This window comes from Delphinus delphis, chromosome 1, assembly GCF_949987515.2.
Source record: "Delphinus delphis chromosome 1, mDelDel1.2, whole genome shotgun sequence".
Lineage (NCBI taxonomy): Eukaryota > Metazoa > Chordata > Mammalia > Artiodactyla > Delphinidae > Delphinus > Delphinus delphis.
The window spans coordinates 35,353,864-35,887,310 of NC_082683.1; the positions used below are offsets into that span (position 1 = coordinate 35,353,864).

Below are 533,447 nucleotides of genomic sequence, written 5' to 3' on the forward strand. Positions count from 1 at the left end.
CTGTTGATTCATTTGCAAATATTTTCTCCCATTCTGAGGGTTGTCTTTTCATCTAGTTTGTAGTTTCCTTTGCTTTGCAAAAGCTTTGAAGTTTCATTAGGTCCCATTTGTTCTTTTTTGTTTTTATCTCCATTACTCTAGGAGGTGGATCCAAAAAAATCTTGCTGTGATTTATGTCAAAGAGTAGGAACAATATTTTTTAAAGAAAGAAATAAATGAGGATCAACCAGGACCTGGACCGGACTTTGACCTGTGAGGAGGTTTTGGCCCCAGAAGTAAGCTCCTCAATCTCTCCCCCAAAGACCTTGAGTCCCAGGCCTCTTTCCAGGGATGGTCCTTTCCAGCCTCCTCTCTGGCACATTTTCAGGGCAGTCTCTGCAGTTACTCCAGTCTGAGCTCCTACGTGGTCCTAAAGATTTAAATCCAACAAACACATGGTATACACCTATGATGTGCTATAATAATACCTGCTAGCATCACTAACCACTTAAATGTGCCAAGCACTTTACCTGCATTGTTGAAATTTATTTCTCCCAACATCCCTGTATAGTAGCTCGTATCAGTATCTCCTTTTGCAGCTGAAGACTAAGATTCAGAGAGGTCAAGCAACTCACCCTAAGTCACACAGCTACAAGGGAAGCAGAATCTAGGTTTGAACCTGGATCTGTGTGACTCCAGAGCCTGAATGCTTAACTATTATACAAAGTGGAATCTGTGTGGCTTCATTTATCTGTTCTTTCCACAAATAATATTCCAGGAATATTCAATGAGTACTTACTATGAACCAGGCATTGTACAAAGTGGTGAGATTTGATGGTGGAAAAACAAAGTCCTTTTCCTTAGCGGCTTGGTCTGGTGGGAAACAGACATCAGCCACAAAAATCTTACACACATACATAATTACAGACTCTTCTAGATGCTCTCCAGGGAAAGTGCCTAAAGCAAGGAGAACAGCATAGAGCTGGAGTGGGAGTCAGAGAGGCTTCTGCGAGGAAGTGGTCTTTAGTAAAGGCCCTGAGGCAGAGGGGGGCACAGCTCTTTTAAGGAGGGTTTTAGAAAAACAGATCAAAGGCCAGCGAGGCTGGAGCCCAGAGAGCAAGGGGCAGTGGGGCAGGATGGGGTGGAGAGTGGGCAGGGGCCAAATCACTCAGAGCTGGTAGGTCAGGGCAAGGGGCTTGGAGTTCATGGTGAAGGCACAGACATCTTTTCAACGGTTCTCAGTAGAGCACTGAATTCAGATTTGCTCTTTAGAAAGATCACCCTTGCTGCTCTTTGGAGAACAGGTTGGAAGGGGAAGTGGTTGCAGGGGTCCGGAAGAAAGGTGATGTGGCTTGAAGTGGGATGGTAGTGCCAGGGGTGGTAAGAAGAGTAGGTTCAGGATAGAGTTTTGAAAGTAAGGTCAATAGGACTGGATGTGGGCTGCAAGAGAGAAGAATCAACACAGACTTTGGACACCTGGATGAAGACTGGTGCCTTTACTGAAACGGGGAACACCAAGGGAGGAGCGGGTTTAGAGGAGAACCAAGAGTTTGCTTTTGGTGAGTTTGAGGTGCCTGTAACGTAGAGGGATAGAATTGTCCTCATCTTTGTATCCCCAGAGTCGGCACAAAATAAGCACCCAGAGGTGCTTATTTAAAAAGTCTTTAAAAAAAAAAAGAATGCACAATGGGTAGAATTTGAGTCAAGTCTTGAAAAATGGTTTGGCTTTGAAATGAAGATATTTTGATGGCTGTTTGTTTCAAAACGAAACAAAAACCAAATAGAAAGTTGGTGAAAGCAAAGGAGAAGGGAGTGATTGTGATGTAGAAGTGGTCCGCGGGGAGCCTCTTGCTGCAGCTCTCCAAGGCTTTTGTGCCTCTGCCTGGAACACTGAGCCATCCTCTGCATGGCCAGAGAATAAATCAGAGCCAGAAAGGAAAATTGTGTTTTTGTTAAATGTAGAAATCCAGGGTGTATTTGTGGGTACGTGTGTGTCTGCCTTGGAGCATTTTTATATTTGTATTTTTATATTTCATAGGCTAGAAGGCCCTGGGCTTTCCAACTGACTTTGTCTGCAAGGCTGAATTGAGGCTGGATTCTCTTCCTATGTACGTGGACTGACCTGGCTGCAGAAGCTCCCCCACACCCACACCCCAGTGATCCAGGTTGAGCAGGTCAGGCTACGTCAATCTGTTTCCAGTGCTTACGGATCATGGCTTCTTTCCTGGGCAACTAGTATCAGACCCTTTGTGCAGAGCCTCCCGAAGCTCTGGAGAAAAATGTTTACATTCAGCAGCTAGTGTCCAGAGACAAGGGTCGGAATGTGACTGACCCAGAGGTGAACACCAAAGGCACATTAACATACAAACATAGTCCTTCCCGTTCGTTTACTCATTCAGTTCATCATTCATTCATTTATTCGACAGATATTCTCAGGCTCAGTGTTTGTTTCAGGTTTCTTAACCTCCCTGCCTCCCAGTTTCCTCAGCTATAAGGTGCTGAGGATCTTGGTGGACAAAACACAGATCCCTGCCCCCATGGAGGCAGATATTCTAATGGGGAGAATTAAATCATAGAAAAATAAATAGAGCAAATAAATGAAGCATGCAGTGGTGGTCCCGGAAAGCTTCACTGAGGAGGTGACATATCAGCGAGGCCCTGGAGCCGGTGAGGGAACAAGCCCTTCAGACTTAGGGGAGCAGGAAACTGGAGCAGAGAGCTGGGGGCGGAGTTATACAAGGATGGGGGTGGGGGAAGAATGTAGGCCATTATGAGGACTTGGCTTCTCTCCAGAATGAGATTCGAAGTCATTTGATGGTTTTAAGAGGAGGAGTAACATGATCGGGCATCTAGTATTAAAGAATCGCTGTGCCTGCTGAGTGTTGAGCAGACTGCAGGGGGCCCAGCAGAAGCAGGAATTATCCTGGTCAGGCTATAGCTGATGGTGGCTTGGATCAGGTGGTGACAATGGAGGCGGAGGGAAGTGCTGGGCTCTGGATAAATTTTGGAGGCAGGACAGAACTATATGTTAATGTCAATGCACCAAAAGCACGCTTCATAAAAGGAAAAAATTGATAAATTAGACTTCATCAAAATGAAAAACTCTTGTGCTTCCAAAGACACTATTAAAATGAAAAGACAAGCCACAGAATGAAAGGAAACACTTACAAAGCCTATATCTGTTAAAGGACTTGTATCTAGAATATATAAAGAATTCTTACAACTCAATATTAAGACAAACAACCCAGTTAAAAACTGGACAAAATATTTGAATAGACATTTCACCAAAGAAGATATGTGAATGGCTAATAAGCATATAAAAAGACACTCAACATTGTTTGTCATCAGGGAAATGCAAATTAAAATCCCAATGAGATACCACTTCACACCCACTAGAATGGCTATAATCAGAAAGACAGTAACAAGTGTTGGCAAGGATGTGGAGAAGGGGATGATGGGAATGTGAAATGGTATGGCCACTTTGGAAAACAGTGTGGCAGTTTCTTAAAAAGATAACCAGGAATTTACCGTAAGACACAGAAATTCCACTCCTAATTGTCTATCCAAGAGAAATGAAACGATATATTCACATGAAAATTCACACATAAATGTTGACAGAATCCCTATTCATAGTTGCCAAAAGGTGGGAAACAACCCGAATGTCAATCAGTACTACAGAAGGATACTATGCAGTATTAAAAAGGAATGACATACTGATACATGCTATCGCATGGATGAATCTCAAAAACATTATGCTAAGTGAAAAAAGCCAGACACAAAAGACCATCTACTGTATGGTTCTATTTATATGAAATGTCTGGAAAAGGCCGATCTATATGGACACGATGTAGATGAATAGTTGCCTGGGGCTGGGAAGGGGGATAGAGAGTGACTGTAGCTGGACACGAGGGACCTTATTGAGGTGATAGGTTTCACTGAGGTGATGGAAATGTTCTAAAACTGGATTGGTTGATGGCTGCATGACTTGGTAAATTTATTAAAAATCCTTAAATTATACCCTTGAAGTAGACAGATTTTATGTTATATAAATTATACCCCTATAAAAAGTTTTTATAAAAAGAAAAATATTAATGACAATGTAAACAATTTTTGTGTATATAAAGCATTTAGCATAATGTTTGGAACATAGTAGGTGCTCAATAAATGTAGTTAACTTTTTAAGCTAATGTTATTGCCACTATTATTACCGATGTAATGATTACTATGTGCTAGGCACTGTGCTGGGTGCCAGACGAAGTGAAGCTCCGGGAAAGAACCCTTGAGCTAGAAGCGTGCCATGAACTTTATGCCACAATGACAGTTTAATGTCCAAATCCTACCACCGTTGCTAGCAAGTCACTTTAAAAGTTGTTCTCCCCTCTTTTTTTCCTTTGTAGCAAGCACAACTTTTGTGATTTTATTTATTTGTGTGAACACTTATTTCATGTCTGTCTCCATCATTAGATTGTAAACACCATGAAAGCAGGGATACTTCTGTTCCACTCATTACTGGTAGGTGGACAGATTCTGGGAGACTTTTTGCTGGGTCTGATAGGAGTAACAGGTACTGCTGATACTGTCCCTTTCCTCCATATCCCCATGAATGTGGGCAGGATGTCTGGGGCTTCAGCACTCACCTTATGATCATGAGGTGCACACATGAGGGTGAAAGCCAGGTTGTGAATGAAGTATGTTGGAGAAAGATGGAAAGAGCCTGTATCTTTGGTGACTTTGTGGAGCACTGAGCCAATGCCAATAAATGCCCCCTTCTGACTCATTACATTTGAGAAAAATAACTTTGTATTTGTTTAAGCCACTGTTGCTGGGGTTTTCTATATCTGGCAATGGAACACATTCCTAAATGTTACCACCAATAAGACCGAAGTGATCCTCTTGAGAGATTTTTGTCTCATGGAGGAAGATGGGCATGTAAACAAATCCAGGCATTTGTAAAGCACTTGTTTTGTGGAACTTTGTATGGGTGAAGTGATGGACCGTATCAAGGAATCCCTAGTTGCATACTGGTTTCTGGCTTGCTTTTTTTTTTTTTTTTTTTTTTTTTGGTTTAGGTGATCCAGTGGATGGCTGCCCCACCGAGATAGGAGACCTAGGAGGTGGAGCTCATTTGTGGAGTAAATAGATTAGTTATTTATTAGGCATGTGGGTTTTAGGTACCTGTAGGACACCCAGGCGGTGGGGGTGGTGGTGTCCAGAGATAGGACGATGTATGGATCTGAACTCAGGGGAGAAGACTTTACTGGATCATCAGTGTGCACGTATGAGTGAACCCTGAGAGTGAAAGTGTATTGAGCTCTGGTTTCAGGCTTTATGCTAAGTGCTTTGTATCTTTACACCATCATCATAATCCACCTTCACAGCTAACATTTACTGAGCACTTACTACCTGCCAATTTGACTTCTAAGTGCTCTGTCTGCATTATCTCATTCAGTTTTCACAACCAAGAAAGGGAAGTGCTATTCCAAGTTTAGCTATAACTGAGGATTAGAGAAGTTAAGTAACTTGCCCTAGGTCATACTGCTAGAGTTGTGAAACCAGAAACACCTAAACACTAGAAACCAGGACAGAGAGCCGTGAAGACATCAATATTTTTGTTTTCTTTTAAAAAATAATTTGCTTTTTAAAATTAATTTTGTAATTTAATTTTAAAAATTAAGGTATTATATTCATGGAATGTTATGCACAACTTATAAGTGTACAGCTCAAAGCAATGTGAACACACCAGTGTAATAACCACCGTCCAGATCAAGAAACAGAACATTACTAACACCCCAGACACGTTCCTTCTATTACCCCCTATCATTCCCTGTTCCCACCCCAAGGTAAACCCAACTCGGACTTCTTTCACCATAGATTAGTTTTGCTTCAAATGTGAACATTTAAGGGGTGGGAAAGGAAAGATGAGCTTAAAAGGGTGACGAAGATAAACTGGTCAGTAATGTGGGAGGATGTCAAGAGAACTGGATCTAGGTTCCACCTATCATGTGGACACACCAAGTGGAAGCTAGTGATACAAAGTCAGAGCGATCCTGGAAAATCCTTTTTGGCAGCAGTGGGAAATGTAACAAGATTAAATTCCTGGAGTAGTTGGTAGTGACAGCAGTGCTAGCCACTGTATCCATGCCCAGGACAGTCAGTGAGGCAAGCTACAGCACCTCATGTTTGCGGGCAGCATTGAGGAGAGTGGTGGGTGATTTGGGGTGATTTTCCTTGTTATGTATACTCCAGGTTGGATTCTTCAGCCATTCTCTTAGCAATTTTCTGAGCTAAGCAATATAATCTGTTATCTAATTTATTACCTTACTAGGTCAAGAGAGAAAACCTGTATAATTGTTGTGAAAGACTATTGGTTGCCTACCCAACAGTCATTCTCTTGTCTTTTTTGAAACAGAACCATGCTTTCTTTGGGGGGCGGTGGGGGCAGCATGTGCCCAGCCCCTGGTTATAAATCATAGTTGTTTTATGTCCATTCCATTCTATGTAATACCATCCTTTTTACCAACATATATTAACTCTCATCTTTACAACAATCCTGCAAGGCAGGTATTATCTTTTCCGTTTTACTCGTGGGAAAACCCAAACTTAGAGGAGTGACTAGTTTTGAACAAGATCTGACTCCACAGCTCCTTTTTTTAAAAAAAATATTTATTATTTGTCTGCGGCGGGTCTTAGTTGCGGCACGTGGGACCTTTAGTTGCGGCATGAGAACTCTGAGGCATGTGGGATCTAGTTCCCTGACCAGGGATGGAACCGGGGCCCCCTGCACTGGGAACGCAGACTCTTAGCCACTGAACCACCAGGGAAGTCCCTCCATAGCTCTTTACAGTGCACCACAGCACTACTCATCTGGGAGTAACTTTGTACATCTTTCATGACTCAGGTTGAGGGTATTCTACTTTTCTCTTTGACCTATCGGAGTGTCCTGTCTGCTTCCTTCCCCATCACCCTTGACAATCTGGGTGCTCCTTAGGGCGACTCACTACCTCTCAGGAACAGTTCCTAATGACTTCCAGGGACCCCCTCACCCGCCAGAAGTGTGTTTAATGACTTCCAGGATCTTCTCCCCTCCACCTCAAGAGCTGCTCCTAATGACCCCCAAATCCTTACTCACGGAGGAACTGCTTTTTAATGACCCTAAGGACATCCCTGCTCAGGACTTATCCTAATGACCCACAGAGCTCCTTTCCCCTTAGGAACTGCTCCTTTCAAGAAATGTCCCGGTTTGCCGGCAAGTGAGGGGGTTCCCAAGACACGGGACTTTTTTCGTTTTAAAAACCGAGACAGTACTGGGCAATCTGGGACAGGTAGGTCACCTTATCAGGAACTCCTTGACCTCGGAAGCCACCCCTAAGGGTCCCCAGCGCACTTTTACCTTAGGTAAGGGTTCTACTCACCCCGCAGAAGACTGTCCCCACCCTTTCGTTAGAAACATCCTACAACAACCCCATCAGTGCCTTTACCCTGGCCAACTAGCCCATTTCTAGGCACTCAACTCTTTTAATCCAGATTAGCTACGGGCGGCCAGAAGCCCGCCTGCGATTGGCCAGTTCTGCGATTCAGCAGAGATGCTCAGTGGCCGCGGTCGCGAGTGGTACAGCGTTTCCTCCCGGCAACAGCCCTAGCCGGCGCTCATAGGCTGAGCCGATTGATGTGCCAGTACTTTGGGGCGGCTGCAGAGCGCGTTCATTGGCTGTTTGAAGGCTTCTGGCAGCCCCTGGATTGGTTGACTCTGTGGAGCGCTGTGCGACTGCGCAGAGGCCTACTTTAGAGGAGGCGGAGCTTCGTCCTTCGCCGGCTGGGAAAGCAGAGGGATCGGCTAGTGGCGACAGCAGAAGTCGGGCCTTAGCCCTGCCGGGGCAGTGGGCTTTAAGTAAGAACCAGAGGGTTTTTGAATCCTTTAGGTTTGTTGCTTCTGTAGCCGTGACCGTGAGCTCTGGTGGGGGAGGGGCGGAGGGCGGTCTTCAACGGTCAGTGATAGGCATGGTTCTCGGTCAATGGGAGCAGGCGCTTCTGAAATGGGTCCTGAGATTGGCCCTTTCCAATCTCTTATAGCCAATGGACGTCGGGAAGGGTGGGCGGGTCTACTGGGCCTTATTTTCTTCTTCCTGCGGCCCGGACTCACTCGCCTAGGCGGCGGGGCCGGGAGGGGCCAGGCGTCTACGCGGTGAGCTTCGGGGACCTTGGGAGCGGGGGGCTACTTTGGGAGCGATACCCGCGGGAGCATCTGCGAGGGGAGGGGGCGGGAGTTTGAGGTGGTTGTTAGCAACAGCTCCCTTTATTGAGTTGATAAGTACCCGGCCTAGTGCTTAGCGTTTCGCTTGCATCATCTGAGTTAATCACAGCAACCCTGCCGGGCAAGGAGGTTGGGATCCCCATTTTACAGGAGGAGAAACTGAGACTCGGGCAGCTTACACAGCCAAGGTCACACAGCTAATAAATGGCAGAGACTGGATCTGTATTCAGAGTTGTTTTAACTCCGGGGCAGTGCTCTCTTAAACCAGTAGGCTTTGTTGCTGGGTTGGGAGAGGAAGGTGTCAGGGAATGGGAACTTTCCCCAGGAAATAGATTGAGGGAAGGGAATCCTAGGGTAGAAGAAAAGGAATGAGCAGTTGAGGTAAGAGGAAAGAAATCGGTTACTCAACAGTTACTGAGTGCCTACTCTGTGCCGTGCATTGTTCTAGGTTCTAGGCTTACAAAGATGAATAAGGCCAGAGGCAGATGAAGCCCCATTAGGGGTTTGGGAGGCCCTACGATGGGCCCTAACACTGTGTTCACATGATTATGTGTCTTTATGAAATTTGCAAGAGTAAGATATTTTGTATTCTTTTTTTAAAGAGAGGGTCTTCAAGATTGCATAAAACTTTAGGTTCCTCTACACTTGGATCTGCCCTTGTAAAGGGCTTAGACTAAGTGGAGAGTATGCTGTAGGCAGCACAGTGTAATGGCAGGAGCACTAGGAGAACATTACAGGACTGTGGGTAAATTTCCTGGTATGTAAAACAGGGCTTACAGTATATCTGCCATGCAAAGTTTGACGAGGTGCAGGAAAGCACCAGGCCAGGAACGCACTTTATTTTTGGTGAAATGGAACCCGGAGAGATGCAGGTACTGGGACTTGTCTTCTCTCCTACCTGAGACAGTTCTACTCCATGCTGTCTTCCCAACCTTTTACTAGATTGTTGGTAGGTTGGACACAGTTTCCTCCCTTCTGATCGCTCCAGCTCTCAAGGGGACTCTTGGAGCTGAACTGCCATGGCTTTGGGACCCAGATTTGGGGGAATTGAGTAAAGAAAAGGACATACGGTTTTTGCTTCTAAACTGGCTTCTTTTAGCTGGTGTGCTTGGTTCTTATTCAGTCAAAATAGTCTATTGTGTTACCAGGCAACGGGGATGCACCCACTTAACTGAAGGCCTCATCTAAAAACAAAGTAGTATTTATTTCACCTCCAGTCAGTTATGAAGTTTGCCCTTTATTGCCAGTTTATTGCCTGTTTAAATTTTGTCCTTTGAGTTCTGGGTACAGCGCAATTGAACTAGTCTCTAGCTTGACTTCGTATAGCAGTGCCGAAACTGCATTTTGGTTTAGATATGAGAATAATTTCACTTTAGAGTTTTAAAAATCATAGCTCAGGCTACTAATATCAGGGTACTCTTTAACCCTTAAACTTTGTAATCTGGTAGCCAACTAACTTTTCTTAGGAATCTAGAATCCTGTTTTAAAGCTTTGCCGTAGAAGGGAGCCCGTAGATTGATTTTTATTTAAAAAAAATCTGGTTGTAGTATATTGAATTTAATACTTAGAAACAGCAAGGTGTGACTAAGGGAGCAGCTGAAAAGAGAAGGGGAAAATATGGGCGGGGCAGCTGCTTTGTTAGATGGGACCAACAACCAAATAATTGCAGTTTCCCTTTTTTAGCTGAAACAATGTCTCCATGTAAGTCAGGTTTAAATACAGGCAATTTTATACATTAGAATCCTTTAGACAGAACCTTTTCTGTCCCAGTGTGTCTTACTCATTTAAATGACCTGCCTAGAGGCAGATTCCAGGTGTGAGGTCTTACAGCTGCTTCAGAATTTCTTTCAGCACTGACATTTCCAGCATTCAATCTTAATTACATTTTATATAATTTTTTTTTTTTTTTTTTTTTTTGTGGTACGCCGGCCTCTCACTGCTGTGGCCTCACCCGCTGCGGAGCACAGGCTCCAGACGCGCAGGCTCAGCGGCCATGGCTCACGGGCCCAGCCGCTCTGCGGCATGTGGGATCCTCCCGGACCGGGGCACGAACCCGTGTCCCCTGCATCGGCAGGTGGACTCTCAACCACTGCGCCACCAGGGAAGCCCCGTTTTATATAATTTTTTTAACATTTTAAAAAATATTTATTTTTGGTTGCGTTGGGTCTTTGTTGCTGCGCATGGGCTTTCTGTAGTGGCGGTGAGCGGGGGCTACTCTTCATTGCAGTGTGCAGGCTTGTCATTGCAGTGGCTTCTTTTGTTGCGGAGCATGGGCTCTAGGTGCGTGGGCTTCCGTAGCTGTGGCTTGCGGGCTCTGGAGCGCAGGCTCAGTAGTTGTGGCGCACAGGCTTAGTTGCTCTGCGGCATGTGGGATCTTCCCAGACCAGGACTCGAACCCGTGTCCCGTGCATCGGCAGGCGGATTCTTAACCACTGCGCCGCCAGGGAAGCCCACATTTTATATAATTTTATGTTCTTAATGTATTTCTTCAGATTCCTGCCTGACCAAAGTGACCTCAAAAAGGAGGGAAAATGGCTTCTGAATCTGAAACCTTGAATCCCAGTGCTCGGATAATGACCTTTTACCCGACTATGGAGGAGTTCCGGAACTTCAGTCGTTATATTGCCTACATTGAATCCCAAGGAGCTCATCGGGCTGGGCTGGCTAAGGTGGGGGACGGGGCCTTTGGGACTCAGGGTGGCAGTAAGATTTTTCCTAAATGAAGGCTGGAAGAACCGAGTTTTACTGAAAGGCAGGCTTGGTGGTAGTTGAATATTTGCTGTCCTATTTACAAGTTAATTCCTTTCGTTAACATCTGAAGCATCTCTTTTTAGGTTGGAGAAGAGCTGCTTAGAATGTTTAAAAGGGAGGAAGAGAGCAGTGTCCCAGGGCCAGCTGCTGTGGTGCTTCCATCTCTTGGTGGAGAAGGGTGTTTTCATCAATCCAACTTCTCTCGTTCTCGGTTTCGGTCTCATCCAGCACTCTGATAGTAATTTGGCTTCCCATGTGAACTTTCTGTTAGATTGAGAGAGAATCAACTCTTCAACCTCTTGTCTTGGTGCCCAGATAAGATTCTGAGGCTGAGAATTCCGTACCTTAGATCATTGCAACGAGGCAGCTAGTTGGTAGCAGAACTGGATCAGGGCTAGCATGACAGTGTGACTTGCCGTGTTTGGGTGAGCATGGTTAAACCCATGTGACTTTTTAGTAGAATCGGCTGTTGGCCTGCACACTTCTTGGACTCTGACCAGCTTGTCAGGTTTCTGATCTCTTTGTTTCTTGTGTTCCCTACAGGTTGTTCCTCCAAAGGAGTGGAAGCCACGAGCGTCCTATGATGATATTGATGACCTGGTCATTCCTGCCCCCATCCAGCAGCTAGTGACTGGGCAGTCTGGCCTTTTTACTCAGTACAACATACAGAAGAAAGCCATGACTGTTCGAGAGTTCCGCAAGATAGCCAATAGCGATAAGTGAGTGAAAACACATTCCTTCCCACCTGTCCTAGCATCTGGGACCTGATATCTCACGTGCAAAGCAGTCTCCAGGACTGCTGCCATCCCGCTGAAAAATAGTTTCCTCACCTCTAGTATCTGTCTCTCTGTCCGCTCTTTACATGGAAGCGTTCCTCATCTCGGTACACAGTCACAGTCTAAACTTGTACATATTTTTACATAAAGTAATCCCATTGTTTTTCCTTCAAAAGTAGGATCATTTTCTGACTCTAATAATTTGCAAGGTTGCAAAGGGGAAACTTGGAGTTGGTTCAAGAGGAGCGTTGGCCGGATGTATTGATACTACCCACTTATCAAAAAGTGGCCTTCGTAGTTTAAGTTAATCTCTTCCGTCTGGGTCCTCCTGTCTTTAATCATGGCAAACTCCTCACTACCCCTACAGATGCTATCTCATTTCCTTTGTGACATTATCCAAATGTGAGTGAACTACCAGGCTGGTTGCTGTTTTCTATCACTCCATCATCATCTGTACATTCTTGTCTCTGTTGGAAACATCTTTGTTTAGGTCTGCTGTCTTCAGTTGTTTTTCTCTGCTGTTTTTAATATTTTGCTCTCATTACCTCAGATTTACAGAGAATAAGTTGTGTGTTCCCCTCATTGGGCTCTGACTAGTCCTTAATCCTCTTGCTTGGATCTTCTCCTTTCCCTTGTTACTTCTTCATTTTGTGGCTCCACAAGGGATTCCTCCCTCCCCCTTGCCTCTTCTCCTGAGCCTTTTTGGTCCACACATATCTTGGTTTCAGCCAGACTTTTTTTTTTTTTTTTTTTTTTTTGCGGTACACGGACCTCTCACTGTTGAGGCCTCTCCCGTTGCGGAGCACAGGCTCCGGACGCGCAGGCTCAGCGGCCATGGCTCACGGGCCCAGCCGCTCTGCGGCATGTGGGATCTTCCCGGACCGGGGCACGAACCCATGTCCCCTGCATCGGCAGGTGGACTCTCAACCACTGCACCACCAGGGAAGCCCCCAGCCAGACGTTTTTGCGGCTCTGCCGTGGAGGCTCGCAGTAGAGCCTCAGCTTGCCAGGCTTCACACTTGGAGTGCTTTATCATCTCACATCAGGTCGCGCTCTTTCTCCGTCTGTGCTCTGCCTTCTTTTCCTTTGACATAGCACAGTTCTAAGTGTGGGCTTCCAATTTTATTGGCAGCCTAACTCTTAAAGCATCTCTATTGCTGGCCAACCTGCTGTCTAATGAGGGAATCTGTGTAAAAGCCTGTTGAAGAAGTGTGCCATGCTCCGCAGATGAGAGGCTGTGCCGTCTTCATGTCTGCTTCCTAGCTCTGCGCCGTGCCAAGCACACTTGCTTTGTTTCACGTCGGGTTGGCCTCACTCAGGCCCCTGTGCTGTTCTTCCTGTCTCATCAACATATGGTAGGCCTTACCTTCTTTCAGGACACCTCTTTTTAAATCAGCCGGTCCTGTGTCTTTTCCCTTCATCCGAAATACAATCAATTCTTACCTTTGATTTCTGTCTGTGTGGTCAGCCAGCTTTAAGAAAACCCAGTAGGGTAAAAACCTAAACTTTTAAAGCAGATCAGTTGGAAGTAGAGTTATTTGTATTTAAAGGGTTTAGAACTTGAGAATTCTAAACTTCATGATTCATTAGTTTAACATCAAAATGTAAGGCAGTATTTAAAGTAAGATTTTTTTTTTCCCACTCATCTCATCTCCACACAGTTTCATTTTGGTCTTCCACTCCTTATCATCTTTTTTGGCCATTTGAGTTATAGTGTGCATTTTCAAATACCTATTAGGTTTACACGTTACTCTTTTTAAATTGTGTAGTAATTTTTAAGTGGTTTGAATTTTTAAAAGATTGTTTTGGGAGTAAGTTTTCAGTATGTGATTATTGAGCTAAAGAGTACAGATATTGGGCTTCCCTGGTGGCGCAGTGGTTGAGAGTCTGCCTGCCGATGCAGGGGACACGGGTTCGTGCCCCGGTCCGGGAAGATCCCACATGCCGCGGAGCGGCTGGGCCCGTGAGCCATGGCCGCTGAGCCTGCACGTCTGGAGCCTGTGCTCCGCAACGGGAGAGGCCACAACAGTGAGAGGCCCGCATATCGCAAAAACAAACAAACAAAAAAAAAGAGTACAGACATTTTTAATGGTATTATGTGGGGAGATGTAGATAGATAGATAGATAGATGGTGGTGTGTGTGTATTTGAGTGTGTGAGCATATGTATACACATGTATTTTGCTAAATGGAACATTTGATGTGCAGAAACCTATTTTTATGTTTTTAGGACTATTTTATATTTTTATTAAAATATTTGGTTTTCAGGCATGATTATTTGTTGAATGTTAGCCACACTGCATAGGATGCTGGGAATGTAGCAGTGACAACTGAAGTTAGCCCTCTTGGAGACGCTTCCTTAGAGTGCAGGGAAGTAAACTCTTTTCCAGGGCCTCAGCTCTCCATGTGCTGGGTTTTGGTTGTCTGTGGATACATAGGGATTTGCAGTCTTGGTTCTCACAGGTTTGGAAGCCTATTTTCTCCCTGTGTGGCCAGGCTACTCCTGACGGGTGCAGTGTGTAGTTATAGTAGAGTCTCTTGAAAGAGTGGAGGATATCATTCTTAAGGAAGATGGGCTTACATCTTTGTGTATGTTACCTTTTTTGGGCCCAGAACGTTGAGGGAGTTACTGGGTACTGTATTGGAACCTTGAAGGCCAAGGTTATGTCTTGTTCATTTGAAATGTCTTGCTATCCCTGGAACAGGGATTGTGTCTCGTGCCGTTCATAATGCCTCATGTATTTAGTCCCTTATAAGTGGCTAACACTTTTTTTTTTAACTTTTTAAAGGTACTGTACCCCACGCTATAGTGAATTTGAAGAGCTTGAACGGAAATACTGGAAAAATCTCACATTCAATCCCCCAATCTATGGTGCAGATGTGAATGGCACTCTCTATGAAAAGGTGAGACTTCCTGGGATCTCTATGCAGCATTTCTGCGATTTTGTAATTTAATCCCATTTTCATCTGCCCAGCATGTAGTGGGCACCAAAAAGCTGTTTTGCTGAACGGGTGTCTGGACAAAGGAACGGCCCACCACCAGGTGATGGGCTGTGCTCACTTAATTGTGGGTAGTTTTGCATGTGACTGAATTTTATTTCTCCCACTCTACATGTGAATTGGATGATATGGTGTTTTTAGCAAGGGCTGTTAGAAGAGTCCGTGGGTGGTAGCTCCGATGAGTTCTAGAAAGGGTGGGATCACAGTAAATGAAATGTTGGGGGAGGGCAATGTAGTTTCTGAAGAAAACAGATCACTGACCAACATAATGGAAGGGGTGTATATTGAAGAAGAGGGACATATTTAGATTTGCAGAATCCTCAAACAAGATTCTGTAGCAAAAGCTGTTTTAACAAATTGCATTGGCTTAGGATTTAGTGCTTTTTGGCATAGAGAACAGCCTTAGATACGGTACAAGGAAGAAATATTTGGGACTGTTTTTTGGATGATTAAAAAGTCTGTAGGGGGTTTCCCTGGTGGCGCAGTGGTTGAGAGTCCGCCTGCCGATGCAGGGGACACGGGTTCGTGCCCCGGTCCGGGAAGATCCCACATGCCGCGGAGCGGCTGGGCACGTGAGCCATGGCCGCTGAGCCTGCGCGTCCGGAGTCTGTGCTCCACAACGGGAGAGGCCGCAACAGTGAGAGGCCCGCGTACCGCAAAAAAAAAAAAAAACAAAAACAAAAAACTGTAGGGTGTTTTAGGGATTATCACTCCGATTAATTTATTGTTTTTGTAAATTATTTGAAGGAAGATGTTTAAAAAGTGGATTCCAGTTTTGTTGATGACAGCTTTTTTGAGTGGTGGGAAGTGAAGCTTGTAGGCATAAATCCAGAACGTACTTATAGGAAGTGGGCTCCTCGATGACCTTTACAACTCAGGATAACATTGTAGACTTTTTTTTTTTTTTTTTTTTTTTTTTGCGGTACGTGGGCCTCTCACTGCTGTGGCCTCTCCCGTTGCGGAGCACAGGCTCCGGACGCACAGGCTCAGCGGCCATGGCCCACGGGCCCAGCCGCTCCACGGCATGTGGGATCTTCCCGGACCGGGGCACGAACCCGTGTCCCCTGCATCGGCAGGCGGACTCTCAACCACTGTGCCACCAGGGAAGCCCCCACATTGTAGACTTTTTACTGAAGACACTGCCCAGTGGAAATAAGGGCTGGATAAGTCACAAATGAGTACAGTTGATTCCCATGCTTTGTATTTTTTATGGTTTGACAGTACTTTGCTCTTTCGACTTAAGTTTCTTTCTTTTTCTTTTTTTTAAAATTAATTTATTTTTGGCTGCGTTGGGTCTTCGTTGCTGTACGCGGGCTCTCTAGTTGCGGCGAGCGGGTGCTACTCTTCGTTGCGGTGCATGGGCTTCTCATTGCGGTGGCTCCTCTTGTTGCGGAGCATGGTCTCTAGGTGTGCGGGCTTCAGTAGTTGTGGCATGTGGGCTCAGTAGTTGTGGCTGCGGGCTCTAGAGTGCAGGCTCAGTAGTTGTGGTGCACGGGCTTAGTTGCTCTGCGGCATGTGGGATCTTCCTGGACCACGGCCCGAACCCTTGTCCCCTGCATTGGCAGGCGGATTCTTAACCACTGCACCACCAGGGAAGTCCTGACCTAAGTTTCTTTAGCTTCTGTGCAAACTCTTCCTCTTGGGTTTAGAACAGGTGACTGTCCCTCCTTTTTCATCTTTCATGTACTAGTGTTCAGTGTTGTTCACCAACTGGTGTTTGCCCTTCAGAGGTATAATGGCGTCAGTTCCAGTGGCAGCTCTGAACAGCGAGTGAGGAGTGCTGTGGTCTTCAGGGCCATGTAGTTTCAACATTATTCCTAATCTTTGTTAGGAGTGACAGCTCACCTGTGACCTGCTCTGTGATTGGTGGGTTCAGAGCCTCAGTTTATATTCAGTGTAACTTCCTCTGCAGCATGTTGATGAGTGGAATATTGGCCGCCTGAAAACAATCCTGGACTTGGTGGAAAAGGAGAGCGGGATCACCATTGAGGGGGTGAACACCCCATACCTGTACTTCGGCATGTGGAAGACATCCTTTGCCTGGCACACCGAAGACATGGACCTGTACAGCATCAATTACCTGCACTTCGGAGAACCCAAATCCTGGTAAAGTCGGCCTGCACTTGGCACTGGGGCTTCTCAGCTTTCATGTACCCAGGGAACACCTTGGAATCGGGCAAAATGCAGATTATGGTTCGGCAGGCTTAGGGTGGGACTGGTGTGTTACATTTTGTTCCGACTTTCAAGCAGTAAGGTGCTGTTTGAGCTCTGGTGCTCTCCCTGCCCTTGGGAGTAGCAAGCGTTAGCGGGCCGGGCACTTAGTACCACAGTATGAAAACAGAAAGGTGCCTGAGTGACCGAGAGCCATGGGCGCTCTCCCACTGTCTGGTTCCTTTTTCTGAACAGGCCTGAGGCATTTCTTAGAGGCAGACTTCCAAGACTGGAGTCACTTCTTCAGATGATAGAAAGCTTTCTTTTCCTCATGGAAAAAATATTTGGTGAGCAGCAGTGTGTGCTTTACTCACGAGGGGACGCAGGACCACTCAGCGTCCGCTCCCCGTTCCCCACCGAGGCTGCCGTCTGGCTGGGGAGAAATCAGAGAAAGCTCTCTCGTTTCTTCCTGCGCCCACCCGTCTATCTCAGCATGTTAGCGAAGATGCTGCCTTCGGCAAAGCAAAAGGCAGATGGGGTGCCCACCCTCACACCGCTAGGGGACTGGTCAGGAGAGAGAAAGTGGGAGAAAAGCTCTGATGGGGAACAGTGGTTGTAATAGGTTCACACAGGAAGGTGTGTGAGCATGGGGACTAGAGAAGGCTCCCCTGGAAGAGGTGACAGCTGAGCCGAGAGCTCGCAGGTGAGGCCGTGGCTGGGTGTGGTGGTGGTGGGTTCGGAAGGCGGACTGAGGGGAGGGTGTCTGGGTGGTTGTAACAACACGTGCAAAGACACTTGAGAGCGAGCACGGTGTCTTGAGTAACTAGAGGAAGGAAGTCCCTTGTGGTTTGCGTGCTGTGTGTGAGGACGGAGGAGTGAGGAGGCCGGAGGGGACACCGTGGCCAGGCCATGGGGAGTCGTGCAGACTGTATCTGTCTCCATTCCTTTCCGGTACCTTCAGTCACATCCTTTCCCAGGACTTTTCTTTTCTTCTGGCAGATGCTTTGCAGTTTCCAGTATTGGAAGGGGGAAAACCCTTTTGAGCCTGTGATTACCCCCTAACTACTGTCCCAGTTCCTTCCTTAGGTGGCTAGACTTCTAGACTCTAGCTTTTGTGTCTTCACCATGTTTACTCTGAAGTTCCCTGAAATTGGACTTTTTGTTCTCAGGTCAAGAGATTTTCTAGTTGCTATATACACTCTTTAGGTCATCTGAAGTGGTTCCTTTAGAGACTTCTGTGCAATGTTGCCTGATGGATCACAGAGTCCTTTAGGTGACAAACATTTTCCTTAGCTCCTCATCTGTTTTGTTGCATGACAGAGCTATTTGGGATGGGAAGGTTTTGTTGTGGAATCATCTTTAGAATGCATTGTAAGTGTAAATCAGACTTACCGTGAGTTCCCGAATATAAAGCTTAACAGTTGTGCAAAAGTTTTAAATAGTCCTCTATGTGTTTTTTATTTTTTCTGTTCAATTTTTAATGAAGGGCAATTCCTATGGTGTCTAGATACGCACGGGGGTGGAGGAGTGAGTGCTTACTGGATAATCGGTACACGGTTGTGGAGACAAAGGGAAATGGGCTCAGCACATAGGGGCCAGGTCTCTGGTAACTGATCCGTTGTCACCTCGTTTCCCATCTTCCTCCCTCTATCTCATCCCAGTTAGGCCTTTCAGGCTCTGCCAGGAGCACTTTAATGCCATCCTCCTCCTTTTTTTTTTTTTTTTTAACTTTTATTGCATGAACAACATTATAAAGGAGAGCAACATTGAGTGTGTACCCTAAATCCTGGTTCATGATAAATATTCAATAAATGTCTTGTTAAATGAATGAATATAAAAGATAAAATCGCTCACACTTCTGCGTGTGCTCTGCCCTCTGCCCAAACAGTCTAATACTTCATTTCTCCAGATCCCTATCTGGTTCTCGTGGTTGAGAAGTTGAAAAGTCTGATATTTCAAGCTGTCCTGAAAGGGGAGACGAGCCCCTCTGCTCAGCGGCTGATGCTTCTTTGTGTTTGCAGGTACTCCGTCCCGCCTGAGCACGGAAAGCGGCTGGAGCGCCTGGCCAAAGGTACGGGGTCCACTCCGCTTGCTGGGTCAGACCTGCCTGTGAGCTGCGCTCATTGCTCTAAGGTGTCCACTTGCTGTGGTCCTTTCTCAGGCCCACATGTGGGGAGTGAGCCAGACTGCCAGATTGGTTACATATCAGAGCGACTAAAATCAGAGCCTTTTCCCACTTTGTCTTGGGAAGGGACTTAGTAAGTCTTAGACTGTGTTTGCCTCAATTTTATCATGCATGGGTTTATTTGACTAGGGATAGTGTATTGGTCATATTGGGTCTGGTTCTTTTGCCAAAAACCCAAATCATCAAGTCAAAGTTGAATTTTATGCTTTGGTTCTTTTAAGTGGACTCCAATAGATTTGTACCTCTACAGAGCCTATTTCACAAGAGCTTGGGTCATGTGTGCTGTAGTTGTGCTACTAACAAAAGATTGAGGATCCCAGTGAATGGAGAAAGGCTCTAAATTGTTTCAAAGGTCTTTGTGAGAACAGAGGCACCTGGGGCAATCCCCCAAACAGGATTTGATTACCCATGTAACAGCCTACACAGGAGGCAGCGCAGAGGTTCATTGTGGAACCTTAGGATTGACCTGAAGCTAGAAGAATATGTGGAGATCACATTGGTGATTCATCCTCCTTATCATGTAGATGAGATGCGCGGTGTGAGGTGACTCCAGGGTTACAGAGCCAGCGTGGGGCTGTGTATTAACTGTGCCCGTTTTCAATTAAACAGGCTTTTTCCCGGGCAGTGCTCAAAGCTGTGAGGCTTTTCTCCGCCATAAGATGACCTTGATTTCGCCTTTAATGCTGAAGAAATATGGAATTCCCTTTGACAAGGTGAGCGGATTTCGCACACAGCAGCCCTTGGCTTACGCGGAAACCACCCTTGCTGGCGTGTGTTTCACAGAGGAGCTTTATTCTACTTGATTCTCTGTACCAGGTGTGGGCCAGGGCTAATCTGTATCATCGTTTGATCTCGAAGCATTAAAGGTGGGCTACCCCTTCCTGGTGCCAGAGGAGGGTCAAGCCCCCTTGAACAGTGTCATCTGGAGGAGTCATTAATTATAGTCATGGTGTCTGATGTGTAGAGACTTTGCATGTCACAGAAGACACCAGGTCCCCAGTGGTTTTGTGACCCAGCCCTGGCCACTGAGCTCAGTTGTAGCAGAGCTGGAGCGCAACTTCCCAGGTCTCTAGACGCCTGCCGTTTGCTGCAGCTGCTTCCCGTCTGCTTTTGTTCAGGTGACTCAGGAAGCTGGAGAATTTATGATCACTTTCCCTTACGGGTACCATGCCGGCTTTAACCATGGCTTCAACTGTGCTGAGTCCACTAATTTTGCTACCCGGCGGTGGATCGAGTATGGCAAACAAGCTGTGCTGGTAAGTCCACTGGGTTTCCTTCACAGTAACCGTGTCTAAAAATGACTGGTTGAGCCAGCCAACCTTCTTAGATACACCGGCTGGTGATAAGAACATTTCTTTGAGCTGCTGGAATTCAGAAGCAGAGTGGCGGGGAATGTGCAAAAGTGCCAGCATCTTGTGTTCACAAAGAATTTTAAAAGATCTGTTCCGATTTGAGTCGTATAAAATGAGGTTTCCGTGCTTGAGTCCATTGAGCATTAAAACTACACCTACACACTGTGCTATTGCTTTCTTTAGCCACTCTGGGATTTCTCTGTTGAGGAGAAATCTTAAGGGCTTCGTTTTACATTAGGGAAGCAGCAGGGCTGGACGTTTGGCTGGGAGTAGACTCGCTCCTGTGGTCCTGGCTTGGATAGACAGCAGAGGGAAGGTGGACGTTGACCATCCAGGGTCTAACGCTGAGCCTCATCTCTAACCGTTCTCCATGCGCCCTAGTTAGCGCCCAGGTTGACTCGCCCCAGTGCCATGTGTCCTCCACCCTTTTTTCCCTGCTTCCTTTCATGTGTGAAGGCTCTGCAAGGATGTTATGCCCTCAGCCTGTAAACCCAAACATTTCAGCCTTAAACTGTCTTGTGTCTTTTCCCATTCGGAGGGAGGAGATGGGAGGAGGGGCTCGGGGGAGGAGCAGGCCAAGTGTCTCACCTGGAGCTCCTCTGGCACCTTGCCACAGTGCTCCTGCAGAAAGGACATGGTGAAGATCTCCATGGACGTGTTTGTGAGGAAGTTCCAGCCAGAAAGGTACAAACTCTGGAAAGCTGGGAAGGACAGCACCGTCATTGACCACACTCTGCCCACGCCAGAAGCGGCCGAGTTTCTCAAGGAGAGTGAACTGGCCCCGAGAGCCCGGAAGGAGGAGGAGTGCCCGGAGGAGGATGACATGGAGGGGGTCGAGGATGGAGAGGAGGGTGACCTGAAGAGGAGGTAACCCTGCAGCCCTCGGGCCCAGCTGCCTGAGGGAGGCGTGTCTGGCAGTTCCCGTAGCCTGCCGAGAGGCTGCTTCTGAGTGGGGTGTTTGAGCACAGCTGAGGGAATGTTTTTTCTTGGTACAGGCCCCAGAATCCTCAATGAGGTGTTCAGGCCCTTCCTCGTGGCTGCCACCCAAGGGTGGTAGCACCGCTACATGGGCCGTAGTCTGCTGGAGCAAGGCTCACATGCGTGCGAGGGCATGGCTCCCTCTGAGCCAGAGAAGCCAGTTTTCTCACTGCCATTTGAGGGCTTTTTAAAAAATTAATTAATTTATTTATTAATTTATTATTATTTTTTAATTTTTGACTGCGTTGGGTCTTTGTTGCTGTGCATGGGCTTTCTCTAGTTGTGGCGAGCGGGGGCTACTCTTCGTTGCGGTGCGCAGGCTTCTCATCGCAGTGGCTTCTCGTTGTGGAGCATGGGCTCTAGGTGTGCGGGCTTCAGTAGTTGTGGCTCGCCGGCTCTAGAGTACGGGCTCAGTAGTTGTGGCACGCGGGCTCAGTAGTTGTGGCTTGCGGGGCTCTAGAGCGCAGGCTGGGTAGTTGTGGCGCACGGGCTTACTTGCTCCGCGGTATGTGGGATCTTCCCGGACCGGGGCACGAACCCGTGTCCCCTGCATTGGTAGGTGGATTCTTAACCACTGCGCCACCAGGGAAGTCCCCATTTGAGGGCTTTTTGAAAAGGAGACAGTAGTGAAGGAAATGAGACTCACAAGGGCAGGGGCCAGGGTCCTCGGTGTCTGAGCCAGAGGATCTGTCCTCAGGAGAGTTTCTCTTGGGCTGTGTGGGGAAGAAAGGAGGAACATTTACCGGGGACCTGCTGTACACCAGGCGCTCTGCCAGGTGCTCAGCACACCTCTTCTTAAGCCTCACGTCAAACCTGTGAAGGGGGTGGTGACATCCCTGTTTGCATTTGATGGAACAGGCTCAGGGAGGTGAGGTCCCCAGTCTCAGGTGGCACCGAAGTGTGAAGCAGGCTCTGGCCGTTGAGTTGGGTTGCGTGGGGAGGTGTTTGTGTAAGCGGATGTATACTGGGGCTCTTAAAAAGTTTGCCCTCCTCCTTGCAGCCTGGCCAAGCACCGTATCGGGACAAAGAGGCACCGAGTTTGTCTTGAAATCCCACAGGAGGTGAGTCAGAGCGAGCTCTTCCCCAGGGAGGAGCTGGGCTCTGGACAGTACGATATGGCGGAGTGCCAGGCTGCCCTTGCTCCTGTGAGGCCCACCCACAGCTCCGTGCGCCAAGTTGAGGACAGTCTCACCTTCCCAGGTGAGTTGGTTATGGTATTTTTCCCCACAGCCCTAATCATTCTTTTCTGTGTTGGACGCCACATCAGTGCGGGGTCACAGATGTGACAAAGGGGAGGCGGGTCTGTGAGCAGATGGTGTGATTGGAGTGTGGGAAGCGCTTTGGTTGGGGTCACCCAGGGCGGCTGAGGAACATGGGGGAAAGGCCCCCGCCCCCGCTCTGCCTGGTGAAGTGCCCGTGAATTAACTCTTGCAGAGTAAGCAGCGATTTTCCAGGCAGACAGACTGGGGGAGCATAGAAGGGGCTTTCCGGATAGGAGGAGCAGGGCCCAGGCCCGGAGACGTGCACAAGCATGAGCTGCTTGGGGAGCTGGCAGTGATTTCCTGTGATTTGAACAAGGGGTGGGAAGGGTGGGAGACAGGTGTGTCACAGGAGCGACCTGAGAAATGGGATGAGACGACGTGGGGACTGCCAGCCGCCTGAGCGTTTGCTCATTGGGAGGCTTGAGAGGCCGTTTGTATTTGAGGAGAGGACAGACAGTGTGGTCCGGTACAGTGTTTGAAAGCATTCACTAGGACAGTTGTTGAGGACAGATGTGTTAGGAAGGGGCTTGTATCAGTCTCGGGTCAGGTTTGGAGGATCTCTGCGTTGACAGGACCTTGGAGTGTCTGCTGAGAGCCAGTCAGCACTATGGACTTGGACCCTGGGGCCCTGCTGCCTTCTGTTGAGCCGTCTTTCTAGCCCGGCTTCTCTGGGTCTCTGCTGAGCTGCAGGAGACTTCTGAGGAAGTGACAGCTGCTACTTAACTGAGTGTCTGCTGTGTGCAAGGCTGTGCTCCCACCTTACACGCAGCAATCTTATTTAAGAACCCTGGAGAGAGGTGGTACTGCCCTTCAGTTACAGAGGATGAAACTGGAGGCCCAGAGAGGCTAAGCAGCTCGCCCCAGATCACACAGGGACCCTGTCGGTGGTGGAGTCAGAGTTCAGAGCCAGGCCTCACTTGCTGCCCATGTTCCTTGGTCTTGTCACTCTGCCTTTTTTTTTTTTTGCGGTACACGGACCTCTCACTGTTATGGCCTCTCCCGTTGCGGAGCACAGGCTCCGGACACGCAGGCTCAGCGGCCATGGCTCACGGGCCTAGCCACTCCACGGCATGTGGGATCTTCCCGGACCGGGGCGCGAACCCATGTCCCCTGCATCAGCAGGCGGACTCTCAACCACTGCGCCACCAGGGAAGCCCCACTCTGCCTTTCTTGAAGTTCAGAAGCACAAGAGAAAGTGGGCTCCGTCCATTGTGTCTGTGTGTTTCAGATTATTCCGACTCCACCGAAGTCAAATTTGAAGAGCTTAAAAATGTCAAGCTGGAAGAGGAGGAGGAGGAGGAGGAGGAGGACCAGGACCAGGAAGCGGCCGCCTTGGACCTTTCTGTGAATCCAGTTTCTTTTGGGGGTCGCCTCGTCTTCTCAGGCTCCAAAAAGAAGTCATCTTCCAGCCTGGGCTCTGGTTCTTCACGGGATTCTATTTCTTCTGATTCAGAAACCAGTGAGCCTCTGTCCTGCCGAGCCCCAGGGCAAACGGGAGTCCTCACTGTGCACAGCTACGCCAAAGGGGACGACAGGGTCACCGCAGGAGAGTCATGCACGAGGAAGAAAGGGGGCGCCACCAGGAGCATCAACGAGCGGGAGCTGGCCGAGGTGTGGGCGCTGGGTGGGGTGGGGGGCAGGGGGCCTCCTGTGTTGGGGAGGGAGGTGGTTCTGAGGCTGGGCTGCCGCAGAGTCCCAGATGGCAGGAGAGACCCTCAGGATGGACCGCCAGTCTGCAGTTGTGTCAAGCAAAAGCCAGGTGGCAGTGGGTCACCTCAGCTTGTTCTTTGCTCGGAGTTCCTTTCTCTTATCTCTGGGACGGTTGTTCCAAAGAATTGCCTCGCAGCCTCCGTGGCTGCCCTCGGTGGATCTTCAGCTGAGTTGGGTGCATCCTCTGCCCCTCCTGGCCTTAGGGGCCAGGGTTAGAGTGGCAGTGGTTGTAGGGTTTGAGGTTTGGGGTGAGGTGGCCTTTCTTAGCCTGGACTCCCCTGGGAGTTCTCCCTCTACTCCCCTCTTCATTCTTCCCCTCTTAGTATAACACTGCTAACGCAGCATCGTTTTGGAGGCCAGGATGAACTCCAGAGCTGTAACCGTGGACATGTCTGTTCAGGCTTCCTCTCAGGCCACGCAGTTGTCAAAAGCTCTGTCTTTTGTTTGTTCTGTGTAGAAAGGCGTTTGGTGGGTCTGAGTGGGATACAGCAGGGCCACGTTGGGTGCAGCCGACTCAGTCCTGCCCTGAGTGACCTGCTCTCTCCCCAGCCTCGCAGCCTATGGGTAAGTTGCAGCCCAGGCTGGGGGTGGAGTGGGGTCACTGGCAGGTAGTAGAAGTCAGCACAGACTTCCCCGTTCCCTTCCCTTCACCTTTGAAAAATTTATCGTCTAAAAGTTTTTATTACGAAACATTTTAAAAGTATATGCAGATAGAATACTGTCATGAGCTCCACGTGTGCCCTTGTTATTTCTTCACATTAACAATTGGCTTGTTGGCTTTATCTTTTCTTTGGCTGAAATACTGACACTTAAAATCCTCTAGTTTTTCCAGCGGTGCCTTTCTGTGGTTGGTTTTTCCCCTCGTCTTGAACACCCGATGTCGTTTTTCTTTCTGCCTTTGAATCTCGGGCTCAGTTTCTGTAGACCCCCTTTCTCCATGTGAAGGTCCCCCTTCCCTCTCACACGGCGTGTGGGTATCCACCGTACACCACCGTGCAGCCTTCTCGTTGCCTCTGATCGCCGCTCCCTCCGCCGTCCTGTGGCTGCTTCCACAGGAGAGGGCTCTTCCGCTTGGAAAGCAGAACCCCTTAGGTTCCCTGTGGCCGCATCCCAGCCATCCTTCCCAAAGCTCTGTGCCCTCTTGGGCATCCTGCTGTCTCTGCAGGCCACGCTGTCCTTCTCTTGCCCTGTCCTCCTGACTTGCTTTCCTCCAGCTGCATTCACAACCACAGAAGCCGCTAACAATAGCAAGGACTTACTAGACACTTGAATGCGTTGTTCAGACCACATGTTACTGCTGAAGCAATCTTACCACAGTCAGGTTTTTTGTGGCTTTTTTTTTTTGGTGGTGGGGGCAATACATGAATAACAGACATCTTTTTTCCTCCCCAATTAGGAACCAGTTAAGTTATGGATACAGGAGGCGGGCACATGGCACTCAGAATGCCACTTCGTTGTTTTTTTTTTTTTTTTAATTAATTTATTTATTTTTGGCTGTGTTGGGTCTTCGTTTCTGTGCGAGGGCTTTCTCTAGTTGCGGTGAGCGGGGGCCACTCTTCATCGCGGTGCGCGGGCCTCTCGCTGTCGCGGCCTCTCTTGTTGCGGAGCACAGGCTCCAGACGCGCAGGCTCAGTAGCTGTGGCGCACGGGCTTAGTTGCTCCGCGGCATGTGGGATCTTCCCAGACCAGGGCTCGAACCCATGTCCCCTGCATTGGCAGGCAGATTCTCAACCACTGCGCCACCAGGGAAGCCCAGAATGCCACTTTGTTACCGGTTAAAATGGTTGAAGAGAGTGGCTTCTAACCTGTGGCCTGCCACTCATTTTACCCTCAATTACAGATGACCCACCTAGTCACAGGTGGCCCTGGACGACTCAGGCCCCTCTCACAGCGGCAGAGAGTTTCCCACTCACCTTCTGTGTGTTGTGCACACAGGAATGCACTCCCTCTGCAGAAGGCAGATGCCAGGAAATGAAAGCCAGGACTCCTCCCGCGGAAATAGGCTAGGAGAGGAGGCTTCTCTCTGACACGCCTCTCTCGTGCAACCCCTGCTCCAGAACCGTAGCGTGTCTTCCTGGTTCTTGTTTGTTTGTGTGTGGACCTCTCAGCTGCAGCCTGATGGTAATAACTTCTCCGCTCGGTCACCTGCCATCTCTCCCACCTCTCCCCTTGACGTGCTGGCGTCCTCTTCGCTTTACTCTGTAATGGTTTGTACGTCTGCTCTGGGCTAGGACTGTGCCTTCAAGGAGCTCATAGTCTAGGCAAATAGATGCGAGCAGGGAATTCTAGTACCTGGTGATGAGCATTGTAGCACAAGTGGAAGAGTTAGCAGCTCGGCCTGGGGTTGGGGTGAGGAGGCAGAGAGACAGCAGGGGAAGGAGCTTAGCGGGAGCATGCTGGGAGGATGGGATGAAATTGGAGCGGAAATCTCGGGGAGGAGAGGGTTCTGTTTGGTGCTGGGGGCTCATGCCAGGGTCAGAGCAGGTCGGGGGTCCACAGTGGTTTTGTTGGTCTCAGGCATATGGGATGAGAAGGCCTTGGGAGGAGCGGGTGGACTGTGTCAGGAGCCGGGTCCTGGAGTTCTGAGGCTCTTTGACTTGAGAGTCGGGGTCGGGGGCAGTGGAAGTTTCCCTGCCATGTGTTTTTGGAGATTGAAGATTTCTATAACACATTTTTTAATACACAAAGATGCCTATGGTATAATACAATGAACCACAAATACTGATCGTCTAGATCTAACAGTTGTCAGTATTTTGCCACATTTGCTTCATCTGTCCTTTTTTTTTCTTCTTCTTCTTTGTGGCTGTGCAACTTGTGGGATCTTAGTTCCCTGACCAGGGATTGAACCTCTGGCGCAGTGAAAGCGCCGAGTCCTACCCACTGGACTGCCAGGGAAGTCCCCATCTGTCCTTATTTTATTTGCTGAAGTATTTTATAGCAAATGCGGATGTCATGTGATTTCTTCCCTACTTCAGTGTGTATCTCTAAAAAATATGGGTGTTTTCTTAATCACCATGCCGTTTTATACCTAACAAAATTACAGAAATTCTCTAGCGTCATCTAATACCCAGTTCACAATCAAATTTCCCCAGTAGTCTAAACAAAATTTATTTTACAGCAGGTTTGTTTGAATCAAGATTTAATTAATCTTACATCTTATGTCTGTTCATTATGTCTCTTAAGTCTGCCTTAATCTAGAGCAGTGCCCCTCTGTCCACCTGCCACTGACTCACTCAAAGAAACTGTCAGTTCTTTTGCCCAGTGAAGCGTTTTTTAAGCTTTGCATTGATGTCTTGGAAGATCATTTTGGAAGGAGTATAAAGGTTTTTGGGGGAAGAAGGAGGCAAAATTAGAAACAGCAGAGGTTCCCTTGAAGATGAAATTATAGATGATTTTCACTTCCTGCATTTATAAATTATCTGAATACTTTTTATGAATACGTGTTACTTTTATAATCAAATACTGCTCCTTCAGGACAGGAGGAAAAATGGTTTGCAAGAGGGAAATCAGTTGGGAACCTGTACCTTTAGTCTGAGAGGTGGTGAGGACCCGAGCCGTGAGGTGCTGGCAGGGGTGGATGGAGGGGGCTGGGGTAATGACTGCTTGGAAGGTGGGAGCGCGGGGCCGGGGGCTGGTGTGGGGTGAGTGGGAGGACAGTGCAGGGGTGACCTGGAATTCTGGCTCGTGTTACTTACCGGATGGACAGGAGTGTATCGGTGGAGGATGGAGGTGGCAGGAAAAGGGAAGGGGGTTATTTGCGTGTGACTCAGGTGTGAGGTCAGCCTGGGGCATGCTGAGTGCGACCTGCTTGTGAGGTAGGCATTGGAGACGTGCATACACGCACCTTAGGTGGGTAGTTTTGGGAGTCACCTTCACCTGGAGGGTGTCGGTGGGTGTGGGAGAGTTCGCCCGTGGGGCATGTGGAACATGAAGAACAGTTTTCACAGTGCGGGTGTTGGCAGAGGGCCCGGGAAGGAGAAGGACAAGCAGAAGAGAGCAGCCAGAGGTTCAGGAGCTAGGAGAGGGTCGTGTGTGCAGAGCCGGGGAGGAGAGGGTGGAAGATGGTGGCAGCTGGCCGAGTGGGCCTGTGTTAAAGAGGGGCGATGGGACATAATGAGGGCGGGAGAGGTAGGGAGCTCTGACAGGAGGGGTCTCTAGCAGAGGCGGGCACAGGAGAGGATGGCTGCAGGTGGGTTTTTTATGGTGGTAAAATACACATGACATAAAATACCACTCTAGCCCTTTTTTAGTGTACAGCTCAGGGGCCTTAAGTGCCTTTGTATTTTGTGCAGCCATCAGCAGGCTGCAGGTAGTTTTGAGGTGGGAAGAGGCACTTGTCTGTCCTGGAACAGTCCGGTGCTCATTGGGGCCCAGCTCCTTTTCAAAAGCCAGTATTCCTGGAAACCTCTCGTTGCTTCTCAGCTGCGTCCCTTTCTCCTTCCAGTCCCTCCAGCACTTCGCTCCTTGTCTAAGACGCTGTCTTGGTCTGGGTGCGGTTGTCACAGGCGGGTGAAGGTGCACTTCTAGGAGCCAGGTACTGGGCCACATCCAGCCTCGCCTCTTGAGGCACTGGCGTGGTCCCCAGGGCCTGGCCCAGGAGCCTCTGTAAACGTGGGTGGGCCGAATGGAAGTTTAGCTCCAGTAAGAAGCTGACTTGAGGGTTGATTGATTGGGTGGGATGGCAGACTGACAGTCAAGGCTTGGGCAGAAGCTGAGGCACTCTGCGTGTCCCTGGAGAGGTCTAATAGCATTGTGTCTATATCTGGAAACAGTTGGGTTTTGAAGAACACCCTTGTGGGCCCCCTCCTCTCACTTTGAGCATCCCGCAAGGTGTAATTCGGGCCATCTGCTATTCAGTTAGCGTGCTGCCGTCTTGTGTCAGGGGCCATGGTAAAAGGGCCCCTGGTGACTGACTGCTGAAGCACCACCGCCTGAGTCTTCACAGCAACGTGTCTGCTGCGGAAGTTCTTGTTAATTCAGGCTGCTTTGAAAAAGTGAGTTCCCTAAAGAAGGAGAGAGAACACTTGGTTCTTTGTACAGAACAAGCCCCGTCAAGAACATTGACCTTGACCTGGCAACCCACGTGTCGGGGGTAACAGAGAACTCGAGAGAGCCTGGAGCTCCAGCTCTCTTGCCGGCAGCGGCCTGGGAGACCTTGCATGCCATCCCACCCCATCCTCACAAAGAGCTCTGAGGGGCAGTGCTCTTTGCCCCGTTTTATTACTGGGTTGCCACTTGCTCGGGCTCACCTGGCTCAATGGTTGAACGAGGATTTGAACCCAGCTCTTTCTGTTAAATCCTGTGGGAAGTTAGAAATTGGAGTACGTTGCAGGGAAAGGCAGCACTGTGAGGAACTGGAGGAGGAGTATTTAGCCAGAAGAGGGGAAAAAGTGGGAGGATGTTCAAATATTTGAGTAGATCTGACCGCTTTGGTCAGAGGCAGAGTGATGGTAGCAGAAAGGGCAGACTTAGACCCTGGCTGGGTTGTAAGCCCCTTACGGTTAGAAATCCCATATCACCATGTCTGCGTTGCTGCAGCACCAGGCATGGTACGCTGGGCATATCTGCTGGGCTCGCAGGAAGCCCTTTGGTTAAACAGATGTGGACAGAGGCGGCCTCCTCCTTTCCCGAAGCCAAGTTCTGGGGTTCTTGGTCCTGACCCCTCTACCTCCTCCAGTGCTTGCCTGTGAAATGACTCGTCTCCACCTCCTACCCCATATTCATTTTCTGTTGCTGCTTTAACAAGTTACACAAACTTCACAGATTTACCATCTTCTTGTTCTTCAGTTCACAAGTCTGAAATAGGCCTCATGGTGCTAAAGGCAAGATGTCTTCAGGGCTCTGTACCTTTCTGTGGGGAGTTCATTTCCTTGCCCTTTCCAGCGTCCTTGGGGGCACCCGTATTCCTTGGCCATGGCCCTTGCCTTCCACCTTTAAAGGCAGCAACATCTGGCCAAGTCTTGCTCATGTCACCTCACTTTGACAGTGACTCTTCTGCTTCCTTCTTCCATTATTAAGCGCTGTTTGAATACATTGGGCCCGTCCAGATAATCCAGGATGATGGTCACCCGATTAGCAGCCTTAACAGTTCTTTGTCATGTTAACCTAACGTATTCACAGGGATTATTAGGACTCTGCATCTTTGGGGGACAAACTTCTTCAGCCATAAAACCATACTCACAAAGCCCCTATCTTAAAATACAATTGGAGGAAATTTCCTTCTCAAGCTACCATCTCATTCCTTTCCTGGTCTTCGCAAAAATAGTCTGTGTGGTGTGTACTCACTCCCTAGTTCCTTATTGTGTGTCTACTGGAACTTATCTCTGAAGAAGTCCTGGCACCTCCCAGTTGCTGAGTCCCTTGGCCACTGCCTGCTCAGCTCTTCTGTAGTGTTTGGACTGTGGGTTTCCCACTTGAGGGCCCCTTTCCCCCAGCATCTCCTCTTTCTTCTTACTCCTGTCCTGGAAGGCTTGGTCTTCAGTCAGTTTATCTTCCACTGATCATCTCATCCATTGCATGATTTAAATTCCGAGCCCGATGTTGAGGATTCCCAAATCCACAGCTCTTGCTCTGACCTTTCTGAACTCCCAGGCTGAATTTCTTCGTGCCCCCTGGGTACTATATCCAGATGAAGGACCCACAGGTAGGTGTTGTGTGTACCATACGCAGCACATCTAACTTGGCTGACTTGGCTTGTTACCACTCCCCCCTCATCCGCAGGAGCCCTCTTAGTCTCTCTCACCTTGGAGACCCAGGCTGGAAATCCCCACCTTCATTGGTTCCTTTATTCTCATGCCTTTACTTCCTGGTCTCTGCCACATCTCACATTTAGGCCTGTTACCTAGGTGGTCTTCGTAGTAGGGGATGCAAGAAGATTACGGGGATGCAGGAATCAAATAATGGAACTTTATTTTTATCTTAATCCTTTTACAGTCTATTTTTGTTTTAAAGTGTTTTGTTTTAAAGTACATTAGTGTATGTAATTCATCAGTAAGTATACGTGTGTTGGGGTGCATATCCCTACATTTTTTATTTTCCTGGTAACACTGTCAGATAAATTTGGTATTTCCAGCTTGTTTTAGACAAAGAACCCCTTCTTTAAGTGACCTCTTATTCATTTAAAAAATGTAGATCAAAAGCAGGGCTGTTGTGGTTGGAACGGAGCCCTGCCTGTTCACTCTGATGGAGGCTTTCTCAGGCCTCTTGATGTGCATTTTGGAAACTGCTGCTTTAGGCTGTTGGTGTAGTTCAGGGCTGATTAAAGTCTGTGCTTGTGTTAGCCTTTCGTGGACCTCCTTGGTAGGAGACCCCTACCATCCTCACTCCTCCACCGCATGGCACGCTGCCGTGAGCATCGTCACTCACGTAAGCAGGGAGCACATCCTAGCGGTACCATCTCTTCACACCTTCCTTCCCTGGGCAGACCTTCCGACTCAGTAGGGTCTCGGTAAATATCTGTTGAATGAATAGGCAAATAGACCCTCAATTTATGTTTAGAAGAGCGGGCTCTGTGAATTGCTCAGCATTTGGTTTTTCTTGACATTCCAAGTGTGGGCCTTAAGTCCTGGGGTTCTGTGTAGTTGCACGTGGAGTCTGCAGGCCCAGTGTCCCTTCTCCAAGGTGGCACCGCAGTGCTGACACTTCTCTGCAGCACTCTAAGGCATTGGTTTTGGTCACTGTTGCAAAGTGGCCCTCTTCCAGGCCTCATTTCTTTGCTCAGTGGGTTTTGCTATAACCCGTGTCTCCTAATGTCAGCATAACCAAGTGTTAAATATGTTGGTTAGAAGGAAGCTCTGATGTGGTATTACTGGTTCAGTCCTGTACACCTTAAACCTAATTACATTTGCTCTGACATTATGTAAATGCAGTGTTAAATCAACCTTTCCTTCTGCAGTGGGCCAGAGTTTCAGAGGCGCTCTGTGTCCTGGCCGACGTTCTTCCCTGGAGAAGAGGATCAAAGAGTATCAGCTAGAGCTGAGGTCCTGACAGTGCCTGAGGAGACGTGGCCTACTTTCTTTTTAATGGGTCCCCTCTTCTTCACCCCTTTGAATGAGGGGTGCTCTGGCCTTTCAAACCTGTTTGGCCCAGCTGCCTGATACTTTGTAACGGGTGCTACTGGCCTCCTGGTCCAAGGAAAGGGGCCTCTGGGGCTCTCAGACGTGGACACATGTCAGTGAGCTGAAGGAAGGGGCTCTCCTTTAGAGCTGGAGTAGGTTTATTTTTGGTACATTGGTTTCAGCCTGCTTCTGAGAAGGCCGGGACCCACACTGACTAGGCACAAATTTTGCCCTAAACGGTTTATATGATCCTGGTTTACACTGGTTTGCATGACACTGTCGTTTTGGCTTTTTCTAAGTCGGGTGTTTTCCATGTCGGGTTTTACATTTCTCTGTGTCTCTCTGCCCCGCTCTTTCCCTTGGTTTTTTTTTTTTTTTCCCCTTGGTTTTTATTGTAAGACTAACTTCTGCTGTATCCCGAAGTGGAGGCAAGACCAACTTGATTCCTTCTTGTGGTTTGTCCAGGTTGCGGATGAATACATGTTTTCTCTGGAGGAGAGTAAGAAGTCCAAGGGCCGTCGTCAGCCCTTAAGCAAGCTCCCCCGCCACCACCCGCTCGTGTTGCAGGATTGCGTCAGCGATGATGGTAAGTGTTGTTTTCACTCTTCACCAGAGGAAAGCCGCTCTCACTGCATCAGGACCTCCTCCGACAGGACCTCAGGGGGCCAAGCTGAGGGCCAGGGGTGGGCCTGTGGCTTAGCTCTTCTCCCAGATACTCCATAAAGAGGGTAGGATTTCAGGTTAGGGGATTTATAATCAGGTTTCATTATACGTTTGAGTGTCTTGGAATGTGCCTAATACGGGATAATTGGATGCAAGTTCTTCCCTCTTTGAGGAGGTCCAAGGCTGATTTTTCAGGATAGCAGGTTCTGTAACTGATACCAAGCCCTGTGCTGAATGTGTGGTGACAAATATAACTGAGATGTGTCCATGCCCTCAGGAAGCTCACAGGGTAATGCACTGATCTAAAGAGAGGAGATGTTAATCCAGGCAGACTGGGCAGTGCCAGTAACCATGGCAAGGACAAGCAGGAAGTTATACTCAGAGGAACCAGCTTGCTGCGGCTGGCGTTACAGGGCCAGGCCAGGGTGGGATGGGCAGAGGAGGAGAAGTGAGGTGGTCGTGAGCCAGAGGACTTTGCCCATGGGCGTTCCGAGCCCTGCAAGTGTTTTAAGCAGAGGGGTGATGCAGTTGGATTTGCATTAGAAAGATTGTTCCTAGACTTCCCTGGTGGTGCAGTGGTAAAGAATCCACCTGCCAATGCAGGGGACATGGGTTCGAGCCCTGGTCTGGGAAGATCCCACATGCCGTGGAGCAGCTAAGCCCGTGCGCCACAACTACTGAGCCTGTGCTCTAGAGCCCGCGAGCCGCAACTACTGAAGCCTGTGTGCCACAACTACTGAAGCCTGCGTGCCACAACTACTGAAGCCTGCGTACCACAACTACTGAAGCCCGCACACCTAGAGCCCATGCTCTGCAATAAGAGAAGCCACCGCAATGAGAAGCCCACGCACCGCAACGAAGAGTAGCCCCAGCTCACCGCAACTAGAGAAAACCCACGCACAGCAATGAAGACCCAACACAGCCAAAAATAAATAATAAATAAGTAAATTAATTAAAAAAAAAGATTTTTTCCTAGGGATTGCATCTTAGGAGCAGAGGGCTTTTGTCATGGCCTCTGTGAGATATGAGGGTCTGAACTAGGACAGTGGAAGTAGGGGTTGGGGAGGGGAAGTGGTGAACCTGTTGGGAGGATAAAGTCCACTGGATTTGGCAACCTGACGTGGAGCTGTGAGGGTGGTAGGAAGAGGAAGCCTGAGCTGAGTGCCTCCCTGGGTTCTAGCGTTGCTTGGGGTGTGTGGAGGTGGTATTTGTTATCTCTATTAAATGCGGCTGCTCGGGGAGAGGGCACAGAGGCAGGGGTTAGGAAAACTGAGGAAGAGGAGCCTGTGAAGGAGACAGAGGGGAGTAGGCAGGGATGCAGAGGAGAACTGGAGCTCAGGAAGTGATCGCCATCAGCGCAGTGTGGTCTCCTGTGCTGCCTGGAGCCCACAGGCCCCGTAAGATCCGCCAGTGACCAGGCCCCTTTTTACTGCTGCCTGATGCCCAGCCTCCTCCTACCCTGTCCTGTCCTTGCCTGCGCCCATGGAAAGCCTAGAGTCTCATCAGCCCTTCCTCTGCTCCACAAACCTCACGTTCCCTTTCTGATCTGATGTCGATGCCCATCTCTACTGTTTTCCTTGGTAGAAAGATCATGATAAGCTTGGTGGGAAAGCCTCTTCAGACCTTGTAGCCAGAAGCAGGCAGACTTCCATGCAGAGTCTTACAAGCCCTCTGGGGTCTTCCTCTAGCCCCTGTGGGGGTCTCAGGTCCTCTGGGTCGCAGCAGCCTAGCTTCTTCATTTCTCCCCAATGCGCTAAAGCAATGTAGACTGGAAAACTGGGGAAGCCGAAAAAGTTACAAAGAGGACAGCAAGATTACCCTACAGAGATGACTACTGTGAACACTTTAATGTGTTAATCTTCCTGACTGTCCTCGTCAGATGTTAAATTATGTCCATGTATGTCTTTGTATAATAACGTGAGATCGTAATATACCTCCCTCAAACTTTTTATGATTAAAAAATTTCAAACGTGGAAAAGTTGAAACAGTAAGAATACTGTGTCGCTTCCAGTATTCAACAGCTGTTGCCATTTTGCCATAATCACTTGTCTCTCCCTGTGCATTGCTTATGTACGAACAAGTACATGCATATTTGCTGTATCGTTTGAAAGTCAGCTGTAGGCGTCAAGTCACTTCACTTAAAGTGCACCGATAGGCATCTCCTAAGGAGGATTGTCTCCTATATAAAATCCACTGTCATAACACCTTGGAAAGTGAGCAGTAACTTCATAATGTCCTCTGATTCTCAGTCCATATTCGTCTTTCCCTGCTCATTCTAAAAATGTGTTTTTATAGCTTTTTCCCTTTAAACCAGTATGAACCGAACTAGGGTCACGCACTGCATTTGAAAGTTTCTTTAGTCTCTTTTAGTCTCACACACCCCTCTCTCCACTGAAAACATTTTTTCTCAGTTGAGACATAACATATTCAGTGCAGTACATATGCCTTAACTGTAGAGCTCAATGAAGTTTTATCTATGTAAACTGTAAAATTTTGATTCCTACAGTTTTTATTTAACATAGTGAACATTTTCATCATTCGTTCAGTATTCACACGTAGGACGATTCTTGGCCACTTTTGGTTTTATAAGCGGAGCAGATGTCAGTGTGGTAGGTTTTCTGTTGTGATTGTGAGCAGTCCGTTTCTGTTTCTTCCCGGCTGTCTCGATCACTCTTGTTCTGGCCAGGATGCAGAAAATATCTGTGCTTGGATTTTGGCACCACGGCTCCTGGCTAGGCCTGATTGACGGGGCTTACAGGGGTTGATTTTAATTGTCTGCGTCGGCCTAGATGTGCTATGGTACCCTTCACCGAGGTCACATGCACTGGCAGCTGCCAGATCCCTTTGGATTAAACATGACTGAAGGCGGAGCAGATAACTGTTTATTTGCACTGAGCTTGGGTTGCAAGGAGTAAACACATAAATGGGTATCTTCCGTAGGTATGTTCCAGAGCTTTCCTTGGGCTACTCAGCATAGGACTCCAGGGTCTCTTGGAAAGTACGCCTGTCTGGGAAGGAGTGAGAAGGTCATTGGAGGGGCTGTAGCTGTGGATTGCAGGGCTCCCCACAGCATCGTCCAAGTACTGAAGGAGTCTTTTGCAGATCGCCTCTGCCCTTTGCCTTTGTCACCCATAGGATCTTGGGTTAGTCCAAACCTGGGACCAGAGCCCTGGGCTGAGCTCGTCGGCTCTCCGGGCAGAGCCATAGTTGTGCAGGGCTGGTGCTGACTGACTCACACCCCTGCTTCTTCCTCTAGATGTATCAGAACAGGGGACCCTCGAGGAGGAGGCTGAGGAGACGGAGGCCTGGGCCAAGCCCCTGAGCCAGCTGTGGCAGAACCGACCTCCAAACTTTGAGGCCGAGAAGGAATTCAACGAGGCCATGGCCCAGCAGGCCCCTCATTGCGCCGTCTGCATGATCTTTCAGACTTACCATCAGGTAAGCCCACCACGTCCCCTCTGTTTACCCGGGACCAGCGCTCAGAGGAAAGCTAGGTTTAATGGTGGGGACATAGCTTGGGAAAGGCATGTTTTCCTAGTGTCTTCTGCCCCATCCACGTGTTGGAAAGGCTTCACCAGGCAGATAGCCATGCAGCAATGTGGGTGTTCCCTTGAGAATGCTTTGGGGACGAGCTGAGGGTGTGGCTTAGGCTCTGGGGGATTCCCTGCTGCCCTTGGCACTCACACTGTTTGCTGAGGAATCTGCTCTGTTGTTATTCTAGTCAGTGATGATTCCTTCCAGGTGGTTTGTTGACCTTGCCAGTCAGTCTGGAGAGCAGGGGATTTCTTTAAATCATTCTGAATGTCAGGTGAAGAGCCAGTTCCTCCAGTGTTGTCTCTTCTTTCCCTTCCCATTGCCACCTCGGATGTTGGCAGTAGCGGAAGGGAATTTGGGAGGTGTAGGAGCAGAGGGCCTGCAGGAGGGAGGGGGATGGGAAAGCACCCTGGCTGAGCTTAGCCATGTCCCTCCCACTCCTGGGGCATTTGATGGCTCCACCGTCATGGGTCTCTTTGGGTCCAGCTCTAGGGGGCCAGGAAGGCACCCACAAGTCACATGTGCCAGATGACCAGGTCAGTCTCAGCTGGGACCTACACAGGGTGGCATGTAGAGAATCAGTCCCCTGATGGTGGTTAGAGTAGCATGGCTGCCACTGAGCCTGGCAGGGCCCCAGGTTCATGTTTGCCAAAGAGTGAAACTTCAGACCAGAGTACTTTTGAGTTAGTAACTCGTTCCTTCTTTCCATTGACCAAAAGCAAACCCAAAAGATCTCAATGTGCCCTTGCCTGTGAGGGAAGCAGGCAGATGGCCAGGCTGTACTACCAGTAGATCTGCTGAGAGGGGCTCAGAGTTTCATGAATGGCATAGGCTTGGGGGGTGACATGTTTCTGGGCCCCGTCCTTGGAACGGGGGTGATGGTACCATCCAGCGGCAGAAGCGGCAGATTCTTGCAGTCAAGCTGTTTGCCAAGGGAAGTACATGGACATAATGTTCTTCCCAAGGGGGCCCCAAGCCAGGAGTGGCTCTCGGGGCTCCAGCCATGTGACAGTGCTGCAGCTCAGGTGACTGCTGACATGGGCCCCGAGAGGAAATCAGTGCTGGCCCACGGAAGCACCTGCTCTGCGTCCTCTCCCTGGGTGGGGCCCCCATGCCGTGCATCGCAGAGGGGAGCCGCCGAGAGCAGCCTCACCAGCCTCTCAGTGCATTTTATTACCACTTGGTTTGGGAAGATTGAAATCCCAGTTGCCTCTTACCTCGCTTCCTTTTCTCACTTGTCCCCGGGGGCCTTTGTTTGATGCTGCTGTGAGAAATCGAATTGGAGTCATTGGCGGTAACTTCAGTTAGCGGCCCTGGGATAATGGCTGTGCACCCGGGAGCCTAGCGGGGGCCCTGTCAGGAAGAGAGCAGCCTTCTGCTGACGGGGCAGGCGGAGAGCTGAGGACACGGGGCTGTTCACTGAGGTGTGCACTTGCTCCCTCCTTAGGTGGAGTTCGGAAGCCTTAGTCAGAACTGCGGCAGTGCTCCAGATTTAGCGCCCCAGAAGCAGAGGACCAAGCCACTGATTCCAGAAATGTGCTTCACCTCGACTGGGTGTAGCACGGACATCAACCTGTCCACCCCTTACCTAGAGGAGGACGGCACCAGCATCCTAGTGTCCTGCAAGAAGTGCAGCGTCCGGGTCCATGCCAGTGAGTGCCTCACTTCTTCTCTGCGTCCGGTCCCAGGGACGGGGGCGTCTGACTGGAAGTCCTGCCGCCTCTTGGCCTCCCTGCGACCTCCCAGTGACCTCCCCAGCTCCCCAGTGCAGATAGCTTATGTGTCTGTTCTTGGAGTTCGGTGCTGATTGAGTCTGAGTTTCCTGTGACTCTGGGCTCCGTGCTTGTACTGTCTACCCTGGGCTGTCCCCTTGATTGTAGATACCAGGAGGGGATTAATCTCTGCTGCTCGCTAGGTGTTGGTAGCAGTGAATCTAGTTTCTGACTTTTTGAGACTGTGGGCCATACTGTATGGCTGACCCGTGGGGGCCTTGATGCTAGAATTCAGGGGTTTCTGTAAGATTTGGTTGTAGCTTTGGGAAGTAGTGTCTGGAAAAGAGTTGCAGGTCTACCTTCTGACTCTGGCCTCTGGGTTTAATTTGCTCACCTCGGTGTCCCTGTTAGGTTGCTACGGGGTGCCCCCTGCAAAGGCTTCTGAAGACTGGATGTGTTCTCGGTGTTCGGCCAATGCCCTGGAAGAGGTGAGTGCTTCCATGCTGTTGCTGTCTCCCTGTGAGACAAGTTCGCTCACGATCGGACTGTTTCACGCGGACTCTATGTCCCAGGGGTCTGTGCAGTGCCTGGTACACAGTGATGTCGGTGAGCATTGTCGGAGTAAATCCCCACGACAATGAGAGTGTTTGCTGCCCACCTGTGGCAGGGCACGATGGGGTCTGGAAGCTGTGTTTGCTTCATCGTGTCAGGACCAAGTAGAGGTTTTCCTGTGGATGGACCATAACCTCCTGTAAAGAATCGAGCCATCTGGTTGGAGCATCAAAATGGACTCAGATGGTTCATTTGGTAGCTTTCCCTTTATTCCTCCCCTCTCTCTGGAACCTGGCAGTACCCACATAGGAGGCAGTCAGAGCCCTGTAATGCCCCCAGCTTGAGCAGGGTATCACCCGTGACTTTGCTTACAGTTGTTGTTAACAGTACCAGCGAAGACGATTATGTTAAGTCAGGAGAGTAATTGGCGCACTTCAGCCCCGAGTGGCTCCCTGTCTTCCTGCAGGGGAGTCCTGTTTACAAGGTCTGTGCAGGCGAGGCCCCGCATGCTGTGGGCTGCTTTCTCACGTGGAGGCTACCGTGGCCCGCAGGAAGTGGCGGGGAGAGCAGATGGGACGTTAATGACTCGGCGGTGACCACTCTTCCTCCCCGTCTTCTTGGCAGGACTGCTGCTTGTGCTCATTACGAGGAGGAGCCCTGCAGAGAGCCAATGACGACAGGTGAGTTCTCTGGGCTCTGAAGCTGAGTGCAGGCATGCCGCCAGGGCGGTGGCCGTCGTCGGTATGGCTGACGAGGACTTGGGAAGCACACTGTTTGGGGCCGAAATAGCATCTCCAAGACTGATTTTAAGGATGGGAAGCCGAGCAGTCCCAGAACTTTCCAACCCGAGCTTCCCCTCTGAGGCACCCTTGTAAGTAACGTCCTCCTTTTGGAAGAGCTAAGATGGACTCACGAGGGTACGAAGACCCTGTGAAGATGATGCGGGGGCTTCGTGGAGGAAGTGAGGACAGTTACCTTGTTACAGCTGGGGCTGGTACAGAGGTGGCCACGGCTGTGAGCTAGTGAGCCCTTCCTGCAGGCGGACTCCCTGGCTGTTTGGAATGAGGGCAGCTGTCCTTAAGAAGGACAGTGGGACGTTGAGGAGGGCCCAGCCATGACTACCCACTACTCAGTCGATTCTACAGAGGGTTCTGGGTACTCAGCCCAGAGCTGGGCTTCTTGGCTGTCTGGCAGCTCGCTTTCACCGAGCTGAATTTTTGTGCTTGGTCATGCGTGGCTCAGTGGTTCAGAGGTAGAAGTAAATGTAAGGTGAATGAGGTTTTCGCCCCGAAGACCGGCTGCTTAGGGGAGAGTACTCCCAGGTCGATGGGGAACCAGCAGTGAAGACCCTGCTTCCAGCTAAAATCCTGTGGGAACTTGAAGCACACATACCGCCCGGCATCCTGCCTCACAGGAATCCCCTTCATGCCGTTCCAGATAGCTGGCTGCTCTGCTTGCCGCCTCCACTCCTCTAAAGGCACACTTGCTGCCGTGACTTGAGGTCACTGTGTTCCTCAGAATTGCAAGATAGTGCTGTTAAAGTTCTTCCTTTTTTGCAATGGAAAGGGCTCTGCTTGCACCTCCCACCTTTACCTCATGATCCTTGGTCTGCCCTCCAGGGCCATGCAAAACAAATCTGTTCCCACTCACACACTGCAGGTGGCTTCCACGCAGCCCCAATGCTGTCTGTTGTAGGTTTTCACGTGGCTTGATCCTGAGAGTTTTCACCGTCTTAGTTAATCTCATCTTGGTGCGTGTCAGTTTCCCCAAATGCCCAGAACTTACTTTAATAATTCTCTAAGGGTGTCCGTTGAACAGACCTCTCAGAGTACGTGGGGCTAGGGCCAGACCTTAGCGAGTGAGTCTGAGGTGGAGGAAGGGAGAGGTCACTTCGGCCCCGGGAGAGGTCTGGCCAAAGGCCTGGATGGGGAGGGCTGGGATTACCGGTACATTGGGGCGCAGCTGGAGATATTTTGAGGAAGTGCCCAGGTCCTCTGGTAAAAGAGGCGTGTATGGGACTCTCTAATTTATTTCACTCCCTGGAACCTGCCACACACAATTAGCTGTGGCTCTGTTCCTGTTGCAACAGGCGGTGAGTGAGTGTGTAAGAAGTGTGACCCTGCGCTGACCCGGGATGTTGTGGTGGGGACCTTCTTCTGCTTCCTCAGCGTGGAGACGCTTCTGGTCTTACCTCACTGGGTCCCAGGAACTTGCTGGGAAGTCCAGTGGTCACGCTGGGTAAGGGAGGAAACGCTATAGACAGGCCCATGTTAGAAGAGAAGGCCACAGGGCCTTGGAGCTGCAGGGGGACTGAGGTGGCCTTTGCCTTTTGACAGGTGGGTCCATGTCTCGTGTGCGGTGGCGATTCTGGAAGCGAGATTTGTCAACATTGCAGAAAGAAGTCCAGTGGATGTGAGCAAAATTCCCCTGCCCCGCTTCAAACTGGTAAGCGGAAAGAGATGGGCTTGTGACCCTGCATCCCTTCCCTGTTTCCGAGTCTCTGGATAGAGGGGAGCATAGCGCTTAGGAGGCCATCGCCTGGTTGGCCCAGTGGCCATCCTTTACCCCTCAGTTTCGGTCATGGTTTACGATTCTCCCCCTCTGGTTAAAACTACTTAGTGAGGATACCTGTGACTGGATACGAGATTAACAGAGGGTGCGTGTACCCTCGTGTTTGGGAAGGGGGTGGGCTCTTGCTCATAAGACTCTGCATTTGGGTGCGGGTACAGTAGAGGAGACCATCCTAGTTCCCAGAATCATTGGCCTGCTTCTCCTGTGTTGTAGAAATGTGTCTTCTGTAAGAAACGGAGGAAAAGAACTGCTGGCTGCTGTGTGCAGTGTTCTCATGGCCGTTGCCCAACTGCCTTCCACGTGAGCTGTGCTCAGGCTGCAGGAGTGATGATGCAGCCAGATGACTGGCCTTTTGTTGTCTTTATTACCTGCTTTCGGCACAAGATCCCTAATTTGGAGGTGAGGAGGGTGCCATTCTAGAGTCCTCTCGACGGTTTCCGGGATCATTTTCTCTGCAGGCTCTCCATTTATTGTGTCAGCAAGTATCTCCTCAAGCGCTGTGCTTCCTGGAGGCTGCTAATGAGTGTGGGATTAGGAGATGGCCCCTGTCCATCCTCTACTTCCTGCTTTGTGCTTCCTAATCCAGTGGAACCAGCTGCTTGTGGTTGATTCCTTGTTTGCCTCTCCTGGATAAACTCCTTGAGGGTCCATGTCTTGTTAATCTGGGTGTCCCTATACTTAACACAGTGTCAGGGACATCGCAGAAGCTCTGTAAGTGTTGTGAACTGATGGGAAGAAGAGTTAACCATTAACCCCCATACAGTAGTGATTTTTGCACTTCTCTGAACGGTGAAGCTTAAATGGGTCTTAAACAATAAGTAGGAATTGTGAGCAGGAGTGCAGTCAAGTCTTCAGAAACAGAATGAGCGAGTCTCAGAAGAAGGAACGTGTGAGACTGGCTCTGGGAACGTGGCAGGGGATGGTACTGGAAAGGCAGGCAGTGCCAGAGGATTAAGGCCCTGGGCTGCCACACTTAGGGGTTTGATGTCTCTTCCACTAGGTAAGGGGAACTTTTCCAATATTATGATTTTGAGCTATATGTTTTTTTAACAGTTACTCTGGTGGTGGTTTGCAGAAAAGATTGAAGGAATAAGAATTTGAGGCCGGGAGACCAGTTAGCCTAGGCGAGAAGTGAGGTCTGAAATGGGAACACAGAGGGAGAGCTTTAGGGTCACAGCCAACGCTGGGATCCTACAGTGGGTAGAACTGACGGGGTTTGTTGGCTGCCATGGGGAGCGGATAAAGAAAGAGGAAGGGATGAGGGAGTGTGAATTCAAGATGACTCAGGCCACTCCCTTAAAGGTGGAAGGGATGCTAATATGGTATTAACTGCGATCAGGAACTGAGATGGGGCAGGGCTGTTTTGCAGAGGAAAGTGGGGGAGATAAAAATGAGGGAAAGACCTGTAGACTTTTTTTTTTTTTTTTTTTTGCGGTACACGGGCCTCTCACTGTTGTGGCCTCTCCCGTTGCGGAGCACAGGCTCCAGACGCGCAGGCTCAGCGGCCATGGCTCACGGGCCCAGCCGCTCCGCGGCATGTGGGATCCTCCCGGACCGGGGCACGAACCCGTGTCCCCTGCATCGGCAGGCGGACTCTCAACCACTGCGCCACCAGGGAAGCCCGACCTGTAGACTTTGAGGTCGCTGGAACATTCTGATTGAGGTACCAGGAGGCAGCTAGATTAGCTGGATTAAGATTTGGATATTATCAGTCTTTAACAGCATAATTAAACCTAATTCCCGTTAGAAACTGGACTCTGGAGATTCCTAGTATAAGGAGCAGATGGTAGAGCAGGAAGCAGCGAAAGCAGCTGAGAAGCAGAGAGACGTGGAGAGAAGGAGAGCCCTGCAGCCAGCAGAGGCTGAGGAGGGCCACGTGCTGTCGGGAAGACAGGGCTGCTGGCGTGGTCACTGCACCCCAAACCGGGGGTTCCATGGGTAGTCAGGTCAGAAGCCAGAGTGCCATCAGTGAATTACAGTCCAGTGGAGGGGACGCCGATGAAGGCTTGTCAACAGTGTGGTGAAAACAATCTTTTTATAAAAGGAAGGACACAGTAGAGCACCAGCCCAGAGGACAAGCTGTCCTCCACCATGGAAAGGGCCTCGTTGGCTGACTGGATTCCCCTTTTTCATTAAAGATGTCCTATTGAGCACAGGAGGTGGGCAGAGGTGGGTTAGGAGCTTAGGAAAAGGGAAAAATAGTCGATACGGGAATGAGGAATAAAAGTTTGAGGTACCGTTGAGTCCTGGCTGTGGTAAGGAGATAGGAGCTTTGTGTCGGAACAGGGTAGTGATTTGGTGATGGTCATTAGCCCCCCATGCCCTCACATTGGCAGCTGTAGATGGCTGGTGCTATGAGGAAACGGGGTACTGTTGAGTATTTCTTTCACTGATTCATTCTTCACATACTTACTGGGCATCTACTACATGTCAGGCACAGTTTTAGGTGCTCGGAACATGCTGGTGAACAAGACAACAGTGCCTGCCCTCCTGCTGCATTTAGTGTAGTTGAAAGACACGTAGAAACAAGTAAATGTACAGTGTATCAAACGGGGAGAAGTGCCGGCATAAGAGTAAAGCTGGATACAGGAATGGAGGAGGAGAGGTAGTAAGGTTGTCCATAAGTGGAAACTTGGATGTGAGGGAGCCAATGTGCAGATAACTGAGGAAGAGCCTTTCAGGTAGAGGGAACAGAGGCACAAAGACCCTGAGGTGGGAACACTCTTGGCACGCATGCTCAGAGGACAGAAGGGAGGCCAGCATGGCTGGAGCACAGAGCCTGGGCAGCTTGGGGAGGGGCAGTTGGACACAAGACCACCAGATGCTCTGTGATTTCGTTTGCATCAAGGACAAGTTCAGAATGAGAAGAAGGGTGATGTGAGGGCCCCAGAGATGGCAGAGCTGTGGAGCTGTGTACAGTGTGCAGCTGAGGACATCCAGGGAACCTCAGTCTTTGTGCCCTGGCCCTGAGGGTAGAGCTGGTGCTGAGATCTGTGTGGAGCATTGTGTGGGGACCCAGGGCCTCAGATCACCTGTTGAGCGTCCACTTTGATGTGTGTCTAAACTATGTGAATTAGTAGGTGCTGTTTGGTCAGCTCCTCGAAACAGTAGGGAAGTCACAAGAGTCTGTTCTGGGAGTTTGTGGTGAGACAGGATGGTAAAGGACCAGTTGTGGACTGGGAATGAGTGAGGAGCTATATTTATGGGGAAAATATGACACTAGGTTCTTCCGTGTCCTGGCTGGGGTGTGGACATCTGGAAAGACCTGTTTGAGCTCCCATCTCCTGCTCCTTTTTACTTCTCCTGTCTCACGCTTATCTTTCCCTGGTAAAGAAGAGCCCCCTGATCTTGGTCCCCGTTCGCTAGGCCTGTCAGCTCAGTGTGGCCATAACCCAAGCCTCTGTTTCTTCCAGCGTGCCAAGGGGGCCTTGCAGAGCATCACTGCGGGCCAGAAGGTCATTAGCAAGCACAAGAATGGGCGCTTCTACCAGTGTGAGGTGGTAAGGCTCACCACGGAGACCTTCTATGAAGTCAACTTTGACGACGGCTCCTTCAGCGACAATCTCTATCCCGAGGACATAGTGGTAATGTCTGCAAGGAGCTTCATGGGCATTTTGGGGTGGGGGAGTTTCTTGGTCTGACTGGCAGACTGGCTGTGGGCCTGCCTGCCTTTTCTATCCAGGCCCATGGTCCCATCATTCGGCCCCCAAACAGAAAGAAGTGTTTGTACTGGTCTTTCTGTACAAAGAACATCGTGTGCCGCTAGGGTACCCTGCTTCCTCTAGAAGCTTGTAGGAACTGGCGTTTTTTGCAGTTCTTTGAAACATACTTGTATTTTAGTCCAAACTACCCTTTGAAGGTGTTCTGGTGCAGTGGAAGAAGAGCCCAGGCTTTGGAATCAGAGCAGTGTGCCAGTACCAGCTTCACTGCTTAGTAGCTGTGTGATTTGGGGAGAATTAGCCAATTATCTCTTCTGCCACGCCCTCTTAGTAGATTTATGGAATTTGCTTTTGGTTCTTTACAGCTGATGCCTTTGGGGGCTGAATAGAAACTGCTTGGAGATATCCCTGGCCTGCTTGTGTTATCAATACCTGAGACACTGGGGGCCCTGCCTGGACTCAATCCTAGGTTTCCTGGCTCTGGACTCAGCACTCAGTTCAGGTTTCCCCTGTCCATCCTTTGTCCGTCCGTCCATCCTCATCCCCACCCACTACCCCCACCCCCACCCCCACCTTTTCATGTTAGACCGAGCACCAGCCTAGTGGAATGAAGCCACTTCTTCCTTAAACAACAGGTGTTTCCCACATCTCTACCACGTTAGCAACTTAGTTGCTAAAAGTACATTCATTAGTTGTGAGGCAGACTTCCATGTAGTGAAGATGGTATCAGTAGTGTCTGTGGCAGACTAGCTATGCTTTATTAAGCTCTTCCAGTTTGCCAGACGCTAGGCTAAGTACTTTACTCGGGTATCTCGGTCACTTCTCATACCAACTCTGAGAAGCAGGTGGTATCTCTAACTTAGAGAACACTGATCTCAGGACTCTTCTAGAAGTTACTGAGGACCCCAAAAGAGCTTGTATTTTTGTGGGTTATGTCTATCAATATTTGCTCATTAGAAATGAAAACTGAGGTGAATTGATTTGAAATAATCCATTTTTTAAAACGAAAAATTATTTTAAGTAAAACAAAAAATATTAGAAGAGTGCCACTCTTCTACAATTGTGCAAACCTTTTTTACATCACATCTTCAGTTCGTTGCAATATATTGTTTTGGTTAAAGTATGTGAAGAAAACTCGGTCTCACACAGATATGCGATTGAAAAAGTGAGGAGTAAAATTTAAGTAGCCTTTCAGATGACTGTGGTTATTCTACTTTGATACTACACCAGACCTCAACGAGTGGTAGTTTCTTAAAAGTTAGCTGCAGCGTAGACTCTGAAGGCAGCTTGGTGAACATACCCTCTTACGTTAACATTCTTTGGTCTGTCTTACACTGAGAGTGGCTCTTGAACTCATGCGTGATTTTGTACCATCATCCGTATTGGTGCAATGGGCTATGTAGATCTTCCAGATGTTGTTAAATTTGATTAGACAATTCCAAAAAAATCATTTTCATTTGTAGCACTAAGCTCAGAAAAATCTTTAAATTTTAGGGAGCTTCAAGCTCATGGTGGTGACACAACTTTTCTGAAATTGTAATTTGTGCTTGAAAGCTTAGGTTTTATCATTGGCAGTATACTGTCAGTCCATTTTCCTCAAAGTGACAGGCTCACTTCATTCATTTTCAAGAAGATGTCTGCCATTACCCAAGTCTGAATAACCACAGTTTGTCTGTCAGTCATTTTTTTCAAATAAAGCTGGTGTTTCATGGAAAAAGCAGTTACTTCTTACAACTCAAACAGTTACAGCATGCTTTTCCTCAAGACAACCATCATGCTTCGGCGTGTAGCAGAAGTGTCTTTTGCGTACTTAACACATGTACTCAAAGATTGAGGTTTCACACAAAAATTTTTTCTGCTTCATCAAGGGACGTTGTTATATGAAACCAGGTTTTTTCCTTTTGCTCCTAAATCATGAGTACACAGTGGTTAAGAACGCAGTAACAAGTAGTAGAGCTTAGGGCCATTGCGTCAGTTTGTGCTGAAGCACCAGCAGTTGCACCCGTGTTAGGTGTTACACCATCACTGGAAATGTCTGCGCAGCAAAAGAGGCTAATGTTTTAATATTATTGTGAAAACCATCGTGCTCTCACGAACCCCCGCTCAGGAACCCCCGCTAAGGTCTGCAGACCATACTTGGAGAACTGCTATTGTAGTAAAACTTATTATCTGAGAACTTAAGGGATTTATCAAAGATCACATATTTGGCTAGTTAAAACTTCCACTTCAGATTCTTTTGGGGGCAGTACTTTCTACTTAGTTGTTGAACTCATACACGATATAGTTACTGAGTACCTGTTAATAATGAGTTGGCAATACAGTATAGAGCCATTTCTATTCAGTAAGTGAATTGGCGTGTAGGACCTTCCATACTCTTGTCATGTAGTGGAATTGGTAAGAGCAGTTGGAATATCACAGCATTTTAGACTCTCTGCTCTGCTTCCGCTCCAATGTGTACTTTTTTGGGCCATGTCCGCAAGGACCTTCTCCCAGGTCTACCCATCAGACCTTTTATTCAGCTGCCATGACCATGTTCATACACTGACCGCCCACTATATACCAAGCCCTCTGCTGGGAATGCAGCAAGGACTCCACCCATCCTTAGGGTTCCCCTGTCTGCAGGGAGTAAAAGTCCTAAACTTTTTTGCCAGGTCCCATGGTAGGTGGTCTTTTATTACCTTTCCTTCAAAAAAAAGGTTAAGAACCCTTTTCTTTCCATTTTTTAAAAACTTTATTTGTTTTTTTTTATTTATTTATTTTTGGCTGTTTTGGGTCTTTGTTGCTGCACGCGGGCTTTCTCTAGTTGCAGCGAGCGGGGGCTACTCTTCATTGTGGTGCGCGGGCTTCTCATTGCGGTGGCTTCTCTTGTTGCGGAGCACGGACTCTAGGCGCGTGGGCTTCAGTAGTTGTGGCACGCAAGCTCAGTAGTTGTGGCTCACGGGCTCTAGAGCGCAGGCTCAGTAGTTGTGGTGCATAGGCTTAGTTGCTCCGCGGCATGTGGGATCTTCCGGGACCAGGGCTCGAACCTGTGTCCCCTGCATTGGCAGGCGGATTCTTGACCATTGCGCCACCAGGGAAATCCTAAGAACCCTTTTCTTAAATAGTTGAATAAAGTTTGAGTATTTCTTCCTGGCAGAGCCCTGTCCCCCTGTCCCTTAGAGAGACAGTTGAAGGAACGTGAGACGGACTCTTGATCATGGCACATGTCCTTTACATTTATTAAGTTTATTATGGCTGCTTTTTTCTGTCACTTAGAAGCAGCAGCAGCCAGCAGAGATAACGGGGTGGACTTGGACTTAGCAGGTCTCTCAGGTAGACCTTCCTTTCACCCTTCTTCCTTAATGTTCCCTCAGAGTCAGGACTGTCTCCAGTTGGGTCCTCCTGCTGAAGGGGAAGTAGTCCAAGTGAGATGGACAGACGGCCAAGTCTATGGAGCCAAGTTTGTGGCCTCTCACCCCATCCAGATGTACCAGGTAACCAAAGGCTTTTGTTGGGGATGGGGGAGGGGGCCTGATTAATTCAGTGTTTCCTCTTGAGCAAGAGGAAGTCTTTGCTCTTGGGAGAGCTAAGGCAGTGGTCCCCAACCTTTTTGGCACCAGGGACACTGGTTTCGTGGAAGACAGTTTTCCATGGACGGGGGTGGGCGTGGTTCAGGCGGTAACGCGAGCGGTGGGGAGCGGCTGATGAAGCTTTGCTTGCTCGCCCACCGCTCACCTCCTGCTGTGCGGCCCGGTTCCTAACAGGCCGTGGACTGGCACCGGTCTGCGGCCCGGGGGTTGGGGACCGCTGAGCCAAGGGATCAGTGACAACCTTTTTCAGAGCTAGGGGCTGCCCTGTGTCCAGTCTGCCAGGTATGGCTTCAAACATGGCAGGCCTTACTTCAGTGTTCTAAACCCTTCCTGTGACTGCAGGAAATTGCCACTGTGCGTGATGGACCAGGGAGAGAGTCAGGGATATCTTAGCTAAAGGCCTTTGTTTCCTTGGTAGGTGGAGTTTGAGGATGGCTCACAGCTTGTGGTTAAGAGAGATGACGTGTACACGCTGGATGAAGAGCTTCCCAAGAGAGTCAAGTCTAGACTGGTGAGTGTGTACTTTCTGTGTGCCCTTGGTTCCCATCTGGGAGGGAGGGAACACAGCAAGGATGTGTCCCTTGGTTTTTCTTCTTCGGGGTGGTTGGCCATAAAGTGCTCACTTGGTTTGCCTATTCTTCTGTAGTCAGTAGCCTCAGACATGCGCTTCAATGAGATTTTCACGGAGAAAGAGGTTAAGCAGGAAAAGAAACGGCAACGAGTTATCAACTCAAGATACCGGGAAGATTACATTGAGCCTGCACTATACCGGGCCATCATGGAGTAGGTGCTTCCAGCGGCCAGGAGAGTCCCAGCTGCCAAGGTGAAAGCACTCTGGGGTTCCGCAGCACAGCAGACACTTGGAACTCTGAAGTCTCTAAAAGTGAACTGTAAAATGAAAAGGAATGAAATAACCGACCCCATCATCTTCTCACCCCACCCTCATCGCATTCCACTGTAATGAAACAATAAGCCGTACTTGGACATGTGGCAGCAGCCGCTGATCTCCCAGCTGATGGGCTGAGCACTGGAACGCTGTGGCTGCATGGGCCCCAGTCTGTAATGGGGTCGACTGTGCTGGCTGGGCTGGTTGCCCTGTTCCTGGCCTTGGACTTAGCTTCCTAATGATCACCTGCACCAACTAGGCAGAGGTGCTGGTGCTTGCCCCCTCCCCCTTTTTGTATTTATGTGTGTGTGTGTGTGTGTGTGCGCGTGCGCGCGCGTGTGTGTGCGTATGTATGTTTGGTCTGGACCAGCTTCTGCCAGCCCCTGGCCTTTACTTTCTTCCTTGCCTATCCAGGGCAACAAAAATGTGAAATTCTGCCCTCAGCTGAACTGAGTAAGGGCCCCTGGGGGTTGGCTGCAGATGGCTGTGGCATCCGTTTGTCTCTGGAACTGCCTCAAGAGAGTGCTGGCAAAGCTGCAGCGATGAGATGCTAAGGAGTTAACGCCACCTCTTTGCCTTCTCTTGAAGGAGAAGATAGGGGTAATCTGGGTGTGTGCCCATATCACTCTAGGCACAGAGCCCCTGTGGACAGTATTAAAGGGTGTGGGTGGGGAATACTCTGAAGGGGGATCTAATGATGGAAGCAGGCAGAGCCTGGCGGATGAGTCTGTCAACAGAAAATTGCAATCATGCAGGGGCTGGGAGGGTTAAGATGAACTGGGGCCGCTGGAGGCCAGGGGGTGGGTTTAGATATGCCCCCTGGTCTGGGGGTGGGAGGGAGCTGATTTGGGAGCGGGGTGGGACTGGAGGGCAACACTGAAGGGGTTAAACAGGTTTTTGCTCCTTATGAATTTGTTTGCCTGGGCCCAGGGTTGGAGGGATTCACACTTATACCGTATGTATACAAGAATCAGATTTTAATACTTCCCCTTTTTTTGTTACGTATGAACGCTATAAACCAAATTATTTTGAAAACCGGTGCATCACCTTGTCCTTAGCAATAAAACGTGTTGAGCAGAGGATTGGCTGTGTCTGCCCCAAGGAGCCTGAGTGGCCCAGGGTCAGGCCGGGAGTGTATCTAGAGTCATAGGCTCTGGAGCAGGGCCATGCGTTTTAAGAAGACTCAGTAAGGCAGGATCTAGGAAGCCCTCCTAAAGAGATGGGCTCCTTGTCAAGTTCTGGTCCTGTGGCTCTGTATGGTGGGACCTGGGAAGTAGAGGCACCTCTGGCCGTGAGTACCTCCTTTTGCTTCTCTGGCCCTAGAGATGGGAAGGAAGAGGTGATAGATGAAGGACCAGACCACTTCCACAACTTGTAAAACTGAGTTTGATCTCTCTCATCTTGACCCCACTTGTTAATAACTTCATCGAGCACGTGTAAGTTTATGCCAGTGTCCGTTCCATAAAAATTGTAGAACCAGCTTGAAAGAAGGCAGTACATTTTAGGTGCTTGAAAAGCAAGGGATTGACAACCCCTGCCCCCCACCCCGTGCGCGCTTCCCTTAGGTCCTGAAGCTGTTCTGAGTTGCCTGTAGTTGGTGAGACGCTTCCCCGGAGGAAGACCCGGTCCCTTGGACCCCCATTGGGTTCCTGAGGTCCAGGTGGACAAGGTTAGAGCAGCAGCAGCAGCAGGGGTGGGAGGGGCAGTGAATTGGGCACAGCAGAGCTGTTCAGCTGGTCTTGGACAGCCAGGCACTAGGTCCTATTTCTTGGCCCCTGCCAGGTGCGGGAGAATCTTGGGTCAGCTCAGCAACTCAATGCTTCTCTGTGTCCTGGGGCTTGGGAGGTGGCTGCCACCTCTGGTGTCTGATTGTGGGGGAAGGGAGGAGCAGCAGGTCTCAAAAATACCTACTTTTCTATGCCAGTTCCCTCCTGGGGCCAAGAAATGGAGGCTGAATTTTTTGTCCAGCACCCAAGGATTCCCAGGTGAGCGTGGACAGAGCCAGGCCTTAATGGATTGGCAAGCCCTGGGAGCACACATCTTTGGAGGGAAGAAACACTTCCCCAGACTTGGCAGGGTCCCAGACCTCCCTACATTTCACTGACCCTACCATCCCCAGCCCTGCTGAAGGACAGGCAGGGTAGTCCCTTCTGTAACCCCAGCAGAGTTCTTGCTCAACAGCTGACTATTTTTCTAGAAACTTTCACGTTTTGTTTTGGTCAAATGTAATAACCTCCTGGGAAACTGAAGTTTAAAGAGGTGATGAGAGTCTCAAGTCCCACGGAACAGGCCCTCTTGCCTGCAGTCAGGCCCAGGCCTCAGCGGACTGACTGACTCCAGGGAAGCGTGCACCAGCCTGTCTTAGGCAGGCTCCCCTCAGAAGCCTTTTGGCCAGGGCAAACTGCCCTCCTTTGGTGAGGCAACGTCTTTGGGTGGGCAACCAAGGATCACAGCCGGACAGTTCCTCCTCTCTTCCGTAACTCCCCTCGGGGGAATTACGTTTTAAATTGTGCCCCAGTAGGGTGGGAGAAAAGCTGGGACCTCCGGAACTGAAAAGGGTAGACGAGATGGGGCGGAATGGTCCTGTGCCCGGAATAAAAAGAGGCTCTAAAGTAGTAATAAGGGCAGCCAGCGACCGCTGTCCACCCAACTCCACAGGATTGAGCAGGGTCGCCCAGCCCGTGGAGGTCCACAGCCTTGTGTCTCAGCCTGTTTCCAGGCGGATGCCTGCGTCCCTCAGTGTGGAATGACCGTGTACCCCCGTCTCTCGCACGGCCGAGGAAACAGGCTCTCGAGGGGTCATCTCGGCGGACAGCGAGCCCTGCGGCCGTCAGAGGTCCGCATCCCAGACGCGCGCCCTGCGGGGCGTGAAGCCGGGGGAAGATTCCTCAAGGCGGCGGATAGGCTCCGGGGAGCCGAGGGGTGGGCGTCGGCGCGGAACCAGCAGGCCAGGCCCGCTGGACCCACGCCCTGAACCGCCAACAGCCCGAGTCCCGGCGGGCGCGCGAGGCGAACGGGCCGGAAAACTCGGGGGTCCAGTGTCTAGCAGGCCGCTTCGGGCTTGCGTCCGCTCTCTGCCTGCAGTGCAGCCCCGCATTGGTCAGCCCGGCGCCCCGCCCGGCTCCCGCGCGCCGATTGGCCGCGGATGCCCAACCCCCGGTGAGGGCGCTGAGGCGGAGAGTGGGATTGGTGGTCCCGTCGTCCACGGGTCGGGGTTGCGGCCGCGCGCTCCGCCCGCCGCTGCGTCCCCACTATGGCGGCGCCCAGGCGGCCCACCGCGACTTGGGCGCCCGCTGGGGTCCCCCGCGGCTGCCGCCGCCGCATTCGCCGTCGCCCCCGCCTTCCCAGCAGCGTCGGGCCGGGCGCCGCCTACCCCCTGCCTCCCTCTCCGCTGCGGTAAGGGCCGGTACTGCGCGCGTCGGGGCGGGCAGTCACCACGGCTAACGGGCGCCGCCGCCCCTCCCCTCCCCCGCAGCTCGCGGTCCCCGGGTTGGTGGGGTGCGGAGCCCGCGCGCGCTGGTGCTGGGGAAGGAGGGGTCGGGCGCGGCCCAGCCGTCTCCGAATAACGAAGTCCGGCTCGGACTGGGGGCTCGGGCCGGGAGTCCGGTCCCTGGGAGACCGCGCCTGGGTAGGGGCTGCCAGGCCTCGGGGGAGAGGACGGCTGAACCCGGGCCGAGCAGTCTGAGGTCACCTGCGCGCGAGACCCCGCAGCGCTGCGCACCTTGGCGCAGAGGAAGGACCTGGTCAGGCGGGCCTTCGCTATGGGAAGAGGGAGGAAAAGTGGAAAACCTGAGTGGGAATCAGCAGCGTACGGGTAGCGGCTGTCATTGCTTATTGCTCTACCAGCCGCCAGATGTTCCGGGGACTGAGTTCAATTTTACTGACAAAGTACGCCTCTTGCTTCCTTTTCTCTGGCATTTCTCCCCATTGTTTGCCCTGTGATTTTGTTTGCAGGAGGAAATGTCTTAGTGATGAGAGCAGGTTTGATTAGGATAGTCTGCCACGAACATTTTGAATTCCTCTTTGCAACAGTGCTCGTTTTTATGATTCCTTAGTAGACCTCACTTATGTTTGTGTTTCCCGCACATAGGAGGAAGGAGAGAAACGTGTGAACTGACTCAGTGCAATTAATTGAGAGAGGGACCAATGAAGGCAGCTGTTATTTTGTTAAAAACAAAAAACAAAACAAAAAACCAACAAAAACTTACCAACTTTTCTGTGGATACACTTTGAATTAACTATACTATGGCTAGTTGAACAGGAAGGTAGAAAAAAAGCACTTATTGGATTCATGAAAATAAATAGACCGCATGGAAAATTAGGTTATTTCTAAGTCAGAATCACCTTGGAGTGATGATCATTTAACTGTTGGGTATACTGTTGGGTCAACAGGGTTAAAAGGAAGCTGTCACAAAAATTTATGACCGAAATGGTATTTTCAAATAATCTCTTAAGGCAATAGCAGCTCCTAAGATTAAAGATTCTTAACTCAGGGATATTTTGAAGTATTAAGTGATGAATCTCCCTATTTCACATGTCTAAATGTCTAATCAGAGTTTAATAAAAGTAAATTATTAATGAGAAAAAAAGATGTGCATATTCTTAGAGACTAAGTGACTTTGGGTCATCAATAAAGTGTCTATCAAGTACATATTGTATGCAAGGCAGTGCAACTGTGGGGACCTCACGACCTGTATTGTATGAGACTTGTTCTCATGGGCCTATGAGATGGTTGTGGGGATAAAGGGCACACAAGAAAATGATCACTAACAAAATGGTCTCTAGAATTCTAAGATAGTAGGTCTATGAAAATTCTGGAAGAGGAGAAATCCATGTGTTTGAAGAAGGTTTCACAGGAGAGCTGAGGCTTGAGTTGAGCCATGAATGGGTAGGCCTGGGTGGTGAAGAGGAAGGAGAAGTGAGGAAATGAGAAAGTGAGGATGGGAAAGGTGGCAGGGGAGAACCCAAAACTCTCATGGGTCGTTCCAGGGGGCTCTTATTAGAAAAAGTGGGAGATGAGGTTATACAAAAAAGGCAGGTTGATGGCATCAAATCAGGAAGTAACTTTGTCCTGGGTGGAGCAAAGGGTAAACAAGTAGTAGTACTTCAGATGAAACTGGAGCTAGCTATTAGAAAAATAGACAGTAACACTTTATGTGCCCTTGTCACTTTTCTGAGTTACTTTAGCTATTTAGAATAATGGTCCTCTCAGCTACCCAGGATCTGCACCTCAAGAATCATTCTTGCATTTCTTTTTTTCCCCCTTGTATTAAGTTGGTTGCCAGGTCTTGTTGCTGCTACCTCCACACTATGTCTAGCTTCTTTCTGTTCCTACTGTCATCACACTGATTTGGGGCCATTGATCCCATTCCCTCAAATTACTGCAGAAACCCCCTAGCTTTCCCCCCCACCCCTTCCATCTATCCTGTGTACTGTCATCACTTGCAGGTATCTCAATTCCCCAGGCTAGACTTTTATTTATTATTTTTGGCTGAGTTGGGTCTTTGTTGCTATGTGCGGGCTGCACACGGGCTTTCTCTAGTTGCAGTGAGTGGGGTCTACTCTTCGTTTTGGTGCGTGGGCTTCTCATTGCGGTGGCTTCTCACTGCAGAGCATGGGCTCCAGGCGCACGGGCTTCAGTAGTTGTGTCTCGCGGGCTCTAGAGCACATGCTCAGTAGTTATGGCGCACGGGCTTAGCTGCTCTGCAGCATGTGGGATCTTCCCGGACCAGGGCTCGAACCCATGTCCCCTGCACTGGCAGGCAGATTCTTAACCACTGTGCCACCAGGGAAGCCCCAGCCGAGACTTTTAATGGCTTCCTACCGTCTGTTGAATTAAGCACAGACCAGCCTAGCCTGGGCAGTATGGGTAAACTCATTTCTTGCCATTCCCTTAGATTTTATTATATTTTCCAAGTTTGTGGAACTATTTGCTCTTTGTTGCTGTCATGCTCTGTTGCTTTTTCTATCCTAAATGACCCCCTTGAATCTCTAATTGTTGGTTCTCACCCATGTTTCAGGGCCATTTGATTGGAACTCTCTTTGTGAAGCTTTTCTGTACTTTTCTCCCTATCTAGATGGGACTTGTTTCTCCTTCAAACCATTATAACACTAGAGTCTGCCTTTTGCCCCAATTGCCAACATAAGACTGCAGCTTTTTCAAGCCATCGGCCATCTTCTTCATTATCTAGCACAGTGTTTTGTACATAGGAGGTACTTGGCAAATATATTTTATATTGAACATAGCTTTGAACCAGGATAGATGCAAAGAAAATTCTTTGTGCAAACAAAATGTCCATCATAAAATCTATAAATGAAGTTATTTATGTGAGATAATTTGTTACTGAGAGAGCTGGTGTATTGGTCTGGATAGCTTGGATTAGGCTTCATTAACAAAAACCCTTAAGACTTCAGTGGCTTAACAGAACAAAAGTTGACTTCTCATTCATGCCACATGTCCACCATGACTGCACAGGTAACTCTCCTCCTCTCAGTCACTCAGGGACCCATGCTGTTGGAAACTCCATCTTAATATGGTGTTTCCATGATCATTTTGATCGAGTGGAAGATGGTGATCAGGGGACACTGGACTTTCAAGTTTCCATCCTGAAGTGGTACCTGTCACTTTCATTTCCATATCATTGGCTAAAGCAAGTCATATGGCCATGCCTAACTTTAAAGAAGGGCAAGGAATTGCTGTCTTAGCATGTGCCTGGAAAGCAAAGAGCCAGAAGTAACTGTTGGACAGCAGTAATGACTGCTACATCTTCTTTGAGTATCACGGCCCATAGAAGATTAGAGGTAGCGAAATCAGATGGGCTACTAGAGAGAAACACATTGACAGTAGCAAGAAATAATAGCTCTAACTAGGCGTGGAATGAGGGTGGATTGGAAGTCAGAAATCCATTACAAGCACTGTAATGCTTGTAATGTAACAGGCCGAGGCTGTTGATACGAGGGCAGTCAGTGATTTTCCAGTCATAGCACAGTCATTCCTGAAGGCATCACTATTTTACAGCACCCTCAGTGATGAACACAGAAATAGTCCTGAGGCATCCACAGAAAGTTCAATTATATTCAGGATACACAATTTAAAAAGCAAGGAAGTGTGTACTAACTTAAGGTACATTTTCACTTGAATGGTTAAAAAGGATCCTAGTTCAACCTTACTGGTTTAATTGGGTTTAATTGAGGCTATAAAACTTTGGCGCTTGGGGAGGAGATTTCGCTTTTAACAAAGAAAGTGAAACCTGGGTTGAAATCTTGCTCCTGCCATCGATTATCTAACAGTGAGCAAGTGTCTGATTCTGAAGTCCAAGTTGCATCATCAGTGAAATGCGTAGGGTGGTTATGAGTTCACTTTATGTAAAGTGCTTTGCCCAGTTCCTAGTTCAAGGTAAGGACTCATGATTATGATTATCAACGTCAGCAGCAGCAGCAGCAGCAGCAGGATTTGAAGAAACTTTGAGAAATCAGGTAAGGAAATCTCAGGATTTCCCCAGATTTTCCTACGTTTTTCCACTTCCTTGGCATCCTGTCACACCTTTCTTTCTTTTTTTTTTTTTTTGCGGTACGCGGGCCTCTCGCTGTTGTGGCCTCTCCCGTTGCGGAGCACAGGCTCCGGACGCGCAGGCTCAGCGGCCATGGCTCACGGGCCCAGCCGCTCCGCCGCATGTGGGATCTTCCCGGACCGGGGCACGAACCCGTGTCCCCTGCATCGGCAGGCGGACTCTCAACTACTGTGCCACCAGGGAAGCCCACACCTTTCTTATTTTCACATTTATTCTATTTTATTTTGCTTGGTTGTATATGTGTCTGTGTCTTCTACTGTACTAGGCCCTCTAGTCACCCCATAAGTAGCTATTGAGCATGAACTGTCTGCTAACCTCTGTGCTAGGTTATGGCATTACAAAAACAAAAGGCATATCCCGGGCCTCAAAGAGCCTTTAGTCTGGTAGGACCAGAAACCAGTGAACCTGTAGTGAGAATACATTGTAACGGGCTATGTTTGAGGGTCCTGTGGGATCTCCTAAAAAGAGAATCTGATGCCACACAGGGAATATAAATAATGGTTTTCCAGAGAAGCTCACACCTACGTAAGTCTTGGATCACTAGTTAGTAGCTGGGTAGATGTGGGTTTAAAAGGCTTTTCAGGCAGGAAACAATGTGTAATGGCCTAGAAACACAAGAGACTGTGGCTGCATTCTGAAGATGCTTGAAAGGCAGGAGAATATGGTATGTTTGGGGAGTGTGTGTAGGCTGCAGAAGTTAGACTGAAGCTTGTGAGTTCAGGAGTTTATTGTGATGAGGAGGAGGAGCCACTGAAGGGTTTGAAGGTAGGAAATGACTTTATCAGCTTTGCCTTTTAGGAAGATCAGTGTGTGTGGAGGCAGCAGAGGAGTGAATGTCCTGTTTCTCTGACATGGGAGGTTCTGAGGTTTGCAACCGTAGTGCCATGTCTGCTACAGGGTCATAAAATATTATGGATGAAGAGAGCTTAGAATGAGGTGAGGCTGGAGGGAAGGTTACCATTTAGGCTACTGCAGTAATAGTAAGAGTGTGTCCATGTCCTGCCTGGGGATAGAGGAGAGTCAGCAGACCAAGATTGCCATCATGGCTTCACCAGTTTCTAAGGTGTGGCCTTGGGCAGGCTTTAGAACCTCTTGTGTACTCTCGGTTTTCAAATTGGTAAAATGCGGATAAAAATACCTACCTTGCAAGGTTCTGAGAATTTGAGCAAATAGTTGTAAAAAGCCTGCTCCTGTACTATTAAATACATAAGGGACCTCTTATCATAAAAATAATAGTTTTAAGATTTTAAAAAATTAATTAAGTAAGTAAGTAATTTTTGGCTGTGTCGGGTCTTAGTTGCAGCATGCCGGCATCTTTTGCTGTGGCGTGCGGGCTCCAGAGTGCGTGGGCTCTGTAGTTGTGGTGCACGGGCTCGGGCTTAGTTGCTCCACGGCATGTGGGATGTTAGTTCCCCGACCAGGGATCGAACCCATGTCCCCTGCATTGGAAGGTGGATTTTTCACTGGACCACTAGGGAAGTCCCAGTTTTAAGATTCTTAATGCTTAGTATATTCCCTGGTTCACAGTAGGTGATCGTTAGCCTAAAATCATCTGCCAGCACTGTGGTTTTATTTATACATCTTTTTTTTTTTTTTTTTTTTTTGCGGTACGCGGGCCTCTCACTGTTGTGGCCTCTCCCGTTGTGGAGCACAGGCTCCGGACGCGCAGGCTCAGCGGCCATGGCTCACGGGCCCAGCCGCTCCGCGGCATGTGGGATCTTCCCGGACCAGGGCTCGAACCCGTGTCCCCTGCATTGGCAGGCGGATTCTTAACCACTGCGCCACAGTGATGGTGGTCTGGGTGGGTTGGGCATGAGAGAATTATCCTGAGATCAAGAAGGGAAGAGTTGGTTGATATGAATATCATACCAATTTAAACATTCTTTAAATGCCAACAAATTATATATGGTCATTCAGCCGTTCCCAGCCCTCACCCAGAAGTGACACATGCACGTGTGCATACACTCTTGTCGCTGATGTTTTAATGTGCTCACTGCTTGGGCTGCTAAAATGTATGTGCTTCTTCAGCGTGTCATCATCGTTGTTGACTGTGTCCCCCTGAAATTTTGCTCCTCCTCAGTCTTCTTCTGAAATGTTTGTAAAGATGATAATGGGGGTTTAATCCCAATTTGTTCTCCTTTAGGTTCTGCCTGGTCATCCTGGTTGACAGGAGTTCCTTCCCTGTGAACTTCTGCACAACTTATATTATTCTGATTAAATGTTATCTACTGCCTTGTCTTATTATTTGTCTATATGTCAGTAAATTCCCCTTTTCCTTGATGTTAGTTTTCTTTACAAAATAATGGAAAGATGGCATGTTTATGTGTTTTTGACATGACTTAAAACCCACAGAAACCTTGTGTTTGAAATATGTTAAACAGGTTAGAATATTCTGTTCCTAAGTTTTCAAAGTATATGGCAGTGATTTTCAGAGTTTTTGATCTCAGGACCCCTTTATAAGTTATAAAAATTATTGAAACCCCAAAGAACTTTCATTTTATGGGTTTTGTCTATTGATATTTAATGTATTAAAAGTTACTGAGAAAATTTTAAGTCACAAGAATACACAAGCACGCATTCCATTAGCTGTGAGGACAGTGATATAGTCACATGTCATCATGTGTTACATAGCCTCTGGAAAACCGTGCTGGACCCTTGGTGAGAGAAAGAGAGTGAACAGGGCAAATAATGTCTGAGAATTACGTGAAAACAGTTTTAAACTCGTGGATCTGAAACTGTGCACCTCAGATTGGGATTGAACCCATGTGCCAGGACTCAAACCCAGCCTAAACCCAGATTGGGATTTGAACTCATGTGGCTGGGACTCGAACCCGGCCAAAAGCCACAGTCTTCCAACTGAGATCACACACGGGTTTCAGGACTTAATGAAACTCAGGTTCTTGATGTCTCATCGCAGAAAGAATTCAGTGAGAGACAAAGTAATAGGTAAGAAGTGGGTTTATTTAGAGGGAAACACTCCACAGACACAGTGTGGGCCATCTCAGAAGGTGAGAAAGGCACCAGGGTATGGGGTTGTCAGTTTTTATAGGGGTGGGTGATTTCATAGGCTAATGAGTGGGAGGAGTATTCCAACTATTTCAGGAAGGGGAAGGGATTTCCAGGAATTGGGCAACCGCCTACTTTTTAATCCTTGTGGTCTGTCTTGGAACTGTCATGGTGCTTGTGGGTGTGTCATTTAGCTTGCTGATATGTTACAGTGAGCGAATACTGAGGCTCAAGGTCTAGTGGAAGTCGACTTGTCCCGCCATCTTGGACCCATTTGGTTCTAATCAGTTTATGTCATGTTCTAGAGCTATGTCATTCTTTCAAAGGTTGTGCCCTATCCCCTTCCCTCCTGTTTCAGATCCACTGAAAGGGTCTTGGGGACTGTCTGGGGTCCTTGGACCACAGTTTGAGAACTGCTGGCATGTAGATATGAGAGTTTTTATAAATGACACTTTTACATCTTTTTGGCAACAAAATAACGTAAGGATGGAAACACTGCCAAACATCTGTTGTCAAAATGCACTCAACGTATTTTCTTTAAAAACAAACAAACAAACGAACAAAACTAGTTTCTAGCTTTTGTTAAGACATGTTCTTCACCTTGAAAGGGCAGATGTGTGTATTTTGGAAAATCTTCTAGGTGCCATACTATTAACAGACATTTGTCATCCCAGAAAAGTTTAGCAAACTTGGAACACCAGTATGTTTGTAAAAGAAGAATATACAGCTGCTCTTTAAGTTCTGGAAGTCTTATACATGCTTGGCCAGATGATGACCAGAGAACTTCTTTGAGGCACAAGAGTTTCATGGTTACTCACCATCTCATTGTCAAGTTTAGTTATGATCCTATTTATTTAAAATATGATCCAATTTTTATGAAATTAACCACATTGATGTCACTTAATGCATAAACTGCACTGCATCACGAAGCAAATGGTAATTACGTAATGGTACCATTACCCCCCACGCTCTGGAACTTTCACACTTTTTGAGGATTCTTTCTGAACCTCATGTGCCCCAAGATGTCTGACATAGGGATTGTTTGAGGAGGCCAGTGTCCACTGAAATTAAATATCAGAAAAGTTTATAAACAGGAGTTCTGGTATTTTCTTTTGTTACCTTGGTGAATCTTTGTGTGCCTTTGAGATGTCTATTCTCTCTGACAGTGAATGGCCTGGGCTGTTACAACAGCCTCTTCTTGCTCTTGCTTGGCCTTTTCCAGGCTGTCCTCTGTATTGCTACTCAAGTGATCTTTCTAAAATACAGATAAGACTATATCATTTCTCTGCTTACTCCCTTCACTGGTTCTCCATTGCCAGTGGGATAAATTTCAGACCCCTTAGCATGGCATCTAAAGCCTCTCTACCTTTTTACTGCTTCAGCTTCTTCATTGAAGCTTTTCTGGAACCTCACAGACAATCATAAATTTCCAGCACCTCATAATGTCTGTACCTGTTTAACTACATGCATCACACTGTTCTCGAGGGCAGGTACCACACTGTGTTCCTACTGCTATACTCAGGTGTGTAGTAATGGCTTCTGCCTGGACTGATAAGATGGCATAGCTTCCATCGTGGTTCCAGCATAGTTATTCTGCAATATTATATTTTTTTCCTTGCCCTTTTTAAAAAAAGATATGAGCAGATAAACAATGTGGAACTACTACATAGGCCTAAGACATCTGAAGTCTCAGAGACATAATAGCAATGAAAGGGAACATTTATCTTGTATTTTCTAATGATGTATTTTACACATACAAGAACAGAATAATATGATGATACCCATCACCAAATCTTAATATGCCATATTACGTCAGTTTTTTTTTTTTTTTTAAGAAACAGAACATTACAGTTCCAGTAAAAGCCTCATGTATTTTTCCCTGGTCTCCTCCGTCCTTCACCAGAGAAAACACTATCTTGAATTTAAAGTTTTAAACTTCCCATGCATGTTTTTATGCTCTTGTGGTTTTGCTACATGTTGTGTGTCTATATGCCATGCACAGCAGGGGCCAGCAAACAGGCCGGCAGGTTTTATTGGAACACAGCCATGCCCATGTTTAAGTATTGTTCTTGACTGCTTTTGTGCTGCAACCTTCTGTTTCCAGTTTTCTGGACATGCTGCCGTCTCCCAGCCACCTTCAACACCAGTCCCCACCATTTCATCTCAGCTGGCCCAAAGCAAGATCATCTTTTCAAATATTCCAGTTGCATTTTCTCAAGACTGATTGGAGTCAACTTTTCCAAATAAAGAATTACGTCTAGAAGCTTGTCCTCTGAACACACCATTAAAACAAATAATCAGAAACCCAATAAAACCAAACATTAACAGCTCTTATTCAGAAAGGCTTTTTGTTTGTTTGTTTGTAAAAACAGAAATGAACTAAAACATGCAAAACTGAAAGTTCTGTTTCCTTGGATTTTTACCCCTCTCCCCTAGGCTTTTTTCTCAGCTACTAATAAAGGGAACATCTGACCAGGGACAAAATCTTTGCAGTTTTACTCTTCTGCCTTCCATTTTTAAAACCTTAGTGTAGATATCTAATTTGTACTCAGAAAGTCACTGACTGCCCATGTTACACAAGTCTAGGTCCAATGACTTTCAGCAGGTGGAGTTTAATGTAAGGACTATTAACTTTAACAGTGAATTGGAGTAACGAGATTAGCTAGTAAGTAGTAAAGAAATAAGCACTTGGAAAGATGCTCAACATGATTAGCCATCAGGGGAATGCAAATCAAAACCACAATGAGGGGCTTCCCTGGTGGTGCAGTGGTTGAGAGTCCACCTGCCGATGCAGGGGACACGGGTTCGTGCCCCGGTCCGGGAAGATCCCACATGCCACGGAGCGGCTGAGCCCGTGAGCCATGGCCACTGAGCCTGCGCGTCCGGAGCCTGTGCTCCGCAACGGGAGAGGCCACGACAATGAGAGGCCCACGTACTGCAAGAAAAAAAAACAACCACAATGAGATACCACTTCCTACCCACCCACTAGGCTGGCTATAATCAAAAAGACAGGTAATGAGTGTTGGCACAGGTGTGGAGAAATCAGAGCTCTCATACACTGGTGGGAAAACAGTGGCATTTCCTCAAGTAGTTAAACATAGAGTTACCATGTGACCTGGGTATATTTCACTCCTACATATATATCCAAGAGAAATTAGAACTTATGTCCCTGTAAAAATTTGTACATGAATATGCATTGTAGCATCATTCAGCCAAAAGGTGGAAACAGCCCACATGTCCATCAACTGACAAATGGATAAATAAAAGATGGTCCATATAATGGAATGTTATTTGGCAGTAAAAAGAAATGAAGTACTGATGTGCACAAACCTTAAAAACATTGTGCTAAGTGAAAGAAGCCTGTCACAAAGGACCACATATTGTTTGATTCCATTTATATGAGATATCTATAAACATTTGCCTATTCTATGGAACAAAGGAGTTTAGTAGTTGCTCAGGGCTGGAGGTTTGTAGGGGATGACAGCTAAGGGGCGTGGGGAATCATTTCGGGGTAATAGAAATGTTCTAAAATTGATTGTGGTCATGTTTGCACAACTCTGAAAATACTAAAAGCCATCAAAAGGTATATTTTGAATGGGTGAGTTGTATAGTATGCGAATGATATCTCAATAACGCTGTCAAAAAGCAGTAAAGAGAACTCTAGAGAATATAGAAACAGATCCGAGGAGCAGCCGCCACCTCAGGGATGAGCTAGAGAGCTCGACAAAGAGCTCCCCAACCTGCCTCACACCCACCACAGGCCGAGATTCAGACTTTGGTGTGGTGGACATGACAATGGCTCACTGGATTGCAGATGAGCCACTGTGATGCTGCATGGTGGAGCTTGCCAGAAATCTGCCGTCTTGGGTACTGGGGAAAGCTGTTTACAGAGAGACGTCCCACCAGAGGCACTCTGCTGCAAAACTGCCCAAGAGAAGTGCTGAGGGAAGCTGTTGGCCGCTGCTCACTGCTGGCTGCTGTCCACTGGAAAAGTCCTGTGTGCTGCAGGAGCCTACCTAGAGGAACACACTGGAACACACTAGAACCCAGAAGCCATGGCTTTCCAGCACCGTCTAGTGACAAAGCTTGACATCCTGTCAACTAGCAAAAGGAAAATATTTAAAGGGCCCAGATCCATTTTCACAGAGCAAGCAAAAAGGTTGAATTTGGAGCTAAGAGGCAATAAGTCTGTAATCCACACAGCGGGTAATCGGAACCTCGGCATACCCTTAGCTTTTTAATTCCCTTTGCAGATCTTCAGGTTATCCTTGCCACCTTGGCTATTGGGGCTCAGAGAAGCTGGGACTCTGTATTTTGGGGCCAACTTGCCCTCAGCCCAGTTCTCTCTGATTATCCATTTTTGCATATCTTTTTTTTTGTTCTGTATCCTTGGTTCTCTTTTTCAGACATCAGTCATACCTATGCTGGATCTCCTATGACAACTATTGTATTTTTGTTTTTGTTTTTTGTTTGGGTTTGTTTTGGTAAATCCTTTTAAACCTTTTATTCTTTTTCATTTTATCGTCCTCATTTTTTTTTTTTTTTTTTTTTGCGTAAGCGGTCCTATCACTGTTGTGGCCACTCCCGTTGTGGAGCACAGGCTCCGGACGCACAGGCTCAGCGGCCATGGCTCACGGGCCCAGCCGCTCCGCGGCACGTGGGATCTTCCCGGACCGGGGCATGAACCCGTGTCCCCTGCATCGGCAGGTGGACTCAACCACTGCGCCACCAGGGAAGCCCTTTATCTTCCTCACATTTTATCCACCAGGGCCTTCATGACTCTTATTGTGTTTTCAGTAGTTCTTCATTGTTCTCTTTCATCGAGGCTTTTGTTTTTGTGGTGGTGTTATTTTTCTTTCTTCACTTTTCCTGAGTGTTAAATTTACTTTAAAAATGTTGTTTCACTATTTTTTCCCTGAGGCTCTCACTTTAATCTTGGCCCTTAGTCACCGCTTGTTTTTTAGAGCCTTTTGGGAGTGGCGGAGGGGCTGGTAGAACCTTTGTTAATGATCTGTATCCATCCTGTGACAAAGTTTTTTCTGTTGTGTGCTCTTCCTTTACCACACTTCCCTTTGACCCTCCCCCTTCCCTTCTTCCACTTTTGTTTAGATTCTTCACTGGTTACGTTTCATTTTTGTTCAGTTGTACCATATAACTTCTTCAAATGAAAAAAATTATATGACTGAAGTCAGATCATTTGGATTTGAATCCTCAGTCTGCCACTTACTAGCTCTATGATCTTAGATAAGATAATTTTACCTCTCTGTGCCTCAGTTTATTCTCTATATAATGAGAATGATAACCTTGTAGGATTGTTGAGAAGATTCAGTGAATTAAATCATATGAAACTTTTAGAACTGTGGCTAGTCTGCAGTAAGTACTATGTGAATATTAGCAATATTGATTATTTTATCCCCTGCATTGATGTGCAATTAGAAAATACACAATTCTTCTGCATAGAATAATGTAATATATTGCATGTTAATTAACTACTTAAATCTGCTTAGTCATGCATAAAGTCTGAAAAGGAAGTGTACATTCAGCAAAACCATTTAAAAAAATTGATCTTTTCAGTAACTTGTTCAGGAAGCTGGGTAATAAATAGTACGTAATAGTTTCTAATTAGCTTGCCTCAAAAGGATTCACAGGAGACTTGTTCAGGAAATACTTTGTGGCTTTTGCTCTGTGTAATTTTGTCATAATTGAGTTCATATTCATTATGGCTGCTATTTGAAGGTCAACAAAATTCTAACATTTCAGACTGAAAATTTTTGCTAGGTATAGTTTAGAAAATAACCACATTGTAGGATATTTTAGAAATGACAGGAGTTTGGTGTACTTTGTTTCAGTGAGTTCAAATTTTTATGGAATTTTCTTTTATGGCTAATTAAAATAACCTAGTTTTTTGTACCTTTTTTTGAGCAGACTATAAGTGACTGAACATTTGGTCAGTAAGCAGATAGTTTTTGAATATCTACCAGGGATGCAATGGTGAATAAAATAGACCTGTTCACTGCCTGGATTAGCCAGAATAAAATTTTAAGCAAATTACTGTAAATACTCCTGAGTATAAATGCATTATGTAATGGATGGGGGTATACGGGTGCTGTGGGAATTTCTAATAGGGAGACCTAACCTAAAGTGTGGAGACGGGTAAGGCTTCCCTGTGGAATTAACTTTTAAGCTGAGACTTAAAGGCGGAGTGACAGTTGGCTAGGTGAAGTGGTAGGGGCAAGAAGGCTTCAGCCTGCCATTAGGAGACAGGATGACAAGTTCAAAACACTGACAGGCGTTCATTGTTGCAGACTCACAGAGGTAAGGTGGTAAGAGATGGTAACAGAGATGGGAGGAGATGTGGGCAGGGGCCAGATCATGCAGTCTTATAGGCCCTGTTAAGGGGTTTGGGACTTTACCCTAAAGACAGTGGGAAATTTACAAAGTTTAAACCTGAGAATAAAATAGATCCACATTGGCTGCTATGTGGAGAATGAATTGAAGAAGATCAAGAATGAATATGGAAGTACCCAGAGGAAATGAAAACAGGATGAAGTATACATACACACCTGTTTATCACAGCATTATTCACAATAGCCAAGATATGGAAACAACCCAAATGCCCATCAATAGATAAATGGATAAAAAAAGATGTGGTACATATACACAATGGAATACTTATTCAGCCATGAGAAAGGAGGCTGTCCTGCCATTTGTGACAACATGGATGGACCTTGAGCACATTATGCTAAGTGAGATAAGTCAGGGAAGGACAAGTACTGCACAACATCACTTACATGTGGAATCTGAAAAGCAAACCTGTACAAAAGCAGAGAGTAAATGGAGGTTACCGGAGGTTGAGGGATGGGGGAATAAGTCTGATGACGGTTAAGGGTAGAAACTTGTAGCAAGTCGTAAACAAGCCATAGAGATCTAACATACAGTATAATGAATATAGACAATAATATTGTACCATAATGTAATGTGATAAATGTTGCTTAAATGGCAGTCAGATTACAGTATATAAATATATCAAAGTAACACGCTATACACCTTAAATTTACAAAATGTAACGTCAAATTTATCACACACAAAAGAATGGACATGGGAGGCTTATTAGGAGGCTATAGTTGTAGCCCAAACAAAGGGTTATAGTGACTTGAAATACGATGGTAGCAGTGGAGATAGAGGGACAGATGGATTTAAGAAGTATTTAAGAGGTAAAATTCATAGGGCTGGATGGCTGATTATATATGGAGGGTGAGAGTGAGAAGGAGGGTAGCGTCAAGGATAATTTCCAGGTTTTTGACAGAAGCACCTGTGAAGGTGTTGCCTTTTATTGAAATAGTGAATACTGGAGGAAGAGGAGGGTTTTTTGGGAAGTCTGAGACATCTGTGAAACATCTAGATGATGATACAGAAATTAAATAAATGGAGTTCCCTGGTGGCCTGGTATTAGGATTCTGGGCTTTCAATGCTGGGGCCTGGGTTCAGTCCCTGGTCGGGAAACTGAGATTCTGCAAGCTGCACGGTAAGGCCAAAAAAAAAAAAAAAAAAAGTTAAATAAATGGACATGGAACTTAGAAGAAGTATCTGGATGGAATATATAAAATTTGGGATAAGGATGGTAATTGTAATCATGGAAGTGGAATGAGATTGCCTTGGGGATATCTGTGGAATGAGAATATAAAAAGCCTGAGACGGCACCCTAAGCTTCTCTCTACATTTAAAATTGCTCGTGCGCTTCCTCTCTCTCTCCCTCCCTCTGTCTCTCCTTCTCTCTCCTCTCCCTCTCTCCCTCTCTCTCTTCCCCCCTCCCCTCCCGCTCCTCTCCTCTGTCCTCCCTCCTCTGTGTCTCTATCTTTCTCTCTCTATATACACACACACACACACATTATGTCTTTAGTATATATTACTTTTTGGAATGTGTACAAATTATATTAATTGTGTTTAGAGTTGGGGGAATATAATTAGAAATATATTAATTTATTTTATCTTTAAACAAACACTTCTTGAATGTGCTGTGTACTAGGTGGTGTACTGTTATATGTAGGTGATTCACAGACCTAAGTTATAGATAGATTCTGCTTTCAAATTGTATGCTAATTCCTTACAGAGACAGAAAAATAGATAAGATATTTTACAGTTGCTGTGATAGAGGTAAGCATTGGGTGTTTCGGGGACACAGATTGCCATAGTGTCGGGCAGTGTTTAAGGAAAGCTTTCTGAAGGAGGTAAGACTTGAACAGAGTCCTAGAAGATGAGTTGGTGTTACTAAGTAAAGAAGACAAGAAAGAGCTCTTACCACCACACTGTACGCCTCTTATAGTTTCAGATGCTGTAGAAAGGTCAAGTCATGGGAGGACCCTGGTGTCCAGTGGCTTTGGCAATTAAGAGGTCAGTGGTAAACTTAATTGAGCGACAGGTAGGATTGGAAGCCAGATCAGATTGTGGTGGGTGGAATGGGGAGTGAGAAGTCAAACTCCTCTAGGGCAGGGTCTAAATCTGATTGTCTTAGTGTCCTCTGTGCCTTGCATAATCCCTGGCACTTGGTGTTTGTTACATTAGTTTTGAACAGAAGAGAGACAGATCCTTCTCTGAGATAAGATGAATGCATGAGGAGGGGATGAGTCCAGCTGCTGCCTTCCCTCTACATGCTGAAGAGAGTTTGCTGTGAGCACTTGTAGCTCTTTACCTGCGTTTTTTTTTTTTTTTTTTTTTTTTGCGGTAAGCGGGCCTCTCACTGTTGTGGCCTCTCCCGTTGCGGAGCACAGGCTCCGGATGCGCAGGCTCAGCGGCCATGGCTCATGGGCCCAGCCGCTCCGCGTCATGTGGGATCTTCCCGGACCAGGGCACGAACCCGTGTCCCCTGCATCGGCAGGCGGACTCTCAACCACTGCGCCACCAGGGAAGCCCCTGTGTGCTTCTTTTTTATGGCTGTGCAGGGAGGCCAGGTACCCTCCTGCAGCCAGAAAAATTCTCTGCATTCATCTGTTAGTGTTCTTATGTTTTTATTCTGGTCTTTTTCTTTCTTTCTTTCAACGTTTTTCATTTGTAACTATATCATAAGCATTTTTCCATGTCATTAAATTTTTTCATAAACAGCATCTTAATTGGCTGCATAACATCATTTGATGTTTATTTGAACATTTATTTGCGCATTTGGTTTAAGTTTTTTTCTTTTTTAAAAACTTTTAATTTTGAAATAATTTCAGACTTACAAATAAGTTGCAAAAATATTACAAGAACTCCCATATATCCTTCAGCTAGTCTATGGTGGTGTCTATCAGGTTTCTGCATTGTAAAATTACTCTTTTCCTCTCTGTAATTAATAAGTATCTTGTGGGGAGATGCTTTAAGATGATATAATATCCTGTTTCTCAAAATATTACTTATTAATTTTAGCATCCTTTGATGTTTCATAGCTGAATTATTACTAAAATGATTGCTAAATAGTGATTTTCTAATTACATTATTCTACACTCATTCCACTGTAAGGGAGAGCTTTTTCCTCTCCTCACTTATTAAATTCTTATTTAATGGGTCATCATCTGTTATTATCAGTCTAAATTGCCCCAGACCTGGCCATTAGGAGTCCCTCAAGCTGACTGCATTTTCCTTTTCACATGGCACTCTTTGAGCACCTTCCTACTTTCAGGCTTATCTTGATAGTGCCTTCTCTGCCTCAGCCCTGGAATCAGCCATTCTTCCAGGGACCCCTGGTTCCTATTACATAGTGGAGAATAGTATTTAAAAACCAAGATCGAGGTGCTAGGTGTGCTCATTGCTTCTGGGATATGATTGCTGCCAGGCCCTTTCAGTGGACAGAGCTAGGGCTTACAAGCACGTACATACACAAAAGCACACATACACTGTCCACATCTATAGTTATTTTTATATTTTTGTATGTGTATATATTGAAAACCATCAGTTCACGCTGATACCTTCAATTCCAATACAACCCAAAAGGTTTATTCTAGTTTTTCTTTTTCTACATTTTCAACTCCCTTCTCCATCACTGAGAAATCTGGCTCCTGTTAGCCTCAGTATATTTACTTATTTGGTCAGTCCCTTATCACCTCCTGCCATACCCCCAGACTTATCATGATGGCCTGATGCTCCTCCCCCTCTTAACTCCAGATATATGTGCCTACCTTGCTTGGCCCCTAAAGCCTAATGGCTTTTGAATTAAGTTATTCAGAAAGGAAGAGAGGGAGAGAGCTCATTCCTTTTAAGATTTATTTTTATTTTTTATTTATTTTATTTATTTTTGGTTGCGTCCGGTCTTAGTTGTGCACGTGAGATCCTTGTTGAGGCACGTGGGATCTTTCGTCATGGTGTGCAAGCTTCTCTGTAGTCGTGGTGTGCGTGTTTTCTCTCTCTAGTTGTGGCATACGGGCTCCAGGGCGCGTGGGCTCTGTAGTTTGCGGCACGCAGGCTCTAGTTGAGGCACGTGAGCTCAGTAGGTACGGTGTGCGGGCTTAGTTGCCCCGCGGCATGTGGGATTTTAGTTCCCTGACCAGGGATTGAACCCGCATCCCCTGCATTGTAAGGCGGATTCTTTACCACTGCACCACCAGGGAAGCTCCCTCATTCCTTTTTATGGCTGCATAATCCTCTATTTTGTGAATACACCATAGTTTATTCAATCCTTACTGAAGGGTTTTTTTCTCTTATATTACAAATAGTGCTGCAATAAGTAGCCATGTGCATAAGTCTTTTTGTATTTTTGTCAGTGTATCTTTGGGATAGTTTCTTAGAAGTGAGATCATTGGATTAAAGGGTAGAAGCATGTATGGTTTTGTTAGATACTGCCAAATCCCTCCTACCACCAGCAATGTATGGGCGTTCTCCCCACAGCCCCCCACTAGAATGTGTTGTCAAGCTTTTGTCCTGGCAGTGAGTTTGAAATTGCATCTCTTTCCGAATATCGAGATGTTATACTCCTCCTTGTCTTGGAGGTTTTGGCTTATTTTAAGCTCTTACTTGCTTCTTTGTATGTCACCCACTTCTGGAGATCAGCTTCCTGTTTAGGCTGTTTGTTCTACTTCTTTATTTGAAAATCTTTTTCCTTAATGGAAAAGTCAGAAATAAAATAGGTGATTAGTTCGCCATTCTCACTGTCATGTCTGTTGAACAAATGGGTAAATTCGTTGACTGACTGACGGTCGTGTGTCTGCCAGAGCCTTAGGTTGAAGTCACAGTATGGCTGTGGCAGTTCAGATGTCACATCTGCATTCAGGACAGAAGGAGGGGGGAAGGGCTGGGAGCAGCCACTTCAGTCCCCTTTTAAAAGGGAAGAAAAATCTTTCCAAGAACCACCTGCTTTTTGTAGGCAGGCTGTTTATACCTTAAATTTCTCGTTTTTGTCAGAGGATTGGACAGAGTACATGTCCTTTGTGCTACTGGAAATGCAAGTCTCCAATTTCTATTTCACTTTGAAAACTTTGTACATTTATTACTTGCATGAGTACAAATATTAAAGTTAAATATACAAATACATCGTGAAAAATACCCTCTCCAAACCCACTTTTCAGACGTAATTACTGTCAACAGCTTGGTGTGTATTCTTTTATCTGTGTACTTCCTTCTTAACCTTAATTTTAAATATTACTGTCGGGGGCTTCCCTGGTGGCACAGTGGTTGAGAGTCCACCTGCCGATGCAGGGGACGCGGGTTCGTGCCCCGGTCCGGGAAGATCCCACATGCCGCGGAGCAGCTGGGCCCGTGAGCCATGGCCGCTGAGCCTGCACGTCCGGAGCCTGTGCTCTGCAACAGGAGAGGCCACAACAGTGAGAGGCCCGCGTACCGAAAAAAAAAAAAAAATTACTGTCTTCCTTGTTTGTTACCACCAGTATGGGGCTGTACATACATTCATAAATGTACTATTCTACAAGATTTTTTTTTCACTTAGTGGTATACTCTAGCTATTTTTCTATGTCAGGACATGCCTGTGTGTCTCATTCTGTTAACTGTTACATCATATTCTATACTTTTTATTTTCCTGCCTTCATCAATCCATTGTAGGGTTTCCCTGGTGGCGCAGTGGTTGAGAGTCCGCCTGCCAATGCAGGGGACATGTATTCGAGCCCTGGTCTGGGAGGATCCCACATGCCACGGAGCAAATAAGCCTGTGCACCACAACTACTGAGCCTGAGCTCTAGAGCCCATGAGCCACAACTACTGAAGCCTGCATGGCACAACTACTGAAGCCCGTGCGCCACAACTACTGAAGCCTGTGCGCCTAGAGCCCATGCTTCACAGCAAGAGAAGCCACCGCAGTGAGAAGCCCACGCACCGCAACGAAAAGTAGCCTCTGCTCGCTGCAACTAGAGAAAGCCCTCGCGCAACAACGAAGACCCAATGCAGCCAAAACAAAAATGAAAATCCATTGTCCACCTTCTTTCCTCTGTGTGCTGGTGGCTGACCTCTACAAACTGTACCATCTGGGCTTCCTTGCCTTCTGGCTTCCAGTTGGGATCAGCTGATGAGAGACACTGATGGGTATCAGAGGACCAGTGGTGAGAGAAGTCAGAGTATTTATTGTCCCCTACCGTCCCTTGCCATGGACGTAGTAGCAGATGTGTTCCTCTGTGGCCACTGCTCCTGTTGGCTGGCCTCTCTTCTCCAGCCAGCTCTTGCTGGGTTCCAGTATCTCCCTTCTTTCTCTTTGCCTTTTCAGCTCCAAGGTAGAAGTAGCTTCCTATTGTTGCTAGTTCCTGGATGTGTCACTGCCCCTGGGTAGTTCCTCTAACCCTACAAAAAAATCTTGTCATTAATTCCTTTGGTTAACTCCTTTTCATGTGCTGTCTACTTTCTGCCAAGACCTCAGTGATAGCAATGATATAAATATCATTGTGTACATTTACCATAATGTATTTGTCTGGTTCCCTATCGATGGACATTTGAGTTGTTTCTAGTATTTTGCTCTTATAACCAGTGTTGCTAATAAACATCCATGTATTGATACTTTTAAAATAGTTACTCTTGGAAAAAAGTCATAGAAATAGAAATGTGGAGTCAAGGTGTGTGAATGTTGTAAATTTCAACAGATACAGGTTTCCCCTGCTATCTGAAAGTAGAACATTCCTATGAAACCTTTCGGAAGCCAAAATGGTAGAAAGTGAAGAAGCGAATACCATTAATTTATACGGAAAACTTTCTGAGTGTTCTCAGATCCAAAGAATAACTACCAAATCATGCCAAATAACAGTTAAAACCTAAAATAACACTAACGTATATTAAAAGCAGGAATGACATGATAAATACATAGCCTGTATAAAATAGAAATAATGTATTTATGGTGTAGTTTCCCTCACCAGAGTCAAGAAGACAGCAAGCACACTGGAAGGCTAAGAGGTGGTGGTGATGGTGTGTTAGGCTGAATCATTGGACGTTGGGTTGGTGGGAAGTATAGGAGACTAGGGTGTAGGAAAGAGGGGAAGAGGGTCATTTCTCAACATCTCATCATTGTCTGAATCCATCAGACCAGGCAGGTCACTTATGTCTACACCTTCTATGGCTGTCTGCCTTGATGTCAAAGGTTGAGGTTCATTGTCTGCTGTGGCTGATGTGACAGGCTGGAATAGGACAGTATGCTTGATTTGCTTAGCCTCACACATTTTTCTATCATACAATTCTTTATAGACACTCAAAACATCCTGCAAACCTGCCCTAAACTTGTGTGTCCTTTCAAAATTAAAGTCATACTTTTCTGCAATCATTGCAGCACTGTCGTTCATAGTGACAATCTCATGTAAGTGCTTTATATTTAGTTTCTGGTTGACTTCACTCATGGGCTATTTGCTACTGAGTTCAGTTTCAACCTATATCTTTTACTCTTGCAGTTGCATCAGCTCTTGGTGTGTCAGTTCTTGGTCATGGGATGCTAAAACCTCTTCAACATCTTTATCAGCTTCCACAAACCCAGCCTCCTTAGCCATAGTCACTGTCGCCATATTTATTGTTGATTTGAAGCCTTTAAGATTGCTCATTACTTCAGGACACAGTCTCTTCCAAATGCCAATTCCCACCAAGACTTTTAGCCTAATGAAAGCATCTCCAGATTTAGCAGTAGCCAATTTTATTTATTTGTTTTATTTTTATTTATTTATTGAATGAAAGATTCTTTATATTCTATAGTGCTCTGCAATTTTCAAAAGTGTCACACACATGATTTCATATAATCCCATAATAACCTTTTTTTCCCCCTACCCCTGTATTGCCCCTCACGCCTTCCCTTTCCCCACTAGTAACCACTTGTTTGTTCTCTATATCTGTGAGTCTAGCAATTGCAAATTTTATGTTTTAATTTTTCCAGATCTCTCATAATGCTCTGGAGTTTCCCTCTCTGTCAGTGGCATTTATAATAAAATGCATCACATTTTTGCATACAGTAAGCCTTAATTGTGGCTATTAGGCCTTGGCCACGCAGTTGCAGCAACAATGTCATACTTGGCGGTAAGAACACAACACAAATGTTGCTGCTATACCTGGTAATGCCAGGTGGATGAGCAGCACAATTATTGACAACCGCAAGACACCTCTTATGGAGGTTATTTTCTCTACAGTATTTTCCAGCAGAAGGGCTAATGTATCCACTCATGTACTCAGAAAAAAATCACTTGGGTATTCCAACCACTTGGATGTGAATGAAACATAATAGGAAGTGTATTCTTATCAGTGCCTTTAAGTGCCCTCAGATTTTCTGAAGGGTACATTAGTTGAGGCCTTAGGACAGCATCACCAGTGGTGTCAATAGTAGGCATTAGGATAAACCTCCCCTTTGATGCCTTGTGTCCCTTAGCCTGCTTTTCTTCTCTTGAAAGGTCTTGCTCAGCAATTTTTTCCAATAAATTACAGCTTTGCCATAGTTAAACACTTGCTTGTGTAAACAGCCACCTTCTGGGAACTTTTCAGCAGCTCCAGTATCAGCCAGAGCACTCTGTCCAGTAACTTTTAAGCTATGAAGCTGCCCTCGCCTCAAAAACCAATGAAACCACCCATGACTACCTTTATTTCTTCTTTTTTTTTTTAACATCTTTATTGGAGTATAATTGCTTTACAATGTTGTGTTAGTTTCTGCTGTATAACAAAGTGAATCAGCTATACATATATATATGTCCCCATATCTCCTCCCTCTTGCATCTCCCTCCCACCCTCCCTATCCCACCCTTCTTGGTGGCATGACTACCTTTAAATTTGACTCTCGTAACACTTTCATTACCATTGTCCAGTGCTTGCTTGCTTTTTTTATTTTTTTGGCCACGCTGTGTAGCTTGTGGGATTTCGGTTCCCTAACCAAGAATTGAACCTGGGCCCTCAGCAGTGAGAGCATGGAGTCCTAACCACTGGACCACCAGAGAATTCCCCATCCAGTGCTTTCCGTTTCAGCTTTTTGAAAAGACTGATTTCTCCTTAAGTATAAGATAACTTAATGCAACACTGTGCTTTGTACACCCATCAATCCACTCAAGCAGTAGACTTTCCAATTTATCCATTACTGGATGCCAGTTAAGAGAGACCCCTTTCCTACGAGCAGAACCAATAGTAACTTCGGCAGCTTTCAATATTCTTTCGCTCTGAGTGTAAATAGTTTGAATGGTGGACACAGGAACGTTCGAAGCAAGCGCATCTTTATTTTGTTCACTACAATCTAAATGCTTAATTACATCCATTTTTATGCTGAGCACAACACCCGTACAAGTTCTCTTAGGCTTTTCTGATACCTTAGGACACATCTTGCTAACAGATGCACAAAATAAATCAAGATAAAGCACAGATGCTCACAGATAGAATTCAAAGCTATCTATGGTGGTTTGATGCAGAAATGCCAAGTGTACTTCCTGGGAAAGGAGGTTGGTGGTGCTACTCTCGCTGCTCTGGGTGCCCGCTGCCTGTATAACCGCTGGATGCAAAACATGCTGAAAGCTATTTTCACCTCTTTTGATAAAAGTGAAAATCTTCTTTGGGTTTGTTTCATTTAGGTCTTTCATAGAAGCGAAGTGGCATAAAGCGAGCTTTCAAAAAGCAGGGGATACCTGTACTTGCAAATTCCTCCTAAAAGAGTCTACCAATTTACATTTCTACAATGCGTTATTTGATTTTTTTAAATCGAAGTATAGTTGATTTATAATTTCTTAGTTTCTGGTACAGCAAAGTGATTCAGATATATATGTATTATATACTGGGTTGGCCAAAAAGTTCGTTTGGGTTTCCTATAACTTTTTGGCCAACCCAATATATGCTTATGTATTCTTTTTCATATTCTTTTCCATTATGGTTTATTAGGATATTGAATACAGTTCCCTGTGCTATACAGTGGGACCTTTTTTTGAAAAATAAATTTATTTATTTTATTTATTTATTTTTCCTGCACTGGGTCTTTGTTGCTGCACGCGGGCTTTCTCTAGCTGTGGTGAGCGGAGACTACTCTTCATTGAGGTATGCGGGCTTCTCGTTGCGGTGGCTTCTCTTGTTGCGGAGCACGGGCTTTAGGCGCACGGGCTTCAGCAGTTGTGGCACACGGGCTCAGTAGTTGTGGCTCATGGGCTCTAGAGCACAGGCTCGGTAGTTGTGGTGGCACACAGGCTTAGTTGCTCCACAGCATGTGAGATCTTCCCGGACCAGGGCTCGAACCCATGTCCCCTGTATTGGCAGGCGGATTCTTAACCACTGCGCCACCAGGGAATCCCTCATTGTTGTTGGTTAAAGAAATTTCTTCATTCTTCTTGGGCATGAACTCTTCAGATTAACATTAGATCTAAGTTTTAAAAAATCATGGGTTTTGACTAAATTTATAGAGAACTGACATTTCAAGAGAACTGACCTGTGTCCAATATTGAATCTTCTCACTTGGGAACCTGTTATGTCTGTTTATTTATTTGGATCTTTTATGTCCTTTGGTGAAAATCTTGTTCATTTCTTCCGCAGTTTAGTTTTAGGTATTTTATAGATTTTGTTCCCATCATGAGTGGAATTTTTTCCCCTTACAGTTTTTAATTGGTTATCGCTGGTATAGTTTTTAAGAAGCTGTTGCTTTTTGTAAGTAAATCATATAATCACCTACTTTATTGAATTTTCTATTGGTTCTAATGATTTTTCGGTTGATTCTCTTGGCTTTTCTAGGTGGACAATTATATATCTGCAAGTGCTAACTCTATCACTTCATTTATAATATGTATACATAGGTTATAATATGTATAATATTTCTCATAGATTATTTCATGACTAAGATAGCTGAGTGGGGTTTGGGACGGGTGCTCCTAGAAAGTCTTCTTGGCTGATGCTACATTTAAGGTGAGTATCAAAGAACGTGCAGCAGGTGAAATAGGTGGTGGAGAATGTATTCCAGACAGACCTTGAGGAGAGAAACAACAAGAAATGTTCAGTGACTAGAAAGAAGAGGGGCTAGAGCATAAGATACAAATGAGGTTGGGAGAAGCAGGAGATGGTTGGAGAGTAAATAGGGGTGCAATGAGAAGCTACTAGACTCTAAGGAGCAATTACTTTATTTTAAAGGAATTGAGAATTTAATGAAAGGTCTGTTAGGCAGAATGGTCCCTCAAAGATGTCCACATGTGGGAATTCCCTGGCGGTCCAGTGGTTAGGACTGCGTGCTTCCACTGGTTAGGACTGCGTGCTTCCACTGTAGGGGGCGTGGGTTCGATCCCTGGTCAGGGAGCTAAGATCCTGCATGCTGCACGGCGTGGCCAAAAAAAAAAAGAAGAAAAAACAACAACCAAAGACGTCCACACGCTAATCCTTAGAATCTGTAAACGTGTTACTTTATATGGCAAAAGGGACTTTGCACGTGAAATTAAGGCTACAGACCTTAAAGTAGGGAGGTTATCCTGGATTATTCAAGTGGGCCCAATCTAATTGCATGAACCTGAAAAGCAAGGAAATTTTTCCGGCTGGAAACAGAATCAAGATGTGGTAGAAGGGGAAGTTGGTGAGATCAGAGTAAGAGGGACTTAACCCACCACTACTGAAATGTACCACATGGAAAACAGGAGCAAACACTGTCTGATAACCAGCAAGGAGACAGGGACTTGGGCCCTACAGCTGCAAGAAACTGAATTCAGCCTACAGCCTGAAGGAACTTGGAAGTATGTTCATCTCCAGAGTCTCCAGAAAGGAATGCAGCCCTGCTCAGCCCCTGGTTTTGGCCTTGTGACACCTTATGCAGAGGACCCTGCTGAGCCACACTGTAGCTGGAGTTTTGGCCTTCAGAGCTCTGAGATCATAAATTTGAGTGGTTTCAGGCTGCTGAGTTTGTGATAATTTGTTAGAGCAGCAGTAGAATACTAATACAAAGGGGTTTAAGCAGGGAGGGAATGTTAGACTCTGTGTTATTAACAGACTGTTCGTGTGCTGTGTGGAAGATGGCTTTGGGAGAGTGCAAATTTGGAGGCGTGGAAACTTGTGGGAAGACAGTGGTGGCATGGGCTAGGGTAGTGATGGTGGGAAGGGGGTGTGATTTGAGATTTATTTGGGAGGTTAGACTTGCCAGAGTTTGGTCATTGATTGGGTGTCAGGAATGGGCGAGAGGAGGGACACAAGGATGACTGCTGATTTCTGGCTTGGATGCTGACTGATGGTGAAGCTGTTCTTTGAGCCGGGCTTGAGCAGGTTGGAGGATGCCAGGTCATCAACTCAGTGGTAATTCTAGGTGGTTCTTCATTTGGAAATTCTCCTATAAATACTTATTTTAAGGTAGAGTATATCAATAAGATGATTGCTTTATCAGTTAAGACCTAAATTGTTTTTTGGTTTTTTTTTTTTTAGGTCATGCAGGAAATCGTAAATCATGTGAAGATGGGACTCTTGGTATTTGTACGCAATCTGCTGCTAGCCCTCTGCCTTTTTCTGGTACTGGGATTTTTGTATTATTCTGCGTGGAAGCTACATTTATTCCAGTGGGAGGACTCCAGTAAGTATGGTCACTCTAGCCTACCCCCAGAAAGAGCCTGCTGCAGATCAGTTATTGGGTTTTCCTGTGGCTGCTCTCATATTCTTCAGAGATGGGCAGTGATAGTAAACTGAGCATTCCTGGGACTTAGGCTTAGAAACTGCCTACCACTTTTGTTGCTCTAGACTGAGAACTTTGAAGTGTTTTAAAAACTGCATGCCATGGCAAATCCTTTTATGAACTCAAGGAAAACATGCTATTCTTCAATAAAAACCCAAACCATACCAGTACTTCTGGTTCTCGAATGTTACTCTTTTTAAATTATTATACTTTCTTGCCACTCCCATTTGCCAGTTACTGCCTTAGGGCTTGCTATTGCAGTTGGTTTTTTAATGACCTTAAAGCATTCATCTTTACCTTTTCCTTGGATTTTGTTTTTATTTTTAAATTTTTTTAATTAAAAAAATTAATTAATTAATTAATTTTTTTGGCTGTGTTGGGTCTTCGTTGCTGCGCACGGGCTTTCTCTAGTTGTGGCGAGCGGGGCTTACTCTTTGTTGCAGTGTGCGGGCTTCTCATTGGGGTGGCTTCTCTTGTTGTGGAGCACGGCTCTAGGTGCGTGGGCTTCAGTAGTTGTGGCTCACAGGCTCAGTAGTTGTGGCTCGCGGGCTCTAGAGCGCAGGCTCAGTAGTTGTGGCGCACGGGCTTAGTTGCTCCGTGGCATGTGGGATCTTCCCGGACCAGGGCTCGAGCCCGTGTCCCCTGAATTGGCAGGTGGATTCTTCACCACTGTGCCACCAGGGAAACCCCAGTTTTTAATTTAATACTGTCTTTGTTTTAGTTTCCCTAAAGAAATTTTGTCTACTTAATCTTTTTAGCTCTTGCTGGTACTGAACTTGTACTTGAATAGAATAATGGCTTTTCCCCTACCCAGTAACTCCTAATCCCTTGCTCCCATTTGTAGTCATTCTCATGTGATACACTGTTTTCTGTAGGGCTTCCTGACCCCCCTCCCCCAACACCGACTTGGTTCTGGTTCACCCAGCGTTGCCTGTGCTGTGGTTTGGGGTTTGCAGTTGAAGAGGTTGCACTGAGCTGCACCAGCCTCTGCACACTGTCTTCTTGGCTGTAGCTTCAGGTGTCACACAGTGACGATGCGTAGCTTTCCTTTTGATTCTTTTGTCTGATGGCTGTCTGAGCTGTGTGCAGGAAATTTTGGGTAGTCTGTTCTGATTCCTAACGCCTCTTCTCTAAAATAGTTTTATTTTTACAAACACCTACTGGATGCCAGTGTGGAATTCACTTGAGAATAGAGTCAGGCTCTAGATAAGAGGTTAAACTGAGTTAGAATGAGTTGGAAGAGGCAACTGGCAATTGGCCTAATACTGTATTGACTCCTTAACGTGGGAACTGTTCCTATGAAGTAGTTCATTATTTTCTCACATGGCCCAAACTACTGAAGCAGTTTCAAGCCAATTTAAAAAGTATAGTGTTATATCTTTCATATATTGTTTATATGTAATGTTTAAGTGCCTCTTAAATGCATAGCTTATAATTATCACTAATTACTTTGTGTTTCCAGGGTTTATTTATATTTTTCTGTTCCAACTTATTTTTAAAATCAAGGAGACGACCCAGAGTAAGGGGTGTTTGTATCAGTGCAGTGTAAAATTCTGTAGTTAGAGACATTGTCCATATCTGTAATGGATGGATTCATCTGTATTCATAAAAAAGGTGGAAATATGTACAAGGAAGGGGGGGGTCTCCTTTTCTGTTAAGAGCTACAGTGGAAGACATAATCAAGGATTAGATAATTTTTTCCTAGAGAAATTGAGAAAAACATTAACTTTATGGAACACCTGTTGTGTGTCAGGTTTTAGACTAGATAATTTACAAATTTAATTTACTTCTTACTATAACCATGTGAAGATGCTATTATTATCCCTGTTTTCCATTTGAGCAAACTGAAGTATTTAGTTTAATTAATTTACCCAAGTTACATAGCTAATTATTAGAACTGGAATTGAGTCCTGATTTTCTTTCTTTAAAACCTATGTTCGTTATTTTACTGAAAAGTATAATAAATACTAAGGATAAGGTTTAATTCTGTATTGTAGTTGGTAAAAACAGAGAAGAGAGAGACTCAGAGAAGAAATAGTAGAGAGTATCAGCATGGAGATGGATAAAGAAAAGGGAAGGAAAATAAGGGGAAGGGAAAGAGAAATAGAAAAAGTCCTCCAGGCGACAAAGGGGTTTATTAGGTTGAAGGTGACAGGTGCTGTTCACGTTCTGTAGGCTTCCGTAGTTTGTTAGTAGTTATCTGCTGTCCTTTGAGTTAGTTGTTAGCTGACTAACCTCTATCTGCACCTTTTTTGTTATTCTGACTCTCAAGTCTTTCAGATATTTGACTTTGAATAGGTTGTTTAGACCTTCTTACTATAGCATATTATTTCTGTGCTGTAATATCAGAGAATAATGTCCAACCCTGATGGCTTACCAAGTCAGGGTTTACCTTTACTTTTCCTTGTTTACCTTTACTCAATAAACAAGGTCAGGCTGAAGGAGCTTCCAAAGCAGATGACTGCTGTGTACTGAAATTTAGGTGTTGGTTTAACAGTATTGATGATGATGCCGATAATAATGAAATGAAAATAATAATTTGTTGAGTGTCTACTATATGTCTGTATTATAACATGGGAGCTTTATATTCATAATCTCATAGTTTATATTGATTATTATTATCCTCTTTTACAGATGTAGAAACTGAGGCTTCAGAGAGGCTCAGTGATCAAGGGTTTGTATGTCTCTCATCTGCAGAGCTTAGAGGGCATTTCCAAGCTTGAAAAATAAATGTCTTTAGCATTATTTTTCCTTAATTTTTATACTATTTATGACTTAACCAAGATTAAGTATTGGAATTCCTTCATGGTGGGGGGGGTGGAAGAAGAGGAGTCTAGAGTCTTTTATTATTAAATTATTCATTCAATAAGCAATATGTTCATATTATGGCCCACAAACTGTTCTGTGTAAACTGGATATAAGATGAATATAGACTTTATGCTCTCAGCCTATAACGTGAGAAAGAAATAAAACAACATATTATAATATGTCATGTTCTAAAAGAGAGGTCTGTGTGAAATGCCATGTTAGAGCATGGAATCCCTTCCAACTAGAAAATCTTAAGATTTAATTAATTCCAAGGCATGTTGTAGAAGAATGCAAACTGTTTTGTTTTGAGGAGTTTAGAGCTACACATGGCCAAGGCCTAGTCAGATTGCCAGGACTTGAGTCAAATGCTTAACCTAAAGGCTTCCTGTATGAGATTGGTCTAGTTATCAATGTATTTTAAGAAGTTCTGTAGCTTGAGGTTTCCTGTTCTGCGTGTTTAGGAGCTTGGAAGTTGCTACTGTGACCTAACAAGTGAAACACAAACAGACTGAAAATTCAACTCTTCTTTGCTCTATAAGAGAGGGGAGCACACAGGCAAACCGCTGCCAGCAAGGCTGGAGAGAGAGGTGAATACAGGGCAACCACTAAGAAAAGTTTAAAAAGTATAACCAGTATGCTGAAAAAGGAAAGAAAGTGGAATCGTAAAATGCTCAATTAAAACCACAAAAGGCATAAAAAGAGTAGAAGATAAAAATAGGCACAAAGAATAAGGGCAACAAATAGAAAACAGTAATGTATATGGTACGTATTAATCCAGATGTAATCACTTTGAACATCCGTGGTCTAAATGCACCAATTAAAAGACAGAGATTGGATCAGAAAACAAGACTCAACTGTCTATTGTCTTCAGGAAACCCATTTTAATTATAAAGACACATATAAATTAAAAGTAAATGGAGAAAAATATACTATGGTAACACTAGTCAACAGAAAGTAGGAGTAGCTGTATTAATTTCAGACAAAGCAGGCTTCAAAGCAAGGAAAGTTATCACTGATAAAGAAGGCATTACATAATGATAAAGGGGTCAGTTCTCCAAGAAGACATAAAAATTCTTAATGTGTATATATACCTAACAATAGAGCCTCAAACTATGTGAAGCGAACATTATAAAATTGCAAGGAGAACTAGATGAATCCACTGTCATAGTTGGAGACTACAATACCTCTTTGTCAGAAATGGACAAATCCAGCAGGCAGGAAATCAGTAAGAACCTAATTGAACTCAATAACACCATTAATCAATTGGATATAATTGACACCTATAGACTGCTTCACTTAACAACAACAGAATACACATTTTTTCTCAAGCTCATGCAACATTCAAGATAGACCACATTCTGGGCAGTAAAACACATTTTTTTTTCTCTTGAAGTATAGTTAATTTCCAGTGTTGTGTTCGTTTCTGGTGTACAGCAGAATGATTCAGTTTTATGTATATATACACACACACACAGACATATATATTCCATTATAGTTTATTACACGATATTGAATATAGTTCCCTATGCTATACAGTAGGATCTTGTTGTTTATCTGTTTTATATATAGTAGTTTGTACCTGCTAATACCAGACTCCTAATTTATCCCTCCTCCCCTTTTCCCTTTAGTAACTGTAAGTTTGGTTTCTATGTCTGTGAGTCTGTTTCTGTTTTGTCAGTAAGTTCATTTGTATCATATTTAATTTAATTTATTTTATTTTTATTGGATATAGTTGATTTACAATGTTGTGTTAGTTTCAGGTGTACAACAAAGTGAATCAGTTATACATATACATATATCCATTCTTTTTTAGATTCTTTTCCCATATAGGTTATTACAGAGTATTGAGTAGAATTCCCTGTGCTATACAGTAGGTCCTTATTAGTTATCTATTTTATATATAGTAGTGTGTATATGTTAATCCCAATCTCCTAATTTATTCCCCCCGTTCATCTTTGGTAATCGTAAGTTTTTTTTCTACATCTATGAGTCTGTCTCTGTTTTGTCAATAAGTTCATTTGTATCATATTTTGGATTCCACATATAAGTGATATCATATGATATTTGTCTTTCTCTGTTTGACATACTTCACTTCATATGATAATCTCTAGGTCCATCATGTTGCTACAAATGGCAGTATCTCATTCTTTTTCCATAAAACACATCTTAACAAATTTACAAGAATAGAAATTATATTCAGACCACAAAAGAATTAAGCTAGAAATCAATAAAAGAAAGATAACTAGAAAATCTTAAAATGCATGAAGATTAAACATCACACTTCTAAGTAACACATGGGTCAAAGAAGAAATATAGGAGATATTTTTTAACATTTTTAACTAAATGAAAATGAAAACTGATCAAAAATCGTGGGATGCAGCAAAAATAGAGGGAAATTTATAGCATTGAAGGCATATATTAGAAAAGGAGAAAGATCTGAAATCAATAATCTAAGTTTCTGCCTTAGGAAACTAGAGAAAGAAGAGCAAATTAAATCCAAAGCACACAGAAGAAAAGAAATAATAAGGATTAGAGCAGAAATCAGTGAAATTGAAACAGCGGAACAATAGAGGAAATCAATGAAACCCAAGGCAGTTTCTTTGAAAAGGTCAATAAATCAATAACCTTCTAACTAGGCTAACAAAGAAAAAAAGATGACACAAATTACTAGTATCACAAATGAAAGTGGGATCATCACTACTGATTTAATGGATGTTAAAAGGATTATAAACAAATACTCTGAACAACTCTATGTCCACAAATTTGATAACCTAGACGAGATGGAGCAATTCTTTGAAAGACACAATTTGCCAAAACTTACACAAGAAGAGATTGACAATCCAAATACGCCTGTATCTATTAAAGAAATTGAATCAATAATCAATACCTTCCAAAACAGAAAGCACCAGGCCCACGTGGGTTCACTGGTGAATTCTACCAAATTTTAAGAAAGAAATTAAGCCAATTCTCTGTCATCTCTTTCAGAGGATAAAAGCAGAGGGAATATTTGCTAACTCATTCCATGAGGCCAGCATTACTCTAATACCAAAACCAGACAAAGACATTACAAGAAACAAAAAAATAGAACAAAAAAACTATAGACCAATATCTCTCATGAACATAAATGTAAAATTCCTCAATAAAATATTAGCATATCACATCCAGTAGTCTATAAAAAGAATTATACACCATGGTTGTGGGATTAATTCCAGGTATGCAAAGCTGGTTCAACATTTGAAAATCAATTAGTGTAATACATCACATCAACAAACTAAGGAAGGAAAATCACATGATCATATCAATAGATGTAGAAAGGGTATTTGATAAAAATCCAATACCAAGTCATGATAAAAATTTTCAGTAAACTAGGATTAGAAGGAAATTTCCTCAGCTTGATAGAGCATATCTACAAAAACCTACAACTAACATCATACTTAATGGTGAGAAAATAGAAGATTTTCCACTATGATCAGGAATGAGGCGATGATGTCCCCTCACACCACTCCTTTTCACCATTGTACTGGAAGTCTTAGCTAGTGCAGTAAAACAAGAAAAGGCAATAAAAGCTATATGGATAGGGAAGGAAGAAATAAAACTGTCTTTGTTCACACGTGACATAATTGTCTGTGTAGAAAATCGAAAAGAATTGACAAAAAAAACTCCTGGAACTAGTAAGCAATTATAGGAAGGATGCAGGATACAAGATGAATATGCAAAAGTCAATCACTTTCCTATAAGCCATCAATGAACAAGTGGAATTTGAAATTAAGAATACAGTACCAAAGGGACTTCCCTGGTTGTGCACTGGTTAAGAATCCGCCTGCCAGTGCAGGGAACACGGGTTCGAGCCCTGGTCCAGGAAGATTCCACATGCTGCAGAGCAACTAAGCCCGTGCGCCACAACTACTGAAGCCCGTGCACCCTAGAGCCCGTGTGCCGCAACTACTGAGCCCATGTGCTCTAGGGCCCATGTGCTGCAACTACTGAGCCTGTGTGCTGCAACTACTGAAGCCCGTGCGCCTAGAGCCTGTGCTCTGCAACAAGAGAAGCCACCACAATGAGAGAAGCCTGCGCACCACAATAAAGAGTAGCCTCCGCTCGCTGCAGCTAGAGAAAGCCTATGTGCAGCAACGAAGACCCAACGCAGCTAAAAAAAGAAAAACAAAAAAACTATATTAAAAAAAAAACACAGTACCCAAAATAAAATACTTAGGTATAAATCTAATAAAGTATGTGCAAGATCTATATGAGGAAAACTTTATAACTTTGATGAACAATATAAAAAAAGAACTAAATAAATTGAGAGATATTCCATTTTCGTGGGCAGGGAGATTCAATATTGTCAAGATGTCAGTTCTTCCCAACTTGATTTATAGATTCAAGACAATTTCAGTTAAAATCCAAACAGGTTATTTTGTGAATATTAACCGATCCTAGTGTTTATATGAAGAGGCAGAAGACCCAGAATAGCCAACCCAATTTTATACAAAAACAACAAAGAGAACTGGCATTACCTGACTTTAAGACTTACTATAAAGCTACAGTAATCACGATAGTGTGGTATTGGAAAAAGACTAGACAAATAGATCAGTGGAACATTGATACAGAGCCCAGAAATAGACCCCCATATAGTCTACTGATATCTGACAAAGGAGCAAAAGCAAGACAATGGAGAAAAGATAGTCTTTTTAACAAAGTGGTGCTGGAACAACTGGACATCCATATACCGAAAAAAGAAAAACAAAAGCAAGAACAAATCTAGGCAGACCTTATACCTTTCACAAAAATTAACTCAAAATGGGTTACAGATCTAAATGTAAAACATAAAACTATAAAATTTTTAGAAGATAGAGGAGAAAATCTAGATGACCTTGGATTTGGTGATGACTTTTTAGATACAATACCAAAGGCACAGTTCATGAAAGAAAGCACTAAAAAACTGGACTTCATCAAAATTAAAAGCTTCTGCTCTGTGAAGAGAATGAAAAAATAAGCTACAGCTTGGGAGAAAATATTTGTAAATGACACATCTGATAAAGGATTGTTACTCAAAATATATGAACTCATAAAACTCAACAATAAGAACACAGGTAACCCAATTAAAAAATGCACCAAAGACCTCACCAAAGAATGTATACGGATGGAAAATAAGCACATGAAAAGATGCTCTATGTCATATGTCATCAGGGAAATGCAAATTAAAATAACAATGAGATATCACTACACACCTATTAGAATGGCCAAAATCTGGAACACTGATAACGCCAAAATGCTGGCAAGGTTGTGGAGCAACAAGAACTCTCATTCATTGCTGGTGGCAATGCAAAATGGTACAGCTACTCTGGAAGACAGTTTAGCAGTTTCTTATAAAATGAGATATACTCTTACTCTATGATCCAGCAATCGCATTCCTTGGTATTTATCCAAATGAACTGAAAACTGTGTCCAAAACCTATACTTGGATGTTTATGATGTTTTGTTCATAACTGCCAAACTTGGGAGCAACCAAGATGTCCTTCAGTAGTTGAATGGATAACTAAACTGTAGTACATCCAGACAATGGAATGTTATTAAGCACTAACAAGAAATGGACTATCGAAGGCATGAGAAGATGTGGAGCAACCTTAAATGCATATTGCTAAGTCTTAAGTAGATGAGTCCCATCAAGTTAGAGAAGTCTGAAACACCATGGACTTTCCTCAGATCTACACTAAACATAGCATAAAATCATGGCTACATAAGTTTAGGGTGGTCAGGCAGTAATCTTAGTTCCCCAACCAGGGATCGAACCCATGCCCCCTGCAGTGGAAGTGTGGAGTCCTAACCATTGGACCGCCAGGGAAGTGCTTGAACTGCCTCTTAAAATACAAATCAACACTCTTCAGAGGAAGATAATAGTACTCATAGTTTCTACATGTAATATCCACAGTGTCCAGTGTTCAATAAGTTACATACAAACAAACAGGAAAATGCAATCCATATTCAAGGAAAAACCCCCAAGTCTTGGTAAGATGGCCCAGATATTGGACTTAGGAGACAAAGTAGCTATTATGGATAATCTGAAGAATAAAAAGAGATACAGTGAACAATAAGTAATCTTAGCAGATAAGTAGAAACTATAAAGAAGAACCAAATGCAAATTCTAGAACTGAAAAGTATAGGAACAGAAATGAATATTTCATTTAACAGTAGACTGGATAAAACAGAAGAAGTCAATGAACTTGAAGAGAGTGCAATAGAAATTATCCAGTCTGAACCACAGAAAGAAAAAAATATTGAAGAAAAACGAACAGAGCCTCAGGGACCTGTGGGACAATATAAAATTTTCTAATATATATGAGAATCGGGCAGAAAAAATTTTGAAGAAATGATGGCTGAAAACTTCCTAAATTTGGTGGAAACAAATTAACTTACAGATCTGAGAAGCTCAGCAAACTCTTAAGAAGGATACATTTTGGGGGAGAGAGGAAATCTAGTTATATCACAGTCAAACTTCTGAAATCCAAAAATAAAGTGGGGACTTCCCTGGTGGCGCAGTTGTTAAGAATACGCCTGCCAGTGCAGCGGACATGGGTTCGATCCCTGGTCCGGGAAGATCCCACATTCCGTGGAGCAGCTAAGTCTGCGTGCCACAGCTACTGAGCCTGCGCTCTAGAGCCCACAAGCCACAATTACTGAGCCCGCGTGCTCTAGGGCCTGCATGCTGCAACTACTGAAGTCCATGCACACAGAGCCCATGCTCTGCAGCAAGAGAAGCCACAGCAATGAGAAGCCCACACACCGCAATGGAGAGTTGCTCCTGCTCACCACAACTAGAGAAAGACTGCATGCAGCAAAGACAACGCAATGCAGCCAAAAATAAAATAAATAAAAATAAAGTGAAAATTTTGAAAGCAGACAGAGAAAAGGAAACATTACATATGGGGGTAAGAAATTCCACTGACCTTTCACTATAAAGATCAGAACACAATGAAAGATCTTTAAATGTTGAAAGAAAAATACCAAAAACCTGTCATCCCAGAATTCTTTATGTAAGGAAAATATCCTTCAGAAATGAGGATGGAGCTTCCCTGGTGGCACAGTGGTTGAGAGTCCTCCTGCCGATGCAGGGGACACGGGTTCGTGCCCCAGTCCGGGAAGATCCCACATGCCGTGGAGTGGCTAGGCCCGTGAGCCATGGCCGCTGAGCCTGCGCTCCGCAACGGGAGAGGCCACAACAGTGAGAGGCCCAGGTACCGCGGGAAAAAAAAAAAAAAGAAAAAAAAAGAAATGAGGATGAAATAAAGACATTTTCAAATAAAAAAAAGTTAAGAGAATTTGTTGCTAGCAGAACTGTATAACAAAAGAATGCTAAAGGATATCCTTTAGGCCAGTGGGAAGTGATACTAGATGGAAACTTGGATCTACAGGAACAAATGAAGATCACTGGACATGATAAATAGTGGGCAAATATAAGAGACTCTTTCCTTTCTCCTCATAGCTTGCTTAAAAGACAACTAATTGTGGGGAGGGGGAAGGGTGAGCTCTGACAGGGCGAGAGAGAGTCATGGACATATACACACTAACAAACGTAGTAAGGTAGATAGCTAGTGGGAAGCAGCCGCATGGCACAGGGATATTGGCTCGGTGCTTTGTGACAGCCTGGAGGGGTGGGATAGGGAGGGTGGGAGGGAGGGAGACGCAACAGGGAAGAGATATGGGAACATATGTATATGTATAACTGATTCACTTTGTTATAAAGCAGAAACTAACACACCATTGTAAAGCAATTATACCCCAATAAAGATGTTAAAAAAAAAAAAAAGACAACTAATTGCTTAAAGCAAAAATAGTCACCCTGTAAAGTGAGATTGAGAACATGTGGTGAAATAAAAGATAGGACAACACTTGCATAAGGAGTGGGGGGTGAGTAAATGGAATTTTAGTGCTGTAAGATTATTACATTTGTGAACAGGAAATAAGAAATGGGAAATAGGAATATTGCATATAAAGTGAGTAAAGGGTAAAGTCAGAAGTATGAAATGTCATATGTAGAGAGGTATTATATTGACTCTGTATAGACTCTGATAAGTGAAGGGTGTGGTATTCCTTAGTAGAACAACTAGTAAAAAAAATAACGAAAAGAGATTTATATCTAAGAAATCAATAGAAGAAATAAAATGGAGCACTAAAAAAATTCAGTTAACCCCAGAAAACAGCCATATAAGAAGAAAAAAACAGAAGGGAGAAATGGAACACAAATGATAAGACAGTTGACTTCATCCTTACTATATAAATAATTACATTTAAATGTGAATGGATTAAAACTCCAGTTAAAGGCAGAAACTGTCAGAATGGTTAATGAAGCATAATCTAACTATGTCCTAATATGAGACATATATTTTAAATTTAAAGACACAGGTTCAAAGTAAAGGATGGAAAATAATAAGCATAAGAAAGTTGGCACAGCTACATTAATTTCAGCAAATTATACTTCAAGACAAAGAGTTTGCAAGAGATTAGAGAGGGTCATTACATAACGATAAAAGGAGCAATTCACCAGGAAGACATATATTATGTATGTACCTAATAACAGAGTATCACACCTCATTAAGCAGAAACTAATATGACTAAAGGGAGAAAAGGACGATTCGCCAATCATGTTCAAATATATTAATACTGCCGTCTCTCAGTAATTAATAAAACAAGTCAAAAAATCTGTATGGCTATAGGAGGTCTAAGCAACACTATCAGCTACTTCTACCTAATTGAAATTTATGGAACACTTTACCCAATAATGGCAGAACATGCATTCTTTTCAAGTGTAAACAGAGTGTTCATTTAGGTTGACACTAGGCCATAAAATAAAGTCTTAATACATTTAAAAAAATTGAAATCTTACAGAGTATATTCTATGGTTATGATGGAATTAAATCAGAAATCAATAATAATAAGACAGTAATTACAGGTACAGGCAAACTAAATCTTGCAGGCCAAATCCAGCCTGCTGTCTGTTTCTGTAAAGTTTTATCAGAACACAACCATGTCAATTCATTTACATATTGTCTATTGCTACTTTTGTGCTATGATGACAATATTTTAAAAATTTATTTATTTTTATTGAAATATAGTGGATTTACAATGTTGTGTTAGTTTCATGTGTATGGCAAAGTAATTCAGTTATATACACATATATATATTTTTTCAGATTGTTTTCCCTTATAGGTTATTACAAAATATTGAGTATCGTTCCCTGTGCTATACAGTAGGTCCTTGTTGTTTATCTGTTTTATATATTGTAGTGTATATATGTTAATCCCAAACTCTTGATTTATCCCTCACCCTTTACCCTTTGGTAACCATAAGTTTGTTTTCTGTGTCTGTGAGTCTGTTTCTGTTTTGTACATAAGTTCATGTTATTGTTTTTTTTCAGATTCCACATATAAGCAATATCATATGTTATTTGTCTTTGTCTGGCTTACTTCACTTAGTATGATAATCTCTAGGTCCATCCATTTTGCTGCAAATGGCATTATTTCATTCTTTTTCCTGGCTGAGTAATATTTCAGTGTATAAATATACCACATCTTCTTTGTCCATTCATTTATCAATGGCTGCTTCCACATCTTGGCCATTGTAAGCAGTGCTGCTATGAACATTGGGGTGCATGTGTCCTTTTTTTTTTTTTTTGCGGTACACGGGCCTCTTACTGTTGTGGCCTCTTCCGTTGCGGAGCACAGGCTCCGGACGCGCAGGCTCAGCAGCCATGGCTCACGGGCCCAGCCGCTCCGCGGCATGTGGGATCTTCCCGGACCGGGGCACGAATCCGTGTCCCCTGCATCGGCAGGCTGACTCTCAACCACTGCGCCACCAGGGAAGCCCACATGTGTCCTTTTGAATTATGATTTTCTCTGGATATATGCCTCCGAGTAGGATTGCAGGATCATATGGTAGCTCTGTTTTTAGTTTTTTAAAGAACCTCCATACCGTTCTGCATAGTGGCTGTACCAATTTACATTCTCACCAACAGTGTAAGAGGGTTCCCTTTTCTACACACATTGAATAATTGTGACAGAGACTATCTGGCCTGCAAAGTCTAAAATATTTATTACCTGGCCTTTACAGAAAAAGGTTGATGCCTCCTCAAATATTTGCCTAATAAACAAGCTCTTAAGTAACTTATGTATTAAATAAGAAGCCATGAGAGAAAACAGCAAAAATTTTAAACTGAATGATTATGAAAATACTGTATATTAAAATTTGTTGGGTACAGCAAGAGCAATGCTTAGAAGAAAACTTATAGCTTTAAATGACTACATTAGAAAAGAAGAAAGTCTTAAAAATAGTGGTCTCCATTTCCACCTTAAAAGGCTAAAAGAAGAAGGGTAAATTTAATCCAGAGTAAGTAGAAGAAAATAAATGATGGAGATATAACAGAAATCAAAGGAATAGAAAACAAACAATTGAGAAAATTAACAAAACCAATATTTGGTTCTTTGAAAAAATTAAGAAAATTGATAAATTCCTAACAAGAATCATCATGGATGACACCAAAAGCGTAGACAACAAAAGAAAAAATAGACAAATTGGACTTCAAGTTGAAACTTTTTTGCATCAAATGACACTATCACAGCATGAAAAGGCAACCCATGGAAAGGGAAAAAATATTTGCAAATCATGTATCTGATAAAGGATTGCTGTCCAGAATATATAAAGAACTCCTACAACCCAACAATGAAAATACCTGATTCAAAAATGAGCAAAGGATTTGCATAGACACTTCTCCAAAGGAGATATATAAATAACTAATAAACACATGAAAACATGCTCAACATCACTAATCATTAGGAAAATGCAGACCAAAACCACAATGAAATACCACTTCACACCCATTAGGATGGTTATTATCAAAAAACAAAATAACAGGTATTGGCAAGGATGTGGAGAAATTGGAATCCTTGTTGCATTGCTGGTGAGAATGTAAAATGCATTCTACGTGCATTCCTAAGTCTACCTGCTATGGAAAATGATATGATGATTTCTGAAAAAATTAAAAATAAAATTACTATATGATCCAGCATTTGTACTTCTGGGTATATACCAGAAAGAAATGAAAGCAGGGACTTGAACAGATATTTGTACACATGTGTTCATAACAGCATTATTCACAATTTTCAAAAGGTAGCAGCAACCCAAGTGTTCATCAGCGGATGAATAGATAAACAAAATGTAGTATATACATACAATGGAATATTATTTCACCTTAAAAAGGAAAGAAATTTTGACACATGCTATATTGATGAACTTTGAATTCATTGTGCTAAATTTAATAAGCCAGTCACTAGAGGACCAATACTGTATGATTCCATTACATGAAGTTCCTAGAGTAGTCAAATTCATAGAGACAGAAAGTAGAATGGCGACTGCCAGGGGCTGGAGGAAGCGGGGGAATGGAGAATCAGCTTTTAATGGGTACAGAGTTTCATCTGGGAAAGGTGAAATGTTCTGGAGATGGATAGTAGTGATGGATTCACAGCAGTGTGAATATGCTTATTATCATAGAACTGTACTCTTAAAAGTGGTTAAAATGGTAAGTTTTATGTATATTTTAATTACAATAAATAATTTTTTTAAAAAAATCAGGGAAATAAGAAAGAAAACATAATTTAGGAAGAGATGTGGCAATATTACTACAGATCCTACACACAGTAAAAAGGTAATTGGGGAATATTATGGCCAGTATTATGCTAATAAAATTAACAGTTTAGGTGAAATGGACAAATTCCTTTGAAAACACAGCTTACCAAAACTGACTGAAGAGGAAATAGAAAATTTGAGTAGCTTTTTATCTATGAAACAACTTAGATTCATAATCAGAAGGCTTCAGGCTCAGACAGTTTCACTGATGAATTCTATAAACATTCAAGGAAGAGTTTAATACTAGTCTTGCACAAACTCTCTCTGAAAATACAGGAAGAAATACTTCCCAATCCATTGTATGAGACCAGCATAATATTGACCAAAACATGACAAATATATTACAGAAGGCAAGATTATAGGTCAGAATCCTTCATGAGCATAGGTACAAAAATCCTCAACAAAATGTTAGCAAATTAAGTCTGGCAATATATAATTACAGGATATTACAGCATGACTAAGGACTTCAAGGTTGGTTCACCGTTTAAAAATTAGTCAATGTAATTACCACATTAACAGAATGAAGAGGAAAAACCATATCTTAATCATTGCAGGAAAAAATATTTGACCAGATATCAGAATCTATTATAAAGCTACAGTAATTAAAACTGTCATACTATGCTAACACATATATATGGAATTTAAGAAAAAAAAAATGTCATGAAGAACCTAGGGGTAAGGCAGGAATAAAGACGCAGACCTCCTAGAGAACGGACTTGAGGTTATGGGGAGGGGGAAGGGTGAGCTGTGACAGGGCGAGAGAGAGTCATGGACATAACAAACGTAGTAAGTCATGGACATAACAAACACACTAACAAACGTAGTAAGGTAGATAGCTAGTTGGAAGCAGCCGCATGGCACAGGGATATAGGCTTGGTGGTTTGTGACAGCCTGGAGGGGTGGGATAGGGAGGGTGGGAGGGAGGGAGACGCAAGAGGGAAGAGATATGGGAACATATGTATATGTATAACTGATTCACTTTGTTATAAAGCAGAAAGTAACACACCATTGTAAAGCAATTATACCCCAATAAAGATGTTAAAAAAATAAAAAAATAAAAAAAAAAAAAACTGTCATACTAGCCCAGGAAGAAATTAATAGATCTGTTATCTACAGTGCATGATCATATATATATATATATATATATATATATATATATATATATATACACACATGCAGAAACGAGACTATTACCTATTTTATTTAGAAAAATTTACGTCACTTTCACACACCTTATACAAAAATAAATCCAGGTAGATACAGATTTAATTGTAAAAAGCGAAATTAAACTAGCAGGAAAAAAATAGAATATAGCATTGGGGTTGAGAACGATTTTATTAGCATGACACCAAGGTAAGAAACAACACAGTAAAAAAATGAAAAGTTTTATTATCTTTCATATGAAACTTTTTTATGGAGAAATAAATTTTGTTTTTTTTTTTGTTTTTTACGGTACGCGGGCCTCTCACTGTTGTGGCCCGTTGCGGAGCACAGGCTCCGGATGCGCAGGCTCAGCGGCCATGGCTCACGGGCCCAGCCGCTCCACGGCATGTGGGATCTTCCCGGACCAGGGCACGAACCCGTGTCCCCTGCATCGGCAGGGGGACTCTCAACCACTGCACCACCAGGGAAGCCCTGGAGAAAGAAATTTTAAGCAAAGTTAAATGACAACCAAGAAAAATATTTTCAGTATATGAGTGTAAAATGAGTTACATTATTTTTACCTTCCATATTGACAGAGATTTTAGAATGATTATGCCCTGCACAGGTGTGAGTAAGCCATTATTCTTATACACTTTAAGTGGATTTCTGGAAGACAGTATAACAATATGTATTCAAAAGTTCAAATATGCACACCTTTTGATTCTGCAGTTTTTACTTCCTGCATAATACAGAACAAGCTTGCAGAGATATATGTATATGTGCACATTGCAGCATTATTTATTAGAAAAAAATGGAAACAACCTAAACGGCTGATAGAGGATTGAGTAAATAAAATATGGTGTATGCATTCAGTGGTTACTGTACAGTGATTGAAATGGCTAAGGTAGATCATTAGGTCCTGACACAAAAAGATGATGTTTTTCACTCACACACACACACACGCACACACAGACACACTCAAATGCACACAGACATATAGGTCAACCTTAGGCCTCATTTGTAGGAAGTTCAAAGTCGCCAGCACTTAAACATTCATTTGCAGTTAGAATATGCCTGGCACTGTGTCGGGTCTTTGGGATAGAAAGATGAATATGGCGCTGTCCTGCTTTCATGGTGCTTATAATCTAGCAGTGCTGTGAGGTGATAACAGGTAACATCTTTTGAACACTTAACTATGTATTTGGAGTTGCACTGTTCTAAAATGCTTTGCATGCATCACCTTATTTAATCCCCTGCTTGTTATGTTTGGTAGTATTTTCACAATTTACAGGTTAGGTTATTGAGGCTCAGCAAGTCAATGCCTTGTTTGAGATCACATAGGTGGAGCGGTGGAGTCTGGGCTGTTGTCCCATTTTACAGATGGGAAAACAGAAAGCTTTAAGTGAATTGGTCACTAGTGGAGACAGGGAACTAAAGACTTCTATCCTCAAAGTTTGTGCTCTTAGTAGCAATACTTGATAGCTGAAGTCTTCTTAATATACTAAGTCTTTTTTCCTGAGATCTTCCTCCTCAGTTATTCCCTCACAAACTTTTTTGACCATCACAAACTTAGGGCAAGAGACCTCTTAGTCCACTTATTCCATCTATTTTCACTTTTCAGTGGAAAAGAACTGGGTGGTATGGGTGGACTATCTCTCTACAAGCAAATTTGGGGAGGATTATGTATAAATCTACTTTAAGAGATTGTTCATATTTGAACAGTAACTCACATATGCCTTGAGGTTTTGTAATTCGAAAACTGTCAGAAATGTTTTTTTTTTAAATTAATTTATATATTTGTGGCTGCGCTGGGTCCCCGCTGCTGTGCGCAGGCCTTCCCTAGTTGTGGCGAGTGGGGGCTCTCTTCATTGCGATGCGCGGGCTTCTAATTGCGGTGGCTTTTCTTGTTGCAGAGCACGAGCTGTAGGTGCGCGGGCTTCTGTAGTTGTGGCACGTGGGCTTCAGTAGTTGTGGCTTGCAGGCTCAGTAGCTATGGCTCATGGGCTCTAGAGTGCAGGCTCGGTAGTTGTGGCGCACGGGCTTAGTTGCTCCGCGGCATGTGGGATCTTCCCAGGCCAGGGCTCGAACCTGTGTCCCCTGCATTGGCGGGCGGATTCCCAACCACTGCACCACCAGGGAAGCCCCTATGTCAGAAATCTTACGGATGTAAATATGCATCAATACTCATTGTAGAGTTAACAACTAAAACAACTCACAACAAACAACTAATGGCTAAACTAATAGAAATTTATAATTTAAAAGCAAGAGTAACAGCAATTGCACTCCATGTCCAATTCAAGACAGCACTGATGACACACGGATACAGGTGTACCTTGGAGATATTGCATGTTCCGTTCTAGACCACTGCAATAAAGCGATTCACATGATATTTTTGGTTTCCTGGTACATATAAAAGTTATACTTATGCTATACTGTAGTATATTAAGTGTACAATAGCATTATGCGTAAAAAACAATGTATATATCTTGATTTAAAAAACTCTATTTCTAAAAATTGCTAACCATCCTCTGAGCCTTCAGCAAGTTGGAATCTTGTTGCTGGTGGAGGGTCTTGCCTCGATGTTGGTGGCTGCCGACTGGTCAGGGTGGTGGTCGCTGAAGCTTGGGGTGGCCGTGGCAGTTCCTTTTCTTTTCTTTTTTTTTTTTCAGTATTTGAAAATTAAACAATGAAATCCATCATATTAACAGGCCAAAGAAGAAAAATCACATGATCATATCAATCATTGCGGAAGAAGCATTTGACAAAATTGAATATTTATTCATGATAAAAACTCTCAGAAAAATAGGAATAGAGAGGCACTTCCTCACTTTGATAAAGAACATCTACAAAAACCCTATAGCGAACATATTTAATGGTGAAAGACAATGTTTTTCTCCTAAGATGGGGAACAAGACAAAGACTATCAACTCTCACCACTTTTTTTTTTTGACTCTACAAAATACTTTATTGCTTGAATGTGCAAGATAAATTTAGCAGGCAGAAGAATAAATACTGGCTCTCAAATTTCTTTGCTAGTGATACACAGAATACAAAAGGAATAGTTTTGACAACTTACAGTCAGTTCAGTTTGGGATACATTGTTTGAGTATGAGTCTGAAACGCCAAGAAGAGTCCTAGATATAGAATTATGTTGATTTTTTTCATATAAAATTATCTAGCACAATATATTGATTAATCAATATAATGCCAATTTATAATAACAGCAAGTTCTCATTATATGTGGGTCATTTCTTGAGCACTCTGAACTGTTACATTGCCCACTCCCATGCCAACATTACACTAGTTTTATTTTAAAAGTCTTGTTATTGCATAAATAAGTCTCCACACCTTATCACTACCACATCTTCTTCTTCCTCTTCAAAATTATCTTGGCTGTTTTGGTTTTTTATTTTTTTTCTAATACAGCAGGTTCTTATTAGTCATCAATTTTATATATGTCAGTGTATACATGTCAATCCCAATCGCCCAACTGATCACACCCCCACCCCCACCCCGCTTTCCCACTTTGGTGTCCATACGTTTGGTCTTTACATCTGTGTCTCAATTTCTGCCCTGCAAACCGGTTCATCTGTACCATTTTTCTAGGTTCCACATATATGCGTTAATATACGATATTTGTTTTTCTCTTTCTGACTTACTTGACTCTGTATGACAGTCTCTAGATCCTTACACGTCTCAACAAATGACCCAATTTCATTCCTTTTTATGGCTGAGTAATGTTCCATTGTATATATGTACCACATCTTCTTTATCCATTCATCTGTCAATGGGCATTTAGGTTGCTTCCATGTCCTAGCTATTGTAAATAGTGCTGCAGTGAACATTGGGGTGCATGTGTCTTTTTGAATTATGGTTTTCTCAGGGTATATGCTCAGTACTGGGATTGCTGGATCATATGGTAATTCTATTTTTAGTTTTTTAAGGAACCTCCATACTGTTCTCCATACTGGCTGTATCAATTTACATTCCCACCAACAGTGCAAGAGGGTTCCCTTTTCTCCACACCCTCTCCAGCATTTGTTGCTTGTAGATTTTCTGATGATGCCCATTCTAACTGGTGTGAGGTGATACCTCATTGTAGTTTTGATTTGCATTTCTCTAATAATTAGTGATGTTGAGCAGCTTTTCATGTGCTTCCTGGCCATCTTTATGTCTTCTTTGGAGAAATGTCTATTTAGGTCTTCTGCCCATTTTTTTAAAAATTTAATTTATTGGGCTTCCCTGGTGGTGCAGTGGTTGAGAGTCCCCCTGCCGATGCAGGGGATGCGGGTTCGTGCCCCGGTCTGGGAAGATCCCACATGCCGCAGAGCGGCTGGGCCCGTGAGCCATGGCTGCTGAGCCTGCGTGTCCAGAGCCTGTGCACCGCAACGGGAGAGGCCACAACAGCGAGAGGCCTGTGTACTGCAAAAAAAAAAAAAAAATTTATTAAACTAATTAGTTTATTTATTTTTGGCTGTGTTGGGTCTTCGTTTCTGTGCGAGGGCTTTCTCTAGTTGCGGCAAGCGGGGGCCCTCTTCATCGCGGTGCGTGGGCCTCTCACTGTTGCGGCCTCTCTTGTTGCAGAGCACAAGCTCCAGACGCGCAGGCTCAGTAGTTGTGGTTCACGGGCCAAGTTGCTCCATGGCATGTGGGATCTTCCCACACCAGGGCTTGAACCCGTGTCCCCTGCATTTGCAGGCAGATTCTCAACCACTGCGCCACCAGGGAAGCCCCCTGCCCATTTTTTGATTGGGTTGTTTGTCTTTTTTAATATTGAGCTGCATGAGCTGTTTATATATTTTGGAGATTAATCCTTTGTCTGTTGATTCATTTGCAAATATTTTCTCCCATTCTGAGGGTTGTCTTTTGGTCTTGTTTATGGTTTCCTTTGCTGTGCAAAAGCTTTGAAGTTTCATTAGGTCCCATTTGTTTATTTTTGTTGTTATTTCCATTACTCTAGGAGGTGGGTCAGAAAGGATCTTGCTGTGATTTATGTCATAGAGTGTTCTGCCTATATTTTCCTCTAAGAGTTTGATAGTTTCTGGCCTTACATTTAGGTCTTTAATCCATTTTGAGCTTATTTTTGTATATGGTGTTAGGGAGTGATCTAATCTCATATTTTTACATGTACCTGTCCAGTTTTCCCAGCACCACTTATTGAAGAGGCTGTCCTTTCTGCACTGTACATTCCTGCCACCTTTATCAAAGATAAGGTGTCCATATGTGCATGGGTTTATCTCTGGGCTTTCTATCCTGTTCCATTGATCTATCTTTCTGTTTTTGTGCCAGTACCATACTGTCTTGATTACTGTAGCTTTGTAGTATAGTCTGAAGTCAGGGAGCCTGATTCCTCCAGCTCCTTTTTTCGTTCTCGAGATTGCTTTGGCTGTTCGGGGTCTTTTGTGTTTCCATACAAATTGCGAAATTTTTTGTTCTACTTCTGTGAAAAATGCCAGTGGTGGATTGCTTTGGGTAGTAGAGTCATTTTCACAATGTTGATTGTTCCAATCCAAGAACATGGTATATCTCTCCATCTATTTGTATCATCTTTAATTTCTTTCATCAGTGTCTTATAATTTTCTGCATACAGGTCTTTTGTCTCCTTAGGTAGGTTTATTCCTAGATATTTTATTCTTTTTGTTGCAGTGGTAAATGGGAGTGTTTTCTTGATTTCACTTTCAGATTTTTCATCATTAGTATATAGGAATGCCAGAGATTTCTGTGCATTAATTTTGTATCCTGCTACTTTACCAAATTCATTGATTAGCTCTAGTAGTTTTCTGGTGGCATCTTTAGGATTCTCTATGTATAGCATCATGTCATCTGCAAAGAGTGACAGCTTTACTTCTTCTTTTCCGATTTGGATTCCTTTTATTTCCTTTTCTTCTCTGATTGCTGTGGCTAAAACTTCCAAAACTATGTTGAATAACAGTGGTGAGAGTGGGCAACCTTGTCTTGTTCCTGATCTTAGTGGAAATGCTTTCAGTTTTTCACCATTGAGGATGATGTTGGCTGTGGGCTTGTCATTTATGGCCTTTATTATATTGAGGAAAGTTCCCTCTGTGCCTACTTTCTGCAGGGTTTTTATCATAAATGGGTGTTGAATTTTGTCAAAAGCTTTCTCTGCATCTATTGAGATGATCATATGGTTTTTCTCCTTCAGTTTGTTAATATGGTGTATCACATTGATAGATTTGCGTATATTGAAGAATCCTTGCATTCCTGGAATAAACCCCACTTGATCATGGTGTATGATCCTTTTAATGTGCTGTTGGATTCTGTTTGCTAGTATTTTGTTGACGATTTTTGCATCTATGTTCATCAGTGATATTGGCCTGTAGTTTTCTTTCTTTGTGACATCCTTGTCTGGTTTTGGTATCAAGGTGATGGTGGCCTCATAGAAGGAATTTGGGAGTGTTCCTCCCTCTGCTATATTTTGGAAGAGTTTGAGAAGGATAGGTGTTAGCTCTTCTCTAAATGTTTGACAGAATTCGCCTGTGAAGCCATCTGGTCCTGGGCTTTTGTTTGTTGGAAGACTTTTAATCACAGTTTCAATTTCAGTGCTTGTGATTGGTCTGTTCATATTTTCTATTTCTTCCTGATTCAGTCTTGGCAGGTTGTGCATTTCTAAGAATTTGTCCATTTCTTCCAGATTGTCCATTTTATTGGCATAGTGTTGCTTGTGGTAATCTCTCATGATCTTTTTTATTTCTGCAGTGTCAGTTGTTACTTCTCCTTTTTCATTTCTAATTCTATTGATTTGAGTCTTCTCCCTTTATTTCTTGATGAGTGTGGCTAGTGATTTATCTATTTTGTTTATCTTCTCAAAGAACCAGCTTTTAGTTTTATTGATCTTTGCTATTGTTTCCTTCATTTCTTTTTCATTTATTTCTGATCTGATTTTTATGATTTCTTTCCTTCTGGTAGCTTTGGGGTTTTTTTGTTCCACTTTCTCTAATTGCTTGAGGTGCAAGGTTAGGTTGTTTATTCGAGATGTTTCCTGCTTCTTAAGGTGGGCTTGTATTGCTATAAACTTCCCACTTAGAACTGCTTTTGCTGCATCCCATATGTTTTGGGTCGTTGTGTCTCCATTGTCAGTTGTTTCTAGGTATTTTTTAATTTCCTCTTTGCAGTGATCACTTCATTATTAAGTAGTGTATTGTTTAGCCTCCATGTGTTTGTATTTTTTACAGATCTTTTCCTGTAATTGATATCTAGTTTCATAGCGTTGTGGTCAGAAAAGATACTTGATACAATTTCAATTTTCTTAAATTTACCAAGGCTTGATTTGTGACCCAAGATATGATCTATCCTGGAGAATGTTCCATGAGCACTTGAGAGAAATGTGTATTCTGTTGTTTTTGGATGGATTGTCCTATAAATATCAATTAAGTCCATCTTGTTTAATGTATCATTTAAAGCTTGTGTTTCCTTATTTATTTTCATTTTGGATGATCTGTCCATTGGTGAAAGTGGGGTGTTAAAGTCCCCTAATATGAATGTGTTACTGTCAATTTCCCCTTTTATGGCTGTTAGTATTTGCCTTATGTATTGAGGTGCTCCTATGTTGGGTGCATAAATATTTACAATTGTTATATGTTTTTCTTGGATTGATCCCTTGATCATTATGTAGTGTCCTTCTTTGTCTCTTCTAATAGTCCTTATTTTAAAGTCTATTTTGTCTGATATGAGAATTGCTACTCCAGCTTTCTTTGGGTTTCCATTTGCATGGAATATCTTTTTCCATCCCCTTTCAGTCTGTATGTGTCTCTAGGTCTGAAGTGGGTCTCTTGTAGACAGCATATATAAGGGTCTTGTTTTTGTATCCATTCAGCCAATCTGTGTCTTTTTGGTGGGAGCATTTAGTCCATTTACATTTAAGGTAATTATCGATATGTATGTTCCTATTCCCATTTTCTAAATTGTTTTGGGTTCGTTATTATAGGTCTTTTCCTTCTCCTGTGTTTCTTGTCTAGAGAAGTTCCTTTAGCATTTGTTGTAAAGCTGGTTTGGTGGTGCTGAACTCTCTCAGCTTTTGCTTATCTGTAAAAGTTTCAATTTGTCTATCAAATCTGAATGAGATCCTTGCTGGGTAGAGTAGTCTTGGTTGCAGGTTTTGCTCCTTCATCACTTTCAGTATGTCCTGCCACTCCCTTCCGGCTTGTAGGGTTTCTGCTGAGAGATCAGCTGTTAACCTTATGGGGATTCCCTTGTGTGTTATTTGTTGTTTTTCCCTTGCTGCTTTTAATATGCTTTCTTTGTATTTAATTTTTGACAGTTTGATTAATATGTGTCTTGGCGTATTTCTCCTTGGATTTATCCTGTATGGGACTCTCTGTGCTTCCTGGACTTGATTAACTATTTCCTTTCCCATATTAGGGAAGTTTTCAACTATAATCCTTCAAATATTTTCTCAGTCCCTTTCTTTTTCTCTTCTTCTTCTGGAACCCCTATAATTCGAATGTTGGTGCGTTTAATGTTGTCCCAGAGGTCTCTGAGACTTCTTCAGTTCTTTTCATTCTTTTTTCTTTATTCTGCTCTGCAGTAGTTATTTCCACTATTTTATCCTCCAGGTCACTTATCTGTTCTTCTGCCTCAGTTATTCTGCTATTGATCCCATCTAGAGTACTTTTAATTTTTATTGTGTTGTTCATCGTTGCTTGTTTCATCTTCATTTCTTCTAGGTCCTTGTTAACTGTTTCTTGCTTTTTGTCCATTCTATTTCCAAGATTTCGGATCATCCTTACTATCATTATTCTGAATTATTTTTCAGGTACACTGCCTATTTCCTCTTCATTTGTTAGGTCTGGTGCATTTTTATCTTGCTCCTTTATCTGCTGTGTGTTTTTCTGTCTTCTCATTTTGCTTATCTTACTGTGTTTGGGGTCTCCTTTTTGCAGGCTGCAGGTTCGTAGTTCCTGCTGTTTTTGATGTATGTTTCCAGTGGCTAAGGTTGGTTCAGTGGGTTGTGTAGGCTTCCTGGTGGAGGGGACTAGTGCCTGTGTTGTGGTGGATGAGGCTGGATCTTGTCTCTCTAGTGGGCAGGTTCATGTCTGGTGGTGTGTTTTGGGGTGTCTTTGGCCTTATTATGATGTTAGGCAGCTTCTCTGCTAATGGGTGGGGTTGTGTTCCTGTTTTGCTAGTTGTTTGGCATATGTTGTCCAGCACTGTAGCTTGCTGGTCGTTGAGTGAAGCTGGGTGCTGGTGTTAAGATGGAGATCTCTGGGAGATTTTTGCCATTTGATATTATGTGTAGCTGGGAGGTCTCTTGTGGACCAGTGTCCTGAAATTGGCTCTCCTACCTCAGAGGCAGAGCCCTGACTCCTGGCTTGAGCACCAAGAGCCTTTCATCCACACGGCTCAGAATAAAAGGGAGAAAAAGTAGAGAGAATTAGTAGAAGTATGAAGAATGAAAGAAAGAAAGGAGGGAAGGAAGCAAGGAAGGACGAAAGAAAGAGGCAAAGAAGGAAGGAAGCCAAGAAGGAAAGAAAGGAGGGAGGGAGGGAGGGAGGAAGGAAGGAAGGAGGGAAGGAAGGAAAAAAGATAGAAATAAAGAAGATACAGTAAAATAATGTAAAGTATAATAAAGTTATTGAATTAAAAAATAATTATTTAGAAAAAAAAAAGGGACGGATAGAACCTTAGGACAAATGTTGGAAGCAAAGCTATACAGACAAAATCTTACACAGAAGCATACACATACACCCTCACAAAAAGAGGTAAAGGGGAAAAAATCATAAATCCTGCTCTCAGAGACCACCTCCTCAATTTGGGATGATTCGTTGTCTAAAGGAGGGAAGGAAGGAAGGAAAGAAAGAAAGAAAGAAAAGAAAGAAAGAAAGAGAAAGAAAAGTATAATAAAGTTATTAAAATTATAATTATTAAGAAAAAAACTTAAAACGAAAACCATGGACGGATAGAACCCTAGGACAAATGGTGGAAGCAAAACTATGCAGACAAAATCTCACACAGAAGCATACACATACACATTCACAAAAAGAGGAAAAGGGGAAAAAAATCATAGATCTTACCCTCGAAGCCCACCTCCTCAATTTGGGATGATTCTTTGTCTATTCAGGTATTCCACAGATGCAGGGTACATCAAGTTGATTGTGGAGCTTTAATCCGCTGCTTCTGAGGCTGCTGGGAGAGATTTCCCTTTCTCTTCTTTGTTCTCACAGCTCACAGGGGCTCAGCTTTGGATTTGGCCCTGCCTCTGCGTGTAGGTCGCTGGAGGGCGTCTGTTTTTTGCTCAGACAGGACGGGGTTAAAGGAGCCGCTGATTCGGGGGCTCTGGCTCACTCAGGCCGGGGGGCGGGGGGGAGGGAGGGGCACTGCGGGCGAGGGGGAGGGAGGGGCACTGCGTGCGGGGCGGGCCTGCGGCGGCAGAGGCCGGCGTGACGTTGCAGCAGTCTGAGGCGCGCCGTGCGTTCTCCCGGGGAAGTTGTCCCTGGATCCCGGGCTGCACGGGTTCCGCGGAAGACAGGTGTGGATAGTGACCTGTGCTCGCACACAGGCCCCTTGGTGGCGGCAGCAGTAGCGTTAGCGTCTCCCGCCCGTCCCTGGGGTCCGTGCTTTCAGCCGCGGCTCGCGCCCGTCTCTGGGGTTCGCGCTTTTCGCCGCGGCTCGTGCCCGTCTCTGGAGTTCCTTTAAGCAGCGCTCTGAAACCCCTCTCCTCGCGCACCAGGAAACAAAGAGGGAAGAAAAAGTCTCTTGCCTCTTCAACAGGTGCAGACTTTTCCCAGGACTCCCTCCCGTCTAGCCGTGGTGCACTAACCCCTTCAGGCTATGTTCAAGCCGCCAACCCCAGTCCTCTCCCTGCGCTCCAACCGAAACCCGAAACCCGAGCCTCAGCTCGCAGACCCGCCCGCCCCGGCGGGTGAGCAGACAAGCCTCTCGGGCTGGTGAGTGCCGGTCGGCACCGATCCTCTGTGCGGGAATCTCCCCGCTTTGCCCTCCGCACCCCTGTTGCTGTGCACTCCTCCGCGGCTCCAAAGCTCCCCGCTCCGCCTCCCGCAGTCTCCGCCCGCGAAGGGGCTTCCTAGTGTGTGGAAACTTTTCCTCCTTCACAGCTCCCTCCCACTGGTGCAGGTGCCGTCCCCATTCTTTTGTGTCTGTTTTTTCTTTTTTTCTTTTGCCCTACCCAGGTACGTGGGGAGTTTCTTGCCTTTTGGGAGGTCTGAGGTCTTCTGCCAGCCTTCAGTAGGTGTTCTGTAGGAGTTGTTCCACGTGTAGATGTATTTCTGGTGTATCTGTGGGGAGAAAGGTGATCTCCGTGTCTTACTCTTCTGCCATCTTCAAGGTCCCTCTAATCCATTTTGAGTTTATTTTTGTGTATGATGTTAGGGAGTGTTCTAATTTCATTCTTTTACATGTAGCTGTCCAGTTTTCCCAGCACCCCTTATTGAAGAGACTGTCTTTTCTCCATTGTACATCCTTGCCTCCTTTGACATAGATTAGTTGACCATAGGTGCGTGGGTTTACCTCAGGGCTTTCTATCTTGTTCCATTGATCTATGTTTCTGTTTTTGTGCCACTACCATATTGTCTTGATTACTGTAGCTTTGTAGTATAGTCTGAAGTCAGGGAGTCTGATTCCTCCAGCTCCGTTTCTTTCTCAATACTGCTTTGGCTATTCAGGGTCTTTTGTGTCTCCATACAAATTTTAAGATATTTTGTTCTAGGTCTGTAAAAAATGCCATTGGTACTTTGATAGGGATTGCATTGAATCTGTAGATTGCTTTGGGTAGTATAGTCATTTTCACAGTATTGATTCTTCCAATCCAAGAACATGGTATATCTGTCCATCTGTTGGTATCATCTTTAATTTCTTTCATCAGTGTCTTTTAGTTTTCTGCATACAGGTCTTTTGTCTCCCTAGGTAGGTTTATTCCTAGGTATTTCATTCTTTTTGTTGCAGTGGTAAATGGGAGTGTTTCCTTAATTTCCCTTTCAGATTTTTCATCATTAGTGTATAGGAATGCAACAGACTTCTGTGCATTAATTTTGTATCCTGCAACTTTACCAGATTCACTGATTAGCTCTAGTAGTTTTCAGGTGGCATCTTTAGGATTCTCTATGTATAGTATCATGTCATCTGCAAACAGTGACAGGTTTACTTCTTCTTTTCCAATTTGGATTCCTTTTATTTCTTTTTCTTCTCTGATTGCCGTGGCTAGGACTTCCAAAACTATGTTGAATAAGAGTGGTGAGAGTGGACATCCTTGTCTTGTTCCTGATCTTAGAGGAAGTGCTTTCAGTTTTTCTCCATTGAGAATGGTGTTTGCTGTGGGTTTGTCGTATATGGCCTTTATTATGTTGAGGTAGGTTCCCTCTATGCCCCCTTTCTGGAGAGTTTTTACCATAAATTGGTGTTGAATTTTGTCAAAAGACTTTTGTGTATCTATTGAGATGATCACATGGTTTTTATTCTTCAATTTGTTAATATGGTGTATCACATTGATTGATTTGTGTATATTGAAGAATCCTTGCATCCCTGGGATAAATGCCACTGGATCATGGTGTATGATCCTTTGAGTGTGTTGTTGGATTCTGTTTGCTAGTATTTTGTTGAGGATTTTTGCATCTATATTCTATCAGTGATATTGGTCTGTAATTTTCTTTTTTTGTAGTATCTTTGTCTGGGTTTGGTATCAGGGTGATGGTGGCCTCATAGAATGAGTTTGGAAGTGTTCCTTCCTCCACATTTTTTTTGGAAGAGTTTGAGAAGGATGGGTGTTAGCTCTTCTCTCAGTGTTTGATAGAATTCACCTGTGAAGCCATCTGGTCCTGGACTTTTGTTTGTTGGAAGATTTTTAATCACAGTTTCAATTTCATTACTTGTGATTGGTCTGTTCATATTTTCCATTTCTTCCTGGTTCAGTCTTGGAAGGTTATACCTTTCTAAGAATTCGTCCATTTCTTCCAGGTTGTCCATTTTATTGGCATAGAGTTGCTTGCAGTAGTCTCTTAGGATGCTTTGTATTTCTGCGATGTCTGCTGTAACTTCTTTTTCAGTTCTGATTTTATTGATTTGAGTCCTCTCCCTCTTTTTCTTGATGAGTCTGGCTAATGGTTTATCAATTTTGTTTATCTTCTCAAAGAACCAGCTTTTAGTTTTATTGATCTTTGCTATTGTTTTCTTTGTTTCTATTTCATTTATTTCTGATCTGATCTTTATGATTTCTTTCCTTCTACTAACTTTGGGTTTTGTTGGTTCTTCTTTCTCTAGTTCCTTTAGATGTAAGGTTAAATTGTTTATTTGAGATTTTTCTTGTTTCTTGAGGTAGGATTGTATAGCTATAAACGTCCCTCTTCGAACTGCTTTTGCTGCATCCCATAGGTTTTGGATCGTTGTGTTTTCATCATCATTTGTCTCTAGGTATTTTTTGATTTCCTCTTTGATTTCTTCAGTGATCTCTTGGTTATTTAGTAATGTATTGTTTAGCCTCCATGTGTTTGTGTTTTTTACGGTTTTTTCCCTGAAATTGATTTCTAATCTCTTAGTGTCATGGTCAGAAAAGATGCTTGATATGATTTCAGTTTTCATAAATTTACTGTGGCTTGATTTGTGACCCAAGATGTGATCTATCCTGGAGAATGTTCTGTGCGCACTTGAGAAGAAAGTGTAATCTGCTGTTTTTGGATGGAATGTCCTATAAATATCAATTAAGTCTACCTGGTCTATTGTGTCATTTAAAGCTTGCGTTTCCTTATTAATTTTCGGTCTGGGTGATCTGTCCACTGTTGTAAGCGAGGTGTTAAAAGTCCCCCACTACTATTGTGTTACTGTCGATTTCCTCTCTTATTGCTGTTAGCAGTTGCCTTATGTATTGAGGTTCTCCTATGTTGGGTGCATATATATGTATAATTGTTATATCTTCTTCTTGGATTGATCCCTTGATCATTATGTGGTGTCCTTCCTTGTCTCTTGTAACATTCTTTATATGAAAGTCTATTTTATCTGATATGGGTATTGCTACTCCAGCTTTCTTTTGATTTGCATTTGCATGGAATATCTTTTTCCATCCCCTCACTTTCAGTCTGTATGTGTCCCTGGGTCTGAAGTGGGTCTCTTGTCGACAGCATATATATGGGTCTTGTTTTTATATCCATTCCACAAGCCTTTGTCTTTTGGTTGGAGCATTTAATCTGTTCACCTTTAAGGTAGTTATTGATATGTATGTTTCTATGACCATTTTCGTAATTGTTTTTGGTTTGTTTTTGTATGTCCTTTTCTTCTCTTGTGTTTCCCACTTAGAGAAGTTCCTTTAGCATTTGTTATAGAGCTGGTTTGGTGGTGCTGAATTCTTTTAGCTTTTACTTGTCTGTAAAGCTTTTGATTTCTCCACTGAATCTGAATGAGATCCTTGCTGGGTAGAGTAATCTTGGTGGTCGATTCTTCCCTTTCATCACTTTAAGTGTATCATGCCACTCCCTTCTGGCTTGTAGAGTTTCTGCTGAGAAGTCAGCTGTTAACCTTATGCGAGTTCCCTTGTATGTTATTTGTCGTTTTTCCCTTGCTGCTTTCAATAATTTTTCTTTGTCTTTAATTTTTGCCAGTTTGATTACTATGTGTCTCAGCGTGTTTCTCCTTGGGTTTATCCTGTATGGGACTCTCTGCGCTTCCTGGACTTGGGTGGCTATTTCCTTTCCCATGTTAGGGAAGTATTCGACTATAATCTCTTCAAATATTTTCTCAGGTCCTTTCTCTTTCTCTTCTCCTTCTGGGACCCCTATAATGCGAATGTTGTTGCACTTAATGTTGTCCCAGAGGTCTCTTAGGCTGCCTTCATTTCTTTTCATTCTTTTTTCTTTATTCTGTTCTGCAGCAGTGAATTCCACCATTCTGTCTTCCAGGTCACTTATCTGTTCCTCTGCCTCAGTTATTCTGCTATTGATTCCTTTTAGTGTAGTTTTCATTTCAGTTTTTGTATTGTTCATCTCTGTTTGTTTGTTCTTTAATTCCTCCAGGTGTTCGTTAAACATTTCCTGCATATTCTCGATCTTTGCCTCCATTCTTTTTCCGAGGTCCTGGATCATCTTCACTATCATTATTCTGAATTTTTTTCTGGAAGGTTGCCTATCTCCACTTCATTTAGTTGTTTTTCTGGGGTTTTATCTTGTTCCTTCATCTGGTACATAGCCCTCTGCCTTTTCATCTTTTCTGTCTTTCTGTGAATGTGGTTTTCCTTCCACAGGCTGCAGGATTGTAGTTCTTCTTGCCTCTGCTGTCTGCCCTCTGGTGGATGAGGCTATCTAAGAGGCTTGTGCAAGTTTCCTGATGGGAAGGACTGGTGGTGGGTAGAGCTGACTGTTGCTCTGGTGGGCAGAGCTCAGTAAAACTTTAATCCACTTGTCTGCTGATGGGTGGGGCTGGGTTCCCTCCCTGTTGGTTGGTTGGCCTGAGGCAACCCAGCACTGGAGCCTACCTGGGCTCTTTGGTGGGGCTAATGGCAGACTCTGGGAGGGCTCACACCAAGGAGTACTTCCCAGAACTTCTGTTGCCAGTGTCCTTGTCCCCACGGTGAGCCAGAGCCCACCCCCCCCCCCCAGCCTCTGCAGGAGACCCTTCAACACTAGCAGGTAGGTCTGGTTCAGTCTCCCTTGGGGTCACTGCTCCTTCCCCTGGGTCCTGATGAGCACACTCCTTTGTGTGTGCCCTGTAAGAGTGGAGTCTCTGTTTCCCCCAGTCGTGTCAAAGTCCTGCAATCAAATCCCACTAGGCTTCAAAGTCTGATTCTCTAGGAATTCCTTCTCCTGTTGCTGGACCCCCAGGTTGGGAAACCTGACGTGGGGCTCAGAACCTTCACTCCAGTGGGTGGACTTCTGTGGTATAAGTGTTCTCCAGTCTGTGAGTCATCCACCCAGCAGTTATGGGATCTGATTTTCCTGTGATTGTGCCTCTCCTGCCATCTCATTGTGGCTTCTCCTTTGTCTTTGGATGTGGGGTATCTTGTTTGGTGAAATCCAGTGTCTTCCTGTTGATGATTGTCCAGCAGCTAGTTGTGATTCTGGTGTTCTCACAAGAGGGAGTGAGAGCACGGCCTTCTACTCCACCATCTTGGTTCAGGACCTCAACAGTTTCTTAAAATAAGACACCATGTGGTCTGCAATTTCTCTGTAGCATGCAGTGCTGTTTGATAGCCTTTTACCCAAGGTAGAGTTTCTTTCCAAATTGGAGTCAATCCTCTCAAACCCTGCTGCTACTTTATCAACTAAGTTTATGTAATATTGAAGGGAATCTTTTTTTCTGAGCCATAGGTCTCAACCGTGGGCTTAAAATATTTAGTAAACCATGTTATAAACAGATGTGCTGTCATCCAGGCTCTGTTCCATTTATAGAGCACAGGCAGAGTAATATTTAGCATAATTCTTAAGGGCCCTAGGATTTTCGGGATGGTAAATGAGCATTGGTTTCAACACAGAGTGGCCAGATGCATTAGCCCCTAATAAGAGAGCCAGCCTGTCTTTTGAAGTTTTGAAACCAGGCATTGCCTTCTGGTCTCTAGCCATGAAAGTCCTAGATGGCATCTTTTTCCAATGTAAAGCCGTTCCACCTACACTGGAAAGCTACTGTTTAGTGTGACACCTTCATTAATTATCCAGAGCTGGTAGATAACTCGTAGCAGCTTCTACATCAGCACTTCCCGCTTCACCTTGCGGTTTTGTGTTATGGGGATGGCTTCTTTCCTTAAACCTCTTGAACCAGCCTCTGCTATCCTCAGACTTCTCTACTGCAGCTTCCTCACCTCTCTCAGCCTTCACAGAATTCAGGAGATTTAGGGCCTTGCTCTGGGTTAGGTTTTTGCTTAAGATAACGTGGCTGGTGTGATCGTCTATCCAGACCACTAAAACTTTCTCCATATCAGTAGTAAGGCTGTTTTGCTTTCTTATCATTCTGTGTGTTCCCTGGAGTAGCACTTTAATTTCTTCCTCCTCCAAAGAACTTTTTGCATCCACAGCTTGGCTGTTTGGTGCAAGAGGCCTAGCTTTTGGCCTGTCTTGGCTTTCGATATGCCTTACTTACTAAGCTTAACCATTGCTGCCTTTTGATTTAAGCTGAGAGACTCTTCCTTTCACTTGAACACTTAGAGGCCAGAGTTGGGTTATTAATTGGCCTAATTTCAATACCGTTGTGTCTCAGGGAAGCCCGAGGAGAGGGAGAAAGATGGGGGACCTGCTGGTCGGTGGAGCAGTCAAAATACACACAACATTTGTCCATTAAGTTCACTATCTTATATGGGCACGGTTTGTGACACCTCAAAACAATTACAATAGTAACATCAAAGATCACTTATCACAGATCACTATAACAAATATAATAAAAATGAAAAAAAAGTTTGAAATATTACAAGAATTACTAAAATGTGACATAGACCCATGAAGTGAGCAAATGCTGTTGGAAAAATGTTTCTGATAGACTTGCTTGCTGATGCAGGGTTGCCACAAACCTTCGATTTGTAAAAACCACAATATCAGCAAAATGCAGCAATGAAATGAGGTATGCCCATAATAGGGTGTATTGCAGATAATTATAGGAATTCCGAGTGGTAATAGCTGTGCAGTATAGTTGAATATTGCATGGTGTCCCTGTTTCCTAAGGGAATACTGATTTAGAGTTTATAGTAAACTCCAGTAAAATGTTAATTTTGGTTTTACTTATACCACATTTTTGTAACTCAGTTATTTACTTTGTGAGTTTCTAATAACTAGGTAAGGCCTAATTATAAATAAAAATGAAAGTGTTTGAAATTCCATGTATCACAAAGAAAGGAGTACATATTTGGATCAGTTTGTAGACCAGAAGAACCTGTTAGTAGACCATAGATCATACTTCGAGAATCACTACTTGCTCTAAGAGTGTATGTGACAATGGGAGGGATGCGAATAGCTCTCTCTTCCCTCTCTGTTGCTGTCTACTTCTTTTGCCACCCTTGCTGATCTCATGTTCTAAACACATTACAGCCACTCTCTTCTAGATTGCTGACTTTCATCAGTGTGTTTCTGCCTCTGGCTTGATGAAAGCTCTTCCTGTTTCTAATGAGTGGCTGTTTCCGAAGGGATTCCCCCAGCTGGGCCTCTAGTAAGCCAGTTCTTTCCTATACACAGTTGTCTCAGAATTCACAAGTGCCCTGGGTTAGAAGGGCTAACTAAGAGTGTATGTGTGTGTGTGTGTGTGTGTGTGTGTGTGTGTGTGTGTGTGAATCTAGTCCAGCCACCTTCAGAAAACCATAGCTCATTACAGAAATCTGTACCTACTTATACCCAAATTATGGGCTAGCTTTATTTATCTCTGTGAAGAGGAGGGACTTGCCCTCCCAGGTATTAAGACCTTCTTAAAGCCATACTATTAGAAATAGTAGTGTTGATGCTAGAACAGAAAAAGTGACCAGTTAAAAAAAGTAGCTCAAACCCATGCATATAGGAATTTAATAGAGCATAAAAGTGACACCGCAGATCAAAGGAGAAGGGACATACTGAGTTAAAGAAAGCTGGATCCATACCTAACTCCATGTACAAACGTAGACTTTAGATGAACTAAAGACTTAAATGAGAATGGTAAAATGAAACTTAATAGGAGAAATGAGAGATTCTCTTTGTGACTTAGATGTCTAGGGGAAGGACTAAACAAAACCTTAAAAGCACAACTCATAAAACAAAAAAAATTGATGAATTTGTCTAAGTAAAAATTAAGAATTTTCATGCTATTAAAGACATTGTAGACAAATTTAATGTACAGATATTATACTGGGAGAAGAAGTTTTCAATGTTTAAAATTTGCAAGGGTTGATACCTAGAATATACAAGGAACTCCTGAAAATCAAGAAGAAAAAGCTAGCAATCCCAGTAGAAAATGGGCAAAGAATTGGAACAAGGAATTTACAGAATGAGAAATTCATATATAGAATAGATATTCAGACTGATGGGCTTTGAGAAACATTAAAATTAAAACAAGATATCACTTTATAATACCTCTTAGAAGCTGGATAATGTCATATGTTGGCAGGAATGTGAGAATATAGTAACCAGTATCCTTTGCTGTTGGGACAGTAGACTGGTAAAGCCATTCTGGAGCTCAGTTTAGAAATAATTAATCAACTGAAGTCTATGCACATCCTTTAGCTCAGCAAATCTGCTCCTTTGTTTATATTCCATGGAACTTATCAGAGATATTCATCATTTGTGGGCTCAGGGGACTGGAGGATGAATGCATTTCTGTCCTGGGGTGGGGGTGAATAGGTAAAAATTGGGTATTTATACTTGAAATGATATGCAGCTGTTATAAGTAACAGATCATATATACATAAAACAACATGGATGGAACTTAAAAACATAGTTTGAGTCAAAAATGAAACAGGATAACACAATGCCAGTTATATAAATTAAAAAGGTATACAAAGATTTCTTAAGATACAAAAAGCATTAAAATGGGTACAAAAAGCATGAACTATAAAATTAAAATTTGATAAACTTTACCAAAATTTAAAATGTTTGTTCTTTAAAAAAAACTAATAAAATAAAAAAGCAAGCCACAGAAGGGGAAAGAATATTTAATACTTGTTTAATATTTAATACAATATTCAATTATAAAATACTCAATAGTTATATATATTTGTATCTGAAATATATATACAATTTTTATAAGTTAATGATAAGAGGGTAAATAGCCTAATCAGAAATGGGCAAAAGATTTAAAGAGACACTTTACAAAAGAAGAGATACGAATGGCCAATAAACACATGAAAAGATTCTCAATACTGTTATTCATCATGGAGATACTAATTAAAATCACAATGAGATAACACTACATACCTATTAGAATCACTCGAGTTTTTAAAGAAATTATAACAAACCATTGGCAAGAATAATGAAACAATTGGAATTCTCATATGTTGCTGTTGTGACTGTAAGGTGGTGCAACCACTTTGGCAGTCTCTTAAAAAGTTATGCACCTGCCAAATGACAGTCATTTCACTCTTAAGTATTTATTCAAGAAAAATAAAAACACATGACCGCTTAAAGACTTCTACATAAATGCTCATAGCAGCTTTATTCCCAGGATCCCCAAACTGGAAACAACCCAAATGTCTATCAACAGGTGAATGGATAAACAAAATGTGGTATATCCACACCATGATGTACTGTTCAGCAGTGAAAAAACAAACTTGATTCACACATCATAGATGAATGTCAAACTCATATCTGAGCAAAAGAAACCAGACACAAAAGAGTACATATTGTATGGTTCCATTTATATAAAATGCAAACTAATCATTGGTAACTAAAAGCAGATCAGTACTCAACTGGGGTGAAAAGTGAAGGGAGTGATGGATTGCAAAAGGGCACAAGGAATTCTTGAGATTGATAGAAATGTTCTGTGTCTTGATTGTGGTGGTGGTTTCATGAATGTATATAACTGCCAAAACTCTTCAAATTGTATAGTTTATTTTTAAAATTTTTTATTTTATTTTATTTTTTTATTTATTTTTGGTTGCATTGGGTCTTCGTTTGGGTTTTCTCTAGTTGCGCCGAGTGGGGGCTACTCTTCGTTGCAGTGCGTGGGCTTCTCATTGTGGTGGCCTCTCTTGTTGCAGAGCACAGGCTCTAGGCACACGGGCTCAGTAGTTGTGGCTCGTGGGCTCTAGAGCACAGGCTCAGTAGCTGTGGCACACACGCTTAGTTGCTCCGCGGCATGTGGGATCTTCCCAGACCAGGGATCCAACCCGCGTCCCCTGCATTGTCAGGTGGATTCTTAACCACTGTACTACCAGGGAAGTCCCAAATTGCGTACTTTAAATTGAAGCAATTTATTTTAAATTACTCCTAGATAAAGTTGGTAAGAAAAAGTAAATGCACATAAAACATATACTAAAAGAAGATAAACATATACACATATAAAACAATAGAATGGTTGCCTTTGTAAGTGGAAGGAAATGGGGAAAAGGGGGAATAAAAATTATGACTTGATTTCTATTATTTTCCACAGGGTTCCTTGCAGTTCGCTTGGTATGGTTGGGTAATTTTTCTGTATGCATATACATTTCATGATAGTTAGGAGGATGGTCTACCTGAGCGTAAGGAAGAAGGCCTTCTAGGAAGCAGAATGGCCGTTATGTACCTTGAAAACCACAAGATATTGCTGTGAGAAATGAAAGAATATTGAAATAGAGATATACCATGTTCATGCATCGGAAGACATGATTATTCCCAATTTGTTTTGAGATTCAGTGGATTCCTGGGAATTCCAGGGCGGTCTAGTGGTTAGGACTCCATGCTCTCACTACCGAGGTGTGGGTTCAGTCCCTGGTCTGGGAACTAAGATATCCCACAAGCCACACAGTGTGGCCAAGGAGAAAAAAAAAAAAAAAGAGTCAGTGGATTCCCAGTCAAACTCCCAGAAGGCTTGGTGGGTTGTTTTATTTTGGGGGGTGGGGAGGGGTAGAAATTGACAGCTGATTCTAAAATTTATATAGAAATACAGAGAATCTAGAATAATTGAAACACTTTTAAAAAATAACAAAGTGGGGCTTCCCTGGTGGCGCAGTGGTTGAGGGTCCGCCTGATGATGCAGGGGACACGGGTTCATGCCGGGAAGATCCCGCATGCCGCGGAGCGGCTGGGCCCGTGAGCCATGGCCGCTGAGCCTGCGCGTCCGGAGCCTGTGCTCCGCAGCGGGAGAGGCCACAACAGTGAGAGGCCTAAGAACCGCAAAAAAAAAAAACAACAAAAAAACAAAGTTGGAGGGTTTATATTACCTGCTTTCAAAACTTACTATAAAGCTGCAATAATCAAGATAGAGTGGTACTAGTATTAAGATGGACATTATATCAATGAAACAGAAAACAGTCCAGAAATAGATCCACAGATTATGGCCAACTGATGTTTGATAAAGCTGCTAAGGCAATTCAGTGAAAAAAGGATAATCTTGTCAATAAATGGATAAAGAAACAAATCTCAATTCTCATTTCTTAGCATATACAAAATTAACTTGAAGTGGGTCATACACTAAATGGAAGTGCTAAGACTATAAAACTCATAGAACAAAATATACGAGAGAATCTTGAGTTTGGTAAAGATTTCTTTAGGGCAAAAAAAACTCACTAAAAATTAATAAATTGGACTTCATCAAAGGTAAAAAGTTTTGCTTTTCGAAAAACATCACAAAAATTTAAAGGCAAGCCACAGACTGGGAGAAAACTTTGCAAAACATGTGTACAGCAAAGAACTTGTATTTTGAATTTATAAAGAACTCTTACAATGTAGTAATAAGACAAAGAGCCAGTTAAAAGTGGGCAGAGATATGAATAGACACTTTACCAAAGTAGATATGCAGATGGCAAGTAAGTACATGAAAAGATACTCAACATCATTAGTCATTATGAGAAAATGGAAAACAAAACCACAATAAGATATTATTCTAAACTCTTTAGAATGGCTAAAATTAAAAAGATGGACCATATCAGGTGTTGTCCAGGATGTGGAACAACTGTAACATTTAAACGCTACTGGTGGGAATATAAAATGATACAACCACTTTGAAAAACAGTTTGGCACTTTAAAAAAAAATTAAACATTCACCTTATCATACCTCAGCCATTCCACTCCAAGAGAGGTCAACCATATGTTCATATAAAGACTTGTACATGAATGTACATTGCAGCTTTACTTATAATAACCAAAAACTAGAAATAACTCAAAGATAGGTAAATGGATAAATTGTGGTATACCTACACAATGGAAGACTACTCACTATTAAAATGGAATGGACTATTTTCCAGTTTTATTGAGATATAATTGACATATAACATTGTATTTGTTTCAAGTGTACAGCATGATGATTTGATATATGTATATATTGCAAAATGTTTACCATAGTAAGTTTAGTTAACATTCGTCACCTCCCATAGTTATAAAAAGGCAATTAACTGTTAATACACAAAAAACATGGATGAATCTGCAAATAATTGTGCTGAGTGAAAGAAGCCAGACACAAATGAGTACATAAAATATGATTCCATTTATAAAAGGCAAACTTGGTTATAGTGACAAAAAGCAGATCTGGGTAGCATGGAATGGGGTAGGGTGACAGGTGGATTTAAAGGGGCATGAGGTAACTTTTGGGCTTGATAGATTTCATTATCTTAATTGTGATGATTTCGCAGATATATGTCAAAGTGCATCAAATTGTACACTTTACCTATGGACAGTTTATTGTATGCTAATTATACCTCAGTAATAACTGTTTTAAAAAATAGCTAGAGAAGGAAAGACTGATTACCTTCAGAGGAATAACAGTTGGACTGATAGTTCACTTCTCAAGAGTAGCAATAAAAGCCAGAAGACAGTGGACCATTTTATTTGAAGAAAACTGTCAACTTAGAACCTGCATATGCAGTGAAACCATTTTTCAGGAATGAGACAAACACTGAAGAAAGTTAACTACCAACAGATAAAAGCACTTACAAAATATAAACTTCAGAACAAAGAAAATGATTTCAGAAGGAAGCTGCAGGAAGGAATGGTGAGCAAAGAGAATGATAAACATGTGGGTAAATTTAAGTAAATATTGGCTACATATATATATTTTGAATGGCAGTATTGTCCAGTATTTGGCATTATAAAAACAAAGGGATGGAGCCATACTACTAGTCAATAATAACATATAAATTGAGAGGAAATTGTTAAGAGTTAAACAAGAGCTTCTTGTGTTGTTTGGTAAGAGGGTTAAATATATTGATAAATTCAGAGTTAAATATTCAGGTAAGATTTCCGGGTTAACTACTGCACACATAGAGTGCATAACTTAAAAACTAACAAAAGGAAAAATATAATAAGAAAAAAAAAAGAAGGCAGGAAAGTCAAACAAAAAAGTAATTTTGAGGAAAGAGGCCAACACTTAATATCTGAAACAAAAGGTTGAATAGTTGGTAATTTAAGCAAGGAGAGTCGTGCTTCTAAAATGTCATCTCTCTGAAAAAAGCAGAGAGCTCTTTTGTAGCAGTGTTTTTCAAAGTTTGGTCAAGAGTATTTTCATATTAATAATAAGATATTGATTGCCCATTGCAGTGTGTTGACATTTGCACTAATACTATAAAGTGATGGTGGGTAAAACTGTTCAAACCTTTGCACAAATCAAAGCAGTGGCACCAAACTGTACTAGCAGTCGTATTTTTCACTCCCACACGGAGTAAAAACAAACAAAAAAAACCAGTTTCAGAAACTGGTGAGAATCCAAATTTCTCTTATTAAGTTGTAAATTAAAGAGATTTGCAAAAATGTAAAACGATGCCACTCTTTTCCTACTACTTGCTTTGAAAATAGTTGCTTCTTCATAGACTTATATTGTATAATTATTATATTGTATGGTAATATTTAATGGGTTTATTATTAATTTTAAATGAATTCGTATTTTAAAATTCCTTAATTTCCAATATATTAAATACTAATATAATTATTAACCTATATACACTAACACTCTTTGGAGCCCTCAGTGAGTTTTAAGAGTGTAAAAAGGGCCTGATACCAAAAGTTTAACAACTACTGTTTATTCTGGAGTCTTCAGAAGAGTGGAGTTCAGGGATTGGTGGACTTTCAGAAGGAAGAGTATTTAGGGATTGGTTGACCTTTAGCTGTGGGTTCACAGTTATCTGAGCAAGACTCATTGATAGGGTGACTTTCAGAAGTATGGTCATTGACTTCCCTGGTAGCCCAGGGGTTAAGAATCCACCTGCCAATGCAGGGGACACGGGTTCAATCCCTGGTCCGGGAAGATCCCACATGCCGCGGAGCAACTAAGCCCGTGCGCCACAACTACTGAGCCTGTGCTCTAGAGCCCGCAAGCCACAACTACTGAGCCTGCATGCCACAACTACTGAAGCCCACGCGCCTAGAGCCCGTGCTCCGCAACAAGAGAAGCCACTGCAATGAGAAGCCCGTGCACCACAACGAAGACCCAACACAGCCAAATATAAATAAATAAAATAAATTTTAAAAAAAGTATAGTCATTGAATTGAAGGTGCTGTTGTCTGGCTTTCAAAAGCTTCTATTATGGTGTGAAGCTATCACTGATTGATTTGGATGGGTTTAAAACTAGTTATGGTGGTTACTTCTTACTATAGAAGAATAATCAGTACTTTCCTAGGTGGTTAGGAACCTTTTATTCTCAATGGAAAAGGTGGGGAAAACTCTTATAGCTCAATAATAAAAAGACAAATAATCCAATTTTTAAAATGGGCAAAATATCCAAATAGGCATTTCTCCAGAGATGATATATAAGTGACCAGTAAGCACATGGAGAGACGTACAACGTCATTAGTCACTAGGGAAATGTAAATCAAAACCACGAGATACTGCTTAACACCCATGAGGATGGCTATAATCAAAACGACAGATAATAAGTGTTGGTGATGCTGTGGAGAACTTGGAACCCTTATGCACTGCCAGTGATAATATAAAATGCTGTAGCGACTTTGGAAAACAGTCTGGCAGTTCCTTAAAAAGTTAAACTTAGAGTTACCATTTAACCCAGCAGTTCCACTCCTAGGCATAAACTCAAGAGAAATGAAAACATATGTGCACATTAAAACTCGTACACAAACATCCATAGCAGCATCATTCGTAACAGCCAAAAAGTAGAAACAACCAAAGTACCCATCAACTGGCGAATAGGTAAACAAAATGTGGTTTGTCTGTACAATGGAATATTATTCACCAGTGAAAGGGAATGAGGTACTTATAGATCCTAGCAACATGAATGAACCTTGAAATATGCTAAGTAAAATAAACCAGTCACAAAGGACCACATATTGTGTGAAATGTCCAAAATAGGCAAACCTACAGAGATAGAAAATAGATTCGTGGCTGATTAGGACTCGGGGATAGGAGGATGATAGCTGAAGGGTATAGAGTGGTTCTTCCTTAACCATCATATGTCAAGGCCACATCAGGGTGGGCAGTGGAAGGAATGCCCTTCCAGGGAGCTGTATAGCTTTAGCAGTTCATTTCCTGTTGGTGAGGGTTTGGGAGCCTGGGAATTCTTTTAAGATTTGATAATCACAGGCTATTGCAGGCTGGGCTTGGACTTTCTTTAGCTGTACAGTTCCCTCAAAACCTAAGTAGCCAAGTGTAAAAAGGTTTTTTGAAATAATTGTGGAACTATGAATGTGGACTGAGCATTTGATGATATTAAGAAATTAACTTTGTTAGGTGTGATGACATTGTGGTCATGTAAGGAAATGTTTTTGGGTTTTATGATTATGTCTAGACATATTTAGGGATTGAACAGCATGATGTCAGATGTTTGTTTTACAATAATACAGCTGGGTGGTTGAGAATCCGCCTGCAGATGCAGGGGACACGAGTTCGTGCCCCGGTCCGGGAGGATCCCACATGCTGCGGAGCGGCTGGGCCTGTGGGCCATGGCCGCTGAGCCTGCGCGTCCAGAGCCTGTGCTCCGCAGCGGGAGAGGCCACAACAGTGAGAGGCCCGCGTACCGCAAAAAAAATAAATAAATAAATAAATAAATAAATAAATAAAATAAAATAATACAGCTGAAAAAGAGAGAAGGAGAAACAAAGAGGGGCGAGGGAGGGCTGGGAAGGGAGAGAACAAAACCAGGAAGCCAGTAGCAAAATGTTTAATTGTTTAATCTGTAGGATGGGGCTCATAATAGTCTTCTCTCCACTTTTGTGCGGTTAGAAAACTTTCATTAAAAAAAAAATCAAACAAAGCTTTTTATAGGTTAGTAACCACAGCTGCCAAAGACTCCGATTTTTGTTTACTGGCCTCTGTGCTCTATCCTTTCTCTAGCCCTTGAATTAATTTGTGGCTACTTTGTAAGAACTTTTGAAACAGTAGGCTAGAGTGGGAGACAGTACTTCTAATCTTACCTTCTCCTGTGGATTCATTCCACATGTCTGGCAGATAACTATAGGTGGAAAAATGTTTGGCACCACAGTTTTCTCCTGGGAAAGTTGCTGCTTGGCAGCATCCCCTTAAATTGCTTCAATTCAGGTTACAAATCCTACCATTTATATACAAATATAAAATATATTTCTATAGCAAGGGGGAAGGCTTGTGCATATATATTCATATTTATACATACACAGGCACATATATTACCTATAGATTCACGTAAATATGTAGAAAATAACTCTGGAAGCATAAAACCCAGTAATGATAACGTTGGCTGCCTTCAGGGAAGGAAACTGATAGCTAGGAGAGTATGTAGGATAAAAGAGACAAAGGACCAAATCCTGGGGTACCAGCATCTAAGGGGTGAGCGGTAGATGGTCACTTCTTGTAAAGTCACCCTGAATAACCAATGTTTCTTACACTTTTAAGGAAGCATGGGAAGGACTTCCCTGGTGTCTAGTGGTTAAGACTCTGCCCTTCCACTGCAGGGGGCATGGGTTCGATCCCTGGTCGGGGAACTAGGATCCCGCATGCCATGTGGCTTGGCCAAAAAAAAAAAAAAAAAAAAATATGGGAAGAGCCCTAGAAGGAGCAGCCAGAGAGATAGGACGGAAAGTCAGAGGAAGGAGTTTCAAAAAGGAAGTAGTGCTAAGGCTTGCATGTGCCCTTTGACCCAGCATTTCCACTTCCAGGAATCCATCTACAGGTATACTCGAACATTTGCAAGATGGTCTGTGCACAAGATAATCCACAGCAGCATTTTTTGTTCATTTGCTTTTTGCATCAGTTTTGTAATAGCAGGAGTTTGGAAGCAACTTACGTGTTCACCAGTAGGGGTGCCCTGCACCTGAATGAGGAGGCTGTAAATTTGCTGATATGAAAAGAGTTCTAAAATATATTAAGTGTGAAAAGCAAGGATCTGAATCCTTGGAACGTCTTAAACTTTTATCATTGTTCTGAAAGGATGTAGCTTATCATTGTATTCTTTATTATCATGGCAAAATACTTTGGCTGTGCCCATGCGCGGCTTGCGGGATCTTAGTTCCCCAACCAGGGATTGAATCCCGGCCCTCAGCAGTGAAAGTGCAGAGTCCTAACCATTGGACTGCCAGGGAATTCCCGCCAAATACTTTTTTCTTGTTGTTCTCTGAAGTCTAGTATTCTGTTATTCTTATTATGAGCTTTCTTATTACAAGCAGTGGTTAGCATGATCAAATTTTTTGAGTTATTAAATCTGCTCCCTTTGAGCCAATCACAGTTGCCTCCTGCTCTTTTGTGTCCTACTGCCAAGGGCCTTTATATGGTATTTTAGCTTTTTAATGGAGCTTTGATATGTAGCGGTCTCCTTGAGCCACAAGAGGGCAGAAGAACCTTTTGATTGCCTCCGGACAGGCTTGTGCTGCTATCCTTCTGGCAAAATTGTGCCTGGAATTGTTCTTTCACTAATGCATTCACTAGGCTGTGTACCCCTAGAAGGCAGGGCTTCTGCCTGTCATCGGTAGAGGGATGAGAGGAGAGACCATAGATTTTGGAATCACAGATACCTGCCTTTTGCTTTCCCTCTGTCCCCCCTGCAAATTACTTAGTGAACTAGTTGCAGTTCTTAAGCTCTCTCAGAGCTTGAATATGCAGAACATATATGCAGTACGTGAGAATATGTAAGACTTACGAGAGAGCTGAGGCTTCAGAGTAAGCGGGACCTAACTTTGAGTCCCAGCTATGCGACATTGGGTAATTTATTTACTCTGTGAACCTGAGTTCTATCACCTGCAGAACTAGTTAAGGGTTCAACGAGAGAGTGCACATAAAGCTCTTAGCACTGTGTTGTAACAAGCACTGAAGAGGTAACTGCTTTAATTATAAGACCAGATAACTGTACAGATGGATAATAGATCGTCAGTAATTTTTGTTATGTGGCTCTTTGTTATGTATGTACTAATTTTTTACTTGATTACAAGCAAGGTGGTAATATTTTCTTTAGGACAATTTCAAAGCACCTTTTCTTAGAGGGGCTTTCAAAATGTGCTCTTATTTTCTTGCAAAGAGTTAGTCTTTAAATTTTTGATTTTTAATTTTTTAAATTTTTATTGGAGTATAGTTGATTTACAATGCTGTGTTAGTTTCTGGTATACAGCAAAGTGAATCAGTTATACATATATCCATTCTTTTTTATATTCTTTTCCCATATAGGCCATTACAGAGTATGGAGTAGAGTTCCCTGTGCTATACAGTAGGTCCTTATTGTCTATTTTACATATAGTGTGTATAAGGAGTTAGTCTTCTAACACTATAATACATTCTGAATTTTTGTGGAGAGTCTCAGTTTTAGAGCTTCCATCCCATCGTGATTTTGTGTATTTTTATTTTTGATTGGAAAATATGATACTTGGGCCCTACCTGGAGGCAGTGTCATGGTATTGCATCGAGGATACAGTGCCTGTCTCAGGTTGGGATCACAGGGAAGTGGCTCTGAGATAAAGATTAGTGTGTGACGAGCTTATTGTGTAGAATTTTGGGGATTGACACCCCTGGAAGGAAAGGATATGAAAAGGAGGAAAAGGAAGCAGGATTGTCCAGAGGGAGGAGCTGGGCCATGATGAGTCCCAAGAAAGGCCTCAGACTACCCCGTGGGGACTGTGCAGTTGGGATGGTCCTGAGTTAGGGGGAGGGGGCTGTGCATTTGTGGTTTCTCCGTGACCAGTCATTGGATGCCACTAGTCTTGGATGAGGCCACCTGAGGAGGGGCATGACCCTGGGCAAGACAGCTGTTTTCTGCCAAGACATTTCCTGAAAAGGGCTGAGAGCTGGGGGCTTTCTGCCCACCGTGATCCCAGCAGCTGGACTAGTCCTTCATGACTCGAGGTGGGATCCGAGGGGTGCCAGTGCCCAAGTCACCCAAAAGGGAAAATAGTAATACAGCTAGTGAAGTTTAACAAAATATAGCTTTAGACAGAATTGCTTGTAAGGAATACTTAGGAATAATTGTTACTTTTAACTTTAACAATTCAGGATGATATCGATTTAATCAAGGTAGACCCATTACTATTATAGACTATCCCCAAATTTCAGTGGCTTAGCATAATGAAGGTTCATTTCTCTCCTGACACAATCTAGTGCAGATCTGTGAGGACGGGGGCAGGAGTTCTGTCCTACCTCATTCATTCAGGGACACAGACTCCTTCAGTCTAGTGACCCTGCCAGCTCCTAGGGCTGTGGAGTCTTCCACTGGGTCCTCTGGTCCAGCTCACAGGGCAGAAACGGGCAAGAACATGGAGAATGTGCAGAAGATCTCAGTGGGCCAGGCCTGGTGGTGATGTGTTTCTACAACCCACATTCCACCGACCAGACCCCAGGCACATATTCCCACCTACCGAGGGGAGCTGGAAACTACAGTAGTGGGGCACCCAGGAGGAACAGGACGGACATAGAACCCTCGCTGCTTCAGCAGTACCTTGCTCACATCCTTGTGGTGGCTGGATTTAGTCACTATTGGTGAATCAAAGACACTTCAAAACTGTATATTTTTAACTTCCCAGAGTTACAGATTTAAATTGCCATCATCATAATATTGTGGTTTTATTTACCTGGGGATATTTAATTTAATTTAATTAATTAATTTATTTTTTTGCGATATGTGGGCCTCTCACTGTTGTGGCCTCTCCCATTGCGGAGCACAGGCTCCGGACGCGCAGGCTTAGCGGCCATGGCTCATGGGCCCAGCTGCTCTGCGGCATGTGGGATCTCTCCGGACTGGGGCACGAACCCCGTGTGTCCTGCATCGGCAAGTGGACTCTCAACCACTGCACCACCAGGGAAGCCCACCTGGGGATATTTTAAAAGGCTGAGGAAAACAGAATTTTACCAGAGAGAAAGGATAGAACAGAGTTACACAGAGCTGAGAATTTAAGGATTCCTTCCTCTGAAAAGGCAGAAAGAGGCAAACTAACTTCAGGTTTGTGTGTGTGTGTCTTTAGTGGTACAGAAGAAAATTGAGAAGGCTTTGATCCTGTCATATAGCTATGAAAACAACCTCTTCTCTCTCCCTCAGCTAAAGGAGGAATGTCTTCCTCGAAATATCATGGAGGTAATTGGGAGAGATAGGATTACAAGGAAATGGTCATGCAAGTTGCGCTGTTAGCTCCTTGTGGGGTTTTGTGTAAATACCACCCAAACAGCCCTTGAGTTGGAGGGAGAGAAGCCAAGGTAGAGAGATATCAGGGACTTTTTCTGTCAGTCAACAAGAAGGCTTACTGCTGAGTGAGAGTTGGTTACTTACTCAGCTTTGTTCTAGGCAGTGTGGGGCACATAGGAAGAGAGGCACCGGGGCCTGAGAAGTTTGCAGACTGAAAGCTGAGGCCACAGAAAGGAACCAAGGATAAGAAAGGGCCAGATTAACTGTTTCAGAGATGAGAAGGAAGACATGAAATCATGCAAGGCTTGAGAGAGAGATGGGCTCTGAAGCAGGGACCCTGACAGGTGGAGTAGGACATCTGGGGACCTGGGGGAATGCTCCAGATAAGTAGAACATTAGCAGTATTTCTGAAGCAGCAGTAATTGCTGACAGGGATATGAAGAGGCGAGGAGTCGTGAAACAGAAGGCTGGAGAAGGAGGGCAGAGTCAGATCACAGAGGGCCTTCGTGTCAGGTGTGCGAGTTTAGATTTGATGCAGCGGGGGGCCATCAAAGGTTCTTACACTTAATAGAAATGCCTGGAAATGTGGTGTTCTAGACTTTTCTGTGTGCAGGAGAATTAACAGAACCCAGAGGTTTCTTGTGGAATTTCTATTTGAGTACCTAAAATGTTTGTTTTCCTTTATTCCCTTAGCAGAGTTCATTCCACAGCCATTTAATTGTATTTACCAAGCTAGTTACTGTACCAGTCTCTAAAGATCAAAATTAAGCCCCGGTCCCTCCTTCTGAGGAAATTACAGTCTGGTTAGGTAAGACATACTTTTTAAAAAATGAGTTCATGAGGTCTTACGTATGCGAAGATAGAGGGATGTACAGCTGTGCTTACAGTGCTTGGCATCCTTTTAAAAAGCCCACACCCTGCTGTGAAAACATTGAAATCTCAGTCTCTCTTAACTGATGTTTACAAATAAAATAAATACCATAATTAAAAGTTAGTTTAGGGAAATCCTCCTGCCCCTACCACTCCCCTTGATTATTACCGTTAGACAGGGAGTGATTAATCGGACACAGAAGTGCAGTGTCAGGGATGGGTGCAGGAAAGCCTTCATAGAGGAGGTGACTCTCAAGCCTAGACTTGAAAGATGAATAAGGTGAGAAGTGCCTTTGAGGCAGAGAGAATAGCCTGAGTAAAGGGGTAGAGACCCGGAGAAGGGCTAGGGGAGAGTCTTGTAAAGAATGCTGAGTTTGGACTCTTACAGGGAAGCTGCTGAGGCAAGGATTTTTTTTTTCTTATTCTTTTTAAAAAAAATTTTAATAGGTCTTTACTGGAGTATAATTACTTCACAATACTGTGTTAGTTTCTGTTGCACAACAAAGCGACTCAGCCATATGCATACACATGTCCCCATATCCCCTCCCTCTTGAGCCTCCCTCCCATCCTCCCTATCCCACCCCTCTAGGTCATCGCAAAGCCCTGAGCCGATCTCCCTGTGCTATGCTACTGCTTCAAGCAGGAGAGAAATGTGGGATTTGCATTTTAGGAAGATGACTCTGGCAGCAGTGTGGAGGATAGATTGAGACGGAAAGATGGGAGGTAGGGATACCAACTGCCACAGCACTTCACCAAGTGGGGAGGTTCAGGGATGGGGAGAATGCCTGGAAAGGCTGCATGGTGGAGGGGATACCTGAGCTGAATAGGAGGCACAGAGAATAGCAGCAGAGGCAAAGGGAAGATTATGGGCAAAGGCACAAAGTGTCAAAGAGCGTGGCATGTTTGCAAAACTGTGGGAAGTCGTGTATGGCTGGCCAATAGGGTATAAATGGGATTATACTCGGTGGGTAGGTAATGATTCAGGTAACATTGAAGAGGTTAAACTTTATCAGGTAAATGAAGAAGAAGCCACGGACCACACATGAAGCAAGTCCCAGCAGTTTCTAAGGGTTGATAGCATACAAAACAAATTCTCCGGCCATAGTGAAATTAAGCTAGAAATCAATAGCAGAAAGATAACTAGAAAATCCTTGTATGTTTAGAAATAAAGAAATGAACTTGTAAGTCATCATTGGGTCAAAGAAAAAAAAGTCGTAATCATAAATAGATCGAACTGAATGGTATTGAAAATACATGTCAGAACTTGTATAATGCTACTAAAACGAAGCTTTGAGAGAAATTCATAGACCTAAAGGCATATATTAGAAAAAAGCACCAAAGGCTGAAAATCTAAACATCTATTTTAAGAAGTTAGAAAACATACTGTAACAAATTAAGCCCAAAGTAGGGAAACGAAATAATAAAGAGTTTGATAAAAAAAAAAAAGTTTACAATATAAAGGACTAGCAAAGCTCAAAGTTTGTATTTTCAAAAGATTAATAAAATTGACAAGCCTCTGGTAAGACTGATCATGGAGGAGCAGTGGAGGGGTGTGTGTGTGTGTGTGTGTGTGTGTGTGTGTGTGTGTGTGTGTGTGTGTGTGTGTTTAAGCACCAGTGCTGAAAGTGTAATGCCAGGAATAGGAATGGGGACAACACTGGAGAAGCTATAGACAATCAAAAGACAGAGGATATCGTGAGCAATTTTATACCAAAAGTTTTGAGAACTTTATGAAAATAGATCAATTTCTAAAATAATATAATTGACCAAAACTAACTGAAGAAGTAATGAAAACCTTAAAATCCTATAAATATTAAACCAATGAAATCAATAATCAAAAATCTTTCCACGAAGAAAACTCCAAGCTCAGATGGCTTTACTGGAGATTTCTTCAAAAGAATGAAAAGAATAAATAAATAATTCCAGCCTCATACAAACTCTTCCAGAGAAGAGGAGGGATACCCCTTCTTGTTTTTTGAGACTAGCACCTCCTTGATACCAAAACCCAATAAAGACAACTCAAAACAGGAAAATTACAGCCCAAGCTACTTAAAAATATGGATATAAAAATCCTGAACAGGGCTCCTCTGATGGCGCAGTGGTTAAGAATCCGCCTGCCGATGCAGGAGACACGGGTTTGAGCCCTGGTCCGGGAAGATCCCACATGCCATGGAGCAACTAAGCCCACGCACCATAACTACTGAGCCCATGGGCCACAACTATGAGCCTGTGCTCTAGAGCCTGCAACCCACAACTACTGAAGCCCGTGTGCCTAGAGCCCGTGCTCCGCAACAAGAGAAGCCACTGCAAAGAGAAGCCCGTGCACTGCAACAAAGAGTAGCCCCTGCTCGCCGCAACTAGAGAAAGCCTGCGCAACAACAAAGACCCAGTACAGCCAAAAAAAAAAAAAAAAAAAAATCCTGAACAAAATTTTAGCAAATCCCACAATACGTAAAAAAATAATACATCTAGCTGGGCTTACCCTAAGAATATACCTGGTTGACTTAACATTAGATAAATCCATTAGTGTAATTAATCATATGAATAACTTAAATAGATTTTAGTAGGTTAAATAGAATAAAAAGAAAAGTCATATTATTTTAGTAGATATAGAAAAAAACATTTAATAAAATTCAACATTCACTCCTGCTAGGACTGCTTAGCAAACTAGGACTAACAGAGAACTTTAACCTGAAAAAGGTGTCTATCCATAAAAACTCCACAAAAAACATCTCGTTTAATTGTGAAATTCTGAAGGTTTCCCTTTCAAGATCAGAAACAAGACAAGCACCAAGCATGACTGTTTTTCAGTATTGAGCTGTATGCCTAATGCAATGAGGCAAGGAAAAAAAATGATGAAAATCTAACCTGAGGAAGTAATGGGACGGAAATGAGGGCATGAGTTTGAAAGAAATTTAGGAAGGCTTGTCTGACTGAGATTCATGGATTCATTTATTTTGTTGATTAAATATATTGCCTGGTAATGCTACCAAGTCCAAGCTCGTGCTGCTCACCGCAGGACAGGCCAGTAAATCAAGAGACGAGTTTTTGGGGCGACTTGATTCGGAATGCCAGCAGACTGCTAAGATGGCGGACTAGTGTCCCAAGGAACCCTCTTACCCAAGGTAGAATTCAGGCTTCTTTTATACTAAAAGGAGAGGGGGTGTGTCTGGTTGTTGCAAACTTCTTGGTGTGGGACTCCTTTGTTCTTGCAGCTGTCCAGGTAGGTCTGGTCACAATGTTCCTATAAACCTCCAACATGACAAATGTACTTCTTTGTTCTGCATCTTTTTATCTCTGTGTGAATGGGAAAGTGTTATACTTTTAAAGGTCAGAGTCTTGAGAACGAGCTATCCTGTATATTTCAGGCTATAGGCAACATTCTTTTACAAAAGGTGCAGAGCCAGCATGACTAAGCACAGGCAACAAAAGGTTAGAGCTAAAGGAATAGATCCAATATGCAGTCAGATTTGTTCTTCTCTGTTACGGTAATGGGAAAATAGGAAGTTGAAGCAAAGGAAAGGGGCCTAATATTTATTCAGTTCTTATTCTGTGAAAGTTCCGGACTAGATGCTTTCACATATTTAATTATTTTAATCCATACATTCTCTTCACTATCTTGAAAACTCATGCAATTGATGATTAGGGAAGCGACATGAGAAAAAGGAAATATATTTGCATAAATTTATCCTCATTGTTAAATACTAGTTCAAGCTAAGCTCATATTTAGGTACTAAGAATAATGTGTACTTTATGTATTTTTCATTCATTTTTAATTGTATAGCAGGTCTGAGGTAGAATGAAGTTTGTCAAATGGTCCTTTTCTAATTTTATAGGTGAAAAAGCAAACATAAAACTATACTGATTAGCTCAATGTCAATATCAGATCAAGGCTTTAATCTTTCACTCCAGGGAGCACATGAACTATAACTTGAAAGCACATAAGCAAAAGATTTTCAAAATGGAAGTATGTTGGGGTCCTAGAAGGATGGTTTGGGTAATCACACAGGATATCTGTAGTTAGAGCCTGTGTAAGACTATGAGAGAGATGGGGTGGGGTTGGGTAGATAGGGGAGAGTGGGAGGGGGAGAGAGAGAGAGAGAGAGACCTCCTCTGCCCCAGTGACAGGCCTCAAGTCCACAGCTGTATGCAAAGATTAACCAACACAAACAGAGCAGATTTTAAAAGTATTGACACAAGGAGGGAGCTACAACCTTATTATGACTTGCTGAGATAGAACTGGTGACAAAAACATAATGAAAGGGAACGTCCCATTCAGAGACCAATTTATTGGGGAAAAAGAAGCCATCCTGGAAGTGACACTTAGAGATGGAAACTACTGGGGCAGTTTATTGATTGTCTGTTAACACTAAAAACAAAGCATCTCATAAAATCTTACCTTGCTTCTCATTGCTTAGAAGGAAGAAGAAATTATTTCAATTTAGCAAACACTTCTGAATTCCTGCTGCATGCCAGATAATTTGCCAAGTGCCTAGGATGCTTAAACAAGTTTAGTCTCTGAGCTGGAAGGAAGCTCTGAGCCCTGATCTCTAGCAGAAGGTGTCCAAAACTTCCTCTCACGGTATACAAAGCCCTTCATGTTTTGAATCTCCAACCCATCTTTGCAGCCTCATCTGCCAGAGTAACAAAGTTAGTTATCATCTACTGTGTTTCAGTGCTTTACATCCTTATCTGCCTTAATCAGATCTTCACTCTTCCAGTTATTTCCAGTTGCCAAGTCCAATGGAATTTTTTTGTCCCTTATCAGCTGTTTCTCACCATCAGTTATATTCCTCTCTCTGACATTTCCACCTTCCACTTTTTCCTGGCTCTTTTCCTTTGGGCAATAACATGCTCAGTTATTTACATATACATAAAAATTGTGAACGTATTTTAGTACATTGAGTAAGTGCTTGAATATGTCTGCAATAAACGGATTGACTGGTTTAGAATTAACATGAATTAGGGATCTTGTTTCCATGTACTATAAAATTGATTCTCAGAAATTATTATTTATATTTAAATAAGTGAGACTGTTGAGTGATGTCTTTTGGGGAAACCACTTTTGACTCAGTGATCTAAAAATCAGACCAGAACTCAGAAATTATAGTTTTTAATAAAAATTTATATGTGTTTGCACCATTATAAAATAAGGCTAATTATAGAATAAACATTTACAATTCTGTCATTCGGAGGCAATCTGAGGTAATTTTTGTTTTATCTTCTCCTGAACTTTTTCCTAGCTTTTTTCTTTGTTGTATACGGCTAATCACATTGGTGTATAGATAACACATATTTTTAAAAAGTTTTTAATTGTATAACTTATATGTTATAGCATTAATAGTCTGAAATTATAAGATCACAGGGCATTATGTAATTCAGTTAGGCATACATGTTAAACATGAATACATGCTCATTTAAATACCTTCAATAAACAAGTATACAGAGTAAAAAAATAAGTTCTCCATCACACAGTCCCAAATTTAAAGGTTTGGTGTGTATTTTTCTAGGCTGTTTTTCATAGATGTGTATTTTGTGTATGTGTGTGCAGTATCTGTACCATACAGGCTATGGTGGTTATAGTTGTGATGATTATACTATTAATTCAGGCAAGTAAATTTCTTAGACAAACGACACCTTGTTTTAGAGAAGAAAGTCTCTTTCAAAGGGGTGTGCTCCCGGACTTGGGACATCATTTTTCTTTCCTCCAGGAGCATGGACGTTAAAAGAAAAATTAAGAAAAGGGGAAATATTAGAAGTCTGCTGACTTGAAACTGAACATATCCAGGAGAGGTGTAGGTCTGTGCCCTAGATTCAGTTTTTTGCCTGTGGATGTCCAGTTGTTCTAGCACCACTTGTCTTTGCTCCATTGCATTGTCTTTGCTCCTTTGTCAAAGATCAGTTGACTATGTTTATGTTGGTCTACTTCTGGGCTCTCTCTTCTGTTCCATTGATCTATTTGTCTAGTCTTTTGCCAGTGCCACATTGTCTTGATTACTGTAGCTTTATAGTAAGTCTTGAAGTCAGGTAATGCCAGTCTTCCAACTTTGCTCTTCTACAACATTGTGTTGGCTATTCTGGTCTTCTGCCTCTCCATATAAACATTAGGATCAGTTTGTCAATCCACAAAATAACTTACTGGGATTTTGATTGGAATTGCCTTGAATCTGTCAGTCAAGTTGAGAAGAACTAATACCTTGACAAAACTGAGTCTTCCTCTGGAACATGAAATATCTCTCCATTTATTTAGTTCTTCTTTGATTTCATTCATCAGAGTTTTATACTTTTCCTCATATAGATCTTATATGTATTTTATTAGATTTATACCTAAGTATTTTATTTTTGGGGTGCAATTGTAAATGGTATTTTTTTTTTTTTTTGCGGTACGCAGGCCTCTCACTGCTGCGGCCTCTCCCGTTGCGGAGCACAGGCTCCGGGCGCTCAGGCCCAGCGGCCATGGCTCACGGGCCCAGCCGCTCCGCAGCATGCGGGATCCTCGCGGACCGGGGCACGAACCCGTGTCCCCTGCATCGGCAGGTGGACTCTCAACCACTGTGCCACCAGGGAAGCCCAATGGTATTGTTTTTAATTTCAAATTCCAGTTGTTCATTGCTGGCCTATAGGAAAGTGATTTGACTTTTGTATATTCATCTTGTATCCTACAACCTTCCTATAATCACTTACTACTTCCAGGAGGTTTTTTTAATCCGTTTTTTTGGATTTTCTACATAGACAATTGTGTCATGTGTGAACAAAGACAGTTTTATTTCTTCCTTCCCTATATGTATAGCTTTCATTTTCTTTTCTTGTTTTACTAGCTGAGAGTAGTAAACGGAGTGGTCAGAGGGGACATCCTCGTATCGTTCCTGGTCTTAATGGAAAAGCTTCTATTTTCTCACCATTAAGTATGATTTTAGCTGTAAGTTTTTATAGATATGCTTTATCAAGTTGAGGAAATTTCCTTCTAATCCTAGTTTACTGAAAGCTTTTATCATGACTTGGTGTTGGATTTTGTCAAATACCTTTTCTGCATCTACTGATATGATCATGTGATTTTTCTTCTTTAGCCTGTTGGTGTGATATATTACATAAATTGATTTTGAATGTTGAACCAGCCTTGCATACCTGAGATTAATCCCACAACCATGGTGTATAAGTCTTTTTATAGATTGCTGGATTTGGTTTGCTAATATATTTTTGAGGATTTATGCATCTCCATTCATGAGAGATACTGGCCTGTAGTTTTCTTTTCTTGTAATGTTTTCGTCTGGTTTTGGTATTAAGGTAATGCTGGCCTCAAAGAATGAGTTAAGAAGTATCTCCTGTGCTTCTGTCCTCTGAAAGAGATGATGGAGAATTGACTTAATTTCTTTCTTAAAATATGGTAGAATTTACCAGTGATCCCATTTGTGCCTAATGATTTCTGTTTTGGAAGGTGTTGATTATTGGTTCATTTTATTTAGTAGATATAGGCCTATTCAGATTATCAGTTTCTTCTTGTGTGAGTTTTGGTAATTTGTGTCTTCAAGGAATTGGTCTATCTCATCTGGATCATCAAATTTGTGGGCATAGAGTTATTCATAGTATTCCTGTATGTGAAAGTAAGTTGCAGAGTTTTTGACACTTTCTCTTAAATACTTCAACTTGGATCTCCTAAAAACAAGGAAAATCTATTACATAGCCACAGTACCATTATCACACTGAGAAAACTGACTTATTAATTCTCATATTAATTACTTAATAATTAACTTACTAATCACAAAGGAAGAGAACATTCTGAGGGTCAACACCTTAACCAAATGATCAAATTTAACATCACCGGCTTCCCTGGTGGCGCAGTGATTGAAAGTCCGCCTGCCGATGCAGGGGACACGGGTTCGTGCCCCGGTCCGGGAAGATCCCACATGCCGTGGAGTGGCTGGGCCTGTGAGCCATGGCCACTGAGCCTGCGCGTCTGGAGCCTGTGCTCCACAACGGGACAGGCCACAACAGTGAGAGGCCTGCGTACCACAAAAAAAAAAAAAAAACCCACAAAAAAACAAACAAAAAAATTTAACATCACCAATATGGTAGGCTGACATTATCTGCCTTGTAATGTGACACAATAAAAAGCATACACCGCTTTTGGAGTGCTTGTGCCAAAAATGTTTAATTTGAATCTAATCGTGAGGAAATAATAAGACAAATAAACATGTAGGACATGCTACAAGTCACCTGACCTGGACTTTTAAAAAAAAGTCAGTTGACCAGAGGGCAGACAGCAGAAGCAAGAAGAACTACAATCCCACAGCCTGTGGAACAAAAACCACATTCAGAGAAAGATAAACAAGATGAAAAGGCAGAGGGCATGTACCACATGGAGGAACAAGATAAAATCCCAGAAAAACAACTAAATGAAGTGGAGATAGGCAACCTTCCAGAAAAGGATTCAGAATAATGATAGTGAAGATGATCCAGGACCTCGGAAAAAGAATGGAGACAAAGATAGAGAATATGCAGGAAATGTTTAACGAAGACCTGGAAGAATTAAAGAACAAACAAACAGAGATGAACAATACAATAACTGAAATGAAAACTACACTAGAAGGAATCAATAGCAGAATAACTGAGGCAGAAGAACCGGTAAGTGACCTGGAAGACAGAATGGTGGAATTCACTGCTGCTGAACAGAATAAAGAAAAAAGAATGAAAAGAAATGAAGGCAGCCTAAGAGACCACTGGGACAACATTAAATGCAACAACATCCGCATTATAGGGGTCCCAGAAGGAGAAGAGAGAGAGAAAGAACCCGAGAAAATATTTGAAGAGATTATAGTCGAAAACTTCCCTAACATGGGAAAGGAAATAGCCACCCAAGTCCAAGAAGTTCAGAGAATCCCATAGGACATAAACCTAAGGAGAGACATGCCGAGCCGCATAGTAATCAAATTAGCAAAAATTAAAGACAAAGAAAAATTATTGAAAGCAGCAAGGGAAAAATGACAAATAACATACAAGGGAACTTCCATAAGTTTAACAGCTGATTTCTCAGCAGAAACTCTACAAGCCAGAAGGGAGTGGCGTGACATACTCAAAGTGATGAAAGGGAAGAACCTACAACCAAGATTACTCTATCCGGCAAGGATCTCATTCAGATTCGACAGAGACATCAAAATCTTTACAGACAAGCAAAGCTAAGACAATTCAGCACCACCAAACCAGCTCTACAACAAATGCTAAAGGAACTTCTCTCAGTGGGAAACACAAGAGAAGAAAAGGACCTACAAAAACAAACCCAAAACAATTAAGAAAATGGTCATAGGAACATACATATTGACAATTACCTTCAAAATGAATGGATTAAATCTCCAACCAAAAGACACAGGCTCACTGAATGGATATAAAAACAAGACCCATCGATATGCTGTCTACAGGAGACCCTCTTCAGACCTAGGGACACACACAGTCTGAAAGTGAGGGGATGGAAAAAGATATTCCATGCAAATAGAAATCAAAAGAAAGCTGGAGTAGCAATACTCATATCAGATAAAATGGACTTTCAAATAAAGAATGTAACAAGAGACAAGGAAGGACACTACATAATGATCAAGGGATCAATCCATGAAAAAGATATAACAATTATACATATATATGCACCCAACATAGAAGCACCTCAATACATAAGGCAACTGCTAACAGCTATAAGAGAGGAAATCGACAGTAACACAATAATAGTGGGGGACTTTAACACCTCTCTTACACCAATGGACAGATCATCCAAACAGAAAATTAATAAGGAAACACAAGCTTTAAATGACACAATAGACCAGATAAATTTGATTGATATTTATAGGACATTCCATCCAAAAACAGCAGATAACACTTTCTTCTCAAGTGCGCACAGAACATTCTCCAGGATAGGTCACATCTTGGGTCACAAATCAAGCCTCAGTAAATTTAAGAAAATTGAAATTATATCAAGCATCTCTTCTGACCACAACACTATGAGATTAGATATGAATTACAGGGATAAAAACGTAACAACCCCAAACACATGGAGGCTAAACAATACATTACTAAATATCCAAGAGATCACTGAAGAAATCAAAGAGGAGATCAAAAAATACCTAGAGACAAATGACGATGAAAACACAATGATCCAAAACCTATGGGATGCAGCAAACGCAGTTCTAAGAGGGAAGTTTATAGCAATACAATCCTACCTCAAGAAACAAGAAAAATCTCTAATAAACAACCTAACTTTACACCTAAAGGAACTAGAGAAAGAAGAACCAACAAACCCAAAAGTTAGTAAAAGGAAAGAAATCATAAAGATCAGAGCAGAAATAAATGAAATAGAAACAAAGAAAACAATAGCAAAGATCAATAAAACTAAAAGCTGGTTCTTTGAGATGATAAACAAAATTGATAAACCATTAGCCAGACTCATCAAGAAAAAGAGGGAGAGGACTCAAATCAATAAAATTAGAACTGAAAAAGAAGTTACAACCAACACCGCAGAAATATAAAGCATCCTAAGAGACTACTACAGGCAACTCTATGCCAATAAAATGGACGACCTGGAAGAAATGGACGAATTCTTAGAAAGGTATAACCTTCCAAGACTGAACCAGGAAGAAATAGAAAATATGAACAGACCAATCACAGGTAATGAAATTGAAACTGTGATTAAAAATCTTCCAACAAACAAAAGTCCAGGACCAGATGGCTTCACAGGTGAATTCGATCAAATATTTAGAGAAGAGGTAACACCCATCCTTCTCAAACTCTTCCAAAAAATTGCAGAGGAAGGAACACTCCCAAACTCATTTTACGAAACCACCATCACCCTGATACCAAAACCAGAGAAAGATACTACAGAAAAAGAAAATTACAGATCAATACCACTTATGAATATAGATGCAAAAATCCTCAACAAAATACTAGCAAACAGAATCCAACAACACATTAAAAGGATCATACACCATGATCAAGTGGGATTTAAGCCAGGGATGCAAGGATTCTTCAACATACGCAAATCAATCAGTGTGATATGCCATATTAACAAAGTGAAGAATAAAAACCCATGTGATCATCTCAATAGATGCAGGAAAAGGTTTTGACAAAATTCAACACCCATTTATGATAAAAACTCTCTGGAAAGTGGGCATAGAGGGAACCTACCTCAACATAATAAAGGCCATATACGACACAACCACAGCAAATGTCATTCTCAATGGTGAAAAACTGAAAGCATTTCCTCTAAGATCAGGAACAAGACAAGGATGTCCACTCTCACCACTATTATTCAACATAGTTTTGGAAGTCTTAGTCACAGCAATCAGAGAAGAAAAAGAAATAAAAGGAATATAAATTGGAAAAGAAAAAGTAAAACAGTCACTGTTTACAGATGATATGATACTATACATAGAGAATCCTAAAGATGCCACCTGAAAACTACTAGAGCTAATCAGTGACTTTGGTAAAGTAGCAGGATACAAAATGAATGCACAGAAATCTCTTGCATTCCTATACACTAATGATGAAAAATCTGAAAGGGAAATTAAGGAAACACTCCCATTTACCACTGCAACAAAAAGAATAAAATTCCTAGGAATAAACCTACCTAGGGAGACAAAAGACCTGTATGCAGAAAACTATAAGACACTGATGAAAGAAATTAAAGATGATACCAACAGATGGAGAGATATACCATGTTACTGGATTGGAAGAATCAATATTGTGAAAATGACTCTACTACTCAAAGCAATCTACAGATTCAATGTAATCCCTATCAAATTACCAATGGCATTTTTTACAGAACTAGAACAAAATATCTTAAAATTTGTATGGAGACACAAAAGACCCTGAATAGCCAAAGCAGTACTGAGAAAGAAACGGAGCTGGAGGAATCAGACTCCCTGACTTCAGACTATACTACAAAGCTACAGTAATCAAGACAATATGGTAGTGGCACAAAAACAGAAACATAGATCAATGGAACAAGATAGAAAGCCCTGAGGTAAACCCACGCACCTATGGTCAACTAATCTATGTCAAAGGAGGCAAGGATGGACAATGGAGAAAAGACAGTCTCTTCAATAAGTGGTGCTGGGAAAACTGGACAGCTACATGTAAAAAAATGAAATTAGAACACTCCCTAACACCATACACAAAAATAAACTCAAAATGGATTAGAGACCTAAATGTAAGACCAGACACTATAAAACTCTTAGAGGAAAACTTAGGAAAAACACTCTTTGACATAAATCACAGGAAGATCTTTTTTGATCCACCTCCTAGAGTAATGGAAATAAAAACAAAAATAAACAAATGGGACCTAATGAAACTTAAAAGCTTTTGCACAGCAAAGGAAACTACAAACAAGACAAAAAGACAACCCTCAGAATGGGAGAAAATATTTGCAAACATATCAACAGAGAAAGGATTAATCTCCAAAATATATAAACAGCTCATGCAGCTCAGTATTAAAAAAACAAACAACCCAATCCAAAAATGGGCAGAAGACTTAAATAGACATTTCTTCAAAGAAGACATACAGATGGCCAAGAAACACATGAAAAGCTGCTCAACATCACTAATTTTTATAGAAATGCAAATCAAAACTACAATGAGCTATCACCTCACACCAGTTAGAATGGGCATCATCAGAAAATCTGCAAACAAATGCTGGAGAGGGTGTGGAGATAAGGGAACCCTCTTGCACTGTTGGTGGGATTGTGAATTGATACAGCCACTGTTGAACAGTATGGAGGTTCCTTAAAAAACTATAAATAAAATTATCATATGACCCAGCAGTCCCACTACTAGGCATATACCCAGAGAAAACCATAGTTCAAAAAGACACATGCACCCCAGTGTTCATTGCAGCACTATTTACAATAGCCAGGACATGGAAGCAACCTAAGTGCCCATCGACAGATGAATGGATAAAGAAGATGTTGTACATGTATACAATGGAATATTACTCAGGTAGAAAAAGGAATGAAATTAGGTCATTTGTAGAGACGTGAATGAATCTAGAGACTGTCATATAGAGTGAAGTAAGTCAGAAAGAGAAAGACAAATGTATATTAATGCATATATGTGGAACCTAGAAAACTGGTACAGATGAATCGGTTTGCAGGGCAGGAATTGAGACACAGATGTAGAGAACGAACGTATGGACACCAAGGGTGGAAAGTGGCGGGGGTGGTGGTGGTGGTGGTGGGATGAATTGGGAGATTGGGATTGACATGTATACAGTAATATGTCTAAAATGGATAACTAATAAGAACCTGCTGTATAAAAAATAAATAGTATAAAATTGAAAAATTCCACACACACAAAAAAAGTCAGTTACATGAGTAAACAAAGATGGGGGAGGTAGTCTGTTCCTAATTAAAAGAGGCTAAACAGCCAAATGCCAAGTGCAAACTCTTGACTGGAACACAGATATGAGGAAGAAAAGCCATAAAGGACATTTGGGGGACAACTGGGTCAATTTTAATATGTATTGTATATGATAATATTGAATCCTTGTTATTTAAAACAGTGTTAGTTGTGGTGATTCTAACTTGTTTTTTTCTTTTGATATTTTTATTCTCGTCTCACTGAACAGATGCGACTGTATACCCCATATTTTAATAAAAATCAAAGCTGTTTTCTGTCTCATTCCCTTGTGGAGGGTTATGCAGTGAATGTTTCCAGAGGGCCGCACCCTGCTATGTATGGGTGCAGGTGTTGTGTCGGCCACTGAGTGGGCTCCTCTCTCTGGCAGATTCAGGAGCTTTGCATTGCTGATCAGGAACTGGATTTTTTAGGTTAGGGGCCAGAGAAAGGATGAGAGTCGTAAAGGATAAGTATGGGATAAGCCCTGTATGAAGGAACACATTACTCATCTCTTTGAGGGAGGTGGAACCAAGCATCCTGTGGATATTCTAAAACACAGGCTTCTAAAAATCTGCAGTGTAGAGAGGGAATGGTAGGAAGACTGTCTCTTTGAGATGTGACCTCAAAGTGTGGCTCTAAAGATGTTTTTTCCTACATCTCCATGCTATGCTTCTGATTATGTTCAGTCCCTGTCTGCCTGATTCTTTTATGTTTTCTTCCCTAGTTTTAGAGTGAGGACCAGAACTTATTCCTTGAGTACTTTGGATATCAGTTTATAAAGATAATGTGTTACCCTTGCTGAATAAAGAAGCACTCTCCTCTATGGCCAGAATCTGCCCATTTTTCAAGAGAAGCTGGAAGTCTACACTTTTTTGTGAAATCTCTTGACTTATGAATGTAATAAATTTAAAACTTTTCGCACTTTGTGGACTAAACATAGCACATATGTGAGCCTCCAATTTGCAACATCTGCTTGAGGGGACACAGAAGTATAGGTATAGGAGAATTCTAAGCCAACAATTAGGCAAAACTTCCTTCTTGCCCAGCCCTAAATTAAAAAAAATTTTTTAAGTTGCTGAATAAAAGATTCAGAATACTAAGGACAGAAACCAGAAAAGGTATTTTGTTTGTTTGTTTGTTGTTGTTTAAACCAAGTCCTTTTTATTTTCTCCTCAATATAAAGTGATAAATAATTATTACTTTCACTGATTTCTTAGCCCTCTGCTGGTGAGGTTTCTTTCTTGCTTTCATTTAAAAAATAAAATCCAAACAGTAAAGTTCCCTCTGTTTTATGAGTGGCAGACAAATGAGATTTGTCCATGGTCAACCTCTATGACCATAGAGGTTTATGTTTCCCTAGAGATGAGGTGAACTGCCTTCCACTCCTTTTTATTTTTTAAGGTAACAGCTTTCTTAAAATATAATTTACATACCATATAATTCTTCCATTCAAAGTATACAATTCAATGGTTTTTAAGTATATTCACACAGTGTGCAAACATCACAATTAATTTTAGAACATTTTCATTACCCCAGAAAGAAAGCCTGTACCTATTTGCAATTGTGCTCTGTTTTCCCCTAACCACCTCCAGCCCTAGGCAGCCACAAATCTACTTTCTATTACTGTAGATTTGCCTGTCCTGGACATTTTATATAAATAGAATCGTACATTGTGTGAACTTTTGTGACTGGCTTCTTTCACTTTGCGTTCAGGATTCATCCATGTTGAAGCATGTATCAATACTTCATTCTTTTTCATGATGAAGTAATATTCCATTGTGGATATACCACATTTTATTTATCCTGCCAACTTTAATAATTTAATAGCCAGTTATTTTACCAGCAAAAGTGAGTTTATATGGGAATAGAAGAGGACTTGCAATTCAAGAAATGTAAGCTATGGTGAACCATAGGTAAATTCAGAAAATAAGGAAGGGGAACTTGCTTTTATAGGGAAAAGAATGGGATTTGGGAGGGGCTGTGATAACCAGAGAGTCCACTGGAGGAAGCTGGGAGTCCAGAGTATAGAGGCTTCTTATTGGTTGGACTGCTACAGTCTCTGATTGGCTGGGCTGTCCTGGGGTGGAGAGAAGTTTTCTACCTCCTTCTGGATAGTATAGTAGAGCCACCTTTTGGTTGGAGAGCTGGCACATCTCTTCCTGTTTGGAGTAATTGAGGGTACCTAGTAGGGTGTGAGAGCTCTTCCTACAGGCCTGTCCTGACTCCAGTTTTAGCTGAGATTTCTTTAATTCCATATTTCCACCTTTTGCTTAAGCTCTTTCCTTGAAAGCATTGCTGATCAAGAGTCAGGATCTCCACATGTAGTAGTTTGTCCCTCAGACCTTCCCTGGTTGTCATATTCCATGTCAGAGGGAAAATACTCAAATTAGAAACCTCATGAGGGCACATTTGAGTAACTCTCAGGAATTTCTTGTTAAAAGTCCATATTTACTTAAGGTTATAAGTGCTATAAATTATCCTGAAGAACTGAGCTAGCATCATCTGATTAGGCAGGTCATTTTTATAAAGATTTGAGAAGTAATAGATGCAGAACTTAGCAAGTGTATACAGCAGAATTAAAAACAGCTTCACAAATCCAGTTTGCAAGATGGTTCTAAACCAGGAACCCAGACCCAAAGATGGCCAGTTGAATACATCAAAAGACGGTGGGTTGTCAGGTGAAATTGGCTGTAACCAATGTGCTTGCTCTTTAATTTTAGGTAATTGGGTCTTTACTTCCCCAGAGGCATTTACCCACATTTAACAAGAGGTGTTTGCTATTGCACAGATGCCTCCTTGTTCAGCAAGTAAGTAATCAAGGGCTGTGTGGTGATCCAAAACCACTTTGGCCAATGAGATAGGTGAACACTGCACAGCTGAAACTGTGTTGGTTATGGAGTCAGCTAGCTCCTAATGTCAGGGAGAGATTCCTGATTATTTGTTCATTGGTGCTCACTCTGATCCATGGGAAGAAAGCTCTCCCTGCAGAGGCAAAACCAGAATCTTGAATGCCTCCTGGAAGTTCTCGCTTAAAGTGGTTGTAAAGGTTTAATGGGATGGACCAATGAGAGGCTTCTGTTTGATTATGTAGGGAGAACAAGACAGTGAATATTAGCAAGGGTAGGGCTTCTCTGGTGGTGCAGTGGTTGAGAATCGGCCTGCCAATGCAGGGGACACGGGTTCAAGCCCTGGTCCGGGAAGATCCCACATGCCACGGAGCAGCTGAGCCCACGCAGCCACAACTGCTGAGCCTGCGCTGTAGAGCTGGCAAGCCACAACTACTGAAGCCCTCGCACCTGAGCAGCCAAAAAAAAAAGTGTATATATATATATATATATATATATATATATATATATATATATATGTATATATATGTATGGCAAGGGTACACTGTCCTTGTATTCTCCAGCTATCAAGGCAATGAGTTGCCCAAGCTTAAAAGCATTCCCAAAACTTCTACATATGAAGGTGTAACCAGGGGATATAAGGCCCCTACATAAATGATAGCATCTATGGAGTCATTCGTTGGCATAGAGGTGTTAGCATTACTTAACCAAGGCTCACACATTAGGTTGTTACACACCAAGAGGTTACCTAGACATATAGATGTGTCAGCGAGTTTACAAATGATGCGACTTACACTGGCAACTCCATAGAACCTTTCATACAAATATTTAAAAGATCTTGTTTTCCCATTCCAAGGTTGGGTCAAATGGAAGCAGGGGGACTCCCTGGTGGCACAGTGGTTAAGAATCCACCTGCCAATGCAGGGGACATGGGTTTGATCCCTGGTCCGGGAAGATCCCACATGCCGCAGGGCAACTAAGCCCGTGCGCCACAACTACTGAGCCTATGCTCTAGAGCCCGTGAGCCACAACTACTGAAGCCCACGCACTGCAACTACTGAAGCCCGGGCGCTCTAGGACCGGTGCTCTGCAACAAGAGAAGCCACCGCAATGATAAGCCCACACACCGCAACGAAGTGTAGCCCCTGCTTGCCGCAACTAGAGAAAGCCTGCGCACGGCAACGAAGGCCCAACGCACCCAACAACAACAAAAAATTGAAGCAGGGAGTAAGTTTAGGCAGGCTTAGCACACTGACTCTATAAAATGGGCCCATGAAACAATTTGGACAGACAACAGCATTTGGAACCCCAGTGAAATTACTTATAAGGTGAACAAAAGGGTCATTGCTATCTTGGATGGACTGATGTTTCCGATGGCAAATCCAGGAATCAGAGAGGTTTCCCCCTTTTACAAGGGATTGGAAAATAAAAACAAGGGCATTGTCCTTCAGTGGAAGGGAGGGAGAAAAGGTGAGGGACAGTATTGAAAGAAGGTACACAGGCTTGGTTCAGACATCTTGGGAAAGCTGTCAGCCTCAGATGTACTGCTTCAGGTCCTAGTGAGCTTTATCGTCAGGTCGCCAGATGGTCCATTTGGGGTTCAGTGCCTTCTTTAAGTGTGACGTGTGGATCTAGGAGTCTACTCCTTGGAGTTTTACAAGGGTTAGTTAGCAGTACCTGATAGGTGCCCTTCCAGTGAGGCTGGAGAGAGTTCTTTTGAAGGTACCTCTTCCAATACACAAAATCTCCAGGTTGTGGAGTGTGATGTTTGCGGTCTTTGTCTTCTGGTAATGTGCTGCAAAAAGGGGGCTCTACTAGGGCATGGTTATTTTTAATAGATGTAATTAGGCTTTTACAGTATAGAAGTATGTCTATATCAGTTGTGGATTGAAAGGAGCAGGAGCCAAGTGCAATGGGCATCCTGTTACTAGAAGAACAGACTCCCATTGAAGCTATGCAGATATATACATTGTCATGAAAAACAAGAATATTTAATAAGTTTCAGAACTCTTGGGGAACCAGGTAGGGAGAAAAAGATAAATGCTTCAATCTTTGTTGCGAACGTACACTTTACTAAATTGCTGTGAGTTATAGATAGCTTAAAGGAGAGGAGAAAAAGGGTCTCTTTACACCTGGAAAACAAAATATTAAAGCAATTGGTTTTCCATTAGTTTTAGAAATTCTTACCCAGTTCAGTCTTATGATCTTAAAGTTATCAAAAACCCTTCTTCCAGAGTACCTGTCAGAGCTTTTTAGATGAATCTCTTTAAAGAAGAAACATATTTGCAAAAGCATTAAAGTAAAGCAGTAACTGCCTATAACTGACAGAAAGACTTGAAAATGCCCATTATTAAATATCTGATGATAGTTCATTATAGTGGGATTGACAAAGGGTTCTCTTACCTTCCATGACATACATTTTAAATTATGACTCATAACATTGTAATCAGGACATCTTAGAATTTCAGGAATTTCATACAATTTTTGGAACACTTTTATTAACATATACCTATTACAAATAAAAGGTAAAAACATTTAGTAAACCTTCTTATTTGACAAATGTCTGATAAAATTTAACATATCAAATAAACCTGATTAGCTTAACATTTTACCAGGTGAGAGACAAATTCTTTGAGATTTTCCAGGGGCCTGTGGAAGGTCCCAGAGTTAGTTCAAGGTCAGAAAGACTTCATTTAGAACTCAGTTTTTGGGAAGTTTGTAAAAAATATCAAAAGGTTTTGGACATTTGATCAAACAGGATCATAGATTATTATGAAATGATATTTAATTATCTATTTGATCAAAGTAACAATAAGTAACACATTTCAAAGGCAAATACAAAAGGTTACATAGTTGTAGGTAAAACTTAGCTCTTTTAATATTGAGCAGGTTCTGTTTTCTTGAGTAATCAGAGACCAGATTAAGACAACATGAAGCATAGAAAAGAATTTTGGTAAAACACAAATCTTTGTTTTCTAAGGAAATTACTTAAAGGATAGGAAAACCCTTTTTCACAATCTCTTATTAGGAACAGGCCAATAGTCCAATAAAACATTGTCCTTTTAAGAGATTAAAAACAAAATTTGTTTTGGACTAGTGTATTTTTGACATGAAACTCATTTTTTAGATTTTTTTTTTTTTTGGATGTGGACCGTTTTTAAAGTCTTTATTGAATTTGTTGCAGTATTGCTTCTGTTTTATGTTTTGGTTTTTTGTCCCCCAGGCATGTGGGATCTTAGCTCCCCGACCAGGGATGGAACCCACATCCCCTGCATTGGAAGGTGAAGTCTTAAATACTGGACTGCCAGGGAAGTCCCTTTTTATTTTTAGATTTTTTTACATTAAACTCATTTTTAAATAAATTCATTTTAACTTAGCCAGCTTGACCGCACATAAAATTTTTTTCAAAAAATTTTTTTCCATAAATCTTCTACAACTTACTATTTCCATTCAGCTGTTTTTCCTCTTTCCTATTCTGAAATAGTAAGCCTCACTTTAGGACAAAATTATTTTCTTTCCCTCAATAGAATGCATTTCCATTCTTCTACCTTTTCTTAGCAGAAACACATATCTTACTTTTCTTGCATACATAGTTGTTTCCCCTTATTATTTCTGGTAGCTTTAAACAGTTATGAGTGGCCTGTTACAAATTTATGAGTACCTTTCATAATTCCTAAAAGCAAATTTTCCTCATAGGAAATTTTCCAATGTGGTATGTTTACCAGTAGACCCAAATATCTTTAGTCCCTTTGTAAAGGAAGCCAAAAGTAGATGAACCTATTTTAAGTAATACTTCAGTATTTTATCTTATTTGGAAATGATCTAGATATTTAATGACTACCTATGATTTAATTTAACTTAGCAAAACTGTAAGGTTTCAGGATGCCAAAAAGATTTGGGGAAGCTATTTAAAAGGTTTACCTAGAAACTTGTATCTCATCCACATCCTTTCAATTCACTTGTTTTCGACACTCATGAAAAATTTTATCATACCACGCACGTATTTTTCTTGCTGATAAACTTTGTAGCAAAGATAACATGAACTTAGCTGACCAATAAACCCAGGTAGAATAAAAGTCGTATGCCTGCATTATTTTCAGCACTGGTAACTCCAAAGACATGCCTGTTTTAATTAAACCAATAACCCCAAACTAGCTTTCAAAACTAGATCATGTAAACCCAGAAAGCACCTGGGCCAGTTTACATTACATTTTAATTCATTTAAGTGTGTGTTTGTTTCTAAGCCAATTAAATAAGGCTCTTTTACAAATTAATTTTAGCAATACCATCCAGAGGTAGAAAAAAAAAAGTACCACGCATATATACATACATATATAGATACACATGAGTGCACAGACAGTTGCAGACAGGGACCTTATAGTTTTATTTAAAATGTTAGCCATTTCTCAGGTACAATAATACAGAACTAAGAAGAATAGTTTGATCCAAGGTGTGTTTCTGGCATACTGTAAGGATCCTTTTAGAGCTGTTTTTGGAGTCAAATTGTCTTTTAGAAACTTCTGCATATCCGTCAAAGAATGCAATCTGTTGTCTCCTGAGTGGCTTGGAATTCTCTCTTTTAAGGTTGCCCCTTAAGATGGACTTAAAGGTTTTACCCTTTGACCAGGCTAGGTGACTTACCGAAAAGCTTCACCAAACAGACAGATACAGAAAGCAAATTTCCTCCTAGGAGTTTTGCAGTCTATTTGTCCGTTTTCAAAAATCTAGGACTATTGCTGTTTAAATCTTTCCTTTTAGTTGTTTATTTGCTCCAGTTGTCTTAGAAACAGTAATTAGGGGTTTAGCATTTGGATCCTCAGAGGGCCTGATTTTTTTTTTTTTTTTTTTTTTTTTTTTTTTTGCGGTACGCGGGCCTCTCACTGTTGTGGCCTCTCCCGTTGCGGAGCACAGGCTCCGGAAGCGCAAGCTCAGCGGCCATGGCTCACGGGCCCAGCCGCTCGCAAGCTCAGCGGCCATGGCTCACGGGCCCAGCCGCTCCGCGGCATGTGGGATCTTCCCGGACCGGGGCACGAACCCGTGTCCTCTGCATCGGCAGGCGGACTCTCAACCACTGCGCCACCAGGGAAGCCCAGAGGGCCTGATTTTTAAAGGGGCAGGTTTTTGCAGAGGAGAGAGGAAGATGACCTTGGGGGCAGGGCCTGGGCACAAGATGGCTGCCAGAGCAGAGTCTGAGACAGAGCGGGCAGAGAAGACACACAAGATGGTGCCCAAGACAAAGAATTTGGGGGAGGGGGACACAAGGAGTTTGAGGCTTTGGAAGACATTTTGTTCTTTTTTAGGTTTTTTTGTTTGTTTGCTTTTTGGTTGTTTTGGCCAATTTAGAAACAGAATCTTGCAAAGGGGCAATTTTAGAGCTGTGGTCCTCCAATTTAATCTTAAGAAAAATGAATTTGGGGAGATTGAAAGTTCCCCACAATGGCCACTGTAATTCCTGATTACTTTTAGTGTGGCCCACTTAGTTAAAAATGCACATAAAGGGTGTACACAGTTTTTAAACAGGAACTGGCCAGAGTCCCCAAAGGAGGGCCGCCTTCAGAACATTTAGATGACTGGAATCCCATTTCCCTAAGTTCTCCCAGAAACCCACGTAAGTTGATAGAGTCTCAGCCCAGATTCTAAAAGGAATAAAATAAACTCAGTTCCCAGTTAGCTCAATCTCCAAAAGAGAACCTTGCTACCGCATGCTCCAGAAAACAACTTGAGTACTCACCAAGGACAAAGCCTTGAACCAGAAAGGCCGAAACTTCTCCCATAGAGGACAAAGCCTTTCCAGATCCTGAATAAAGTTGGAGAGCTCAAAACACGGAAGAGCGGAGCTTGGAATGCGAGAGAAGACTCCCCATATTGAAAGCAGGCAGCACCTCGCTGAAGCGATAAACACAAGGGCCTCAGTGCAGGTACCTCACTTGATTCCATGAGCCGTCATCTCTCGGGGTTTGCCTCTTTTGGGCCTCCTTTGGACCCCATTTGTGACACCAAATATGTCAACTTTAATAATATAATAGCCAGTTATTTTACCAGCAAAAGTGAATTTATTCGGGAGTACCAGAGGAATTGCTATTTGGGAAATGCAAGCTATGGTAAACCATAGGCAAATCCAGAGAACAAGGAAGGGGAACTTGCTTTTATAGGGAAAAGGGCGGAGTTGGGGGTGTGGGGCTGTGATAACCAGAGAGTCCATTGGAGGAAGCTGGGAGTCCAGAGCATAGAGGCTTCTCATTGGTCAGACTGCTACAGTCTCTTATTGTCTGGGCTGTCATGGGGTGGAGAGAAGTTTTCTTCTTCCTTCTGGATAGTAGAGGCACCTTTCTGTTGGAGAGCTGGTGTAGTCTCTTACCATTTGGAATAGTTGAGGATACATGGCAGGGTGTGAGAGCTCCCCCTACAGGCTTGTCTTGACTCCAGTTTTAGCTGAGGTTTCTTTAATTCCACAATTCATTCATCAGTTGGTGGACATTTAGGTTGCTTCCACTTTTTGGCTATTGTGAATAATACTGCTGTAAACATTCATGTTCAGGCTTTTGTGTGGACATAAAATTTTCATTTCTCTTGGGTATATGTATACCTAGCAGTAGAATTGCTGAGTCATATGGTAACTCTATATTTGACCTATTGAGGAACTCCCAGGCTGTTTCCCAAAGCTGCTTTACCATTTTACATTCCCATTAGTAGTGTATTCCATTTCTCCCCATGCCTTCCACTCTTAGTACTTAAGATGAATGACAGTGATGTCAACCAATTACTTTTCATTTCCCAATTGTGGTACTGAGAGGTACATTTCTTTTTAAATAGAAATAATACAAAGTAATAGGTATACAATTTTTTTCATGGCAAAATATAAAAACTTTATTGAGCAACTTTTCATCTTATTCCTTCCCTTTGTCTTAACTAAGTTATCTCTTGAGAATGGAATGGCACCGTACTCTTGATGGTAGCCTATCAAGTACATCTTTTTCCAGACGAAGGAAAGAATGTCATATGGCAAATGACTTAATAGTCTCATCCCGTCCAAAGGTCTCTGGCACATGTGAATATTGCAGGCCCTGCTCTCGCGGAGATTCATATCTTTTTTTTATTATTTGGATTTAAAAAATTAACTGGGTCGTAAAGCAAATCCCGGACATCAAGTCATTTTACCCATAAACATTTCAGTATCATCTCTAACAGTAAAGAACTTTAAAAAAATAGCCATTATGTTATTATCTCACATTAACTATAATTCCTTAGTATTTTCTAATACCCAGTTCATATTCAAATATCACTAATTATCTTAAATATGCATTTCCACAGTTGGGTTTTTCTAAAAATCTGGGTCCAAGCAAGGTCCTCACATTTGATTGTTTTATCTTTTAACTATCTTTTATTCTAGACTAATTATTTTTGATAGATCATATTTAGATAATGTAATCACAAAATAATATAAGATAGTACTTAGTAAAGCATTAAATAGGTTATAATCAAATATGAGTCTTCTAGGTTTCTAATAGACTCTTCATTGACCCTGTTGGTAGATATATGATATATAAGTTAGAGAACCAGATGGACTAAATTTGAAGCTCCGGCCCTACCAATGTAGGCTGTGTAATCTTGTGCAAGTCAATTTAGTGTTTGTTCTTATTAAAGTTATACATGTGCATAGTTCAAAAAGACAATTCTACAAGACTTGTTACCAACAAAAATGAACAAGAAAAGCACTCCCCCATTACCACTACTACTTGATTTCCTGCCTCCAAGAGGCATTTGTTTTCAACTCTTTTTTTTTTTTTTTTTAACATCTTTATTGGAGTATAATTGCTTTACAATGGTATGTTAGTTTCAGCTTCACAACAAAATGAATCAGTTATATATATACATATGTTCCCATATCTCTTCCCGCTTGCGTCTCCCTCCCTCCCACCCTCCCTATCCCACCCCTCCAGGCGGTCACAAAGCACCGAGCTGATCTCCCTGTGCTATGCGGCTGCTTCCCACTAGCTATCTACCTTACGTTTGGTAGTGTATATATGTCCATGCCTCTTTATCGCTTTGTCACCGTTTACCCTTCCCCCTCCCCATAGCCTCAAGTCCATTCTCTAGTAAGTCTGTGTCTTTATTCCTGTTTCACCCCTAGGTTTTTCATGACATTTTTTTTTCTTAGATTCCATATATATGTGTTAGCATACGGTATTTGTCTCTCTCTTTCTGACTTACTTCACTCTGTATGACAGACTCTAGGTCTATCCACCTCATTACAAATAGCTCAATTTCGTCTCTTTTTATGGCTGAGTAATATTCCATTGTATATATGTGCCACATCTACTTTATCCATTCATCCGATGATGGACACTTAGGTTGTTTCCATCTCTGGGCTATTGTAAATAGAGCTGCAATGAACATTTTGGTACATGACTCTTTTTGAATTATGGTTTTGTCAGGGTATATGCCCAGTAGTGGGATTGCTGGGTCATATGGTAGTTCTATTTGTAGCTTTTTAAGGAACCTCCATACTGTTCTCCACAGTGGCTGTATCAATTTACATTCCCACCAACAGTGTAAGAGGGTTCCCTTTTCTCCACACCCTCTCCAGCATTTATTGTTTCTAGATTTTTTGATGATGGCCATTCTGACTGGTGTGAGATGATATCTCATTGTAGTTTTGATTTGCATTTCTCTCATGATTAGTGATGTTGAGCATTCTTTCATGTGTTTGTTGGCACTCTGTATATCTTCTTTGGAGAAATGTCTATGTAGGTCTTCTGCCCATTTTTGGATTGGGTTGTTTGTTTTTTTGTTATTAAGCTGCATGAGCTGCTTATAAATTTTGGAGATCAATCCTTTGTCAGTTGCTTCATTTGCAAATATTTTCTCCCATTCTGAGGGTTGTCTTTTGGTCTTCTTTATGGTTTCCTTTGCTGCGCAAAAGCTTTTAAGTTTCATTAGGTCCCATTTGTTTACTCTTGTTTTTATTTCCATTTCTCTAGGAGGTGGGTCAAAAAGGACCTTGCTGTGATTTATGTCATAGAGTGTTCTGCCTATGTTTTCCTCTAAGAGTTTGATAGTTTCTGGCCTTACATTTAGGTCTTTAATCCATTTTGAGCTTATTTTTGTGTATGGTGTTAGGGAGTGATCTAATTTCATACTTTTACATGTAGCTGTCCAGTTTTCCCAGCACCACTTATTGAATAGGCTGTCCTTTCTCCACTGTACATTTCTGCCTCCTTTGTCAAAGATAAGGTGACCATATGTGCGTGGGTTTATCTCTGGGCTTTCTATCCTGTTCCATTGATCTATCTTTCTGTTTTTGTGCCAGTACCATACCGTCTTGATAACTGTAGCTTTGTAGTATAGTCTGAAGTCTGGGAGCCTGATTCCTCCAGTTCCTTCTTTCGTTCTCAAGATTGCTTTGGCTATTCGGGGTCTTTTGTGTTTCCATACAAATTGTGAAATTTTTTGTTCTAGTTCTGTGAAAAATGCCAGTGGTAGTTTGATAGGGATTGCATTGAATCTATAGATTGCTTTCGGTAGTAGAGTCATTTTCACAATGTTGATTCTTCCAATCCAAGAACATGGTATATCTCTCCATCTATTTGTATCATCTTTAATTTCTTTCATCAGTGTCTTATAATTTTCTGCATACAGATCTTTGTCTCCTTAGGTAGGTTTATTCCTAGATATTTTATTCTTTTTGTTGCAATGGTAAATGGAAGTGTTTTCTTGATTTCACTTTCAGATTTTTCATCATTAGTATATAGGAATGCCAGAGATTTCTGTGCATTAATTTTGTATCCTGCCACTTTACCAAATTCATTGATTAGCTCTAGTAGTTTTCTGGTAGCATCTTTAGGGTTCTCTGTGTATAGGATCATGTCATCTGCAAACAGTGACAGCTTTACTTCTTCTTTTCCGATTTGGATTCCTTTTATTTCCTTTTCTTCTCTGATTGCTGTGGCTAAAACTTCCAAAACTATGTTGAATAAGAGTGGTGAGAGTGGGCAACCTTGTCTTGTTCCTGATCTTAGTGGAAATGCTTTCAGTTTTTCACCATTGAGGATGATGTTTGCTGTGGGCTTGTCATATATGGCCTTTATTATGTTGAGGAAAGTTCCCTCTATGCCTACTTTCTGCAGGGTTTTTATCATAAATGGGTGTTGAATTTTGTCAAAAGCTTTCTCTGCATCTATTGAGATGATCATATGGTTTTTCTCCTTCAGTTTGTTAATATGGTGTATCACATTGATAGATTTGCGTATATTGAAGAATCCTTGCATTCCTGGAATAAACCCCACTTGATCATGGTGTATGATCCTTTTAATGTGCTGTTGGATTCTGTTTGCTAGTATTTTGTTGAGGATTTTTGCATCTATGTTCATCAGTGATATTGGCCTGTAGTTTTCTTTCTTTGTGACATCCTTGTCTGGTTTTGGTATCAAGGTGATGGTGGCCTCGTAGAAGGAGTTTGGGAGCGTTCCTCCCTCTGCTATATTTTGGAAGAGTTTGAGAAGGATAGGTGTTAGCTCTTCTCTAAATGTTTTATAGAATTCACCTGTGAAGCCATCTGGTCCTGGGCTTTTGTTTGTTGGAAGATTTTTAATCACAGTTTCAATTTCAGTGCTTGTGATTGGTCTGTTCATATTTTCTATTTCTTCCTGATTCAGTCTTGGCAGGTTGTGCATTTCTAAGAATTTGTCCATTTCTTCCAGATTGTCCATTTTAATGGCATAGAGTTGCTTGTAGTAATCTCTCATATTCTCTTTTATTTCTGCAGTGTCAGTTGTTACCTCTCCTTTTTCATTTCTAATTCTATTGATTTGAGTCTTCTCCCTTTTTTTCTTGATGAGTCTGGCTAGTGGTTTATCTATTTTGTTTATCTTCTCAAAGAACCAGCTTTTAGTTTTATTGATCTTTGCTATTGTTTCCTTCATTTCTTTTTCATTTATTTCTGATCTGATTTTTATGATTTCTTTCCTTCTGCTAGCTTTGGGGATTTTTTGTTCTTCTTTCTCTAATTGCTTGAGGTGCAAAGTTAGGTTGTTTATTCGAGATGTTTCCTGCTTCTTAAGGTGGGCTTGTATTGCTATAAACTTCCCCCTTAGAACTGCTTTTGCTGCATCCCACAGGTTTTGGGTCGTTGTGTCTCCATTGTCATTTGTCTCTAGGTATTTTTTGATTTCCTCTTTGATTTCTTCAGTGATCACTTCATTATTAAGTAGTGTATTGTTTAGCCTCCATGTGTTTGTATTTTTTACAGATTTTTTCCTGTAATTGATATCTAGTCTCATGGCGTTGTGGTCAGAAAAGATACTTGATACAATTTCAATTTTCTTAAATTTACCAAGGCTTGATTTGTGACCCAAGATATGATCTATCCTGGAGAATGTTCCATGAGCACTTGAGAAAAATGTGTATTCTGTTGTTTTTGGATGGAATGTCCTATAAATATCAATTAACTCCATCTCGTTTAATGTATCATTTAAAGCTTGTGTTTCCTTATTTATTTTCATTTTGGATGATCTGTCCATTGGTGAAAGTGGGGTGTTAAAGTCCCCTACTATGAATGTGTTACTGTCGATTTCCCCTTTTATGGTTGTCAGTATTTGCCTTATGTATTGAGGTGCACCTATGTTGGGTGCATAAATATTTACAATTGTTATATCTTCCTCTTGGATCGATCCCTTGATCATTATGTAGTGTCCTTCTTTGTCTCTTCTAATGGTCTTTGTTTTAAAGTCTATTTTGTCTGATATGAGAATTGCTACTCCAGCTTTCTTTTGGTTTCCATTTGCATGAAATACCTTTTTCCATCCCCTTACTTTCAGTCTGTATGTGTCTCTAGGTCTGAAGTGGGTCTCTTGTAGACAGCAAATATATGGGTCTTGTTTTTGTATCCATTCAGCCAATCTGTGTCTTTTGGTGGGAGCATTTAGTCCATTTACATTTAAGGTAATTATCGATATGTGTGTTCCTATTCCCATTTTCTTAATTGTTTTGGGTTCGTTATTGTAGGTCCTTTCCTTCTTTTGTGTTTCTTGCCTAGAGAAGTTCCTTTAGCAGTTGTTGTAGAGCTGGTTTGGTGGTGCTGAACACTCTCAGCTTTTGCTTGTCTGTAAAGGTTTTAATTTCTCCATCAAATCTGAATGAGATCCTTGCTGGGTAGAGTAATCTTGGTTGCAGGTTTTTCTCCTTCAACACTTTCAATATGTCCTGCCACTCCCTTCTGGCTTGCAGAGTTTCTGCTGAAAGATCAGCTGTTAACCTTATGGGGATTCCCTTGTGTGTTATTTGTTGTTTTTCCCTTGCTGCTTTTAATATGTTTTCTTTGTATTTAATTTTTGACAGTTTGATTAATATGTGTCTTGGTGTATTTCTCCTTGGATTTATCCTGTATGGGACTCTCTGTGCTTCCTGGACTTGATTAACTATTTCCTTTCCCATATTAGGGAAGTTTTCAACTATAATCTCTTCAAATATTTTCTCAGTCCCTTTCTTTTTCTCTTCTTCTTCTGGAACCCCTATAATTCGAATGTTGGTGCGTTTAATGTTGTCCCAGAGGTCTCTGAGACTGTCCTCAGTTCTTTTCATTCTTTTTTCTTTATTCTGCTCTGCAGTAGTTATTTCCACTATTTTATCTTCCAGGTCACTTATCCGTTCTTCTGCCTCAGTTATTCTGCTATTGATCCCATCTAGAGTACTTTTAATTTCATTTATTGTGTTGTTCATCGTTGCTTGTTTCATCTTTAGTTCTTCTAGGTCCTTGTTAACTGATTCTTGCAATTTGTCCATTCTATCGTCCATTCTATCTCCAAGATTTCGGATCAACCTTACTATCATTATTCTGAATTCTTTTTCAGGTAGACTGCCTATTTCCTCTTCATTTGTTAGGTCTGGTGGGTTTTTATCTTGCTCCTTCATCTGCTGTGTGTTTTTCTGTCTTTTCATTTTGCTTATCTTACTGTGTTTGGGGTCTCCTTTTTTTTTTTTGGCAGGCTGAAGGTTTGTAGTTCCTGTTGTTTTTTGTGTCTGTCCCCAGTGGCTAAGGTTGGTTCAGTGGGTTGTGTAGGCTTCCTGGTGGAGGGTACTAGTGCCTGTGTTCTGGTGTATGAGGCTGGATCTTGTCTTTCTGGTGGGCAGGTCCACGTCTGGTGGTGTGTTTTGGGGTGTCTGTAGACTTATTATGATTTTGGGCAGCCTCTCTGCTAATGGGTGGGGTTGTGTTCCTGTCTTGCTAGTTGTTTGGCATAGGATGTCCAGCACTGTAGCTTGCTGGTCGTTGAGTGAAGCTGGGTGCTGGCGTTGAGTTGGAGATCTCTCGGAGATTTTTGCTGTTTGATATTATGTGCAGCTGGGAGGCCTCTTGTGGACCAGTGTCCTGAAGTTGGCTCTCCCACCTCAGAGGCACAGCACTGAGTCCTGGCTGCAGCACCAAGAGCCTTTCATCCACAGGGCTCCTTAATTTGGGATGATTCGTTGTCTATTCAGGTATTCCACAGATGCAGGGTATATCAAGTTGATTGTAGAGCTTTAATCCTGTTTCTGAGGCTGCTGGGAGAGATTTCCCTTTCTCTTCTTTGTTCTCACAGTTCCTAGGGGCTCAGCTTTGGATTTGGCCCCGCCTGTGCGTGTAGGTCGCCGGAGGGCGTCTGTTCTTTGCTCAGACAGGACGGGGTTAAAGGAGCCGCTGATTCAGAGGCTCTGGCTCACCCAGGCCGGGGGGTAGGGAGGGTCACGGAGTGCGGGGCGGGCCTGCAGCTGCAGAGGCCGGCGTGACGCTGCAGCCTGAGGCGCGCCGTGCGCTCTCCCGGGGGAGCCGTCCCTGGATCCCGGGACCCTGGCAGTGGCGGGCTGCACAGGCTCCCCGGAAGGGCGTGTGGCTAGTGACCTGTGTTCGCACACAGGCCTCCTGGCGGCGGCAGCAGCGGCCTTAGCGTCCCATGTCCGTCTCTGGGCTCCGCACTCTTAGCCGCGGCTCGCGCCCGTCCCTGGAGCTCTCTCAAGCAGCGTTCTTAATCCCCTCTCCTCGTGCACCAGGAAACAAAGAGGGACGTAAAAGTCTCTTGCCTCTTCGGCAGGTCCAGACCCCTCCCCGGACTCTCTCCCGGCCAGCTGCGGCGCACCAACGCCCTGCAGGCTGTGTTCACGCCGCCAACCCCAGTCCTCTCCAGGCGCTCCGACAAAAGCCGGAGCCTCAGCTCCCAGTCCCGCCCGCCCCGGCGGGCGAGCAGACAAGCCTCTCGGCTGGTGAGTGCCGGTCGGCCCGATCCTCTGCGCTGGAATCTGTCCGCTTTGCCCTCCGCACCCCTGTTGCTGTGCTCTCCTCCGCGGCTCCCAAGCTCCCCCACTCCGCCTCCCGAAGTCTCCACCCGCGAAGGGGCTTCCTAGTGTGTGGACACTTTTCCTCCTTCACAGCTCTCTTCCGCTGGTGCAGGACCCGTCCCTATCCTTTTGTCTCTGTTTAGTTTTTTCTTTTGCCCTAACCAGGTACGTGGGGGGTTCCTTGCCTTTTGGGAGGTCTGAGGTCTTCTGCCAGCGTTCAGTAGGTGCTCCGTAGGAGTTGTTCCACGCGTAGATGTATTTCTGGTGTATCTGTGGAGAGGAAGGTGATCTCCGTGTCTTACTCTTCCGCCATCTTCCCGGAAGTCTGTTTTCAACTCTTTTAACTAATTTGTTTGATATTTACCTCCAGATCTCTAAATAACATGGTTATATTGCTATTCTTGATATTTCTTTTTTAAATGTTAATTTTTAAACATTTATTTTATCGAAGTATAGCTGATTCATTCTTGATATTTCTGTTTTGAGTATTACCTATTGACTTTCTCTAATGGAAGCTGAAGATTTGGTATTTAGTACTCTATCACACTCACTGCTCCTCCACCACAGATACTAAGTCCATCCTCCCATTCTCCTAATATAGTTAGAACAACATTCAGTCTGCATATTATGGCCACGAAAATACTATTCATAGATACCATGATTACTGTTTTTTCACTGCACATTTTATTTTTCCTGAAGTCAATAACAGTCTTGCTTTTTATTTTGCTTAGTTTTCTATGTATTGACCACTAATTTAACTCTATACTCTTCCCCAGTTGTATAAATCTGCTCTCCATATGTTCAAACACATTAGTCTATCAGTTTCATTTGCTTGAAAAAATCTCTCTAGGAACCTTCTGACATGCACTGCTCTGGACTGTTTCCTCTCTATCCCTGCTGCCCAACTATGGTCTTAGAGTCTCCCATCACCATCCTTCTCTTTTGGTATATCTCATTTCCTGGATCCCATGTTTTTTTCATTTTCTTCTTCATTTACTGGAACACATCCTCTAATAATATCCTAGGAAGGATACATGAGAAGTGAATTTCTGAGACATTACCTGTATGAAAGTGTCTTTATTCTAATCTCATATTTAATTGATAGTCTGGCTGGGTATAGAATTCTTGGTTGTAAATTATTTTCCCTCAGAATTTTGAAGATACTGCTCCACTGTATTTTAGGCTTTCAGCGTTCCTATTGAGAGTTCTGAAGCCACTCTGATTTTTTTTAATTATTTGTATAAAAACCTCTTTGTTGTTTTTCTCTCTGGAAATTTGAGTGTTCTGAAATTTCATGATGATGCATTTGTTGGAGGACTACTTTCATCTTGTGCGGTACACTCAGAGGGCCCTTTCAGGCCCCAAAACTCAAGTTCTTTAGTTATGGGGAATATTTCTTTGAATATTTTCTCCCTTCTATTAAAAATTTTTTTTTCCTTTTGCTAGAACTTTAATAATTCAGTTGTGATGTTTCCTAGACTGGTCCTCTAATTTAAAAAAAAAAAAAACACTTTTGTCTCCCATTTTCTATCTTTGTCTTTTGTACTACATTTTGAAAGACTTCCTCAACTTACTTTTTAATCCTTTTTAATTCTGCTATTATGTTTTTAATTTTCAAAAGTTATTTTTTGTTTTTATTCACTGAGTGTACCTTTTTTAAAAAAATGAATTCTACTTTGTGAATAAAATATTTTCTTTCTGAAGATTTTAATGATTTTTTAAAGAGTTTTCACCTTTATTTGTGTTTTCTCTTTTTCCACATTACATATATTTTATTATTATTTTTTAAATATTTATTTATTTATCTGTCTGCACCAGGTCTTAGTTGTGGCATGTGGGATTCTTTTTTTTTTTTTCAGTTGCGGCATGCAGGATTTAGTTCCCTGACCAGGGATCGAACCCGGGCCCCCTGCATTGGGAGTGTGGAGTCTTACCCCCTGGACCACCAGGGAAGTCCCTCCACATGGCATTTATTTTTCATTTGCTTTGGTCTCTGTCTTTATATTAGATACTTTCCTCTAATGCCTTGTGGTCTTGGCTGTCAGCCTATACTTAAGAGTGTAGTGTCTTGTTTTTAGTATCGTCTTCTCTCCTACTTCTAGTGGTACCTGGTGCTGCCAGCAATTGAGCCTTTGGGGAGTTCTGTGGTGTATTTCAGGACATATTTCAGCCTTCCCCACTACTAGTATAGGATTCACCTTTCCTGGTTTTGCTGAGTAAGTTCTACTTGTTTATCTGCTTTCCAAAACTTCTGTTGCTGGTGTCTCCTGTTCTCTTTGTTCCTGTGTACTTCTAATTTACAACAAACAAACGACCTTTTCTGTCATTTTGAGGGGTTTGGAAGGGAGTGAGGTGTATGTGTAATCTAAATCAGTGTTCAGCAAATGGTTCCTGCACCAAACCCAGCCCTTTCCTATTTCTAAGGCACCATGACTGACACTTTCCCAGGCCCCTAAAGTTCCAAACTTCATCCTAGCATCTCACTCTCAGTCTCAACACATGCCTAGTACCATTTTCATTCCAGCTTCTGTTGCACCAACAGGTGTTTGTAAGCAGTGCCATCCTTTCCCCCTTCCCTCCACCCTCCTAGAGGGCAGTAGGTAGTGGAAATCTAGCTACTCCCAGATTTCCTGGTCTCCCTGTGGTGCTGATGCCCCAGGGGGTGTCCTGCTCCTGCTCCTCAGCTAAGTGCCTTTTGTCTCCTGATGACATAGCAATTTCTTCCTCAATTTCATGGTGACTCACTTCTTAAAAATAGTCTTTGATGTGTCAAAGCCTTTTTTGAAAGTCTAAACAGGTTGTATTGACTAGTTCCCTTTTAGTCACATGCATTTTTACCTCCTGAAAGAAACTCTAATATATTAGTTAGGTATGATTTTACCTTCCTGAAACCATGCACCCCTCACTTCCCATGCTTCAGTGCCTCTCCTTCAGTGTTCCCACCCGACCAGCACAGCCTGTCCCAAAAGGTTATCTCACAGCAGCTCAAATACTGTCTCCTCCATATCTTCCCAGCTTCTCCCAGAAAAAATTCTCCCTCTTGCCTCTTAACTCCTGGAGCGCCTTTTCTAGAGACCTGTAATATAGTTCTTTGTATCTTTGTATCATCCTCCTGATAGTTCATAAACTCCTTCATGTCAGGTACCATGTCTAATCTTTTGATTAGTCTCTTGAGCTTAGAAGAACTCTGTATATGTTTGGTAAGTTAAATTAATGACATAAATCTAAGGAGAGACTTCTTGAAATAAGTCTACTAAGTCAACAGCCTCCACTTAACCCATTCACAACTGAGTCCCTGCAGTCTGATCACTGTACGGAAATCGTTCCCACTAAAGTTACAAATGCCCTCCCAGTGAGCGATTCTGCAGCATCTTTTCATCCATCAGCTTCTTCCACCTCTTTACCACATTTGGATACTCGTTTTTATAAACAATTCTTACCTCCTCTGGCTTCCTCTGTCCTGCTACTCCTATCTCTGATTATTTCACTGATTTCTCTTCCATGTACCACATTCTTCTAAATCAATGGTTGTGTTTTGTTTTCTGTCCTCAGGCTTTTTTTCTCTATGTAGCTTCAGGAATCTCATTTACTCATGTTTTGTTTGTTTGGGATTAGGGTTGAGAGGGAAGAAATTGAGGGGCTCAGACCAGGGGTTAGATTCCCCCAGGATCTAAGCAGTGGAGAAAGTAGAACAAGACACAGGTAACCATATGGCTATTGAAGTATCAGTTTTGCTGATGGACCAGTAAATCCCCAAAGTTGAGAGCTCTTTCATAAAGCTAGATTGGAGAACACAGCTTAGACCCAAGGTCCAAGTAGGGCCTTCTACTTCTCCTGAGATTTAGACCCTTGGGGTGAGTCGTGCTTGGAACAGGTCATTGGGAATGCAGAAAGTGCTCCTGGGTATTAAAGCATGAGGACTGGAAGGTAGAGGAGGTGAATTTGCTCAGACTATAGACAGCTCCAAGATAGCAGGAGACTTAAAAATGAAAATCTCAATTATAGGCCAAGCCTCAAGGGAACTGAGGAAGAGCTAAACCCCAAGGTCTCATGGAAAGATGATCCGTGGGATAGCTGACTGCCACAGAGACTGGCACTGGAAGAATATTCTGGATCCAAGGCAGCTCTTTGAGGTGTCATGTTGCCCTCAGCAGCAGCGTTGTGGCTCTTCACTGTGATGCTCTGCCACTAACATGGGCCCCAAGGCCCAGCATCAAGTCCAACCCATAGCCTCCCAGCCTCTGCTCTTCTTTGCTTTTCTGCTTGTATCTCCTACCAGCAGCCCCAACTCTCTGTGCATCCCAAGTCAAGTCTCCAAAAGAGACTCCAAAGGCAGAACCTATCTGCCTATGGATTGCCTTCTCTTGGCTCAGGTGCTCACCTGTGGTCCAGTTGTCTGACCAGAGGAGAAGCAGGGTTATGTGGTTTAGATGGAGGCTACACCCACTTAAGCAAAGGTCAGCATCCATTTGCCCAAGGCCAGAATGTAGATATAATCCTTCTTCTTCTTAATCTCTTACTCATGTCCCACAAGTCACTAGTCCTGTAAATTTTCCCTTTTAAACATTATTAGTATCCTTTTTTTTTTTTTTTTTTCCTGTTGTCACTGCCTTGTTCAGGCTGCCATCACTTCTCATCTGGAATGTTGCAATCTCTTCTACCAGTCTCCTGGCCTTCAGTCTGTCTCCTCTAATCTACCTTTTACTCTGTTGCCAGAACAGTCAATTTGGTTCCCGCATAGCAGTGAAAGTTTATGTTTAAGAGTATAAATCAGATCGTGTTACTCCCGGGTTTTAAGCAGGGGCTTCTCTCTGCTATTGAAAAATACAGTGCAGACGTCTCTCGATGGCCTCCTACATAAGGCCTCCTACAGATCTGTCTCCTGTCTTCCTCTCTGACCTCATTTCCCACCCCTCTTGTGTTTTTCGTGCTCTGTGTTCCAGCAACACTGGCCTTCTCGCTGTTCCTTAATGTACCAAGATTACTGTACTTGCTTTCCTTCAGCCTGGAACTCTTTTTCCCTTGGTCTTTTCTTGGCGGGCTCCTGTCTCCCAGTCTCAGCCATATGTCACCTCCTCAGAGAAGCCTTCCCAAAACACCCAATCTAGCATTGCCTGTACTTCCCCTCATGGTCACTATTACATCATTGGATATTCTTCATAACCACTTATCACTGTCAGAAGTTTTGTTCTTTTGTTTACTTGCTTTTTTTCAGTCTTCTTGACTAAACTATAAATTCCTTGAGAATAGGAGCATTCTCGTTCTTCTTTACTATTGTATCCGTAAGTCTGGTGTATAGTACTTGCTTAATAAATATGTTGAATTAATGAACAATGAAGTATCTCCCTCATTACCCTTATTTCCATACATATATTATACTTAGCTTTCCCCCTCAGCTTTATTGAGATGTAATTGACAGATAATAATGTGTAAGTTTAAGGTGTATAGTGTGATCCTTTGACAAACGTATGCATTGTGAAATGATTACCACAATAAGGTTAGTTAGCACATCTATCACCTCACAGTTACCTTTTTGCATGTATGCGTGTGGTAAGAACATTTAAGATCTACTCTTAGAAAATTTCAAGTGTACAATACGGTATTGTTAACTGTAGAATGCTTAGTTTTATATGTGTTTTTAATTTACCTGTTAGGTTGCAAGCTACTTCAGGGAATAATTTTTTTTCATTCATTCTTACGTCTCTAGGGCTTACACATGGTGGCTAGCAGAATATGTGTGTTGAATGTGTACCATGAGAGGTAGTAGCCAAAATGTAACTTGTTCACTGCATAATTTGACTTTTGGAAGCCTCTCCAATGACTGGAAAGACTAAGCCTCATTCTTCATCCTCTCTTTATATTCTTTTTATCTGCTTCAGAAACCAGACACAGGAAACATCTGACCATAATAAAAGGTTTCCAGTAAATTCTAGGTTTCCTCACTGAACAGAGTCACGTGCAGCAATGCTCTGTGGTGCTTTGGTCTATAATTCTGTTTGGTCACTTGTATAGAACCCCACATGGCCGCCTCTGGCCTGGGAACCAGGAACAGCTGGAACCCAGGATGTTTGAAATAAAAATGACATATCTCTTAGCCTGAGAGGGAGAAGTCTGGATATTCTTGGTCCGTTTCTTGCAAAACAAACTTCTCAATTTGTTGAACACTGAATTTTCCCTTTAGCTGTCAAAGTGGTTTATAACTCAAATGATCTTACATCCTTTAGAATAAACACAAAAAATGAAGGGCCGAACTGATTCTCAGATCTCTGCCTTAAATGCTCAAAGCAAAAAAAAAAAAAAAAAAAAAAAAAAGTGCTCAAAGCAACATCCGTCCAAACTTACACAAAGCACGATATATGTCCCTAACTTCCTCCTGGAGTTTCTACCCTCTCACTTGCATCTTCTGCAGTTTAAAGGCACATGCTCTTGGGAGCATTCCACTACCACTGGAAATAATATTTACAAAAACTCCAACTTTTCCTTTCCAGTAAGACTGTCATCTGTTTGGTGCTTGCCCCTTGCTCACCATTATCACACTTTATTTTAAGTGCCTATTAACCTCTCTGCTTCCTTGGCTGGAAGGCAAAGACCAGCTCCTATTCAGCTCCATATCTCTAGTATCTGGCACCAGGCCTGGCACATAATAGGCACTTGATAATACTTGTGAGAAGGAAGGAAGAAGAAACGAATTTTTTAAAAGCCGGTCTATTTAGGAATTGAGGTTGCTGAGGTATATTTAAGTGTCATGAAGTATAACGATGACCTCAGTATAACTAAAGGGAAAAGCTGAATAGCTTTTCAGCATGTACAGTGAATAATGAAGGGAGATCAAGAACCTTCCATCCTTTTGCATTGGTACCAGTGTGTTAGAGGTTAAAATCTTAGAGCTGGATTAGAGAGTTCTTTTTTGACTTTTTTTTTTTTTTTTCTGAAAATACAAGTTACATGTTCACTCTGGAAATTTTTCAAAAATACAGAGAATAAATATCATCTATAATTCTTTCACCCAGAGACAACTGTTGTTCACATTTAGTTAACTTGTAGCCTTTTTTCTTTACATTTAGATTGAAAACTCTAAAGGAGATTATTTCAGGACTACCTGTGAGTACAAAGAAAGTAAATTGAAATTGGAAAAACACTTGTCAACTGTAATAAAAATTTGAGATGCTGTTTTCATTGTTGCTCATCTGGGCAGTCAACCCCTCAGAAAGGCTTTCCTAATCTTCATCCAGGTGACTGTGATCTCTCACCTAGAAAGCGCCTAGGGCCCTTTCCTTATTCCCCCTGCACTGCTTTGTGGGAATGCTTTTATCTTTCGAGGATGAGGCCAGGCTCGAACATCTGAAGCTTCATGGTATAAGGACATTTCAAGGTTGACTTGAATGAGAATCTGTTATGCAGGATGGATCTCTCCCCTCACCAATTTGTGAAATATCACTCAGATAACATCACCTTTGAAAGAAAGCAAAGACATTTACTAGTTTATTCCTTTGTTTAGCGAACATATTGACCACCTTCTGTGTGTCAGTCACTGTCCTAGGCATCAAAGCCTCAAAATGAACAGACAATCCTTATCCTCAGGGAACTTGCAGTTTAAAGAGAGAAAAAGACGAGTAAACAAGGATTATAATGCAGTATGATAAATGCCATAATAGCAGTGCAGTGACAGCCTAAAGATAAGGGGCAGAACTGATCAGAGAAGCCTTCAAGAAGTGGGGATGATTGCCCTGGGTCTTAATAGAAAAGTGGGAGTTTTTAATGCAAACAGGCAGAGAAAACAGTATGTTTGGTGTCTGAAGACACAAAGATACATATCTCTTTGGAGAAATAGAAGTTGTTTGGCATATCTGGAGCATGAGGCATGAAGCCAAAATGGTAAAGATCTTGAAGGTCAGAGCTTGGAGTTTATCTTACAGGCTACGGGAAGCCACTGAAGCATTTTAATCAAGAGCAAAGACGTAGTCAGGTATACTTTTTAGAAAAACCATGCGGAGTATGAAGGATGATGGAAGTGGGCTAAGCTGGAGGTAGGCGTGTGGTTAAGGGGCGTATCAGAACAGTCCTAGCAAGAAAAGGATAGGCAGATGTCCACAAGAGGCAAATCTACAGAGACAGAAAGTAAATCAGTGGTTGCCTGGGGCTGGGGGTGGGAACAGGGCATGACTGGGCACCTGGGATCTTCCGGGTGATAGAAATGTTCTAAAGCTGCATATGTTGATGGTTAAACAACTCTGTACATTTTCTAAAAATCATTGAATTGTACACTTAAAATGAGTGAATTTTATAGTATGTAAATTATACCTCAATAAAGCTCTTTTAAAAAGAGAGAAAAACAGGGGCTTCTCTTCTGAAAGGGCACAGTAACATTGAGAGGAAACAGATGTGGGAAACATTGATAAAGAAGTAGAATTTGCAAGAGATGTTGATTGTATCTCATACAAGTTAGGATGGTTGTAGGGCGCGGTCAGCTAACTGCTACGCGGCAGGAAGCTGAAATAAGTTGAGTCATCCTTCCTGTGGCCACTGCGCTTGCGCTAAGTATACTAATGAGGTTTTAAAGTAGCGACCTATCCGATGCTGGCTCACAAATCGCACCATCGGCGAAAGCCAATCACAGAGCGACACATGTTCTTAATCCCTATATAAGCAGACTGCTATAGGATTGCGGGGTCTTCCTTCCATCTTTCTTCAACCAAGCTGTTCTCCAATAAAGTGTGATACGAGAAGAATCTTGCGTGTGGCGGCTCGTTATTCTGCTGGTCGGAAACGGCCCGCCGCAAGTGGTGCCGAAACCCGGGAACTTCGCGCCCTGCATGGAGGACCGATTCAGAACTCGACACACGGAGTGAACCGTCGGATCAAGATCCGATCTGGGTGCCATCAAGACTGACGAGAATTGTTGAAGAAAACTTCGGAGAAGATGCTGAGCTGGATGTTCCTGATGATTCTTAATCGAAGTCTTTGTATTAGTTGGAATTCCACAAAGGATTATTCAGATTGTGCAACTGAGTGCTGCCGGGCTGGAGCCCGTTGCCTTTGGAGATTTTGCCTCTTGGCTCTCTTCTGCCTTTTCCTTCTTTGGGGAGTGGGTGGGGGTAGGAATCTTTGGAGTCTGCTGTGTATTTGGGATTATGCTGTGTCTCTGGTTGGTCTGTCGTGTGCGCATTAGGGCACATCGAGATAGGGTCCTGCTCACTCAGGCACTTCTGGCTATTAATGAAGGAGATTCTCCCGCAGCCTGGCTCTCCGCCCTGAATAATTCGAAATGATTGCCCTTGCACAGAGAGGCCTTGTTGCCATTGCACCTCTATAGGGAGTCATCCATTGTCCTGATTGCCCTTGCACAGAGAGGCCTTGTCGCCATTGCACCTCTATAGGGAGTCATCCATTGTCCTGATTGCCCTTGCACAGAGAGGCCTTGTCGCCATCGCACCTCTATAGGGAGTCAGCCATTGTCCTGATTGCCCTTGCACAGAGAGGCCTTGTTGCCATTGCACCTCTATAGGGAATCAGCCATTATTCTGAGTCAGCCTTTGCACCCTGCAGCCCTTGTTGGCATTGCACGCAGGAAGGTGTCTCAAACATGCCAACGGAAAACTGCCCTCGAACAGTGAGCACATCATGAGGTGAACACTTGTACGGGCTACATTCTGCTTGGTGTTCTAATAAATAAAAAAGGGGGAGATGTAGGGCGCGGTCAGCTAACTGCTACGCGGCAGGAAGCTGAAATAAGCTGAGTCATCCTTCCTGTGGCCACTGCGCTTGCGCTAAGTATACTAATGAGGTTTTAAAGTAGCGACCTATCCGATGCTGGCTCACAAATCGCACCATCGGCGAAAGCCAATCACAGAGCGACACATGTTCTTAATCCCTATATAAGCAGACTGCTATAGGATTGCGGGGTCTTCCTTCCATCTTTCTTCAACCAAGCTGTGCTCCAATAAAGTGTGATACGAGAAGAATCTTGCGTGTGGCGGCTCGTTATTCTGCTGGTCGGAAACGGCCCGCCGCAGATGGTCACCTATCTGATTAGACAAGTGTTCTAATTGTGCTTCTACATTTTTGTGAAAGAAAAAAAAAAGTCAGCCTTACCTTTTACTTGGTAGGTTTCAAAGCATATGGGTCTGCCCTTAACTGGCAGTACAGAATATCTGCCTCTGGATACTCACCAAAAATTGTATCCTGCAGGGCTTCCCTGGTGGCGCAGTGGTCGAGAATCCGCCTGCCAATGCAGGGGACACAGGTTCGTGCCCCGGTCTGGGAAGATCCCACATGCCGCGGAGCGGCTGGCCCGTGAGCCATGGCCACTGAGCCTGCGCGTCCGGAGCCTGTGTTCCTCAACGGGAGAGGCCACAGCGGTGAGAGACCCGCATACCGCAAAAAAAAAAAAAAAAAAAATTGTATCCTGCAGCTCTCTGCTACCCAGTTCTTAATAAACACTTGATTATGAGAAAAAGTGATTATGAAGGATTACCTGAAGGAGTTGAAGTCCATCCATTTCTTGAGGCATTGTCTTTCAGCAAACAGTTATTGCCTGCCAGGTGTTATGCTGGTAACATAGCAGTGAATAAAGCAAATATAGTGTCTGCCTTTATAGAGCTTATAGTCTAGCAGTGCAGACAGATGACTTACAGTTATGATAACTCTTGTGTCAGATTTCCATGTGCAATAAGAAAAAATGACATACACCTGAGATCTGAAGGATCATGCTGAGGTGGGATGCTGCCTGTGGTGTAGACGCTGGGCCTCATGCAGCCAGCTAGCATTCCTTTGTAGTGAGTGAGCCTTTTTTTTTTTAAAGGGAACATGGGTTTTATTTATTTTTACTTATTGATTTTTGGCTGCATCGGGTCTTAGTTGTGGCACGTGGGATCTTCGTTGCGGCACGCGGGATCTTTAGTTGTAGTGCATGGGCTCTTCGTTGCACCGCGCTGGCTTCTCTCTAGTTGTGGCATGCGAGTTTTCTCTTTCTAGCTGTGGCACATGGGCTCCAGAGCATGTGGGCTCGGTAGTTGTGGCGTGTGGGCTTAGTTGCCCCACAGCACGTGGGATCTTAATTCCCCAGCCAGGGATCAAACCCACATCCCCTGCATTGGAAGGCGGATTCTTTACCACTGGACCACCAGGGAAGTCCCATGAGTGAGCCTTTTGAATGTGATCCCTTTGGAGTCTGGGGTCTCTGGAGTTCTTTTGGGCCTTAGATTATCTTGGTGTCCCTTATAATTGCTTTTTTTTTTTTCTGTACGCGGGCCTCTCACTGCTGTGGCCTCTCCCGTTGCGGAGCGCAGGCTCAGCGGCCATGGCCCACGGGCCCAGCCGCTCCACGGCATGTGGGATCCTCCCGGACCGGGGCACGAACCCGCATCCCCTGCATCGGCAGGCGGACTCTCAACCACTGCGCCACCAGGGAAGCCCTATAATTGCTTTTATTGAGCTATGTGTTGGCCTATGCCATCACTTGTGTTGCTCCTGTTGTAAGAAACAGCCATAAAGATTCACAATTACTTATTACAGAAATGTTGTAGAAGTTACAGTCTTCAACATCGTGCAGGATCTCCCTTTATTAAGACCCATAAGAGGAATTTCTTTCTAATCACCGTATGGTATTTGCTTTTATGTATGCTTTGCTCTTGTGGTTGCTCTGAGGTGCCCTGTCCTATCCTGCATCAGGTCTCCACACACAGCATCTTCTCTGCCTGGAATGCCCATTCCTTCTTGTCGGGTTTAACCCTTACTTAGCCTTCCGTTCTTAGTTCAGGTGTCACTTCTTTAGGGAAGACTTCCCTAACCAACACCCACTCCCCTTCCAAAACTAGGTCTCTTCCTAATAGAAACTTCCTCAGCACTCTTCTCAACCACTGCGCCACCAGGGAAGCCCTCTTTTCTTTTTTTACTTAATCAGTTTTTAGTTGAATAACTTGTTGGGTAACTTTTTTTCTCTTAGACTGATGACAGATCCGTGAGCGTAGAGACCATGCTTTTTTTGTTTTCATCTGGATCGCAAAGACATAGTATAGTATCTTGCACATAGTAGATGCCCAATAAATATTTACTGAACAGTTGAATAAATGAATGAATGTATGTATTGTGAGCACTCAATCTTATTTATTTTCTCATTTTCTTCAGCTGTTTGGGAGCTCAGGCCTCTTTGATTCTACCTGTAGCGTTTGTTTAGGTCCTCATGGCATGCATTTTGTGCACTAACATTCCCCTGACTATATAATATTTTTCCTTCCTTTGACTTCTTCATTTTTAAAATTCCAGTGTGTACTGTAAATTCCTGTAAGTCACTTTATGCCTTTGGGGGGAAGAAATAATAAACATTGAGCATATGAATAGGAAAAGAAAACAAGTCAAAGGGAAATGTTAGTGCCTTCCACCAGATGCAGAAGGGAAGTTTTCTTTTGCTTTGTTTTAATTTTATTTTCACTATGAGAAGCAAAAAAGAAGTAAATGTGTCCCTTAATTCGGCAGGAAATGCCTCTGAAGAATTTGGGGCATATCTCTGCCCTGAGATGTTCCTCCCAGTGGCACGAGGCTTGGGCTGGGCTCGGCAGGGCCTCCTGGCCCAGTGGATGGGTGAGACGGACCAATGGAGGCTGTCTGTGCAGCTGAGTTCCAGTCCAGTTGACTTTTCCTTGGGAGAGGGTTTGGGCAAAGCCAGTGGGAACTTGTTTTTCTGTTTTTGTTTTGTTTTATTTTTACTGTAAGAAAGAGAAAGAAATGAACTTGTCCTCTTGTGTTGCAGATTCAGTGGTTCTTTCCTTTGACTCCGCTGGACAAACACTAGGCTCAGGTACCACTCCCTTCCCTTCTATCATCCTTTCAGCATTCAGCGCTGGCCACCTTTGAAGTGGAGCCTAATGAGGTGGGGGAGGGGGCGTCTGGGGAGGGCAGTGGAATATCTCAGTATTGTGGGAAAATCTCAAGAAGCATTTCTAGGGACCCACAGTCTAGGAGGCAGCAGTGGGCTACAACATGCAGAAGACTTCTCCAGTTGCTTTAGAACTGTGCACCAAGGAGTTTGCAGCTCCTTCCTTATTCAGGGTGGTCCAGCGTCACAGAAAAGGTGTCTGTTTGCTGTGCACATATCCTGTCTCAGAGAGTGGGGCAGAGGGCGTTGAGAGACCCCAAGCTCTGGGCACGCTGGAGTAGCTAACCATCAGGGCTCTCCAGCAGCATGCCAGGCTGGTGAGAGTATCACAGCCTCCTAGGGACGTACACCCTGTTGCGTGTTCACATGCACACCCCGTATACTCAAATACACACCTCCTCCAGGACGGGCACTGTACTGTGCACATGTGCCGACGTACTCCTGCTCTCCCCTGTGTCAACAGTGCAGGACACACAAATCGGCACACCCGCTGCTTTGACACAAATCACCCAGGCTCAGTGGAGCTCAGCTTTCCCCTGTCGGAGGCAGTCTGCCTGCCCCACACCACTGTGCTGTTGGCAGCGAACAGAAAGAGCAGATACTTAGGTTCTTCAGCTTGCTGCCATTGTGTCCCTGTGGGAGCCCCAGAATGACTTCACCTCGTGAGGAGAGCATCTCTATGTACCAGGTCTTAAGTTTTAGCTGAAGACGGTGGTCCTCGTACCTTAGGTGCCGCCTGTGAGTAACAGGGAGACTTTGCTGGCCTCTTGAGGGCAATTAACCCATTTTGCTGTCCTTAACTGCAACAGATTGATGTTTCACAAAGCAGCAATGAGGTTCCAGGCCACTGTAGCAATGTGGACAAGGGGAAGGATGATCAGAGAATATGATCGCAGCTGCCACTGTTTGCTGAGGGCCTACTGTGTGCCAGCACTATGCTAAGTGCTTTACACACATCTTGCAAGGTGGATAGTACATCTTTACTTATAAAGAAACTTAATTCTCAAAGACTTGAAGTACCCTGTCCAGGGCCACTCATATCTGTCCACCCCTGGAGCCTGCACTGTCTGCCTTGTCATCTTGCTGTCTCATACTTTGATGCCTGAGGTGTCCACATTGAAATGCTGAGATGGGAGAGGTTGCTTTAAGACAGAATGGGCCTTTAGAAAGAGTTTTTAAGTAGATGCAAAGTTGCATCCATTCACATAGGAAAAAACTGATCAACTTTATTACATTAAAGTAGAACTTCTGCTAATGAAAAGGTACCATTAAGAGAGTGAAAAGGCGGAGTGAAAAAAGACATCTATAACACAAGTAGCCAACAAAGGGCTTGCTTCCAGAATAAAGGACTAGAAAAATCAATGTGAGTAAAGAAATAACCCAGTATAGAAAAAGGCAAAAGGCCCCAACAGGGACTTCACAAAAGAGGAATCCAAATGGCCAATAACCCTCTGAAAAGGTGTTCGATTGTATTACTACCTAGGGAAATGCAAATTAGCATTTCAGTGAGATACCACTGCGCATCTACCAAAATAGGAAAGCCTGAGAAGCTTGAAACTCCAGGGTTGGTGAGGAAGTGATATGGTGGAAACTTTGAGTCTCTACTGGTCAGTGGGTAAGTTGATTACAACCACTTTGGAAAAAAACTATGGTAGTGTCTAGCTAAATTTGAATATATACATACCCATGACCTGGCATTTCCTCCCCTAGGTATATTCCCTGCATAAATAGATACTTATATATATACCAGGATATATGTATAAGATACATGTGTAAGAATCTATCACTGTCATTGAATGCAGCTAAAGGCCTGGACAGAATGCATTTAGCAGCTATTTGAAGACTCTGAAATATAAATAGTAGTAGACAGATTGGGGGAAAAACTAGAATTAGAAGTGCTGCCACCCTGACAGTGAATTTCTCATTTTTCCTCTGGTATCCCATGTCCTGGACTCGAGACAGCCCAAAATCCGGGCACAAACAGAGTGGACATAAGGGCACAAATGGAGAGAATTCCAGAAGACCTCTAGTTATGGCTAGAGTCTGGTTGGGAAAGGGGCTCTAAGGCTCAGAGAGGGATGGGAAATCCCGAGGGTTGTTTTTCTCTGTTTTCTCATGCCCTAGTCCCCAGGCAGTCCCCTCGGTGGTGGTGGTGGCAGTGCCCAGTAGCAGCCGTGGGGCCTTCAAGCACCTAAAACTGAGGAAGGGAAACCTTCTTTGATCAAATCTTCCTCTCTGTAATCCCAAGGGGGTGGGGTGAAATCCAGTTGCTTTTTTCTCTCTCTGCCTTCCTGCTGCTTGGTCCCAGATTTGGGTACAGTTCAGGAAATGTGTGGCAGAAAGTGTAACTAAAACCCCAGATTTCTGGCCAGAGAACCAGAAAGGGGAGGACCAATGAACTGGAAAGTACAAGGACAGCAGAAAGGAAGGAGCTCAGGAAAATGACTCCATAAAGTTGTGTATGAACTTCTGGGCTAGCCCTGAGCTGTGCATGTGTGCATCTGATTCTAACCAACACACCAAAGGCTTTGAGAACAACTAAGGGATAGACCACCACCTGAGTCCCAGACTGGACACTTGGTGGTACACACCTGAACAGGCTTTGAAAATGGAACTGGCATTGAAACCACAACTCAAAAGAAGGCTGGTCAGAACTTGCCAACTAAATCCAACCTGCCTGATTGTCTGGTAAAACAAAAATATCAACATTCTCCACTGAATTTAAATAAGACCTAAAGTTTCATGACATAATATTCAAAATATAGAGGATACAATCTAAAATTAATTATCACATGAAGAACTTGGAAAATCACAACTTGCCTGGGAGAGGCGATCAGAGGATGCCGATGTCAGGGCTTCCTTGGTGGTGCAGTGGTTCAGAATCCGCCTGCTAGTGCAGGGGACATGGGTTCGAGCCCTGGTCCGGGAAGATCCCACATGCCATAGAACAACTAAGCCCGTGCACCACAACTACTGAGCCTGCACTCTAGAGCCCGCAAGCCACAACTACTGAGCTCACGTGCCACAGCTCCTGAAGCCCACGCACCTAGAGCCTGTGCTTTGCAACGAGAGAAGCCACCACAATGAGAAGCCCGCACACCGCAACGAAGAGTAACTCCTGCTCACCATAACTAGAGAAAGCCCGTGTGCGGCAATGAGGACCCAACACAGCCAACAATAAATAAATTAAATAAATAAATAGATGCCGATGCTGAGATGACACAGTTGTTGTAATAATCTGACAGACTTTAAAGTAGCTTTTATAAAAAAGCTCCTGGCCCCCTTTCCCCACCTCTTCCATCTGGCTGTTGCTGAGTTGAATCCTTTCATAACAAACTGGTAATCTAGTAAGTAAGCTGTTAAAAAAAAATGCCCCCAGAAGTAAGGGTAAACATTGTTGACATGAATGGAAAGATAGAATGTGTTAGCCAAAAAAATAACCCTGTGAACCATATATGTGTATATAAACCAAATGGAGATACAAGAAAAAAGATACGATAATGGAAAATTAAAAAACTCTGCTGCATGGGCTCAATCACAAAATGGAGATGACAGAGGAAAGAATCAGTAAACTCGAAAATAAAGCAATAGAAACTATCCAATTTGAACAACGAAGAGAAAAGATTAAAGAAGCTGAACGAAGTCTCAGTGACTTATGGGACAATACTGGAAGTTTTACCATCTGTGTCATTGGAGTCCCAGAAGGAGAGAAGGAGTGCGGTACAGAAGAAATGTTTGAAAAAATAATGGCTTAAGCTTCCCAAACTTGGTGCCCACGTAGGCTTTATTCTGGGAATGGAGGGCTGGTTCAACATTCAAAAATCAATCAGTGTAATCTACCCTATTAACTGTCTAAAGAAGAAAAACTACATGGTCATGGCAATGGATAAAGCATTTGATACAATTCAACATCTACTCATGATAAAAGTTTTCAGCAAACTTAGAAGGGGACTTTTTCAATGTGATATAGGGCATCTACAAAAAACCTACAGCAAACATCATACTTAATGGTAAAAGACTGCTCTCCCCCTAAGATCAAGAAACCACTCCTGAAAGTCCTAGCCAGTGCAGTAAGAAGAAAAGGAAATAAAAAGGATACAGATGGGAAAGGAAGAAATAGAACTAACCGTCTTCATAGGTGACATGATTGCCTACATAGAAAAATCCCAAGGAATCTAAATATTTTTAGATTGGTCTGGACATACTTGATATCATGAATAGAACTGAATTTACTGTATGCCCAGCTCTAGACATCTTCTTTTCTTCCCAGGATAGAAGGGGAATGGTGCATGACCTCTTTGCTTTGGGATGGGGCTTCCACCTACCAATGGAGGTTCGACACTCCGTTGGCCCCCGGTACCGTCACAGCTGTGCTGTGCTTGGGTGGAGGGCGCATAGTCACAGGGCACCTCATCTTATCAGGACCTCCTCGCTAGCCCTCTCTCCTCCCCCCACACCAATGTACACCCATTTGAGACTGGATTTCAGTTTGTGAACTTCTAAGTTATTTTACTGGGTCAGTTAATTTAGTCCAGGTCAGTGAATTTTTCTGTGTTTATTTTATAAAACTGCTTTTCCTATTTTAGTTTGTCTTTGATTAACTGATCCTATGTGATAATTTATTTTCCTGACTCAAGAATACGTGGGAGCTGTTTGCACTTTGGCCAGCCCCTCTTGGGTCTCTGTGGACTCCCATGGTTCATGTGTGGGCATGGCTAGGCCTTTTGACACCACCCTGGGGCAGGGGGTGGGAGGTAAGGGTAGATCATTGCTCTCATGGCAGCTCTCCTAATATGAGGGGGTCTGCTTTCCTTGTTTTCCTCTGAGAGTCAGTGTAGAGTAATGTAAAGAAAAGAAGCTGCAGAGCCAGACCTGGGTTGGTTCAACCGCACCCAGCTGGTCCATGTGCTGGCTGGGGATCTTGAACACATTATTTCCCCTCTCTAAGACTCTGTTTCCTCCTCTGTAAAATGGAGAAAATACCCACCTCATAAGGGTTGTAAGGGTTAAACTGAGAGTGTAGGTGAAAGTACTGAGAGCAGCATGAATTCCCAGTAGTTGCTCAATAACTAGTAGTTCCCTCAGTTCTTCCCTTTGTCCGGCATGTCCGTTTGCAACTGTTGCCAACTTCCTCCAACCCAAGCCAGGATATATATTACTTATGTTTAATATAGCCCATGACTTTTATTCGAGGCTGTACAGTCCCTTTTCTTTAGAAGAGAGGGATCTATTCTGGTTAGGATAGGTCCTCATTCCATTTATCCCTATGCCCTATGCACTTAGCAATTCATCATATCTCAGAGGTTGGAGCCAAAGACCCCTTTAAAGAAGCAGAGCTTCTTCTCTTATATGCTTGGAGTTTTCTTGCCTAATGGCGTATCCTGCTTTTCTGGCTTTTGTGCGTTCTAATATGAAGCGCTGCAGTTTCCTGATAGAATAAAGTCCATGTTTTTTCCCATATACTAAACTTTATCTACTTCAATCATGTTTCTCAAACTGGCCTTCCTGGGAAATATTCATTGTTGTCATCGGCAGCAGTTATTTCATAGGCATCTGCTTTGTGCAAAGCACAGCGACAGCCCATGGGAATTTGTGGTGGCTCTCTACAGTGATCAAAGGAGGTGGGTCACTGGGGACTGAAAGGGCCAGTCGCACAGTTGGTTCATGATGTGCACCTATATTCCCTGAAAGTCCATTTCAGGGCTCAGTGGCCTAAGAGTGGAGCTGGAGTAGGACACTTTCTCTCGGGGAGCTCCCCCTTCATCCTAGAATAGGATATCACTGTGGAGTCAGAACCCCCAGCTGTTTAAACATGAGAGCATAAGTAGAAAGTGATAACACTTGTACCCCCTGCTAAGATAAAAGGAGGGGACTCAGGGTTATTTAATCAGGGCATTGTGAAAACATTTAAAATTTTCTTTACATTATAGAATCATGATGAGCAAAATGAAATACAAAGTGTTGTGGAATGTATTAAATGTTGAATTGCTATAATATAAAAATAAATATTTTTAAGTTTTTAAGTTAAAAACTTGAGCTTGTTTCAATGTGTGTTAGTTTTATCTCAGGGTTTATGCCTCTCAGGTGGTCAGTTTTCATAAAGGTTCCAAATATGCTTAAAAAGAATGTGCATTCTCCACTTGTCAGGTGTAAGGTACTCTATGTATCAGCTAGTTCAAAATTTATTCACTGTTCTGTTCAAATCTTCTGATTTCTCAACTGATTCTGTGAGCCTGATTCTTCAGGGGTCTGTAAGGTTCCCGTTATAATGACAGGAGACCCATTGTATATTTCTCCTTGTAATTCTGTTAATTTTGCCTGATACAGAGACATTATTAGGTGCATACACACTTTAGTGCATGGCCTCCTTTTGTTTATGTCGTTTCTGAACCTTCCAGGAGTCTCTATGAGTTCAGAACACCAACTTCTTCCTTTGAAATGCCAGTGGAAGAGTTAATGGTTAGTTTCAAAGACAGTCAGCATCGGAACAGGCACTTTATGCATTCACAGGTCTGGCGTGGTACACGTGTGGAGGAGAAGAGCAGAGATTTGCATCATGCATGCCACTTCCCACCTTGAGCCAGGCAGGGGACACACATGTGCTCCTTGGTCAGGGCTTTCCAGCCTGGCTGAGGCAGGGAGCCTAAACCACCAGACTAAACATCTCCCCTTCACTGTGCAGCTGTGGTCTTGCTGCTCTGACACCTGGGAGGAGAGTACCTTCAGGTGCCAGGAGAGCTGTACATATACATCAGTGCACATTGTGCCTGGTGACTTGAGAGTCCCAGGATCTTTTTTTTTTTTTTTAGTTAATTTTTGGAGTATGGTTGCTTTACAATGTTGTGTTAGCCTGCACTGCACAACAAAATGTATCAGCCATACACATACAGATATCCCCTCCCTTTTGGACTTCCCTCTCATTTAGGTTACCACAGTGCACTAGGTGACTTCCCTGTGCTATACAGCATGTTCCCATCAGTTGTCCATAAATGGGTGTTGAATTTTGTCAAAAGCTTTTTCTGCATCTATTGAGATGATCATCTGATTTTTATTCTTCAATTTGTTAATATGGTGTATCACATTGATTGATTTGCATATGTTGAAGAATCCTTGCATCCCTGGGATAAATCCCACTTGATCATGGTGTATGATCCTTTTAATGTGTTGTTGGATTCTGTTTGCTAGTATTTTGTTGACGATTTTTGCATCTATATTCATCACTGATATTGGTCTGTAATTTTCTTTTTTTGTAGTATCTTTGTTGGTTTTGGTATCAGGGTGATGGTGGCCTCGTAGAATGAGTTTGGGAGTGTTCCTTCCTCTGCAGTTTTTTGGAAGAGTTTGAGAAGGATGGGTATTAGCTCTTCTCTAAATGTTTGATAGAATTCACCTGTGAAGCCATCTGGTCCTGGACTTTTGTTTGTTGGAAGATTTTCAATCACAGTTTCAGTTTCATTACTTGTGATGGGTCTGTTCATATTTTCTCTTCTTCCTGGTTCAGTCTTGGAAGGTTATACCTTTCTAAGAATTTGTCCATTTCTTTTTTTTTTTTTTGGCTGAGTTGGGTCTTCATTGCTACGCGCAGGCTTTCTCTAGTTGCGGTGAGTGGGGGGCTACTCTCCGTTGCAGTGCGCACACTTCTCACTGCAGTGGCTTCTCTTGTTGCGGAGCTCAGGCTCTAGGCGCACAGGCTTCAGTAGCTGTGGAGTGCAGGCTTCAGTAGTTGTGGCGCACGGGCTTAGCTGTTCCGTGGCATGTGGGATCTTCCCAGACCAGGGCTTGAACCTGTGTTCCCTGCATTGGCAGGCAGATTCTTAACCACTGAACCACCAGGGAAGTCCATGTCCATTTCTTCCAGGTTGTCCATTTTATTGGCATAGAGTTGCTTGTAGTAGTCTCTTATGATGCTTTGTATTTCTGCGGTGTCTGTTGTAACTTCTCCTTTTTCATTTCTAATTTTATGGATTTGAGTCCTCTTCCTCTTTTTTCTTGATGAATTTGGCTAAAGGTTTATCAGTTTTGTTTATCTTCTCAGAGAAACAGCTTTTAGTTTTCTTTATCTTTGCTATTGTTTTCTTTGTTTCTATTTCATTTATTTCTGCTCTGATCTTTATGATTTCTTTCCTCCTACTAACTTTGAGTTTTGTTGGTTCTTCTTTCTCTAGTTCCTTTAGGTGTAAGGTTAGATTGTTTATTTGAGATTTTTCTTGTTTCTTGAGGCAGGATTATATTACTATAAACTTCCCTCTTAGAACTGCCTTTTGCTGCATCCCATAGGTTTTGGATACTTGTGTTTTCGTTGTCATTTGCCTCTAGGTAATTTTTGATTTCCTCTTTGATTTCTTCAGTGATCTCTTGGTTATTTAGTAATGTATTGTTTAGCCTCCATGTGTTTGTGTTTTTTATGTTTATTTCCCTCTAATTTATTTCTAATCTCGTAGCATTGTGGTCACAAAAGATGCTTGATATGATTCCAATTTTCTTAAATTTACTGAGGCTTGATTTGTGACCCAAGATGTGATCTATCCTGGAGAAGGTTCTGTGTGCACTTGAGAAGAAAGTGTAATCTGCTGTTTTCAGATGGAGTGTCCTGTAAATATCAATTAAATGTGTCTGGTCTATTGTGTCATTTAAAGCTTGCATTTCCTTATTAATTTTCTGTCTGGATGATCTGTCCATTGGTGTAAGTGAGGTGTTAAAGCCCCCCACTATTACTGTGTTACTGTCAATTTCCTCTTTTATAGCTGTTAGCATTTGCCTTACGCATTGAGGTGCTCCTATGTTGGATGCATATATATTTATAATCGTTATATCTTCTTCTTGGATTGATCCCTTGATCATTATGTAGTGTCCTTCCTTGTCTCTTGTAACATTCTTTATTTTAAAGTCTATTTTATCTGATATGAGTATTGCTACTCCAGCTTTCTTTTGATTTCCATTTGCATGGAATATCTTTTTCCATCCCCTCACTTTCAGTCTGTATGTGTCCCTAGGTCTGAAGTGGGTCTCTTGAAGACAGCATATTGATGGGTCTTGTTTTTATATCCATTCAGTGAGCTTGTGTCTTTTGGTTGGAGCATTTAATCCATTCATAATTAAGGTAATTATTAATATGTATGTTCCTATGATCATTTTCTTAATTGTTTTGGGTTTGTTTTTGTAGGTCCTTTTCTTCTCTTATGTTTCCCACTTAGAGAAGTTTCTTTAGCATTTGTTGTAGAGCTGGTTTGGTAGTGCTGAATTCTCTTAGCTTTTGCTTGTCTGTAAAGATTTTGATTTCTCTGTCAAGTGTGAATGAGATCCTTGCCGGGTAGAGTAATCTTGGTTGTAGGTTCTTCCCTTTTATCACTTTAAATATATCGTGCCACTCCCTTCTGGCTTATAGAGTTTCTGCTGAAAAATCAGCTGTTAACCTTATGGGAGTTCCCTTATATGTTATTTGTTGTTTTTCCCTTGTTGCTTTCAATAATTTTTCTTTGTCTTAATTTTCGCCAATTTGATTACTATGCGGCTCGGCATGTCTCTCCTTAGGTTTATCTCCTATGGGATTCTCTGAACTTCTTGGACTTGGGTGGCTATTTCCTTTCCCATGTTAGGGAAGTTTTCAACTATAATGTCTTCAAATATTTTCTTGGGTCCTTTCTCTCTCTCTCTTCTCCTTCTGGTACCCCTAAAATGTGAATGTCGTTGCGTTTAATGTTGTCCCAGAGGTCTCTTAGGCTGTCTTCATTTCTTTTCATTCCTTTTTCTTTATTCTGTTCCATGGCAGTGAATTCCACCATTCTGTCTTTCAGATCACTTATCTGTTTTTCTGCCTCAGTTATTCTGCTATTGATTCCTTCTAACGTAGTTTTCATTTCAGTGATTGTATTGTTCATCTCTGTTTGTTTGTTCTTTAATTCTTCTAGGTGTTTGTTCTTTAGTTCTTCTAGGTCTTTGTTAAACATTTCTTGCATCTTCTCAATTTTTGCCTCCATTCTTTTTCTGAGGTCCTGGATCATCTTCCTTATCATTATTCTGAATTCTTTTTCTGGAAGGTTGCCTATCTCCACTTCATTTAGTTGTTTTTCTGGGGTTTTATCTTGTTCCTTCATCTGGTATATAGTCCTCTGCCTTTTCATTCTGTCTATCTGTGAATGTGGTTTTCATTCCACAGGCTGCAGGATTGTCCCCCATTTGTTTATTTTTGTTTTAATTTTCCTTATGCTAGGAGATGGTTTAAAAAGATGTTCCTGTGGTTTATGTCAAAGAGTGTTCTGCCTATGTTTTCCTCTTAAGTGTTTTAATAGTGTCTGGTCTTACATTTAGGTCTTTAATCCATTTTGAGTTTATTTTTGTGTATCCAGGGTCTTTCTTTTTTTTTTTTTTTTTCCATTTCTATTTCTTGGAAGGCTATTTTTTTTTTAAACATCTTTATTGGAGTATAATTGCTTTACAATGGTGTGTTAGTTTCTGCTTTATAACAAAGTGAATCAGTTATACATATGTTCCCATATCTCCTCCCTCTTGCGTCTCCCTCCCTCCCACCATCCCTATCCCACCCGTCCAGGTGGTCACAAAGCACCGAGCTGATCTCCCTGTGCTATGCGGCTGCTTCCCACTAGCTATCTATTTTATATTTGGTAGTGTATATATGTCCATGCCACTCTCTCACTTCGTCCCAGCTTACCCTTCCCCCTCCCCATATCCTCAAGTCCATTCTCTAGTAGGTCTGTGCCTTTATTCCGTCTTACACCTAGGTTCTTCATGACATTTTTTTCCCTTAGATTCCATATATATGTGTTAGCATATGGTATTTGTCTTTCTCTTTCTGACCTACTTCACTCTGTATGACAGACTCTAGGTCCATCCACCTCACTACAAATAACTCAATTTCGTTTCTTTTTATGGCTGAGTAATATTCCATTGTATATATGTGCCACATCTTCTTTATCCATTCATCCGATGATGGACACTTAGGTTGTTTCCATCTCCTGGCTATTGTAAATAGAGCTGCAATGAACATTTTGGTACATGACTCTTTCTGAATTATGGTTTTCTCAGGGTATATGCCCAGTAGTGGGATTGCTGGGTCATATGGTAGTTCTATTTGTAGTTTTTTAAGGAACCTCCATACTGTTCTCCATAGTGGCTGTACCAATTCACATTCCTACCAGCAGTGCAAGAGTGTTCCCTTTTCTCCACACCCTCTCCAGCATTTATTGTTTCTAGATTTTTTGATGATGGTCATTCTGACCAGTGTGAGATGATATCTCATTGTAGTTTTGATTCCCATTTCTCTAATGATTAATGATGTTGAGCATTCTTTCATGTGGCAATCTGTATATCTTCTTTGGAGAAATGTCTATTTAGGTCTTCTGCCCATTTTTGGATTGGGTTGTTTGTTTTTTTGTTATTGAGCTGCAAGAGCTGCTTGTAAATTTTGGAGATTAATCCTTTGTCAGTTGCTTCATTTGCAAATATTTTCTCCCATTCTGAGCGTTGTCTTTTTGTCTTGTTTATGGTTTCCTTTGCCGTGCAAAAGCTTTGAAGTTCCATTAGGTCCCATTTGTTTATTTTTGTTTTTATTTCCATTTCTCTAGGAGGAGGGTCAAAAAGGATCTTGCTGTGATTTATGTCATAAAGTGTTCTGCCTATGTTTTCCTCTAAGAGTTTGATAGTTTCTGGCCTTACATTTAGGTCTTTAAACCCTTTTGAGCTTATTTTTGTATATGGTGTTAGGGAGTGTTCTAATCTCATACTTTTACATGCACCTGTCCAGTTTTCCCAGCACCACTTATTGAAGAGGCTGTCCTTTCTCCACTGTACATTCCTGCCTCCTTTATCAAAGATAAGGTGATCATATGTGCGTGGGTTTATCTCTGGGCTTTCTATCCTGTTCCATTGATCTATCTTTCTGTTTTTGTGCCAGTACCATACTGTCTTAATTACTGTAGCTTTGTAGTGTAGTTTGAAGTCAGGGAGCCTGATTCCTGCAGCTCTGTTTTTCGTTCTCAAGATTGCTTTGGCTATTCGGGGTCTTTTGTGTTTCCATACAAATTGTGAATTTTCTTGTTCTACTTCTGTGAAAAATTCCAATGGTAGTTTGATAGGGGTTGCATTGAATCTGTAGATTGCTTTGGGTAGTAGAGTCATTTTCACAATGTTGATTCTTCCAATCCAAGAACATGGTATATCTCTCCATCTATTTGTATCTTTAATTTCTTTCATCAGTGTCTTATAATTTTCTGCATACAGGTCTTTTGTCTCCTTAGATAGGTTAATTCCTAGATATTTTATTCTTTTTGTTGCAGTGGTAAATGGGAGTGTTTTCTTGATTCCACTTTCAGATTTTTCATCATTAGTGTATAGGAATGCCAGAGATTTCTGTGCATTAATTTTCTATCCTGCTACTTTACCAAATTCATTGATCAGCTCTAGTAGTTTTCTGGTGGCATCTTTAGGATTCTCTATGTATAGTATCATGTCATCTGCAAAGAGTGACAGCTTTACTTCTTCTTTTCCGATTTGGATTCCTTTTATTTCCTTTTCTTCTCTGATTGCTGTGGCTAAAACTTCCAAAACTATGTTGAATAACAGTGGTGAGAGTGGGCAACCTTGTCTTGTTCCTGATCTTAGTGGAAATGCTTTCAGTTTTTCACCATGGAGGACGATGCTGGCTGTGGGTTTGTCATATATGGCCTTTATTATGTTGAGGAAAGTTCCCTCTATGCCTACTTTCTGCAGGGTTTTTATCATAAATGGGTGTTGAATTTTGTCAAAAGCTTTCTCTGCATCTATTGAGATGATCATATGGTTTTTCTCCTTCAGTTTGTTAATATGGTGTATCACGTTCATTGATTTGCGTATATTGAAGAATCCTTGCATTCCTGGAATAAACCCCACTTGATCATGGTGTATGATCCTTTTACTGTGCTGTTGGATTCTGGTTGCTAGTATTTTGTTGAGGATTTTTGCATCTATGTTCATCAGTGATATTGGCCTGTAGTTTTCTTTCTTTGTGACTTCCTTGTCTAGTTTTGGTATCAGGGTGATGGTGACCTCATACAATGAGTTTGGGAGTGTTCCTCCCTCTGCTATATTTTGGAAGAGTTTGAGAAGGATAGGTGTTAGCTCTTCTCTAAATGTTTGATAGAATTCGCCTGTGAAGCCATCTGGTCCTGGGCTTTTGTTTGTTGGAAGATTTTTAATCACAGTTTCCATTTCAGTGCTTGTGATTGGTCTGTTCATATTTTCTATTTCTTCCTGATTCAGTCTTGGCAGGTTGTGCCTTTCTAAGAATTTGTCCATTTCTTCCAGGTTGTCCATTTTATTGGCATAGAGTTGCTTGTAGTAATCTCTCATGATATTTTGTATTTCTGCAGTGTCAGTTGTTACATCTCCTTTTTCATTTCTAATTCTATTGATTTGAATCTTCTCCTTTTTTTTCTTCATGAGTCTGGCTAATGGTTTATCAATTTTGTTTATCTTCTTAAAGAACCAGCTTTTAGTTTTATTGATCTTTGCTATCATTTCCTTCATTTCTTTTTCATTTATTTCTGCTCTGATCTTTATGATTTCTTTTCTTCTGCTAACTTTGGGGGTTTTTTGTTCTTCTTTCTCTAATTTCTTTAGGTGCAAGGTTAGGTTGTTTATTCGAGATGCTCCTATGTTGGGTGCATAAATGTTTACAATTGTTATATCTTCTTCTTGGATCGATCCCTTGATCATTATGTAGTGTCCTTCTTTGTCTCTTCTAATAGTCTTTATTTTAAAGTCTATTTTGTCTGATATGAGAATTGCTACTCCAGCTTTCTTTTGGTTTCCATTTGCATGGAATATCTTTTTCCATCCCCTTACTTTCAGTCTGTATGTGTCTCTAGGTCTGAAGTGGGTCTCTTGTAGACAGCCTATATATGGGTCTTGTTTTTGTATCCATTCAGCCAGTCTGTGTCTTTTGGTGGGAGCATTTAATCCATTTACATTTAAGGTAATTATCAATATGTATGTTCCTATTCCCATTTTCTTAATTGCTTTGGGTTTGTTATTGTAAGTCTTTTCCTTCTCTTGTGTTTCTTGTCTAGAGAAGTTTCTTTAGCATTTGTTGTAAAGCTGGTTTGGTGGTGCTGAACTCTCTCAGCTTTTGCTTGTCTGTAAAGGTTTTAATTTCTCCATCAAATCTGAATGGTATCCTTGCTGGGTAGAGTAATCTTGGTTGCAGGTTTTTCTCCTTCATCACTTTAAATATGCCCTGCCAGTCCCTTCTGGCTTGAAGAGTTTCTGCTGAAAGATCCGCTGTTAACCTTATGGGGATTCCCTTGTGTGTAATTTGTTGTTTTTCCTTGCTGCTTTTAATATGTTTTCTTTGTATTTAATTTTTGACAGTTTGATTAATATGTATCTTGGCTTGTTTCTTCTTGGATTTATCCTGTATGGGACTCTCTGTGCTTCCTGGACTTGATTAACTATTTCCTTTCCCATATTAAGGAAGTTTTCAACTATAATCTCTTCAAATATTTTCTCAGTCCCTTTCTTTTCTCTTCTTCTTCTGGAACCCCTATAATTCGAATGTTGGTGCATTTAATGTTGTCTCAGAGGTCTCTGAGACTGTCCTCAATTCTTTTCATTCTTTTTTCTTTATTCTGCTCTGCAGTAGTTATTTCCACTATTTTATCTTCCAGGTCACTTATCCGTTCTTCTGCCTCAGTTATTCTGCTATTGATCCCATCTAGAGTATTTTTCATTTCATTTATTGTGTTGTTCATCATTGTTTGTTTCATCTTTAGTTCTTCTAGGTCCTTGTTAAATGTTTCTTGCATTTTGTCTATTCTGTTTCCAAGATTTTGGATCATCTTTACTATCAGTATTCTGAATTCTTTTTTGGGTACACTGCCTATTTCCTCTTCATTTGTTAGGTCTGGTGGGTTTTTATCTTGCTCCTTCATCTGCTGTGTGTTTTTCTGTCTTCTCATTTTGCTTATCTTACTGTGTTTGGGGTCTCCTTTTTGCAGGCTACATGTTCGTAGTTTCCGCTGTTTTTGATGTCTGTCTCCAGTGGCTAAGGTTGGTTCAGTGGGTTGTGTAGGCTTCCTGGTGACTAGTGCCTGTGTTGTGGTGGATGAGGCTGGATCTTGTCTCTCTAGTGGGCAGGTCCACATCTGTTGGTGTGTTTTGGGGTGTCTGTGGCCTTATTATGATGTTAGACAGCTTCTCTGCTAATGGGTGGGGTTGTGTTCCTGTCTTGCTAGTTGTTTGGCATAGGATGTCCAGCACTGTAGCTTGCTGGTCGTTGAGTGAAGCTGGGTGCTGGTGTTGAGATGGAGATCTCTGGAAGATTTTCGCCATTTGATAGTATGTGTAGCTGGGAGGTCTCTTGTGGACCAGTGTTCTGAAGTTGGCTCTCCCACCTCAGAGGCACAGCACTGACTCCTGGCTGCAGCACCAAGAGCCTTTCATCCATACGGCTCAGAATAAAAGGGAGAAAAAGTAGAAAGAAAGAGAGAGAGAGAGAGAGAGAGAGTGGGAGGGAGGAGAAAGATAAAATAAAATAAAGTTATTAAAATAAGAAGAAAAAAATTTTTAAGTAACAAACAAAAAAAACGGACAGATAGAACCCTAGTACAAATGGTGAAAGCAAAGCTATACAGACAAAATCCCACACAGAAGAATACACATAGACACTCACAAAAAGAGGAAAAGGGGAAAAAATAATAAATGTTGCTCTCAAAGTCCACCTCCTCAATTTGGGATGATTCGTTGTCTATTCAGGTATTCCACAGATGCAGGGTACATCAAGTTGATTGTGGAGATTTAATCCGCTGCTCCTGAGGCTGCTGGGAGAGATTTCCCTTTGTCTTCTCTGTTCGCACAGCTCCTGGGGTTCAGCTTTGGATTTGGCCCCGCCTCTGCGTGTAGGTCGCTGGAGGGCATCTATTCTTCGCTCAGACAGGACGGGGTTAAAGGAGCAGTTGACTGGGGGGCTCTGGCGCACTCAGGCCGGGTGGAGGGAGGGGTGCGGATGCCGGGCGAGCCTGCAGCAGCAGAGGCTGGCAGGACGTTGCACCAACCTGAGGCGCGCCGTGCGTTCTCCCGGGGAAGTTGTCCCTGGATCCCGGGACCCTGGCAGTGGCGGGCTGCACAGGCTCTCGGGAGGGTAGGTGTGGATAGTGACCTGTGTCTGCACACAGGCTTCTTGGTGGCAGCAGCAGCAGCCTTAGCATCTCATGCCCGTCTCTGGGGTCCATGCTGTTAGCCGCGGCTCGCGCCCGTCTCTGGAGTTCCTTTAAGCAGTGCTCTTAATCCCCTCTCCTCATGCACCAGGAAACAAAGAGGGAAAAAAAAGTCTCTTGCCTCTTCGGCAGGTCCAGACTTTTCTCCGGACTCCCTCCCGGCTAGCCTTGGGGCACTAACCCCCTGCAGGCTGTGTTCAGGCCGCCAACCCCAGCCCTCTCCCTGCGCTCCAACCAAAGCCCGAGCCTCAGCTCCCAGCCCCGCCCGCCCTGGCAGGTGAGCAGACAAGCCTCTCGGGCTGGTGAGTGCGGGTCGGCACCGATCCTCTGTGCGGGAATCTCTCCGCTTTGCCCTCCGCATCCCTGTTGCTGTGCTCTCCTCCGTGGCTCTGAAGCTTCCCCCCGCTCCCGCCACCTGCAGTCTCTGCCCGCGAAGGGGCTTCCTAGTGTGTGGAAACCTTTCCTCCTTCACAGCTCCCTCGCACTGGTGCAGATCCCGTCCCTATTCTTTTGTCTCTGTTTATTCTTTTTTCTTTTGCCCTACCCAGGTACGTGGGGAGTTTCTTGCCTTTTGGGACGTGTGAGGTCTTCTGCCAGCATTCAGTAGGTGTTCTGTAGGAGTTGTTCCTCGTGTAGATGTATTTCTGGTGTATCTGTGGGGAGGAAGGTGATCTCTGCGTCTTACTCTTCTGCCATCTTCCCCCTCTCTCCAGGCTGCATTTCTATACACTAACAATGAACTATCAGAGAGAGAAATAAAGGAAACAATTCCATTTACTATCGCATCAGAAAGAATAAAATACCTAGGAATAATGCTTGGTAAACTGTAAGACACTGATGAAAGAAACTGAAGACAACACAAACAGATGGAAAGATATACCATGTTGGAAGAATTAACTGGAAGAATTAATATTATGAAAATGACCATACTACCCAAGGCAACCTACAGATTCAGTGCAATCCCTATCAAAATACCAATGGCATTTTTCACAGAACTAGAACAAATAATTTTAAAATTTGTATGGAAACACAAAAGACCCTGAATAGCCAAAACAATCTTGAGAAAGAAGAACAGAGTTGGAGAAATCACACTCTCTGATTTCAGGCTATGCTAGAAAGCTACAGTAATCAAAACAGTATGGTCCTGGCACAAAAACAGACACATAGATCAATGGAACAGAATAGCCCAAAAATAAACCCATGCACTTGTGGTCAATTAGTCTAAAACAAAGGAGGCAAGTTTATACAATGGAGAAAAGACAGTCTCTTCAAGTAAGTGGTGCTGGGAAAACTGGACAGCTACATGTAAAAGAGTGAAATTAGAACATTCTCTAACACCATATACAAAAATAAACTCAAAATGAATTAAAGACTTAAATGTAAGACTGGATACTATGAAACACCTAGAGGAAAACGTAGGCAGAACACTCTTTGACATAAATTGTAGCAATATTTTTTCAATATTTGCTTTCCTCTCCTAAAGCAAAGGAAATAAAAACAAGAATAAACAAATGGGACCTAATAAAACTTAAAAGCTTTTGCACAGCAAAGGAAACCATCAACAAAATGAAAAGACAACCTACTGAATGGGAGAAAATATTTGCAAATGATATGACCAATAAGGAATTAATATCCAGAATATATAAACAGCTCATAAAACAACATAAACAACCCAGTTGTTTAAAAATGCACAGAAGCCTTTCCCACGGTGACAACCTCCCCACGAGAACATACCTCTCACAAAGGATCTCCTTCATCCCTCTCCAGAAGAGGAGAAGAGGAAACACAAGAAGAAACACCTGGTGCAGAGCCCCAATTCCTATTTCATGGATGTGAAATGCCCAGGATGCTATAAAATCACCACCATGTTTAACCATCACAAACAGTAGTTTTGTGTGTTGGCTGCTCTACCATCCTCTGCCAGCCTACAGGAGGAAAAGCAAGGCTTGCAGAAGGATGCTCCTTCAGATGAAAGCAGCACTAAAAGCCCCTGGAATCAAGATGAAGAGGAAACCATCCCAATAAACACATTTTGGATTAAAAAAAAATGTGCAGAAGACCTAAATAGACATTTTTCCAAAGAGGAAGTGCAGATGGTCAACAGGCATGTGAAAAGAGGTTCAACCTCACTAATTATTAGGGAAATGCAAATCAAAACCACAATGAGGTATCACCTCACATTGGTAAGAATGGCTATCATCAAAAACGCTACAATTAGTAAATGCTGGAGAAGGTGTGGAGAAAAGGGAAGCCCCCTACACTATTGGTGGGAATGTAAATTGATAGAGCCACTATGGAAAACAGTATGGAGGTTCCTTAAAAAACTAAAAATAGAGTTACCGTATGATCCAGTGATCTCCTGGACATATATCTGGACAAAATTATAATTGGAAAAGATACATGCACCCCAAGGTTCATTGCAGTAGCCAAGACATGGAAGCAACCTAAATGTCCATTGACAGATGAATGGATAAAAAAAGATGTGGTACATATATACAATGGAATATTACATAGCCATAAAAAAGAATGAAATAATGCCATTTGCAGCAATATGGATGGACCTAAAGATTATCATACTAAGTGAAGTAAGCCAGACAGAGAAAGACAAATATCATATGATAATGCCAAAATGTGGAATCTAAAAAAAAAAGATACAAATGTACATATTACAAAACAGAAATAGACCCACAGACATAGAAAGCAAACCCAAAGGGGAAAGAGGGGGAGGGATAAATTAGGAGTTTGGGATTAATGTATACACACTACTGTATGTAAAATAGCTAACCAACAAGGACCTACAGGAAACTATACTCAATATTTTGTAATAATATATAAAGGAAAAAATAATCTGAAAAAGAATATATATGTATAACTTCAGGTGCTATACACCTGAAACTAACACAATATTGTAAATCAACTATACTTCAATAAATTAAATTACAAAAAAGAATGAAATTTTGCCATTTGCAACAACATGTTGCACTTGGAGGGTATTATGCAAAGTGAAATAAGTCAGACAGAAGAAGACAAATACTGTATGATATCACTTATATGTGGAATCTAAAAAACAGCAAACTAGTGAATATAACAAAAAAGAAACAGACTCACAGATATAGAGAACAAACTAGCAGTTTCCAGAGGGAAGAGGGAAGGGGGGCAGGGCAATATAGGGGTAGGGGATTAAGAGGTGCAAACTATAGGTATAAAGTAAGGTACAATGATATTATTGTACAGCACAGGGAATTTAGCCAATATTTTATAATAACTATAAATGAAGTATAACCTTTAAAAATTGTGAATCACTATATTGTATTATATTGTATATAATATTGTACATCAACTATACTTCAATAAAAAAAAAAAAAAAGAATGACCAGGTAGTTCAGAAAAGCTTGAAAATACAGCCCATATGAGGAGAAAAATCAGTTGATAGAAACAGGCGTAAAGATAACACAAATGATAGAATTAGTAGGCAAAGATGTTAAAACATATTCCATATCTTCAAGAAGGTAGAAGAAAGCATGAGAATATTAAGGGAAGGCATGTAAAATATAAAAAAGAATCTATATGAAAAATAGTGTTTGAGAAGAAAAATATACTCAATGTATAAATGACAGATTAGACACTGCAGAAGAAAAAGTAGTGAACTATAAGATATATCAATAGAAACCATCTAAAAACTACTAGAAACAAATGAACAGAGTGTCCGTGAGTGCTGGGATGTCAAGCAGCCTGATACATGTGTAACTGGAGCCCCCAGAAGAGAGGGGAGGGCAGAAAAAGTTTTGAGGAAGTAACAGCCAAGATATTTTCAAGTTTGATTAAAACTATAAACCCACAGATCCCAGAATCTCAAACACAAGAAAAATGGTGAAAACTATACCACAGCACATCATAATCACTCACTTCTCACTACGCACAGGTGCTTGGCATTTGAGAGAAAAAGCAGCCTCCTATTGAGAACCACAGGAAAAGCCAGGTGTTGCAGGGCAGAGTCAGGCTTCAGGCTTCAGGTCTGCTAGGAGGTAGAGGGAAGTAAGCCAGGTGATTGGCATATGGGGTCCAGAGGGCATTATGAGAAAGATTTAAAGAGGAGATTGGCCAAGGAAGAAAAAACCCACAGCAGAATGGACGAGGACAGGAGAAAAAAAGTCTGTGGCCCATTTTAACAGTGGGTATACCTATTATACCTGGGAGATTGGGCTAGCTTTAAGTTTTCCAAGGACTTCTTGCTGTTCCCAGAAGCTTTTATTTGTTCAGGACAACACATTCCTCCTTCTGGTAAATGCTCCTTCTAACCAGGTGTGTCATGTCAGAATCATAACTTTTCACAAACCCCATCTTCTTGATCACTGTGATTCAGACAGTGGGTGAGGAGCTGATGCAAGCTAGAGCGCTTGTAGCCCTTCCCTGGGAGTTTTGCCATTAGGAGCAGAGATGCCAGGTCTCATGCCCTTTTCAGTGGCAGAACTGAAGATATGGCCTGCGAATTGCTACTGGCTATGTGTCCTGACTTAGGAAGAAAGCTAGTCAGGGAGAGTAAAGCTAACTGAGGGAGGCCTGCTGGCATTCCAGTCACTTTCAGTCATCTCTGAAGCCCTCTGCACCCTGGCCCTTCCCATGCTTTGGTTATGTGAACCGCTGAATCACCGTATTTGCCTAAGTTAGTGCAACCGGTATGTTGAACATGCAGGAAACATCAGGGGATAAACACAGCCACTTTCATTGGTGTCTCTCTGTCCCCATAAGACGTTTTCAGTGTGGGAGGTCCAGAGAACTTTTTGGTACCTCTGAGGTAATAGAAATCCCATGGTCACATTGAATCACCAATTCCAAAATTAGTGTCCTGCCTTATGGCAATGGTCATAGCTTTCTGTTTGTTCAGAGCTGCAGTGACTTCCCCTCCCTGCACAGGGCTTAGAACCAGCGGTGCCGACCCAGGGAGGGGATGTGCCCTGCTTGTCCTCCTCCTTCCACTCGTCCCCCAGTTGCTGGCTGCGGTTTTGGACCTCTCTGGAGTTGGTGGGGAAAGGAGAGGGAATGAGCAGAGAAGACACAAGATAGTGTCAGCACTCCCTGAACTGGCAAGTGTGTAAAGCTGACCCTTGTGGGGTTCTCTTGTAGACATTTTGGAGACCCCTCCATCTGGGGACCTCTCCTCTGTAGGTCTCCTGATATGGGCAATGCACTCACCAAAGCCTTGTCACTCACTCCTTCTGTAGCTCCTGGGACTCCTGGTGTCTGCTCTTGATTCTGTCTGCTGAGGACCCTTCAGCCTGCTGGATACATCTTTAGGAAAGGACCTAAAACAACCCAAACTAGCTTATTCATGCATCATTTTCTGCAACAAATTCTGGGAGTGCAGGCCAGTTGCCATGCAGCTCTATCCTTTGCAGCCAGTGCATCTTGTGTCCTTTATGTTTCTCAGGTAGAATTCAGACACCTGGCAGTCCACTGTATTCCCCATTCTTTAAGGGTCATGTTAAGCTTTTCTCACCAGGCTTGAGTAAGAGCCAAGTACTACCCATTTTTCCCCTGCAGGAAGGTGGAGTTCATAACACTGCTGTCTCCAAAGAAATTCTTCAAGTCCTCTCTCCCTTAATGTCTCACAACCAGTTACTTTTATATTTGATGTTGGGAGAGCTTTTAGAATGATGTAACAAGTTTTCAGATATTTCCTTGGAAAATCTGCATCCTAGTCTAGCACCTCACTTCAGTGTCTGAAACTTATCATCCTAGAGGCTTGGCTGAAACTGTCTTAGCATCTTAGCATCCTGTTGGATTTATGACCACTGTAACCAAATAATCCTGATAAGAACAGTTAACAAATATTTATTAAGTATGCAGCCACAAAAGAAAAACGCCTCCAGCCCTCTGCCAGTGTAGGACAGAGTTTACAAACTGTTAGCCTGCTGCCTGAATCCTGTCCATGGACATACTTTGGGTGATCCTCATAATCTTTCATTTTTTCTTGAATCTAGTGCCAGTATTTACAAATAGAGGAATTTTAACCTCTGGAATTTAAGATCTAGATTCCTGACTTTAAAAAAACAGAAGATGTGGGGGCTTCCCCGGTGGCGCAGTGGTTGAGAGTCCGCCTGCCGATGCAGAGGACGCGGGTTCGTGCCCCGCTCCGGGAGGATCCCACATGCCACGGAGCGGCTGGGCCCGTGAGCCATGGCCGCGGGGCCTGCGCGTCCGGAGCCTGTGCTTCGCAACGGGAGAGGCCACAGCAGTGGGAGGCCCGCGTACCGCAAAAATAAAAACAGAAAATGTGGCGACGCTGGGACTGCATTGCTGCCTGGCATAGTTAGCTGGAGGTGGTGGAGGCTGCCCCCTTTGACAGGAGGGACTCCATTCCCTCTTGGCTCTGTGACCTGAAGCCAATGTCAGTTGCCATTTATCATCATTGGGCTCATGCAGTTACCTTTTCTTAAATTAAGGACTAAAGTGAAATATTCCTGGTACTCCTGTTTCTTAACAAAAGAGAAAAAAATAGATAGTCCAAAAGAGCCATGGAAGGGAGAGACATAATTTATTTAGAGATACAAAGTATTCTTATGTGTTTAATGTGCAGTTAGTGTGTTTGTGTACGTGTGTGTGTAAAAGACAACTTAAGATGCCATTGGAAAATAACCCATAAATATAATCATGGTTACTATACAAAAATATGTGGTGAGAAAAAGACATTTCAACAGGATTTGTTTTTAGTGCAACTAAAATAAGTTGTGTGATTTGCTGCAGGAGGGCATTACATTCTCCCACTTCCCTGGCTTACGTTATGTTCTTACTTGGCCCCTGATGTTTCAGTTTGCAGCAAGGGGAAAATATTCTCTGGCCTCTCTGCAGGGAATCAGCCAAAATGTGGATTCATTGTATATCCAAGGGGGTCTTAGCTCAGATCTGAGAAGGAGTAACAGGATAGTTTCCCCAAGGCTATGGCCACTTGGAGAAAAAGCAACAGGTGTTGGCAAGTTAATGAGGTTTTCTTTTTCATGGAATGATAAGATAGGATTGTTGAAAGAGTATTCAACTTTGAAACTAACTCTTTTGGCAAATTTTGTTTTCAGTTTATTTTTTAAATTGAAACCTTATTGATTTTTATAAGTTCCTGTTAAGCAAAGTCTGTTATCCATTTATCTGAATTAGAGCAAAACCAGAATTATTTTGAGGAAAGGCTTTCACTTGCCCAAGTATATTCTCTTAGGAAGCACGCCTTCTGTTGAGTTGTGTGTTGGAATTGTTATATCTTCAGTTTTAAGAAGAGGAATTATTCTCTCCCTGCAGCTCTGCTGCTTATGAAAGTGTGCAGTCTGGCCTTAATTGGCCTTGCAGAGTGGCTCCTGTGAGGTTCTTGTCAGTGTGTGTAATTTCCCTCTTTTTGCCATTCATTGTTTATTAAAGACCGAGTTCTTTGAAAGCTGTGCTGCATGGCCTTTTCCAAACAGTTGTTTGGTCTTGGTATTGGGTTTTACCCTCAGATTAAGCGAGGCCAACTAACTACATTCCTAGACCACCTTATTTTGGCACAGCTACTTTACACACACACACACACACACACACACACACACACACACTTTGCAATCATTGAATAAAGCTATATGAAACAATCTTATGACACTTCCTGTCATTTCTTTATACAAATATTTTTGAGGACACAGAGGAAACTTCCCTAAATTCTTAGTATCAGGAAGAGCTGGGGGTTGGGGAGGGGGGTGGGATGAATTGGGAGATTGGGATTGACATGTATACACTAATATGTATAAAATAGATAACTAATAAGAACCTGCTGTATAAAAAAAATAAAATAAAATAAAATTGCAAATCAAAAAAAAAAAAGGAAGAGCTGGGATTCTCCTGGTTTATATTATGGACACTGTAAACCATTAAAACAGTGCGTTGCCTTTAGTTTTAGCTGTGAGAAACCTTGGGGATATATCTATAATCCTCTTCCAGCAAGCACATAAAACCTTAGGACAACCACTTTTGGTATTCTTATCCTGGCTGCTTTTTACTATTTTTCCTATGCTGATTTCCCCTTTGCCTACAAGATTTTTAAAAAGATTTCTTCTTTTTAAAAATCTTGTACTTCAGGGCTTCCCTGGTGGCGCAGTGGTTGAGAGTCCGCCTGCCGATGCAGGGGACACGGGTTCATGCCCTGGTCCGGGAAGATCCCACATGCCGCAGAGTGGCTGGGCCCGTGAGCCACGGCTGCTGAGCCTGCGCGTCCGGAGCCTGTGCTCCGCAACGGGAGAGGCCACAACAGTGAGAGGCCCGCGTACCACAAAAAAAAAAAAAAAAAAAATCTTGTACTTCAGAAAATTTTGTAAAACTGCTTCAACTTTGTTTTAGAATGAGGGAAGATATAGAGAAATTAAGTACAATATCAATGATTTATCATTTGTTGCAAACATATTACCAATTTGTTTTTAGATTTCATTTTAAATTTCCTGTCCTTTATGAAATCAGGTCTATCGCTTCTTTGTGATTGTCATGAAGAGGATCATTGCCATGGATTTGAGCACCCCTTGCTACCATATTTTTATCCCATAGTTAACATGACTGATTCAACATAAATCTTAGAGCTTATAGCTTAGAGGAAGCAGAGGTTACTTCTGACACTCTTACTTCTCCAAGGGTCCCATTTAGTGGCTAAATTTCAGTTTCAAGTACCACATTTGAACAGGAGGACAGTTATATGTCAGCATAGGAGTGGTTGGCCTATAAGGCCTGGGAAATACCTGGCATTGAACCTGGTCCTTCACAAGACAGGTGTTCAGCAAGAGTTTGGTGACTTAAATTTACTTGCGGCTTATGTGTTTGGATCTGGAAGCAGTTGCCCGCCCTTGTGGTCTGGGTCTGGGTTGGGGAGTGGAATCTACTAGTGTCAGTAGTGGCTTGACACCAGTGACATTTTCTGCTTTGTTTTTCTTTTTCAGAATATGATCGGTTGGGCTTCCTCCTGAAGTTGGACTCTAAACTGTGAGTAGAATGAGACAGTTCCTTGACTCTGTTGTAGAGAGGTCTGAGAGCTGGGGGCCAACCTCCAAGGGCCAGCTCTCATCACACCTGTGGTTGTTGGTGGATCCCTGGGGCCTCTGTCCTCAGTCTGTCAGCTGAAGCTTAGAGCACATTACAGTCTGCAGGGGCCTGGAGAGGATGAGATTGTGGGTGCAAACATAAGGCCTTAGATTTGGCTGGCACAGGAAGCTTGTTACAGAAGGAGCTCCTGCCAGGAGTTTGAAGGACAAGGAGGAAAGGCTTCTGCTGCAGAGTGGAGGATGATGGAGTCACAGCAGGAGGCATTGCAAAGCCTTTCAAAGATGCTCTGCAGCCAGGCAGGCAAAGCCTTCTGTGCTCAGGCTTCCTGCATGCTTTAACTCCTGTCTCTCTCCCACAGGTCGATCCTCCCTTTCCCTTCTACTCTTCTATATGTTTTTTATCTGTGTCTGAAATCCCCTTTCCTTGCATGTCCACTAGGAAAACTTAAAGTCCACCTCCTTCCTATACAGATTTAATTGTCTCTTCCTCTGCTTCCTGTGAATTTTCTACCTCTGACACCCATTATCTCATTATACTATAATTAACTGTGTAATAGTTATTAATTTATTAAGAGCACAGGCTCGGAACCAGGCCATGCTTGGTTCAAATCCCAGATTGCCATTTACTTTCTTTGTGATTTGGGGCGGACCACTTAACCACTCTGAACCTCACTTTCACCTGTAACATGAGGACATCAGTATATCTACCTCACAGGGTCATTGTAAGGATTGAAATGAAATGGTGAACTTATGGAGGCTTTCAGATAGGTATCTAATTCTTTCAGAGTCCTTCCCTGTCCTGGCCCTCTTGGTCTCCCTAGCACCTAGGCAGCGCTGCCATATGTTTGTTAGGTGCTCAGTAAACACTGAATTCATGGCTGCATGGATGGCTGCATGGCTGCACGGATGACAGGTGGATGCCTGTGTGCTTCCCTCATTAGACTGGGTTTCCTGGAGATTGGGCTCTATCCAGTCTGCATTCGTGCCCTGCACAGGACCCCTCACGTGGTGGATGTGCAGGAAATGGTTGCAGAACTGCCTGTGGCTCCTTTCTGTGGTTAGTCATCTTTGTACACCTCTGCCCCTGTCCTGTACCAGACAGACGTGAAAGATCAGAATTGTGTCTCTTTCTTTCCTCTCTTGCATGAGACCTTGACCACAGCTGCTTCTGATAGTGACGGCTGCACCTACATACGAGGCATCAAACCCAGGGTTATTTGGCTTTCCCACTGAATTGTCTGGCATCTAGCCCCTTTTCCTGGCAACTGGCTTCTTGGCTCTGGTGCCTCATACTATGAGTTCAGGTGTTGTAATTCTCCCAGCTTTTATACATCATGGAGGCAGCCATGAGGGAAGAACAGTTTCTTCTATATACCAAGCTAGTATAGACATGTCAGTCACATGTTAACATCTAGGGAATGGGGCTTGATTATGCTGGAAATCCACAGGCTTCTTCCTTAGAAAATTCTTAATTTAGTGCTCTGGGCAAAAAACAAATCAAGCATAAGCTATAAGCAAGTGAAATGCCTCCAGAACAGAAGAGATGTAGTAATTTACCAAGTTGAATCGCATTGATGAACAAAAGACATGTTATCCAGGACACGTTAACTATACTATTTAAACTGTCTTCAGCAGTGTAAGGAGGGGAATTAAGAGGACACTCCTGCCCTGCTGACCTGACAGTTGGGTGGTACGTAGTAAGCTGTTGTATAGCTTTCTTTTGTGTACCAGACCAGTTCCATAAAACATTTGAGTCAACTTGGTCTTTAGCCTGGGAAACTGGCTTGGCTTCATTATATTTAACTCACAATTTAAGGTATAAGCTAGAACTTTCCTGCCTCTTACTGTAAAAACTTTTCTAATCCAATGCTATCTTCAGAACAAAGCACAGATACATGGGAAAGGTTTTTACCTGCTTCCAGGGAGAAGTTTCCAAGTTAAGGATCCTGGGTTTTGGAGGTAATTCCTTAGCAATATTCAGATCTCCCCTTATGAAGTCTTTCTCTGTTGTGTTGTGTTCTATTTCTGATGTACAGGAAAGGACCTGAACTTGGAACAGAACTGGATTTGAATTCTGCCCCTTCTGCTTAGAATTATATGACCTTGGATAATTCATTTTGGCTCTCTGAATCACAGTTTTCCTTTATGAAAAACGTAGATAATAATACCCATTTCCTAAGGTTTTTATGAAGAATAAAAGAAAGCATTCTATGAGTAAATATACAAATGTAGGAATTTCTCTTCGTTTATCTTGATTGGATTAATTTAGCGTCTATAGTGTATGAATTCATATGTTCTGGAAAATTTTTAGCCATTATCTCTTTAAATTTTGCCTCTGCCCCATTCTCTCTCTACTCCTCCTCTGAAACTCTGATTCAGTGTAAGACTTTCTCATTCTAGCCTCCAGGTCTACTAACTTCCACATTTTCCATCTTTTGATCCTTTCTGCATTGAACTGGAACCCCAAAGGACTCAACTTAAGGATAAACTAGAACTAAACCTGTACCTCTAAATCAGGACTGCAGGAAACATTCCCAGAGCTCTGAGCAGATCAGGGCAGTAAGTCAATAAAAAAGAAACGCTTGATACTCACAGCCAGGGCTTTCATCACTCAGGTGATCCACGGACTTCAAGCTATGAACTCCGTCCAAGGTCTTCCAGACTGGCAGTGCCTCCAAGCTCCTGGCAGAAGCAATTGCAGTCCCTCTCTGGAGGAAGACATGAATTCCTCACAGATAACTTTTCAAGGGAATGAATAGCTCACAGGAAAAACTACTAAGCACATAAGAAAACAAGACTCCATTAGAGAGAACCATGAACAACAGACAACAGAGGGGTACCCACAAAGACTTCTGAATTTGGAATTACCAGACACAGTTTATAAAGCAATTAGATAGATTGGTTCAAGATGGCAGAGTAGAAGGACGTGCTCTCACTCCCTCCTGCGAGAGCACCGGAATCACAACTAACTGCTGAACAATCATCGACAGGGAGACACTGGAACTCACCATAAAAGATACCCCATATCCAAAGACAAAGGAGAAGCCACAATGAGATGGTAGGAGGGGCGCAATCACAATAAAGTCAAATCCCATAACTGCTGGGTGAGTGACTCACAAACTGGAGAACACTTATACCACAGAAGTCCACCCACTGGAATGAAGGTTCTGAGCCCCACGTCAGGCATCTGAACCTGGGGTCCGGCAACGGGAGGACGAATTCCTATAGAATTAGACTTTGAAGGCTAGTGGGATTTGATTGCAGGATTTCGACAGCACTGGGGGAAATGGAGACTCCATTCTTGGAGGGCACACACAAAGTAGTGTGCACATCAGGACTCAGGGGAAGGAGCGGTGAACCCATAGGAGACTGAACCAAACCTACCTGCTGGTGTTGAAGGGTCTGCTGCAGAGGCGGGGGCTGGCTTGGCTCACCGTGGGGACAAGGACATTGGCAGCAGAAGTTCAGGGAAGTACTCTCTGGCGTGAGCCTTCCCAGAGTCCACCATTAGCCCCGCCAAAGAGCCCGGGTAGGCTCCAGTGTTGGATCGCCTCAGACCAAACAACCAAAAGGGAGGGAACCCAGCTCCACCCATCAGCAGACAAGCAGATTAAAGTTTTACTGAGCTCAGCCCAGCAGAGCAACAGCCAGCTCTACCCACCACCAGTCCCCCCCATCAGGAAACTTGCACAAGCCTCTTAGTTAGGCTCATCCACCAGAGGGCAGACAGCAGAAGCAAGAACTACAGTTCTGCAGCCTGTGGAACAAAAACCACATTCACAGAAAGATAAACAAGATGAAAAGGCAGAGGACTATGTACCAGATGAAGGAACAAGATAAAACCCCGAGAAAAACAACTAAATGAAGTGGAGATAGGCAACCTTCCAGAAAAAGAATACAGAATAATGATAGTGAAGAAGATCCAGGACCTCGGAAAAGGAATAGAGGCAAAGATCGAGAATATGAAAGAAATGTTTAACAAAGACCTAGAAGAATTAAAGAACAAACAAAGATGAACAATACAATAACTGAAATGAAAACTACACTAGAAGGAATCAATAGCAGAATAACTGAGGCAGAAGAACCGATAAGTGACCTGGAAGACAAAATGGTGGTATTCACCGCTGCGGAACAGAATAAAGAGAAAAGAATGAAAAGAAATGAAGACAGCCTAAGAGCCCTCTGGGACAACATTAAATGCAACAACATCGCATTATAGGGGTCCCAGAAGGAGAAGAGAGAGAGAAAGAACCCGAGAAAATATTTGAAGAGATTATAGTCAAAAACTTCCCCTAACATGGGAAAGGAAATAGCCACCCAAGTCCAAGAAGTGCAGACAGTCCCAGGCAGGATAAACCCAAGGAGAAACATGCCGAGCCGCATAGTAATCAAATTGGCAAAAATTAAAGACAAAGAAAAATTATTGAAAGCAGCAAGGGAAAAACGACAAATAACATACAAGGGAACTCGCATAAGGTTAACAGCTGAATTCTCAGCAGAAACTCTACAAGCCAGAAGGGAGTGGCATGACATATTTAAAGTGATAAAAGGGAAGAACCTACAACAAAGATTACTCTACCCGGCAAGGATCTCATTCCGATTCAATGGAGAAATCAAAAGCTTTACAAACAAGCAAAAGCTAAGAGATTTCGGCACCACCAAGCCAGCTCTACAACAAATGCTAAAGGAACTGCTCTAAATGGGAAACACAAGAGAAGAAAAGGACCTACAAAAACAAACCCAAAACAATTAAGAAAATGGTAATAGGAACATACATATCTATAATTACCTTAATCATGAAAGGATTAAATGCTCCAACCAAAAGACACAGGCTCGCTGAATGGATACAAAAATAAAACCCATCAATATGCTGTCTACAAGAGACCCACTTCAGACCTAGGACACATACAGACTGAAAGTGAGGGGATGGAAAAAGATATTCCATGCAAATGGAAATCAAAAGAAAGCTGGAGTAGCAATACTCATATCAGATAAAATAGACTTTAAAATAAAGAATGTTACAAGAGACAAGGAAGGACACTACATAATGATCAAGGGATCAATCCAAGAAGAAGATATAAAAATTATACATATATATGCACCCAACATAGGAGCACCTCAATACGTAAGGCTACTGCTAACAGCTATAAAAGAGGAAATCGACAGTAACACAATAATAGTGGGGGACTTTAACACCTCACTTACACCAATGGACAGATCATCCAAACAGAAAATTAATAAGGAAACACAAGCTTTAAATGACACAATAGAGCAGATAGATTTAATTGATATTTATATGACATTCCTTCTGAAAACAGCAGATTACACTTTCTTCTCAAGTGCGCACGGAACATTCTCCAGGATAGATCACATCTTGGGTCACAAATCAAGCCTCAATAAATTTAAGAAAATTGAAATCATATCAAGCATCTTTTCTGACCACAATGCTATGAGATTAGAAATCAATTACAGGGAAAAAAACGTAAAAAACACAAACACATGAAGGCTAAACAGTATGTTACTAAATAACCAAGAGATCACTGAAGAAATCAAAGAGGAAATCAAAAAATACCTAGAGACGAATGACGATGAAAACATGACGATCCAAAACCTACGGGATGCAGCAAGAGCAGTTTTAAGAGGGAAGTTTATAGCTATACAAGCCTACATCAAGAAAAAAGAAAAATCTCAAATAAACAATCTAACCTTACACCTAAAACAGCTAGAGAAAGAAGAACCAACAGAACCCAAAGTTAGTAGAAGGAAAGAAATCATAAAGATCAGAGCAGAAATAAATGAAATAGAAACAAAGAAAACAGTAGCAAAGATCAATAAAAGTAAAATCTGGTTCTTTGAGAAGATAAACAAAATTGATAAACCATTAGTCAGACTCATCAAGAAAAAGAGGGAGAGGACTCAAATCAATAAAATTCGAAAGAAAAAGGAGAAGTTACAACAGACACCACAGAAATACAAAGCATCCTAAGAGACTACTACAGGCAACTCTATGCCAATAAAATGGACAACCTGGAAGGAATGGAAAATTCTTGGAAAGGTATAACCTTCCAAGACTGAACCAGGAGAAATAGAAAATATGAATAGACCTATCACAAGTAATGAAACTGAAACTGTGATTAAAAATCTTCCAACAAACAAAAGTCCAGGACCAGATGGCTTCACAGGTGAATTCGATCAAACATTGAGAGAAGAGCTAACACCCATCCTTCTCAAACTCTTCCAAAAAATTGCATGGAAGGAACACTCCCAAACTCATTCTATGAGGCCACCATCACCCTGATACCAAAACCAGACAAAGATACTACAAAAAAAGAAAATGACAGACCAATATCACTGATGAACATAGACGCAAAAATCCTCAGCAAAATATTAGCAAACAGAATCCAACAACACATTAAAAGGATCATACACCATGATCAAGTGGTATTTATCCCAGGGATGCAAGGATTCTTCAATATACGCAAATCAATCAATGTGATACACCATATTAACAAATTGAAGAATAAAAACCATATGATCATCTCAATAGATGCAGAAGAAGCTTTTGACAAAATTCAACACCCACTTATGATAAAAACTCTCTGGAAAGTGGGCATAGAGGGAACCTACCTCAACATAATAAAGGCCATATACGACAGACAAACCCACAGCAAACATCATTCTCAGTGGTGAAAAACTGAAAGCATTTTCTCTAAGATCAGGAACAAGACACGGATGTCCACTCTCGCTGCTATTACTCAACATAGTTTTGGAAGTCCTAGCCATGGCAATCAGAAAAGAAAAAGAAATAAAAAGAATCCAAATTGGAAAAGAAGAAGTAAAACTGTCACTGTTTGCAGGTGACATGATACTATACGTAGGGATTCCTAAACGTGCCACCAGAAAACTACTAGAGCTAATCAATGAATTTGGTAAAGTTGTCAGATGCAAAATTAATGCACAGAAATCTGTTGCATACCTATACACTAATGATGAAAAATCTGAAAGAGAAATTAAGGAAACATTCCCATTTACCATTGCAACAAAAAGAATAAAATACCTAGGAATAAACCTACCTAGGGAGACAAAAGAGCTGTATGCAGAAAACTATAAGACACTGATGAAAGAAATTAAAGATGATACCAACAGTTGGAGAGATATACCATGTACTTGGATTGGAAGAATCAATATTGTGAAAATGACTCTACTACCCAAGGCAATCTACAGATTCAATGCAATCCCTATCAAATTACCAATGGCATTTTTTACAGAACTAGAACAAAAAGTCTTAAAATTTGTATGGAGATGCAAAAGACCCTGAAAAGCCAAAGCAGTCTTGAGGGAAAAAAACAGAGCTGGAGGAGTCAGACTCCCTGACTTCAGACTATACTACAAAGCTACAGTCATCAAGACAATATGGTACTGGCACAAAAACAGAAATATAGATCAATGGAACAGGATAGAAAGCCCAGAGATAAACCCACGCACCTATGGTCAACTAATCTATGACAGCAGAGACAAAGATATACAATGGAGAAAAGACAGTCTCTTCAATAAGTGGTGCTGGGAAAACTGGACAGCTACATGTAAAAGAATGAAATTAGAACACTCCCTAACACCATACACAAAAATAAACTCAAAATGGATTAGAGACCTAAATGTAAGACCAGACACTGTAAAACTCTTAGAGGAAAACATAGGAAGAACACTCTTTGACATAAATCACAGCAAGATCTTTTTTGATCCACCTCCTAGAGTAATGGAAATAAAAACAAAAATAAACAAATGGGACCTAATGAAACTTCAAAGCTTTTGCAAAGCAAACTACAAACAAGACGAAAAGACAGCCCTCAGAATGGGAAAAGATATTTGCAAATGAATCAACGGACAAAGAATTAATCTCCAAAATATATAAACAGCTCATGCAGCTCAATATTAAAAAGACAAACAACCCAATCAAAAAATGGGCATAAGACCTAAATAGACATTGCTCCAAAGAAGACCTAAAGATGGCCAAGAAGCACATGAAAAGCTGCTGAACATCACTAATTATTAGAGAAATGCAAATCAAAACTACAATGAGGCATCACCTCACACCAGTTAGAATGGGCATCATCAGAAAATATACAAACAACAAATGCTAAAGAGGGTGTGGAGAAAAGGGAACCCTCTTGCACTGTTGGTGGGAATGTAAATTGATACAGCTGCCATGGAGAACAGCATGGAGGTTCCTTAAAACCTAAAAATAGAACTACCATACGACCCAGCAATCCCACTACTGGGCATATACCCAGAGAAAACCATAATTCAAAAAGACACATGCACCCCAATGTTCATTGCAGCACTATATACAACAGCCAGTTCGTGGAAGCAACCTAAATGCCCATTGACAGACAAATGGATAAAGAAGATGTGGTATGTACATACAGTGGAATATTACTCAGCCATAAAAAGGAACGAAACTGGGTCATTTGTAGAGACGTGGATGGATCTACAGACTGTCATACAGAGTGAATTAAGTCAGAAAGAGAAAAACAAATATCATATATTAACGCATATATGTGGAACCTAGAAAAATGGTACAGATGAACCAGTTTTCAGGGCAGAAATTGAGACACAGATGTGGAGAACAAACATATGGATACCAAGGGGGGAAAGTGGTGTGGGTGGGTGGTGGTGGTGTGATGAATTGCGAAATTGGGATTGACATATATACACTAATATGTATAAAATGGATATTTAATAAGAACCTGCTGTAAAAAAAAATAAAATAAAGTTCAAATATTCAAAAAAATAAAGCAGTTAGATATACTCTATTTAAGGAAATAAAGATAATATTGAACTATACAGATGTAATAGGGAACTATAAAAAGCAAAACATTAGATTGGAAAAACAAAACTAATAGAATTGAAAAATACAGTGACCAAAATTAAAAATTCAGTAGAAGGATTTAGCAACAGATTAGATACAACTGAGGACAGAATCAGTGAACTGGAAGTTAAGTCAGAATAAATGACCTGTAACAAGGTTGGCCAGCTCTTTTTGTAAAGAGTCAACTGGTCAATATTTCTGAGTTTGGGGGACTTTGTTGTCTCTGTCACAACTACTCATCTCTGCTGCTGTAACGTGAAAGCAGCCATAGAGAACACATAGACAAATGAGCATGGCTGTAGCTATATTCCAACAAAACTTTGTCTATGGACACTGAAATTTTAATTTCATATAATTTTTGTCATTAAATATTATGCTTCTAATTTTTAAACCAACCATTAAAATGTAAAAGACACTCTTAACTCACCGACAATACACGGAACAGATAGTGGGTCAGATTTGCCTCACAAATCATACTTAGCTGGCCCTTCACTGAGAATGCAGCAGATATATCTGCATGAGAATGGCCTCCCCGCCCCAGGTGTTTTCTATTCTTAAGAACCTATTACAGTTGACCCTTGAACATTTGAACTGCAGTGCATCCACTTATATGTGGATTTTTTTCAACAGTACCTACTACAGTACTACATGATCTGTGACTGGTTGCATCTGAGCCTGCAGAATCATGGCTGTGGAGGAACTGCATATATGGAGGGCTGACTATAAGTTATATGTGGATTTTTGACTGCATGCAGGGTCAGTGCCCCTAATCATGTTGTTGTTCAAGGGTCAGCTGTTTATAGAAATACACTTAAAATATCTCTATATCCAATGATACTCCAAGAACCTGGAAATAGATGTCTTAGATTTTTTTGGTCTTCATTATATTCTTTTAATTATGTCTTTGTGGAATAAATGGTTTCTATTTCCTTTGAGAATTCCCTGCTACTTGTGTCTTCACGACAGAATCACTTGTCAGTGCTGTGAAGATTATTTAAAATACTTATATGCAGTGAGCTGTACAAAACCTTGTCTTTTAACTGCAAACTCTATTGTTCAGGAGGGCAATATTTTTTGGAGGTTAAAAATGTGGGCTGTGCTGGGCTTCCCTGGTGGCGCAGTGGTTAAGAATCTGCCTGCCAATGCAGGGGACACGGGTTTGAGCCCTGGTCCTGGAAGATTCCCACATGGCGCAGGACCACTAAGCCCCTGCGCCACAACTACTGAGTCTGTGCTCTACAGCCCGCGAGCCACAGCTCCTGAGCCCACGTGCCACAACTAGTGAAGCCCACGTGCCTAGAGCCTGTGCATTGCAACAATAGAAGCCACTGCAACGTGCACCACAATGAAGAGTAGTCCCCACTCGCCACATCTAGAGAAGCATTGCTTCTGAGCACAACAACGAAGACCCAACACAGCCAAAAATAAAAATAAAATAAATAAATTTATTTAAAAAAAATGTGGGCTGTGGAGTCAGATTTTGATTTTTAAAGCCCAGTTCCACATCTTAGTAGCTATAATCTTGAGCGAGTTATTTAACTGTTATTGCTCAGTTTCTTACTATAAAGTGGGATCATAATAATTGCCCAAGTATGAGATTCAACCTATCCATTTACCTTTGTTGGTGTCTGGTAAACTGGGAAGGCTATAGCCCCAAAATCAAACCTTAACCTCAGCTTGCCTCCTGCTTCTTGCCCCAGATTTCATTTCTTCGACTCATTCATTTAACAAATATTTCGTGAGTACCAACTATGTGCTTTGTAATTGGGATAAAACCGTGAAATTTTTAAGCCATATGAACAGCCTTGTAAGCTTGATTGGAAAGGACGTCTTGTGAGCTGAAGTCTTAGTGAAGGGGGAGAGAGTAAATGAGAACAGCAAGGGAGGGTAGGAGGTAGTATTTCTGGATAGCATGAGCGATGAACAGGTTTTCTTTTCTTTTTTTTAAGGAAGGTGACATACTGGTGACTGGGAAGCATAAATGGAGTACAAGGAGGATATGAGGGGCCTTCAGGTGCATGGGGTATAGGAGAAAGAGCAGCCTCCATCACATAGGGCTGTAGAGGAAATGGTGTTTTCAGTGAAGACCCAGGTTTCTATGAAATTAGAAGATGGAAGGAACATTCACTGAAGAAGTCGAGGCTTCATGGAAGACAGTGGAAAGTTAGAATATGGTGAGGTGGGAGAGAAGTGGGAGATTGAACCATGAAGAAGAAGGAGACAGCAGTGACTTGAGCATGAGAAAACTGATGAGGATGTCATTGAGGGAGTGAATAACCAGGATGTGAGGCTGGCGTGTTGGGTTTTGTTGGCCTCAAAGTTGTCCAAGAATTAACCTTGTGTTCCCTGGGGGGTAGGCTCTCAGGCTGCTTAGTGCAGTCAGCTGCAGCCCAATGGGATGATGCCTCCAGAGGGTTCAAGTCTGGTCCCTGGAGAGGCTCTGGCTTCCCAAAAAGGAGTCTACTGTTCAAAGTGGAGGGTCCTAGGGAAAGGCTCAGGGCTACAGTCTGCTGCCCAGACATCGAGGTAAGCGCTTCCTCATTCATTCAACAGCTTCCTTGAGCAGCTACTGTGTATCATGTTCTATGCTCTGAGGATATACCAGTGAGCAAGGTGGTCAGTAAACAAAAGGTGTGATAAACAAGTAACGTTTTCAGTGTCTTGGAAGGTGATGAGTGCTATGAAAGAAAATAGAGCAGGACAAGGGAATGCTGGAGAAGAGATTGCAAGTTTAAATGGGACGGTCAGGGCAAGCCTCAATGAAAGGTAGATTTGAGCAAAGACTCAGTGGAAGAGAGGGAGTTAGCCCTGCCTGTATCTGGAGGCAGAGCACTCAGACAACACCCTAAGGAAATCTCAGTCTTGGTTATGAGGAACATGACACCGGAGCTGGGGAATGTGCCCATTAGTCCAGCAGAGACAGGAACCATCTGGAGTCTTGAAGGTGCCAGATCCTGGTGTCCAGGTGTGTTTTTCCTGAGCTGATGTCAGCGTTCTGGAAGCTGATTTAATTAAATGGTGGTGTCATCTGTTTCAGCTGGGTGTAGGTGGGTGCTCCGTGTGCTGGGAAAGCTCCTGTCTGTATGATGTTTTATGGTTGCCATGTGGGCAAGAGCATGGAGGCGTTAATGCTCAGTCTCATTTCATAAGGAATTCCTTGTGAAGACAAGGATATAGGAGCCAAAACTAACAACTTTTAACCCCCAAAGGCTTGTGAAAACCAAGCCAATTGTGAAAGACCTGTAAACATAGGGCAGTCTACAATACACCCTGAGGCATAGCTTACTATTTCCAGAACAGCCTGTCAAGTTCCCTATGGCTGCATGGGGAACTTTCCCCTGTGGGGAAAGTGTTTATTAAGCACCTACCATATGCCAAAAGCCAAATTCCTACTTTGTAGCTCACCTGGAGCTCTCAGCACTGTGGTTCTTAACCTTGACTGAATACTGGAATCACCTGGGGAGCTTAAGAAATTACTGACACCTGCCTCCCACCCCCTAGAGATTCTGAAGTCATTGGGTTGAGGTGTAGCCTGGGCTTTGGGATTTTTAAAGCTCCCCATATGAGTCTAATACTGCTCTAAAAGATTCCATATCCTGTCTGAGGAACTCTTCACTTTCCCAGGTGATTGATACCAAAAATAAACTCACCTTTGAGGTGAGGCCCCTGCCTGTACATAGGACATGTCTATATACAGTGTTTCTCAGCACAGGACTTCACCACCCAGAGATTCTGATTTAGTTGATCAGGAATCAGTTACCTTAATGTTTAAAAGTTCCACCAGGTGATTCTAACATGCCAGGGTTGAGAACCAGGGTATAGCCTTCAAGCCTATCACTATAACCATATTTGAATATAGCATAATGACTACCACAGAATGTAGTAGTAGTTATGTTAGGACAGTTGGATTGTGAGTACTTTTTTCCTTTTGAGTTTACCTTTTCGGTATTGTCCTTATATACCTTTAAAATGAAAAAATATATCTGGATGTGCCTTCTTTTCTGTAATTAAAAAAAAAGAAAACTTTCGGGACTTCCCTGGTGGTCCGCATTTCCACTGCAGGGGGCGTGGGTTCGATTCCTCATTGGGGAACTAAGATTTTACATGGCGCGTGGCGCAGCCAGAAAAATAAAACCCAAAACCGCCCCCCCCCCAAAAAACGCAAACTTTCATTATGATCTCTAGGTCTCTAAATACTATTTTCAAAAATCCATTTTATATTAATTTTTGGTTACCAGCCCTTTCTCTAGTTTTTTTCTTCATGGTCTTTTAAAATCTGAATCAATTGAAGAGTTTCCTGTAAATTCTATTGGCCTATTTAAATAGTTCTTCATTATCTATACTGGGAATAAATATTTGTGTAAAAACTTAATATCTGTCTTTTCTATGCTGTCAAAGCTCCAAGAGGTCTAAGGATGAGACATGATAAGTCTGGAGGAATGAGCAGACCAAATCATGCAGGGCTTTAGAGATAACAATAAGAAGTTTGGGCTTCATCTTGAAGGCAAAAGGTGGCATCAAAGTATTTTAAGCAGTTGAAAAGCATTAGTTTTGACTTGTAGGAAGGTGATTTTGCCTGTGGGAAGGTAGATGGGTTGGAGAGGAGCAGAAGTGGAAAGGGAAATAAGACTTAGGAGACCTTCATAGAAACAAAGAGTAGGGGGGCTTCCCTGGTGGTGCAGTGGTTAAGAATCCCCCTGCCAATGCAGGGGACACGAGTTCAAGCCCTGGTCCGGGAAGATCCCACATGCCGCGGAGCAACTAAGCCCGTGCGCCACAACTACTGAGCCCACACTCTAGTGCCCATGAGCCACAACTACTGAGCCCACGTGCTGCAACTACTGAAGCCTGTGCACTCTAGTGCTGGTACTCTGCAACAAGAGATGCCACTGCAATGAGAAACCCGCATACTGCAACGAAGAGTAGGCCCTGCTCGCCACAACTAAAGAAACCCCACCCTCAGCAACGAAGACCCAACGCAGCCATAAATAAATTAATTTAAAAAAAAGAAACAAAGAGCAGAAATCAGTAGAGAAAATCAATAAAACCAAAAGCTGATTCTTTGGCAATATTAATAAAAGCAGTAAACCTCTAGCCAGGCTAGCCAAGAAAAAAAGAGAGAAGACACAGATTACTAATATCAGAAATAGAAGAAGGATCATCACTACTGATCCCATGGATATTAAAAGCGTTAATAAAGGAATATTATGAGCAACTCTGTGCCCACAAATTTGGTAACTGAGGTGCAATAGACCGATTCCTTGGAACACACAAACTACCAAAACATACAAGAAGACATAGATCATCTGAAGAGGCCTATATCTACCAAGGAAATTGAATCAATAATTAGTAACCTTCCAGAAAACCAGGCTCAGATGGTTTCACTGGTGACTTCTATCAGACACTTAAGGAAAAGATGATACCAATTCTCTACAATCTCTTCCAGAAAATAGAAGCAGAGAATGTTTCTAACTTGTTCTGTGAAGCCGCATTACCCTAAAACCAAAACCGGATAAAGCCATTCTCAATTACAGACCAATATCTCTCATGAACATAATGCAAAAATTCTCAACAAAATATTAGCATATTGAATCCAATGATGTACAAAAAGAACCACACACCTAAATGAAGTGGGATTTATTCCAGATATGCAAGGTTGGTTCAACATTAGAAAATCAATTACTGTATTGCATCACATCAAAAGGCTAAAGAAGAAAAATCATATCATATCTATAAGATGCAGAAAAGCGCTTGATACAATCCAACATCCAATCGTGATTTTAGGAAAAACTCTCAGCAAAATAGGAATGGAAAGAAACTTGCTCAATAAGATAAAGAACATCTACAAAAAATCTACACCTAACATCATGCTTGATGATGAGAAACTAGATGCTTTCCCCCTAAGTTTGGGAAAAGGCAAGAATGTCCCTTTTTACTACTCCTATTCAGCATTATACTGAAAGATCTAGCTAATTCAATAAGACCAGTAAAGGAAATAAAAGGCATAGATATTAGGAAGGAAGGATTAAAACGGTCTTTGTTCACAGATGACATGATTGACTATGTAGAAAATCCCAGAGAACTGGCAGAAAACTCCTGGAACTATCCAGCAGTTATAGCACTATTCCAGGATACAAGGTTAATATACAAAAGTCAGTTGCTTTCCTATATACCAGCAATGAACAATTGGAATATGAAATTAAAAACATAATATCATTTAAATTATCACACACAAAAAGAAATACTTAGGTATAAATCTAAATATATTGATATATATAAATTTATATATATAATTATAAGACTCTGATCAGAGAAATCTAGATAAATTGAGAGCTATTCCATGTTCATGGATAGAAAGATTCAATATTGTTTAAATGTCAGTTCCTCCTAACTTGATCTATAGATTCAACGTAATCTCAGTTAAAATCCCAGCAAATTATTTTATGGATATCAACAAACTTATTCTAAAGTTTATATGGAAAGGCAAACAACTGAGAATAGTCCACATAATACTGATAAAGAAGAACAAAGTTGAAGGACTGATGCTACGTGACATTAGACTTAAGATAAAGCTACAGTAATTAGGACAGCATGGTATTGGCAAAAGAATAGACAAACAGACCAATGGAACAGAATAGAGTCCAGAAATAGAAATACACCAATATAGTCAATTGATCCTTGACAAAGGAGCAAAGGCAATTCAACAGAAAAAAAAAGGATCATCTTTTCGACAAGTGATGCTAAAACAATTGGACATCCATATGTAGAAACTAAATCTTTCACCTTACACTTTTCATGAGAATTAACTCAAAATGGAATCTAATAGACCTAAATGTAAAACACAAAACTTCTAGAATATAACAGGAGAAAATCTGTGTGAACTTGGATTTGGCAATGAGTTTTTGGATACAAAACCAAGAGTACAATTCATGAAAGAAAAAATCAATAACTTGACTTACTGAAATTAAAATCTTTTGTTCTGTGAAAGACACTGATAAAATAATGAAAAAACAAGCCACAAACCAGAAAAAAATACTTGCAAAACACGTTTGATTTTTAAAAGACTTTCATTCAAAATATACAAAGAACTCTTAAAACTCAGCAATAAGAAAAACAACCAACCCAGTTAAAAACGGGCCAAAGACTTTAACAGACACCTCATCTGACAAGATGTATACAGATGGCAAATAAGCATATGAAAAGATGCCCATATCTCATGTGTCATTAGGGAAATGCAGATTAAAACAAGAATAAAATATCACCACACCTATTAGAATGGCTAAAATACAAAATACTGACACATCAAATGTTGGCAAGGATGTGGAGCAACAGGAAGTCTCATTCATTGTTGGCAGGAATGCAGAATGGTTCAGCCATTTTGGCAACATATTAAAAAGCTAAACATAGTCTGACCACATGATTTAGCAATTACTGTTGTAGGTATTTACCCAATTGAGCTGAAAACTTATGTCTATACAAAACTGCACACAGTGGCACAGTATGGCACAAATGTTGCACATTGCTCCGGTTTATACAGTAATAAGGGCCTTTTTGTTTAATTATCTTTAAAAAATCATAGTCGCCAACAACTGGAAGCAACCGAGATGTCCTTCATTAGGTGAATGGATAAACAAGCTGTAGTACATCCAGACAATGGAGTATTATTTGGCTCTAAAAAGAAATGCACTATCAAGCCATGAACAGGCATGGAGGAACCTTAAATACCTGTTGCTAAATGAAAGAAGCCAGTCTGAAAAGTCTACATACTATATGGTTTCAACTGTATGACATTGTGGAAAAGGAAAAACTATGGAGACAGTAAAGAGATCAGTAACTACTACGCTACAGATCTTATGAGATTTATTTAGCCTTTCCGCTGAGCTCAGTTATGCAGTGGCATGCCAGTTGAAGACAAGTCCCTGTATATGAGATGTTGGCTTCATTTCAGCGGCCCTCCTTCCCTGTTCCCAGGAGTCTCCTGATCTTCCTGCCGATAGGGCAGAAGTTTGGAGACAGCCAAGTGAGTTGGAGAGAATAATCCAAGTAAGAAAAATTTTTAAAAAGCGGTTTTTTTCTTCATTAAATTAGTGAAATGGGGACTTGCCTGGTGGCGCAGAGGTTAAGAATCCGCCTGCAAATGCAGGGGACACGGGTTCGGGCCCTGGTCCGGGAAGATCCCACATGCTGTGGAGCAACTAAGCCTGCGCGCCACAGCTACTGAGCCTGTGCTCTAGAGCGCGCGAGCCCCAACTACTGAGCCCGTGAGCCACAACTACTGAAGCCCACGCACCTAGAGCCTGTGCTCCGCAACAAGAGAAGCCACTACAACAAGAAGCCCACGCACCACAACGAAGAGTAGACACTGCTCGCTGCAACTAGAGAAAGCCTGCGTGCAGCAACGAAGACCCAGTGCAGCCAAAAATAAAAAATAATTAATTAATTAATTAAAAAATATTAGGGGCTTCTCTGGTGGCGCAGTGGTTGAGAGTCCGCCTGCCGATGCAGGGGACACCGGTTCCTGCCCTGGTCCGAGAAGATCCCACATGCCGCGGAGCGGCTGGGCCCGTGAGCCATGGCCGCTGAGCCTGCACGTCCGGAGCCTGTGCTCAGCAATGGGGGAGGCTGCGGCAGTGAGAGTCCCGCGTACCGCAAAAAAAAAAAAAAAAAAAAAATTAGTGAAATTATGATGATAATTCAGGTGGTCTAGAAGTAGAAAAAGCGGAAGTCAAACATTAAAACAGTAGGAATAGTTACTGACATTTGTATAGCCTTTCAAAGAATGTTCTGTCCTACATTGTTGCAGGAAATCATTTGATCTTCCCACCAGTCCTGTATTTATTAAAGCTATTTTAAGAGTTAAGAGAACCGATTATCTCATGCCTGAGGTTACACAACTAGTAAGTGGAAGAGCTAGTTACTTAAACTCCGGTCTTTTTACCTTTAAGCCCACTCTTCTTTCTACCAAAGAAAGCAAAGGCTTTGGTGAGAATAAAGGATGGGTTTAAGAGTCAGTTTCTGTTGTCAAAAATGATAATGATACTTACCCCAGAGTAGGGCTGCTCCAAGGGTGTGCAGAGTCCTGGCTAATGTTTTTGTAAGGTCTCTGCTGTATAAATAAGTTGATGGGTCCATGTGAGATGTAATGACTCATTAATGAGGCTTTAGAACAATAGGGAAAGAAGAGATACTTATGTTTGTGTATATTATCCAATCAGTGCACATGAAGTTTCTTCAGAGTATCCAGATACCCCTTCTTCCTGTTCAGGTTCAGGAACCATCTCATCATGTTTTCTTTATTGTCAGGTGCATCATTCCTGGCTAATTTCACATCTCCCACCATAAGAAAAAGGTAGCAGTACTGTTATTATTTACAGTGCCATGGCTTTCTGGAACCTGTTTTATAGAAACAATATAGATCTTCTTGTCTCTTCAGTTCTCTAGTACCCTTTATTTCATACTGGTTACATCATTACTCTTCTCTTTTTTTAGCATCTTTATTGGAGTATAATTGCTTTACAATGGTGTGTTAGTTTCTGCTGTATAATAAAGTGAATCAGCTATACATATACATACATCCCCATATCTCCTCCCTCTTGCTTCTTCCTCCCAGCCTCCCTATCCCACCCCTCTAGGTGGTCACAAAGCACAGGGCTGATCTCCCTGTGCTATGCAGCTGCTTCCCACTAGCTATCTATTTTACATTTGGTAGTGTATATATGTCCATGCCACTCTCACTTCGTCCCAGCTTACCCTTCCCCCTCCCCGTGTCCTCAAGTCCATTCTCTATGTCTGCGTCTTTATTCCTGTCCTGCCCCTAGATTGTTCCGAACCTTTATTTTTTTTTTAAGATTCCATATATATGTGTTAGCATACGGTATTTGTTTTTCTGCTTCTGACTTACTTCACTCTGCATGACAGTCTAGTTCCATCCACCTCACTACAGAGAACTCAGTTTCGTTTCTTTTTATGGCTGAGTAATATTCCTACATCATTACTCTTGAAGCCACACTACCCTTATCCTTCATGCTGCCCACAAATACTGGCTTCCAGTGACTCTGAAAGGTTGTGACTGTGCTTTGCTGACAATGACCACAAATGCAAGTCTTACCCAGAGTATGAAGGGGAAATGTGAAATGTAATTAGTTTGTGGTCATGCTAAATTTACCATTTGAAACTATCAAGACTGAATCATGAAGAAATAAAAATCCAAACAGACCAATTACTAGTAAGGAGATTGAATCAGTAGTCAGAAACCTCCCCCCAAAAAAAGTCCAGGACCAGATGGCTGGTGAATTCTACCAAACATTTAAAGAAAAAATACCAATCCTTCTCAAATTTTTCCAAAACATAGAAGAGGAAGGAACACTTCCAAACTCATTTTATGAGGCCAGCATTATCCTGATACCAAAACCAGACAAAGGCACTACAAGAAAAGAAAATCACAGGCCACTATCTTTGATGAACACAGATGCAAAAATCCTCAACAAAATTTTAGCAAACAGAATTCAACAATACATTAAAATTCAACATACACTGTGATCAAGTGGGATTTATTCCTGGGATACAAGGATGGTGCAACATCCATGGATCAATCAATGTGATAAACCACATTAATAAAATGAAGAGAAAAAAATCATATGATCATCTCAGTAGATACAAAATAAGCATGTGACAAAATTCAACATCCATTCATAATAAAAATTCTCAACAAAGTGGGTATAAAGGAAATGTACCTCAACATAATAAAGGCCATATATGATAAACCCACACATAACGTCATACTCAATGGTAAAAAAGCTGAGTCTTTCCTCTAAGATCAGGAACAAGACAAAGATGGCCACTCTCACCACTTTTATTCATTGTAGTACCAGAAGTCCTAGCCAAAGCAATTAAGAAAGAAAAAGAAACAAAAGGCATCCAATTTGGAAAGGAAAAAGTAAAACTGTCTGTATTTAGAGGTGACAATAGTATATATAGAAAATCCTAAAGATTCCGCCAAAAAAAAAAAACCTGTTAGAATGATTTTTAAAAATTCAATAAAGTTGTAAGATACAAAATCAATATACTAAAATCAGTTGTGTTTCTATACACTAATAATGAACTATCAGAAAGAGAAATTAAGAAAACAATCCCATTTACAATTGCATCAAAAAGAATAAAATACCTTGACTAACACACCATTGTAAAGCAATTATACCCCAATAAAGATGTTAAAAAAAAAAAAAGAATAAAATACCATGGAATAAATTTAGCTTAGGAGGCGAAAGGCTTTTTACAATGAAACTATAAGACACTGATGAAGGTAATGAAGAAGACACAAATAAATGGAATGATATTTTGTACTCATGGATTGGAAGAATTAATATTGTTAAAATGTTTATAGTATCTAAAACGACGTACAGAGTCAGTGCAATCCCTACCAAATTTTATCATTTGAAATTTTATAGTGTAAACGGAGAATAGCACATCTTCCAACCATGCTTATCTTGGACTCTTTTAGCCCCACATGCCTAGGTCTAAGGGCTGTACTCCTTAAAGGATTATTGTAAAGTAACATTAGATAATTATGTCAACTGTGTGTGTGTGTGTGTGTGTGTGTGTGTGTGTGTGTGTGTTTTAATAAAATGTAGAAACAAAATTGAATTGGAGCAGTTGCAAGAGATTCCTGGTGGAAAGTGTCGGTGAGAATTGCATATACAGCTCAGGCTAAAGCGTTTGCAAGAACTTATTAGAGAGCATCCTCCCAGACAAAATGAAGTAAATTACAAGGCCCTGGAGACAAAGATAAACTGCAGTAATGTCAGCTCCAGAATCACTGATCAAAGAGCAGAGTGGCTGATTTGTTGAGAAGATACTGCAGTGCCCAGTAGCAAGAGCTGAAAGGCAGGGCCTCCAGAGCTGAGAAACACCCCAAATTCCAGATCACGCAAATCAAGCAGTCCCTCTTCTCTTAAAGTGATAGAAGAGACATGAGACAGTGCCTCCATGTTTATCACAGATCACTGTAAGTGAGGCAGAACCGTATAGAAGCCCAAGTCTGCAGTGGAGTTCACAAAGAGCAAAGGGTCAGTGATGCCCAGGGCAGGATGGATTGGCACACCCCAAATGTGGGTGAATGAAGAGACGGTTGATAATTCAGGAAGAGCCAGCAGACCTGTAATCGTGGGGGAGAGGCAGTCAGAGGAGATAGAAATTGTCCTTAGGGAGAAAACTTTCCATCTTGGAGCTTGAAAGGCTCTATGGCAGTATTAAATAACCTTTCTTACATAAAGGCTGTTTCAGGAAAAAAAAAAAATGAAAATGTTTAATGACGAGCTAGGATTACTAAAGCTAACCTAAGCTGCTTCTGCCATTTCCCAAATCATGTCGTCATTCCAGAAGCGTCCCTCTAGTAATTGCAGAAGTGCATCTTCATCAGGAAGGTTAGAGAGGGTAGAACTGAAGAAGCAGTGGTGGGGTGAACTCTGTGCTGAGAGTTCTTACCTGTGTTTATCATGCAAGTCCTCCCAGCACGATTGTACTGGCTACCTTGATTAAGTTGCTATATTTGCTTTAAAAGAAGCTAATATTTGTTAACTATGGTTTGTGAGGCAGTGTGCTAGGTGTTACACACATGGTCTTACTCTGTTCTTGCAACCAGTTCCTTGAACTGCTTCCAGTAAACTAGCACCTGGAATGAGGGAGGGGGCACAGTAGGGGGCTAAGTTCAGTCTTTTCTGAGAGGTTCTAGAAATTAGCCCATTGGTCACGAGATGCCCAACAACACTGATCTATACAGTTCTAATCCTCAAAGTCCTTTCTTCATTTTCCCCAGCCATCACCACCTCATACCCACACTTCCTGTCAATTAACCTTCCAAGTCAAGGTAACCAATTGAGTTCAGTCCAAAAAACATTTTGTTGGGTACTTATATAGTCAGTGCCATGCATGGTACTCTGTGCTAGGCAACATACTCAGATTTCGTGGTCTGGGAGAGAAAGATGTTTAAATGGACAGTTATTCTTTTTTTTTTTTTTTTAATAAATTTATTTATTTATTTTTTGGCTGCGTTCAGTCTTGGTTGCTTCCTCTAGTTGCGGTGAGCAGGGGCTACTCTTTGTTGCGGTGCACGGGCTTCTCATTGCGGCGACTTCTCTTTGTTGTGGAGCGGAGGCTCTAGGCACGCAGACTTCAGTAGTTGTGGCACATGGGCTCAGTAGTTGTGGCTCACGGGCTCTAGAGCACAGGCTCAGTAGTTGTGGCGCACGGGTTTAGTTGCTCCGCGGTGTGTGGGAATCTTCCCGGACCAGGGCTCGAACCCGTGTCCCTTGCATTGGCAGACAGATTCTTAACCACTGCGCCACCAGGGAAGTCCCTAAATGGACAGTTTATTCTTCAGGGTAACAAGTGCTAGGCCATAGTTATGTCCTAGTCATCACTGTATCCCTAATCCCAGGCCAGCGTCTGGCACATAACAACAATGAGACTGTTACAGTTAGCATGTACTGAGGGAGAACTATGTGCCAGGCTTGTACTAAACATTGTATTGTCAACATAATCCTCACAAGAATTTTATGAGGTATTAGTATAATTCCAGTTTTAAAGATGTGGAAAGTAAGGCACAGAGCAGTTAAATAACATGCCCAGCTGGTAAGGGATGGAGCCAGGGTACAAACCCAAGCAGAGTGACTCTGTTTCCTCTAAATATCTGTTGAGTGAATGAATGAATGAATGAGTGAGAGGATGGAAGGGAAGGAGGTGGGAGAGAGAGTGGGGACAAGTGAGCAAGGTCAGGTGACTGTCAGCTCTAGGTACAATGGGGTCCACAGGCAGGAGAGGTTGGTTCTGCTTGGCGGGGGAAGCAATCAGGAAAAGTTTCACAAAGGAAGTGGTGCTTCACCCGAATGTTGCAAGATGAATAGGTAGTCACTAGCCGGGGCAGGGCAGGGTAGACAGAGCGAAGGCCAACGCTTCTACTTTTGTGGTAGATCCTTTCTCTCTCACACCTTCTCGGGGACATTTCTCCAACTGTCCCATTTCTGTTGCATCATGCTTGAGTTTTCCTCTTATTCTAACCAGCTTATATGCATGCTGAAAAATTTCCTAACCTCAAAAAAATCTTTCCCTGCAATTCCCCTCCAGCAATTGCCCCATTTCTCTGTCTCCCTTTATAGCAAAACTTCTAAAAATGGTAGTCTCTATTCCCTGGCTCCAATTCTTCTGTTTTCTCTGAAACCCGATGAAAGCAGCATTTCACCCCCACACTCCAGTGAAACAGCTCTACTCAAAGTCAAGAGCAACCTCCGTGTTGGCAAATACAGCTGTCAATCTTATGGCTACCTTCCCAGGCCGAGCACAGTGTTTGATGCAGTTGGTCCCTGTATCCTTCTTGAGACACTTCATTCCTTTGGCACCTGAGACATCACACTCTCTCCTGATTATTTTTCTATCTCAGGGACTGCTTCTTTCAGCCTTTTGCCATGCTACTCCTCAGCTCCCAAATGTTGATCCTTAAAATGCACACGGTGATCAGGGCACTCTCCCACTGGAAATCATTCAGTGACTCTCCCCAGGACAGAATCCAAACTTGAGCATTGGAAAGCTCCGCCACCTCACCTGTCACGAAGTATTTGTGTGGTGCTCTAGAGGACAGCCAGCCCCTCCAAATGTTCTTTTTCACCACACCCTCCAAGATCTCTGAGAGCTGAGTGGTTCCCATTTGCAGATGAGGAAGCTGAGAAGCAGATTGTCCTTCACTTGCCCAAGGTCATGCAGCTTGCAGTGTCTTTTATGAAAGCTTCTAATTCCACGTCCTGTATTCTTCCCATTTACAACCTGTTGTTTGACCTGATTCCTTAAACTTGGGGCTTCTGAGTGAAGCAGAGGCGTGGAAGTCTGGTTCCTTCTCTTAGGTGCCAGCCTCTCCATCTGGATTTCCTCTTAAGAGTGCAGTGGTTTACACTCTTCACCCCAGGCGCTTGGTAGTCACGTTTGCAGGACAATGGTGCTCTTACTGGTCGAAATGCTAAATCTCCCCAAATGAGAGGCCAGCTGCAGAGTACGAGAAGAACAAGGGCTGAATGATTTGATCAGACATCTGTGGGGACCTCCTGGCATTTGAAGTGTGAGCGCCTTAGAGAAACTAACTATTCTGGCCCGAGGGAGTTGGAGACTGTTAATCTTGGTGGTTTTGACCGCTAACTGCCCCAGAGGTCCCAGCCTGCTGTATGACTCAGAATCCCCAACACTCCCCCTATTCTTCTCTCACTGGGATAGTCAGGAGGCCATTCCTAAGGCATTTTAATTTGGTAATAACTTGACATGGCCCACTATGCCCAGGGCTGTATGTTTTAGAAGTTACTGTTGCTTGGGGTTTGGTTTAGAGCTGCTCCATCCTTAATATCTGATTACCCTGCACTGGCCTGGGAAGAGCCTTTCCTGGTGGGCTCTGGCTTCCTGTGTTCCATCTTGCCTGTGCTCTTTCTTCTCCATTATGGATTACCTGAGTCCATAGACCCTGGACTATCCCACAGCCCGATTCTTTTTTTTTAAATTAAAAACATTTTTATACATTTTTTAAAGGCTACTTTCCATTTACAGTTATTACAGAATATTGGCTGTATTCCCCATGTTGTATAGTACATCCTTGAGCCTATCTTACACCCCATGGTTTGTACCTCCCACTCTCCCACCCATATTTTGTCCCTCCCCACCCTTCCTGCTGGCAACCACAAGTTTGTTCTCTATATCTATGAGTCTACTTCTTGTTTTGCTATAGTCACTAGTTTGTTGTATTTTTTAGGTTCCACATATACGTGAGATCATACAGTATTTGTCTTTCTCTGTCTGACTTATTTCACTTAGCATAAGACCCCCCAGGTCCATCCATATTGCTGCACATCTAGAGCCCTGATTCTTGAAGCATTTTGCCAGAAGTTGATCGTGTTCACTAGAGAGAGGAAAGATGTGGCTGAAGGTTTGTCTGCTGTTGTACATGCATTTCCACGTGCATTTCTGCAATGCACCATGTTAAAGGGACGACCACCATCCATCTTTCCTTTTCTTTGTGAAACTATCTGGAATTCAGAAAGACCATAGGAACCCACAGTACCAGGCAAGCAAGCGGGTGGTGAGGGATTGGAGACAAGAATATGAGGGACTCATAATGCCTCACTGCTTGTTACACACTTCCAGAGAGCTTCCCTACCCCATCTCCAGCTGCACTGACCACTCGTGCTGTCCCTGGACGCTGTGCTTCCCTCTGTGATGGCACTGACTGTGAGCCACACCAGGGCGGTGCCATGTTAAAAGCTCCTGGGCTTCCCTGGTGGCGCAGTGGTTGAGAATCTGCCTGTCAATGCAGGGGACACGGGTTCGAGCCCTGGTCTGGGAGGATCCCACATGCCGCGGAGCAACGAGGCCCGTGAGCCACAACTACTGAGCCTGCGCGTCTGGAGCCTGTGCTCCGCAACAAGAGAGGCCGCGACAGTGAGAGGCCTGTGCACTGAGATGAAGAGTGGCCCCCACTCGCCGCGACTAGAGAAAGCCCTCGCACAGAAACGAAGACCCAACACAGCCAAAAATAAATAAATTAATTAATTAAGAGCTCCTGCACTTGTGTCAGAGAGAAATAGTTTCACGTCGTATCCACTACTTACTAGCTGTATGATCTTGACTAAGTCTCTTCATCTTTCTGAGCTTGTATGTAAATTAATAATTAATAGCACCTACTCACCTGGCTATTGAGAGGAGTAATTGAAGAAATCTATAATGTTTTCATCACTGTGCCTAGTCCAAAAGCTTCCGGTAGGTTTAGTAATTGCACTGAAGTTTATGTTTCGTTTCTGAAATACAGTTGTTTATGTAAGAAAATATTGTTATGTAAATTTCTCTTGTGAAACCCTTGACTTTCTTCTGCCTACCAAATAAAGGCCCAACTCCTGGCTTGTCGCTCAGCATTTACATCTGCATTTCAGGCTTTAAATTTCATTGGTAGGGAAAGCTAAAAAAATGCAGATTTTTTAGAAGAAATTGCACATAGATACAGATGAGTTTGTCTAAATTCAGTGAGCAGTGACTCTGTGTAAGGCCCTGGGCTAGGCTCAACAGGGCACTGAGTGAATCACACATGACGCATGATAGGCGGTGGCATCATGGTTTCTGGCTGTCCTGTATAGGCACCAGCCTCCCCTACCCTGGACCCACCCCGCCCCCGCCCCTGCAGAAGGCAGCCCTGAGGGAAGACTCACCACAGGGCCCCAGCACAGCAGAGCAGCTGGGCATCAGAGGGCTGGCAGCTGGCCCAAGGGTGGAGACTGGGGAAGGTGGAGACTGGGGAAGTTGGGACTGGGAACTGGCAATGAGCCAGGGCTCCTTCAGGTGCTCCAGCACGCAGGGCCTCCAGCCCCAGCAGTCACTGAATGTGTCTTGTTCTTCCTCTGTGGTCTTCTCTAGACTGCACTGGGCAGGGTTTTTGGTGGCAGGGCTGTGACTCCAGCTGCACACTGAACACATATGGACACTGAAGCCCAGAGATATGAGGTGACTTCACTACAGTCACACAGCCGCAAAGCCAGGGCTACAACTCACAAGCCTTCTGAAAAATAGTGCTTTCTGACTTATGGGCTCCTGAGATTGTCTTATGTCCAGTCCAAGTGCAGTGAGATTGTCAGGGCCATTTTGTTCCTTCAGAAAATCATAAGGGTCTTCTGTGTGCCCATCTCTGTGCAAAGAACTGTGGGTACAGGGTTAAATCAGACCCTGACCTTGAAGTTACAGTGCAGTGAGGGAGACATACTACCGACGATTGCAGTTCCGTACAGCGAGTGCTGGGCAATCATGTAACGCGGATGGCAGGGGGTGGACGGTGAACGCAGGGAGGCACTTGGCCCAATCTGGGGGTCAGGGAGTTAGGCCCAGAGAAATTGACATCTGAGCTGAGTTGTGAAGGACCGGGAGGCATAGGCAGGTGGAGAAGGACAAGGAAGGACATTCCAGGCACAGAGGATAGGAGAGCAGGAGAGCATCCTTAACTAAACGCCCCAACATGTATTTGATCTCTATTCAGGGCACTGTGAGTGGTTCCCACTGGCTGGGTCATAGTGTGTGTGTGGGGAGAATAGAGGCAGATGAGGCTGGACATGTAGACATATCCAGGAAGGTTGAAAGGGCAGTGCCTGTGACTTTATCAAAGTCTGGCGGCTCTCTCCTTAGGTCTCCAGGCTCTACTCTCCCAGTCGGGGAGCCTGGATGGAGTTCCTGATTTCCGTGGAATCTGGTTTACTGCAAAGAATCTATGCAAAACCCAGTGAGCTCTTTTTACCAAATTCCACTGCCGGGCCTTGCTTGTTTATCCACCTATTCCTTTAGGGTTTCTTGGCTCCTCCCCCTTACCCCCACCTCCAGGGCCTTGGTGTGGAAAGGGGGCTGAAGTGCTGATTGTAGGGAGTGAAGCTTTGTTCAGGGTTTAAACACCTACAGCTCTTCATGAACTAGTAACCGCTGCCCAGTGCCTGGCAAGCCGTGACTCTCTTTCTCTTCCTCTAGGCCTGCTGAGTTAGCCACCAAGTACGCAAACTTTTCAGAGGGAACTTGCAAGCCTGGCTATGCTTCAGCCTTGATGACTGCCATCTTCCCCCGGTAAGTGCTCCTGTTTCTTCCCGTCACCTGGATAGCCTGGTCCATGGCCCAGGACTCAGACACCCTGCCCCATGTGGCAAGTGGTGTGCCTCTGAGAAAATGAGATTCTGTGGTACCTTTCCTCCCGTGTCCTTGAGTCGGTGGGTGCCTGGAAAGGACTTTGCTTTTGGCTGGTTCCTACTCCAGTCCCACTCTAGACCCTTGCTACACCTTACCCCCGTCTTCCTCTCAGAGCTTGTACCTGCCAGCACAGCTCGCTTCTGTGGAGGAAAGAGACGAGGTAGAACCTACGTGGTTCCCCTTGGAAGCCAGGTATCCAGAGGCCGCCAGACAGTGCTCCACAGCACAGAAGCTCGTAGTCTTTTTTGGAAGCTGGGACCAACTACCTGGCTTCAGGGAGGCAAAGCCAAACAAAGCAGGAAGTAAAGAGGAGTTTCTGAGGCTGGCGTTCTAGAGTTCCTGATTTCCTCGACAGGAGCTGCTGAGAGAAGCTTTCACCCAGTTCCACTGAGAGGCCTTGCTTGCTTATCCGCCTTTTCCTTTCGGGTTTCCTTTCCTGAAACCTTGGTGTGGAAAAGAGCCTGACGTGCTGCGATCGTCTTGTCTGTGGTCCGAGTGCAGTGAGACCCCTGGGGTCGTTTTGTTCCTTCAGAGAGTTATAGGACTATCTGACTTGGAGGGGATGTAGGAGGGGCTGCTCTGGACCTCTGGGAGTCAGGATGTAGCACTCGGACCACCAGAGGAGCCCTAGGGGTGGCCTCTTGGCATGGGCTGTGTTCATGGGGGAAGGGTATGCACCCCATCCCTTAGAAGGCTGAGGTTAGGGCACACGGTGTGCTTGCAAAGGAATGCTGACAAATAGCTTGCCCAGAAGCAAATCCAGGGTATTTGGATTTTATGCTCCTTTTCTTTCCTAATGTCAGCAATCCAAGCTTAGCTCCTCGTATAAAACAGGAGGCTCTGCTGGCTGAATACCTGGTGTTCAGTTAGAGATCCCTTTGTCTGGGGTCTGCCTTCTGACGTGATTCCAATGTTTTGCTTCCCCCAGCTATTTACTGAGCACTTCTTCAGTGTCTGGCACCATGTTCCATATTCTTGCGTGGGTTTTCTCAGACCTACACTGCTCAGGCCCCTGGGCCAGACACCTGTGAGTTTTCCTTGACCTGTGTATGGGTTTTCTAATTGAAAGTAATACAAGCATGTGGGGAAAAAAAACTCAAACAGTACAAAAGGGTATATATTCCCACTCCAGATCCCAGAGACAGCCAATATTACCATAAGCAGGAGCATACTGTATTTATTGTACTGTATCTTGCTTTTTACTCCTAACAATATGTCTTAGAGTTTATCCTATTACCAGCATATATGGATTCATCTCATATTTTAAATGATTGCATAATATATAATTGTTTGGAGGTGTCACAATTTTATTAAAGATTTGTTGAGGTTTAATTTACATACAGTAAGATCTACATATTAGTATAGTTGTATGAGTTTTGAGAATACCTTTGTGCAACCACTGTAACAGTTAATAGAACACGTCCAACATCACCCCCAAAAGTTCCTTCATGCTTCTTTGCAGTTAACCCCTCCCTTGACCCCCAGGCCCTGACAACTACTGTCCCTGTACTATTTCCAGAATGTCATATAAATGGATCATATAGTAGCCTTTTGAGTCTGCCTCTTTTGTTCAGTATAATGCATTTGGGATTCACACATGTGTGTAGCAGTTGCTTGTTCCTTTTTATTGCTGAATAGTATTCCATTATATGGGCATAACATTGTATGTTGTTTATCCATTCAACAGTCAAAAGACATTTGGGTTAATTCCAGTTTTTAGCTATTATAAGTAAAGCCAACATAAACATTTGCGTAGAGGATGTATGCTTCACTGCATAAGAATTTGCCAAACTGTTTTCCAAAGTGACTATACCGTTTTGCTCTCCTGCCAGCAAAGTGTAAGAGTTTTAGTTGTTTTATATCCCTGACATCAATCTTTTTAATTTTAGCTGTTCTAGTAGGTTTAGAGGGAAGGGAAGGCTTAGAGGGCTTACCAGGGAAGCCCTGCTTTTGATGTTTTATCTAAGTCTTTCCCAGGACTTCTCTGGTGGTACAGTGGTTAAGTGTATCATTTTATTTTTAGATTCCACATATGGTCAGTTACTAACAGAGGGATGTTGAATTCTCCATTTATCAGTTTTTGCGTCAATGTATTTTGAAGCTCTGCCATTTAGTGCATACAGATTTAGGATTGTAGCCCCTTGCTGAATAGATTCCTTCATTTTTCTGAAATGTCCCTTTTTCACTGGTAATAATCCTTGTTCTGAAATCTTCCTTGTTTGATATTAATATAACCACTCCAGCCTTTTAAAAGTTAGTTTCATCATGGTGTATGTTTTTCTATTCTTTTACATTTTCTGGTGGAGAAGGAGTTTGTATGTTTATACCCTTGAGCATCAGAGAAGTTGGATCTTAGAGGTGTGGTTGGCAGCAGTCCCTCCTTTTACATTTAACCTATCTGTTTCTTTATAATTAGAGAGGGTTTCTTGCGGACAACACATAATGGAGTCTTGCTTTTTTTATCCAATCTGACAATGCCTGCCTTTTACTGGAATGTTTATACTGTTTATATTTCATGTAATCATCAGTGTGGTTCGGCTTAAATTTACCATCTTGCTATGAGTTTTCTGCTAGTTTCTTTTTTCCCTTTCTTTTCCTGCCTCCTTTTGGATTAATTGAGTGTGTTTTATGGTTTTATTTTACCATAAAATAAAACTGTTGGTTTAATAGCTATGCCTCTTTGTTTTATGTTTTTCATGATTATTCTAGAGCTTACAATATACATCGTTGATTTATAATCTACTTTTAAATAATATTATAGCACTTCGCTTAGAGCTTATGAACCTTAGAACAGTATACCTCCATTTCCCCTTCCGCCCTTTGTGCTATTTTTTGTCATATTTTACATTGATGTATTATAAACCCACACAACACTGTCCTTATTTATTTTTGTTTTAAGCAGTTAATTATTTAAAGTGAATTAAAAATGAGCAGGAAAAGGCAACCTACAGAATGGGAGAAGGTATTTGCACATCATATATCTGATGTGGTGTTAATATCCAGAATATATAAAGGACTCCTACAACTCAACAACAACAACAAATGGGTGAAGGATTCAAATAGACATTTCTCCTAAGATGATATACAAATAGCCAACAAGCACATGAAAAAATGCTCAATATAATTAGTCATTGGGGAAATGCAAATCAAAACCACAACGAGAGGGCTTCCCTGGTGGTGCAGTGGTTAAGAATCTGCCTGCCAATGCAAGGGACACGGGTTCAAGCCCTGGTCCAGGAAGATCCCACATGCCGCGGAGCAGCTAAGCCCGGGTGCCACAACTATTGAGCCTGTGCTCTAGAGCCCGCGAGCCACAACTACTGAAGCCCATGTGCCTGGAGTCCGTGCTCTGCAACAAGAGAAGCCACTGCAATGAGAAGCCTGCGCACCTTAACCAAGAGTAGCCCCCGCTCACCGCAACTAGAGAAAGCCGGCGGGCAGCAACGAAGACCCAACACAGCCAAAAAAACAAAACAAAACAAAAAAACCACAGTGAGATACTACCTCACACTCATTAGGGTGGCTGCTATCAAAAAAGCAGAAAATAGCAAGTGTTGACAAGGATGTGGAGAAATCAGAACCCTGTGCACTGCTGGTGACAATGTAAATTGGTGGTGCAGCCACTATGGAAAACAGTATGGTGTTCCTCAAAAAACTGAAAGTAGAATTACTATATGACCCAGCAATTCTACTTTTGGGTATATACCCAAAAGAAATGAAAGCAGGGTCTGAAAGAGGTATTTGCACATCCATGTTCATAGCAGCATTATTCACAATAGCCAAAGCAATCCAAGAGTCTGTCAACTGATGAAAAGATAAAATGTGGTATATACATGGAATGGAATATTTTTCAGCCTTAAAAAGAGGAGAAGTTCTGACAGATGCTACGGTGTGGGTGAACCTTGAGGACATTATACTAAGTGAAATAAGCCAGTCATAGAAAGACAATACTGTTTTATTTCACTTATGTGAGGTACCTAGGGTAGTCAGACTCACAGAGATAGAAAATAGAATGGTGGTTGCCAGAGGCTGGGGACAAGGGGAAATGAGGAATTGCTGTTTAATGGATATTTAATAGACAGAGTTTCAGCTTTACAAGATGAAAAGCATTCTGGAGATTGAGTGCATAACAATGTGAAAGTACTTAACACTACTGAATTGTACACTTAAAAATGTTTAAGATGATAAATTTCATGTTATGTGTATTTTACCACAATTTAAATTTTAAAAGTTTTTAAAAATTAGGATGAAAAGTCTTTTTTTTTCCCCCTCGGATTTGTTTTCATTCTCCCTTTGCTTTTTGATTTAATTTTTTTTTTTTTTTTTTTTTTTTTTTGGCTGCGTTGGGTCTTTGTTGCTGCGCGTGGGCTTTCTCTAGTTGTGGTGAGCCGGGGCTACTCTTCATTGCAGTGCATGGACTCTAGGCCTGCAGGCTTCAGTAGTTGTGGCACATGGGCTTTGTTGCTCCGCAGCATGTGGGATCTTCCTGGACCAGGGATCGGACCCACGTCCCCTGCATTGGTAGGTGGATTCTTATCCACTACGCCACCAGGGAAGTCCCTGAAAACTCTTGTATAGTTACCCACAAACTTAGTTTTACTGTTGCTCTTTCTTCCTTTGTGTTAGATACATATTTCTATATGGTGTTCTTTTTCTTCTGCTTGAAGAACGTCTTGTAACATTTCTTATGAGGAAGATCTTATGGCAATGAAGTCTATCAGCTTTGGTTTGTCTGATAAAGTCTATTTTACCTTCAGTTTCGAAAGTTTGTTTGTTTGTTTTTGGCTGTGTATACAATTCTAGGTTGACAATTTGACAAACATGCAGTACTTTAAAGATATAACTTCACTTTCTTTTGGCTTGTATAGTTTCTAACAAAAGTCTTCTGTCCTTCTTACCTTATTTATTCATTTAAACTTTATTTTATTATTTGTCTGCGTCAGGTCTTAGTTGTGGCACGTGGGATCTTCGCTGTGGCGTGTGGGCTTCTCTAGTTGGGGCTTCTCTCTAGTTGTGGTGTGCGGGCTTAGTTGCCTCTGGCATGTTGGATCTTAGTTCCTTGACCAGGGATCGAACCCGCATCCCCTGCATTGGAAGGTGGATTCTTAAGCACTGGACCACCAGGGAAGTCCCTTTACCTTTTTTCACTTCGTATGCAATGTTTCTCTTTTCCTCTGCCTGCTTTTTGAGATTTTTCTCCTTAGCGCTCGTTCTCAGCAATTTGATATGATGCAGTTTGTTGTGGTTTTCTTTATATTATTCTTGGCTTGCATTTATTTATAAATAAATAAATATAGTTTATAGTTTATTTTTTAATCAAATTTGGATGCATTTTGTCCTTATTTTTTCAAATATTTTTTCTGCCCATCACCCTTCACAGGATTCCAATTACATGTATGTTAAGCCATTCATCCAACTGGTTTGTTTGATGCTAGGTTTGTCTGGTGTTTTTTCCCCCCAATTCTTTCTTATTTCTCTTTGTGTTTCATTTTGGATAGTTGATATTGCTATGTTTTCACATCCACTGATATTTCTCTTGTGGTGTCTAATCAGCTGTTAATCCCATCTGGTGTGTTTTCATTTCAGATATTGTGTTTTTAATCTCTGTGGTTCCATTTAGGTCTTTTTATAGCTTTCATTTTATTCTTTATTATGTTCATGTGTTCTTCTACCTTCCTGAACATAGAGAATATATTTAGAATAGCTATTTAAACATCCTTGTCTGGTAATCCCATCATCTGTATCATTTCTGGGATGGTTTCTATTGATTGATTTTTCTCCTGATAATGGCCTATATTTTTCTGATTCTTTGTGTGCCTGCCTGGTAATTTTTTATTAGATTCAAGACAATGTGAAATTTTTGTTTTTCTGTGCTAGATTTTGTTATATTCTCTTAAATAGTGCTAGTTTTGCTTGGACATGTAGTTAAGTTACTTGGAATCAGTTGTATCCCTTTGAGATTTGCTTTCAATATTGTTAGTGCAGGTGTTGAGCAACCGTTTGTCTAGGGCTAATTTATCCCCATAACTAACGCAGTACCTGTCTGGGGACTGGACCCAGTGCCTTGTGCATTATGAGGCATTTCCACTCTGCCTGATTTATTTCCACAATTGTTTTGTGAATACAAACAATTCCCAGCCCTGTATGAACACCGGGAATTGTTTGATCTACCGCTTCCTGGTGGACTTTCCTCAGCCTCAGAATTTCCTCTCATATACGCCCAGGTCAGTACTTGGCCAAAGATCTGAGGGGACCCCTTTGCAGATCTCTGGGGCACTCTGAGCATCTCTGTCCTCTGTGGTAGTCTCCACAAATTCTAGTCTTCTTGCCCTCCCTAAACTTTGATCGCTTGTTTTCAACTCAGGAAGACCACTGGGCTCTGTTTGGGTTCCCCATCCCTGCACTGGTCCGAAGACTTGTTTCATCTATTTTGACTTGTTTTCTGGTTGTTGAAGGTAGGAGGGTAAATCCCACCCCTGTTATTCTATCATGGTGGGAAGCAGAAATCCCTTCTTCACACAGCATTCCATGAACTAAACTATAGTTTACTGCATCAGTTCCCTATTGATGGACAGTTAGGCAATTGCCATTTTTTACTACTCTAAATATTACTTCAGTGAATAACCTTTTTTACACAGCACTCCCCACACATGTGAGATTATCTAGAATAAAGTGATATTTATGGATCCAAAGTTGTGTGTGTTTATAATTTTGAAAGTTATTGGCAAATTGCCCTCAGTAGCAGTTTTTGAATTTATATCCACACATAGTAGTTTAATCTTCATCCAGTACTTTCTCCCGTTGCGGAGCGCAGGCTCCAGACGCGCAGGCTCAGCGGCCATGGCTCACGGGCCCAGCCACTCCGCGGCATGTGGGATCTTCCCGGACCGGGGAACGAACCCGCGTCCCCCGCATCAGCAGGCGGACTCTCAACCACTGTGCCACCAGGGAAGCCCCATCCAGTACTTTTATAGCTTTATTATTTATATTTGAATTATTAATCCATCTGAGTTTTTATTGTTTTGGTTTGGTTTTACTGTTAGGCGTGATCCCTGGTGTTGGGATCTAGGATTGTTTAATTTTTTTCCTCGTGGGGAACTAGTGTTTCTGGATATTTTGACCAAAAAGTTGTAAGTAAATTCAGGATTTTGATTTTTGTAGTAATAATATTTTGACACAAGGGGTCTTAGGCAGCTCTTTTGACGTGTTAGTTTTGACCCGATCTAATAAAAACAAGCCATTAAATCCCTCTCTCTCTCGCTCTCTCTCTCCTCTCTCGTTACATAGTGCTGTGGGAAGGGTATTCTCACTCTGGCCCTAAGCCTCACTCCTCCTTGATCCCGCCCAGTCACTGCCTCCTACGCCTGAGCACAGACTGAGGAGCAGGCAGTGGTAGTGGAGGGGTGCTGGTGGGCTGGCCCGTCCAGGGTGCAGAGTCCTGCTTCTCTGGGAAGCCAGCCTGCTCCCTCTCACACCTTTGCGCTATCTGCTGGGAAGTCCTCCTTGCCTGCCTGGATACATCGTCCTCTAACGAGAGATATGGGGAGGAGGGGGCATGAGGTCCAAGGGAAATCAAATTGATTGAACATCTGCTCTGCTGTAAACATTGGATTAGGGCTTTTCATCTATTGGTCTCATGGAACAGAAAGTCTTCCCTGACCTCCGTTCCTGCGCACACCCAGTTACTCCTTCCTCAACCTGTCCCGCTACAGTGCTGCACACATAGCTCTGTTACAGTACTTGTAATTGTGTATTGATGTTTCTTCTCACATAGTAGGCTGTGTACCTGTTAGCATAGAGACATGGTCTTATTCATGGTTGCCAATACTTAGCAGAACCTTTAGCACTTAATAGGCACCTAATGTGTGTTTCATGAGTGGATATTGATTTCTGCCCTTGGGAGATTGAGAGTCTGAGGGAATGAGGAATGTTGATGAGACACTCTTTCAGTGGAGAGAGTTACTGAAGAAAAATAATTATTTTGACATGTACCAATATATGATAGATTGGAAAGAGATGAGATTTGGAGATAGAAAGTTCTCAGAGCTTTCTCACTTAATGGGCTATGTGTGATCTTGGAAAAGTCAGAGCATAACTCATTAGCCAAGAGAATGAAATGAGAGGATGTACCTTGGGGCTATCAATGTTAGATCATTCCAGCAAAATTTAATGTTAGACACTAAGTGAACTCTGTTTTCCCAATGACTTTCGTTAAATCAGGGAAGTTTTTTCAGGGAGAAATAAAGATCCCAGAATAGGTCATGGTAAACATTTAAAATATAGGCTTAAAGAAAAAATACAACTCACAAAATCTTAATTGACACTCCCCATTTTCCTAGCAATGCTTTACTATAAACATTTGAGTGGCTTTTTAATGGTGCTTTGGTGAAAGATCGAGTATCACGTCTTTTCGATGGTAACCCGTGAAGCCACTTAACGTCAGGCACAAGCATGCATCCGTAGGCGAGGCCTGCGGCGCACAGTTTCAGCCAAAAGCAGAACCCAAATCCAGGCTGTGCCCAAGTACAGCAGCAACACTGACGGCCAACAGCACCTACTGATGTGTCAGTACTGACTTCTCAGATCCTCTGCTAAGACCTTTTCCTGTGTTTTCTGTTTTAATCCTCCCAACAATCATATGAAATAGGATTGTTATTAATACAGTTTTAACTCTGAGGAAATGGAGGCGTAAAGAAGTCGAGCAGTTTGCCTGAGGTTACACGGATAGGAAGTGATGGAGCCCAGTTTGAACGCTACTCTGACCACCTAGCCCATATGCTTAACTGCCACATTCTATTGCCTCTCACAGCTGCTGTCCCATGGACAGGGTGCCTAGGGGCCAGAGTGCAGAGGTCTACCAGTTGCCCGACGGGGGCTCAGGAGGCACTGGTGTAGAAATTGCCCTCTTGCCTGGCTCTACAGAGGAAAACCTCACTTCTCTTGGGATGCTCTTTGCTTTGGGAAGGCCAGGGTGCGTGGCTTGTGTCTGAGACTGTGTGTGTCTGTGATTCTCATGCTACTAAGGAATCGTTGCCGTGGTCCAAGCTGGCCAAATTCCCCCGAGTGCAAAGGATGGCTTTTGAAACCTTGCTGAGCTCTCTGAGGCAGGAAGTCTGGAGTATTGACAGAGTCCCAGCTGCCTGTCTTGGGACTCTCGTGTGACAAGGTTCAGGAGGCCTACTGCACTGCTCTAGGGGATTTGAAAGTTTATGGGCTCCTGGTCAAGGTAGCTGGGTATCTGGTATCCCCATATTCCAAAGACCCTCCTTCTCTGCCCTTCATGGGTTCTGGGACTTTTTTTTTTTTTTTTTTTTTTTTTTGCGGTACGCGGGCCTCTCACTGTTGGGGCCTCTCCCATTGCGGAGCAACAGGCTCCGGACGCGCAGGCTCAGTGGCCATGGCTCACGGGCCCAGCCGCTCCACGGCATGTGGCATCTTCCCGGACCGGGGCACAAACCCGTGTCCGCTGCATCGGCAGGCGGACTCTCAACCACTGCGCCACCAGGGAAGCCCCGATTCTGGGACTTTTATCACTACAATACCAGGGAGGAGTGGTAAGATTGAGAGGCATCCTTGTAAAGCTTTGTCCCAAACCATCAATTACAGAGGAGAATAGAGCACTGTCCACATCCACAGAATCACTGTCCTTCTAGCCTGGGAGCAAGCTGAGCGTCTCCCCACCCAGCAGCGTGCAGAAGACTTGTTACCATTGTTCTCTCCGCTTCCTCATGCCCCCTAACTCTTAATCTCTGTACTCTCACTTCCACTCCCACCCCTCCCCTCCCTGAAATGCTCTTGTCCAGATCACCCAAAAGGACTAACTGACACATCCAATGGGTGAACCTCTTTTTTTGACCTCTGAAGAGTTTGGCAGTATTGATCTCTTCCTCCATTTTGAACATTTTGCAACTCTCTCTTCTCATTAACGCTTCATCTAAACTCCCTTCCTGTTCTCCTCCTGTTTCTCTATTTTTCCTTCTCAGTCTCTTTTACAAGCAGTCTCTTTCTGCTGTGCCCACCCTTAAATGTTGATGTAAAAAAAAAAAAAAGTTGATGTCTGCCAGGGTTCAACTATGGCCCTTTTTCTTCTCTTCTCACTATGCGTTAGCTAACACATACATGCCGATGAGTCTCAAATCTGTTTGGAGCCCAAATCTCTTCTGATCTCTAGACCCACATAGCCAACTTCCTGCTGGACAGCTCCACTTGGATGACTCTTGGGCATCTCAAACTCAGTGTATCCAACTCACCAAAATTCCGGTAATTCTCATCAGTCCATGTTGCCTATTTCACTGAGTGTTACCACTATTCACTCTCACCTGAGCCAGAAATCTGGGCGTTTTTCTTTCTCCTTCCTTTCTCAACAAGATATCAGTTAGTCATTGAGTTCTGACACGTCTACCCTCTATAGAGAAGTCAGTCCCTTCCCCTGAGCTCTGATTTCCCAGCCTCTCCTGTATCTTTGACCCGAAATCAGGAACCTCGATCTTCATTCTCTTTACTGACTCCTTCGAATCACTGTTTAATCTTACTCAGGTTTCTCTCATCCCTCAAGAAGTTGCCACATTGACTCCACTATCCTGTAGTAGACCTAATGATAATAGCTACCACATCATTCATTCAACAAATCTTTATTGAGCAGCTCCTATGCACCAGACACTCTTCTAGGTGCTAGAAGCTTCAGCATTGTATAAGGTACATAAAATCTCTCCCCTCAACAGCTTACACTCCATTGGCAGGTGCAGACAGCCTGTGTGTATAAAATGTCACAGTTTTATAGCACCCTTGCTATGTGCCAGCCGCTGTGCTGAACTCTGTATATTCATTACCTATTTAGTCTTTTCAGTAGCCCTGTGGAGTAAGTGTTGTTATGCCCACTTTACAGATGAAAAAGCTGGAACTTACCCAAGGTCACAGCAGCACAGATCCAGGAATCAAACCCACCAACCCCACCTTATGTCCTGAGTCATGGCTCTGAACCATGAACCTATAGGGGATTACAGATGCCTTTTGATTGGAGAATGTTTTACGTATTTTCAGTAGGTACCCCTGCAATGAAATACTTGGGTGATGGGCCTTTCTGGAAAGAGCAGAGTGCTGAATAACTAACGCTTCTCTGTGGAGTGTCCAAGGGCTGACAGTCCTGCCTGGGCTGGACAGCTTACATGCCTGTCCTTGACCTGGACTACAGCTTGTAGCTGGAGGAATTGCCATCTGTGTCCTGTTGGTTTCTCTGCCATGAGTTTTTTTTTTTTTTCATGTGTTCCTAAGTGACAGTGTTCTGGCCTCCTTGGGAACCAATCCGTGATCTGCCTTTAAAGTAACTCCACTTCTGGGAACTCCCTCGTGGTCCAGTGGTTAGGACTCTGTGCTTTCACTCCTGAGGGTGTGGATTCAATCCCTGGACAGGGAACTAAGATCCCCCAAGCCGCGTGGCCAAAAAGAAAAAATAATAATAATTAAATAAGTAAATAAAGCGACTCCACTCGTGGTCTCAGTCTACCCCTCCTGTTTCCCTGACCTTTCCAGGAACTCAGCCCCCCAGGACCCTGTAGCTATACTCCCGATCTCCTTCCTCTTTGCCCTGTCTTCCAACCTTTATAGGTGGGTCCATAGTACATGGCCCGAAATGTGTTTTCTTTGGAAAAATCTCCTTGCCTAGATGACGAAGGACCCACACTTCTTTGCGCAGGTGAATGCTGCCAGCCCACCTGGTGGGGTTCTTCCCGGTTATTAATTCGTCTGCTATAGACGGAGTGCCAGGCCTCAGTCTGCTCACCGCTTCTGATGTTATCAGAGCGTGACTTCTCCTGCCCCAGTTCAGGACCTGAGGAGCTGGGTCTCACCCTCTCTCTAACTTCTCTACCAAGAGCCCTTGGCAGAATGGCCCAGCAGGCACCCGGCAGGTGCTGTGGAATCAAAAGTGTGTGAACTGATTCGCAGCGAGATTTTTGAGAAATTGAAAATGACGTTTTAGAAATGTCTATAGCAATTAGAGTTTTGTCAGTTGAATCTAATCATTTAAAAGTGGAGCTTATATTTTATGTGTGTGTTTTAATTTTTCTAGTGATTCATTTTTATTATCCTTTATAAAAGGATCACTCTCTGTGACAGAATTGAAATTTAAAAAGCAATACAAACTGGTCCTTCTTGACAGGTGGTTTGAGAAGCATGGACTGTAGTGATACGAGCACAGGCTGTGGAAGTGAAGAGGGCTGGCTTGGCATGACCTCTCCAAGCCCCCCTTTCTTCCTCTGTGCCTCCAGACCCCGGGGTTAAGGGAAGCAGCACCTGGACGCGCACACCAAGGTGCGTGTGCTGTGGAGGAGGCCACGACAGAGGGTTGCGGAGGCACAGAGGAGGCCCTCAAGCAGGGAGGGGCAGTGGGAGGTTGACTGGGGGAATTCCTGGTGCAGGGGATGCCTGGGCTACCCCTGAGAGGATGGGGCTTCAGGAGTAAAGTCAGACACACTGATGGGAGCAGCTTCCCCCCTTGCAGACCCAGCTCCAGGCTCTACCGCAGAGCAGGAACGCTAGATGTGCTTAGAGGCCCGACGCCTGGTGAGAGCAGGCGGCGGGCTGCATTCCTGCGGTGTTTGGAGATTGATCTCGTCAGCTTAGCAGCTTTGCTTTTCTTGGTTCAGGTACAAGATCCCCACGTGGGGAGCTCTGCTGCCTGTGAGGAGCAAGAGCTGGTGAAAGCATGGAACGTGATCCTGGCCCTTCTCCCGAGCTGTGCGCTGTGTGAGGCTCCGGGCCAGGAACAGCCCAGCCACAGGCTACTCAGCGGGAGGGAGGGCCTGAGTCTGAGCTCCACCCACACAAGTCCGGGGCAGAGGCAGCCGCGCTGCACAGGGGAGGATGCTGGCAGTTTTAGGACCTCATCGTGCCCCCCCTACTCTATTTGCACCCCCAGGGTGGGGGTGAGGGGCACCACTGGGTGACTGGCCTCCCCAAATAAATATCTAGAGCTGGAAGGGAGAAGCAGCGCTGAAACCTCAGTTCTCCCAGGTGGAGGCAGGACGCCAGTTCATACCTGCCTCCTGTCACGCGAGCTTTCTACTCTCTGCCCCTGCGCCATGCATGGAGCCCAGGCCGAGGCAAGTGCAGTAGCCAAGGGAAGCCACGGCCCCACCCAGGAGCCTGGCTTCAGTGAATCACTTAGGAGAGAGGTCTGGGCTGGAGGAAGAAGAATGGAGGTAATCCATTTACCCATCTCAGAGGGAAGGTGGACGAGATTGTCCAGGGCGATGTGGAGAGGACGGGGTAACATGGGCTCTGCTCTTGGGAGACCTTCATGGGGGAAACACAAGCCTGACTGCTGACAGCAGCACAGCGGCAGGCCTCTTGACAGCTGGCCTCACGACACCTCTGTGCCTCTCGTGTTGGGACAGACGCGAGCTCCCTCCCTGTGTTGCCAGGCCTTAGTACAGGGAAGTTTCCTGCAGCAGGACAACTTGAGAACTGATGGTTGCAAAACACAGGAGAATACCTTGCACTCTGTTGCTCAGCTCCTCAAGAGTGGCTGGGCCAGGGGCCAGCTACAGAGTTTGCCCCGAGAAGCACACCCCCAAATGGAGCAAGACCCCCAAAGGGGCAAGGCAAGTACAGGAGGCCTGGGCTCGGAAACCAGCTCTGTGGGGCCTGATTAGGGATGGTTCTGGGCCTGCCGTCCCCACTAGTCCTGTTCCCGTGCGTCCAGGGGCGGCTGACTTCCGCGGGGTCTGGCCAGCCCCTTAGCTGCCTCCACCTCATTCCGCATCTCCCCCACCACCCTCCTGCACACCCCCAGGACCAGCAACAGGGATTAAGGCAGGACGTGGCTCAGCTGTGTGCTTGCCCTTAGGACCTTTTTAACCCTCTCTAAGCGGCTGCCTGTATACCCATGCCTTTCTCCTCCTGCTCAGAGGCCGTTGCACGCACAGGTGCCCCTGATATCCAGTGCCCTTCCCCCACAGTGGGCCTGTCTCCACTCCTCCCCTACCCCTGAGGGAGCATGCAGTGAGAGTCATCACTGGTTTGATTCGGTTCTGTGAGCCCATGTGTTTCCCCTGATGGAAAGAAGACCTCAGAGGCAATGACTTTTTTTCTTTAATATGGTCAGCAGCTGCCTCTGGTGTAGCCAGTGCTGCTGGTAACCTAGTCTTCCTGAGGTAGAATGAAGAGCAGTGCCAGAGGCAGCAGGCAGAGCACAGCAAACCATGCCCCAGCGCTTGAGGCCGGGGGGAAAAGACGGCTCATCCGGGAGACTTGGGCCCTTGACCCAGCCTCGTCTCCAGCAGGCTCCAACAAAGTCTCTGACCCTCATGGAGATAAATTCCTCTGCTGCCACGCAAATTACAGGGAGGAAACAAAGGGTTTGGGGGCTGCAGGCTGGCCAAGGCGAGCTGTCAGCACAGGCACAGCTGCAGATAGGGTGCAAGCCCAGGAGTGACCTGGAGGAGCATTTGCCGAAGGGAGAAAGGAAGGACCAGCCGTTTTCTGCCCTGCATCTGGATCCCCAGGGCCGACCTCTGTGAGCAGCAGGCCTTGTCCTTGTCGCTTATGAGCCCCTTTCAGGCAGAGCTTGGGAGCTGGATGCAGAGAGGGCGGGGCAGGGGCATGGGCTACAGGGCTGCAGCCACCGTGGTCCCTCTGGCTGGAGCGTGCTCATTTTCTTCCCAGACCATGATTGGGCCTAATTACTGGCTACCTTTCAGCCCTTTTCTGAGTGTTTTCCTGAATTTCAGGAAGTAGAGAGCTTTGTAGCTGAGGCAGAAGCGGCCCAACCACACTTAGACTCTGATCGCTCGGCGCTGGCGTGAAGTTGGTCAGTGGAAGTGGGGAGGGGCATCTTTGCCACCTGACTTCGCCCCAGGTCAGTGACCTCTTGAGGTCAGCGCCTTGCCAGTACACATGCCAGGTCCCCAGCATCTCATTCCTGCTATCTTAGCAAAGACTGAATGGGGCCGGGGCTCACCTTCCTCACTCTGGGCAAATGAAAAGAGCTTGGGTTTTGGAGTCAAGCGAACTTGGGTTTGAATCCCAGCTTCGCCACTTAGCTAACTGTGTGACCTTGGACAAGTCCCCTGGCCATGCCCAGCTTCCGCTTCCTCACCTGCAAAGTGGGAATAACAGTCCCTGCCTCGTGGGCAGTTACGAGGATTCCACAAGCTGACGTTCACAAGGTGTGTGGCCTGGTGCTGGCATCAGTGAGTGCGCAGCAGGATTGGTTATTGTTGCTGTTCTGTCCTCACACCTTGACTGCCACAACTCCCACTGGGCCCTACTGATGTGTCTCGGCTGAGAGCTATCAGGACTTGTACAGACTGTGCGTACAAACGCAGGTGATTGGCAGTTGTTGATACAGGAATGCCTCCACATATCAGGAAGTGTGGATTTGGGCAACGTCAGCCCCCCCCACACAGGATGCAACTGATAACTTGTAATTTAGGAGAAAAAAAAAAGTCTTCTGACCCACTGACAGAGCACCAGGGAACTGATGCCTGCTGGTGCCCTAATCCCTGGGGGGCCCTGCCCTACAAACCGTAGTCTTCTTCACCTTTATTCCATGCAGATGCTCTTCCCCCAACCTGGCATGCTCTTCCCCCAATTCTCTGCCTCGAGAACCACGGCTTTGACGACAACAGGCAGCTCGAGCATCACCTGCCACAGAGCACGGCAGTCTCTTGTGTGCTCTCTGGGGTGCACCTCCACACACTCTCCACCTTTCAAACTCCAGCTCAGATGGCGCCTCCTCTGCGAGCTTTCCCCTGGGTCCACGCGCAGAGGTTGACTCGGGGCTCCCACAGCTCCTGTGCCTCTCTCTCTCTAACCTTTCACACGTTGCATGTAGTTCCCTCCTAGGTCCTCCACTAATCCTTGTCTAATTCTCACCTTTAATTTACCCTGTGTTGCCACTTCCTGAGAACGAACTGGGGACAGCTCCTATTCCCTCGCCTTTGTCTGTCCCGTCAGCACAGTTGTCACAGCCGGCTTTGGCTTGGAGCGGGAAATGGAAGTGGGGGTCCTGCTGACCTTCCTGTGCCACATGCCCACGCACTGTGACCCCAGACCCAGCACTCGGCACTTCCTTCCAGCAGCCACACCGCCAGCGTCAGCAGTGGGAAAGGTCTAATAAATTTATTCAAGGAAACATTAAATTCTAGATAATTCTTCCCTCAAAACATTGGATTTGATGGGCTCCCTAAATAAGCTCAAATAACTGGGAATTGCATATCTGTTTGTTCACTCATTTAATGCATTCTTGTGGAGTGCCTGTGTTGGACACTGGGAAACTGAGTTTGAAAAATGCAGGCATGGTGCCAGATCACCATCTGGGGGACATACATTGGAGCCGTACCTTGGGGCTCTGGTGACACTCAGGCCAGGTTGAAAGGCGAGTGACGGCTGAGAGCCCTCACCGCTGAGTCCTGCACTGGCCTTGCTCTGGCTACAACACATGCCGTCCCGGGTGAGTGTCACAGGGTAGTTCTGTGGGCTGTGGCGGGACTGAGAGGGTGGCAGCTTTGTAGCCGCAGAAAAACTGGCTTGTGAATAGCTTTCATGGAGCAAAGTTGTAAAGAGACAGAAATGACATCTGAAAAGACTTCTGAGCCAGTCTTCTTGGCATGTTCACCCAAGTTGAGCCCAAACAAAAGGCTGTTGATACTGTGTCGTTTGCACAAGTCACGAAAAGCTTCAGACTTAGGGTGAGCAGTTTCTGCTTCTGCAATTCAGAGACCATAAAAAATGAAGACTGGCTGGGAGAAGTTGTCGCTCTGTCATTAAGCCAGAGTCTGGCCCCTAGAATTGACCTTGTCTGGGCAACATGTGTTCTTAATCCCCCAGCACCGCCCCCACCCCCCCACCCCACCCCACCCAGCAGAGGCTCCAGTGCAGCAGAGAGTGCCCTCCGGGCATGGGAGCAAGCCTCCCACATCCTCCACCTCTGGGGGGGCCGGGACCAGACCTCACAGATCCCCATCTGGACCCTTCCCCTTGGTGACTGCTTGCCCCATGCCTGACCCCCAGGGACCCAAGGCAGATTCTGCCCCTTCCTCAACCCCTAAGCACCCTCTCTCTGCCAATCCTTGTGCAGAGCGTTGGGGGACAGTGATAAGTAAGAGATAGTGCATGAGAGAGACAGAACAATGTGGTGACCGCAGGGTCAGAGCAAATCAGGGAGCTGTGCATGCCCAGATGAGGGTCACCTAAGCCAACTGAGCAAGCAAGAAAGGCTTCCTAGAGGAGGTGCCACCCGTGCTGACTGTTGGAGGACAGTTAAAAACTGACGAGGCAGGGCTTCCCTGGTGGCGCAGTGGTTGGGAGTCCGCCTGCCGATGTAGGGGACACGGGTTCGTGCCCCGGTCCGGGAAGATCCCACATGCCGCGGAGCGGCTGGGCCCGTGAGCCATGGCCGCTGAGCCTGCGCGTCCGGAGCCTGTGCTCCGCAACGGGAGAGGCCACAACAGTGAGAGGCCCGCGTACCGCAAAAAAAAAAACAAAACAAACAAACAAAAACTGACGAGGCAAAGGATCTGGGAGAGGTGCTCACACTGAGGAAAGAGATGCACTGGCAAGTAATCTGGGCTGTCTGGGGTACAGGGGGAAAAAAGCCTTGAATGCCATGCCGAGGAGTTTGCCCAAAATGTAATATAGCGTTGATGCTATGGTAGATGAAAGTACAGGATGCCAGGAATATACAGAAAGGAGACACCAAATTAAATTGTAGCGGTCAGAGAAGGCCTTTTTTTTCCTAAGGCAGATTTCTGGGTTCACGTCTCTGCACCATTGTTATTTACAGCACCTCTTGCCCTTCATTCTTATAATTTGCTTCTAGCATTTAAAAGCCATAGAAGATCCTCTCACTGGTTTATTGGTGAGTGGTGACTCACCATCATTCAGCTGAAAAATTTTCTTTCCTTTTTTGTTTTTGTTTTGTGTTTGGCAGGGGTAGGTACTACAAGTGTCAGTGGCTGGAATAGATCATGTCAGTAGCTCTTCAAAATATGTGGCTTGTGGACCTGAAAGGTTCATGGGCCCCTCAAGGCAATGCCCAACCAGAACCCAAGAGCTGTGCCTTTTCCCTGGTCTCCTGACCTTTTCTGGAATCATTCACTGTTTGCTCCACACCCCCATATTTTCTCAGCACTGCCTGTTCTCAGAGACATCCAGGTAAGGACATGTCATCAGCCCCCTCAGCAGCCTGGGCAAAATGCCTTGGAAGCTCCTTTCCCTCCCCTGCTGTAAGCCTCGCAGCACTGGGAGGGCGTGTAACAGAACACTTGGAGAAGCCATCTTTTTTGGGCAAAGTGGTCTGAGAAGGATTTTTGAAGGAAGTGATATTTTATCCAAGCCTTAAAGATAACATAGGAATTAAGCAATTGAAATCAAACGATAGGGCAGGTGTTCTAGACAGAAGGACTTCATAAACTCAGAGCATGTGGTACCCAAGGATATTCAGAGAGCTGCAAGTGATTTGGCATGTTTGGGGCATAGTGTTACATCCTAGAATACTGGAAGACAAGATGTCATCCAGGGCCGGGTCCAGGGAGGCCTTACAAGTCATTCTAAAAGGATTTTGATTCTATCCTACTAGAAGACATGGGGGAATTATTGACATGTTTTAGACAAGAGGTAAAAGAATGCCATGGTCAGCTTCGCTCCTTGGAAGGGTTGCGCTAACCCATTATAGGAGATGAGTTAGAGGAGGAGACACGCTGAAGGCAATCCCACGGGGATCGAGTAGAGGCTATTTGAGGAACACTTAGGAAATGGAATCAAAGAGTCCCTCCCCTCCTCCCAAAACGTCTTGTATGGCCTTTCTTCCACCACTGCCACTGCCACTTCCAGGCACGATGCTGTTGTCTGTCTCCCCTCCAGGACGGGCACGGCATTCCTTTCTGTGGAATTCCTCTAACAGCGCCTGGCCCTGATTAGGTGCTCAGTAAGTGCTTATTATGCCCGCTGAGTTGATCTGATGATCAACTGAGTATGGGAGGCTGGGCAGGGAAGAATCTGGAATGACTCCCAAGTTTCTGGCTTCCAAAACAGGAAAAATGGGAATGCCATTTCATTGAGATAGGGAACCCAAGAAGAAGGGCGGTTGTATCTGATTTTAGAATTCTGGCTTTTGTTAAGAGAAGAGGACAGGGCAGAGATCACAAGTCTGGTTATGGACAAAAGGAGTCTGAGATCCCTCTAGGACACTTAAGGAGAGATGTAGAGCAATCATTTAAATGTCTGAGTCTGGAGTCCAGGAGGAGAGGTCAGAGCCAGAGATGATGCAATGGGAATCTCAGCGTGTCCATGGAGTTTGGGCAATGGGTGAGGTAGTGCAGGGCAAGTCTGTAGCCTGGGTCCCAAGCTGGCAGCTTACAAGATAAAGTAGACGTTCTTTGTATGGCTGGCACAGTGTTTTCAAATAATGTGAATACTTTTAGGCAGTGTGTCCATTCTAACTTGCCATGGCCCTACCACTTCCTGTCTTACATCTGGCCCAATTAACATATTTATAGTATCTTCTTGGCTCTGGTAGGCATTTGAGCTTATAATTTTTGGAGGAAGAAGAAAAAAACAGAAGGACACAACCCTAGGGAATATCAACCCATAAGGGATGAACAGGAGGGAGAAGTAATGAAGGAGGATGGGAAAGAATGGCCAGAGAGATTGGAGGAGATCATGAGAACAATATTTTGTTCTCTCGAAAATGATGGGAAACAAAGTGTAACAGAGTGTAAAATGTGGATTTCCTTTGATCCAGCATTTTTGCTTCTCAATATTTAACGTCAGGAAATAATCATATCTGTGCACTCAAGTTTTTGTAACGTGATCCTTGTTGCGGCACGTTTAAAATAGCAGAAAATTGGAAACAACGTAAGTGTCTCTTGGCTGAGAATGATTAAGTAAACATAGTATGTCCATGTGATGAAATAATATGTAGTCATAAAACATGATGTCAGACTTTATTTCCTGACATGACCCCACAACTTCTTGTTAAATTTTTCAAAAGCAAGTTATGGAACTGTCCATGTTAGATCATCCCATTTATGTTAAATATCTAGTTATAGTTATAGAAAGAAACGTCTGGAAGCCTTCACACGCGAATTGCGAGAACCTCCCAATATCTAGATCTAGGAGACCTTTCTCTGGCCTCTGTGTCTTCGACCTTTCTTGGTTTTTGACACTGTTAACCTTTCTTGGCTTCTGCTCCTTGTCGTCATTCCCTGACCTTTGTCTCATAGGCTGGCAATCAGGACTGAAAAATGGCAGACGCAATCCTGGGAGAACCCTTCAAAACTGGCAGCTTGTTTATATACTAGACACACCCAAAGCAGGGCACTTACTGGGCAATTCTCTGGAAAGGAGCAGTTAGGGACAGTATTTCCCTGGTCCTTAGTCCCTTTGAATCTATATAACTCTTCTGGAATACAACCCTTCCCAGGGTCTCTGGGTTTAAGTTTCTTCTCCTTACCCACCTCTCCCGCCCCCTAGCAAAATTGCCTGGCTATCCCCTCTCTCCCACGCCTTCTGTTCAATCAAGGGGTTATTTTTAACAGTGTTGTGTATACCATACTTAAATCCTGGCAAAACACCAGAACTTTGGAATACACACCGAGATGGAAATAGTCTCCCACAACCTTCCCCCTTTCTAAAGTGTTTCCTTTTAAAGAGAGAAAATTAGTTATATAAATCTAAACTATAGACAGCCCTACCAAGATAGTCCCTGGACTCTCGCATGGAGTGACTGAACTCGCAGCCTCGGCCCCCGAGGTCACACTGGAGGCTGGACCTGCCGCCACTTTGGGCCCAACTTCAGCCCAGGGGAGACCAGTGGGGGCCAGGGGAGCACAGGGGGAGATGGTTCCTTCCACTTTTCCAGGCTTGGTGGGTCTAGAACCCCTGTCTCAGAATCATGGAGATTACCTGATCTACCTCCCATTCCCAATAGCTAGTGGCTCTTAACTTCCAGAAAAAGCCCATCTACTTCAAGATACTCAGTGACTGGAAGATTTTAACTAAGAAAAGCCCAAATCTACCTTTCAGTAACTTCTACCTGTGGTCCTGATTCTACCCGCCAGAGCCACACAGAACAAGTCTAATCCCTCTTCCCTATCAGATGGTCAGAGATTTGAAGCTGGTGCTCACGTGCCCTCAAGTCCTCTCTAGCCAGACATGTCTGCTTTCATGAGGTATGATAAGGCCCCTCCCTACCACAGTGGTTCTCTTCTCTGGGTCGGTTCCACTTTATTACTGTTCCCTTTAGGAACCACCCAGAATGGAGCTCATGCTTGATCAGAGGTGACCTGCCAGGTGGAAAGGATGCAGGATAAACATCTCCCCCCTTCTCTTTCTTTTTTTTAAACAGCTTTATTGGAGTATAATTGCTTTACAATGGTGTGTTAGTTTCTTCTTTATAACATAGTGAATCAGCTATACATTTACATATATCCCCATATCTCCTCCCTCTTGAGTCTCCCTCCCACCCTCCCTATCCCACCCCTCTAGGTGGACACAAAGCACTGAGCTGATCGCCCTGTGCTATGCAGCTGCTTCCCACTAGCTAGCTATTTTACATTTGGTAGTGTATACATGTCCATGCCACTCTCTCGCTTCGTCCCAGCTTACCCTTCCCCCTCCCTATGTCCTCAAGTCCATTCTCTACGTCTGCGTCTTTATTCCTGTCTTGCCCCTAGGTTCTTCAGAACCTTTTTTTTTTTTTTTTTTAGATTCCATATATATGTGTTAGCATATGGTATTTGTTTTTCTCTTTCTGACTTACTTCACTCTGTATGACAGACTCTAGGTCCATCCACCTCACTACAAATAACTCAATTTGGTTTCTTTTTATGACTGAGTAATATTCCACTGTATATATGTGCCACATCTTCTTTATACACTCATCTGTCATCTCCCCACTTCTGATGCTCCTCATGGCGACTGACACCCCAGAGACACTACTTTAGTGGTCGTGTCATCTTGACATGCTGCTGCTAAGTCCCCATCCCCTTCTTACTCAGCATGTCTGATGGACTTTATGGACCCAAACCAAGCCTGGCCATGTAGCTGCCTATCTGGAGTTTCTGGGATCCTCCTTGGACCTCCAACATAAGCTGTTTCTTTCCTTTCTCTTTGTCTTCCATAGACTTGATGACTAAGCCCTTCTATCCTAGAACAGCATCTTCCACTGACCTGGTAGGCATGAGCAGAACTATTGGCCAGCTACCAAGCTCTCGAATTTTCCTGCCATCTAGCGCACGTTGCCATCCATCTCTCATACTTTGCTGGATCCACGTGAGATCCACGTGAGAGGGCGCTTGCCACATGCCCTTCTGGGACCTTGTCCCTGTCCACTTGCGGTGCCTGACAGCCCTATGCACAGGACTCATGCAGAATCCTAGGAGGAGCACCGACTTTGAAATCAGAAATGGCAGGTTTCAGCCCTGGCTCCATACCTTCTTGCCTTGGACAAATCACTTAAACTCTTGAACCTCAGTTTCACCACCTGTAAATGAGGGGAAACGTAGTCCTTGCTTATTTCAAATGGCTTTTGTCAGGATAAAAGGATTATAGCATAACGAAAAACAGTAGGTAAGAGTAAGGTGATGATAATTATTTCATAAACATTTATTGAAAACCCACCAACACGTAAGCACCACGAGTGACACAAATAGGAACCGCACAAGGCCTGATTTTGAGCCAGCAGGAGGTTTGGATATGCCACAGTCCACAGCAATCCCAGGCCGTGCCAGGAGCAAGGGAGCTGGAACCTGGGGAGAGGGGACGTCAGGGCTCAGGGACCCAGGACAAGGCAGAACAAAGGCTTCCCAGGAGGGTCTGACGTCAGGCTGAGAACAGTCAGCCTTTGCTAGTCGGGTCCAGTGTCAGGACACATGTTGAGAAGAAGAGGCTTAAAACCTGCGGAGGCAAGTCAGGAATGGGAACTCAGAGGTTGGAACTGGAGCCAGAGAAGTCCCCGGTGATAGCCGTGTCTCTGGAGTAGTCGGGGTGGCCTCCAGCCGACATCAAGCTGAATCATGAGGAGAGGATCCGTGGTCACTGCGCGGGGACTGCTCCCGGGAGAGCATGCCTGTGACGGGAGAAGGAAGATGGGCTTGAAGCTGCGGCAGGTGCGGCCGTGAGGGTGAAGTGGATGTACGGGCCACCAATGGAAAGGATCCTGTCCATTGAGAGGAAAGCGGAAATACCGGGGAGAATGATGGGATAGATGATACAACAAGGTCCCTAAGGACAATGAGGGGAGGGATTGGCCTTTGCTTTAAGAGGGAGGCTTCTTCTGTTCTACAGCAGAGCAGAGTGGTAGAAACATAGATGGGCTTGTAAGTGCAAGGTAAAGGGGAAGGAATCCCCTTCTGGTGGCTTTTATTTCCTCTAGGAAGCAGGAAATGGGACCATGTGCTGAACACGAAGGGCACGGTGCTGGGAGAGAAGGTTGAGAAGCGTGGAGAACGTTTGTAAGGGCCCTGTGGAGAATGGAAGAGATTGTTTACTAGGGCAACCCAGAAACTGTCCCGCAGCAACAGAGCAGGCCAGGTGGGCGGCCATGACTCTGCAGTGGCACCAGCAGGCTTAGTCGTCCAAGTGTGAAGGCAAGGATTCTAAAAGAAGTAACCCCAGCCCAGAAATTTTGGCCCAGGTTGACTGTGCTTCCTAGGGGACTCGTCTGTAGGAAACAGCCCCTGTTCCTAAAGTGAGGAGAAAGGTGCTGGGAGTTGGGCACCTGAAGGGGGCAGCCATGGCCAGAACGGACTGTGCCAGGCGAGCATCTGACCAAGGATGGTTAGTTCGTGGGACCCTCCCTACGTGTGGAGACGGCAGTAATCTCTGGTAGACCAAACACTCCGGCCTTCCTGAGATGCAGTGGCCAGAGTCCTTGCAGGTTGTACATGGAGCTTGGAGGGGCCCAGGAGAGGCGGGTAGGAAGTCTAGAGAAGGGGGCTGGGGAGACAGCCTGGCAGTGCTGCCGCATGAACCTGTGAGACTGAGCCGTTAGCCCACAAGCGAGGGCTGTCGGGCTGTGTTTGGGGTACGTGTGAGAGGCTGGGGTACGAGGCACAACAGCCCCCGGGGCCCTTGATACAGAGATGTGGTCGGAGGACAGGACTTCTGAACGCCTCCCTCAGCCATTCTGCAGGCTTCAGCTTCCTGAGTTAAAGCAGGGCAGCTCACATCTAACGAGAGAAACCAGCACCTGGGAGCAGGGCTGAGGCTGGCCCAGGGCTGTGGGAGTCCTGGGGGGCTGTTGGTGGCTACTGGTAGGGCAGCGACCACCATGAACCCTGCCTCTGACCTGGCACTCCCTGGGGAGGAGGAGGGCATGGCTGATACCAAAACTGGCAGGGAGGGAGGGGGCAAAGGAAACTGACAGTTACTGAGCAACTGGTGTGCTGGGAACGTTGCGTGCCTTGTGTCACTTCATCCTCACAGTAATCTGTGATGATCAGCCCCGTTTTACAGTCATTCATTCAACGAATAATTTATTGAGTGCCTGCCAAGTGCCAGGTGCCGCTCTAGGCGCTGGAGCTATAGCAGTGAGCAAAACAGGCAAACATTCCTGCTCATATTCTAATGGGGAAGCAAGCCCCAAACCCCAGATGTGTAAACAAAATGTATAGTATATTAGGTAGCGGAGATGCTAGAGGAAAAAAAGAGTAGGAATAGGGAGTGAAAAGTTAGGGAGGGGTTGTCATTTTAGACAGGGTGACTGGGAAAGTTGACATTTAAGTGAAAACCCGAAAGAAGTTAGGGAGGGGCCGTGCTGATTATCTGGGGGAAGAGCCTTCCAGGCAGAGGAAACAGCCAGTGCAAAAGCACTGAGGTGGGATCCACAAACAGGAAAGAGGCCTATGTTGCTGGAGTGGGCAGTAATAGGAGATGAAGTCAGAGCATTAAGAGAAGTCTGCAGCATGGGGACACTGGAGATCATTATGAGGATGGAGGATCCTGTGCAGGGAGTAACTTAGGTTTCAGAGGATCATTCTGGCTGCCCTGATGAGGAGAGACTCTTGTGAGGCAGGGAGGCCAATTACGAGGCTACTGTAATCATCTACGAGAGAGATGCTGGTGACTCAGGTGCGGTGGAAGCAGTGGAGGTAGTAAGAAATTGTCGCATTCGGGCTGTGTTCTGAAGGGAGAGCTGACAGGTTTGCTGACAGCTCAGACGTGGGTATGAGAGAAAGAGAAGAATCTAGGCTGACTTCGGGCGTTTCACCTGAGCAACTGGAAGCATGAAGGTGCCATTTACCAAGATGGAGAAGTGATCACAAGAGAGCAGGTTTTAGGGGGAGTATCAGGAACTCAAGTTTAAACATGCAAAGCATGAGATGCCTCTTAGACATCCAGACGGAGATATCGAGAGGGCGGGGGATATACAAGTCTGGCATTCAGGGGAAAGGTGTGGGCTGTGAAAATGGAAGAGACTGTCACATAAGTGAATGAAGAGGGAGAAGCAAGGACTGAGCCCTCGGGCACAGCAACATGTAGTGGGGCCAGAGATGAGGAAGAAACTGCAAAGGAGGAAAGCCCAGTGTGATAGTGGCAAAGTCTGGAAAATGTGGTATATTCTGGAAGCCAAATTAGCAAGTATTTCAAGAGGAGTAACTAACTGTATAATATGTTGCTGGGCGGTAGGGTGATGGTATAAATTATTGTCCAAACTAGGACACTTTTGAGAGTGAAAGTGGTTATTATTCATAGTTACTCCAGGATAAGACATATAACCAAGGTGGTCCCAGACAAATCAGAATGTTGTATGGTCACTCTGCTGATAGGTCAATAAGAATTGACCATGAGATTTAGCAGCGTGAAAATAATTAGTGACCTTGAATGATCAGAAATGGCGAGTGTAAAGTGAAGTAAGTCAGAAAGAGAAAGACAAATACCATATGATATCACTTTTATGTAGAATCTAAAATATGGCACAGATGAGCCTATCTACAAAACAGAAACAGACTCACAGACATAGAGAACATACTTGTGGTTGCCAAGGGGGCAGGGGTAGGGGAGGGAAGGACTGGGAGTTTGGGATTAGCAGATGTAAACTATTATATACAGGATGGACAAACAACAGGGTCCTACTGTATAGCACAGGGAACTATATCCAATCCTGGGATAAACCATAATGGAAAAGAATATGAAAAAAGCATGTCTCTATGTGTATAACTGAGTCACTGTGCTGTACAGCAGAGATTGGCACGACACTGTAGATCAGCTATACTTCAGTAAAAATAAAATAAAATTAAAAAAAGAAAGAAAGAAATGGCGAGTGTAGATAGCTCCTTCTCAAGGTGTGTTTCGGTAAAGAGAAAGAAATGTGTGATAACTGAATCTCGGTGGTCACTGTACTGTTCTTCCAACTTTTCTGTATGTTTGAAGTTTTTTCATAACAGAGAGTTGGAAAAATGAAAGTGTTAAAGCTTTTGAAAATATTTTTTTAATATGGGAAAAATAACATTTGTTTGCTATTGGGAAGGGACAAGGTCTAGGGAACAAAAGTTGGCCTTAGTTATGAGTATGGACACTTCAGAGAGAAAAGAAAGTAGAGATCGTAGGCACAAATGCAGACAAGTGGTAGTACGGAACCTGTAGAAGTTCTGTTCTGATTCTGATATTTCAGTGCAGTGATGAGCAGGATCATCTGTTGAGAATAAGAATAAGGGAGGAGGTGTTGGAAATGTGAAGTCAAAGAAGAAAGTATGAATAGTTATCTAGGGGAATGGGAGAATAACGGGGCTAGTAACGACAGGACAATTGCTCAGCAGTTTAAGGGCCTCAATCCCTTGAATTTTTTTTAAGAATTTTTTTCCAGCTCTATTGAGATTTTTAAATTGAGGTGTAATTGACATACAGCATTATATGAGTTCCAGGTTATAGCATAATGATTCCATATTTGTATATATTGCAGAATGACCCCTACAATAAGTCTAGTTAACATTCATCACCATACAATTACAGAATTGTTTTCCTTGTAGTGAGAACTTTTAAGATTTACTCTCTAGCAACTTTCAAATATGCAATACAGTTTTATTAACTGTAGTCACCATGCTGTGACATACATTTCATGACTGGAATTTTGTACCTTTTGACCCCCTTCACCCATTTTGCCTATGCCCCAGCCCCCCCAACCCCATCTCTGGCAACCACCCGTCTGTTCTCTGTTTCTGTGAGCTTGGGTTGGTTTGTTTGTTTATTTTAGATTCCACATATAAGTGAGATCATATGATATTTGTCTTTCTCTGTCTGACTTACTTCACTTAGCCTAACACCCTCAAGGTCTACGCATGTTGTCACAAATGGCAAGATTTAGTTCTTTTTTGTGGCTGAATAATATTCGTGTGTGTGTGTGTGTATCACATTTTCTTTATCTATTCATCCATCGATGGACACTTAGTTTGTTTCCATATCTTTCACTCACTTGAACTTAAGGTGAGACGAGCCAGCATGCGTTTTTCTCTCGCCAGCTGCATTCATCTGTGCAGGTCCATGCCCAGAGTAGGAAGGAAGTGGAATTTAACCAGAGTTGTGTTTCAGCTGAGTGAGGGAGGAACAAAGAAGTTGAGGATGAATGCAAGGAGGTGATTGTACTGTTTGACTTGGAATTTAAGCTGGGTGAGAATAGCAGTAAGAACATAAGGAGGTAAAGGACAGTGAAAAGATGGTAGAACCAATGGCTTGAAGATCCCAGTGTGTTGAAGGATTGTTGGAGTTTTGCTACAAGAGCAGGTGAGCTATAGACATATAGATAGGTGGAGACAGTCAGAGACTGGGAATTTGAGATTGAGATTAGAGAGAGCTTTAGTTAGTAATGGCCTGGTCTAGGGTATAGTTTAGGAGTAAATAGCTGAGGTAAGGTAGAGAGTAAGATCACTGGAGGAGAAGAAGTCAAGGCAGGTCTGGAGTTTACCAGTTTAGATTTAGAAGGAAGCTCATCTCTCCTGTTTCCTGCTTTGAAGAAGGAATACACTATAGGTATTGAGACTGATGATAATTGCTTCAGAGTTTCTCTTCTTCGCTTTATATTTGACTGAGCCTGCAGTTGAGGGGGAAGGAACCGCCAAGGAAGGTGATGCTAGACCAAACACAAGGATCATTAATGGTCTGTGGCCATAGATAGTCAACCATCAGGGCTGCCAGAGATCAGAAAGGTCATAGAGAGCCTGGGGGAAGAGAGCCAGACAAGCATCAGAATTAAGGCTCTTGGCTGTCACATGTAGGAGATTAAGTCACAGAGGCCCTCACAAGGTACTGAGGTCAGGAAAGGCTAGGGATTTGAGCCTAAGTCAATACTATCAATAATATGGAGCATCTAAAGATCTTCCAAGGAGTGGACAAGATGGGCTGGGGCTTGCTTGTCTCCAGGACCCTTTACTGTACCAGGCATTAGCAGTGCCATGTCTTGGGAAGGTCCCTAGAATGACCTACAGAAAGTCTCTGCTTCTCTTCCTGATGGTTGGCTGGTTGGCCGTTGGGTGCTGAGTGCAGCAGAGAGTAGGGGAGCTCAGGATGGATGCATGTGAAAGAGGAAATTGAAGGCTGCAGCTCAGTGATTTTTGACTGTGACAAATCCCTGCTCCATGTGCAGGGCCCGTTGTTGTGGCTGTTTATTCATTTGTTCATTGACTACCTTAAACATGCTATGTGCTGTTCTAAGTATTAGGCGTGTGTGGTAAAGATAATACACAGTGATAAGGCAGTCTCTCTCAGAGTGCCTCTTAGCTTGTCATGAATTCAGATATAGGACCATTTGGGTTTGCAGGGGTCAGCACATCTGTGTAGAGGTGAGACGTGACAGTAGTGAGAGCAGCAGCATCTGTGTCTGTACAGGGCCTGGAATTCCTATTGTAGTACAATCTCCCTTTGCATCCTGATAATACACCTGTGACAGGGGTTCCCATCTGTCACTAGCATGACCCATTCCATTTGGCAATTGATCTGGTGTCTGGGGAGAGAGAATTCTGCCCCTGAGGCCTCACCCAAGGTCTCCAAGGTCAAGAATAATGCTGGAGCCCCTGGGCTAAAGAAGGTAGCAAGAGTATTCCGCATAGGACTAGAGCCGCCAGCTAGGGCCGAGAAGGACCAGCATGGGAAATGCCAAGAGCAGAGTCTGCATTAATGTATTGCCCACCCTGGGACAGTGAAGAGAAGTGTGATGAAATGCAGCCACATGGGTTCAAGGGCTTCAGACTTCCCTGGCCAGCACAGTTGGCATTGCCCTTCACCCTTCCCTGCAGAGAGAAGCAGTTAGGTCACGCTCAGGCCCTAGAGGCAGCGAATAGCCGGATGGGTTGCCCCTCAGTCTGTGACTTGGGTGCTCTTCACTGAAGAGAGAGGGAGAAAGAGAGAGAGGAATAGGTTTAGGGGGAGAAAATAGACTCCTTTTTAAAAAGACGTTGAGCCTAGGTGCCAGTGGAATATCTCAGGCAAGAAGTTTCAGAAGCAGTTGCACGTAAGACTTGAACTCAGGGTATAGGTCTGAGCGTAAGATGGAGATCATCAACCACCAGTTGGACATAGGCGTCTGGATGTTCGGAACTTGAACCCTCCTGAAACAATCACGTTTTCCAGCCTTTTCTTTGCAGTCCTTCCTGGGTCTGTAAGCAGTGGTGGTCGGCAACAACCGCCCCTGTGCCCTCACCCGGGCTGCCTCCCTCGGCCCCCTTCTCTGAAGGTAGAGGGTCTCATCTGAGAGCAGAGCTGCTGCTCATTCACCGTCATGTTGTCTCATTTCTGAGCAGAGAAAAAACTGGCTGAACCCTTCTGGAAATTCCATTTTCCTATGGGGCTCAGAAAATAAGGTACCTGTATTAGTTTCCTTTTGCTCCTGTAACAAATGATTCTCTCACAGCTCTGGAAACCAGAAGTCCAAAATCAGCGTCTTTGGGCTGAAATCAAGGTGTCAGCAGGGCTGCACTCCCTCCAGAGGCTCTGGGAGGTTATCCGTTCCTTGCCTCCTCCAGCTTCTCGTGGCTGCTGGCATCACTTCAGTCTCTGTCCCTGAGGTCACATTGCCTTTTCTTCTGTATGTGGTAGAATCTCCCTGTGCCTCTCTCTTTTAAGGACACTTGTGAATGCATTTAGGGCCCACCTGGATGATCCAAGGCAATCTCCTCATCTCAAGATCTTACCTTTATGAAGCTTTTATACTAATAGGGAAACGCCAACAATAAACAACTTATAAGCAAATTATTTAGTAAATTAGAACAAGACAAATACTGTGGGGGAGAAAAGAAACAGTATGGCAAAGTGATAGGAGCAGGTTGAGTGTTAAATAGGATGGTCAGGGTTCACCTCCTGGGAAAGGCAGAATTTGGGTATGGACTGGAAGGAGGTGAGGGAGTTAGCCAGCTGAATATCTGGAGGGGAGTGTGCTAGGCAGAGGAAACAGCTCCAGTAAAGGCCCCAAGGCAGCAAGGAGTGTGGCTGTGGTAGAGTGAGAAGAGGGACGGTAGTGGGTGGGGGAAGGAGGTGTCTGGGATCATGGATGGCCTTGTAGGCCACTGTGAGGACTTCACCCTTTACCTGATTGACATAGTAAGACATTGCACATGAGGAGAGGTTGGTCTTCAACAGCTGAGTGGATGCTTCCTCATTGTTATCAGGAGGAAAGGAGGAAAAGTGGAGCAGATGCCAGTGGTTTTGTAGACTTGGTGGGAGGCAGATCTCTGAACTCACTTCATAAATATTAATTCAGCACCTACCTACCATGCAAGGCACAATTCTAGGTGCTGGGGGACATGGCAGTGAACTAAATAGGCAGATCCCTAGTCACACAGAGCCTGCATTCTCCAATTATCATAAACTGGTACACATGAGAGAGGGTAAGCAAGTGAACAAGATAATTTTAAATGGTGCTAAATGTTTACGAAGAAAATAAAACAAAGGTGAGTGATAGAGACAGGAGGAGGAAACCCACCCTTGACAGAGGGGTCGGAGAAGACGTCTCTGAAGAGGTGACATTTGAACAGAGATCCGAATGAAAACGAAGAGCCAGCCTCGGGAAGGTCCAGAGGGGTTCTGGAAAGGTCTAGAGACAGAGAGATGTTTGTTGTATTCAAGGACTGGACAGGAGGCCAACGTATACTGTTTCAGGGTGAGTCAGGAGGAGGCCCTGAAATGAGGTGAGAGGCAGGTGAGGAGGATTAGTCATTGTCATCTGTAGTTTGGTTTTGTTCAGAGCGCAGTGAGAAGGTTCTAGGCAGAGGAATGTCATGATATGGTTGATGATTTAGGAGTACGCTTCTGGCCTTTCTAGAGCATGGAATGAGGGGCCAGAGCAGAAGCTGGTCACTGACCATTGCAGCAGCCACAAGGTGATGATGTGGACCTGGTAGCAGCAGAGATGGAGATAAGTGGAGGGATTCACATTATGTTTAGAGAGTAACAGGATTTGCTGATGACCCAGAAGAGAGACAGACAGGAAAAAGAAATGAGTCAAGAATGACTCCGTCCCAACTGGCAAGATAGAGGATTGTTTATAAAATAGGTGTTTCTCTTTGTAGAATGTGATGATCCAGGGCAAATGGGACTAAAAAAGAAAAGAATGACTCCTAGGTTTCGCTTGATCAACTGCACTGGCCTGGCCTGGCCTGGCCTTCCTCACCATCAAAACCACAGCCACCACCCCTCCACCACGGCCCTATCCATCATCATTGGTATTCTCACCATCTGTTTGAGTTCTGTCACGCTCCTGTCCTTCCAGCTCACCTTATAAAGCAGTGCCCGAACTTGGTGAAATTGATCCAGCCACTTTTCCTGCTTGTTTCCGGGCTGCTGAACTGTTAACAGAGACACACGAATACATGTATTGGCCCCATGGTGGCGTCCTGGTCTTCAGCCTCTGCCAGTGCTCAGCATTGCTCAGCAGTCCCGTCCCTGGTTGACTTACCACAGTGACTGCTTCAAACCTCTCCCACTCATCAGTTCCTACAGCCCAGACCTGCACACTCATAATCCCAAACCCCAGAGATTCCCCGGAGAAATGAGGTCCCCCCAGCTCCCAGTGCACCTATCAGGGTAGCCACCCTCACGTGCTCCCCCTTTTCCCAGGGAAAAGGCACCCTGCCCTCTGTGTCCCTCTCCCCGTACTCTGATCCAGTCCCCTTCGCCTCCTGGTGGCCTCTCCACTGCTGCCTCTCTGTCTCTCGCACCCCCTCCCTCTGCCTTCTCTGCGGGCTCCTTCCCCCAGTACAAGCAGGCTCGGGTCTCTGCCTCCCGCTTCACTCGCCAGCTCCCGGTCCCTTTCTGTCCTCTCCTCCACTACCACGTTTCTACAGAGATCACCTCCTCTCTCTCAAACACTCTTGCTTTTCTCCCTGTGCAACGCCCTGTGGTCTGGTCTTGCCCTCTCCATCCCTGATGGCGCGCTTCCCAAAGGGTCCGGTGGCTTTCATGTATCCCGAAGGCAGTGCCATAAATAAAGGTACTGATGCACGTTGTGCTGATCCATGAGGTTCTTGTGTGGGTGAAATAGGACGACAAGCATAGAACACTTAGGACAGTGTCTAGAATGTTGCAAGAGCTCAGTACCTGTGAACTGCTGTTATTACTCTTGTTACTGTGGCGTTTGTCGTGTGTTTCACTATTGCCTCTGTGTGTGTTTGGCTGCCTCATCCATTAATCACGAAGCTGGGGCTCTGAGCTGTTTATTATCGTATTCCCAGTGACTAGCACGGTACCTGGGATAAGCTGGGGCTTAGCACGTATTGGAGAGCTGGAGGGTGGGTACCGGGGGTCGGATCGTGTCCTTGGGCTCTGGGTTAAGTGGCCTCCGTAGACATTCTGGCCATTGTCCAGGCTGTCACTGGGGGAGGTGTGCTTGCCTCTCGTAGCGGCTTCTCAGCTCGCCGTTCTCTCCTCGCCTCCCCACGCTCCCCTCCCCTTATCAGGAAGTCGGGCCCCTTCCCTTCCTCCTTGGTCCACTCTGGGTACAGGCTGTCAGCAGAGTCAGGGGAGCCCTGTCAGCAGGAGCCCAGGCACTGCCCCCTTGAGAGCCTCCTTCAGCGCAGGCCTCTCTGCCTGTCATACATGTCATGCATGTGGCTCCAGCCTGTCTGGACACAGATGTGGCCAAAGTCCCTAAGCAGACAGAGGGGCAGCAGCTGGCAGTATTTCAGACCAGGAGGGGTTTACTAGGAAACAGTAAGGACATCACTGGAAGCCTGGCCCTTCGGAGCAGGGAGATCAAAGTGTCCATGATGTGCCGCACAAGGCACTCCTCAGAGCTCCGCAGGTGAGCAGAAACTCCACCTGCATTGGCCCAGGGAGATCCACACTGTGGAGCGGTCACCCTGAGCACTCCTCCCTCTTCCGGCCAGCAGTCAGTTATGGAGCACCTGCTCCATCCTGGCTGCGTGCCGGGGAGGGAACAGGCACATTAGTGTGCAGTCAGTGCCAGGAAGGGGCACGGAGAACCGTGGGGACCTGGAGAGGCTCCGTCAGCCCTGTGTGGCTCAGGGAAGACCCTACCTGTGCAGAGGCAGAGACGCTGGAGTTGGGCTGAAGAAGGAGCAGAAATTCAGCATGCGAATGAGAAGGGGAAGAGAATTCCAGGCAAAGGGAACAGCAAGTGGAAAGGCATGGAGGTGTTAAAGAGCCTGGCAGATTCTAGAATCTATAAGTAGTTGGATATGGCTAGAGCTTAGGGAAAGGGAGGAGAAGAGAGGGGTATCTGAGGCGGGGAGGTTGACGCAGGAGAGTCAGATCACAGGGGCTTTGGAAACCAGACGAAGGAGCTTAAGCATTATCTTCTAGTGGCTGTTGTAGTCGGTAGAAATCCATGTCAAACTAATTCAAGCAAAAAGGAAATTGATTGGCTGACTTACCTGTTAAGTTCAGGGCTGAACTATCTTCAGGCCCACCCGGACTAGGACTCAGTGTCTTTCTCCCCACCTCTCGGCTCTGCTTTCCCTGGGTTTGACTGTTCTGTAGACAGTTTCTCTGTGTAGCCACAGAAGATGGCTCCAGCGGTTCTAGGCCCAGGGGTGGCAAATTTTTTTTCTTAAAAGTCCAGATAGTGAGTATTTTCAGCTTTGCAGGCCATGTATTCTCTGTCACAACTAATCAACTCTGCCGTTATAACATTAAAGCAAACAATAGACATTAGGTAAATGAATGAGTGTGGCTGTGTTTTAATAAAACTTTATTTATACAAACAGGCAGCTGACCTCTGGGCCATGGTTTGCACAAGCACTGTTCTAGGCTTACATGGTCTTTACAGCTCACTATCTCGGAGAAAAAGAGAGACTCCCATATACCCTAGTGTCCAAATATTAAATCCCAGAGAATTGGATTCATCCCACTTGGATCACGTGCCCATTGTTGAGCCAGTTACTGTGGTTCTGAGGGGTGAAGTATCTTAATTGGCCAGCCTGGACCATGCGCCCATCCCAGCAGCAGTGGTGGGGGTCAGCTCAACTAGGACCATATGGAATAAAAAGTAGGTGCTTTACAGAAGAAGCGGGGGAGGAACGCAGATATCCACTGCAAGGCGCTAACAAGAAAGAGCATGAGCTGAGTGCCCCAAGTTGCCAGTGATGATCCACCTTGAAACTGGCCCTGACGCTGCCTCGGGGCATCAGGCCAACCCTGGCTGTGCGGATGCACACCCTGCCCCAGCCTTTTCCCTCTGTGCAGAGCCCGCACCTCAGCTGCCTTTTACGTACACCCAGTCAGAATGCACTCGCCCACTCAGTCCTTCCTCACGCATTGCTGCGCCTGCCTGGGTGGGACGAGAGGGCAGGTCACTGGGTGGGGGGCCAGGCTGAAGCCCCCCTGCCCTTGGCAGGTGCTTCCACCCTGGCAGCTTTAGCAGCCTCTCTGCTTGTCTCGAAGGGAGGGTTGCTTCTGGATCTCTTCTCTCCTGTGCCCTTGTCTGCACGACCCTCCTCCTTGAATACCCTTCCCACCATGCTCCAGGAGGCTCACATTTACTTGTCCTCCAAGGCTCAGCTTGGTTTTGTCATCATCTCCTTCAAGATATTGCTATACCCCTAAGCTGGTCTGAGACCTTTATACCACTCCCTATTCCAAAACACAGGATGTGCAGACTTATTTTCTTATTGTTATTTGTTTACCTGTGTCTGCCATTAGCTCCTGAGGAGAAGGACCAAAGCTTGCCACCCCTAGGACCAAAGGAGAAGGAGAAGGACCTTAGGTCCCCAGCCAGCACTCAGCACGGAGCCTGACCCCGAGTAGGCAAGCAGTTGTTGGATGGGGCTGCATCCTCCAGCTCCATCTGGTCCTGCCTAAGATTGGAGGCAGACACTTCATGCTCTTGCTTGGAACGGTACTTGTTGGTTGATACCTGCTGTTTGTCTTCTCTGCCTCTTCTCGCAGGATATAGACCCACCTGCCCTGCATATTCACGACCCTTTCTCCTCAGACTTCTGCTCTCTCATGGGACCCATTCAGGTGGGTCAGCAAGAGAAGGGGCAGCAAGACATAAGCTGGACAAGGCATTGACAAAGTGCTTATCTTGTTTGCTTGGACATATACCAAGGTCTTACTGTGCAGGGCCATGTATGGTGGGGCTGCCACAGCGAGATCCCAAACAAGAACAGGTAGATTCTAGAAAACGTGTGTCCCTCTGCTTCATCCACCCCACCGCTTCCGAGAGCAGGTTCTAGAAAGGAGGGTCTCTGCGGTTTGGCTTTCACCCTACTGGATGACAGTCTCACTCATTTTGGGCCAAGACCTGTGGCTGAATCTGGCAGACTGATGTGCTGTGGCCCCTGGTCTCGGGACCCACTACTGGGCTCTGCCTTCCTCTTTTCTCCTGGGCTGCTTGGGATCTTGTGGCCAGAAGGCTGGCCACACAACCAAACAGGCACAGATGGAGAGCTGAAACCGTGTGTTGCCCTAATCCAGCAAACCCACATCTGGAGGCACCTTTTTCTTTTTTTTTTTTTTTTGCGGTACGCGGGCCTCTCACCGCTGTGGCCTCTCCCGTTGCGGAGCACAGGCTCCGGACGCGCAGGCTCAGCGGCCATGGCTCACGGGCCCAGCCGCTCCGCGGCATGTGGGATCTTCCCGGACCGGGGCACGAACCCGTGTCCCCTGCATCGGCAGGCGGACTCTCAACCACTGCGCCACCAGGGAAGCCCCTGGAGGCACCTTTTGCAGTTGGGATGGTGGGAACTAGGAGGAAGATCCTACTCTGTGTCTGCTTGTACCACAAAGAACTACTCCCCTCCCAGTTAGTAAGACTCAGTTAGCTTGCCTGCTGGTCTCAGGGCACAGGCTTGATGTTCTGGGCCTTAGGAAATGGTTTAGGTGGGCGAACCAGAATTGGGGACATTCACCTTCTACACTTCACCTCAGCCACACTGCTGGGCATTAAATGAACTAAGAGATCCCTTTCAGGGGTCCTGGGTTGCCCATCCTGGCTGGCAGACTGACCGTCGTGCCGAGTCATCGTCCTCTCTCAGTTTATAGGCCTGTGGGCAGGGCAGCCTCATGGGTCCTGGGGTCCAGCCTTGTTATGAGAGGCACAGGGGTCAGACCCACCCTTAGCATGTACCCTCCTAGAGCCTCAGCTCTCCACATTGCTATGCTCTAGGATCCAAGAAGAAAAGACGCACAGGTCCCCGTACAACTTCTGCCTCCTCCTTCCCCTGTTCCTTCTCACGCACTCACACACACACCCTCCTGAAACCTGATCCCAAGGCTGCTTTGTGTGCAGAGCTGGCGGGCTGGGGCCTGTCTGCTGGAGCCTGCCCCACCCTGCCCCACTACCCCCTTGGCCAAGGCAAGCAGGTCAGGCGTCGCACACCCCTGCTAGTCTGGCCAGTTATTCTGCACCTCAAGGGCCACCTCCACCCTGGCTGGGCCCCCAGACTGGCACACTGGCCTCTGGACAGAAGCCCCTGAATTCTCTTCCAGGTGTAGCATGGGGCTCTGCCCAGACGGCCTGCAGAATTAACACAAACACACACACATACACCACCTCTACCATCACCACACTCCATTTCCTGTTGTTTATGGCCCTCCCCGCTCAGCTTCCAGGGCCTCTGCAGGCACTGAGCCACCTCCTGGGGGAAGGCTGTCCGGAGGAAGCAGCATCTGAACTTAAAGAATGAGAAGGGATTTTCCAGGCAAATAGAGAGGGAAGGGATTGGGGAATACAGGGAAGGGTGACAGGGGTACATTTCAGGCAGAGACTGCATGTGTAAATGCATGAAGACTGGCATGTTCAGGGAGCTACAAATAGTGCATGGTTGGTAGGACACAACTAGTCTCAGAGGAGTAAAATCCAGATTGCAGTAGGTCGAGGAGTGAATAGGAGATGAGGAAGTTGAGACAGAATAGCCACTGCTCTTTATCGAGGTTTTGCCGTGAAAGGATAGAGAGAGAGACTGGTAGCATGGGTACGTGGTCAGGAAAGTTTATTGAGTTTGTTTGTTCTCATGTAGGAGAGACCTGAGCTTGCTGTATGCTTAGGGGGAAACAAACAGGAGTGGGCTGCATAGTGTGATGGAGAGATCAGCTTTGATGGGTCTAGGGTGGGGGAAGGAAGTAAGAAGCTGAAGGAGTTCCTATCTGATTGCCTTGGTTTTGTCTGTGAAGTGAGAAAAAAGAAGAGATATCTGCTTAGATGAAGTGGGAAAAGGATAGAGAGTTTATGGAGAGTGGAGAAGGTTTGGAATAGCTGCTGAGCAAAGGTGAGGGTCCAACTAAGGCTCAGTCCATGAGTTCGTAGTGGTACCAGTCTGTGTGTGTGTGTGTTTTCTAGCAGCACTCTGAGTATATAAAGTGCAAGAGTGTAGGATTCGATTCATCTCTGATTGGGTTTTGCTTTATGGATGGGACAAAAAGACAATGGAACAAGAGGGTATAGCATCCTGGCGAGAGAGAGACTAAAGAGGTGGACGGGATTCTAACCAGGAAAGAATATAACCTGGGAATGAAGAAAACTTTTTAAACTAAAACTCAAAACCCAGAATCAATAAGGGAAAAGATTGATAAATTTGACCCTTTTTAAAAAAAATTATTTATTTATTTTTGCCTGTGTTGGGTCTTCATTGCTGCGCGCGGGCTTTCTCTAGTTTTGGCGAGCGGGGGCTACTCTTCGTTGTGGTACGCAGGCTTCTCATTGCAGTGGCTTCTCTTGTTGCAGAGCAGGGCTCTAGGAGCGTGGGCTTCAGTAATTGTGGCTCATGGGCTTAGTTGCTCCGCGGCATGTGGGATCTTCCTGGACCAGGGCGCGAACCTGTGTCCCTTGCATTAGCAGGCAGATTCTTAACCACTGCGCTACCAGGGAAGTCCCAACTTTTTTTTTTTTTTTTTTTTTTTTTGCCATGCTGCACGGCCTGCTGGATCTTAGTTCCCCAACCAGAGATCAAACCTGGACCCTTGGCAGTGAAAGCATCAAGTCCTAACCACTGGACTGCCAGGGAATTCCCTTTGACTACACTTTTTTAAAAAATCTGTTGTGAAAAAGGGGGGAAAAGAAAGCAAGAAAGGAAAACACCACAAGCCAAGTGAATAAATAAACTCAATTTATATCTCAATAGAGATATATTTGTAACCGTATCTCAGAGGGTTTATATATTTAATATATAAAGAGCTTAAAAAAAAAAGAGAAGATTGTTAGCTAGTGCTGTAGTAGTAATCATATTGTCACATATGTGTATGAAAACATGTTGTACACCTTAAACTTGTACAGTGTTATATATCAATTATAGTCAATTATATCATAATAAAGCTAGGGGAAAAAAGAAAAAACCCATAACCTTTTGGAAAAATGGGCGAGAGATATGAACAAAATTCATAGAAAAATTCACAAATGGCCCTTCCATATATAAGACAGTGTTCAATTCCACACACAGTAAAAGAAATGCAAATTAAAACCACACTGAGAAAAAAAACAAAAAAAAACAAAAAAAACACCACACTGAGATACTGTTCCTCTCCTGTCAGACTGGCAAAATTGAAATATTCGACAGTATACTCTGTTGGTGAGGCTGTGGCGAAAACGACACTGTCATTTGTTGCTGGTGGGTAATGTGAAATGGTGTGATCCTGGTGGAGGGGAGTTTGGCAATATGGAGCAAAATTATATATGTGCATTTTCCCTTTGATCCAGCAAACCCACTTCTAGGAATCTATTCCAAAGATACATTGGCAAATAGAAAAGATATATGCATGAAGTTATTCACTGTAACCACTGTTAGTGGTACCTACTCTACAACAGACTGGAAACCACCCAGGTGACTGATTGAATGATATAGGTACATAACCACAATGGAGTATAATCAAGTATATACCTCTACTGCTGTGCAGTAATTACCAGGATATATTGTATAGTGAAAAAAATCAAAAGGTAAAACTGTATATGTTACCTTTTTATTGAATATAGATGTATGGATAAAGAAGATGTGGTACATATATACAATGGAATATTACTCAGCCATAAAAAAGGAACAACACTGGGTCATTTGTAGAGATGTGGATGGACCTAGAGTCTGTCATACAGAGTGAAGTAAGTCAGAAAAAGAAAAACAAATACTGTATATTGACACATATTTGTGGAATCTAGAAAAATGGTACAGATGAACCTATTTACAGGGCAGGAGTAGAGACGCAGACATACAGAGCAGACATGTGGACACGGGCTGTGGGGTGTGGGATAAATTGGGAGATTGGGATTGACGTATGCGCACTGCCATGTGTAAAACAGATAGCTAGTGGGAACCTGCTATATAGCGCAGGGAGCTCAGCTCAGTGCTCTGTGGTGACCTAGATAGTTGGGATGGGGGATGGAGGGTGAGAGGGAGGCCCAAGAGGGAGGGGATATATGTATACATATAGATGATTCACTTCATTATACAGCAAAAAGTAACACAACATTGTAAAGCAACTATACCCCAATTAAAAAAAAAAGAAGAAGAAGAAGAAGAAGGGACTAGGAATTCACATACACATATTATGTATTTGCTTATACCAAAAAAAAAAAATGAGGAAAAAATAAAAACTAATAAAAATGAATACTATACAGGAATAAAAGTAACAGGAGTTGGACACAGAAATGAAAGTTTGACTTCTCTGAATATATCTTGCTTTGTGAATTTAATTTTGGAATTCTATAGTTTTTTTTTTTGTTTTTTTGTTTGTTTGTTTGTTTTTTGTGGTATGCGGGCCTCTCACTGTTGTGGCCTCTCCCGTTGCGGAGCACAGACTCCGGACGCACAGGCTCAGCGGCCATGGCTCACAGGCCCAGCCGCTCCACGGCATGTGGGATCTTCCCGAACCGGGGCACGAACCCGTGTCCCCTGAATCGGCAGGCGGACTCTCAACCACTGCGCCACCAGGGAAGCCCTATAGTTTTATATCATCATAAAACAAAGTTAAATTAATATGAGGGGTAAGCAAACTCTAGAAGCAAAAACAGAATGAAACAAATGAACTTAACTATGTATTGCTGACAAAGTAAACTCAGCAGGATTATTCCAAAATAATTCTGCAAAAGCAAAGTAATTTATCTGTATTTCTCTGGGGGGTATTCCCTAAATCATTTTTAGTAATGGTAGTATTAGTAATAATACTGGTGTTTTTATTCTGAAACTATTCTACATATTTTATATATGTATCTATATGTGTGGATATATTAGGATAAAGCAAATAATTATGTTACTATCACTATAAACAAGGATATCAGCTTACGAGAAAAGAGATATAAATATAAAATCAAATGGTTTCAGGGTATTTTTCCATTTGTGTATCCTTGTACATTTGATTTTGGGAAGTCATTTTTAATCAGGTTACCAGCCGCTTATGGTTTTTGTTCTGTCCATTTGCATAGCAATATTTTCATAATATTATAAAGTGAAAAAAGTAGTCTACAGCACAATCTAAAAAATAATATGGGAAAAGGAAAGTCAGTATGGATATATACCAAAGGTTAATTGTCTCTGTGTTGTAGGATTATGAGTATTTTTTACGTGTGTGTGTGTGTGTGTGTGTGTGCGCGCCTATCTGTATTTTTTCCCAAAATTAACACTTTATAAGCGCCAAAAATGAAGCGTTTTTAAAAATTTTATTTATTTATTTTTGGCTGTGTTGGGTCTTTGTAGCTGCGCGTGGGTTTTCTCTAGTTGTGACAAGTGGGGGCTACTCTTCCTTGTGGTGCACAGGCTTCTCATTGCGGTGGCTTCTCGTTGCGGAGCATGGGCTTTAGGCATGCAGGCTTCAGTAGTTGTGGCACACGGGCTCAGTAGTTGTGGCTTGCGGGCTCTAGAGCGCAGGCTCAGTAGTTGTGGCGCACGGGCTTAGTTGCTCCATGGCATGTGGGATCTTCCCGGACCAGGGCTTGAATCCGTGTCCTCTGCATTGGCAGGCGGATTCTTTTTTTTTTTTTTTTTTTTTTTTTTTTTGCGGTACGCGGGCCTCTTACTGCTGTGGCCTCTCCCGTTGCGGAGCACAGGCTCCAGATGTGCAGGCTCAGCGGCCATGGCTCATGGGCCCAGCTGCTCCGCGGCATGTGGGATCTTCCCGGACCGGGGCACGAACCTGTGTCCCCTGCATCGGCAGGCGGACTCTCAACCACTGCGCCACCAGGGAAGCCCAGGCAAGCGGATTCTTAACCACTGTGCCACCAGGGAAGCCCAATAAGGGGTGGGGGGGGGGTTAAGGAAAAATTAATATAATGAACTTTCTCATCAGCTGAAAGATGGAGGAAGAGAGAAGACAAGGAAAAAATGTGTTGAGACCATTTGGCTAGATCTTAGGAGATTTTGCTAGCATATGACATGCAGTACATATTGGGAGGCAGATAAAATCATGTCCATGCCTGACTGAGAAACTGCAAAACTTTCATAAGCTCAGTCCTGACACGGGAGAGGTTCTTGCCCCAGGCTTATCCAGGGACCTTGTGGACTCTGGTCAGAATCCTCGGGGCCTCTGGTAAAACATCAAATGTATTAATTCACTTAGATTATGTGTACTAGGTATGAGAAACATGAGTGACCCTTCTACACAGAGGAGAAGTGTGCTAACTCAGAAGGCCAGAAGAAGCGGCTGTGCGGGAATAGCCCTCCCACGCTATCACGTGTTGACAGTTTCTTCCTAGCAGCAAGGGATGGGGAGGGAGCAGCATTGAAAGTTTTCTGCCTCTTTCAAGTTCACTTCAAAACCTCTAGTAATGATAGACCTCCAAGTGATTAGTGCTGTTATTCCCCCTGGTCTGGTGATTGTAATGGTGTTAGTGATGATGGGAATGAGAAATGGATGCTGAGGTTAGAGTTCATTGGGGGACGGTGAGTTCCAGCTTCTGGGCTGGGAGGGCCCCTCCTCCAGTCTTCAGTTTTTCAGTGGGCTGATTCAGGCTGTTAGAAACAAGAGTCAGCCACAGAGGCCTAGGCCTCCACACCTTCGTTCTCAGCCAGGAAGGCCCTAAGCACACCCCGCAACAAGGTCAACACACAGGAAGTGACCAGGTGCTGGCCATCTCCCGGGCTGCTAGGTTACCTGAAAGGTCTCAAAATCAGGGTGCTAGGTTCCAAGTGAAATCGTGCTGTCCCAGCATCTCTGAAGAGCTTGGTTCCTCCTGTCCCTTCTCACTCTGCCCTCACTTCCTTCTGCAACCCTCTGATGCCATCCCCCACCCCCCCGCCTCCCCCCTGCCCTGCCCACTCCTCGGTTTCCCAAGAAGAGCAAGGCTTGCCTTTTCTCTCCACAACTTGGCATCACCACATGACTCCTTCTCTCCCCCTTTTCCCTCCCATCTTTCCTCCAGACCAAAACTCCCCCTACCCGTAAACTCCTTGTCCCTCCGCCACCTCCTGTGGAGCTTGGCGTTCTCTCGGTCCTCCTCTCTGCCAGCAAAAGTGCTCAGGCTTCTGCTTGTCTGAAGCCTCCCCGCTGCAGGATACTGTGATTTTTTTTCTTCTGTCAAACCTCTAACTCCTATGACTGTTCACCTGCTTTGCCCTCTCACCGTGAATTCTCCTTCCTCCTCACCCTGGGTGGTCCACCTCCCAGAATTCTCTCCCAACTTCTGTCTCTCTGCACGGGCTGCATTTTGGGGTATTTTTCTGCTCACTGGACAGTGTCTCATCGCCGTGTTCCCAGATTGCAGGAACAGCGTGGGCAGCAGTGACTATTTGATGGATGCGCACGTGGCTAACCTCCCAGGGAGCTTCTCGCTCTGAGATGCTGATCCTGCGGTGTGCATCTTGCCTCTCCACTCCTACAGCTGGCCCCATGAGGACTGGCCAGGCCTGCTCCTCCACACTCAGGCTCCACTGAACCGGATCCGTCAGACCCCGCACAGCAGCTGCCCAGTGTGCAGGCTGGAGTGGGGAGGAGATGCTGGCACATGGAGGATGGCTTCTGGCGGACCCACAGCCAAGGCAGATGGACAGAAAGCCACTTAGCACTGCAGCCCAGTGCACTCTGGGACTCTCAACAGCCCTGTTGTGTTCCAGGTTCTCCAAGCCAGCACCCATGTTCCTGGATGACTCCTTCCGCAAGTGGGCTAGGATCCGGGAATTTGTGCCGCCTTTTGGGATCAAAGGTCAAGGTATGTTGGGAACCCTGCCCCACTTTACATTAACATCTCATCCCCCAAGCTACCTCCCCAGTATCAGGACAGGGCTGTACCCTCAGAAGTCTCCCTGCTGGGAATCCACCCCTCTCAACAATGCCCTACCTTCTCTCCCTCTTTCCTGTCCTTCCTTTTTTCTTACTTCTTTAGTGGAATGTTTACTCAGAAACCACCACTTTGCCAGGGGCTAGGTACACAACAGTGGAGTAGACAGATGTGGTTCCTCTCCTCAAAAAGTTCCAGTCTAATGCAGACACAGGTACTTGGAGTGCAGTAAGGACTCTGATGAGGGAAGAACACTGTGCTGTGAGATCACACAAAACGGGTGCCAGAGACAGCAGTGCTAGAGGACTAGATATGAGGGGGGAAATCCCAGAGAAAATAGAGGCCATCCGGACGGCTGCCCCCAGGGCCCTCCATCATCCCCTTCTGATTTTTTTCACCTTAACCTAGCCTCCCCTCCAGTCCTTTTTTATCCTGTCCAAGGCTAACCTTTCCCCCTATACTCTCAGAACTGTCCCCTTCTATTGCCTCAAGGACCTCACCCATGCAGTTCCTGACATAAGACTTTCCCGTCCCTGAGAGTTTTACAGTTCTCTTTCCGTGTCAAGTTACTGCCCTATTTCATGGCATGTAGAGTTTCAGCTTTAGCGTCAGACATAGAAGGCTCCGGTCACAGTACTACCTCTTTATTAGCTGTGACCATGGACAAGTTACTAACATGTTTTGCTTTAGTTTCTTCATCAGTTAAATGGAGAGAATAATACCACTGTATTAGGTTGTGGTCAGAATTAAATAAGATAACGGTTAAAGGGGTGATATCATTTGGCCAGCAGACTCAAGAACGCCTGAACCCTCTACTTAGCTGGCCCACCCCTCCCTGAAAAAAAGACAGTGGCCAGCAAAAGGATACTCTTGAACTGGAGCTTTGACCTTCAACCTCCAAGGACAAATCTCATGGGTTGGGTTGAACCCCATGAAGAACTCCTTTTTCATGGGTGCAGGTAGCCAAGCAGCCTAACTTTGCTCCTAAATCCTCACTCAAGATTCGGATCCTGCTAAGCCATGAAGGGCAGGAAAGCCCGATACACAGCCCACCATCCGGCAAGAAAAAGCACCCCACAGTTTATGACCATTCTGCTCAGGTTCCCCTCCTAGAAAACAAAAGCCCAGTCCACACCCTTGGCCTTGGCCAGTGAGCAGCAGTACGCTTTTCCTTAGACGTGAAATTGGAGGCGGGAAAAGGAAGGGATCTGTGACCTTCCCCGAGGCCCACCATGAAGTGTATCTGAAGGCACTTAGTACAGAACATTTCCTTCAAGGTTTGTTTCCTTACGCTTTCTCATGCGACTTCTAGAAAGATTGCCCGTGCCGACTGTCTCCTCTTACTCACCATTTACTCTTGAAGAATATCTTCTCCCCTCCCACTTCAGTGAAACTGCTCAATGCCCCCTGGAGATCCAAAGGACGCTTTTCATTCCTTAACTTGACATCTTGGCTGCATCTGACAGTGTCGTCCGGTCCATCTTTTAAAAAAAATTATGAGGTTGCTGTGTTTAATTTCAGAGGCATCCTTTCTTTACATGAAGTATTTCAGGCATATAAAAAAGCATAAAAAATAATATAATGAGAACCCACGTACTCTTGTACCCAGCTTCGGAAATAAAACGTGAGATACGACTCAAGCTCTGTGTAGCCCTTCCCCCTCCGTTCCCCGCCTTCTCCAGGAGACCAGTATCCTGGCTGTCATTCCATGCCTGTTTATATATTTCTACAGCATATTTATATATCTGTTTAAAACACGGCATGGATGGGCTTCCCTGGTGGCGCAGTGGTTGAGAGTCCGCCTGCCGATGCAGGGGACACGGGTTCGTGCCCCGGTCCAATATATATATATATATATATATGGCATGGTTTTTGCACTTTACAAACAGTATTGTATATTGTACTTGTGTGTGTGTATTTTTCAAGTTGATTTTTTTGCTTACGCTTTTCAGATGTATCTGTATTGGCACACATAACTCTAGGTCACTGATTTTGCAACTGCTGTGTAGTATTCCATGTACCACATTTAATCTATTTTCCTTCAGTGGACTTTTTTTTTTTTTTTTTTTCGGTATGAGGGCCTCTCACTGTTGTGGCCTCTCCCGTTGCGGAGCACAGGCTCCGGACGCACAGGCTCAGCGAACATGGCTCACGGGCCCAGCTGCTCTGCGGCATGTGGGATCTTCCCGGACGGGGGCACGAACCCATGTCCCCTGCATCGGCAGGCGGACTCTCAACCACTGCGCCACCAGGAAAGCCTTCCTTCGGTGGACTTTTAGGTTGCCTCCAACATTTCGCTATTACCAACAGTTCTGCAATGAACATTCTTGTACAAGTCTCCTTAAACAAATGTGTGAGTTTTCTGATGCTCTCCACCTAGGAGTAGAGTTGCAAGATTTTAGTCTATGCACAGCTACATCTTTACTTGATATTAAGATGCTTTTCACTGTGATTGTACCGACTTACTTATCTTTAGGTCTTTATGTACATTACCTTTTTATCTTCCTAACAATTCTGCACAGCAGGAATTACCATCTTCATTTGGAAGATGAGGAAACTAAAGCTCAAAGAACGTAAGCGATTTATCGAAGGTCACAGAGCTCATAAGCAGCAGAGCCAGGATTTGAGTCCGAGGCTGATACCATTATCTGTTATATTATAATGCTCTCATTATACCAGAGTTTGAAAGGAGAGCAGTCATCATTGCCAAAACCAGAGAGAGGTCAAGAAGAATGAGGTCTGAATATGGTCACAGGATCTGAGAGCACAGAGGTCACGGGGCCCTTGCTGAGGGGCAGCCTGAGCGGAGTGCAGGTGGGCAGATGCCAGGCCACAGGGCTTGAAGAGGTAAGGAGGTAGAGACAGCCTGGCAAGAACAGGATTAGAGGTCAGCAGCGTTAGAAGGAGGAAGGGAGGGGAAGATGGTATCAGAAAATGAGGCGGAGTGGCCTGGCCCGGGGAGCTGGCTGGGAGCACTCTAGCTCTTCACCACTGGTTGGCTCCTTGTTTGCTTCCTGGTGTCTGCTTGGTGGGGGCACAGAAGTGAGCACGTGGTCCCTGCCTCTGACCGGCATTGCCATTCTGGGGGACACTGAGATGCCCCAGCTGCCAGGCAAGGCCCACGCCTGGGGGCGCATGTCCCAGGGCCTGACGGCAGAGCCTCCGACAGCCAGCCGAGACTGCCAGGGAAGGGCCAGGGAAGCCTGAGGAAGGAGCTGTGCGCGGGTGCCGGGGGCTGGCTCCAGGCAGAGATGTGTGTGCCGCCTCTTCTCCTGCCTCCATCTCCTGTCTCAGGGAGAAAGTTAGGCCAGTGGCCCAGCCTTGTGTCCGGAGCACCCTCCCCAACCTTCACGTCCACCCTAGACCCAGGACCACGTGCCTTCAAATCGGCTCATCGGCAAACATCTCATGGGAACCCTTAAGTGACCCTCTAACAGTTGCCTCCCTCCTCTGTCCACAGATAATCTGATCAAAGCCATCTTGTCTGTCACCAAAGAGTACCGCCTGACCCCTGCCTTGGACAGGTAAGCCACTCGCTGCCCAGTATCCTGCGCCTCGGCTGCCCAGCGTGTGCAGAGGGGTTGAGGCCCAGCTGGCCTTCCCTGGACCTGGGCAGATTCTCCAGCACACCCACACACCCACACACGCATACACACTGGGGTGGGTGAGCAGGGAAGCGGGGCCACCGCACTGGACTGGCCACCCCCGTGGGCTATAAGCAGTTGGCAGGACATCTCAGTCCTCAGGCAGCAGAGATCCGAGGGTAAGAACTGAACGTCCTGGGCTGGGATCAGCTCAGCACTGGGACTGAGTGGCTGGGTGCTGGGGCAGCTGAAGGGGCTTAAATCCAGGAGGCAGTGACAGCTCTGAAGCCAACAGACCCTAGGTGGGGGAAGCCCCAGGGTCAGAGGTGCGAGAAGCAAAGTGAGTAGGGTTCTCAGCTGGTTACTGGGTGCATGGGGGCTTCTGAGTTAAAAATAAGTCCAGCCTTGAGTCCTGGAGCCTCCAGGCTCATTCCTCTGTTCTTGCTTCTCTAGCGTAGCCCTCAAGCTCAGCCCACTTTTCCCTCTCCTCTGAAGGCGGCCAAACCCACTAACCCTTGGGGAGTCTTTAACCCAGAATGCCATCTTACCAGAGCTCCTTCCTCACCACCCCAGAGCTAGTGCCCAAGCCCCTTCCACACCCATGTTTCCCTGGAGAAGTGTCAGGGACCAGGGGTATCTGAGAGCCCTGAGTGGCCCAGCTCTCCGCAGCGTGGTTCCGGCCTCTCAGAAATGCTGCCAGAACCTCACTGGTCTGCCTCCTCTGTCCCAGCCCGTGCCTGGTCAAGGCCATGGGGTCAGGGGCCAAAGGGGCAGGGGGAGAGGAGACCTGGTGGACAGCTCTCCAGAGGTCTCTGCGTCTGTCCCCTCAGCCTCAGCTGCCGCCGCTGCATCATCGTGGGCAATGGAGGTGTCCTTGCCAACAAGTCTCTGGGGTCACGAATTGATGACTACGACATTGTGGTCAGGTGAGCTCCTCAAAGCAGTGCCTCAGGCACCTTCATGTCCTGGTCCCTGAGCCCACTGAGAACTGTCTGTCCATCTGGCCCATTGGGCTGGAGGTCAGTAGAAGCCTCAAGAAGAACCCTGGGTTGGAGGGCTTTGGAACGGAAAGCCCAAGGCCTGGGCTCCCTGTCCTCTGCATCTGGGGTATTCTGGGGTCATGGTGCCTCCCCACACGCAGGCCTACAGACCACATGCAGTGAGCCCAAGGCAGTCTCTGACTGGGCCCACTCTCTGCAGACTGAACTCAGCACCAGTGAAAGGCTTTGAGAAGGACGTGGGCAGCAAAACGACGCTGCGTATCACCTACCCTGAGGGTGCCATGCAGCGGCCCGAGCAATACGAACGGGATTCCCTCTTTGTCCTCGCTGGCTTCAAGTGGCAGGACTTTAAGTGGTTGAAGTACATCGTCTACAAGGAGAGAGTGGTGAGCTCCCTGTGCCGCAGCTCCTTCCCCTCCTGCCCTGGCCCTGCCCAGCTTCCCAGTCAGCCCCCTTTCCCTGAACCAGGCAAAGAACAAGTAGGAGTCTTTCAAAAGAGGCATCAAGGACCCAGATGCAACCAGGGGGCAGAGAGGCCAGGAGGTGCCAAGGCCACTGGCCGGACTCCTGGAGCTGCTGTGCCTGCTATCTGCTACCTGCCTCCAGAGACCCAGGCTGCAGGTCCCTCCTCAGCCTTCTCTAGCCAGACCCCAGGTACCACCTCAGCGACCCTGTGGGCCCGTCCCTGGCCTCAGCCCCCCAGTATGGAAAGCTGTCACCCGGCTAGACCCAGCTTTACTGCTGATCTTCACAACCCCCGCCCTCACTTTCTACTTGCCCCCCAGGTCCCTCTTACCCTCTGTGAGGTCTCTCTAACTGTGGTCGTGTGGGTCCCCCCTCATTCCCAGCCAGGGGAAGAAGGCCTTATTTGGACCCTGGGGCCATTCCACAGGGATAGCAGACCCCTCAACTTGAGGGTGCCAGTTCCCTAACCTGTAAGTCCTGACCTCTCTCCACTCTGTGCTATTACCACTGACTTGTGGTTGTGTCCCCAACCTGCCATTGAGCCTGGTTCCGCTGTGGGAATGGCCAGGTTCTGTACTTATTGGTCTAGGCAGACAAGGGTCTGGGCCCGTTTCTTAAGAGAGTTTATACGGCCAAGTAGGGTCAGACTGCTCCTTACTGGACCACCCAGTGCGGCCCCTCCCGAGTCCTCTGTCTCTCAGCCCTGGGCCAACTTGTCCAGGCTCCTTCCCCCTCTCCCCTCAACCAGCTGTCACCAGCCACCCCAGGGGAGGGGCGCTGCTGAGTTCAGGCCATTCATCTTCCAACACCCAAGCCTCTTACAGAGGAGAATGATGACAGACAGCGCTCGGCCTACAGTGAGCAGCTAGTTGCTCTTCCTGGAGGTTTAGAGGAGAGCTGGGGGGCTGGAACAGCTCCTCCTGCCTATGGACGTCTCAGTGCAATTTGGTTTAACTCCACAGCCTTTTCCCAAGCAAGGCCAAGTGCAGGCAGTGTCAAGTAGTTAGCAAGCGAGAGCGAAGACAGAAGTCAGGTCCAGAAATTCAGGTAGGTGGGACAGTGGGGAGAGGGGAGCCCATCTCAGAGCCAGGCTGAATGTGGCAGCCAGCGTCCCCAGAGGGGAGGAAAGGGTTTGACCTTAGCCAGCCCCAGCGGCGAGCAAACCAGCTGCCCATGCACAGTAGGCGGCGTGTGGGGGCTGAGGGGGCACCCCTCCATTTTCAGAACCCTAGGACCTGAGCATCTAGTGTCCTCAGAGCCCTTCTCTTTGTCTTGAAGGCAAGAGAATTGGGATCACAGGTAGGCACCTTTAAGGGAGAAATGGGAGGAAATTGGGTCTGCCCCGGGGAACCCCAGAGAGCCTGTGGGCTGCTTCCTCACCCTGCCTTCTGCCCATCGTCCCACTCACTCCTGGCATATCCTTTCCTCTGCTCATCGACACCTGTCAAAGGAGCTCCTGGAGGGCAGGGCCCTGATCCCCTTTGCTTTTCTCACCCCTCAATGCCCAGCCACCACAAATGATCTGAAATTGGCTCAAACACCAGATCCTGCTTCTTGCTGGGCACACTGGGATAGGACAGGCGACCCATATCAGGAGGCCGGGCCAAAGGGTGGGTCAGGGCCAGCCAGGTGGGTGTTGTCACATGGTCCTTCCAAGAACACCAAGGACAGTTAATTCAAGACTCTTACAAGTCATCCAAGGGAGTCTGGAAAGAAAGAAGAAAAGGAAGGAAGCCAACTAGAGTTGGAAGACTCAGGCCACTCAGGGAGCAGACAGCAGGGCCTCACTTCTCCCCGAAAGACTCAGGACCTTACTGCCTGGCCTGGCCTTGGTGGCAGGCCTGTTCAAGGAACTAACTGGAGCAGTTGGGATGAAGAGGTGTGGGCCGTGCTCAGGCACATGCTCATTGTGCCGATGTCTGTGTCCTGTTGCGGCCATGCCCAGGGATCTAGGACCAGCCCCGTGGTCCTTGGTGAGGACTCCTTCCCGGGGTTGGGAGATGTGAGTGGAAAGGGGAGAGAGGAGCTGGGAAGGAGTCCTCTGAAGTTCATAAGGCTTCCTTGACTCCAAAGTCAAAGATAATTGGGGCCTTTAGAGTGAGCTGCCAGAGGAAAACCAGTGATGCCTACGGCCTCGCCCGAGTGGGCCCAGCCAGGCCCTTTTGGTTACCCTGGAAGCCTCTGTAGTGCCCTCCTCCACCCCAAGCCCAGGGCTAATGCCTTCGCAGGACCTCTCTCATGCCCTGCTTCACTTCTCTGGCGTTGGAGACCCAGGTAAATGTGGGAGAGGCTGCTTCTCCAGGCCCCCTCCTGTCTGGTGCCCAGCTGCAGGCTTGCCCTGCTCCTGCAGTTATGTTTCTAACCATGCAGCCCCTGGCCTACTGGAGAGCCCTCTGCACCTGTCTGGAGCCTCACCTGCAGAATTCTGGCAGGAGGCAGCTCTGTGTTTGGGAGCCAAGGCCTAGCTGGGCAGGGCTGGGACAGGTATTAGGCCTCAGTCAGGGCCGCTGCCTGCCGCTCGCTATGTGAGCAGTCGCTCACTGCCTGTGTAACTTCCTGATTCCCAGGAGTCCTGACAGGGTATGAGAAAGGGAAAGATATAGGAAAGGAAGACCAAACAGCCCAAAAACAGCCTGTGCTAGAGCTGACCATGCTTTCTTCATCCACATGGGAGCTGTCCTCTTCACCATTTGTGGCTGTTTGATTTCCTGATTCGCTGGGCAGTAGCACAGCTAACTCTAAACAAGTTACCTTTAAAGGCCCTTTATCTCTCAGATCCCAGGAGGCCAAGTCAACAAGCAGGTGGAGGAGTTCCCAGCAGGCCTCGGGGCAGCTCAGAGGAGCACCAGCGGACTGTTGAGCGGGGAAGCTGAGGTCAGGGGGAGGGGGGAGCTGGGGACACGGAGATGCAGGTATATGTGGGCCATGGAGGGAGGGGTGGCCTCCAGCTCTTGTGAAGTTCTTCTCAGAGGCACATCTGGCTCCACCCCTCCACGCGCTTACTCATTTGCCAGGCATCGTCAGGTGTTCTCTGTGCTGTCACTGTGCTGCTCCCTGGAAACAGAAAGTCACCCAGTCTCATGGGAGAGACAGTCCCCGAACTAGTTATAATGCAGTGTAGTAGGGGCTGTGCCCTCAGCATCCTCCTCCTGGCGTTTGATGAAGGCTGGAGACGCCCTGTCTGTGGTCCTGAGGACGGAGCCCTGGGACCTGGAGAGGACGGGACATGTGAGAGACAGAGCTTCTCGTGCTGTGTCCGCTGCCTCTACCAGACACCCCACCGGGCCCCAGATGCTGCTGACCCAGCACTTCAGAGCCCCGGGGAGCTGCCTTCCCAATCGTCTTGTCCTCACTTGGGAAACCCCGGAAAGCTGGCCTCACTGCTGAGTGGCCTCTGGGCCTGAGGCCTGGGCTGGGTTGGTGGGTGTGGTTCCAACCCAGCAGGCGGGGAGGAGAGGACAAGGGCTAGGGGTTGGCCCCTGGACAGCCTTGACCCAGGCCTGACCTTGCAGCTTTTGTTCACTCCTTGGGGAAGGCAGAGGGATCTAAGAGGCCGGCCAGGGCCCCACTTCACACCCAGGGGGACCGGGCCCTTGAATCTGAGAGACAACGGTGGTTGAAGAGGAGAAGGCAGCTTAGGCCTTGGAGTCATACAGACTCCGGTTTAAATTTAGACCCTGTCACTTGTTAGCTGGGTTCTTAGACAAATCACCTAGGCCCCTTAGACTTCATAAAACAGGAGTAGTACTACCTAGCTTTCAGGGTTGGTTTAAAAGTTAAACAAGATGAAGTACAGAAGCACCTAGCATAGTGTTTGACACTTAGTAAGTTCTGTCTGTGGCAATTATGAATACTATTTATTATTTTATTATTATTATTGGTGGTGGTGCTATTAGAAAAGCCCAGTTGCACTAGGGAGTGAAGTCTTTGTCTAGACCGTAGGGCCTGACCTAGGAAGTAACCTAAAAGCGGGGGTCAGAGGCCAGGCCTAGAGGAAGGAGAGACATGGACCACCTGGTGAAAGGCCGCAGGGGTGGGCTAGCAATCTAGCACAAGGCAAATGGCCACCAGGTCCCCGCATGTGAGGCCTTATTGGACCAGGCCTGAGACAGGGCCTGAACATCCATCTGCACCTAAACCTGTGCTCTGTCCAGGCCTGAGAGGGAGGCAGAGCCTTAGGATGGGCTCTGCCTAGCAGGAGCTCGGTGTGGACGCAACCTTGCCTCTGGGGAGACTCCGTGCAGGGCACCTGGAAAGCACGGTGAGGCTGGCAGACACCGTTGCCTCCTACTGCTTGACGAGGCCTCTGCTGAGCCAGCTCGGTGCTGCGCACCCCACAGTCTCCTTTCCAGACTCTGAGACAAGCTCTCCTGGATACCATTTCCTTTGCAGCCATGGCCAGTGGACACAGCTCTTTTTCACAGATCCATTATCCCCTGTGAGGGCCAGGAAGACTCCCTGCACATTCCCCCTCCTGCATCCTGCCCATCGCTCCTCCCCCACGAGGAAAGATGCTCAGGGACGGGGGCTCACGGCATCATCCCCTGTGCTCCTCTTCATCACTGTCATCCAGAGCCTCTTGCTTACTTACCTCACGATCCCTGTTATTCTTCCTCCTCTTCCTCCTTCCACCATCCTCATCATAGATGTCATTTAAGATCTTCAGTTTGCCAGCTTTCTTTGAATTCCTTTATTCAGTTTTCACCATGACCCTGTTAGATAGATACTATTATGATCCCCATCTCGGGGTTTAGGAAACTGAGGCACAGAGAGGATGAGTTACTTGCTAAGATCACACAACTAGTTAAGTGGTAGAGGTGAACTCAGACCCAGCTCTGGATGCCATCTCCTCCCACCTTCTCAGGAACTGTCTTTTTTCACTGATCTCTTTTCTTACCTCTTTACTGGATCTTCCTCTCACATCTACAAATTTGTTCAGCTATTTTTTTTTTTTCATTTCTCTCACCTCAAAAATGAAAGCCCCAGGGACTTTCCTGGCAGTCCAGTGGTTAAGACTCCACGCTTCCACTGCAGGGGGCACGGGTTCAATCCCTGGTCGGGAAACTAAGATCCCGCATGCCACGACGCAGCCCAAAAAAAAAAAGAAAGAAAGAAAGCCCCCTCTTCAGCTGGTAGTCACCCTTTCTCCTTCCCTTCTTTTTCAAGTTTCTGGGAAGAGTCATCAGCTGTCCACGATACGTATCTCCATGTTTTCCCCCTTCTGTTTCTCAGCGCTCTCCACTCTGTCTTCCAAACCTATCCCTCTATGGCAGTGACCTTCTGATTCTAAATCCAGTGGACTCAACCTTGCCTCACTTTAAAGGAACGACTTGTCAGCAAATATTCAGTGAGCATTTACAGTGTACCGTACGCAATGGTAAGTTCTAGGGAGAGTCCTTGATTCTTACAAACTCATGGCTCAAATCCTGGGAAGCAGGCTCAATTCTTCCATCTCCTCTGCCTTCTCTATTCAGTCATTCAGCCTCCAGATCTGTGGTTCTCCCTTTTAAAAATGTCTTCCTTGGATTATTTCAGCAGCTTCCTATCTCCCTGCATCCAATCAGGCCTCCCTCCAATTCTCCACACCTGTATCCAAAAGACATCCTAAAGTGATGATTGGTTCATCTGGTTGGTTCATTCTCCTGCTTAATGGGTCCCCGTTGTCCAAATGCAGCAGTTCTCAGAGTGCTTTCTCCTTTCCAGTAGCATCAGTATCACCTGGAAACTTGTCAGCAATGCATTTTGGGACTCCACCTTAGGCTGTGAATGAGGAACTCTGGGGTGGGCCCAGCAGTCTGTTTAATGGCCCTCCAGGTGGTTTGGATACAGGCTCAAGTGTGAGAACCACTGGCCTGCAGGGTAAAATTCCAATTCCATACATAGCATAGCACTCCATGCTCTGGGCCCTCCAACCCCTTCCTTGTCCTGACCGCTCCTTCTTGCACCCAAAATTACTCTCCACTCTGCCCATACCAAAGTCTATGCCCATTTCACACCTCCATGTTTTACCTGCTTCCCTTCCCAAGGCTGTATCAGATGCTCCTCTTCTGAGCTCCCAAGACACTCATCACTCTGTTATGCATAAGGGTTCTCTTATGCATCAACTCTTATAAGCCCCTGGAGGGCAGGGACTGTCCTGTTTATCTCTGTAAGCCCATCACCGCCTGCTGTGTTGTGTTTGAGACAGAGTTGGCATGCGTAAACGAAAAAATAACTGTGGACACTGAGACCCAGAGGAAGGCAGGAACTTGTGGCAGAGTCAGGATTCCAACCCAGATCTTCTGACTCTCAGTGGGGGCTCTTTCCTCACAAGTAGGCCGCCTCCCTCCTCTGTTGCCCCAGAGATCATTCTTTTAGATTCGGACCCTTGCGTCCTTTTGCTCCCCTCTTGCCTCTCCTGGGCACCTCTCTCCTCTTAGCCATGTTTGATCTTCTTTCTGAGGTTCCGAGATCATTCTCCTTGATAAAAAAAAGTGAAAACTGAACAGTCCCTGGCCTCTGCCTCGTTCAGTTGTCTGTTGATATCACACAGCCGGCCCCAAATCGACTCCTCTTCTTGTTCATTGCTTTTTCCAAATATAGCTTTCAAAAAGGTTTTTGACCCTCTCCTCATAGCATGCATCAAAATAAATTCCAAATGGACTGAAAAGTAAAATATAAAAATACAGCCAAAGGAAAGTAGTACTTTTGAAGAAAGTAGAATAGAAATCACAGCCCTAGAGGGAAGAGAACTTTCAAGGGACAGAAGTGCTAGGAAAAATCAGATTTGATAATATATGAACACTTTAAACAACAACCAAAAAAGACTGGATACCACAAAACTTTGAAAAGTATGTTTAGGAAATATGACAAATGGTTATCATCATGAAAGTTGACAGGAAAGCCATTAGGACCCCAGCAGTTAATGAGCAGGAGACTGAACCGATCACACAGAAGGCAATATAACTAGTAAACAACAGAAACATGTTCAACCTTCCTGGCAGTCAGAAAATTCACGTGAAGGCGACAGGATGCCAGTTATCACCTATCATGTCTTCAGAGAATGTGTTTAAATTATAATACGTGATTCTGGCCAGAGTGCAGTGAGAGGTGCTCTCAAAGGCTACGAGTCAGAGTGTAATTGGGGACAAGCTTTTTGGAAAGGAAATGACACTTGGCACCAGGAGCCATCACCCAAGGGAAGGAAAAATCTGCCTACAAAGATTTTTATTATAGTGTTATTTATAATGGCCAAACTCAAATATAACCTAAGGGGTTTATTATGAAAAGTATGGTTCAACCAGCATACGGAGTCTAAAGGAGCAGCCCAGTGACCCTGCAGAGGCTGCGGGCACCTGGACCAGCCAGCACAGCCGCTCCCACTCTTGCTCCTTTGGCGTGGGTGGGGCCGCTGAAACAGCACTGGATTCAGTACCAGCAACGGATGCCTCTGCCTCAGTCCCCGTCTCTGAGTTTCATTTTCTTCTTCTGTACAATGGGGATGGTGAAAACTTCTTGGGGTGGCTCCCAGATACACTGCTGCAAGGAGCCGCTGGGACAGTGCACTGACAGCCCCTGGCACACTGTGCTCGCTGCAGTGGCGAGCACCTGTTGAGAAGGTCAGTGCTTGCCTTGCTGAGCCCCTCTTCAGGGCTCAGAGGGAAATGCCCACCCCACTCACATCCTCCCCTGCTAGACCATCCCCAGGTACTGGAGACCTCAGAATTTCTTGCCCCAGCAGTGCCAAGTCCACTTCTATCCTCTTGAGGGTAGAATACACCTCCCTGTGTAGACTCCAAAGTCCAAGGAGGGATGTTTGCAGAGCCTGTAAGCCGAACTTGGATGTCTAAGCTGGGCAGTCCGCACACGTGTGCACAGTACTTCCCACAGCATGAGATGGGACCAGGGTGGGAAGGGAAGGGGAGGGCAGGCTGGGGCTAGCTCTCCCTACACCATGGGCCAGCACGGGTCTCCGGGAGTCAGAATTCTCAATTCAAACCTGGCCTTCCAGATGGTTTTTCAGGGGAGGATAGAATATATTTAACAGCTTGATACCATCACTGTCACTGTCACATATTTGGAATCTAAAACTTAGACATGTGGTATGTGGACCTCCATTTGTAATTTTGTCCCTAGCCCCACAAATCTTAGGGGTTTGAGCCTTGACGGACATGGTGGCAATGGCTGGAGGTGAGGCTGGGTAGACAGGGGACAGACGGTGAAGGGTCTTGTCAGCCAAAGTCACATCAAGGAGCTTGGACTTTATCCTGTGGACTAACAATAGCAGAAGCTAACGAGCTGCCTTTGTGCCACACGTGATGTTGTGTGACTTGTAACTGTCACGGCACAGAAACACTATGAAGAAGGAGCTAGTCTGATTTCCCATATTCTTAGATGATGATAATGAGACTTTGAAAGGGTGAAGAACTTTCTGAGGGATACAGAGATAGTAGTTAGGGTTCAAAATCCGACCCACAGAATTACTGGGGCAGCCCAATCCACAAGCGGGGGTGGGCTGAGGAAGGCGGGGGAGGCAGTTGTGGGATGGGTCTGCACAGGAGCCACAGGCCTGGTGTTGCTAGGTTCTTGGAGACCTGGGAGAGGGAACCATCAAGGGAGAGTGAGCATTCAAGTCGGAGTCAGTGTGGAGGAATGGTGGTCGCTGGATCCCTTGGGGGAAATGGATTAGATAGGAAGACAAACCTTTCAGGGCCTTGGTTTCTGTAAGAGGGGATTAGACCAGATGTTCTTTTTTGTTTTGTTTTTTGGGGTGTTTTTTTGTTTGTTTTTTTATTGGAGTATAGTTGATTTACAGTGTTGTGTTAGTTTCTGCTGTACAGCAAAGTGAATCAGTTATACATATACATATATCCACTCTTTTTTGGATTCTTTTCCCATATAGGTGATTACAGAGTATTGAGTAGAGTTCCCTGTGCTATACAGTAGGTCCTTATTAGTTATCTATTTTATATACAGTAGTATGTATATGTCAATCCCAGTCTCTCAATTTATCCCTCCCCCCGAAAGCAATTTTTTTAATTAATTTATTTTATTTTATTTATTTTTGGCTGCATTGGGTCTTCGTTGCTGTGCATGGGCTTTCTCGAGTTGCAGCGAGCTGGGGGCTACTCTTCATTGCGGTGCGCGGGCCTCTCATTGCGGTGGCTTCTCTTGTTACAGAGCATGGGCTCTAGGCATGCCGTCTTCAGTAGTTGTGGCTCATGGGCTCTAGAGTGCAGGCTCAGTAGTTGTGGTGCACGGGCTTAGTTGCTCCATGGCATGTGGGAGTCTTCCGGGACCAGGGCTCGAACCCTTGTCCCCTGCATTGGTAGGTGGATTCTTAACCACCGCGCCACCAGGGAAGCCCCGAAAGCAAATTTTTTTTTTTTTTTTTTTCGGTACGTGGGCCTCTCACTGTTGTGGCCTCTCCCATTGTGGAGCACAGGCTCCGGACGTGCAGGCTCAGCGGCCATGGCTCACAGGCCCAGCCACTCCACGGCATGTGGGATCTTCCCGGACCGGGGCACGAACCCGTGTCCCCTGCATCAGCAGGTGGACTCTCAACCACTGCGCCACCAGGGAAGCCCCCGAAAGCAAATTTTTTTAAGTTAATTTTTACTGGAGTATAGTTGCTTTATAATGTTGTGTTAGTTTCTACTGTACAGCAAAGTGAATCAGCTATATCCCCTCTTTTTTGGATTTCCTTCCCATTTAGGTCATTGCAGAGCACTGAGTAGAGTTCCCTGTGCTGTACAGTAGTTTCTCATTAGTTGTCTATTTTATACATAGTATCAATAGTGTATATATGTCAATGCCAACCTCCCAATTCATCCCCCCCACCCCCCGCCCAGACCAGATGTTCTTAAAGGTCTCTTTTTGTATGATGGTAATCAATGTTTTGAGGGTTATTTGTTGTCTGAAATATTATAGAATATATTTGTACAGAAAGTAAATAGCTTATATATAACAGAGACTCATGTATTTGTTGATTGGTTAATCCAGGTTAATCATTAGTTCTGAAATATTTTGTACATCTGTAAATAGCTCTCTTTTCAAGCTCTACTTCATTTTACTTATAGTTTCCTTAGTATGTCACCTTGCTCTTCCTCCCATTTTAAGTTTTATGCATGTGAACATTTGGGGGTATGTCTTCTATGTATATATTTTACATAAGTATAGCAGATGTTTTAAACCTCTTTTTGGCTCTTTCTTATATCATAATAATTATACCGTGTATTGAGATATTTGTACACAGCCCTGTCTTTCCTCCTGGGTTATAAACTCCTTTTGAGTAAGGAAAAAAAAAAAGACCGGCACTCAATGCTCCTGACAAGCTGTCTCAGTGGGTGGTAGAAAGCCTCTGAAGATGTTAGCCCTGAGAGTGTCAAGATCAGATTTGTGCGGAATTGAAGGAAGGCACGATGGAGGCAAGGAGGTCTGGTGGCTCCTGGAGTGACCCCAGTGAGCTGGTGACCTGTCCTCAGGCAGTAGCAGCGAGGAGGGGTGGTGGTGTAGGCAGGAGTGACCACACCTGCCCTTACTCCTGGCTGCAGAAAGCCAGCCACGGTCAGGCTCTCCACTCCCAGACCTCTCATCTCGGCAGGCAGACTGCTTCTCCCCCCACAGAGAAGGAGGAAGAGGCTGCAGGAGAAGCAGCCTGCAAGGGCGCAGGCAAGCACTGTGGGAGCCCGGCTGGGCAGGTACTTCTTCCCAGATGCTTTCCCCCGTTGCTCCTGGCTGTTCTGACAAGAGCAGAACGAGTTGCATCAGCAGGAGGCCAGCGGCTCCACGCAGATGAGCTGGGTCCAGGCTGGACTGAGGCAGGGACATTCCGGGAGGAGGGATTCAACCAAGCATGCGGCCCACAGGTGGCCTTGAGGAGAGCTTTGGCCACTCGAGGCCGGCGTCATTGGCTGGCTTTACAGGCCTCTGTGCTGTGTCCTGTGGGTCAGGGACACGAGATGTGCGAGGCCTTGGGCCGCTTGGATAGGCCTTCTGGAACAGGGCTGTGTTCTGGTGGCAGGCTTGGCAGTGTCACCCAGCAGTAGGACGGCCTCCAACATCCACTGCCCTCCTGCAGGGCACCCAGGGACAAAGCTGGCCCCCGTCTGAGCGTGTGTATAGTCTGTGAACTGGCCTGTGTGTGGCCTCTAACATGGCTGGCCACACCCTCTGCTTCACTCTCGGCTTCTGTGACGCTCAGAATCATAACAGACAAGATTTATTGAGCCCCTGCCATGTGCCAGACATGGGGCCGGATGCTGTAAAACGCACAGCTCTTCATTTAATCGTCACGGCTGTCTGGGCAGTGGGCCTGACGCCCCCGTTATGTGCGAGGAACTTGAGGCCTGAAGAAGTCCTGTGACACGCCCTGGTTGCACAGATGCGGAATCTGGATGTGGACGTGGGTTTCCCAGACTCCGAGGCCCACAGTCTCCCGTGGCATCACACCCTCCCTGCGTCTCCTCATCGCTCTTACTGTTGGTTCTCAGTCTTCTCCGCAGGCTCCGCTGCTCTCACCGACCCCTTCAGTGTTGGTGTCTATAAGGTTCTCCTCTCTTCCTGCCCCACACAGAGATTCTCAATCTCAAGTCGCCAAATGCCCTCGCTTCCAGGGACCCTGCTCCCTTTGGCAGTGGTGTGCGGCGTGTTGTGTGTGTGTACCTGTGTATGATTTTTCTGAGACAGGGAGCCATGGCTTTTATTTGAGAGACAGGCTGCAGTTGTGTTTACTTAGTATTTGTCTGACACAGTGATGCCCCAGCCAGATCCTGGTCTTCCTGTTCCTCCTTTCCCTGGGATTCCTGAGGAGGCCCTGCACCAGGACGGTGACAGGTGGGAAAAATAAAATAGCGGTGCCGGGTCCCAGTGCCCTAATGCAGGCTCTCTGAGCCTTGAGTCCCAAGCATAAGACTCGTTCCCACCCCGTCCCAATCTTGCTCTCTGCCCGAAGGTGGTAGGAGCTTCAGCGCTCTTAGAACAGGTGAGCAGAGCAGGGACCGGAATGCCGGGCCTGCTCCAGGGAGGCAAGCTCTGCCTTGGCGTACCCGCTGCTGCCTGGGCACAAGGAGCCAGAAGGAGCTGTATGTGTACCTGTGACTTTGCATTTCCTACTAGTAAACGTGACACACGTCTCCTCAAATCCAAGAAGTCACATGAGTTGTTTCCCCTCCTGGGAAAGAGTAAAGATGGGAAGAGAGGCAGAAGCCTCCGCTCCACCCTGGAGCGTTTGTCAGCTTCTCAAAGGGGCTTGAGATCGTAAGCTAATTTCCTACCGTTTCACATGGTGGTTACATATGGGACCCTTAAGCACACGGGATAAGCCAAGAGGTGTTGTCTCAGAGAGGGAATCTTGTGTCACAGAAAGACCCAGGCTCTGAAGTTGAATCCAGCTCAGATTCTCCCCAGCTGTGTGTGCCTCGGGGCAAGGCCCCTCGCCTCTCTGAGCCTCAGTCCCCTCTGTGAAACAGGATGCAGGGCACCAACCAGAGTGACCCCTAACTCACCTCAGCGCTTCTGGCGGGGAGAAGGGAGGCCCCAACCATCCTTGACTAGCCCCCCAGACCTCCCGAGGTGGGAACAGCAGTGCTGATAATAAATGGTGTGGCAGAAAGAACACCCATCCTGGCATCACGACGTTGGGTTTGCATCTTGGTACAGACTCTTACGTGACCTTGAACCCGTTGCTTCATCTTGGGTCCCGTACCTGTGAAGTGGGTGAAAGTTGAAGAGACATAAATAATATCTATGAAAACCAGCCTGTAGCCTGCACACCCCCAGCTGTGCCATTGCTGCCTCTCCGTCCCTTCCCGAGCAGCCCCTGCCCTTCCTCCTCTTCGGGGGTATGTGGGCAGGCGTGGGCAGGGACCCGGCGTTGTAGGGTGCGGGGAGGATGTTGGGGCCTGCTGGGCTCTGGAGAAGGGACGGGGGCTGTGCTTTGCTCAGCACAGGCTGGTACCTGCCATTCCTTTGAGTACACACCTGATCCTCCCAGCAGGGGCTTCTCCCCAGTTCTGCATAAGATCTTGGCCATTTCTCCACCGTTCCCTTTCCTGCTGGGTCTCACTGTCCCGACCTTTACCCCCTTACACGCACACACTTCTGGACACAGAGGGAGGCACAGGAGGAAGCTGGTCTGGGGTCTGCTGTCTCGTCTCACTGGGGCTGAGACCCAGCGAAGTTGGCCCTAAAGGCCCATCCTTTGAGCTGACGCTTGGAGGACGGATAGAATTTGCCCGAGAGAGAGGTGTTGCCAGAGACGGGGAGATGTGAGGAGGGGGTGGCTGGAGCAGACAGTCCATTGAAGGCCTCAGAAGACAAGCCTGAAGAGATGCTGAGGGCAGTGGAGGAGCCGGGATGGAGTTCATGTCCCCTTACACACCCGCACCCGGTGCTGCGCTGCTGGGCCACAGAAGTGAATCAGATGTGAGCCCCTGCCCTGGGGCTAATGGCGGTGGTGATAGGAGCTGACCAGTGACTGTGAGCTGGGCACTCAGCCTGAATTATCTCATTGAGTTCTCACAACACAAGATAAATACCCTTAGTATCCCTGGTTTATCCATAGGGAAATGATAGTTTTCTTGCCCAAGGCCTCCACACAGTTGAGTGACCAGAGCTGAGTTTGGATCTGGGCCCAAGGATCTTCTGTCTTAGTCAGCTCATGTTGCTATAACAAAATACCACAGACTGGGTGGCTTATGAACAACAGACATTTGTTTTTCACAGTTCTGGAGGCTGGAAGGCCAGGATCATGGCACTGGCAGACTTGGTGTTTGGTGAGGGCTTCCTGGTTCATAAATCATTATGTCCTCACTTGGTGGAAGGAGCGAGGGATCTCTTGGGCCTCTTTCGTAAGGGCGCTGATCCCATTCTCGAGGGCTTCACCCTCAGGACCTAATCACTTCTCAAAGGCCCACCTCCTAATACCGTCACCTTGGGCATTAGGTGTTCAACATAAATGAATTGGGGGGCGGGGATGGGCCACAAACTTTCAAAGCATAGCAGATCTTTTTTTATATACATTTATTTTATTTATTTATTTTTGGCTGCGTTGGGTCTTCATTGTCGTGCACGGGCTTTCTCTGGTTGCGGTGAGCAGGGGCTACTCTGTGTTGCAGTGCGTGGGCTTCTCACAGCGGTGGCTTCTCCTGTCACAGAGCATGGGCTCTAGACATGCAGGCTTCAGTAGTTGCGGCACGCAGCCTCAGTACTTGTGGCTCATGGACTCCAGAGCGCAGGCTCAGTAGCTGTGGTGCACGGGCTTAGTTGCTCTGCAGCATGTGGGATCTTCCCGGACCAGGGCTCAAACCCGTGTCCCCTGCATTGGCAGGAGGATTCTCAACCACTGTGCCACCAGGGAAGCCCCTATAGCAGATCTTAACTCCATATTTTATCACCTCCCAAAGGTTAGAGGTCATTTCTACCTTGGGATGAAGGTATTCAGGAAAGACATGAGAAAGGAGAAGATGCTGAGTCTTAAGAAACAAGTAGGGTGGATCAGGTGGGTGGAGGCGGGGAGACCATTAGAGACAGAAGGAGCAGCATCAGCAAAAGAATGGAGGCACGAATCAGCAGATGCGGACTTAAGATGGGCTGAAATGAAAACTGGAGCAGCAGGCAGCATTACTGGCTAAAAATCTCTGATCTCCTGTGGGCAGTGGTGATGTGATCTGGTTTGTATACAGAAAGATCATTCTGGCAGAGAGCAGAAAGTGGTTTGGGAGGCAGAAGTGGCCCATTCTGGGCACTCATTTTGGGTGAATTGAACTCAACAATTATTTTGTACTTTTCCAGTCACTCTACTGGGCTCTGGGGGCGGTTAGTGGCCAACAAGACAGACACTGGACATGGCCTCATTATAACAGTCCATTTGAAAGATGATGAGACCTGGACTTTAGGTGGTAGCGGTGGGCTTGGGAAGAAAGGATGGATCCGTGGGATTCTATAGAAAATAGAATCGAAATGACCCAGATGACCAGTAGGACAGTACGAGCTGGAGAGACGAAGAGGGATGCAAAGTCGATTCCCAGGCTTCTGGTTTGCAAGATGGAGTGGACAGCAGAGGTTAGGGAACACAGAAGGAGGAGCAGATCTGGGGGAACCAGAAACAACTGAGATGTCCAGCAACAGAGGGGTTGCTTACATAGGCTATGGGACATCCCTGGGACATCTCTCCAGCCTACAGGGTTGGTTTGTGACTTTCTCCAGCAGTACTCAGGAGCCCAGCTGTAAGGGTGGGAAAGGTGGATGTATGGGTTGATCTAAGTTCATGGTTCCCCTGGGCTAGGACAATAGAATGACAAGGGGCAGGGAGTTGAGAGTGCTCACGAGAGAGTGGCTGAAGCGATATACTCAAGGGACTAGACCAGGGAGGGCTCGTGTACTGAACAGAAAGGCAGGGCTGGGAACTAGAGGAAGGGAGAGAGGTAGAAGGAGAGGAATTTGTGGCCCTGGAGTGGACCCTGGGGTGTCAGGTTTGTTTCAGAGCTGATGCCTTTCCCATCCGGTACTGAGATCCCTCAGGGAAGAATCATCCCATTCTGCAATTAAAGAACTGAAGCCTAGAGAGCTTGTCACCTGCCCAAGGTCACCCAGCTCCATCGGTGGCAGAACTGGGGTTGGAGTGCTGCTTTCTGCTCTGCCATACGAGCTCACATTCTGTCTTTATTTTTCAGGTTCACTTTAGAACAGTTGACTGAGAGCGAGGAAATTCAGCAGAAGGGCAAAGAGGCGAGCCCAGCAGAGCAGATAGGAGAGAGAGGGCAGGCTCCTCCTGGGCCCCTCAGTAGCGGCGAAGGGGAGGGGTACTGCTGGGCCGTTGGGTCCTCCTCGTGGCCCAAGACCCACCCCCCCGCCCAAGGTCAGAGCAGCACAGCCCAGTGCCCCACGCCCTGTGCCCCGCCCTGCAGCTCACTTGGTATCCTCCATCCACACTGGCCCCACTGTGTGCTCGCTGTGCCCTACCGTGTACCTTGTCTCCGCCACACATCCTGTGTCCCCAGCACCCACCAGGTCGTCCGTCCTCCAGCCGTGTTTGTTCCCCATGCCCCAGGCTCCCTGTATATACCTTATGCCCCCCACCTTGTTTCTCATTAGCCTGTACACACTTTGGGTCCCCACCACTCACCCAGTCCCATCACAAGCTGTGTGCCCGCTCATGCCCACTTGTGCTGTGTCTACAGAGCGCGTCAGATGGCTTCTGGAAATCTGTGGCCACTCGGGTGCCCAAGGAACCCCCTGAGATTCGCATCCTCAACCCATATTTCATCCAGGAAGCCGCCTTCACCCTCATCGGACTGCCTTTCAACAACGGCCTCATGGGCCGCGGGGTGAGATGTCTGGATCCTGGGAGAGGGAGAAGGGGACCTGGGCCAGAGGTGCCCTGGGAAGGAAGGACAGGGCGGCAGGGTGGGGACAGAGGATTCAGTTCTCAGGAGCAGAGCTCAGCTCTGGAGAGCTTCGCTGAGGGTCTCCGCCTCACTCGGAACCCCCTTGCCCTCCATCCAGAACATCCCGACCCTCGGCAGTGTGGCAGTGACCATGGCACTACACGGCTGCGATGAGGTGGCAGTTGCAGGCTTCGGCTACGACATGAGCACACCCAATGCGCCCCTGCACTACTATGAGACCGTGCGCATGGCAGCCATCAAAGAGGTGCAGGGCTGGGCGGGGGGCAGCCCCTGGGCAGGACGAGGGAGGGCTAAGTGCCAGCAGGAAGGACAGCCTCTGACCGCGCGTGTACAAACAAACGAACGGCCGAGGGACGAGCCAGCTTCGGGTCTGGCTGCTCAGAGCTCCCTGGAAGGCATCCATCCCGGCCCGCAAGCCTCTGCCCACCAAGCGCCCTTCTCCCTGAACTTCCCCTCCCTGGCCCTCTCCTTGTCCTGGTCCAGCCCCTGCCTCCTCCCTGCTGCTCCCCAGCCACCACATGCCCATCTTGGAGCAAGCTCACAGCCCTCCTCTCTGCTTCGATTCTCCTCTTCCCTCAGAGGACCTCCTCACCCCCTCAAACAACCCACAGACGTTACCTCTCCGTGCCAGGATGCCCCCATACCTCCTCCACCCTTCCCCATGGCCAAGCACTAAAGCTTTCTAGCACCCAGAGCTGCTTCCCGGGTGATTCATATGTTCAGGTACCTTAAGTTCTCCCAGTCAGCTAGCCTCTCCCGGCACCTGTCCCTTCACAGCAAGAGCCCATGTGGAAAATCCAAGCGCCTCTTATAGCACCCTTCGCTTATACCGCTCATCTCCCGCTGCTCCCAGCCTGGACCCTGGGCATCTGGAGCTTGTGCTTTGAGCAGCTTCTCTACTCCTGCATCTGGGTGGCGAGGGTTCTTAGTGTCAATCTCCCGGAGTCCGAGCAGACTCATGGTTCAGCCAGCGCTCGTCCCTGCTCATCAGTCTCTCACATGCCCATCTCCAACCCCACTGCACTGTTCAGGCCTTATGCTCCCCAAAGCTCCCTCCCTCCCTCCCCTCCTCCACCCCCTCCACCGTGAGAAAACTGGAGAAAACTGCAGCCCCAGGGGTGCTCTGCCCCTTCGCCCTCCTCACTCCCACTCACCCTTCACCCCTCTCAGCCGGGCTTCCCCCTTCACCTGACATGCCTCCCACCAAGTTCACCAGTGACTCAAGGCTGCTGAGTCCAAGGGACACGCATCAGTCAGTCCCGTCGTTTCTGATCGCTCTGAAACACTTTCTGTGTTGACCGGCCCTTCCTGAGACGCTCTCCTGCTTGGACCCTTGAGTCGGTCATTTCAGTGCTGCTCCTGTTTCCCTCGCCAGGCTCTCTCATTCTCTTCCTCTGTGTCCTGGATTTCAGTGCGTCCCTTAAGAGTCAGCATTAGCTAGGGCTCCATCCTAGAAGTCTTCTCTTCTCACTCCACATGTTTCCCAGGAGATTCACATCCCCATCCTTGGCTTCCGTTCCCATCCATATTGTCTTAGGCTTTTTGGGTTCATTCAGTCGGGCTCGAGTAATTTCAAGTTATTTCAAGGAAATGAGAGAGACTTGGGAATCTCTTGAGAAGCCAGAAATAGCCTTACAGCTGGGCCTCCTGTTGCCTGGAATGGGGTTCAGGAGTGGAAATCTCATCTTGGGTCCGGGAGAGCCCCTGACCTGTCTCAGCCCCTCAGCAGTGGCTCCAGCCCTGCCTCATTTTCACCAGGACCCTGGTGGTCTCTCTGTCTCTGCCTCTCTTCACATATCTTCCTGCTGCTTCATCCCCTGCCAGCACCCACTGCAAACTGCTCTCACTGCTTTTACCTGCCCCCTGGCTTCTGTTTACTCCTATGTTTGGTCTCTTGCATTTTCCTTTTATATATACTGTATGTAAAAGTTTTAGGCAGGAGGTGAGAGGCCGCAGACGTAGGCAGTAGCCGGATCACGAAGGGCTTTCTCTGCCACGGTAAGGAGCGTGGACGTTGCTCTGAAGGCAGGAGGGAGCTATGGACCAGTTTTAGGCTGTAGATTAGCATGCAGTCGGGTCAGTGTGGCTGCAGCGTGACCTAGAGGGTTCCAGGCAAGAACAGAAACCAGTTGGGACACTGTCTCAGCAGTCTAGGCAAGAGATGAAGGATCCTGCACTGGAACTGTTCAGTGCTGATGGGAAGACAGAGGTAAGAAACGGTTAGGATTTTCAATCAGCAAGGCCTGGAGGTGGCCTCCATGCAGGAATGAGGTGGAAGGACACCACCTTCCCTGAGGTGCCCTAGTGGAGGCTGTTCCCTTTCTGCCACCTGCCACATCTCAGTTGTCAGGCCATTGCCCCCGCCCCCCTTCCTCATCCTGTAGAACCATCTGGCTCTGAGGCTCACGGCATCTGCTGCACCACCTCCACGAGGAGTGCTGAGTGCTGGCGATGAAATCAAATGGCCTGGGTTCAGAGCCTGGCTCTGTACCTTCCTTTCCTTATCAATACAAGGGGTAATGTTAGGCCTGGGAAAGAGTCGCTGTGATGACGTATAGAAGAGGCCTGGCCATGATACGCGCCCATACGTGTTAGCCACTGCTATTAATATTAATTTTTTCACCCCTACTTACTCTTGTTACCTCTCAGCACCCTAGGGAAGTCACTGAAATGCTGTTGCTTGGATGTAGGGTCCCTGTTGTCACATCAGGGTGTCTTCAGAAGGCAAGTGAACCATTCTGTGCCCTGGCCCCACCGTTGCTTCACCTCCACCTGACTGATCAGTCCATTCTCCAGGCCCAGTGACAGCCTGGGGATGTGAAGACAGTGGGGCGAGGACTGAATGCCGGCGGGCTATGTGAGGGGTGTCAGAGGCGTTCATAAAGGAGGAGAGGACTTCCCTGGCGGTCCAGTGGTTAAGACTCCACACTTCCAATGAAGGGGGCGCTGGTTTGATCCCTGGTCGGGGAACTAAGATCCCACATGCTGCGCAGCACACCCAAAAAATTAAAACAAAACAAAAAACATAAAGGAGGAGAGAGAGTAGAGAAGGGTTAGAAGTCGCAGGGTTGGGGAATTCTCTGGCAGTCCAGCGGTTAGGACTCTGTGCTTTCACTGCTGACTAATATCCTGTAAGCTGTGCGGCGTGGCCAAAAAAAAAAAGAAGATGCAGGGTCGTGGAGACCAAAGGAGGGAGTGCCTACAGTGTCCAGCACTGCAAGGAAGTCCCGGGAGATGTGTGCTGAGAAGTGGCCGTCAGATGTACCAGCCCCGAGGGACTGGGCAGGAGCCAGAGAGTGAAGTGGGCTCACACGAGAGTCTGCCATGGGAGGGAAATCTGGGCTGGAAATGAGGATCTGGGGGTCGTGAGCACAGCTGCTTGTTCAGATCCAGGGGAGGCACGGATGAGGTTTCCCAGGGAGATGACAGAGGAGGACGTGCGATGGTCAGGGCAGAACCCTGGGGGCACAGAGATAAAGATGGGAAAAGAGCTGTGAGAAGGAAGCCTCCTCTGCGAGCGTGGTCTCTGCATCCAGAGTCAGGGGTCCTGGTGAGGCTCCCAGAATCCTGCCGCAGCCCGGGGACAATGCAGGCGGCGTAGCGAGGAGAGCACTGTAGGCTCCTGCGCTGTGTGCGCCGGGGAGAGATTGGGAAAAGAGCGCCAGAGAGGCGGTGTTGCCTGGTCCAAGAGAGAGATGCGTCCAGGCAGACTTTTTTGTTTACTCTGTTATTACGAACTTTGTCAAACACCTTCAAAGTATAGAGAGTAAAATACTGCACTCCCACGTACCGTCACTCCTTCCCCCAGGTATCAGCATGCGGCCAGTGTTGCTCAATCTGCTCTTCCTCCCATGCCTCCCCTCCCCGCTGGTTATTGGGAAAGAAGTCTCAGACATCGTATCATTCCAGTCATAAACATTTCAGTAAATTTCTCTAAAAGATAAGGACGATTTTTTTCAATATTATACCATTATCGCACCTGGAAATTTAACAGTAATTCCTTGATATCATCAGATATCCAGTCCTCTGCTGACCTTTCAACCCTCAGGGACTCCCAGTGGGTGTTCTTGAAACTGACCCATCAGATTGGTTACTTCTTCCTGGGGAGTGATGCAGGCATGGGTTAAGTAAAGAGCTGTATGAGTTTCTGTGCTCTTTTGGATCCTGGCCCCGCCATTCTTCCATGCCTGCATTTTCTTACCTGGAAAATCTAATTTCATTCAGCACATATGTCCTGAGCACCTACTCTGTGCCAATCAGTCCCTGCCTTCAAAGACAGACAGTGAGCCAGATGTCTGAATCTTCAAGGAATGAGGGTGAGTCACCCGGTGGTCTGAGACACGGACGGGCAGTTTGCAGACGGCTGAGGAGAATGCCAGGAGTCAAAGAGGTTCAAGGGAGTACACAGGGACAGTTGTGTAGATGCAGCAGCGAAGAGTGAGGAAGAGCCTGCCCCTCCAGGCACCATGAGTGTGGGTGTGCGGGAAGAAAGAGCATGTCTGGGGGATGCTGTCCTTGGGGGCAGCCAGGTTTGTGGTTAGCACAGGAAGTTGAAGGGGGTGTTCAAAGGAGACGAATATAGGAGATTTTGCCCAAGTTTCAGACTGAAAAGATTTGGAAGGTTGGAGGAGGTTGACTGGGTCAGATAAGGACCAGATAAGAGCTGTTAAGTTCTCCACACCGGTGTATAGTGGCTGTGAACATCGTAGGGTGAGCCTCAGTGCTGACGGATGCAACAGAGCGGTCAGCTGTGTCCAAACTGTGACAAGGCCATTGGCTTTCGTCGTTCCTCTATTCATTCAATCCTGTTTCATTCTTTGAGAGACTCAGTCATCACAGCTTCCTGGTGAGAGCACTGGGGAAAGGAGAGAACCTGAGCCTGGGTGCAGTCTTCTGCAGGAAAGCCCTGGAAGGCAGCGTCTTCCCTGCAATTTTCATATTAACCGTAAGATGAGCCTCTGGCCCCCTGGCTCCTCTGGTCTGAGAGGCAGGATTTCATTAGCTGCCCCCAGGCCTGGAGAGTGGATTGCAGCAGGCCAGAGAATGACTAAGCCGCCCCACACGGTTCCCTTTCCAGCAGGGCCCAAGCCCAGGCCTGGGCCGGACCTAAGTGACTCACATTGCCTGACCTCAGGGTGCCTAGGACCTAGGAGCCTGGAGAAGCCGCCAGGCAAGGACAGGTGGAAGGAGTGAGAACAAGGTTGGAAAGCCTACATGTCTAAGACTTGGAAGAAGTTAAGAGGCCGGGGAAAGGGGTTAGAAGGTTATTTCCTCCAGGTCCTGGGAAGGGAGGAGGGTGAGCTGTGGCACCTCTAGGGCAGACCTCCCACAGTCAGAGCATCGGAGGGCGGTGGTCGGAAGAGGGCGTGGAGCCCTGGGAACCTGCGTTCTAGCAGGGCCCCATCCCAGCAGCCACCTGGGCTGCCCAGCTGACCACTGCTCCATCTTCCCTTTCAGTCCTGGACGCACAACATTCAGCGAGAGAAAGAGTTTCTGCGGAAGCTGGTGAAAGCGCATGTCATAACTGACCTAACCAGTGGCATCTGAGGTGGACCCAGCACGCGGCCACAGAAGTCCAGCCACCGCCACCTGCCACTTCATTGGCCTCGGTCTGGCTCTGCCTGAGAGGTGTGGGAGCCTTCAGACCCAGAGAAAGACAGTGCCAAGTGGCCCCAGGGGTGGTGAGGCCTTGGTGGGGCAGCCAGAGTTGTGTCTGCTCAGAGCCCAGCCTCAGAGACCAGCACTAGGCCTCACTCTCAGCCTGGGTCCTTGAAGCCAGAGGGCCAGGAGGCCACTGGCCATGCCCAGCGGGCCCAGCATGCAGGAGGCGGACATTAGGCAGCAAGGCTGCTGCCAGAATCATTTCTCCAATCAGTGTTCAGTGTATTATCATTTTGTGAAGTTGGGGTGGGGGGAGGGTAGGGATAATTTATTTTTCAATAAGGTTGGAGATGTCAAGTTTGGTCTACTGACCGTGCAGAAGACCCACTAAAGGGCCCCTCAGGCAGTGGTACCAATGGGCTCCCTGTAGAGTGGGAGTGCCAGGACTAGCCTGTGCCCTGCTCTGGGGCTACAGGGAGATGGGCAGGATCTCAGGCCAGCCCCTTCTGGCTCATGACACTGTTTGGCCTTTCTTGGGGAGCAGATGAGATAGTCCCACTCAGTAGCCCCCAGCTGTCCCACAGAGAAACGCTGGAGCCATCCTTTAAGCCAACAAGACGCCCCTGGGCTTGAGTGGAGAGAACTTCAGAGCTCGGGCGGTGAGGCCTGGCCCAACCTGATGGGCATGCCCCTCCCCCCCCAGCTGCAGCCGACCCAGAGGACAGCGCCCCAGGCCTGGGGTGACAACGTGGCAGCTGTTCTGGGTTTCAGCAGTGAGACTGCCAGGTCCTTGGGTTCTGCCTTTAGCCTGGACCAGAGGGAAGCGAGGCTCAAGGACCTCACCCAGGCTGTGGCAGGCATCCTGAGCAGCCATCATGGAAGCAATAAAGCTCTGCCCTGAACCTGGCCTCCTCTTGCTTCCTCTGACTTTCCTGGAAGAAACGGGAACCTGGGGCCTCAGCAAGTATGCTAAACCCAAGGGCCATCTCTCCAGCCCTCCTGGGTCCCTTTCACTTCTCATGTTAGCTACAGGACCTGGGTAGCCACCTAGGGGCCTTCTGGAGCCTCTCCTGTCCTATAGCCGTCCTGCACCCTCTTTGCCTTAAGAGAGGCAGTCTAGGGGCATCAGGACATGCCCCAGAATCTACCCTGCTGCCTCCTACAGGAGCCAGAGTTCAGGGGATTGAAGCACCACCCCGTGCACAGTGCCACTGGGTCACCACAGCCCCAGCACTACAGGGACAGAGGTTCCTGCAAGCACAGGAAAGTTGCACGGCCGGGCCCCCAGCACACAGACCTAAACCACTCCTGGCAGCTCCACTGAGCCCTGGAAAGACACGCCCTCCCCCTTAGCACACAGGCACCCGGTCTCCCCTCAGGACCCCTCTTTCTGCACAGAACAGGAAGGCACAGCCCATCTCTAGGCCCCCTCTGGCAAACATTATTTTATTATTTTTTAAAAAATTTATTTTATTATTATTATTTTTTAAAATTTTATTTATTTATTTTTGCGGTACGCGGGCCTCTCACTGTTGTGGCCTCTCCCGTTGCGGAGCACAGGCTCCGATGCGCAGGCTCAGCGGCCATGGCTCATGGGCCCAGCCGCTCCGCGGCATGTGGGATCCTCCCGGACCAGGCCACGAACCCGTGTCCCCTGCATCAGCAGGCGGACTCTCAACCACTGCGCCACCAGGGACGCCCTATTTTATTATTATTATTTTATTTTTATTTATTTTTGTCTGAGTTGGGTCTTTGTTGCTGCGTGTGGGCTTTTCTCTAGTTGCGGCGAATGGGGCTACTCTTCGTTGCGGTGTGCGGGCTTCTCACTGTGGTGGCTTCTCTTGTTGCAGAGCACGGGCTCTAGGCGTGTGGGCTCAGTAGTTGTGGCTCGCGGGCTTAGCTGCTCCGCTGCATGTGGGATCTTCCCGGACCAGGGCTCGAACCCATGTCCCCTGCATTGGTCTTAACCACTGCGCCACCAGGGAAGCCCCTCTGGCAAACATTAGAAAGGACATCCCAACCTTACCCCCTAGAGCCCTGGAATCTGCTCTGTCCCTTCCCCAGCATTCCCAGGCAGGCCTGAGAAAGGCCAACGCACTCCTGCCCCGGAGGCCATAGGCCTGGGAGTGAGCTTCCTGCCAGAGCTGCCATGTGGCAACAGGTGGGGCTGCCTGGCCCCGTCACCTCTTACCTGACATCCCAATCCAAGTGCCATTCCCTCTGACTTCCCACGTGCCCCTTTACTGCTGCGCTTTGTGCTCAGACAGAAGCCTCCTCAGCCGAGGGGAAAGTGCGGCTCTGATGGAGGGACAGGGAGACCCAGAAACTCCCTTCGATTCTGCTGTAAACAAGGCCACTGTGATGCAAACTCCAGTGCTTCCTGTGTCCTACGTGAATGGCGCCCCCTGGAGTTGTGCAGGGCATAGGCTGCATGCCAGCAAGCAGCAGCCCTGGCTGATAAAGCCCTGGGGCAGAACCCACCCCCCGGGGCAGCCAGCTTGGGGAGGCAGCAGAACACAGAGCTGCTCACCGCCTGGCCTCCTGTCCCACAGGGGTCCTGCCGAGCCTGGGAAAGTCTGGCTTCTAGTCCCCACGACTGCACATTAACTGCCCTCCCAAAAGCTGCGGTTCTCCACCCGGCCATACACCAGAGTCACCTGTGCAGATGTGGAAAACTGCACATGCCCATTCTGATTCAGGTCTGGGGTGAGGCCCAGACTCAGGTAGTTTTAAAAGGCCCACAGGTGGTTCAGACGCACAGCCAGGGTGCAGCTGGCCCACACATGTTCCCTGAGCACTGTCAGCTTCACCCACGGCTTCCAGATGTCAGTTGGTCAACGATTCCCAAATTACCATCTCCAGCCCAGTTCTCTTCGCTTTGCTCCAGGCTACGAACTCAGTCACTTCCTGAACATCTCCACTGGGATAATCCTCAGGGCCCTCCAGCCCGGCACGTCCAACACTGAACTGATGAGCTCCTGCCCCCAACCTACCCCTCCTTCAGGAGCCCCAGCTGCCAGAATGCAGCCCCTCCTCCCGGTCACCCAGGCCAAAGGCATGCCATCCTACTTCCTCACCCCATCCAATCAGGCACCAACTGAGTTTTCAAAAAGATGTGTTCCTGAAAGAGCGCACAAGGCCCCGCACTCTCCCCACAACTCAGCTTCAGAATCCTCTCTCCCCCAGCAGCCTCCTGACTACCTCCAAACCACCCTCCCCACCACAGCCAGAGCCAGCCGCTGACATGCACGTTGGATCACACCATTCTCCTGCCTGAAACCCTTCAGTGGTCCCCAGTACCACTGGGATGAAGTCCAGACTCCCTGTTAGGACACACAGGATCTGGCCTTTCCTTACCTCTATCCATGTTACCCATCCAACCTCCATCCCACCCACCAGCCGAACTGCCATAATTAGGCATCTGAAATACCAGCCTCCAGCTCCCACCTCAAGCCTCAGTGCAAAAGTTCCTCCGCCGGGACCCTCCCCTTCTTCAGCCCCTGGCACCCACTCCTACCAGCACCGCTGTGCCAGGCTGAGCAGCGGTGTTTGCAGGTGTGTCTGTACTCCAAGCCCCAGGCGGCAGCGGAGAGAAGCGGCAGCGGAGGGGAGCGGCGGCGCCGCAGGAGCCGGGTCAGACCGTGAAAGCCCCAGCGCAGTCAGTGCCTCTCGGACTCAAAGAATGCAGTGGGTCTGTTGGGAGACGAAACTAGCGGTGGATCAGAGAGAGCATCTAGTGCAGAGCGGCCAGCCAGGACGGCGGGAACCCGAAGGCCGGTGGGCCAAGGCAGGGACCGGCCTGTCCCCTCCCTCTCCCGCCCTCTGCCCGGCCTCCCAACTCCCTACTCCCAGTGTCTACAAACTTCGAACACTCAGTGTCCATGCCGCTGCGCCGCCTGGGTTCTCCACTCTGTCCTGGGTGGCCCTTCCCAGCCTCTCCACCCCACCCCACCTCGGGGGACCTAGTGGAGCCAGGGGGACCAGATTCCAGAGGGTGGAATGGCCAGGTGAGCCCTGAAAGGTGGGGCGGGGCGGGGGGTGCTCGGGCCCCACCCCAGGATCCGGTGACGCCGGGGCTGGAATTTGACACCGGACAGCGGCGGGCATGAGGCTGCTGAGGGATGGAGTTGGGCCCAGCCCCCAGACACGGTCCACGGGCTCCACCAGCAGCAGGTCCCTGGGGTCCCAGCCCTCGCTGTGTCCCAGACCCAGAGCCCTGCACTTGCGGTAAGCCGACCTGTTTGCCCACCTCTCGTCCCAGCCCAGGGGCTAGAGGGAGCGGCCAGGGTCGTCCCCCTCCACTCCTTTCTTACATCCTCCCTCTCCTGGGCCTGCTGCGCAGCTCTCCGCCCCTCCCAGCCCCCCGCAGTCCCTCTTGTCGCTTGTTGGACTGTGCTAGCCCTGCTGGCCCGCTGTAACGTGAGGCTTCCGCTGCTGCTACAGGGCTCAGACCAGCTGCCAAGCTTTTGGCTAAAAGGGGCACTGCCAGGTGCACAGCCCTGGGCATGAGCCTTTCGAGCTGCAGGGGAAAGCCCAGCACTGGTCCCAGGAAAGGTGCCTAGGAGAACACAACACAGAACCCCCGTGGTGAGTATCGGGGGGCTGGTAGATGGGGAGGAAAGGCAAGGGCTGGAGGACCAAGTGGCCCCAGATTGCCGGGAGGGATACGTAGGGCCTGAGCTGCCTATGTCCCAAGAGACCTGCTCCTGGGCTCCCCCTAGTGCAGGGGGCCTTAACCCTGCCTTGCCGGGCTTTCCCTCCATCAGTGAGAACAGTCACTAGCCTGGCTCCTCAGGCCCGTATTCCGTTAGCCGAGCACACCTGGCCCTGGAGGACCTCACCAGGGAGGACTGGCCCACAGGTATGCAGACATTCTGTGTGCTCGGGGGTCGGGGTGGAGGTGACTGCTGGGACCAAAGAGCAGGCCAGCTAGTGAGGGCTCATGAGGCTCCAGAGAGGTGTTTGGGAGTGCCAGGCAATGTGGGTTCACAAAACCTGGTGGGACTCCGAAAGCCCAGCTGGGCTCAGGAAGGATGGTTCGTGGGGGAAACTTCTAGGAGCAGGGCCAGGCTGCCAGATCCAGGGGAAACTGGAAGGGGTACAGACCTGGACCAGCTCTCAGGGTGGCTAAGCTCTCAGAGGCCAGTCTCGTGTAGAAGCAACTCCAGGGAGTTGCTGGGGCCTGAGTCTAGCTGAAGGTAGGGGAAAAGCCCACCCCCCGTTTGAGTCCACAGGCTTGGCAAATGCTACCCCCTGGTGGCCATAGGGAGCCATGGCCCAGGCCTCATGTTCCTAGAGGGCTCATCACCCTCCACCATCTGCTGGGTGGGCAGCACAGGCTGAAGCCTGGGCCTCACTATCATCAGATAACTCAGGTCAACCAGCAAGCACCCTAATTTTCCCCCAGGCCACAACTTCCTCCTCTGTGGCATGGAGAGAGGGCTCTCTGTGAGATCAAGGAAGGTCCCCTTCCCCGCACGGCTGCGTGGGTCTACCCTCGTGACCTTAGATAATTGCTGAGCTTCTCCGAGCCTTGTTTGCTCATCTGGAGAATGGGGATAACACCATTTACCTCATGGAGTTGTGAGGTCTGAAAGAGGGAACAGGTGCAAAGCACCACGAAATAGGTTCTCCATGCAGCCACTTCTGCTGGGTTGAGCCCAGCTGCCCAAGCCCCTTGTCCCTCATCTGGAGAAGCTGAAGTGGAGAGATGACCTGCTCAAAGGATAGCTCATCTCTCAATGTTCCAAGCTGCCTCAAGAGGAGGGTGGGGGAACAGGTCAACTACGGCTGATGGGAGTTCCTGGTGTTGACAGAGATGGAGCCTGGACGTGGAAGCCCTTCTGTGCTGCCCCTCTGGCCCCGGCCTAGGCGGCAGGTAAGTGGTTCTCCCAGTAACTCCCACCTGGTATCGAAGAAGGGTGGCTTGACTAGGGAGGGAGAGCAGGGCTCCCTGGGTAGGCGTCAGAAGTAGGTGGGGGAATGGTCAGGGAGGGGCCAGGAGGAAGGAGGAAGGTCAATGCCCTCCGGTGGTGATTCCTTACCCGGGCTCCCCGGGACAGCTGATCCATTATCCTCCAACCCGAGCCCTTCCATCCGGCCCCAGCCCCTCCCTGCGCCCACCAGGGTTTCCTCCTACCCCCTGAGGCTCCACCTCGTCTCTCCGAGCAGCCTGCCCTGTGGCCTACCCTGGCCGCTCTGGCCCTGCTGAGCAGCATCGCCGAGGGCGAGGCCTCCCTGGGCCCCGCGCCCAGCAGCCCGGTCCCCCGAGAAGGCCCCGCGCCGGCCCCGGCGCCCCCCGCGGGCCCCCTGCCTGGTAGGTGAGAGGGCGAGGGCGCGGGGCGGGGCGGGCTGGCCGGGGACCCGCGCGTGACTGCGTCTCGTTCCAGGGGGCCGCGCGGCCGGTCTGTGCGGCGGAAGAGCCCGGCGGCTGCCGCCCCCGCCGCCCGCGCCCTCGCCCTCGCCCGCTGCCCCCCGAGGGCCCCGCGCTGCGCGGGCTGGGGGCCAGGGCGGCCGCGGGAGCCGGGGGAGCCGCGCGCGGGCCGCGGGGGCGCGGGGCTGCCGCCTGCGCTCTCAGCTGGTGCCGGTGCGCGCGCTCGGCTTGGGCCACCACTCCGACGAGCTGGTGCGTTTCCGCTTCTGCAGCGGCTCCTGCCGCCGCGCGCGCTCCCCGCATGACCTCAGTCTGGCCAGCCTGCTGGGCGCCGGGGCCCTGCGGCCGCCCCCCGGCCCGCGGCCCGTCAGCCAGCCCTGCTGCCGACCCACGCGCTACGAGGCCGTCTCCTTCATGGACGTCAACAGCACCTGGAGGACCGTGGACCGCCTCTCGGCCACTGCCTGCGGCTGTCTGGGCTGAGGGCTCACTCCGAGGGTGTGCAGACGCACCCTTACCTGTGGGTCTAACTGCCTGGGACCGGCCAGGGGCCTTGGCCGGAGACGGAGGCTTCAGCCGGGTGAGTGACGGACATCAGCCCTGCGGAGATAGAGGCACGACTGACCAGCGGCCCCAGGGCTCTCACCCTGCCGGCCTCAGCCCCGCAGACCCCAGAAACCTCAGCTGTGGAGACCTGAGGACCCACTGCGCACAGACGCTGGCAGTGACCAGGCCATGGACCCAGGACTCCTCCTCTGGAGAACCCAGATGTGTCAGGTCGCAGCCTCAGCCGAGGCCTGGGGGGACAGATCTGGAGACACGTTGCAGTTGTGTTGCTGAAGTGCCTGTGCTGGAGTGGGCCTTGGACTCACTCGTGGGAGCTGGACCCCTATTTATTACTTCTAAGTTATTTATTTCTGTGGTTTGTCAGATCCTTTGCTGGGCTGTGGGGGCCGGATGGAGGTCACTCCCTGACCATCCCACTCACAGCTTCAGGCGCACTCAGCAGTCATAGGCCTGGCCCGGGACTGCTTGTGCCCACCCAGCAGCTCTGGGAAACGAGGGGCATGGAACACAGGCAGAGTGAGTGACAAAGGTGTGTTCACCAGTCCCAACAGGCCAGCCAACTCACAACCCGTGCACAGTCCCCAGCGGTTGGAGCCTGGGGTTACTGGTGGAGAAAGCCATACCCTTGAGACCTCTGGCATGCTGCGAGCCTTGTTTCATGGTGAAGATGCAGAAAACCATATACATTGCCCCGCCCCACTGTCACTGATCAGAGTCCAGGCCACCCTGACAGGTGCATATACTGCCTGTGCTTGCAGATGGCCCAGCACGGGGAGCTCACTACCCACATTCCGTGAAACAGCCCAAGTCAAGTGATGAAGAGGCTGAGGGCGGGGAAGAGGGTGCAGTGGGAGGCTGGTCTGGGGGGATGAAGCACAGAGCATCATGGGGATAAGAAAGCAGGAAAAGACTGAGGGTGCCTAGAGAGACCTGCATCTTGGGTAATGAACAAGGATAGTCACTTATTCATTCAACAGATATTTATTATTTTATGTCAGATGCTGGGTAGACAGCAGGGATACAGAAGTGAACCCATGATCTCTGCTCTTAAGCTTAAACCATGAGAGACAGACAATAAATAATTTACATAAATAATATTTAAATTCAGTTTGGCAAACAGTATGAAAAGGACAAGAAGCTAACAGGTACACACTCTCATCTGGAAGGAAGAAGCAGTTAATGCTGACCCTGGCCTTCCACACTGTCCCCAAGTCATAGCTAAGAAGTCAGTGCAATCCCTCTGAGCTTCTGTGTGTGTCCTGTGAAAACTTGTTTCCTGGGCCCAATGAATTTGTCCTACATGATTTTTTCTTTGCAAATAAGATCAGGATATGTGTTTGGACGCATGCTGGGTCTGAGGAACCATGGGACATCCAGAGGGGTTGTCAGGAGGCAATGGGCTGTACTGGTCTGGAGCTGAGGAGGCAGGTCTGGGCTGGAGATTGATTTTGGCAGCTGTGAGGACAGAGGCAGTAGCTGCAGCCAGGGGTGCACGAGGCACCATGAGAGTGAGGCAGTTGAGGCTGGGATCCCTCAGGCATTTGACCGCATTAACCAAAATTCCTTCGAGCTGCCTAAGCGCCTGCCCGCTTTGGCACAGGGGCCCCCTTCTCCCAGGCTACAGTGAGGAGCTGGCACGGGCTCTCTGAGGGCTGTATGCATTCCGGGTCAAGGAGGAGAAACAAGTCTGTGCTTCCATTCTTCTGTGTTCGCTGCCCCAGTTCTAGGTGCCCCCAAAACTTTGGTGCTCTCGTGCTGCCCTCAAACACCCCCTTGGCCCTTCTCTCTGCCTCCAAACTGATTCAGGATCTTCAGTCGCCAACCCCCACCTCGAGCCAAAGAAAATGGCAGCAGTGCCAAACAGTTTGGAGACACCTCATGAAGGCCTGGGCCCTGGTCCTGGCTGGGGGTGAAGGGCGCGTTCTGTCAATTCCAGGGTCATTGCGACCAGGGAGCCCCTGCTGGAAAGACTCGAAAGCCTGGCAGAGTTCTCAGACCCTCCAGGCCGTACCCCTTAGTGGACATCTGTGCTCTCAGAGCCACTTACAGGAGATGGGTTGAAGCCACGTCTGACAAGGCTCAGAGAGAGAGCCAGGTCAGAACTCCAGCCAAAGACGCTAGCTCTCAACACTCCCCAGATTGTCAGTCCTTGGGGAGTAGGGTCCCCCCAACTCAAGGCTGCATTCTGGGGCCCAGAGAGATTGTGCCCGACAGCTTACAAAATTGTGGATGAAACAGCAGCTTCTCCAAAAGGAACACATTCCCGCAAGAACTAGTCTCAATCTGCAGCCCACAATGAACCAAATCCCTCTTAAAAATAAGTGAAGCTGTTTTCCTCAAACAAGTTGCAGAGCTCCTCTTCTCTGCCTACAACTTAGCAGAGGTCGCCAGGCACGTGATCTCACCAGGTAGAGCACTTCTGCTCCTCGGGAGCCACAGGTAGCTCTAGAATCTCCTTTTTCTTTGGCTGCACCACAAGGCTTCCAGGATCTTAGTTCCCCAACCTGGGATAGAACCCATGCCCCCTGCAGAGGAAGTGTGGAGTCCTAACCACCGGCCCGCCAGGGTGTTCCCCAGACTCTCCATTTTGACTGTAGTCTGTTTCATATTTGCAAAATGACATTGCCCACTTGAATGATCTTCCCAGAACTAAGGTATGGTCTCCTCCAAAGGGGTATCAAGTCACCACCTCTTGCAAGACAGAAAACTACAGATGACTTTGAAATTACAGTTTTTCCAGCTTCAGGGGTCACCCAAACATCCCTCTAGATTAGTTTCATCCAGGAATCAAGGTTCGGGGATCCATGCGCTCCTCCTGCCCCAGCCAATGGCGTTCCTCCTCTCTTGTCCAGGGACTGCTGCATTTCCCCCAGCTAGAGAGCCCGGAGAGTTCATGTGGACTGGCTGCCTAACCGAGGCCTCATCTTGAAAAGGAAAGGTAGGGTAGAAAGCTGAGAGATCAGAGAAAAGATCTAAGAGAATTTGTGCCATGTGAGATCACTTTTCTTGTTCACAGGGGTGGTGCCTAACCTGTTGTGGAGTTGTACAGTCCTTACGGAAACTGATGAAAGCCAAGGATCCTCCCCACCTCCCACCTCCCACCTCACTGCTGAAAAAAACACCAATGTGTAAATCTAGTGGACAATTTGAGGGAGCCCACAGACTTTCCGAAGCTCATTCAGAGATTCCGTAGGAGTCCATGGCCCTTGGGCTTTCCTGCCCTGTTCTGGGTACTATTATCAATGTCCTCCTGCAGCTAGATTAGTTCCTCTGTCTGTGCTCAGGTTCCCATATCAGGGCTCTCTGTCTCCATTATGTACAAGCCTCCCTATGCTTCATCCTTTTTCTACTGAATGTCTTCTTTCCCTCTGCATTTAAACTCACTTGAATATATCACAGCATAAAAAAATGACACTGTGATTACAAATATATAAATATCTAATCGACTTCCACCTCTCCTTCACTAAAAGAGCTCTTGCTGCGGTCCCCAGTGGCCTCATCATTACTAAACCCACAGGCCACTTCTCAGCCTTTAGTCCTTTGGACTCTCAGGGGCGCCCAACTTTGTCAGCCCTCTTGGAACACCTGTCTTCTCTTGACTCTCTATTCCATACTCTCCTCGATTTTCTCCTACCCTGCTCATTCTCAAACTCCTTTTGGGTTCCTTTTCCTTTCTCTGCCTCTTAAGTGTTCGTCAGGGCTCTGATACAGACCTTCCTTCCCCATCTTACTTTCCCTGAGCAATGTCACCAACTCCCATGGTTTCAGTTACCGCCTCCAGGCTAATGATGCGCTCACTGTACCTCCAGCTTAACCTTTCTCCTAAGCTCTGTCTGTATTTCCAATACTTCTGTCTGCATAGCCTCAGAAACCTCAAACTGAACTTACCTGCCCTAGATGTCTTCCATTCATTCCTTCAGATGCTCTCTCCACCCTTCTCTACCTGCTCTAAGCCCCACATCGATGAGCTTCCCTGCTCTCCAGCCTCTAAGCCTCCTCCAGGGTTCCCTCCCAAGTGAGAGGCAACCTCCAACCTCCATCCAGGGACACGAGTCAGAAACTTGGACAACAGCCTAGACTCCCTGAGCTTTGTCACTTCCCTTTTCCATTAGTTCTCAGATCCTTAGATCCTGCAAGCCCATCCCACTTTCTCTCTTCCCAATGCTGTTCTGTTGAAGTCTTCCTAATTGGTGGAATGGTTTATTGCTCATCCTCCTAACTGGTCTCTGTCTCCAGCCTCAACTCCCTCCAGTCATTCTCAGCCCTGTGACCTTTTAACATTAATTGAGCACTAACAGTAGTGCCTTGGGCCAGTTATAGGGATTCTGAGGTCAGCTAGAAAAATGTTCTACCATCAAGGAGACCACAGGTGGAGGTGGAGGTGGGGGAAGGGCTGCCCGTTTGGCAAATAAAAACAGGACATCCAGTTAAACTGGAGTTTCAGAAAGTATGTCTCATGCAATAATTGGGATATACTTATACAAAAAATGTTAATCTGCTATTCAAATTGAACTGGGTGTCCTGGATTTTTTCTGGCAACCCTAGGTGGGGGTAAACAAGTAAACAGAAAATGCAATCAACCACCCTAAGTCTCCCAGTAGAAGGATGGCTAGGGTACAGTTATGTATGTCAGGGTCGGGGAGGATTCTATACTCATAAAGGGAAAGGAATCATTTCTACCCAGATGGAAGGGGCAGAAGAGCCAGGAAAGTCCTTGTGAAGGAGGCGGTACTTGAACTGGGCCTTGAAAAATGAAATATTTGCACAAGGTGGATAAGGGGCATTGGGCCTGTACTGGTTGTCCTTTATCGCCTTCATGGCTTCTTAGCTCTGAACTCCCCCTTCTCACTGGCCATGCCCTCTCCAGCAGGGTCGGGACTCAGCCTTGGGCAGGAGTGGGAGGTGAGGGCCTCTCCCTTGGGCTCTATCTCAGCCCTAGGACTCTGCTACTCCTGTGTTCTTTAGCGTTCTCTTCGCTTCTTACTAGCCAATCCCTCCTTCCTTCAATCCCCTATTACAGTTTAAGATTTTTATATTAAACTGTCCCTGTGTGCTTACTGTGTGGTTTCTCCTGACGGGTCCTTGTCTGACACACAGCCTTCAGCAGAGGCAGCAGCATGAACAAAGGCAGGGAAGAGCCAGCAATTTCATGTAGAATTGGGGGAGGACCCTCATCAAGACAAAAGTCAGATCATAAAGGCCCCAGAGTGCTACACCAGGGAGCTCGGACTTGGTCTCGGGTAGAGCCACTGAAGGATTTTAGGTGTGATTGCCTAGAGACTTGCTTCAGATGAATTACTGGCTGCTGTATCTAGTTTAGACTGGAAGGGGCAAGGCAGGGGGGCACCAGTTAGACCTGGAGCAGTTAGGGCTGTTCAGGCAACAAATGCTGGTACCTTGACCTAGGGCAGAAGCAGTGCCGAAGGACAGAGAGATGTGAGGCACGATCCACAGGACTCGGTGATGAACTGGCTGTGAGGACCTGATGAGAGGGAGAGTTTCCAGGAGTCCGGCCTGGGTGACTGGTAAGAAATATAGGGGATGGAGTATTTTTAGCCTGTGTTGGGGGTAAAGTGTAGGGGAAGTCATAAGTTGGGTTTTGTCTGTGTTCAACTTGAGGTGCTCGTGACACCTTCAGAGGGCAAGGAGGCTGGCAGCAGCTGGGTCTGAGGGTCAGGAACTCAGGACAGTCTGGACCAGAGAGATGTGGGAGTCACAGATCAAAGGCAAGGGAGTGGTGAGATACGCAGGAACAAGAGGAGAAGCAGAGGCTAAGGCCTGGAGACCCAGCATTTAAGGAACAGGGAGAGGAGGAGAGACAAGCCTGTGAAGGAGACCAAAAGGGAGGGACCAGAGTGGTGGAAAAAAACAAAACAGAACAAAGGGAGGGAGTGGTCAAAGGGGCCAAATGCAGCAGAAAAATCAAGTCACATAAGGACTGAAACTGCCCATTGGGTTTTCTGGCAACATGGTGGCCTAGAGACTCAGGCTAAGCTTCTTGCTGAAAACAACTAAAAATACTAGACAAAACATATAGTTTTAAAGATTAATGTGTCCGTGAGCTGGCAAACACATGAGAAATGTTCAGGCATGAATGAGTGAATGGATGGATGGATGAATGAATGCAGGAAACTACAAAAGTAAGCAAAGCTCAGTAGTTGGTGTTCACCTTGAAGGCATTTTCCTTACCTGGGGGACCTGGGAATTGGTTTGTAAGGGCTCCATGAGCTTATGGTGGGGGTCTACTTGGAACATTCTCCATAAGGCCAGCACCCCAAAGGACTATGCCCACACTTAGGGCAAACTAGAAATAAACCTTCCCCTCCTTTTCCTAACCTCTTTCCCTCAAACCAGGGGACTACAAAGAAGTTGCCTGCAATTAACTTTAGTACTAAGTGGAAAGGGGGCAACCTCCCCTGAGAATTCTTAACTACAGGAGGGCCCTCAATTCACACTGTTTTAGAAAGCTGAAAAACTTCAAACTGGTTAATTTGTCATGGACATGGATTGCTAGTGGTTCCAGGTGACCAACAGAAGCTCCTTCTCTTCCTCTCCTGGGCTTTGGAATACTTTCCTGAATTTGGGGACCCCCTCCCAGGGTTGTCACAGGTTCTGGCCCCTATATGTCCTATTCTTATCTCTCAGAGGAGAGAAGAACCCATCTGTAACTAGTTCCCAAAGATTCATTCCCCAATTGGCTCTAAGCTATCCTGGATTGCCATCCATGTCTCCTGGAAGTCCCCTTTGCTCTGGTACCCAGAAATGCCCCCAACCCTGCCTGGGGCTCACTTCAATCTGTCTGTCCTAGGTGAGTTTATAAAGCATGTTCAGGAGCCACTGTTGGTGAGACTTGGCTTCTTTCTCTGCCAGGGGAACCCCCAGGCACCAGGAAGAAGCCCTAGATTGGAAGCAGGGAGAAAACTCACTTTGACAAAGTTGTGGCCTCTGGGCCAAACCCTAGTCATACACCATCACAGCTTGTCCTTCACTGCAGGAATTACTGTTCTTGTTTTTTATAAAGTGAGTTTCAGAAGAAGTCAAGGTCTTATGGCTAGAAAGAGGCAGAGACAGGTTTTGACCATAGGCCTAAGTCCAGAATTTGTTCTCTTAACCGTCCCCCCATCCCCCCACCTGCACAATGAGATCCCAGTATCAGGGCCAGGCATTTCACACCCCTATGCACAGACCTGGAATCAGTTACTTTATTTTGACTTCCTGTTTCCTCCTTCCAAATCCCCCCTGCCTCTACTCTTTCCCCTTCAATGTATCACACTATAGATATATTTTTCTAAAATGCAAATCCAATCATCACTGCCCACTTGAAACCCCATGATGGTTTCATATTGCACTTAGGATAAAGTGTAAACTGTTCCCAACTGAGTCTACTGTTCCCAACTTGTCTTTCCAACCTCATCCCTTCTCCCTTCCTCACCCCCACAGACATCCCCTTAAAGCGAGCACAAATTACTAGCTATACTTCAGTTTCTTTTTTTTTTATAAATTAATTAATTTATTTTTGGCTGCATTCGGTCTTTGCTGTGTGGGGGCTTTCTTTTTATTTTTATTTATTTATTTTAAAAATTATTTACTTATTTATTTTTGGCTGCGTTAGGTCTTCGTTACTAAGCGTGAGCTTTCTCTAGTTGCGGCGAATGGGGCTACTCTTTGTTGCATTGCGTGGGCTTCTCACTGCGGTGGCTTCTCTTGTTGTGGGTCACGGGCTCTAGGCGTGCGGGCTCAGTAGTTGTGGCTCATGGGCTCTAGAGCGCAGGCTCAGCAGTTGTGGCGCACGGGCTTAGTTGCTCCAAGGCATGTGGGATCTTCCCGGACCAGGGCTCGAACCCGTGTCCCCTCCACTGACGGGTGGATTCTTAACCACTGCACCACCAGGGAAGCCCTCAAACATTTTCTTAATAAAGATTTGTTGAATGACTAGATTCCCACTGGGCTCATGCTTACCAGATAATCAAGCTCCCTCCTCCCCAGTCTCTCGCGGTGTTCTTCAAGCTCAGATCAAGTTTCTCCTCCTCAGGGAAGCCTTCATCCACCTTCTCAGGCCTCAGCGGCTATAGCCAATGCCAGCTTCCTCCACTGAACACAGAGTACAGAGGTCTTTTCCCTTTTGATTTTTTTTTTTTTTCCCTGCTGGGAAAGCTGGCAAATGTTAATAAAACGTGAGGTGGAGGAGTAAGGGGTAGAGACTGCTGGGGTCTGCGGCCAACCAGATCTGTGGCTGATCTCTGCTACCCTAGCTGTGTGCCCAGGGACAAGATAAGCTCAACTTTCCCCAACTTCAGTTTCCTCATCTGAAAATGGTGAATGAAAATACCCACCACAGAGTTGTTGACAGAATTGGACCTAAGGGGGACTTCCCTGATGGCACAGTGGTTAACAATCTGCCTGCCAATGTAGGGGACACGGGTTCGATCCCTGGTCTGGGAAGATCCCACATGCCCTGGAGCAGCTAAGCCGGTGCGCCACAACTACTGAGCCTGCGCTCTAGAGCCTGCAAGCCACTACTGAGGCCGCGTGCCACAACTACTGAAGCCCGCGCACCTAGAGCCAGTGCTCCTCAACAAGAGAAGCCACTGCAATGAGAAGCTCGTGCACCGCAATGAAGAGGGCCCCCCGCCCCCCACTCACTGCAACTAGAGGAAGCCTGGGCGCAGAAACGAAGACCCAACGCAGCCAAAAAATACATATAAATAAATTAAAAAAAAAGAATTTGGACCTAAGGTATGTAAAGTACTGTTCCTAGCACTTAAATGTGAGCTATTCTTATTTTAATTACTCATAAAGAGACGTTGCTCCCAAGAACCCGATGAAATTCTCCAAGCACTGTCCATGGTATGTGGTTTCCCAGTTGCTCACTGGGTGGCCCCGAGAGCCATCGTTTTTTATTCCTGAGGCGCGCCAAGCCCCCTTCTCAGGGTAGTGCGGACGCCTTCCCAGACGGCCCCCTTCCTGGGCCCCAGGTCGTGCCGCCAGCGAAGCACCGGAGTAACCTCTGCCCCCCCAGCACCCCCTCCCCCCGCCCCACCAACACGTACCTTATCCTCCAGCCTGGGTTCCCAGCTCCACCCACCGGCCCCTTGAGTCACGTCCTCCTAGGAGGCTGCCCCGCAGCGCCTCCCGCCGGTCGGACCTGGAGTGCCTGTTGGCCGCGGTAGGCCTGCGGCTGGCGGGGCTCGGCGGGTCCCGAGCCCACGTGCTCCCCGCCTCCGCCGCAAGGCGCCGCCCTCCCGCTGGGCGCAATCCGGACTACATTTCCCAGGGTGCGCAGCGGCGGGGGCCTTGGCTCGGCGGGGGCCTCGAGCGGCGCGCCGCTCCGCCGCCTGCTCGGGAGCACGCGGGCTGGCGGGAGGACAGGCAGAAACGAAGACCCGGAGAGAGTTTCTGCGCAGTTCCGCCGGGCCGTGCTCGGCTGTGCCGTGCCGAGTCGGACCAGGGCAGGAGCGGGTTGGGGGGTACGGCCTCAGAGTCGGCGGTGCCGGGGACAGGCGCTCGGGGCATCCCGCGCCTCTCTGAGGTCCCCGCCCCGTCCCGGCCGGGCCAACTCGCCTGTCAGTCAGTGGGGCGGAGGCAGCGACGGTAGAGGGGCCGGAGCCGGGCACGGAGAAGAGCGCGGGCCAGGCCGAGCGGTGGGGACCTGCCCCTTAACTCCACGGACTCTTCGCCCCAGACTTGCGAAGCTGTACCCCCTGCGCTTCGTTGGACGCCTCCGTAACCCGCGAAGGGCTCTCTTCCCCCGTAGCCTCCCACCCCCGTGACCTCTTCCTAGGACCCGAGAGCTCACTCAGAAGAGGGTGTTGTGGGTACAGGCCATCGACCCTGTGACCCCTCACGGGCCAGGGCCTTGGTTTCCCTCAGACCTCCCTCCCCTATGACTCCCTCCTCATAGCTTCTGGGGACAGAGCCCTGACCTACCACCAGGACCCCTGCCTGCGAACTCCTCACTGACGGCTTCCTCCTAGGAGTCCCCCTCAGTGGGTCTCCTCCTAAGAGCATCCCTTTTGGCCTCTGGCAAGCCCCCCCGCCAACCGAGGTGGGGAGGCCTCGGCAGCCATGCTCGCCCTGGGCCCCCTGTCACCCCACCACCCCCTGGGCACCGAAGCCGGAGTCTAGCAGGGGGCCAGCAGCCAAGAGGCTGGGGCAGGAGACAGGTCACGGTCCACCTCCCTGCTGGGGAGGGAGCAAAGATGGAGCGGCGGGAGGAGCAGCCGGGGGCTGCAGGGGCTGGAGCAGCACCAGCCTTGGACTTCACTGTGGAGAACGTGGAGAAGGTATGAGGGCCCTGGGGTGGGCACTCCAGTGACAGAGCAGAAGTTCTGGGGACTGACACTAATGCCAGAGCCCAGGCTTGGGCTGGGTGCCCGTTGGGATGGTGCCTCCAGAGCACCTGGCATTTGCTGTCTCTCCGGGCAGGCAGGACAGCAATGTAATGGTGTCTTAATAGGCTATTTTGGGCTTTCCTTAGACATGGGTCCTCTGTGGATATTCTAGGGGCTTGGGGTGGTCCTTCCAGGGTGCTGACGGTTTAGACTTCCAGCCAGACTGGCTGTTCTCCAGCTCCATGGAAACGGCATGAGCAGTGCAGTAAGAAACCAAGGACCCGGGAGACCTGCAGCTCAGTCTCCAGAAACCATAGTGATATTGAGCCATCCTGGACCTGTTTTGTTGAGCCAGGGGCTCAGAAAATAATCTGAAACGAAAACAATCGGGGTTATGTTTTCACTCTTCCTTGAAGAAGGGTCCTTCCTTTATTGGATGGAGGCCAGACCACTCCTGGGCAGGCAGGAGTAGGGTTGGCCCCCTTTGTTTTGTGCTGGGTCCAAGGAGCCTGGTCCTGCTGGCAGCTTCAGAGTTCTTCCCTACTCACCTGCCCACATGGCTTCCTGCCATGGCACTCCCAGTTTCCCCCACTGCCCAGTCCATCTTTTTTGAACTGCTTCTCTGTTTCTTTTCTGGGTTCTGCCCCCAGAGGCCTGGAATGCGGAAATGCATTTTCCCTGGGATGAATGGGGAGATGGGGCTACCTTGCTGGAAAGCAGAGAATGGTTGCAGATATTCGTTTGTTATTCTTGAGCCCCGTTTACCATACCCAATAGTGAGGATGTGTCTCTCTGCTTCTGTTCTCTGCCTGCCTCCGCATCCCTGAGGGTCCAAACAAGGGACAGTGGCCATAACTGGCTGTCAGGGATACAGACAGGGCTAAGTCTACTTGAATGGAGCCTGCTTAGGGGGTGAGAGTCCTAGCCTCACTCTTCCACCCGCTGGGACCGGGCAGTGTTGGCATGGTGGCGTACTGTTCCATGTGCTACCAGGGAGATAAACCCCTGTTTTCTCACTGTGTGAAGTCCTTATGGAATTGGGACCCTGGGGATTTGGCTAGTTGAAAGCTCCAGGCTAGGCGTTTGCCAGGGCTGCAGGCCAAGACTTCTCTGGACCAGCTTTTTGGACCCTCTCGTGTGCTCTCTGAGGAGTGTTCTCACCCTCCTCTCCAGTTTGTCCCTGCCCTAGGGCTGCCTGGCAAAGCCTTAGTCCTGCTCAGATTTCACAATGGCTTTGGTGCCAGCATCTGGAGTGACCTAGGGATGATCCTGGGGGAGCTAAATGGAGCTGTTGGAGTAGATGAGAGCAGCTGTGCCTGGGAGGGTTGGGGGGCCCCTCAGGCTGTTTCATACTCTTCTCAGGTTTAGCTTCTTCCCTATGGAGCCATTCCTTCCACCTGGGCCTTGCCCTTTACTTCAGGTGCTTCCCCTCTGGGGAACTCAGCCTCCTCTTTTGCTGCTCTCCTGTGGAAGTTCATTTTCTGAACCCATAATGTTTTGCTATAAGGAGAAGAAATTATGGTAGAGTATGGGCAAAGTTCAGGCACTCAAGATATCGGCAGGACTCCAGGCCCAGGAAACACTGCAGAGCCCTGAGCTCTCCCTTCCCGCTCAGCCCCCCAGTCAGAAAGAGCAGTCTTGCAGGACCAGGTCCTGCCCTCTGTTCTGGGCTCTGGCAGGATCCAGAGTAGCCAGCACCTGCTCAGTCCTGTGCTGTCCTGCAGGCGCTGCACCAGCTCTACTACGACCCCAACATTGAGAACAAGAACCTGGCTCAGAAGTGGCTGATGCAGGCCCAGGTCTCCCCACAGGCCTGGCACTTCAGCTGGCAGCTCCTGCAGCCCAACAAGGTGCCTGAGATCCAGTACTTTGGGGCCAGTGCCCTGCACATCAAGATCTCTCGCTACTGGAGTGACATCCCCACTGACCAGTATGAGAGTCTAAAGGCACAGCTCTTCACCCAGATCACCCGCTTTGCCAGTGGCTCCAAGATTGTGCTGACTCGGCTGTGCGTGGCACTGGCCTCGCTGGCTCTCAGCATGATGCCTGATGCTTGGCCGTGTGCTGTGGCAGATATGGTACGGCTCTTCCAGGCTGAGGACTCACCAGTGGATGGCCAGGGCCGCTGCCTGGCCCTGCTAGAGCTGCTGACAGTGCTGCCCGAGGAGTTCCAGACCAGCCGCCTGCCCCAGTATCGCAAAAGCCTGGTGCGGGCCAGCCTGGCAGTGGAGTGCGGGGCTGTCTTCCCGCTGCTGGAGCAGCTGCTGCAGCAGCCCAGCTCACCCAGCTGTGTGCGTCAGAAGGTGCTCAAGTGCTTTTCCAGCTGGGTGCAGCTGGAGGTGCCCCTGCAGGACTGTGAGGCGCTCATTCAGGCTGCCTTCGCTGCTCTGCAGGACTCAGAGCTCTTCGACAGCAGCGTGGAGGCCATTGTCAATGCCATCTCGCAGCCTGATGCCCAGAGGTGAGCCAGTCCCCTCCTTCCGGAGATGGACAGTCTGCTTGGCCAGCCACGCATCCATCCATCCATTTGTTCAGTAAACACTAATTGAGTGCCTACTGCATGCTTGGTCCTATGCTAGCAATAGGTCCAATGCTGGAACCAAACAAGACATGGTCCCTGTCCTTATGGTTCAGAGAGGGAGACAGACATCAGACAACTAACTATGTAATGAATTATTCCATGAAAATATTTGACTCTCCCTTCCCTTTCTCTCAATCTTACAGTCACAAAGTTCTGGTGTTCTGCTTCTGACTATACTGTGTATCTGTTTTTTCCATTTCCACTACCACCACCCTGGTGTAAGCTGTCCTCACCTCTCTCCCCAGAATACTGAGGGGCTTCCTCACCAGTCCCCTGGTTTTCACACTTATACCCTTCATTGCCCACCCAGCACCCAGAGCAATCCTTTAAAAATGAGGATCTAATCTTTCCTTTCTGCTCAGAAATCTCCAGTGGGTCCTCACTGCTCTTAGGATAAAGTTCAGAATCCTCAACGTGATTCACAGGGGCACTGCACAACATGGCGTCCCCAGCCTTGTCTCGTACCATGCTCCCTGCTTTCTTCACTCTCACACAATCTCTTCAGTTCTGTGAGTGTCCCAGGCTCCCTCTAGCCTCTGAACCATCACATGTACTTCTCATATCACTGCTGCCTCAGCTGAAACTTCGCTTCCTTAAGGAAGTCCTCATGATTTTTAAGACTCAGTTTGGTCTCTATTATTTTATCTCAGAGCTCCCAGTGTGTTTCCTTCTTAGCCCATAACTCAGTTTCATTATAAATTAATATATGTCTTCCCATTAGTCTCTCAGCATTGTGAGGACAGTCACTCTGTCATTTTATTTTGTCACACTGTGCCTGGCAGCACTTGGTAGCATTCATTATTTTTTGAACGGATGAAAAGTAGGAGTTGCCTGAGTGGTGAGGGGTGGGGGTGGGGTAGGGAGAGGTTGGAAGGGGAGGGAGTGTTCCAGGCTTCGGGAGCTACAGCAGGTGCAAAGGCCTGTGGTGGGCAGCACCACCATACATTACACTCACCGAAAAAAGGTGAGTGTAATGAGCTGCTTCTTCAGCAAGTGTTGCTTGAGCGTCTGTTTATGTGTGGGGCCCTGGGCTGAGCACAGGGAGCCTAAAGATGGGTTGATTTCTGCAAGATAGGAGCTCACAATCTAGTAGACACTTGGGTGGGCAAGTAGAGCCTATGTGATGAACGCTCTAATGGAGGGAGCGGGTGGCTGTCAGAACCCAGAGGAGGCATTTAACCCAGTCTGAGGGTTATTAAGGGCTTCCCAGAGAAGGTGACAATAGAGCTGTGCTTTGAAGGCTGTGTAACAGTTAGCCAGATGGAGGGGATGGATATGGGGAGGACCTTCCAGACAGATGGAAGAGCCCGAGCAAGGGAAGGGTGTGAGAGAGCCTGGTGAGTAGGTGTGATTAGACAGCAGAGTATAAGGGCCACTGGTAGGAGATCCAGGCCCAGATCATGCAAGACCTTGCTGGCCAGGCTTAAGATTTTGGTCTTCATCCTGAGGATGATGTAAAGCTATTAAAGGATTGTAAGCAGAGAAAATGGCATGATGGCATTTTTGGTATAAGTTGGATTGGCCAGGGCAAGACTGGAGGCCTGACACTTAACATTTCAGAGAAGATGCTTTGGGAATGCTTGGCAGAACCAGAGGGGAAGATACCACTGAAAGAGATGGCCTGGGAAAGTGGTTGATAGTTCTAGCCTTGGCATTAGTCATGTCTGAGTTTGAATCCCAGAGGGTTCACCTCCTAGATCTGAGACCTTGGGCAAACCACTTTTAAGCCTCAGTTTCTGTCATCAGTGAAATGGGTGTGATCATATTACAGAGTTTAAGTAGGATAATGTGCCCAGGGCCTGCCCCTGGTATTCTGTGGAGAATATTTTGGTATGAGGATTAAATAAGAGAATGTCTGTGAAAGGTTTAGCATGGTTCCTGGATACTCCGTAAACGGCAGTGACTAGTATTTGGTATCATTATTGCATTGGCAGTTAGTACGAGCCCTTTCCCATGGCTTCTCTGGTTTTCCAACTTCAGGTGGGTACCAAGTCCCAGGTCAAGGCCTTTCTTGGCTGGCTGGGCTCAGACAGTTGGTGGCTGAGGGGAATTGGCAGGGCCAGTGCGTGGGTGATGTGGGGTGTCCTTGGGTACACCTAGGTTTACTCGGCTAGCCAGTGTCTCGAGGGCTTTGGTAGGTAATTGATGCCTCTTCTCCTCTGAACGAATGAGCGAGCAAGGAGCCAGTGAGGGAACCTATAGCCTCCTGAGCGCCCATTGGCTGCAGCCCCCTTGGTTGCTTAGCAACTCTCCCCATTTTCTCAACTCTGCTCCCAGAGCTCTAATTGCAGGTCTGGGCTGAGCTCTGTGTGAGTGGCAGGCAAGGAGTCCCAGCAGCCCTGCCCCGGCAGCTTGAGCTGACCAACAGGAGCCAGGCCTTTTGAACCCAGGCTCAGCCATGGTGCTTAAAGATATCCGCTCTATCTTCCTCCCCCACACCTAGAAGCCTCAAGGCCTCAGGCCCGTGTCTGCTCACAGGTCTCAGGCACAGGTGCCCAGGTGGTAGGAAATCTATGCAAGAGTTTCCCCCATGGGTGGGCTGCATCCAGCCTGGGGTCAGTGTTGGGCCCTGCTCTGTCTAGTCTGTTTCCTAGCTTTGGCTTGAGAAAGTCACCTTCAGTGGCTTTGACTTCTGGGTCATCCAGCCACTACCTCCCCAGGTGTCCTGACATCAGCTCCCCTTGGCTGAGCCCGCACTCAGGTTACCCTTTTCCCAGCCCTCCACAGCTGCTGCTGCTTGCCTGGCTCTCTCTCCTTTGAGAAACAAAATTTTTTTCCTGAGATTTGTTTTTAATCCTGGAAAAGCTTTTCACTGGGAACTGGGGAAGGGAAAGAAGGTGAATTAGACAGGCTCTTGGGGGCTCCCATCAGTTAGAACTTGAGATGTGGGCTGAGATCTCCATAGATCCTTTGGGGAAATTCAGGTTGGGCCTTGAAACAGAAGCAGATCTATAGCTGTGTAAGGAGCTGTCTTAGCCTGGAATCTGTCTCTAATTTGTTCTGTGACCTTGAGTAATACTCTGAGCTCTACTGGGCTCTACTCTTTGATTTATCCTATTATGAGGTATAGATGAGACAAATTAAGAACTTTCATTGAGTACCTACCGTGTACATGAATTTTGAAGGTGTGAGGGAACCTTGGAATACAGTGGGGATGCTGTGAGGGTAGGGCACTACCTCCTGCCCCTGTCTCAGCTACTGGGGAGTTTGCGGGCCATGGCCTTGGCCCTGCCCCTACTCATTGTGCCAGAGTCTGGTCTGAAGGTGCCCATTGTCTTGTGGTGCAGCCTGTGTCAGGGCCATGAGACTGAAGCTATCCCCACTGTCTCCAGGCAGCACCCTCTGGAGCTGTCTCTGGGCTGTGGGTACCCTGGTAGGGACGTCTTGTCCCACCAGAACCAGGATGTGGAGAAAGCCAACATCCTGGACTGGTTGCCTCTTGTCCTTCTCATCCTCCACCTAAGGTTATGGGGCTACCTCCGAACAACCTGCTTGGGGCAAGTCCAGATAGAACTCCTTCTGGACCCTCAGTAACCCCTCCCCTCCATAGATTGCTATGGTGACTCTATGATTGACAGCAGAGGGATCCCCCCCTGAGAGTATCACTTCTCTGCTTAGTCTCATCTCCACAAAGCAGGTTTCTGGGAATGGAGCTAGCCTCCTCTCAGGCTCCTTTGTATACTCTGCTTCCTCTGCTGCTTCTTTAGGCATCATTGTGCTCTTTTCTCTCATTCAACACTTTCTTCTTGGGCAATTCTCATGTGCTCCCATTGCCGTTTGCTGATGTTTCCAAAATCTATGTCTCTTGCTCAAACCTCTCCATCGGGCTTCAGGTTTTTATCTCCAACTCTCTGGACACTTCTACCTGCCTATCTCACCAGGTACCTCTGATTCAATGTGCCTAACACTGAACGTACCACCTTCTGGCCTCCCATTAAATTTATTACTGTTCCCCTCTACCCGCTCCTCCAGGTCTCAGTAAATACCTCTACCAAGGAGAGTTGTTCTTGACTCTTCCCCATCCTCATATCCCTGTTTTGCCTCTAAGCTCCCTCTGAGTTCATCATCTACTTCTCTCCCTTCCTTATTGCCACCAGAGTCCTTAGGAGTTAGGATTTGGTGGTAGGGGGTGGAGTGGAAGGTGGAGGTTGATGCTCTCAGGATTGTTGCTGCCTTCTAAAGTCTTTAACGGGACTCCTAGCCTGTGTTACCTCTTCTGTCTCCCACCCTCGTTCGGTCTCCCCTGACACTGAGTGTATTAGTTTCCTAGAGTTGCCATAATAAAGTGCCACACACTGGCACACACAACAGAAATTTATTGTCTCACAGTTGTGGAGGCTAGAGGTCTGAAATCAAGGTGTCAGCTCCGTCTGAAACCTGTGGGAGAATCCTTCCTTGCCACCTCCTAGCTTCTGGTGCTTTGCTGGCAATCTTTGGTGTTCCGCTCGGCTTGCAGCTGCATAATTCCAGCCTCTGCCTTTGTCATCATATGTCATTCTCCCTGTACGTCTCTGTCTTCACATGAATGTCTTTTAAGAACACCAGTCATATTGTATCAGGGCCACCCCCTACTCTGTGTTCTAATCTACAATGACCCTATTTCCAAATCAGGTCACATTCTGAGGTACTGGAGGTTAGGGCTTTAACACATCTTTCTGGGGGGGGGACACAATTCAATCCATAACAGTCTGTTCTCTGGTCCCCCAAAATTTATGTCCTTCCCGCATGCAAAACGCATTCACCTCATCCCAACCTCCCCAAAAGTCTTAACCCATTTCAGCATCAACTCTGAGTCTAACTGGAGGACACAAGTCCACCCATAACACTTACCTTCTCGTACTTCCTTCCCAGAATTCTTCTGGAAGTCTCTGACCTAAGGTTCTTCTCAAATTGGGCAGCATCAAACCTGCCGTGTAGGCCCTGACCTCTTTTTCACTTTGGGTTTGATGTGGGAAGGAAGGGGGGCTTTGATGGATGACAGGGAAATTGTGCCTTTCTCTTAAAGCTGGTGGGGGATGGGCAGACAGCTATGATGGGTCTCCTCACCTTATGCCTCCAGGTATGTGAACACACTCCTGAAACTCATCCCACTGGTACTGGGACTGCAGGATCAACTGCGACAGGCAGTGCAGAATGGGGACATGGAGACCTCCCACGGCATCTGTCGCATTGCTGTGGCCCTGGGCGAGAACCACTCCCGGTGAGGAGAGGGGCAGCTGGGGGTGGGATAGTAGGGCCCTCTAAGAAGTGGGGGAGGCGGAATGACCTCCCTATGTCTCCTCCCTCCCAGGGCCTTGCTGGACCAAGTGGAGCACTGGCAGAGCTTTCTGGCCCTTGTCAACATGATCATGTTCTGCACGGGCATCCCTGGCCACTTCCCTGTCAATGAGACCACCAGCTCCCTGACCCTCACCTTCTGGTACACGCTGCAGGTGTGTCATGTGACCTTCAGTAGGACTGGGCCATGATGGAAGAAGGTGAATCAGGGGCTTCTCTGGCTAACTCTCCTCCCTGGCTCTCTCAGGATGACATTCTGTCCTTTGAGGCAGAGAAGCAGGCTGTGTACCAGCAGGTATACCGGCCGGTCTACTTCCAGCTGGTAGATGTGCTTCTGCACAAGGCCCAGTTCCCTTCTGATGAAGAATATGGATTCTGGTCCTCAGATGAGAAGGAGCAGTTCCGAATTTACAGGTGATGGTAGCAGGCCAATCCTAGCTCTAAAGGGAGTCCTGAAATAATGAAGGCAATGAGGGGAGGGGCCCAAGGCCAGGCTCCCTGAATCCTGGGCCTCCTTTCTCTATAGGCACTTTGGCAGGACTCTGAGGGAACTGGGGTGGGCTCCTGGGCTTGGGGGAAGCAGCCAGGTGGTGTATAAGGCCTTTATCTGCTTCTCAGGGTGGACATCTCAGATACACTCATGTATGTCTATGAGATGCTGGGGGCCGAGCTGCTCAGCAACCTCTATGACAAGCTGGGCCGTTTGCTTACCAGCTCAGAGGAGCCCTACTCCTGGCAGGTACCTCCCCCGCCTGATTCCCTCAGCCCTCCCAGACCTGTTGCACCCTCCTCCTGAGCCAAGCCAGTGGCATCCTCTTTTCCCAGCACACAGAGGCCCTGCTCTATGGCTTCCAGTCCATCGCGGAGACCATCGATGTCAACTATTCTGATGTGGTGCCCGGGCTCATTGGCCTCATCCCACGGATCAGCATCAGTAACGTGCAGCTGGCGGACACTGTCATGTTCACCATTGGTGAGACCTGGCACACACCCATGAGCACATTCCCAGAGCCAAGGCACACATCCCCAGCCACAGCCAGCTTGCTGGGTCCTATCCAAAGTGGGAGACATACATGCCCACGCACACAATCAGAACTGCAGCCAACTGACTGTCCTGGCATGTCTAGGGGTCCTTTCTACAGTGCACTGAGCTGCAGTTCAGTGAGGGTAGTTCACTGTCACTGAAATAGCAGCACTGGGCCTCTACTGCATAACTCCTTCCTGCTTCTCAGGTGTAAGGCTCATGTTTGAGCATGTGCGTGCATGTTTGCCCATTCAGTCCTCTGAATGAGCAGTGCTCCATACAGGGCCTGCAACTCCACCCTGCCAGGAGCTCTGCCTGCCTCACAGGGACATGGTACACAGCCAGCCTGGCCTGCCTCAGATGTCTTGCCTTCTCCCTTCTTCCCCCAGGAGCTCTGTCTGAATGGCTGGCTGACCACCCCGTCATGATCAACAGCGTTCTACCCTTAGTACTGCATGCCCTAGGCAATCCTGAGCTCTCTATCTCTTCTGTGTCCACCCTCAAGAAGATCTGCCGAGAATGCAAGTATGACCTGCCGCCCTATGCTGCCAACATCGTGGCTGTCTCCCAGGTACGCGGGGGCCCTGGGTGTGTAGCTGGGCCTCAGGGCACACTCTGCCCTGTGCTGACACCATATTCCTTCTTTTTTTCCCCAGGATGTGCTGATGAAACAGATCCATAAGGTGAGTTCAAAAGTTTCTAAGGGGCTCCTTGGGGTATTGTGGGGAGCTGTAGAAATCCCATCTTCTGCCTTTGCGCCTTATTCTCTGTTCTCAGAACCTTCCCCAAGAGGTTCATTCTTCCCACCCACAACCAGGTGTGTCTGGGACTGACCCTCGATGTTCTGCCCCACAGACGAGCCAGTGCATGTGGCTGATGCAGGCACTGGGCTTCCTGCTGTCGGCCCTGCAAGTGGAGGAGATCCTTAAAAACCTGCACTCGCTCATCTCACCATATATCCAGCAGCTGGAGAAGCTGGCGGAGGAGATAGTGAGTGAGCTGGTGTGCGCGCGCGCGCGTGTGCGCGTGCATGCGTGTGTGAGTGTGTGCGTGTGTGTGGCTGGGGAGCAGCAGTGGGACTATGGGACTTCCCTTCGTGTTGGCTGTGACTGCTGAGGGGTGGGGCTTGAGCTGGCAGTCAGGGCTGGGAGACCCAGAGCTTGGTTCTCTTCTCCCTGTAGCCTAATCCCTCCAACAAGCTGGCCATTGTCCACATCTTGGGGCTTCTCTCCAACCTCTTCACCACGCTGGACGTCAGTCATCATGAAGATGATCATGAAGGCTCTGAGCTCCGGAAGCTGCCAGTGCCGCAGGGACCCAACCCTGTGGGTGATGTTGTCATTGCTATTGCCCCCCCAACCCTGTGGTAATGTCATAGTCACCCCTGAACTCTACGGGTAATATTGTCATTGTGTCCCTGGCCCCATGGGGCATGATGCATTTGGTCCTCTGACCCTGTGAATGACCCTACCATTGCTCCTTACTCTGTAGGGAGTGATGTCATTGTCTCAGTCCTGTGGGTGATGTTGTCTTTGTCCTCCCCACCTGGAGTGGTGGTATAGTGTTTCCTTCTCCCCATGGGGGACACCGACATTATCCTACAGCCCCAAAGTGATGTAATTTTGGACCCTTGTTTAACCTCCAACTCTGTGAGGCCTTCTACTTCAGCATTCGCTGTCCCCTACGGGCACTCCACATGTAATAGTTCTTGCCTTTGAGTTGCTCCTAGTCTAGAAGAAATACATGTAAACAGATTGTCACAGAGCAGTGTGTTAAGTACTGCAGTAGGCTCGGGCACAAAAGGGATTGGGATGACCACTTACAAGCTGTTTGGTCTGGGGCAAGCCTCAGCTTCCCATTCAAAACTATGAACATCAAGATATCTGGTGCTAAAAAAAAAAAAGATATCCGGTGCTCATCTCATAGAACTGTGCTGAACAGCCGGGGTGGTCTTGATTGAAAGTACTTTGCATACCATAAAGCTCTGTACAGATGTGAGGGACTGCCTTGGTCATTGTTCCAAGTATCCCCTCCAGGGTTTCTCCTGGAGAAAAGGAAGCCACAGTATCCTGGTCTCTGTACTCAACTCCCCACCCCAGTTTCAGTTACCCTTTTGGCTCCAGACCAAACCGAGGCCACTGTCCTCCCACAGAGCCCCTTCTCCTATGGTAGTCATCATCCTGCCTTCCCTCACCTCCCAGGACCTCAGGCTGCTCTCTGCTCCACCATAAGTTGCCCGTATCTACGCATCCCCTGGGGCTCTCTACCCTAAGCCTATCTGGGTGAGACAGCATCTCTGCTTCTTAAGGGGCTAGCCCATAAGCGTTTGGCACTAAAATACTTTTACTGAGCAGAAGTAGATAAGGAGTGACTTTTTTAAAAGGTTATCTTTTGAAGCACTTGTAATATGCCTGCTTTGCAGTTTGAGGCTTCCTCTAAGGTGATCCCCAGAATTCAGGGTATCCTCTTTCATTCATGGGGATTCAGCAAAGCATTCCTGCCCCCAGGGTCCCTTGCACTGAGTCCTCAATGGGCAGTCTGGGGCAACAGATTCGAACTCCTGGCCTACTTCCAGCTACTGAGTAGTCCTTCTTGGGTGGGTGAGAGAGGTAGTGGGGGCACCTCACTTCTTCCTTTGTCTTCAGGTGGTGGTGGTACTGCAGCAGGTCTTCCAGCTTATCCAGAAGGTGCTGAGCAAATGGCTGAATGATGCCCAGGTGGTGGAGGTGAGTCCTGACCCTTGCCATCAGCCCCTGTGGTGACTTTGCTCAGAGGTGGAGCAGGAAGAAGGTGTTGCCGCCCCACCTCGGCTTGAGATGACCTGGAGGAAGTAAAGGAGATGAATCCTGCCCCATAGACACAGGGATTCTCTGGGGAAGACATTCAGAGCTTCCCAGCATCACAAGAAGTGCTCGACCCCAGGACTGTGATGCTGGGGCTGAGTGACAGGGATCCACTTTAGCATCAGACACCTGCTTTTGTTCTGTTCATTTCAGAAGTTTCTCACCACTGTTGCTCCCTGAAAGGCAATGGTGAGGATGTAAGTAGCAAGAGTTAAGTTACAAATTTCCATCCTCAGCCCCTCTGAGAAGGGCCTTTTAGCCTCCTGCCTTCCAGGGTGAGGGTCAGACTTGCCTGCCTTCCTTGGTTCGCAGAGCCAGGCAGGGCTTTTAGGTAAGGGCCCATTTTTAGGCCTCCTCTGTGCAGGGCCTCAGTTCTGCTCCAGCCAATGGTGACCTGCTGACCAGGGCCCCTTTGCTTTCTTTCCAGGCGGTGTGCGCTATCTTCGAGAAGTCAGTTAAGACGCTGCTGGACGACTTTGCCCCCATGGTGCCACAGCTGTGTGAGATGCTGGGTCGGATGTACAGCACCATCCCTCAGGCCTCCGCTCTTGACCTCACTCGACAGGTGGGCCTTCTGGTGGATGCAGCAGTGTTTGGGATGTCATCCCAGGCAGAGATCTGACGCAAGGGTTGGGCGGGTGGGTGGAGTGGGGTGGATGGCTTCTCTGGCAGGGGTTCTCACCTGCATCCCAGGGATGTTGGCCTGTCCTGGTGGGCCAGGGCCTCAGCTGACCGGCATTCCCTGCTTTGTTGTAGCTGGTCCACATCTTTGCTCATGAGCCTGCCCACTTTCCCCCAATCGAGGCCCTCTTCCTGCTCGTCACCTCCGTCACACTCACCCTCTTCCAGCAAGGTAGGTCCTGACCAGGGTCTCTGCTGCTGCCGCCACTGCCACTGCCTCTGCTTCCCCAACTGGGGAGCCAAAGCTGCCCACTCTGTTCTCCTCTCTCCCCTGAGTTGCACCTGGGACTTGATGGGAAACTAACGGGATCAAGCACAGCACAATTGTCACCTTACAGATAGTGGACAAGAGAGTGAATGATGTCTTCTACTGGCCTGCTGGACTCAGGGCCAGTCTGGATGTGGGGGAAGATGGGGCTGGAAGCTCTGAGGGACTTGGGGCACCAGGCTGACTCCATTTCCTTTGGGATAGAATGAAAAGTGGAGAGAGCGTGGCTTCGAAGTCAGATAGACCTAGATTCTAAGCTCATCACCACCAACTAGTTGTGTGACCTTGGGCAAGTCACTTACCTTTTCAGAGCCTGCCTTCCCGTATCTGTGAAATGGAGATTTTCAGATACTCGATAGGATTGTTACAGGTATTAAAGTAGCATCTTTTGGGCCCCTGGCTTGGGGTTTTTGCACACGATGTACTCAGTGATTGCTGGTTCCTTTCCCTACATTGAGACTTATTCCTTTCTAGGCCAAAATCCTTTGGTTGTGGTCCCAGTGCCCCATTCACTGCGGCCCTCTGCCTGAGAGAAGTTGGGAGCAGGGGGCTCCAGGCTTCCCCTGCTGCCTAACCCAGGCTTCTCACTCAGAAAGGAAACAGTGTTGTTCCTCCAGCCTCCTGAGTTTTGCCTGGATTTGTGGTCACAGGTTTGAGGCTCACCAGGAGTCTCAGCTGGAGCTAGAGCACTCTCTGCTTCTGTCCTTGGTGTCTGGTCCCATGATGCTGGCCTCTGCTCTGGTGGGCCATGGGTAGTTTCCAAAGTGGGGAGAAACCTGAGCCAGAAACCCGGATGTGGTCATCCTCAGCGCCACCTCTCCCCCTCCTCGTATCCAGCTGGGGACAGGTCGTGGTGGTCCTTCAGCCTGCCCACTTCTCCCCACCCTCTACGGCCACTGCTCCAGTGTACGGTGCCATCTGGATCAGCTCAGCAGTCTTCTAACTGGTTTCCCTGACATCTGCCCTTCTCCAATTCATTCTGCACCATGCAGCTGTAATATTTTTTATAAGACACAAATCTGAGCATTTTCCCTCCCTGGCTTAAAGCCCTTCTGTTGCTCCCCATCACTGTGGGGTCATCGTCCCACTGCCCTGCACATGATATACCTCCTGCCTACTTCTCAACGTCCATTCCTGAATGGCTCCAGCAGTTCAGCCATCCTGATTTTTCCTCACTGTGTCCCGTTTGATCCCTATGCCTTGCTCCTCTGCCTGGATTGCCCTGTGCCCTTTACTGGGTGAGCTCTCGCCCCTCCCTGCCTTACCCATGCATCAGTCCTCGGAAGCTCCTCTGAAGCAGAGCTGGGTGCTTCTGACCTTGTGCCAAAACTGCATCGGGCATGCACTGCTGATACAGCACTGATCACACTCAGTAAGCAGCTCCCATGTCTGTCTCTCTCCCTGGACTAAGCTCCTCAAGGGCAGGCTTGGCTCTCTTCCCTCTGCGTCCGTCAGAACAAGGCCAGCATAGAGTAGGCACCAGACGCTGTTGAAGAAAGGAGGACGAGGGCTCCTTGCCCTTGGAGCCTTTCTTCCTCACTGTCCGGCCCACCTCTAGCAGGGTGGCTGCTGAACGCCAGACCTGCTGTCTGCAGGGCGACCCAGGCATGGGGCACACCGGGCTTCGTTTTCCAAGACTTGAGTAACTTGGGGTGCAGATGTGGAAGGGACGTGCTTTATCAGTGGCTCCTCACAGCCCGAAGGAAGCAGGGGAGAGATTATTATCAACTTGACAGTCGGGGAAACCGAGCGTCTGTGGCTTGCGCAAGATCACACAGCTGCTTAGTGGTGTCTCAGGCAGGGGTTCCCGCAGCACCTCCTCCTGAGAGTGGAGCGGCGGGCAGGACCTCCAGGCGCACGCCTCGTCCGTGCCGCAGGTGTCCTCAGAACTGGAAGCAGAGTAGTGTCCAACATCCTGTCTGTTGGGCTTGTTGGTTGTCTTACAGGACAGGATGGTCCCCTTACCTGCTATGCTGTCCCAGCCTTGCCGTACTTTCCTCGGGCTCTGCCCTCCCACCACACCGTGGGGTGACTGGTTTCCCTCTTTCCTCGTGCGTCCAGATGGTGGGAGCTGGTGGTCAGCCCTGAGCCTGGCTCTCTGCTGGGTCTGTGTCCATTTGGAGGGGCTTTGTGGGTGGGGTTCTCATTTTTGGCCTCATGATGCAGTTCCCTCCCCTAGGCCTTGCAGTGGCTTGCCTGGCCATCCCCACAGCATATGGGGCACTGCAGTACCCAAGAAGGAGTCTTCTGGTTTAAAGAGAACCCAACAGATTCCTTTCTTTGGCTAAACCAAGAGCCCTAAGGCCATGGAAGGGAGGGGGCGCCTGCTCAGACCATGATACACGGCCCTTTCCAGGGCCTTCAGCCAGGCCTCCAAAGGCAGTACCAAGGACCGACCTCCCACCAGCCCTGCCCTCCTCTTTGATGGCTAGTGATGGGGAGGTATGTGCTAGGAAGCAGTGTAGGGCCACTGCAGCGTGCCAGAGGCCACAGCAAGAGTCTGGGGGCTGTTTGTCCAGCTACATGGTGGCCAGCGTTGCTCGAGCATCGCAGGGTCACTTGGGGACTGACCTGAGGAGGAGCGGGGAGTAGGTGGAAGGCCCCTCGGGAGGGAGCTGGGGCAGACCGTCCTTCACTTTGCCGTCTCTTTCTGTTGGGCTTCTCCCAGTTCATGGTTTTTGTATGTTTTGTTTCTTTATCTTGCTTCCTGCTGCTCATGTGCCCCCACGCTGTCTCCCTGCAGGCTCTCAGTCCCACATAACTATATGAGGTTGAGTTGCTGTTTGTATAATTTTTTCTTAAGTTCCATCTTTATTATATTTTAGGGCCCAGGGATCATCCTGATATTGTTGATTCATTTATGCAACTCCTGGCACAGGTGTGTTTTAGTTTTATTCATTCACGTTCTGTTCTCTCTCTTTCTCTTTCTCTTATGTTGAAATTCAATTTAAGCCTATTTTTAGCTTTCTGTTGACAAATTTTTTTTTTCTGTTCAGTTGAATAGAGTTTCTTCATCTGTTTCCGTGGAAGTTGACAACCCAACATCCTCCTTTAGTGCCCCTTTGCCTCAACTAGCTCAGTCCTCCACAGAGACCAGGGAGGGGCTGATCCCGAAGGGAGGGAGCTGGGCTGGCCTGGCGGGTGGGGAAGGGAGGGGGTGGTAACTGTGCCCAGCAGCTCCTGTGGGGCTGGGGTGGCCGAGGAGTTCAGGGGCAGGACCAGAGTTGAAGGGCCTGGGGTTCATTGTCCCCGTGCTCCTGCCGGGAACTGCCTGCCTCAGTGCCCCCAGCCTGCTCTCGAGAGGTAGGCTGGGAGGAGCTCCAAGGGAGGGGCCGAGCTGAATGTGCTGCGGTGGAGCCCAGAGCTTGGCTGTCGCTGGGCTGTCAGACAGATCCTGCTGCTGCTGGGAGGTGGGGTGCTGGCTTCATTGTGAGATGTGTCTGGTGTGTAAGTGTGTCAGACCTTACTTGTATGTTTTGAGTTTGGTTTGGGAAGGGAGCAGAAATCACGTGGCTGCCGTAAGTAGTACGTGTATTGTGTTGAGTGTCGGGATAAATGTGTAGTTGAAGTGCGGGCCTGGGCATTGTTGCGTGTTGTGTGTTGACGTGCGTTAGGCATTGATGGAGTTTGAATATGGATGCGTGTTGGAGGCGTGTGTGTTGGGCTGTGGGAGTGCGTGTTATGGAGGGTTAGGCGTAAGTACGGTAGTGGTGTGTCTGTATTAGGGGTTGTATGTTTGAGAAGATATATGTGTCGGGCTGTGGGAATGTGGGGTTAGTATGATGGGGGGTTCTGTGTGTCAGAAAGTTCCTGTGAGTTGGGGGTTCCCATGGGTTGTGGTAAATGATGTGTTTCTTTGCTTAATCACTGCACAAATATATTTTGAGTGTTTAATACGTGCTCGGTAGTCTGCTAGGTGCTGAGAATATAACGGTGAGCAAAAGCAGCCACAGTTCTTACTCTCTTAGAACTTACAGTCTAGTGGAGGGGGCACAGGAGGAGTGGGAATGGGCGGTGTGTCCTTGGCCTGGGTGGACGTGTGTGAGGGTATCCATGAGGGTGCATCTTTGGGGTGAGGGCGTTTGAGTATGTATTTGTGCCTGTGCGTGGGGAGAGTGCACGTGCTGGGAAACCGGGTGGAACGAGGGTGTGGGCGTGTGGACATGGTTTGGGGACGTGGGGAGGGTGGGATGTGAATATGTAGTGAGGGTGTGTAGCAAAATGTGGGAGAGTGGTGTGTACAAGGGATGTGATAGAGGTGTGTGATAGAGGGTCAGTAGGGCGTTTCAAGTGAGGGTGCATGTGGGACTGTGTGCACAAGAGTAAACATGGGGGAGTGGAAGGTATGTGAGGACTGAAGGGTTAGGGGTCGATGTGGTACGCATTGGGGGGGCTACTGGGGAACAGCAGTGCTTGATGACTGTGGGAGCTGTGCAGAGCATCTCCTGTGACCTGAGGATGTACCAGTCATGCCCTGGTACCACTTGGGGTGGGCTCTCGGCCCCTATACTCTGTCCACTCCCCCTGACATGGCAGCCCTGGCTCCTGGGCTGGGTATAGAGGAGAAGGGCCTGGACACAGGGTATCCTGGGTGAAAGGCGGGGCTGTGGCTCCCAGGCTCCTGCCCTGCTTTTCCTCTTCCTAAGCTGGAGAGTGTCTGAGGAATGCAGGCGGGACGTAGGAGGGGGGCTCTTAGACTGGGCTCCATGTCCAGCTGCCATCTCTTCTTCCTGCTGCCCTGTTAACAAATCCAGGGGGCCTCAACTGCCTCTGTGAATCAGAGTGAAGTCACTGCTGGCAACCTGGAGCCTGCAGGAGGTCTGGCCCTGATGGTGGGAGGTGGGGAGTGAGGTGTTTGATTAGGGGTGACTTGGGACCCAAACTTTTGCATTATGACTTCCAACCTCTCTCATATACCTGTGCGTTCATGTACACATACATGTACATAGCATCCCTTGGCTGCTCCCCTCCTGACCTACTGAGCTCTGGAGTGGTCTGGGTCCCCCAGAGACGGCTGGGGGGCTGGTGTTGACAGCCTCTACTTGCGGTGTGTGAACTTGGGGTCTGGGTGGCAGGTGAGTGGGGGGATGGTTCTTGGAGTTGGCTGGGCTGGGCTTACCAGCTCCACCTCCTGCAGGCTCTGAAGCGGAAGCCAGATTTGTTCCTGTGTGAACGATTGGATGTCAAAGCTGTGTTCCAGTGTGGTAAGTGGGGCCAGGTGGACAGGTGGGCCTGGGGCCCCTTCGGGAGGATCCTTGACACCCATCTGATCTGCCTCTGCCTCTCCCACAGCTGTGCTGGCCCTCAAGTTCCCCGAAGCACCTACTGTCAAGGCCTCCTGTGGCTTCTTTGTGAGTCCCGTGCTGACCCCTAACCCCCCACCACCCCTATGCCTAGCACACCCTGCCCAGGACTCTAGAGGGTAGGGGTGTGGTGTGCAGGTCTTGTCTCCAGGGGGACAGGAGAAAGAGCTGGGGCTGACGGGCCTCTCCATCCTCTGTAGACAGAGCTGCTGCCTCGGTGTGGGGAAGTAGAACCTGTGGGAAAGGTGGTACAGGAGGATGGCCGTATGCTGCTCATAGCAGTGCTGGAGGTGAGATGGAGCCAGGTGTGGGGGGTTTGATGGGGGTTGGGTGGCCCTCACTGTTGGGGCAGCTGCCTTCCTGGGGAGCTTGAGCCTTGGTTCCCTAAGCTCTTGTTTCTCTGTCAAGTCAGTGGCTGGAAGTTGTTGGGTTTCTGTGAGGATCAGCTGGCTCTTGAAAAGCAGCGCTCACCTGTCATATGCACTTTGGCTGAGGAACTGTCTGGGAGTGGGTGGGTGTGGCTAGGCACCTTGCTGCAGAAGGGGCAAGGCCCTGGTGTGCTGAGAACCCGTCTCCCTCAGGCCATTGGGGGCCAGGCCTCCCGCAGCCTCATGGACTGCTTTGCCGACATCCTATTTGCTCTGAACAAACACTGCTTCAGCCTCCTGAGCGTGTGGATCAAGGAGGCACTTCAGTCACCTGGTTTTCCCTCTGCCCGCCTCAGCCCTGAACAGAAGGACACCTTCAGCCAACAGATCCTTCGGTGAGCAGAGCTGGCAGGGCCTGGGCTCGGGTCAGGGGGCAGAGGAGGCGTGGTGGATGCTGCTAACTTGCTCTCCCTTCTCTTCTTCAGCGAGCGAGTAAACAAGAGGCGGGTGAAGGAGATGGTGAAAGAGTTCACACTGCTGTGCCGGGGGCTACATGGCACAGATTACACAGCTGACTACTGAGGGGCGGCCCCGTCCCACCCACACCTCCTCCTCACCCCTTCCTATCCCCAAAGAGTAAACTTGAACCTTCACTGCACTGCTGTCTCTGCTTCCTTTCCACTGCCACCACCGCCTAACTGGGCGACCTCAGAAGACCTGGGGGAAGGATGGGAGGATGCTTGGACCTAGGCCTTGGTAGGGTGTGGTGGGGCCAACCTCTCGCTCCTGGGGTGGAAGGGGCACTGCTATAGCCAAGCCGCCTAGGCTGGAGCCATTCCAGATACTGCGGATGCCCTTGGGGTAGGTGGGGACTGCAGTAGTGTCAGCAACGCCCCCCCATTAAATTAGTCCCAACGTTTATGCATGCATACATTTACTTAATCAACAGTGCTGAGTACTAGGCCCCTAATTCTGCCATGCCTTGTTCTGTCTGAACAAAAGCTGATCTAGTCCATAGCTACCATGCTAACTAAGCTGGGAGAATGGGACCAATGAGGAAGGCTGCATGAAGGAAGTTTCATTTCTGAAGGGAACGGGAAGCTTCCTAGGTAGAGGACTTGGGGCCTTGGGCTGGCAGTGAGGTGAGGCTGGTCATTTGGGAGGGAAGAAATGGAGAGTGGCTTTGAATTCCAGGGTGTGTTTCTTGTGTGGGGTTATTGAGGCACCCAGACTTGCACTTGGTTGAGAAGAGGTATAGAAAGCGGGGCTGAGTATGTGGGGGAGGAGATATAGTGGACCCCAGAGGAAGAGGAAGGCAGGCCCTAGTGTTGTCTGCAAACCCATAGCTCCCCAACTCTGTGGTACCTGACCAGCACGTGATGGTCAGGGTTTGGTCAGGACCAAGGACAGCTCCCGGCCTGCTGTTGCTCTCCTCCCTTAGCAGGGTTCCCTCCCTTTCTGTCTCAGCCATAGTTCCACCCTGGCTGCCTCTCGGGCACCCCAGCCATCCCCTCAGTAAGATCGCAAGAGCAGGATTGGGTTCTCCTGACTCCCAGCCCTGAGCCATGAGTCTCCTTGGAAGTGTTAGGAGAACTGGTTACTCCCACGATTGTCTCACTTTTTCTCCTGTTCTTTTCCCAACCTCTGCGCAAATTCTGTGTCCTCCATTCTTCATCATTCAATCTCTTCCCACACCAGCCAGCATCAGCCCCCCTTTCATGTCATCCCCTGAGATCACTCTGTCCCCTTTCCCTTACCCCTCCTCCATCCCATTCTCACCTTACTCTTGATTTTTCACTTCTGGAGTATGTAGAGATGTTTCACATACTTTCTGTCCTTTTCTCCTACGACATAGCACCCGAGTGTCTTCCTCCCTGCTGCCATGATCCAATGTAGCATATATTATCTGGGAGAATGAGGGGTCTAAGGAACAGCTTCTGAAATCAGACCTGGGTACAGATGGTGCCACTGATTTGCTGTATCTTATTAGGCAGTTAGCCTCTTTGAGCCTCCGTTTCCTCATCTGCAAAATGCGACAGCTCTTACTCCAAAGACTGAACTCTGTAGTACCTGGTGAACAATTAGTGCTCAGTGTTTGCTTGATTGAGACTGCCGTGAGGATAGTAGTGGATTCTTCCAGTACATGTGCTATGCAAAGGACTACTTTATGAAGTTTTATATCTAAATTAATTTGCCCCAGCAATCCTATTAGAAGTACTATTGTTACAAGTCCCATTCTGCAGATGAGGAAACAGCCATTAAAGACGTTGAGTAACTAAGAGCCTCAGTCATTAGTAAGGGGCAGAGCGCAATATTGAAACCCAGGCAGTTTGGTACCTAATTTAAAAATTATGCAATGCCTAATTATCTATCACCTCCCAGCTGAGAGTGCAGGGGAAGTGCTTAACAGTGTAGGCGGATAGGAACTGCTCAAACTGGAGTAGTTATTTTCAGGGAGTCGGTGTCTCTGAGGGCGCTTGGCGGCTGAACCGGAAGACCAGCGCCTGGAGAGGTGGGCCAGGAGAACTGCAACACCCACAAGGCTCCGCGCCTCCTCTGAGCCACTTCCGATTGGCTTCGGGCTGGGAGGCCGACTATTGGTTCTGTGTGGGCTGGAGGGCGGGAGCCGTGCTGATTTTTAGATGGGTGAAGTTGCCATCAGCCCCGCCTCAAGCACCCGGAAGTAATCTCCCTGGGAGGCCCACGTGTAGCGGAGAAACGGGAGTTCGGATGGGTCGGGTCCTGGCCCAACGGCTGCGGGCTGACTGACTCCCCCCCGACACCACTCCCTCCGCCCCACTCCCTCCCCCCACCCCCTCCCCCGCCCGCCCACCAAGCGACACTATGAGGGCCGTTTTTGAGAAGGCGGGGCCTGAAGCTAATTGAGGGAGGTCCCCTCTGCCTCCCGCTATGGAGTCTACATTCAGCAGCCCCGCGGAGGCGGCGCTGCAGCTAGAGGCGGGCGCTGCCGGGCTGCGCACTCCTCTTGGGGACCTGGACCGAGTGTATGAGCTGGAGCGAGTCGTTGGATTTGTCCGTGACCTGGGGTGTCAACGGGTGAGGAGCGGATGGGTGGCCCAGAGGATCGGGATCTTGGGTGATTTTGTGAGGATGGGAATGAGGGAAGATGCTTCTCTGGGAGGAGGGACTTTGAAGGTTAGGTAGGGACTCCCGGAAGGTTTCCCTTGAAGAGGAGAGGCTGTTCCTGACTCCATGGTTTATGCTTACAGGTGGCCTTGCAGTTCCCTGATCAGCTATTGGGAGATGCTGGGGCCGTGGCTGCACGACTGGAGGAGGCCACAGGGTCGAAGGTGTTCATTCTGGGAGACACAGCCTATGGCAGGTGTGAACTTGGAGCTTGCCGATAGAGGGTGGGGTAGGTCTAGGGATCCAGGGCTCATGGCATTTCCCCTCTATGACAGTGTCTGACCCCGATGGTTGCGTTTCTCCCTGATGGTGATGTTTCCTCTCCTGATACTAGCTCTTCTCAGTGACGGTGTCTTCTTTTCATAACGTCATATTCTTCATTGACCACATTTTCCATTGATGACGGCAACGCTTTTCTCGATGAGAACCCCTCTCACTAATGGTGTCTCCTCTGCAGCTGCTGTGTGGATGTACTGGGTGCTGAGCAAGCTGGAGCTCAGGCCCTTGTACATTTTGGCCCCGCCTGCTTAAGCCCTCCTGCCCGCCCACTGCCCATTGCCTTCGTCCTTGGTCAGCGATCTGTGGCCTTGGAGCTCTGCGCTAAGGCCTTCGAGGCCCAGAACCCAGACCCCACAGCACCTGTGGTGCTGCTGAGTGAGCCGGCCTGTGCCCACGCCCTGGGTGAGGGTTTTGCCTTTGCATGCAGGAAGGGTGGGCTGACCAGTTTGTGCCTTAGTTTCTCCATGTCAGTACACTCCCATGGAGTTCTTAATATGGGTTTGACCCCAGCCTCTGCTTTTGGTTCCCATTCAGTCTCCTGGGGATGAGGGGGATCCTGCTTTACCAGACCCCAACCCTGACACCACCTCCTTCTTCCAGAGGCCTTGGCCACCCTTCTGCGCCCACGGTACCTGGACCTGCTTGTCTCCAGCCCAGCTCTTCCCCTGCCAGTGGGCTCCCTCAATCCAGATCCTGAGCCCCTGGAGCGTTTTGGGCGCCGCTTCCCCCTGGCTCCAGGGAGGTGTTTGGAAGAGTATGGTGCCTTCTATGTGGGGGGCTCTGAGGCCATCTCTGACCCTGACCTTGACCCAGACCTGAGCCGACTGCTCTTGGGCTGGGCACCAGGGCGGCCCTTCTCCTCCTGCTGCCCAGACACAGGGCGGACTCAGGATGAAGGTGCCCGGGCTTGGCGGCTAAGAGCACGTAGACACTATCTGGTAGAGAGGGCCAGAGATGCCCGTGTGGTGGGGCTGCTGGCGGGCACGTTGGGTGTGGCCCGACACCGTGAGGCACTGGCACACTTGCGGAACCTGACACAGGCTGCTGGCAAGCGTAGCTATGTGTTGGCCCTGGGGCGACCCACGCCTGCCAAGCTTGCCAACTTCCCTGAGGTGGATGTCTTTGTGCTGTTGGCCTGTCCTCTGGGTGCCCTAGCCACCCAGCCTTCTGGAAGCTTCTTCCGGCCTGTATTGGCACCGTGTGAGCTGGAGGCTGCCTGCAACCCTGCATGGCCACCTCCAGGCCTGGCTCCCCACCTCACACATTACGCGGACTTACTGCCTGGTGAGTGGTGGGGGCACTACCTAGGCTAAAAATGCTTGGGGCATGGAGTTGGGGGGCCAGGATGGATCCGCTTTCTCCCTCCCTCCCTTCCAGGCTCTCCCTTCCACGTGCCCCTCCCTCCACCTGACTCGGAGCTGTGGGACACCCCAGATGTGTCACTCATTACTGGGGACCTCCGACCCCCACCTGCCTGGAAGCCATCAACTGATCCTGGATGCTCAGCCCTAACCCCGAGGCCCCAGCTGGAGCTGGCTGAGAGCAGCCCTGCAGGTGAGTGTGGCAAATCTCCACTCCCATCTGAATTCTTCCCCTATGTTCAGGCCACTCAGCCTCAATCCCCTCCCTCTGCAGCCTCATTCCTTAGTTCCCGGAGCTGGCAGGGACTGCAACCCCGCCTGGGTCAGACGCCGGTGACTGCAGCTGTGACCGGAAGACGAGGGATTGCCATCGCCTACGAGGATGAGGGAAGCAGCTGATACCATGTGGGGCCAGAGCCACAGGTGGACTTGAAGACCTTTAGTGCTCCCTGCACCAACCCCACTCTTCTGCCAGGATCCTTGAAGGAGCCTGTCACTGAGGCAGCCCCTCACTGGGGATAGGATTCAGCTCTTCCTGTCCTGTCCTGGCGCTGGCACAAGGCTTAGCACATATTGGCTTGGTAAATATCTGTTGTTTGACTGATGCGGAAACAGCTTTGGGTCTTCCCTGAAGCCTTCTGGGCCATCTGTTCTCCTGGGAACAACAGCACAAGACAGTTGAGGGTCTGCCTTTGTTAAAGGCAGGTGCTAAATGGTTTAGACCATGGTTTCTCAATCTTGGCACTATTGACACTTTGGGCCAGATAATTATTTGTTGTGAGGGGCTGTCCTGGGCATTGTAGGATATTTAGCATCATCTCTGGTTTCTGCCCAGTAGGTTCCGGTAGCACGCCCCTCCCCAGTTGTGATGACCAGAAATGTCTCCAGATGTTGGCAAATGTCCCCTATGGGGGCAAAAGCGTCCCCAGTTGAGAACCACTGGTCTGCACCTATGCTGTCCAATACAGTGGCCACATGTGGCTGTTCAAACATAAATTTGAATTAAGTAAGATTAAAAATTGAGTTTCTCAATCACACTAATCACATTTCAGTGCTCAGATAGCCACATGAGAGGACAGTGCAGCTATAAGACATTTCCATCATTGCAAAAAGTTCTGTCGGGCAGTGCTGGTCTACACTGACTCCAATTAGTTTCTCAGGGAGATCACAGAAATTTGAATAAACCAGATAATTTTTCTCCTTGTTTCTTTTTATTCGTCAAATACCGCAGGTCCTGCACAGGTCCTGTGGGTTGAGATCTGAATTGTATTTGACTGAATTCCTGTCCTCACAGTGTGTCTGGGAAGAGAGGCAGTTAAACAGGCAATTGCCACATGGTGAAGCAATATTCTTTATGAGTAGGGAAGCCCCCAGGGGCAGCTGGAGCCCAGAAGAGGCTTCTCAGAGGGAGTGTTACCTAAGCTGGATCGCTTGGAGGGGGGAAAAAAAATCAGAAGTGAGGTGAAAAAGACATTTGGGCAAAGGGTACACCATGCTAAAACAGGCGTAAACCAGCATTGTGGGTGCTTCAAGCAAAGTGGAGTTGCTGGACCGTAAAGGTTCAGAGGGGTGAAATGAAATGACTCACCTCTTAATTCCCCACATTTGCCGAGAATCTCGGCATATTGGCGTTGTCCAGCGTGTTGAAGAAGCAGGTGAACAGGGAGATGTGATTTCTGCCCTCAGGGATTGCCCAGTCTGCTAGTAGAGGCAGTTCTGTAAACCGACCATGGTAACTGGGACAAGGTGGGCACCAATCATGTATTCTACAGATATGTATTGAGCACCCACTGTGTGCCAGGCACTGGAGATCCAGCAGTGAGCTCAGGAATCCTTTCATGGTGCTTACATTCTCGTGGTGGGGGCGGTAGACACAGAACACTTAGTATGCAGAATGGTGATAAGGGCTATGGTAAAGCTGGGAAGGAGTGCAAGAGAAGGGGCTGCAGTATTAAACAGGATGGTCAGAGAAGGCCTTTTGAAGGTGAGCAAAGGCTGAAAGAAGTTAGGAATGAACCACGCGGATAATTTGGAGAAGCAGAGGGAACAAGTGCAAGTGCAACGCGTTGAGGGTGTGACCGGTGTGTTCAAGGAACAGCCAGGAGGCCAGTGCAGTCAGAGGAGGGAGTTAGTGGGGAAGTATTAGGAGATGAAGTCGGGTAAGAGGCATGGGGAGGCGCAACAGTAGAGGCCTAGTAGGCCATTTTAAGGGCTATGGCTTTTATTCCGAGGGAAATGGGTGCCTCCGAGGTATTTCAAAGAGAGTGACATGATCTTGCTTTCATAATGATCGCCAGGGCGGCGGGGGAGCCCAGAGCGGGCGCACTCCCCTGCCTCTGGTTAGGGAACCCTTCCTGGGGGAATGGTATCCCAAGACCAGTAAGTGTTGGCTGGGCCATGGGGTGAGCACGAAGAAGCGTGCTTCAGGCAAAGGAAACAGCATGAGCTCAGTAAGGGACGGAGCGGACACCCTCGCGGAACTGGGTGGGACGGTCGTGGGGAGGCCTGCGAAATCAGCACTGGCTTGGAGACTAAGCTAGGGCGGCGGCGAGCAGGAAAGTAGGGCTGGTGGCCGGAGCAGGACGGAGTGTCGGGGCGCAGAAGGAGCGAGCTTGGTCGGACGCGAGACTGACCGGCCAGGCAAGGAGTCGAGGTACTGAGTAAGAAGGGCATCTGAGGCCCTCAGGCGTGCGAGACTACAACCACCACAATCCTCTGCGTCGCACTTCCGGCATCACCAAGTTCTAGACCGGCGGCGCCGGGGCGCCAGGCCTGGCGTGTGGTCACGTGGCGCCGGCGCGTCACGTGGGTGAGTCAGGTGACACTGCGGGGCGGACGGCGGACGCCGGGACGAGGTTTGAGCTCCGGCCCCCCACCCCGCCCCCGACCCGAGACCCGCCGTCGTTGCCGCCATGACTGGGCTAGTGCTGCTCTACTCCGGGGTCTTCGTGGCCTTCTGGGCCTGCCTGCTCGTCGTGGGTGAGGCCGGGCCCTGGCGGGCGGGGCCGGCATCGGGCCGAGCTAGCCCGACTGGAGCCCAGCGGGGAAGCGGAGGCTTGGGAATACTGGGCCCCGGCGCGGGGAGGAGACCCGTATCTCCAGCTGCTTGGGGAGGGGCGCGGGCGGGGCTCGCTGGGGACCGCGAGCGCAGCCCTTGTCCGTTTCTGTCACTGCCGCCCCCTTCCCTCGCTCCCTGCTGTCGTCCCTCTCTTGCTCTTGACCGGCCTGCTTGGGTCACGAGCCGGCTGCTCCAGTTCCTCTTTTCCCGGTAGTCTTGCTCTCCCCCCACACGCACAGCGTGTGGGGTAAACAGCGGCTCGGATTGGGCTGGCTGCATCTGGTGGGGCCTGGCCAGAGCTCTTGCTCCCTCCCCTCCTCCAGGGTATTCAGGCCTGCCGGTGGCTCCTCTTGACGGGTCTGGGTCAGGGAGGTGGTGTCACAGAGGGGATATGTTCCTGAAGGAGTGGCAGAAAATGGAGGTCTGAGTAGAGGCATTTGTATAGGCAGCTGTGCTTTTGCGTGGGGCCAGCCAGAGGACTCTCCCTTGACTTAGGTGTAGGCAGACCTTTTGGGAAGGTGGCCCATCAGCTGGGCAGTAACTTCTTGCCTAAGTTGTGGCGCTTCTCTCTAGAGAGCAGCCCCTAACCCCCGTTTTTCTCACTGCTGCAGGAATCTGCTACACCATTTTTGACTTGGGCTTCCGCTTTGATGTGGCATGGTAAGGGAGAGGTTTCCCCTAGGAGCTTCTTTGCAGCCTGCCCTCTCTGATCCGATCCCTACCGCACCCCACCCCACCCCCCCAGCTGTCTGGGATGGGGACCTTTGGGAAACATGAAGTGTTTTGTCTCAGCATCGAGGACTGGGGGTGTTGGGGAGGGGGTGGATTTTGTGCCCACTTCTCCACCACGGCTGAATTGTCTTCCGCCGTCTACACACCAGGTTCCTGACGGAGACTTCCCCCTTCATGTGGTCAAACCTGGGAATTGGCCTAGCTATCTCTCTGTCTGTGGTTGGGGCAGCATGGTAAGTGTTGGGGTCATGGGTCAGGGGAGGGGCTGAATCATAGCAAGTGGTGTCACTGGGTTCTTAGTCATCTTGGGGGCAATGACAGGATTGGGCTCTGCTCATTGGTTTCTTATCCGTCCACCAGGGGCATCTATATCACTGGCTCTTCCATCATTGGGGGAGGGGTGAAGGCCCCCAGGATTAAGACCAAGAACCTGGTCAGGTAAGTGTAGGACCCTTGTAAGGTTGTCAGAGCCAGCTGCCTTGGTAGCTGCCTGTGCGTTTGACCTGCCTGACGTGCTGCTCCTGACAAGCCTCCTGCTGGGGTCGGATGTCAGTGGGGGAGAGGTGGCTGGAGACTCTTCAGGGAGGAAGGTTGGTTCCTTTCTCAACTCTTTCTCCTCTCCACCCCCTAATCCCCTGCTACCACTACCAGCATCATCTTCTGTGAGGCTGTGGCCATCTATGGCATCATCATGGCGATTGTCATTAGCAACATGGCTGAGGTATGGAGGACTAGGTGGGGTGGGCATCTATTCCAGTGTGTTTATATATTGCTTAGTGATGGTGGAGGAGGGGGAGTGGAGTAGGGGGTGATTTCTGATTATTTCTCTGCTTCCCTCAGCCTTTCAGTGCTACTGACCCCAAGGCCATTGGCCATCGAAACTACCATGCAGGTAGGTGGGTATGTGAAGGCAAAAAGTTGGGGCTTCACAGCTGCTTCCCCCTGCAGTGTGCACCCCAGCTTAGATTCTTCATTTTGATATTCTCTCACCTACGTTGGGCTGCTTTGTAGAGTTGGGGTGGTGGCTGGCCCCATTATTCCATGTTGAATCCCTTGCCCTCATGTCTCCTTGTGTCTGGCTTGGCCTCAGTGTTCCCCTTCCGTCCCTCCAGGTTACTCCATGTTTGGGGCTGGCCTCACGGTGGGCCTGTCTAACCTCTTCTGCGGAGTGTGCGTGGGCATCGTGGGCAGTGGTGCCGCCTTGGCTGATGCACAGAACCCCAGCCTCTTTGTGAAGATTCTCATCGTGGAGATCTTTGGCAGTGCCATCGGCCTCTTTGGGGTCATCGTTGCGATCCTTCAGGTGCTGAATCCCCCTGAGAAGCCTCTATTCTTGTCCCCAACCCAGCCTCACCCTTCTTCTGGAGCCGCAGTGCTTCCGTCTACACCTGTAACCATAAGAACCTCTTAAATAGTTTCCACCACCTAGTTCCCATCTTTTGGTTTTCCCCTTTTGAAGTTCTCCATTTATTTTTGTCTTCAGTGTGGTATCACTGACAACTGTCTTTTTTTGTCTGTTGTGTCTATATACAAAAGATTTAGCTTCTCTTTCTTGTTCTGTTATTTTGTCTCTTCCTCGCTGTCTTTGTAGTCTAGACCAGGTTGGGATGCGTCTGTCTCAGTCCGTCTTGGTGTGTTTGACTGTGATGTCAGTAGGACAGCACATGGGGGTGTGTGTGATTAAGGATCAGCCTGAGTGTCTGAGTGTGACTGTGGGCGCCTGACTGGGTTGACTTGGTGACTGGCACTGTCCATATGCCACTTCTCTCTGTCTTGTCTGTCCCACAGTTGAACTCTGTAGTTGTCTCTGTGTCCCTGTTCACTGTGTTTGTCACAACATGTCCATCCTGGTCTAATCATCCATCTGTTGTGGTCTGTCCATCCTGCCATGGGTCTGAGCATCTGTCATTTGTCATTGTCTAATCTGTTTCTCTGTCCCTGACTGATTTCTCCTGTACTTCTTTTGCAGACCTCCAGAGTGAAGATGGGTGATTAGATGATCTGCGTGGGCGGGGCCGTGCCCCACTCTTTATTTATTTGTGGTTTTCCCAGGACAGCTGGAGCTGTGCCCCTTAGGCTTTCAGGGGGCTTGGTGTTCAGGGCCCTCCCTGCACTCACTTCTGAGGCACTGCCTGGCTGGATCCGCAGTGTGGGGAGTGGGCTGCTGTTGACTGTGTGCAACTTGGCACCCGTGTCCCACCTCCACCTCCAACCCATCTTCCCAGTGTTTGTGAAATAAACATGGTATTTGTCTGGGTCAGTGCTGCTTCTCTTGCCTTTCTTCGCCACCTCCTTTCACAGAGGAAGGGTAAACAGGCCTGTAGTTCTCAACTTCATGCCAGCTTCTTGCCAACTTTCCGACTCATATACACTGTCTCTGCTGTGGACAACCATGGCTCCTGGGTTGGAAGGAGAGTGTGCTGGGCTGAGGACTCTGTAGCTCTGAACATCTTTATTGAAGGGAAGGGGGGGGGTCTAGGTATATGGGCCCATGTGTTTGTGTGGGGAAGGGAGGTGTCCTAGTTCCATGCCTTCAGGGCTCTGGTCAGCCCAGCCTCAGTTAGCCACATGCTTACCTGGCTCTACCCTCAGGCATCCATCATCTCTACCCCTGGGGCCTTGGAACGCATTCATTTGCCTCTGCCCGTCCCAGCACCGTACCCGGCCAGTAACTACTTTGATCCCTTGGGGCCATGTCCAGCTCCTCCCACTCCTGTCCAACCTCCTGTTCCCTAGAAGCCCCTGCCACACACTTCTGTCTACGCCTTTCAGTGTCCTGCCCAGTTTTAACTAGCAGGCCCCTCCTCTGGCGGACCCTTAGTCATGCTCCCATCGATGAGCTGACAAATCCCTGATCTCCCTGCACGAGTTGGCCTAACTTCCAGGTGCCCTTCTTTGGCTGAGTTTGCGCTCCAACCCAGACCAGACCCCATTCCTCCGTAATGGGTTTTACCCATCCACGCCCTCTCCGGTTCGGACCTCGAATCCATCCCGTTGGATGAGTCTGATTAATTTCTCCCGCCCCTCCCTGGTCCTCCGTCCCCTCGCTCCGTCGCGCTTAGCCGCCGGCAGGGGCGGGCGTCGGAGACGCGCGGCGGGTACGGGCGCGCTGGAGGCGGGGGGCTGCGGGGGCGCGCGCGCGGGCGCGCGGGCCGGGCCTGCCCCTCCGAGGCGCCGTAGCGCGGGAGGGAGGTGGCGGCGCTGTGGTCTCTCGGTCGGCGGGTCCGTGGGTCTGCCTGGCTGCCCGGCCCCGCCCTGCCCCCCGGGGCGGCTCGGCTCCATGGCCCGCGGCGGCGGCGGGAGGCGGTCCGGGGGCCGCTGGGGCCGCTGACCGGGGAGGCGGAAGGCGGCGGGGCCGGGCCATGGGGGACGGAGCCGTTCGCAGCCGCCGGAGCCCGGAATCCAGCCGGAGCCGGAGCGGCGCCCCCTGCTGAGCCCCGAGAGCCGGGTGAGAGGGGGTCGCGCGCGGCCCCCAGTCCGGGGCCCCGAGATTCTAGACCCGGCCCCGCGAGGGGTGCCCCGAGCGCGGCCCCGAGATCCCCGCCCAGGACCCGGTGAGAGTCGCTAGCGGCCGGACCCCGGCCTGGCGTCACCCCACCCTACCCCCATCCCTCGAGTCTCCTCGCCCCTCTCGGGCTCCTCTGCCCGCTCCCAGCCAGCCTCCCTTATTGTCCTCGCTCACCCTGGCCTCGTGGCGTGGGGAGGCGCTCCTCGCTCCCCTTTCCTCGGCCCTTACCCCACATCCTCTCCTCCAAGCCCCCTCCCCGCCAGGCTCCACACCCACCCTCTCTTCGCTGTCTCCGGGTCTCGGGGTGCCACGTGTTCAGGCCACTGAGCCTTACAGCCCCGCCCAAACGCACCTCGCAGCCTGGCAGCCTGACCCAGAACCCCTGCTCCGGAGGGAGGGGTGGGAGTATTTGCACGTGGGTCCGGGTGTTGTGAACTGCCCGGGAGCCCGTCTGTGTGACTCTGTAAGTCCAGGAGCAGCGGCTTTGTTTGTGAGTGGGTGACTCGTTGTGTTGCTGTTACTGTCACCCAGGCGTGTCTGTGACTCTATATGTAGTTCTGTGTGTCTCTGAGTGCAGGTGACTGTAGCTGGGACTGCGGGTGTCTGTGTGGTTGTGTGATGCTGTGTATCTGAGTGAGACTCACCCTGCTCTCTGAAGCACTGCCAGGAGTGCCCCCCAGAAGTGTTGCTGCTGTGTCAGACCCACAGTTAGAGCCATGGCCCAGGCAAGACCCTCTCCTAACATGCTGTCTCCAGGGCCCAAGCGTTCCCCTTTCTGGGCATCAGAACCAGCAGTGCTGGGCAGGCCCCAGAGAGTTCATCCCAATCCTTGAGGTCTTATGGGAGGTGTGTCTGATGCCCCACTCTGTATTTTGACCTCTTGCTCCAGAGGGAAGGGATCCCATAAACATCTTGTTCAGATTTGGGCCACCTGGATGCTGAGGGCCACTTCGCAGCCTGGTCCCAGATGGCCTGGCTTGCTTGCCACTGCAACATGTCCAACCAAACCACTGTCCCCCATGTTCCCCAGAGGACTAAATGAAGTCTTGAGTACAAAGTGCTCTTGCATGGTAAGTACTCAGTAAGTGGTCTCTCTCCCCCAGACCAGGAGTCCTGGGTTGAGGATGCTGGCCTGTGGGGCGTTTGTTCTCTGGGGCACAGAGAACACATGTGGGTCTATACGTAAACGTGTTTCCTTGTTCAGGTATGAGCCAGCGTGAACTAGAGGTCACATGTCCACGTGCTTGGGAATCCATAGGGTGTGTGTGAAGTCGGGCAATAAGGGCACGTACCTGAGTGTGAGGGTGGGTGAGGCTGTGCTTATGAGTGTCAATGAGGATGAGGAAGGAAGGCATTGTTTGGAGATGTGGGAGTAGTGAGTTGCCCGGGACTGTGTGTATTTGCAGGTAGAATGTAAGTCGAAGGGTGTGAGCAGGTAAGCGTGAGGATGCGGGTCTAAGAATGTGAGCGGTGCGCAGGAGGTGGGTGGGTGGCCTAGCCCCTCCGGCTCTGACCTCCTGGGTCTGTTTCTCTCCTACCCCTGCTCAGGCCAGCAGCCGGATGCCCGGGCCCATTGGGCGGGCCGGTGGCCGCCTGCGGGATGAGCAGACTGCTCGGGGGGACGCTGGAGCGCGTCTGCAAGGCCGTGCTCTTACTCTGCCTGCTACACTTTCTCGTGGCCGTCATCCTCTACTTTGACGTCTACGCCCAGCACTTGGCCTTCTTCAGCCGCTTCAGTGCACGAGGCCCCGCCCGTGCCCTCCACCCAGCTGCCAGCAGCAGCACCAACTGCTCTCGGCCCAACGCCACTGCCCCCAGCTCCGGGCTCCCCGAGGCTCCCAGCGCCCGGCCAGGCCCCACGGCTCCTGTCCTGCCACCCTGTCCTGACTCGCCGCCTGGCCTTGGTGAGCCTACAGGGTGGGGCTTGCCTCTAGGGATGGGCAGGGGACTGGGAGAGTGGAGTCTTGACCCACGGGAGTGCCAAGGGTCTGGGTGTGTTGTCAGAGGGCTGTTCCTGGGGTTCCCTTGCCCACCCCAGGCGGAGGGAGAGGGCTGATGTTCCTGGGTTCTGATGAAGGCCTGATTCCTGCCACCGTCCTGCCTGCAGTGGGCCGACTGCTGATTGAGTTCACCTCACCCATGCCCCTGGAGCGGGTGCAGAGGGAAAACCCAGGCGTGCTCCTGGGCGGCCGCTATTCACCGCCCGACTGCACGCCAGCCCAGACGGTGGCGGTCATCATCCCCTTCCGACACCGGGAGCACCACCTACGCTACTGGCTCCACTATCTGCACCCCATCCTCAGGCGACAGCGGCTGCGCTATGGCATCTATGTCATCAACCAGGTGTGTTGCCTGCGGCCCCCAGGCTGGCCACCAGCCACCAGGGAACCTATGAGCACCTGTGGGTGAAGGGCCCACATGCCTGCTGGTGGAGCCACAGGGTTGGGGGCATTCGTGGCTGCTTGTCTGCCAGTGGTGGTGCGGACATGTGTACGTACACGTGGGGGCACGTGTATGTCATTGCGTGTGTAGGCAGGTTTGTATGTGCGTTCAGGGGAGTGCACATGTGTTAAAGGTGGTGTGCACACTGCCAGGTGTGTGCGTGGCCTCGATAGGGGGTGAGCGCCATTGTCTACCCGTGATAGGCCCCATCCATGGGGGTGGCGGCTTAGGGTGTGCTGGTTATGAGATATGGAGGGCCCCGAGCAGAGGGAGAGTTAGACCTGAAAGAGGGATCAAGTCTGCCTTAGGGCCAAGTGCTGAGCACAGCTGAGATCCAGGAATTCAGCTCAGGCTCTGAGCCCTGCCACGGGCCTGGCTGGGGCTGGCTGCCGGAACCTGGAGAGGATCTGATAGAGGCCCTCCTCCCCACAGAGAATTCCCAGACTTGAACTTGGGTCCCTTTAGACTCCAGGACAGTGGTGTGTGACTGGAGTTGGAGCAGGGGGCAGTGGGACCACCAAAGGGCCTGGTCCAGCCCTGGGGTGGGAAAGCGACGATTGAGATGAGTCTTGAGGGATGATCAGGCATCAGCGGGCGGAGGGACTGGAGGAGGCAAGCATTTTATGTAGAGGGACCTGGAGGCCCCAGGCCCCAACGAGAGAACTGGTCTCATGTGTTCGGGAGCTGTCCACTGAGGGGTGGGGTCCAACATGTAGGGTGGGTAACAGAGATGAGGTTGGAAGAGCTAGTGGAGGCCAAACCCAGAAGGGTCTTAGGAGGCATCTTAAACAGTTGGATTCTGGCCTGAAAGTGATGGGGCACCATTGTGAGGTTTTAATGTGTGCTTATTAAAAAGATTGCTCTGATTGCTTGTGGACAGTGGGATGGAAGGGGAGCCTGGAGGCAGGCTTCAGGAAGGAGGTGGTGAATGTGCATACGAGTCGGGCAGGAGTCGTGTGGGTGAGGGGAGAGATGTGACACAAGTGGCAGAGAGTAAGGAAAGGGAGATGCCGGGACATCTCGAGGGTTTCTGTCTTGACTGTTGGCAGTGTGGATGCCTGCGCCTCTGAATGAGATGGGAACATAGGATCTAGGCCAGGTCTGGGGGAGAGTGCCACTCTGAATTCTTTTTTGCATGTGATGAATTTAAGTGCCTGGGGGAAGTATAAGAGGAATGTTCAGCAGGCAGTTGGACAAATGAATCGACCTAGGAGTGAGGTCTGAGGTGGAGAGGGATCTGTGAGCCACCAGTACACAGATGATGGTCCCTAAAACCAGCAATGTCAGCCTGCCCAGGGGGCTTGGGAGCTGAGAGGAGAAAGCCAGAACATAAGGGAATGGGTGGAGAAAGAGAGAACACACAGGCCACACGGGTTGGCCAGAAAGGTTTGAGGAGACCCAGGAGAGCTTGGTGTCCCAGGAGCCCAGGAATAAGCGCCAAGAAGGGAGCGTGGGGCTTCCTGGTGGCGCAGTGGTTGAGAGTCCGCCTGCTGATGCAGGGGACACAGGTTTGTGCCCCGGTCCGGGAAGATCCCACATGCCGTGGAGCGGCCGGGCCCGTGAGCCATGGCCGCTGAGCCTGCGCGTCCGGAGCCTGTGCTCCGCAACGGGAGAGGCCGCAACAGTGAGAGGCCCCGCGTACCGCAAAAAAAAAAAAAGAAGGGAGCGTGGCAGCTGCATGAGCGCTGCTGGGGGAGTAAGGAAGGATGTAGACCAAGAAGCGTCCAGTGGATTTAGCAACAAGGTGGGCCCAGCGAGAGCCATTTCAGGGGCCTGGTGGGGGCGGAAGCAGATTGCAGTGGGTTGCAGAAGGAATCAGATTTGACAAAATGCAAGTAGCCAATTGGAGACAACTCTCGATCAAAAAAAACCCCCTCTGCTCAGAAGGGAAGGCAAAAGGTAGGGTGGTGGCTAGAGGGAGGGCTTTCTTTGGATGGGAGAGAAATGAGCATGTTTATGAGCCCTGTGGGAGAAACCTAGGGCTCTGGAGTGGTGAGTGAGGTTAGAAAGGAGTTCCAATGAGCCAGGAGAAAATGGACAGTTGCTCCAAGGGCTGGTGGGAAGGTGCAGGGCAAGGAGAAAAGAGAGCAGGTGGGGCTGGGCCGTTCAGGGTCCAGGGGAGCAGCTCCCACCCCCTCGGGCCCAGGCTGGCTGGTGAAGAGGAGGGGCTACCCCTCCTCTCCTTCCAGAAGGTCCCACTTGGAGACCAGGAGCCTCTCTGGCTCCAGCCTGGAGATCATGGGTTGGATCAGGGGGCTCAGGGGCCAGCCAGCTCCTTCCATGGAACCCTCCTTGCTCTGGCCAGAATTTGGAACTTGGGGCTACATGGCCAGGAGGCTGGCCTCAAGGAGACCTCGTCCTGCAGCCCATTTCTCGGGGGATCCGAGGCTCACTGTGCTTATCATTTTGTTGGGGAGACAAGTGAGTTGAGCCTGGTCCCGTCCTGGTCCCAGAGGCTGCCCAGGGAGTTGGATGAGGATCTCCGTGAGCCAGAGGGGACAGGTGGCTGAGGCTCATGGCTCAGTCCTCGTGGTCCCTGCATCTTAGATGCTGGTCATTTGGGGGCATGTTTTGTTCATCTCACTCTGTGACGTGCTCAGTAGGGAAACTGTGTTCAGGGCCAGTCATCTCTAGGATCTGCACCAGCAGAGAGAAGACGCCTGGCACCAAGGACAGGGCCACGTGGCATGTTTGAAGGAATGAATGAAAGGAGAGCTCTAAATTGTAACAGTTGGAATGGACCCTGGCATAAGTGAAGCGCACAGGAGGAAATGAGTAATTATACTGGGGCGGGGAGGCTTGGTGACAGAGGCCTTTCCAGACATGAGTTTGATAAGCAGAGAAGGAGAGCATTCCAGGCAGAGGGAACTGCTAACACTGAGGCCTGGAGGCAAGAAAGAGTCTGGCATGTTCTGGGGTCGTGGAGGAATGTAGTACAGCTGGGCCTCGGCATCTGAGGGCAGTGGCATCTGAGGGCAGTGCTATATTCACCAGGCTGATCTGAGGGCAGAGAGCAGGTGGAGTCAATTCCTGAAAGGCCTTGCAAGGCCAGGTCCAGGGTAAAGAGCTGGCCTTGATCCCTACAGTCTGGGGGCCCCAGTGGGGGCAGGTGGGGTAGTACTAGGCCCACAGGGACCGCTCTGGACGGTGGTAAAGTGGCAGGTGTCTCTGAGTCTCAGGCCCAGAGCTGACCTGTCCCCTCCGCCAACCCCAGCATGGTGAGGACACCTTCAACCGGGCCAAGCTGCTCAATGTGGGTTTCCTAGAGGCGCTGAAGGAGGACGCCACCTACAACTGCTTCATCTTCAGTGACGTGGACCTGGTGCCCATGGATGACCGCAACCTGTACCGCTGTGGCGACCAGCCTCGCCACTTCGCCATTGCCATGGACAAGTTCGGCTTTCGGTGAGGGCTCCCTTCTCAGGTGGACCCGGGCCTCCCCACCCCACCCAGGCCATCGCTCCCAGCCCCAGTGGCCCCCTAGCTGCCGGGCCTCCGTCTGGAATCCCCGGGGGGCCCCTCACTGATGCCTGCCTTCCGTGCCCTAGGCTGCCCTATGCCGGCTACTTTGGAGGTGTGTCGGGCCTGAATAAATCCCAGTTCCTGAGAATCAATGGCTTCCCCAACGAGTACTGGGGTTGGGGTGGTGAGGATGACGACATCTTCAACCGGTGAGTGGTGACAGGGTGGGGAGTAGACTGGGTGCTTGAGGTGGGGGGTGGGGCGCAGACCGGGCGGGGCTCTTCGCCCTTCCTGGCGCCTGCTCCAGCCCGGCTGTCCCCGTCCCCAGGATCTCCCTGGCTGGGATGAAGATCTCGCGCCCAGACATCCGCATAGGCCGCTACCGCATGATCAAGCACGACCGGGACAAGCATAATGAGCCCAACCCTCAAAGGTGACCCCCAGCGCCCCCGACCCCAACCGCCCCGGCCCCTCCCTCTGTAGAGGTGATGTCCCGGTGCCACTGATCCCCAGAGGTGATCCCAAGGTCCCCGACCCTTGACTTCTAGAGATGACTGCCACCAGCCCGATCCCTGTTCCCCAGTCCCCAGCTCAGCCTCTCCCCATCTGGCTCTCACCCCTGGCCTGATTCCTAGAAGTGACTGAAGTTTAAAGGCAGGGCTCAGATCGTCACTGAGTAGCTCACATTCCTCTCGGTGCCCTCGCAGACCTCACTTGTGCCAGAACAGATAGGACGAGAGATAGCGGGCCCAGGGTACAGCTCCAGGGCCTGCGGACCCGACAGAGGTGGCCCGAGCCATGTGGGGTGGTAGTGGAAATCATTGCTGAGCCCTCTGAGATTGGAGTAGGCGGCTGGTCTCTGAGGAGGAAGCAACATTGGTGTCTGATGCTGGGTGGGAGAAGTGCCTGAGGGCATGTGAAATGTAGGGGCCGGGGGCGAGAGGGTGCAGAGCAGTCAGACCCAGTCCCGGCTGGATGGCCCGTGTGAAGTTCATTGTAGGCAGGGAGGCCTGCAGAGGCAGCACAGGGTGATCAGGGCAAGGTGCTGTCCTGGCAGAAGAGGGAGTGATGGTGGGAGGCTTCCTGGAGGAGGTGATGGTAAACTGGAGTTTGAAAAGAGTTATTCATTCTACAAATATGTGTCACACACCTACCCTAGGCACAGTGCTATATTCACCAGGCTGATGGAGGAGGCCAGTCTGGATAAAAGGAATAATATGTGTAGGAGTCTGGAATGTGAACGTCCATTGTATACGCTGAGAGTCTGAAACTCTTCAGTCTGAAGGCTGGGAGTGACAGGAGAGGAGGTCTCTGCTGATCCCAGGTTGGGAGTTTCACTTTTGTCCCAGAGGCACTGGCGAGTCATGGAAGGGTTTCCAGCGGGGAGGGGGCAGGACCAGATTTGGGTTTGGAAGGATCACCCTTTGAGTTTGAAGAAGGTGAAGGGCTGGCAGAGCTGCCGGGTGGAGCAGGAGGAAGCAGACTAGGCCCAAAGGAGTTGACGGAGCCCCGGGTGCATGTGGTGTGACACTGCCGTGCCCACACGGGACCAGTAGGGATGTTCTGCTCTGAAGCCAGTGCGTCAGAGCGGGGAGGGAGGCGGCAGCACTGATGGAGGGTTGATCTTTGGCAGAAGCGTGACGCACCAGGCGTCCAGGGAGCTGATGAAAAAGCAGTTCAGATAAAAACCATGGTGAGCAGGGAAAGGACGAGAGGCTGGGAGAAGAGGTGCTTCGGGGCATCTGAGAGAGCGCGCTCAGTGTTGGGATGGCTCTGGAGAGCGATCTGAACTGAGCTCAGAAGGACTGGGAGGATCAAAACAGTTGGGATGAGGGTGGGAGGAGCTCTGGAAGCACATGCCAGGGGCCATGGTCCTGTTTCAGGAATAGCGTGTCTAGGTGTCATCCTCAGTTGTGATGTCTGCCTTGGGGAGGAGTGGCATGATAGCGAGATGTTTCTGGCTTAAGGAACTCTGTGAATGCTGGTTTCATCTACCTAGTTGCTTTTGCCTCAGATCTAGGAGTTCTGGATTCTTCTTTCCCTCACCCTACATGTCCGGACCATCAGCCGGTCACATCAGTGCAACCCCCCAAACATATCTGAGCTGGTCCACTTTTCCCTTTACCTCTGCCCTAGTGAGGCCTCCGTCCTCTTGCCCGGCCGGTTTTCTGTCTTCCCTCTTCTAGAGTTCATGTTCCCTGGCCCTCCCTCCCCCAAACTGGGCGAAAAATCCCTCAGTGTCTTCTCACCCACAGAATAAAAATCTGCTTCCTCTGACTTACAGAGGCCTGCCCGTACATGCTCTAACCTCCCAGCTAATCTTACTCTGGCTTTTCCCCTTGGCCCATTAAGCTCGAGCCAGTCAGCTGTGCAAATTCCCATTTCCCGTGTAGGGTCAGCACGTGCTGTTATCTCTGCCTGGAATGCTCTTCCTCTGCTGTCAGCTTGATGGCCCGCACGCACCCCTTCCACGGCAGTCATCCTGGTCTCCCTCTCCTGTCTCCCTTAGCGCGCTGATGTCTTCCTTGTCTGTTACTTGTCTCCCTTAGTGGAATAGACTTGCCACGAGAGGAAGGACCTTGCTGTCCTGTTCATGGCTGTGACCCTGGTGCTTAGAGCGCGCCTAGCACACGGGGACTGCTCAATAAATAGATGGTGAAGGAGTGACTAAAGGCTGAGGAACAGAGAAGATGGCACAGAGATGATGGGTGTGAGGAGTAAAGATGGTGCATACAATACAGGACCCGTTGCATTTGAGGTACCTGTGGGGTGCCCTGTGTCTAGGTCTGAGATGAGAGAAAGATTTGTGAGGGTGTTGTGATTCTGGTCTCAAGGGGGTGAGATCTCTATTTTGAGGGTAGTTGCAAGAGCCAAAGGGCTCCAGGCAGGTGGAGGGGGCGACGAAGAGAACCGAGTCACCCCAGGAAGAAGCCAGGATGGTGTGCCCCTTGGCCCCAGTGATCTCTGTTGGGTTTGGTGGTGAGCCCTGATCTGGACCCACTTCCATCCTATCTAGGTTTACCAAGATTCAAAACACGAAGCTGACCATGAAGCGGGACGGCATCGGGTCAGTGCGGTACCAGGTCTTGGAAGTGTCTCGGCAACCACTCTTCACTAATATCACAGTGGACATTGGGCGGCCCCCGTCATGGCCCCCTCGGGGCTGACACCAATGGACAAAGGCTACCAGTGCCAAGGATTGCCTGCCAGAGGACTGACCTACAGCCTGGCTGGTGGCTGCTCTGTGACAGATCCCCCAGGACAGAGACTGTGGGCTCTGTTTTCTGAGGGTCTTCAGTAGGCCCCCCAGCTGCACCTGGAAGTTTCAGAACCTACTTCGGGGAGCTTCTGTCCTGGGCAGGCCCCTCAAGTGTGGCCCTCTATGGGGTCAACCCTTCTTCCTGCTCCTCCCTCCCCAGTTCAGCCCCCCTCACTGTCAGGGTTGGGCCAGCCCCTGCACTGCCTCGCCGAGTGGCCTGGGCCAGGTCACTCCACCTCTCTGTGCCTCAGTTTCCCCCCCTTGAGTCCCCTAGGGCCTGGAAGAGTGGGAGGTATGACTAGGGGGCAATGTCGCTTCCAGGGGGAATTCTCAGACCTGGGGATCCCCCATGCTCCCAGGGGAGGGGAAACCTTTTTCACTCAACATTGTAGGGGGCAAACTCCGGTGCACCCCCTGCTGAGGAGCAGCGCCAGGAGGGGACCAGAGGGGGTGCTGTGTCGCTGCCTGGGATCTTGGGGTTGGGCTTTGCATGGGGGCGGTTGGGGCTCGGATCAGTTGGGTTCCTGCCCCGCCCCCCTCAGAGAGAAGGCAGTAGCCCCAGGGCCGGCTCGTGTTTGTACATTGCACAGAAACTTGTGTGGGTGCTTTAGTAAAAAACGTGAATGGAGGAGCCCCTTTGTCTGTTTGGGGATGGGGATCTGGATCCCTAAACCCAGACCCGGAGTGTGTTATGGGACGGCCAGGGGGAACCAGGACAGCCTATCGGTCTGGCCCAGGCTGTCCTGGTTCCCCACGCCCCTCGAAACGCAGTGGTTCGCTAGACTTCCGCCGGCTGGAAGGAGAAATGTTTACCCTGCCGCTGCCTCCCGGCCTGAAGAGACAAAGAAGTAATAAACCCATTGGGCTCAGATTTCTCCGTTCTTTCACCTGCCCTGAAGCCGAAAGGTGCTTGGAATCAGGGCGGGGTGGATGGTTCGCACTCCAAAACCACCTACCACGGCTGTGGGTTGGGCTTCGCGAGCCGGCGCCGCCCTGGAATGGGCGGGGGCGGGGTCTTCTGGGGGCGGGGCTTGGGGTAGCGGGCCCCGTTTCCTGGGTGACGGTCGCGCGGAAGAGGCGGGGCTCGGGCCCCAGTCCCGCGGCCTGGCTCCTGGGTCCCCGGCCACGGAGAGTCGGCCAGTAGAAGAGACGGCGCCAGAGATCGGCGGCTCTGGACCGGGCAACTCTAGTCGTAGGGAGGGGCGGCAGAACGGGGTGGGGCTGGGGAGAGGATGGCCCGAGCGACAGGCTGGGGGCGTGGCATGTGAGACCAGGAAGGGGTGGGGCGTGTGTGGGCGTGCCCGGCCCTGGGAGACCCGCGGTCTCCCAGTAACCCAGCTCTCCGACCTGCTGTCCGGCAGTCCGCGCGTTGTGGGGTGGCGGTGCGGGCAGGCCATGCCTGGGGACTCTCCGCCGCTGTGGGAGCTGGTGGAAGAGCACGTTCCGCTCCCGGAACGGCCCGAAGTGAAGAGGATTCTAGGGGAGACGACGGTGGACCTGAGCCTGGAGCTGCGGGCAGAGGTGGGGCGTGGGAATGTGGGCCCCACTCCAGGCCTATCCCACGACTTGGGTGATTTCCTCACCTCCTCCGGGTCCCTGGCTCTGCCCGGTAACTTTCGAGCTCTTGTCAGATCTCACTGTCCACCCAGCCCTCTGGCTACCAGTTAAACTCTGCACTGCCCCTCACTCCCCTAGCTCCCCTTCCTCCCCTTACTTCTGCCCCGCAGTCGCAAGGGGTCCCAGCTCTCCTTGCAGGTGGTGGTGCTACGATCACTGCTCCGAGAGGCTCGATCCTTCCAAGCCCCTGGTTCGCGCCCCACCTCTGACCTCTCCTCCCTTCTGGCACCACCGCCCCTCCTAAGAGACCTCGTGCGCCAGGAACTGCGGCAGCTGCTCCAAGGTCTCCGCGGGAAGGCCATCTGTGAGGGCAGGTTGGAGCCTCAGACCTGGGGCTGGGCCCTGTCTCCAGAACTCAGATGGGCTAGCCCTGAAATTGACAAGGGGCCAGGGCCGCCTTTCCTGTGGTTCCCTGGAAGGAGCCCCTGAGTGTTCCCCGTGTGCACCTTCTGCAGGGACCAGACCCAGGCTTGGGTCCAGTATAGCCCCGGGGTCCTGCGCTTTGCCTTGGAGGAGCCCAGGCGTGATTTGCCAGAGCAGGGGATATTCCGCCTGAGAGCTGGTGAGCCCAGGTATAGTGGTAGGAAAGGAGGGGTCTGTTCCCGCTTGGCAGAGACCCCAGCCAACTGGCGGGCCCCACCTGCCGGCATGGAGGAGCTCCTGGTCTGGGACTGGATACTTCTACAGCCACTTGTTGTAGGGATCAGCACATGAGGGCTGCAGGCCCAGGAGACATGTACCAAGACTGGAAGCTTGGTTTGATCTGGGTCTTAGAGCATGAGGAACAGACTTCCAGACAGATAAAAAGAGAAGAGCTTTGCAGGAAGAGGGAGCACTACACGCAGACATGGGTGGAAGGAAAGGCTTCATCCAGTGGTCAATTGTTCCTCCGGCCTGGAGAACAGCTGCAAGGGCTGAGCTAGAGAGGGCTGGGGACTGCACGAGATAAATGAGCAGCAGCGTGTTCATCACTGAATGGCAGCAACTTATTTGTCACACATCCTTAGGAAGTGGGTGATGTCCCCATTTTGCAGATGAGGAAACTAAAGCTCAGAATGAATGATTGATTTGTCCAAGCTCACACACAGTGAAGGGTGGCAGAGCCCATTTGCAAACCCAGGCTCCAGAACTCCTCCTCTTAGTACCATCTTATGTTGCCTTTGTGAGAAAACACACAAAATTGTCTAGGAGAAATGGCATTTGTGTCCTGAAGGCCTGGGGTGAAGCAACATGGGAGAGTGATGTTGACTTCATCTGCCAGCAGCTGTCACAGGGACCTCAGCGTCATCAAGGACCAACTGAACGTGTCCCACGTTGACCAGGTTGCCGGATACCTGCGGTGAGGCCCCTGAGTGTGTGCAGTGGGGGTCGAGACAAGGAGGGTGGGACGCGGGATGGATCCTAACGTACTGGGACTATGAGGAAGGAGGAGGGAGGCAGCATACCTGATGGGGAGACCCAGGAGAGTAGGGCTGAGAGGTGGAAGGGGCAGGGTGCTGGTGAGGTTGCTGCCAGGAAGTAGCCAAGTAGGGATGCCAGCAGGGGCCTTGGCCTGAGGACTTTTATCCTGGGGTGTGGGAGAGAGATGGACCACAGAAGAGTCTTTTAAACAGGGGAAGGGCTGTGATCTGGGGGAGAATGGAGGCAGGAGGACTTGCAGGCCCAATACTGTCGTGAAGAAGAGAGAATGGGGCCCCCCAGCGTGGGCGCTGGGAGGCGGGCAAGGAGAGGACGCGTCCTGCCCAGGAAGAGGCCAGCGGGGCTGCAAAGGCCGTGCTGGGATTGCACTTGGGCAGCAGAGGGAGAGGTGGGCTGAGAAAGGAGGGCCTAGAGGGAACTCCTGGTAAGGCTGGAGGCTGGGTCTGTGTGGCGGGCTCTGCTGTGACCCGGGCCTGCAGCACTGCTGCCGGTGCCGCACTCCCCCATGTCCCAGGGCCCTCCTGGAGGAGGAGTGTTGCAAGTTGAAGAGGGAGATTGCCATCCTGCAGGTGAGCGGCAGCCCTGGGCCTCCCCACCCCCAGAGCCTTTCTGCTGAGCCTAGACACACCCGTCTCTCACCTGGTGTGTGAGATCCACATGCATGTGTGTGTGTGTGCAAAGATTGTGTGAGTCCTCTGTCCATTTCTCCTGTATGCACACTTCCCGTACGTGTGAATCCAGATTCTGGTTGAGTCCCTAAGTCCAAGGTCGGCACTTTTAGATTAACCTGCTGGATTTGCCCCTGGTCTTTTGCCTCCTTCTCTTCCCCATGTCTGGGTTCGGGCCTGCCCCTACCTTGCCAAGCTCAGCTTTTCAGGGAGCCTGGTGTTCCTCTCAGGAGTGTCCTCAGGTGGCTGGGATGAGGAGGCTGCATGGGGTGGTTCCTGGGCCCCACCATGGGTATCTTGGCCTCTGCATCCTGCCCCGCCCCACCCCACCCCGCCCCTGCCTGTAAGGCTGGGCACTGAGCCAGCTCTCCCTGCAGCGCCGCCTGGAAGAGGAGTATACAGGGGCCCCTTGGCCCTCTGAGGCAACCCTAGAGCCCACCCTGGCAGGTGAGGACCCTGAGCAGGCCCCAGAGCACCCAGCCTCCTGTCCCTGTCCCGCTCTTGTACACACACCCTGGGATTGCCGAGTGCTGTGTCTCAGCTAGACCTCTCCTCCAGAGCTACAAGAACAGAAGGCAGCCATGCAACAGGAGCTGCGGGCACCTCTGAGGCCTTCCTGTGTCTCCCCCGGTCACAGGTAAACCAGAGCAGGTGGACAGCTGGACGGGGTGGGCTAAGCGTCAGGCCATGGCCCCCTCACAGCTACTCCCTCCTGTTCAGGCTGCGGCCCTTGGAGTCCTCCAGCCAGGGCCTCGGACCACTGCCTTGCTTCCGTGGGGCTGCTGGAGTTTGGGCCAGGCCTCTCCAGTGCCACCTGCCCTCTCCTCCTCTGGAGCGCTGCCCCAAACCTCAAGGCCTGGCCGCCACCTGCCGCTGGGGACGGAAGCTTCAGTGCAGCCCCAGAAAAAGGCCAGCTTCCACTCCGATGTCCAGTGTGGCGCCCCAGGCCCCAGCCTGAAGGGCTGGGCAGGAAGGAGACTTCCGCTTCTGCTGGAACTCGCCCTGTCTGCTGCTGACACCTCTCAGCTGCCATGGCCCAGCCCACTTTAGATCTAGTCTTGGATGAGCCCTCACCAGGGTTCCAAGGCTGCCTATCTGTCTGGTCCTCACCCTACCCCCTCGCCTGGTCCTTGGTGTCTGGTCCTGACCATCACAGCCTCTGGCCTTTCTCTTCCCAGGCATCCCTCAAAGGCCTGGCAGGATGAGGTCTCATCCCAGCCCTGACTCTCGTCCCCATGGGGGACCCAGACAAAGCACAGCAGCGGCTCAGAGACAGGAATAGAAATTTCATTAAAATCTATGGACTTTAAAATCCTAGTGGTGCACGGATGGGCAGGGGTGGGCGGCGCACCGTTATTGCTACAGAGGATTAGAGGCGGCTCTTCCGGGGTTGTCACTGCACAGAGGGGCACAGAGGACGGACAAACGGATACTGCAGGGCTTGGGGGAAGGAGCTCTGGCTCCAGAGAGGGGGTGGGGCACGCCGGCTGGGGCCATTTGGCACGTGAACAAGGGCAGCCCATTTTGGGAAGACTGGGCCTTTAGCCTGGCAGAGGGAGGGCAAGGGGGTGTCACGTAGGGTCCCCTTCTCCAGGGCTCTGGGCTCAAGCCTCCTGCTGAACATCACCCCACCCCTTTCCCCAGAAACGAGTTCTTTGGGCAGGCTGTTGGGTCACGGGCCTCTGCTGGCTGGCCCTGCAGCCAGTGCTGGGAGGCGGCGCAGAGACCCCAGGGCAGCTGAGTGAGGTGCAGGCAGGCCTGGAAGACAGAGTGGGCCCGAGGCCAAGGGCAAGGGGGTGGCAACCACAGATAATACAAGTTTTACAAAAATAATTACACAGACAAACAGGGCTGGGGTTACAGCCTGACATGTAACACTGCACAGCCCCCTAGCCCCTTACCCTGCCTCCAGGTAGGAAGATCCAAACCTGCCTGGGCAGAGGCTGGGGTCTGCTCTGGGGGCAGGAACACTGGTCAGGAGGCTGAAGGCTCGGGGAGGGGGACAGGTAGGGGGCCCACCCAGAACCTTAGCTCAGGGCAACGTGTGGGGGCATCAGAGGCCACATAAAGTCCAGCTGCCTCCGGGGACCTGGCCTGAGACCCCTCCAAAGTGCTTTGGGCCCCCCAGCAACCCTCCCATCACTCACGCCCCCCAGCTGCCATCTTGGCATCCAAAGGACCTGTAAACACTAGGGACACGAGCACGAATGACCACGCAAGCAGTGGTGGCCAAGGTGACAGGAGCCGCCCTGGTCCGGGCGTGGAGGGGCAGGCGGTGACACCTGTCCACCGCCTCCCCAGTCTCTGTGGCGGGAGCACGGGGCGGGGGTGGGGCACTCCCCCGGCAGTTGTGCTCATATCCGGGAGTCCTGCAGACGGCTGGAGCCGTTACTGCCCACCGTGGGGATCTGGGCCTTGTCTGGGTGCAGCGGCTGGACCTCAAGCCCGTCTTCAGGAGAGGGTGGGATGGTGCGGGCATAGCGCCCCGTTCGGTGCTCCAGGAGGGCGGGCCCCCAGTCTCTGCTTGGCTTGGTCGCATTCTTCAGACGCTGCAGGAGAGGTAGGCATGGTTGGGGGCGGGGTGGGCACGGTCCTCAGAAGGGAGCCCTGAAGCCCCATACATCCACCCCCTCCTGTTTCACCTGGCTGCCCCCTGCCCCCACCCCTCACCTGGAGGAGGGTATCCCCATCTGTGCGGCAGAGCTGGTACAGGGCGTAGAGTGGAATGCAAATGACAGAGGACAGCGCCATGAGGAAGCCGATGGCCACAGCCCAGCCTGGATACTGGTAGTGGTTGTAGGTAATTGGCTGGTACTGGATCACCGTGAAGATGAGAATGAACTGCAGAGAGTGGGGGACGGGAGTGGGCGTGAGTCCTGCCCAGCCCCACCCAGGCCTCAGGCCTCCTATCTGCACCCCCTCCCTCCCTCTCCAGTTTCCCAAACTAGAAAGAGGCATTTTGGGGAGGGCGGGGGTGATGTCAACATTTGGGTAGTGGAAGAAGCTGATGGAACCAGGGGCCCAGGGTATGATGGGCAGGTGGCCACGGTGGAAGGGGAGAGGTCTGTCTTCTGCGTAATCCTGAACCAGCCAGGGAGCCACTCAGCTGCCGTGGCCCCTGGAAGTCAGTTCTGCTCAAAGACTCGCAATGGCCCTGCATTGCCTGCTGAAGCAAGGCCGAATCCCTGGCCTTTAGGGCCTTCTCCGCCTCACATCAAGACCTCGGCTTATCTTTCTGGCCTTACTGTCTCAGTGTCTCTGCTACACCCAGCGTTTCCCACCCTTCTTACTATGGAGGATCCTCTTTTGCATCTTCCTCTGTCAAACCCTATGCAAATGCCACCTCCTTCAAGAAGCCTCCACTGATTTCCAGTCTCCTCTTCCTGAAAGGGCTTTAGTGGCATTTTCCATCTACTAAGCATTTTATGGGTGTTTCCCCCAGACCCGGGAGCTCCTGGGATTGCATCAGCTCTGGCTCTCCAGTGCCCAGCACAGTGCCTGGCACAATCTTGTGTGCTGATCTGAACTGACTTATGCAAGGAGGTGGGAGTAATGGGGGAGAGGAAAGGGCAAAGTCCTGCCAGTCTGTGGCTGTGGAGACAGTGACAGACAGCCTGGGGAGGCTCCAAAGGCTAGAAATCATGAGTGTCAGACTGGGGATGCTCTCGGGAACCGCTTTGGAAAGAGATGAGGGACATGGGAAATAAAGCCTGGGGTTCCAGTAACGAAAAAACTAAAGTTAGTAGAAAGATGGGCAGGTGGCTCACGGGCCACCCAGAGGAGCCGGGGCAGTGGATGCCACTTGCCAGGAGGGCTCAGCGTCCACCCTGAGCCCTCAGTTGTGTCCTGGAGCTCAGGCCCGTCCAGCCTTCTGGGTGACCAAATTCTAGAAGGCAAGACCTATATCCATTCAGGGGTGAGTGGGCCCTCCTAGGACGCTGCACACGGAGGAGCTTAGAGCAAGTTTTCTGAATGGAATTAGATCCTGATCTAAGGTGTGGATAAATTCTTTAAAAAAAAATTTTTTTTAGGTTTTTGGCCACACCCCACAGCATGTGGGATCTTAGTTCCCCGACCAGGGATCAAACCCACGCCTCCTGCATTGGAAGGCAGAGTCTTAACCACTGGACCACTGGGGAAGTCCCGATAAATTCTTTATTTGAGCTGATAGAAGGATGGAGTTTGTCAAAAAAAGACCTTTTCAGCAATATAAAGAAGTAAAGCCCCCAAAGAAAACCAACAGCCCAGAAACACGTGTCCACAGAGCCTGGCATCCTCACCTGAAGGTGACTCCAGCCTGGCTTTCTGGGCACAGAGAGGGTGCTGCCGGCTTTGACTCAATCTCGTGGAGACACTGGACCCAGGTCCCTTCCTGCCTCCTGCCCTGCCTGGGCGGTGCCCTGGGTCCCGAGCAGGGCAGCAGCCTCCCGGGAGTCGTGGAGGATGAGCTCCCCTGGGGCAGGCCCTGGGCCAAAGCCACAACCCTCAAGGGCACGGCGCTTGGCTGGCATCTACCCTCCCCTCCTCCCACCCCTTACAGGAGACTTCCGTTGCTCCTGTTTCAAAGCTGGGCCGGTGGCCAGAGCTGGTGCCTGTGCCAGGCTCGGGAAGATCCCACACCCCATGTGACGGAGGCCTCAGCCCTCAGGGGCCTTTTATTCAGAAACATGAGCCGAAGTGGAAATCCGGTGCTGACCTCTGTGGCACACAGGGGCTGGCATGACGGGGGCATGACTCCGGACCCTGCCCTGGCCACTGGGCTGACCCCTCCGTCACTCAGAGATGGCTCTGCCTCTTCTCTGTGGAGGGACCATTACACTAGCAAATCCCTTTTGCCCCCCATTTCTCACCCTGAGCATAAAGGAGCAAAATCAGAGGGTTTTTAGTCCATAGACCACCCCTCCTCCTGCACTTGTTTCTAGTGTCGCACAGGCCCAGCACACAGGCTCCAGATCAGGCTACCTGCTTCGCATGAGGGCTCTGCCTCTTAGAAGCTGTGTAGCCTTGGATCAATTACTTAACATTTCGGTGCCTCAGTTTCCTCATCTGTAAAGTGGAGATCATAACGATACCTTGGAGAGTTGTATCACATGACTTAATATATGGTTCCCGGCCACGGTGGGGGTTCCCGGCCACGGTTGGAGTTCCCTCCACCATGTCAGCTCCCTGATGGGAGTTTCCCAGGTGTTGAATACTGGTGGAAACCCAGAATTCCCCCTCCCAAGCCGGCCCACTCCAGTGCCTGGAAGGCTTACGAGGGTGTCCCGGATCCTGAGCTGACATCTGACTTGTACAACCTGCTTCTGCAACATGCATTCACACCACGTACCCTGAGTACTCTGAGCACCTCGGCTATCAGGGACTGGAGACAGGAGCTCAGCGAGGCTGACGGAGGCTGACGCCACTGTCAATCATGGTTCCCGAGGCTCCTCTGGGAATGCCAGGGGGGAACACCAGGGAGGGAGGGCCGGCTCTCAGCTGCTGCCAGCCTGCTTAACCCTTCCGAAGCTGGGCACTGTCTTCAAATAAAGGGCCCTGTACTCCCTTCCTAACCCAAGGCCAGGGCCTGGGTGGTTCTGAGCCTCCACACACCTGTCTGACTCTACGCAACCTTGCTCGGACCCCCAGTGGTCAGATTTGTGGGTGTGGAGCCTCCATGGGGAGCTCTGGCCAGATGGATGGGCTCCTGCTCTCCCTTTGCTGGTTCCCAAGAGAAGGACGCTTGCCACAGGGCAGCAGGGGAGGGACCACTGAGGAACTTACAAAGATGATAGCTGGAGAGACGAAGCGCCAGCAGATCTGGAAGAAGAGGGGCGGTGGGAATCCCAGCATCATCTGGATGTCCTGGAAGTAGTTGTGGTGCCCTGGAGAGAGGGAGGTCAGCAGGACAGCGTGGGCAGGCCAAGGGCCGGGACACAGGAGGCCACGTAAGCTTGGGCACTTACCGTAAATGTACATGATGGACACACACATGATGCAGGAGATGACGACCAAAGAGAAGCTGGCCGCGTAGTTGTCCATCAGCAGCAGCCAGTAGATGCCTGCCTGCGGGCCAGTGGGCAGCTGAGTCCAGGGTGCCCGAGGCTATGCTCCCCCCTTGTTAAGCCCCATACCCTGGCAACTCTGGCCTAGCCTTTCCCTCGGTTCTTACCTGGCTGGTGAGGGGGATGCCCAGCAGGAAGCCAGCCACAGCCACGCCCAAGGTCACATAAGTCTTTTTCTGCAGGATCCACTCATTCCCTACCTCATCCACAATGGCCGTGACCAGCGTCTCTAGGAGGCAGAACTGCAGGATACAGCCATCAGAGCAGAGGCCCGACCTCCGCCCCTGCCTCCTCCCTCCCCAAGCCACAGGCCCATGTCCTGCACCTCGTACCTGAGTGCCCAGCCCCAGCAAGATGAGCATGAAGAAGAAGAGCAGGGACCAGAGCGGGGAGATGGGTAGCAGGGTGAGGGCCTCAGGGTATGCCACGAAGGCCAGGCCAGGGCCGTGGTCTGCCACGCGCGACACGTCCACACCCAGGTGACTGGCCATGAAGCCCAGGATGGAGAAGATGACAAAGCCGGCGTAGACGCTGGTGGCACAGTTAGTGATGCTGATGATGACACTGTCCCTGATGGGGAGGAAACCAGGTAGAGTCAGGACACGCAGCTTAGTTCCCCCTGCCCACTTTGGGCCAAGAGACTTGGAGACAGAGAAAGTTCTAGGAACAAAGGTGCCCCCAATCTCTTTTCTGGTCTGCTCTGGGCCTCGTTAAGTGGGCCTGAGGCTCCTGAGTCCTCACAGAGCCCTGGGGCATCACCGTCTTCACCTCTCCTCTCTTCTGCCAAAGCTCTCTCCGTTCTGCAATGACTGGACCCGGACCCCGCGTTGCCAGGCTCTCAAGGCCATGAGTGGAAGGGAGGGCCCTGGTGGGCCAGGAGGCTGCACTGGACCTGGTGGGTCTGGGGGAGCCGGGGCCAGGCTGCAGAGAGGGTAGGAACTGGGGGCAGCCCCAGGGCTGGAAGGGAGAGTCTCACCGGTAACAGTTGTTGTGGAACTTGTTGTAGGAAGCCATGGTGATGAGGCCGCCCCACGCACAGCCCAGCGAGTAGAAGATCTGGGAGGCGGCATCCCCCCAGACCTGCGGGAGGGACGGGCCGGTGAGGAGCTGTGGTCAGAAGCTGGTACCTCCCTGCCTCTCCCCGGCCCTCTAGGTCCCCCTCCGTCTACAGCCCACCTTGGCCTCCAGGATCTTGTCCCACTGTGGGGTCAGGTAGTACGTGATGCCCGTGAAGGCTCCTTCCAGGGTCACGCCGCGGATGAACAGGATGGTCAGCACCACGTAGGGAAATGTGGCCGTAAAGTACACCACCTGGGTGCGAGAGGGGCCCCGCTGGACGCCTCTGGGCTCTTCCTGCCCCCTCAATCACCACTGGTCCTCTGGTTCCTCCTCCCCTCCCATATCCTTTCATCACTCCCCCACCCACCCCTCCACACACAAAACCCAGGTAGGGGAGGCAGGATATCTCTGGGTGGGCACAGACCCTGCTGGGGGAGGGGTACTTACTTTCCCTGAAGACTTGACCCCTCGGATGAGGCAGAGGAAGACGACCACCCAGGAGACACCCAGGCAGCCAAGGAGGGGCAGTCGCACCTCCCCGAAGTTTCCGATGTCATCTGACAGCTTCAGCACATAGAGCCTGGAAAGGGGATACTTTGTCACTGATGGCCAGCCCCGCCACCCAGCAACAAACTCCCAAGGCCAGGGCCCAGCCTGGCAGCTCCCTCCTTTCTCACGAAGTCCCAGCAGCTGGCTGATGTGAGATGGGAGCGTCTGTGAGGCGCCAGCCCCGGCAGGCCCAGCCCCCTCTGCCTGCTTCCTCTCCCAGGACCCTCAAGGGCACCTGCAGGCCACACCCTGGTCCTGGGCCAGCCTCTTCAGCCCCTGGGTGTGGAGGTCTCCCTGTCCCTGCTCAGACCCAGCCCAGGCCCTTGCTTGTGTGTTTCTCCCTTCAGGAATGCCCTCTCCTCCTGACTAGACACACCCTATCTGGCGTCACCTCCTCCAGGAAGCCTTCTGTGATCTTTTCACCCACACTAGTCCTCCAGCTCTGATGAACAGAGGGAGGCAGTGGAGGACTGAGTAAAGATGGGGGCTCCGGAGCACGCAGGCCCAGACCTGAACCTACGTATGTGTGGCTCTATCTGGCGCCCTGTGCCATGCCAGCTGTGCTCTTTCAATCAACTGGACGTTTATGTGCCAGGCCCTTGCTAGATGCTGGGCATATAGACCTGGATCAGGCATTGTGGGTACTGCCAGGAGGAGTGCCTCAACCCCATGGGGAGGAGCACACTGGAAGTCTTCCTGGAAGAGGTGAAGCTTGAGCCAAAGTTCGAGGGATGGGGAGGAGGTGGGTGAAGAGGAGTGGAAGTGTATGCCAGGCTGAGGGAATAGCACGCAGCAGGACAGGGGTCAGGAACCAGCACAGCCCCGCCTGGGCATGTCAGTAGCTCAGGAAGGCTGGGGGAGAAGAGGGAAGGGAATAAAGAAAGATGAAGATAGGAAGGGACCAGACCAAGAGAAGCTGCGAAGTCAAGGCTGAGAAGTTTGGATTTTATTCTGAGAACAATGAGAAACTTCTGGAAGGTTTTTAGAAGAGCACTCTCAGGGTCTCTCCTGGGCTCAAAACCTTGCAGTAGCTCCCATCTCTCGTCATGGAAAAACCAAAGTCCTTACGGTGGCTACAGAGCCCTGCATGATCCATTACCTCCTGCCATCTCCCGGATCTCCTCTCCTCCTGCTCTCCCCCTTGCTCACTGGCTCCAGCTGCACTGGGCTCCTTGCTGTTCTTTAAATATGCCGGGCATGCTCCCACCTTTGCACATGCTATTCCCTATTTGGAGTACCTTTTCCCCAAATCTCCACGTGTCCACATGGGTGTGAGACCTGTGCAGGCACACAGGACCCCACGCTTAGAAGGGCCCTGTGCTTGGTTTAATGCCCTGCCATTGTCATCTTGAAATTCTTAATTCATTTGAACTAGGGGCCCCATCTTTTCATTTTGCAGTGGGCCCCACAAATTATGCAGCTGGGCTTGTCCACGTGGCTCCCGCCCTCTTTACTTCCTTCAGGTCTTCACTCAGGTGTCCTCTTTGCAAAGGAGCCTACTCTGGCACACCTGATTAAACCTGCCACCCTGGCCCCAGCCTGGCACACCTTACCCCCTTCTCTGCTATATTTTCCTCCACAGCACATCTCTTTCTATCACACTGTACATTCTACTATTTAGTTTGTCATCTGCCCTCTGAAGGCTGGGGTTTTTGTCTGTTTCGTTCACTGTTGTATCCCCCAGTGCTTAGCACAGTGCCTGGCACAGAGCAGTGCCCAATAAATATTTGTTGAATGCATGAATGAATGCACGTGATGGAAAATGGACTGAGAAGTATAAAGGGGAGAACCTGGAGGGGGACTGGCTTGGTTGTTGGAGTTGTCCAGGCTAGAAGTGATGAGCAAGAGACAAACTCTTGAGCCTCAGTTTCCTCATCTGTAAAATGGGCATCATAACACCAACCTAGGATAATTTGTAGAGAAATTTAGGTAAATACAGGCTCCTTTCTTTCCCTTCTTTCAGCAAGGGTCTCTCAGGGTAGCTCATAGGCTGTCCTCTAGTCTTAGCTATTTTTACTTTTTTTTTTTCCAAATCAGTTCTCAAACCTCATGACAACATGTTTAATACCTTGCGAGGGGCTGTCACTCCGGCCCCTCATGGGACAATGTTGCCAGGCCTGGGACTTGGTGTTTGCTTGGTCAGCCTGCCTGGCTGTTAAGACTTGCAAGCACCTTGTCCTCCCTCCTCTGCCTCAAATCTTCCCCCAGGCCGCCTTACACATTGTGACCTGAAGAGGGCGCTGCCCAACACGCCCCTCTCCTGTCCAACTCCCGCCATAGCGCTGGTTCCTTCAACGGGCCACGCCCTGGGGTGGAACCTTTCCAGGCTCTTAGTCCATAGGGGAACTAAAGACAAAGGGATGGAGAGGTTCCCCCCAAGGAGAGGCTCCTGGACCCCTGCAGCTGTGCTTTCCAATCCTTTTCCCTTCGTGGCACGCAGAAAAAATATTTTGGACCCGTAAGGGCAAATCGACAAGGCCACTCAAAGTAAGGCAGCAGGGCTGGGGACTCTGGGCTGCCCAAGCGCCACCGGACTGGCACACTAGGGTGCATCGTGTTGGGAGGCTCTGCTTTCCAGAATAGCCATCGGGTCCTACTGCTACAGCCGAGAGTCGCTTTACTTTAAGCAACAGCGTTCAAAGTAAAGAAACCATTTCTTGTTCAAAAGACTTTTTAAAAACTTTGCTAATTATACCTGTTAAGCTGGTAGTGCTTTATATTATCTTTTATTGCAAGAGTCCAGCATATAATACGAGGGCTTAAAGAGTTTAGAAGGCTAGCCTGGGAACTAAATAATGAACTCTACCTATCTTTTTATAGTACCATATTTAGTGTTTTGTTTTGGTTTTGGGCTATGTGCTTTTGAGATCAAACAGCTAACCTTAAAACTTTTGGAACCCCACATATTTACAAGTTGGCTCTCGCATAACATCTCTGGAATTATTCTGCATTATTTTTAAATTTCCCCAACCAGATGGTAAATGCCTTGAGAACAGGAAACCCTAATCTATTTCACCGCATCTCCAGCAGTGGCTATCACTGTGCTTACTGAGCACCCATCACTGTTCCTAGTGATTTATGTTGCATCTTTATAACAACAAGAATGATGTAACCACCTCTGCTTAACGGATGAACAGCTGAGACTTAGAGAGTTTTGGTGACCTCCCAAGTCCACGCAGCTGGTAAGTGGCAGAGCCAGGATTTGAGTGAGGTCTGTGTGGCTCCGGGGCTGCCATGAAGACACCAGGAGAGGGGTGCTGGGATCCAAGTCCCACTGGGTGTCAGGTGTCTGCTGGGGAGATGAGAGGGCATGTCCTGAGCTTAGGGCCTGCCTAGCAGGCGTTACACCAGCACACAGAGGACTGTAAGACAAGGTTGTGAAGGGGTGGTGAAGGAGGGGAAGACTGTGGGCCAAAGGGGGAGCAAGAGGCAGACGTGAGCTCAGAAATCTGCCCTGGGAACTTCTCTTGCTTTAGAGGAGTCACTTAATCTTTCTTTTGACTTGTTTGTTCACCTGTAAAATGGGAATATTTTATAAAACCTGCACCCACTACCTAACAGCATTGCTGTGGGGCTCAAATGAGATTGTGCAGCTTTCCAGAGGGGCGCTGGAGAGTGTGGACCAAGAATGCCTGTAGAGTATCATTGGCCTAATTCACACTAGGCACCAGTCAGAGAGGCATGTATATCCTGACACAGCATTGCTGCCTAGTTCGTTAACCTCTGAGCATAAGTCTCTGAATCTGAAAAACAGGGATAATATCATGTAAGAGAATATGCCTGGCACATAGTAGCTGCCCGAGAAATGGGGGTGCTTGCTCGCCTCACCTCCTTGCTGATGCCATCCGGGGCAGCCCTCTCAAGGGTCATTTCCCCAGGCTCTCCAGGAGGGGGCGGCAGGGAGCCATCCTTCAAGGAACGAGTACTGCCTGGGACAAGCAGCTCCTTAGGGATGCCTGGCTCCAGCCCCGGCTGAGGAGTAGAGTTGAGCTGGCCACCCTGTGGACCTCCTGACCCATGGCTAGTTTTCTTTGAGGGAAATCCCCCTCTAATTGCACTGGATAAAATCTCGTGAGCTCTGCCCTGCAGTGGACCCACCCGTTGGGGAATCCCTGGCAGACAGCCGCTGGGGTGAGAGCTTCTGGAGAATCTCCGGCGTATGGGCGGAGCACTGTGCTTCTGGGAACTTCCAGAAGGTTCACCCCCAGTCTAGATCAAGCTGCCCAGTCCACACCATGCCTCAAATATAGCAGAATACCTAAATGGGCAGAGTCTGTTTCTTACTCCCTGCTCTGTCCCCACTCTGAGTGCTGTGCCTGGTACCTACTAGGAGCTCAGGAAATGACCTGTCCTATGACTGAATGACTGAGTCTGCCCAGAGGTAAATTTGCCCGCCCCTTACTGGGAGGCAACAGCTCTGTTGTCTCCACCACGAGCCCCAAGGGCAGTGACCACATCTTAACCATCTTTGAATGTCTATAGCCCAGCACAGAGGCTGGCACAGGGGAGCTGGGCCCTCAGGGTTTGAGCACTGGGCTTGGGCTTCGAGGATACTGACCTGCTGGGACTTCAGGTATCACTGGGGCCTCGGCCGCTCACCCACGGCTCTCCATCACATCGTAGAGAAGGCCTCCAACCCTCAGCCTGGCATGAGAAGCTCTGCCCCTTATGATGCCTCTGGCCTCTTCTGTCCCAATACTCAGTGTCTCACCTGCCCCCGACCCCAGCTCCAGTTTGCCGCCTCCTGGCCTCGGCTCACCTGCTCACGTCTCTCCCAATCCCTCCTATGTCTCCCTCCCTCCTCTGGGAAGCCTTCTTGATCAGCTCCTCCTGTACCCACCACATCCCTGAACATACCTGCACTGAGGCACCTGCCCCTAAGAGCGGTAACTACCCATCTCCCACCCTGGACTGTGAACTCCTGAGGGCAGGGGCTCAGGGCCATGCATACCCCACGGGCACACAGGGCCCGGCAGGGTGGACGCCATAAATGTTTGCGGAATGAATGAACGACGCCTACCCACCAGTCCACCAAGCCCTCTTCCCATGAGTTCCTCAACAGGACATGGGGAATTTCCTCCAGGATGTCCTGCTGTGCCCTCACACCCACCCAGCTGGGACAAGATCTTCCGAACATCTCCAGCAGCAGCTTTCCCTTCAGCCAGCCCCGAGACTCCATTCTCTGTCACCACGGAGCACGGTGGTGCCAGGCTATCTTTCCTAAGCACAGCCTGACGAGGACAGCCCTGGGCTCAGGAAACTTTCACGGCTTCTTCTGTTCCGCAGCATTAGGTCTGTGATTCATTCCTGTAAGTTCTCCAAGAGGGCTGGTGCTCCCTCCTAGGCTACCTCACGGCCCGTGAGCTCCCCACACTCCTGTCATTCTCATCACAACAGGTTCCCCTCAGGCTCAGGACCAGCCCCTGCTCAGCTGGGACCCAGGGCCTCCACGCGTGCTGTTCTCTCCAGGAAGCCATCCCCCTTTTCCCTGACTCTCCTCTGCAGACTTGTCTGACTGCTGGAGCCCTCTCTCCCTCGCTGCCACTGTGTGAGCGTCAGCCTCTCCTGAACCAGGCTGTGAACTCCCTGTACCTCTTCCCGCACCTCTGGCCCCCTCCATTCCTGGTACCCTCCCGAGGCTGCAGACGGTTGCCTGATGGCCAAGGCGAGGGCTGAGTGTTGGCGCCAGGGGTCCCCCCCAGAAGCCCAGGTCCCTTGGGGGCCTCACCTCCAGTACTCCTCGCTGGGGCTGGTCCTCTGGAGGGTGTGGTTGAGCGCGTGGGAGAGGTTGCCAGGCAGGGTGGGAGGCCGGGAGCCATTGGTGATGTTGGAGGCATCCAGCACACCGGCACAGTCGGGTGTGTTCCAGGGGTTACTGCAGTAGGCCCAGGGCAGCACGGGCGTCATGGACGAGAAGAAGTAGTAGAAGGCGATGCAGATGACCACGTTGTAGTAGATGCCGATGTATGTGGACACCACCATCATGCCATAGCCCACACCTGGGGGAGGAGAGGGGCCGGAGCAGCCTCACACGTCTAGCTGAAGGAGGCAAGGCTAATTCCGAAGGGCGTAAGAGGCAGGCTTTCATGGAGTGCCACAAAAGAGGCAGCTCAAGGCCTTGGCAGGGGCGAGCTGGGGGGCGAAGGGCCTTCGTGTATGAATGTGGTAGGAAGAGAGCGTGGAGGCCAAGTAAACATGTATCCCAGCATGTGTCCATGGCCTTGGCCATTGATGGGGGCCTCGGGTTAACACCAGTGTCCCATAGGGGTTGGCAGTGTTTATACAGATGGGCGAGTCAGCATGGTCCCCAGAGGCCCGTGTGTGTGTGTGTGTGTGTGTGTGTGTGTGTGTGTGTGCGCGCGAGCGTGCGCGTACCCCACCCAGGCCTCACCTTTGAACATGGGGCTGATCCTCCACACCCCCAGGCAGCCCTGACTTGCAAACTGGCCGAAGGAGAGCTCCATGAAGAACAGTGGGATCCCACAGAAGGTGAGCATGATGAAGTAGGGGAACATGAAGGCGCCTGGTGGGCGGGGAGAGGGCTGGCTCAGGGCGGCTTTGGGGAAATCCCACCCTCTTCCTGCTCAGAACTGACAGCAAAACCTTTGCAACTGGCTGGGCCCCCAGGAGGGTATGCCACGCGCTGGGCCGGAGCCTAAGTCTGGGGCACACTGCTCACCACCTGTCTTTGAACCTGACAGAGGCTCCCAGGAAGTCTGCTCTGAGTCAAACCCAGGGCCCAGAGCCGCCATGTTTGGGTGGGATTTGATGGCTTAACCAAGCAATTTCGCACACATTAGTCAATGAGATCCTCAAATATCCCTGAATCATTTGGGCGCGGGGCTGCTGAAACACAGGCAGTATAAAACAGGGAGCCTTGGGAGGTTGGGTTGCTTTCCTCTACCTCTCCTCCCCTCGGGGGAGCAGGCTGCCAGGGTCGGGGGTGCTGCGCCTTAGGTAAAGGGTACCTAAGCCAGGGATGGGGGCAAAGGAGATCAGGGCCAGAGGCCAGCCTGTCTGGAGTGTGTGCCGCGGAGGGGGCGGCTGGGCCCCGGGGGGTGGGCTCTATCCACGTGGGTGCACCCTGCCCTGTGCCCGCTGGCTACCTCCCCCGTTGCGATAGCAGAGGTACGGGAAGCGCCAGACATTGCCCAGGCCCACGGCATAGCCCACGCTCGTCAGTACAAACTCGATCTGGTTGCCCCAGTTGCCTCGTTTGTGGTTCTGGTCCTTCTTGGTGGCCTCACTGGGTACAGCACCATTCTGCGGGGACAGGAGAGAAGCTACCATCAGCAAGGCATCTGCACGCGCGGTGCCTGACCCTTTGGGCCTCCGCCAGTGGGGACACCATGGACCCTCCAGGCCCCCACCCCACCCTGGGCTTCCCCTCTGCTGGCAGCAGCTGCAGGCAGGCCCGGCAGAGGACGGGAGAGGGAGTAGCGGCCACCGGAGGGTGCTAAGCCGGCCTCCCTCACCAGCCCCCCAGCACGCTGTGCCAGGGGCGCCAGCCCACCTGAGCAGCTGCTACCGACATCTGAGAGGTGGGACACTGAGAGGGAGCTCGAGTTGAGGGCCCCCCAGCGCCAGCCCCTCCCAAGTCTCCCCTCTCCCCTTTGGGTGAGGATCTGGGAGCAGCTGAGCCTCATACCAAGCAGCCAAGCTGGGCTGGGCACAAAGGGGCCTGTGTCCAGACAGCCCCCCCAGCCGCAGCCACCACATCGCCAGGCTGAGCACGCTGCCCATGGCAGGCGGCTGCGGGGGAGGGGACCCGGACCCCTCCCCCAGCTGAAGGCTTTTTCCGGGGGGCACACGGTGGGCAGGGCTGTAGGGTGGGGGAAGGGGGAAGCAACTGAGCTGGGCCAGACCTGGGGAGGGCATTCTGGGGCTCAGGATGGGAGGGCCAGGGGAGCCATGTATATTGCCATGACAGGGGCGGGGGCCCTGGGGAAGCTGACCTGGGCTGGGGGATGCTGGCCATGAGTTGGGGGGAGGAGACCAGAGTTGTAGGCACCACGCCAGACTTGGGAGGACAGACTCTGCTAGGGGAAACAGAGGGAGTGACTCTAGAAAAGGGTCTCTGAGCTGAGAAGAGGTGGGCTGCAGAAGACGGGCTGGTCAGGAGGGGCTGATGAGGGAGTTTGCCCCAAGGGAAGGATGCCGGGCTGGCCTGGAGGAGCTGCGAGGCTGGACTGGGTGGCCTGAAGCCCCATTGAGGACCCTAACCCCACAGCTGGAACTAACCCAGCAAGTTCCTTTATAAGTGAGTGCACCCCTCCCCCATGCCCTGGCCTTTCCACCCCCTACCAGGTGAGCTGGAAACCGAGCCACCCTGAGCCAGTGCCTGAGGGGTCAGAGGTGTCTCACTAAGAGACAGGGACCCCGAGAGTCACCAACAGAGAAGCCCAGAGTCCTTGAGTGACGGAGACAGTCTCCCAGAGATGGGCTGCTCTCCTGAGAGAAATGGCCAGGCGTCCCTGGAGGACACCCAGGATCAGGGACACAGCCGCACGGCCTCTGAGGGATGGCACTGCAGTGACGCTGACCCTCAGCTTGAAAGAGACATATTCAAGGACAATAGGCACTCTGGCCAGTAAACAAACGGGCCTGGTGCTTTGACACGCTGTCGGACCCTGACACTGACCAACAGACGCAGAGGGGAGGAGTGGCCTCCCCAGGCCTGCGCCCTCCGGAAAGGCCCATTTAGGAAGGCAGGCACAGGAGGCCCCAGCACCTGGTGGTGGCCCCCCAGCCGTGCATCCCTTGCTCCCGCAATGGGTACATCTGGGGGGGTGCTCTAGGCTTGCACACCACGTGGGCACTACAGCACAGACACCCTTGTCCTGCACACCCAATCCAGCATTGCCCGGAGAAGACACTGAGCCTTATACCATCCCAGAAGGTTTGGGGGCACAGTACCAGAAACCGTGGTGCTCCCTTCAAGGAGCACGCAGAGCCAACCAGCAGAGCCTGTGTACTTTCATTCATGCAGCCACGGAGGTTTACGAGCTCCTACTATGTGCCAGGCCCTGCACCAGGCTCGGGGAATTCAGCAGTGAACAAAACACACCCCTACCCACTCAGAGCTAGAAGTCCAGGAGGAAGTAAGCCATCAATGAGATAAACACATAATTTTTATATGCAACTTCAATGTGCCCACAAAGGGGAATTTCTCAAGTCACAAGAGCATGGAAGGATGACAAGGGGTGGGGCTGGGGGCTGGGTGCGGTCGCAGAAGGCCTCCCTGATGAAGGGGCTAGAAGGCCACCTTGTCTCTGGGAGTGGGCGGCTCCCAGTTCCAGTGTGACAGGTCCTTACGGAATCCTGCCTAAGCGCCTGTCACCACCTCCTAGGGTCTTTTTTTGGGACAGGCCTAGAAATACCTCAGGGTCAGGGGAGCATTTTTTCAGAGGGTGTGGGGCCTGCTTGGGGTAGTTTATCCATTCCCAAACAAATCCCAGCCCAATAGGGCTCCTATATGTTGCTCCTACAATAACAGTTTTATTCTGTCCAAGGCTTGTTTACTTAGGGGCACAATGGGGGATTGTGGCAGCTGTGGAGTACATGGGTGGGGTCACGAAGCAGCGGTTACAGCTGTAAAAGAGACAACTGAGGGTCCAGGATGGCCTCATGGGCTGGGCAAGGGCAAAGCCTCTTGCAGAGACCGAGGTCCCCAAGGCCTGAAGTTCAAGGCCTCTCTCCTGGCCCCAGCCCCCTGACCAAGTGCAGCGGGACCAGACTTGGACCTCTGAGGTCTGCTCCTTCCCTGGCGTGGAGGGGGCAGGGAGGGTGATGATGCCTCCAGCCGAGTGCCTAGGCGGTAGCTTGACTGAGCCATCAAGAGCCAGTGGTCACTCCATTCAAGAGCAGCACACCACTAAGCCTTGTGCTAACCAGCTCAGCCCTACCGGCTGTGACCTGGGGAGGCCAGAGCCTGGGGGACAGGGGCTTGGAACTGGGGATTGGGCTGTGGCGGGAAGTAACAGGCAACACTAGGGGTCTGCTGTGCAGAAGGAGCTGAAATGACGCCCTGCAAATGGCACGAGGAGCTCGCGGCAGAAGCAGCACCATCTGCTGCTCCCCAGCCCCGCGGTGCCCCATTCAGGGACTGTGGATGGGATGCTGCCGCGGGAGCCTGGTCCGCAGCTAGGCCTCTGACTTTTTTTTTTTTTTAACATCTTTATTGGAGTATAATTGCTTTACAATGGTGTGTTCGTTTCTGCTTTATAACAAAGTGAATCAGTTATACATATACATATGTTCCCATATCTCTTCCCTCTTGCGTCTCCCTCCCTCCCACCCTCCCTATCCCACCCCTCCAGGCGGTCACAAAGCACCGAGCTGATCTCCCTGTGCTATGCGGCTGCTTCCCACTAGCTATCTACCTTACGTTTGGTAGTGTATATATGTCCATGCCACTCTCTCGCTTTGTCACAGCTTACCATTCCCTCTCCCCATATCCTCAAGTCCATTCTCTAGTAGGTCTGTGGCTTTATTCCTGTCTTACCCCTAGGTTCTTCATGACATTTTTTTTCCTTAAATTCCATATATATGTGTTAGCATACGGTATTTGTCTTTCTCTTTCTGACTTACTTCACTCTGTATGACAGACTCTAGGTCCATCCACCTCACTACAAATAGCTCAATTCCAGTGCGGGCTATGTGCAGGCAGCCTGGCTGGTGAGGGCATGGCGCTCAGCAGGGACAGAAGAAGCCAACCTTCCTCCAAGTACACTGGAGGGAAGGGTCCCTCTGTAAGGGGTAGTCCTAGGGGCTCTAGTTCCCTTCCTCCCCCAGCCCTCCTCTGGGGACGCCCCTCCACTTCCTTCCCTGGCAGCGACGCCCAAGGCTGGTGAGCCTTTTTCAATGCTGCACAACTTTTTTTCTCCCTGCATAATTTTCCCCATTCTAAGCCTCCCATTTTCTTGATCTGCTAGATGGACGGCGTGTCACTGATATTAACTGTCCCTGCAGAGGTTGTTGGCTCTGAGGTGCGCACGAAAGAATTTCTTTGTGCTCCTGGTCTGCCCAGACTGGTGGCCTGTCTGCCTAACCCAGCTCGGCCCCGCCCACTGGCCGGGCTCCAGGCTGGTCCTGCCCATCACGCACCTCCCCCTGTCAGCCCCTCGCTGCTCTCCCAACCTCCCTCAGTCAGTCGCTCACACCTGGGTGGTGAATTAAACCATAGTGGCCTGGTGCCCCTCTGGGCTGCTCCCCTCCTCCTTGGGCTCCCTGGAGGGGCTCCCCCACCTCACCTCTGACTCACCCGGTGAGTGATCTCCAGGGCAGGGAATGCCCTGCCCTGCCCTGTGCCCGAGCTTCCCCAGGCCCGGCAGGATGCAGGCTACTGGGGGTGCCTTCCATGGCTGTGTGGGTGGGCTGGCTGGTCATCCTCCATGACGCCTGCCGTGCACAGACATACACGTATAAAACCCTCCACGCCCCTTACCCTTAGAAGCAGTCGTTGACCTGTCTTGGGTTCACAACTTCCCACCCCTGTTCCTGCCTAGAGGGGTGAGCCACACCGAGCAGTCCCTTACATAAGTCCTTTCCATAGCCCTCTGCCCTCTACGTATTCACTGGTCCGGATGAACTCCTGGAATTAAGGGAGTTCAGCTCTGAGGACAGAATCCAGATCTCCCTCTATACCTTGGGCCTGGTAGGGCGGGACCCTGCACTGGGGGTTAGAAGCCTAGCATTCTAGAACCTGCTCCCTCAGCAGCCCTGGGCAAGCCACTTCCACTCTCAGCATTCAGCATCTTTTCCTGTAAAATCAGGGGATAGACAAACGACCTCAATAGATCTCCTAATATGCTGTAGCTCTGCCCTGCCTGGAATTTGCTATTTCTGACTCTCTCCTGTATTTTCCATTAGTTCCCACTCGCTTTCTAAACAGCTAAAAAAAAAGAAGGTGTTATTGCTTTCTTTCTGATTATAAAAGCTTATCATTTAAAAAAAATTGGAAACTACAGCAACGTGTAAAGAAACAATGCTGCAGAGCCCGCTCCCAGTGGCGGCCACCAGCACCACCGCAGGGGTGGCCCTTCCTTCTTCATGCTCAGACCCAGAGGCAGCCCAGGATTCTACCCTGGGCGGCGGTTGTGCTCTGGCTCCCAACTCCTGCCCTCCGAGAGCGGTGTCCACGGGATATTTCTGTGAACTGTGAGCTCTGCTCTTGGTGGGCACTGAGGAATCCTGCAGCAGCCCGGGCAGGGCGGGCCCCACGAGGATCCAGCAGGCTTCTTGTCCAGGACTCTGCAGCCCCAGGGTTTGCTCAAGGGATGAAGCCCCATCCAAGACAAACTTTGTGGAGGAGAACGGGCAAGACCCTACATCCCAGACTGACCTTGCGCCAAATCCAGATCACTGGCAACTTTCTCTGAGTCCCAGTGGGGAATTCAGGCAGAACAGCCAGGACAGTAAACCGTGGCTGCCTCAGGAGACCCTGTGACCCCCTCACACCCCTTGGTTCTTGTTTCCCCAACTTCCCTCCCATCGGTCCAAGCAATCCAGGAGCCAGGCTGGCCCTCAGGCAACATCTGCCCCGCAATGACAGAGCCTTCCATCTTTCATCTGGCTTCGCTCATCCAGACACGGGAAAGTGTCAAGGGCCCGGGCTGGAGCAGCAGGACCGTGGGAAAATCTACCGCAGACCCGAGCAGTACGCAGGGACTATTAGTGCCTCTCGCTTCAAGGAAAACCTCCGAGCACCTGTCAGGAGATCAGGCCCTCACACAGGAGGTGAGAGAGGCAAGGACATGCCCGGGGCTGTTTCATCCCAGAGCCCTGACTGGCAGAGAGTGATCTGCCAGTATTGTGGACAGCAGACAGAAGATGCACCCCAGGCATGCCAGGCTCCACTCCGGGCCCTGGGAGAAGTGATAGGGCCATTGGGTGGGCTCTGCTTCTGCCCTGAAGCCCAGCAGTCATGCCCTGCACTGTGGCAGCCGTGAGCAGTCTCTGCCCCGCTCGGTTGGCAGCGGGCTCGCATTCTGGAAAGTGGCTTTGGCTTCTGACCCTGGCAGTCCTGAAGGTGGAGGGCAGCCCTGCATAATGTTTCTCCCAAATGCAGCCCACATCTCCCCAGAGGACATTCCTTCTCTTGCCTTCCGAAGGTCAAGTCAGGATGCCCTCCGGGCACTTGTCCTAGACACTGGCGAACACCGCGTGGGGTCTCTCTCCTCGCAGCCGAGACTGTCGCCCCATCCCGTTCCCCCACGCTCACCACCGAGTCCATGTAACGAGTCCCCCTGCCCCCTCACCACTCTCCCCATAGGAGTAGCTGCCGTGGCACAGACAATGGGGCTGTATTGATTAGTACAATTCCTGGGCACCTCCGGCCCGTCTCCCCGGGAGCTAGGACAATGCAGCTTTGATACACAGAGCAGATTCTCAGCAGGTCCCTGGGCTGGGGGAGCCCTAGTAGCCCCACTCTCCTCCCCTGTGCCGCCTCCGCATAGCTAACTCTTCCCGCTCCTTTGCACAGTTGCAACTTTCTGGGTCACTTTTGCTGCTGTCTGTCTCTCTGGCTGGCTGTGCCTGCCCCTCCCTGGCACAGACCACTCAGTCCCTCTCCCCACCCCCAGCCCTGCCTCCCAGTCTTCCTGGCACCAGAGAGGGGGCTCAACCTCCTGGAAGGTGACTGACCTGTTCTGGGGAGGAGGGGGCCACAGGTCCCTGAGCCGCGGCCATCCCAGGGTGAGCACTTGGCGGGCGTGTGCGTGTCCCCTCTCATTCACACCTCTGCCGGCTCCGGCGACACTGACGCATCCCCTGCCTCCTCCACTGCTGGCTGGGCAGCATCAATTACTTTCACCTCATCTCCTCCTGAAGCTCTGCCTACCCCCTCCCCGGCCCTCCCCCTCCAGCCAGTCCCCATGCAGCCCAGCGCGGGTGCTCCACAGTTAGAGTGAAGCGCAGCGTTTGTCGTATTTCTCCCTTGTTCCCAGCAAGTTATTGGAACAAAACACATACACACACACACACACACTCACAGCCACAGGGTGAGGCAGAGCGGGCGTGGAAGGGAGAGAGAGGGCGGCTCAGTTCCATTCCAGAATGAGGTCTGGGGCCCAGATGCTTCTGAGCGCATAGGCCTGGCACTTGGTGGGCTCCTGGTAAGGTGGTTGGGTACCACTGGGCACTAGAGATGGTGAAGGAGAAGGGGGAAGGGGGCGCAACCCACAGGGCACTACCAGAGCATCTCAGACTTCTTAGAATGCTGTGGGCTGGGGGCTGATGGGTCCTGAAGCAGTCCTTCCAGGAGTTGGGGACTCTCAACCAGACAAGACGATGGAGTGTCCCCATTAGAGAATATGACTGACCATGTAAAAAAGCTCTGGCTTAGTGAACGGTGCTGTCACCTGTCTGAAGAAAGATGGCATTAGCCAAGAGGGTGGCTGCAGAATAAGGACCTTTGAGGATTCGTACTGCATCGCCCAGAACCTGAGGTATTCCCTCTGGGAGTGTGTACCGAGTGGGCTGGGCACAGTCCAGCAGGTGTCACCATGGCTGGGGTGGAATGTCACTCAGACCCATCCTATCCCTCTCCTCTGAGGCCACACTCACTGGTCAGTCTCCAGCGGATGCTGAGACCCCACAAACCCATGGCCAGGAAGGTGGGCACGGGTGTTCTGGTGCTGGGAGGGCAGAGCTCTTTTTGGAAACTGATAGGTTGGCAAAGGGTCTGGTACATGGTAGGATCTTAGTAAACATCGGTCAAATGGAAGCATGGATGAATTCTGATGTAAAGGAGAGCTTCCTTGTGAGTTTGGTAAGTGAGGTGACCCCAGTGGGAACATGGCAGGATGACATTTTTTTTTAAGGGCAAAGGCTTTAGAGTCAGACAAGCCTGGGTTCAAACCCCAGCTCTGGCAGTTCTCACTATATATATCTCCTTAGGCAAGTCACTTAACATGTCTGGTCTTAGTTTTTTCATCTCTAAGATGGGGATAATATCCATCTGTCTTTGAAGCCAATAGCATTATTAATAATAGTAACAGCTAATACATATTAAGTGCTTACCATGAGCCAGACACTGTCCTAAACACTTTAGATATATATTAACTCGTTTAATCCTTCCGACAGCCCCTTGAGGTAGGTATGTTGTTATGCCCATTTTGGGGAAGAAGATGGGGACTGACCTCCGCTCAAGAAAGTCTCCTAAGAATGGCCTCAGACTCCACTGACTGAGCTGTTCCCCGGGCCAGCCTCACGCAGCCGGGTCCCCAGACACGCTCCGCGGACTTCCTGTGAGCCCAAACTGAGGGCCAAGGCCCTGGCTGGGCCACTGGCTCCAGGAAGGCCCAGTCACCCATGGTGCCCAACTGCTCACTTCCACCCAGGGTGGGCTCCGGGCTTTGGCTGCCCTGGCCTGGGCTGGGTGCCCAGAACAGGCAGCCCTGGCTGGACAGCTTTCTCTGGCTCTGGCCATGGGGACAGGAGGCGGCAGCGGCCCAGCTGGGTCCTGGCAGTAATGAGGCCTCATTAGCGGGATCCAGCTGCTCCAGCCCCACTCAGGGAGGCCGACTCCCCCAACCCCGCCTCTGACTTTTCTTAATAAGAGTGGGCATGCCTCCAGAGGGCCAAGGAGTCTAGGGGCTTTGTTGTACCCTGTGACTCCGAGGGAAGGTCCTACTGAGCCAGGACTGGAAAGTGCTGGGGGCGGAGGGGCTGCAGGGAAGCCGTGTGAGGGGAGGGGAGGCCGCAGGACTGAGTAGGTGGCCTCCAGGGAGGCCGGGGAGGGGAGGGAGACCAAGAGGAACGGAGGGCAGGTCCTTGGTCCGGAGAGGAAGCCTAGGGAGGTTGGGCCTTTTCCTCTGGATCTAGATATTGTCCATTTCACTGGGGAGGGGGTAGTTGCGCATCTAGGATCATCTAGTTGATTATCTAAGTCATTGCTCAGGCTGTCCTGGCTAGGAGAGCACCTTCTCTGTGCTAGGCCTTATAGAAGGAGAGTGCCCACTGTGTGTCGGTGCCTGAGGTAGGAGAAGACCTACTGTGTGTCAAACCCGTGCTAGGAAGGCACACAGTGTGTGCCAAATCCAATGCTGGGAGAGCTCCCACTGTGTGCCAGGCTCTGTGTTAAGAGAGCACCCACTGTGTGTCCACCCCACAGGGAGCCCTTGTGGTGTGCTGGGTCCTGCACTACACGAGTGCCCCATGCATGCCAAATTCTGTGCCACGTGAGGACCCAGTATATGCCCAGGCCTGAGCAGGGTGAGCACCCACTGTGCCCCTTGCACTGTGTTAAGTGAGTGCCCAATGTTTGCCATGTCTGTACTAGCTGAGCACTTGTTACATGCTGGGACTCATGCTAGGTGAGTGGCTGGTAAGTGACAGGCCCTCTACCAAGGGAGGGCCAGGTGGGTGTCAAGCCTGTGCTTGCTCAGATCCCAATGTGTGTCAAGCCCATACTAGTTGAGCACCTGCTACATGCCAGGACTTGGGCTGGGTGAGCACCCACTGTTCGCCAGGCCCTGTGAGGGCTGCTGCAGACAAGAAGTATCCAAACCCTCTTGTCAAAGCATAACAGAACAGGTCGGGGCGGGGCAGCCCCAGGTGGCCTGTGGTGCTTTCAAAGCCTTCTAGGGGGCCTTCCCTGGTGGCGCAGTGGTTAAGAATCCACCTGCCAATGCAGGGGACATGGGTTCAAGCCCTGGTCCGGGAAGATCCCACATGCCGTGGAGCAACTAAGCCCGTGCGCCACAACTACTGAGCTCCGCCCTAGAGCCCACGAGCCACAACTACTGAGCCCGTGTGCCACAACTACTGAAGCTCGCATGCCTAGAGCCCGTGCTCCACAACAAGGGAAGCCACCGCAGTGAGAAGCCTGCCTCCGCTCACTGCAACTAGAGAAAGCCTGCGTGCAGCAACAAAGACCCAACGCAGCCAAAATAACAAACAAACAAACAAACAAATAAATAAAATAAATTTAAAAAAAAAAGCCTTCTAGGACGATTCAGACGTTCTGGCACCCAGGGCTCTAGCCCGGGTCACACTGCTCTTATTCATCATGAGGCTTCCAGGGGCAGAAGCAACCAGTGAACTCAAAGATGTTGGGGCTTCCCTGGTGGCGCAGTGGTTGAGAGTCCGCCTGCCGATGCAGGGGATGCGGGTTCGTGCCCCGGTCCGGGGGGATCCCACGTGCTGCGGAGCAGCTGGGCCTGTGAGCCGTGGCCGCTGGGCCTGCGCATCTGGAGCCTGTGCTCCGCGACGGGAGGGGCCGCAACAGTGAGAGGCCCGCGTAAAACAAAAAAAAAAGATGTTGGGAGAGGCCAGTGAGGCTCACCAAGGCCTTTCTGCCCAAGATGCTGTATGAGTGGGGAGCGGACACAGGGGAGGGGACTGAGTTGGCCAGCTTGTGGACTTGGTGTGCAGCTGTGGGGTTAAAGCTGACCCAGTAGGGCTCTCCTGTCCTGGGCTCCTCTCCTCCAGCTCTCTGTCCTCCGAGCCCCAGGCAGCCCGGCCCCACATGTGTATAGAGGCACTAGGTCTCCACGAAAGGACCACCGCCACCCCCCACCCCCAGTGCCCGCAAGCATCCCAGCTGCTCCCAGGCTTGGAGGCACCCCGGCCAGCTGGGTTCCTGCACGGCCCTGTCCTAGGAGCTGCTGAGGCGTGAGGGAGGCAGCTGAGCTGGCCTGGCAGAGAGCATCTGGGCTGGGAGCGGGGGGAGGGACACGTGCGGCAGGCATGTGGGTCTGGGCACGTGCTGGGAAGTGGCTCACCCTCCACGGGGCACCTGCCACATGAAGAGCCCAGCAAAAGGTCCAAGGATGACATAGGGTGGACACTGAAGAGACCCAGGGGACACCTGTCCTCATACCCAAACCTGGGGCAAAGGGGGATGGAAGTGAGGACCCCATGGCAGGGGCCAGCTGCCTACTCCCAGCCTACCAGGGCACCAACGGCAACAGAGCCACAGACCTGGGACAGTCCAAGTGCCACTGGCTTACATGCATGGCCCTCAAGACACTCTGTTCTGCCCCACCATGGCATCCAGAGAAGGAGCATCCTCAGTCACTTGCCCTTAGGGGACCACAGGCACCTAATAAAGTCCAGGCGCAGCTGCCTAGGTTAGCTAGGAGAGATGGCTCTCCTCAGAGGCTGTATCCTAGAGACAAGCACTGAATGGAGGCGGAACTGGTTCCAAACTGGGTCCCGAGAATAGCGGAGCCCAAGGTCATAAGCAGAACTGAGAAAGAAGCAGGAATAGAATCTCGAGCAACCGCTGGGGGTGCCCAGGGGACATGCTATGGAGCCTCAGACTCAGCAGCGGCGGGCAGAAGTCAAAGGTCAGAGGGCACGGAGGAAATCGAGCCCCAGCTATCTTTAGGCACATCCTGGTGCTGGGAACAGGCGTCCCAACGCAACATTCCCTTCCACAGACGGGCTGGCCTGCTGGCCGGCAGAGCCCAGGGTCCGGGAAACTCAGCTCCGGTAGGGATTCTGGGACCTTGTGATTCACGCTCCCTATGCTGCCCACGTGGGTTCCACATCTCTCCTGCCTCCCTGCCCCAGTCCTCTGAGGGTCACTCCAGAGAAAGCAGAGCAGCCAGTACTGAGTAGTACAGAGTACTTGGAGGGTTTCTTAAGTTTCATGGGACACAGAATCCCCATGTAGGGAGGGGCAGAGCCACTTCCTGTAACAGGCCCATGGCAATTCCAACACTTCCGGGAAGGGTGAGGCCATTTTTGATTCGATCACAGCATCCACCCCCTAGCAAGTATTCAGGTCAGGAGACCTCCAGCTCTGCCCACATCTGAGCACTCAGAGTTCAGGCTGGCTGAGGAATACTTTGAGAAGCTTAGTGCGTTCGGACATGTTCCAGTCAGGAGGGGGCCAGACCAGAGCAGGTCTGAGGGGCTGGATGCTGGAAGTTCAGAACGGGATAGAGGATAGAGGGTCCTGAGCCTGGAGCATGACTGTCCAGCTCTCTCCCCCAGACCATTCCTTTGGACCAAGTACTTCGAGTCCCAGAAATCAAATCCCTGGTGAGGGACAGGGCTTGTTTTGGGAGGGCTCGGCAGAGACCCTGGGCCAATCAGTCTTTCACTGAATGGGAACAGCAACAGGAGAATCCAAGTGGAGAAGGGAGGAGCCACGGGAGGGGCCGTGCTCGGTCACTGGCTTCCTCCCCTGACAGCTGCCCAGTGTCACTGGCTCCTGAGGCAAGATCCCAAGTGAAGGAATACAACCACTGCCCTTGGGGTATCTTCCTGGTTCCTGATTCCAGTGCTGGCCTGTTCCGTCCATCAGTGAGCCGGCCCTTGCCCACTGCTTCTCACCACCTCTCCTGTGCTCTGAGGCAGTGAGCAGTGAAGAGCTGTGGCTTGGGGAAGGGGGAGAGGGAGGTTTTCTGAGGAGGCCTCAGGATAGGATTCAAAATGAAACGCTCTGGGCTTCCCTGGTGGCACAGTGGTTGAGAGTCCGTCTGCCGATGCAGGGGAGACGGGTTTGTGCCCCGGTCCGGGAAGGTCCCACATGCCGCGGAGCGGCTGGGCCCGTGAGCCATGGCCGCTGAGCCTGCGTGTCCGGAGCCTGTGCTCCGCAACGGGAGAGGCCGCAACAGTGAGAGGCCCACGTACCGCAAAAAAACAAACAAAACCAAAATGAAACGCTCTATGTTACTTTTCAGAGTGGAAGAAGAAAAAAATCAGACAGGCTCTGAGGACCCCTTGATCAGCACATGCTGAATGCTCCCCACGGCAGGCAGAGCACAGCGTTGGGGGTGCCTGGGTGTCAGCCACAGGACAGCCCTCCCAGCAGGACTGACTGCAGCCTTCTCTCCAGGGTATCTTGTGATGAGGGTGGGAAGTGTGCCTCGTGCCTCCTAGCATGCCTTTCGGGCTCTGTGGTGGAATCTGCACTGCTATGGGCTCGGAGCCATGGCAGCATCTAACCTGCTGGGTGAGGGGCTGCCCACCTGGGCCTGGGACAGCCCTAGCACTCAGGAGCCCTGGCAGTGCCAGACTCGGGGCCCCACGGAGCCTCCTAGGCCCTCCTGTCAGGGCCAGCAGCTGACAGCAGGCCCCAGCGGGGATGGTGTCATGACCCCCTCCTCCCTGCAGTCTGGTCCCTGTACTCACCAGCATCGCTTTGGCACCTTTTCCTACCATAGTGGCGGTGGGTTAGGGGCTCTGGAGTCCCGGACCACACTCACAGGCTCTGTTTCTAGCACCTTTCAGAGCACAGGCCTCAAGAGCTGCGGAGAGAGCAGAGAATGCACTGAGGGTTTGGCCCAGGAAGGCAGGGCAGGACATGTGTGGCCCTCAGGGCTCTTCAGAACAGGTAGTGCAGGGCCCCGACCACCAGCTGGCAGGCCCCCTCTTCCCTCCCGCCCTGGCCCAACCCCTGCCAGACCATTTCCTGTCCTGCTCATTTCTGGGTGACCCTCCATCCAGTTCCTACCTCACTCTTCTCCCAAACCTTCCCCTGGATCCCTTGGTCTCCAGACTTCCTGTCCCAATGGGCAAAGGTCTATTTTTGACTCTCCAGATGCCCAATTCTATAAAAGATAAAAAATGAACACAGAACTGGGACAGGGTCCAATACCTTCATCATCTGTGTGAATGGCTTCAACCTTTCCCCTGACGGGGAGTCAACTTGGCTCAGCACATGCTCCCCAACCTCGCCCCAGCCAGGTGTCCAGGATGGTCCTTCCCTATCCTGCTGCCACTCAGCTTGGGCTCCAGGCAGTGGGCTCATTGTTATGTCACTAACTTGGACCAGAAGCTCTAGGCACACCAAACACAGCATGTGTAGGCACAACGCTGCCATGCCCGTGCTCAGGCTGGCCCCTGCCGAACACCTTCCCTCCTGTTCACCAGGTGAAATTCTACAGATCCTTTAGAAGCCTGCTTAAGTGTCACCTCTCCTCTGTAGCTTTTCCTGACACTGCCCCCACTCCACCCCAGAGTGAACACACTGTCTCCTCTTTTGTGTTTTGTGCAGACTTCTACCAGGGTCCCTATCAACTCATTTGCTTACGTCTGTCAACCATGGGTTGGTTGGCCAGTTCCCTGAGGGGTTGGATGTGTTTCATCTACCCCTCTGTGCCCAGCACCTGGCGCGGTGCTCAGCTTGTAGGGGGTGTTGGTGGAACTGAGTTGAAGGGAAATGGGTAAGGCTGAGGCCTTGGAATGAGGGGCCAGGTCAGCCGGAGATCTCGTAGGAAGCCTCTGAGAGGCGAGGTGGGGCTGGTGAGCGGGAGGGGCAGACAGACGGGAGGGGCAGCCATGCAGCTGCTGGTGTCTGCAGGTTCAATGCTGGATGGACGCAGATGGAAGAGTGGGGAGTTTTTGACAGGTCACAGGAGTGGAATCAACCTTCAGGGAGCCTCAAAGAATTCTCTTATGGGAGGAAAACCCGGGGTCAGATGCACAAGGACATTCACGCTCCATAGGGCCTGGTCCTAGGAAGGACTGGGGCCTTCTCTGGGTTCTCTCAAGGAGTCTCTCTACTCCAAAGGCTGTTTTGTGCCACTCTGCCCCCGCCTACAGCCACATTCAAGGGCCACCTCCCACCCACAGGCCCAGGAAGCCTTTGGAAGGCTAGAAAAGAGGAGGAAGAAGCTCTTCTTTGCCTATGCAAACCAGCCCTTGGCTACCTTAGGCCTTTGTCCTGGCCACCAGGTGTCCTGCATAACCTTCCCCCCAGGGTGGAGCCAGGTAGGGATGTGACTTGCGACCATTTCCCTTTGGTTAGTCACCGAGGCCGGACTTCCTGCCTCTCACTGTTCCCTAAAGAGGTCCCTGCTTGTGGCTTTGGTCTTCTGGGGGCAGTCAGAACAGGGGGTGTGCTCCCTTAGAAGATCATACCCTTGTCTTCGCTTACCACACCCCTCCCTCCAAGCTGTACACTCTAGATTTGCTGTCCTCAAAGCTGTCCCTCTTCAGCTAACAGATAATAATGACAATGATGGTAATAATGACAATGATGATAGTAATGACAGCAGATGGCATTATTAAGAGCCACCTCACTGGTTGGGCATTACGCCCTCTGGTCAGGTGAGTAAACTGAGGACACTCCGTCCTGGAACCTAAGTTCCAGGGTGTTATCCCTAAGCACTGCAAATACAGCCCTTGTGGTCAGGGTGCTGACAGATTAGTGGAGAAAAGGTTGCTTGGGGGCTGCTTCCAGGACAATGAGTTGGGTGTAAAGCTTTGCTTCTTCTCCTGCTTCTGCCATTTCTATTAAACGGCCCCACCCATCCATTCAAAAAGTACCACCTGAATGCCTACAATAGGCCAGGCCCTCTTCTAGGGGCTGGGCATCCACATTACCCAGGCACCAGGCCTGCCCCTAACCCACATATGGGCCACTATTGACACGCTCTCCATCTGTGCCACATGGGTCAGAGTCAGGTTAGCTTGTGATAAAAAGCTTGGACTCTGGGACCTGGAAGGAGGAACTGGCTCTGCCACTCACTAGGTATGTGACTTCAAGCAAGTTACTTAACCTCTCTGAGCCTCAGTTTTCTCAATCTGGAAGACGGGGCTAATCATACTTCCTTTGTACATTCTGAAGTTTGTGCTTAATTTTTGACTCTACAAGTCCTCCACTTTTTCCTCCCCTCCAATCCATTAATCTTCCCAAAGTCCTAAAGCCCTGATTCCCTCCAACAGTTTTCCACAGCCAACAGGATATGGCCTAAATTGTTCAGCAGGCATTTAGGGCTGGCCACAATTCAGTTCATTTACTCCGCAAGTATTTATTTCGGGCTTGCTCTGGGCCAGATCTGTGCTGGGCACTAAGATCTCTTCAGTCTCTGCCCTGCTGCAGCTTGCAGGCTGGTGGGGAAATGAATGAAACTGGTGACTCAAATGTGTATAATTAAAGCCTACAATAAAGGGTGCGAAAGTGAAAGAACTTCTTTACGAAAATCTACACCAGGGGGGCCTGGTCTTGTCTGAGAGTTACAGAGGACTTTCCTGAGGAAGTGATGTTTAAGAGTCAGAGGGGGATGATTCGGCAACAGTGAGCAGAGAAGAGGAAGGGAGATACAAGCAAATGAAATACTATGGGCAAAGACTGTGAGGCTGAGACTCAGAGAGTGAGGGAGAAAGTGGCCAAAGACAGAGGTGGAGAGATAAGCAGGTTCGGGGTCTTCGGGGCCTCGGTTTTGGTCTTTATCCTGAGGGCAATGGCAGCTACTGAAGTCTTTAAAGGAGAGTTGTGACTGCCAGGAGGAGCAATTGGTGGAAGGTGCATTTTGAACACATCACCCTAGATTCATGTGGAGAAAGGACTGGAGGGAGGGAAGAGGGGAAGAGAGGAAATCAATTAGGAATAGGCCAGGCCAGGGATGAGGGGACTTGGCTCAGGAAGGTGATGCTGGGGTGGGGAGAGGTACAGAGATTTGAGAAAAATAAAGAACGCAACTTTGGTAGGAGACTTGGTGATGAATTGGACTTAGGGGGTGAGGGATAAGGAGGGGTCTCTGGTTTCTGTTGGTATAATAGGAAGAAGCCTGTGCTAGTCCCAGAGACAGGAATGCTGGGGATGCTGCAGGTTTGGAGTGGGGAGAGGCTGAGCTGGGTTCGAGTTGCCTGTCAGCCACCCAAGGGAAGATGGGGAGAGGGTAGTTATAGGACCCAGCCCACCTTTACTGTCTCACTGCTCAGTCTTCCTCTCCTCCAAACAGGACTGTCAGGTCAATCAATTTTAAGGGTCCATCTGGGCCAAGACCTGGAGTCCTCGCTGGGGATGGAAAGGTGACAGGTTCTTTCCTGGCCTTCAAGGACCTCACAGTTTAGGAGAGAGATAGAGGAGGAAACATAATCTCCACTCACTGTGACGGAGGGAGTGGAGGGGCTGTGAGGGTAGGGGAGGGCCCTAGATCTGCCTAGATTCAAGGTCGGCTACCTGCAGCCACTTGCGGCCACCTGCGGCCACGTGGGACTATTCAGCATCCCCAGAGGGTTCTTGTCTTCATGCCTTTGCTTAGGCAGTTCCCTCTTCCTTGAGCACCCTTGTCCCCATATCTATCAGTATATACCCCACCCGTCTTCAAAACCTGTCCCAATGCCATTATCGTCAAGAAGCCTTCCTTTCTCCTCCCATTTGCAGTCAATCTTTAAATGCTACTCCCGGTTACCCCCAAAGCACGCTGTGTACATCTGATTAATATGCTCCTCACACGGAGCCGTTGCGGCATGGTTACTTGTGTCCCAATCTGCCTTCCCCACCAGCTGGAGAGATCATCCAGGGCAGAGGTGTGATTCTTCTGTGTCCCCAGAGCTGGGCACTGAGCCTCAGTCGCAGTGTAGGCCGAGTAAGGGGGCGTTTTCTCTGCGGTCCTTGGAAACATTTGGGCATGCTCAGTGTCGCTCTTTAGTCCCTTCCTAGAACCAGTCCCCTCACCCACTATCCTCCAATCTTCTGACGCTCCCTCACTTTGGGGTTCTTTAACCTCTCAGGTCCTTCTCTCCTTCTCCACTCCTTGCTCCCCAGCCTTTATCTTCTAGCGGCCGCAGCATCAGGCTTGTTTCGGCAAAGAAACAGACCTAGGCTTTGTGAGGGAGCTGTCAGAGCGCTGGGGACGCGGCTCCTTTAAGAGTGACCAGCGAGGGGGCGTGGCCTGCGGAGTACAGGCCCGAAAGGGGGCGCGGTTCCTTTAAGAAACAGCCGGCAGGCCCAGAAGAGGCCCTGGAACGGCAGGAAGAGGCGAGGTCGCTCTCGGAGCTATGGCACCGCCTGGAGCGCCCAGATTCCTCGAAGCGGGGCGCGTCCGCCTTAATCGGGGTGCGAGGTGTCGGGGGCGGGCGTTACATCAGCCGCCACGTGTGGGCCTCTCAGCTGGTGTGGAGGCAGCAGCCCCGCCCCGGTCCCTGCCGTGGAAAAGTACCCGGGCGCCCAGGTCCCCGCCCCCTTGCCCCGCCCCCGAGCCGGCTCAGGCCCCTCCCGGCCCTCCGGGAAAGCCCCCTCCCGCCCGGCCCCGGCCCGCCACCTGCTCCCGCGGGCCGTGGCTGCGGGGTGCGGGGCGCCGGCGGGGAGTGGGCGCCCCGGGCTGCTAGGCCCCTGCCTTCACCTGCGGCCGCCTGGGCCCGCCCTACGCGCACCGGGAATGAAGGTTGGGCTGGGGAGGGCGCGGGTTACAACCCCCAAAGAACAACGCGGCCGTAGCCCCTTCCCAAAGCCGTGGCCGGGAGCCGTGGACAACAGCCCGAGGGCACCGAGACTCCCCGGCGCGGCTTCCCGAGACCTGCTGGCGCGCGGGAACCCTCAACCGGCCGCCGAGTGGGCGGGCAGATAGTGAGGCAGGCCGGCTGGAGGGGCCAGATAGGCAGCTTGGCCGGCCAGGGAGATGGAGAGCAGGAGCCCGCATGAGGGGCGCAGACACCCGGCCCACCGGTTCCGGGCGCCCGCAGGCCCCAGGCGCGCAGACCCACTGGCGCCTCAGACAGAAGCTCTGGTTCCGGCGCTGCCGGCACATCCCCGCTCCCGCAACCCCGGACCGAACCGGCGTCAGCACGCAGCTCCCCCTCCTCCAGGAGCGCCCCCCGCCCCGCGCCGCCGTTCCCTCCCGCTTCAGCTCCTTGGTGACAGCGGTGACACCCAGACGCGCGCACCTACCCCGACCTTTCCGACGAGACAGACATCCCTGTACGTTCACCCACACTCTTACCCCCAGATGCCCGCATGCATGCGCGATCACACACACACACACACACACACACACACACACACACACACACGCTCGCCCGCCCGCTGGTCCTGGGGCTCAGCCCCGCGTAGCCACCAAACACCCAGACCGACGGCGGGACAGACAGAGGCGCGGGCCGCAGCGCCCCCTTCCCCCAGGCTCCTTACCATGCTGCAGCCCCCGGCCCAGGCTTGCCGGGTCCGCACCGCGGTGCGCCCAGGTGGCTTTCTTAAAGGGAAAGTTGCATCAGCCTCCTGAGGCTCAGTGCCGCCTCGAGTCCGCCCGCCCCGCCGCGCCGCTAGCCGCTCCTCCTGAGCTTGTTATGTTTTGGTTTCAGAGAGGCGGGGGCCAAGAGTTTGGTGAAAGTTTGGAGAGTGGAGAAGGCTTGGGAGATTCAGCCAAGTCCCTCCCCTCTCTGAACAGCTCCCCTGGCCTCCCTGCGCCCCCCCCATCTCATCCCCACCCCCGGACGACTTCTCAGGCTCCTCCTCCCAGGGAATAAAATTACAAGTTGCTCCTGCTTTCAGATGATTGATCCCCACGAACCCCTGGGAGTGGGCTCCGCAAAGGAGCCCCCTTCTCCGCCCCTGCCTTGCTGCCCTTCAGCTGGGGCCCTTGGAGGAAGCAGATGTCCCCTTCGGGCTAGGCTGGAATGAAGCCAGAACGCCTGGGGCACTTGGGGGGCTGGAGCTGGAGTTAGCCTGCCAGGCCCCCGGCCTTCTGCGCCTGCGTTCCCCCTAGAGAGAAGTCAGAGCAAATTCCATTCCCTTTGAGCGGTGCCGCTAGGGACTGTGGGCACAGCTGGGTAAGGCCTGGGTCCTACTCCTTGGAACTGGAGGGCTCTGGATCCTTTCTCCATGGACCCTCCTTTGACCACTGGTTTGGTCAACCCTACATTGGCCATTGTGTTACAAGTGCTGCAGTCACCAACCTGGGCCCCCTCTTCTCTCCCTGGGGAGACATACCTGGGTTCCAATTCCAGCTAATGGAGACTTTGCCAAAGGGAGCTTTGCTGAGCCTCAGTTTCCTTCCTGCAAAACAGACAAAACACATTGCTCCAGGCTGCCCCTGAGCAGCAAGGCTTGGCAGTTGTTGGAAAGGGGCTCGCACAATTGCTTACCTTGAGAGCCACCAGCTTTCAAGGAGAAGGGCCGGTTAGTACTGGCTGTCAGGGAACAGTTGTTGCCCCCAGCATCTGCTCAGGAAGGGGACCAGTCTCTTCTCGGCACCCTGAGTCTGTCCTCACTGTTGTCTGGCCAGGAAACCAGTTTTATTTGTTCCCTGGGGATAGTCAGCCTCCAAGAAGCTGATTCACATATGCCAAACTCGCACAAGATCAATTGACAAGTGAGATTCCACTTTATTAATTTACAATCAGAGGCACTGAACAAGATAGCAAGTATCAGGCACAGATACTTCCTGCCAAGGAGTGCTCTCAGGCCACACGCAGTCCATTCCACCAGGCTTCTCTAGGGCCCTACCAACTCGGAACTTATAACCTATTCACAGTAGAGACTTGACCAGATCTGGGAAGATCTGGAGACATTATTCTTGTCAGCAAGATTATTTTCATTTGTACTCTGTCCCCAAACCTAGCAGGTACAGCATGTTTGTGATTTATATTCTCCTGTGAATGAATTACAGGTGTCTTATGTGTATGTGTGGCCTCTTCCCGAGCAGCCTGTTGCTCCTGTGCCCCCCTGCCCCTGTGGCTTTGAGTAGGTGGGTCTGTGTTTGTGAGTGACTGTGTGCACTGCAGCAGCTCTGTGTAGTGGTGTGTGTGTGTGTGTGCAACTCTGGGGGCTGGGCTCCTGTGATCCAGGCCCCACCCCCTCACCTGTCCTGCTAGGACCTAAAGTCTGTGGCTGATCTCTCCCTCCCTCCCTCCCCCTGGGGCTTGTCGAAAAGGGCCACCACACAGGGAAGGCAGGATGGAGGCTGTTGGAAGATCCCCCATGGAGTGGAGTGGGGACAAGGAAGAGTGGGAGGGTGGGACAGTGGCCTCCTTTCCCCTTGAAGCAGTAGACTGGGGGTCAAGGGGCCCTGAGAAGAGGGCACTGAGGGTCAGTGACGCTTCTGGGATCGACCTGACCACCTCACCCTAAGGACTCCATATGAAGGGAGGGAGGCTCAGGACGCTACAGCCAGACCCTGGGGAGGCTCTCAGAACCTGGGGCTGGGGGTGGGGTGGGGTGGGGTGGAAGAAAAAAGGGGGAGGAGTGCTCAGGGTTCGGCCCCCTGAGGATCTATCAGGGAGAAAGAGCATTTGGGATTAATCTGGGGCAGGGAGGCAGCCTCACACTTTAGCCCATGGGGTGGGGGAAAGATTTTCCCTGGGGGTGTTTGGGAAAGTTGGAGATATTGCTCACATGGGTTTTGCTAGACAGATGACATAACACAAATCGTATTTGCATGCGTATAGAGAGATTTATAGATGTGTATATTTTACACATCTTGATCTAGAAAGGGCTTCAGGCAGCTACACAGTGAGTTGAGTCCTGAGGAAAAGCTTGTGAGAAAGATTCTGGTTTGAAAAACCGTCTGCACGAGTCAGGGACTGAAGCGGCTGTTTTTTTCCAACCAGAATGAGGCCCCAAGGGAGGCAGGTTTGGACCTAGTCCAGGTCAGAACTGGGATGGCCTTCATCCCCTCCTGTGAGCTCCCCGCCCTGGGCCACTGGCCCACAGGTTGGGAAGAGCATGGCCAGCCTGGGCCACTGTGAGGAGAGTAGGGGGCTCAGGCCAGAGGACAGAGAGAAGCACTGATGGGGTCAGACATCTCGCTGGCTTGCTTCTTCCTGGGGCAGGGCAGTAAGAGGACAGGCAGCAGCCGGGCCCCACCCACCGCGGGCTAAGGCGTGTCTCAGGAGACTCTAGTTGCAGTGCAATTTCCTGGGAGTGCTGGGCCCAGCGTCAGATCCCCTGGTGCTGACTGGTGTCACTTGTCGTCGTCAGCCTGCAGGAGCAAGGCCTCTGCTGAGCCACAGGGAGTGGGCTTAGGTGTATGTCTGGCGGGATTAGGGATAAGGGCAGACGAGGGCCACTTCTAGAAAGCAGTGTAAGAGCTGACAGCGCTGGCCGCCTGGGTGGAGGGGTGCTGAGAGACCCTGCTGAGAAGTTGGGGGAAGGTGGACATTGCTTTGAGTTACAGCCTGGCCTGACCAGGCTCGGAGCCCTAGCCTCAGGAGCTGCAGAAGCCCACCTGGGCTCTGCTCTCAGATTCTTCCTCCCTTGAACTTGGAGCCTAGTGGTCAGTGCCTGGCACCTTCCCTGCCCTGTCCCAATGCAAGGGACAAGCTAGGTTGGTTCCAGATCTAAGAGCTGTCTCTGGGGCTTCATGTGCCCTTCAGGCCGTCCTGTTGTGCTTTCTCTGGCCCTGGTCCGGGGGGGCAGCATGAGCCAATTACGGGAATCAGAGCAGGGTTCCAGGCTGGACCTCAGCAGCTGCAGGTAAAATTAGGCATACAGACTGGAAACATTGACTTGGCCTGTCTGGGGTACAGCCCTGATGTCCAGAGCATTCAATGTCCAGATTCCTAAATGCCTTAGACCTCCCTGAATCCAGAATTCCCAATGCCAAGGGTGCCAGAGCTCCCAACACTGCAGAGAACCCCAAACCCAGAGTTCCCAGCGCCCAGAGCCGCCTAATGCCCAGGGCACCTAACGTCTAGACCACTGATGTTCCTAACATCCAACGCTCAAAGTGCCAGTGTCCCAATTCACTGGAAAGGAATCTGGAGGGGAGGGAGCAGTGGACCTGATGACCCCGGTCCCTTCAGTGACTGACATTGCCTTAGGAGTGGCCATCATGGAAGCTGGGGCCTGGCGTGGTGCTGGAAGCAGTTTGATGATCCCATCCTGTTCTGAGGAGGGATGGAGGCTGGCGGCTTTTCCTCCAGTCCCTCCCCTCCCCGGTCACATGACCTGTGTAATTGCATGTCCACTTACTCACCACGTATGAATGTACATCTACGCTGTGCTGGGAACTGTGCTGATTTCTAGGAACTCAGCCCTGAGAGAAAAGGAGTTCCCCCTCTACTGTATGGGATGTGCGACCATGTGCCTATGTCACCTGCCAATGTGGGGCAACACGTATCTGTCTGTGACCCGTGTGTGGCCACAGGCTTGGCTGTGAGAATGAATGGCTGCTGGCGTGTGATAATGTGGATGTGAGGCCGTGAGCACAGACTGTCAGCAAGTTGACATATCTGACTGTCACAGCGGGTCTGACTCTGTCCATCCGTCTGGCCATCCTTATGATCCCTCCCTGCCTCACTGCTGAGGAGATGTAAGGCCCCCTCTTCCCCAGGATCGGGCCTCCCTGTGGGGAGCAGGGGGCTGATTCAGAGCTAGAGGCTGACACCCAGAGCCGCCCTGTAGAGGGACGGGAGATTCCTCCCACTGCCCCTGCCCCCGCTGGACCCAGAGCCTCCTTAGATTGGGAGGAGTGGCTATAAGTGGAGCAGCTAACACCAAAAATAGCCACAGCCACCCTGGGGAGGATCCTGTGACACCACCCCGTCTTCCCGGTCCAGCCCAGCCCGGCTTGCTGACCTGGAGCCTGGGTAAGGCTCCCGTCTGACTCCACTCCTCCTGTCTGAGTAACCCCTTCAGACTTGAAGGAGGGACAAAGCCATGATGTGACCACAAATGATGACATCATAGGGAGTTATGACAGTATGGGGCGTGACACAGGGCCCCTCACCATGGGTGGTGTATGGCAGCCTGAGTGGGTGGGGCTCCACCTGCTGGCAGCACCCCACAACTCCCAGCAGCTGAGGATGGATAAGGCTGTACTGGGGGCCCTGCCTTATCAGTCTCCCCCATGTGTCTGATAAGCCTCTTACCGTGGGCTAGCTCAGGGAGCAGGCTGGAAGAGGGAAAAGGGTCAGTTGGGGCTGGCTGAGCTCCAGGGCAGACAGCCGGGGTCAGGGAGCCCTGGCAGAGTCCCAGGAAGGGGGTGGGAGGGGTCCCTGGGAGGGCGATGGCTGCCTGCATCCTTATCCCAGGTCTTCCACTTAATAGCCAGGTAAAGTGGAACCTCGGTTTCCTCAATATTCCTCAACAGGAAGACTCTCAGTGTGACTATCAATCGTAGTATTGCTGTGAGGATTAAATATGGGTGAAGTGGGCACAGAAGAGGGCCTGGTACATAGTAAGTGCTTATCCTCCTTCCTAGGTGAGATCAGGGTCCTACCTACGAGGTACCCATTTGGCCCAGCAGCACACCTGGCTGGCCTAGGCCTTGCTGGGGTTTCCAGAATCTGTGCAGGCCCATGCCCGTCCCCATCCATCCCCACACCTTCCCAGTCTGCGCTTGCCTCCAGACTCCCCGGGAATCCTGGACCTTCCGGCAGGGTTTCTTCCGGCGCCCCCCACTGACATCTTGGAACCCTGGTGCCCTCTGGTGACAAAAGCCATACATGGCAGTTACAGCCCTATCCCTAGGGCACATCTGGCCAGACAAGGTGCTGTCCCTTGTCTGGTTATTTTATGTCTTCCCCACATCATGTTTACAAGGTAGAGATTATCTCCATTTTCTAGAACTAAGGCTCAGGCAGGTTAAATTATTTGCCCAAAGTGAAAGAACTAATAAGTGGTAGAACCTGAACTTGAACCCGGGTTGACTGGTCTCTACAACCTATGCTCTCACCTTGCGAACAGTATGCACACAAGGTCACATGGTGACCCAGTCAGTGTTTTATGTGCCGTACTGACAATTGGAGTGCAACTATGATTGGGTGTGTGCTCACTGAAATTCTTCAACTGTGAATACAAAATCGTGTGACTTAGTTTTGAGCACAATGAGGTTGGATGTTTGACTATGGGGACTTTTTGTGTGGCTTTAGTGTGGCTGTATGATCTTATTGTGTGAGCGTAACCATGGTTAGGCTTGTCATTTATGCTGTGTGAGATTAGCCATGGCAAAGTCTAGCTCTGTGTGTGTGTGTGAGTGTGTGTGTGTGAGTGTGTGTGTGTGTGTGTGTGTGTGTGTGTGTGTGTGAGAGGGAGAGAGAGAGAGAGAGAGAGAGAGAGAGAGAGAGAGAGAGAGAGAGTGTTGTGGACGGGTGTGTGGCTAGCTAGAGAGACTGGGTGGGGGAAGGTGACCGAGGGCCCTGAGTTCCCAGCACCACTTGCCTTGGCGGTCCCAGGATTGTATCTGCTCACCATGACACACATGATGGATGGCTTCACATGCTTGATACACTCCCATGGGCCTCCCGGTTCTTAATCCTCCCCTTTCCCTGACTTTTTTTGGAGGAAGTAAAGCAAATAGTACCACAAATGGAATCGGCTTTCATTTTTTCCATAGGATATTTGTGAGAGCATTTTATAAACCTTTGAGTGATAACTCCAAAAAAAATCATTTAAAAAGAAAAGTAAATATGGCTATTCTAATTCTTTAATTTGAATTTGAGTGTCAGTTCTTATTCATTCTCCGGGTCTTGTTCACAAATCCCTGGGGGTCTCCAAGACCCTTCCAGGGGATCCACAGGGCAAAAACGATGTTCATAATACTACTAAATTGTTCTTTGCCATTTTCACTTGGTTGATCTTTGTGCTGATGATGCAAGAACAGCAGTGAGCAGAATTGGTGGCACCCAAGTAGGAATCAAGGCGTGGCTCCCAACTGTACCAGCAGTCTCTGTATTTTTCTCTGCCACTATGCATGCAGAGTACAAAAAAAAAAAAAAAAAAAAAGAGAGAAAAAGGGCTGGTTTCACTGTTGATAAAGCAACAAAATTATTAATTTTATTAAATCTCAACTCTTTTAAAAAAATTAGTTATTTTTATTTTATATTTATTTTTGGCTGCATTGGATCTTTTTTGCTGAGTGCAGGCTTTCTCTAGTTGCAGTGAGCGGGGGCTACTCTTCATTGTGCTGCGCGGGCTTCTCACTGTGGTGGCTTCTCTTGTTGCAGAGCATGGGCGCTAGGCGTGCGGGCTTCAGTAGTTGTGGCTCATGGACTCTAGAGCACAGGCTCAGTAGTTGTGGCACGTGGGCTCAGTAGTTGTGGCTCGCAGGCTCTAGAGCGCAGGCTCAGTAGTTGTGTTGCACAGGCTTAGTTGCTCCGCAGCACGTGAGATCTTCCCGGACGAGGGCTTGAACCCGTGTTCCCTGCATTGGCAGGCGGATTCTTAACCACTGTGCCACCAGGGAAGCCCTAAATCTCAACTCTTGAGTATGTCTTTTTAATATTTTGTGTGGCAAAGGGGAAGTATGCATACTGAAGTATGATAGTTATCTCCAGGAAAAGCACTCAAAAAGATTTTGAGTTGTGAGCCAAAAGTCACTTTTCTCACTGAATGACTACTTTCACATAAAAGAACACATGACAAAAAAAGTTATTCAGACTTGGGTATTTGGCATGATTTTCTCAAAAGTGAATGAAGTGAGCCTGTCACTTCAAGGGAAGAAAACTATTAGTGTTTGTGGCCAGTGATACAATTAGAGCTTTCTAGTGAAAATTAGAATTTCGAAAACTTCCGTCTGCTACAGTGAGTTTGAAAGCTGCCCAAGTTTGATGAGATTGGTAATGACATTAATGAATGTATGGGCTTTTTTGTTTTTTGGATTTTTGTTTTGTTGGTTGGTTGGTTGCTGGTTGGTGTGTATAATGAAATGTGTCAACATTTGGAAGATCTGATAACTCAGTGAACCAATATTTTCCGAATGACCAGGGTATGATGTTACAGAATCATGCATGGATGAAAGAACCATTCAAAATGCAAGACAGACCAATGGACTTTAATATAACAGAGTATAAACAGTTCATTGATATAGTTTCAGATTCCACACTGTCACTAACCTTTAAGAAATGACACCTGTCGACTTTTGGTGTAGTATCAAAGAGGAAAGCCACAGTAAACTGAAAAGGCTATTAAACAACTTCTCCCTTTTCCAACTACATACATTGTGAGGCTGAGTTTCCTTCACATCTTTCAACCAAAACCATTTAATGCAACAGATTGAAAGCAGAAGCAGATATGAGAATCAATATGAATCAGTATGAATGTCAATAGATAAAACTCAAACAAAACTTTTGGGTCCTCAATTATTTTTAAGTGTAAAGGGTCCTGAGACCAAAAAGTTTGAGAACCACTAAATTAAAGTTTTACTTAAAAAAAAAAAAGACAAAACTGTATTTAAAAATCTGCTAAGGGGGCTTCCCTGGTGGCGCAGTGGTTGAGAGTCTGCCTGCCGATGCAGGGGACACAGGTTTGTGCCCCGGTCCGGAATGATCCCACATGCCGTGGAGCGGCTGGGCCCGTGGGCCATGGCCGCTGAGCCTGCGTGTCCGGAGCCTGTGCTCCACAGCGGGAGAGGCCACAACAGTGAGAGGCCTGCGTACCGCAAAAAAAAAAAACCTGCTAAGAAACTAGATCTTAATTGTCCCTAGAAGAAATAATAATTATGGGACATGATAGAAGTGTTAGCTAATGCTGCAATAGCAATTACATTGCAATATATAAATGTATTGAATTAATATGCGGTCCATCTTAAACTTACACAATGTTATATGTTAATTATATCAGTTTTTTAAAAGGAGACTTTTTAATTGTTATTATTAATGTATTATACTATTGGAGAATAAGCTTATTTTATTGCTTCCATCACAATGCATATAAGCCACAGATTTTCAGCATATTCACAGCGTGATTGGTGACATTTTCTCCCTTGTGGGATGTGCACCTTGTCACCTTCTCCCCACACAGCCTGGTCTTCCTTCATGAGAAGAAAAATTGATCCCTCTGTAGCTACTGCTTCCAGGAGCAGTGACGCAGGCAGCAGGCTGGCTGGGCTCTTTGTAATTACTCCTGCTCCTGCTCATCCCGTCTCTCCTGTTTCTAAGCACACTTTTTTTTTTTTTTTTGCGGTACGCGGGCCTCTCACTGTTGTGGCCTCTCCCGTTGCGGAGCACAGGCTCCGGACACGCAGGCTCAGCGGCCATGGCCCACGGGCCCAGCCGCTCCACGGCATGTGGGATCATTCCGGACCGGGGCACAAACCTGTGTCCCCTGCATCGGCAGGCAGACTCTCAACCACTGCGCCACCAGGGAAGCCCTCTAAGCACACTTTTAAAAAGCCATTATTTGTTGAGTACTGTGTTAACAACTTTATATTCATTTTCTCATTTAATCCTCACCATGATTCTACAGGCTAGAAACTATGATTCTCATTTTATAGGTAAGAAAACTCAACCTCAGAAAGGTTAGGAGAAGGCTTTAGGAATGTAAGTGACCTTAAACCCCTTTTAATCTATACATTCAAAAAGTTATTCATCTAAAATTTAGTACTTTAATAATTGTTCTTAGTAACAAATTCCCGCTGAAGGGAGACACCAGCACAGATCCACACCTAAGCCTCACCTGAGCCTCCACCTTTGGGTCCTTGCCCCTGAGATCCCACTGAAGCCCATGTCATGTCGAGGGCGTGTCTGAGCCCTAGTACTGATGTCTGGACTGTTCCCAGGAGATGTGTGCACAGCCTTCACATCCCCATCTCCACCCCCACCCCCCATTCTCTCCCCCGGCATCTCTCTGAGCCCTTACCTGGGGCAACATGATCCTCACCAGATCCTACATACCTGAGCCCTTTGATCAGCCATCACACCAAAACTCCTCTCCTGGTGTTGAAATATGGGTGGATTCAGACTCCAGGGCCACCCCTTTCAGGGAGCAGCGGAGGAAGTGGAAGCTGGAGGGTGAGGGCAGTGGGTAGAGACAGGGTGTGAGCTGAGAGAAGCAGGAATGGAGAGAAGCCTGGGCTCTCAGCCCCCAGCCATGGTCAGGAACGTTCCCAGACAGTGCTGACCTCTCACCCCAACCTGCTTCAGCTCAGGATCCACTGCCCCCGCCGCCCCCACTTCAAGGACCAGCAGCTGCCTCTGGAGCAACTGGGGCATCACCATAGCAACCAGGCCAGGCCAGGATCGGGCTGGGGTGGGGCTGCTTTAAAGTCTTTTGTGGCTTCCAAACATAGGCCTGATCCTCTCATCCTGGTCATGTTCAGGGGCCCTGTGGATTGGGGGATCCAGGCAAGTAGGGACCATCTGCTCCCCACCATGTCTCTCAGCTCAGGGAAGGATGTTTCTCTGGTCTCAACCAGATCTTTCCTGACACAATCCGGTGGGAAATTCAAGCTCTCTGTCTCCCCTACCCCCACCCCACCCCAACACTCTAGATGCTGGCTAACGTCTCCTCCTGGCATTCTGGTGGCAGAGCTGGAAGGGAGGCAGGGAGGGTCTGACCTCTTGCCTCTGCCCCCCTGGGCTGTGATGTATTAGGGATGAGATCTTGTCAACTGAGTACCTGACGGGAGGAGTAGAGGAGTGACTGTGGGGATGAGGGCTGCTCAGGGCTTGGTGACCTAGACAGAGGCCTTGTGTGGTGATTAGCTGTCACGCTGGGTCTAAGCTCCTTACCCTCAGACTCTAGCCTCCCCCGCCCCAGGTCTAATCCAGAGGTGGGGGGAAGGGCCCTGATGGGTCTCCAGAGACACATTTAGCATAACCAGCTGTGGCCCTGAGGGGATGGGCCTCTCTCTGTCCCTGTCTCTGTGAGTCTCTCTGCTTCTGTGTGCTTCTCTGCCCCTCCCTGCCTCTGTGTCTCGGTCTCCCCGTCTCCACGTGTATTTTGTGCCTTGTCTCTGTGAAGAGCTCTGCGGCCCTGACTCCGTGAATCTCTGGTTGGTGACACAGGGCATGGACACCACTAGGTAATGGGCTACACAGATCTCAGTGACAGGACTGTGGGTGACAGGAAGTCTTGGGGACACAAACTGGTAGGTGACATGAGGTCTTAGACAACACGGTCTCAGTGGCAATGCGTTGTGGGTGACCCAGGTTTGGGGGACGTTGGGTTGTTTGTATTTGACACACAGATTGGGTGACCCTGAGTTATGGCTAACACAGGATCTGGGAGACTCAATGATAGCAATGCAAAATGAATTTGGAGGCAGTAGAGCGACAGCAGTGGTTCTCAACTGGGGCAATTTGCCCCTTCCCTCCCGGGACATTTGGCTGTGCCTAGAGACACTTTTGATGGTCACAAGTGAGGGAAGATATGCTACTGGCATGTAGCGTGTAGAGGCCGGCGATGCTGCTCCCCATTCCATGTGCACAGGCCGGTCCCCCACAATAAAGAACCGCCAGGCCCAAATGCAGTGAGCAAACGCTGAAGCCCAACTGCCCAGGTTGAAATCCCAGCTCTTGCCCTCTGCGACCTTGTGCAAATTTTCTCAGGTCTAACATGGAGTACCCAGGCAGTATCCTTCTGAGGTTACTGGGGCTGCTGAGTGACACTTGTAAAGTGTTTAGAATAGTGCCTGGCACAGAGTAGGTGCTGTTTACTGACTCAGGCCTGGAGAGAACAAGAGTAGGTTTAGATTCAGGGACTCAAACGTTCTCTCCCTTTCTCATTACAGCTTCTGCTTCAGACAGGCTTCTTCCATTTCGGGACAACACATGGCCAACAGCAGCTCCCGTAATACTGTTACCCACCAGGGTTCTTGGCCTTCCTTAATCAACAGAAATTAAGAGGCCAGACAAGAAATTCAGGCAAGGCTTTATCGGGGCCCCTGCTGCAGCAAGGGAGAGAGAAAATAAGTGACATGTTCTCTTGCTCACTCCCCGAGGGGGGAGGGAGCTGGTCTCTTATGTGGGCTGAGGGTAGGGGTGTGTCCAAGACTCCAGCTGGAGTGGTGACTTAAGTTGTTTAACCACCCCTTTGGTACTGTTGAGTGCAGGGGGCATGTGTAGTACCTGCTTTTGCTCCTGACACCCTGCTTTTGCTCTGGGCTCTTCAGAAGTGGCAGCTGAGTTTTTGGTCTTTTTGTATCTTTTTGTCCATAATTTGCCCCAACTGCACATGCATGCAGTTATTTTTCATCCCTTATAGTTTCTTTGTATTTTGTTGCTCCAGGAGACGTTTTTCCAGGTGCAAGCACTGCAGCAAAGGGTCCCAGGTCCCACATCCCGGCCTGTCTCATTACGTCGTCATGTGGGCTCATCGATTTCAGAGGAAGAGACAAGTACGTATAAATCCCGAAGAATGGCTCTGATTGGCTAAGTCTGGGTCACATGATCATCTGTGTTTTGCAGGACACCACATAAATAGATTAACTCTTCTATCCTTCATGGCAACTCTTTGGAGTAGAATTTTTACTTTCCTCATTTAACAGGTAAGGAAACTGGTGCACAGAGGTTCAGTAACTTACTGGTACCTTGCAAACCCAGGATTTGATCCAAGACAGTCTGGTTTAAAAACATGCACCCTCCACAGCCACCATCTTGAATGACATATAGATATGTCGGGTTTTATTTTAAAATGTGCAATAAGAAGCAATGTTGTATTTATTAGCAAGATGCAGTCACAGAAATGTTTTCATTACAAAAAGTTGCTCAGTTTGGTTTTTCTAAGATAAAGCAGTTGTGCTGATAGCATTAAGCCATTCATTTTCTTGGGTGGCTGATGAGACATTGGTTGTGACTTTCTTGGGGACAGAAAACAATAAGAGCTTGTCCTGGGGTGAAGGGTGGGGTAGGAGGGAGGAAGGGACCTTGGTGGTGAGCAGGAGAACTAGGTCTAGATAGGACCTAGCCTGGTGCTGAGATGGGGCTGCCATTGTTGACAAATCCTTTACGTTTGGATGATGACCCAAGACCAGACTCAACCTTTTGACTTTTCCTGGAGCACTGACAGGGATCCAGCACGGTCGAATCAACTTTACTAATAATACATCTGCCATCAGTCACATACATCTTAAGGGAAAGAATGCCTGGATTGTGAGAGTATCTTGCCCTGGGGCCAGGGGCGAGAGACTAGGGGGCATGGATAGGGGTGCTACTTATGTCCTTATTCATATCACCTAATCATTCTTAGGTGCTTAGTATAAGAAATAGGTGGAAACATGAGTGGTTTCTGCAACAAATTGGTGTCGGGGTGGGGTTATAGTCCCCTCTAGTGGACACTTTGTGAATTTACACAATATCGGATTAATGTAGGCTAAATCCACCCAAGGCAAGGCAAACTTTTTTACCAGGGGGTTGGCCTCCAGAGTGTTTGGAAAACAGGCCCATAAGAAACACTGTGTGTGTGTGTGTGTGTGTGTGTGTGTGTGTGTGTGTGTGTGTGTGTGTTGTGAGCTGTGTAGCTTCTCCTAACTTCACCATGCAGAAGTAAGGAAATGGTTAGAGAGGCAAGATGTGGGAGTAGCTGATGGCAATATCCCAAGGATTTTATTTAAAATGTGAGAAAACCAAAGGCTGTGGAGATAGGAACTTTTTCCCTCTCTTGATGTAGACTAAGTAAGGTGATTTAAATATGAAGGCACAGCCAGTAACTTTCCAAATGGAATTGGATGTGTGCCTGGGGGGATTCTGGATGTCAGTTAAACTGAGAAGTACTCCAATTCCACTGATTCCCTTGATTCACCCCGAACAAGAAAATAAAACGTGCTGTGGTGCTGTGCCATTATTAAAAATTTTAAAAAAAAATAAGTAAAGGACCAAGAGATAGTATACCCAATGTAAATAAAGGGATGTTTTTGCCAGGATGGGGAAATAGAAGGGTTTGGGGGGAAGGGCATATAAGAGGAGATGAGTTCGAAGTCTCTTCCTAATGGTGAATGCTTTTGTCTTTAAAAGTGTATTTAATTTTTTCTCCTTCTGAGAAGGTACCACACTCTTTGTTTCTGGCCAGAAACTGTCTTTGATATGATTGGATTTAGAGCTAGTTGGTTAAAAATTAGTATCTGGGGATTTAGAAAACATTTTGTTTGCTTGAATGGCTTCTCTTAAGCAAGTGGATGAATTGCTTTATTATGAGCCTAAATTGCTCTTGGCAAAATTGTCTTTCTGTGTTTAACTGACCAAGGTATAATTTGTTTCATTTATGAACACAGTAAGATTTATCTATGAAGTACAGACATTGAAAAAGTTGATTTATTCTGATAATGTTGTTAAGATTTTTTGGTTTTGTGTGTGCAAATAATCCATTAGTTTGATAAAATTTAATTGAACTCACTCATTAACGCATCATTATAACTTGAACACATCTGTGCAAACATAACGTTTTAGTCTGTTCAGGTTGCTCTAACAAAATACCATACACAGGGAGGCTCAAACTTCAGACATTTATTTCTTACATTTCTGGAGGCTGAGAAGTCCAAGATCAAGGTGCTGGCAGATTCAGTTCTTGGTGAGAGCCTTCTTCCTGGCTTCCTGGCTTGCAGAAAGTCACCTTTTTGCTGTGTCTGCACATGGTGGGGAGGAAGGGGGAGGGAAGGAGGGAGGGAGGGAAAGAGAGAGATGGAGAGGTTAAGCTTTTTGGTTCCAGCTCATTGAGTGACTAATCCCATTATGGGGGCCTCACCCTCATGACCTCATCTAAACCCAATTACCTCCCCCAAGCCCCACCTCATAGTGTAACAGAGAACAAACCTGACTCCATATTGGACCTATTCCTTTAGCTCTAACCTTTGTGCTCTGTTTCCTGTGCTTAGTCATGCTGGCTCTGCACCTTGGAAAGGAATGTTGCCTATAGCATGAAATACACATAATAGCCCGAAATACACATAATAGCCCCTTTTCAAGGCTCTGCCTCCCAGGCTTGACTATTAAAGGTATAACAATTTTCATTCATATAGAGATAAAAAGTTGCAGATCAGAATAACATTTGTCTTGTTGGAGATTTACAGGAATATGGTGACCAGACCTAGAGCGGACAGCTACAAGAACAAAGGATTATCACATTCCCTCTGGGGTCTGGCCAGCACCAAGAAGTATGCAACAGCCAGCCACATCCCCTACTTTTTTAGTATAAAAGAAGCCTGAATTCTAACTGGGGTAAGATGGTTCTTTGGGACATCTGTCATGTGGCGAGCAGTATGAGCTTGGACTCGGTAACAATAATATCATCATATTGGGGGTTAGGACTTTGACACATGAATTTGGGGGGACACAAACATTCAGTCTGTATAATAACTATCCAGTAAAGATGCCTCCCAGCCACTATCTTCTCTGTCCTCCCCAAAGCAACAACTACCCTGACTTCTAGTCGTTTTGCCTGTTTTTGAATGCTATATAGTTAGAATTGTACAGTAAATACTCTTTTTTTTGGGGCCACACCTTGCGGCTTATAGGATCTTAGTTCCCCGACCAGGGATAGGATCTGGGCCGCCGGCAGTGGAAGCACAGAGCCCTAACCACTGGACTGCCAGGGAATTCCCAGTACACACTCTTTTTGCATTTGTAAGATTCCTCCACGTTGTTATGTGTAGTAGCAGCTTATTCATCTTTATTGCTGTATTAGTATCCCATTGCATGCATACACAACAATTTACCAATTGTAGTTTTTCAGTTTTTGACTATTATAAATAATACAAATATTTTGGTGCACATACCTAGGATTGGGATTGCTATCTCCCAGCATATGCATATATTCAACTTTAGCAGATATCATCAAATGATTTTATAAAGTGGTTGTACCAATTACACTCCTACCAATAATGTGTGAGAGTTCAGCCGTGGTAAAAGTATTTACCCCACAGAAAATGGCAACTTCTACAAATCGGGGTTTCTTTCTCCGTGAGCCAGTTGTTAAATAGTTATCAACACACCACTGCCAATACCCATTGTCACAAAAACTTCATATGCTTTTCTTTTTCTTTTTTTTTTTTGGCTGTGCTGCGTCTTAGTTGCGGCACGAGGGAACTTTTTTTTTGTTGCAGCGTGCGGGCTTCTCTCTAGTTGTGGCATGCGGGTCTTCTCTTCTCTAGTTGTGGCTCGCGGGCTCCAGAGCACGTGGACTCTGTAGTTGTGGCACGTGGGCTCTCTCGCTGAGGCGTGTGAGCCCAGTAGTTGTGGCTCTCGGGCTTAGTAGTTGTGGCGCGTGGGCTTAGTTGCCCTGCTGCATGTGGGATCTTAGTTCCCCGACCAGGAATCGAACCTGCGTCCCCTGTGTTGGAAGGCAGATTCTTTACCACCGAACCAGCAGGGAAGTCCCTTCACATGTTTTTCAATTCTTGGTTGTCAGTCTTTTTCTCCACCAAAAAGAAATAATAAAATAATTTTTTGTTCAAAATTTTAATTGAATATATTTTTAACTCTAACATAAGACAAAATTTAGAGATATTATTTTTATTTTATTAAGATCAAAACTAACACAACATTGTAAATCAACTATACTCCAATAAAAATTTTTTTTTTAACATCTTTATTGGAGTATAATTGCTTTACAATGGTGTGTTAGTTTCTGCTGTATGACAAAGTGAATCAGCTATACATATACATGTATCCCCATATCTCCTCCCTCTTGCATCTCCCTCCCACCCTCCCTATCCCACCCCTCTAGGTGACAGACCAATTTTTATTGCTTCTCTTCTGTGAGTGTCTGCGGTGATTCCCTGCCACTGCTTACTGAAAACTTTTCTTTTCTTTTTTTTTTTTAACGTCTTTATTGGGGTATAATTGCTTTACAATGGTGTGTTAGTTTCTGCTTTATAACAAAGTGAATCAGTCATACATAAACATATGTTCCCATATGTCTTCCCTCTTGCGTCTCCCTCCCTCCCACCCTCCCTATCCCACCCCTCCAGGCTGTCACAAAGCACCGAGCCAATATCCCTGTGCCATGCGGCTGCTTCCCACTAGCTATCTACCTTACTACGTTTGTTAGTGTGTATATGTCCATGACTCTCTCTCGCCCTGCCACAGCTCACCCTTCCCCCTCCCCATAACCTCAAGTCCGTTCTCTAGGAGGTCTGCTTCTTTATTCCTGCCTTACCCCTAGGTTCTTCATGACATTTTTTTTTCTTAAATTTCATATATATGTGTTAGCATACGGTATTTGTCTTTTTCTTTCTGACTTACTTCACTCTGTATGACAGACTCTAGGTCTATCCACCTCATTACAAATAGCTCAATTTCATTTCTTTTTATGGCTGAGTAATATTCCATTGTATATATGTGCCACATCTTCTTTATCCATTCATCCGATGATGGGCACTTAGGTTGTTTCCATCTCCGGGCTATTGTAAATAGATCTGCAATGAACATTTTGGTACATGACTCTTTTTGAATTTTGGTTTTCTCAGGGTATATGCCCAGTAATGGGATTGCTGGGTCATATGGTAGTTCTATTTGTAGTTTTTTAAGGAAACTCCATACTGTTCTCCACAGTGGCTGAACCAATTCACATTCCCACCAGCAGTGCAAGAGTGTTCCCTTTTCTCCACACCCTCTCCAGCATTTATTGTTTCTAGATTTTTTGATGATGGCCATTCTGACTGGTGTGAGATGATATCTCATTGTAGTTTTGATTTGCATTTCTCTAATGATTAATGATGTTGAGCATTCTTTCATGTGTTTGTTGGCAATCTGTATATCTTCTTTGGAGAAATGTCTATTTAGGTCTTCTGCCCAGTTTTGGATTGGGTTGTTTGTTTTTTTGTTATTGAGCTGCATGAGCTGCTTGTAAATTTTGGAGATTAATCCTTTGTCGGTTGCTTCATTTGCAAATATTTTCTCCCATTCTGAGGGTTGTCTTTTGGTCTTGTTTATGGTTTCCTTTGCTGTGCAAAAGCTTTGAAGTTTCATTAGGTCCCATTTGTTTATTTTTGTTTTTATTTCCATTACTCTAGGAGGTGGGTCAGAAAGGATCTTGCTGTGACTTATGTCATAGAGTGTTCTGCCTATGTTTTCCTCTAAGAGTTTGATAGTTTCTGGCCTTACATTTAGGTCTTTAATCCATTTTGAGCTTATTTTTGTGTATGGTGTTAGGGAGTGATCTAATCTCATACTTTTACATGTACCTGTCCAGTTTTCCCAGCACCGCTTATTGAAGAGGCTGTCCTTTCTCCACTGTACATTCCTGCCACCTTTATGAAAGATAAGGTGTCCATATGTGCGTGGATTTATCTCTGGGCTTTCTATCCTGTTCCATTGATCTATCTTTCTGTTTTTGTGCCAGTACCATACCGTCTTGATAACTGTAGCTTTGTAGTATAGTCTGAAGTCAGGGAGCCTGATTCCTCCAGTTCCTTTTTTTGTTCTCAAGATTGCTTTTTAAAAGATCAAATATACAAGCAGTCAGACATCTTTTACTTTCTATACACAAATACCTATCAAATTTAAAAACTATAACCTTATTTTTTAGTCCTTTCAAAATCACATATCTTAATGTCAAGGATGAGGAAAAACCAGAACAAATTTACATTGTTTTGTGAAACTGTTAACTGATACAACGACTTTGGAAAACTCCCACAGTATTTCCTAAAACTAAACATACGTATACTCCAGACCAGCAATTCTACTCCTGGGTATATACCCAATAGAAATGAGTGCTTCTGTCCACCAGAAGGCATGGATGAGTGTATTCATAGCCACTTTCTTCATGATAACCCACTCTGAAAACAACCAAAATGTCCATCAGCAGTAGAAAGGATAAATACATTGTAACGTGTCCATACAATGGAATACTGCGCAGCAATAAAAAAGGAACACAATATGGACAGTATAGCCACAGGGGTGAGCCTCACATAATTTTGACCCAAAACTGGCACAACTAATCAACACTGGTAGAGGCCAGGTAGACGTCACCCATGGGAGTGGTACTAACTTGCAGGAGACAAGAGAGAGTCTTCTGGAAGTCTGGACTTATTCTATTCTTGATATGGGTGGAGATTACATGGGGTATATGTATTTAAAATTGATTTGTACACATTACTGTACCTAAATTATATGCCAATAAAATAGGAATCATATAGCTGCCTGTTATTAAGAGTGATGTTACTGAGTCAGATCCTTATGCCAGGTGCAGTCTAAGTCTTATGCTATATTTAGCTGACATTGCCATGTAGCATGAAAATACCATTTTTTGTAAGTATGTTGTAAGATAGGGGAGAATCAAGATGCTTCTTCTGTAATAGCTGGGAGTGCTCTTCATTTTGGCTGTTCCAGAAATCATTAATCATAAGATTTGGCAGCTGCCATCTGACTTATTTTTAATTAAAAAAATTTTTTTAGAAGTCATTTGGCTGTATTCTCTTTGCTTATGGGGTTTAGACACAGCTTGAGGATAATAATACTCTGCTTTTAATTTGCAGCTTTCTTTTCTTCAAGCATAGATTCAGGGGGAATGAATTTGTGAAGTATGTCAAAATCTATCAGCAAAAGATCACCAGGAACACACCTGTAGTTAACCAAAGCTAGGTGTATTTGGCTTGCTGCAAATACACCCCAAGGAAAATGCTCCCCAAGGGAACCTGAGAGTCATCTCAGTTAGGGAGACTTGGGTTTGGGCTCTTGTTGAGAAGGGATTAGGGAAGCAATCCTGCATTGGATACTGTTAGGAAGCAGGAACAGTTGATGTAATTCTGAAAGATCAGCCTTTGGGGTGGGATAGGGGGCCACACAGATCAAAGGGTAAAAAAGTGGGAAGTGGACCAAAAGGGAAAATGCTGCCATGTATCCTCTCCAAAATAACTATTAGAGAAAGTCCTTCAGCCAAATAAAAAAATGAATGAAAAAAATTAGCTGAAATACAAGGAAGGCATAATATGCTGAACACAGACAGCATCAAGCCAACAAAACCAGTAAAACTTATGGTTAAATGTAATTCTTGATCTTGTGATTGTGGAAAGATTCTTAAATAAATGATCATAGAAAGACATACGCTCCTCATAAGAATTAATACAGAAAGTACTAAAAAGCTGCTAATTGTGTGTACAGAAACATTGACTAAGAACTTTCAAATAATTAAATATGAAAATAGATTGATAGTTAATGCAATTTTTAAGAGAAAGTATGTTAACTAGGTATTTTTAGGAAGAAATTTGTGTTGTTTAAAAGTCAAGAACTGTTATATACTGGCAAAAAAACAGACATGATAGATCAATAGAACAGGATAGAGAGCTCAGAAATAAACCCATGCACTTATGGTCAATTAATCTACAACAAAGGAGGAAAGAATACACACTAGAGAAAAGACAGTCTCTTTAATACATGGTGCTGGGAACTGGACAACTACATTTAAAACAATGAAATTTGAACATTCTTTAACACCATATACAAGAATAAACTCAAAGTGCTTTAAAAATCCAAATGTAAGACAGGATACCATAAAACTCCTAGAGGAAAACATAGGCAGAACACTTCTTTGACATAAATTGCAGGGATATACTTTTTTTGATCCACCTCCTAAAGTAAAGGAAATAAAAGCAAAAATAAACAAATGGGACCTAATGAAACTTAAAAGCTTTTGCATAGCAAAGGAAACCATTGACAAAATGAAAACAACCTACTGAATGTGAGAAAATATTTGCAAATTATTTGATCGATAAGGCATTAATATTCAACACACATAAACAGCTCATAAAACACAACATCAGAAAAACAAACAACCAGATTAAAAAGTGGGCAGAAGACCTGAATAGACATTTTTCCAAAAGGAAATGTGGATGGCCAACAGGCACATGAAAAGATGCTCAACATCACTAAACATCAGGGAAATGCAAATCAAAACCACAATGAGATATCACCTCATATCTGTCAGAATGGCTATCATCAAAAAGTACACAGATAACAAATGTTGGCAAGGATGTGGATAAAAGGGAAGACTTGTACACAGTTGGCGATCATGTCAATTGGTGCAGTCACTGTGGAACACAGTATGGAGGTTCCAGGAATTCCACTCCTGGGTATATATCCGAAAAAAACCAGAAACACTAACTCGAAAAGGTACATGCACCTCAATGTTCATAGCAGCATTATTTACAATTGCCAAGATATGACAGCAATGTAAGTGTCCATCAACAGATGAATGTATACACACCACATCTCAGCCATAAAAAAGAATGAAATTTTGCCATTTGCAGCAACATGGATAGACTTGGAAGGCATTATACTAAGTGAAATTCGACAGAGAAGGACAAATACTGTATGATATCATTTATGTGTGGGATCTAAAAAATACAACAAAATAGTGAATATAACAGAAAAGAAGCAGACTCACAGATACAGAGAACAAACTAGTGGTTACCAGTGGGGAGGGAGAGTCAACACAGGAGTAGGGGAATAAGGCTACAAGGATGTATTGTACAACATGGGGAATATAATCTATATTTTGTAATAACTGTAAATGGAGTGTAACCTTTAAAATTATATAAAAAATAAAAATTAAAAAAGTCAAGAACCCTCTTAGATAGCCTCTTTCACCAGAGAGCAGACAGCAGAAGCAAGAAGAATTACAATCCTGCAGCCTGTGGAACAAAAGCCACATTCACAGAAAGATAGACAAGATGAAAAGGCAGAGGGCTATGTACCAGATGAAGGAACAAGATAAAACCCCAGAAAAACAACTAAATGAAGTGGAGATAAGCAACCTTCCAGAAAAAGAATTCAGAATAATGATAGTGAAGATGATCCAAGACCTCAGAAAAAGAATGGAGGCAAAGATCAAGAAGATGAAAAAAATGTTTAACAAAGACCTAGAAGAATTAAAGAACAAACAAAGGGATGAACAATACAAAAACTGAAATGAAAACTACACTAGAAGTAATCAATAGCAGAATAACTGAGGCAGAAGAACGGATAAGTGACCTGGAAGACAGAATGGTGGAATTCACTGTTGCTGAACAGAATAAAGATAAAAGAATGAAAAGAAATGAAGACAGCCTAAGAGACCTCTGGGACAACATTAAACACAACAACATTCGCATTATAGAGGTCCCAGAAGGAGAAGAGAGAGAGAAAGGACTCAAGAAAATATTTGAAGAGATTATGGTCGAAAATTTCCCTAACATGGGAGAGGAAATAGCCACCCAAGTCCAGGAAGCACAGAGAGTCCTATACAGGATAAATCCAAGGAGAAACATGCCAAGACACATAATAATCAAATTGGCAAAAATTAAAGACAAAGAAAAATTATTGAAAGCAGCAAGGGAAAAATGACAACATTCAAGGGAACTTGCATAAGGTTAACAGCTGATTTCTCAGCAGAAACTCTACAAGCCAGAAGGGAGTGGCATGATATACTTAAAGTGATGAAAGGGAAGAACCTATAACCAAGATTACTCTACCCAGCAAGGATCTCATTCAGATTCGATGGAGAAATCAAAAGCTTTACAGACAAGCCAAAGCTAAGAGAATTCAGCACCACCAAACCAGTTGTACAACTGATGCAAAAGGAACTTCTCTAAGTAGGAAACACAAGAGAAGAAAAGGACCTACAACACCAAACTCAAAACAATTAAGAAAATAGTCATAGGAACATACATATCAATAATTACCTTAAATGTGAATGGATTAAATGCTCCCGCCAAACAACACAGACTTGCTGAATGGATACAAAAACAAGACCCATCTATATGCTGTCTACAAGAGACCCACTTTAGACCTAGGGACACATACAGACTGAAAGTGAGGGGATGGAAAAAGATATTCCATGCAAATGGAAATCAAAAGAAAGCTGGAGTAGCAATGCTCATATCAGATAAAACAGACTTTAAAATAAAGAATGTTACAAGAGACAAGGAAAGACACTACATAATGATCAAGGGATCAATCCAAGAAGAAGATATAACAATTATACATATATATGCACCCAACATAGGAGCACCTCAATACATAAGGCAACTGCTAACAGCTATAAAAGAGGAAATCGACAGTAACACAATAATAGTGGGGGACTTTAACACTTCACTTACACCAATCGACAGATCATCCAAAATGAAAATAAAGAAGGAAACAGAAGCTTTAAATGACACAATAGACCAGATAGATTCAATTGATATTTATAGGGCATTCCATCCAAAACCAGCAGATTACACTTTTTTTCTGAAGTGTGCATGGAACATTCTCCAAGATAGATCACATTTTGGGTCACAAATCAAGCCTCAGTAAATTTAAGAAAATTGAAATCATATCAGGCATCTTTTCTGACCACAACCGTATGAGATTAGAAATGAATTACAGGGAAAAAAACATAAAAAACACAAACACATGGAGGCTAAACAATACGTTACTAAATAACCAAGAGATCACTGAAGAAGTCAAAGAGAAAAACAAAAAATACCTAGAGACAAATGACAATGAAAACACTACGATCCAAAACCTATGGGATGCAGCAATAGCAGTTCTAAGAGGGAAGTTTATAGCTATAAAAGCCTACCTCAAGAAACAAGAAAAATCTCAAATAAACAATCTAACCTACACCTAAAGGAGCTAGAGAAAGAAGAACAAACAAAACCCAAAGTTAGCAGAAGGAAAGAAATCATAAAGATCAGAGCAGAAAGAAATGAAATAGAAACAAAGAAAACAATAGCAAAGATCAATAAAGCTAAAAGCTGGTTATTTGAGAAGATAAATAAAATTGATAAACCATTAGCTAGACGTATCAAGAAAAAGAGGTAGAAGACTCAAATCACTAAAATTAGAAATGAAAAAGGAAGAGTTACAACAGACACTTCAGAAATACAAAGCATCCAAAGAGACTACTAAAAGCAACTCTATGTCAATAAAATGGACAACCTGGAAGAGATGGACAAATTCTTAGAAAGGTATGACCTTCCCAGACTGAACCAGGGAGAAATAGAAAATATGAACAGACCAATCACAAGTAATGAAATTGAAACTGTGATTAAAAATCTTCCAACAAACAAAAGTCCAGGACCAGATGGTTAGAGAAGAGCTAACACCCATCCTTCTCAAGCTCTTCCAAAAAATTGCAGAGGAAGGAACACTCCCGAACTCATTCTATGAGGCCACCATCACCCTGATACCAAAACCAGACGAAGATACTACAAAAAAAGAAAATTACAGACCAATATCACTGGTAGATGCAAAAATCCTCAACAAAATACCAGCAAACAGAATCCAACAACACATTAAAAGGATCATACACCATGATCAAGTGGGATTTAACCCAGGGATGCAAGGATTCTTCAATATACGCAAATCAATCCATGTGATACACCATATTAACAAATTGAAGAATAAAAATCATATGATCATCTCAATAGATGCAGAAAAAGCTTTTGACAAAATTCAACACCCATTTATGATAAAAACTTTCCAGAAAGTGGGCATAGAGGGAACCTACCTCAACATAATAAAGGCCATATACGGCAAACCCACAGCAAACATCATTCTCAATGGTGAAAAACTGAAAGCATTTTCCCTAAGATCAGGAACAAGACAAGGATGTCCACTCTCAGCGCTCTTATTCAACATAGTTTTGGAAGTCCTAGCCACAGCAGTCAGAGAAGAGAAAGAAATAAAACGAATACAAATTGGAAAAGAAGAAGTAAAACTGTCACTGTTTGCAGATGACATGATACTATACATAGAGAATCCTAAAGATGCCACCAGAAAACTATTAGAGCTAATCAATGAATTTGCTAAAGTTGCAGGATACAAAATGAATGCACAGAAATCTCTTGCATTCCTATACACTAATGATGAAAAATCTGAAAGAGAAATTAAGGAAACACTCCCATTTACCATTGCAACAAAAAGAATAAAATACCTAGGAATAACCTACCTAGGGAGACAAAAGACCTGTATGCAGAAAACTATAAGACACTGATATAAGAAATTAAAGATGATACCAACAGATGGAGAGATATACCATGTTTTTGAATTGGAAGAATCAATATTGTGAAAATGACTATACTACCCAAAGCAATCTACAGATTCAATGCAATCCCTATCAAATTACCAATGGCATTTTTTACAGAACTAGAACAATAAATCTTAAAATTTGTATAGAGACACAAAAGACCCTGAAAAGCCAAAGCAGTCTTGAGGGAAAAAAAGCAGAGCTGGAGGAATCAGACTCCCTGACTTCAGACTATACTACAAAGCTACAGTAATCAAGACAATATGGTACTGGCACAAAAACAGAAATATAGATCAATGGAACAAGATAGAAAGCCCAGAGATAAACCCACACATCTATGATCAGCTAATCTATGACAAAGGAGGCAAGGATATACAATGGAGAAAAGGCAGTCTCTTCAATAAGTGGTGCTGGGAAAACTGGACAGCTACATGTAAAAGATTGAAATTAGAACACTCCCTAACACCATACACAAAAATCAACTCAAAATGGATTAGAGACCTAAATGTAAGACCGGACACTATAAAACTCTTAGAGGAAAACATAGGAAGAACACTCTTTGACATAAATCACAGCAAGATCTTTTTTGATCCACCTCCTAGAGTAATGGAAATAAAAACAAAAATAAACAAATGGAATCTAATGAAACTTCAAAGCTTTTGCACAGCAAAGGAAACCATAAACAAGATGAAAAGACAACCCTCAGAACGGGAGAAAATATTTGCAAACGAATCAACAGACAAAGGATTAATCTCCAAAATATGTAAACAGCTCATGCAGCTCAATATTAAAAACAAACAACCCAATCCAAAAATGGGCAGAAGACCTAAATAGACGTTTCTCCAAAGAAGAAATACAGATGGCCAAGAAGCACATGAAAAGCTGCTCAACATCACTAATTATTAGAGAAATGCAAATCGAAACTACAATGAGGTATCACCTCACACCAGTTAGAATGGGCATCATCATAAAATCTACAAACAACAAATGCTGGAGAGGGTGTGGAGAAAAGGGAATCCTCTCGCACTGTTGGTGGGAATATAAATTGATACGGCCACTATGGAGAACAGTATGGAGGTTCCTTAAAAAACTAAAAATAGAATTACCATATGATCCAGCAATCCCACTACTGGGCATATACCCAGATAAAACCATAATTCAAAAAGACACATGCTGGCAGAGCGGGGGGAGAGGCGTGGACATGTATACACTGCCGGGCGTGGGGTAGGTGGCTGGTGGGAGGCAGCCGTGTGTTGCGGGGAGATCAGCTCGGTGCTTTGTGACCACCTGGAGGTGTGGGGTGGGGAGGGGGGAGGGGGGGAGGCACGGGGGGGAAGAGATGTGAGGGCATGTGTGTGTGTATAGCTGATTCACTTTGTTATGGAGCGGAGGCTGGCACACCATTGTAAAGCAATTATACTCCAATAAAAAAATAAAAAAAAAGACACATGCACCCCAATGTTCATTGCAGCACTATTTACAATAGCCAGGTCATGGAAGCAACCTAAATGTCCATCGACAGACTTATGGTTAAAGAAAAAGTGATACATATATACAATGGAATATTACTCAGCCATAAAAAGGGACGAAATTGAGTCATTTGTAGAGACATGGATGACTCTAAAGACTGTCATACAGAGTGAAGTTAATCAGAAAGAGAAATACAGATATCGTATATTAATGTGTCTATGTGGAACCTAGGAAAATGGTACAGATGAACCGGTTTGCAGGGCAGAAATTGAGACACAGATGTAGAGAACAAACGTATGGACACCAAGGGGGGAAAGCGGTGGGAAGGTGGGGGTAGGTGGTGTGATGAATTGGACGATTGGGATTGACATGTATACACTAATGTGTATAAAATGGATGACTAATAAGAACCTGCTGTTTAAAAAAATAAATAAAATAAAATTCAAAAAAAAAACCAAACAAACAACTGACGAGCTCACTTATATGTGGATTTTTTCCAATTAACATGTACCACAGTGCTACACAATCCACAGTTGGCTGAATCCACAGATGGGGAGCTGCAGATATGGACGTTCGATTGTAAAGTTATCCACGGGTTTTTGGCTGTATGGAAGTCGATGCCCAAAACAAAACAAAACAAAACAACAACAACAAAAAGTCAAGAACTGTTTATAACAACTTAAATAATACGAATCAGAATACTAGTGATCAGATATTACCATGATTCCAATTATAGAGATTTTTTTGTGTAACAGTATTCGTAACATTCATCAAAATAATCTTTAATAACTGTATTACTTTTGTTTATTAAAAGACACCTCAGAAGAAATAAAAATACAAACCACAAGCAAAGGAGAAGATGCCTGTGACACACATAACCAACAAAGGATTAATATCTAGTATATGTAAATAACTCCTATAAAATAATAATAAAAAAAAGAGAATCAATTCAGTAGCGAAACTGACAAAAGACATGCTCAGAAAAGAAATTGTATGGTCAATAATTGATGGAAAGATGCTTAATTTTATTAATAATTAGGGACATTTAAATCAAGACCAGAGTGAGATACCATTTTACATACATTCAATTGGCAAAAATTAAGAAGTATGGCAACATTTTCTTTTTTTTTATTGTTTTTTCTTCCAGTTTATTGAGATATAATTGACGTGGAGCACTGTATAAATTTAAGGTGTACAGCATAATGATTTGACTTACATACATCATGAAATGATTATCACAGTAAGTTTTTATGTCAAATAGATACAAAACTAAAGAAATAGAAAAAAATTCGTGTACAATGAGAACTCTTAGGATCTATTATCTTTCATGTATAACATATGGCAGTGTTAATTATAGTTATCATGTTGTACATTATATTATGGCAATATTTTCTGAAGAGAATATTGATCAATGGGAATCTCTTATACATTATTGGTGGATGTGAAAATTGAACAACTATTTTGGAAAACAATTTGGCATTATCTTATGTTATTGAATAATCACATGCCTAGAAACTCAACTCTTAGGTATATACCCAAGAGAAATTTTTGCCATGTACACCAGAAGACATGTGACAGGGATGTTGCAACACTATCTGTAAGAGCAAAAAAAAAGGAACAATTCAAATGCCCACTGACCACAGAATGGATAGCTTGTGGTATATTGCACATGGAATACTACACAGCAGTAAAAATTAAAATGATATTCCTTTTCGTGCCACAGCTTTGAATAAATCTTAGTAATTATAATTTTAAGTGGAAAAGCAAGTCTCAAAATACTACTCTTTTCATCAAGATCAAAAACAACTAAAACAGGGCTTCCCTGGTGGCGCAGTGGTTGAGAGTCCGCCTGCCGATGCAGGGGACACGGGTTCGTGCCCCACTCCGGGAAGATCCCACATGCTGCGGAGCGGCTGGGCCTGTGAGCCATGGCCGCTGAGCCTGTGTGTCCGGAGCCTGTGCTCTGCAACGGGAGAGGCCACAACAGTGAGAGGCCCGCATACCGCAAAAAACAAACAAACAAACAACTAAAACAAAACAATATCTTATGTAGGCATCAACATATGTGGTAAAACCTTCAGATAGTGTTGACCTCTTGGGGGAGACATGGGTACTGGATAGGAGAGGAGCGCATGGTAGACCTAAGTTACTGATAATATTTTAGCTCTTGGGATGAGTACTGAACTCGTGGGTGCTCATTATATTATTATTTTTTTAAAAACTTCTTTCTTGGGTTTAATTAATTAATTTATTTTTTGGCTGCATCGGGTCTTGTTTGCAGCATGCGGGATCTTCGTTGAGGCAGGCGGGCTTCTCTCTAGTTGTGGAGTGCAGGTTTTCTCTCTCTCGTTGTGGTGCGCGGGTTCCAGAGTGCGTGGACTCCGTAGTTCGGGACACTCAGGCTCTATCCTTGAGGCGCGTGGGCTTAGTTGCCCTGCGGCATGTGGGATCTTAGTTCCCTGACCAGGGATCGAACCCGCGTCTCCTGCATTGGAAGGCAGATTCTTTACCAATGGACCATCAGGGAAGTCCCTCATATTATTTAAAAAAATAAAAACAAGAAATAAATACGTAGTCCTCACTATCTCATCCTTTAATACTAATAGGATTTTCAGTGCCTTCAAACTCAGCCAGGTAGGATGACCAGTCCCACCCCTAGGATGCCAGACTCCCACTCCCTTGAGTGTTAATTGCTGCAACTATTTCTGGTGTGAATCATTGTACTGGTCCAAGTTCTTTGGGCAGACCACAGAATCTAATACTCAGTTTAAACAGAAAGAGATTTATTACAAAGTACTAGGTACTGGGTACTGGGTAAAGCTGAATTTTGAGAGGCAATAAATTGTGGCTGACATCGGGTCGTGGAAGATGCTGATTACGAATGACCAGAGGCTTTTGTAGAGTGGGGTCCCTAGAACAGAGGCTGTTGTGGAGATTCTTATTCAAGTGATTTATTGGAGGAGTACTCTGGGGAGAAGGTGATTGAGAGGAGCCAGATAGGACAGAGGAAGAAAGTTAAAGGATGTGGAAGTGGTGTCATCTGGGGACTGGTCCTCAGGCTGGTTTGCAGGGGAGATCAGAGCATGTACCACAGAACTGGTTCCTGTTTCAGGCAAGTGGGATAGGATAGCCCTTTGTACCTAAGGGAAGGTGCCTAGCGTCTAGGGGAGTTGATTTCCATGTGGCTGAGAAGGGGCCACCAGCTCTCACAGCGACTGGTGTTGGGTGCACTGATCAGGACAGAGCCCTGGAAGTGACTCAGTACCAACCTGACCTCACTGGGAAGGGTGGGGGAGATCTGGGACGAGGTCAGGGATGGAGGAGGGCAGTGAAGTGGGGAGAGCAGAAGGGGGCTGTCTGTGCACCCTGGAAGCACAGCCTAGGTTCCCTGAGACCCTAGGGACTTGGCCTCATGCAGCAGTGACCTCTCTTCCCATCTACACATAGAAGGACAGGCCAAGCCCGCCCCTTAGCTTCTCACTCCAGTGGGTGTCAAGCATGTGATCACCCCACCCCAGTCACCAGTGTCACCCTTCCTGTTACTCAGGCAGAGAGAACTAGCCTTCTCTCTTAGCAACCTGCTTCCCCCTCCCTCATCACTACGCTCCCCCACCCTGGCCTTGGCCTTGATCTCAGGCTCTGAAGGTGCTGGATTCAATGTGATGTCTGATTCATTGGGTGATAGGTAGCTTTTTCCCAAGCTGCCTGCCTCAGTCTGGAGTGGAACATTCTGGCCTCATAGGAGGGCAGCCCATGAGTCACAATTTAACTCCTGCTCTGCCAGCATGATTCTCCAGGGCCAGAACCTGGGGTTCTGAAAATTGTTTTCTGCAGGGTGGCACCAAAGGGAGTCTTGTGGAGGGCTTGCGACACTCCATATACTTCCTCATTCTCACCCAGACCACCCAGGAAACAGTTAATCTGAGTAGAAAGAGTGTCCCCTGGCCCGCCGCCCATTCCAACACAGTTGCCACCCTCTGCCCTTCTGTCTGTACTTTCTGGGGCCACCGATGTGCCGTGTCTAACAGAGTGGCCCACCTGTGCCTCCTGCACACCTTCTCCTGTCCGCCTCCTCCCAGGGGCCGGACCCCACCTCCAGCAGAGATTTACACCTTCCCGAGCACCCACACAGGAAGCCAGAGCCGGCACAGGCTAGTGGCAGAAGTTCAGAGGCTGAGACAGGCCTGGGTGGGAGATGCTGCAACATTCCAGTCTTCTCATCCTTCCGGATGGCGGCTGGAGGCATCTTGGCAGGGTGGGGTGGGGGCCGAGGAGGGGGCGGGAGCTTTCTGGGAGGGGTCTTGGCCAGAGGAGCCTCAGCGGGCTCGGCCCAGGCTGGTGGTCCCTCTTTCTTCCCTTAGTCCTCACCTTGGACGTGCTGAGGGAAAGGCTGTGTCTATTTTTGCCCCTGGCTGCTTCGTGGATCAGGGCCCCACGTTCCAGCCCAAAGGCGCCAACTACCCCCTCCCTCTTTTCCCTGCTCTTGCCCAGCCTTAGCTGCTGCCCTGTCCGCAGTCAATGCCTGTCCCTTCCTTCAGACCCCGTGTCCCACCAGCCCTCACAGCTGTGGCCACTGCGTTAAGAGGGGGCACCTCTGTCTCGGTGGCACACGGGTGGGGACTCCACATCCTCAGCTGTCCCCTGTGCTCTGGACCCCCCCATCTTCCACCCTCTTGTTTTATTGATTAGTCCTTCTCACTTGCATTTTTAGCCTCCAAGTCTTTGGGTTTCTATCTATAGCCTATAAATTTGCAAAAGCCTCCCTCAATAAAAAAAAAAAAGAGGCCTAAGTCTCCCTCTGCTGCCCGTCCCACCCGCTCCTCTCCCCTTTCCCCTGTCTCCATCAGAGCCAGACCCTGCTGGGTTAATGGACAAACTGAGACGCGCTTCGGGCGCCAGCCAAGAGGAACAACACAACAAATAAGTAGTGCGATAGGAACAGGAAAAGTCATTTTCAATGAAAAGTGGCAATAAATTAACGTTGTAGTTAGGATAATTTAGCAAGGGCTTATTTGAATTTCAGCATACATGCAAGTTTTACATTATTTTGAAAATCGAAAAATTAGTTTGTATCACATATAGGAGGGATGGGAACCCTCATCTTTTAAAGGCGTTAATTCTCTCTTCGTCACCTCTCGCTCTTCAACCCTGCATGTTTTCAAGACACCATTAAGTTACTAACTGCTCCTGCCAAGGCCGCCAGTGACCTTCATGTTGACAAATTCGATGGATGGGTTTCCTTCTCAGCTGTGACCCTCTCAGCAGAAGTCACCTCCAGCCTTGAAAAGCTCTCGGGTGGGTTCGGTCACAACTGCTCTCCTGGGTTCCCCTCTGCTTCGTAAACCGCTCCCTCTCTGATGTGCTCCTGGTTCTTCTTCCTCCCAGAATGTTTGTGTTCCCCAGAGTCTAGAGCTGGGTTTCGGCTCTTTCTACAGATCTCTGCTGGGATGGTTCCTCCACTTCTCTGGTTTTAGTTAGCATCTGCACTCAGATTACTTCCTAGCAGCTTTCCCTAGCTCAGCCATAGCTCCTGACCTGTAGATCTGTGTGTCCCACCGTGTACCCTTTCAGGCACCTAAATTCACCAAGTTTGAACGTGAGTTCTCATGTACCCCACAAAACCTTCCTTCCCTAGCATCCCCTGTCTTAGGGAGTAACGTCATTATCTATTTAGTCCCCAAACTCAAAACCTTTCTCTCCCACATCCTCCATGCGCCGCCCCCCACCTCCACAATCTACCAGGTCTGACCTATTGACTCTGTCTCCTAAATATCTTGAATTTATCCTTTTCTCTTTATTTTCTGGCTACCACCCTAGTCTAAGTCACCATTATCTCTGGCTTATGCTATTCCAGTAGCCTCTGAACTGGTCTTCCCAGTCTCAACTTGCTCAATTCACTTTCCTTACTGAAGCCAGTCTGATGAAGTTTCAGTGATTCCTCTTTGGCTCAGGTTAAAGCCAAGCTCCTTAAGGTGGCATTTCAGACTTGCCATTTTCTGGTTCCTGACCTCAGGTGTGCATGTGCTCAGGAGAGCATTAGCTCTCCCTGCAATTTGCCACTCACTCTCTGCTCCGACAATATTTAACTACCTGGAACTTCCCCTCTGCTGCCTAGGCTGCCTTCTTCCCTCTCCCACTCCTCCTGTATTCTTTTTTGGGACAAAAATACCCTGGCAAGAGATGTTGGAGACTTGAGCTAGGGTGGTGACATGGATGTGGTAAGAACTGATGAGTTTCTGCACATACTTTGAAGGGAGATACAGTAGGACTTGTTGGATTTGGAAATGTGGGAAGAGAAAAAGGAGTCCAGGATAACTCCCCAGGGTTTTTTTTTTTTTTCCTGAGTAACTAGAAAAAAATGAATTCCACTAACAAGAGTTGGGAAGATAGTGGGAATAGTGGGTTTGGGTGGGAAGATAAGGAGTTTAGTTTTGATGTGTTAGTGGCAATGGCTGTTAGAAATCCAGTTAGGTATATGAGTCTGCGTTCAGGGGACAGATCTGAGCTGCAGCTGTGAATGTATGAGTCATCAGTGCAAAGACGGTATTTAAAGCCACAAGACTGGATGAGAGCACTGAGGGTATAAGTTGCATAGAAAATAGAAAGAGACCCAAGAGCCTTCAGCATTAAGAGGTTGTAGAGATGAGCTTCAGCAGGGAAAGATGCAGGAGGAAAAGCAGGAAAATGTAGCATCCTGAAAGCCTAGTGGGAAAATGATTTGCTGGAGGAGGAAGTGGTCAACCGTGTCAAAGGTCAAGTAAGCTGAGGTCTGAGAATTGACCACTAGAATTAGTAACAGGAAGATCACTGATGATGTTGACAAGAGCAGTTCAGGAAATGGTGTGGGCAACAGCTTGTGGGATTACAACTAAGAGAAAAAGGACAGAGAGGGCTTGGAGTTAGATAGACAATTTTTTAAAAAGAATTTTGCTGAAAAAATGGTACAGTAAAGTGGATGCTAGCTGGAGGGTGAGTTAGGGTCATGAGAGTTTTTTTTTTTTTTTAAGATGGGATAAATAACAGCAGATTATTTCTGTGTATTTATGGGATTGATCCAGTAGAGAGGAAAAGATTGATGAAACAACAGAGAAGAAATATTTGAAGGACAAAATTCTTGAGAGGTTGAGAGAGGAAAGGACCTGTTCCCCGGGCAGGGAGGTTGGCTTTAGACTGGAGCTCTTCTGAGCTATTTCCGGGACTTCCTCCCTGCCTTTACTCTGCTCCAATGTCTGCTCTTTGGAGAGATCTTTCCTGTCCAGCCTTCTAGAATGGTGGTACCCATCACTCTCTATCCTTTTATACTGCTTTACTTTCATTTGTAGTGCTTCTCATAATATTATAGAACAAATATGTTTATTTTCTGTCTTAGTCATTAGAATATAAATTCCATGTGGGGAGAGACTTGGTCTTGTTCACCCTGGATTGCCAGCCCCCGGCATAGTGTCTCACATAGTAGCTGCCCAATAAATATTTGGGCATGAAGGAAGAAGTGTATTTTTCCCCCATGCTCATGGCAACACCTCAATTCTCATTCCATTCTTGTTTTTATTCCACTCTTCTATAACCAGCATCTCTTCCCATTCTCCTTCCCCATTCACCCAAGAAAGCATTCTGTTCCATCTCCATTGGCATCCCCATCATTCCCATACCACCCCCCCATACTACCCTTATCCTATGAGTATCCATCCTCATCTGCGTCTCATCTCCTCCATCCCCCATCTTAATTCCCCTTCTAACCCCAGTCTCAGCTCTATCCCCAACCACATCCTGTCTGCTCATCCTGATTGCATCATTACGGCTAACCTCACTTCCTGTTTTCATGGCCAACACGGTCCAGTTCCACCTCTCTCCCATTCCATTCTCCTGCCATCAACATGCAGTCTCCATCTCCATCACCATCACTTTCCCATTCCCTTTTGCCATCACCATCACCACCTAATCTGCTTCAGCACCCTGGGGAAGAAACATATCTTTGCACTGTGTATTGGTTAGAAATTGCCGGGGCCATGGTTAATACAAGCAGCTGTGGGAAGAAAGAGAGATGGAAATGCGTTTTTTCATAGTGACTTAAGTAAATATTAACAAGCCTATTTTATGGACTAACACTATTCCCTACAATAGACATAATAAATGACTTCCTGAAATTTTATAAAATATGTTTTACATATATTGGCATTATCACAATCCTTGGCATTAGGGGTTCCAAGCCTGCGAGATTTATTTATTTATTTATTTATGGCTGCATTGGGTCTTCGTTGCTGCACGTGGGCTTTCTCTAGTTGCGGCGAGCAGGGGCTACTCTTCATTGCAGTGCGCGGGCTTCTCTTGTTGCAGAGCACGGGCTGTAGGCACGCCTGCTTCAGTAGTTGTGGCACGTGGGCTCAGTAGTTGTGGATCGCGGGCTCTAGAACTCAGGCTCAGTAGCTGTGGTGCATGGGCTTAGTTGCTCTGTGGCATGTGGGATCTTCCTGGACCAGGGCTCGAACCTGTGTCCCTGCATTGGCAGGTGGATTCTTAACCACTGCGCCACCAGGGAAGCCCAGCCTGCGAGATTAAGACAATCTCTGTGGAAAAACAATCTGTCTTCTCAGAGGGCCCCTTTTTCTTAATTTCCAATGTCAGGAAGCCCTGGGAAAGAGTCTCTAAGTTATGATAGAAAACGAAGCAATTCAAATTGAATCTCCCTTGGAACTCCAGTTTTTGCCCCAGACTGACTAGTCAGCTAACAAGGATTTGGGGGTTATAAGTACTCTGTATCCTTCTTTATCTTATCTTCAAGAGAAATCATCAATCCAGGACCTGAATAAGTAATTTTCATGCCCTCTTTATAAGTTTTTTCCCCCCATACCAGTTTGTGACCTAGAATTCACTTTTAGTCAAGGCTGGACAAAAATGTGTATACGTTCTAATCAATGAATGAATGAATTATACAATATATAGATATAATAATTGCATGTTATACTTAACACATATAATTACTGTCACATATTAATAAAGCTATTATTCCCAATATAACTATGATTCTTTATGTAATTTTATTTTATTCTTAAGTGTCTTAGTAAGATGCCAACCCAAGATCATGGACCTCAATTCTCAATCTGGTGTTTGACACTTTTTCTTTGGAATTTTTTGGAATGTATAGTAGTGTTGTTTAGCAACAAGGGCACAAACTCCTTTTTTTTTTGGCTAGAATAAAGTCAAGAGATGTGATTTTGTGAAAACCATGGTTGAATCTGCTACCATTATTGTTGTATATAAACTTGACTTGTAAAAATGTTTATTTGAATCAGGATCTAATAAATGTTTCTCAAGTAGGGATATATAGTCATCGAGACCAAGCAAGTAGAGACTTTGGCCCAAGTCACTTTGTCTCCTACACAGTGTTTGGGTGAGCACCACCAATTTAACAATCACCTCCGAGAATCCTATCTTGTTCAAGGTCTATACTAATCAAAATCCTTCAGATTGGAAGAGATACGGGAGCATATGTATATGTGTAACTGATTCACTTTGTTATAAAGCAGAAACTAACACACCATTGTAAAGCAATTATACTCCAGTAAAGATGTTAAAAAAAAATCCTTCAGATTGACACTTTGTTTTCTATTTTCTTATAAATTATGAAGCAAATTATTTTTGCATCCCAAAGAGTAATATGACAAATAATAATACTATAGGGAATGATAATGTATAAGAACTATAAGGCATAAATGAACACCAGCGTATACCCATCATCCAGCTTGAGAAGTAAAGTCTCACCAGTATTTCTGAAGCCTTTTTAGAAGATCCTTCCCAATACATTTCTCTCCCTCTTCTGCAAGAATAATGGCTACTCTAAATTGTGGAGTATAATCCCCTTCCTTTTTGTTATCATTTTATTACAAATTATGTACGTGACCCTAAATATATTGTTAAATTCTCTGTAGCTTTGAGTATTATATAAAAGGTGTCATAATATATGCTATACTTCATGCTATACTATGTCATAATGTATGCTATACTTCATAATGTATGCTTTTTTCAATTAATATTTGATTCTTGAGTTTATCCATATGTGTAATTGTAGTTTGTTCATTTTCAGCGTGTACAGTATAGCACAGTAAGAACAAACCACACTTTATTTGTTCATTTTCCTGTTGATGGGCTTTTGGGTTACTTCCAGCTTTTGACTACTACAAATAATGCTGCTGTAAACGTTTTGCTCCTGTGATCTGGTTAACATATGCACAGATTTCCAAAAGGTATGAACCTAGGAGTAGAATTGGTAGGTTGTAGGGTATATACATCTTCAACTTTACCAGATATTGCCAAACTTCTTTTTTGAAGTGGTTGTACCAATTCAGCATTCCATCAGCACCATATGTGAGTGCCTTTTATTGTGACACAAACCTTGTGTGCCTTCTCAGAGTCCCTCAACCGCCTCCTTTTCTCTCTTTCTTTTTCTGAGCATCTGAACCACACCTGGTCACCTGGCCACTTCCAGATTTGGATAAAATCCACACTGTGGAGATCTGCCAGAGGGCTATAGGTAACAGTCTGGAAGTGCAGGGGAGTAGTTCAATGTGATGTAAACCTTGACTAATGGAAGCAGGGAAACAGAAGGAGCCAGGAGCTTCCTTTCCCTCTTCTGATACGTAGCTCCTCCTTGCAACCCTTCTCACATGAAGAACGATCATGTTAAATGAACAACTTGCTGTGTCTCTTTGAAGCTTGTTGCAAAGCAATAATCAGAAATCTGTGCAGATGTGAAGCAGACCACAGGAACAAAGATTTTTATAATAGCATTATCTGTATTAGTCAATAAGCATTGCATTGCATTCTGTCTTTCTTAGCATCACTTCTCTTCCTCCTTCACTTTACTGCCCAGAGCTGGCACATCCCAAATAAAACATTAGCTTCTTAATCCTTGCCTCAGTTTCTGCTTTCTAGAGGGTCCAGGCTAAGAAAATTCTCATTACTCCATTTCCTCACCAACTGTTTTTTTTTTTTGGGTTTCAAATTCTTTTTTTATTTTATATTGGAGTGTAGTTGATTTACAATGTTGTGTTAGTTTCAGGTGTACAACAAAGTGAATCAGTTATACATACACATCTATCTCTTCTTTTTCAGATTCTTTTCCCTTATAAGTTATTATAGAATATTGAGTAGAGTTCCCTATGCTATACAGTAGGTCCTTGTTGGTTATCTATCTTATATATATATTAGTGTGTATATGTTAATCCCAAATTCCTAATTTATCAAATTCTTTTTCTTTTTCATTTTTAATTTAATTTTTGATAGAGCTTTATTGGAGTATAATTGCTTCACAATACTGTGTTAGTTTCTGCTGTACACCAAAGTGAATCAGCCATATGCGTACATATGTCCCCATATCCCCTCCCTCTTGAGCCTCCCTCCCATCCTCCTTATCCCACCCTCTAGGTCACCGCAAAACACTGAGCTGATCTCCCTGTGCTATGTTGCTGCTTCCCACTGGCTAACTATTTTACATTTGGTAGTGTATATATGTCAATGCTACCCTCACTTTGCCCCAGCTTCCCCCTACCACCCCGTGTCCTCAAGTCCATTCTCTATGTCTACATCTTTATTCCTGCCCTGCAACTAGGTTCACCAGTACCATTTTTTTTTTTTTTTAGATTCCATATATATGTGTTAGCATACAGTATTTGTTTTTCTCTTTCTGACTTACTTCACTCTGTATGACAGACTCTAGGTCCATCCACCTCACTACAAATAACTCAATTTGGTTTCTTTTTATGGCTGAGTAATATTCTATTGTAAATATGTGCCACATCTTCTTTATCCATTCGTCTGTCGATGGACATTTAGGTTGTTTCCATGTCCTGGCTATTGTAAATAGTGCTGCAATGAACACTGTGGTACATGTCTCTTTTTGAATTATGGTTTTCTCAGGGTATATGCCCAGTAGTGGATTGCTGGGTCATATGGTAGTTCTATTTTTAGTGTTTTAAGCAACCTTCATACTGTTTTCCATAGTGGTTGTATCAATTTAAATTCCCACCAACAGTACAGGAGGGTTCCCTTTTCACCATACCCTTTCCAGTATTTACTGTTTCTAGATTTTTTGATAATGGCCATTCCTACTGGCATGAGGTGATACCTCATTATAGCTTTGATTTGCATTTCTCTACTAATTAGTGATGTTGAGAATGTTTTCATATGCCTCTTGGCCATCTGTATATCTTCCTTGGTGAAATGTCTATTTAGGTCTTCTGCCCATTTTATAATTGGATTGTTTGAGTTTTTTTGATATTGAGCTCATGAGCTGTTTGTATATTTTGGAGATTAATCCTTTGTTGTCTCATTTGCAAATATTTTCTCCCATTCTGAGGGTTGTCTTTTTAATTAATTAAATTCCATTTATTTATTTTTGTTTTTATTTCCATTACTCTAGGAGGTGGGTCAAAAAAGATCTTGCTGTGGTTTATGTCAGAGTGTTTTTCCTATGTTTTCCTCTAAGAGTTTTATAGTGTCTGGTCTTACATTTACGTCTTTAATCCATTTGGAGTTTATTTTTGTGTATGGTGTTAGGTAATGTTCTAATTTCATTCTTTTACATGTAGCTGTCCAGTTTTCCCAGCACCACTTATTGAAGAGGATGTCTTTTCTCTATTGTATGTTCTTGCCACCTTTGTCATAAATTAGGTGACCATATGTGTGTGGGTTTATCTCTGGGCATTCTTCCTGTACCATTGATCTATATTTCTGTTTTTGTGCCAGTACCATACTGTCTTGATTACTGTAGCTTTGTGGTATAGTTTGAAGTCGGGGAGCCTGATTCCTCCAACTCTGTTTTTCATTCTCCAGATTGCTTTGCCTATTCAGGGTCTTTTGTGTTTCCATACGAACTATAAAATTTTTTGTTCTAATTCTGTAAAGAATGCCTTTGGTAGTTTGATAGGGATTGCACTGAATCTGTAGATTGCTTTGTGTAGTATAGTGATTTTCACAATACTGATTCTTCCAGTCCAAGATCAAGGTATATTTCTCCATCTGTTTATGTCATCTTTGATTTCTTTCATCAGTGTTTTATAGTTTCCTGAGTACAAGTCTTTCATCTCCTTAGACAGGTTTATTCCTTGGTGTTTTATTCTTTTTGTTGCAGTGGTAAATGGGAGTGCTTCCTTAATTTCTCTTTCTGATTTTTCATTGTTGGTATATAGGAATGCCAGAGATTTCTGTGCCCTAATTTTGTATCCTACAACCTTACCAAATTCATTGATTACTTCTAGTAGTTTTCTGGTGGCATCTTTAGGATTTTCTATGTATAATATCATGTCATCTGCAAACAGTGACAGTTTTATTTCTTCTTTTCCAATTTGTATGCCTTTTATTTCTTTCTCTTCTCTGATTGCCATGGCTAGGAAGTCCAAAACTATGTTGAATAAGAGTGCTGAGAGTGTACATCCTTGTCTTGTTCCTTGATTGTCTGTTTCCTCTTCATTTATTTGGTCTTGTAGGTTTTTACCTTGCTCCTTCATCTGTGACATATATTTTTGCCATCTCACTTTTTTTTTTTTTTTAATGAGTGGGATTGTGTTCCTGTCTTACTTGTTGTTTGGCCTGAGGCTTCCAACACTGGAGTTTGTAGGCTGTTGGGTAGAGCTGGGTCTTTGTGCTGAGATGAGGACCTCTAGGAGACCTCACTCTGATGAATATTCCCTGGGGTCTGAGGTTCTCTGTTAGTCCAGTGGTTTGTACTCAGTGTTCCCACCACAGGAGCTTCGCCTGACCCCCAGCTCATGAACCAAGATCGCACAAGCCACATGGGGTAGCAAAAAAAAAAAAAAAAAAAGGAAAGAGAGAGAACAATAACAAAGTAAAAAATAAAATTAGACCAGGAAACTAATAGATATTTTAGAAAGAATATAAAAATATAGATGAATCAACAACTGGAAGGTACAACAGTACCACAATAGTAAAAAAGAGGAGGAGAGAAAAGAAAAAAAAGGTGGGAGGAGGCCTTTACTGTGGAGGATGGGACCTAAGCAAGGGTGAGGTTTGGGTGGTGGGCAGGACCTATGCTTAGGACCCACAGGGCTGGAAAAGTCCCTGGGGGCTGTGGGGGGTGGGGCTTAGACGCACCCTAACAGAAGGGGCCCTGGCGTGCCCCCCACCCCTGGTCTCAGAGGGCAGGGGACCTCACCTGGGAGCCAGCAGGCTTCCTAGGCTCGAGTGGGTGGGACAAATGCCCCCCTCTCCTCTCCCACTCCTCCCAGAGGACCCCTCCTGCCTGCCTCTCCTGATCTCCCTGGCCTCCCTCCTATGCCCCCAGGACCCATGCTGCCTGGAGGGGGTTTGGAGGGGGGGTACCAGCCTGGGAGCTCAGCAGGCTCCCCAGGCCCAAGTGAGCTGGGCGATCACCCTCTGCTCCTCTTCCACTCCTTCCAGAGGGCCTTCATAGATTATGTATGCTGCAGATATCTTCTGCCACTAGAAGGATTAGTGTTTCACTCTTTTAATGATATCTTTTGTTGAATAGAAGTTTATTTTAATTTAGTCAAATGATCAATCTTTTCCTTTATGGTTGGTACTGTAGATGTCTTAGGAACACCAGCTATTCTTTCATAGTATCTTCCAAAAGCATTGTGGTTTGCCTTTCACATTTAAGTATTTATTCAGTTATCAATTTTTACCACTCAGCTCCAAATCCACCTTTCTTTGTCCTGCTTTGTAATACTGGAGCTGGATCTTTATTTATTTATTTATTTATTTATTTATTTATTTAACATCTTTATTGGGGTATAATTGCTTTACAATGGTGTGTTAGTTTCTGCTTTATAACAAAGTGAATCAGTCATACATAAACATATGTTCCCATATGTCTTCCCTCTTGCGTCTCCCTCCCTCCCACCCTCCCTATCCCACCCCTCCAGGCCGTCACAAAGCACCGAGCCAATATCCCTGTGCCATGCGGCTGCTTCCCACTAGCTATCTACCTTACTACGTTTGTTAGTGTGTATATGTCCATGACTCTCTCTCGCCCTGCCACAGCTCACCCTTCCCCCTCCCCATAACCTCAAGTCCGTTCTCTAGGAGGTCTGCGTCTTTATTCCTGCCTTACCCCTAGGTGGAGCTGGATCTTGTAAGCTGTTTTCCTTGTCAATGGACACAATACTAGGTCTTGCCAGAAGAGGGCGCTAGAGGGACACTGCAAGAGAAGGGTACTTTTCCTGGTTTGGTGCTTTTCCTTCTTGTTTCAGTGGTGTGGCAGCCAGTAAGCGGCTTCCTTGCCAATGGGTGGCTTCCCGGGGAGTTTTGCCGACACTGGACGATGGGTGATTTCCTAGCGAGTTTTACCAGCACCCCAGTGGGCAGTTTCCTGCCCAGCAGATCTGTGGCATCTTCTGTCTCATCCAGTGGAGTCCAACAGGTCTGCCTCTCAGCCTTGGGTGGGGGGCTCTCTTCCAAGTTTGTTCCTTCCTTGGGCAACTCTGCCTTAGCCATTGAGGTGGTGACTGCTCCTTGTATCTGCGACACCTGTGTCGTTGGTAGTTGTTTGCTCCTCTAAGTAGTTAATCCCTTTATAACTAGTTAGTAATTCTTTATTAAGTTTTCCCAGTTCAGATTACTTGTGTGGTTTCTTTTGCCTGACTGGACCCTGATTGACAAAGGATTTAATCTACCTGGAAAGGATTTTGTATGTGGTATGAAACAGGAGTCCAACTTCACTTTTTCTATACAGGTAGCTGATTGGGCACCATTTAGTGAAAAGACCATCATTCCCCGCTGTCCTTCAGTGACAGCTCTGTCATATACCAAGCTCTGTCCACATGTGCTTGAGTCTGTTTCTAGGATGTATACCTTATCTCGTTTTTCTTCTTATCTGTGCCTGCATTAACGCCTCCATGTCTTATTATATTTTATAATAAGTTTTGTTATCTAGTAAAGCATACATCCCTTCACCATTTTCATTTTCTTCAAAATTATGTTGAATTTTTATCAAATGCTTTTTCTACTTTTTAGGAGATGATCTTATAGATCTTATATTTTCTTCTTTAATCTACGGTGAATCACACTGATTGCTTTTTTTAAAGATTTTTAAAAAGATTTATTTTATTATTTATTTCATTTATTTTTGGCTGTGTCAGGTCTTAGTTGCAGCACACGGGATCTTCGTTGAGGCATGCGGGACCATTCGTTGCAGGGTGTGGGCTTCTCTCTAGTTGTGGCGTGCAGGTTTTCTCTTAACTAGTTGTGGTGTGCAGGCTCCAGGGCACGTGGGCCCTGTAGTTAGAGGCACGCGAGCTCTCTAGTTGAGGGGCATGAGCTCAGTACTTGTGACGGGCGGGCTTAGCTGCCCCATGGCATGTGGGATCTTAGTTCCCTGACCAGGGATTGAACCCACATCCCCTGCATTGTAAGGTGGAATCTTTACCACTGGTGGACCACCAGGGAAGTCCCAAGTTTTTTGTTTTTGTTTTTTTGATGTGGACCCTTTTTAAAGTCTTTATTGAATTTGCTACAATATTGTTCTGTTTTCTGTTTTGGTGTTTTGGCCGTGAGGCATGTGGGATCTTAGCTCCCCGGCCAGGGATTGAACCCACACCCCCTGCATTGGAAGGTGAAGTCTTAACCACTGGACCGCCAGGGAAGTCCCACACTGATTTCTTTTTAAATGCTAAACTAAATCTGTTTTGTTGTTGTCTCTGTCTGATAGTGGTTTATTTCCCATGTGGCAGATTTTCTTTTTTATTGCTTGCTCACCTTTGGCTAAACAATCTGTAAGATTAAGATTATATAAATTTGAACCCCAGACTCATGAGAGGGCAAGTTCATAGTTAAAATTTCTCTGGGGAGGCTACTATTATTATTTTCACTCAAGTTGCATCAGAGGCAGGCAGGTTTTTCTTGTTATTGCCCTGCCTTTTATAGGCCCAAGACTTACCTTATGTTTCCCATAATGTCTATTTACCCCAAAAGCTCTAGGTTTCTGGCATTGTCATTTCCCCTAATGATAACTTAGCTTCCATGTTAACATATCACTAATTCTAGCAATTTGCATCTGTTTTCAGCCCCTGGAGATTTTCCTTAGTGTCTTGAAGTCCTAACAAAGTGTGTGAATATATATTTGTTGAAATTTATCCAGTATCAATATGTTTTTAAGCAGGAGGGCTTTTTCCAGTGGGCTATGCTGCTGGTGGCAGAAGCCTTTTTGTTGTAATATCTTCTAGAGTGTTATTATATGTAACATTACCAACTTGTTCTAAAATGTTAGGTAATTTTTATTAATGGACCTGGCAACACCATATATTAGGGAAGTTAATGTCCAAAGACCTTCTGTTTCACTTATTTATCTGAGACCCTATAATTGTGCTTAGGGGAGAGACTGGAAGTGGGGAATAACCAGGATAATCCCCATAATCACAGAGGCTAGACCAATTCCTTGGGTGCCAAAAGTCAGCTCACGTGCCACAGATGGAATAAGTCCTAAGAAATAATCACCAACAGTCTAACCGGGCAATTGAGCAACTGAATAGCAAAAGATTAAGACACAGAGATGTATTGAATTCAGGGAAATACCATAAGGATTAATATAACATTTACTGTAACTACATTGGCTACTGGCCACAGGAATTAATTCATTTTGAATGAAACATTAAAACCCTTTAATGGTGATGGCTATTTGTGGAAAGAGTATGGAAGTATTGGAAACTACACTGGGCAAAGTCTGCATTTGGAGGTTTTTATTGGTCCTCTTCCAGCAGCAACCGGAACAACTTTTTTTTTTCTCATCCTCAGGCTTCAAAAATCTTCCTAGAGGAGTAACACGGGTGTCCCATGAGAAATGATCCAACCACTTGGGGATATGAAGTTTCTTTATGAACGGAAGGAATAGTTTAAGGGAAGAGTTATATTTTTATCCCTGAATTTTTGACACTCAAAAGTTATACAACAGTAATCAGACAAATGCTCATCAATCATCTTGGAATTTTTTTCAAACTTTTGGTTAGTCCTTTTGTCTCCAGAGTGGAAAATCCTTTTTGCTTTAGAATGGCACGTTTTCTGTACCTCAGAAGCAAGACCTAAGACCAAACCAGCACATTTGGAAGGAACAGTGGGACCACTGCCTTGGTGACAGCCTGGTGGAGCTGACGTCATCATTTGTTCTCTTTGCCAGAGGACAGGGGACCAGCACACTCACTGTGTCTGTAAATTTTTATTTATCTATTTATTTATTTATGGATGCATTGAGTCTTCGTTGCTGCGCACGTGGGCTTTCTCTAGTTGCAGTGAGCGTGGCTACTCTTCGTTGCGGTGCACGGGCTTCTCATCGCGGTGGCTTCTCTTGTTGCGGAGCACGGGCTCTAGAACGCAGGCTCAGTAGTTGTGGCTCACGGGCTCTAGGGCACAAGCTCAGTAGTTGTGGTGCATGGGCTTAGTTGCTCTGTGGCATGTGGGATCTTCCCAGACCAGGCATCGAACCCGTGTCCCCTGCATTGGCAGGCGGGTTCTTAACCGCCGCACCACCAGGGAAGTCCCTGTGTCTTTAAATTTTTGAAATAAGAACTAAGGCCTTTTTTTTTTTCCAACGAAAAGATAGCTAATTTGCTTAAGTTTCTTCCTCACAGAAAAGAGGTTAGTGACAGAATTGTTCTCTTTAAAGTTGCAACCTCTTACGTTGCTCACAAACTGGTCCACTTCCAGCCTCTTGTGACAGGATAAGTATCACTAGGTACCCAGAGAGCAACTAAAGAGCCAATAAAAAGCATCCACTAAGTGTTCTTAAGGTTGAAAGTCCATGAAATAGGTATGAGAAGCTGCCATGCCCCCGGGGGCACACGTCCTCTTGAGGTGGAAAGCCTAGACCAGGGTATGTAGGTGGTAAGTACAAGCTGGGATGGTCCCCTCCAGTGAAGTTCAAGTGATGCTTCTTTCTTCTGATTAATCTTAATGTATATTCAATCTTCAGTTAGTAGATTATAGCTCAGTTTTACCAGGGTGGTTGTTTAGGCTTCTTGTTACTGTGAATAGAAAGTTCCAACACACTTCAGTAAAGTTTTGTAATCAAGTATCAAAATACCATTTAATACATGAATATTTTCCAAGAGAATGGCCGCTGAAAGGATAGCAGAAATTTCATGAGCCTACCCAGTCCTTCTGTTGGCTACACATCTCATAGTCTTGGGAATTATGGGCAGGACAGCTAACCGTTCTGGTCTATACATTTTGGCCAATTTACTTTTTAAAATCTCCTTTTGGTTTTCTACCATTCTGAATTAATTGTGGGTGAGATGTGAACAGTGAAAGCATTAGTATTGGTAGGCTTTACACACTTCTTTTACAATTTGGCCTGAAACCTGAGGGCCCTGATCACTGTTGAAGCATAAAGTTGCCTAAACCTGGAAGTGAAGCTCTTTAGAAGTCTTTGATGAATGGTGACTCTGTAAGCCTTTGCTCATTGCTAAAATTCTCTCTGTTCTAAATACATACATGAGTACCAAGTTCATAACCAAATGAACAACATTTCTTTGCCTGGGTAGAAAAAAATCTAAATATTTACAAATGTCTTTGTGGTAGAGGATGAGCTACTCATATTTATGGGAAGTTGGTGTTACTGTTTTTTTAAAAAAATTACTTTATTGACATATAGTTGATTTACAATGTGTTAGTTTCTTCTGTACAGCAAAGTGATTCAGTTATACATACACATATATATATATATATATTCTTTTTCATATTCTTTTCCATTATGGTTTATCATAGGATATTGAATAGAGTTTCCTGTGCTATATAGTAGGACCTTGTTGTTTAACCATTCTGTATATGATAGTTTGCATCTGCTAATCCCATGCTCCCAATCCATCCCTCCCCCATCCCCCACTTGGCAACCACAAGTCTGTTCTCTATGTCTGTGAGTCTGTTTCTGTTTCGTAGATAAGTACATTTGTGTCATATTTTAGATTCCACATATAAGTGATATCATTTGATATTTGTCTTTCTCTTTCTGACTTACTTCACTTAGCATGATAATCTCTAGGTCCATCCATGTTTTTGCAAATGGCATTATTTCATTCTTTTTTATGGCTGAGTAGTATTCCATTGCATGAAACCAGAGTGGTGTTACTGTTTATTCATTCAATGAATATTTATTGAGTACCTACTATATGCCAGGCACTGTTCTGTATGCTGGGGATAAAGTGGTGACCAAAGAAGGCAAAGATTCCTTCCCTCAAAGAGCTCACATTCTAATGGGAAGACAGAAAACAAGGTAGGGAAGTAACGTGTATATTATGTTGGTAGTACTTAGTGCTAATGAAGAAAATAAAGTGAGGAAAGGGAATAGAATATACATATGTGGTCAGTGGTAAGAGGATTACAATTTTAGTTAAGGTGGCCAGGGCAAGGCTTCCCTGGGAAGGGGACATTTGAATAAAGCCAGAAGCAAGTAAACGGAAGCCATGTGGCTATCTGAGGGATGGAAACTCCAAGATTATGAGTAGTAAATACTATACACCTAAGTTCTGCTTGAAAAGAGAAATGGTTGGGTGCATTCTTGTTACTGGAGGTCTGGGAGATGAGGAGGAACCAGTAAAAATTTCACTGAGGTAGAAGGATAAATAGGAGATTATGTTGTTCTGGAAGCCCAACGAAAAAAATGCTTTCAAGAAGGAGAGGGTGACCAAGTCTGTCTCTCCTCATCTTGGGTAAGATGAGGAGAGAGAGTGGGCCAGCTCTGGAGGAGCAACAGGGGTGAGAACCCAATTGAAGTGGCTTCAGATGACGAGAAACTGGAGATGGTGAGCACAGACAATTATTTTGAGGGATTTTGCTTTAAAGGGGAGCAGAGAAACAGTACAATAGCTGGAAGGGGACTTAGGTAAAGGGAAGTCTTTGCCTTTTTGTTTTCTGGTTTTGGGGGTTGGGAGATCATATAGCATCTTTGAATGTTGGTGGCGATTATCCACCGGAGAGAGGCTATATCCATGCTAGAGGAGAGCTAAGAAAATTACAGGAGCAAAGTGAGGGCACAGACAGCCCAGGAGAGAAGGCAGAGGCCTGTGGAGAGATGCTGGTAGACTGGGGGATTTGATAGTGCGAGCTGTGGAAATTCCCTCGCGATGGCCTCTGTTAGTGAAATAAGAAGCAAGGTCATCAGCAGGGAGTGAGAATGAACCTGTATGAAGAGGGAGGAAAGGTTGTGAAATAATTAACTGAGAGAGTTAATGGACAAGAAAAATGTAGCATAATTGCTAAGAAGTTAAGTGCCCACTGGAGGTAAGTGGTCATGATTTTAAAGTAGTCTAGTCAACAGAATTGCTTTTCTTCAGCCATATTTGGCAGCATTGATGCAGACGTGGAGTAGCTGGGAGAACTGGATTTCATCAAGGTTTGGGTTTTGCTAAGCAAGGGATACAAATTTAGATCTGGCCAAGGGAGTTGAGGCTGTTTGCAGTGGTTGATTTTGATAGATCATGGAACTTAAACCGGGTAGGGAAGTGTCTTAGCTCAGGCTGCCATACCAAGATACCATAGACCAAGGGGCTTAAACAACAGACATTTATTTTCTCACAGTTCTGGAGGCTGAAAGGTCAAGATCAAGGTGTGGGCAGATCTGGTTTATGGTGAAGCCTCTCTTCTTGGCTGGTAGGCAGTTGCCTTCTTGCTGTGTTCTCACATGGCTTTTCTTATGCTTGTGGAGAGAGAGAGAGAGACCTCTGGTGTCTCTTCCTTTTCTGATAAAGACACGAACCTCATGACCTCATTTTTAAACAATTGAAGTATAGCTGATTTACAATGTTGTGTTTGTTTCCGATGTACAGCAAAGTGATTTGGATATATAGATATAGATATATAGATATATATTCTTTTCCATTATGGTTTATTGAATATAACTATATATTCAATCTAACTATTGAATATAGTTCCCTGTGCTGTATAGTAAGACCTTGTTGTTTATCCATTCTATACATAATAGTTTGCATCTGCTAGTCTCAAACTCCCAATCCAACCCTCCCCCCATCCCCCTTGGCAACCACAAGTCTGTTCTCTATGTCTGTGAGTCTGTTTCTGTTTCATAGATAAGTTCATCTGTGTCATTCTAGATTCCACATATAAGTGATATCATATGGTACTTGCCTTTCTCTTTCTGACTTACTTCACTTAGTATGATAATCTCTAGGTCCATCCATGTTGCTGCAAATGGCATCATTTCATTCTTTTTTTAACGCTGAGTAATATTGCATTGTATATATGTACCAGCGCTGAGTAATATTCCATTGTATATACGTACCAATCTTCTTTATCCATTCATCTGTTGATGGACATTTATGTTGTTTCCATGTCTTGGCTATTGTAAATAGTGCTGCTATGAACATAGGTGTGCATGTAGCTTTTTGAATTATAGTCTTGTCTAGATATATGTCTAGGAGTGGGATTGCTGTGTCATATGGCAGCTCTATTTTTAGTTTTTTGAGGAACCTCCATACTGTTCTCCACAGTGGCTGCACCTAGTTACATTTGCACCAACAGTGTAAGAGGGTTCCCTTTTCTCCATACCCTCTCCAGCATTTGTTGTTTGTAGACTTTTTAATGATGACCATTTTGACCAGTGTGAGGTGTTACCTCATTGCAGTTTTGACTTGCATTTCTCTAATAATTAGCAATGTTGAGCATCTTTTCATGTGCCTATTGGCCATCCCTATGTCTTCTCTGGAAAAATGTCTATTTAGGTCTTCTACCCATTTTTTGATTGGGTTGTTTTCTCAATATTGAGTTGTATGAGCTGTTTGTATATTTTGGATGTTAACTCTTTTTCGGTTGCATTGTTTGCAAATATTTTCTCCCATTCTGTAGGTTGTCTTTTCGTTTTGTTGATGGTTTCTTTTGCTGTGCAAAAGCTTTTAAGTTTGATTAGTCCCATTTGTTTATTTTTGCTTTTATTTCTTCTGCCTTGGGAGACTGATCTAAGAAAATATTGCTACAATTTATGTCAGAGAATGTTTTGCCAATGTTCTCTTCTAAGAGTTTTATGGTGTCAGGTCTTAACATTTAGGTCTTTAGACCATTTTGTGTTTATTTTTGTACATGGTGTGAGGAAATGTTCTAATTTCATTGTTTTACATGTAGTTGCCCAGCTTTCCCAACTCCACTTGAAGAGACTGTCTTTTCTCCATATTCTTGCCTCCTTTGTTGTAGATTAATTGACTGTAGGTATGTGGGTTCATTTCTGGGCTCTCTATTCTGTTCCATTGATCTATGTGTCTGCTTTTGTGCCAATAACATAGGAGTGGTGACAGAGAAATCATTGTCTCGTTCTTGACTTTAGAAGGAAGGCTTTCAGCTTTTCACCATTATGTTGGCTGTGGATTTGTCTTAAATGGCCTTTGTTATGTTGAGATATGTTCCCCCTAAACCCACTTTGATGAGAGTTTTTATCGTGGATGGATGTGGAATTTTGTCAAATGCTTTTTCTGTATCTATTGAATGATTATGTGTTTTTTGTCTTTGCTTTTGTTAATGTGGTGTATCACATTGATTGATTTGTGTATGTTGAACCATCCTTGTGACCCTGAAATGAATTCAGCTTGATCATGGTGAATGATCCTTTTTACGTACTGTTGGATTCAGTTTGCTAAGATTTTTTTGAAGATTTTTGCATCTATATTCATCAAAGGTATTGGCCCAAAATTTCCTTTTTTGGTAGTGTCTTTGTCTTGTTTTGGTATCAGGGTAATGGTGGCCTCCATAGAATGAATTTGGGAGTGTTCCCACTTAAATTTGGGGGAATAATTTGTGAAAGATAGGTATAAGTTCTTTATATGTTTGGTAGAATTTCCCCAGTGAAGCTGTCTAGCCCTGGACTTTTGTTTGCTGTTTTTTTTTTTGTTTTTTTTTTTAATTACAGATTTTAAGTATTTCACTTCTAGTAATTGATCTGTTCAAATTATCTGTTTCTTCTTCTTCTTTTTTTTTTTTTGTTTGCGGTATGTGGGCCTCTCACTGTTGTGGCCTTCTCCCGTTGTGGAGCACAGGCTCCGGACACGCAGGCTCAGCGACCATGGTTCACGGGCCCAGCCGCTCCGCGGCATGTGGGATCTTCCCAGACCAGAGCACGAACCCATGTCCCCTGCATTGGCAGGCGGACTCTCAACCACTGCGCAACCAGGGAAGCTCATCCCTTTATCATTATGTACATGATCCCTTCTTTGTCTTTCTATATGGCCTTCGTTTTAAAGTCAATTTTGTCTCATGTGGGTATTGCTTTCCTTGCTTTCTTATTGTTCCCATTTGCATGAAATATCTTTTTCCATCCTCCAACTTTCAGTCTGTGTGTGTATTTTGCCCTGAACTGAGTCTCCTGTAGGTGATATATTGTAGGTTCTTGGGGTTTTTTGATCCAATCAGCCACTCTATGTCTTTTGATTGGAGCATTTAGACCATCAACACTTAAAGTAATTATTGATAGGTATGCACTTCTTGCCATTTTAATTCTTGTTTTCCCATTATTTTTGTAGTTTTTTGTTCTTCTCTTTGTTTTTCCTTTTGTGTTTCAATGATTTTCTTTCGTAATATGCTTGAGTTCCTTTCTTTTTGGTTTTGTGAATTTTTTGTATGTTTTTGATTTGCAGTTACCATGGAGTTCAAGTATGTTGACCCATAACTATATCTACTTGCTTTAAACTGATAGTCATTCAAGTTCAAACACATTCTAAAAGATCTACGTTTTTATACTCTACTCCCCACATTTTGTAATTTTGATGTCCTATTTTACACCTTCATGCTGATCTTTTTACTGTTTATTGTAGTTATAATTGCTTTTACAATTTTTGATTGTTTTTTAAACTATGTACTGACTGATTTAAGTGATCTTCAATCCTTTTATATATCTGCCTTTCCTATTGTGATTTTCTCTTTCATACAGATTCTTGCTTCTTTTCTACTTAGAAAAGATCCTTCAGTGTTTCTTTTAGGGTAAGTTTAGTATAGCTGAATTCTTTTTTGCTTGTCTGAGAAATTTTTTCTCTCTCCTTTTATTCTAAATGATAAGCTTGCTGGGTTATCTATTGTGGTCTTCAAAGACTGTTTTTATGTGGGAGCATCCCTGTGTAGACTGTGTTCATCCAATGTCTTTCGTGCAAGGGCTGGTTTTGATATGGACACCAGCCACATATTTTCTCAGGGTGTGCTGGCCACTATCACCCTGATAGGGACTGTGGTTGCTGTTGGAGGGTCTAAACCCTGTGTAGGGTGTGAGGCAGGACTTCCTCTCTGCTCCATGGCTTTTGCCGTGCAGACAGGGGTGTAGTTTACTCCCCAGCTGTTGGAGTAGAAGCCCTGAGGGCTGGGCTCAATCAGGCTCCATTCCCCTCAAGTGCACGCTCTGCCTCCAAAGAGGGGAGTGCTGAAGACATGAGGCCTGTGTGCTCACAGAGGACTGATGTGTTGCTTGTGTAGGTGTTCGAGGCTCTACTCAGACACAGCCCAAGTTCGAGTCTCTTCACCTGTTGTGTTGTCCCAGATCTAGTGCAAGGCTGTGGCATAGAGTGGGTGGAGCCAGAATATTCGCTAGGCTGAGGCTGGGGTTGGGGCATTGTGCCTGCAGGAATTGACATTGCTGTCCTGCTGCTAGAGATCTGGCCTGCCTCTGTGACAGTCTTCTTCCAGGATTTGTCTGCCCCAGATCCAGTGCCAAAGTGTGGTATGACGTGGGTGGGCCGTTTGCTTAGCTGGGAAAAGGGGCGGGAGCAGGGACCCAGTATGCTTGTTCCTAGCACTGCTTGAGTAAGTGCTGACAATGGCTATTGCCTCCCCACCCAGACCACACTCCAGGCCCCTCAGGGCTGTCTCTGTGTAGCTAGTCCAGGTCTTTTCCCAGGGCCCAGTTGGCTCAGATTTTACACCTAGCTGTGGTGTGGAGTGAGTGGGGCCAGGGTGTTTGCCCCACTTGGACTGGGGAGTGTGGCAAGGCAGCAGCCGCCAATGTAAAACTCGCTCTGCCCTGATTGTTAGCAAGCCAGCACCTGTGCCCTCTTTGTGGTTAGAGTCTAGGCTTCTCCAACCCTTCTATCTGTCCCAGTTATTCTCCCAGCAGCCAAAGGGGTTTGCCTCCTTTGTCTAGGACCCCAGGACTGGGACGTCCTGCTCCCAGGGTGAGGGTCCACCTGTGTGGACCCTCTCTTCCTTTCAGCAGTGGAGGTCCCAACCTTATGCCTTTTTCCTGTCCTACCTGGTTACATGGAAATATTTCTTGCAGCTTTGATTGTATAAGAGTTCTTCTGCCAGTTTCCAGTTAGTTCTCCATGAGACTTGTTTCATGTGAAGATGTATTTTTGATGTATTTGTGGGGGGAGGTGAGCTCTACATCCTCCTACTCCACCATCTTGATCTCATTCTGATGCTTTCTTAACATGATAAATTGTATGTACCTTAATTCTAAAATCAGCATCTTACTTAAGGGAGAAACATCAAAGACATTTCCACTAAGTTCAGGAATAAGGCAAGGAAGATCGTTATTTTCATTACTGTTAACATTGGCTAACACCAAAGGCATCAGCCTATGCAATTAGACAAGAGAAATCAATTGGAGGTATGAAAATTGGGAAAACAGTAAAACTATCTTTATTTGCAGATAATATGATATTATTCCTGAAAAACTCTAGATAATAAACAATAAAACCAACTCATTTAGTAAAAGAATTAAGTAAGATGGCAGCATAAAAAATTAACAGGAAGATATGAGAAATCCAAGAAGAGATGGTAAGAATGAAACTGAAACACTAGACTTTTTAGTCTCCAGCAAGATGGCACATACTTGGCATGTTTGGCACCACTCCTTAATAAATCTGAAGTTGTCCTCAGAAATCTTTTCAAAATAGTTTTCCCTGTAACAATCATGAAGTGAAGGAAGTTAGCATTGGAGAATAAACTTATTTTCTATCTTAAAAAAAATTAAGGGGAATTCCCTGGCAGTCTGGTGGTTAGAACTCTGTGCATCCACCACAGGGGAAATGGGTTTGATCCCTGGTCAGGAAAGTAAGATCCCATATGCTGCATGGCTTGTCCCCCCCAACCCCCCCCCAAAAAAAGAAAAAAATTAACAGGCATAGATGAATAGCCATCAGGTATATAAACAATAATCAGTTAGCAGATATGATGGTAGAGAAAAAAACCCATTTATAATAGTAACAAAGAAAATGACACTTAGGAATAAACTTAGTAAGAAATATACAAAGTCTATATGAGGAAAACTTGAGAATTCTCCTGAAGCATATAAAAGTAGACATAAGCAAATGGAAAGATGTCCCTTACTTTCAGATAGGCTGATTCAACACAATAAAATGTCAGGAATTCCCTGGCGGTCCAGTGGTTAGGACTCTGCACTTTCACTGCTGATGGCCTGGGTTCAATTCCTGGTTGGGGAACTAAGATCCCACAAGCCACGTGGCATGGCCTAAACAAAACAAACAAGCCCAGTAAAATGTCCGTTCTCCTTAAGTTAGTTTATAAATTTAATAGTGATCCCCCCAAATGTCAACAGGTTGGTACTAACTTCATATGGGAAAATAAACATGCAAAAACAGACTGAAAAACACTAAAACAGGAAAGGTAAACAGGAAAGGTATGAGGAGGCACTAGCTCTGTCAGTAATTAAAACATAGTCTAAAACCTCTCTAATTAACATAGTGCTGGATTACTTTTGCAGAAAATAAGTGATTTTTTAACAGCTTGGTACTTTATTATTTTTTGATTGACATAATTGACATACAGCATTGTATAATTTAAAGGTGTACATGTTGGTTTGCTGTATTTATATATTGCAATATAATTACTATAGTAGCATTAGCTAACACCTTTATCATGTCTCATATTTGTTATTTCTTTTGTGTGTTGAGGATAGTTAAGATTTAGTATCTTAGCAACTTTGAAGTTCATAATACAGTATTGTTGACTGTAATCACTATGTTCTGTATTAGATCTCCAGAACTTATTTATCTGTTCACCATAAATTTGTACCCTTAAACAACATCTCCCTAATTCCCCCAGCCCCTGCTAGCCACTATTCTATTCCCTGTTTTTACAAGTTCTGTTTTTTAAGATTCCACATATAACTGAGATCTTACAGTATTTGTCTTTCACTGTCTGACTTATTTCACTCAGCATAATGCCATCAAGGTCCATCCATTTTGTTCCAAACGGTAGGATTTCCTTCTTTCTCATGGCTGAATAATGTTCCATTGTATATCTATACCACATCTTTATCTATTCATTTGTTGACAGACATTTAGACTATTTCCATGTTTTGACTGCTGTGAATAATGCTGTAGAAAACATGGGTGTATAGATATCCCTTCAAGATACTGATTTCAATTCCTTCAGATATATACCCAGGAGTGGGATTGTTGGACCATTTGGTAATTCAATTTTTAATTTCTTGAGGAACCTCCATACTGTTATCCATAATGGTTGTACCAATTTACCTGCCCACCAACAGTGTATAAATGTTCCCTTTTCTCCATGTCCTCACCAACTTTTGTTATCTCTGGTCTTTTTGATAAAAGGCTTCCTAACAGGTGTGAGGAGATATCTCATTGATTTGATTTGATGATTATTAGTGATGCTGATGATTAATCCCTGATGATTAGTGATGCTGAGCACCTTTTCGTATACCTATTGGCCATTTGTATGTCCTCTTTGAAAAAATGTCTATTCAGATCCTTTGCCCATTTAAAAAATGGATTTTTTTTTGCTGTATGAGTTCTTTACATATAGTTCTATATAGATATAGATATAGATATAGATATAGATATATATAGTATAGTTCTAATATTTTGGATATTAGTCCCTTATGAGATATATGATTTGCAAATATTTTCTCCCATTCCGTAGGATTTTTCAATTTACTGATTGTTTCCTTTGCTGTGCAGAAACTCTTTAATGTAGTCTCACCTGTTTATTTCAGTTTTTGTTGCCTGTGCTGTTGGTGACTTATCCAAGAAATCAGCAATGAGTAATTTTTAAAATCAATAAGATATGTAATTCTTTGACTTATTTTGTATGTGTCTTTCCTAGTGACATTCCTGTGATTTCAAAATATGGGTTTGAGAACCTGACAAGATAGCTTTAGCTTATGTAGTTTATTTGCTTGAGCAAATCATTTCTGAATTTTAGTTGTGATAGATAAACCAGAGTTTTATGTGAAATGTCGTAGCATCTGGAGATGTTGAAGTACCACATATAGATGAAATTAATGCAGAGCAACTCCAGTAGATTATTAAGGTAGTCACAGTTTTACCTGTGTGTGCCAAGCATAGTTCTTTAAAAGAACAGGCAAGGGGCTTCCCTGGTGGCGCAGTGGTTGAGAGTCCGCCTGCCAATGCAGGGGACGCCGGTTCGTGCCCCGGTGCAGGAGGATCCCACATACCGTGGAGCGGCTGGGCCCGAGGCCGCGGCAGTGACAGGCACGCGTACCGCAAAAAAAAAAAAAAGAAAAAAAAAAAAAAGAACAGGCAAAAATCATGTTACCAAAATTTCCAGCTGCCTTGGTAGCCATGTGCAAGTCCCTGTATTAAGTCATTTGTACTATTCTTTGAAAGTATCAAAACACTTAAAAACCATAGCCTGCCCATGAGTGACAGTAGGGCACTCACAATATTGGGAGAATTTAGCAAGTCAAGTTGTAAAGAAGACATAAAAGATATTGGCAAACAGGACTGGTTAAGTCTACGAGTTTTCTTTTGAAACCTTTTGTAATCAAAATGAAGAATAAAAAGTTGTTATTAAGGCAGTGTGTGTGCATGTATGTGTATTCTTTTTTAATTTTATTTTCTAACATTTCTCTCTTTCTAATATGTATATATATATATATGTTAGATATGCTGTTATTTGAAAGAATGACTAGTTTGCACTAAAGAACTCTGTCACTGCATTGAATGAGTCTTTCAGTGGTCACTACTTTCCAACCGTTTTCCTCCAATCATTTTTAAATGTTTTCTTTTTTTTTGGTCACGCGGCTACCATGGATTGAACCTGGGTCCCCTGCAGTGGAAACGCAGAATCCTAACCACTGGACCACCAGGGAATTTCCTTAAAATGGTTTTTTAATAATGAAATGTTTGAGGGAATTTCCTGGCATTCCAGTGGTTAGGACTCCGAGCTTTCACTGCCAAGGGTGTGAGTATGATCCCTGGTTGGGGAACTAAGATCCCGCAAGCCACAGGTTGCGACCAAAAATTATTTTTTAAATGAAACGTTTGATAGATTTAAGTTGGAAATTGCTATTTTAATTTTGTAAAAACAATTTACTAAATATGAAATTTTATATACACTTTCATCTAAAGTGAAATGAATCAGAGAAGAAATGTTGGTTTAAGTGATAGTTATTGTTAACATCTTTTAAAGAAGTATATACATTTTTTTCTGAAAAAGAATTGAAGAAAATAAGACCAAAACCTGTTAGAAATATGAGCAAAACACACAACAAGACAATTCACAAAAAATATTAACATGCCCTTAAACATACGAAAAGATATTCAACCTTACTCATAATAACAGAAAGTGCAAAGTAAACCTACTCTGAGATACCATTTCTCACCCATCAGACTGGTAAAAATTAAAACTCATGACACGTTTCTGTTGGTGAGGCTGTAGGGGAACAGACATCCTTATACACTGCTGACGGAAATGCAAATTGGTACAGCCCTACAGAGGGGAATTTGGCCATATCTATCAATACTGCATATGCATTTATCTCTTGACCCATTTATCTCACTTACAGAAGATATGCCTCAAACAATACAAAGATACTTATGGACTAGTTTATTCATTGCAGGATTGTTTGTAATTGCAAAATATTGAAAGCACCATAAATGCCATACAGGAAAGTGATTGAATAAATGATGGTACATCCACAAACACGAGTACTATGCTACTGTAAGAAAGAATGTATATGAACAGATACAGAACAATTTCCAGAATATACTGTTAAGTGGAAAAAGCAAAGTGCAAAAGAGTATCTACAGTATACTACCTTTTGTGTAAGAAAGAGTGAAAACAAGAAAATATGCATGCATGTGTTTATTTGTGTGAAAGAAGCATAGCATGGAAGGAACAGAAATAAATGAGACTGGTGACCGACACTGGGTGGGTAGGATGGGGTGGGGATGTGGGGGAAAGAATGTGGGGATGGAAGTAGGGTACAGAGAATGGGAAAGGGGAGAGATGCTTTGCTGAGTGGGCCTGTTAGTACAGTTCTGAGTTTTGGAATCATCCTAATGTTTTATACACTAAAAACAGAAATAAACAAAAACCCCAAAACACGGGAAACCTACAATGGAATACAAATAAATAAATGAAATTAAATGCATTTTAAATGAAAAACATAACCACACTGAAGAAGAAAAATAGAGCGAATTCAGATGACTTTTGAACACAGAATTATATGTACAAACTCTCCAGTCAAAGAAAAACAGAAATATGGAGTTCTGTTTAATATCGAGATCTGGTTTGGTTTTTTGCAATGGTATGGGCTAGAGTTTTTGAAACTTCTCTTTCTGTGTATTCCAGGATTGAATATATAAACCAGGTTTCTCACTGTTGGAGAAGGAAGTTACAAATGTGCAAAGAAGATAGGCTAGAGTGAACCCTGTGTTATTGGATTAAAGTTGGAAGTGTTAATATGAATTCACGGTTTGGACATGTGTGTGTATGTATATATGTATATACATATTTCTTAGCTTGGTCCACTAAGAGTGTCTAAAAACAGTAACACCTTAGTAGCAAGGAGCTCCTCTAGTGTTTAGATCTTGCTTTAGATCCACACTAAGAGAAACCAACACTTGAAGGCTGGGGTTGGGAAAACACACATGAACTTGGGCAATCATTTTATGGCAGAAATTAAGAAAGTACTTAAGGAAGGACGGTGACATGTCAAAAGGACACAGGAGCTAGATTAAAGTGGCTCCCTCTGGCCAAATATGGGACATTTCAAGCATCAAAATAAGTGAGAATATGGATTAGAGTAAAACAGGAATCCATGAGTTGATACTGTTATACATAAATAAATAAAGGAGAAAGAGAAACTATTCCTTTCAGTAGAATGCCAACTAATAAATGTAGAAGGATGGTTTAATTAGGAATTACTATCTGGCAACCGTAATAGTAATAATTGATTCAGGCAAGAATCCTCAAAAGATACTAAAACTAATGGGTAAACTTAACAGAGTCTCAAAGATTCTCCCCACAAAGTACTGATTGATCGTGAAAGGAAAAACTGTAACTTTAACCTCCAAGTATTTTGGAATTCTCCAGCTATCTTTCTGTTATTGATTTCTAGTTTAAATCCATTGTTGTCTGAGAGCAGACATCGTATGATCTCTAGTCTCTTACATTTGTTAGGGTGTGTTTTATGGCCCAGAATGTAGTCTGTCTTGTTCCACGTGAGCTTATGAAAAATGTGTTTTGTGTTATTGTTGGATGAAATAGTCTATAGATGTCAATTACATGCAGTTGATTGATGGTGCTATAGAGTTCACCTATGTCCTTACTGATTTGCCTGATGGATCTGTCCATTTCTAATGGAGGAGTATTGAAGTCTCCAACTATAAAAGTGGATTCATTTATTTCAAACATTGTAGTTCTATCAGTTTTGACTCACATTTTTCTTTTTTTTTGCGGTACGCGGGCCTCTCACTGTTGTGGCCTCTCCCGCTGCGGAGCACAGGCTCCGGACGTGCAGGCTCAGCGGCCACGGCTCACGGGCCCAGCCGCTCCGCGGCATGTGGGATCTTCCCGGACCGGGGCACGAAACCATGTCCCCTGCATCAGCAGGCGGACTCTCAACCACTGCGCCACCAGGGAAGCCCCTGACTCACATATTTTGATGCTCTGTTGTTAGGTGCATACACAAGAAGGACTGTTACGTCTTCATGGAGAACTGACCCTTTTATCGTTATGTAATGCCCCTCTTTATGCCTGATAATTTTCCTTGCTTGGAGGTTTGCTATGTCTTAAATTAATACAACTACTCCAGCTCCCTTTTGATTAGTGTTAGCATGGTGTATCTTCCTCTACACCTTTACTTCTAATCTATATGTGTCTTCATATTTAGAGTGGGTTTCTTAATCCCATCCAGTTGGGAAAATCAAGTTGGAGTATGGAACATAACTTCTGATCTCCTTCAAGTGTCTTCATACTCCATATTCTCTTGCTAAAATGAAAGTATTTTATACCAAGAAAAATTAAAGTGGGTTTCTTGTAGAAACATATAATTATGTTCTTTTATCTATGCTGACAATCTCTATCTCTTAATTGGTGTATTTAGACCATTGAAATTTAAAATGATTATTGATATAGTTGGATTAATATTTACCATATTTATTACTATTTTCTATTTGTTGCCCTTGTTCTTTGTTCCTGTTTTTGCCTTCTCCTCTTTTTCTGCCTTTTGTGGTTTTATTGAGCATTTAATGATTTCATTTTCTCTTTCTTAGCATATCAATAAAAATATTTTTAGCATATCAATAAAATTATATTTTTTATCTTTATAGTGAAGAAATTTGTGGTGAAAGTTAATATCATCAGTAAAAGGACACCAGATATCATACATCTTCTGATACAATGCACTGAGAAGGGCACATCACTTACCCTGTTTTCCTGCCAAAAAATGCATAACCTTAATTAGTCATGAGGAAACATCATAACAAACCCAAATTAAGAGACATTTCAAAATGTACTTTTCAAAAATGTCAAGATCATAAAGGACAAGGAACGACTGAGGAATTGTTCCAGAATAAAGAAGAATTGAGACATGACAACTGAATGTAACTCATGGTCCTAGATTTTCTGTGCTTATAATGAATGTTATTAGTATAATTGGCAAAGAATAATGCTTATAATGAATGTTATTAGTATAATTGGCAAAGAATAAAGCCATTTAGTATTGTATCAGTATTAATTTCCTGATTATGATACTTATATTGCAGTTATAAAATGAATGAACTACAACACCACAAATGAATCTTGTCCCCTGAGTGCATGAAGCAAGATACAAATGATATCATTTGTATAAAGTTCAAAAAAACAAGCCAAAATAACTATATTGTTTAGAGACATATATAAGTGATAAAACTACAAGGAAAAATAAACAAGTAATTAACATAAAGTTCAGGATCATAGTTACCTCTAGGGATAGAAAGGGGCACGTGATCTGGAGGGAAGTCTTGTATGGGTGAGAGGCTGCCTTTGGGGTGCTAGCTAAGTTCTATTTTTTGATCTGGGTGGTGGTTAAATGAATGTTCACATTAGAATTAGTCATTGTACATCAAAAAGACAAAAAATAAGAGAAAAGGGAACCCTCATGCACTGTTTGTGGGAAAGTAAATTGGTGGTTGCCCTAGGGAAAACAGTATGGAGGTTCCTCAAAAAATTAAGAATAGAATTACCATATGATCCAGCAATTCCACTTCTGAGTATTTACCCAAAGAAAACAAAAACACTAATTCAAAAAGATACATACAGGGCTTCCCTGGTGGCGCAGTGGTTGAGAGACCACCTGCCGATGCAGGGGACAAGGGTTTGTACCCCGGTCCGGGAAGATCCCACGTGCCGCGGAGCGGCTGGGCCCGTGAACCATGGCCACTGAGCCTGCGCGTCCGGAGCCTGTGCTCCGCAACGGGAGAGGCCACAACAGTGAGAGCCCCGCGTACCACAAAAAACAAACATAAAAAGATACATACAAACCAATGTTCATTGCACCATTATTTACAATAGCCAAGATGTGGAAGCAACCTAAGTGCCCATCAATAGCTGAATGGCTAAAGAAGATGTGGTATATATATACAATGGAATATTAGCCGTAAAAAATTAAATCTTGCCATTTGTGACAACATGGATGTATCTAGAGGGTATTATGCTAAGTGAAATAAGTCAGACAGAGAAGGAGAAATAACACATGATCTCACTTATATGTGGAATCTAAAAAACAAGCAAACAAAACAAAACGAAAGCAGACTCATAGATACAAAGAACAAATGGCTGGTTGCCAGAGGGGAGGGGTGGAGTGGGGGAGAAATAGATGAAGGGGATTAAGAAATACAAACCTTCAGTTAGAAAATAAATAAGTCACAGGGATGTAATAAACAGCATAAGGAATATGGTCAATAATATTGTAATAACTTTGTATGGGGACAGATGGTAACTAGACTTATCCTTGGTGACCATTTAATAATGTACAAAAATGTCAAATCACTATGTAGTACATCTGAAACAAATATAATATTGTATGTCAACATACAATAATATTGTATGTCAATATCTCTATTTTAAAACATGCTGAAAGACTACAAAAATACATTTTGATTACAAAAAAGAATTAGTTGTACTTTACATTTATATTTTATGCACTTTAACATGTGTTATATTTCACAATGAAAGAGTTCTTAAAATAAATAGTGCTTTTATAAGGGATTTAAAAAAACCCACAAAGCACAATGTCAAATTTTCATGACAGCAGTCTCCTGGTGTCCTTTTCTGAATTTGGCAGACAGGATTGCCAGAGGAAAGGCATTGATAGGGGGTGGGGGGACAAAAGCAGTAGTGTGACCTGGCAAAGGTAAAGGGCCATGGCATCAGCTAGAGCAGCGGTCCACAACATTTTGGCACCAGGGACTGGTTTTGTGGAAGACAATTTTTCCATGGACGGGGGTGGGAGTGGGGGTGGTTCACGCAGTAATGCGAGCGATGGGGAGCGGCAGATGAATCTTCACTCACTCATCCGCCTCTCACCTCCTGCAGTGCGGCTGGTGGAGGGGGGGAGCAGTTGCGGACCCCTGAGCTAGAGCACTTAAACTTTAGTGTGCTCACAGACCCCTGGGCATCTTGCTAAAATGCAGACTCTGAATCCGTAGGTCCGGGGATTCTGCATTTCTTAGTTATATATTTATTTTTGGCTGCGTTGGATCTTGGTGCTGTGCATGGGCTTTCTCTAGTTACGGTGAGCAGTGGCTACTCTTCGTTACGGTGCGCGGGTTTCTCACTGCAATGGCTTCTCTTGTGGAGCACGGGCTCTAGGCGCACAGGCTTCTGTAGTTGTGGCACATGGGCTCAGTAGTTGTGGCGCACAGGCTTAGTTGCTCCGCGGCATGTGGGATCTTACCCGGGCTCGAACCCTTGTCTGCTGCATTGGCAGGCGGATTCTTAACCACCGTGCCACCAGGGAAGTCCGTGGGATTCTGCATTTCTAAGAAGCTCCCGGGTAACACCCATGCTGCTGGGTTCACAAACCACCTTCTGAGTAGCATTTCTACATGGAAAGTCAGTATAAGATTTTTAAAGAACAGTACATTTTTGGGGTGGGGGCAGAGCAGGTGTACACAGCAAAAGGTAAGGCATATACAGAGCATAAAGGACCATAGAAAATTTTACTCCTCCAGAGGTGAAAAATTCCTGTTTTTCCACAAAGGTCTACAATTATGCATCACACCAAGTAGAATAAGGAATAAATATAACAGATTCATGAGCAGCAAAGGAATAAGCTGGAACAAGAGCAATAAGTTTATCCTCTTGTGTGCAGTATGTGAAAAGCAGAGGGACCCTCTTTACATCCTCCTGCTGAAACCGGAACTTCCTGAGGGGAATTTTCCTTGAGAATCTCACGAACCTGTTGGTATTTTAGGAGGGGTTAACACAGAGTGGTGTTAGCTTTAATAACTGCAAAGCCATCACGAGCTTCTCTCTTTGTTGGAATTGGAAGTAGGCTGGATTTAACAATGGCAATAATCATATGACCAGAAGAAGTGACATTTCATATCCGCTTTGCTGGGTGCTAGTGAATATCACTGTTTGTTTTCACAGGATGTGAAAGAGCTGCTGTAGGAGGAATGCTCCATCGGTGCTAACCAAACAGAAGTCAGATGGCAGATTGACTGCCACTGGTGAGTTCCATCCCACATCCAGGGAAGACGCGATTCTAATCTTACACAAATGTTTCCAGAGAACTAATGAAGAGGGAACACTTTCCATGTGATTTTATGAGGCCATCATAACCTCGATGCCAAAACCTGACAAGGACACTTTCCAATTTTAGTATACGTGCTGCTGAAGCGAGCACGGCAAGGACACTTTGAGGAAGGAAGATGATAGGCTGACCAATCTCGCCCCTAAATATAAATACAAAAATCTTAAACATAGCATTAGCACACTATGTCATTGGTCTCAATTATTTGTTGCCCCATCCTATGGGAGAATTATACTTCTAATTCTCTATGGGCATCAGGCGTGGTCAAAGGACTTGCTTAAGCCAATAAGATGCGAGCAAAAGTGACCCACGCCCTTTTCAAGCAGAAGCTTTAGGAGCCATTGTGTGGTTCTACCATTGATCCTTCTGCGATACGAGTAGGGTGTCCAAGATAAGGACCGCTCTACCCTTTTGGGTTCCAGAATGAAGAAAATGTGAAGACCGCAGCCAAAATTTAACCTGAGCATGAAACAAACCCTGTTGCTCCAAACCACTAAGATCTGCTCATTGTTTGTTACTGCAGAAATGGCGAAAGTGTAAGAGGATCAGCTGCTTAGCCTGGCGGTCATCGGTCTGGTTGATGATGTCATTGATGGGCCATTTGCTGCTTCTGGGTAATATAAACAAAAGAACTATGCACAGATATAAATAGCAGTCTAAAAAGCCTGGCAAATCTTTGTTCACATATGCGCAGTCTCAGATGACACAAGCAAAGACAGGGAAAAGGAAGTAGGGATCGATATTGACATGACAAAGTAGGAAACCAAATTGTGACATTAATGGACACTCCAGGCCATAAGGATTTCACCCCAGATATAATTAGAGGAGCTGTCCAGGCTGAGGTAGCTGAGATGTGGATACTGGCAGGAAAGGAGTTTGAAAATGGATCATGACCTCCCAATTCATCCCTTAAAGAAACACAGATCCATCTACCCCAAAGAATCTGTTCAAGCTTGCACTCAGCAAAGGGCTCAACTCATCTTTAGTAATGAAACTCCTACCCCTAATGGATTTCCTGTGCTGTTATACTGTTAAGCTGTAAGTGCAGCTGTCATTATTTAAAGATTGAGTAGTGTCTTTAAAAAAAAATACTGATGATGCCACAAAGGAAAAAGAAAACTGATTTGTTAACTAATAGCCAGATGCTACAGATATAGACTCTATGTTTTTTGTTTTGTTTTTATTTTTAATTAGGGTAAAACATAACATAAAATTTACCATCTTCATTTTTTTTTTTTTTTTTTTTGTGGTACGCGGGCTTCTCACTGTTGTGGCCTCTCCCATTGAGGAGCACAGGCTCCGGACGCGCAGGCTCAACAGCCATGGCCCATGGGCCCAGCCGCTCCGTGACATGTGGGATCCTCCCAGTCCGGGGCACGAACCCGCGTCCCCTGCATCGGCAGGCGGACTCTCAACCACTGCGCCACCAGGGAAGCCCCATCTTCATTATTTTTAAGTGTACAGTTCAGTAGTGTTAAGTATATTCACATTGTTGTGCAACCAGAACTTTTTTATCTTGCAAAATTGAAACTCTATACTCATAAAACAACTCCCCATTTCTTCTTCCCACCCAGCCCCTGGCAACCAGCATTCTACTTTCTGTCTCTATGGATTTGACTACTATGGGTGCCTCATAGAAGGGAAATCATGCACTCTTTGTGACTAGTTTATTTCACTAGAATAATGTCTTCAAGTTTCACCCATGTTACAGCACACGTCAGACTTTCCTTCCTTTTAAAATTTAGTTTAATATTTTCCCCTTTATTGAGATATAATGGACATATAGCACTGAATAAGTTTAAGGTGTACAGCATAATGACTTGACATACATATACTGTGAAATGATTACCACAATAAGTTAACATCCACTACCTCATATAGTTACCAAAAAAATTTTTTTCCTTGTGATGAGAACTTTTAGGATCTAGTTTCTTAGCAACTTTCAAATATGCCATACAACAGCATTAACTATAGTCACCATGTTGTACGTTACATGCCCAGTACTCATTTATCTTATAACTAGAATTTGTACCTTTTGACTACCTTCATTCAATTCCCCCACCCTTTTCCTTCCTTTCTAAGACTGAACAATAGTCCACGCTATGTATATACCACATTTTATTTATCCCTTCACAGACTCAAAACTTTTGAGATATACAAAGTCTTTCAAAAGCCAGAGAGATGCAGGCTGTTTCAGTGTCTGTGTAACAGCTGGTGGGTGTGGTTGCTGGATATAAGAATGAGAGGTCAGGATTTCTGCCAATTCACCTAAACGCCCAGAAGGTTTAATCTCTGCTTTCAAAAATTCTGTTTACTTAAGCTAAAGAAACAATGTGCACTTGAGATTTTTTTTTAATTAGAGAGGAAAAAAGCTATGATAATTGCTAGAAATTATTAATAACTATTCTTTTAGAAAATTAAAAAGTGGTAACAGATAAAGAAGAGGTTAGATTGCCCTTTCTGCTCAAAAATTGGATTTTCCTATGAAATTTTAGTAAGTGGAATTAAGTTGTTGAGATTTATGGAAACTCTGCCAAATATGTATTAAAAGACATTGCATCAAGGTGAAATAAGCTCTATTTCCAACCAAACTGTAAATGGTTCCAGTTTTCTCTTTTGATTTGCAATTTTACTACATACTTTTAAAGGAAACAACTAAAGTGGATTTAATTGTTAAAGCAGTGGAACATTGACCTGTACCCTTTTGTTCAGGTAACTGTAGGAGAAGACTGGCTGGAGGTTTCAGAAAAGAGATGTTGGTGTTGAATGTAAGAGAGTTCCTCCTCTAACATGTACATTAAAAAAAATTAATCTGAAATTTGTGGAAGCTGTTCCAGTAGTAACCAAGATTTAGAATTTCAGATGTGTAAATCCAACTAATAAAATACCTTTAGTTTGAACATTCAAAATATCAATCAACTTGATTCACAAATCATAAGAGAAAAAGCATATGACTGTTTCAATAGACATAGAAAAAGCATTTGATAACATTTAATATCTATTCCCCAAAACTCCTAAGAAACTAAGAATAGAATGACATTTCCTTAGTCTGATAAAAGCTGTTTACAAAAACCCTGGAGCAAGCAACAAAGCTTTCCTTTTGAGATTGGAACAAGACATGAATGTCTGCCATCATCGCTTCTATTCAATGTTGTCCTTGAGGTCATAGCCTGTGATGTATGAAAAGGAAAAAAAATTAAAAGATAAAGGACTGGAAAGGAAGAAACAAAACTGGCATTATTTGCAGATCCTATGATTATATGTATTTAAAAACCTTAAGTAATGTAAAGATAAATAATTAAAACTTAACACAGTTGCTAGATATAAAACCAACACTAAAAAATCAGTTGTAGGGCTTCCCTGGTAGCGCAGTGGTTGGGAGTCCGCCTGCCGATGAAGGGGACACGGGTTCGTGCCCTGGTCCGGGAAGATCTCATGTGCCGCGGAGCGGCTAGGCCCGTGAGCCATGGCCGCTGAGCCTGCGCGTCCGGAGCCTGTGCTCCACAACGGGAGAGGCCACAACAGTGAGAGGCCCGCGTACCACAAAAAAAAAAAAAAAAAATCAATTGTATTTCTAAGTACATTCCTGTAAGAAAGCAAAAATTGAAATTAAAAAAAAAATTCACAATGGCATAAAACAAAAATGAAGTCCTAGGAACAAGTCTACCAAAATATGTGCAAGACCTCTTCAGGGAAAATGATAAAACTTTAATGAGAGACATTATAGAAGATCTAAATAGATGGAAAGATATGTTTATGTATTGGAAGAGTAACATATTTAGTTTCTTCAAATAGATTTATAGATTCAATGCAATACCAAAGAAAATGCCAGCATGACAATAATGTCATAAAATATTTGTGGGAATGTAAATGGATAAGAATTACCAATTACCGGAGCAGTGAAGAAGAGAGGCGAAAGTGACCCCTGGACTGACCAAAGCTGGTGCACCACTGCATCCCTGTGTCCAGAGTCTATGTCCCGTCTCAACCAGGCCCAAGAGAAAGTCTGAAGCAGATGCTAGAGATAAAGCCAAGGTGAAGGACAAACCACAGAGAAGATCTGCAAGGTTACCTGCTAAACCTGTTCCTCCAAAGCCAGAGTCCAAGCCTAAAAAGGCCCCTGCAAAGAAGAGAGAGAAGGTACCCAAAGGGAAAAAAGGGAAAGCTGATATTGGTGAGGATGGGAATAACCCTGCAGAAAATGGAGATCCCGGGGCTTCCCTGGCTTCCCTGGTGGCGCAGTGGTTGAGAGTCTGCCTGCCGATGCAGGGGACACGGGTTCGTGCCCTGGTCCGGGAAGATCCCACGTGCCGCGGAGCGGCTGGGCCCGTGAGCCATGGCCGCTGAGCCTGCGCGTCCGGAGCCTGTGCTCCGCAGCGGGAGAGGCCACAACAGTGAGAGGCCTGCGTACCGCAAAAGAATAAAAAAAAAGAAAATGGAGATCCCAAAACAGACCAGGCACAGAAAGCTGAAGGTGCTGGAGATACCAAGTAAAGTGAGTGCATTTTTGATAACTGTGTACTTCTGGTGAGTGTACACTTTGAAATACTATTTTTTTAAATCAAGTTTTATAAAAATGCAAAAAAAAAAAAGAATTACCAATTACCTCCTGAGAAAAACCAAGAGAGTAGGACCCACACTACTAGGGAGTAGTATTTACTACAAACTATCATAATTAAAATAGTGTGGTATTACCAATGTTCATAGCAGCATTATTTACAATTGCCAAGATATGGAAGCAATCTAAGTCTCCATCAGCAGATGAATGGATAAAGAAGATGTGGTATATATACAATGGAATACTACTCAGCCATAAAAAAGAAATAAATTTTTGCCATTTGCAGCAACATGGATGGACTTGGAGGGCAATATGCTAAGTGAAACAAGTCAGACAGAGAAAGACAAATACTGTATGATATCACTTATATGCAGAATCTAAAAATACAGCAAACTAGTAAATATAACAGAAAAGAGGCAGACTCACAGATGTAGAGGACAAACTGGTGATTACCAATGGGGAGACGGGGAGGGGCAATATAGTGGTGGCGGAGTGGTAGGTACAAATTATTGGGTATAAGATAGGCTACAAGAATGTATTGTACAACACAGGGAATATAGCCAAAATTTTGTAATAACTGTAAACGGGGTGTAACCTTTCAAAATTGTATAAAAAGTAAAAAGTAATTTTTAAAAAGATAGTGTGGTATTAGTGTAGAAACTGGCCAATGGAAAAGTATGGGTTTGGACAAAGGAAGCCCATACCTACCTGTTATCCAAGAGGACTATCCAGCCCTGGGTACCTCCTCATTTAGACCACTACCTTCCATGGAAATGTTATTCTCTAAAGTCTGGAGCCAAAGTCTCCTTCAAGAAGTATGGCAAGGGCTGGAATAAATGCCCATAATGAGAGCAGGAAGACTGCCTCAGGCTACAAGCATCTGGGGACATTCTCCTAGGAGATTTTGTAACTTAGTTTATACAAGGAGCACATTCAAATAGAGTCAATATAGGGCCTCCACCATCCACCTCATAAGAACATACCTTTTTCTGCTAATTCTCAGTTCATACTGGGAAAAACCACGCACATCTGTACCTGGAGGAGAGATCAATTGCTCAGTTAAATCTGGTCTGACCGTCTCTTAGCTCGATCAATTCAATGACAATGGTTATAAAAAGATGTTGAAATGGACTTTTTCCTGTTATTCTAGAAGGTCCATTAGGACCAAAGCTGAGAACAAGGCAGCATCAGGTGTTCTGATAATTAAGGGCTGGCCACCTGTTTGAGGACTTAAGAGGTAACCCACTGGCTCTGCTATCCCTAACCACCATTCCAAAACCCCCTCTCAAAGAAAGCAGAAAAAAAAGGAGGAAGGAGAGAGGGAATGAGGGGGGTTATCAGACATATGAGTCTTTGGCCTAGGGAGAAGAGATATGGCTTTTCTTTTCCCTTCATGCTGGGGAGGAGGAGATTTCATGCCCCTCCCCAAGAAAGGGTGGTCCAAGAGAATCACTTGTAGGGATATTGGAGGTAATCACACAAGGAGACTGGCATCTCATGCCCATGCTGGACATGAAATGGACCTGGTCTACCTTCTGTGTCTGGTTGAGCAGGAAGAAAGGAAACTGGATAGAGATGGCAGGGTAGCCAGAGAGTACTACCATGGACCAGCCTGTACTCCTATGATTTGGAGTTTCCTATAGGCCAGTGGCTAGCAGTGGAGTTTCCTATAGGCCAGTGGCTACACTACACTGCCAGTTCCCTACTCAAGAGTCCTGGATGAGGAGACCCCACCAACTGGAGGCTATGGAGTGTACTACTCCCATCCTGACTTCATAAGAATCATCATCTCCAACCTGATGCCACACATTTTATGATTCCATCCTATTCCAATTTCCACTCCCATTCTACCTCCACTCGTATCCCCATCTCTATACCCCTCTCCTCATCTCCATTCCCCCATCCCTACAGATCCATCTTCCCATCTTCATTTTCATTCCCATCCTTCTCCTCCTCTATCCCCCTCTCTATCCTCAGATTCTACCCCATCCCCATCCCTATCTGGTCTCCATTCCACCCACATCTCCATCTTCATTTTTATCTTCAGTTTCATCCATCTTTATCACCAACTCCTGCTTCTTCCAAGGTTTGTTCCTATCCCGTTCCAATACTCATCCTTGGTGAATCTCAATCTTCATTGCTATCTCCATCCTATCTCCAATGCACCCCATCCCTATTCTTACATATTTCCTTTCCATCCTCACTTCATCCAAGGTGAAAATTGAGAAAGATTCATGAAGATGTCTAAAAGTTTGGAGGAATGTTGGGGACTATGAACGTTGATGATCCCTCCATACAAAATTTCCTCCCCAGATTCCAAGTGAGAAACTTCAAAAGAAATCACTCACGTTAGATTTCAGATGGAACTTCTCCACTGTTCATGGTGCATGTAGAGCAGGGCAGGGATTGGGATAGGAAGCTGGAGGGAGTAGAAGGTAGGTAAGGCAGCCTGAGAGAGATACAAAGACAAAGACACAAAGAGAGAAGCTAGGATAAGTCAGAGACCAGAAGAGGCAAAAGACAAAGAAACATATGGAGTAAGAGATTTCAAGTCTGATTTAATCTGAACCTCTTTCCATTCCTTCCCCCTCTTTTCCACAGGTCAGGCTTTGATACAAGGAATTTAGAGAAGGGAAAATTGTGGTCTGCCTTTTCATTCAATCCTTTGTTCAGCATTTTTGTTGTTGTTGTTGTTTTGTTTTGTTTTTTCCCCAAATGAATATGAAAGGAGCTGGAAATGGACAATTATCTGGCTGCAGAGATGATCCTGTTTGGGATGGAAACGGAGAAGTTGGGGGTGGGGTGGAGATGAGAATAGAAGTGGCACTGTAATGATGATGATGAGTTGACGAACATGCGACTAGAGTTTTAAATGATACTGAATGATTAGAAAGCTAATGAGCCTGCCCAAGACATTAAGGCACTGGAAAGGGAAAGGTGACAAAACCTAGTTGAAGGAAGTGATTAGAGGATAATAACGGTTTTATGTTTCTACCCCAACCGAGTTTTAGACCATTCAACAAGCCAGTTACCTGCTGTGTAGAGTCTCTTCCTTTTCCTAAGACTTTGCTATGAGTTCTCCTGACCTTACCTGATAGTGAGCTGGGAGGTTTCAAAAGACAGATAAACCCATACTAAGAAAGCCTGGCTTAGGGATTCTGAAAGGTTTCTTCCCTTATGTTAGAGCTAGGAATTCAGAAGTGGAAGCTCTGTCCAGTTACCTTCTGATAAGATTAGTGGTAGAATCTCAAGGGTTGTTTAAGCAATGTCTTTTCTTGACTCCTGGAATGAATCTTAAGAAGCACTGGACCATTACTTCTGCTAACTCCGCTTCTTCCTTTTTCCTTTTGATTCTTTGTTTTGGTTTCTGGTTATTGGTCAAGTCTGTTTGTGACTTGTCTAACTTGTCTTTTGGGCTATGTCCCTTTCCATAGCCGGTCCATGAAGGGAGGGCACCAGACCACTAGGCCAGGCTGGACTGCATTGGCTAAGAGGGCAGTCTAGGTACACAAGAATTTAACTGGGATGGTCCAATGGTGGTCCAATGGTTAGGATTCCACACTCTCACTGCCTGGAGCCCAGGTTCAAATTCATGTTGGGGGAACTAGCTTCGGTGCAGCCAAAAAAAAGAAAAAAAAGAAATTAATTGTGCAGGGATGATGAGTTTTTCCCACGGGTAGCAGCAATGGTCAGGAATTTAGTTTTATGATTTGACATTTGGTGATCTCTGCCAGGTGGATAATGAGATCTCTCTGTTGGGTGAGGAGAGATGACAGAGATTTTTTTTGGTTCATTGGTTCTTTTTATTTGTCTGATTGTTTATTTGTGAGATCAAGTCACTTAAAATATTTTGTGCCCAGCGGAAAGGAGAAGAGCCCTTTGAGATCTGGACTGGTGAGTTTTTGTGATTCTGTGTCTACTCTGACTAGTGGCTCAAGTTGTAGAACTGAAGCTGCAAACTCCAGACAGTCTGTAGGCTGACAAATGAGAAAAGCCTTAAATCTCATTATTCCAGCTTGGAATATTTTCCTATCTCCTAAGGGTGTTAACAAATTAGATTATAAAGACTCTCAAATTAAGGGAGATACGTTCTGATTGGTTTATAGAGACTAACAAGAGCTTACATAAATCCAATATTGCCCAAACTCCCCGACCACAAAGAAGCTGAACTTCTAATACTTTAAATGGGTTAAACAAAACAAAACAAAAACCACTTTCTCATAGAAACTACTAGCTTAGAAGCAATTTTATACAGAATCCAAGTTCATGTCATCAAGCAAGCTTTAATCCTTAGTCAGAATCATCTGAAAATTTTGTCTTTGAAAACAAACATGTCATTTTCCAGATTTTACCAGTATAGAGCATAATACAAATATACAGTTTAGTTTATTTGATTTTTTAAGTTTGCTTTTGTTTTCTTATGAAGAGAAAAGTTGATATGAACATTCTGATATACAATATACTCCTCTAACTCTGTTGCTCGATCACATTTATTATAACTTTTACCAAAGTGACTAGGTTCTGCTTCAGAGAGAGAACACTGAGAACTGCCTATCATGAACAAATACTTTATCAAAACGTTTAGGTTCCTGGACCCAATTCCGTGTGTGTGCGTGCGTGTGTGTGTGTGTGTGTGTGTGTGTGTGTGTGTGTGTGTATAGACTTCCCCGCAACAACAAATAATTCTCAGACACCAGGTGGGTGTCCTACAATTCAACTCAGTTCTGACACTATCTACCCGGAGGCAGCATCAGATCCCACACGTTAAGGGTTCAGACCCCCCCACCCCACCCTGCCCTTCTCTAGGGGTTGTTACCTGTGCTTCTGACAGACTGGCTACAGAGTGGAAGTTCTCGCGACCCACGCCTTCTCTGGGTTTGAGTAATTTCCTGGAGAGGCTCACAGAATTCAGAGAAATATTTTATTTACTAGATTACTGGTGTATTACAAAAGGATATAACTCAGAACAGCCAGATGGAAGAGATGTATAGGGCAACGCAAGGGTAAGGGCGCAGAGCTGCCATTTCCTTTCCAGACACTCCCAGAACCTATCAGAATCTCCATGTAACCCAGAAGCTCTCTGAACCCCATCCTTTTGGGTTTTTATGGACACTTTATTACATAGGCATGATTGGTTAAATCATTGGCCATTGCTCCTCACCCCCTCCCAGAAATCAGAGGGGTGGGACTAAAAGTTCCAACCCTCTAATCACGTGGTTGGTTCCTCTGGTGACCAGCTCCCATCCTTAGGTGGCCACAGGCATTCTAAAAGTCACCTCATTAACATAACAAAAGGCACCTTTATTACTCTCATCACTTAGGAAATTCCAAGGGTTTTAGGAGCCAGAAACAAGGGGAAGACAAAATATATATTTCTTATTATAAATCACAATTTATAATATTTCTTGTTAGAAATCACAAACCAAAAGTTTATAAGAACACATGGAATAACCCCCACTGCTATACACGTCCCTTTTATACCTTCTTAAGGGGCAATTTGACTGACACAAAGATCAACTACTTCATAACATAAAAATAAGAAGCAAAGCTAGGTATAGGCTATACCTCATGGCCCATGTTTGAGCATCCTATCTTACTTAGAAATTACCCAGATATTCAAAATTATACTTACCATTTATACTAGATTTTAAAGTTAACCAAGGATCTTGGGAATTATATATATAAGCCGACATATTATAAAACCTAATTAATGTTGCTATCAAAAAGTTTGTCAGGGGCTTCCCTGGTGGCACAATGGTTGAGGGTCTGCCTGCTGATCCAGGGGACATGGGTTTGTGCCCCGGTCTGGGAAGATCCCACATGCAGCGGAGCGCCTGGGCCCGTGAGCCATGGCTGCTGAGCCTGCGCGTCCGGAGCCTGTGCTCCGCAACGGGAGAGGCCACAACAGTGAGAGGCCTGCGTACCGCAAAAAAAAAAAAAAAAAAAAAAAAAGGTTGTCAGAATTATACTTCAGTTTAATTAAACACATAATTTTATGTTTTTCTAATCTTTTGTTTCAAAACAGCTTTGTTGATACCATACAACTCACACATTTAAGGTGTATGATTCAATGCTTTTGGTATATTTCATTATTAATTTTTAAAAATTGTAGTGAAAGAATACAAAAACACTAATTCAAAAAGATATATGCACCCCTGTGTTCACTAAAGCGTTATTTACAATAGCCAAGACATGGAAACAATCTAAGTGTCCATCAACAGATGAATGGATAAAAAATGTGTGGTATGTGTATATATATATATATATACACACACATACATACACAATGGAATACTACTCAGCCACAAAAAGATTGAAATCTTGCCATTTGCGACAACATGGATGGATCTTGAGTGTATTATGCTAAATGAAGGAAGCCAGACAAAGACAGATACTGTGATTTCACTCATATGTGGGATATAAAAAACAAACAAAAAAACCCAAATAAATGAACAAAACAAACCAAGCAAAAATAAACATGTTGATACAGAGAACAGAGTAGTAGTTTGACCAGGGGATAGGGGTAGGGACAGGCAGGAAGGAGGAATGGGTAAAGTGGATAAACTGTGTAGTGATGAATGAAAACTAAATTTTTGGTTGTGAGCACACTGTAGTATATATAGAAGTAGAAGTATAATGTTGTACACATGAAGCTTATATAATGTTACAAACTAGTATTACCTCAATAAAAAATAAATTTAAAAAATTTCCCTGATATGAACAAAAATGTGGTAAAATATATGTACAGTAAAAATTTCCATTTTAACCATTTTAAAGTGTACAATTCAGTGGCATTAAGTTCATTCACAATGTTGTTCAATCATCAGCACTAATTCTTTCCAAAATTTTTCATTGTCCCAAACAAAAACTCTGTAATCACTAAGCAATAACTTCGCATCCAACCCAAGCCCCAGCCCGGTAACCACTAGTCTACTTTCTGTCTATATGAATTTGCCTATTTATTTATTTATTTTATTTTTTGGCCATGCCACGCGGCATGCAGGATCTTAGTTCCCTGACCAGGGATCGAATGCAGTCCTCCTGCAGTGGAAGCACAGAGTCTTCACCACTGGACCACCAAGGAAGACCCTGAATTTGCCTATTCTAGGTATTTCATATAAGTGGGATCATACAATATTTGTCCTTTTGTGCATGGCTTCTTTGACTTATCATGATGTTTTCAAGGTTTATTCATGTTGTAGCATGTGTCAGAACTTCATTCTTTTTTATGGCTGAATAATATTTCATTGTTTGATAGATCACATTGCTTATCCATTCGTCTGTTGATGGACACTTGGGTTGTTTCCATCTTTTGGCTACTGTGAATAATGCTGCTGTGAACATTGGTGTGCAAGTGCTGCTTTTCTTAATCTTAAACATTATATGGAAGTGACATTAGCAGGGGTTCAATAAGTATCCATCCTCCTTTTTACCAGTATGAAATTGGAAAAATCTGTTCTGCAGTCATACCCATTCCTGGAATATCATATTTGAGAATACATCTCATTCAGTCTGGCAAACCTGATTAAGGAGAGAGGGTTTCAATTCATATATGGAATCAAATCCCGCAAAGCCCTTCCAGGAACCTGAAGTGGCATCTTACCTGTTCTGTGGTATGGCATTGCAGACTTTCAGGTAGTAAGAAAGGTCCTTCCTGGCATGCCAAACCTCAGCAGACTTGGGGAATCTTGAGAAAGGATTCTTTATAGCTGCTGTAGGTGAAACATGGTGGAAATAATTTGGGGGGGGTGGTTTCCAAGCCATAGGATTGAAGGGCAGATAATAAAAGTCTTTAAAAATCTAATCCTAGATTCCTTATGAAATCTCTGGACAAAGGTTACTTCTCTGGCCTTAGTAGTTGTTCATCAGCATGTCACTCTAGCTCTGCTGCTTGATATAAATGAATCAGGCCAAACACTGTGAGGCCAGCCTTACTTTGTGATCAGGAATAATCTTTGGAGAATGTTTATGATCACAGTGGGAGACCACTAAGAAAAATTGTATAAAACTGGTAATAAGGCAAAAGGATGACTACATGTCCTTTCTTTTAGAGTTTTTTAAAAAATTTCTTATTTTGAAACAATTTTCAATTTTCAGAAGAATTACAATGACAGTACAGAGTGTTTCCATATACCTGTCACCCAGCATCTCACATCTTATGTAACCATGTACTTTTTTTTTTTTTTTTAGTTTTTCAAAGTTATTATTTTATTCATTAAAGCTATAATGGTAAAAAGCCCAGTTAATCCTTAAGCTTTTTTTTTTTTTTTTTTTTTTTTTGCAGTACATGGGCCTCTCACTGTTGTGGCCTCTCCCGTTGAGGAGCACAGGCTCCGGACGCAGAGGCTCAGCAGCCGTGGCTCACGGGCCTAGCCACCCTGCGGCATGTGGCATCTTCCCGGACCGGGGTGTGAGCCCATGTCCCCTGCATCGGCAGGCAGACTCTCAACAACTGTGCCACCACGGGGTTGGTGGTGAAAGCCCTCTCACTGGGTTTTGATTTTCATTTCTCTGACGGTTAGTGATGTGGAGCATCTTTCCATATACCTGTTGGCCATTTGTATGTCTTCTTTAGAAAAATGTCTATTTAGGTCCTCTGCCCGTTTTCCCATTGTGTGTTCTTGGTGCTCTTGTCAAAGATTAATTGACTTATATGTGTGGGTTTATTTCTGGGCTCTTGATTCAATTCCATTAGTCTATGTGTCTATTTTTATGCCAGTACTATACTGTTCTGATGAATATAGCTTTGTAATATAGTTTGAAATCAGAAAGTGTGTCACCTCAAACTTTGGTCTTCTTTCTCAGGATTACTTTGGCTATTTGGGGGGTCTTTTGTGGTTCCATATGAATTTTAGGATCATTTTTTCTATTTATGTGAAAAATGTCACTGGAATTTTAATAGGGATCGCATTGAATCTATAGATGGCTTTAGGTAGTATGAATATTTTAACAATATTAATTCTTCCAATCTATGAACATGAGGTGTCTTTCTCTTTATTCGTGTCTTCAATTTCTTTCATCAGTGTCTTATAGTTTTCATGTACAAATCTTTCACCTCTGTGATTAAATTTATTCTTAAATATCTTATTGTTTTTGGTACTATTGTAAATGGGATTGTTTTTTTCTTCTTCCTTTTTTTTTTTTTTTTTGGCTTTGCCATGTTGCTTGTGGGATCTTAGTTCCCTGACCAGGGATTGAACCTGTGCCCTTGGCAGTGAAAGCATGGAGTCCTAACCACTGGACCACCAGGGAATTCCTGGGATTGTTTTCTTAATTTCTCTTTCTGATAGTATGTTGCTAGTGTATAGAAAATCATCTGATTTTTGTATGTCGAGTTTGTATTCTGCAACTTTACTGAATTCTTTTATTCTAACTGTTTTGGTGGTGTCCCTTTTGATTTCTTCCTTGACCCATTGATTGTTAAGAGTGCATTAATTTCCATATATTTGTGAAATTTCCAGTTTTCCTCCTGTTATTGATTTCTAGTTTCATACCATTGTGGTTGGAAAAGATACTTGGTATGATCTCAATCTATTTAACTTTGCTAAGACTTGTTTGTGACTTAATATATGATCTATTCTGGAGAAGGTTCCATGTGCGCTTGAGAAGAATGTATATTCTGTTCTGTTGCATGCAGTGTTCTATATCTGTCTATTAGTTTTTTGTGTTCTAAAGTGTAGTTCAAGTCCAATGTTTCCATATTGATTTTCTGTCTGGTGATCTATCCATTGATGAAAATGGGGAACTGCCTCCTACTATTATTGTATTGTAGCGTATTTCTCCCTTCATATCTGTTAATATTTGCCTAATATATTTAGGTACTCTTATTGGGTGCATTTATTTACAATTGTTTTATCCTCCTGATTAACTGATCATTTTATCATTATATAATGACTTTGTCTCTTGTAACAGTTTTTGTTGTTGTTGTTTTTGGCCACACTGCACAGCTTACAGGATCTTAGTTCCCCAACCAGGATTGAACCCACACCCTCATCAATGAAAGTGTGACATCCTAACCGCTGGACCACCAGGGAATTCCCTCTTGTAAAAGTTTTTGACAGTCTAATTTTATGATATAGTATAGCTACCTTGTTTCTCTTTTGGTTTCCATTTGCATGGAATGTATTTTTTTTATCTTTTTACTTTCAGCCTATGTGTGTCCTTAAAGATGAAGTGAGTCTCTTTCAGGCAGCATATACTTGGGTATTGTTTTTTGTTTTTTTTTTTAATCCATTCAGCCACTCTCTGTCTTTTGCTTGGAGAATTTAATACACTTACATTTAAAGTAATTATTGATAGGTAAGGACTTACTATTGCCATGTTGTTAATTGTTTCTGGCTGTTTTATAGTTCCATTTTTCCTTTCTTTCTCTCCTGTTGTCTTCCTTTGTGGTTTGATGATTTTCCATAGTGATATGCCTTGATTCCTTTCTTTTATCTTTTGTGTATCTATTTAGGTTTTTGCTTTGTGGTTACCGTGAGGCTTACATAAAACTTCATATAGTTATATCAGTTTTATTTAAGCAGATAACTGTGATTGCAAAAACCTCTACTCGTTTACTGCTCCCCCTCCATTTTATGGTTTTGATGTCACAATTTACATCTTTTTATATTGTGTATTTGTTAAAAATTATTGTAGGTATAGTTATATTGAATACTTCTGTCCTTTAACCTTTATACTAGAGTTAAGTGGTTAACACACCACCACATTACAGAGTAGTATTCTGAATTTGACTATCTATTTACCTTTATCTGTGAGTTTTATACTTTTAGATGTTTTCATGTTATTAATTTGTGTCCTTTCATTCCAGCTTGAAGAACTCCTAGTTCTTAGAACAAGTAGGTCTAATGGTGATGAACTCCCTCAGCTTTTGTTTGTCTGAGAAAGTCATTATCTCCCCTTCATTTCTAAAGGACACATTTGCCAGCTAAAATATTCTTGGTGGGCAGTTTTTTTCTTTTAGCACTTTGTATATATCATTCCACTCTCTCCTTGCTTGCAAAATTTCTGCTGAGAAATTCAGATAGCTTTATGGGGGTTCTCTTGCATGAAATGAGACTTTTTAAAACATTTTTATTGGGGTATAATTGCTTTACAATGTTGTGTTAGTTTCTGCTGTATAACAAAGTGAATCAGCTATATGTATACATATATCCCCATATCCTCCCCGCTTGCATCCTTCCACCCTCCCTATCCCACCCCTCTAGGTGGTCACAAAGCACTGAGCTGATCTCAGTGTTATACAGCTGCTTCCTACTAGCTATCTATTTTACATTTGGTAGTGTATATATGTCAATGCTACTCTCTCACTTTGTCCCAGCTTACCCTTCCCCTCCCCGTGTCCTCAAGTCCTTTCTCTACATCTGTGTCTTTATTCCTGTCCTGCCCCTAGGTTGATCAGAACCTTTTTTTTTTTTTTTTTTTTTGGATTCCATATATATGTGTTAGCATACGGTATTTGTTTTTCTCTTTCTGACTTACTTCACTCTGTGTGACAGACTCTAGGTCCACCCACTTCACTACAAATAACTCAATTTCATTTCTTTTTATGGCTTAGTAATATTCTGCTGTATATATGTGCTACATCTTCTTTATCCATTCAATGAGATGAGTTTAAAAAAATTATTTTCTGCTTTCAGAACTGTATCTTTGTTTTTGTTGTTTGACAGTTTTATTATAATGTGTCTCAGTGAAGTCTTCCTTGGGTTGAATCTGTATGGAGACCTATGAGCTTCATGTATTTGGATGTCCATATCTCCTCCCAGATTTGGAAAATTTTCAGCTCTTATTTCTTTAAATAAGCTTTCAGCCCTTTTCTCTCCCTCTTCTCTTTCTGGGACGCTCATAATGCAAATATTGTTTGCTTGCTAGTGTCTTAAAATTCATGTAGGCTTTCTTCACTGTGTTTCATTTAGTAAGAATGGTCAAGAATGTTCTTTGTTCTCCTCAGATTGGTTAATTTCAAAGGTCCTGTCCTCTACTTTACGGGTTCTTTCTTTTGCTTTATCCAGTCTGCTGTTTATGCTCTCTATTGCATTTTCCACTTCACTCCTTGTATTCCTTAGCTCCAGAATTTCTGTTTGGTTTTTCTTTTTTAATTCTTGTCTCTCTATTGAACTGATTTTGTTCATGTATTGTTTTTCTGATTATATTGAATTGCCTTTTTTTGTGTGTTTTCTTTTAGTTCACTGAACTTCCTTAAAACAGCTATTTTGAATTCCTTATTGGGAAAATTTCAGATTTCCATTTCTTTGGAGTTGGTTACCGAAAAATTATTTTGTTCCTTTGGTGGTGTCATGTTTCCTTGATTTTTCATGTACCTTGAAGTCTTGCATTTCTATCGTCTCATTTGAAGTAGCAATCACTTTTTTCATTCTTTATTGACTGGCTTTAGGAGAGAAATACTTTCTGTCACCCTTGCTAGGGCTTCTGAGGCTCTCTTGGACCTTTCCTAAGGGTATGCTGCTCCACACTTGTTCCCTGCTGTGGCAGAGTTAAGATTGCATGCTTTCTCTTGATCCTGCAAAGCCCCACCAAGTGCTGAAAGCCTCCCTTTTTCTTTCCCTGTAATGGTACTGAATGCTCAAGTCTATGATTTCTCCCAGGCCTGCAGAGTTGGGCTGGTTTTTCCTGTGTGCTCACTAACCATCTGCAAAAACTCACTCTTGCCACCACTGCGAGCACAGAAAGCCAGTCATGAGGTGGGGGTGTGTGTGGGTGAGGCATGTGGAGTGCTAGGGGAGCTGTGAGCCAGTTGGGGGGATTTGCAGGTGAGGCATCTCCAGTGGCTCACGGGCAGCCTTCCTGATGGAGTTTGTGACACAGTTAGTAGTATCTAATTTGGCAAGAAAAGCAGTCAGTCCATCAAATCACAGGAAAGGTAATTCTGCAAGCTGTACGCTACTTAATGTCTCCAGAACTTTTCTCTGCCAGGAGTATCCTTCCCGCTAGTCATTAGAGCATCCGCAAGCTGACGAGCTCCTACCTGTCTTGCACCTCCTATAAGGTAGACTTCCCTGACACTCAGGTTGGGTTAGGTGCCTCCTCTGTGCTCCCACTGCCTTGGGTTACCCACATCTTGGCACAAATAGCTAATTGCTTTTGTTGTTGATCATGTGGTTAGGTTTTACTTGCTTAAGAGTCTTCCTTTTCTTCCTTCCTCCCTCCCACTCTGAGGCCCACATATACATACCCCGTTCTGTGTTTACCTCTCTCTCCTCTATGTTCCTTTGATGCCCTCTTTGTGCTCTATCTGCTGCTCCCCATCTTCCTTTTGTGCAGCACACCTCAGTATTCCGGATGGGGCAACAAAGAAGCGGGAGTCTTTGGCAGTGGAATGCACAACTGGGGATGCTGGGCACTCATTCACAAGCTCATTTTCCCCCATGGGAGAAATCATGGGCCAAATCAGTCTCTCTTGGCACTGAGCTGTGCCTTCTTGGGGGAGGGGTGATTCAGGTAAAGTGAAATTGTTCCTCTTGCGTTCTTTAATTTGTCTGATCTCAAAATTACCTAAATTGGTGCTCTTTGGGAGGAAGATGGTAGAAAGCTCTTATTCTGCCATGGTGATGACATCACTCTCTTGAATCCTTTCAGTGTTGTAGTGGAGTATGGTCCAATAGGCTCATTTATTATTTGATTCTCTAGGGTGGGTACCTTTGTTTGATTTGCTATTGCTACTAATTAGGGCCTAGATTCTCTGAAGCTACATGTTGACTTGGAGATTTTTGCCTAGTAAAGATCTAAATGATATCTATCCAGTAGAGAAGATAACTCCAAAGCTTATAGTTTTACTGCCTTGTAGTACACTAACTAGTTTCATTTTGTCTTAGTCAGTTCAGGCTGCTATAACAAAGTACCATAGACTGGGTGACTTATGAACAATAAAAACTTATTTTTCACAGTTTTGAAGGTTGGAACTCCAAGATGCGGATGCCAGCATGGTCAGGTTCTGTTGAGAGCCCTCTTCTGTGTTGCAGACTGCCATCTTCTCATTATATCCTTACGTGTCAGAAAGAGAGCGAGAGAGCTCTTTGGGGTCCCTTTCATAATGGCACTAGTCCCCTTCATGAGGGTTCCAGTCTTGTTATCTGATTATTTCCTATTACCATCACGTTTCAACATATGAATTTTGGGGAACACAAACATTCAGTCCATAAGCCTTTAATTCAGCAAACTTATTTAAGCATTCCTTTCCCATGTAATTATGTAAATCTCTGTTCTTTAAATGCCCTTTGAATCAGCTTTCCCAACTTTCTGAGTTAAGCTTTAAAAAATTCTACTTCGACAGAGTTAGTGTGAGCCTGGTTCTGAGGGTTGAGATGACATTACTGAGGAATTAAGATCTTCTCTATAGTTATATAATTTGACAATTCAGAAAACGCTTATAGTTTTTTTCTTTCCTGGAAAAAAATTTAAACATACCCCAGGTTTGTCAGATCTTAGCATTTACAACATTTGCCCCAGATTCCTTTAAAGAGAAAGAAACAGTACAGATATGTTTAAAACTCCTTAACTACTCCTCTAGGATCTGCTTCTTTCCTTTCCTCCCTCCCGCCCCTTGAAACCACTGTCTTAAATTTGGTTTTGATCATTCTCATGAATTTTTAAAATCTTTATTATGTATGTATATATCCATAAATAATATTTGGTATTATTTTGTAAGTTTTAAAGCTATCTATAGAAGTTATCATATTGCATGATTCCTTTTTTTCTATGAGCTTACATTTTTATAAATAAATGCTATTTGGGAATCATTTTAGATTTACAGAAGAGCTGCAAAGGTAGTACAGAGAATTACCCTTCACTCAGCTTCCCATAATGTTAATGTCAGACATAACTGTGGGACATTTGTCAAAACCGAGAAACAAATACAGGTACAATACAGCTAACTAAACTACAGAGTTTATTCAGATTTCACCAGTTTTTCCATTAATGTCCTTTTCCTGCTCTAGGGTCCAACCCAGGATACTACATTACATTTATCAGATTGCATTTTTGAGATTTATAATGATACATGGCATTCTTATTTATTCATTCTAACCGAAGATAGAATTCCATTGTTTGACTGTAACCAAGGTATGTATTCTCCTATCGGTAGATATTTAGGTTGTTTCCAAATTTCTTTTACTGTTATAAACTGGTGCAGTCCTGGTACCTTTGTCCTTATTTTCTTTACCCTGTCAGGAAACAGAAAGCATCTATCTGTTGCATCTATCTGTAACTTATAATGAAGTCCCAGCCTATAACCTTCAAAATCTGGCTCTGACTTTCTGTTCTAGCCTCATCTTAACTCCCAGACAACCTTTCAAGTTCACTACTGACTTCTCCAGCTCGCTAACGTTTTCTAATTCTGCCCAGTGCTTTCCTGTTTCCCAGACTTGTCATTTCTGGTCATCTTCCTCACCCCACCATCAGCCTCAGCGGTATCTGTTAGAATGCTGTGCGGATTAAGAGCAGAATGGGATTGATTAGTAAGTAGGTAGTAAGAAATAATTATGTTCTTAAAATGTTTTTTTTTTTTTTTAATGATCAGCATGGATATGGAATAACACCACAGAGAGGCATATGAAAGTGAAAGAGACTTATCATACTCACAGGCTGTAGAAGAGGGAGGCAGGCATGCCACACAAGGGGCTATGTGGGAGGATCGCGAAGGGAGCTGGCTCAACCAAGCGGGTGGGGAGCTGAGAGAGACTGAAGATGGTGGGCAAGTGCCTTTATGAGTGTCATAAAGTGAAGTACACAGCAAAAGGGGTGATGGGATTTCATTGGTGTGTTTGAATGTCGCTGGGTCACAGTCAGGGCTGGACAAGAAGGGAAACTTGTGGCAGGGACCAGCCTTCTCACACTGGTGCACTTGGTCTCCTGGGCAGGGGGCTCACAGACTGTGGGGCTGTTGAGGCAGCAGAAAAGTATGAAGTCTAATCTATCCCGGGTGATCTCATACATACTAATGGCTTCAACTCTGAAATCTACACCTCCAGCCTAGACTTTGCTTCCCAAGCTTCTAACACATGTATCTAACTGCTTCCTGAATATCCCCATTTGGCTATCTCATAGGTAACGTCAAAGTCAACCTGTTTAAAAAATGAATTCATCACCTGTAAACATGCCCTGAATCTGCTCTTCTTCCAACGTTCCCTTAGGGAATGGCATCAGCAACCTCCTAGAACTCAAGGTAAACACCTGGGAGTTTCCTTTGACTCACTTCTCTTCCCCAGCATCAATCCAATGCAGCACTAAGTTCTGTCTATTCTATTACCTTAGGTTAGACACATTTGTCAACTGCATTCACTTTTTATTCATTTTTGCATTTATTCAATGTCTTTTTATGCCAGAACCTGTCCTGGGTTCTGGGAAACAAAAATAAACCAGTGTTTCTCAAACTATCTTAGTGAAGGACCATTTCTTTTCTTTTTCCAATCAGTCAAGAATGGATTCTTTTGTAAAATACAATGAAAATCAATTAGTAGAAAAATAAAATGAGAAAAAGGACAGACAAAATACAAGTCCCAGTTTTTCATTATTAGATTCAATAAACAAAAATTACTTGCCAAGTTACTATAAAAGTTTATAAATGTTTCTCTCGATTTCTGTACCTATCTCATTGCAGACTGGTTAAGTCTGCAAACTGGTGTCATCCATGGACCACACCCGGAGTAGCATAGAGGAGAGAGAGGTAAACACAGAACGGGGTATGTATATGTGGGCCTCAGAGTGGGAGGGAGGAAGGAAGAAAAGGAAGACTCTTAAGCAAGTAAAACCTAACCACATGATCAACAACAAAAGCAATTAGCTATTTGTGCCAAGATGTGGGTAACCCAAGGCAGTGGGAGCACAGAGGAGGCACCTAACCCAGCCTGAGTATCAGGGAAGTCTACCTTATAGGAGGTGCAAGACAGGTAGGAGCTCGTCAGCTTGCGGATGCTCTAATGACGAGCGGGAAGGATCCTCCTGGCAGAGAAAAGTTCTGGAGACATTAAGTAGCGTACGCCTTGCAGAATTACCTTTCCTATGATTTGATGGACTGACTGCTTTTCTCTGAGCCTCAGCATGCATAAATGGATGTGATAATCCTCTCTTTGAATGATGAAAGAAGAGAAGGATGAAAATGTAACAATGCCTGGTGCTTGGTACCACTGATTTTTTGTGTGTGAGGAATATTCACAGGAATCAGAGCTCTCTTGGATGGCGGGGTAGAGTGGGTGGAGCCAAGACTGGTGTCCAGAATGACTCGGGCTCTGTGGGGGTGTGTGTGACAGGGAAAACAGGGGGACACGCCTGTCCCTGAGTCATTCCCAGGCCTGAGGCATGTTTCTCTAGGACAGTCAGCAGACAATGGGGTGTAGTTTTATGCTGGGGCAGGAGGCAGGACCCCAGAGTAAGCTTCTCTTCCCCTCCAGTCTCTGGTGTTCCAGATGTCCACAACAAAAATAAGGCTCTAAATTAAAAGGCTGAAGGGTGGGGCTGGTTCTGTGTTTTTGTGCCTTGCCCTGGGGAATTTGATGAAATAAAGATGTTAATGGGTTGTTCATAAATCACAAAGCTAATCCTCTTAGGTTCTGGTTGCTAATAAAGGAAGTGAGTATCAGGAAGATTAAATCAGTGATCCCCAAATCTCAAAACCAGAGTGTTATGAAATTAATTAATATGAAATGTGATTTGTGAAATAATTTTATCCTATAGAGGAATAAGGTGTTAAAAACTGATCTAATATGTCAAATACGATTCATTTCACAAATATTTTCTAAGTTTCATGTTGGAAGAAACGCTAGGTGTATGGTAACTGGAAGAGGCATCAAATGGGAGTCAGAGGGACTTTCCTGGTGGTCCAGTGGTTAAGACTCCATGTTTCCAATGCAGGGGGCATGGATTGGATACCTGGTCGGGGAACTAAGATCCCACGTGCTGTGAGGTTCGGCCTAAAAAAAAAAAAAAAATTAACAAACGGGGGTCAGAGATGGCCCAGGAAGAGGTGATACTGGAGCTGATACCTGAGCTGGTGTTAGTCATAGAAGCATTGCCACTATTTCTCAAGGGCCTGTTCTCAGCCCCACCCCATGCTAGTACCTGGAGACACTAAGATTCTTAAGACTCTTGTTATCTCACCTGTTACCATAGAGCAAAAGTCCCTGCTCTCACCAAAAGCTCTCTTGTCTATTTGTATCGTGTTCTGTCTTTTCTTCACTTATCATAGTTGCTTCTATAATTTAACCCTCTCTCTGCTTCAATGTCAGTTTCAAACTCCTTCAGAAAAGTTGTTTACCAGGCAGTGTCTCAGTGTCTCTACCTCATCAGTGCCTGTTCCCTTCTCACCCACTCCAATCGGGCTTCTAGCTCCTCTATAACTGCTTTTGTCAAAGTCACTAAGGACCTCCACCTTGTCAAATCCAATAGGCACTTACCTGTTTCTTAACTCAGCAACATTTGGTGCAGTCGAACATTCCCCCTTTTAAATATGTGCTTCTCTTGGCTTTTTTGTTTTGTTTTGGCCATGCCGTGTGGCTTGCAGGATCCCAGTTCCCTGATCAGGGATCGAACCTGGGCCCCCTGCAATGGAAGCGTGGAGTCCTAATCACTGGACCGCCAGGGAATTCCCTCTCTTGGCTTCTTGAAATATAATTTCCTGACCTTTCCTCTACTTTTCTGGCTGCTACTCCTCAGTGTCTTTGGATGACCTCACTGTTCTACCTGATCTTAAATGTAGAGGGAACTTGGGTTCTGTCCTCAGTTTTTCTCTATCTCCCTAGTTGATATCTTTCACTCTTATGGACTTAAAACCACCATCTCTATGCTGACAACACCTAAATTTACATTTACATCCTTGACCTCTCCCTGAGCATATTTAATAGCCATCTCAATATCAACATGTCTAAAATGGAATTCTTGTTTCAGCTGCCTCTAAATTTTCTCAGATTTCCACCTTTCCATGTTACTAAATTGTGCAGTCATCTCTTGGTTGCTCTCCCAATAATCTAGGTGTCATCTTTGATTCCTCTTTTCCTCCCAGCCCTTTACCATTCCAATCCATTACCAAGTCCTGACTTTTTAAATTCTAAAATATTCTCTAATGACCACCCCCCACCCCGCACCAAACACTGACTTCTCTTTCTTGGAGACTTCCTTTAGCTTTCAAACTGGTGTCCCTGCTGCCATCTTGTCCATAAGCCTCAAAGGATCAGAATGATTATTTTCTTTTTATTGAGGTATAGTTAATTTACAATGTTGTATTAGTTTCAAGTGTACAGCAAAGAGATTCCGATTCTTTTTCAGATTCTTTTCCATTCCAGGTTTTTACAAGATATTGAGTATAGTTCCATGTGCTATACAGTAGGTCCCTGTCAGATGATTATCTTAAAAACTTAGATCATATCTATTTCCTGCTTAAAATCCTTCAGTGGCTTCCCATCACACTTAGAATAAAATCCAAACTACTTTCCATGGTCTCCAAGACCCTGCCCATCTCTGCTCTCACGTCATTCCACTCTCTCCCTATACTCACATCACTGAGGTCACCTGGCTCTCCCATTTCCCCTCTGGCCTGCCAAGCTCTTTCTTGCCCCAGATCCCTCCAATCTTCCTATGGCCGGTTCATTTCAGGCACTTGGTTTTCTCAGGTGAGCTGTGTCCTGTTTTGTTTTCTCCTCAGTACTCACCACCATCTAAATTTATGTTAACTATTATTATATTCATTTCTTGTCTGCCCATTTAGGATGAAAATTCCCTGAGCGAAAGAACCTTGTTCTGTCTTATTTGCCAGTGTATCCCTAATTCCAAAAAATAGTGCCTAACGCACAGTAGGAACTCCCAAAGTATCCTTGAAAAAAGATTTTGTTCCCCGGAGCTCCCAGTCTCCGGTTTGTACACACAAGGACATGGTACGTGGCCTATAGTGGAGGAGACCCAGCTTATGGCAAGAGCCCCGACCTGGTGGGGTGGTGTTGGAAGCTCTCCTGTCTGCAGAGGCCCTGCACCCCGATCTTCTGCTCTCTCCATCCTCTTTCCCTTGTTCCTCCACTCGGAGGTCAACAACGGCTGGCCAAAGTCTGAAACCTCGGTGTTCTCCACCCTCACTTGGGCCAAATAAAGATGTTCAGACTGAAGGGTGGATGGGGTAGGTAGGGTGGCGAAGACGTGAGACACAATAAGTGATGAAAGTCTTGAGGTCCCCTATTAATGACCCTGCTGCGTTTGGGCAGGATCAGCGCGAGGCTGGAGCCCCGCAGGGTGGGGCAGCAGCTGCTGGGTGGGTCGGTGGGTGCGGCCCTTGGCTCCGCCCCCCGCTGCTCTGTGAGAAGTAGAAGCTGAGAGCGGTGATTGTGGCGTGGTGGTGCCGCGACACCAGACTGCGACGCTCGGCGAGTCAGAGCTCTGTTCAGGTGTGGGTCTGGACCCTCGCGCAGGCTCGATGTGCAACAGATCCCAGCTTAAGATGGAGCAGGGAGCCGAGGACCTAAGCCAGTGGCATGGGGCTCCGCACCAGTTCACAGAGGTGAGTCAGGGCGTCAGCCCCAGGGCCCCGCGTGGGGGCTGAGGGCATGGAAGCTGGGGGAGTGGAGGGAAGTAGCAATCTGGAGGATTAGGGGTCCGAGGGACAGGTTGGGAAGGGAAGGGATGGAAGATCAAGAACCTAAATCACGTGTCGTTTATTCAGTTAATATTCTTAGCATTGGGTGCTGGGGGTAAAGAAATTCCGGATAACTTCTGATAGAGACTTTTGAGTACTCAGGAAAGAAGACAAAGTTAGAAAGTCAGAGGGAAGCAGACAGGGAGGAAAAAATTACTAATTGGCAGGCCTTTGACAGACCCTGGGAATACAATTGTGAGTTTACCATAAGATAGTTTGCCATGTTATTAATAAGTAGCTAAATGATCGGAAGTATATAAATTACTGTAAAGAAGAAATACAGGGTCCACAGAAATGAATAGTAGAGGTGTTTGATCTGATTTAGGAGGTGGAGAAGACAGCTGAGGATTCTGTCTGGGACCAGAGACAACTGGTTAGGTGAAGGGTTAGCAGATCCTCAGACCAGAGACAGAATGCCTCCACTTTGGAGGTAATGAAAGATGGACTGTGAGACCAAGACCAAGAGATTGATGGGAGAGTGGTCAAGGGGAGGGGAGGCAGGGACCCCAGCACCACCTAAGTCATGCGGGGCTTGAGTTGGTTATTCCAAGAGCAGGGGGGAGCCATTGATGAGTTTAAGCATGATCGATCACAATTAGATTTGTATTTTAAAAAGAGTGCCCCGGGGGTGGGGGGGGGGAATGGGCAGAAGTCAAGGCAATAATTAGAAAGGTATCATGATAATCCAATCAAAATGGTGGCCTAACTAGAGAGATGGAGAAAACGGAATGGATCTTGGAGAGGTGTTGGACGCAGACACCACAAGAATTGGTAATGACTTGGATCTAGGTTGTGGAGGAGGCATCCAGAACAATTGACCAGATTTCTGGCTTACAAAACTGGATAAGAATAGTGGTGACATTTTCTGAGAGCAAAGGATGAGAAGGAAGAGGATTAACAGTTTTTTCCCCTGGGGGTAGGTTGAGGGGTGGGTGTGTGAGTAAAGATGATCAAGAGTTTTGGACGTAGTGGGATGAAGTGCCTTTGGGCTATCCAAATGGACTGAGCACGAGGCAGCTTGAAGATTCGGAAAAGGTCTGCCCTGGAGCTATTGATTTAAGAATAATTGACTATAAACAGAAATGGATTCATTAACATGAGAAAGATTGCCCCCAGAGTAGCTTAATGCAAAGGGGACTGAGAAGGAGGAAGCCCAGAGAGAAAGGAAGGAGAAAAACCAAGGTAGTGTGTCAATGTGTTCCGGAGGCCAAGGGAAGGAAACATTTGAAGAACAATGGCCACTATATGGGAAAAGAATCTAAAAAAGAGTGGATATATGTATATGTATAACAGATTCACTTTGCTGTACAGCAGAAACTGACACAACATTGTAAATCAACTATACTCCAATAAAAATTAAAAAAAAAAAAAAAAAGAACAATGGCCAGTAGTCTCAGAAACTCATGAGAGGTCCAGCAGGGAGGAATCTGACATGTGTTTGGACTTAATAACACGGAGATCATCGGTGACTTTTATGAAAGCTGTTTCTGTGGAGAGATGGGGGCCAGACTGAACTTGGAGGCGAGATAGTGGTAAAGATGTGTTTAGACATCTCCAAAGAAGTTTGCCTGTGAAGAATCAGGAAAGTAAAAGGGAGGGAAAAGTGGCTGAGTTCCCCCAGAAATACCCATCCAACAGACAGTTATCTGGTACCTATTGTGTGCCTAGTTTATGCTAGTTAGTGAGCATATAGTGGCGAATAAAATGGACTATGGTTTTTTGGGTTTTTTAAAAAATTAATTTATTTTTATTTTTGGCTGCGTTGGGTCTTCGTTGCTGTGCGCCGGCTTTCTCTAGTTGCGGCAAGGGGGGGCTACTCTTTGTTGCGGTGTGCAGGCTTCTCATTGCGGTGGCTTCTCTTGTTGGGGAGCATGGGCTCTAGAGCGCAAGCTCAGTAGTTGTGGCTCATGGGCTTAGTTGCTCCACGGCATGTGGGATCTTCCCGGACCAGGGCTTGAACCCATGTCCCCTGAATTGGCAGGCAGATTCTTAACCATTGCGCCACCAGAAAGTCCAAATAATTTCTTAACATCATCTATTCAGTACCCCTAGTTGTCCCTCAAATGTCCTTTCCAGCTGGTATGTCCAAACCAGGAACCAGTTTAAGACCACATGCTGTATCTGGTTATTATGTCTCTTGAGTCTCTTTGAAATTAGAAAAGTTTTCTTTTTTCCTGACTTTCCATTTTTCATCATCCTAAGTTTTGTCTTGTAAAATATTCCTCCTCGTGGATTTATCAGATGGCTTTCTCGTGGTATGACTTAGCTTGATCTATCTCTTGTATTCCCTCTAAATCGAAGATAGATCTTAAAGCTAATTGGATTCCTGATTTGGGGTAAGGATGTCTCATAAGTATGATAGACTTCATCTTGCATTACATCAGGAGACACATTTGACTCCCCACATTTGGTGACATTAGGTGTGGCGCTTGAATTAGGCTAGCGAAAAGCCTCATTGATCTCTCTATTCAAACTTATATTTTAGCCTTGTGGTCAGAAAGTAATCTGTGTGATGTTACCTTGGATACATGCAAATGTCCAGTTCCCCACTATCATTCACTTACGGGTTTGAACCAAATATTAATTTTTCCTTAATCAGAAGTTTCCTTAGAGGTTGTAAAATGATTTTCAATTCCATCGTTCCTTCTACATGGATTTGTATTCTTCTGTAAAGTAGAATTTTTCTTAAACAACTGGAATCATTGGTTGAATTTGAAATAACAGTTTCCTATTGGACAGAATAAATGCTTCTTTCACTTCAATTCACAATGTTCAAAGCTGGAATGATAGCTGACCCTTTGTCACTTTTGGCTCATGAATTTTCATAGATTCAATCTATTAAAATCAACAATCATTCTTTTTGATTCTCAAACTGTCACAAATTTGGCCAGTGGGAACCCCTTCTGTACCCCCCCTTTTTTATACAATTAGTTTAAGTATTTCTTTCTTTTTTTTACTTATTCTGTTTATTTTTGGCTGCATCAGATCTTAGTTGCACGGGCTCTTTGTTGTGGTGTGCAGGCTTCTCTCTAGTTGTGGCGTGCGGGTTCCAGAGTGTATGGGCTCTGTAGTTTGCAGCACACAGGCTCTCTACTTGAGGCGTGCAAGCTCAGTAGTTGTGGCGCACTGGCTTAGTTGCCCCGCAGCATGTGGGATCTTAGTTCCCTGACCAGGGATCGAACCCACATCCCCTGCACTGTAAGGCGGATTCTTTACCAGTGGACCACCAAGGAAGTCCCTCTGTGCCCCTTTTTAAACATTTAAAAAATTGTGGTAAAATCTGTATAACATAAAAATATCAGTATAGCTATGTTTAAGTGTATAGTTCAGTAGCATTAAACACCTTCACATTATTGTGCAACCATTGCCACCACCCATCTCCAGAACTTTTCTCATCAAACTGAAATTTCCGTAATCATTAAAACAGTAACTTCTCAGTTTTCCCTCTGCCCACCCTCCACCCAGTCCCTGGCTATCACCGTCCTACGTTCTGTCTCCTTGAATTTGACTTCCTTAAGTACCTCATAAATAGAATCATACATTATTTGTTTATTTTGACCGGCTTACTTCACTTGGCTTAATGTCTTAATGTTGAAGCATGTGTCAGAATTTCCTTCCATTTTAAGGCTGAATGATATTCTACTGCAGGTATATAACAGATTTTGTTTATCTGTTGATGGACACTTGGGTTGCTTCCACATTTTGGCTATTGTGAATAATGCTGCTCTGAACATGGGTGTACAAATGTCTCTTCCAGTCCCTGCTTTCAGTCCTTGTAGATATATACCCAGAAGTGGGATTGCTGGGCATATAGTAATTCTATTTTAATCTGTTGAGGCAGCACCACTCTGTTTCTATAGCAGCACACCATTTTAACATTCCCACCAGCAGTGCAAGGGTTCCAATTTCTCCACATCTTGCCAACACTTTTTTAAAAAATAATAATCATTTTAGTGGGTGTGAAGTGATATTTCATTGTGGTTTTGATTTGCCTTTCCCTAATGGTTAATGATGTTGGAGCATCTATGTCTTTGGAGAAAAGTCTATTTAAGTCCTTTGCCCATTTTTGAATTGGGTTTTTATGGTAATTTTTAGGAGTTCTTTATATAGTTTAGATATTAATCCCTTACCAGATATGCGATTTGCAAATGTTTTCTCCCATTCTGTGGGTTGCCTTTACACTCTGTTGGTAGTGTCTTTTTTTTTTTTTTGGCGGTACGCGGGCCTCTCACCGCCGTGGCCCCTCCCGCTGCGGAGCGCAGGCTCAGCGGCCATGGCTCACGGGCCCAGCCGCTCCGCGGCATGTGGGACCTTCCCGGACCGGGGCACGAACCCGCGTCCCCTGCATCTGCAGGCGGACTCCCAACCACTGCGCCACCAGGGAAGCCCGGAAGTGTCTTTTGATGCACAAAAGTTTTAAATGTCGATGAACTCAATTTTGTCTATTTTTTCTTTTGCTACCTGTGCCTTATAGTAAGTTTTGAATCAGGAAGTGTGAATTTTCCAATTTTGTTCTCCCTTTTCAGGACTGCTCTTGGCTATTTGGGATTCCATATGAATTTCAGGGTGGATTTTTCTAGTTTTGCAAAAAATGAATTTTGATAGGGATTGCATTGCAACTGGATATTGCTTTGGGCAGATTATTTCTTCCCATTTTTTAAAATGTCTTTAATTTCCTTCAGCAGTGTTTTATAGTTTTCAGTGATATAGTTTCAGTTAAACTCTGGTTATTTCTGAGTGATTCTTTTTGATGCTATTGTAAATTGAATTGTTTTCCTAATTTCCTTTTTAGATTGTTCATTGCAGTGTATAGAAACACAATGGATTTTTGTGTCTTGAATTTGTATCCTGCTACTTTGCTTAATTTGTTTATTAGTTCTAACAGGTCTGTGGGTCTGTGTATGTAATCTTTAGGATTTTCTACATATGAGTGTATCATCTGGGAACAGAGACAGTTTTACTTCTTTTCCAATTTGGATGCCTTGTACTTGTTTTTCTTGCCTGGTTGCTCTGGCTAGAACTGCCAATGCAATGTGAATAGAAGTTGTGGAGGCAGGCATCCTTGTCTTTTTTCTGATCTTAGAGGAAAAGCATTCAGTTTTTCACCATTGAGTGTGATGTTAGCAGTGGGTTTTTTATAAATGTCTTTTATCATGTTGGAAATTTCTTTCCATTCCTATGGTTTTTTTTTAATCATGAAAAGATATTGGATTTTTCAAATGCTTTTTTCTGCATCAATTGAGATGATGTGTTTTTTCACCTTTATTTTTCTTATGTAGTATGTTATATTGATTGATTTTTGTATGTTGAATCAGCCTTGCATTCCTGGGATAAATCCTACTTGGTCATGTTGTATAATCTGCTTAATATGCTGGTGGATCTAGTTTGCTACTTTTTTTTTTTTTAAGGATTTTTGTATCTGTATTCATAAAAGATGTTGGTCTATAGTTTTCTTTACTTGTGATGTCTTTGTCTGGCTTTGGTATCAGGGCAATACCCAGCTCATGGAATGGATTAGGGAGTGTTCCCTTCTCTTCTATTTTTTGTTAGAATTCAAGAAGCATTGACATTCTTCTTTTAAGAGTTTAGTAGGATTCAACATGAAGCCATCAAGTAAACAAACTTTCTCTGTCCTGGAAGCTTTTGATTACTGATTCAGTCTCCTTACTAGTTGTGGGTCTATTCAGATTTTCTATTTTTTCATGATTCAGTGTTGGTAGATAACTGTTTTTCAATGATTTTATCCATGTCATTTAGGTTATCCAATTTGTTGGCATGCAACTGTTCATAGTACTCTCTTATAATTCTTTTCATTTCTATAGAATTGGTAGTAATGTCTTCACTTTCATTTCTGCTATTAGTAATTTGAGTCCTCTTTTTCTTGGTCAGTCTAGCTAAAGGTTTGGCAATTTAGTTAATCTTTCCAAAGAACCAACTTTTGGTTTCATTAGTATTTCTCTAATATTTCCTTCTGCTAACTTTGGGTTAGTTTTTTTTTTTTTTCCTAGTTCCTTAAGGTGTAAATCTAGGTTGTTGGTTAGAGATCTTTTTAAATTATAAGCATTTACAGTTAAAGCTTCCCTCTTAGTCCTGCTTTTGCTGTACCTCATAAGTTTTTTACTGTTGTTTTCATTTTCATTTGTCTCAAGTATTTTCTAATTTCCCTTGTGATTTCTTTTTTTGATCTATTGGTTGTTTTATTATTATTATTTTTTTACCTATTGGTTGTTTAAGAGTATGTTGTTTAATTCCACAGATTTGGAGATTTTCCAGCTTTCCTGCCATTATTGATTTTTAACTATCTTTCAAAATCTCTTAAGCCTTAATTTGTGACCTAACGTATGATCTATTCTGGAGAAGAATGTACCATGTGCACTTGAGAAGAATGTGTATCCTGTTGTTGTTGAGTAGAGTGTTCTGTATATGTTTGTTATATCTAGTTGGTTTATGTGTTGTTCAAGTTCTCTGTTTCCCTACTTATCTTCTGTGTGGTTGTTCTAGTCTTTATTTAAAGTGGGGTATTGACATCTCCAACTCTTACTTAGAACTGTTTATTTGTCCCTTCAATTCTGTCAGTTTTGGCTTCAGATATTTTGATGGTCTATTATTATATGTAAATGTTTATAATTGTTTATCTTTTTGCTGTATTGAACCTTTTATTAAAATATAATATCCTTTGTCTCTTGCAACTTTTTTGATTTAAAGTCTATTATGTTTGATAGCCACTACTATAGCCACGCCCACTCTTGTTTACTATTTCCATGGAATATCTTTTCACTTTCAGCTTATTTTTATCTCTGGATCTAAAGTAATCTCTTGTAAACAACATATAGTTAGATAATGTTTCTTTTACTCCATTCTTCCAATCTCTGTCTTGATTGGAGAGTTTAAACCATTTATATTTAAAGTAATTAATGATAAGGAGAGACTTCTGTCATTTTGCTCTTTGTTTTCAATACGGCTTTTAGCTTTTCTTGTCCCTTGTTTCCTGTATTATATCTTTTGTGTTTAGTTGATTTTTTTTTTGTAGTGAAACTTTATTTCCCTTCTCATTTCCTTTTGTATATATTCTATAACTATTTTCTTTGTGTTTACTATGGGGATTACATTTAACATTGCCAAATTATAATATTCTAATTTGAATTTATACCACTTTAATAAGATAAAAAAATTCCCCATCCAGTTCTGTCCCCACTCCATTTCAGTTATTAATGTCACAAAGTTACATCTTTATGCATTGAGTGTCCAAAAATATAGACTAATAATTTTTTTTAATGCATTAGTGTCTAAGAAAACTGTTTTCCTTCATTCTCACACTCACACACTTAGGACGTCATATATGTGGGTTTTCTGCACCAAGAAACTCTGACACTAACTGCTTGGAATTAGTGCCCAATCCCACGGTTAAGGGCTTAATCCCACAGACTGCCCCCTACCCCCTGCTTCAGACGCCAGTCCTAAGTCCAGGTTGTCACCTGGGCTTCTGGCCAACTGGCTGTAAATCAGGGCCAGTTTCTATGACCTCCTCCTCAGATTTGATAATTTTCTAGAGCAGCTCACAGAACCCAGGAAAAGTTTACTTACTATTGCTGATTTATTACAAATGATATTTTAAAGAATACGATTGAACAGCCAGATAAAGAGATACATAGGGGGTGAGGTATGGGAAAGGGGCACGGAGCTTCCATTCCTTCTCTGGGCACAGCACCCTCCTAGCACCTCCATGTGTTCAACAACCAAGAAGCTCTCTGAACTCTGTACTTTGGGGATTTTTATGGGGGCTTTATCATGTAGACACGATCAAGTATTAACTCATTTTCTAGCCCCTCTCCCCTCTCTGGAGAATGAGGGATAGGGCCAAAAATTCCAAGCTTCTAATCATGGCTTGGTCTTTCTGGTGACCAGCCCCTATCCAGGAGCTTACCAAGAGTCACCGCATTAGAACAAAAGATGCTCTTATCATCCAGGAAATTCCAAGGGATTTAGGAGCTCTGTGTCAGGAACTGAGGCAAAGACCAATATACTGATTTCTTATTCCACCATTAGTCTCTCAAATCATGTAGAAAACAAAAAGTGGAGTTACAAATCAAGTACAATAAGACCAGTTTTTATAGTTGTCCATATATTTGCCCTTACTAGAAATCTTTATTTCTTCAGATAGTTTTGAGTTAATGTCTAGTGTTCTTTCATTTTGACCTGAAGGACCCCATTACCATTTCTTGCAGGGCAGTTCAGGTCTAATGACATTAAACTCCTCCAGTGTTTGTTTATCTGGGAATGACTTAATTTCTCCTTCATATTTGAAGGACAGCTTTGCCAGATATAAGATTCTTGGTTAGACAGTTTCTTTCAGCATTTTGAATATGTCAGCCCACCGCCTTTTGGCATCTAAGGTTTCTGATGAGAAATCTGCTGGTAATCTTATTTGGGATTCCATATATGTGATGAGTTACTTCTTTCTTGCTGCTCTCAAGATTCTTTCTGTCTTTGGACAGTTTTGATTATAATGTGTCTCAGTGTGGATTTCTTTGATTTTATTCTATTTGAAGTTCATTGAGCTCCTTGGAGGTCTATATTCATGTCTTTCATCACATTTGAGATGTTTTCACCCACTATTTTTTCAAGCAATCTCTGACCCTTTCTCTCTCTCTTCTAGGACTCCCACAATGCATATGTTGGTCTGCTTGAAGTTGTCTCACAGGTCATTTAGGCACTCTGTTCAGTTTTCTTCAATCTTTTTTCTTCTTGTTCCTTAGCTTGACAACTTCAATTGTCCTATCTTCAAATTAGCTGATTCTTCTGTCTACTCAAATCTGCTTTTGAATCCCTCTAGTCAGTTTTTCATTTTAGTTATTATATTTTTCAGCTCCAGAATTTCTTTTTTTAAAAAATAAATTTATTTATTTATTTATTTTTGGCTGCATTGGGTCTTCATTGCTGCACGCGGGCTTTCTCTAGTTGTGTGTGGCAAGTGGGGGCTACTCTTCCTTGCGGTGTGCTGGCTTCTCATTGCAGTGGCTTCTCTTCTTGTGGAGCACAGGCTCTAGGTGCGCAGGCTTCAGTAGTTGTGGCACGTGGGCTCAGTCGTTGTGGCTCGTGGGCTCTAGAGTGCAGTCTCAGCAGTTGTGGCGCACGGGTTTAGCTGCTCCGCAGCATGTGGGATCTTCCCAGACCAGGACTCGAACCCGTGTCCCCTGCATTGGCAGGCAGATTCTTTACCACTGTGCCACCAGGGTGCCCAGAATTTCTTTTTAGTTTCTTTTTAGGTTTTCTATCTCTTTACCAAAATTTCCATTTTGTTCATACATCATTTTTGTGACTTTGTCCACATCTTCTTTTAGCTGTTTGAGCATCTTTAAGACAGACAGTTGTTTTAAATTCTTTGTGAAGTAAGTTCATCATTTGGTCTTTCTTAGACATTTCTGTTTATTTTTTTCCCCCCTTGAATGGGCCATACATTCCTGTCTTTTTATGACTTGTGATTTTTTTTGTTGTTGTTGAAAACTGGACACTTGAATCTTATAATATAGAAACTCTGGAAATCCAATTCTTCCTCTTCCTCAGGGTTTGCTGTTTTTGTTTGTTTATAGCTTATTTAAATTGATGTGTATTGTCTCTGTGCCAGCATCAGCTTGAGAGGTAAACTTAAGGTTTTCTTAGACCTTTTATGAGCCTGCATCTTTTCCTGGATATGTGTGGTGACTTTCCAAATTTTCTAGTATATGTGGTTACTTTTGAATATACTAGTTCTTAAATGTCTGGTTCCCAAAAGGTGAAAAAGGAAAAATGAAGGGGGAAAGAAACAGGCGCCAGAGACCTCCATGGCAGTCCAGTGGTTAAGACTCCGTGCTTCCACTTCAGGGGGCATGGGTTCCATCCCTAGTCAGGGGACTAAGATCCCACATGCCATGCAGCACAGCCAAAAAGAGAGAGAGAGAGAGAGAGAGAGAGAGAAACAGGTGCTAGTCCTTTTAAATACCCTGGAAGTCCTGTCATTTGGAGGAGAGGTTTGTGACAATGGCTTCCCACCTCTGTCTGCTCATCATGATCAGAAGCAGCAATTAGTGATAATACAGATTACTCAATATTTGGAGCACAAGGTTTTCATTGCCCACTCTGGCTCCCACAGGTCCAGAAATGTGTGCACAGCTTCCTGGTATGGGACCCGGGGTGTTTTGGGATAGCCACTGCCTACCTAAGAGCTGAAACTGACTGAAATTAACTGCAGTTTACCTTCCAAGCCTTCCCTTGGAAGTCACAAGCATTTAATTGACTCCATTGTTCCAAAGTAATTACAAAAGGCAAATTCTGCAGGTGTAATTGTTATCTTGGTGGGGACATGGATTCCTGGTGCTTTCTACTCTATCATATTCTCTGGTGTCACTTCCTGTGTCCTTTTGACACAGTCCTAATAATCTTGGAAGTTCCCTTATTTTCTGGCACAGTAAGATGCACCACAAGCTCACTTATTCATTCCTTCTTCCAGACTTGGAGTCAGGAAATACTCCAAGGATGATTCTTCCTCTTAGGTAAGGAATGGAATTAAAGGCCAAAATCTGAGCATGAGGGGTTTGTGTTTGTATAAAATATTTCCTATTTAAATATAGCATTATTTTTTTTAATATAGCATTATTTTTATTTCTGATTTTTATAATTTCACTTATGCTGAAAATCCTGATTTCTCACAGTATTGTTTTAAAACCACTTTATTATGAAAAATAGCCCTCAAACAGAAAAGTGAATATAAGTACACAGCTCAATGGATTATTACAAAGTAAAGACCTTTGAAGCATTGTTAGCACTGCAGAAGCCCCTACAGTTTCCCTTATTGCCCCCTTCCCTCCCCTCTAATATTACTCATAGCCTATTATCTGGACATAACTTCTTTGAATTCCTCTATTTCTGCCCTTTGGTGTTCCTGTAATTGGTAAAAGCCGCCATTGCTTTCTTAAGTTTTGCTTTCTTTTCTTTTTTTTAAATTTGTGTTTGAATGTTGTTAAATTTTTCCTTGATCTTTTTAAAAATAAATTTATTTATTTATTTACCTATTTATTTATTTTTGGCTGCGTAGGGTGTTTGTTGCTGTGCTGTCTCTAGTTGCGGTGAGCAGGGGCTACTCTTCATTGCAGTGCACGGGCTTCTCATTGCTGTGGCTTCTCTTGCTGCGGAGCACAGGCTCTAGGCTCACGGGCTTCAGTAGTTCTGGCACGCAGACTCAGTAGTTGTGGCTTGTGGGCTCTAGAGTGCAGGCTCAGTAGTTGTGGTGCACGGGCTTAGTTGCTCCGCGGCATGTGGGATCTTTGATGTTTTAGTATCTTCTATAGCTACTGTATTTTACTCATGTTTTGTTTTTCATATTTAAGTGGATTGGTCTTTTCTGGATCCTCTCAGATGGGAAATTATAGGGTAGTGTTCTCAATTTCTCAGCTCAAGAACTCTCTCTCTACTGCTACAGTAATTGACAACTTTAAAAAATATGATTCTTGGATCCTGTCCTGTTTCAAGAAGTTCTACCACCAATCTCTTCTTTTTTCCCTTGACTTCCAAGACAATCCCCCACCCTTTTTAAAAGTGTTTTTAAAAGTCTGCCTCTTTTCTTTACCTCTTCCAATGCTTGATCTCACACCTGCCCACAGCATTCCCACTCAGGTGAGAACCTCTTCGTAGGTAAATATTTGTGAATGGTTTCTAAGTTTTGCCAAAGCCAAGACTAACTGAACCCTCCATTCTTACCTTTATGGCTTTCTGAACCTGTTCTGCTGGTTTGGGATGATCCCTCACACTTAAACATAATCTGGAATTTGAGGGTTTTCTCAGTTTTGCTGAAAGTACAGGTTGTAGAATATTTTATTTGCTCTTTGTGCTTTTTTTGAAATAAAACCGAAAACATGCCCAGCAAGGAAAGTGGCATGAGTCGCATCTAGATTTCCACCACGCTTCTATTAGCCAGACTTGCATTTTGTTTGTTTGTTTGTTTATTTATTTAGTGGCTACACTGCATGGCACATGGGATCTTAGTTTCCCAACCAGGGATGGAACCTGCACCCCCTGCAGTGGAAGCACAGAGTCTTAACCACTGGACAGCCAGGAAAATCCCCCAGGCTTGCATTTTAGAAAGCCCAAACTGGAGAATGGCCTGGAGGTGGAATAATTTAGGCAAGAGATGATAGAGGCCTGGATTAGGGTGGGGCCTGGAAATGGGGAGAAGGGACATGTGGAACTGGAATTTGAGCTATGGTGAATTTCACCTGACTTTCTTTTTCTAAGGATACTGAGAAGTCAATGTCCATCTTGGATGTGTCTTCATCTCCCAGAAGCAGTGGAGTGCACACCTCTTGGAACCATGGCCCAACAGGCATTCAACACGTCCCTCAGTGCATAGAGCTGGAGACGACCTCCTTGGTCTCTGCTGAGGCACCCAGGCAGAACGCCAGTGAAATGGGGTCACACTTCAGTATGTTGCTGCCTGACCACGGTGTGACCTACTGCCCCCAAGTGACTTTCACTCCTTCCCAGATGATTTACACTGAGGGAATGTCTCCTTCCCAGACAGAAATGATTTTCAAGGGGTCCCAGGCGATGCCCTTAGGAGAGCCCAGTATTCCAGGGGTGGCCACGACCTTTGGTGGGAATCTAAGTATGTCCCCCAATGGGCCGCCAGTCTCACCTGCCAGTGGAATCCCAATGATGTCCCACGTCAGAATGCGAACAATGCCTTATTCTGGCCTCCCAACAGTACCTTCTAATGGAGGCCTTTTAACACCTAAAACATTACTGGATCCAACCATGCCTTCCACTGAGGCCCTGGCAATGCTCCGCCCTTTGGATCAGATGTTGCCCCCTAGAAACCCCCACAACTATGGGATGCCCCCAGCTGAATCGCCATTATTGCTGGCTTTGGAATCCCAGGGCTCTCTTGTGAGCCAGCCAGTCTCCCAGGAAGACCCCTTCCTACCTAAGCAGCCCTTACCTGCTCCACGGAGAGCAGAGCAGTACTCCAGGGCCCAGGAAAGGCCTCCCAGGAGGAGATCCCCAGTTTCAAGGCCTTACCGCTGCGACTATGAGAACTGTGAAAAAGCTTACACTAAGCGCTCCCACCTCGTGAGTCACCAACGCAAACACACAGGTAAATGAGGTGTCGGATGGGTGGGGTGGGTGGAGAGATCTCTGGACTTTAGATTTGTGGGGGACCCCTGGTTTGTAGTGGTTTGGGATTAGCCCAGCATCCTTCAAGTTTGGGATCAAGCTCTTCTGGGCCCACCAGCTTGCTTTCCCACAGTCCAGGATGACTGTGCCAAGGTGGAGACTGCTGATGGTGCTGTCTTCTCACTGCTATCCTGAGTTTTTCCTTTTGATTCCTCAACGTTGACTGCTTTGCTTCATAAGGTCAGACCCCTCCCTTCCTACCTGCTGGCCTATTCCTCAAAATTCCTTCTCTCCCTTGTCATTCCCCCAGGTGAAAGGCCCTATAAATGCATGTGGGAAGCCTGTACTTGGTCCTTCTTCCGTTCTGATGAACTTAGAAGACATACTCGGATACACACCAAATACCGACCACATAAATGTGACCAGTGCGGCCGACAGTTCATGAGATCTGACCATCTCAGGCAACACCAAAGGACTCATATGCGGATGCCAACATCCCCAGACCCACCGGCTGACAGTGGACGTATGGCTGGTCCTTCTGCTCCTGGTCTTTAGGTCAATCTGCTCTTCCCCTCATTTTGGCTTCTCTGCCCAGATCTTGCCTGCCTCTGACCAGCTAGTCTCTTTGGTAGGTGTAGGTTTTGATGAAGACAGAAAGATTATGAGGCACTGTGGAAGCCCATATGAGCTCTGGACCTAGTCGGGGCTCCTCAAAAACTGTCTTGGGTGTCCTCACATCTCTGGGGCCACCTACTTTTGTGCCAAGTTCAGCCACATGGCAAGATGGAGCAAAGTAGCGGTTGGGAGCTTTATAAAAAGCTCTTATCTTATGTCACTCCCAGCTTGAAACCCTTTAGCGACTCTCCTTTGCCTGCTACATAAAATCTAAGTTCCTTATCTTGGTCTTTGACAGTTTCCAGAGACAGACTATGTTCAAATCCTGAATTTACCACTTACTAGCCATGTGACTTTGGGAAAGGTCTTTGATCATTATGCCAGATTCCCTCTTCTGGTAAAAGAAAAACAGTATTGGACTGTTGTGAACACATCTTATGTACAAAATCAGATTGTGTCCGGCACTCACCAGCCTCATGCCCAGAGTTTGTCTCCTCCCATCATTTCCAGACTTGGATGGAACAAGACATGGGATCTGGCACCTCAAGTAGCCACTAGCAACCCAGGAATGTGGAAGAGTTAGTGCTCCTGGGGTAACATTTGACTAATGGGAGATGGGAGAAATCCAGGATGATAAATTCCCTCTTCTTCCCTCCCTTCCCTGAACTGGTCTGGTGCAAGACACCATTTCTCCCAATGGGGAGACCTCCCAAGTAGCCAATGGACACACCTTCTGTGCCTCTTCCAGTCTTGTCATGAAGCAGACTCAACCTGCTATCACCTGGCACTGCCTCCCATGCTCTTGCGTCGAGTCCCTTTTCTCACTCTCAATGCCCTGTATTTGCATCACCCAAATAAAACATCAGTACTTAGTTCTTGTTCTAGGCTCTGTTTTCTAGGTAACTTGGGGTTGGAAGACATTAGACTGGGGCAGAGAAGGATGATCCGCACTGTAACCTTCCCTCTTCCCCCCACCAAGCCCAGGTACCTGGACTAGTAAGTATCAGCTATTAAAAGGCCTGCTCTGCCCTGCCCCTCTCCTAGGATTGAGGGCATAATGACTCCTCTGGAAACTCAGCCCCAGGTAGTTCAGAACCTCATTCTTGGATTTCTCAGCCAGCTGTTTTACTGACCAGCAAACTAACAGAAAGGAACTTGCGTAAGTTCTCAAGTGGCAGAGCTGGGATCCTAACCAGGATCTGCCCACTTCAGAGGTAGATCTCTTATCTTAGAGATGACGTCTCCTACAGGTGTCTCCTGGGCCCAATCTGGTGCCCAGTACTATCAGGTGATGGCCACAGTGAAATGAATCACATCTGGTTCCTGTGGCCCAGGGACCATCTTGGTCTAGGGGCTGAGAGGTCCACCTTGGTGCAGTGGCCATGGAGAGGAGGACCACCTGAAGGAGAAGGTCAGAATTTCTGGGGGAGGTGACCCTTGAGCTCAGTAAGTGAGGGTATGTAACATCTAGTAATCCCTTGATGTTGAAATAAACTGAGCAGATGAATGAAGAGAAAAGAGAATTCCAGGCAGAGAGAAGCTGGGTCTGGCGATTGCTCCCAGGAGAGTCAGCCTGCAAACTTCCATTCATTCGACAAATGTTCTTCAACCCACAATACAGAGAGCACCATGGCTGTCGGGACAACTCATGGTGAGGGGCACGGAGACAACGAAAGTGTGTGTCAGGGAAGAAAGACTTCTCAAGGAGGTGCCTGAGTCGGACCTAACGGGTTTATGGGGGTTAGCTGGACCTCCTATTTCCTGGACATCTACCTTTAGTCATGCCTTGTGCTGGACACTAAGCACTCGGAGAGCATGACAGTGCCTTGCTGCAGGGCAGGAAGATCACAACAAAAATTCTGAAAGCGCTCAATGCTGCCAAGGAGAAGAGCCAAACCTCTGTGGACTCAAACTTTTTCTGGGTGTCTCGGGGAGTCCCATGGCCTTGGTTGTGCCTGCCCCTCCCACCTCCACCCTGACCCTGTCCTGCAGGGCCACCCTGACCCTGTCCTGCAGGGCCACCCTGACCCTGTCCTGCAGGGCCACCTTGGTCCATTTCCTTAGTGGTCCCAGCATACCTGGGCCTGGCATCCCGTGGCTTCCACCCAAATTGTGAGCCAGGGGCGTGGATATGATTAAAAAATGGGGGCAGGGGGCTCTCTTTTGTGACCCAATTACTGGCCCCAGGGACAGAAGTCTGAAGTATCCAAAGTCTCTTTCGTTCCCATCTGAGCACTAGGTCCCTTCTATGGAGCTGGGCATCTTAGGGTCAATGGGCCAGGGCTGGTCTCTGTCCACCACCCATCTTGCTCACACGCAGCCCTGGTCAGCAGGCCAGGTTGCTTGTTGGGATGCAAGAAGGGTCTGTTGGTGACCCATCACTTTCACTGAAGAATGGAAGTGGGTAGGAACCAGAGTGGGCAAGGGTGCGCCATGTATGCTCCAGTGGCAGGCAAAACAGGCCCCCACCCCTTGGAGGTCACAAACTAGTGGAGGAGGGACATAGGAAATGTACAGCATGCTGTGAGGACAAATATATGTATCTGGGGTTTACTATAAAGCAGTCAGGAAGACACTTCTTAGGAAGAGTAATTTGAGCTCAGAGTTAAGGATTATCTAGGAGTTAGGCAGATAAAGGAGGTGAGGAAAGTCAATCTATCCTTTATCCAGTGATTACCCTATGACAGGCATGACTAAGCATTTCCCGTGTTATCTTTGTTTCAACACAAGGCAGGATAATGGGTGGGTAAGACATTGTGGGCTCTCTAGTAAGACTAGAAGATTTTAATTCTGCCTTTGCCATATGTGACTGTGTGGCCTTGGGCAAATTAGTTCTCTCTGCTTCAGATAGCAGTGGGGCCAGATTAGTAGAGTCCAGCTCAAGAGAGATAGGATTAGTCCCATTCAAAAATGGTCTCTTTGATTTGTTTAAGGGAGAGGGAGGTGTTTTGGTTCTCTAGGTGGGAGTGGAAGGTGGGTTGGACCAGGTTGTAGAAGTAGAGATGGAGGGTAGTAGATTTAGGAGAGACAATTAACCCCAATCCAATGAATTAATCCAGTTAATTCATTGGATTAGGTCTGTGAGGGAGTAGTCAGGATGTAGTCAGGTTTCTCGCTTGTGTGATAAATAAGGAGAACCGGATGAAATTCATAACTTATTTATTTTTATTGTGATATCTAACGTGTGCAAAAAATCTTTTGTATATGTACAACTGAATAATAAAAACACTTATTTGCCTTTTATGACACCTGAGAAGAACTTTGAGTTCGCCTCTCATCACATTCCTTGTCCTCAACAGAGGTAACCACTATCTTGAATTTTTAATCTTGTCTTTGCTTTTCTTTGTTGTTTTTACCGTATATGTATCTATTCTTAAGCATATAATGATTGGTTTTATGTGGTTTTGAATTTTGTGTTTATTCTATTTGGGGTTTGTTGAACTCCTTCAATCTGAAGTTTTATATTCTTAATAAAATTTGGAAAAATTTTGGCTATGTTTTGTCAATTTTTTGTCCCCACCCCTTCTCCTTCTGACACACAATCTGCACATATAAACAGAGCTCTTGCTATTGTCCCATAGATCACTAATACTCAATATTTTTCGATCATTTTTCCCCCTGCTTCATTTTAGATGTCTTCAAGCTAACTGATCTTTTCTTCTGCAGATTAGAATCTGCTATCAGTTCCAACCAGTATGTTTTTCACATACCTTTTTTTTTTCTTCTTCTTCTTTTGGCTGTGCTGCACAGCTTGCAGGATCTTACTTCCCCCACCAGGGATTGAACCCGCACCCTTGGCAGTGAAAGTACCGAGTCCTAACCACCGGACCTCCAGGGAATTCCCTCAAATACTGTATTTTTCATTTCTAGAAATTCGATCTGGATCTTTTAAAATATCTTCCATTTCTCTTCTTAACATTCTCATGTTTGCCTCTACTTTCTTGAACATATGAAGCATCGATATAGTAGCTGTTTTAATGCCTTCAGATGCTAATTTCCATTGTGTCTGTCATTTCTGAGTCTGTATCTGTAGATTGATGTTTCTTCTGGTGACTGTCCTTATTTTTCTACTTCTTTGAATGGCTGATAATTTTTTACTGGGTGCCAGACAATTGTGAATTTACATTGTTGGTTGCTGGATTTTGTTTTATTCCTTTAAGTGGTGTTGGCTTTTATTTCTGGCATGCATTCTACTTGGAATTAGTTGGATCTCTTTGAGGCTTACTTCCACGCCCACCCCCCCCAACTTAGGGAATTTTTATTTGTATGAGGCCTACTTTTAAGCTTTTCTAGGACAGGCCCAGAGCTGCCTTTTTTTTCTAATTTGCCCCACTGCTATGGCAATATCCCAAGGATTCTACCTTATCTGTATGTTATGTCTTTGCATTCTGGCTAGTGGAAACAAACTATTTCCAGCCCTGTGTGGGCTACAGGAACTGTTCTGCCTACTTTTTTTTTTTTTTTTTGCGGTACGCGGGCCTCTCACTGTTGTGGCCTCTCCCGTTGCGGAGCACGGGCTCCGGACGCGCAGGCTCAGCGGCCATGGCTCACGGGCCCAGCCTCTCCGCGGCATGTGAGATCTTCCCGGACCGGGGCACGAACCCATGTCCCCTGTATCGGCAGGCGGACTCTCAACCACTGTGCCACCAGAGAAGCCCCATGTTCTGCCTACTTTTTTTCAGTGAGCTTTTTCCTAGTCTTGGGTAATTTCTTCTCATGATTGATCAGTACTCAGACTCAAGGATACACCTTTCCAGATCTCAAGCACTCTCTGCAAAAGTCTTATCCTTTCAGGTACTCTGCCTGACAAACTCTAGATATCTTGGCCTTCCTAAACTTTAGTTTCTGTCCCTCATCTCAGATTTCCATGCTCTGTTTCGGTTTCCCTCCCTTATCTCAGGGGTCACAGTCCTGTGCTGTCTATCGTCCTTGGAGAAAACCACTGCTTCATATTTGGTCTGATCCTCTAGACAAAATCCAGTGGCTGTCACTCCATCTTTAAAATGCATCCAAGTGGAGTCATATTTTAATGAAGTCTGAATTTATTTTTTTTCTCACATTTATGCTTTTGAGATTTATCTATGACCTGCATGCAGATGGAGTTTATTTTCACTGTTGTGCAGAATTCTATTATCTGAATATATAATCTGTCTATTCTACTGGGTCATTTCCAGTTTCTTTTTTTTTTAATTTATTTATTTTTGGCTGTGTTGGGTCTTCATTTCTGTGCGAGGGTTTTCTCCAGTTGCGGCGAGCGGGGGCCACTCTTCATCACGGTGCGCAGGCCTCTCACTGTCGTGGCATCTTGTTGCAGAGTACGGCTCCAGACACGCAGGCTCGGTAGTTGTGGCTCACGGGCCCAGTTGGTCCGCGGCATGTGGGATCCTCCCAGACCAGGGCTCGAACCCGTGTCCCCTGCATCAGCAGGCAGACTCAACCACTGCGCCACCAGGGAAGCCCTGTTTTTTTTTGTTTTGTTATTAAAAACAGTGCTGCCCTGAATATTCCTGCCTAAATGCTTGCATTTATGATAAATCTTTCTTTGAGGCATTTCCAAAGGGTGGTTGTTAACTCATTAGTGGCTTGTGAGTGGACTAGAGAAACATAGTATGATTAAAGGACAAGGTTGGCAAGGGCTGAGCTTGGTGACAATTTATTGAAGAGTCAGTCTATCCTGTTATGGAACTTTCTCCTGTGGCATCGGTTGCTTGCATAGTTGAGAAGAGAAGGAGTTGGTTAGAGTCAGTAGCAGTTGGAGCTTTGTCCGTTGAGTACCACAGCAAGACAAAGGGACAAAGGAGTTTAGGAAAATGGCAGGAGAATCAAGGGGCCCTGGAAGCTAAGACAGGGTTGGGTAGGGGGAATGTCAAGTCTAGAGGAGGCTGAGGAACAGACACAGTAGAGCTACGAACAGGTTCTAATGAAGTCAGATAACTAGTAGATTAGCAATTGTTGAGTGAGGCTGGAAAGAGAATTTAGGATGGGGATTAGGATGTTGAATAGGTATTTTTGCTGTTGGAATGATGATGAGATCCAGGATGTGGCTGAAGAAGTGGATGGCCGGGGTGGACTAGGGGTGAAGGTTTTTGGAAATGTAGAGAATTCAAGGTGTTATCTGGGTCATCTTTGGATGGTGCCAAGGACTATGGCTAAACCTTGGGTAAAGAAGGAGTACTCAAGGCAGGTGACAAATTCTAGGAATGAGTGAAAGTGACCAGGGAGGTGAGTGAAAAATAGTGACCAGGAAAAGTTATCTGTATCCAAGGAAACAGAGTTTTGGTAGGGAAGTAGAGTAATGAATTTTAAGTAGCACTGTGGTGAGGGATTCAAAGGTAGGTAGGATGGAGAGAATGAGAGGTCTCCATAAGACAGAGGTGTAGCAGGATGTGAAGGCAAGCAGAAGAGGGAGCTTATTGGCAGAGGTGGAGGAGGCAGTGGAGTTCTGGATTCTGGAACAGGAGTTCCAGCCTGTACTACTACAGTGGGGTAGTTTGGGAACGAGCTTGGGAGAAGGATGGAAAATAAGATCTAGAAATGGGGAAGGCTTTCCAAAGATCTTTTGGACATTGACCCTGCACAGTGTTGGAACCCGCATTTTATTCATTCTCATTCATCATCAGAAATGTACTGGGTGTCTACTGGGTGCCCAGGGGTCTCGCTGCTTGGGAATACAGTGGCCAAGAGGTCAACTGGATCTTAGGTCCTCCTGGAGATCTAAGTGGAGGAAAGGCTGACCCAGAGAGAGATGATTACAATTGCATTTGGGAAGCCCATCTTGGTTGCCTTGTATGGAGGATGGATGGAAGATTCTGGGCTGAAGAGTAGACAAACTACTTATGGGTAAGGCAGCAGACAGTGGTCTGCACAGTCAAGTAGATTGTTAGTAGCAGTATTTGGGATGAAGTAGTTGAGCTGAGAATTTCTCGTGTCTTCATTCTATAGGTCCCCTCCCAGCCCCCAGCCATAATCCCTGCTCAGGGTGGGCTGTGCTGGCAACATGCCCAGTGCTCTGTGCATATGATGATGATTGTGTTTTTTCAAGAAAGTGCTGGAGGCGGCTGCATGATGGAGGGCAGCTAATGCCCTCTTGAAGGCTACTTCCCTGGCCCAGCTGGGGTCCGGAGGAAGACACCCCCTCCTATGTCTGGGCCAGTGCAGAATTCAGCCACACTCTACAGACTGGAGAAACAGTTCTTAAAGAGAATCTTACATTCTGGAGAAACAGGGGCATGGAAGCTGCCTTTATTTTTATTATTTTTAAAATGTATTTTATTTACTTATTTATTTGGCCGCATTGGGTCTTCATTGCTGCACGTGGGCTTTCTCTAGTTGCGGCAAGTGGGGACTACTCTTTGTTGCAGTGCACAGGCTTCTCATTATGGTGGATTCTCTTGTTGTGGAGCACAGGCTCTAGGCGCACAGGCTTCAGTAGTTGTGGCGCACGGGCTTAGTTGCTCCGCGGCATGTGGGATCTTCCCGGACCAGGGATTGAACCTGTGCCCCCTGCATTGGCAGGTGGATTCTTAAACACTGCACCTCCAGGGAAGTCCCTGGAAGCTGCCTTTAGAATGAAGCCTTGGATGATTGCAGAAAAGATGGGATGGGGGAGGGATAGGAGGGATGGCATGTCAAAAGGCTCTTAGAAAATAAATACTGGTACATCTATTCCACTCCTACATATAATATAGCAAGGAAATAATGCCCTTTTTCAATGTCTCTCCTCTGGCTTTCAGGTGTTCATTCATTCATTCATTCATTCAGTTCTGACTTGGTGAGAACCTCAGGCTATGAATCTTACTTGTACTTGTGTTGAGTGTTGAGATAAAAGATAAGCCCTCTAACTTTCAGTTATTCTCTTCTCTCTTTCCTTTCCTTCCTCCTTTTCCTTTGCCTCCTTCATTAAAAACATCTTAAATAGATAATATGTACATACAGCACACAATCCAAAAGGTAGGACATATTGTTCAGTGACAAGTCCTCCTGCCACTCTTGAACTTCTCTCCTTGGAAGTGATGCTACTCTTTGTTTTGTGCTTCCAGAACTATCTTTAATACGTAAATAGCATGGTGTTCACACCATTGGGTCTCTTGCTGCTTTCACTTATCAGTACATCTTGAAGGCTGTTTTATGTCAGCAAATATAGAGCTACCAGAATCTTTTAAGTTGATGCATATAACCCTGTCATACGGATGTACTGTATTTATTTCATCAACCTTCTATTGAAGGCCATTCAGTTCATTTGCTATTATCAAAGCTATAATCTTGAGAATGTTGTTTTTCTTTTAAAAGATGAGTTTATTTCCATTGCAGTTATAAATATTTAATCTTATTGATTTATTTTATAGCCTTTTGGAGGGCAGTTAAATAACTTTATTTTAGAGACGTTTTGGAAAAATTGGGTTGATAGTACAGAGAGTTCTCATGTACTCCATACCCAATTCCCTTTATTATTAGCATCTTACATTAGGATGGTGTATTTGTTACAATTAATAAACCAATATTGATACATTTTTATTAACTTGAGTCTATACTTTATTTAGATTTCCTTAGTTTTTACCTAATGTCCTCTTTCTGTTCCAGGATCCCATCAGGATAGTACCTTATATTTAGTCATCATGTTTTCTTACTGCCTTTAGAATGAAGGCTCCTCTTGGCTGTGATAATTTCTCACTTTCCTTTTTTTTTTGTTTTTTGATGACCTTCACAGTTTTGAGGGGTACTGGTCAGATATTTTGTAGAAAGTCTCTCAGTGGATTTGTATGATGTTTTTCTCATGATTTGGTTGGAGATATCTCCAGCAAATCATACCACAGATACTACATACTATTCCCATGACTTATCATTGTTGATGTTAAGCTTGATTGCTTGGCTGTGGTTGTGTTTGTTAAGTTTCTCCACTGTAAAGTTGCTCCCCCCTCCCCCCTTCTTTTTTTTTTAATTTTTAAATTTATTTTATTTTTGGCTGTGTTGGGTCTTCATTGCGGTGCGTGAGCTTCTCATTGCGGTGGCTTCTCTTGTTGTGGAGCACGGGCTCTAGGCATGCAGGCTTCAGTAGTTGTGGCACACAGGCTCAGTAGTTGTGGCTCGTGGGTTCTAGAACGCAGGCTCAGTGATTGTGGTGCACAGGCTTACTTGCTCCGCGGCACGTGGGATCTTCCCAGACCAGGGCTCGAACCCGTGTCCCCTGCATTGACAGGCGGGTTCTTAACCACTGGGCCACCAGGGAAGGCCCCTCTCACCTTCTATGCTGTACTCTTTGGAAGGAAGTCACTATGTGCAGTCCACAATTAAGGAGTAGAGACTTGTGTTCCACCTCCCTGAAGGTGGAGTTTCTATGTAAATTATTTGGAATTCTTCTGCTTGAGAGATTTGTCTATTATTCCCCCCATTCATTTATTCATTGAATAATTAATTTGTATCTGAATAATATAATCATAATTCACATAACAAAATTCATCTTTTTAAAGTGTATATTCAGCATTTAAGAAATATATTCATGGGGCTTCCCTGGTGGTGCAGTGGTTGAGAGTCTGCCTGCCGATGCAGGGGACACGGGTTCGTGCCCCGGTCCAGGAAGATCCCACATGCCACGGAGCGGCTGGGCCCGTGAGCCATGGCCGCTGAGCCTGCGCGTCGGGAGCCTGTGCTCTGCAACGGGAGAGGCCACAACAGTGAGAGACGCACGTACCGCAAAAAAATAAAATAAAATTTAAAAATTTTTAAAATATATATATTCATGAAGTTGTGCAATCATTACCACTAATTCCAAGACGTTTTCATCACCCCAGAAAGAAATCCCATACCCATTAATAGTCACCTCCATATTCCCCCCCTTTCTCTACCCCTGGGCAGCCACTCATCTACTCTTGTGTCCTGAATTTGCCTATTCTGGGCCTTTCATGTTAATGAAATCATACTATATGTTGTCTTTTGTGACTGGCTTCTTTCACTTAGCTAAATGTTTTCAAGCTTCATCCATGTTGTAGCATGAATTAAGACTTCATTCCTTTTATGGATGAAGAATATTCCATTGTACGGATATGGTACACTTTGTTTATCTATTCATCAGTTGATGGACACTTGGGTTCTTTCCACTTTTTATTATTATTAATAATGCTGCTATGAACACTCATATACAGGTTTTTGCGTGGACATATGTTTTCAATTCTCTTAGTGTGAAAATGCTGAGTCACATGGTAACTAGTTTAACGTTTGGAGGAACTGCCAAACTATTTCCAAAGTGACCGCACCATTTTACACTCCCACTGGCAATGCATGAGGGTTCCAATTTCTCCATTTCATTAACACTTGTTATTTTCCACCTTTTTGATTATAGTCATCCTAGTGGGTGTGAAATCTTATCTCACAGTGGTTTGAATTTGCATTTCCCTAATGACTAATGAGGTCGAATGTCTTTTCAGCGCGTATTGTCCCTTTGTATACCTCTCTTGTATTTTTCTTACAAATATAGCTAATTGGCCATTTGTATTCTCTCTTTGGAGAAATGTCTTTTCAAATTGCTTGTTCATTTTTAAATTGGGTTATTTGTCTTTTTATTGGTGAATTGTAAGAGTTTTTATGTTCGGATACTAGACCCTTATCAGATATATGATTTGCGAATACTTTCTCCCACTCTGTGGGTGGAATTTTCATATTCTTGATGGGGTCCTTTGAAGTACAAAAGTTTTAAATTTTGATGAAGTTCAGTTCATTTATTTTTAATTTGGTTGCTTGTGCTTTTGGTGTCATATTTAAGAAACGATTGCCTAATTCATGGTCATAAATTTATACCCTTATGTTTTCTTCTAGGGGTTTTCTAGTTTTACCTCTTATATTTAGGTCTTTGATCGTTTTGAGTTAATTTTTTGTCTATGCTGTGACTTCTTTCTTTTGCGTGTGTATAACCCACTGTTTTTGTATTATATTCTCCATTTGCTGAGACATCATTTTCATACTCTTTAAAGTTCTTTGGACATATTTAAATTAGCTGATTTGAATTTTTGTTCAGTAAGTCCAATGTCTGGGGTTCCTTAGGGACGGTTTCTACTATTTTTTTCCCTGTGTATGGGCCATACTTTTTTGTTTCTTTGCATGTCTCATCATTTTTTGTATTGTTGAAAACTTGACATTTTAAAAATAATGTGGCAACTCTAGAAATCCAATTTCCCCCCCTCCCAGGGTTGGTTGTTGTATTTGTGGTTGTTATCTGCTTAGTGACTTTTCTGAAATAATTCTACAGAGATTGGATTTTTTGTTGTGTGTGACCAAAGTTTCTGCTTAGCTACTTTAATGGTCAGCTAATGATTGGACAGATATCTCTTTAGATGCCTGGAACCAGTAAGTTTTACAGTCTTTGCCAGGTGGCCCTGTGTGCACACTGGGGTAGCACATCTTCAATATTCAGCCAGGCAATTGACATCTCCATATTAGCTTTCACTTCCGGCTTGCACAAAACCTCAAAGTTAACCAGAGATGAGAAACTAAGGCCATCTCTTTCCTGAGCATGCATAGAGGCCTGGGCATGAGCCCAGCCCTATGTATGTGTGTGACCTTCTAGAATCCCAGTTATATGTTGGAACTTTTCAGAGTCTCCTATGGATATCTTATTCCCCAGCTTTTCCATTTAACCTTTTTGGTTTGTTTGCTCCCAACTGTTATCTACTGCGTCACGCAAGTGTGGTGTTCAACAATTGCCTATGGTCATTTTGATAAATATCCCTGGAGAAAAGGCTGTTTGCACTGGGCAAGCTCTGAGGCTGGCCAAATATAGTCAGCCTTGCAAGTGGGTTCTTTCAGGGAACCACCAGACAGGTCAAATAATGACAGTTTTCTGGAAACAGTGCTTTACAGTAACTCCAGGCTTGTTCTGTCCCCTGCAGTGGCTGCCAGGCTGCTAGTTTTCACCATGACTGCAGGCTGTTAGTTTTCAAGGCTACCATGGAGCTGAGGTGGATGGAAATAGGACAAGTTGAAATGCCAAGAGTTCGCTGTTCTTACTGGTATCAGCCATTTTTCTTGAATAAATTCTTCCCAGATAGCTGCAAGCCTTTAACTAATCTCCTGAATTATAAAACTGTTGAATTTTAACCATTTTTTCCAGGGTTCTCATTGCTTTTATGGAGGAGAGAATTTTTGGAGGTCTTTACCGCACCATTTTCACTGACTTCACTCTTTCATTGTAGTTTTATAATTTTTTAGAAAATTTATTTATTTTAGGCTGCGTTGGGTCTTCATTGCTATGCGCAGGGGCTTCTCATTGCGGTAGCCTCTCTTGCTGCAGAGCACAGGCTTCAGTAGTTGTAACTCGAGGGCTCTAGAGCACAGGCTCACTAGTTGTGGCTCACGGGCTTAGTTGCTCCGCGGCATGTGGGATCTTCCCGGACCAGAGCTCGAACCCGTGTCCCCTGCATTGGCAGGAGGATTCTTAACCACTGCGCCACCAGGGAAGCCCCATTGTAGTTTTAATTTCTGCCTTTCAAATAATGAATGACAACTAGATGTCTTCTCATATATTTATGGGCAATTGAAGTATTTTTTAGCGTGAATTATCTGTTCATGATTTTGTCCATTTTTTCCTCTCAGTTTTTGTGTATTTTCCCCTCATTTTTAGAGTTTGCCAGTTGTCTTTTGATTTTATCTATCTACCTATCTATCTATCTATCATCTACCTATCTATCTATCATCTATCAATAATCTATCTTTCTATATTTTGCCATGTGAAAGATTTTTATTTTCAGGCAATCAATTTTACGAACTCTCTTCTTTTATTGCATCTGGATGTGAGTCATACTTAGAACCCCATGTCTAAATTCTGGTTATAGAGGAATTCACCTGTTTCTTTTTCTAGTAGTTGTATGGTTGCATATTTTACTTATAGATTCCTGATCCATTTGAGTTTACTTTTACCTATGGAATGAGCTACAGATCTAATTTCAACTTTTGCTAGTGGGTTAAGCAGCTCTCCCGGCACAATTTCTTAAAGATCATCTTTCTTCCAGTGACTTGTCACTTTTATACTTATTTCCCATAGGTCCTTCTGTCTTTTTATGAGCTTTCTATTTCATCCCACTGATCTATCTGCGTCTTCGTTCACCGCCTCCATATTACTATTTGTTGACCTTTTGCAGCCAGAGCACAGCCTGGTGATCATCCTCCCGCAGCCCCGTCAATGAAGACACTGCACACTGCAGGCCTCCCACCCACACCAGTGCCCTCAGTCCCTCTGCTAACTCTCAGGGTTGTCTCCTCTAACCCTCCCAGCACCACAGCCCTTCCACCATGGGCACTGTGTGTTCTGTGCCTCGGGCCCACACTAGCACCTCCATTCCCACTCATGCATCCAGCCCCCGTCTACAGCTCACCTGCACCCTGGAGGGTTCCTTCCTGCTTGAGCAGTGACTGTGGTCCAGCTCTGCTTCCGCAATGACTACAAACCTGCAAACTTCTCTGCCATCCACCTTCTGCAACTATACCTTCTTCAATGAGATCAGAACCCCAACCTCAGAGAGAGGGCTCACCTTCCATGCTTGTCCTTACTCCTGAGCCTGTGCTCTTTCAGCCCTAGGGTCTCATATAATGTTCCCTTGCATCTGAGAGTTACTCTTTTATCACAGTTTATTCGTTCTGTTTCGTGAATGTTTAAATCACTGTGTTTTCTGTCTCCTGATTGGACTCTGAATGATGCAATCACAGAGCATGTTTGCTGTGGTGCAAAAGGAGAATGCAATTAGTATCCCATACCGTACAGTATCGTGGCCTACTGCACACTGCCATGTCTACTAGTGAGTTTATTGCATTATAAATAAATATGGAATTGAGGGTTTTAATTCTTTATATAATGTGAAATGTTTGGTGGGTTAGTATATGAGTGTTTTAGTGAAATTTGAGGAAATTGGCTGAGATTTTCAATGGGGTGGAAATATGTTACAATTTTGCATATTTAAGTCAATGTCTAAAAATTCACTGTCCAGCAGATTAAATTTGGATAATAAGGGACGGCTGTATTATCTTTTCTCTTTCGGTTGGTTGCACTTGACATAAGACCCAAGTGCACTCTCATATCTCCGGTCTCCTTCCCACCCCAGTGTGTTGATAAGGCATTGAAATTTTCTTTGGCAGTTGTTAAGGATTTCTTTTTATTTTTGGTCCAAGCAATAACACAAATGAATCTTAGAAATATCATTTTGAGTTGAGAATAAATCAGGTTCAGAAGACTATGAGGAGCGTAATGTCATTTACATGAAGCACAAAATAAGAAAAACTGTACATTTTTGGAATACGTACATTCATAATAAATTGCTACAAGGAAAACCAAGGGACTTTATACATACAAAATTCAGAGTAGTTGTTAATTCTAGAGGCTAGACAGATGGTTGGATGGGGGAGAACACAAGTAGGTACAAAAGTATCAATAATATTCCAACTCTGAAATTGGGTGAGGAATCAGGTTCCAGTCTAAATCCTGTGTATGATTTTTCAGGTCTGACCATAAGGCTTTGCCTGACTGGTCTGCTGGGGGAAGCTGCCCTCCCCACGCCAGGCAGCCAGGCGCAGCCAGGCCATTGCAGTTTCCTGAAGGGAGCTGCAAGGATCCCAGGGCCACTTGGACCAGATAAACTGATGCATATTTGTGTTTCTTGCCTGGTCACCTCCATCCAGAGGCCTCCTTACCAGGGGCCTTGGTGAGGCATTTTTCTTCACTATGACTCAGTACTTTTCCAGTCTTAGCCCTTCCTCCTCTTCCTCCCCCAGATCCCCCAAGTGCATGAAAAGACAGGAAGTGTTTGTTTGAGGATCCTTGGCAGTGAGATCATTCCTGTCTGCCTGTATTATCTGACCCTTGCCTTGTGCTGTTCCAAGCGGGTGTCAACCCCAACAATCAATAAACAATCTAAAATAAGGAATAGAGGAGAGTGTTATTCTAGCCATACTGAGGACTAGCCTTGGAGTGCAGTCTCCACCAAGGAAGGAAGTGCTGCGGACATGCATGACTTTCAGCACAGTTTCATATCTTCTCAGGACAAGAACATACATCAGACATGACAAGGGTACATTCCTTCAAGGTTTCAGAAGAAACAGGTTAGAGTGCACCAATACATGGCGAGTCAGTATGGCCTTGGCATTTGGGAAAGGAACCTTCCAAGGAGTACTAACATTGGTGTCATAGGAAGGGAAGCATTGATTCTTATCCTAAAAGTAGACATTCTTTTTACTTCTAGATAATGCATTCTTCTATAGTTAAAGCAGATGTACAATGGATGTTTGACAGGCCAAAAGCCAGGATGTTCTAGTTCACATAAAGTTTAGGCCAAACTTTGTATAAGCCAGAATGATTTCCCCATACCCCAACGTGTGAAAATCTTTTCCATTGTGGAAAACGGAGCATTAAGGAGCCAGCACCTCTTCATTTCACCTCTTGCTTGCAGTGACACAGTAAGTGAGGTTGGACTTTTACCTGCAGTTTGACTTGTTGTCTTAATTAACCATCTTGGCACCTGGCAACTCAACAAACTGATGCAGCCAGCAGGGTGGCCAATCGAGCCCTAAGCCTTTCTGGAAGAACAAAAAACCTGAGGGTCCCCTGGGCACTTCCACAGCCATGCAAATGGGCCTTGGAAGTGCTAGTGAATTATTTATGGAAACTTTTAGTTCTGAGAGGAACCATTGGTCTTCAACTCCCTTGGCTGAGTTCCCTCATGGGTCAAATTGGAAATCCAACAGAGGGACTCCAGGAAAGCTAAGGTAGCAGTTCCCTGGCCACTGCTCATGGTCCTGCAACAACGGGACTAACAGCTGTCAGAGACACTGCGTTGCATGCAGTAACTCTTGTTGGATCCAAGCAGGTTCCTGGTGCCAACAGAGGCCGGGCAGCCCAGTGCGTTACTGAGATTCATACTGTCTGCGAAAGACTATGGAGTCCTTCAGGATTGCTTTCTCCAGTAGCTCAAAGAGACCTGGAGACTTGGTTAGTTTGCCTCCACCATAACCAAGATCATCTTGTTAAACTTCATGATGGAGAGTCTGTTTGTGGGATGCATTGCTACAGACCCTCTCTTTCAAAGTGCCCTGATGGTGTCCATTTTGGCTGGGGAGGAAGAGGAAGAGGGAAGGGAGAGAGCCCCACCATCTGAGACCCCCTTCCTCTACTGGGCAGTCACTCAGGTTTGGCTCACCTGTGACAGGTCCCTTGTTTAGACCACACCTGCGGAGGATATAACCTCCCTGCAAGCCATCCTTGTGGCCCCATGGGGACCTACAATGAGGGACTGAGGACAGTAGATGGTAAGACTTAGCCAGACTCAAATTTCCAGGTTTGTAGATGCTACTTGGGTTGGCCCTGGTCATCAGGCCGTTACACCCTGTTGTGAAGTCAGGTCAATTGGTCCACGACACAGTTCAAGTCTTAACTGATGAGTTCCTAGATGTGGAAAACGTAGCCACTGGCAAAATAGCAAAGACTGAGCGAGAGAGATAACTGATGTTAGAGTAATGGCCTGGCGCTCTCTCCTGGGCAAACTGGGCTAAGGCCTTCCTAGAAAGTTCTCTGAACTTGATTCTTGGCTGGCAGTCTCAAAGGAAACTGATAGGCCAAGGAAATCAGGACCAAATGCTGGGCCATGGGACACCTGATGGGGCTCCTGGGGAGCCTGGAAATGAAGAGTACTGCCACTTTTACCTGGACCTCTTGGCATTCAAAAATAAATAAGACTAAAAAAATTAACAAAACTACGGGCCATACTAAGATCCCTCTGTCCCCACGGGGGACTGGAGGCCCTAAGCCAAGGTCAAGTTTCAACAGGGATGTGAGGGAGAATTGCACTTCTTGGCCTTTCTTTAAAAACTGAAGTATAGTTGATTTACAATGTTGTGTTCGTTTCTGGTGAACAGCAAAGTTATTCAGATATCTATATGTGTATCTGTATCATCTATATCTATATTCTTTTCCAGATTCCTTTCCATTATAGGTTATTACAAGGTACTGAATATAGTTCCCTATGCTATACAGTAGGTCCTTGGTGTTTATTTGTTTTATATATAGTAGTGCGTATCTGCTAATCCCAAGCTCCTAATTTATCCCTCCGCAACACTTTCCCCTTTGGTAACCATAGTTTGTTTCCTATGTCTGTGAGTCTGTCTCTGTTTTGTAAATAAGATCATTTGTATCATTTTTTAGATGCCACATATAAGTGATATCATATGATATTTGTCTTTCTCTGTCTGACTTACTTCACTTAGTATGATAATCTCTAGTTCCATTCATGTAGCTGCAAATGGCATTATTTCATTTCTTTTTATGGCTGAGTAATATTCCACTGTATACATACACCACATCTTCCTTATCCATTCATCCGTTAATGCGCACTTAGATTACTTCCATGTCTTGGATATGGTAAATATGCACTTCTTGGCCTTTGACTGCTGGTACACAAGTGACTGTGATCCCTGAAATCCTTGCTCCAGAACGAGGGGGAACAGATAAACCTCTCCAGTTTGGGGTTTGAGGTTCTATCACTGGGAGTCTTGCTGAAACTGAGCTGTGGGTAACTTCTTGTGGGTCCTTATAAAGCTCCTTTGCCATGGCTCAGTACTGAACATATTATTGGTATAGATGGATTGTCTGTGTGTACTCCTACCTGCCTTTGCCCCAAATCCCTGATAAGAACTGCAGCATTTTAGTGGGAGGATGACTCATGAACCTACCCAATTTCCTCCCAGTGCTGAGTAGCATGGTTTATCCAAAATAATATGGGCTGATTGGTCAAAAAAAGGAATAGCCACCCACATTGCCAATCTCACAGAAGCCAAAGTTCTCCACGAGAGATCTCTTCATTCAATAGCCCCACCCGGACCGTGCTCAAGGCCTTGGGTATCTGGAGACTCACCATGGCTTATAGGAGGCTCAATGCCATAGCTCCAGAGAGGTACCTGATATTGTATCACAGAGGTTATTGCCCAAGCTGAGGGAACTTGGTATGTTGCAATTGTTACTGAACATGCTTTTTAAAGCATCCCCTCTCTACCCAGATGATAAAAATCAATTTGCCTTCATAAGGAAAGGGTTGCAGTATACCTTTAATGTCTTACTTCCAGGCTACCTAATTCTCCAGCTATCGGTGATGAATGTGATTTGGAAAAAGTCCTGCCCCTGGAGGGAGCACCGGCCTTTATTGTATTGATGACATTCTCCTGGTGGACCTAGACAAGGGCACCACCTAACAAGAACTGGACCCCCAGCTGACTCACACGCAGCTACATAGCTGGGCCACTGACACAAGCAAGGCACAAGGACCTAGTATCCAGTGAAATTCCTCGGCATTATCTGGGAATGGGCATGATATCTCATTCCAGACATGACTGCCCTGACAAACATAAAAAAGGTTCAGTGACTGGTTGGAGTCCTTAACTATTGACGCCCTCATATAACCCATGTGGGGATCTTGGGGGATCTAGCATCTGAGACCTGTGTGAGGTGAGATTGGGTGGGTTAAGTAGATCTTCAAATGTTGCAGGGCAAACTGAAGCCCTGGGATTTGTAGTCTGCTTCTTTTCTAAGTCTTCGTCTGGAAAGTGCTTTTCAGAGGACCCCCCTTGGAAATGAGCAGTGCTACAAATCACATCCTGGGTTTTACCCACTTTTCCAGGGAGAATATTATACAAGCTGGCATTTGGATGGGAACCCAAGCCACCTGCTAGGAGAAGGACCTAGCAGCAGGCAAAGATGGCTAAACTCCTCAGGAGCAGGTGTCCAGCCATGCCCAGGCCAAGAGAAACAGACCCCAGGTCACTGCAGCTGCAGACGTGTCAGCAGAAGCCATGATGAAAAGACCCTGAAGCCCCCATGCAAAGGAAATGTCTTTCCCCTGGCAGCCAGCACTTGACTCCTCCTCCAATACCACCCCCCGCCCCGTGTCCTGACGGCATATAGAGAAGGCAGAGGGGAAAAGAGACACTTTGTCTGAGAGAAAAACAGCCAAGACAAGAGGTTCAACCTTTTAATAGATTAAGTTCATCCAAATGAGTTTCATTTAATCTGAGGCCACTTGACACTGGAAGTGACCAAGTGTCCCTCTCAACTCCCTTGAAATGAACCTCCAAAGAAACATGAGCTCAGATATGAAATGCTACATTCTTTATACATCTGAACTATGCTATGCCACATTGCAATCATCTACATATAAACATCTTTACATGTACACATAGAAGTAAATACACAAGCAGCGATCTACAAGAATTCATACACAGCACACTGAGAACATTCACCACGTACAGGAAAGTGAATGAAGAGTAGTGCTGATTCTATTGAAATGCATACATGCATTCTTTATATGTTTCAGAAAAAATAAATGAAAACCTTAAAAGTTTACAACTAATATTAAGCATCTACTATGTGCTAGGTACTGAGCACCGAGCAAAGTTTTGCAGGGAGAATCTTTCAGCTCAACTCATTTTCTCAAAGGCTGATAGGTTTGGTATCATGGAAGCAATTTATCTGTGGACTCTCTGATGCTGCTTTAAGTGATCTGATCGTGAAAAGTTCCTGTCGCATTTAGTACACTGGTAGGGCCTCTCCCTGGTGTGCTTCCTCACGTGTCTGTTGAGCTCATCTGAACGGGAGAATGCCCATGTGCATCCCTTCGCGTTGCATTTGTAGGGCTTCTCTCCTGAACCCCAAAAAGAAAGCAAGACTTGTCATGCTTCAGGATAGCATGGGACACAGAAGTTGGAAATGAATGGAGAAGAAAAAGGGGTTGGGCATGTTGCAGTGGGACAGGGAGAGACAGACAGGAGACTGGAGGGGTTGCATGGGAAAGGAAGAGAAGGAGGGCAGGATGGGCTAGAAGGCTGAGAGGAAAACTGTGAAGGAGGGAGAGGAAAAGAAAAAGAAAACCAGGAGGGGAAGACGAAGGTCAGTGGTGGGTAAAGAAAGCTGAGGAAGAGGGGTTATCTGTTGGACCTATAGGAGTCCATGAAGAGAAGTCACAGGAGAGGTAAAGTCAAGACCATTCTAGGAGGTCAAACAAATCCCTCCACTTCTTCCATCATCCCAGACATTCAATACCACAAAAGGCTGCAGCCAGGTTGCCTCTGGCCCAGAACTAGTGTCTGTTCTTAGGACTGCTTTATATACCCTTTCAGATTTGCCAGCATTTTCTAGGATCTTCTGGGTCCTAGACTTAGAGGGAGGTGGCAACAATCTCAAATGACCCCAAAGTCTTATAAAGGCAGAGATCTTTAGTCATTTTCCTGACACCCTTATATTTCAGTCTTCACTCACCAGTGTGTAGGCGCTCATGGATTCGCAGGTGGGAAGATTTTGAATACGATTTCCCACAGCCCTGGTATGTACAGATGTAGGGTTTCAAAATGTCAGAATTCTTCTGCAACGAACATCTCTGAATCTTGAGATTCCACTTCTGCTTTTCTAGGGGTTGTCGTTGGATCAAATAGGAACTAGAAATGTACAGAAATCTAGGATATGGCAATGATGATGAGGAATGTGGCACCATATGGACTTCATGGGGAGTGTTCTCATCATTGAGTATCTTCATCGGACGCCTATAGAGGGTTTGGTCCCCACTGAAGCTCATCTGGCCTCCATTGTGGGTCTGGTATACATGGATGGTTTTCATCTGACTTCCAGAGACAGCCTGGTCCCAAGGGAAGGTCATCTGGGCTCCACTGAGAATCTGGCATTCACTGGGGTTCTTCATCTGACCCTCATAGAGGGTCTGGTCCCCACCAAAGGTCATCTGGCCTCCACTGAGGCTCTGGTCATCATCGAGGATCTTCATCTGGCTACCCTTATTGGGGATTGTCATCTTGTTTGCATTAACGGGTGTCACTTTACAATCAGTGATGAACGCCTTTGTGGTGTCAGTGACATCCATCAACTGGGATGCTGCTGCAGGGTTTCTCTCATCAAAGGAGGTCACCTTGGGGTCAAAAAGAAAGGCACTTTAGGTTCCCAGGGGGCAAATCAAGGGATTTAACATGGGTTGTTGTTAGATATGGACAAGAACTGTCCCAGGGATGTTAGAACATGCATAAATCATCCTTGTGGGCATCAAAGGATTCATCACCTGGTTCTGCATTGACTCCTTTTGGCTGTCCTCATCACGGGCAGTCAGAGGTACATAGAGCTCTGACTCTGGTGCAGCGGGGGTTCTTGCCTCATGTATCTCATTGATGTCCTGGAGAAACTCATCAATGTCCTCAAGTGTCAGAAAGAAAGAAGTCATGGAAGCCTCTTTGCTGTTGCCTGATAACCGAACTAGATCTTCAGCTGTGGGATTCTGCAAAAAAAGTTAGAAGTCAGATGTCTTACCCAGCTCAAATCCTAACTCCACACGCCCTTCCTCTCCATCCCTGCTGACCCAGTCCTCGTCTAGTCCACCATCATTGCTTGCATAAAAGCCTGCAATTTCCTCTTAATTGACCTCTGTGAATCTGGAGTTGACTTCATCCGGTGTGCCCTCCATAAACAGTAATATTTCTAAAATGAAAAGTCTTCCTATGCTACTCCTACCTATCAGTGGAGGTGGGATTCTAGATGAATGGAAACACCCCACTATCCCCTGCAGCGAGCTTGCCCCATAGACTTTTAAAAAATTGATGAACACTTGATGTACACTATTATATGTTATAGATGTACTATATAGTGATTCACAATAGTTAAATGTTATACTCAATTTTTAGTTATTATAAAATATTGGCTATATTCCTTGTTTTGTACAATATATCCTTGTAGCTTGTTGTATACATAAGAGTTTGTACCTCTTAATCCCTTGTCTCTATATTGCCCCGCCCCAACAGAGACTTTTCCACAGATGACCCATCTTCCAGAAATCCTACCAGAGATTTGTTTAATTTAATGAACTTCCAAACATATTATCGCATTTTATTCCACCCATGACCCCAGAAACAGGAGCCATGATAAAACCGTATTAAAGAAGAATTCACAGACGTCCAAAGAGGTGAAATGACATGGCCCAAGTAGAAGATTCTTAACTTGAATTGGACCTGTCTTGCTCTTGGTGCTCACAGACCTGATCTTCTGTGGATGTTTCCCCAAGAGACCTCCTGGAGTTCCCCCTGGCATTCCAGCTTCCTGAGAACCATCCTGGAAAGCATCATCCTCCAGGAACCATTCCAAGAAGAAGCTTCATTACAGGCAGAGGCTAATGTGCACATGGCCAAAGTCTATACTTCTATTCTCATTGGCCATCCTTATGCTTCTAGGTTTCCTATACATCTGGTAGAAAGCTTCCAGTTAACTCCTCAAAGCCATCATGTCTGTAGCCTCACATCTTTTTCACCCTATGTGCCTCCTTGCAGCTCTTATCCTACTCTAGCCAGACCAGTCTGCTCACTTTTGCCATATCCCTGTCCTGTCCCTTGCTCATAGCCTGTCTTATTAAATATGACATCCATTCTGCCACCAAAGACTGGTCTCTCCCACCCTGTCCTGACTCTCAGAGTAGAGAGACAGCTAGGATTGTTCACCCAGGCTATGTTCGAAACATATGACTGTACAGCCATTGACTATGGTAGACTGAAGGCACTCCGAAGTTATCTTCTGCTACAAAAAAAATCCATAGAAGTGATAGATGCCCTTAAATTTAATTGTTATCTACATTCATGCTTGGAAGTAAGTGGAATTTTCTAAGCCACAGTGTAGCAGAAGCCACCGTCACTTGGAGATGTGGAAAAGTGTACCTCCATGAGGCCAATGTCACTGTGGAGACAATCCTCCAAGAAGGGCCATCAAAACCTAGGGATTCTCTGAGATGAAACCTCACTGGAAGTCAACCTCTAATAACATCGTACTAGGGCACTTTTACTATCATTCCCACTCTTGAAACAGTGTCATGCCTGTCTTCTCCCCTTCCCCTACCACTGGACTGAAAACTCCTCAAGACTAGAGAACTCTACTTCCACCTTATCAGGGTCTGACAGATCCAGCTGGGCAGACGTCAGAGAAAAGGGACCCAAAGAAAGACTTCTGATTTCTACTCCTCCAGCTCTAGGTCTGCATCCAGCCTCTAAAATCTCAGGATGTGTTTGGGATGTCAGTGACATCTGTCAACTGGGATGTTACTTGGGTTTACTCTCATCAAAAGAGGTCACCTTGGGGTCAAAAAATGTCTCACTTAAGGTTTCCAGGGGGCAAATCAAGTGCTTTACCATGGGGTGATCTTAGTTCTGGATGAGAACTGTCCCAGGGATGTTAGAACATGCAGAAATCATCACTGTGAGCCTCAAAATTTCATCACCTGATTCTGGATTGACTCCTTTTGGCTGTCCTCTTCATGGGCAGTCAGAGGCACATAGAGCTCTGGCTCTGGTGCAGCTGGGCATCTTGCCTCATGTGTCTCATTGATGTCCTGGAGAAATGCCTCAATTTCTTCAATTGTCTGAAGGTAAGAGTCCCTCGACACCCCTTTGCTGTTGCCTGATAACTGAACTAGATCTTCAGTTGTGGGATTCTGCAAAAAAAGAAGTTCATGTGTCATAACCAACTCAAATCCCAATTTCACACACCCTTCCTCTCCATCCCAGCTGACCCAATCCTAGTCTAGCCCATCATCATTTCTTGCCCAAAGTTTGCAATTGCCTCTTAAGTGGCCTCTGTGAATCTGGAGTTGACTCCATGTAGGGTAACCTCCAAAGACCGTCAGAGTAATATTTCTAAAATGAAAAGTCTTGGGCTTCCCTGGAGGCGCAGTGGTTGAGAGTCCGCCTGCCAATGCAGGGGACACGGGTTCGTGCCCCGGTCCGGGAAGATCCCACATGCCGCGGAGCGGCTGGGCCCGTGAGCCACGGCCGATAAGCCTGCGCGTCCGGAGCCTGTGCTCCGCAATGGGAGAGGCCACAACAGTGAGAGGCCCGCGTACCGCAAAAAAAAAAAAAAGAAAAAGGAAAAGAAAAGTCTTCTTATGCAACTCCTATCTATCAGTGAAGGTGGGAATCTCGATGAATGAATGAAAGCCCCACCATCTCCTGTAGAGATCTTGCCCCACAGACCTTTTTTAAATTGATGTATACTTAATGTATAGTATTATATGTTACAGGTATACAATATAGTGAATCATAATAAAGGTTATACTCAAATTCTAGTTATTATAAATAATTTTTATATTCCTTGTTTTATACAATATATACTTGTAGCTTGTTGTATACATAAGAGTTTGTACCTCTTAATCCCCTATCTCTGTATTGCCCGCCCCTGCCCAGAGACTTTTCCAAAGATGTCCCATCTCCCAGACATCCTACTGGAGATTTGGTTAAATTAATGAACTTCCAAACATCTTATCTCATTTTATTCCCATCATGCCTCAGAAACAGGAGCCATGCTTAATCCCTATTAAAGAAGAGTAAATAGGGGTCCAAAAAGGTGAAGTGACATGGCCTAAGTAGAAGACTCTTAACTTGAATTGGACCTATCTCACTCTGGGTGGTCACAGACCTGAACCACTGTGGACATTTCCCCCAGAAATGTACGGGGTTGTCCTTGGCATTCCAGCTTCCTGAGAACCATCCTGGAAAGCATCAGCTTCCAGGAACCATTCCAAGAAGGAGCCTCATTACAAGCAGTGGCCTAACGTGCACATGGCCAAAGTCTATACTTCTATTCTCATTGGCCATCCTTACGCTTCTAGGTTTCCTATACATCTGGTAGAAAGCTTACAATGAACTCCCCAAAGCCATCATGTCAGTAGCCTCACATCTTTTCACCCTGTGTGCCTCCTTGCAGGTCTTGTCCTGCTTTAGCCAGACCAGTCTGCTCAGTTTTGCCATATCCCTGTCCTGTCCTTTGCTCAGCCACGTGTCTTAGTGACTATAGCCTGTCTTATCAAATATGACATCCATTCCTATCCCTGCCACCAAAGACTGGTCTCTCTGTCCTGTCCTGAATCTCAGAGTAGAGAGACAGCTAGGATAATTCCCCCAGGTTATATTAAAAATTTATGACTGTACAGCCATTGACTATGGTAGACTGAGGGCACTCCAAAGTCATCTTCTCCTACAAAAAAATCCATAGAAGTGATAGATGCCCTTAAATTTAATTATTATATATATTCACACTTGGAAATAACTGGAATTTTCCAAGCCACAATGTAGCAGAAGCCACAGTCACTTGGAGGTGTGGAAATGGGTACCCTCATGAGGCCAATGTCACTGTGGAGACACTCCAACAAAAAGGACCATCAAAACCTAGGGATTCTTGGGACTTCCCTGATGGGGCAGTGGTTAAGACTCCTCACTCCCAATGCAGGGGGCCCGGGTTTGATCCCTGGTCAGGGAGTTAGATCCCACATGCATACAGCAACTAAGAGTTCACATGCCACAGCTAAGGAGCCTGTGAGCCACAACTAAGGAGGCTGCCGGCCGCAACTAAGACCCAGCACAAGCAAATAAATAAATATTAAAAAATAAAAAAGCGCCACTTCAAAAAAAAAAAAAACCTAGGGATTCTCTGAGATGAAGCCTCATTGGAAGTCAACCTCTAATAACATCATATTAGGGCACTTCCTTTCCTCTCATTTACACTCTTGAAATACTGTTATGCCTGTCTACTCCCCTTCCCTCACTACTGGACTGAAAGCTCCTCAAGACTAGAGAACTCTACTTCATCCTTAGCAGGGTGTGACAGATCCAGTTGGGAAGACCTCATAGAAAAAGGACCCAGTAAAGGACTTCTGATTTCCACTCCCCCAGTTCTAGGTCTGCAACCAGCCTTTAAAATCTCAGGATGTGTTTGGGGTGTCAGTAACATCTGTCATCTGGGATGTTACTGTGGGTTTGCTCTCATCAAAAGAGGTCACCTTGGGGTCAAAAAGGGTCTTGCTTAGGTTTCCAAGGGCAAATCAAGGGCTCTAACATGGAGTGATCTTAGTTCGGGATAAGAACTGTCTAGGGATGTTAGAACGTGTAGAAATCATCATTGTGGGCTTCAAAGGATACATCACCTGGTTCTGGATTGACTCCTTTTGGCTGTTCTCATCATGGTCAGTCAGAGGTACATAGAGCTCTGGCTCTGGTGCAGCTGGAGTTCCTGCCTTATATTTCTCATTGAGGTATTGATAAAATGCCTCAATTTCTTCAATTGCTTGAAGGTAAGAGTCCCCTGAAGCCTCTTTGCCACTGCCTGATAAATGAACTTGGTCTTCATTTGTGAGATCCTGCAAAAAAAAGTTAGAATTTCATGTGCCTTACCTAGCTCAAATCCCAGTTCCACACACCGTGCTTCTCCATACCTATTGACCAAATCCTAGTCTAGCCCACCATCATTGCTTGCCTAAAAGCCTGCAACTGCCTCTTAATTGGCCTCTGTGAATCTGGGGTTGACTCCATCTTGTGTATCCTCCAAAGACAGTCAGGGTAATATTTCTAAAATATGAGCTTTCCCTATGGTACTCTCATCTGTCAGTGGACGTGGTATCTCAATAAATGCATGAATACCATACCATCCCCTGCAGAGATCTTGCCCCACAGACTTTTAAAAATTGTAATATAGTTGATGTTTAAGGTTTCGGGACACATGTAGGATGAAAGTGAAAAGATGACAAAATACATTCCGTGCAAATGGAAACCAAAAGAGAGCAGGGTAGCTATACTATATCAGAAAAGTTGATTAATCAAAAGCTGTTACATGAGAAAAAGAATATCATTATATAAGAAAAGGGAACAATTAATCAAGAGGATATAACAATTGTAAATTAATGGACTCAACATAAGAACACATAAATATGTTAAACAAATACTAACTGTTCTGAAGCCAGAAATAGACAGCAGCACAACAGTAGCTGGGGACTTCATTCCCCACTTTCAACAATAGATAGATCTTCCAGACAGAAGATCAATATAGAAATATTGGACTTGAACTGCACATTAGATCAAATGAACCTAACAGACATATATACTACATTCCATCCAACAGCACAAGAATACACATTCTTCTCAGGTACACATAGAACATTCTCTAGGATAAATCATGATCATATGTTACATCACAAAAAGTTTTAAAAATTTAATAAGATTAAGGTCATATCCAGTATCTTTTCTTACCAAAATGGTGTGAAAGTAGAAATCAAAAAAGAGAAATGTTGGAAAAGTCACAAATATGTGGAAATTAAACAGCACACTGCTGAGCAATCAATGGGCCAAAGAAGAAATCAAAAGAAAAGAAAATATTTTGAGACAAATGAAAATGGAAACACAACATACCAAAACATATGAGAGACAGCAATAGTAGTTCTAGAAAAGAAGTTTATAACAATTATGTGCCCACATTAAGAAACCAGAAAAATCTCAAATAAGCAATCAAAGTTCACATCTCAAGGAACTAGAAAAGAACAAATTACAACCAATGCTAGTGGAAGAAAAGAAGAAATAACAGAGACCATAGCAGAAATAAATGAAATAGAGACTAGAAAAATAATAGAAAAGGTCAATGACACTAAGACATGAATTTTGAAAAGACAAGCAAAATTGACAAAGCTTTAGCTAGACTATAGATGAAAGAAAGAGAACAGTCTAACAAATAAAATCAAATATGAAAGAGGAAGGAGTATAACAGAGACTGCAGAAATATAAAGATCATAAGTGATTACTATTAACAATTATATGCCAAAAAATTGGATAGCCTAAAAGTAATGGGTTAATTCCTAGAAACATACAACCTACCAAGACTGAACCATAAGGAAATGGAAATCTGAATAGACGTATATCAGTCATCAAAAATCTTTCCAACAAGATTCCAACAGTGAAAGTGATTTCACTGATCAAGTCTACCAAACCTTTAGAGAATTAATGTCCATCTTTCTCACATTCTTCCCAATAATTGAAGAGGAAGGATTAGTTCCAAATTCATTATGAGGCCAGTGTTATCCTGCCACCAAAGCTTATAAGGACACTACAAGAAAATAAAATTATAGGCCAGGGACTTCCCTGATGGTGCAGTGGTTAAGAATCCGCCTGTCAATGCAGGGGACACTAGTTCGAGCCCTGGTCTGGGAAGATCCCACTTGCCGTGGAGCAACTAAGCCTGTGTGCCACAACTACCGAGCCTGTACTCTAGAGCCCGCGAGCCACAACTACTGAAGCCTGCACACCTAGAGCCCATGCTCTGCAACAAGAGAATCCACCGCAATGAGAAGCCTGTGCACCACAACGAGAAGTAGCCCCCACTCACCGCAACTAGAGATAGCCCACGCACAGCAATGAAGACCCAACAAAAAAGAAATATAAATAAATAAACAAATAAATAAATAATAAAATAAAATTATAGGTCAGTATTCCTGATGAACATAGATGTAAAAATCTTCAACAATACTCTAGCAAACCAAATTCAGAGCACATTAAATGGATTATACACCATCCTTAAATGGGGTTTATCCCTGGGTTACAGGAATGTTCAATACACACAAATCAATAAATGTGTCTAATGAATTAAAAAATGAAGGATGAAACAAATATGGTTATTTTAGTAGCTGCAGACAAAACACTTGACAAAATTCAACACCTTTTCATGACAAAATCTACAAATTAGTTGTTGAAAAGCTGAAGATTTTTCTCTAAGTTCCAGAACAAGACAAAGGTGCCAGCTGTCACTTCTATTCAACATAGTACTGGAATTCCTAGCCTGAGCAATTAATTAAGAAAAGGAAATAAAAGCCATCCTAATCAGAAAGGGAGAAGCAAAAATATCTGTTTGCAGATGTCATGATGTTATATACAGAAAACTCTAAAGGCTCCACAAAAACATGCCTAGAATAAGTGAATTTAGCAAATTTGCAGGATACAAGAATCAGTAGTGTTTCTATACACAAACAACTCTCAGTAAGAGAAATTAAAAAAACAATCCCACTTGCAATAGCATCAAAACAATAAGGTACTTAGGAATAAATTTAACCATAGAGGTGAAACACCTGAACAGTGAAAATTATATTGATGAGATTGAAGAAGACACAAATAGATGGAAAGATATCCCCTATTCTTAGATTGAAAGAATTAATATTGTTAAAATGAGCAATTACCCAAATTGATCTAAAGATTCAAAGGAATTCTTAACAAAATTCCAATGGCATTTTTTACAAAAATAGAAAAAACAATTCTAAAGTTCAACTCAATCCACCGAAGACCCAAATTACAAAAGCAATCTGAGAAAGAAAAGAGGCATAACACTTCCTGATTTCAAACTGTATTATAAAGCTATAGTAATCAAAATAGTATGGTACTGGCTGAAAAAGAGACACATAGACTAATGGAACAGAATAGAGAGCCGGAAATAAATCTATGCATCTTTGACCAGGGTGCCAAGAACACACAATGTAGAAAAGATAGTCGCTGCAATAAGGGGTGTTGGCAAAACTAGATACACACAGGTTTAAGAATGAAAGTGGATCCCCATCTTATAGAACTCACAAAAATTAACTTGAAATATACTAAAGAATTAAATATAAAACTTGAAACCATGAAGATTCTAGAAGAAAACATAGGGGAAAAATTTCCTTGACACTGGTCTTGGCATTGATTATTTTGTATTTGACACCAAAAGCATGTGCAACAAAAGCCAAAATAAACAAGTGGGACTCCATCAAACTGAAAGCTTCTGCACAGCAAAGGAAACAAGCAACAAAGTCAAAAAGCAACCTGTGGATGGGAGAAAAATCTCTGCAAACCATCTATCTGATAAGGGGTTCATATCTAAATATATATGGAACTCATACCACTCCATAGCAAAAACCAATCTGACTTAGAAATGGGCGAAGGACCTTCACAGACATTTTTGCGAAGACATACAGATGGCCAATAGGTACACAAAAAGGTGCTGATCATCACTAATCATCAGGGAAATGCAAACAGAAACCACAGTAAAATAGCACCTCATAACTGTTAGAATAGCTACTATCAAAAAGACGAGATATAAAATTGGGGGAGGATTTGGAGAAAAGGGAACCCTCATGCACTGCTGTTCGAATGTAAATTGGTACAGCTGTTATGGAAAACAGTATGGAAGTTCCTGAAAAATTAAATACTAGAACTACCATATGATCCAGCTATTCCACTTCTGGGTGTTCAAAGGAAATGAAATCTGTATCTCGAAAAGAGATCCACACTCAGAGGTTCAATGCAGCCCTAGTCGCCATAGTCAAGATATGGAAACACCCCAAGTGTCTGTCCATAGGATGAATGATAAAGAAAATGTGCTATTCAGGTATCCAGAGCTTTTTGGAAAGTTTGCATTATGCCACTTTGCTTTTATGGAAGACCTACATTAATACCTGTTTTCAATAACCAAAAACAAACAAACAAAAAACCCAGAAGAGGGGCTTCCCTGGTGGCACAGTGGTTGAGAGTCCGCCTGCCGATGCAGGGGACACGGGTTCGTGCCCCGGTCCGGGAGGGTCCCGCATGCCGCGGAGCGGCTGGGCCCGTGGGCCATGGCCACTAAGCCTGCGCGTCCGGAGCCTGTGCTCCGCAGCAGGAGAGGCCACAGCAGTGAGAGGCTGCATACCGCAAAAAAAAAAAAAAAAAAAAAAAAAAAAAAACCAGAAGAGGATTTTCACTTTTAGAAAAACAGGTGAAAGTGAAAATAGTGCTAATCATTTTTTTTTTTTTTTGGCCACGTCGTGCAGCATGTAGAATCTTAGTTAACCGACCAGGGATCAAACCCGCACTCTCTGCACTGGAAACGAAGACTCTTAACCACTGGACCACCAGGGAAGTCCCTCAACATTTGTTTTGCAGTGAACTTGAACAGAGGCAACGCACACCCAGAACAGGGAGAGTGGCAGCTCCTCCCTGGGGGACTACACTCAGCACCTCCTCAGCAAGCCGCCATACCCTTGAACTCTGTCTGTGAGCACCTGGGCTTTATCTCCATTTGTTTTGCCCATCCTTTAGCAAGAAGCGTCCTGAGATAATTGCCTCATTGCTTTATGCCATTTCAGCTTACAAAAAGTTTCATAGGAACGCTCTACTTTCTGAGAACAGAGAACATTATTCGGCCATCAGAAAGAAGGAAATCCTGACATTTGTGACTACATGGATGAACCTAGAGGGCATGGCATTATTCTATGTGAAATAAGTCAGAAAAAAACATAAACTTTATCTTATTATTTTTATGTAGAATGAGGAAAAACAGTTGAACTCATAGAATCAGAGAGAAGGGTGGAAGTTGCTAGGGGATGGGGGGTGGGGAAGTGGGAGCTCTTGGTCAAAGAGTACACAATTCATAAGAGGAATAAGTTCTGAGGATCTAATGTACAGCATGATGATGATAGTTAATAATGCTGTACTGGATACTAGAAATTTGCTAAGAGAGTAGATCTTAAGCATCGTCACCCAAAACAGAAAGGTAACCACATCAGGTGATGATTGTGTTAACCACTTTGAGTGTGGTAATCATTTCACAACATATACATACATCAAATCAGCATGTTGTACACTTTACATTTATGCGAGTTTGCCAATTATACCTCAATAAAGCTGGGTAAATAAAAATAAAATGTTTTCAAGGAAGGGGGAAATCGGTGCCCCCTGCCACGGGCTATATAACTTGTTCTCTTGATTGTCTAATTTCTACCAGAATCCACCCAGGCCCCTCCACACATGGCCACCCATTTTGCACATCCTTCCATCCTTTCCACACAGGTTGCAGCTGCCCAGTACCAGGTAGTGATCTGGGGACTGGGGGGGTGTACAATCTAGGCAGCAGCCTTGCCCTCAAGGGGCCTTCGGGGACAGCAGCCAACTGGACAGGTCCCAACACTGTCTCTTCTTCAGGAACTCGACTGTCTGCACGAGGGCACCCCCTGGACAGTGCAGACACACAGGGGTGCTCAGTAAAGAAGGCCTCAAATAAATTAATGTTTTGAATGTTTGGGTTCCTCTTCCATGAGAGTGTACCCCCTGCTAGGACTCACGACCTTCCACCTCAGTACCCAGACATTGGCCGCAGACTCACCGTCAGTGGATCCATTGTGTGGCCAGGGACCTCAGCGTCGTGAGCCAAGAGTTGCCAAGACTGGGCTGCAGGCTGAAGTAGCTGACCTCTTATATAGTCTCGGGGGCCGGATGTACTGGGGTCCCAGACCAGCATTCTTTGGTTGGCCACGCCCTCTGGGCGGATCCCAGCGCACCCAAATCAGACACTTGGGAATTCTAAACCTTTCAGGTTACCTACCTGATTGGGTTACCCACAAGGCACCTCGGGACGTTTTTACAGCCATTTCCCAGGTGTTCAAACTGTGGCGGGGGGTGGGGGTGGGGGTGGGGGTGGGGTGGGCGGGACGATTTACACAATTAGCCCATTTCATTCTCACCACGGTAGTATGAGGTGGAATTTATAACTGTCAGCATAAGATGCAGAAAGTGAGGCTCAGAGAGGTTAAGCCATTTGCTGGAGATCACACAGAGAGTCAGTCATAGGTTCTAGATTTGAACTCAAAGGGCTTAGCGTTAGTAATCTGGGCCCTTGAACACATCAGAGGTGTCAGCCCAGGATCCAATCACCACTGAGTTCTGCAGATTCCATCTCTTGGCTGTAAACATAATCAGAAATACTTCCAGGGTGAAATCCTGGATTTGATGAGATCACCTAGAAATGATTTCCACCTCCCCTCTCCCACCCTCAAGTCCCACGGAGACTGTTTCATCCCAGCAGAGTGATACTGAGGTCGCATGAGTGACTTCTGACCCGCTTCCAACTCTGCTCCAGGTTCGCGTCTGGTCCCCACGGCCTATGGCTCATCCATGACCAACAAGCCTCAGGGCTTTAACCATTTGTAGACCCGCCTGAGGGGAGCCCCGACAGCCTCCGGTCTCTAAAAATTTTAAAGCAAGGTGCTCATGCCCTTTCACCTGGGCCCCGACCTGGGTTGAGGGGTGAGGTGAGCGGGGCAGAAGGAGCCTGACGGGGTCCTTGGACGGACTTCCAGATCCTGGCTTCTGCTCTTGGCCGCTGGAAGGCCTGTTCTCGTCGGCATCTCCAGTCGTCTTGCCCTCTGCTCTCTCAGAGGCAGCTGCTCTCATTTATAATCCAGACCGTTTTCTCAATCAAACCCCTTCATCCCCAGGCAACCACTGTTGTGTTTTCTCTCACTATTCCACATATGTAAATGACAACGTATAGTGTTTCTATGTGCTTTTAGACTCATATACCTGGCATTACTCAGCACTTATTCTTTTTTTTTTTTTTTGCAGTACGTGGGCCTCTCACCACTGTGGCCCCTCCCGTTGCGGAGCACAGGCTCTGGACGCGCAGGCTCAGCGGCCATGGCTCACGGGCCCAGCCGCTCCGCGGCATGTGGGATCTTCCCGGACAGGGGCACGAACCCGTGTCCGCTGTATCGGCAAGCGGACTCTCAACCACTGAGCCACCAGGGAAGCCCAGCACTTATTCTTTTTTTTTAAAATAATTTTATTTATTTTTGGTTGCACTGGGTCTTCATGGCTGCGGGCAGGCTTTTCTCTAGTTGCGGTGAGCGGGGGTTACTCTTCATTGCGGTGTGCGGGCTTCTCATTGCCGTGGCTTCTCTTGTTGCGGAGCATGGGCTCTAGGCACGTGGGTCTCAGTAGTCGCAGCACACGGGCTCAGTAGTTGTGGCACACGGGCCCAGCCGCTCCGCGGCATGCGGGATCTTCCCGGAACCAGGAATCGAACCCATGTCTCCTGCATTGGCAGGTGGGTCCCCGACCACTGTGCCACCAGGGAAGTCCAGCACTTATTCTTAAATTTGCCTTTTCTCACTGGAACTTATGTCTTCATATCTATTCCTGTGGATAGACAGTGTAGCCTTTTTTTTTTTTTTTTTGCGGTACTCGGGCCTCTCACTGTTGCGGCCTCTCCCGTTGCGGGGCACAGGCTCCAGACGCGCAGGCTCAGCGGCCATGGCTCACGGCCCAGCCGCTCCGCGGCATGTGGGATCTTCCCAGACCGGGGCACGAACCCGTGTCCCCTGCATCGGCAGGCGGACTCTCAACCACCAGGGAAGCCCTCAGTGTAGTCTTTTTAGAGCGGCTTTTTTTCCTTTGTGTGAGTAGAGGAATGAGATGCCATCCCAGAAAATTCGGGGTCCTCAGGAGGGACTGGCTTTTCTGATTCTGAAGCAAGGCATGTGCAGGAAGCGCCTGGTGTGAGCACACCCCCAGGGCAAAGGAAAGCTGTTTCCTTTCCAGGTTACCTTTGGATAAGTTGGGAAATTCCCTTTGATTAAGGACTGAAGGCCCGTCGACTTTCACAGATAAAACCGAGGGCGCAAGCCTCTCAAATCCAGTGTCACTGACGGAATTTGCATTGATTGGTAAAAGAAATACAGTAAATAGTTTGAAGAAATGAGTAGTATCAACCTTAAGGTGGTTTTGTATTTGACAAAATAGGCCTGCCAAGTGGAAAAAGTAAAACTTTGGTTAAATGGTAAAGGTTACACTCTAATAAAAATTTAGAACGTCATGTGAATAACCAGGTAAACTACTAAGTTTTTGGCCAAAGTTTAAACAGTATCCTTCTAATGTAATTCCTTTTCCTAAACAGTTTGTTTGATGAGAAAGAGAAAAGCTACCTGTGGCTGTTGACTCGAGTGTCCCTGCTGAATTGAAGATAATGAACACATGCAAGTTGACATCAGGTCAACAATTCATAGTCATAAAAGGGGTTTTAAGAAACAATTTTGCATTAAGACTTTTCACTGAGATTTAGAAGGTAAACTAAATCCAGGAAATTAAGATTTCACCAAAGTAATTTTATATACCTATCATGGCATACTCTTTGATGAATTAAATTTTGGGGGGAGTCTGGGGCTTCAAAGATGGCTCTATGCAAGAGGGAAGAGATATGGGAACATATGTATATGTAGAACTGATTCACTTTGTTATAAAGCAGAAACTAACACACCATTGTAAAGCAATTATACCCCAATAAAGATGTTAAAAAAATTATGAGGATTTTCCCAACTTATTAAAATGTGTACAAAGCAAAAAAAAAAAAAAAGATGGCTATATGACTTCTTGATTTTACCACTGTGAGAAATAAACATGCAAATAGGTCATTTTAATTTATGTAGGATTTGGATTTGGTTTAAATAAATAATCTAAATTAAAAGAATCACCTAAATTCTTAAATTGCCTATAAGCTGTATAGTTTATTATTATTTACACTAATATTTAAGGATTGTAAGTGTAAACATGGTTGTCCAATTAAATTGAATCATAATTTAAATAACTAACATCTTTATAAATTTTGTCCTTATAAATCTCAGGCAAAAATGAAAATGATGTGAGCCTATGGAATTAGGCTAACTAAACTAACTGGGAAATGTTTTCAGGGGTCTTGTTTCTCTGTCAGATTCTTATTATTAACAGTGATGGTATTATTCTTCAATGATAATTTAATTATGTCATGTGAAATTGCTAACTGATTTTAAGATCTTGGACTAATCCAATATTAAGATAATAGTAGTCATTGTTTACCTGGAAGCCTCCAAAGAAGTTAAAATTCAGAGAGGGAGAGAAAATAAAATTCTTAATTGCCATACATTCTTCAAATGAATTTTTAACCTATGTATTCTTGACCATATATGTCTTCTTCATAATGCTCAAACTAAGATGGAAAGTCATTCCACGTCTTTTAATCCTTCTTCCAAAATAGTGGGTCTTTTCATTAGATATAGGGTTTATAAGAATCATCTGGGAAAGACCACAAATTACAAATGCTGGTGAGGATGTGGAGAAAAGGAAACCCTTGTACATTTTTTGTGGGGATGTAAATTGGTGCAGCCACTGTGGAAAACAGTATGGAGGTTCCTCAAAAACTAAAAATAGAACCACCATATGATCCAGCAATTCCACTTCTGGGTATATATCTGAAGAAAATGAAAACTATAGTTTGAAAAGATACAGGCATCCCAATGTTCATAGCAGTATTATCTACAATAACCTTGGCTGTCTTGATATGGAAGGAACCCAAGTGTCCAACAACAGATGAAGAGGTAGACGATGTGGTATATAAATGTCTATCTCTCTCTCTCTCTCTCTCTCTCTCTCTCTATATATATATATATATATATATATACACACACACACACACAATGGAACACTACTCAACCATAAAAAAATGAAATTTTGCCTTTTGCAACAACATGATGGACTTAGAGGGTATTATGCTTAGTGAAAGAAGTCAGACAGAAAAAGTGAAATATTGTATGATATCACTTATGTGTGGAATCTAAAAATTAAAACAAACTAGTGAATATAACAAAAAAGAAACAGACTCATAGATATAGAGAACAAACTAGTGGTTCCCAGTGGAGAGAGGGAAGGAAAAAGGGGCAAGAGAGGGATAGGGGTTAAGAGGTACAAACTACTATGTGTAAAATAGCTACAAGGATATATACACAGAATAGAGCCAGTATCTTATAATAACTATAAATGGATATAACTTTTAAAAATTGTGAATCACTACGTTATTACATCTGAACTTACATAGTATTGTAAATCAACTATACCTCAATAAAAACAAAAACAACAAAGAAGAGTCACTTGCCGAGCTTGTTAAAATACAGATTTCTGGGCCCCACCTCTGGAGGTTCTGATTCATTCATTCTGGAATAGGACTGGAGGATTGGAACTTAACAATCTCTGAGGTGATGCTGCTTCTGCAGGTCAATGGACTATTTCATGGAACTCTGCCCCAGAACTAGAGTGATTAGATTAATTTTTTGAAAAGTAGAGTTTAAAGTTTTGAATAACACCATCAATTAAACATATTATATTGTATATATGTAACTATATAAACACATGTAGATGTACATACTTAACTATCAAGGTATATATAATAAAGTTAGCAAAATGAGAAGTGTCTAAAAGAGAGACACTGGTAGCTCAGAGAAAATGGAATTGGTCTCTGGGTACATGATCTGTGCTTAAAACTAGGTAGTTTTCTCTTATCTCTTCTGCCAAGATGGTCCTACTCAAGCATGCATCTCTCCTCCGGAGTCTGTTAGCCTTTGGACTGACTTACATTGCATTTTTAGATAGTTCAACTGGAGACATTTGTGAAACAATATGGTTTCTCACACTTGAAGGAGTAGAAATTTCCAGTGATCCTTATGTTACTTTCTGTCAGGATGTAATAAAATATTGTCACTGATTAGTGATATAGGCAAGGATGTAGCCGTTTCTCATTCTCAGTCACCTTTGCTCTTATCATTGTGAACTGACCTGTTTTATTTCCGGCACCTTTTTCTTATCTTGCATTTCTGTAGGATCCAGTTTTCTTTTGCACCTGGATTATTTTTGTCTGTGCACCTGCCCAGAGAGACACTGAATATCACCAAAGGTTTGCTCCTCATCTGCTTGGGCATCCTAAGGCAATGCAGCCTCCTCGGGGTTTTAGAAAAAGATTACTAGGCTCCTAATTCTTCCAGAGTGGTTCAACAGTGCAATAAAAACTGTTTTTGTTTGTCATCCCCACAATGTGAAAAAAACTGTCAAGACAAAGAGAAAAACTTCAGGGCTGCCATTAGATTGTTTCTATCCAGAAGTAGTAAGTCATGTTCATGCCATGTACCCTAACGGGACACTTCACTTCTGTGTTATTCTTCCCCAAAATGCATAACTCCAATCTAATCATGAGAAAACTTCAGAAGAACCTTAAAACTTCAGAAGTTCCTTAATTGAGGAACATTCTATAAAGTATCTGACAAGTACTCTTCAAAAATGTCCAGATGGGGAAACACAAGGAAATAGAGAAACTACCAGAGATTGGAGGAGATCAAAGAAACATGTGAATTAATGCAATGTGGGATCCTGGACTGGATTCTAAACAGACAAACAAACAAAACAGGACAGTAGTGGAAAAACTGTCAAAATTCAAATATAGTTTTCTTAGTCAATGTTGCTAAAAGTTTGTTCATTTTGTTAAACTTTTAGAAGAACCAACTTTTGGTTTCATTGCTTTCCTGTATTCTTTTCCTATTTTCTATTTCATTTATCTCTGCTCTAATCTTTATTATTTCTTCCTCCTGCTAGCTTTGGGTTTAGTTTGCTCTTCTTTTCTAATTTCTTAAGGTGTAAATTTAGGTTGTTGATTTGAGATTTTTCTTTTTCTTTTAGGTGAGTGTTTAAATTTCCCCCTTAGCATTGTTTTCACTGCGTCCCTCAAGTTTCATATTGTCATTATTATACAAATGAAAGCAGTGTTTTTTCATTCCCATTTATTTCTAAATATTTTCTTATTTCTATTATGATTTCTTACTTGACCCATTGGTTGGTTAAAAGTGTATTGTTTAATTCACATTTTGTGAATTTTCCAGTTTTCCTTTTGTTATTGATTTTAGCTTCATTTTATTGTAATCAGAGAAAATACTTGTTATCCTTATATATCTTTTAAAAAATCTATTGAGAATTGAATTGTGGTATAATATATCATCTGTATTAGAGAATGTCTCATTTGCAGGTGAGAAGAATGTCTATTCTGTTGTTGGGTAGAACATTCTCTTGTTAAAACCATTTGGTTTTTTGTTTGTTCAAGTTCTCTTACTTATCTTCTATCTGGTTCTATCCATTATGGAGAGTGGGGTGTTGACATCTCCAAGTATTATTGTAGGACTGTTTCTTCCTTCACTTTCTTCAGTTTTTGCTTTATATACTTTGGTGGCTTGTTATTATGTCTGTAAACATTTGTAATTGTATTATCTTCTTGCTGTATTGAACCTTTTATTAATATATAATATCGTTCTTTGTCTCTTGTAACCTGTTTTGATTTAAAGTCTGTTTTATCTGTTACAGCTTAGCAAGTCCTACTCTCTTTTGGCTACTATTTGCATGGACTATCTTTTCCATTTTTTCACTTTCAACCTATCTGTGTCCTTGGATCTAAACTGAGTCTCTTATAGACAGCATCTAGTTAGATCATGGTTTTTACTTCACTGTACTAATTTCTGTCTTTGGAGAGTTTAACCCCTGGCAAGGAGGGATTCACCTCTACTGTTTTGCTGTTTTCTTCTATATGCCTCATAGCTTTATTTGTTCCTCACTTCCTATATTACTATCTTCTTTTGCATTTAGTTGCTTTTTGCATGTTTTAATTTCTTTTTTGTTTCCTTTTGCATATATTGTATAGCCATTTACTTGTGCCTACCGTGGGGACTATGTCTAACATCTTAAAGTTTTAACACCCTAATTTGAAATTATACCAGCTTAACTTCAAAAACATACAAAAACTTTGCTCCTCTGAATCTCCAGCCCCACCCCCTTTCAGGAAGGGATAATGGGAACAATATTCCCTGCATTCTGGCATGTTTAAAATTGCTTTCCTGCTGCCTCGATATTACAGGTAAACTGTTCCACAATTTCTTTCCCTGCATAGTTGCTATATTACTGTTTTCTTGTATTGAATGTTTATGTCATGAACATAATGCCAAACTGATTTTTTCCTTTGTGAAATAACTTGGTCTTTCTGCTTGCAGTCCCTAAGAATTTTTTTATTTTTAAAGTCTAATAATTCTATGAGGATATATCTCAGAGTTGATTGTACTGAGTCAATTTCTCTAGGTAAATATGGTATCTTTTAAATATATACAGATGGATCCTATTTAACTTCAAAATATTTTCTTGAATTAGAATTTTAAAAATTAGTTGCTTTCCCCTGTTTGGATTTTCTTTCTCAGAGACTCCAATTATACATTGGTTGACTCTTCCTTGTCTGTTTTCTGTATCTATCACTTTCTTCCTGATTTTTAAAAAATCTCTTTCTTTATTTTTGAAACACTTTCTTGGTACTTTTCATTTATTTTCTCTATATCCTTTATTGTCTTTTCAGTTTATTTATTTTCTCTTGGACACTCTGTAATTTAGTCTTCCTTTCTGAGATAATTTTGTCTTTTTCAATCTCTTTCCTGAGTTAATGAGTAAGCTACAGTTTACATGATCCTCTGGTTTGGTCCATTTCTGTATTTTTGCATCTTTGTTTCTTGTGATCCCCTTCTCCCCATATTTACAATTGTTTAAGTATTTGAAATTCTGCTTGGATTCTTGTTTTGTAATTTTCCTCTGCTAAATGACAGGAAGTTTTCAGTGTGTTTTCATGTGATAAAAATAGTTGATTCTCATTCTTCTTTCTTTTTTTTTGAGGTGCCTGATTATTTATTTTTTTTAAAAAATTTATTTATTTATTTATTTGGCTGCATTGGGTCTTCATTGCTGTGTGTGGACTTTCTCTAGTTGCGGCGAGTGGGGGCTACTCTTTGTAGCAGTGTGCGGGCTTCTCATTGGGGTGGCTTCTCTTGTTGCAGAGCACAGGCTCTAGGCACATGGGCTTCAGTAGCTGTGGCACATGGGCTCAGTGGTTGTGGTTCGTGGGCTCTAGAGTGTAGGCTTGGTAGTTGTGGCACACAGGCTTAGTTGCTCCGTGGCATGTGGGATCTTCCTGGACCAGGGCTCAAACCCATGTCCCCTGCATTGGCAGGCGGATTCTTAACCACTGTGCCACCAGGGAAGTCCCTGATTCTTATTCTTAACAATCATTTTATCTTTGCATGTGTGCTTTATTTTAATTTTTCTTGTTCATGTTTAGAATGTATTGGGTTTTTCTGGACCATATATTTGAAGAAGGAATTTCTGGAGGGCAAGGAATGAAGGTGTAGGCATTTTTACCAATTTTCGGTTCAAGGGCTCCCTTTCTGTTGCCAAAATGTAGAGCTTTTTCTTTAGTACATAGTACCTTTATTTCTGGTGACGTTTTCTCTGATCCTTAGATCTTATCTATTTAAGTAGAATCTTTATTATAACCTACTTCTTTCCTTCTCTTCACAGCTACTGAGGCCTATTCTAGACACTGCTATCTTCTAGGGTGACTCTCTTTTCTCCCTTAGAATTGGTACTTTTCAAACACTTTACAATTTTGGTCACAGGCACTTTTGAGCCACTTCCTTTTGAATCTTCTATTGTTAGTGCTTTGACACATCAGTCTCTGATCTGCTGTCAGTAGTTCCCTTCAGGACGGGTTCCTCTCTGTCTGAGGATGAACCCTTGTTCTGCCACTGCTAGGACCCATCCACAGTCTCACTCTTGCATGCAACTCCTTCTGCCCTCCCACATCTACGTGGGCTCAAGCACAAATTCTGCTAGTCCCTGGTGTTTCTCTCCTTCACTTTCTATTAAATTGGAATGTGTAGTCTCTTCTGTCTCAGAGTTACACTAGGAGGATAAGTTCTGGGTATTTTTATTTGTTCTCAACTGTCTGCTTGATTTTTAGGAGGAGGTGTGGGAGGTATCAGATCTAGGCAACATCCACTATCATACTATAAGATTCTGCAGGGCTTCCCTGGTGACACAGTGGTTGAGAGTCCGCCTGCCAATGCAGGGGACACAGGTTCGTGCCCTACTCCGGGAGGATCCCACATGCCGCGTAGCGGCTGGGCCCTGTGAGCCACAGCTGCTGAGCCTGCGCGTCCGGAGCCTGTGTTCCACAACGGGAGAGGCCACAACAGTGAGAGGCCTGCGTATTGCAAAAAAAAAAAAAAAAAAGATTCTACAGATTATGGGCTTCAGAGTATTCTTCCCTTGTGAGAACTGAAATTAAGATGCCATGTCAGAGGGCTTTTCCAGACTTCAGACAAACCACCATGGACCTTTGATCTATGTTAGAGAGAAACCTGTTGGCAAGAAATACATTGCTTTTCCTCATCAATAGGAAACTACCTATTCTGGAGGAGAATCACATGTACAAATATATCAGTTTTTTAAAAGTTCAGGCTGGGATATATGATTATATTTCTATTCTGAGTGTATCTTTTAAAATTGTGGGTGAATTGGGTCTGATTATTTGAAGCTTGTTCCAAATGTTTGAATCTCTCTTTTCTTCATTTTCTTTAGAAGAAATGTGGAAATCTTATAAAAATATCAAATGATTTATATTAGTCAGCTATTATTTTAATAATAGCTCATTATAAACAACCCCCAAAATCTCAGTGGCTCACAACAACATACAGGCTTACCTCTGTTTCATTATTGTACTTCACAGATATTGTGCTTTTTACAAATTGAAGGTTTGTGGCAACCCTGTGTTGAACAAACCTATCAGTGCCATTTTCCCAACAGTATTTGCTCACTTTGTGTCTCGTGTCACATTTTGGTAATCCTTGCAATATTTCAAACATTTTCATTATTATTATATTAGTTATGATGATCTGTGATCAGTGATTTTTGATGTTACTGTTACAAAAAGATTACTTCTCATGGATGGCTCAGAGGATGGTTAGCATTTTTTAGCCAAAATATTTTTTAATTAAACAAAGTACATTGCTTTTTTAGACATAATGCTATTGTACACTTAATAGACTCCAGTATAGTGTAAATATAACTTTTATATGCACTTGGAAACAAAAAAAATTTGTGTGACTTGCTTTATTACAATATTCGCTTTATTGTGGTGGTCTGGAATCAAGCCCAAAGTATCTCTGAGGTATGCCTGTACATTTCTTTTTCTTGTTTATAAATCTTTAGGTCAGCTGGGGCATCCGCTTCACTTTGGATTGGCTGGGCTTGTCTGTAGGCCATGACCTTGGCTCAGGTCTGCTCCTCATGTTTTCTTTCTGGGGCCCACCTTGAAGAGGCAGTGGCTACCTGGACATTCTCTTCTTATGTTGGATCATAGGAGTGTAAGAGTGGAGAGTGGGAAAACATGCACTGTTTCTCTGGGAGATTGGGATTGACATATATACACTAATATGTATAAAATAGATAACTAGTGAGAACCTGCTGTATAGCACAGGGAACTCCACTTTGCTGTACAGTAGAAACTAATACAACATTATAAAACAACTATACCCCAGTTTAAAAAAAAAATGCACTGTTTCTCAAATTCTCAGCTAAAAACTTCAGTTACTTTTGCTCGTATGTCACTGGCCAAAGCAAACCACGTGGCCCAGCCCAACATCAGTGAGGAAGACAGTTATGACTCTGCCTCCTTTAGTGGGAGGTACTGCAAAATACATGACAGACCTCATGCACGTATAACTTTTGTACAGGAAGAGAGTGAAGAACCGGAAGCATTGATCCAATCTATTACAGAAGCCAAATAAGGAAGTGGACAAAAACTTACGTGACAGAAAAAAGGCATTTTATCCGTGGATATTAGATACTGTGCTAAGCTTAAGCTAATCTCTTAACCCAGTTGGACAATGGAAGCAGCATATGTAATAAAATAGGAAGAAATATTCTCCAATAATAAAATCCTCACATGGGAGCTTCCTGGCTTAAAAACTCTATACCTTGACTAGGTTACTCACCAGAGTTTGGCTCTGGGGAAAGGGGGCCTATTGTCTTAGAAGAAGGTCTTCTTAAACTCTCTAGACTGCCTGAGAATTTAATGACATCTTCAACTCCTTGAGTGCATGAGATCTTTTATTTTCTTCCTGGAAGAAAGTATGAATTGGTTGAGAGATGGAGAGTGGAGATTTTAGGAGGATTCTGGAACCCCAAAACTGAATATCACTTTTTGAAAAAAAAAGTTTTATTTTGAAATCATTTCAAACTTACAGAAAAGTTGCAGGAATAGTACAAAGGACTCATATATCCATCCAGATTCCCCAGTTGTTGACATTTTGCCACATCTGCCTTATAATCCTTATTGTTATTCTCTCTCTCTGTATGTATACATATAGATATATTGATATTTGTTTTTTCCTGAACCATTTAAAAGTAAGTTGCACACAGTGCTTCATTAATACATCCACACCACCCCTTAATACTTCAATGTTGATTTCCTCAATGCAAGGGTACTTGCTTACATAACCACACTATAACCAACCAACAGATCAGAAAATAAACATTGGAGCAATTTGACTGTGTAATCTATTTGCTCCACTCACATTTTGCCTATTATCCTGATGTCTTTTATAGGTCCAAGATCCAATCCAAAATCATGCATTTAGT

At 45.8% G+C, this 533,447-nt stretch overlaps 11 protein-coding genes and 1 pseudogene across 21 annotated transcripts; 10 read left to right on the forward strand and 2 right to left on the reverse strand.

Moving 5' to 3' along the window:
* Positions 1-7,769: 7,769 nt before the first annotated feature.
* Positions 7,770-50,971, forward strand: KDM4A (lysine demethylase 4A). 2 transcript variants are annotated; one of them, XM_060021052.1, is made up of 22 exons: positions 7,770-7,867; positions 10,723-10,899; positions 11,525-11,700; positions 14,545-14,659; positions 16,668-16,861; positions 18,928-18,977; positions 19,701-19,804; positions 20,210-20,347; positions 21,060-21,310; positions 22,422-22,621; positions 23,912-24,294; positions 32,916-33,036; positions 36,370-36,551; positions 38,095-38,299; positions 38,771-38,847; positions 39,536-39,591; positions 41,248-41,356; positions 41,696-41,881; positions 44,896-45,066; positions 48,495-48,614; positions 49,129-49,221; positions 49,357-50,971. In XM_060021052.1, the coding sequence occupies exons 2-22, from the start codon at positions 10,762-10,764 to the stop codon at positions 49,495-49,497; spliced, it is 3,210 nt and encodes a 1,069-aa protein (XP_059877035.1). In that variant the 5' UTR covers positions 7,770-7,867; positions 10,723-10,761; the 3' UTR covers positions 49,498-50,971. The 2 variants fall into 2 exon arrangements, with proteins under 2 accessions (XP_059877035.1, XP_059877025.1); XM_060021042.1 differs by lacking the exon at positions 7,770-7,867 and adding an exon at positions 8,133-8,161.
* A 1,851-nt stretch (positions 50,972-52,822) lies between these two features.
* ST3GAL3 (ST3 beta-galactoside alpha-2,3-sialyltransferase 3) lies at positions 52,823-294,528 on the forward strand. 5 transcript variants are annotated; one of them, XM_060021063.1, is made up of 12 exons: positions 52,823-52,992; positions 78,957-79,101; positions 170,021-170,068; positions 195,294-195,336; positions 222,790-222,882; positions 266,424-266,518; positions 270,048-270,111; positions 271,002-271,097; positions 271,372-271,558; positions 287,798-287,944; positions 288,123-288,269; positions 293,483-294,528. In XM_060021063.1, exons 2-12 carry the CDS (start codon positions 78,960-78,962, stop codon positions 293,570-293,572), a joined length of 1,152 nt encoding a protein of 383 aa, XP_059877046.1. In that variant the 5' UTR covers positions 52,823-52,992; positions 78,957-78,959; the 3' UTR covers positions 293,573-294,528. The 5 variants fall into 5 exon arrangements, with proteins under 5 accessions (XP_059877046.1, XP_059877063.1, XP_059877072.1 ...); XM_060021070.1 differs by lacking the exon at positions 52,823-52,992 and adding an exon at positions 55,864-57,072; XM_060021080.1 differs by lacking the exon at positions 170,021-170,068.
* LOC132420215 (small ribosomal subunit protein eS27-like) lies at positions 188,067-188,338 on the forward strand (annotated as a pseudogene).
* A 4,916-nt stretch (positions 294,529-299,444) lies between the features above and the next one.
* On the forward strand, positions 299,445-300,482 carry ARTN (artemin). Its single transcript, XM_060031249.1, has 3 exons — positions 299,445-299,504; positions 299,753-299,942; positions 300,016-300,482. The coding sequence occupies exons 1-3, from the start codon at positions 299,445-299,447 to the stop codon at positions 300,480-300,482; spliced, it is 717 nt and encodes a 238-aa protein (XP_059887232.1).
* Positions 300,483-310,149: 9,667 nt separating this feature from the next.
* On the forward strand, positions 310,150-329,894 carry IPO13 (importin 13). Of its 2 annotated transcripts, XM_060021111.1 has the most exons (20): positions 310,150-310,849; positions 312,622-313,358; positions 318,538-318,678; positions 318,769-318,910; positions 319,003-319,169; positions 319,374-319,494; positions 319,581-319,728; positions 320,169-320,350; positions 320,436-320,462; positions 320,635-320,769; positions 320,961-321,104; positions 322,425-322,505; positions 323,050-323,187; positions 323,379-323,475; positions 326,397-326,449; positions 328,709-328,775; positions 328,864-328,922; positions 329,075-329,164; positions 329,456-329,637; positions 329,728-329,894. In XM_060021111.1, the coding sequence occupies exons 1-20, from the start codon at positions 310,766-310,768 to the stop codon at positions 329,822-329,824; spliced, it is 2,892 nt and encodes a 963-aa protein (XP_059877094.1). In that variant the 5' UTR covers positions 310,150-310,765; the 3' UTR covers positions 329,825-329,894. The 2 variants fall into 2 exon arrangements, 1 of the variants encoding a protein (XP_059877094.1); XR_009520699.1 differs by lacking the exons at positions 326,397-326,449; positions 329,456-329,637; positions 329,728-329,894 and having other exon boundaries at positions 329,075-329,154.
* A 2,057-nt stretch (positions 329,895-331,951) lies between these two features.
* Positions 331,952-335,221, forward strand: DPH2 (diphthamide biosynthesis 2). 2 transcript variants are annotated; one of them, XM_060004448.1, is made up of 6 exons: positions 331,952-332,299; positions 332,473-332,585; positions 332,847-333,070; positions 333,269-333,952; positions 334,046-334,222; positions 334,304-335,221. In XM_060004448.1, the coding sequence occupies exons 1-6, from the start codon at positions 332,153-332,155 to the stop codon at positions 334,426-334,428; spliced, it is 1,470 nt and encodes a 489-aa protein (XP_059860431.1). In that variant the 5' UTR covers positions 331,952-332,152; the 3' UTR covers positions 334,429-335,221. The 2 variants fall into 2 exon arrangements, with proteins under 2 accessions (XP_059860431.1, XP_059860441.1); XM_060004458.1 differs by lacking the exon at positions 332,847-333,070 and having other exon boundaries at positions 332,120-332,299.
* Positions 335,222-336,866: 1,645 nt separating this feature from the next.
* Positions 336,867-340,079, forward strand: ATP6V0B (ATPase H+ transporting V0 subunit b). Its single transcript, XM_060004470.1, has 8 exons — positions 336,867-337,008; positions 337,699-337,747; positions 337,969-338,052; positions 338,180-338,257; positions 338,471-338,540; positions 338,660-338,711; positions 338,932-339,122; positions 339,789-340,079. Exons 1-8 carry the CDS (start codon positions 336,942-336,944, stop codon positions 339,813-339,815), a joined length of 618 nt encoding a protein of 205 aa, XP_059860453.1. The 5' UTR covers positions 336,867-336,941; the 3' UTR covers positions 339,816-340,079.
* A 923-nt stretch (positions 340,080-341,002) lies between these two features.
* Positions 341,003-351,346, forward strand: B4GALT2 (beta-1,4-galactosyltransferase 2). 3 transcript variants are annotated; one of them, XM_060021150.1, is made up of 8 exons: positions 341,149-341,267; positions 342,217-342,397; positions 342,876-343,231; positions 343,435-343,670; positions 346,984-347,174; positions 347,318-347,440; positions 347,560-347,664; positions 350,248-351,346. In XM_060021150.1, the coding sequence occupies exons 3-8, from the start codon at positions 342,928-342,930 to the stop codon at positions 350,396-350,398; spliced, it is 1,110 nt and encodes a 369-aa protein (XP_059877133.1). In that variant the 5' UTR covers positions 341,149-341,267; positions 342,217-342,397; positions 342,876-342,927; the 3' UTR covers positions 350,399-351,346. The 3 variants fall into 3 exon arrangements, with proteins under 3 accessions (XP_059877143.1, XP_059877126.1, XP_059877133.1); XM_060021160.1 differs by lacking the exon at positions 342,217-342,397 and having other exon boundaries at positions 341,003-341,373; XM_060021143.1 differs by lacking the exon at positions 342,217-342,397 and having other exon boundaries at positions 341,131-341,267.
* A 421-nt stretch (positions 351,347-351,767) lies between these two features.
* Positions 351,768-355,320, forward strand: CCDC24 (coiled-coil domain containing 24). 2 transcript variants are annotated; one of them, XM_060021175.1, is made up of 8 exons: positions 351,768-352,011; positions 352,246-352,421; positions 352,563-352,679; positions 353,372-353,446; positions 354,041-354,095; positions 354,572-354,641; positions 354,753-354,831; positions 354,915-355,320. In XM_060021175.1, the coding sequence occupies exons 1-8, from the start codon at positions 351,886-351,888 to the stop codon at positions 355,150-355,152; spliced, it is 936 nt and encodes a 311-aa protein (XP_059877158.1). In that variant the 5' UTR covers positions 351,768-351,885; the 3' UTR covers positions 355,153-355,320. The 2 variants fall into 2 exon arrangements, with proteins under 2 accessions (XP_059877158.1, XP_059877165.1); XM_060021182.1 differs by having other exon boundaries at positions 354,753-354,830; positions 354,918-355,320.
* Positions 355,321-355,672: 352 nt separating this feature from the next.
* SLC6A9 (solute carrier family 6 member 9) lies at positions 355,673-387,788 on the reverse strand. The gene is made up of 14 exons (XM_060021129.2): positions 387,660-387,788; positions 381,935-382,050; positions 368,953-369,109; positions 368,238-368,369; positions 367,575-367,845; positions 361,745-361,877; positions 361,415-361,549; positions 361,215-361,318; positions 360,571-360,808; positions 360,346-360,480; positions 360,140-360,239; positions 359,958-360,058; positions 356,865-357,035; positions 355,673-356,743 (listed from the first exon to the last, which is right to left on the reverse strand). The coding sequence occupies exons 2-14, from the start codon at positions 381,962-381,964 to the stop codon at positions 356,549-356,551; spliced, it is 1,902 nt and encodes a 633-aa protein (XP_059877112.1). The 5' UTR covers positions 381,965-382,050; positions 387,660-387,788; the 3' UTR covers positions 355,673-356,548.
* Positions 387,789-488,015: 100,227 nt separating this feature from the next.
* KLF17 (KLF transcription factor 17) lies at positions 488,016-489,446 on the forward strand. Its single transcript, XM_060004483.1, has 2 exons — positions 488,016-488,871; positions 489,202-489,446. The coding sequence occupies exons 1-2, from the start codon at positions 488,028-488,030 to the stop codon at positions 489,444-489,446; spliced, it is 1,089 nt and encodes a 362-aa protein (XP_059860466.1). The 5' UTR covers positions 488,016-488,027.
* Positions 489,447-508,991: 19,545 nt separating this feature from the next.
* On the reverse strand, positions 508,992-521,493 carry LOC132438181 (uncharacterized). The gene is given in 5 exon segments (XM_060032562.1): positions 508,992-509,167; positions 509,782-510,439; positions 510,587-510,799; positions 515,264-515,689; positions 521,479-521,493. Coding segments are annotated over 5 exon segments (1,488 nt in total).
* Positions 521,494-533,447: the final 11,954 nt, after the last annotated feature.

Bases quoted from the DNA above. Each gene is read 5' to 3' on its own strand.
- ST3GAL3 (XM_060021063.1), top strand. From the start codon at position 78,960: ATGCAGGAAATCGTAAATCATGTGAAGATGGGACTCTTGGTATTTGTA. The intron at 170,069-195,293 runs GTACCACTCCCT...TTTCTTTTTCAG, and splicing joins TGGACAAACACTAGGCTCAG to AATATGATCGGTTGGGCTTC. The intron at 266,519-270,047 runs GTATGTTGGGAA...CTCTGTCCACAG, and splicing joins TTTTGGGATCAAAGGTCAAG to ATAATCTGATCAAAGCCATC.
- KLF17 (XM_060004483.1), top strand. From the start codon at position 488,028: ATGTCCATCTTGGATGTGTCTTCATCTCCCAGAAGCAGTGGAGTGCAC. The intron at 488,872-489,201 runs GTAAATGAGGTG...TCATTCCCCCAG, and splicing joins TCACCAACGCAAACACACAG to GTGAAAGGCCCTATAAATGC.
- ARTN (XM_060031249.1), top strand. From the start codon at position 299,445: ATGGAGCCTGGACGTGGAAGCCCTTCTGTGCTGCCCCTCTGGCCCCGG. The intron at 299,505-299,752 runs GTAAGTGGTTCT...TGCGCCCACCAG, and splicing joins GGCCCCGGCCTAGGCGGCAG to GGTTTCCTCCTACCCCCTGA. The intron at 299,943-300,015 runs GTAGGTGAGAGG...GTCTCGTTCCAG, and splicing joins CCCCGCGGGCCCCCTGCCTG to GGGGCCGCGCGGCCGGTCTG.
- CCDC24 (XM_060021182.1), top strand. From the start codon at position 351,886: ATGCCTGGGGACTCTCCGCCGCTGTGGGAGCTGGTGGAAGAGCACGTT. The intron at 352,422-352,562 runs GTTGGAGCCTCA...CACCTTCTGCAG, and splicing joins AAGGCCATCTGTGAGGGCAG to GGACCAGACCCAGGCTTGGG. The intron at 354,831-354,917 runs GGTAAACCAGAG...CCTGTTCAGGCT, and splicing joins CTGTGTCTCCCCCGGTCACA to GCGGCCCTTGGAGTCCTCCA.
- KDM4A (XM_060021052.1), top strand. From the start codon at position 10,762: ATGGCTTCTGAATCTGAAACCTTGAATCCCAGTGCTCGGATAATGACC. The intron at 10,900-11,524 runs GTGGGGGACGGG...TGTTCCCTACAG, and splicing joins ATCGGGCTGGGCTGGCTAAG to GTTGTTCCTCCAAAGGAGTG. The intron at 38,848-39,535 runs GTGAGTGCTTCC...TCTTCTTGGCAG, and splicing joins CGGCCAATGCCCTGGAAGAG to GACTGCTGCTTGTGCTCATT.
- ATP6V0B (XM_060004470.1), top strand. From the start codon at position 336,942: ATGACTGGGCTAGTGCTGCTCTACTCCGGGGTCTTCGTGGCCTTCTGG. The intron at 338,053-338,179 runs GTAAGTGTTGGG...TCCGTCCACCAG, and splicing joins TCTGTGGTTGGGGCAGCATG to GGGCATCTATATCACTGGCT. The intron at 338,541-338,659 runs GTATGGAGGACT...TGCTTCCCTCAG, and splicing joins TCATTAGCAACATGGCTGAG to CCTTTCAGTGCTACTGACCC.
- IPO13 (XM_060021111.1), top strand. From the start codon at position 310,766: ATGGAGCGGCGGGAGGAGCAGCCGGGGGCTGCAGGGGCTGGAGCAGCA. The intron at 321,105-322,424 runs GTGGGTGATGTT...CTTTGTCTTCAG, and splicing joins TGCCGCAGGGACCCAACCCT to GTGGTGGTGGTACTGCAGCA. The intron at 323,476-326,396 runs GTAGGTCCTGAC...ATTATATTTTAG, and splicing joins ACTCACCCTCTTCCAGCAAG to GGCCCAGGGATCATCCTGAT.
- SLC6A9 (XM_060021129.2), bottom strand. From the start codon at position 381,964: ATGGTAGGAAAAGGTGCCAAAGCGATGCTG. The intron at 369,110-381,934 runs GTGAGTACAGGG...CTGTCCCCGCAG, and splicing joins AAGGTGCCAAAGCGATGCTG to AATGGTGCTGTACCCAGTGA. The intron at 360,059-360,139 runs GTAAGTGCCCAA...CCCTCTCTCCAG, and splicing joins GTCCATCATGTACATTTACG to GGCACCACAACTACTTCCAG.
- DPH2 (XM_060004448.1), top strand. From the start codon at position 332,153: ATGGAGTCTACATTCAGCAGCCCCGCGGAGGCGGCGCTGCAGCTAGAG. The intron at 332,300-332,472 runs GTGAGGAGCGGA...TTATGCTTACAG, and splicing joins GTGACCTGGGGTGTCAACGG to GTGGCCTTGCAGTTCCCTGA. The intron at 332,586-332,846 runs GTGTGAACTTGG...TCTCCTCTGCAG, and splicing joins GGAGACACAGCCTATGGCAG to CTGCTGTGTGGATGTACTGG.
- B4GALT2 (XM_060021160.1), top strand. From the start codon at position 342,928: ATGAGCAGACTGCTCGGGGGGACGCTGGAGCGCGTCTGCAAGGCCGTG. The intron at 343,671-346,983 runs GTGTGTTGCCTG...CGCCAACCCCAG, and splicing joins GCATCTATGTCATCAACCAG to CATGGTGAGGACACCTTCAA. The intron at 347,665-350,247 runs GTGACCCCCAGC...CATCCTATCTAG, and splicing joins AATGAGCCCAACCCTCAAAG to GTTTACCAAGATTCAAAACA.